Genomic DNA, 405,894 nt, shown 5'->3' on the forward strand with positions numbered 1-405,894 from the left:
CCAATATGAAGGAATTTGGGCCTTTGTTAAGACCAGTTCTTTTTTTTTTTTTTTTTTAAAAAAAGAAAAAAAAAAGGACTACTTCTTCCAGCCAGCTCTCCTCTCCCAAAACGAGTCCTGACACCACTTTGTGGGACAGAATGTAAAGCTCTTACAATCCACGCTCAGCCCCTGGCATCACAAGAATTCGCACAGAGCTGTGTAAAGGGCTTGGTGAGAAGGAGGCTATGGAACCAAGAGCCCCAACCCTCCTCCAAGGGAGAGTCGTGACCCTGAACTCACAGCCTGGTCTCAGCAGTGGTCCAATCAGCTCAGTCATCTAAGGTCATGTTTTAATGTCTATATTCTCACAAGCTTGGGTGTGATTCCTTGAATCGTCTTCCAGAGTCTCTCGACAAAGGCATCATAGGCATTTGGGTTGGCAAGACTTTCTCTAGGGGAGGAGGTGTTGCAAAGCACTCGGCCTGGCTCCTGGCTCCTGGCTCCAAATGTCAGTAGCTGTCTAGACATCGTGACAGGTCAGAATGCCCTCTAACTCGTCCAGAGATCCCAAATACTGGGCTGTGGTTCTCCCGGCTGAGAAACAGTGACTATGTGTCGCAGCTTTGGGAAAGCATTCAGATTTTATATTCAGCGGACAATTGTAACAAATCAAAATTTTCGTGGAGCTTACAAGCAGGCATAAGATAGGGATCCAAAGAGGAAAAAAAATTACTGGGTCGGAAAAAGCCACAATTGTGTCCCTCCCCCTTTCCCCACACACACTACGGATCTCTTTCCCTCCTTGCGTTACTGTGAGGACATCACCTTCCTTAGTGTTCTGGCATCAGGCTTAAATGAGAGCTTCCACACTATTGGAAAGAGGATTTCCTCTTTTTTCTTTAAAATACAAACTAACCTTAAGAGAACTTAAAATTCCAGAAATGTCATTACAATTGTCCCTTTTCCAAATTAAAAACGGCCTCAACTAAATTCATTGAGAAAAGTTCAGTAGTTCCAACTGATATTGGAGGATGATAAGTAAACATCCAAGCCTGTGTTTTCAACTAGAACTACTAACTCAAAAAATGTTGGTCTCTTAGCATTATGGCTGATGGGGTGGGCAAGACGTTAGCTTGCTTTTCTCCGTGGACAATTTCGTGCTGTAAGAGATTCATTTGCTCCCTTTGTCCTCATGTATAACATCCCAGATGGATGGAGAGAAGATGAAATCCATTTCCTCCCAAAACATTAAGTGGTGTTTTGACAAATAGAAGTAAAAACTTGGGACTTCTGTGGTCTTTCTCTCCAGCCTACCATTTTTCTTACCCATCTCATAATAACCATGGGAATGGGTGGGAGTGGGATGGGGAAACTTCAATCACTGGTCAGTTTGACATTCATCACAAAGTGAATGAATTTAAAGAGAGAGGTGGTGGTGGGGGGGTGTACATGCTTTTTTTTTTTTTAACTATTGTTTTGTTTTTTTTTTTTTTAACTATTGTTTTCTCTTTACAGGGAGATTTTCCCTAGGTTCTCATGGTCAATGAAGCATACTACAAACACTGTGGTGTGATGTGTTCGGGGATCACATCTTACCATCTGCAGGAGATGCCATCCCTCCAGGCTTCCCACCTCTGGTGCCTGGCATGCATAGTCACTGAAGGAATGAGGAGTTCTACATTTGTTTCCTCTTTCCAGCTAGGTAGATGCATCATCTTTGACTTCAAGGACTTGAAGGCCCAAGTAGAAAGCAAAATGGAACCAAAACAATTACATATACAGTTAAGTGCTAAACTATGTGCATTTGTAAAAATCCAAAGAAGAGTTAGGGTCAACAGTCAGAATTACACCCACTCACAAAAACCTACCTCTTCACATCATCACCGCCACCACCAAGAGCAGTAACCACCAGCTCTATCACCAAGGCAATGCTTTCTTTGCCAAATCATGCTGTTGGCACAGTCCAGTTGTATTTTTATGGTAAACAGTTCACTTGGACCAGTATAGACTAGGCAAAACCAGAAGTTGTTGAGGATGGGAATTTAGATTCATGACCAAGTAGAATGAACCAGGAATGATTAGGAATACCAGTGTTAGTCAATTTAAAAAGTATTATTGTAACAAAACTAATGAATGAAAAGAGATCTTGCTGTTCCTCTCACCGGAATAGGTATGCTACAGGGGAAGACAAAAGTCCATTTTGAAATCAAAACTTTTTTTTTTTTATCAATCTGAAGATGACAAGTAGAAAATTGTGATATATTTCTTAGTACAGACAGCCCAGGAGAGAGGGAGAGTCAATATGCAGTGACTTTTTATGACTGCCGATAGATTTATAGGGGTTGGTTCTAACTTCTGTAATATCGTGTTCTTGATGACAAAGTTTTTTAAACTTTTTTTTTTGAGATTTTATTTATTTATAAGAGATACACAGATGCAGAGACACAGGCAGAGGGAGAAGCGGGCTCCCTTACGGGAGCCCGATGTGGGACTCGATCCCTGGACCCCAGAATCACACCCTGAGCCTAAGGCAGACGCTCAACCACTGAGCCACCCAGGTGTCCCAACAAAGATTTTTTAAGCTTAGAGTTGCTGTTTGCTTCAATTCTGAATTTTGTGCATATTTGTAAAATACTGCAGAATTTCAACGTTGAGTCCTTTCCCACTAGAATGATGGCTGGGCTCTGAATTTTGTGAGCTAAGTTCTTTTTTAAATTTGACTTTGGATAAATCCTGTAACTCTCACTGAGTTTTTTCTTATCAGTGATGGGAGCAGATGAAATTAACTCTAAATCCCCTTCCTGCTCCAAAATACTAAGCTACTAGTATCTAGTTTGCTGTTTTTTCCAGATCAACTCAGTTGATTTAAGAGTGTACCTGGGTCCTCTTCTAATTGAGTTGAACAAAATTATATAACTATTTCCTATGTAATTGTAATTTGCCAGAAGAAAAGTGAAGGTCTATTTTGGAAATACTCTGACCTGCTTTTGGTCATATAACCAGGTATTATTATTATTTTTTAAATATTTTACTTATTTGTTCATGAGAGACACACACACACAGAGGCAGAGACACAGGCAGAGAGAGGAGCAGGCTCCATGTAGGGAGCCCGATGTGGGACTCGATTCCAGGATTCCAGGATCACACCCTGGGCCAAAGGCAGGTGCTCAACCACTGAGCCACCCAGGCGTCCCTGTACCAGGTATTAAAATGACTCAGGGAATAAATATTATTTTGATTCTGTGCCTTGGTCTTCTCCATCCATCCTTGGTATTTAGTACTAGTGGGTTTTCTGTTGGTTTGTTTAGTTACCATTAGTCCAGTTAGGGAGTGAGATGAGGACTGGGATGTTAATACTTATTGCCATTGGTGCAGATTCTTGGAGCTGGGAGGGTCACTGGAACAGCAAATCAACCTACTATTTAAAAAAAAAAAAGGAAAAAAAAAAAAAACAAAAAACAAAAAACAAAAAAAAATAAAAATAAAAAATAAAAAATAAAAAAATAAAAAATAAAAAAAAAAAGGATTGCGTTGATACACCTCATCCAAGATCACATACTTATGCCAGAAATAGAGTGAGACAATAGCCAAACTGGGAAGGAGCCTCGGTGTCCATTGAAAGATGAATGGATAAGGAAGATGTGGTTTATGTATACAATGGAATATTACTCAGCAATTAGAAATGACAAATACCCACCATTTGCTTCAACGTGGATGGAACTGGAGGGTATTATGCTGAGTGAAATAAGTCAATCGGAGAAGGACAAACAGTGTATGTTCTCATTCATTTGGGGAATATAAATAATAGTGAAAGGGAATATAAAGGAAGGGAGAAGAAATGTTGGGAAATATCAGGAAGGGAGACAGAACATAAAGACTCCTAACTCGGGGAAACGAACTAGGGGTGGTGGAAGGGGGGAGGAGGGCGGGTGTTGGAGGGGAATGGGTGACGGGCACAGAGGTGGACACTTGACGGGATGAGCACTGGGTGTTTTTCTGTATGTTGGTAAATTGAACACCAATAAAAATTAATTTAAAAAAAAAAGAAATAGAGTGAGATTTATCATCTACACAATAGATACTCCAGGTGTCCTTTCTCAACCCTTTTCATTCCCAGTTGAGGAGATTAGAACTCACAAAGATTGGGAGAAGGGAGACAAGTAAACCACTGGTGATTAAGAACCCCTGTCCCAAAGGAAGGGGTGCAAGGACTCTCCCAATGCCCAAAGGGACAGGATATAATGCAGAAATATCAAAGTAAGGTGTAGGCCTCCCAGTCGCTCCACCCAAGTTTTCTGGCTCCCATTCCTTGCCTGGCCATTCGGCACTAGTAAGAGCTTTCTGTGCACACTGAGTCTTGAGGACAAAGGCTGTGCAGAAAGTAAAGAGAGTTGCTGGCTTTTGGATTTCTAAAAAAGAGCATCTATCATGGGTAGCAGTCTTCTAATTGTAGCTTCTCATTACCACCTCTCACTCCTCAAACAAAACTAAACAAAACAAAAATAAAACACCAGGGTTTCTGGCAATGTGTGTGTATGCGTGTGTCCATGCTTACGTCTATTTTTTATTTTGTTGTGTTTTTTTTTTTTAACATCAAGAGCTTGGCTTTTGTATATTAGTGGCCCAAGCCTCAATGATTTAGAACAAACACTTTATATAAATATGTTTTTTTAAAATAAAGATTTTATTTATTTGAGAGAGAGAGCGAACATGCACACAAGCAGGGGGAGCTGTAGACACAGGCTCCCCACTGAACAGAGAGTCTGATGCAGGGCTGGATCCCAGGACTCTGGGATCAGGACCTGAGCCAAAGGCAGATGCTCAACCATTGAGCCACCCAAGTGCCTCTAAATATAAGTTCTTATATGTTCATAAGAACAGTTTTGCTGCCACAGCAAAAGGAAATAAAAACTTGACCAGCTGGCAAACTGGGGAGAAAGAGCAGGAAATGATGAGGATTAAATGCTGGTGGGTCTCCAAGAAGCCACCAGGACTCAGCCCAGACTAAGTCCCCATCAGTGGAGGTGATGATGGTCAGTTTTGCTGGATTTGGTAATAGGATCACCTTCCTCTAGGGCCTGGTTGTCAGCTTTCTATGGAAACCACAGCAAAGTCCTCTGTGTGTTTTGTTCACTTTGCCAGGACAAAGAAGCAATTTAATGAATTCAACTTAATTTGGTATCCCACTTGGTGGATGAGTTGCTTTCCTCGTTTATGCACAGCAATGATGGGATGAGTGGGATGGCTGCTGCAGAGGAGAGCTTTCGATTCCAGGTATCACACTCCTCGCCTTGAATACAGCTGCTTGTTCTGTAGACTGTAGACTACAGTTTGCAATAAAGCTTTCATTCTGTATTTTCCTACTCCTTCCTGCTCCATGAGCTTCCAATCAGCTTTCTCCCTATTTCTCAACAACAATAAAACAACCCCAGTTCCTTCTCTTCTCTCTCCTAAGTGGGGGTTGCTAACTAGAATGGTGAATCCTCACAACCATTCATTGCAAGGATGTATCAGTCAGATGTTGCTGTGTAACAAATTATCTCAGAATTTACCAACTTAAAACCGCAAGTATTTGTTACCTTACACATCCAATGGTCACAAATCTAGGAGTTTAACTGGGGGGTTGTGGATCCGAGTCTCTCATGAGTCTGTTGGGTCTGTAGTTGTTGCAATTATTCACTCGGCTCTTGCATTATTCACTTGATTATTGGCGGGAGGCCTCAGCTCCCCATTGATTGTTGGCTGAATACCTCAGTTCCTTGCTGTAGGTGTCTTTCACCCAGGACAGAAGCCACAGTCTTTTTTTATTTTTAAATTTAAATTCAGTTTGCCAACATATAACACCCAGTGCTCATCCTATCAAGTGCCTTTGTCAGTGCCCATCACCCAGTTACCCCATGCCCCCATCCACCTTTATAGCCAAATGTTATAACCCCAGAAATATGAGCAGGAGATGAAAGCATTTATTTTAGATTCCAGTATACCTCGAACCATACAGCAAGATATTAGAAAAGTGGTTGAGGGCCTACCCTGGTTTTTCTCCCAGTTGATCAAACTTGTTTGAGCCCTTCCTAGTGCTCCTTGAAAGGAAGGGGAATGATTTTAAATTTTGGGTGGGTTTTTTTTTTTTTTTTTTGCTTTGTCTTAATACAAACAGTGTTTGCTGTAGAAAATATTAAAAAAGCAAAAAGAAAAGCATTTACATTCCAAAAATGCAACGGCTAGAGATAGCCTTTTTGTAAAAACAGTAATTGAAATGAAGTGAAGAATATATTGCAGGTAGTATGGATAAGTATTGTTTTGTGAAACTTCTATTTCAGTTACAAATATATGTGTAATTTTTCAATTCTGTTTTCTTTTTTTAAAAAAAAGATTGATTGATTGATTGATTGTACGAGTAGGAGGGGCAGAGGGAGAGGGAGAGAGAGTCTCAAGCACACCCTGCACTGAGTGTAGAGCCCGATGCAGGGCTCGATCTCACAACTGTGAGATCATGACATGAGTTGAAATCAAGAGTCGGCCACTTAACTGCACTGCTCAGGTGCCCCCCAGTTCTATTTTCTATAGCTACTTTTTAAAAATAAAAATGTAGACATGTAGATGTACTGTTTTGAGGATTTCTAAAAAATATCAACTGTAGTAACGTGTAGGAGGGCAGGCAGGCAGTGGCACGTAGACACAGATGGACCAGAATCCAGATGCTACCCCTACTGGCCAAGCAGCTTACGTCTTGAAATTATGTTTCCCAATCACCCAGTGGCAAAATGAAGTGGAAAGATGGAGATTTGATGTCGATCTGAGGTCTAGGCTGGCACAATTTAATGCACAGTAGGGACTCCAGCCCATCCATGGGAGGCTGGTTGCTAGAAGTACCAGAAGTACCTCATTAATAATTTCCTCTTATGCAAATGGGCAAATTACTCACATCACAAGACTTTTTTTCTTGACAAACAAGATCCTGTCTATAATATATGGTACTTATGAGTTAACACCACCAATCCATGGCATTAAATAGGTCTCCAGTAAACTCTTTTAATGTTACATTTTAGTACTGTATCCTGATTTATTTAATACACTATTGTCGGCCATTTAGTTTATTCAATTTTTCAGTATCGTAATGTAAACCCACAGGCTTATTACTCTGTAATTACCGCTGCACATTTCCTTATTTCCTTTCAAAAGGAATTGGGTGAATGGATATAGTGGACCTTGGTTTTTCTCGCTTTTGGATTATTTTGTTTGTTTTTATGATTATTGTCTCAGTTTTCTTTCAAGAACAATCCGCCTTCCCTCTCAGTCCAAGTGGTTTTCCAGCCCAGCGCCAAGTGTGAGCATCTGATCCTAGCCAAGCGATTCGGAATATTGCCTTTCCTGGGTCACCAGGGTTAGCTCTGGAGAGTGCCTGAGGACAGAACAATCAGAGCCAAGGAACTCAATACCTTACTCAATACCCAGCTGCTAGGAAAGAGAAGTTCTCTTCCCTCTGGACCTGTGGCCAGTCAGATATGACACTTGAGATGCCAGGGCCATCCTGCCACCATGTGAGAAGTACTGGGAATCAAACCAGACACAAGAAAGCAGGACTGTGACTGGAGAGAGACCAGATCCTGGTGAAATTCTTTGCCTTGATCCTACTGTGCCCAAAGTCCGGAGGGTTTTCCATTCAGAAGACCTGTGATTTCTGTTTCTTGTTTTTACTGAGCTGTTTGGACTTGGATTTCTGTTACTTGCAGCCTGAAGAGTTCTGATTGAGAAGAGGGTATGACGTTGTCAGGTTATTGCTGAGGTTTGTCACATTTCCCTCCACATGAGATTGTGTGATGGGGGTGCCTGGGTGGCCCAGTCGGTTAAGTGTCTGCCTTTGGCTCAGGTTGTGATCCCAGGGTCCTAGGTTCGAGTCTTGTGTTAGGATCTGAGCTCAGCAGGGGGTCTACTTCTCCCTCCCCCTTTGCCCCTTCCCCTCTTCCTCACTCTTGCTCTTTGTCTCTCTCTCTCTCAGATAAATATACATAAACTCCCTAAAACACAAAAACCCCAGAAGATTGCATGATGGACAACCTAGCAGGCTGTGTGAGCGCCTTTCACAGGCACTTTCTCCAAGACTGGCTGACATCGACAACAACAAAACAAAAATGAAAACCAAAACTTTCTCATTTGGGTCTTTAGTTAGCATTGCAGAAGGCAGAGAATTGTTTTCGAATGTTTCTGGGCTGTTTATATTTTTATTTTGCTTTCTTTCACTTTTCTACTCAGCAGGAAAGTAAATTCTAACTGAAAATTTCTGTCTGTCTCTCTTGCAGAGGCTCCAAGACATCACTTGAAGTTCCCATTGTAATCTTTTTTTTTTTAAGATTTTTATTTATTCATGAGAGACACAGAAAGAGGCAGAGACACAGGCAGAGGGAGAAGCAGGCTCCCTGCAGGGAGCCCTATGCGGGACTCAATCCCAGGACCCAACGATCACGGTGGGAGCCAAAGGCAGACGCTCACCCCCTGAGCCCCCCCAGGTGCCCCCCATTGTAATCTTTAGATAAAATTCAAGGAGCCAAATTAAAAGGCCTAGATCCATTTAGTTTCATGACTGTCTCTTATTGGGAAAAGGGAGCAAAATGATTTCTATTTAAAAAAGGAATCAAGAGTCTCAAAAATGTATGAAATTTGCTATACATGAAATTGGCAGGAAAACAAGAGAGAGAAGTTATATAACTAGATGCAGCAAAGTATGGCCCTACCGATTACCTGGAAAAGGAAGATTCAAGTCTCCCCAGCTTACCAAGGCTTATAGTCTCTAACTGAAGAAGGGTGAGCGCTCGGCTTCGGACTTTCACAGCAGGGACTCGAGAACGGGGGACAGCAGACCTCAGGGCCAGAAGTGTTTGGGTGGAGAGTGGATCCCACTTCTTCCTGAATATGGGCTTATGGCACATTAATTAACCTCGCAGAGCCTCAGCTCCCTCCTCTGTAAGACGGGGCAGCAACAGTGGCGTGTCCCAAGGTGGCGAGGATTAAACGAGGGAACACCCGAAGCATGTGGCCTGTTGCAAGTACTCAGCAAATCCTGCTGTTCTTCTTTTCCAGTATTCTTTGCATAAATCGTCTCTGCACCCCGGGCTTTCATTTTAATATCTGCTTCCATCCAGAGTCATGGCTACCTAGTGATGTGTACGCCCACCTCCAGGAGCGTGAGGAATAATATGCCAAATATAATGACATCCTCTTGCATTTTAACCATGCGAGGCGATTCTGACTAAGCCCCTGGTTTCAATGCAGTTGACAGTATCTCTCAGTGAAGAGGGGGGTTCGCTGGTAAAGAGAGGATGCTATTCATTTACTGGGGTAACTTTTCCTTACAACTAAAAAGAGCTGATGTAGGTGGGCTGTCTGCCTACATCTCAATTCTCAATTTCCTTTTATTTTATAAGCATTAAATCACCTACAAAAAGGGATCGTGTCGCCGCACCTTGTAGTCGACAGGGATGTAGTTGGGGGGGATGGTTCCCCGGGGCGCCTTCCTCATACCTGGTTCTGTGCGACACTCAGTGGCCACCTGGGATTTAAACCCAGGCCTGACTCCAGGGAGGAGACCTGCTAAGCCATCGCTGGTGCCAGCCCGTGATGGGCCCGGGAGGCCGGATGGCCCCGAGTCACACTTTGCACAGCACTTAACTTGTCTGATGACATTTGGTTATATACACACCTGCCAGGTTGGCTTTTTTATTCCCATTTCATAAATAAGAAGACTGAGGTTTGAAGACTTAATTTGTCCGTGTCCCCAAGCCAGAAAGTGCCACTTGACAGCTTCAGGTGAAAAAAACAGCTCTACATCCTGCATGCTTTCCTCTTTTCTTTTCTTTTTGTCTTAAAGTCTATTTATCTGTTTGAGAGAGAGAGAGAGGGAGGGAGAGGGAGGAGAGAGGGAGAGAATCTCCAGCAGATGCCCTACTGAGCATATAGCTCGATGTGGGGCTCGATCTCAGGACTCTGGGATCACTACCTGAACCGAAACCCAGAGGCCAACGCTTGACTAACTGAGCCACCCAGGAGCCCCTGTGCTGCTGCTTTCTGTGTAAGAGAACGAGGAGGGAAAATAAATCAATTCGCAGCCCAGGAGACCGAGCAGCAGGCCCTACTCTAAGCCAAGTTCACCGTCAGACCCTTTGAGGCTCTTCTGTTATTTGACCTAAAAAATACAAAACTCAAATCACTTGGCGTCATCTGAGTTTGAAAATGAAACCTTTTTCCTACCAACCAGAAGTGGGCTGGGGGGATGGATGAATTAGGGATTTGTTGAAAATTGAGAAAAGGAGATGAATGCTTAGAGCTGCAGGAGAAATAGCAGAGGCCAGGGCCCCATGGGCGCGGAGGGGGACGCCGTGGGCCCCAGGCCCGGTCACCCCTGCGGCCCACCAGCCACTGGCCACTGCGGGCGGGGTCCAGGCAGCAGCCTGGGCAGGGGAGAGGAGCCTGTGGCCTGCAATCCCCCTTCTGTGGGAAGGACACTGAACCCGTGTTCTCGGGGGCTGAACTGATGCCAGTGGTGCCTGGAGGGAAAATGACACCGGATAAATAGAGACATCAATTCCACTGCCTGTGGGGGGTGCTTAATATTTTAGAAGCATACTTAAATATTCAGAGGCATTTCTTTTCTCCATGTGCAGGTGAAAAACTGTGCTGTGAATCACTCACAGCTTTGAAAAAAAAAATAAAGGTAGTCATCTGGTCCAAGGGTTTGGTGACCTTTCCAGGTCCCGGTTGGTGTTACTGGCTGGCTGACTGGGTCTCATTCCCTTTTTGGCTGATGTCAGTTTTCAATACATGCATAAGCATTTCCATGTAGACTTTCACATTATCCTGGTTTATCTGCTCTTTTGAAATATTTCTGTGACCGACAGGATGGCAAGTGTCTCAGCGTTGGCCCACTTGAATGGTTAAATGGAAGCAGATGCCTATGGATCTCTGATTCCTACCAGTTGGAGCGAGCGAAGTTCTGAGTAATCACCTGGTCCAGCTTTCCTGTGTTTCAGGTGAAGACAGAGGTCAAGAAGGTCCAGGGGTTTGCTCAAGTAGATGGTCAGTGGCGGCTGAAGACAAGCCAAGACTGAGTCGGGCTTTCCTACACCTGAGCACCTGGAAAGCTCAGGCTTGGGGGGCTGTAGAGCTATCCCCCACCTTCCCCACCCTGCTCTCTGCCCAGTGACCCCTCTTGCTCCTTAGTTCCATCTTTAAAAGCTCAAATATATTTTTTAAAGATTTTATTTATTTACTCATGAGAGACACAGAGAGAGAGGCAGACACACAGGCAGAGGGAAAAGCAGGCCCCATGCAGGGAGCTGGATGTGGGACTCGATCCCGGGACCCCAGGATCACGTCCTGGGCCGAAGGCAGAGGCTCAACTGCTGAGCCACCCAGGGGTCCCAAAAACTCAAAGTATTAAAAGATGTTTCCAATTCTCATCGTAATTCTTGCTGGAGACGCATTTGATGTATATTTTCTATAGCTGATGTTTGAACCCAGTGACAAAAACAGTTAATAGAAGTCTTTGCTCTTTTAGTGCTTTTTTTTTTTTTAATCATGGGGGGAAATGGATGGTTTATACAAAATCAGCCTTTCTGCTCTGCCTCTCATTTTTTCCCTGAGTTTATTATCGGTAATTTCACAGAAATCTCTTAACCCACAATCCAAGGGAATAGGAAGCACTGCTTTCTTATCTAAATGGCCTTTAATTAATGTTAAAACTAAATTCTAACAAGAGGGGGAGGGTGTTTTAGGTAGAAAAGCTCATCTTGATATGGAACTGAAATCTACCTTTTTTTCTTAGTGATTTTGATCCCAATGGAGTCTTTTGAGATCATTCTAGATAACATCTCATCCCCTTTGCATGAGATAGCCCTTAAAATATTTGGAGTATGCTCTCATTTCTTCTAACTTCCCCATCCTATCTTTCTTTCTTAAAGATTTATTTGAGAGAGAGAGAGAGAGAGAGAGAGAGAGAGAGAGAGAGGAGGGGCAGAGGGAAAGGAAGAGGGAGAGGGAGAGACAATCTCAAGCAGACTCTCCCTGCTGACTGCAGAGCCTGATATGGGGCCTGAGATCATGACCTGAGCTGAAACCAAGAGCCGGACGCTTTACCAACTGAGCCACTCAGGTACCCCCGATATTTTCTTTTTTTTTTTTTTAAAGATTTATTTATTTATTTATTTATTTATTTATTTATTTATTCATTCATGATAGAGAGAGAAAAAGGCAGAGACACAGGCAGAGGGAGAAGCAGGCTCCATGCCAGGAGCCCAATGCAGGACTCGATCCCAGGTCTCCAGGATTGTGCCCTGGGCCAAAGGCAGGCGCCAAACCACTGAGCCACCCAGGGATCCCTCAATATTTTCTTCTCAAAGATACACCTCACACATTTCCTTATATTCCCAGTGGCTTTCCACCCTGTCTCCGGAACACAATGCCAATGTCCCTCATTCTCTTCAAATACCTGACATCTTGTCATTTGTTCATGGAGACGCTCCAGATGGTAGCCCTTGCACTGAAAGAATAGTCCTCCGGGGCCTGGCTGACACGGCCCAGCGTGAGCAGCTCTCTCCTTGGGCACTTTACCTATATCCACAGAGCCTGAGCTTCCTTTCACTTTCTTGGCCACCGGGTCATATTACAAATTAATATTGAACGTGATATCAATGTTGACTCTTGGTGTATTTCTTTCCAGCTGGATGTGTCCGTCAGTCCATGTCCTTTTCTAGGCCCAGTCCCTGGACATATTCAGAGTTTATACGTATTTAAAATAATTTTACAGATAGAAGTTTATATTCTCTGTGGCAGGCGGTATATTGTCATGGAGTTCAAGAACTGGAGTACCAGAGGCAAATGTGTGGGCTCAGAACCTCGCTACACTGACTAGTAGCTGTGTAAACATGGGCTAGTTACTTGACCTCGTCTTTCCTCACCTCCACTAATAATGCACACTTCCCAATTAAAGGAGATCATTCAAATAAGGTAATTTAGGAAGGAGCTAACAGGAGACCAAAGATGCATTCTGTAAAACTTCTGATAAGGCTTCTCATGACATCTTTGTAGATAAAATGGAGAAATCTGGTTTCTAGCAACTCTATCTCTTGTGATTGGGATATTTTGCCAGTTACAAATCTATCTAAATATACCAAAAGGGACTTAGAACAGTGTCTGGCTTGTGATAAGTGTTCAGCAAATCTTAGCACTTATTATTTTTAGTTCACATTATATTATGGACTTCCCCAATTTGTTGCTGTATTTTCCCCTTTACATCCTCTTCCCTCCCCTTCCCTCTATGCCCTCTTCACCATAACCCCACCTTCCCCATAAATCCCTAGAATACAATTGTTAGAAGTCTGCTGTGTTTTTTTTTATGGTGTGTTTGTTATTTTATTTATTTGTTTGTTTGTTTGTTTTTATAAATTTATTTTTTATTGGTGTTCAATTTGCCAACATATAGAATAACACCCAGTGCTCATCCCGTCAAGTGCCCACCTCAGTGCCCGTCACCCAGTCACCCCCACCCCCAGCCCACCTCCCCTTCCACCACCTCTAGTTGGTTTCCCAGAGTTAGGGGGTCTCTCCTGTTCTGTCTCCCTCTCTGATATTTCCCACTCATTTTCTCTCCTTTCCCCTTTGTTCCCTTTCACTATTTTTTTTTATATTCCCCAAATGAATGACTTACTTCACTCAGCATAATACCCTCCAGTTCCATCCACGTCAAAGCAAATGGTGGGTATTTGTCGTTTCTAATGGCTGAGTAATACTCCATTGTATACATAAACCACACCTTCTTTATCTTTATCCATTCTGCTGTGTTTTCATCTATATCTATACTTTCTCCAAGTCTTTTCATGCAGGTATAGCCGAGTTTGGGTCCCAGCATTACTTACCATTTTATATATTGATATGAATTCATTTTATACAGATACGAATCCAATAATGCATAAAAAAATTACACACCACAAAGAAGTGGGAATTTTTCCAGATATGCAAGGTTGGTTCAACGTTCAAAAATCAATTAATTTTTGATTTTTGAGTATCACATTGTATTAATACTTAATATAACAATACTAATATATGATATATAGCATGATATATTATACATAATAAGAACCCATCACCTCAATAATCCAAAGAAGTACCATATAACACCAGTAAATGCAGAAAAATCCTACACCCTTTCATGGTACACACTTTCAACAAATTAGGGGGTGGAATTTCCACAACTTAATAAAGAACATCTATAAAAAAAATACAGCTAACATACTTAATGATGAGAGACTGGCTACTTTTTCCCCTAAGATCCTCTCTTAGTTGCTCCTATTCAACATAATACTGGAAGTTTGGGCCAGGGCAATAAGAACAAAAATCATACAAGGAAAAAATCATAAAAGGCACACAGATTAGAAGAGGAAGAAATAAAAGTACCCTTCATAGTTGTTTTTAAAGATTTTATTTATTCTAAAAAGAGAGAGAGGTGGGGTGGGGTGGGGTGGTGGTGAAGGAAGAGCAGAGGGAGATGGACAAGCAGACTCCACGATGGGTGCAGAGCCCAGTGTGGGACTCGATCCCACCATCCCCAGATCATGACTTGAGCTGAAATCAAGAGTCAGACATTAACTGACTGAGCCACCCAGATGCCCACTGGTCTACATTTTAATTCTTGTTTGATACCAATCTAATTGGAAGATTCTGGCCAACTTCCTTCTTCATTCTTGATTATGAGAGGTTTCTTTTTTTTTCCCTCGTTGGAGAATGTGCTCTTATAACTAAGGCTCTATGGACAAAGTTAAGTCTCAGACACTTAGGGGGCTGATGGGGTAAGAAAGTCACAGGTTTTGAGGTGAGTCGACCCTGTGTTTTCATCCCCACCTGCCTCTTCCTGTTAACTGTATTTTCTGAGCCTCAGCTTCCTCAGTCAGAAAATGAGAGTAAGGATATCCACCTCGTAGTTTTGTTGTGATGATCAAATGTGATAGAATAATATAAATCACATTTACTAAAAGCACTTTGAGGACATATGATTGCCATAGTGATGGGACCACAATGAACAAACCCGGATAAGAGACAGGATCTGGGGGACTACGAGGAAGGACAATGACATAAGTAATGTTAGTCTTGATGGGTGAATAACAGAGCTGGTCACTACTGCTGCAGAAAGAATGTTCTAGAGTGTGCTGAGGTGACCAGTGGGTGAGGTGGTCCTCAGCATTGCAGTGAGTCAGACAAGTATTTGCATGTCCTTGGTTTAGAGAGATATGGGGTCATGCTCCCAGAGGCGAAGTGTGGAGAATGGACTATTTGAGCCTGGATTTCCTCGGTGTGCAGAGTTAGAGACACTTCTAGCCACCTGCCTCTCCCTTCTTCTCATCCAGAGTCCTCCCTCTTATCCATGACATGTGCTCCTTGGGTTCCTTGCCAACTTTTACCGTTCCCCCTGCAGAGCCAGAGTTTTTTCCCTGTCATGGGTCCCCTGTCCCCTTGTCTCTGCTGACTCAGCCATTTGTTCCATGGTTTTGCAGAGGATGGGAAGCGTCTCTTACAATGGCCGGAGGGAAAGTGGCCGAGGATGGGAGTGGGGAAGAAGATGGGCAGGACAATCTGACCTGTGACCCTCTTAGGGATCAAAGCATGGGCTCTGGACCTTGCCTCTGGGAACACAGAATGAACAGTGTGGGTCTTTATCTCAGGTTACCTGTCCATCCCATCACTTGTCCAAGTGGCTTCACAACAATGATACTCCGTGGAAACTTAACACCCCACACTCTTGGCTCAGAAATAAGCTATCGATCCCCTGACACATTGCCTGTGATGATGGTTGTCTCCGCTCACGGGCTCACTTTCTCAGAGATAACACCCAGAGACTATTATTTCCATTCCAAGCTTTACTATTTCCTTCCTTCTGCTTGCTTTGCATTTAGTCTGCTCTTTTTTTTTTTCTAGGTTCCTAACATGGAAGGTTAGATTATTTATATGAGGTCTTTCTTCTTTATTTAAATTGGTGTTACAGCTACACGTTTTCCTCTAAGCACTGCTTTTTCTCTATCCATAGCTTTTCATCATGACGGGTAAGGTGCAAATAATGCGTGTTGATACGTTCTGTTGCTTGAGAACTGATCAGGAGTTCTGTTGAGACCAGGAGTTGAACTTTTAACCCTACAACCTATTTGCACCGATGATCTCAGGATCTCTTTCAGTTGCCTATAATTTCCAGGAGGATTAATTTATTTAAAATTTTAATATTAAAAAATATTTATTTATTTTGAGAGAGAAAGAGAGAGAGTGGGGGCAGTGGATGAGGGAGAGAGTCTTTAAGCAGGCTACCCGCTGAGCGCCAAGCCCAGCACGGGGCTTGATCCCATGGTCCTGAAGTCATGGACTGAACTGAAACCAAGAGTTGGACACTTAACCAACTGAGCCACCCAGGAGCCCCTATCAGGTCACCTTTTATCACCAAGGCTGGTTTTACTAGAGGCAAGACCGTGGTATAAGCAAGTTTCCTGCAGTGCCTTAATGGCTTTTCCTTAAAGCTCTAGACCTGCATTGATTGTGCACTTCCTGGTCTGTCCCTGCCTCCAAATTTACTCTTAAATTCTCATTCGCAGCCAGAGGCAAATGACTGGTCACAGCTTACAACTCTTTCCAAGGTTGTTTTCAAATGGGCAAAGGTTTCAAAAGGCAGCAGCTGTTTTTCAACAGGACCAGGGATATGGTACCCAGGGGTTGATCCTTATGGTTGATCCTAAATCCTTATCATGATTGTCAAAGGTTCTGTGAGGGGAGGACTGTAAGGCTGCATCAGAGTCAGGGAGAGAAGAGTTTTCTGATTGATTAGTGATGTCTGCTGTAGGTCAGCAGGTGTTACCATTGTAGACCCGACACATGGCCAAACCTGGTGTATGGGGAAGACATTGCTCTGAGTTCACCTAAACTGAGTTTAGTTATGAGCCCAGCCACTGACTCATGGACTGAGTTACTAGGAGAACTAAATGAGAATATGTGAACTAAATAAGATGTGTGTGGAGTGTTCAGTAGAGTGTGGGATTACAAAGCTGGTCTGCTTCCCTAGGCTGTGAATTCCCTGCAAATTCACTAACCTGTCTTATTCATCTTTCTGTTCTAGCACAATGCCTGGTATGGTTGGATATGAGGATTCAGTTCCACAAGGCACATTGGGTGGGGTGGGCTGGGGTTCACTGGGGCTTTCCTACAGGATCCTGAAATCACCTGTTAGGGATTTCCTCCTACTTTTTAAACTGAAAAGCTATTATTAAAGTAAAACAAATGGGGTTGCTGGGTGGCACAGCTGGTTGAGCGTCCAACTCTTGGTTTTGACCCCAGTAGTGTCCCACATTGGGCTCCATGCTCAGCAGAGAGTCTGCTTAAGACTCTCTCTCCCTCTGCCCCTCTTCCTTGTACTAGCTAGCTAGTTATTTATTTATTTATTTATTTATTTATTTATATATTTATGTATTTATATATTTATGTATTTATTTATTTTAGAGATAGTCTCTCTACATTAAATAAAAAACTTTTTTTTAAAAAAGTAAACACACAGAGAAGTGCACAAATCATAAGGAGATATAACCCCATGAATTCTTATACACCTGCATAACCAGGATCCACATGAGAGTTGGGACCACAGTAGCACGCTGCAGTGCTGATATTGGCTTGTCCTGTTGTCAGCTACTTCCTCCTCCCAGGGATACCCTTTGTCCTGACCTCTAACATTATACATTAATTTTTTTCTCAATATTTTGAGATATTTCTCAATTTTCTCAATATTTTGTGCGATTCCACAATTCCATGGAGTTGTATTTTGTTCATTTTTATTATGTATCATATACATATTACCATATGTATATATATGAATTCCAGTGTATGAATGGAGTGTATGAATACATCATAATTTGTTCATCTATTCTCTTGTTGATGGACATCACGTTCTTTTCAGTTTTTGACTATTACCAATAAAATTGTCATGAACATTTTAGTACGTGCCTTTTGGTGCTTTCGACTCACTTTTCTGTTGGATGTGAATAAAACCTTGGAGTGAAATTACCAAGTTATAGAGTACCTTTGTTTTTGACGTTAGTAGATACCACCAGAGAGTTGTCCAAAGTGGTGTGCCAACTAATATTCCCACCAACCTGTCTGCAAGTCCCTATTAGTCTGTATCCTTATCAACCCTTGTCATCATGAGTCTTTTTAACATTAATCATTCTAGCAGACGTATAATATTATTAATTTTTAAAAATTATTTATTTATTTATTCATGAGAGACACAGTGAGAGAGAGAGAGAGAGAGAGAGAGAGAGGGGGGAGCAGAAACACAGGCAGAGGGAGAAACCAGGCTCTATGCAGGGAGCCTTATGTGGGACTAGATCCCAGGACCCCAGGATCACACCCTGGGCCAAAGGCAGATGCTCAACCACTGAGCCACCCGGGCATCCCTATTTATTTTGGTTTTAATTTGCATTTCTCTGATGACTAATCAGGGAAAAGATGAGCATCTTTTCATATATTGAGACATATATTTGAATATTCTCTTTATTGAATCCTCCTCTTACTTTTCAAGACTTTGCCTTACTCTTGGGATTTTTATTTTTTAGCAAATACATGTTATTGATTGTACTTGCTAGAAATTATCAAATTCTTATTTCCATATATTCAGGATGCTTATGGAAACTTGTTGTTAACCTCTTTATTGAGAAAGATCAATCTTTAGAAGTGTATTGTTTATGCATTCTCTATTCTCAAGGAGGTCTTGTACTTTTGGAATGGCCATCAGATATGAAATATTATACACTTAAAAATATACTGAAAATAAAAAAAAAACATTTTACTGCCCAGCAAAGGCCCAAGTCTGGACCAGGGCTACCATTTGTCTTTTCTATGCATTACTCTGCTACACAGAATCAAAACGCTGTACAGATTTTTGAACATTCAGAGGTGCAATAAAACTGGGGGACAGTCTACTTAGAAGTGCTTTGTCTTGTCTCATCTGGCATCCCTGGTTCCCATCCATTCCCTGCACCCAGACTCTGCCTCCTGCCCATTCCCTTTGAGCTGACCCCTTGGTTGGACCATTTGTTCTTGGATGCCTCCTGTTGGTTCACCTTTAGCTTCTGGCTCTGTATCCCCTCCTCTACCTCTGAGTCCTGCTCAGACCCCAAAGTTCCAAAGCATTTGGTTCCATGTATGGTCCTTTGAGATTCCTTCCCAGAATGTAAGCATGAGTCAGCGTCCAAAAAAAATCTATTATTCTTTCTGGACTTAAAAAAAAAAAATATCCTAAGCTCGCTCCCTGGATTGTGTGGTGAACATTCCTAAATATTTTATTTCTAAAATGCATCACAGTTTATAGCCAGGACAATGATACAAAGCCCTGGTTGCTTTGTCATGCAGTGGGGTAAAAGGGGCAGCATCTGAGCATTCAGTTGAGCATTTTTCAGCAGAGGAGGGGCAGGCTCACCTTGGGCTAATTTGTACACTCGGAAGAGTGCCTGAGCACGTGCTGTGCTCCCCTGATGAGCTGTCATGTGTATATAAATGTTGTCTGGCTTGTGTCTATTCATTCTCATCTCAGCAGCAGATGCAGGATCTGCCACTGAGTAGTTTTTAATCAGCCTGTGACATCTGCATCTAAATAAATTGGCTTAATGTTGACATAAATGATTGCAGTCGGAATGGCTCACAGACACACGGATGCCCTTTCCCATTCACAGCCCATTGTGTGAGGGACGCCCAGACTACACATTTATCCCCTGACGCACAAAAGGTCACATGAGGCTGTGATGACATTTGATGGTGACGTGGACCTAATGCTTCAGCTGATCACGAGGCAGGGGGACATGGTAGGCCAGGGAAAACTCTTTCCTGTTACCCCCTCCTTAGCTTCCCCTCGCTTTAGTCATTTTCCATAAAATAAAGCTGCTGCTTTTGTGCGTTGTCAGCAAAAATAGAATGTGCACAGACTGGCTTCTGGTCGCTGATTTCATTCGGGGAGCAGTTCAGCCCAACATTGTCTAAATTTCTCTTTTGAATCAGCATCCTCTTATTTCATTAGTGTCTCTGGAAAGATTTATGACAGGTATGTGGAAGGACACACTGTCCTTTCGGCAGGAGCACAAGGCTGGCTGTGCAAGGACACAAGCCCAAACACTGACACTGTTTTTGGAAATGTTTCATAGGAATGTACTACGTGTACCAAATCAAATGCTTTTGTGGGTTTAAAATAACAATTTGGGAGTCAAACTTATCTTTACTGATAAAATCATTCAAAGTAGCTAGCAACCAACTTCGTGTCTAGAATTGGAAATATAAATTGGTCTTTAGCATCACTTCCGTCTCTCTCAAGTCACTCTCCCCCCGCTGTTTTGCTCACCCTTGTCACCTGTCACTCACCTTTGCCTGTGAAGATGGTCCCGCCATCCATCCGCCTACTGCCTACCAGGGCAACCCATCTACCTCCACCCCAAACACACCTTCCCCCCAGTCACTGCTCCCCCATTCCTCACCTTCTCAGGAAATTGCAATTCCATCTATGTGGTTGCTCAGGACCCAAATCTAGGGGTCAACTTGGACTCCACTCTCTCCCTCCACTAGCCTATGGCCAGTGCACCCATTGTGGCTTCTATCTCCCAATATACCCCAAGTGTGACTGCTTCTCTCCACCTCCAGCACAACCACCCTAGTTTTTTTTTTTTTTAGATTTTTAAATTTATTTATGAGAGAGAGAGAGAGAGAGCGAATGAGCAAGTGTAGGAACAGAGGGAGAGGGACAAACAGACTTCACGCTGAGTGCTGAGCTTGACTGGGGGGCTCAATCCCAGGCCCCTGAGATCATGACCTGAGCTGAAACCAAGAGTCAGTCACCTAACTGACTGAACTGTCCAGGTGCCCTAACACCACCCCCCCCCCCGCCCCGCTCCTGCTCCAGCTTAAGCTGCCCATCCTCAGTTCCCTCCCCTGCAACCCCTTAGCAGTCCATCCGTTCCAGTGACCCATAGTGATGTTATAATGTTCATTCAGTCCTATCATTCCCTAGCTTCCTCACTGGAGGAAAAAACCCTCAAGCTCCACATAGTGGCCCACAACCTTGCTCCTTTCTAGAAAGTTCCCTCTTGTGCATGTTCCTGCAGCTGGGTTAGTTTTAGTTCAGTTTTGTGAACCAGCTCCTACAAATCCATAAGAAACTAATAACACAATAGAAAAATAGCTATATTTTCTCAGCAATAGCTCCGAGGAGCCTGAGTTGATTGCTCCCCAGAGCACTGGCGATGTCTCAGAGGCGGAAAGGCAGAGCTGGATCCCCATGGGAATGCGAAGTTTGGTTTCAGGCGGGTCTTTCCACGCAGGAGCTTGATGAGGATTGAGCACAAGGATTAGAACCGGTGGAAACAGTCAGAGGAGTATTTTGAGGCAAAGGGGCTTAGGGCTTAAACTGTTGGTAGTTTGTATTACAGAGTTGATGGGTGTTTCAAAAAGTTTCTCTAACGAATAATCAAGTTATGTGCCTGAGCAAGAGTGTGCTTGAATAGTAAAGATGGTAGGGAAGACAATGGAATAGTGACGTCAAGCTAATGTAGGGTCTACATTGTAGACGGTAGGCCGGTGTGTGGGGGGATAGTTTCTGTCTCAGGTCCACGCTGTCCTATGAAGGTGGATGGTTTGGGTTCTCAGAACAATCAGTCCACAGAAAAGAAAAAGCAAACATCTCTGAAGTATTTGAAAACATGCTTCATTTGACTCGTGATGAGAAATACACTTGAAAACTATCCTGAGATAGATTTTTTCACCTAGTAGATTTTCAGAGATCAAAGAAGTTGAGGCTGTGACATCTACTACCCCATTGATCACCAGGGTAAGTAAGACTCGGGGTGGGGGGGGTGTGGCTGGCTAGCCGGGAATCTCATCCTCCCTCTCCACTCCATGGGCTTTTTCTGGAAGCTGCCCATGGATAGGAGAGGACAACCTTCCCCTACAGAGCCTGACCGTCCTGGGGTGCACGGTATCCGAGTAGCTGCGTACCCCTGCTGGAGCCTCCAAGCAAGCTCTCAAGGTCCCTTTGTAGGAGAAGGTAGGGTAGCCAAGCTTCCAAGACTCCAGACACTTCCAAATGAGGGGCGGCATGTGGCACTTTGCCTTTATTAAAAAACAAAACATTTGATAAAACTTTGTGATAAGGAGGAAATCGCGGGGGTGGGTGGGTAGGTGGCTCAGTAGGTTAGCCATCTGTCTGCATGCTGCTCAGGTCATGATCGTGGGGTCCTGGGATAGAGCCCCGCATGGGTCTCTGCTCAGCGAGGAGTCAGCTTCTCCCTCTGCCTCTGCCCCCTGCTCATGCTCTCTCTCTCATCAATAAACAAACAAATAATATATTTTTCTTAAAAAAAGAGGAAATCAGGGAATCTTACACATTCCTGGTGGAAATGTGAATTAGAATCTGTAAGGAGGGCAATCTGACAATATCTATTAAAATTATAAATGCACATACCTGCTGTGCAGAATTTAAAAAATGATCATTTGTAAGTGTTTATCCAACTTGTCTGCTAATATCTAAAGGAGTCAATATCCTTTTGTGTGTGTGTGTGTGTGTGTGTGTGTCCTAGGACACATTTTGGGAGGTGCTGCTTTAAGGGATAGAGATCAGCCCTTTGATTTTGGTAAAGTTGCAAATGTTTTCCTCAGCGTTTTTACTTTGCATATGGTGATTTTTGCCATGTGAAATTTTGTCATTTTATGTTGACAAATGTTTTGATCTTTTTTTTAATGGCGTCTGGATATGTGTCATACTCCAAGATTATAAAAATAGTCTGTCCTGGCTTCTTTTTTGTATTGTTTTGGCTTCATTTTGGGGGTTACATTTAAGTTTCTGGCCCAGTTTATTTAGGTGTAAGTTGTGAGTATGGATTCAACAATCCATATAATAGCTCAATCCTATTAATTTTTCCCTGTGGTGACTCAGTTGTTCCAGTACAATTTGTTGAGTCCAGATTTTATCTAGACTAAGTTCCCACAAATATTTAGTTCTGCACTCTCTAGCCTGTTCCATAAAGTTGCCTGCCCATCTAATATACCACATTCTTTTAATTATTGAAGTGTCATATTAGGTTTGAATACTAGTTAGTTCTTTTTTTTTTTAAGATTTTTAAACAATTTCTTTGAGACAGAGAGAGAGAGAGACAGCACAAATGGGGAGGAGGCTCAGCGGGAGAAGCAGGCTCCTCACTGAGCAGGGAGCTCAATATGGGGCTTGATCCCAGGACCCTGAGATCAGGACCTGAGCTGAAGGCAGATGGTTAACTGACTGAGCCACCCAGGTGCCTCTTGTAGAGTTAGTTCTAGCTCGTTACCTTCTTGTTCAGAAGTTTCCTGTCTCTCCTAGATTGTTTATTTTCCATGTGAACTTTATCTTATTTATTTAAAGATTTTATTTGTTCATGAGAGACACACGCACACAGAGGCAGAGACACATGCAGAGGGAGAAGCAAGCCCCATGCAGGGAGCCTGATGTGGGACTCAATCTCCGGACCCCATGATCATGCCCTGAGCCGAAGGTAGACGCTCAACCACTGAGCCACTCAGGCATCCCGTATTTTATCTTGTTTTAGAGAGAGAGAGTTCACATGTGCAAGGTGGCGGAAGGGCAGAAGGAGAGTGAGAGAGAGAGAGAGAGAGAGAAAGAATCTCAAGCAGACTCCCCACTGAGCATGGAGCCCAATGCAGGACTGGATCCCACGACCCTGACATCATGACCTGAGCTGAAGCCAAGAGACTAATGCCAACTGAGCCACCCAGGCACCCCAACCCATGTGAACTTTAGAACCAGCTTGCTTAATTTCATTATCTAAAATTGGTGAATTTATATTCACCATCTCACATTTATGGATGAGCTTAGGGGCATGCATATTTTATGGTGTTAAGTCTTCCTACCCAAGTTCATGGTGTGCCTTTATATTTGTTCAGTTGTGTCTCGTGTCCTTCAATAATATTTAAATGTTTTCTTTGATAGCTATTTCACATTCTTATTACATCTATCACTAGGTTTCTTCTTTTTTGTTTCTAATGTAAATGGGAATCCCTCCTGTCTGTATCTATTAACTGCTTGTTGTTTGTAGCTATGAAGCATTTTGAGTCTGTGTATTTATTTTGTACCAGACATCGTTTAGAATTCTCTTACTATTTGTAATATAATTTTAGTTGAGTTCTCTAGGTATGCAATCATATTGTCTGCATACAATGATAACTTCACCTCTTTTCCAATTTTATATATACATTTTCTTTTGAATACTTGCTTGGTTGGGCTAATACCTAAAGCACACTATTAAATGATAATGATGATGGGAGTATCATTGTCTCATTTTCAACTTTAACGAGATTGTTTCTAGAATTTCTTTATTAAGCATGATGCTAAATTTTCGGGTGAAATAGATATGGTGTATTGTGGTAAGAAAGTACCCACGTTTTCTCATTTTCTTAAGAGTTTTACCAAGAATGTATGCCAGATTTTATCAAATGTTTTTTCAGCATTTATGAGGAAGATCATAGGGACTTTCCTCCTTAAATTTGTTAATAGAGATGAATAGATTTTCTGAAACTTAAGCATGTTTTTATTCTGGGAATAAATCCTACGTATCATTACACATTAATTTTTAAATTATTTTCTGGATTATTTTGTTAATTTTTAAAGGATCTTTATATCAATTTTTTTGTATGTGTCTGTTAGCTTTGTTGAATTTTGGTGTCAGGGGTTTATACCTTTTATAAAAACAACAAGAATGTGATTAGGGTCATATGCCCACCTTTGAACTGATCACTGTCACCAGTGGAATGCTCAGGCTTAGGTCACACCTCTTGGATCTGAAAGTATTTACTTATTAAACCATATTATTGAGGTATGATTGACATCCCAAAAGTCATACATATTTAATGTATAGCATGTGATGAGTTTGGAGAGAAGTACACATCTCTGAAACCACCACCACAATCTATGCCATAAACATACCCATCACCTTCAAAAACTTTCTCCATTCTCTTTTTATTATTATTATTATGTGTGTATAATAAGGATGCTTCACATAAGATCTACGCTCTTAGCAAGCTTTAACTATAGGCCCTATGCTGTACAGTAGATCTCTAAGACTTATCCATCCTTTGTAATGGATACTTCACAGTCTTTGACTAATACTCCCTCCCCCAGCCTCTGGCAACCACCATTCCACTGTCTGCTTCTCTGAGTTTGACTATTTTAGATTCTTCATATAAATGGTATCATCTGGTATTTATCCTGCCATGTCTGGCTTATTTCACTAAGCGTAATGTCCTTCAGGTCCATCCACACTGTCTCAAATGGCAAAATTTCCTTCCATTTAAGGAACGAATAATGCTCCATTGTATGTATATACCAGTTTCTTTCTTTCTTTTCTTTCTTTTTCTTTCTTTCTTTCTTTTTTTCTTTCTTTCTTTCTTTCTTTCTTTCTTTCTTTCTTTCTTTCTTTCTTTCTTCTTTCTTTCTTTCTTCTTTCTTTCTTTCTTCTTTCTTTCTTTCTTTCTTTCTTTCTTTCTCTTTCTAAAGATTTTATTTATTTATTCATGAGCAACACAGAGAGAGGCAGAGACATAGACAGAGGGAGAAGCAGGCTCCTCGCAGGGAGCCCAATGTGGGTCTCCATCCACAGACTGGGATCATGCCCCGAAGGCAGACAGATGCTCAACCACTGAGTCACCCGGTGTCCCCCTATACCACAGTTTCTTTATCCATCTTTCACTGATGGACATTTAGGTTGTTTCCCCCATCTTGTCTATTTGAATGATGCTGTAATGAACAGTAGAGTACTAATACCTCTTCCATATTTTGATTTCAATTACTTTGCATATAAACCCAGAAAAGGGATTGCTGTGTCATGTGGTAATTCTACTTTAATTTTTTGAAAAACCTCCATACTGTTTTCCAAATTGCACCAGTTTGCATTCCCACCAATAGTATACAAGGATATCCTTTCCTCCACATCCTTGCTAACGTTTGTTATCTTTTGTTTGTTTTTTATTTGTTTTATGTCTTGGGTATTTTTAAATTATTTTTTAAAGATTTATTTATTTACTTATTCATGAGAGACACACAGAGAGAGAAGCAGAGACATAGGCAGAGGGAGAAGCAGGCTCCTTGTGGGGAGCCCGATGTGGGACTTGATCCCAGGACCCTGAGTTCATGACCTGAGCAGAAGGCAGCTGCTCAACCACTGAGCCACCCAGGTGCCTCTCTTGGGTGTTTCTTAAATTAGAAAACATCCTAATTGGTGTGGTATGGTATCTCTTTTTTTTTAGGTTCAAATTTTTATTTAAATTCCAGTTAATTAGCATACAGTGTAATATTAGTTTCAGGGGTAGAATTTAGCACTTCATCACTTACATACAACATGCTGTGCTCATCACAAGTGCCCTCCTTAATCCCCATCACCCATTAAACCCTCCTCCCTGCCCACCTCCCCTCCAGCAACCTTAAGTTTATTCTCTCTAGTTTGGAGTCTGTTTTATGGTTTGCCTTCCCTCCCTCCCCTACCTCATGTTCACTCTTTTTTTTTTTTTTCTTAATTTCATTGTAGTTGAATTCCATTTTATTGATGATTAGTGATGTTGATCACCATCATCTTTTTATATATATCAGTTGGCTATATGTATGTCTTCTTTGGAGAACTGTCCAGTTCCTTTGCCCATTTTTAAATTGAGTTATTTTATTTTTTGGTTATTGAGCTGTATTTTGGATAATAACCCTTTCTCAGATATAATAGGGCCTGCAGATATTTTCTCCCATTCCATAAGTTCCTCTTTCATTGTTGACTGTTTTCTTTGCTGGGCAGAAGCTCTTTAGTTTGATGTAATTCTACTTGTTTATTTATGTTTTTGTATCCTGTGCCTTTGGTGTCACATCAAGAAGTGACGGCTGAGGTCAATATCAAAAAGCTTTTTGCCTATGTTTTCTCAGGGTCAGTCTCCCTGGGAGTACATGAGCTAAGAGTTGGTTCCTCCAAAGCAAAAGTTGGTCTCAGTTGCCTGAAGAATGACAGATACTAGTGGAGAAAACAACAGATGTCCCATCATAGGCAGAATTGATGATAATTCAGCTTGGATATTCCAAACTGCAGACAGGAAGTTTTTCTGTTGGTAATTGTGTGAGTCATCAGGCAAACTTTTATCAGCTCTGGACCAAAAACTTCCAGATTTCTTTTATGTGAGAGACTAAAATCCTAATTTGTTTAAGCCATTAATGGAAGCATCTTCCATATGGAAATAAAAACTAGATATATTTTTCATGTTGGCAAAAACCAATGCAAGTATTTCCATTGCCACTGGAAAACCCAAGGACTAGAGTCTTTTCATAGTATGTTTCAAGGTCCCTGTGTCCCTGTGTGAATTCAAGAGCAAAAGAGAGGCATGGAATTGAACCTCCTTATTTTTAAGCTAGTTGATGTGGATTCCTTCTTGAAAACACTCCTATATTCCAGTATGATGTATTCTTCATAATACCCAAATGTTGGAAATAAAAAACAATTATTAAGTTTAACATAATTCTCCTGTTCTCAGGAGGCTATGTGAAAATATCTGATTTCCATTTGGTGGTAGTTTAAGTACTTTATGAAATATTTATGTAGGCAAGCTATCCTTCCTTTCTGTCTTTTTATTCAAGGCTTCTCATTTAAACTTGTCCTAGATAAAATCAATATTAAGTGATGATGTAAAAGAATTCAGAACTGTTTTAAACAGCTGCTAGAACAGTAGTTTAATTCAAATGAGAGCAAGTCTAGGGGGAGGAAAGTAAATGTGAATCTATCTTAAAGACAGCATTTAGGACCTGTTCAATGATAATCCAGATATCATAAATGTTAAAACCCTTAAGTAACTAATTTTAAAAGGATACTGCTAATTAAAGAAATAATAGTTCTGGTGCTTGTGGCAGGAATGTATGCAAATCATATTTATTCTTTGTGAAGACTCTTCAAAGACCAGTAAAACTCCCATGACTTAGAATTTGTATTTTTATGCTGCATTTTGATTTGATTGCCCTTTATGTGGGAGATATTGGGAGTAGAGAATAGGCAGTGTGGGGAGGTGGAAAGAGCATAAGCTGTGGAATTCAGAGGATGGAGGTCTCCTTCTGGTTCTACTGCTGCCCAGCGGAGAGTAGTGATTCACTTCCTCAGTGCCTCATCTTCCTCCTCAGAAAAGATGCTGAGTCCCATCCCAATTTTCACATCCTGTAATTCTGCAAGTCATAAGAGTGCACCTTACAAAGTAAGGAAGTGAGCAATCAATCAATCCTTCAAGTGCCTCCCCTGATAATAAGCCAAAATCCACTAGGCATTATGCATCGTACCGTATATTCATTCATGCATGTACACGATACATACATTATACACATACAGCAGACACAGGAGACATCACACATATGGGTGATACACATCACATATACAAAACAGACATCATCTATACATTAGATATGATAACTGAGGGGGGCACTTGGTGGGACGAGCACTGGGTGTTATTCTATATGTTGGCAAATTGAACACCAATAAAAAATAAATTTATAAAAAAATTAAAAAAGATAGGATGCATATATCGTGTATGTATTACATGTATATAATGTGTATTCTCTACTAAGCATGAGACTCTGCACCATTGGAGACTCATATGGCAGATGAAGAGAAGAGGTTCAAAGTACAGACTCTGCAGCCAGGCTCCTCTCTATGCTCAAGTCCTGGCCACTCTACTTGCATACCATTTAGTTAATCTCATTGCACCTCAATTTTGTCTTCTTTTAATTGGGTACCAGTTCAAAGTTTCTGCCTTATGGTCTGGGGTTAGGATTAAATGAGATAATATGTAAAAAATATACATATATTAGTGCCTGGGACTTTGCACATACTCCACATAGTACCACTATCATCCCATTTAATTTTCTCAGGATCTCTATCAAGTAGGATTTTGGTTTGCAACCTTGGGAGCTTCCCAGGTGAAATCTGAAACTGGATCCCATACACAGAAGACAAGGAGAAACTGAAGGAAGAGGCAGGCCACTCCAGATTGGTAGGAGGCAATTTTAAAAGCAAGAGAACTTAAATACAAAGTTGGTCTCGGGTGACCGCAAGATGAGTAGATCTCCACACCTGGCCACCAGAATCTTAAAGGTTTATATGGAGACCTCAGCTGGATTCAATCACATATGTAGTCCAGATGGTCTCAACAGCACCTTATTCTCTCAAGGCTATGTCCTTGAATAGCTCTGGCTATGGGAACAGTGGGTGAAATGTACATTCCCAAGACAGGCAACTCTAATTGTCCAGGTAACCGACTTGCAGGTCAACCAGCCATTAGATTCTTTGGATGACCTTCTCCAACTTAGAGATTTCTATCTCCATATTATGTGGCACCTGAAGGTGATAAAGATTGAGTCATCATGGCTCCTGATATAACTGTTCTGGTCATGGTAGGCTGTTTGTGCTGATCTCATGGCAGAAAATTGTCAGGTGATGTAGCAATGTTCCTTCTCTTTAGTTTGCGTGGCTGACTTTTTTTCCAAGCTGACTCTGGCTTCAATCTAGCATCCAGGCACACCTCCTGCAGAGGGGCAGGAATGTTCCTTTATATCTTTAAAGAGTAACTGAAAGTGAGAAGAGGCAGCAATAACAGCATTGCAGAGAGAGGTGTAGGGATCTGCCAATGACTGCAGAAAACTTAAATGCTTTAGGGGAGAAGGTGAGTGTGTGAAATCATTGATAGATGCATATGTTAGTACCTGTGGAACTCCAGGTAAGCCGAAGGTGATTTATCATACCATGTAAATGGTCCAGTTTGGGTCTTAGTTCTGATCCTGGGACATCATGCCAGGTAAACTCTGCAATTTGTTCTATCAGATTCTAAGTGTATGGATCATCACACTATGATGCATCCAGACCGGCATTCCCACAGGATACTCTGGAGGTCATAGGGTATGAGAACCTCATCATAAAGAGAAGTGTTGCTCTCACTGAGGCCAGCAGTTCCCAAAGGCCTATGAACCTGGGCTAGTGTGGGAGCATGTTTTCACCTGTGACAAAATGCAAAAAACCAAGACAATTATATTTGCATTGGTTTGTAACATTTTTTATAACGTCCTACAGTATAATGCAGTTGAGTTATGGCTCTGGAGTAGATCCATGAAAAAAATGGACCAAATTGTCTCTTGAAATTTGTCTGTTCCTTCACATCCAGAGACCTTGGAATCCCAGTTAGAGCCAGTCTTCTATCTCTCAGGAATAGCCTATTTGAGATAGCTGGTCCTTTTGCATGGCTCATTGGAGATAATTAGTCTTGCCTTGCCACTTACTAGCACGTGACCTGGAGTGGTCTAACGTCGCTGATTCTCAGTGGTTAAAAGCTACAATGATTTATGTCTTATACCATATGCCTATTGCAGGTTCCCATTCCTCAGGGACACAGGCTGGAGGAGCCTCCATCTCTTGATGGTCTTGATGGTCTTGCTGGTCACCAGTCTTGCTGGTCACCATGCTCACGAGTCATGCCCTGGATTTTAAAGGCTTCCACCTGTAAGTGGTACATGCTACTTCCCTTCATATTTCATTGATCAAGGCAAGTTGTATGATCACACCTAACTTCAAGAGGGCAGGAAAATACAGTCCTACAGAGAAGTTCTTAGAAGAAGGAGAGACAGAAATATTGGCAAATAGCAGTAAGGCTAAATGTACCATCATTTACCCAACACTCCATTTCACTTATTTTAGCTCAGCATTTTTACTGGTTGAGATAATTTGACATCCTGATTCTGGAATGAATTGTATTAACTACCAAATTTTGAGATTCTATGGCATTTCCCTAAAAACTTCCTCTAGCCTCGTAGAGAGCTACTGACTAGTATGTTCAGATTATACTTGTTTAACGGTTTCAAGTCTACTTTCTTCATAAGGTGGTCATGAGAAATTCTATCACATTTTTTAATGAAATCAAGACACATTGTCTTTATATTTTGCCCTCAATTTGTTAATGTCGGGTCTCTATCAAGAAAGGAAATGAGATGGATTAGGGTGAAGATTTGATGTCCTGTAAGTTTGGAATAATATGAACCCAATTATAATTGGTTTTTTAGCTTTTATTTAAATATAGGACCAACAGTATTTCAATAACTTCTTTTAATAAAGCAAGGTAACATATTAATGGGACTCTTTAGTTTGATATTTGGGGGTCTTGCAGATGGTTGGAAGCTATCAACCAAGTACAAAATCAGCGTGCAAAATCAAAGAAAAGAGCCACTTTTTCAAGAATGATTATAGCAATAATAATAGTAAATACTTGCATGACATTTAGTGTGTGGATGTTTTGGGGCCAGGGCCCAAAGCACTATGTTCTGTTGTCCAGAACTAATCACATGGCTCCACCTATCAGCAAGGGGGTTGGGAGATTTAGTCTTTCTTTTTAGATTGGAGAAAAGTGAAATGGTTTTGTATTGTTTCTGCCATAATGTGCTTTTAAAAAGATCTTTAAAAGGATTTATTTATTTATTTATGAGAGACATAGAGAGAGAAACGTAGAGACGTGGGCAGAGGGAGAGACAGGCTCCACACAGGGAGCCCAATGTGGGACTGGATCCCAGATCCTGGGATCATGCCCTAAGGCAAAGGCAGATGCTTAAGCACTGAGCCACCCAGGCGTCCCTAAAAATTAAAGCCAGAATATTTTTACAAAGGGTAAACATTATCTGGAAAATTCAGAAATTAGCATCTGGGGGGAAAAAAAGCAAGTATTAGTTCTTCCATATTTCAAAATGATTTCACACACAAAGAGGTTGATTAGGTAAAAATACAGGAAACCAAAGTGTGATTTTTAATGAGCTTACAAGCTTCCCTACACTTCATTTGAGTGTGTGTGTGTTGATGGAAGGGAGTGAGTAGCACCAGTGCATTTTTTCAGGATTTAAAGTAAAAGAAGTTAGTTTCAGGAATGAATACACATTCCAGGGGCACAGAAAAGTGGAAGAAACACCTGAACGGTGAGACTAGCTACCAGCAGAGGGTGCTGGAGTGGCATAAAATTAAGATTTTATTTTTATTTTTTTATTTTTTTTTCTCTAAAAACGAAGTCTCAGATAAAAGACTGCGGGTGTGAGGAAAAATGTAGTAACTGTTTGATCCACTTGGAGGTATGAATTCCCCCTGCTGCATGCAGCTCCATCTGGGTGTTAGCGATTTCCTGCAGTGACCACATGAATTGTAGGCACCTTTCTTTTCTTTTCTTTCTTTCTTTCTTTCTTTCTTTCTTTCTTTCTTTCTTTCTTTCTTTCTTTCTTTCTTTTTTTTTTTTTTTTTCACCTTTCTAAGCACAAACGCCCTGACATTTGCCCCCGTGTCTGTCTGTGCAGGACTGGGAGAGGTTCTGCAGTTTGCCTCCTGTGTTCACTGGATACTTTTGGCAGCTCCTGGCTGCTCATCCGTGGCACCTCTGAGCACGGGCTCATGTGGAGTCCCTACTTGATTCGCCCAGCTTTTATAAAACTATTTTTGTGTGCCCTAAAAAAAATTTAAAAAATCCCCCCCCTTTTTTTTTTCCAACTGCCAATGCACGATAGTAGCATTTTCTTTTCTCACGAGGCTGCCTTGAAAAAAACAAGGTAGCAAGTACCCGGGAGCCTATCTAGAGGTTGTGAAAGGTCAGGCCGGTTGCATTTACGCAGAGGACATTGACCTCGGTGGCTGTGCCCGCGTGAGCCCAGGCGTGTGCCCGGGCGGGACGCCGGGAAGAGCCCCCCCTTCTCCAAGGGGGGCTCGGCGGATGCTCCTGGTGGATCCTGGCAGGGCCTCGGTGAACCCGCGCGTCCGAGCTGCTCTTCCAGGAGGCTGACGGCGTTCTGGGCCGGGAGTCAAGTGGCCCACTGGGTTCCGGTCCAGCCCGTCCGGGCCTCAGTTTCCTCGTTGGACCCCGCTCCCGAGCTCTCTCCCAGCTGTCGCAGCCACACTCAGACGTTCCTGAGCGGCAGGCGGGCTCCGCCCTCGGGCCGGGAGGCTCCGCGGTCAGCACCAAGGACAGGGGCCGGGGCCGGCGGAGCCCCCGCCCCGGCATTTCCCGGCAGGCCCCGCGGAGCGGCTGGAGGGGCTGCGGGGCTCGGGGGCGCGGGGCGGGGGCGGGGGCGGGGGCGGGGGCGGGGGCGGGGCGGGGGCAGCGGGTGGGGCCGGGCCCCGCGGCGGGCCCACCGATTCTGCGCCAAGGGGCCGCCCCGCCCTCCGCTCGGCCGCTCGGCCCCGGGGGCCCCGCCAGGTCCTCCCCGCGCCGCCGCGGACCCCGCCACCCCCTCTCCTTCCCGAGCCCCGCCCCGCCCCGCCCCCGCCGCGCCCTCGGGGTCCGGCCGCACCCCCGGGCCCGCGCGCCCCAACTCCGGCGGGGGAGGGTCCGCACGCCCCCTCCTCCCCCGCCCGCGCCCGCGCCCGCGCCCGCCCGGAGCCCCGCCCCAGGCCCCGCCCCCGTGGGCCCCGCCCCCAGGCCCCGCCCCCAGGCCCCGCCCGCCGTTGCCCCGGGAACCGCGGAGCCCCGCAGCTGCAGGAGGCGCCCGGCCCCGCGGAGCAGCCCTCGCCGCCGCCGCCGCCGCCGCCGCTCGCGCCGCCGCCGCCCCGGCTCCGGCTCCGGCTCCCGCGCCCGCGCCCGCGCCCACTCGGTCGGCCATGCCGCCCCGCCAAGCCCCGGCGCCCGGCGCGCAGCTGCTGCCCGCGTCGGCCCTGCTGCTGCTGCTGCTCGGCGCGGCGCCCCGCGGCCGCTGCCTGGCCGGCCCGGTGCCCGCCGCGCCCCTGCCCGCGCCCGGGCCGTGCGCCGCGCAGCCCTGCCGGAACGGGGGCGTGTGCACCCCGCGCCCCGCGCCCGGCCCGCAGCCCCCCGCCGCTGCCGGCGAGCCCGGCTACCGCTGCACCTGCCCGGCCGGCGTCTCCGGCGCCAACTGCCAGGTGAGTGAGCGGACCCGGCGGGCGCGGGGCGGGGCGGGGCGGGGCGGGGACCCGCAGCTCCCGTCCGCCCGCCGCTGCGCGCTGCCCCCGGCCCGGCGCGGGGCTCCCGCGAGCTTGACGCCGGGGGCCGGGGGCGTCTGGCCGGGCCGACCTTGCAGGTGCGCCTGCCCCGCGCAGCGCGGGTCTCCGGCCGTGCCAGCCCGGGGCTCTCGGGCGCGCCGCTCCCGGGCCTGGCCGCCACCCACGGCCCCGGGCCACCAAGTGGCGCGCCGGGGGTCCCTGCTCCGAGCGTCCCCCGCGAGGCGCGCTGTCCCGGGGGGGGCACCTGCGCCCGGCCCCGCTGGACCGCGCGGGCGCGGAGGGTGATGGGCTCCGCGCGGGGCGGCCGGACGCTCTGGGGCCCTCCCCTCCAGCCCTGGAGGCCGAGGGGGCAGCTGCCCCTGCGCGGCCTGCGACCAGCCCTTTGCGGGCTCAGGACGCGGCGATGCCACAGTCGGGGGCGTTCGAGGGGACCCGGAGCGCCCCGGGCTGGACGCCCCTCGGCGCGCGCTCGGCCCCATCCCGGGCGGGAGCGGGCCCGGGAAGCTGCGCGGGGGCGGGGGGCGGGGGGCGGGCGCGAGGGGTGCGGGGGGCCCGCGGCCGTGCCCGTCCGGGGATTTGGGGTTTACAAGAGAATTTGGCAGAACGTACCGAGCGAGGCTGGACTACAAGCCTGCTGCCGCTCCGTGCAGCCTCCTAACCTACTAACACGAACATTTTCCAACAGGCGATTCAGTATTGTGTGTTCGGGGGCGAAAATCCCCAAGTCTGTATTCCAGGGCGGGCGGGGGGGGGGGCAAAGAAGGGATTTCTCTGGAATTATTAAATAAAACCGGGTGAGTGTGGAACATCACTGGGATCAAATGCTTTCTTTCCTACATTGGGAGTGGAGGAGTTTGTTTCATAAGAATTTTATAAAATGCCCCAAGAGTTACTTTGAGAATGCCCAAATGGACTCTTCTTTCTGCGGGAGAAGAAAGGCCACAGATGAGATGAGATGAGATAAGCTTTGATTTTTTTTTTTTTTTTAATGGAGCTAAATGGGTTTGAGAAGCTTGACCTTGACAGCCAGGATTTTTTGCTCTGTTTCCTATTTTTCTTTAGTAGCAAATTGCCCACCTGAATCTGCCTTTTCAGTGTTGTGCCCTTCTTTGTTAACTGGTTCCAATAAGCTTGAATTTCCTCAAAGGGGATGATGATGATGATGATGATGATGATGATGATGATGATGATGAGTGTGTGTGTGTGATACCAACATCCGGAGTGGATTTGGGGCATGATGACTGTTTGGGGAATTTGCTGTTGAAGCCTTTCTAACCATTAGGACAAAATCTGGCTTACTAATTTCCCCTGTTGATTGATGATTTATATGACTTTTCCTGAAGAGGTGAGTTGCAGGAATGCTTTTTATCAAACTGCTGTTATATTTGCATGCCTGGGTCCCAGCCTTGAAAGACATAGTCGATTAGACTCAGAGTATAGTAATGGGCAGAAAGAGGTAGGTTAGTGTGTTCTTCAGCTTAAATAAAGGGAAAGAAAGGCTGGGCATTGGGAATTTAACCCAACTCTGAGATATGTGTGTGTGTGTGTGTGTGTGTGTGTGTGTGTGAGACTCGAAAATTATAAGCAATCTTCAAGTAAGGGAAAAACCTCTGCACTTTTCCTAGATGACTAACAGAGGAACATAAATGTTTTTTTTTTGGTCCTAAGTAGTGGCTTGATATGGAATGTAATTCATCTAGAAAAGGCTCACAAACTAATTCCTAAATATTGCAGAACCAACTGGTTCAGAACAGATTCGGGTTCTAGTATAGCTCCCGTTCCAGGCAGTGTTAGCTGTGGAGTGCTGCCCACCTGAGGAGAAGCATATCGAGTGTTCTGAGTTCCTCCTTGGGGAGAGAGCTGAAGGAAGTAGAATTCTAACAGGAAAGCTTAGCGTATTGGAGCCCGATCTGGCTGGGTTACCCAGAAGAACTTAACTCAGATGATTCAGAGCTTTATAACCCCTGGAAAATCGAATCCCAGTAATTTCAATGAAATCTTTCATGATGTTGCAGGAGTACTTGACTCTCATTTTCTAGGGGTGGGGGGGGGTGAGAAAGAAGGCAGTCTCCCCACTCTCATTTTCCAGGGGTGGGAGGGGGGAGAGGCAATCTCCCCTCTCATTTTCCAGGGTTGAGGGGGGGAAGAAGGCAGTCTCCCCACTCTCATTTTCCAGGTGGGGGGGAAGAAGGCAATCTCCCCTCTCATTTTCCAGGGGTGGGGTGGGGGGGAATAAGGCAATCTCCCCTCTCATTTTCCAGGGGTGGGCGGGGAAGAAGGCAATCTCCCCACTCTTCATTTTCCAGGGGGCGGGGAGAATGAAGGCATCTCCCCACTCTCATTTTCCAGGGGTGGGGGGGGAAGAAGGCAATCTCCCCACTCTCATTTTCCAGGGGTGGGGGGGGGGAAGAAGGCAATCTCCCCTCTCATTTTCCAGGGGTGGGGGGGGAAGAAGGCAATCTCCCCACTCTTCATTTTCCAGGGGGCGGGGAGAATGAAGGCATCTCCCCACTCTCATTTTCCAGGGGTGGGGGGGGGGAAGAAGGCAATCTCCCCACTCTCATTTTCCAGGGGTGGGGGGGGGGAAAGAAGGCAATCTCCCCTCTCATTTTCCAGGGGTGGGGGGGGAAGAAGGCAATCTCCCCACTCTTCATTTTCCAGGGGGCGGGGAGAATGAAGGCATCTCCCCACTCTCATTTTCCAGGGGTGGGGGGGGGGAAGAAGGCAATCTCCCCACTCTCATTTTCCAGGGGTGTGGGGGGGGGAAGAAGGCAATCTCCCCTCTCATTTTCCAGGGGTGGGGGGGGAAGAAGGCAATCTCCCCACTCTTCATTTTCCAGGGGGCGGGGAGAATGAAGGCATCTCCCCACTCTCATTTTCCAGGGGTGGGGGAGAATGAAGGCATCTCCCCACTCTCATTTTCTAGGGGTGAGGGGGGGAAGAAGGCAACCTCAGGAGAGAAGATAAACAGAGGGGAGGGAAAAACCCGTTCCGCGTTCTCGATCACAGATCAGGGCAAGGGAGGTTAGTTACAGACGGGGGCTTACTGAGCTAGAACCGCACGCTCGCTGGATACACTGGGGATGGAATTTTGCCGGTTGGTGAAGAGAAGCCTTTAAACAGCGTCACCCCTCCCCCCATCGCAAAGACAGTAATGTGAGCAAGGAAACAATGGAACCAAACTTGGAAGTTTTTTCTTTCTTTTTTTCCTTTCCTTTCCTTTCCTTTCCTTTCCTTTCCTTTCCTTTCCTTTCCTTTCCTTTCCTTTCTTTTCTTTTCTTTAATTTCTTTTCTTTCTTTTTTCTTTTCTTTTTCTTTTCTTCTTTCTTTCTTTCTTTCTTTCTTTCTTTCTTTCTTTCTTTCTTTCTTTCTTTCTTTCTTTCTTTCTTTCCTTCCTTCCTTCCTTCCTTCCTTCCTTCCTTCCTTCTCTTTTCTTTCTTTCTTTCTTTTCTTTCTTTCTTTCTTTCGAAAATGCAGAAAGCCAGAAGCCCCTGGTTAGGATTAAAATGGATTCAGGCTGTGTTCAGCGTTTGGGCGGCCGGCAGACTGCCTCTGGCCCGCCGGGGGTGCAGGCGGTGGCGCTGGTGGCAGCTGGTGGCGGGCGCCGGCGGCCCTGGGGGCTGGGCGGTGGGAGGCGGGGTGTGCGGCCAGAAGTTGCGCTGCCGCCGCAGGAAACCTGCCTGCGGTGATCTAACCTGACCGCGCCTCGGTTTCCTCATCTCTGAGACCGAGGTCGACCTCCCGGGGTCTGTAATAAAGGGTCCGGTTTGGGTTTTGGCTGTGTGGCTGTTGACAGCTTTCCAGCCTCCGCTCATCCGGGCCAGCTGACCCGAAAGCCTGGGTGCTGGGGCGGGTTCCAGCCGCGGAAGCCCCGCCCAGGCGCCCCGGCCCCGCCCCCGAGCTCCCCGGCCACGCCCTCTGAGCTCCCCAGCCCCGCCCCCTGAGCTCCCCGGCCACGCCCTCTGAGCTCCCCGGCCACGCCCCCCACCCCAGGCCCATTCCTTTCTTCTCTCTTGAGCCACCCCCCACCCCGGATCCATTTGGGAGCTGATCTCTCCAGAAAGGCCCATTATGTGAGCAAGAAACCTGTTCATAGCCTGCTGGGGTGTGTGTGGCATTATCAGGCTTGACATTCAAACCAAATTTTGAGTGGGTGACCATCCTGTCTGTGGGATATCCACAACAGGGTTTTTGGGGAGGATTACATTAAGTGTCGTAAATCACTGAGCACCCGTGGTTCCTCCATAAATGCCACCTCTTTTCTTTCTTTTCTAACTTTTGTACACATGTCCTATGCTCATTACCTAACTGTGTGAGGTAGACGGAACGAGTGTTGTCATCTTTTGTCAAATGCAGAGATTAAAGCTCATTTTGACCGAATGACTAATCTAACATTTTGATTGCCATGAAAATCATACAACACTTAAAGTACATATTTTTCTAAGGCCTCTATCACACTTAGACATAGTAAATCATGAAGGTTCAGTGGATTCTAAAAATATATATGGAAACTACCCTGCAGAGACATGATGATGATGATAATGGTGGTGATGACAATGGTGATGATGGTGATGATGGTGGTGATGATGATGGTGATGGTGGTGATGGTGATGGTGATGATGGTGTTGGTAATGATGATGGTGGTGATGATGGTGATGGTAATGATGATGATGGTGGTGGTGGTGATGATGGTTGCTAAGTACTCGAGTACTTGTCATGCACCAGCACGGTTTTGAGGGCGTTATAGATAAAACTCCCCAGTCTTGATGAACTGGGTGCAGCAACCATCCTTGTAGTATAAAGTGCAGAAAAGTTGAATGACTGGCCCAAGGTCACACAGCTAGTGAGTGGTAGAGCTGGCGTTTGAACCAAGTAGCTGGTTTGATGCAGAGCTGTAGAAGTCCAGTCCTGACCCTGCTTTATTAGCTGTGTGACCTTATGCGAGGGCTGTAACCTCTTTGAGTGTTATCAGTATAAAGGAGATGAAATGACGTCTGAGTCTGGTTTTGCTCTAAAACAACGAGCTTGAACAGTTCTGCTCAGCTGAGGTAATGACAAAGACACAGCAAATTCTCCTTATGCCGCACACAGCAAGCAGGGCTTTCACCTCAGAGTTAGAATTCTGGGTCCTAGCTGAGGTTATTTTTCCCATGATGACAAGCAAATGGGCACTACATAAAAGAAATGCAAATATTTCTGGTGGGTTTGGAAAAAAACCCTCCAACTTCAAAAAGATCGAGACTGCTCCTCTTGCCTTTTGGGTTCATTGGGGAAAGCAGGCAGGTGTCAGGGGCGGCAGCTGCTCAGTCCTTTTTCTTTTGCTCCCTTCTAATTGGGCCAAAGTAGTGATGATTTAAATAATTTCAATCTGCATTATGTTATTTGTAAAACTTTTTTGTTGTAATGAAATAATCCTTTGCCAAATATTCAAGCCGTCAGGCACCTGTTTGTTTTTTCATCTCACGTTCCCTAGGAATCTTATCCTTTGGGATTAAAATGAAAATGTGTCAATTTCTGCACTTGGAGAAGAAAGGGGCTGCTTGCGGAGCTGTTTTTCATGCAAGTTAATTTTACTCACTAAGCTGATTCTATAATCCTCTCTTCTGATTAAACATGCTAACTTGAAACAATGGTTCTGCTTCTAATGAATCCATTTTAAAAAAGGATTTTATTTATGTAGTGAGAGTGTGCACAAGTGGGGGGAAAGGGGAAGAAGGAAAGAGAGAGAGTGAGAGCGAGAGAGAGCGAGAGAGAATTTCAAGCAGATTTTTGTACTGAGTATGGCTGTCAGACGTGGGGTTTGATTTCACGACCCTGAGACCACAACCTGGGCCAAAACCAAGGGTTGGATGCTTAATGGACTGAGCCACTCAGGTGCCCGGATCAATCCAAGTTTGATGGAAGGTAGCTAACAAGCAACAAAAAGAATTCTGGTTCTTTGCACAGCATTACTCTAGTGGACTTTTTGCACACGCACACACACAAGCTCACATGCACACACACAGAAACTCACATGCACATATACTGACTCACAGTCACATGGTGATGTGTGCAGAATGTCCAATATTAGCTGAAGTGTCAAGAGACATTGCTTCTTTTTTAAAAATTTATTTGGGAGAGAGAGAGAGAAAGTGAGCAAGAGAGCACAAGCAGGGGGAGCGGCAGAGGGAGAAGGAGAAGCAGACTCCGCTGAGCAGGGAGCCCAATGACGGGCTCGATCCCGGGGCTCTGGCATCATGACCTGAGCCCAAGGCAGACACTTAACCAGCTGAGCCACCCAGATGCCCCAAGAGACACTGCCTCTTTTTCTGGCTCCTCTGTCAACTTTTTGGGACCTTGGGTGAGTGATGGAACATCCCTGAACCTCCATGTTCATTTCTCTAAAATGGACTAATACAAAATAAATAAATAAATAAAGTGGACTAATACATTTGCCTTATTTTCTTTGTAGACAAGATGAAATTCGCAACTGGGAATACAGTAAAGTTTTATCAGTAAGTAGAAAGAAGTATGGAGTTTTAAAACATTTTTTTAAAGTAAAATGTCACACAAATACAAAGTATACCAAGAAAAAAGGATTATAAGATTTCCATATAGAATATGATTATGCCAGTTTATTCCCTGAGATTGTCTTTCTTCAACAAACAGGTTTTAGCTTTTTTCCCCCCTACCAGGAAGACTTACGCTACAACAAAAGCATCCAAAAGGAACAATTCCTTGTATTAAAATTTTGATAAACGTGTAGTTCTTTTGATTCTGAAATAAATGGATAATTTCTCAGAAAATTCCCAGTGATTTCATTTTCCTTTGAAATGAATGAGAAAAGCTTGTTAAAACCCTATAACAATTTTAGTAAAAGAAAGAAACAGTTGCTTTTCTTGGTGTTGTTAAATTGAAGTGCTTTTCCTATTTTGTTTATCTGGTGCATTCTTAGGAAACATCACTTTCTCAGCTTGGCCACCTGACAAAAACGCATTCTGTCTTTAGCTTCTTTGCTTAAGCTTCTCATGTGACAGGGTACCATCCAAAATGGTTTTGTTTATGCCCGCATTTCACAAGCATCAAACAGGAAAGAAAACCTATCTGCAGCTGAAGGGTATTTGAGTCAGAAAACAGAATGCCCGAGTTGTATTTTTAGGTCTCCCCAATTCAGTAGGCAGCTGTGGTCAGAGCTGCTTAACCCAGTGACAGGGACTATAGGATATTGGCCCCCAAATAGAAAATTCAATAACAGAAGTTTTGTGTACAGAATTTCTTTATATTTGCCCCTTCCTCCGTTCCTGACACTCCCCTCACCTGTGTGACCACTTGGGAGCTTTTACAGAGGTGAGTGCCTGTGTCCTACTGTCCCCTTGTCCCCCAGCTTGTGACTGAACTGGTCTGGGGCCTGGACACTGGTGACATTTAAATTTTGTCAAGGTATAATTCGACTGTATGACCAGGATTAAGAAGTTCCCCCTAGACCCTCGTCGTGTCCACGCAGACCCCACTGCCTGTCCAGCATGTCGCTAGCGCGTGGCGGAGAAAACGAATATAGTAACACCTGCTCTTGGTCATTCTCACCAGAAAAGCATCCAGTTTTGAAAGGCCTGGCATTCCTGGCCCACATCCTCCTCAAATGGCAGAGGTATGCATAGTGGACTTTGAAGTCTCCCTGAAGGAGCCTTGATGGGTGGTGTGTGCTGGAGCGGAAAGAGTCCGGCATATTTTGGAACCCGGCTCTGAGTGCGTTGGATAAGTAATTCATTGCCCTGTGGCTTGGTTTTCTCATCTGTGAAAATGGGATCCTGATGCCAACCTTGCAAGCTGTTTGTGGCTTGGAAATATATCGAGCTCAGTGACTAGCCCAGGAGACATTCAACGAAAAGGTAGCTGTTGTGCACACCTATAGTAAGAATCTTATTTATTTCATGCCTTTCTTTATAAAAGTGGAAGGCCTAGAAGGTCCTTTCCCTTGGACAAAAAGAAAAAAAGAAAAGAAAAAGAAATCCTTCTCTACTTAATTTCCAAAGAGACCAAAATTCCATGAGTAGAGATTCATTTCTTTGGCTGTGATAGATCAAATGCTAGAAGACTTGGATTCCGGTGCTGACTCCCCAGAGCATTCACTTCCATTGGTTCTTCCTCTGTACTCCACTTACCATGGAGGGGGTGGGGGGCAAGAACAAAGAACAATGTGAACTGAGCATGTGCTCCCGGCCCAGCCTTTTATGGAATCATTTATTGCTTTATTTGAACACTAACCTGTCTTCAGTCAACATTCGTGATGTGAGTCTTAGACAGTTGTCCTCAAGCGGAGGGGCTTCTCTGAATGGCTCCTCGCTGCTCTCCAGGGTGAGCAAGGGCAGAGCAGGACCCAGGACTGGGAAGGGCATCCAGACAGCAGCCGGGCACCCAGTGCGGGGGCTGCACATGGTAGGTGCCCCTCAAATATTGCTGAATACACAACTGGCTTCAGGGGGATGCAGCTGTGGGCACCATGAGGGCACTGGGCGCTATGGGGTGGATCTAGGCGCATGGGGAGGGACGCTGTTTAGGAGCAGGACAGACAGGAAGACAGATTTAGCCTGTCTAGTAACTCCCCTAGTGCCAGGTCTGTTCTGGGCGGCGCACGGAGGTTTTCAGTAGATCCCTTTGCAGCAGCCTTGGCTTTTAATCCTAATAAAGCTTTCTTTTCAAAACACTTTTCCGATGAACTAGATCAGGGGTGGGCAAAGGACAGCCCGCATCATGTCTCTCCCTCCCCTCCACGTCAAAAGCTAAGAATGGTTTTTAACATTTTAATTTTTATTATTTATTTAGAGAGAGTGGGTGGGAGGCAGAGGGAGGGAGAGAACTTCAAGCATGCTCCACAGCCAGCGTGGGCCCCTACGCAGCACGACCCTGAGATCATGACCTCAGAGGAAATCAAGGGTCAAGCTCAACCAACAGAGCCACCCAGGTGCCCGGTTTTAACATTTTTAAATGCTTGGGGGGAGGGGATCAAAATGAGAATGATATTTTGCAATGTGTGATGTTCTATGAAATGGAAATTTCAGTGTCCAGCATCAAGGTTTTATTGAACCCGGCCCCACCTGTGCATTTGTGCAAGAGTTGGCTGTGACTGCGTAGGTGCTCCAGGGACAAAGTTGGGTGGTGACGGACAGTGTGGCCCATGAGGCTGAAGATCTCTGTGTGGCCCTTGACAAAGGAAGCAGCTCGCCGAATGTTTCCATAAATGCTGGTGGAGCTTACTTTTCTGTTTTCAAGTGTTTGACTTGGCTGAGGGCTGGTCCCCCAGGCCCCGCTTTCTCCTGTCCTCCTGGTCCCTTCTCCTTGCGGGGTGTCCACCGCCGGCTCCAGGGCTGAGAGCTGTGGGGGATACACAGACAGATACACCAAGCCCTTGTCTCTGAATTGTCTGAACGTCAGGAGGCGTCCTAGCCACAATCTAACTTCTCATCGTCCATCGGGCCTTGGTGGAGTGCGTTTGGACCCCCGGAGTCACAGACTTTCCAAAGAGGCAGCTGGGAGAGGAAATGCCAGCTGTCAGGGCTTCGGATGTTAAATGTAGAGGTTTTGAATCCTTGCTCAGTGACAAGCTTATTAGGTTTCTTTTTTTTTTTTTTAATTTTAATTTAATTTAATTTAATTTTTTTAAAAGATTTTATTTATTTATTCATGAGAGACACAGATAAGAGAGAGATGCAGAGACATAGGCAGAGGGAGAAGCAGGCTCCATGCAAGGAGCCCCATGTAGGACTTGATCCTGGACCGCAGGATCATGCCCTGAGCCAAAGGCAGATGCTCAACCACTGAGCCACACAGGGGGGTCCCGGTTTCTTTCTTTTTTTTTTAAAGTTATTTATTTATTTATTTATTCATGAGAGGCACACAGAGGCAGAGACACAGGCCGAGGGAGAAGCAGGCTCCACGCAGGGAGCCCAGGATCACATCCTGGGCCGAAGGCAGGCACCAAACCTCTAAGCCACCCAGGGATCCCCCCTCTTATTAGGTTTCTTAACCCTGATTCCTCACTTGTAAATCGGATGGTTGGGAGGGTTAAGGGCAGTAGCTTGCACAGCCCCCTCCTGCGCAGAATAGGCCCTCTGACCACACAAACTCTTTCTACAAAAGTGGATGATTCTCCAGTCCATGGCTGAGCCAACTTACCTGGAGGAGGGGGTCCCTATGGCTCGGTGACAGTGGGGGATCTGAGCCCTGGCGTTGTGCTTGTCCCAGACTGCCCTGTGTTTAGGACTTGGACCGGGAGTGCCCAAGGGGACCGGGAGAGGAAGGAGGAGGGATAGTGCTTCCAGCTCTGGCAGTTTGGGTTTCTGTAAGGTTGCTTTGGGTTGGGACAATGTCAAGGTTCTTCTTTCTTAAAGAGAGAGAAAAGGCATGAGGCTTTTGAAAAAGAGCGAGGATTTGAGAAATGAAATAAGTGTGTTTGAAAGAAAAGGCTCTTGAAAAGAGCAACGTGTCTGCTATCTTTGCTAGCAGTTCCCGAAAGCCAGCGCATCCTTTAGGGTTTCAGTGCTGGCACTTACCTGCTGCTTGTAGTTAATTTAAGGAAACAGTTGTGATTGCTTTTGGGTTGCAGAGGCAAATTGAAACTCCTTTATGGAAGGCATTCAGTGGTGGTGGAAGTAATCACAGGAGATGAATAAAATCTAGTTCTCTGTTTTCACGGGAAATAAGAACCAGAGTCTGTAGTAAATGGGCTGATTTCTGGCCACTGGAAAGCCAACCCCATGAGGGGGATGGCCCGTCTCCCACGTCCAGGTCAGATTTCTGAAATCTGTTCTTTAAAGCAAAATCACATGCTTAATTTTCAAGCAACATGGAAAGTATCAGAACAGGCAAAGTGTTAAATACATCCTCAATATATTACCTTGGAAAGGGAAGATACTTATATAGGAACCATGAAGAAAAAACCAGAACCTCTTAACTGACCTCCCCTATTATTCCTTGTACAGAGGATTTCCAGACATTTTTTTTTTCGTTGAGTCATGACTTACATACAGTGAAATTCATACTTTAAAGTGTTCAGTTTGAGGACTTTTGATGTACAGTTGTGTAACTACCACCATAATCAGGATATGGAATTGCTCCTCGCACCCCATACACTTCCTCGGGCCACTTTGTAGTAGACTCTGTCCTGGGCTTATGCCCTTGGCCACCATGGGTCTGACTTCTGTCTTGATAGTTTGGTCTTTTCCATATTATCATATAAATAAAATCATGTAATGTGCGTGCACCTTCTACTTAACATAATGCTTTTGAGGTTGATCCGTGTGGCTGTGTGTGTCCAGAGTGTGTTTCCTTTTATTGCTGACTAGTATTCGATTGTACAGATACACTACGGTTTATTCTTTCACCAACTGATGACATTGGGATCATGTCCAGATTTTGGTGATTGTGCATAAAGCTGCCATAAATGTTCATGTGGAGGTTTTTAAGTGGATATAGGATTTTCATTTCCTTATGTAAATACCCAGGAGTGGGATTGCTGGGTCATGTGGCAAGTGCAAGTTCCACTTTATAAGAAGCTGCCGGACTGTTTCCCAGGATGGCTGTACCATGGTGCATTCCTGTGAGCAGCAAATGAGAGTTTCAGTTGCTTGCATCCTTAGCTGTTCTTGGTTTTGCAGGTGATTTAGATTTTAGCTGTTCTAATAGGTGTGCATGTTAATTTACATGTTGTCATCCTAACCTAAATCACAGTAAAACCAAATCCGTGCCCATGGTCTATTCCAAGACTCTAAGAGCACTGAAAGCAAAATCTTAGATTTTGTTTTTCTTTGATGGGAGGGGAGTCTAGAAATAAATGCAAACCCTTTTTCAAAAAAAAAAAAAAACCAAAAAAACTAAAAAAAAAAAAAAAAAACAAAACCCAAGACTTTCCCAACGACTAATGATATTGAACATTTAAAAAAATATACTAGTTGCCATCCATACATTGTCTTTGATGAAGTGTCTGTTCAAATGAGTTGTGAGAGTTCTTTCTGTACTTTGGGTACAAATCCTTGATTTGATATATGGCTGGTGGATGTTTTCTCCTAATCTGTGGCTTGTATTTTTGTTTTCTTTTTTTTTTTAAAGATTTATTTATTGATTAGACAGAGAGGGGGAGAGGGAAAGGGAGAAGTACAGAGGGAGAGTATCCCCAAGCTGACTTTCCATTAAGCATGGAGCCAGAGCCATCATTCAGTCTCACAACCCATGAGATCATGACCCATAAGATCATGACCTGAGCCGAAATTGAGAGCTGGATGCTTAACCGACTGAGCCACCCAGGCATCCACCCCTTCTTCTTTCATTTTCTCACAGTGTCTTTCAAAGGGCAGTTTTTAAATATTGATGAAGTCTTATTTATTAATATTTTTTTCTTTTGTGGCTTGTACTTTTTTTGGTGGCCTAAGAAATCTTTGCTTGACCTAAGGTCACAAAAATTTCCTCCTGTTTACCCCTAGAGTTGGATTGTTTGAAGTTTACATTTCAGTCTCTGACGCATTTTGAGGTAATACTTATATGTGGTGCAATATATAGGCAATTTTTATTCACTTTTGGCAAATGGATATCCAGTTGTTCCAGAAACATTTGTTGACAAGACTCTCTCCACTGCATTATCTTCGCAACTTTGTTGAAAATCATTTGACCATAAATGTGGGTCTCTTTCTAGCCTCTATTCTGTTGTATTCGGTTGACTTTATATATCTATCCTTTTGCCAATTCCACACTGTCTTGATTACTGTAGTTTTATAGTAAGTCTTGGAATCAGGTTGTGTGAGTCTTTTAAATTTGTTCTCTCTGCCCCATGGATATTACATATTGTTTTTCTGATATTCAAATTTAACTGGGAGTTTATATTTTTAATTTGCTAAATCTGGCAACCTTACCTCAAAGGCTTGACTAATCCCTACTCCAATTCCCCATTTTTTTCTGAAGAGTACATCCATAGCACTTTAAATTCTTGCAAAACAATTATATAAGGCAAATTGTGTTAACTTGCATTTAAAATATTAATTTAGCTCAAAGTTTTACATCTTCATGGATCCTTTTAAGAACAACTGTCAAAGTATGTTAGGGCATTACAAAATCTGTGAACCTATAGTGGAAAGAGCCCACTGGTAAACTTTTCTTACCCTCTTTCCACCCCTTCTACTGATCTCATGCTTCCATACTGATCATTATTTACCTTCTGCTGTAGAATTTTATATTTTCCTCTCTGTACCTACAAGCATATATGAAGCTAAATATTCATATATGCAGCTATTCTATATAAAAATAAAAGCATCCTATGCATACTGTTCTATAACTTTTTCTTCATCTATTTTGAACATCTTGCCATGTCTTAAAACAGAAACAAACCCATCCTTTTTGATGACGGAATAGTATTTCTTCCTGTGATTGTGTGACTATATTTTAGTCTTTACTGAAGTACATTGTTTACATTTTTTCAATTATAAATAATGTTGCAATGACTATACACACAATGATGTATATATATAAATGTGTGTGTGTGTGTGTGTATAGACGTTACAAGTTATGTAGATAAAATATTCTAATGTTGCTAAATTGCCATCCAAAAAAGTTGGACAGTTTTGCATATTTACTAGCAGCATATGAAAATGCCTATTTACCCACATTTTTGTCATTACTGGTTTTCCTGTTTTTCTTTGATTTTTGTGTGTTAACGATAAAACATGGTATCTCATTGGTTCCCTTTGCATCTTAAAAATTACAAATGAGGAGAACATTTCTCATGAATTGCCTGTTCTTATTTTTGCCTAATTTTCTTTTGGGTTGCCTTCCCCCACCACAACTGGTTTGTAATAGCTCTTTGTTATTGAAGGAAATTAACCTTTTGTTCTTTATGTTTAAATATTTTTTCCCTGTTTATCATTTTTCTCTTGGCTCTGCTGATGCTCACTCAGTGTTTTGATCTTTAGAAGCTTATGATTTTTGTTCCTATTTAGCCAAACTTATTAACGGGGTGGTTGATTAATTTTAATTAGAGCTCTAATGCTTGATACCAGTACTGTGCTATACAATATTTTGAGAGTTACCTGATTTGAACCAGGAGTTTGCTTTTGAAGAATTCCATTTTGGCCTAGATTTATATTGATAGGGCTGATCCAATTGTCTTTTTAGAATCTACAATTAAATATAGCCCCAGTTTATGCCTATTTTAAGAAGGGTTGGCATGGATTTTTCTAAATCATATTTAAATACTTGTAATTTACTTTTTTTTTGAGCCGGAAACACTGCAACCATTTTACTAAGATCTTTCTCCTCCTCCTCCTCCTCCGTCTCCTCCTCCTTCTTTTTAAAGAACTACTCAGCAGTTTTCCTTTAAAAATTGGCATGGGTTCCTTAGTATTTTGTTAAAATTGCCAAGTTAATTTTGATGATATTATTGGATAATAGAGTATTTTTTAAAAGTTCTTGATGGTGTAATGGTTTGATTTCAAAAAGTGTTGTTCATCCAGGCTTGGGCAGAAAAAGGCTAATCTTAATATTCAGCAAAATGCAAATTTCGCTTCTGCTTTAATCTCCATATCATGTTTTTCACATTTCCTCCCCCCTTAGAAAAACTTCATTTCTCCTGACCAGGGATTTTTGTGGTCCTTTACCCTCATTTTCACTCTTTGAAATTGGCCATTGGTGTTCTTGGTTGTGCAAAGGGAATTCTTTTATTTCTATAGAAGAGCCTCATAATGAGAAAATAATAAGAGAGACAGAGAAATGAGAACTAATATTAGCATTTCTATGAGGCCTAAAATAAACTCTCAGCTGGAGAGAAATATATTTAATGTGATTTTTTTTTGTCTTTTACAAAGGGAAGGCAGGCCAGGGGGGTGGGATGGGGATTTAGGGGCCTTAAGGACTGGGAAGCACTCTTTTTTTGCTGCTTCCTAAGGAAAACAATTGTTGTTATTATGTTTGACCTTGATAGTGTTAAAAATGGTGCCAAAAATGATGCTGACTCTTTTTAGACATCATGATTGGATTTTATGTGACATTTCCCTTGCTTCCCTCACCTGCAAAAGTCCTTAAAGATGTTTTTTATGCTTAGAAGCGGTGTTTTTTCAAGCAGAGCCTGTGGAAATTTGGGGGAAGTTGAGAGCCCACTTTCCTACTAGTGTATGTTTGTGATTCCCTTAAAAACAGCCTCCTCAGTAAAGAAGGAGGTGTTCTACCCAGAACAGAGAGTCTTTATTCTTGTCAGAGCTCACCGACAGACCTGCTTCCTTCATGGGTCCTCCAAATGAAGAGTGCTTGTCTCTTGACATAAACTCAAAACCAAAGACCTGGAAAGAAGCACATCTTACTGAAGGGTTCTAGCATTCTGTTCTTAGGGCTCTGACCACAGTGCATTGGGAAGAAACTTAATGCATAGACAGGAACACCAATGGGTATTGTGTGTATTGCAGTAAAGAAACAATAAAGTCTTGAGATATGCCATGGTTTCTCATAATCCCAGATGGCCTGAATTATATACCATCTCAGGTGTGTCCGTGGGATCAGTGTTACATTAAAAATTTTTTTTATTGAGATAAATTCACATAATATAAAAGTGATCATTTAAAGGTGAACAATTCAGTGGCATTTAAAAAAATTATTTATTTATTTATTTATTTATTCATTCATTCATTCATTCATTCATTCATTCATTCATGAGAGACACACAGAGAGAGGCAAAGACAGAAGCAGGCTCCATGCAGGAAGCTCGATGTGGGACTCGATCCCAGGACTCCAGGATCACGACCTGAGCCAAAGGTAGACGCCTAACCACTGAGCCATCCACGCATCTCCCTTCGAGGCATTTAGTACCTCCACAGCGTTGTGCAATCAACATCTCTGTCTAGTTGCAAAATATTTTTATCACCCCAAGAGGAAATGCTATACTTATTAAATGGTTGTTCCCCATTCTAACATCCCCCAGTTGCTGGCAACCACAAATCTACATTGTGTCTCTAGGAATTTACCTATTTTTTTCTTTTAAAAAAGATTTTATTCATTTATTAGCAAGTGTGCATGCAAGAAAGCACAAGGTGGGCAGGTGGTGGGGGGAGAGGCAGAGGGAGAAGCAGACTCTCTGATGAATGGGGAGCCAGACTCGACTGGATTCCATGACTCTGAGATGGTGACCTGAGCTGAAGGCAGACACTGAACCGACTGAGCCACCCAGGCCCCCCGCCCCGTTCTTGATATTTCATGTAAATGGAATAGTATAATTTTTGACCTTTTGTGTATGTCCCTTAACCCAATACTCTCGAGATTCATCCACATTGTAGCATGTATCAGTAGTTTATTCCTTTTTATGGTTGAATAATATTCCATTGTGTATACAAATGACATTTTATTTATCCTTTCATCAGTGGATAGACATCTGAGTTAGACTTCTGGCTGTTGTGACTAATGCTGCTATGAACATGCCTACGTGAGTACTTGTTTGAGTACCTCTTTTCAATCCTTCGGGGTATATAACTAGGGATAGAATTGCTGGGTCATGTGACAATTCTGTATTTAACTTTTTGAGGCACTTCCAAATGAATCTCCATCTGTGTTATCTTCTTATACAACCTGAGCCCTAGCATCCTCCTTGGGATGGTTGCTTGCAGCGTCTACTCACAGGCCAGACTCACGTCTTCTTGTTATTGTCCTTGCCTGGGCACACAGTAGTCCAGATGCTCATTCCTGGCCTGGTTTGTGGGCCAAATTTCCCGTGACACTCTGCTTGCCCAGCTCTGTAGTGATTCCATGGAAGAGCCCAGCCTCCTGTAGCTCCCTCCCAGGAGGACCTGTCAGTGGAGGGCTTTGTCCTCTGACTCAGCCTGAATGCTGCCACTCAGCCCAGTGATTCATACCTCATTCTGATTCCTGTTGTGTGCTGAGCTCCTCTGGGAGAAATAGAGAGCTTGCCAGGGCACTTAAGCCACCATGAATAATTGGCCCTAGAGGTTGTTGGTCCAATTGCCTTCTTTCACTAAAGAGGAAACAGCCCAGAAAGTTGGAAAATATTGTGCAAAGCCATCGGGTCATTAGTGGATGCACTGAGCTTGAGAAAGGGCTTTCACGTCTGGTTGCGTGATCTTCAGATACCCTGTGCAGTCCCTTCTCCTAGACCCTGGCACCCATTGGCACATTCAGTATGTCATAAGAAGAAGCAGAGCCTCTCCTGTAGTCATTGTGGATTATAATACCATCTGAGCTAACTTGCTTGTTAAGGAACTAGCTCATGGGGGTTTATATAGAGCACTTATACTGCTAGTTTAAATGAGTTCAGTGTAAATGAGTTCAAGTGGGCCATGGGGAGGGATCCCCTGCATTCAGCGATGAGCCAGAGCAGGGCAGCCGGCCTGGAGATCCCTTGTTACTTAGCAACCATCACCAGGCAACTTGATTTCTACCACCTGAACCTGGTTTATGTCCTCAGAGATTGGGATTTGGGTAGTGCAGTTGAGAATGGGATGTTCTGTAGGCTCACTAAGGCTCCTGAGGCACAGGACCCCCCACCCCCCGCCCCATGAAAAACAAATAAAACCAAGCCAGCTTTGGAGAGTTTGTGGCCCAGAGAAGCTCATAAAATAATTGAATCCTTAGATCTAGAGTTCAGTATGAACCTCTGCTTACCACTAGTCCCTCCATTCCCATGACCTGGGGTCTTCTAGGCCTGTCCAATTGAGTGCCTGACACCAAAGTGCTTCTTTGTAGAAAACTGGGAGTGGGGAGGTGGCCCTCTTTGCTTTTCAGTGCAAGGCTAACAATCGAGGGAGCTCACTATTCCACTGGCGATTTCTCAGTAATGATTAAAATGGTATTAGAGGAGGTAATCAAGATGATGTGACTACAAGTTGACTCCATGGGCCGACTGTGGGCTATCAGAGGCTCTTCATTCCCTCTCCATCCTTGGAATCTGCATCATCCCACTGATCCCACAGTGGGAGCCATTTCAAGGATGCAGCCTTGAGAGAGTAAGGTGCTGTTGGGACCATCTGGATAGTGACTGGACTCAGTTAAGGCCTCTGTATAAACTTGTAAGATTTAGTGGGTGGGTGCAGTGATCTGTTTGTCTGGTGGCCCCACCCAAGACAAACCTTGTGCATAAGTTCCCTTGCTTATTGCCCTTGCCACCCCTACATCTGGAGTGGCCTCTTTCTTTGGTCTTTCCTTGCCCTTTGTGTTTGGAGGTCAGTTTCAATTTTCTTCTGGGAAGCTTCCAAGTTTGTGAACCAACAAATGGCAACACATTTCATAGACTTTTAGAACTTAGAGGGATTCTAGAATTCATCATGGCCTGTTCTCTGATTTTCCAGAAGAAAGTGAAAGTCAGTGAGATAAATGTCAGTTAGGAGTGGAATGCTGCTAACTCCTTGTCCAGGGCTGTCTTCAAGGCATGATTTAAGCTCAGAATTCCAAAAACACCAAAGACATCTTGTAGGGTTGGGTGTGGCTGTGGGTTTACAATCTAAATGTTCTCATGGGCATTCAGATTCAAATGAAATATCCAGTTACTTACATGTCTATCCATGTGTGTGATTCCTTCCCACATATTATTATACTTTTTAATTCTCACATTGTTTTGGAGGAGGCAATTCCTCTATTTGATATATGAGAAAACTGAAGTGGACAGAGGTTCTTGAGGATGTGCCTAAAGTTCTATATGGCAGGTGGGTTGAGATTGGAGTCATCTGTCCTCAAATGCTGTGCTTTCTTCACATGATCACAGCTGTTTGCTCATCCCTTCTATGTCCCAGAATATATAAAAAAATTCTTAAAAATGATTTTATTTATTTATTTATTTGAGAGAGAGAGAGAGAGAGAGAGAGAAAGCACAAGGAGGGGTAGAGGGAGACAGGGGATCTTAAGCAGACTCCCCACCGAGCAGGGAGTGAGATGTGGGGCTCGATCCCAGGACCCTGAAATCATGACCTGGGTCAAAGGTAGTTGCTTAACTGACTGAGTCACCCAGGTACCCCTATAAAAGATTCTTTATACCAGATGCTAAACACAGTTGTCAAATACATACTACCCAGTTGAATACCACATGGAACGAATTGGAGTATAATATTAACTGTAATCATTGTATAATTTTATTTTGTGGCAATTAAGAGACATGGTAGATGGGCAGGCCATTGTTTTAAGATGGACTCATACTGTAAACCCATTTTCATCTGGATCAGAAACAATTTTTTTGCATGGCTTAATACTTTTGCCCAATACCTTCAGAAATAACTATCAAAAGTGTGATTTTATATTTTAACTTACAGAAAAACTCTAAAGATGAAATTAGTTTTATTAAAATAATAACTTACATAATCATTTATAATAGAAAGTTCAGTAATTTGGTTAGCCACAGCTAAAAGCCAATAGAAGTACTGGTTTTAAGATGATTGTGATTTCTGTGTTTGCATAAGTACAGACAGACCAGACATACAATAAAGTACTTGAGTTTTTAAGTAGATATGTAATTACTTAAATGTGAATACAGTAAGCACTCCTATAAGGACGTGAGTGATTGCTTAGGTGATTATGGATGGGAAAAGTGAATACCAGAGATGTGAAGACCAGGTCAGATCAAAGTTTTTCCATACTGTCTGTAAGAATTCTTTGGGTTACCAGCAACAGAAAACTCAATTCAAATAGTTTATGCAAGAAGGAAGTTTGTATATTCATATGACTGAAAAGTAGAGGCACTGCCATATCAGGGGACTCAACCAGTGTCACCTGGGCCATGAGTCCAGAATAAAGCCGTTGGCTTTATTATTTTTTTATTATTATTAAAGCCAATGGCTTTATTCTCAGGTTCCAGATAGTGATCTCTGGCAGCTTCAGGTGCACACCATCCTTACTATCAGCAATGTCTGGGGATCAGAAACTCTCTATTTTTTAGTTGCTCTAAAGAATCTTGAGATTAGCTCTAGCTGGACTGACTTGGGTCATATGTGCATCTCTAGACCAATGATTGTGGCTAGGGGCTTGGATTCTGCTGATAGGCTAAAGTCTGGGACATGTGCCCCAGTTAAGTCATGGGGACCAAGATTGGAAGGAGGTCTTTTCTTAAGGAAACTGGAATACTATTCTTAGAATGAGGGGAAATAGCTGTTGTGAATGAAGCTAACAGTTTCCCGATATATAAAGATGGTAAGCTATCTTTCTCTTTGTGGCTATTCATATTTGAATGGAATTTCACCAAAAATGAATTCCTTTGTCTGCTTCTTTGCAGCCATTGATCTGTCTCACTGGGACTTGTTGGTGGGGCACTTCTTATGGTGACTGCCTATAAGTTTCATCACCCATATTTATCTCTATTGTTCTCATTTTAAGTGATGGTATCTTTTATTGGAAAGCATATCGGGATAAGGTAGTTTCAGAATATTCCAGTATGTATTTTAGGAAGACTGTAAATAATCTGTTCTTTTTCTTTCTCTCCCTGCCTCTCTGTCTTACACACACATACATACATTGTCAGTTTTAGAAAATAAGTATGTGTTTTGATACCTGGCTTTCAGCTATTGTTCAGAATTGTTTATCTGCTATGCATTTCATCTTGATTTTACAGAAATATAAATTGATAAAAGGATCACAGGTGATAGTCAGCTAAAGTTCCATCATCAGTTAACATTTTCTAAAAGTGAAAGTGACTATCCAGGGATTGGAATCTGTTCAGTGGTTGATATAGTAGGAGACATGAGATTTGGAATCAGATGGCCCAGGTTCTGGCTCAACCACTTCCTAGAATGGAGAAAGAGTTTGTTTTGTCAAAGAGAAAGTCATGCAGCTTACTAGAAATGAGGACTTGAAATCAATCGATTAATTACAATGGAGGAGAATAGGCAATTCTCCTGTGTAGAAAAATCCCAAGTGATTTATGGATGTACTGTTCCTTCAGGAAGGGGAGCCTAACTCCCACTCCTTAACTGTGGAGCATACATGGTGATATCCTTTTAAAAAAATATGGTGTACAAAGGGGGTAATAAAAGGCAATCTTACAGTAGAGAAACCAGACAAATACTATCACAACAAGAGGATCAAGGTCAACATCAACAAGGATAAGTCATACTAATAATATGTACCCTTGATATGATCTAATGAAAATGACACTTTGCTCCTGTGGTTTTCCTTCCTTAAACTCATAACCCTTTAAATAAGAGAAAAACTGCAGACAAATTCTAACGGAGGGACATTCTACAATATACCTGACCAGTTGGACTCCTCAAAACTGTCAGTGTCATGGGAAACCCTGAGAAACAAACTATCATAGCCAAGAAGAACCTGAGAAGCTGCATATAATATGGGATCCTGTAACAGAAAAGGGACAGGGAAAAACTAAGAAAATTTGAATAAAGAATAGACTTTGGTCAGTAACAACATGTTAAATTGGTTCATTAGTTGTGACAAATATACCATACTAATATAAGATGTTAATAATAAGGGAAACAAGATACAGGGTATATGGGAACCCTCTGTACTATTTTTACAACTTTTCTGTAAATTTGAAACTATTTAAAATAAAAAAGTTCATTAAAAGAAAATGAGGAATTTGACCCATGCTTTGATTGTCTTGAGTTGCTATGGATGATCCAGAATTGACTTCTGAGGTGTGCCTGTGTGGCTCAGTAGTTGAGTATCAGCCTTTGGCTCAGGGCATGATCCCGGGGTCCTGGGATCAAGTTCTATATCAGGCTCCTTGCAGCAAGCCTGCTTCTCCCTCTGCCTATGTCTCTGCCTCTCTCTCTGTGTCTCTCATGAATAAATAAACAGAATTGACTTTTTAAAGAAAATCAATCTGCTAGATAAGCATAGTAATCATAAAATTATTATAGTAATAATAGCTAACATTTATTGTGTGTCAGGCACTCTTCTAAGCACTTTATGTATACTAATTTGCATTGTTTTTATAACCACACAAGAAAGTAAGTACTGTTATTATTGACATCATCTCTATATGTCCCTCCAGTTTTACAGAAGATGAAAATCAAGAACAGAAAGGTTAAGTAACTTGCCCAAAGTCACACAGTGAGTGGAGGAGCTGGGCTACAAACCCATCTCTGCTCTTCAGCAGTGTGCTATAGTTTTACTGTTTTGCTTTGGTGCTAGCCACAGTCTCTCTTAACCAGCTTAGATTTGTGACCTTTTGTGTTCAAATAATAATTTATTATTACCAGGATTACCACTACCCAGCTTTTAGTCATTTTGTGAGCTTTGGCATGGGGGGGTGGGTGGGGAAAGCCCTTCAGACTGACTAGGCATGCTTATCTTCTTTATAGATCTAGTTTATTGGAACTCCTACTATTGTATTAATCTTTAATATGTTTCATGTTTTGAGTCCAGAACAAATTGCACTAGGAATTAGTTCCAAAGTACACTGGCTTAATAAATGGTGTTGGAAAAACTGAACATCCATCCACATACCAAAAAAAAAAAAAAGTTGGACACTTACCTTGTGTCATGTAGAAAAATGAACTCAAACTGAATCAAAGACATAAATGTAAGAGCTAAAACTATAAAATTCTTAGAAGAAAACATAGAAGAAAAATTTCCTGACATTGGATTTGGCAGTGATTTCTTAAATGACACCAAAAGCATAGACAACAAAAGAAAAAATAGGTAAGTTGGACTTCATCAAAATCAAACACTTTTGTGCATCAAAGAATGCTGTTAACAAAGGGAAAAGACAAACTGTGGAATAAGAGAAATATTTGTAGATCATATATCTGATAAGAGACTGATATTCAGAATATATAAAGGACTCCTAAAACTCAGTGACAAAAAAGTGAACAACCAAATGAAAAAATGGGCAAAGGATTTGAATAGACATTTCTCCAAAGAAGATATCCAAATGGCTGATAAGCATGTGAAAAGATGCTCAACATCACTGATCATTAGGAAAATGCGTATCAAAACCACAGTGAGATACCACTTCACATTTCAGTTATACAAAATTCAAAATGATGGTGTTGGAGAAATTAGAGCTCTTGTGCATTGCTGGCAGGAATGTAAAATGGTATGTTTGCTGTGGAAAATGACATGACAATTCCTAAAAAAAATTACACATAAAATTACTATATAATCCAGCAGTTCTTCTTCTGAGTGTATACCCCAAAGAAGTGAAAGCAAGGAACTGGAATAGATGCACACCCATGTTCATGGCGGCATTATTCATAATAGCCAAAAGTTAGAAAAAACTGAAGTGCTTATTGATTCCTGGAGCCAATTAAGATAAAGCCACATAAATATCAAATTAATGGATTTTTCCGGTAATTTATCCAGTCATCTAAATTTTCAAACTTATTAACATAAGTTACTCATAATCTCCTCCTGTGATTTCTATTTATTTATTAAAAATATTTATTTGAGAGAGAGAGAATCCTGGAGTGGGGTGCGGTGGGTTGGGGCAGATGATGAGGGAGAGAGACAAGCAGACTCCCCACTGAACAGGGAGTCTGATGCAGGGCTTGATCCCCGGACTTCAGGATCATGACCTAAAGGGGACACCTAACTGACTGAACCACCCAGGTGCCCCTCTTGTGATTTTTAAAGGGTCTGTAGGACCTGTAGTGATGGCTCCATTTCTGTTGTTTATTCTTTCTCTCTCTTTTCTCAAAGCCTTGCCAAGAGTTTATTGATTAGTCAAAGTTTTTTAGTTTATTGATTAGTCAAAGTCTTGCCAAAGTTTTTTTTTTTTTTTTTACTAATTCTGTCTCTTTTTTGCCTATTTTATTAATTTGTTATCTTTATTTTTATTTTTTTCAGCTTTTCTTGAATTTAATTGGTGTACATTTTTTTAAATTTCTGGGAATGAATGCTTAGCTTCTTGATTTTTAAAGCCCTTCTTCTTTTATAATATATACAGCTAAGGTTATGCCTTTATGCCTAATCTTGACTATAGCTATATCACACAAGTTTTGGCATATATTATTTTTATTATCATTACTTGAAGTTTTTTCTAATTTAACTTGTAATTTTGTTATTCTTCTGCCATAGATTATTTAGATTTGATCATTTGGTTAATTTTAAAGAATGTTGATATTTTTCTCATAAAATTGATTTCTAATATAATGATTTGAGAACTTATTCTATTTGATTTTAATATTTTGATGATGCATTTGTTTAGTTATTTTATTCTATAAAATTTTGCTCTGTATTTGGTGTATACAAATTTATTGTTATATTTTTCTAGTGAATTAAATATTTCATTCAGTTTTATCATTTGATATGTTTCTTTTCTGCTCTGGTATTTTTTTTCTTAAAGTTTACCATATCTATGTTAACACACACATACAGCTTTCTTTTGGTTAGTGTTTGCATAATATATTAAATATATGTAATATATTATTAATATATTATTAATATGTATTAAATAATACATAATATATTAAAATACTTTCTGTCTTTCTGTATTCTTACATTTAATGTGGGTATCCTGTAAGTAACATGTAGTTGGGCTTTTTTAAAATGTAGTTTGATGATCTTTGTCTTTTTAAAAAAGATTTATTTATTTTAGAGACAGACAGAAAAAGAGAAGGAGAGAGTTGCACACACATATGCATGTATGAGCGAGGGAGGGGCAGAAGGAGAGGAAGAGAGAATCCCAAGCAGACTTCCTGCTGAGTGCCAAACCTGATGTGGGGCTTGATCTCACAACTCTTAGATCATGACCTCCGAGAGGTGCCCCTGAACTTTGTCTTTATGTGAGAAAATTTGGTTCCTCTATATTATTTAGTGATATAATTGAGTTTATTTCTACTGCATTATAGCTCTGGTTCATGTTTAATGGTAAGGTATTACCCTTTGAGGTCCTAATCCCAAATGAGAGGGATTTCTCAGGCTTACCATCTGTGGTAGGCCCTGAATTCCATTTTTTGTCCCCTTAATTCAATGAAGCTATCATCATTCTTCTCAATTTCTCAGTATTTTAACCATCTCTGGATGGTATCTGGAAGATTCAGATACTTCTGGAGGGAAAAGCCTTCCCAAGTGCTGAGTCCCTTTCTTCTTTTAGATCATTCCCTGTAAGGTTTCATAGCCTTGCTAGCAGTCCCTTACTCTCACCTCCCCAGTGTCTTCAGAGGGCTTGAAATGGTGCTTCTCCAGTGTTTTTCAGTTGTTCTCAGCAGATTGTTGGTCTGCATAACCAGATCTAGCTTTATAAGAAACAGATCTAAAACTGATTTTTAAAAAAAGTTTATGAAACTTTATTGACATAGAATCTAATGTAATCCCTTCATTCTTAATAAATGGGCATTAATAAGAGTAAACTTGACCTATTTAACATATAAGAGAAGCAGAACTGCAGTCAGAAATGAAACAGTCATTCCAAGATTTACAAACAGGTGCACGTGCAAACATGCATACGTGGGAAAAGTATAACTCCATTATTTTACTTATTCTTCCATGACAGTTGTCATCTCTTACTCACTTGATGATTTACTCTTTCGTTGGGCCCACTGTTTATAGTCTGGCTCCCTCTTGTTGGAGCTTAACCTCTGTGAGGGCAGGGGTTTTAATTTTCTCAAAGATATAATCCAGGCCCTTGGAACAGCACCTGCATAAGGGTAATAAATATCTTGCTATTAATGGTTGTTGAGTGAATGAATGAGTGGTCCTGGAATGACCTAGCTGGAAGGGAGATTGGATTTATGCAGTTCACTCATTTCAACAATAAATGTTTTAGGGCACCTGGGTGGTGCAGTCGGTTAAGCATCTGCCTTTAGCTCAGGTCATGATCCCAGGATCCTGGGACTGAGCCCCGCACTGGGCTTCCTGCTCAGCTGGGAGTCTGCTTCTCTCTCTCCCTCTGCACTGCCCCTCCGCCCTGTGTGCTCTCTCAGTCAGATAAATAAGTATTATCTTAAAAAAAAACCCTGATAAACATTTTATCAAATGCTGGTCTCATCTGAGCCCCAGCACTGGGGAAACAGGATGCATTAGGCGTGTTCTCTGTGCATTGTGGTTATTAGGTAGATGGAAAAACAGGCTCAAGGGAGATTAAATCACTTGTGTGGTGCTACTCAGATTGTAGAAGAGCAAAAGTCCTATCATCCTGTGAGACTCTGAAATAGAAATCTGCATGGCATACTTTGCTGTACAGGCAAAAGGGAAAAAATATCCTGCTTCCCTCCCTTGGTGATTCTCAACCCTGAGTACATATTAGGTAAGGACCATGTGAGCCGTGGCCTGGGCCCTACCCCCGACCACTTACATCTGAATCTCCAAGGGTGGCATTTGAGCAACATATTAACAAAGAACCCCTCCCCACCCAGGTGATTCTAATGGGCAGCTCTGGCCTAGGACCTCCGGCCCACTTTATTCATCTAGGTCACATGACACATTTTTATGTTATTTGGAATATTACCTCTTCTCTGTTTTCTTGGTTAAAAGTGTGGTTTGTTTTCTTTCACTAACATTGGTCAGCTCTAGGAAAAGGTAAGCCTAACCCCAAGAGTGTGGCATGGTTATGGTGGGCAAACTATCACATTGAAATTGGTGATTCTGTATTATTTTCCTACCCTCATACTCATCCAGCCTATGGGGTTCTATGTTACCCATCCAGTCCCCTTGGTTCTGTGGCCTTAAGCCAGTTCCTTAACATCTCTGGGCCTCATTACTCTCCTCTCTAATGTAGTTCATCTCTTCTGGTTGCCAAGACAGTGACGACAATGCAAGGGATACTCTGACAAGTCCTTTGCCTTCTCCTTTCTACCCATCGGGACTTTCCTGTCTCTGCAGAGAAGAATTTCCCAAAGCTTTTGTTGTTGTTTTTCTAATATAAATTTCCCTGTGCATTTTGTGCTAAAGCCCATGTGAAGTGGACTCAGATGTTTGCAGCATCAGCTGATACATCTTCTACAAGGCATCTAAGGATATCCTTTGCCTTGTTCTTTAGTCTGGGCCCCTTTTAAGAGCAACAACAACAAAGAAGAAGTCTATTTTTCCTCATTCTGCTTTGCAGGGGTCACTGGGACGGATTAGTGAAGATGGCTTTTGTTTGTGTCTGCCACCCTCGTGTTGACTTTAAATGAGAATCATTATAGTGGAAAGTCAGTCGTCCTCAGACTAAATCCTGAATGTGTGCTTTGTAGTTCACTATTCCCATTGATGAGAAGAGTTCTTGCGCCGACTTGGTGAATTAAGATATGTCATAAGGGCCGATAGTATGGTACACACGAAGTACTTTATGAGGACCGACATGACTTGTAATGATCTCCCTCATGTTCACCATTGGATCCATTGCTTTACTGAGTCCCAAATTTCAGGTTCTGTTGCTAGAAAGAAAGCAAGATATTTTTTTATGTTGTCTGAATCAGATCAGTTGGGTTTTGCCTGGTAATTCCCTCTTTGCATTATTTTCTATAGAATCTGACAAATGATTCATAAATATGACACATTCTTGTCTTACATATGTTTCTTTGGGGAAATTGCTGGAGTTGGTAGGCTGCATGGTTGACTACTTAGTTGATAATCTAGCGTGGAAGAGAAACTTTAACATGGGGTTGATCATTTGGAAGATTTACCCGTAAATATCCTGAGACCACAATGACCCACTGTAGCCTCAATAATTTCAGCCTTCAAATATAATTACTCAAATTATAGTTATTGCGTTTAGGAATCCTGCATCTGAATGGAAGAACAAAATTTTAAGTCTTGGATGGTATGCTAGAAAGAATTCTAGATGAAGAGTTTGGAGGCCAGATCCTGTCTTTGGCTTGTAGCAAAACCTTGGGCAAATCGCCTAACCTTTTTGGGGTTTAGTTACATCATCTCGATGATGGAAGATTGGCTTTCAGATCCTGCAAAGTCTCTTTGAAGGCTGTGATCATTTCCACGATAGGATCTCTTAAATTTGTTCTGTGGAGGGAGAGAAGGCTGTTGGTGATATCTTCCCCTCCTCACTCTCCCAGCACCCCCAGTTAGAGGGTGTATGCGTGTGTGTGCATATGCCTTTAGAATGAAGGAAGCACCAAGGAATTTTCACACTGGTAGGTGGTGGCATTTCCTCTTCATCCAATTTGAGTTCAGTGGGTCCATCGTATTTTCTCTTGGCTTGCTTTCCTGCCAGGTTACATCTCCAGGATTTTCTCGTATGCCAGTGTGAATGCTGTCATTTTGCTTCTTTTCCTTCAGTACACTTTAAGGCCAAGATAAATTGTGTGAAGAAACACATTTTTAAATGGTTTTAAACTTTGCATATGTTTAAATGGGTTTTCAAAGGAGAAATATGTCTAAACTTTTGCATCCTTCGGAGTCATGGCTCTGCCAAAGCTGCCTGCCCAGTGGCTTTGGTAGAAGCAAGGAAGGGATCAGCTAACTCTTTATGTGGTGGGAAAAGATACCTTTCACCAGGGCCAAGGAGGGGAAGGGTGCAGCGGGGAGGAAGGGCAGGACTACAGGTGACACAGGTTAAAAGTGTATATATGAAACTTTGATTCTAGAATCTATTTTAAACATGTGCTCAGGTGACACAAGCTTTCTGATATCTCCCAGGAACCCGTCTTGTAGATTAAATGCTCTCCTGTGCTTCAAAGGTCATGGTCTCAGAAATAGGATATTTCTCTAAGGATTCATCCTGCTGCCTAGAGGGTCCAGGTCCTAAAGAGAATCAAGTCTACCATCTAGTGGCATCTCTCACAAACTACAGACATAGAATCCCAGGAACCCAAAGATGGTTCTCGAGGAGATGTCTGGCTGATACACAACCCACGTTTTATTGCATCTCCGTCTTCGAGTCTGGGAAACTTCTCTTCCTCTTCATAAATTTCCATAACTAGGTGGGAGGAGGCAGCCTTGTTCAGTGTTGCCGAGGCTACAGAAATTCAAAGTTGAATGAATGCCATGAGCCCGTTTGATGATTGCTTCAGAGAAGACCAGGGTAAAGTGAGATTAAGTGCCAGTGTAGACATCAATAATTTTTTGAGAAGTTTGGGTTTCATGGTGACGTGACCATGCCTATGTGGACAGAATCAGACTTTTCCAGTAAGGTCCATTTGGCATATGGGCGGGGCTTGCAATCCTCAGATTGTACTATTCTGGTGAAATATGTTAAGGAAAACTTATATAAGAAAGTTTGATGAGAGAGGAAAGGCTTTCGGCCAACGTGTTTGCTGATGTGAGTTTACCGTGGCCAAAGATTGGCACAGATTCTACATCACGACTAAAACTTGCCAAGCTCTTGCTGGCCAATTTTCATTATCTGCCAGACTAAGAGGACAGAAAGAAAGGAAAGAAATGCTGACAATTGAGATAAAGTTGACCAAGAATCCATCTGGAGATTGTGGTGGCCCAAAGCAGGGCCAAATATACAAACATTATGTGCAATTATTCTATTAGCCTTATGACTAAACCTGGCAGCTGCTGATATTAAAATACTGTGACAGATTAAAATAATTTCACATTTCGTTAAAAATATACCCTCTTCACATGAAATGGGCACTTACATCAATGTTGGGATATGAAATGTTGGATGTTGGTTTTCTTTTTTGGAAAGCAATCAGACTATATGGATCAAGAACCTTAAAATTTTTTGGCTCTGTAATGCCCCCTTTAGGAGTTTGTCCTTAAAAAGTTGTTAAAATTGTGGAACACCTGGGTGGCTCAGCGGTTGAGAGCATCTGCCTTCAGCTCAGGGCATTATCCCGGGGTCCTGGGATCAAGTCCCACATCGGGACCCCTGCATGAAGCCTGCTTCTCCCTCTGTCTATGTCTCTGCCTCTCTCATGAATAAATAAATAAAATCTTAAAAAAAAAGTTGTTGAAATTTGGACAAAATTTTATCAACAGAGATAATCATCATAACATTATTTATGATAGTCCAAAATTGGAAAGCCCCTAAATATCAAGTATAGGAAAATGTTTAAATAATGATGGAGCTCTGTGACAGTATTTTATATGGCCACTCTAAAAGATATCTTTAAAGACAACTTTGTGCTTATGATGTTAAAGGAAAAGAAAAAGAAACAGGCCTATTGCACTCTCCAAAAAGACAAATTGAACCAGGGCTAGAGTCGCAATTAGCTTAAGGTGCTTAAAATAAGGTTGAGAGGAAATAGACTCTGTCTTTTGACAGAATAGTGTTAAAAACAACTGGACCCTGTGCCTTGAAATTATTTAAGATTTTTGGCTTTATTTGCAGTGTGTCTCTACACTTCATTGGGTTTCAAAGGGAGTTGGTGGTAAAATCCATGAAAGATGTTCCTCTCTAGCATGTTGGCATGATTGGGACTTCCATGATTAAAGTCACTTGTTTGGATTAGGGTAGTAAGGACGTCCAGAAGTCCATGTGTAGACTGTCGCGGTGAGGATATGGCCAGCAACAGTCATCGCTCCCTTACCAGGGATTTGTTATCTAGTGGAGTGGGTGCTGGGAAGCAAGCAGAGCGGGCACCTGCCACTTGTCGGGGAGGGTGGGGGTAGGGGCGCAGGCCAGAGCCAAGGTTTCTTGGTAGGTGGGTTCGAGGAGGGTCTGGTGACCCCTGAACAAACACTGAGGGTGGCCAGGCGACGTTGAGGATGAAGTGCTGGTGCAGAATGTCTCTGGGGTTTGCCTCTGTTGGTTTATTTGAATTTCTAGAATTTCTACTTGTTCCTGGCTTCCCAGGCCAGGTCAAGCTGGCCCAGACCTAAGCCTTCCATGGACCAACCATTCTAGAGGACACTGTGCTGCAGCATCCTGGGGCTGCACCTCTCTGTGCCCAGGTGGGGGTGTGGTAATAGTGGTAAAGGCAGGCTCAGAACCTGGTGGAGGGCCCTGGGTCGACTTGGTGACCATGAGGTGGGGTGGAAGACAGTAACTGTGCCAGATGAATAATCGGCCATGGCACCCCCATCCATAGGCCCTCCATTTTGTGGAGAAAGAAAAATGTGGGGGCATTTTTCTGATAAAATGAGACTTTTGGAGGTCCTAACACTTTTGGAATTGTTAGTTATTCCCTAAGGACATAGATCCATCACCCTCTCTCCCATGTCCCTCTTACCCCTGCCTACCATGTGTGTCCCACTCCAGGAGGGGCTCACAACACAAAAAGGAAGGCTCTTTCCTGCTTCAGCCCCTTTGTATGTGAAGTCCCCCCCCCCCCCGAAAGCTCCCCTTCCCTTGGCTCTGCCCATGGCTGGCTCCCTCTCATCCTTAGACACCCATTAATTATCACCTCCGGAAGAAGCCCTCCTCTGACCCCCTCACTGATCTTAGCCTCCTGCTTGCTTCCTTCCCAGTTCTTGTCATGATTTATAATTACATGGTTGTCTGCTTGTTTCCTGCCTCTCCACATGCTGGCGAGCCCACGAGGACGGTCACCATGTCTACTAGGTTCCCAGTTGTTCGCTCTGTCCCCGTGAGAGTGCATGGCATCTGGAGTTGCTCAATGAGCTTTTGGTCGAATAAATAAGTCACAAATGAATGAAAGGAGAACGTGCAACCTGACGTTTACATGCACGATCACTGAAATGCAGGGCAAAGTGTCCTAGGTTATTTGCTAAATTCTCTGCACAAGCCAGTTCACCCTTTCCTCGTTGGTGACGATGATGGTGACGGGGATGATGGCAGCCGAGGCTGGGCAAGCGTGACTCTGTAATTCATACACAGGGATTTCATTTCATCTTCTTAACAACATCAAGAGCTGTGACAGCGAAGGGACAACGATACTCTGCTTTTGAAATAGCCTGTTAAATACTGTCCTCATCAGGGTTGTTCAAGTTGGTAAATTGGTATCAATCCATTCAGCGATCGGCTCCAACTTCAAATTCAGGGTGTGATGGCAACAAAGATGGTGCTGACCCTGTGGATCTTTCATTGGCATGCTTGCATTTTCACAGGGAGAAGAAATGTTGGGAAATATCAGGAAGGGAGACAAAACATGAAGACTCCTCTAACTCTGGGAAACGAACTAGGGTGGTGGAAGGGGAGGAGGGCGGGGGGTGGGGATGAATGGGTGACGGGCACTGAGGGGGGCACTTGATGGGATGAGCACTGGGTGTTATGTTGGCAAATTGAACACCAATTAAAAATAAATTTATTATAAAAAAATAATTCTAAAACTTTTAAATAACTGTTGAATGGCAAACAGCATTATTTCACCAGTGGACCCTTTATCCTTCATTCTCTTCAAAGCCAGGTGTTGCTAAGCAACCGAAGACCACAGTCCTTTAAACTTGTTGTGTTATTATTATGCAATCACGGTCCCTGCGGATCGGAAAAAGTCAACAACGATAAAAACGTGCCCCAGAATGATTATAATAATTCAGTGATTATCCTGATTGCATCCTAGAGCATCACGTCTATGCCGAACCATATGCTCAGTCTCTTTATTTTTACTAGGTCACGAGAACAACTTTCATCTAAATTATCTTTAACTGTGGGTTCTCATTATAATTTTTTCAAAAACTAAATTATTTTAAATTAGTTTCAGTTGGAAAATAGCCCATGCTGCTTTGATTTGTGGCGAAGTAAGTAGGTCATAATCGTGAAGACCAGATTTGATAGGGCTTGCGTGTGGGTGTACGTGTGTGTTTTGAAACCACAGGTTGCGGCCCAGGAAAACTGGGTCGGGGGCAGCACGTCTGTGTCAGGCAGGTCCCAGTGTCGTTTTGTCACTATCCGGGCAACTTTGGGCAGGTTTCTTAGGCCTCTGAGCCTCTGTGCTCTCGTCCACAAAATAGAGCAACCATCGCATCTCCCGGGTAGGAGAAGTTTCTGCAACAGAGACTACGAGAGAGAGAAGGAGAGAGAGAGAGAGAGAGAGAGAGAGAGAGAGAGAGAGAGAGAGAGGGAGAGGGAGAGAGAGGATGTGGCCAGATGGCGTGCACTTTCTGTATTGTGATCAGTTCCTTTTGATTTCTTCCTAAAGGCCCCGGGGAGCTTTGGGAGCCTTTACAGAGACCCCCTTTCTTTGCCTACGCCCGTCCCCACCCCCACCAATGAATGGAGCCTCATGTGGGACCCGAGGCTCATTGACTGTGCTTGTGGTCATCCATTGGTGGGAAAACAAGTGACCCCACGATGTCGCTGAAGTCAACAATCACCTTATTTATTTGCTCAAGCATCTGTAATCCAGGCAGGGCTCAGGGAGGCGCCCCGGCGTCAGCTGGTGGGGGGGTGGCCGTGACCCAGCAGTGCGGCTGGCGGGGCAGGCGAGGGGGGCCTTCAGCTGGACGCTCAGCGGGGCTGCAGGCCGGCCCGTGTGCTCTCGGGCTTTTCCCACGGCAGCCGGCTTCCCCCAGGCCAAGAAGCAGAAGCCTCCAGAGCTTCTTCAAGGGTAAAACCCAGGGGATCCCTGGCTGGTCCAGCAGTTGAGCACCTGCCTTCAGCCCAGGGCGTGATCCTGGAGACCTGGGATCAAGTCCCACATCAGGCTCCCTGCATGGAGCCTGCTTCCCCCTCTGCTTCTCTCTCTCTCTCTGTCTCTAATAAATAAATAAATAAAATCTTAAAAAAAAAAAAAGAAAGGGGGTAAAACCCAGACCAGGTACAGTGTCACTTCCACCACTTGCTGGAGGTCAAGGCTGAAGGTCAGCCCTCCAGGGTGATTCAAGGGAGGGCTTGAACGTGGAGGTGGGACCAAAGTAAAGGTTCCCCCAAACCTCCCCATGCATTATGAGATTCAGCTTCCCAGTCTCTGGGCACTAAATACCCTCGTCCCCCTCCCAGCATGCACGCACTGTGACAGCTAGACATCAGGCTTACGCATCACAGAATGCCTCTGGTTGAGAAGCGCTGCTCGCACCTGCATGGAGAGGCCTGAGGATGGGCCGTGCGGCTGTGAAGGGGGCTTAGCAGAGTGCCCATCAGCCTGGGTCGTTGTCGTCATCCAGAAATTGGCTTCTCTGGACTGATCTGATGGCCTGATTATTATCCTGTCCTGTCTTTTTTTTTCTTTTAAAGATTTTATTTATTTACTCATGAGACACACACACACACACACACACACACACAGAAGCAGAGACACAGGCAGAGGGAGAAGCAGGCTCCACACAGGGAGCCCGACGTGGGACGCGATCCCAGGTCTCCAGGATCAGACCCTGGGCCGAAGGCGGCGCTAAACTGCTGAGCCACCCGGGCTGCCCTGTCCTGTCCTGTCCTGTCCTTTTTGCTTCAGGAAAATGCGCTTTGATTCCTGAACAACTAGAGTAACAAAATTTTAAACACAGCCCATTTGCAAATGGAGGAAAATGCAGACTTCTTGACCTCGCACCCTCTTGGACATTGACGATTTGTGGATTGTGTACTTGGTGAATGCTGGATACCTGTTAAGGCTGAGGTCCCGAGACGAGGGGGCCGCAAGGTGTCGAGGTGAAGAATACCCACTTCGGAATTCAGACTTCAGAATTCCTTGGAGGGGCACGGTCTTAGGTCTTAGGCAGATTGCTGCTGGGCCTCTGTTTCCTCAGACATAAACTGGTGGTAACTGTATATCTGGGGTGTGTGTGTGTCTGTGTGTGTGTGTGTGTGTGTGTGAGAGAGAGAGAGAGAGAGAAAGAGAGAGGATTGCATAAATTATGTATACAAGCTACCAGCTGGCCCCCTAGCACCTAGTAGGTATTCAGGTGATGGAGCTCTTGCCATTGGTCTGGATCTTTTGTTTTTGTTTTTGTTTTTTTTTTTTTTTGTATCTCTTGACCTATGGTAAGAATTAAACTTCTTGCTATTACCTCTTACACTTTAGATGTTAAATTTTAAGCCACCTCACAAAATAGACTTATTTCCCTAGTCTGCCTGGAAAGTGTTGCCCATCTTTTCCGTTTTGTGGTTTAATGTTATGGAAAGCAATAACATCTTTAGTCCCTGTCCCATCCTTGTTGACGATGACAGTCTTGACCTTGTTTGGTGGTTGACTTTTGTTATCCTCCACCCTCTCCTTCCTTCACGATCTTCTGTGTCCTGCTTCATGGCTTCGAGATGAACTGACAGGTGTAACTTTTTCTTTTCTTTCTTCTTCCTTCCTTCCTTTCTTTCTTTCTTTCTTTCTTTCTTTCTTTCTTTCTTTTCTTTCTTTCTTTCTTTCTTCTTTTTCTTTTCTGGTTTTATTTATTTATTCATGAGAGACAGAGAAGCAGAGACACACTCAGAGGGAGAAGCAGGCTCCATGCAGGGAGCCTGATGTGGGACTTGATCCTGGCACCCCAGGATCATGCCCTGGGCTGAAGGCAGAAGCTAAATCGCTGAGCCACCCAGGGAGCCTTTTCTTTTCTTTTCTTTTCTTTTCTTTTCTTTTCTTTTCTTTTCTTTTCTTTTCTTTTTTCTTTTCTTTTTTCTTTTTCTTTTTTTCTTTTCCTTCCTTCCTTCCTTCCTTCCTTCCTTCCTTCCTTCCTTCCTTCCTTCCTTCCTTCCTTCCAAGAACTTTATTAACCTTGTTTCAGACCTTATTCCTAGGCTTCTTCAGCTTAATTGGCTGCAAAGAAGGAATCGTATCTAAGCCAAAACCGGGGCTTAACAATGTGGGAGATCTGCATTTTATCAGCTCCATGAACAACCTTTTATTTATTTATTTTTTTAAAGATTTAAAAAATTTATTTATTCATGAGAGACACACAGGGAGAGGCAGAGACACAGGCAGGCTACTCACGGGGAGCCTGATGCAGGACTCGATCCCAGGACCCCGGGATCACACCCTGAGCCAAAGGCAGGTGCTCAAGTGCTGAGCTTCCCAGGTGCCCCATAAACAACCTTACAAAAAGTGGCCGTAATATAAAATAGCAGCTCCCAGGAACTTCTTCAAGTTCTGCCTTCTTCACAAGGTGATTTAATTCAGTTTGCCCTGTTCTTTGAAGCTTCAGCAAAATTCTCTAGACCTGGAACTTCATCATCCTCCTTCTTCCCTGGCAGCAAGTGGTGCTTTTCTCTTTTCTTTCTTTCTTTCTTTCTTTCTTTCTTTCTTTCTTTCTTTCTTTCTTTCTTTCTTTCTTTCTGTCTTCATTGCATTTATTTGTTTGTTTGTTTTTTATTGGAGTTGAATTTGCCAACATATAGCATAACACCCAGTGCGCATCCTGCCTAGTGCCCCCCTCAGTGCCTGTTACCCAGTCACCCCCACCTCCACCCACCTCCCTTTCCACGACCCCTCGTTCGTTTCCCAGAGTTAGGAGTCTCTCCTGTTCTGTAAGTGGTGCTTTTCCAGCCACAGGGTGTGTGGGCAGAGCTTCAGCCAGTCTCCTTCAGCGAGTCACACCTTCTGTCCCAAGCTGGTTCGAGTCACCGGGTAGCCTGGCTGGCAGCCGCCTTGGCTCAGCACGACCTGCAGTGGTGCAAGTGTTCGCATTACGGTTGTGAAAGTGGGTCCCTGTTCCTTGGTTTGTGAACATGATTCACTTCTTCGGTAGCAGAGACATTATTTACTCCTCGCTTCTTCAAGGAGAACTGAAGGGTTGTTTTTTTTTTTAATCATGTGCTGTAGCCCTGAACCACCTCCTTCTTTCCACGAGCAGCCTCTCCCACCAATGTGCACCTGTGCTTGCAGTTTGGCCAGTTTGTCCTGGTTCCTGACGGTTTCTTTTATCTCGTTGGAGTGGAAATGGGACCTTGTGGGGGACGAGGGTTGGCGCTCAGGGGGGTGTCTGGAAGACCAGCTGTGAGGTCAGATGCACACATGGGACACAAGATCAACAGGTGTCACTTTTCAGAATGCCACTTGCTCAGCTGATTGTATCAGTAAGAAGTGTAAAGAAATACGATTAGTGGCATCTTCATGAGCATATAAATCACCTCGGGGAATTATTTGACTAGAGAAGCCAACTTATCAGGCAGATGGAAGTTGCCCTTAGTTATAATAATGAGGAACTACTGAGTTTTATGCTGAAGTTCTTGAGAGTTGCATAAATACTAAGCACATTTTAATAAAAAAAAATCTACATATAAGGTTTCTTAGGAAATTTCACTCTAGTCTGCTGAGTTTTATACTGGGATTGGGGGAAAGAGTGTGGGATAAATTTATAAACTAGACTTGAAATATGTTCTCACCTGTTGAAATGTCATTTTGATTCTAAATGCAGCAGAGCCTTCAGCTGTGGCCTTTAGATTTGCAATTCTTGGAATGTTCTCCTGTCTTCTAGTGTGCCATCTCTCAACCCTCATCTTACTTACATTTTGAATGATTTCTGTTCCCCTTTAATATGGTTTTCTCTGGAATATGTGCATAGCATCTGGCAATCTGTCGTGCCCGCTTCTAATTTCTTGAGATGACATTTACTAAACTTAAAAAATACATAATTATGTTTTCATAATTATAAACGTATTACTTGATGCGTGATTTTGAGTGGAGGTGTAATATTCTGTAACCTGCTTAATGAACTCCACTGAATTTGAATGAGGATTTGGGGTAAGGATTCACAAATTTCGAGAGAAAAATCCTTCCTAGAGAAACTTAGTTAAATCTTTCTCATTCCCCTTGGTCGGTGTTGCCTGGCTTCTCTAGGACTTACAAACTGAGTTGGAAAACTATGGTAAAGGATGTAGGATTTACTTTAAAAATGGCCAAAAATGGGCAGCCCGGGTGGCACAGTGGTTTAGTGCTGCCTTCAGCCCAAGGCGTGATCCTGGAGACCCGGGATTGAGTCCCACGTCGGGCTCCCTGACATGGAACCTGCTTCTCCCTCTGCCTGTGTCTCTGCCCCCCCCTCTGTTTCTCATGAATAAATAAATAAAATCTTTTTAAAAAAATAAATAAAATCTTAAAAAAATGGCCGAAAATGTTGATGATGGTTTTTAGTGTTATAGATCACTGGGAAGGAATTTAATCTTTGAGGGAAACTATAAATCATGTGTTCTATAGAATACCTGATTTTGTGAGTGTGGATTCTTTCCTTTAGGATGGACCACAGTCTTTTTTCTAGAACCTGACTTAAGGGAATAATGCCATGGCTGATAAAAAGTGGCCTTGACCTATTATTTTATCCCTTAGAGTCACCACTAGCTGTGTACCTGGGAGTCAATAGTTCTCTGTTCATTACTAATTACCAGGTGCATCCAGTCTAGTGTTTTGCTGTTATGGTGTCAAGGTTGGGATGCTTGGGGTCCATGACTTTGTGTTAGAACCTGAGGGTGGTCTGTTGTTTCTCAAGCATTCTGTATCCTTGTCTGTGTCAGTTTCCTTTTATAGTATTATCAGTGGTTTTCTGGAGCTGAAAACCAGAAAACTCTCTCAGTCTGTGAGAGTTGCTTGTTAAATTTTCAGGAATTTTGCAAGCCACTTGTTGTTTTGTTGGCTCCTTGAAATGAGCTGATGTGGGAATGTTTACATCACAGAAATTAACAGAGGCTTCAAATCAGAGGTCCTTCCTCCCAGAGAGCTGGTTGTCAAACTTTTATCAGCACACCACTACATATACCTCCTCTTTGGGGACCCCATTAGATCGTGGCTTAATATTTTCTTTTTTTTTTTTTGAAGATTTTATTTATTTATTCATGAAAGACACACACACACACACACACACACACACACACACACACACACACACACAGAGGCAGAGACCCAGGCAGAGGGAGAAGCAGGCTCCATGCCGGGAGCATGATGCGGGACTCGATCAGGTCTCCAGGATCACACGAGGGGCTGAAGGCAGTGCTAAACCGCTGAGCCACCTGGGCTGCCCAATATTTTCTTTAATAACTTGGTAACTACCTGTCTTCTCCACTCCTGCCCGTGCCAAAGCCAGCCTCTTGGTGTAGGTGGTCTTTGTCACTTTACTCTTAGTTACTAACACATGCCCTAGCATATAGTAGGTGCTAAGTGGATATTCATCGGCTGAATATACACATGTCCTTTGGAACTGTTCTCTGTTCTCTACATGTTTTCCAAGCTGGACACTTGTTGGAAAGAGAATTTATGTGACCATTACTTTCAACAGAAATGCTGTTGCTGAAAGATAAGTTCTATGAAAAGTTAATTGTAAATTTTGTCAAACAGTTCAAAAAGCAAGTGGGTTTTCTGACTCTAATTTTGCAGCTACCAACACATGGTATTGCTTAAAAGGGCATGTGAGCCTGCTTGTTTGTTTTTGGTTGAGACGTTGTAGGTTCCAGCCTGACACTGGCATTCCACCGTTGGGACCAACTTGCCAGCTCATCAGATTCTGCACTTGTGTGATACTTGCACTTTTGAGGAAGGATGATATTGGCAACTCCATGAGCACTTGGGGGGGCATTGGTTTCTCTGGTTATTCCTGATTACCAGGTGCATCTAGTCTGCTCTGCAGGAACACAGCAATCACCAATAAATGAGATCCTTGGTCCATTCAACACAAGAATTGGCCAGTGATGGCCCCAAGGGATGCACCATGGAAGGGAAACTTTCTTCCCCAATCCACTTTTATGGGTTAGGTCTTTCTGAGAAGCTATCCATGACTCAGTGACATATTAAAGTGCCCAGACTCTTCTTGCACCTCTCTCTCTCTTTTTAAAAAGATTTATTTTTTTATTCATGAGAGACACACAGAGAGAGGCAGAGGCATAGGCAGAGGGAGAAGCAGGACCCCCATGGGGAGCCTGATGTGGCACTCGATCCCAGGACCCCAGGGTCATGACCTGAGCCAAAGGCGGACGCTCAACCACTGAGCCACCCAACTGCCCCTGCACCTCTTTGTCTCTTATACTTGGGACCATACCTTGAGATGAATGAGTTTTATACTGTTATCCTTTGTGAACATTGTGCTTCCTTTCATTTGTCTTACAGTTTGGGTTGTAGAGGGTGCTCCTTTCTTCTACTATTTTAGGGTTTGGTGAATGAATCAGAATCATTACTTCATGATTGTGTAGGTTTGAGTCACATGTCTCCTGATTCTTCGCAGTGGGGAGACACCTAACTTTTGCAGCCTTTTCTCAAATGAGTCAGAATTGCTTTCACTGCCTATAGTTACATACAACTGCATACCATGACTCTCTGGGATGGAAGTGAATCACCGCGCTTTTTATGGGAGAGGGCCAGCTGTGCTCTTGAAGAATGATCGAATGGGACTCAAGTGAAGATGTTGAGACAGGTGGGGGCAACATATTTATTTGGCATTTAAGGAAGCTCAGGTGAGACTGGGCAAGCTAATGCAGAAAGTCAAAAAGTACACATGGAGACCGAGTTGAAAACTGTTATCAAATACTAATGGGCCATTAGACACATGGAATAAAGAATTAGTGGTTTTTGGAGATCTTGACGTTTCTGCAGAGAGGAGCAACTGGACAATGAGGTACTGTTGATGAAGTGTCTATTACGTCTGCTAAGTTGCTGTTTTTACCTGTCAGACTATGCTGATAGCAAATGATTGTAATTTTGTTTTCAATCTGAACAAAAAAAAGGGTGGTAGAGGAGAGTGGAGAGAGATGTTGCAAAGATAGAGTTTTGTACACGTGAAGTTGGAAATCTATGGAGTTCTTTTGTAATAATATTTTCATATTAAATATGTGTTTCATTTAATTTTTAAAAAGATTTTTATTTACTTATTTGACAGAGAGCACAAGCAGGAGGAGCAGCAGGCAGAGGGAGAGGGAGAAGCAGGCTCCCCGCTGAGCAGGGAGCCAGACGTGGGCTCAATCCCAGGACCCTGAGATCATGACCTGAGCCAAAGGCAGATGCTTAAGTAACTGAGGCACCTGGGAGCCCCTAAATATGGTTTTAAAATGCCATTTGGTACATTTTACAACTACTCATCCCTCCCTCCCTTACATAAGTTACTGTTTAGGCAAAAGGTGAAAGTTGAGGGTTGGGTGGAGAAAAATGATTAAAAGTTATTTGGATCTTTAAATATTTTAGGAACTTTTTCCTCTCCTTTCTTCTCTGATGTTCCTGTTCAGGAATAAACTTGAGGCAGGGGGTCACCTGTGTGCAGACAGTGACATAAGCAGTGCTTGTGGGGCTGTGGTGGGGAGTGTGGACTTGCGAGTATAAACCAAGTGGGGGTTCTCACATATGGCATAATGTTGCTCATGTCATGTGTGTGGTGTCAGACTGAAATTCTGAGAAGCTCTGTAGGGAACCCTCTGGAGCCTGAAAAGCCCTCACCTCCACTTGGGAGTAAGCAGTGTGGTCTCCTGCTGTGTGGATCCATCTCAGAAGAGGCATAGATGCATTTTCATACATTCCCAATCAAGCACGTTCAGTGTTCTCCTGTGTCTGTTGGTATCTTTCTATCAATCATTTCACCCTTTTATTTTGTTATTTTTAAAGATTTCATTTTCATTTACTTATTCACGAGAGACACACAGAGAGGGGCAGAGACACAGACAGAGGGAGAGGCAAGCTCCACACAGGGAGCCCAATGCGGGACTCGATTCCAGGACCCCGGGATCATGACCTGAGCATGAAGGCAGACGCTCAACTGCTGAGCCACCCAGGTGTTCCCCATTTCCCCCTTTTATTATAACTTTCCCACCCAGTGTCAACCAGAGCACTTATAATATGATATACTATTTGCAGGTGCGCATGTATGTTGAAACACTTTTCTTAGGCTCAGAATTGGAGAGGAAAGGGGGGGTCTGGTTTAGTGGCTCAGAGGTGTCCGCTCTGCATGTGATTGTGTAAGGGCTGTTGAGAGAATCTGACATCTCATGGCTGAACAATGCTGGTCTAGTTTTTGCAACACACTCGTTGCTCGTTAGTGCTTCCTGGCTTCTTCAACCTCAGCTGCCGAATCTTTTTGATTGTATCTACCGGACTTCTCCAAATTTCCTTGCATTGGAGTCTGCTTCTCCCTTTGCCTGTGTCTCTGTCTCGGTGTCTCTCATGAATAAATAACTAAAATCTTAAAAAAAAAAAAACCTGCCAAATTTCCTTGCAGACACAGGACACTTTTTAAGTTCACACACTCTAAATGCAGTTAGTTTCTATATTAAACACTGTTTTTTATGAGGAAAGTTATAACCTACAGTGACTTGGGAGTGCCTAGGTTCAATGTTGCTTTCCCAAAGAATCATGATGTGTGAGTTTTCTGGCACGTTAGAATCATATCAAGATCCCATGGAGCCTCTCAAATCTCAGACAAGTTCGATCTGAATCTTTGGGGTAGGTCCTGGACATTCTAATATGCAGCCACCACTCTGCCCTGGCGCTGAAGGATGGATTGAGGCAAGGTTGTGCACGATATTTTGCTTCTTAAGTATTGGAACCAAATAAAAACCAAAATGAGAAACCTTCTGCATTGGTTTCCCCAGGGCTGCTGTAGCAAAATACCACAAATCATGTAGCTCAAAATAACAGAAATGATTGTCTCACAGTTCTGAAAGCCAGAAGTCAGAAATCAAGGTGTTGGCAGGATTGGTTCCTTTATGAGGGCAATCTGGGCGAATTCCAGGCCTTTCCTCTAGCTTCTGGTAGTTTGCAGGGCAACCTTTGGCATTGCTTGGCTTGTAGATACATGACTACAATCCTCTGCCTTCGTGTCGTGTTATCCCTGTGACTTTTCACCTTACCTTCCCTGTGCGCATATTTGTTTCTGTGTCCCATGTCTTTCCCTCTTCTATAAGGACACCGGTTGTATTTATTGCAGCCTACTCTGGTGACTTCATATTAACTCTCTTACCTCTGTCATGACTCTGTTTCCAAATAAGATCACATTCCTAAGTCCTGGGGGTGGGGAGAGGATAGCATTCGACATACTATTTTTGGGAGATAGGATTCAACCCCTAATATTTTCCCCAGTTATAGTGATGACACCAAGGCTCAAGGAACTGTTGGGGGGTATTTCCAATATGTGGTAGAAGGAACTCAGGAGTCACCGGGAAAGCTGTTGGGAAGAATGGAGGTGCCATTTAACAAGGGTGTTAAGGAAATAATTGGAGTGGAGTGAATGGCTGTCACTGCATTAGACGCATGCCTCCAACCTGGTCATTGTCATGAGTGGTTTTGGATGGGGACTCCCCGCATGCATGAGTTTTGACATATGCCATTTTGTGCATAAGACTCATTGTGAGGCCATTTGAAACTCAGTTCTCAAGCTGACCTGTGAGCAAGAATAAATGTAGGTGCAGTTGAGGCCTTGTCAGGATCCATGAGCTCCTTTCCTACGTACTACAAGCTGGAAGGGGGGAATGATGGCCATCATTAAAGTAGCCTTCAGACAGAAAATGTGGGTAAGTCTCCCCCAAGCCTGCATAATATGAAAGTCACAGTTACTAAAAGTTTTTTCACCTGTCAGGGGACAATCAGGATGAGATCATGGATGCCTAGTTATCACTTTAGTCCTGCCCCAAATTTTAGGATAATGATAGCATGAATGTGATGATAGTGTTGCTTCTAGAAGCAAAAGAGTGTATCTTTGTCTTTCCCCCGTGTAGTGAAGACAATAACACTTTGAAAGATCAGACTCCAGAGAACCTTTTGTTTGAATATTACAGCCAATGTAGACTTTAAAAAAATCATTGTAATCATGTATCTCCTGTATTTATGAAGAGGGTGGCTATGTTCTTCAACGTATCGCTTCCCCAAGCTGTGTGGTATGATACACGGCTTCTATTCCCTCAGCTGTTCAGTTCTGATCTTCCACGTTGTGCGTAAAATGAGAGTCAAGGGAGAGACGTGGAACCTTAAAAAAAAAAAAGCCCTTGAAATCTGTTATGATGGCAAAACTGGAGTGGACACCCACCACCACCAGCTCAGAATTTCTCATACCAGGAAGATTTGGTTCATATTGTTTCAGGAAGACAGGAGGGAAATGTGCTGTGTTGGGTGGAGGTGCAAGCTCCTGCTTGGGTGAGCCAGACCCACGTTCCTAGCCAGGTGAGCCAGGCCAAAATGCCTCGGATGTGAAGGAGACCTGGGAAGGGAAGTGGCGCCAATGAACAAGTCCTTCCAGAGGGCCGAAGACCAACCGGTAATGGAGCTTGACACTTCAAAGACTAGATGAGACAGATGAGCTGGTGAGCCTGGAGAGAAGGTGGTGACAGTGGCCTTCAAGAGGAAGATGAGAAAGAAGAAGCCCCAGTGCCCTGAGGCTCCCGGGAAGGGAGTAGGGAAGAACAAGGACTCTTGAGGTCGGGCACTGCGTGCTCAGTGGGCTGCATCGAGGTTTCAGTGGGAATCATGCTCAAGAAAAGGGGAAGTGAGATGCACACCTGTATACCCACCTAAATCGAAGAGCGAGTACACAGCAGGCTGTAAATTATTGTGACTGTGGCACCCGGAGGTACAATCTGGGGCGAAGGGAAAGCGAAATCTGCCTTTCCATTTTCTACAGCTCTACGACCATTCATGACATGGAGGGGGCAAAGCTTCCGCAGGAGAATTTCAAGTCCATCCTGGCAGTGACTTCTGGGGAAAAAAAAAAAAAGGGACTCCTGTCTGGCCTCCCGCCCCAGCCCCAGATGGCCTCACCCGCAGACTTCCTCTGGCTTCTCATTAATCACACACACAAATGACTCAGGAATCCTTTGGGGACCATCCAGAGGTTCTCCTTGGGAGATAAACGTCTGTAGGTCTGTGTAAAACCATCTCGCATCCAATTTTATTGTTTGGGGAGGAGGACTTAGTCGAAATGGCTGGAAATGGAGAAAGGATGGTGTCCTGTAAAAGAACAATCCTTTGTGGGAACAGCTGAGCCACGCGGATGTAGGATCAAAAGCATTAGCATCAAACCATTCTGCATGTCTAACTATGGGACTTTTTTCATGCTCATAAATCTGATTAAACTCTCATTTCCCCCATAAGTGGCAGGCATGTTTTCAGAAGCATTTCCTCCTCACGCCAGCTGTTGGAAGTGCGTAGGCTTATTACCTGCAGCTCAAAAGGGTGAGTGACTGGGCTGGGACTTCCTGGGGGGTGCATTTTCAGAGGGGGCTGAGGCCTAGGCCTTCGGAGTGCAGGTCCAGAGCTTGCCCTCCCTCAGAGCTTAGCCAGCTCTTCTAAGGGTCCAGGCCACTGGTTCTGAGGCCGTCTCTGTGAAGGTACCAGTGAGGGTGGGAAGTGGGAATTCACAGCAGCAGCAGCACTGCCAAGAGAACCTGTGGTGTCCTTCACTTTGTGACTCTCCTGAGATGTCCCCGAAGCCCCAGCGGGGCAGCCCTGGAGGTCCTGCTCCGTGGAGGCCTGCTGCACTGGCTCCCCTGGGAAGGTGGAGTTCTCAGCTCACCCACATCCTCCACCTCACCCACCCACTGGGTGCAGGCCCTGGGAACCACTGGGGCCTGGGGGAGTGGGGTGTGGTTCCTGTGTCCAGCCGAGCTACCCCTACCCCACCAGTGCCATAAGAGGATAGAGAGGAGAGGCAGATGGAATGGGGGCCGGGCTGGGGGCCTCCTGGTCACCTCCTCTTTGAAGTGGGGGCCGAGGTGGCCGAGGGAGGGCGCTAGTGCCAACCCTTTAGCAAGGTAACAAGATTGCTTGCCCTTGATTAGCCTCCAGGGACAGGCTGGGCAGTGAGAAATCAGGAGAGCGTGTGTCTGTGGGGATCCACCGTTGCCCGTCCTTTGTGCCTCGTGCCACCTGTAAGCCTGGCTCTCCTCCGGGCAGTATTGAGGTGAAAATATGACAGCTCAGATGGGCTTCCTGTCCACAGATTTTATTGAACGGAGCCAAAGTGAATGCAGGTCCAGGAACAGAGCTGGGAGTGCTGGTGGTTCATGGGTGTCGAGGGTGACAGAGTGGGTACCGATGACAAGGAGGCAAGAAACAGGTCTGCTTCTTTTTTTTTTTAAGTTTTTTTAAAGATTTTATTTATTCTTGAGAGATGGAGACAGACAGACAGAGAGAGAGAGAGAGAGAGAGAGAGAGGCAGAGACACAGGCAGAGGGAGAAGCAGGCTCCATGCAGGGAGCCCGACGTGGGACGCGATCCCGGGTCTCCAGGATCAGGCCCTGGGCTGGAGGCAGGCACTAAACTGCTGAGCCACCCCAGTTGCCCAACAGGTCTACTTCTGCTCATGCTGACCTCGACCTTGGTTACGGCAACCCAGAAGTCCCTCCTCGGATTGACCCTGTGAGACCAAATGGCTCCTTCCATAGGCTCTTTGACTTGTCCTCATGGAGGAAGGTGTCTTTGGGGGCTTATGTTGGATAGTGGAGCCTGCGCCTTACCCTACGGTGTGTTTTCAAAGTTAGGGTTATTAGCAGCTGTCCCTGGCTCCTCCTCCCCCAACACCACGAACAGGAACACACGTGCCAACCTCTGTGTCTGCAGTTCCCAGACGTGCTGCCGGTGTTTGAACAATGTAACAGGATCGACACCTTCTAGAACTATGTGATCTTTATATAAAAGATGATGTTTATGGGCAGATGACTAATGCTGTTGGCTTATGGATGTCCTTTGTTCCTCAGATAGCTTTCCTTCAGGGGCCCTGCTACCCTCAAGGTGGCGAGTGAAGACAGAAGCCACTATTTGCAATCTGCTTGACCTTTGGTCTCAGCGTTTTGGGAATAGACACTCCCTCTGGTTTCTTGACAAATATTGGCCAAGTAAAATCCAATTGAGCAGGTGGACAGTAAGCTCCGTGAAAGCGGGGACCCCTGGGGATTATTGTCACCGCTAGTTTAGTCAGTATTAGAGCTCCCGGTTATTTGTGGATAAATGAATGAATGGCATAGCCTTAGTGAACAGTCCTGAGGGAGAGCAAAGCATGGGGGTGGTAGATGGATTTGGGCCACTCATCAGTTCATAAGAGCAAGGCTCTGGGCCAGTCCAGGTTGCATCCAGAAACCGATGATATGGTTGAGTTTTTGTGATTTGAGAAGAGGTCAATAAAGGAACAACTTAAGTTGGTTCCCAGGGAAACTGATAGGCATAGGAAGGCCACCAAGGGAGGCCACTCTGCCCCTGAACAGCTCCTTTACTGCCCCAGCCTTGAAGGGTGTGGGCACAGAGGAGCTGGAGCTACTCTTGGAAGCCAGAGACCAAGCAAATTATATCAGGGGACAGGAGCAGAGAGACCTTCAGTGGAGGGAGGTGTCTAGCCTGAGGTGACCTGCAGTGGGGCACCAGGGTGACAGATGCCTTTCCTCACTCTGCTCCCCCCTGTGGTCTCTGACTGGTGCACCTGATTGGCCAAACCCACCTCATGACCAGAGGCCAGGGGGCCGGTGGATGAGCCTGCATGTGCCAGCCCCCAGCTTAGGGCAGGTGGGGGAGGATGGAGCTCGTGCCTGCAAAACTCTGTCAGTGTGTGCAGAACACTCTTCTGTTGATGACAGATTTGAGCAGCTGCCATTTGATGCCTCAGTCTCCTCTGGCATCGTGTGGCTAGGCATGGTCCCTGGCATTCTGAGCCAAGGAGTGGTCTGTGACAGGTGTCCCCAGAAGGCCCTTCTGCTCCTGAGGGCAGCATGGCACGGCTACCAAAGCATGTGGCCACTGGGTGAAGGAAGAATTAGCAAATTGGGGATAGTCCTGTGAAAGGTCTTTCTTCCCTTTCCCTTTCTTCAATTGGTCTTTTTTTTTTTTAAGTTTTTATCTAAATTCCAATGAGTTAACATACAGTGTAATATTAGTTTCAGGTGGACACTGGAGTGATTCAGCAAGTCCCTACAGCACCTGGTGCTCATCACGAGTGCCCTCCTTAATCCCTGCCTAGTTCGCCCATCTCCCCGCCAAAATATATAAGGAACTTGCAAAAACTCAACACCCTCAAGATGAATAATCCAATTAAAAAGTGGGCAGAAGACACGAGTAGATGTTTTTCCATGGAAGACATCCAGATGGCCAACAGACACATGAAAAGATGCTCAACATCACTCATCATCAGGGAAATGCAAACCAAACCACCATGAGAAAAGGTCTTTTCCAAAAGTGGCTGCCACAGTGTTTCCTGTCTCATAGACTCTTCTAGAAACTTGCCACTGGTTCAGTTTTGCCCCTTCCCCTTAAACTTGTGCAACCTTGTGACTGCTTCTGTGAAGAGCACACCGGGAGTGTCCTGGTGTGACTTCTGAGGTGAGGTTGGAAGAGGTGGTAGAGCTTTCCCCTATCAGTCTCACTCTGTCTCTGTCTCTTTCTTTCTCCATGTCCCTCCTTATGTCCCCTGGAGTCCTCAGCTGCCATCCTGACTCCTCCAAGGCTGCCATGCTAGGGAGCCCACATCCAGTTAGAGAGACATGCCTGAGGGCCAGCTGTTCTGGCCCCCAATACTGGAATGTTCCTGCCCCAGTAGCCCCAGATAGGAGACCCCAAAAGCCTGTGTATGATTCCACCCTAGCTAACCCCCCCACCCACCCGAGGCCGAGTGGAGCAGAGGCTGGCTCTTCCTGCTGAGCGCTACCCAAATGATACATCTGTGGCCAAACCAACCTTGTCATTGCTGTAAGTCTCCGAGTTTGGTGTGGTTTCTCTGCAGCAATGGACAACAGAAGGAGTAGCCTAAGAAGACATTAGCTTTTTTTGATTCCCTTTTCCCTCACCTCAATGAGACACTTCTGCAGGTTTGCTGTACTCTCTCCCACAAACCAGAGAACGTCAACGTCGGGTAACCACCAGTATTTCTGTAGCATTTCTGTGTGCCAGGCCCTGTACTCAGGGCTTTTCCTCGGGTCCTTCATGTGCATTCTCACAGCTCCATGAGGCCTCCCATTACTGCTCCCCCTCGAATAGCAAACAAGGGAGCTGATGTAGTGAAGAGCGTGGTTATCGTATCCATCCAGGGCGAACCTGTCAGCTTGACCCCAGAGCACATCCATTTCTTGCTTATGGAACTTTAAAAAGCAGATCTCTTTGGGGGTTCCTGGTGGCTCAGTTGGTTAAAGCACCCGACTTCAGCTCAGGTTGTGATCCTAGGTCCTGGGATCTACCCCCTATTCCCCACCCCCCACCCCCATTATGCTCCCTGCTCAGCAGGGAACCTGCTTCTCCCTCTGCCCTTCCTCCTGCTGATGTTTTCTCTCTCAAATAAGTGAATAAAAATCTTAAAATTTTCATTAAAAGAAAACCGAGTTCTCCATGAAGCCTGGAGACTGCTGTCATTCGTTCAGTGAGTCTTCATGGAGCATCAGAGAACTTCAGACGCTATGCTTGGTGGTGGGCATAGGGCAGTGAACAAACAGACAAGATTCCTGCTCTCTCAGAGCTTGTCTTCTAGTTCAGGGAAGACACGTGACGCATGAATAAACAAGACCATAGCAGACAGTGGCAAGTGTCATGCGGATCGCTAGCTACACGGAGTGATGGCATAGAAGGTGTCTGGTTGGCCACACTGGACAGAAATGAATTCTAAGGAGCCAGACAGAGGAGCTTCGGAGTGATCGCTCGCAGAGGGAGGGACTAGCTTGGCTGGCCTTACCTGAGAACACATGTGGCGTGTATTCAAGTACTCAAAGGAAAGCCAGGGTGGCCGGAGCAGCTTTGCACCTGCAGCCTCTCGATGAGTGATGGGCGTTTGGACAGCAGCAGAGGCCTCGTCGTGTCCTGGTTATTGGTCAGCCTGAGCAAGCCCCAACCTCACAAGGGCCCTCTCAGCTAGAATGGCAGTTGCTGGATACGGGAACAGCGGAAGTTGTGTGACTTGTCCTTCCGTTAACATTTTTTAGCAGACATCTATTATTTTTTCTTCTAATTATAAAAGTAATATATGTTTATTATTAAAAAATTTGGAAAGAGAGAAAGAGTATAAAACAGAAGAAAAAAGTCCCCTTACAGGCACCACACACCTTGCCAGTCTTTTTTATCACACCTTGTGCTCATAGTTGAGATCAGATACCTGCTGTCTTATATGGTAGCCAGCAGCCACGTATGGCTATTTAAATTAGTATGGAACTAATTGCAAAAAAAAAAAATTTCTGTCTCTCAGTCACAGTAGCCACCTATCAAGTGCTCAGTGGCCACATTGGCTGGTGGCCGGCACGTTGGCTGGTGGCCACCATATGGATAGCACAGAATAGAATATTGCTATCATTGCAACAAGTCCTCTTAGAGAGCGAGGTGCCAGGTGCAACCCCACTTCTGTATCTTTAAGTGTGTGTGTGTGTGTGTGTGTGTGTGTGTGTGCCTTAGTGCATTTGCATTCCTACCAAATCTTGATTTACCGCAGAATTGATGTTGCCTACTTGATGCCAAAATTGATGTTTGTTTGGATAGCAGCGGCTTGTATGATAACAGCAGCTTCTCTTTATAAGAGAAGCCCATGGAAGATCTGTTTTGCAGCTCCGGTCAGGTTCATCTGGTGTTTGGAATGCTCCAGACGTATTTCCCCAGGGGAGCAAACCAGCTCCTTCCCCGGCGTCATTGTCACTGGCTCCAAGTGATGATGGATGGGCTTGGCCAGGATTCCTCTCACTGCATTGCCACGAATCCCCAGCACGTGGGTGTTCTCCTGGAGGCAAGGAGGCCTCACTACCTTTGGGCCTAGAAGGGGACTTAGTGAGGGGCCCTCCCTGGTAGAACCAAGCTGGCGTCCGCTTGTGCTCCAAATGCATGGCCATTCACCGTGCCTGCTAAAACCTGCCTCATACCCATGCATCCAACCTGGATTCTTTGAGTGAGCTCGGTCTTTGCTGGCCATAAATAACCATGATTTCCTGATGCCTGGTGAGGATTGCTACAACACCAATTTTGGAGCTTTAATCATTTCTGAATGAGGTAGGGTCTCCAGGGGCTCTTCCTTCACCAGAACTTGGCTTAGAAGCTTTAACTTGAGGGGAAGATGTAGAGGCTTGTCCTCTGCAGCCCAAACAAAGGTTGGTGTGCCTGAGGTGATCATAACTGTTCCAGAATGGGCACAGCCTGTGTCTCAGACCCACTCAGTAAGAACTCTACACCTATGATTTATGGATAATTTATTTTAGCAAAGTTTAGGGATCCTTTCCCCTACTTCTTCCTTTCATGTCTTAGTTACTTTTCAAGTGTGTTTTGTTTTGTGTTGGGAATGTGCACCCTTTCCAGATGCGGATGTTAGGAGCTGCTCCTTGACTTTTGGAGACACGAAGTGACGTACACAGTCTCCCTGGCCACAGTCTTTCCTTGGGCAAGTATAAAGGCAGATGAGATGAGGGTCATATGAGAGGGTCATGAGCGTACATCACCCCACAGGGTAGCTCACAGCAAGGTCTCTGATTAGGAGGCCGGACCAGCAGCACCTCCGCTAGGTTGTATGGTGGTGGACATAGTCATGAGAGCGTGGCTTCACATTCTGCTCAATTCTGTAAAATGGGCCACGTATGGAGGAAGTGAGAGGCACTGTTTGGCATGCGTTTGGGCCTTAAAAACTCTCAGTGCAACAACACATGTCTTTTGTTAGCTGTCATGTGGCGTGACTTCCCTGAGTGCCTGAGTCCCAGGAAGCACGGCTGCTGACTTGTGATCTCCAGCGGGCTCCTTCGTGGCCAGATGAACGAGGGGGGCTGTTCGCCATCCCAGGTGGAGGCTGGGGCTTGTTGTTACCATGACTGTTGGAGAGAAAAGGATCCCTTTCTGCTGGTGTCCAGACCTACCTACTTCCCTCCTTCCTTCTCTTCTCCCCTCTTTCTCCCCCATCCTTCCTTATTACATTTTAATTTTACCTTTTATTACCATTTTACTTTTAAAAAGATTTTATTTATTCACTCATGAGAGACACACACACAGAGAGAGGCAGAGACATAGGCAGAGATGCGGAACTCGATCCCAGGACCCCAGGATCATGATCTGAGCCCAGTATCATGACTCAACCACTGAGCCACCCAGGTGCCCCTTATTTTCTCTTTTCATCATAAACTTACTATAGTCTTGTTGTTGAGTCACATGGAACTTTCTCAGCTTTCACTCTGACAGACAACTCCCTTGTCAGAAAATGTTTTGGGGGTAGTGACAAGCATAGGGGACACACAGCTCTTAAATGACTCTCAGTTACTGGGGCACATGCTGTGGTACGACTGTGCCTCCCATGCTGGGAACAGAAAACCAAAGAAACTTAAGGAATAAAAACACTCATAGTGAACATCAGCATGGCCAGTTACACGTGACCCTAGGCAATTTATACAATAGTCATTAAAGATGTCGGTTTGCTCCCAATGACTTTTTGATTAAAATCCTATGCTCAGGGGGCACCTGGGTGGTTCAGTTGGTTAAAAGTCTGCCTTCGGCTCAGGTCATGATCCCAGGGTCCTGGGATCGAGCTCTGCATCCAGCTCCCTGCACAGAGGGGAGTCTGCTTCTGCCTCTGTCTCTGCCATTCCCCCATTCTTGTACTCCCTCTCTCTGTCAAATAATAAATAAAATCTTAAAAAATAAAAAACTGTGCTCAGAATTCCCAAAGGCATTGGTTTGTCAGAAAAATCTCCACAACCTTGTACGTTGCTCATTGCCACCCCCACCCCCCAGCTTTCCTGTGGGTTCCTTTGCAGAGCGGTCAAACCAGAATGCTATTTTGGGCGTCCACTTTCCTGCGTCTGTGGGGACAGTGCTGTCCTTTCAACTCCTTAGTTAACCCCAAAAGATGTTGTGTGGCCAGTGGATGCTGGTGGACCCTCCAGATGCCACAGTCCTGCTGAAAAGAAACTGTGGACAGGAGCCACAATCTAGGCCATTTGTGACACGGTGGATGTTTGAATGGCCCTGCCTGCTGAAATTTTCCATGTCTTTGATGTAGAAGAGCAGTCACGGGCCACTGAGCACTTGTTTGAGCCTCCGACAGGACACAGAGCTATTTTAGAAACGGTCTTCACTTAACCTTCAGGGTCACCTTGAGGCACATCTCCCCGGAGGTATCAGGTGGGCCTCCGTCCGGATGACTCTGGTACTGTCCTGCCCAGACCAGACGTTTGTTGGCTTTGTCCTCAGAGGAGCAGCATTAGATTAATTCTTTCTAGGTGCCTGCTGGTGGCTTCCGTTTTGACTCATCGGACATATAGCTCCGGGCAGGACAGCTGATGTTAGAGGGAGCTATTCCTGTACGAAGTCCTAGAAGCATCCACACCTGGACTGTATTTTTCTAGTTCCCAACAGAACTGTATTAATAGAATGAGGCAAATATCATGTCCTTCCTTTTTTTTTTTTTTTTGAGGGTCATGGTAAAAAAAAGTGGCCACATGGGTTTGTACTTTGTGTAAAACATTTGTCGAGGATATTATCCATCATGTTAAATGTCTAATATAATGATATGCGTGGAAATTTCCTTTTTGTTCAGAGCTGGGGAAATTGTGTCTCTACTGATGAATTTGTAGGATTAAAGTCAGATAGAAACTACCTAATAGATCATGTTTCACCTTGTGCTTTGATTGCTATGAAGCTCAGAGATAATTTTTGTGCTCAATTGAAGAAACTTTAGGTTTAAAAATACGGCTCCCACCCTTCTTTAGCTTTTATTGTTCGTGTCTTGTTCTTTGAGTTGGTGACAAAGTATTTTGAGAGGCTTCCTCTACTGCAGTCATGCTTCTTACGATGAGCCCTATCAAATTGTTTTTGGAAATGGGAATGGGAGAGAGACCAATAATTTGTTCTAGAGTTTCTCCAGTTGCTCATGATTTGTGCCCACCACTAGTTATGGAGGAGGCTTGAGGGGGCAAGGGAAGAGGATACAAAATAATTAAAGGAAATTATGAACAACACAAGGAGGTGGTCCCACACAGGGAGGGACATTAGGTGGTCATGAGGTGAGCAGTTGGGCCACCATGGAGAGTAATGGGAAATGAGCTAGGAACCCCCTGCTAAGATGAGATAGGGTGGGGCCGGGGAGCCTGGTTTTGAAGACCAAGTCCATTTAGGACTAGGTTAGGTGATTTCTCAGAAATTTAGGTTTTTGAATAGAAGTCAGATAAGATGAAAGTGTGATGTAGAATCATGACATATGTGATGCCTGGGGTTGAGATGAGAATGGAAAGATCTGCTAATAGGAGGTTGTAGAAATTTAGGCACAGTTGATAAAGACCTAGATTTGCAGAGATTGAGAAGGAAAGAACTCTGAGCTATGATGTTAAAATAGACCCAGAGCATTTTGGACTCTCATTCAACCAAATGTCAAAGATGATCCCCCAGCTGACTGTCGGAAATTTGTATCAGGCCCTACTGTGGTCTGACTTTGAATCCATCTAGGCGTTGCTTTGGTGTAGAGTGTTTACATCTAACACTGAGTTACGGTGAAAATATGAAACACTGGCATTTTGGCATTCTTTGCTATTGCTCTGCTATTGCATTATAGCTTTTTGAGGTCAATGCATCATTACATATTTCAATATTAAAATAATCACACTGCTGATTATATATCCCCCCAATATTATATTTCATTTTCTAATAGAAGTTTTAGAGAATCACTAAATAAAATGTTAGCAGTTTTAAATCTCTATTTTTGGTTGTTTGGCCATTTCCTCAGTGACTGCGGAGCCCTGTGGTTGGCCAGCTTGGTCTGTTATCTGGCTCGTACATTAGTGGACTTGGTAACCAACCCTTGGAACATTGACTGGCTTTCTTGGAATCACCTGGCACAACCCTTTTTTGTTTTGTTTTGTTTTTGGGATCTTTCTTTAATTAGTGTTTTAAATCTGGCAAGATTTGCTGTCTGGAATTCATTTTCTTACCTTGATGACTTTTCTTAGGATCTCAGCTTGGGTCATCTGGTGATGGCTTCTTCCTTAGTTTTCATAGGCTTTCAGAATCAGATCCGGCTGGGCTTTAGCCTTAACCACTGTGTTTCATGCCAGAGAACTGCATGGCATTCATAGTGTTCACTAACATGTGACTCTGTAAACTGGCACTTAGGTTAAAAGGCCACACTTAAGTTAAAAGGCCTGACCCGAATCAGCATGAGGGATCTGAATAAAGGGAAGTTATTGAACTACCTCTCTTGGTAAAAAATTCTAAGGCGTGCTCAGTGGAATATATATTTGTATTTGTGTATACGTGTGTGTATTTTTTTTTTTTTTTTGCACAGGCTCCAGTTTTCTTTTTCATTTATCTAAAAATTTAGAGTTAGATATTGCTAGTGCATAAAGGGGAATTAAAGCCAAATAACTCAACACATTATTATGTTGAGAAAGAATTAATTAATGTCAAGAACCCAGTAAAGCAGAGTAAGAAACCAGGTCTTCTGCCCCAGGACCAGTGCGTCTTCGTTGCATTGTACTGTGGCCCCAGGCCATTAGGCTCTGAGAGTGCCTTCCTTCTACCCAGGTAAAGGAGTGCAATATTCTTCGCAGAACACCTTGCTTTCACTTTGCGTGCCAATTTGTTTTGAAGGAAGGCAGTGTGAAATAGATGTAACATGGACTTTGGGATTTATCAGCTTAAAGTTGATTATTTGACTTTGTGCCTGAGTTTGCTCATCGTGGCATTAGGGATGAGCATAGCTAACTGGTCTCTTTGGTCAGTTTTTTTTTCTGTTGCTTCTAGAATGGAGCCTTCCCCCAGAGGACTCATCTACTGGCTCCAGTTCTTGGCCTTAACCATTCTCGATGCCTTGGATCATGCTTGCATCCTATCAGTGTATGCAAAATGACCCTCAGTGAAAACTCTGCTTATTTTAGCAATTTGCCCTTGACTGCTGAAGTTGAGCAAGTTGCTTGCTCAAAGTATACTTCAGGGATAGGCTAGGAGGAAATGCCTGTTCTGTTTGGAGCAAATCAGTATTGAATAGAAATCTTTGCAGTTGAAAAAAGAGACAAATGCCCAAGATTTTACAAATCTTCTCAAAATCAAAGCAAGCCAAGAACAGAAATGGAAGCAAGGATAATGAAGCAGTTACTTGTACAATGCCAGTTAACTTCAAGGAGTTTTTTGAATGTCAGATTCATCTTGAGTATGGAAGGACAAAAATAGAAAGATCTCTTCATCTAGTCCCAGAACTCTTGTAGAATCTCTTGCAAATTTGTTCTTTGAGACTACCGTGTAGCTGAAGTTGTGTTTCAAATAGGCCCCAATTATCAACCCCCATTGCCACCTGTGCTACACATGGAATACAAGATGGATCCTCTGTGGAGTTCAGGGAGGAATAAATGGAATCTGGCTACCATGTATCACTAAAGAAATGCTGCACACTTACCTTTCTACTTCCTGTAACCCATAGGAGAAATAAAAAGTTCAACTATATCCCCTGTGCATAACACTGTCCTTAAATCTTTTTTTTTTTAAATTTTTTTAAATTTTTATTTATTTATGATAGTCACAGAGAGAGAGAGAGAGAGAGAGAGAGAGAGAGAGAGAGAGAGGCAGAGACACAGGCAGAGGGAGAAGCAGGCTCCATGCACCGGGAGCCCGACGTGGGATTCGATCCCGGGTCTCCAGGATCGCGCCCTGGGCCAAAGGCAGGCGCCAAACCGCTGCGCCACCCAGGGATCCCTTTTTTTTAAAGAAGATTTATTTATTAATTTTGAGAGAGAAAGAGAGAGAGAGAGAGAGAGAGAGAAAGAAAGAAAGTAGGGGGAGGAGCAGAGGGAGACAATCTTCAAGCAGACTCCCCAGAGCCTGGAGCCTGACATAGGACTTGAACTTACGACCCGTGAGATCATGACCCGAGCTGAAACTAAGACTTGGACACTTAAACACCTAAGCCACCCAGGCACCCTCCCACCTTAAATCTTAATTTTCTCTACAGTGAATGACTTATGACACTTTTCCACATAATCCCCTGGATGCATTAGTGAAGATGCTAGATGACAATGAAAGAGGTAAACAGATGGCATTTCTGCTTTGTATAATACAAACAAGGTTTCATCTTACAGGTATTATTTTTAAAATTTTATTTAACCATGAGACTGAACAGTTTGATACATTTGAGAAATGGATGCTTGACTTTGTACTCAGGTTGTCTGTACAAGGTCCAGGTGTGTCCAATTATAATTTTCCCCAAGAATGCCGCATGCAAACCATTTTGTTTAGATAAATGATGACTTTGGTTTGGTCATGTGCTTAGGAAGTGAATGCCAAGACAGGTCATGGGATCGAATGGGTAATGGGAAACAATTGGCTTTTGAATGATTTTTGCTTTTAGCATTATGTGAAAGCCCTTTTGATTGACTTGCAGCATAGAATGGTGCTTTAATTGGGAAGGAGCTCGCACTTATAAAATCCCAAATCTGTTACATTCTCCACTCCACTTTCTTTTTTAGTGGGTAAGATAAAGAGCTAAGAATTAAACTGTGGTGGGTTTTTCTTTTTGTGTTTCTCCTCGATGAAAGCTAAACATTCTGGTAGGAAAAAGAGCAGCTGAAGGTTGCTTTTAGTCCGATTCCATCGATCAAGCATCTACTTGGGGGCAAAGCACTGGGGAGGCTCAGAGTCCCCTTTCTCAGAAAGGTGTTAGGAGCACAGAGTTCTAGAATTGGAGGGGATCTTACCAGCTTTCCAGTCCCAACTCCCTCAAGCTACAAGCTAATAAACCAAGGTTGAGAATATGCAGATCTGATCTGTTCAAGGTCACAGGGCTCAGCCACAGAGAGCCTCGTTTTCTTATATTAGTTCCGTTTGATATCAGGACATTGTTTTTCTTTATTGTTCCCTCTCTCTGACGAGTCTACTTGATTTCACAGGCTTATTCATTTTGTATCCTCCTTAGCAGGTTTTAGAGCTTGACTACTTGAAGACGAGTTTGGTTTAACTCTGTGGACCTGACGAGGCTGGTGTGTCGATTCCAAGGTCAGAAATACGTTCTTATCTTTGGCTTTGCAGGAGGCTGGGCCGGTTCTAGATTATGGGTTTATCTTAGACTGGAGGCGTTCAGGTGGGAGAGGAGAGAACGTGGGTATTTGCTTTATTCTCCAGAGTCCCTGTACGTAGTGGACCCAGACTCCCTCCTTCCATGTTTGGCTCTACCACTTGCTAGCTGGGTGACCTTGATCAGGTTATTTTGGTTCAGTTTGGCCATCTGTAAAATGGGAGCAACACCATAATTTGTTATGTATAAAACCCTTGGAACAGTGTCTGAAAGATAATGAGTACCCCCTTAGGGTTACTTATTATTCTCTTTGGGTCTACCTCTGTCTGGCAAAAATGTCCCATCTTCGTAATGCTGCTCAGGATGGTAGTCAGTGAACTAAGCATAGCCTGCATCTCCGCTGGGTGAAGTGGCCTTGGATGTCTTTGCTGACTCTGGAAGTTCTGCCCCGGTTCCTCTGACTACAGCATGTCCTTCTCTAACCAGTGACATTATTGACCTTCTTTGTCAACTTAGCACTTTGGGGGATAGAATACTTCTGCAAAATTGACTCAAACAAATATGACTCAACTTAGTGCCATAGATGATCGCCAGTCTTTGGCTATAACCACACGATGCTAAACCAAACATTAACTGAATTAAAAGTTTTCATACTTCTAGCTCTTATATTGACATTTTGAGGATGTAGCCATGGAGTTCTGTTTCTGTCTTGATTGTGAATCATGAATCTTAACATCAATAAATCGTGCATTGGGTTGGCATTTTTTTCCATTTTCTCAAAGGGGTCATGCTGGCATGATAGCATTTGAATGTTCCATGTAAACATTTAATTAAAAAACAGGTTTGTAGAGCGCCTGGGTGGCTCAGTCAGTTAAGCGCCTGCCTTTGGCTCAGGTCATGATCTGGGGGTCCTGGATTGAGCCCCCATTGGGCTCCCTGCCCAGCAGACAGTCTGCTTCTCCCTCTGCCTCTGCCCCTCTGTCCTGCCTGTGCTCTTTCTCACTTTATCTCAAATTTTAAAAAATCTTAAAAAAGAAATCAGGTTTGTACTCCTGCTAACTTATGTTGCTCTGATTTTAAGGTTACTTTGGGTAGGTTTGACTTTCTGCTAAATTATAAATCAAATATTTATTTTCATAACATTTGCTTTCCTTTCATGATTATCTTTCTTAGGAAGTCTTTGCTTTAGTCTCTCTGATATTTTATGCTGGACTGAGGATCATGGTCCAGGTCATCTTTCTTGAGGAAGTCCTTAAAGAACTTATTTTTGCATAGCCAGTTAAAATCAGGTCTCATTTTTCTGCTTTTTTATTTTATGATCTTAGAACTTTAAGGTTCAATTTGTGATCACTCTTGGGCTCTACAGAAAGCCTCAGCACATAATGTCCTGTCACAATGACTTTGGTACAGAGTGATCAGTTTTTTTTCTAGGCCGATGTACAGGAGATTTGGGGAGGCAGTTTTCCATTTGTATCTGGTTGTAAAATCTAGGCAACTATCCATAGTATGGATATTTATGAGCTACCACTTGTAACTACCTTTATAGCCACAATGACATCTTTAGCATGAATAAAGGACTTTGTTTCATTCTTTCAAGAAATACTTATGATGCAAGGTCATATTCTGCATGCTTAGGATTCATCAACAAATGCAAGAGGTAAAAGGTCCTTCCTTGGTTAAATATCTATTTGAGCGTGGGGTGGGGGTTGAGGGTGGCGAAGGGCTTGTGGGTTGGAGAAAAGTAATAAACAAAATAACTAGAGTTGCCAGCAGTATCTCCAGGCTAGCATGTTATTCATTCTCTCTCTCTCTTTTTTTTTAAAAAATTTTTATTTATTTATGATAGTCACAGAGAGATAGAGAGAGAGGCAGAGACACAGGCAGGGAGAGAAGCAGGCTTCATCCGGCGGGAGCCCGACGTGGGATTCGATCCCGGGTCTCTAGGATCGCGCCCTGGGCCAAAGGCAGGCGCCAAACCGCTGCGCCACCCAGGGATCCCTCATTCTCTCTTAATTTAAATGATCTTTCCCTAATGAGTAATCTTTCTTCTGATGGGCTGCTATCTTCAACCAACTCTTCGAAGGTAGTTTTAACATACCTTCCTCTTTGGGATTGAGTTCTGGAAATTGCTGAATATAGGTATAGGGTTTTCCTAGGTCAAGGCTAATAAAATAATAAATTTATTAGATAATAACATAATAGATAAAAATCTATTAGATTTACAACCCTCAATCCCCATTCCCAATTGAATAGAGGATAGAACCAGTCATCACTCTAACTTTTTGCTAATCATCTTAGGGCATAGCTTCAGCTACATGTGTGAATTCCTTAGTGTGATAATCACATGCAACAGATGTACCACAGATTAGGGTGACTTGCTGGTGGTGTTTTCATTAACTTCCTTTTCTGCCCACTCATGTCTGTAAATGGGACCAGTTCTCCACCAGGCTAGGGGAATGGTAGTTTAGAAAAGCTCGGATAAATGAGAGAGATCAATTTCTTAGTCGCTTAAGAAGCACATTTATAGTCCATTAAAATAATCACTTAAAAATGTCAGTTGTACCAAAAGATGGGTCAGAGCATAGCCCTTTTTTTTTTTTTAAAGATTTTATTTATTTTTTCATGAGATACACACACACAGAGAGAGAGAGAGAGAGAGAGAGAGAGAGAGAGGCAGGCAGAGACACAGGCAGAGGGAGAAGCAGGCTCCACAGGGAGCCCCATATGGGTCTTGATCCCTGGACCCAGGATCACGACCTGAGCCAAGGCAGATGCTCAGCCACTGAGCCACCCAGGCGTCCCAAGAACAGAGCCCTTTATTTGAGTTCTATCTGTGTCTATTGCTAAGGCGCAAGCACAGTTATAATAAGTACAGAAAGATGCAAACATGTATAGCAATTATATTAAAATAATATAACTTGCTCTATACTGTTATTTTATATATAATATACAATATGTAATATATAGCAGAGACAGTAACATATAATTCAGGTTGCCCTACTGAATAACAACAAAATTCCAGCTCTGGAAGGATTATAGAGATTCTTTACATGAGTCTCTCTTTTCTTTCTTTTCTTTCTTTCTTTCTTTCTTTCATTTATTTGAGAGACAGTGTGCACGTGCCTGAATGGGGGGAGGAGTAGAGGGAGAAGCAGGCTCCCTGCTCAGCAGTAGCTCCATGCAGAGCTGGATCCCAGGACCCTGAGATCATGACCTGAACCAAAGTCAGACTCTTAACCAACTGAGTCATCCAGGGACCCCTCCATCAGTTGTTTTTAATCTAAGATCTGTGGCTGTTTTTGAACATCATCAAATTGATCACAAACAGTAGCATTTATGTGGAGACGATCTGTAACTTGCATCGGACTCAAAAAATGCTCACTGAGGCCAGATCTTGGTGGGAGAAAACTGGAGACTCTGAGAAGTGCTGAGTTGCTCGAGGTCACGTGGGTTTTGGCAGCCCAGGCCCAGTTCAGATCTTGTGACCAAACTACAAATGAGAAATATTTATATCACGGTGAGGTGAAATTAGGTCGGATGTTTCTGTCTTGTATAAATATCAAATACGTGTGAATGTGATTTGTGACTGAATGGGAAGCTCTCCTTTTTTTGCAAGTGTAAACTGTGGGCAGAGATTTTCAGAATCTTTTTGAAATTTTGAGTAATTTGTAGGTGTGACTGTAGTGAATGTCGAAAGGTAGAAACTTACTGTTTTTTAAAAAAAGTTAATGGCTTTAAAAATCTAGTTCTTCTGTGTAGTCCCCTGTTTCAGATGTTTACTAAAATCTGGTTTCAGAGACCTTGGAAGAATACCCCATCCTTGTCTTCGGACGAAGAAGCACACTCTTGTTTCGCTTTGAAACTGCAGGGCGCCTCTGCAGCTGGTGGCTTTTCTTCTCCATCAATGACTGCTAGTTCTGGGTGCTGCAGAATTCTGATAATGAGAGTGTCAGTTCTAGATAGGTCACCACATCCTTCAGGACAAAATTCCTGTAAAAGTGAGAAGTTTAAAAAAAAAAGTATCACATTCTTTTTTCAAAAGAAAGTCGGCTGATTTTGTAACCCCCCCCCCCTTTTAAGGTTGACTCTTTAAACCTTCCATTATAATTTTATTTTTAATGATGTGTTGTATAATTTGAACTACAAAAGTTATGTCCATTTTTTTTTCAACCTTAGAAATTGGCCATTAGAATGTTTCTAATGGTTCCTGACTCTAGAAAGATAGGGGATCAAGGCAAAATACTTTCTGATTGGGTTTTTGGTGACTGGGCACTGCTTCTTTGAATTGGTTGTGATTCAAATTAAGGAGTAAAATACATTTATCCAAGGTCTTTCTGATGGGAAGTTGGAAAATAGAATTGCCTCCCCATGCCCCCGGAGAACAGGTGCATTGTTAATACTTCATAATAAAGGCTTAATGAATGGATTCATGGTGAAAGAATGGGAAGTCCCCATTTTTAATTTGTACGGATCGCTGGAAGCACCATTGCAAGGTTCAGGTGGGATATTGTGGAGAGGTCCTGCTTGGGTCTTGCAGAGATAGAGATGCTGCCTTTGTCATGGTGTTTCTGAAGGAAAGCCACGTTCATTAACACCCAAATCCAAGGCACTTGGGCAACTCACATCCTCAAACCAGAGTAAATGGGACCAGTAGTGTCATTTGGATGTACTTTTGGCTTCAGGCAAAACAAAAACTTTATCAGAAGACACCTGGATGAAATGTTAAGGCCTCGTGGTCGTTAGGTGAGAGAATGAGAGTAGGGAAATCTTTTGAAGAAACTCAGATACCTTCATATCTCTAGCAGGTGTGCTTGTGAAGGCTCGGCATATCAGACAGTTAAGATCACCTGAACATGCCTCCCCCAACCTTAAGGATAGAGGTCTTTCTAGAACTTCAATTGATTAGCTGCTTGTGTTTGACTTCAGTGGTGTTCTGTTTCATTCCAACTTAATTCCCTGCTTCCCTTTTTCTATCTTTGTTTCTAGATCATTGGCTTAGGGAAATTTGAAATGTTTCTAGGGCCTATAAGGAAGAACCTGTATCAATGTCTGTAAAGTTCTCTTGAAATGCAGGTGTGGTGGTTAATTTTATGTGTCAACTTGACCCAGGTAAGGGATGCCCAGATGGCTGGTAAAACAGCATTTCTGGGGGGTGTCCTAGAAGGTCCTAATCTCCTTTTTTCAAGGAGATTAGCACTTGAATCAATAGACTGAGTCTAGAAGATGGCCTTCATCAGTGTGGGCATGCGTTATATAATCTGTTGAGGGCCTGAATAGAACAGAAAGACAGGAGGAGGGGGAATCCGCTCTCTTTGTTGAGTTGGGATATCCCACCTCTCCTGCCCTAGGACATCTGTGCTCTAGGTTCTTGGGCCTTTGGACTTGGACCAGAACTTATCCTACCGTACACACCCCCTTTCCTACTTCTGCCCCATTCTTGGGCCGTTGAACTCTGACTTACGCTATTGGGTCCCCTGGTTCTCTGGCCTTCAGATTCAGGTTGAATCACACCACTGGCTTTCCAGGTTCTCCAGCTTGCAAATGACAGATCATGGAACCTCTCAGCCTTCACAACTGCATAGGCCAATCCCTATCATGAGTCTCCTCTTACACATCTATCTATCCTGTTGGTTCTTTTTCTTTGGAGAACTCTCAAAAGTGGGCATGCTTCAGAATTAGCAAGCCTGAGCCCATCAGTGTACTCTTGAATTCGTCTCTTCCCTGTCCAAATTTAGGAGAGGGGCTAGGTGGCCTGTGTATGACTGCTTTTCTACGCCAGGCACGTATTTGATCTCTCAGGGATGAAGAAGCTGCTTTGAGGGTCTGGACAAAGAGCTAGATTGAAAGAGGTCATATTTCCAAAAATAGTGAGTTCTCTAGGTCTTTTTTGATTTTTAAAGATTTTATTTATTAATTTGACAGAGAGAGAGAAAGAGAGAGAGAGAGAGAGAGAGGGAGAGAGGGAGAGCAGACTCCCCATTGAGCAGAGAGCCTGATATGGGGCTCAATGCCAGGACCCTGGGATCATGACCTGAGCCCAAGGCAGATGCTTAACCGACTTAGACACCCTGGCACCCCCTTTCTAGGTCTTGAATACTGTTACTGTGTCACAGAGCAGGTACTAAGGCAACATTTGAATGAACAGTAACTATTATTTAGTGAAGCATGATAAAACATGATGGGGTAAATAGCCTTAGGATCCTAAGACTTTTATTTTTTTTTACTTACGTAATGTAAGGTTGAAATTGAAAAACTGTTGCCTTCATGTTTTCCAGAAAGCAAATGAATTGCCTTATAGTTTCAGAGCAGCAGGACATCAAAATATCTCCAACACATTTGCTGACATTATACTCCTCCTGTGAGAATTAATGAGTAAGTGCTTAGGTGTGATAGTGAGGATGAAGTCGATAATTTTAAGTGTTATAAATAGAAGTGTGGATATCAAGACACTGGAGTTATTTTAATTATTGACAAGAAGTTTACTGAGATGAACAGGATCAAAGATTTAGGTGTCAGCAGTGAGCTTTTCTCGTATTCATTCTTGAAACCCCAACACTCACACCGAGGCTGGCACTGAGTCGGGGCACAGGCCATGCTTGGTTGTAGGGGATGCATCTCACCATTTCCCCCCCCGCACCATGCCCTTTTACAGAGACGATCCCATTTATTCCCAGCGACAGTGTGAGGTAGGGACTGTTTTTACCACCCACCTTTCTAGAGATGACACGGAGGCACGGAAAGATTAAGAAACATGTCCAAGGTCAACAGAGAGTAACTGACAGACCCTGGAGTCAGCCTAGGTCTCTTTAATCCAAAAGCTTCTGCTTCTAGCCACTAAGCCTCCCACTAGACCACAGGCAATACACGGTAACTCAAACACGATGGCTTTGTACAATTACTTCGTTAAATGGCCAAGGAGCCTGTATTGGTTTTCTAGGGTGGCAGTAAAAAATCACTCCAAACCTGGTGCCTTGAAACAATAGAAATTTATTCTCTTATGGTTCCGAATGCCAGAAGTTGGAAATCAAAGCATAGATAGGGTCTCTCTTCCTCCAAATCCTCGAGGGGACAGTCCTTTGCCTTTTCCAGTTTCTGGTGGTTCTGTGTTCCTTGGTTTTGTGGCAGCATAACTTCATCCCTGCGTTCATCTCCACATGGGTCTTCATGTGGCCTGTCCCATGTCTCTGTGTCTCCCCTTTCCCTTCTCAGGACTTGTCATGTGATTTAGGAAGCACCTTAATCCAGATTATCTCCTCTCCAGATCCTTAATTTAATTACATTGAACCCCCCCCCCTTTTTTTTTCCAAATAAGGTCTCACTTTATATGTTCTGAGGGGTAGACATGGACATCATTTTGGGGGGGCATAATTCAATTCACTACAGCACACCTCTTAGTTCTTTCTTTGTACCCCAAATTAAATCAAGGTTGTGGTTTTGTTTTTTTGGGTTTTTTTTTGAAGGAACAAAAATGCTTACCAAGTGTGCTATTTGCTGTACACGGTATATTCTTTGTTTTATTCTATTCTATATTCATGGTATATTCTATGTTTTATTTAAAACTTCTGTCTCCTTCTTGCATCTGTACCTCTGGATTATAGGCATGTGAAGAGCTTGTGATATTTCTTTTCTTTCCCTGGATCTGATGGTGTTTAGATGGCTATGCCTGTCATCCCCCCATGAATTCTTTTAAGATTCTTTTCCTAGTTATGAACATTTTATTTCCAATTTCTACTAGTTCCTTCTTTGATTTCATTTCTTTTGCTTCCTTTTAATTTTTTTCCTTTTAATTTTTAAGTTAAAATTTTTGTTATTTCTTTGTGTATTTGATTCTATTCTTTTTGATTATTCTTAATTGAGCAGGGCCTTCGTATGTTAGAATGAAGATATTTTGCAACTTTCAGGGTTTTGGTGGTGATAATGGGTCCACCATACATTTTGTGAGTGCCATAGCAACTTTTCATAAAAAGTTCATAGGAACTTTTCTGGGATTTGGGTAATGTTTTATTTTATTTTATTTTATTTCCTTTTTTCTTTTTTAAGATTTTTAAAATTTACTCATGAGAGACACACAGAGGCAGAGACCTAGGCAGTGAGAGAAGCAGGCTCCTTGTGGGGAGATGCTCAAACTACTGAGCCACCCAGGTATCCCTATTTTATTTAATTTCATTTTTAATTAATTTGTGTGTGTGTATGTGTGTGTGTGTGTGTGTGTGTGAGAGAGAGAGAGAGAGAGAGAGAGAGAGAGAGAGAATATGCATGAGTGGGGGCGGGCAGAAGGAGAGGGAGAGAGACTCTTAAGCAGACTGCCCCCCTGAGTTTGGAGCCCAATGCAGGGTTGGATCCCATGACCCTGAGATCATGACCTGAGTTGGATGCTTAACTGTACCACCCGGATGCCCCGGGCAATGTTTTAAAAACTAGGTCAGTAAATTGTTCATTTTCCTAGATTTATTTCAGTACCAATATATGAAAGATGTTAATTGCCAGATGCTATTTTAATGATGCTTCTGCTATTTTTTTATGTAGATATTTTTTTCCCCTTGTACAGTTTAAGACCATAAAGTCAACGCTCCCTAGCTGGGTTAGAATTAAACTTTTCACTTGTGAATAGTGACATGTGGTATTTTGGTTAATGTGACCTCAGTAATGTGTTCAGGCTGTTTCAAGTGGCTTCTGAGGACACTCAGAGTTGACCTAAAAAATGTTAAATATATGAAGTTGATGGTAGTTTCTATGGCTAATAACTACTTGGTCTTGTTGTAGGGATTGGAACCTTCTACTCCAATCCCAAATCTGAGACTTTTCTGATGAGTAAGTTTAGGAGTATTTAAGGGCCAGATAGTTGTTGGGATTTAGGACTGTCTCAGGTAAGTGTTCGACTACCACAACCACTGGTACAAAATCAGATAGAATATGCCCTAGAGGGACACCTGGGTGGCTCAGTGGTTGAGCATCTGCCTTTGGCTCAGATTGTGATCCCAGGGTCCTGGGATCGAGTCCCACATCGGGCTCCCTGCATGGAGCCTGCTTCTCCCTCTGCCTATGTCTCTGCCTCTCTCTCTGTGTCTCTCATGAATACATAAATAACCACCCCCTCCCCCCAAAAATAAGCCCTAGGCTTGGGATTTCTAAAATTACTGCTTTCAGGCATTACTACTTTTGTAATAAATACATATTGAAATAAGACCCAACCTCTCCCATACTCTTTGCCTAAACCTCCTTCCATATATGGATTGAAGACACCCAAGCTGCTTCGTGACTTTTGTATTTTTCTTTGACATTTTGCAGGATGGCTAATTGTACGCTAAGAGTTTTGACTGTTAGCCTGTCCTAACCCTCTATACTTTTCCTGTGTTGTGTACTTCCTCTTAGGTTAACCAGATGGTTATGAAGCATATGGGTGACTATGAATGTTAAGACATGGCACAAAAAGGGAAAAAAAAATCACAGTCTTAGATGGATTTGTGGAAGCTTAACAGAAGTTGGTCTTATTCTCTTGTCTCCTGTTCAGCTTAGATTGGGGGTGGTGGGGGTGGTGGCTAATTTGATGTAAAATGAGCCTCAGTTAATATTTTTCTTGTCAGGACACCTGGGTGACTCAGTTGGTTAAGCATCTGCCTTTGGCTCAGGACATGATCCCAGGGTCCTGGGATCAAGGCCTGAGTCAAGCTCCCGGCTCAGTGGGGAGTCTGCTTCTCCCTCTCCCTCTGCCCCACCCCTCCCCACTTCTGCTCCTGCTCTCTCTCTCTCTCTCTCAAGTAAATACATAAATAAAATCTTTAAAAAAAGATTTAGGGAAAGTAGCAAAAATACAGGGATTGAGCAGGGATCTGTTGAAGGTGGGGCAATGATCACAATTGTCCAGATGCAGCTGGGGTTCGGATCATATATTTGCAAAAAGAACACACAGTGAGGAGGGTACTGGCCATCCACAGAGAAAAACGACCATCGAGTGGAGAACCTAGTCACTTTTTAAATTTTTGTGGCCGGTGGCTTAGGACAAGCAGTATGCTTTCAGCTGGCCTGGGGCCGGTGGTTCTCAACTCCCCCAAAACAGAAACCTGGATGGGCTTCCGGGGCTGAGCCTGGGAGGCCCCGAGAGCTAATGCCTTTCCCACTGCTCTTCTTAGAAGACGCTTCAGCAGGGGCTCTGCATCTCTGGCGCGATTGGGAGGGCCCAGCAGCAGGGTCAGCAGCAGGGCCCTGCCTCCCAAAGCCCAGAGGGCAGATGAGTTTCTCTGCAGACGTCTGACCCGGGATCTAAGTGCGCCTGGGGACTGTGTTACAGGTGAAAAGAAACCTAGCCTTTTCGGGGTGTAGTGGGAAAGACCAGGGAAGCTAATGGAAACTCGGCCTAATGGAAACGCTCACTGGACGGCCAGTGAACCCAAGTCCAAATTAGCATGCTGGCAGCGAGTGGATGGATCAGAGTGCTAGCAAATGCCAGGGAGAAGAAAGATCCTGTGTTACCAATGGAGCTAATGAGCCCCGACCCGGCTCATTAACATACTACCCTCCCCGCTGCCTCTTTGTCTCCCTTTGCACCATGTGACCGGCTTCGCGCAGCTTCTTTTCCATCTGCTGAAACAAACAATAGCCTTTGCAACCAATGGAAAAAAGCGGCAGCAGGTGAAGGCCTATTTTTAGACCCGCTGGAAGCTCAACATCGATTACTGTGTTTTCACACCTAAAACACACGAGAGGGGAGGCTGGAAGAGAATCGATTTTTCACTCTCCTCTGAGCTCCTGGTACCCGCTTTCGCTCGCTGCCTCCTGCCCGACGCTTCCTTCTGTCCCTGGAGATGCTGGAGGGACAGGGGGCCGGGCACCTACTCACATTTGGGAACAATCACTGCCCTCCGCCTCCCCCCACCTGTCTCTCTAACACCTTATCAAAGAGATTTGTTCGGGGAACATTGATATGCATCCGTTGCCACCCGTGATGTCCTAGTGTCTGGGTCGCGTGCACCGGCTGCTTCACACGGGGACTAATGTGGGAGTAGTTTTTACACGCGATCGCATTTATCCCGCAGGATAGATCTGCAGGGTGGTGGTCTCCTCCTTTCACAGGGGAGGCTGAGAGAAGGGGGTCCCCGAAGCCTGCCTTGCCGACCTCACTGCTCGTGCAGAATTTGAGTCCAAAACCCAGGTTTTTCTGCCTCCGGACCTCATGCCCCACTCACTTTCCCTGCTGCCTTTCTCACTGATTTAATTTCAAACTGGTCTTGACTGCAGGGGGCAGGAGCCCATTTTTCCTTTGATGTTTCTTCTAGCTTTTTGATTCTATCATTAAGTAAATCTCTTTTGAGTACGGTTTCCTTTCTTTCTTTCTTCCCTTTTTTTTAATGCTACAGTAATGATCAATAATAGCTGGGATGTCAAATGTCTGTCACTTTCCTTTTTGAATTGAGACAAACACTATGCACCCCACTGATTTTCTCTCTATCGTCAGGGCACCTGATTTAATTGCCCCCACCAGCTGCTTTATGGCTGTAAAGCTGAATCTGAAAAGCGTGGTGTCTCGCTGGCACTTGGATGCTCGGATTGTGCACCGACGGTTTGGTGCTAACCTGCATGCTCTTTGTCCAGCCTCCCTTTGATTGCACATGGCTTCCTTATGATCCCTTTTGAAACTCAGGAGCTTACTCTGAGATGTCACCTACAGGAAGGTCCTTGAGGTCCCCTTGACTAATATTGTGCTAATTCATTGTTTGGGAATAAAAGAATCCTCTGTATCCTGTTAAGACGTGCTGTCTTTTATCCTCATTTGCCTTCTGCTGAGTTACCTAAACTAGACCCCAGAGAGCAGCCAAGGGACAGACTCGCAGCCTAAGAGCAGAAGAAGACCTGGGCAGGTCCTTCTTCACCCCCAAAGTACTCAGAAGGTACCTTTCCTCTTGCAAGTGTGCATTCTCTGAAATCCAGATAATGTCCTGAGACCCTGGGGTGGGGGTGGTGGGGAGTGATTCCAGGGCTTGCTCTTGGGAGAAGATGGCCAGGTGTTCTTGGAGAACTCTAGGGAAATCACAAGATTAAGACTTGGTTCTGGTTTAACCCAACTGCTCGCGAGTCATCTGTAAATGTGTTTATGACAACAAGAGTCCTTCAGTTGCAAGCGACAACTTGCAATGGACTCTTGTTCAACTTCAGCCAAAAAGGAATTGATGGGAAGCTGCAGGTCAGCTCACAGAATTGAAGATGAAGCTGTGCAACCAACCTTGGAAAGAAGGGGGTCAGGGCGGGTCTGGGAGGCCCGGGAACCATCCTTTCCGGAGCCACCCATGGGACAGGTCAGCCTCAGACCTCCAGTCACTTGACTCATGACGTGAATTAGAGGGACGTTGGGGCCAGGTCGATGGTTCCCCCAAGCCTTCCCAAGGGAACTCTCTGTGCTCATTCCAGATGAAGGGCATATGGAAGAGAGGAAAGCAAAACCAGCTTGTGTCCCCTGCTCTAGATCCCAGGATCTGAAGTCTTTAGACTTTACAACTGTCTGTAGCCACAGGGCTAGAGTTCTTGAGGACCGTGGTACCAGGGCCCCTGCAGAGGGAGGCACCTGCAGGTGAGGCAAATACCAGCTTGGAAGTAAAGGTCATGGTCATTGGGTAACACTGGAGGGGAGGGGGAAGGCAGAGCACATTGGGGCAGGGGATGGGTACCAGGCAGTGCAAATAGCATGAGTGAAGAACAGGTGACATTTAGGGGCTGGTGGGGAGGTGACTGGTTCATGGCAGGTTGGCTGAGATTTCCCGTGGAGATGCCCCTCTTCAGGGAGGAGAATCCAGTATGGCAAGTCTAGTATTCTCCCCAAGATGTTTTGTCCTGACAGAGTCTGTGGGCTGAAGGCTGCCTTTCATGGCTAGCCCCAGGCAAGATCGCCAGACAGGGGAAATGCAATTTCATTTGAAAAACCCTTTCTTGGGGATCCCTGGGTGGTGCAGCGGTTTAGTGCCTGCCTTTGGCCCAGGGCGCGATCCTGGAGACCCGGGATCGAATCCCACGTCGGGCTCCCGGTGCATGGAGCCTGCTTCTCCCTCTGCCTGTGTCTCTGCCTCTCTCTCTCTCTCTCTCTGTGACTATCATGAATAAATTAAAAAAAAAAAACTAAAAAAAAAAAAAAAAAGAAAAACCCTTTCTTTTTCCTTGGTGGTGGTGGATCCCACTCAAGCACAGAGTGGTATGTATGGAGGATACTCCTTCGCTCCATCTTTTCTAAGCTGCCTTGGAAATCTGGGCCCAGATGCTTCATTCATACTATGGTGTGAGTAAATGAGAAGAGCTTAGTGTGTGTGGGGGGAGGAATATTTGCATTTTTCACGAGGAGTAGAAGAAGCCCAAGAAAAGAGTTGAGTCTCCAGCTGAAGGAATCTCCTCCGTCAGGATGTGTGGGAGAGCGGGACAACATCTGAATTTGTTCTGTGTGGAGCAGGGTTCACCTGGGAGTTAAGCTCATGGTTTTGAAGCTGTTCCTTAAGAGAAGAGGTGAGATGAGGGAGCAGAAGGGAAGGGTTAAGGATGATTTTCTGTCATTATATATGAGGTATAATGACCCCAGGCATTAGAAATGTCCTGTCATCATATTGCAGCTTATAAATATAACCCGCCTTGTGATGATCTCAGTTGCAGTAGTTCTGGTATAATTCCATGATGCCCTTAGCTGAAATCAATGGTGTTCTGGGGTGGCTCATACTGGCTCGCGGGAGTTGACCCTATGCGTCTCCCCCCAACTCGGCATTCAATGACATCACATTGGTGGCTGAAGGTTGGACGTGGTACGAATATTTACATCACAGACATTGGAAATACTGTGAAGCAGGGCTTTTTTTTTTTTTCAGAGAGTTAGTTGTTTAGCCTTTATCTGCTTATAACTGGATATAGTTCATTTTGAAGTAGTGCTTTTACATACCTAACGCTCTCTTTCCTACAGAGATAACCTACGCTAATAAGTAATACTGATAAGCGTATAAATATGTAGTTAAACTTCCCAAAACATCTGTGTAGTCAGCCTTGGATCTTAGCTTTTTTATCTTGAAAAAAAAGAAAGAAAATGCTGTTTTCTGATTGTAGTAGAAACACATCCTGAAATGACTGTGGATTAGAAGAATTGAGAATGTTAGCCAAGACCCTTTTAAGCTGCCATTACCTTCCAGCCTTTTCTCACCTCCTCCTCTCTCCTGGTCTCTGTTAGTGGAAAGAATTACAAGTGTCAGCGACCTGTTAAATCTAATGAGTTCAGGACAGCATATGCTCCGTTTGTGGATTTTGGCCTCCTGACACAGGTTAGCAGAAACACATTACCCTGGGTGGGAGGAAGCCTACTGTAATTGCAAGCACACTTTCAGCAGAGGCAGCTTTTGCAAATTAAAAAAAAAAAAAAAAAGGTGTTTGGAACAGTGGGTATATAGGAGATGAGTTATTCTGGGGCCAAGTGAACTATTCAAAGAAATGTCTGTTTGCTTTTGTATTCCAGGCCAAGACAAACAATATATCAGGTCGTAGATAATCAGAGCACATATGTAGAGATGTTTACCATTTAGTATCTGTGAAAACTTGCTTTTATTATCATAATGACTGTTATGCATATGCTTACAGTTTCCAGTGCAAGACCCAAGACTGTGAAAAAAAAAAAAAAGAAATTCTCTAGAAAACTAGATATTCTTTAAAAAAATTATTTGAAAGAGAGAGAGGGATAAAACACATGCAGGAAGGGCATAGGGAGAGTGAGAGAGTCTTAAGCAGACTCTGTGCTGAGCATGGAGCCCGATGCGGGGCTTGACCTCATGATCCCGAGATTATGACCTAAAATGACACTTAACCAACTGCACCACCCAGGCACCCCTAGAAAACTAGATAGTCTAAAACATTAAGCTTATTTAACATATTTTGAGCAGAGTAATGAAATAAAGGGGGACAAAATGAAACAACCGCAGCGACTTTGCACGGGTTCAACACAGCACTCCAGTTAGCCCAAGCAGAGCTTACAATTATTGCAAGCACTCAGAGATTTTGCAAAGAGAAAGCCCTAAATACCGAATCAGAATTCAGAACAACTTAAGTGTTACTTTAAGAATAGCGTATTTGGGATCCTAGCCAGATTCTAACCTTCAGGAAGGCCAGAAAAAGAAAGAAAGGCATAAAGATTGGAAAGAAGTAAAATTAGATGATGTGATCATGCGTGTAAAATGGTTAGAGTTTTAAAGCCTCACAGTATCAAATGTTGACAATTGTATAGAGCAACTAGTACTCTCATACACTGTTGTTGGGTGTGTAACATGGTACAACCACGGTGGAAAACAGTTTTTTATAGTTAAACCTACCCACAATCCATCAATTCTAGGCCTACATATGTACCCAAGGAAAAAGAAAACATGTATCTGCAGAAAAACTTGTACCTGAGTGCTCATAGCAGCTTATTTATAATAGACCAAAATTGGAAATAACCCAAATGTCCCTCAGTAGGTGAATAGGTAAACAAGTTGTGATATGTCCATGCAGTGGAGCATTATTCATCAAAAAAGAGGAACAAACAACTGATAACCAGCAAAGCATAGATAAATATCGAAACATCAGGCCATAAGCAAAAGAATCCTTACACAAGAGAGTTATGTATTGTATGATTCTATTTATATGAAATCTTAGAACAGGGAAAAAAATACTTTCTGGGGACAAAAAGCACATCAGTCCTTGCCTGAGACCAGGAGTGATATATTGATTTCAGAGGAGCGTAAGAGAACTTTTCTGGGATTTTAAAATATTCTGTAATTTGTCCTCGGTGGTAGTTACTAGAAGTTTTGCACTGTGAAAATGCATTGTGTCTTATTGAATGTTAATTATACTTCAATAAAGTTTTCTTTAAAGATTAAAAAAAAAAGAATAGCGTATGCTCTGCTTTAACTAAAAAGAAGTGTGAGTTGGCATTCATTGAGCACCAGCTGTGTACCATGTACCGCACTAGGCCCGCAGGAAGCACGCGTGATGTGATACAGACTCGTATCCAGGATGATGGGAAAGCAACCACGCTAATACATGGGAAGAGCAAAATACAGACGCAGGAACAAAGGTGAGGAACTCGGTGCCTCCCCGCTCTGCTAAAATTACAACCTCAATTTTCCCAAGGACCATACATTTCTGCTTCTGGGTACTTCCTTTTTATACAAGAAGGCCAAAGGGTATGAAGTTGTATACTTTTAATTCTTTAACTGTTAATTTTTCTTGTAAGTCTTGCTCTTTGTGGAACAAATGACAAGCTTTAGAAGAAGTAAGAGAGAATAAATCACTTGTAATCTCCCAACTCCAAGATAATCGCCTTTTTGCACATTTTCCCCAGAATATTACATGGATATGCAAACATATCATAGGCTTCAAGTTGGAATCATTTGTAAGATACAATTTTATACTCTGTCTTTCGCCTTAAAATTCTCATGAGCCTCTCTGCATGTCATTAAATATGGTACAGAGCTTGCTTCTTAATTGCAGGCTGATGTTCCATCACGCAGACATATTCTGTTCTGTTGTTAGGCTTTGAGGCTGTTTGCAATTTCTTGCTGTTGTAAGTTGTTGATGTCTCCGATGTAGAGATCCGTAGATGTCCCCATATAAAAAGCTTTGTGCACATTTATTTTTCTTTTCTTTTCTTTCTTTTTTTTTTTTGTGTGTGTGCATTTCTGAATACATCCTCACTGTACATTTTTAGGAATAGGATTACAGAGCCAAACAATTGTGATAATTGTGATAGCTTCTGATACATGTTTCCAGATTGCATTCGCCAAGTGCTTCCTCCTTTATAATCTCACGGCAGTGATATGAATACCCTCAAAATGTGCGTCGATATTCACCCAAGTGGATGCAAGTGGGGATATTGAGCTCTGAAAAATTAATTTGTAATGCTTGGTTTGCACAGAGCTGAAATAAAGTCCTTGCTGCCCGACTTACTCCCCAGATCACTACGAGACCTCCTCCCTCATCATCTTCAGCTCTCTCCACATACCACCTCCTTCCAGGGGTCGTTCTGGAACCCTCTGACCACATCTTACCCCGTTTCATTTTTCTCCTAATACCCAAAGTTACTCGATGTTACGTGTTTATGATGGACATTTCTGTTGTTTCTGGCCTGTTGCCCTAAGCACCCCGAGGGCAGGGAGCTTGTCTGGTTCATGGTGGACCATGCTCGGCCCAGGATGTGCGCTCAGCAAGCAGGTGTCAAATGGTTGTGCCAAAATACCTGCAGAGTTTGGTTGCTTTTATGCTGTACTGTTATTCCTCCAGAAAACCCGAGTGTAATGTTACATAACAAGCAACTGTCAGATGTTTAGTCCATCCTGTTAGTAACTCCAAGATGGTTGGCTCCAGCCTTTCCCCCCATAAATTATGTCATCTGCACAATTGCACAGATCAGCGTAACATACTTGGTCGGCATCAGCAAAATACGAATACAGATCTATGCTGATTTTACTTATCAGTTTTGGTATTTGGGATTCTGAGCTGAACGGGGATAGCACTATTTATTTCACATTGTAAGTCATCTGTGTTTACAGTGCTTTTCTAAATCGTTTTTTTTTTTTGGCTATTTTGTTATTTATAATAGTCTTTTCTTGGCAATTCAAGCAATACACTAGTCTGTACTTGTAGGGATCTGTTTAGTCATCCAACTTCTCGTACCAATGTCTTGAAATTAGCAGGTGAGAATAATCCTGACACAGGGTGAGATTATTGGGCACACAGCCCCCTGGTTGGTACTTACCCGCTGCAGCTCTCACGAATCCACCTTGCTCTGGGGATCCTCAAGGGCTTTGGTCACCCCTTGGCCTCCCTATAAAGTGGCTAAGGGACTGATTCTGGTTGATGGCCTTGGGGAGGACTAGCCCTCTCTCCCCAACCACTTCCGTCAGGACTGTGTCCTTATAGTCGTTTGTGCTGGCTCTGATTGCACTTGGCACCTTGTGCCATGGATGCTTCATGGTGGCTGTCTCTGCATGCTGATGGGAGCTCCGCTGAATGAGGAGTGACGGCTCATTCATCCCTGTTCTGTGCCTTGCCCAGGCCTGGCATAAGGTCAGCCCTTAAGGAAGTATTTGAATGAATGAGAGAGGCTCAAAATAAAAGTGTTCCAAGGGAGCAGAGTCAGGTTAACTCTCCACCAATGTTTACGCGGGGCGGCGGGGGGAGGGGGGGAACCATGCTTCCTCATTTGTCTCCTGGTGTGATTTATAGGACCCCTTTCACCCTAAAAGAATCCTGTTTTATGGTTTTTTTTTTAAAGTATCCTTTAGATGGTCAATGACATGGCTATCTACACTGCAGCTACATTTAAATAATGAGAGATGTGTTGAATATATTTGAAGTAGCTAAAAAAAAAGTGCAACTCAATTTATACAAGATGTATGGCCTCTTTCTAGCACTTCAGTGATCCGAGACGGACAGATTGGAAGAGACCTACAATGTCATTGGGCACAGCTTCTATCCTGTTCTTTAACTGTAGTTTACTATTTGAATTTTTTTTTTTTTAGTTTTTTAGAGGTTTATGTGAGAGAGAGAGATATTTAGAGACAAATGCAGGAAAATGGCAAAGTTTTTTTTTTAAGATTTTATTTATTTAGGAGAGAGAGAGAGAGAGAAAGTGCATGAGTAGTGGGGGAGGGGTAGAGGGAGATGGAGAAGCAGACTCCTGTCTGAGTGGGGAGCCTGATTCAGGCCTTGATCCCAGGACCTTGAGATCATGATCCGAGTTGAAGGCAAACATTTAACTGACTAAGCCATCCAGGCGCCCCCAAATGGCCAAGTATTAATGGCAAAGATGACACCACCCCTTCAATGATGATAGACAGCCAACACTCCAGACTCCTGTTTTCTGGGCTCATAGTCACTTTATGTGGATTTAACTTAATCCTACAAAGTGGGCATTGTTACCCTCACTATCATGATCCCCATTTTACCAGGGAGGAAACTGAGGCATGGGTCACTGCAGTAACCTCTACAAGGTTAGCCAGCTAGAAAGCTGCAGGACCGGTTCTGGCACTGGCCGACTAGCCAACGGGCCGTGGGACCTGTGCTGCTGATGGCTGTGCTGCCCCCACCCCTGGGGTTGTTCCCAAGTGCCAGTGGCTTTCCAGACCACAAAGACTGCTTCGCACCCACCCCTCTGATTGAGACAGCCAGCCTCAGGACAGGTATCATTACCTTCCTCACTGGGAAACAGGCCTAAGGAAGATATAACTTGCCCAAGACCACACAGCTCATAAGTCTGGAGGCCACTCTCTGATTTCCTTATTATTTTTTTAAAGCTTCTGTATTCTCTGGGCTTCCATGGCCCTCTCTGGCCTCAGGTAATACGTAAGTAATGCTCTCACTATACTTGATGCTACTCAGACTAGTATTGGAATATTCCATCCAGTTCATTTCTCTACATTGATGGGGTATGTTTATACCCTTTAGAGGGTTTGGTGTGATGTAGGGAGAGACTTTTGATTTTATTGCAAAAAAATCTACTGAGGAAAGACTACAGGTTCTGTCCCTGGAGGAGCCATATGACTTGGGCAGTTTTCATCCAGTCTGCTCACAGAAGGGGCGGTGGCTTGTGTGAGGGCCCACTGTTCCCGTGTCTCTACCCGCTGGAGGGCAGGGCTTCTCTGTTCTTCTCTGGCCAGGAGATAAGGCCAGCCACGTTGCCACGGTAGTGTTTCTCTGCCAGAGAGTCTGTCACGTGTTGTGTTTTCTGAAGTCCCTGACCTCACTGAATCTTGATGTGTACACCCAATGGACCAATCTAAACCTTTTTCCACTGCTTTTCACTCATGATATTTTCAACCGGAGTCTGTTACTGTGCAGAGGGATCGATGTGCTTTGTAAAAGTTTGTAATGACTCTGTAAAAGGGTTTTCCCTTTGTTAGAGGAGGATATATACCCTTCGGTGCATTGTTCCTGACATAAATGTGCAAATGATTTTGGGGATTGAAGAAAATAGAATTTAAGGACATGTTAGTGATTTCCATCAAAGCTGCAGCAAAACTTTTCAGGTACTTGTGGCCTTTGAATAAAAAATTATCCCTAGTAGTAGGAAAGTTCATTTAAGGATGAGTTCATAATTTAATAGTATTTTAATATAAGATAATAAACTATGTTTGGGGCACCTGGGTGGCTGAGTTGGTGAAGCGTCTGCCTTTGGCTCAGGTCATGAACTCAGGGGTCCTGGGATCAAGTTCCACGTTGGGCTCTCTGCTTAGCAGGGCGCCTGCTTCTCCCTCTCCCTCTGCCCCTCTCTCTGCTTGTGCTCTCTCACTCTCTCTGTCAAATAAATAACATCTTTTTTTTTTTTAAAGGGGGAATAAATTATGTTTAATACAATAGAAAAGTGATTTAAAGAACCTAAAAAAAGTGATAAAAAAATCCTAAGAAGTGATAAAAGTAAATTTTTGTGATCATATTTCTTCATGGTTTTTGCTGCTGCTTTTATTTTCTCAGCCGTGTTCTCTCCCCACCGCCCTCCCCTTACTTCTTTGATGACTTCCCTGTCCTGCTGCACCAACATCACATCTCTGTGTCAAAGGTTGACCAGGCCTCTGGAATCCATAGATTTTGTGGGACATGCCATAAGAATTGGTGTTCCACCAGAGGGTGCTGAGTAGCAAAGAGGAGACCAAACCTTTTTCTCCACAGAGATGCAGAATTTTATTATTTCTCAATTCCCATGTTTCAGGAGAACATCTTCATGTTTTCCCTTTTTGGTTTTGTTTCTTTTCTTGGAGGACCATTTATATAGCATTGGCTATCTGCTTTATTTTTCCCAGCATAAGGGGTGCGGGATTGCTAATGGACCAGGAGACCAGCAATGGAGCTCCCTGCTTCCCTGGATAGTGGAGTTGTTTGATCTAAAAACTCTGAAGTAGGGGTGCCTAGATGGCTCAGTGGTTGAGAGTCTGCCTTCGGCCCAGGTCATGATCCTGGGGTCCTGGGATCGAGTCCTGCATCACGCTCCCTGTGGGAAGCCTGATTCTCCCTCTGCCTATGTCTCTGCCTCTCTCTCTCTCTGTCTGTGTGTCTCTTGTGAATAAATAACATCTTAAAAAAACCCTCTGAGGTATATCTGAAGGAATTGAAATAAGTACCTCAAAGAGCTATCTGCACTTCCATGTTCACAGGAGCATGGAAACAACCTAAGTATCTGTAGATGGATGAACAGATAAGGAAGATGTGGTATATATAATGGAATACTATTTAACCACATAAAAGAAGGAAATTTTGTCATTTGTGACAACATGGGCAGGAGGGCATTATGCTAAGTGATTTAAGCCAGAGAGAGAAAGACAAATATTGTGTCATCTCTCGATGAGATGGACTCTAAAACAGGTGAATTCCTAGAAACAGAGTATAGTGGTGCTTGCCAGGGGCTGGGGAGTTAGAGACCTGGAGAGATGATAGTCAAAAAATACGGAGTTCTGGTTCTAAAATGAACAGATTCTGGAGATCTAATTTACAGCACGATGGCTGTGGTTAATAAAACTGCGTTGTATACTTGAAATTTGCTAAGAGAGATCTTCAGTGTTCTCACCAGAAAAAGTGGTAGCGATGTGGAGTGGTGAATATATCAGTGAACTTGATTATGGTGATCATTTCACAATGTGTACACCTATCAGATTTTCTCCTAACCCTAACCCGTTGTGTGCCTTAACTATATACGCTGTTATTTCACAGTGTGTATGTGTATCAGATCATCAGAGTTGACACCTTCAATATATACAATTTTATTTGTCAGTTATACTTCAGTAAAGCTGGGGGGAAAATGCCCTGAGGGTCCCAGGTCTGGGGCCTGATGTTAACTTGGTAAGTGAGTAAGAGCGTGTGTGTGTGTGTGTGTGTGTGTGTGTGTGAAGGAGACAGACGCCGAAGGAGGGAAAACATTCTCTTGCATTCCCAGCGTGACTTGAAGATATTGCTCTTTCACAAACAAAATTGCATTTCGTGGGGGCTTGTGCCATAACCCTGCTCTGTCACATATCCAGTCACATATCCATATTCCTCAAAATCGTTCATGTCTGTTCGGTTTTCGTCTCCACTGAAGTCACGGTATCATTGGATTTGATGTCGCGTCCTTGTGGAAAGCCCATAGAACCCTCCAGCCTCGACATGTCTCTGCCCTTCCAAGGCCTCTCCCTTCACACCTACCCTGTTGAAGCCATTCTCACCTGGGACAGTGGCCCGGACAGGGTCAGCCCCCAGCGCCACTGACTTCCAGAATCTGCACGTCTGACACTCCCCATTCCTGCCATTGCTATGCACCCTGGGCTCCTCACTGACTTGTTCCCACCACATCTGTCCTTCCACTTGTGCCAGGACCTCCAGTGTCCCACAGGCTTTATTTTTTTTCCCCACTCAGTCACTCTCAGACCCAAGACAACTCTTCTCTTTCTTTCCTGCTTGCTGATTCAATTCACATGATCCACCCCTTGACCCAATCTCTTGCCTATACACTCAGCTCCTTTTCCCCTTTGGATATTTTGCTGCCATCAGCTCAGCACAACCACAACCCAGATCTGTCCAGGTATTGACCTTCTTCGTCCACAAGAAGGCTGTCGAGCTGTGCCAAAGATAATCACTCACCCCAGAGATTCCAACTTGTGCTGGGTCCTCAGTACTGCCCAGCGCGAGTCTTTCAGGCTCCAGTGAACCATCTGTGTCAGCCAGTTCCTACTATTGCCTCAATTCCATTCTGTACACGGTGTTCTAAAAAAATTGCCACTTCAGACGCTTTGGGTATGTTTTAAGGTCTTTTCTCATTTTTTTTTTTCTGTGTTTGCCATGATTGAGAAGTCTAGTAAACATAAGCTGACTTAAAATCTTTCTTGATTCTAGAAATCATCACAGATACTGGAAATTGCCTCAAACATGCACACTGCTTGTCCAGCATTATGGACAATGGTGTTCATGTGATGGCTTTCATACAGGACGTGCTGAGTTAACTTCTCTTTGTGTATTGGCTGATGATAATGCCTTTCTCACTATTCGCGTATCTTTAAATAATTTGGCACAATTCTATATTAATTGTTTCTACAAAGCTATGATTTTTGTGAGTGGGAGGTCTAATGCTGTAGTGCAATCTCGAAACATGAAAATCAGAGCTTGAAGCCTTGGAGGCAAAGATCTGCCACAGTTGGATCAAAGTTGTATTGGCCTTACTTCGTAAAAGCACACCTGGACTGGTATTAGCCTTAAGAAAATTTATTTTTAAGTCTTGTAACCTTTTAAAAGAGCATCCACACAGTGCTATAATTTAAGAGGTACATTGGAGGAGTGCCCATGTAAGCTGGGAGAAGAAATTGGTAGCTGGGGCTGTGGGAAAAGGCTTTTGCTGAGGTTTCTTTTCATCTAATTTTTCTTCGAAGCCTCTTTTATAAATGTATGTTGGTAATTAAGATCCAATTTCAAATGGGGGCTGTCCCTTGGAAGAGGAAGCCAGAGCTTGCAATCTAGGTCACTTAGTGAACTTATGCAAGTTCTGTAAACTCTGAAGTCCAGGATGGGGCCATCATCAGAGGTCCTGCCCTGAGTCCTGGGAGGTGTGAGCACTCCTCTTGACTTGCTTGCTCCATCCTTTTGCAGCCAACTGCTTGCTCTTTGTGTGGATTGAGCTGAAGCCCCAGTCTTATTAGAGCTTTGCGTTTAGCCACTTTCTAGATGGAAATATAAACCCTCAAAACTTACTTTTAGTTTTATAATGTATGGCGGAATTACCTTCTGTGTTCTTATTTTTTTATTAAATGTCCTGAGCATTCAGACGGCTTAGTCAGTTGAGTGTCCGACTATTGATTTCTGCTCATTCATGATCTCAGGGTTGTGGGATCAAGCCTTACGTCAGGCTCTGTGCTCAGCTTGGAGTCTGCTTAGGATTTTCCCTTCCTCTCTCTCTGCCCCTCCCTCTGCTTGCATGTGTGCACGTACTCTCTCTCTCAAATAAATAAATCTTAAAAAAACCCAAACATACCCCATTTTGTCCTTTCCAAAGGCTGCTCCCATTGCCTTGTCTCATTTCTACATGCTTTCCTTGGAGCCTACAATGGTGTGGTCACAGAGGTTCCTAAACTCAGCATGCATTAATACTACTTGGAGAGCACGTTCAGTGTATAATATTAGGTCCACTCCCAGTGCTTAACATTCAGAAGACTGGGATTGGGCCCGGGTGTCCACAATTCACAGGGATTGCCCCGGTGGCTCTGTTGCAGGTAGATCAAGGTGATCACAGACCACGCTGAGAAACCCACTGCAATCTACCCTGGGAACAGAGGTCTAGAGACCCTGAAGCTTTAAGTTTTTTGAATTAGTGGCTTAATTGCTTTGGATTTTATTCTTTAAACCATGAAGTGGTGGGTTGAATTATTTTACAAACGCAATTTTCTAAATAGTTTCTGACAGTTTGTTCCAAAGAAATTCCTGTATGACTGAGTAGTGAAAGGATAGAATTTTATTACATAACCTTTAAAATTTTATTTTAGGCTTTTGGTCACAGGTTTAGCAGGTCTCAGTAGATAAATAAGTCCTGCATTTCATTTATTTAAATAATTAGAACAGAAAATATCTCTGTATACTTGGAAGATTTTTGAGCTTCTTTTTCTACCCTTCCACTCATGCGTGTGTCATAACACGATGTGCAGGTTGAAAAGGAGAGTAGAACACCCACCATGGAAATGTTTTCCATGTGGATATCCAGTTGTCCTGCACCATCTGTTGAAAAGAGAATTCTTTCTTATTAAATTATCTGACACCTTTGCCAAAAATCAGTTGACCATGTGTATGTATCTATTTCTGGACTCTATTCCATTGATCTACTTGTCTGTCTTTAGGCCAATACTATATTGCCTTGATTACTCTAGGTAATCCATAGTATCCTGTGGTTTTAAAGTCAGTTAGAAGTCCTCTTTGTTCTTTTGCAAAATCAAATGCTTCTTGTAGTCCTTTATATATTTCCATACTGATTTTAGAATCTGTTTTTTCCCCCCAATAGGTATAAAATAAGCCTGCTAGGACTGTAACTAGGATTTCTTGGAATCTATAGATCAATTGGGAAAGAGTTGACATATAAACCATAGCAATTCTTCCCCCATCATGTTAGCTTTTGGTTTTAAAGGATTGGTCTTAATTTAAGGAAGAGAAATCCTCCTTAGCAAATGTATATTCTGAATAGAAGATAGATAATGAGTGCAAATTTCCACTAATATGCTTTATGTGGCATCTATCCTAGTTATTTCCATGGTGATGAGAACATTAAATAATTTTTGTAGGGCATGTTAGTAATTTCTGAAAGAAATTAAATTAAGTAAAATGTACACATTAAAAATGATGGTATTTCTGGGATACCTGGGTGGCTCAGTGGTTGAATGTTGGCCTTTGGCTCAGGGCATGATCCCAGGGTTCTGGGATCCAGTCCTGCATCGGGTTCCTCTGCCTATGTCTCTGCCTCTCTCTTTGTGTCTCTCATGAATAAATAAATAAAATCTTAAAAAAAATATCATGGTATTTCCATCTTAACCAAAAGGCCGAATGCCTTCATGTCCCTTCAAGATAACTAAAAGGACCGTGTTCCTGCCTGATTTTCCTTGTAAGAGCCGTGGTAAATATTTTAACAACTCACTCTCCAGACAAAAAAAGAAAGAGGCCCAGATTTGTAGCATGTGCCAGTTTCTGTCATGTAAACACTCCCATTACAGCTATTTTGAAGCTCCTGAGGTGATGCAAAGTCAGGGAGAGATCACATTAGCACCCCCGTTCTTCAGATTTTCCATCAGACAGACACAACAGATGTGAATAGTTCCAAGAGCATAAATGATAATAAAATGTAGCAAAATAATTAGGAAGGGATGGGGTTCGAGCATTTGTTACCTTTACTTTTAATATAAATTATTTAATAGTAAGTCTGTTTAATTTTTAGTAATGGCCACATTTAACACATGGCTCACAAAATTCCTGAAAGTGTCGCAATGGGCAAGTTGGTACGAGCTGGCCCTCGTGCACCTCCGTGGGCCAAGAGTAAGGAGTAAAGCGTTTTGTTAAATTTATTGCTTTATTAAATTTTTTTTAAAAGAGTGATGCATTTGAAATATCAAACTGATCTAATAGTTACTGAGTCGATTGCCAAAACAAAATAAAAGTAATTGTAGTTTATAACTTTAAATCCTTGATTCAACAATTCTAAACTGGTGGGGTTGGCTAGACACTCTATTGCCATTTTATTTATTTATTTATTTATTTATTTATTTATTTATTTTTGTATTGCTATTTTATAAATTAAATGTTTGGTGCAACTCTGTATGTGTGTGTGTGTGTGTGTGTGTGTTTGTGTGTGTGTGTGTTAAAGAGATGGGCCAGGGAAGATCAACTGGAACTTTTCCTCAATTAGAGGAGGATGGGTGGTCACACCACACTGGCCCACACATGCAATGGCTCCTCACAGAAGTTTCTCAACGCACAGCAACCATCGTCGGGGCGGGTTCCAGGGGATGATGGTAGGCAGTGTTCTATTCTGGGGGAGGGCAGAAGTGCATCTTGACCCACTGGTCAAGACAGCTCTTGCAGGGTCACCCAGGAGGGCACAGAGCTGCACTCCAGTCGGCGGAGAGGAGCCGGGCACCGAGGAGCAGCAGCAGAGGTTAGCACCTCCTGGCCTGGAAGGGGCACCTCTGCCCCCCCCCCATCCCATTGGCTGCACCCGGTCACATGACCACAGCTGCAAGGGAGCCTGGAAAACTGTGCATGTGCACAGAGGAGTGAAACAGATTTGGGGGAACAGGAGTCCTTCCCCTCACTCTGCCCCTCCTTCTTCCTTAGCTGTCCTGATGCAGCACCACTTGGGGGCCTTTGGGCCTGGGGATCTGAGACTTGAATTTAGATGAGTTTTATCATTAATTAACTTTGCTCTTGGACATGTCCAGTCCCCTCTGGTCTCAGGCCCCTCTCCTGTAAAGATTCTGGGCTTGCACCAGGTCCTCCCCAGTTCAAGGCCTCTCTGCGTATTCACTCCATCTTCCCCACTCTGCAGTCCCTGCTCCTGTGTTTTCTTCCCTGCTCTCCTGGGGGGCTGTGTGTTGTGGGGGAGCTGGCTTTTGTTCATCGCGGGTCCAGATAGGAGCTCCAGTGGAAACTGGTCTTTTCGGTGATTTGGCAGGTCTGGCCTCCTGCCTGCGGGGCAGCAGGGCCGCAGAGCACAGGCCATTTCTCACTCGGGTTCCAAGGGACCCAGTGCCACCATTCTGTCTTGGGGGGGCTGTGCCTGGTGCAGTTCAGGGCTTTGTCAGGAAGCTCTTCTCGTTTTGCTTCATGCAGGGAAATGCCAAGTTCAATATGCAGCTGCCAACATTTTGCTCCAGCAAACTGTATTTCTGAAGAATTACAGTGTGCCTCTGCAGTCAGTCGGCCAGGGTTCAAACCCTGGCCCTGCCTGTCCGAGTTGTGTCACTGAGACCAAATGACAAACTCTCTGTGCCTCAGTTTCTTTCTTTTTAAAGTGTTGTTTAAAATAAATATGATTTAAAGATATTTCTTCAAAGATTTTATGTATTTATTCATGAGAGACACAGAGAGAGGCAGAGACACAGGCAGAGGGAGAAGCAGGCTCCCTGTGGGGACCCCAGGATCATGACCTGAGCCAAAGGTGGATGTTCAACCACAGAGCCACCCAGGTGCCCAATTTAGAAATATATATTATATTATATTATATTATTATATTATATTATATTATATTATATTATATTATATTATATTATATATATTATATATTTCTAAGTATACATATTATTATTAGAAATATATATTATTATATATTTATATAATTATATATAGTATATATAATTATAATTATATATAATAAATATTATATTATTTATATTATATATAAATATATAATTATATATTAAATAATTTATATATATAAAATATATATTATATTTAGAAATATATATGTGATATATATATATATTAAAGATTTTATTTATTTGTTCATGAGAGACACGAGAGAGAGAGAAAGAGAGAGAGAGAGAGAGAGAGAGAAGCAGGCTCCATGCAGGGAGCCTGACATGGGACTTGATCCTGGATCTCCAAGATCACACCCTGGGCCAAAGGCAGGGCTAAACCGCTGGGCCACCGGGGCTGCCCTAGAAATATTTTTATATAAAATAACCCTCATAGTGTTCTTTGGAGGATAAAGTAATCTAATACATGTAAAGTGCACAGAGTAGTGCTTTCAGGTCCGGTCATGATCTTGGGGTCATGCGGTAGAGCCCACACTGGGGGCTCCACACTGCACTCAGCACTGAGTGTGCTTGGGATCCTCTCTCCCTCTGACCCTCTGTCCCATGCTCACGCATGCACATGCTCTTTCCCTATCTCAAATAAATCTTGAAAAAAATAAAATAAAATTGGCAGTGGGTAAAATCGATTGTGCAGTGCAGTCTGTTCACCAGAACAAAGCTGTCCCACTGGGCAGGGGGCCACGTCCCTCTTATTTTCCCTACTGCCTTGTCTCTCTTCCTCCCTCCTTTTTCCAACCCCTTTTCCTGAAAGTCGATGGTGAGGCTTCCGGTGGTACTAACGTGCCAAGCTGCGAGCTGCAGAGGTCTTAATCAGAGGAGCATCTTTCAGCATGTCTGCCCCCTTCCAGACATTGGTAACCAGCATGGGAGTTTTTTCTTGTTGATCCTCAGTGCCCCCCAGAGAAAGGGATTATAGTCAAAAGACTTAACATCTGGTTTTGTTTGACCAATCGGAGCCAACCCTGGCCAGGGGGAGCTGGAGGTCTGCTGCTGCTCCCAGCGTTAACTCCATAGTTGCTGTGTTGGTGGAGAGATCCAGGGGCTCACAGGGGAAGAGCCAGGACTTGTAGGACGGTGGGGGGTAGGGAAGGGGGTGAGAGGTGGAGGGTTGGGGAGGTCGTTCAGGGCAGTATGGAAGAAAGGAAGTATTTTACTATGTTAATAATTGGTGTAGCTGACCTTGTATAAATGGAGTGTCAACCTTGCCAACCTCGCACAGAATTGTTTTCAGCATCACCACTGCGTGGGCCACATCGGAGCTTGAGATGCTCTAAGATGTGGCTTCCAGGGTCTCTGCTGTTCTCGAAAGTTATGGAGAAGACCTTGTGGAAGAAGGATTTGAGGTGGGCCCTGAGGGTTTTCATTGGCAGAAGGGAAAGGGCGTTTCAGGCGAGGAAACAGGGGGAACAGATGGGCCAGTGTGCGCCTGGCCGAGGAGACAGGCCCCTCCTCCCTGCCTCCCAAGGATGCGGTGCCAGGTTGCCATGGTGATGGCAGACTCCTTTGGGCAAGCAGAGGGATGTGAAGCCATCAGAGCAGACAAGTCGGGCAATTCCCCGGTTCCCATTCCTGCCCAGACTGTGAAATGGCAGTAAATGCCAATCTGTTTTCTTCTAGAAAACGTGGCTTCTCTTTGAGCTTTACACCCTAACTTCTAAAGAGAGAACAATTCACCGAAAACAAATGTAATGATGTCATCATAAAATGTATTGCTTTTCTTTCTCTTTTGTGGGTACGTGTTTCTGGTGTTGAACAGGAAAATCATACTAGTCCCCAAATTAGCCTGAACACGACCTGGCGGGCTTGGGAAAAAGAATTCCTCCAAATTTATTAAGGAGGTAACACTGCACGGTGTGGTGAGAGTTGCATGGGTGTGAGACTGGGAAGGAGCTGATTTCGGTTCCATTCTTGGTTCTACCTCTTTCTAGGGTGTAACTGGGGACACTTTACCTCCTCTCATTCTCTCTCTCTCTCTCTCTCTCTCCATTTCCTCCTCACAAAGTGAGGAGCACAGCATCATTTCTGTGGAAGTTTGGCACAATAAAAAAAAATAAATCTGTAACTCATATGCAGCTATTCTAATTTTTTGGCCTATTCTCTTTTCATATTTGCTTAATTCTTAAAAAACAAAGTGGTTATCTTGGTCTCCATTTGATTTGATGTCTTGCTTCCACGCTGGACCTGCCATCATTCACATTTTTCAGAGGCTGCATCTGTGCGGCAGTACCCCGTGTTAGCAGGCAAGGTCATTGCTTGCTGAGGGTTGGCATTTATTCTTTATTCCTTAAACTCAGTCTTCATGGTGGGTTTTTTTTTAAAGATTTATTTATTTATTTATTATAGACATATATAGAGAGAGAGAGAGGCAGAGACACAGGCAGAGGGAGAAGCAGGCTTCATGCCAGGAGCCCAACGTGGGAGTTGATCCCGGGACTCCAAGATCGCGCCTTGGGCCAAAGGCAGGCGCTAAACCGCTGAGCTACCGAGGGATCCCCTTAATGGTGGTTTTTATTTGTTTGAGAGAGAGAAAGAGAGAGATAGAGAGAGAGAGTAGGGAGTCTGTGCGAGACAGTATGGTGGGGGGATGCAGGGAGAGAGAGAGAACCCCAAGCAGGCTCCACATCCAGTGTAGAGCCTGACCCAGGGCTCCATCTCACAACCCTGAGTCCATGACCTGAGCCAAAACCAAGAATCAGACTGAGTACCCACCCATCTGACTGAGCCACCCAGGCGCCCTGTATTCATGGTGTTTTTACTTGGACAGATGTTTCTGGTGTCCCATTTTTAAAGGCAATTGCTAATGTGCTTGGTTGCAGGCTCTATTTGCTTGAGGCTCCCCTAGGTAGATGAGTGAGATATTGTCCTGGGCCTCCTGTGACCTGCATTAAGTTCCCTGAGAGTAGGAGTCTAGGGGGAGGACTGGTCTTGCCCAGAGAGGGCTAGGTCCCTTGGATGGAATGTAGGCCCTTGGATGGGAATGTTTTCACTCAGTAGGGCCAGAAACTAGGGTGGCTTGGGCACCTGCTGTCTGCTTTGCCCTTACCATGGGGGAAAAGCTTGGGGTGGCACGCTGTCGAACAGGCTGACCCAGGCTTGGAAGCACCCATGCTGAGTATGGCACCAGCCTACACCCCTTTGGGTTTGACGTTGTCTTTGTTTCAACTCTAATACTTGAGATTCATTTTTAATGTCCCCAAATCTTAAATCATTGCTTTTATCGCCTTAGCTTCATTTTAGCTTTTCCAAAGAAATTGTATTCTTTGAATTGTTTAGCCCTTAACAAGTCTTTTATTTACTTGTTTTTGCATTACAAAAGTGGGATAACACCATTACGCGGAAAAGAGAAAATTATACGTAACCCAAACACAACTCTTGGAGTTTTTGTTTATTCTTTGTTGATAGTCAGTGTATTTAACAAATTCATAAACATGGTCGATGGAGGATTTTGTGTCCTGCTTCTTCACTTAACCTGCCGTTATTCACACGTTTTTCCATATTTTAGAAAGTTTATGACTTAATGGCTGCAGTAGTCTGTGTGGTGATTGAACCATTCTTCTTTATCGCTCTCATTCTTTTCTCCAAATTTACTATGAAACATTTTGTTGTGTGTGTTCAATGTTGAACTTAGAGCTTTTCTTGTATTAAACTGCAGTTGTTTTATGTCACTTGTTTACTTCTTGCCTGATGGGTTTCCTGAAAGATTTTACCAATTCCCGACGGCATAGCTGGGCAGTATTGAGAACACCTATTTCATTGAACTCTTGCTGACTTCTGATATAATTAGAGTTACCAGTTTATTCACTTTTGCTAATTAAGTAGGAAACGAGGATATCTTGTTTCAATTTGCATTCTTAATTTTTGGACTGGACTTATATTTGGATTTATGTTCCAGTTTCAGTGATCTGGACTTCCTGCATTGATACCATAATGTAAATGGTGCAGCTTTGTAATTCTCCCAGAACTTTCTTTATGTTCTTGTCTTCCCTGCTTCTGACATGAAGACTATAATTGCTCCGTGAGTTGCTCCTACTCCCACACCCTGAAGAATCCTGCTTGAGTCTTGATTTGTACGTGAGTGAAATCTGCAGATTATTTTGGAACCACAGACATCAATCAGTCCTTTATGAAGGAGACGAGTGAATGTTTGTGGAAGTGAGTTCTTTAAATGCTTCACTCACTCAGTCTCAATTCCAGATTTGTTTTGTGAGCTGCTGGAGCTTTTAGTGTACAAGTGCTATATTATAGTCAGTGTTTATTTAGTCTTAGATCGCATGTGAGAATCTCCTATTCAATGTTTTGTAATATGTTAATAGCAAACAGGAGTAGCTTTGAATTGCACAGCCTCCTTTAGGAGCGCACTTTCTAGAACCCCTGGGATGTTGGAAAGCTTTCTTTAACGTTATATTGGTATTGGAATGATAATGTTTGACTTTTCATCCTTGTCAACTGAAAGTACTATCTTGTGTTCAATGACATGGCCTTTGGTGCTAACATTTTCATCCAAGAGATGGGCTTAATTATCATTATATATTGGACAGAACACTTTATAGTAGCTCAGTGACTCAGTTTCCTCATCTGCAAAATGGGAATACTAACAGCATCCACATCATAGAGCTGTCTTAAGAATTAGATTAGCCAAAAAATAAATTTATTTTAAAAAAAAGAATTAAATTAGCCGACCCAAATAACTGGCAACTGTAAGACACCAACTGTTACCTAGGCGAAGGGGAAGAAACAGAAGCGAACTGCCCTTTCACCAAGATGTGGAAATGGGAGTGCTGGTCAGTGGCTGTGCGGGAAGCGTTTCTGGTGTCACACAATTTAAAAGCTGGAAGTGATGTCTCCGTAGCATTTCGTGTATAGCCTGGTCTTGTCATTTTTGGGGTGAGGAAAATTAGAGCCCAGAAAGTTTCAGAAATGCTTTAAAATTTGTTTTAATTATCAAAACAATAAGGCTTACTATGCAGAAGTGCCTCAAGTAAGAATTCCCCCCAGTTTCCTCGCTTCCCATCTATTCTACTCCCCAGAAAAGACCCATTAGGGTTTGAGGCAGCTTCCTCCAGGCCTTCCCTTTCCATATTTAAATAGCGTTTCCAAATTTCAGAGGGAATTGGAGCACAACATTGAGAAGGCAAAGGCTATGACTTGAGGTAAGTATCCCTTCAGGTTCCCATGTTGGTTCCCAAGGATGCTCCTGGTTCCAGGGAAGCACTGGGGGTGGGGGGTGGGCAAGGAGGTGGTTGGGATGCTCCTGCAGCCACCAGCTACTGTCATTGGGGTAAGCCCTGGTCATAAATTACCTGGTCTTTTCCAGATAAGCCAATGGCTTTAGATGATTTATTCCTGCAGATATGATAATAAGATGCCATCAATAAAAAGTCTTTGTCCAATTATATATTACCTTTGTGCAACAAATAAATGAGACTACTCTAAACATCTGGCCAGAAGATTTTATTTTCTGCGAGTCTACAAGACTCCTAGGGTTCCCTGGGGTCATCTGTTAAGACAGGAGATGGACAAACCTTGCCAAAATAAACATGGAAAATGAATAAGGGTAATAGATTTTGCTCATAAGTAAGATTACAGCTATAATAGCCTGATGATGCCACGTTTTATACTTTTTGGTCATCCTTTCTAAAAATCCCCATCTACTACATGTGATCCCGAAGCAATAACAATAAGTGCTGCTTTACATAGATATCAGAGTTAGGGGCACCCATAGGTGTGGTCACGGAGAGGTAGGCATTCGAATGCCATCTTGCTGCATGGCTGGGTGCTGTCCTCCGGTGACCGACTCAGACTTTTCACGTATAAGCTGCTTTTTCTCAGCTTTGCTGTGATACAATGCAAATGAATCAACACTGTGTCATTCTGCACAGAGTTCTCTTTGTTTGCCATCTGCCAAGTGTTCATATCTAAGAAGAGTTTCAGTTTGGGAGGATGGGAAGCCCCATGGCTCTCTGCCTCTCTGACACACTAGACTCCATGTATTGCTTGAGGGCCCCGAACTTGGATGACCTCACTGGGGGCAGCAGTTCATAAAGCTCTCCTTAGCATTTCTGCCCAGTGAGGCTTCAGAATAGTGACCACAGTGTTATTGAACCAGTTTATTAAGTCCTCCTTAGTAAAATTGAAAACGAGCCTTTATAAGGCTAATAGTATATGTAAAAAGTATTGTACTTTAAATGAGCTTAAGCCTAATTATCTGTGGTTCATCGTAGGTATTGTGTCTAAGTTTCTTCTTTCCAGAATATTGGAAAGCTGTAAGCTTTATTTGGGGCGCCTGGGTGGCTCAGTCGGCTAAGTGTCCAACTTTCAACTTCAGTTTAGGTGATGATCTCAGGGTCGTGAGATTGAGCCCTGAGTTGGGCTCCACGCTGGGCAGGGAACCTGCTTAAGATTCTTTTGCTGCTCCTCCCCTCTACCTCTCTCTCTCTCTCTCAAAAAAAAAAAAAAAATGATGACCTGGTATTTTATTGAGCCTTGACTATCACCTATTAATCATTTAAGTATTACATCAACTGTATGGCCAGGTTTCTATTATTATTACAATCATTTCACAGCTTAGAAAATAGAGGCACAGTTGCCCAGCTAGTGATCGAGAAAATTAGGACAGAAATCTATAGAGAGTTTGGATTCAGAGTCTCATCACCCAACTGCTGTGCAAAACCATGCAAAAACAGTTTTCCATTTCTTCTCTTCCCTTCTTTCAGTCACAGCTAAAACAAAAACAAAAACAGAGGAGGAAGGGGAAGGAAAGGGAAGGGGGAAGGAGCAGGGGGAAGGATTGCTGGGATCTTTAAGGCAGAGGTTAGGATTATCTGAAAACATGTTGGGGGAGGAATGCAAAGCAGATGGAGGTGTCAGTGGTCAGACGCTGAGGCAGGGGAAGAAGCCAGTTTAGAGGTAATACCTTTATGTCCAGAGTTCCAATTTCTCCCTAATGCTAGAAGCAGGTTGCCTCTAGCTGTAGAGGCTAAGGTCAAGGCCTGCCCGCCCTTGTCGAGATGCTGCCTTTGCACATCAGGTCACACTCAGGACATCCGTGTGAGTGTTGCAGGCCCCGTCTGTGGAGTTAACATGTTCAGAACACCAGCATCCTGCTGCATTCCAGTGAGAACTCCGGGGTCTCCCTAAATCAGAGCAGTTCTGGTTTTTTCCACTTCTTAGTCCAGGGTTCTGAATAAGATCTCTTTTTGGGCACAAGATCCAGCAGTTCCAAATCCATTGAAAATCGCTTATGTGTGTGATTCAATTTGTGACTCTGCTGCTGTCTGTGTCTTGGGTATCAATGTCTGCATGGTGAATTACTCCAGAATTTAGTTGCTTAAAACTGCCATTTTCTTTTGCTCGGGATTTTGTGGGTTGGGAACTTGGGAAGGGCTCTACTGAGGAATTTGTCTCCAATCCCTGAGGTGTCCCCTGGAGCATCTGGGGCTGAGGATCTGCTGCTAAGACAGCTTTTGCCCCCAAAAGTCTGGTCTCCTCATGCTCCTCTTCCTATTTTCCTTCCTCTTCCCCATCTTTGATGTCTCATGCTCCAGGGCATCTCCATGTGGTTTAGTTCCTCCCAGTATGACAGTTCCTGGATAGTCTCCTTTCCAAGGCAGCAGTTGCCTTCCAAGATGCTAGAAGCTTCCGCCTGACTCTATTGGTCCAAGCAGCTGTGAGTCCACCCACATTCACAGGTGTGGAGAAAAGTCTCCACATCCTGGTGGGAGAGAGACAGGGTCACCAGAGGATGTGGAATGGGAGCTGTTGGAAAACCTTGGATCTTGGAAAATATAACCTGCTTCATTTCACCACTATTGAGGTGCAATTTCAGTATCAACCTCACTGGTCCCAGACACTGGTGTTGGCTCCACTGGCCTCTATTTCCTTGTCCCTCTCATGTCCCTGCGTGTGAGAGTCTCCTTCTCCTTCCCTGGTCATGCTGCTTACAACTTGTTGCTTGCTTGGGCACATTAATGACTTCTAGAATGGTCCTCCTTCTCATCACTTGTCTTCTGTCTGGTTGCGGCTTATTTTCACTTTTCAGTGAACAAGCACCATTTACAAAGCATCTCCAATTAATTAGACCTCTCTTTCTTCCATGTGATATTCTAATCAGTCATAGCTTTGTTCATGCAATCTTTGGTCTTTATTTCCTCCCTTGGTGTGGTTCATTGTTAATAGGTGGTAAATGCTGTTTTTTTTTTTTTTTTGCTTCAAATATTTAACAATTGATTTCCCCCAGAGCTGATGTTATAACAGTAAGTCTAAAAGTTTGGGTACCAAGTGGTCCAGCTTTCATTAAAATTTGGAAAGGCGGGCAGGCCCGATGGCTTAGCAGTTAGCGCTGCCCTTGGTCCAGGGCATGGTCTTGGAGGCCCAGGAATCGAGTCCCATGTCGGGCTCCCTGCATGGAGCCTGCTTCTCCTTCTGCCTGTGTCTCTGCCTCTCTCTCTCTCTCTGTTTCTAATAAATAAAATAAAATAAAATACAATAAAAATTTTTTAAAAATCAGGAAAGGCTTTATAACTAAGATCTGTTACGTATGGTGATAGATATTAACTAGAGCTACCACGATCATTTCACAGTATGTGCAAATAGCAAATAATGATGTCAAAACTGATATCTCAAAATATCAAAGCTAATATTATGTTAATTATGCCTCAATTTTAAAAAATAAAAAAAGTAAAAAAAAGGTATATTTAAGATTACTTCTAGCTTACAAATTAGCATTGCTAACAGTTTTTAAAAAGTGGGAAAACATTTTAAAAGATTAAATTTACTTCCACATAGGATTTTGACTTAAACTTGCAATCAAACTCCTATTTTCATCCAGGTTCTGACCTACTAAAATGATAAAAAGAATATGAAAACAGAGGGTGCCTGGGAGGCTCAGTCAGTTTAGCGTCCAACTCTTGGTTTTAGCTCAGGTCATGATCTCAGGGTTGTGGGATCAAGTCCCATGTCAGGCTCTGCACTGAGCATGGAGTCGGCTTGTCCCCCTTCCTCTGCCTCTCTCTCTCTCTGCTGAATAAATAACACTAAAAAAAAAAAAGAATATGAAAATAGCAAACCCTTCATAGTCTTAGGGAACCAGGGACAAACTCTGCTCACATCACACAAGATACAGTAGAAATGGGAACACATTGAAGACAGTCTGAGGCTTATTCAAACTCTCTTTCTAAGAAAAGCACATCAGTGACATGGTAAGGCAAGTGTACTGGCCACAGTGTTACATCTCTCAGTTTGAAAAGTTCTCATCAACCCTCACCAGTCTTCTTTCCTATTCGTATGATGACTACATTGAATGAATTTTTTCACTGAGTTGACAAACTGGTGATTTCTCTCATTCTATCATGGGTCCTGTTATTAAGAGCAGGCATTTTTCTGTGTAGACCTTTCCCTTGTCTACGAAGACTATTGTTAACCTGAGCTATTTTTCACACAGTAGACACAGGATGAGGGATCTCCCTCTGCTGGGGTTCAGGACACACCGCCCTTAAATATGGCACTTTGGCATATGGGATACTTCAGCTGAAGGAGTTTGAGAAAATGGTAGACACAGGCTATAAGACCCAGTGAGAGGTTTCCTCCCTGCACCCAGAGGAAGGGAGCATCCTTATCTCCAAAGGCAAAAGGAGGTCAAGAAGACTCCTGACAAACAGAGCTGGCTGTTTCCTCCACTTAACTATGCTTACCTCATCTCTTTAACCTATATTTCTCCAGGACTGTCCCCTCTTCATCCAACCGAGCATAAAAATCCTGAGGCAGAGAGCTGTTTCCTTATGAAGGCTGCCCTGATACATAAAACTTACACTAAGTAAATTTGTAGGCTGCTCTCCTTTGGGAAGAAAAAGCCCTATCACGTCTAAAAGTTGTGAAATAAATGGAAGCATTCGCTTTTAGGAGGCCTGTTGTGATATTTTGTTTTATTTTTAAATTTGGTAACTGGTCCATCAACGCTTATGAAGTGCAGGGTAAAGTGTGTTTATTAAATCATAGATATTTGCAATAAGTCATCTCTAGGTACTCGTTGTGCAGAAAAGAGTTGGAAGTGTGTAAGCATTCATGTGGGGACACTGGCGGCTCCCTGTCTGAGGCTGGGACCAGGCCTTTCTGAAGGTTACTCTGAAGGGGAAAACAAGTCCAGGCTGAGCAACCTAGAGGACTTACTCTACATTCAAAGAGACATTCCGATAAATCCAGTGGGACAGTGTGCTTTAGTGAAAAAAAATGCATCGCCTGCTCTGGGATGTTGGGCAAATTATTTACCCTCTTGTGACCTCAGTTTGCAGCCTGACTGGTCATGGGGTTCTTCCCAAAGATCTCTGTGGTTCCCATCAGCTCTAAGATGCTCTAAGATGCTCTCATGTTGTCAAAACACAACTTGAGCTGGGCAGGCTTTCTTATCCTCAAACAGACACTTCTATGCGGTGTCTTCTTTCCGAACGTGGAGAAAATATATGTACGTTTTCAAAGACAGTTTCAGTGCTTGGATTTCTCAGTATTTACCTAAAATGAAAAGACAACTTGGACCAAGTTCAGACATCGTTATGATTAATCAATTAAAATATCTAGTAACAACACATGCCTTTTTGTTGAATGTTTTTGCTGATTTCCCTTCTCTCATGGAAAGCTGGTATTGTTTCCCAAACAGGCTGCTTTTTTTTTTTGGTGGTTTCAACAGGATCCTTCCCTATCATTAGGCTTTTACAATAAAAGTAACATTGATTCTCTGTAATTGCTTGATTCTCTGTACCCGCTTCTGGTAATGTATTTGAATTTTTTAAAAGGTCTTTAAAAGAAAAGGCCTTAAATAATGGCCGTCCAAGCAAATAGGAAAAACTATGAAGTTTGTGCTTTGTCTCGCTCTCCTGCCCATGTGATTTTAAAAACCAGTCCATGCATATTTTGCTTAGTTCTCAAAATACACGTTCACTTCTCCTCAATTTTATGGAGTAATGGTTTGGGTAGCTGGATGAGTTCCTCTATGACTCAATATTCCCCTCTGCCCTTGGATTAAACAGAAACTTCTGGTCGGACCAATCTGTGTCATCAAAGTTACATAGATAGCACTTCCAGCCCTTTCATGCCCCAGAGCTTTTATCTCCAATAATCTTTCAGCTTTCTCTGTCCAGTGTAACCAAGCTGGAACTCTGGCTGTTTTTCAGTGCTACTTTATACGTTCTTGTTTCCAAACCTCATTTCACTTGTTTTACCTATTTGGGACAATTTCCTGCCATACCTCATAGGCTCTCCTCTTGATTCAAACTCAGATTCATTTCTTTAATAATTTGTTTTCCTACTAAGAACACCCTGGCTTACAACCTGGAGGCTTTTTGAGGCCCTATGTTGGTTCTAGAGTTTGAATCTTACATGGGCAGAAAATGGACATTTTCTCTTGTTCTTGAGCTCCTCTCTCTCCGTCACGTCTTTTGCTTTCTTTTCTTTCCTTTCCTTTCCTTTTCTTTTCTTTTCTTTCTTTTCTTTTCTTTTCTTTTCTTTTCTTTTCTTTTCTTTCTTTCTTTTCTTTTCTTTCTTTTCTCTTCTCTTCTCTTCTCTTCTCTTCTCTTCTCTTCTCTTCTCTTTTCTTTTGATTTTATTCATTTATTGATGAGACACACACACACACAGAGAGAGAGAGAGAGAGAGAGAGAGAGGCAGAGATATAGGTAGAGGGAGAAGCAGGCTCCCAGCAAGGAGCCTGATGTGGGGCTGGATCCCAGGACCCTGGGATCACAACCCAAACTAAAGGCAGATGCTCAACCACTGAGCCCCCCAGGTGCCCCATGTCCTTTGCTTTTGGTGCAACCCAGTGATTGTGGCCTTCCTACTTCATTCTGGCTGTGACTGGTCTGTTTTGTCTGTGCTGTGGAGGAGGCTGAGTTGATGAGGGGTGAAGCTAGTGAGGATGGAGGAAAGTGGCAGGAGGAAAAGAAGTGGGGTAGGGCAGCAGGGTGGCTAGAAGGGACAGTGCAGGTTTAAAAGGAGGACAGAGGGACCCTTGGGAGGAATAAGAGCTGATCTCAGCCTGTATTCAATTATTCATACTCACTATCCTGCCCCCTTCCGGGCTCTCATTGATTTTCCATGAAAATAAAATAAAACAGAACTACACTGGGGAAGCAGATTTTTCTGAATTTGCTTTATATGATTTTCTTCGGTTTGGTTGCAATTTCTTTTTTTTTTTTTTGGTTGCAATTTCTATTTAGCCTTGGGCTTAGGGGTCTGTTTTAAAGAAATGCCATCATCCTAGACAACTTCTTGTATAGTCTTGTTTATCCTCAATATAATAAAATAAAATAATAGTGGATTTCTCACCCTCATATAGAAGACTTTAAGAGATTTGCTTACATATTGGAAATATCAGGCAATCGACAAAAAAAGAAGTAATAGAAACTGGAGTCTCAGAGTACACTGAGCTAAACTCAGCAGGAATAAAATTAAGGAGCATGATTTGAAATGATAATTTTGTGCAGCCTCCAGAAATGTACACAAATACAAAGGTGTTATGTAGCTCAACTCTGGCTCTGGCAAGGCTGCCTGGAAGTGAGGTCTGAATGTCATGGCCTAAAAAATGCAGAGAGAAAAACTATTTTGGGTTATTTTAGTATGGATGGGAACTGCTGATTGCATGCAGGCAAACATACCTGATCTTGTTGAAATCAGGACACTCGACTATATTTAAGACAAGGACTGTCTTCTGCTCTGTTAATTTGCTAGAGGTATGGGAAGACATGTCGTATTTTTTTGTTATGAAGAAAAGTTTGGAGTTTCTTAAAGCGATTATTTAACTATTTTATTGTATTTTTTAAAGTTTATTGTATTGTTCCAGAGAGTCTTGTATTTTTATTTTATTTTGTTTATAGATTTTATTTATTATATATATATATATAGAGAGAGAGAGAGAGAGAGAAGAGAGAGATAGGGAGAGAGTGAGAAAGCAAGGAGAGGGCAGAGGGGGAGAGAGAGAAAGAAACTCAAGCAGACTCCCTGCTGAGTGTGGAGCCCCATGTGGGGCTCTATCCTAGGACCCTGAGATCATAACCTGAGCCAAAACCAAGAGTCAGACACTCAACCAACTGAGCCACCCAGGGGCTCCTGTCTTTTTATTTTTTAGTACAAAGAAGAAAAACTTGTTAAATGTTGTTGAATCAAGAAATGACTTAAATTGCTGTAATATTTTTCTAAGATGGGATGTCCTAGACAAATTTCCCTTGCTAAAAAATTTTTGGCTTTCATCAATGAAAGATTAAAGTCACTATCATATGATTTAGGAGCCTTTCAGGCCTCTCATGGTTTAGTCCATTTTTGTTCTGCTTTTTTCCTCTTTCTTAACTCCACTTCTAACTTATGCTTGGGTTTTTGTTTTCATTTTACTCTTCCTCCCTTCTCTGTTCTTCCTGTCTCCTGATTCAGCTCTTTACCTGGTGCTCAGAAAGAATGACTCTACCAGCCTTCTGCCACAAACTTTCAGCCCCTCAAAAGTTTCAAAACACTGTCTGAAGAACGTGTGTGAAGTAATGGGGATGTATGGGGGTTGGATTTTAAAGACTTCCAAAATCTGTTCCCTCCCAGAACCTCCGTGATTCCATGAAGCCCCACCGTAGCTGTTAGTTACATGGGCAAAGCCTGATCACCCAGGATGATGGATGGTAACACCCAGGATCAGACATCTGTGTGGGGTTTTCCTTTTAACACTGGAAGGTCTGGTTCCTGGAGCTGAATGCCTGCCTGAAGCAGATGGGGATTGCGGGTGGGAAGGAGGCCTGAAGATTTCCTTTCTTCCCTATGGATTGTCAAGTCCTGATCTTGTCTTACTTAATGGGTCATGATGGGATTGCTTGGGAAGAAAACAAATCTTTTTGACAGTAAATTAAAAAAATTCTACATTAAAAAAAAGAAATTGTAACTAGGCTAGAAAAGGTGAAGGTTAGGGCAAAACATGTCAATAGTGAATAGGAAGCTCTTTTTTAAAAAAACATTTATTTGAGAGAGAGAGAGAACCTTGAGCAGACTCCCTGCTGAGCTCGGAGCCTAACATGGGACTCGAACCCATGACCCTGAGATCACGACTTGAACTGAAATCAAGAGTTGAACACTTAATCCACTAAGCTCCCCAGGCACCCCAGGAAGCTCTTAATAACTGAGGGGCACACCTCAGTTTTGCTGTCCAGAACTGGGTCTCTCTTAGAGGACAACAGGCAACTCAGCAGCTCTGGTGTCAGCTTGGGGGGCATGGGGGAGCCGTGCAGACTTGTTAAATGTGGGTATTTGGGAACCACCCACCAAAATTCTGATTTAGTAGCTTCAGATGGGCCCCAGGATTTTTAATACACATTCCAGATGATTTTGATTCAGGAGAGTTTCCCTGCCTGGCTTGGACAAGCACAGAGTTAGCGTGTCTCTATGTCAGTGTTTGCACTCTGGGCCCAGCCATGGAGTCACTTGGGAAGCTCTGCAAATGCTGAGTCTGGGGTGTGGGTCAGTTCCCTGGAGATCTGACCTGCAGCAGAGGTGGAGGAGAACTAGAGGCTAACAGAACGCTGGCCCCATTTGGACTTCATTTCACGGATTCAAATACAGACCAAGCTAACGCTTATATTTGCACGATCTATGGGAAAATGGTTTGCTAAGATTAATAGCTGTCTCTGATATAATAAGGGGGTTATGTAGGCCATTTACAAAAATAGGTATGAGCATTTTTGAAGGGCTTCATCACTCACATGGAATTCATGTATATAAAGCTGATTTTTAGCATGGTACTTACGCCCAGTATTAATTTATTGAAGAATGTCAGCATTTCTTTGCAATCTCACATTGTTAGCTATGCATTCATGTTACTTTTATATAATTGAAAATTAAGAAAACTATATTCCAGGATGCCTGGGTGGCTCAGGGTTGAGCATCTGGCTTCAGCTCAAGGCGTGATCCTGGGGTCTGGGATCGAGTCCAGCATCGGGCTCCTTGCATGGAGCCTGCTTCTCCCTCTGCCCGTGTCTCTGCTTCTCTCTCTGTGTCTCTCATGAATAAATAAATAAAATCTTAAAAAAAAAAAGAAAACTATATTCCTTAAGTCCTCCAAAGTCAATTATTTTCTCTACAATTTAGGGAAATAGTTAATTTTTGCTATTCCTTCATGATATGCTTTCCACATTGTAGGATATTATGATATTGCAAGGAAGAATTTGAACTTGGGTTTGTTGTTAAACTACTAGAGAGAGGACGTCAGTTTCCTTTTATTAACTAGCTTTTTCTTAATGAATTTTAACTGTAAGGTATTTATAAATAACAAAAAGCTGAGCAACCAATATGTAATACACCTCTGTATCCTCAATTTTTCTATTTTTTCCTCAATAATTTTCTTTTATTGGTAGAATCAATTGGATAGTCAGATCCTTGTGTTAAAGTTATTATCCAGGGACACCTGGATGGCTCAGTTGGTTGAGTGTGAGACTCTTGATTTTGGCTCAGGTCATGATCTTAGGGTTGTGAGAGCCAGCCCCGAGTCAGGTTCCACATTCAGGGGGAGTCTGCTTCTCTCTCCCTCTCTCTCTCCCTCTGCCTCTCCCCCCTGCTTGCATACTCTCTCTCTAAAATAAATAAATCTTTTAAAATAAATAAAGTGATCATCCACACTGCCTGGCATCTATTCCTTTGGTGGACACAGAATTGCAGGTGTGCATTGAAGGATGGAGGGTTTGCAAGCACTGCCGTGGGTTGGACGTTTAGAAGCATTCCCCAGTTCTGGCAGTTTTAGCAACTAGGGCGTGAATGTCCTGGCTTCACTCAGAGACCTGGTTGGTGCAAGTAAGGGGGTGGACAGCAAGGTTTGATGTCATCTCCCTGATAATAAAATATTGTAGTCATCAAAATGAACCACAGTCCAGGTTAGGTTAAGATGAATTTCCATGAGGTAAATGTGCTAGAACCTGAGTCAGATGGAGAGAGAGTTTAGGAGTTCCAAGGTTGGTACGTGTGCGTGTGTTGCACACACACATTAGATTTTACGCTGGTTTTTCACCTGCCTTGCCCAGGCCTCCCCTCAATTTTCTTCCTCATGCCTCCACCCCCACCCTAGTATTGGAGGGGAGATGTTCCCCCTTTCATCTCTGGGATTGGGGGTGGGTGTTAGGAGGGGTCTGGGGCACTGAAAGTGGGAGGGTTGACTCCATGGGAAGAGCGAGATGGGGATCTTCATTTCCGCTGGACCATGGAGCTGGCTGCTGCCTGCTGCCTGCAGGAGGTCCCGGGCCCCATGCAGGTGAAGGAAGAACACACTATGGCTGCACTTGCTGCAATGGGGCTGGATGTGCCCACGTCCTGAGTGGACCTCTGACCCTGGGGACCGACAGTGCTCACTCAAGTGACAACAGCTCTGGCCCATGTCCTTGTCCGGCCCATGGCATCTTCTTGCAGCAGAGACAGTGATTAAGACTTACCCAGTGTTTCCTGCTTCTTCCTTGTCGGGCTTCATGATTCATCACCTCCCTTCTCTGGCTCCCAGGAGCTGGCCGCCCCAAAGGGCCATGGCTCAGGCCCAGCTGCCTGCTCTGGGGCAGGGGTCTTGGAAATCAGGGAGGTTTAGTGGTGGAGAACCCCCTGGTGAATGCTTTACCATTATTTCACTCAAAAGGTCAATTTGGAAGACTTGCCTTCCTGGAGTGGGGAGACGAGGCAGGCCAGGTTGGGTTTGTGCAGAATGACCTTCGGGATGGCTGGAGCTTAGGCAAGTTGCAGGGAGAAAGGAGAGATTAGTCTAGAAGGAACACTGGTTCTTTACTGTTTACGGCCTGTAGAGTTCCTCAAGTAAGAAGCAAACCCAGAGAGACTTGAGTGCCTTAGGGAAGGGAAGTTGCAGTCAGAGGAGGGGCTGCTGTGCTAGTGAGAAAGCTCGAGAAAGCTTGGCAAGCCTCTCAGAGGTCAGGCAGAGAGGGATTTTCTTTATGGGCAGAGTAAGTTAAGGCTAGGAAGGCCGAGTAAAGGGGTAGGATGTGCAGGTGGCATAATCTGGTGGTTGAACACAGTCCTCCTTGCTGCATTAGGCTGCTAGGGCTGCTGCAACAAAGTGCCACACCTCCAGTGTCTTAAAACAACAGAAGTGTATTTGTTCATGGTTCAGGAGGCCAGAAGTCCAAAATCAAGGTGTTGTCAGGGTTGGTTCCTTCTGGGGGCTTTTAGGGAGGATCTGTTCCAGGCTTTTCTCCTGGCTTTTGATGATGGCCAACAATCCTCGATGTTCCTTGGCATGTAAATGTATCCCCCTCCATCTCCGCCTCTGCCTTCCCAAGCTGTCCTCCCTGTGTGTCTGCTTCCTCTCTCCTCTTCTTACAAGGATACCAGTCATATTGGATCAGGGCCCACACTAATTAGCGTGACCTCGTTTTATCTAATTACATCCACAAAGACCCTGATTCCAATTAAGATCACATTCAAAGCTACTGGGGATTTGGAGGTCACCATATCTTTTTAAGAGAACATAGTTCAACCCATCACCCTGGCAGTCGGGGGCCCTTAAAGAGGCCATCCTGTATCCTGATGCTAGCCCAGCCTGGGGATGGATCAAGTTCAAAGGCCTGCAGGGGAGAAGAGCCTACCTAAAGTTTGGGCGAGCCAAGTTAGCACATTGGTCAGTGGAGACAGTTCAGTTCAGCTAATCATTTATGAGACAAAGAATTGGAATTTGGAGGGTCTTGTGGCTGGGCTGGCCAGAGGTAAATATAAGGGTGCCATTGACAAGGGTTAGCTTTAAGTTGCATTTGGAAGACGGTTCTTTGTGGGAAGCTATTTCCAGAACATGAAAGAGTTGGGTGTGTGTGTGGGGGTGTTTCTCAGTCATCACTGTTTTCCAAGACCACAGGGCTTGGGTAAGATTCAACATTGTCAAACCCTTTGAAAATCTGGTGAGAATTACAAGTACTCTTTCTGGAAAAAACTCATGCATAGAGAGACATAAATATTTACCTCCTATTTCAGTGGATTCTTAGACCCGTTGGAAAGCTTTTAAGCTCTAGAGGTCCATGGATTCCAGGTTAAGGATAAAAAACAAAAATAGAAAGGCAAGGAGTAAGGAAAAGTCTAGGAGCGTTTGAGTGGTGGCAGGCGGTCCTGGCAGAGTCTGTGGGAAGGGCAGGAGTGTGGCAGTAGGTGTGGCTGCAGAAATAGTGTTGGAGCTCAAATCTCCAGGGCCTGCCTAAGTATTTCAGTTGGTTGGCAAGGAGGAGCCTATGGAAATTTCTGAGCCGGTGAATACAACGTTCGAGATTTTATTTTGACAGTGGTATATGGGATTTATTGAAATGGGGGAAAGATCGACTCTGGGGAGACGTGTTAGAAGATTATTACAAGAAATTCTGATGTCACACATTCATGTAGTTATTATTTATCACTTCTGTCTTGATATCTGTAATATTAAATAAAGCACTTAGTAAAAAAAAAAAAAACCAACCAACACAACACTTAGTTCTGTGGTCATTGAAGGACTTTGTGTCCCCTTAGAAACTTTAGAACCTCTAGTATTAATTGCTAGGGCTGCCATGACAAAACACTACAGACTGGAGAGCTGACAAATCAGAAATTTGTTTCTTATCTCTGAAGGCCGGAAGTCTGAGATTAAGGTGTTGGCAGGTTTGTTTTCTGCTGAAACCTCTTTTTTTGCAGACAGCTACCTTCTGTGGCTTTTCTTCTGTGTGAACCACGTCCCTGGCGTCTCTTCCTCTTCTTATAAGGACACCAGGCCTATTGGATCAGGACCCACCTAACATTTTTAATTAAACTTCATCACCTCTTTAAAGACCTTATCTCTAAATATGGTTACATTCTGAGGGATTGGGGGTTGGGACTTCAACATATGAATTTTGGGGGACACAATTCATCCCATTGTGCTTCTCAAGGAACCAACACCCTGCTATAGCACGAGGCTGGTGTTTTCCCCACGATTAGTCAGGGATCTCTGCCAGGAGAACTGAAGAGAATGGTCTCTGTCTACAGAGGACACTAAGCATTTAGCTCCAAATAGTGATGCTTCTGCCTGGAATCCGTGCCACTTTCCTCACTCACAGCAAAGTGATTGACGTAAGGGATGCTCATGGTTCAAGCTCGACGGATGACAGTTAATTGATTGTGTAGGAGGAGTGTCAACCATGAGGCCAGTGTGTGGGTTGTAGTGATATCCATAAGTGTAATTCTGATATGGAAGTACTTTGAACCAAAAGATACATGAAAAAAAAATTAAATGATAATGGTAATATCTGCTTTTGTTCAACCTACCCTGTTGGTACTCCCTTAATTGCTTTCTGGATTTATCCTTCTTCCATTATATTTCTATTCATTATGTCTCTTGGAAGCAAAGCCCTTCTCACCCCCTATTCATGCCAAGGACATGTTGGTGATCCCGTTCTTCAAGCAACAACCACAGGCTGAGCGTGTGCCAGGCCTAGGCACCTCCGTTCAGAAAAAAAGTTCCGATGAATTCCATATTAGCTCCATCAGTCTGCTTTCTCAAGTGTGAAGAGACTTCACCCTGGTGATTTTTTCTCTGCCTCTCAGTTTCATAATAATAAAAGAACCCTTAATTACTTGATCTCACAAGGCTTTTCTTTATTCAAAAACAATGGTGAGGCCGGAATAGCAGTCCAGGCTGGGAATGACCTATGAGACGAGGGAATAGAAAAGAAAGCTAATTTACTTCTCCATAACCTCATTGCCATTGACTCAGGCTTTCTTACTATTCACAATACTGTTAGCGCTGGCTGGCATATTTAAGTGTTTGCTGTGTACTTGACACTCTGCTCAGTGTCTCGTGTGCATCCTCTTATGCAATCCAAGTGACTTTATGAGTTCACTTCTGGGGTTAGCTACATTTTAGGGCTTAGAGAGATGGGATCCTTGCCTTGCCTTCTGCAGCTAGAAAGGAACAGGGACAGGGCTTAAGACTTAAGACTGAACTTAAGACTGACAATTTTCAAAACCTGGGCTTGTTTTAAACTATTTTTGGTTTAAAATCTCATTCTGTGCCTTTGGAACACATCATCCCATCAAATACAGAACAAGCAAGCAAAGTAACATGCCCCCCCCCCCCTCCGCCCCTTATTGCTGTTGTTTCTAAGATGCCCATAAGAAGGGAATCTAGTGATTAGACTGCTGAGAAGTAACTTGGTTAATTGCTAATAATTAATATAAAATTATTATCAACAGTTCCATTTTGGAGGCCCCCTGTTTGGCTCAGGCAGTAAAGCATGCAACTCTTGATCTTGGGTTCCTGAGTAAGAGCCCCACATTGGACAGAGGGTACTTTAAAAAAAGAAAAAAAAGAATTCCAATTCTTTATCCTACTTTCCTTGAAGACACTGAAGGAGAGGGTAAGATTTCACAGCACATCACATTTGAAACCATGAACGGAGTTGAGTCTCTATTCACTCACCTTATTCATTCTATGGAATAAATGCAGATGTTTTGTAAACACAGTCATAGATAGCCCTTAGCGGCGAACACTGCCGCATCCCGCCAGGTGTGACCTTCATGCCTTCAAAGACCTGGGGTGGTTTTGCTCCCACCTGCCATCCCTGAGGCTGTTCCAATGGAGCTGCCCTTTGAGTGAGTACAAATTAAGCTTGTCCCTTGTGAGTGACTTCACACTGAAAGCCAGGTCATTAAAAGCCATAGGAATCTTGAAAGGCTGCATGGACAGATCCAGAAATGATCAAATTGCTCATTTCTGAGCAACATTATTACAAATCAAGGTATAGGAAGCTTATCTTTTTTTACCTAATTAAAATTTTAGCTAATCTCAGAGTCACTTTGATATTTATTTTGATTAAAACTTTTGGGGAAAGGATTTAAATGTATTTGGGTATTTATATGAAATACCAATTAAGTAGAAATCCTTTGAGTTTGATTCGATTTTAATATTAGAGAATCGTGACTATGGATTATGTCATTATCAGAAATGCCTTAATTGGGAAAGTCACAGTTGTGTGATATATTATGAAGCCAATTAAAGGTGCATTTCTTTCCCTTATTACAGTTAGAGACATCCTGTGTTATTATGTCTGTCATTTCAGGATGCAGAGACAGTTCCTTAAATTAAGGTTAAGGGATATTTAAAGGTCTTCCCCCCAACCCCAAGATATTTTTTAAAAGTTTTGAGTCTATTTACTTTTCTTAAAAAGTGTGGTTTGTATCTTCATAAAGATGAAAACATTTGGGATTTTCAGAACAATGGGAAAAAAGGAGTTTGGAGACTCAAATTATAAAAAAGGGACCTGACAGTGTTGACGAATAAGTATTTCTATAAAAGTGAAATTTCCAGATAAATGAAGCTTTACTCCTAACAGGCAAAACCCTGGGTGGCTCAACTGGTTGAGGATCCAACTCTTGGTTTTGGCCCAGGTCATGATCTCAGGGTTGTGAGATGGGAGCCCCGCTTTGGCCTCTGGGCTTGCTGGGGAGTCTGCTTGAGATTCTCTCTCTCCCTGTGCCCCTCCCCCACTCTCTCTCAAATAAATGGATGAATCTTTTTTTAAAAAAACATTCTTTGTTAGCATCTATTTCTAAATTGTGTTCCACACTTCCTCTCCATGGCATAGCTAGTAACGACTATGTCAGTGTTTGCACCGTTATAATCTCAGGCTCTGGAGCAAGACTTCTTGGGTTGAAATTTTGTTCAACACTTATAGCTGTGTTCCCTTGACAAGTTGTCATACCACTTGGCTTCAATTTCCCTATCTATAAAATGGGGACAATGATAGGATCTCTTTTGTAGTTTGGGAGCATAACATGAGTTAACATATGTCAGTACTGGTCACACTAAGTGACATTAACACAATAAATGTTAGTGTAAAGTTACCGTGTGTGTGTGTGTGTGTATATACACATATAATGTATATACAGATATATTTAATATTTCCAAGCTAAGGCAACCAGATGTTTTATTAACAGACAAATGGGCTGTTACCATCCACTCATACACTTTAGGTATTCCATAAGATAGTATAGTGAAATAATAGATGTAAAAATAATCAGACTAGAAGCAACTGAAGTAAAAATATTATTAATTAGTTAAGAATGACTCAGTTGGTTAAGTGTCTGCCTTTGGCTCAGGTCATGATCTCAGGGTCCAGGGATCAAGCCCTGTGTCCGGCTTCCCTGCTCAGCTGTGAGTCTGCTTTTCCTTCTGCCCCTTCCCCCTGCTCGTGCTCTCTCCCTCTCTCTCTCAAATAAATAAATAAATCCTTAAAAAAAGACGAGTTTCCAGATACTTGAGTTTTACTCTCTACATTCTGATATTTTTCTTTGCAGTCATTTTTAAGAAATGGTCGCCCAGGGCACTATTTATGTCAGTGGAGCATACAGACCTAATATAGCATTTTGTTGACTCAAGGGCATTATTCTGAGGATTAATTATGGATTGTCCAGTAACCACAATGATCCCCAAGTGATAGGAAGGCATAGGATGTTGCCCTTCCACCCAGTGACCTCGATGGTCAACTAGTGGATCCCATGTTTCTTCCTTTTATTTATTTTCCTGCTTCTCCCACACCATGTATCACTCCATGCTCATGTCATTGACCCAGCTTGTGGTGGTAACTTCTCTTTCCAATACGTTCCTCTAATTTATTTGGGCCTGTGTAACCTGACAACTAGTTTTGTTAGGTTTGTTTTCAAAATGACAGTAAAATAGTCTAATCAGAAGTTTTATTTGTGACTATAATGCATGGTTGTTCAGTGAGTGTTAAATTATATTAGGTTTGTCAGCTATGTTCATGGCATATGCTAGGTAGGTGAACTGTTATCTAAAATTTGTTTGGACCATGACACCATTAAATGATGTTACAACAAAAACACAAAAGAATCTAAAGAGGGGGATATTGTTGCATTTAGCTTATATGATGGCATTTATTGAATTGGCATACCTCCAAATTACTAAATTAAACAAATTTGCTAATTTTGTCAACCTTAGTCTGCTCATAGAGTATAAAATATGCAATATAAAATTTGAAAGGCACCTGGAGCATGATGCCAGGGTGCAAGAAACTAAATCTCGTTAAGTCAAAATTCAGTGAAGTGGGCTCCGTGTCCTGTTTGGGTCACTCAGCACCAGCTTTGTGATGCCGCATGTGGTGAGCCACAGTTTTGTACAACACAAGTGTCCTTGTAAATGGGTGTTCATGAAGACAAGAGGTTGCATTGAGAATTATAGAGCTGACATTCTGGGATTGCATATAAAACACATCTCAAAAACAATTTAGTGTGGTTCCATTTTTCTTTTTCTTTTTAAAAAAGATTTTATTTATTTATTCATGAGAAACACACAGAGAGAGGCAGAGACACAGCCAGAGGGAGAGGCAGGCTCCCTGCGGGGAGCCCGATGTGGGACTCGATCCCAGGCCCCCGGGATCACAACGTGAGCCAAAGGCAGACGCTCAACCACGGAGCCACCCAGGCGTCCCTCCATTTTTCATTACTGTATTTTTCTCAGGGAGGAATTGGTAAGAACTCTTGCCCAAGTTAACTGTTTTGGCCTCATGGTTTCTCCTTTCTAGACTGAAAATGTTTTTATTTTTTCCTTGGGGTCTTTCATACCATGAAACTTTTTATATAAAATCACTAAATATTTCCAACTACCTCAGGAAATTTTGGAGAATTTTGGCTCTACTCTGGTTTATAGATTGTATGATTTAAAAAAATGTTGTCAATAAATAAATAAATAAATAAATAAATAAACAGTTGTAATTACCTTTTTTGCCTATTAATGATACACAGGGCTGGTGGGCTGTCAGGTACAGCCCTGCCTCATGCAGGAAAAGTAGCATTGTCTGCATTTGACAGATGCAGAAACCAAGCCTAGGAGACAAGTGACTTATCTAAAGTTGGAGGACTGGGGACTGGGTTTGTGATCTGGGACCCTTTTTTGGCTTAAAACATACTCTTTTTCTCTGGTGTCTTTATGATGCATAGAAATTAGTTAAAATATTAGAGAAAATTCACATGATGTTTTTGGTAAAAAGATTGGAACATCAAGGGATCCAGCCAATATTTTTGGTGGGTTTGTCTTTAGTTGCCCTTTTTTTCGGGGCTGTAAGTTGTGGAGAACAGTTGTATCTAAGTAAAGTTAATTAGAAAAAATTATAGCTAATTTGTCATTGTCTAAATTATGAGAAACTTACTTGGAATAATAGTTATAAATGACAGGGGCACGTGGGTGGCTCATATCCTGACCTCAGAGTTGGATTGAGTCCTGTATCAGGTTCCACCCTCAGCAGAGAATCTGCTTGTCCCTCTCTGCTCCTCCCCGTCTCTCTTTCAAATAAATAAATAAATAAATAAATAAATAAATAAATAAATAAATAGTCACAAGTAACAATTTTAATTCAAATGGGAAACAAATCAGTATTTTACTAGTTCAATGTAATTAAGTTGCAGCATTTGAGTAAATTGGATCTAAATCCTAGAAACTATAGTTATATCATAATCTATATTCTAGAATGCAGATGTAATGTTACAGAATCAAGAAAGGGAGCTCTCTATTTCTTTTTTAATCGACTGTTCTATCATGATTTTTATTTGTCATAAGGCTAACGTTGAGCCTTGATAAATAAGATCAAGCCGGATAAAGGATTTCTTATTTATTGAATTTGATTTGCATATTTTGAAATTAGCGTGAGGTTACATGCCTGCTTTTCATGTTTGACATCTCTATGGTAGATATGCTCTGGTGTTGGCAAATGTCTGTTATATTTAGGACCTTCCCATGGCAGGTTGTCACACCATGACTACAGCAACCTGAACCAGATCTTTCCACCTACATAATAATACCAAAGTCCCCTGCCCAATGACCAGGATGAGCCATGTGTCCAGGTAAATACTGTGACTGAAGGAACATCAGGAATGTCCACTTTGTCCTGGGGTCACCCCAGGGTATTGGAGATCGAGAGCATTATAGATGGCAGACCTTCTATGGCCCTGGACATTGTCTAGATTCTAGACAACTTTCTTGTTTTATGCATGACCCCCAGAGAGGAGTATGACTCCCATAAGTGGATGGAGATCACCATTGTAATCTTGATTCCTAGGCCAGTGTTCTTTCTTTCACAGCAGTGTATCTGGGCACAAAGCAGGGAAAGAGGGACCCACACACACTATCTGTGAGTCTATTTTCAAGAAAGTCTATGAATTGACTGATCTGATGTGTAATGTTTATTAGGGTTAGGGTATCAGCAGTAAATAAATGGTGTATCTGCTTCAAGTAAGGGTCAAAAGTCACCATGGCACCATATGGCAAAGGTTTTAAGACAAGTTGAATGAGAAGATGTAGGAAGATTCAGCATCACATGTCCACAGTGGCCCAAATAGCTGTTGGTGGCCCATGGTTGTGGCATCAGTGAACAAGCTCAAGAGAGCCATCATTGAGCATGATCACCTCATGAAGAGCCAGCTGGTTACAGCAAAACAATGTTCTCTGCCACATTAATTTAAATTTGATTAGTTTTGCCATTTTTCATAATTTTTAAAATTTTGTATTTTTGGTATCAATTTGAAGGTCAAGGTTGAGTTTGCAACTTGTTTGCCAGTAACAGGGGTCACTTTATCTTTCTTTCTTTCTTTCTTTCTTTCTTTCTTTCTTTCTTTCTTTCTTCTTTCTTTCTTTCTTTTTTTTAAGATTTTATTTATTTACTCATGAGAGACATAGAGAGAGGCAGAGACACAGGTAGAGGGAGAAGCAGGTCAATGCAGGGAGCCCGATGTGGGACTCGATCCTGGGACCCCAGGATCACGACCTGAGTCTAAGGTAGATGCTCAACTGTTGAGCCACCCAGGCGTCCTGGTCACTTCATCTTTCAGCTCTGGTGAAGTACTCACTCCAGGCTGATTTTATCATGTAGACGCCTACACAGGCCCAGTTCACTTGCAGAATTCAGCCCTCTGGAATCCAGACTCTTCATTGAGTCCCCATCTACCTGCTTTTCTGTAGATGCTTGTATTGTAGTGACTTTAGAGAAAAATTTCTTTTTGGCCCAGTACAGTGAAGGAAAGACCAGTAAAGAATCCCTACATTTTGTCTTCCCGAGGATGAATCTAACTAAAGTCTTATGTTAGATCATTTGGAAAACACCGCAGCAGGGTGATGTGCCACTAACTGTCCTGCCTCACTGAAAATTAGAGCTGTCAGCCCTGTGCCCCTCCTTTCCTGCCTATTTGAAACCCTTTCCCTGATTCAGAACTGAGCGGTGGATGTGGTGACATTAGCGGCTGTGGAAGCAGAACCACTTCTGGGGAAAGGGGTGCAGAAGCCATCTGGGTTCTCAGCTGCACCTACTGTGACATCAGAAATCAGCCTCCAGGGGCCCTTTGGAAAAGTGTCCTCCTCAGAACAGGTTGGCACTTTCTTAGAAATGTTTTGAGCTATCTGTTCTGCTCCCAAAAAGCATCAGTTCTGCTGATGTTCATGGGGAATTAAAAATTAGGAAAGGTTGCAGAAAGGAGGACATAAAGTTTCGAGAAGGAAGGATTAGGAGACAGGGTCTGAAATCTAGTGCCTGTCGAGATGGCTGGGACAGGATTTTGGTGGTGTTTCTGTGTGATTCCTACATCTGTAGCTCCAAGAGGAGAGTTTGTGACCATTGTTACTGCTGGTCCTGAATGTTCGACTTCAACTGTATCTTGGGTATTGTACGTACAGCTTCCTAATAATCACTTACAATTACATTGCACTGGGCATCAGGTTTCCCCAACCAGCCATAAGGGAAGTGGGGAATGTTCTTTTAATTTTATGTAAGAGGAAACTGCAACTGGGAGACTGTCTAGGAAGCAGAGGAGGTGGGGCCGGAAGCCAGGCCCCTGAGACCAGGAACTTAGCTCTCTGATTTTTGTCTTATTCCCTAGCTTAAAGATAACCTTGGTCTGGCCCCAGAAAAATTGCAAGAAAGTCTTGCTACCTCCCTGGCCCAGGAAGCTGTGAGTCGGCCAATGAAATCTATTCATAGGAAGAGTCTAGAAGAGTTGGGAAGGAAAGATTGAGTTAAGGCTGGAAGTCAAGGTGTGGAGGTGCCATCATACGGGGGGGTGGGGGGTGCGGGTTGGGAAACCACTAACATGTTGTCTTTCAGGTTGTTTGCAGCTGTATCTTGAATTGCCAGATAGTTGTCTTCACAAACAAATTTCAAATTCCTTTTTGTGCCAAACAATGTTATTTTTGCTTTACTCCTCGCTTGCTTCCTCTGTGCCATCAAGTCCTTCAATTAGCATGAATAATTAGGAATTGGAGGCTCGTAGTTGGAAAGAGTGGCCCAATCCAAGACTCCTGATTTTTGGGCTTCGTAGTATGTAGAGTTATTCATTTCTGGCTGTGTGCTCAGATTCACCTCACCGAAACCATCCTTTCTCGAAGGTGAATGGTTAAAGGAACAAAACACCCAGAAAAATAAATGTAGTGTTTTTTTTTTTGAAGGCAAAATAGAGCATACACCACCTGGATTTGATCCATCACTGCACGTATATTATGTTTATGGTATGTGTTAACTTCTCTGAGACTCAGATTTCTCACCTATAAAATGGAATTGATAATACTTGCCTAACAGGATTATGTTTAGGTTTCGAAATAATGTTTTTAATGCTTATAGTACTGCTACAGAACACTCAGTAGACGAGAACTTAAATCATCGATTTCATTTTCTACCCAATACACTAAGGGTATCATGGCTCATAAATTAAATGTGATGTGACTATAATTCAGGTTATCTGCCTCTTTTGAAGTCAGATACTTGAATGTTTGATTTTGCTTTTTGCACTGGCATGCACGGATCACCCAACTACTAAAAATGCTACTGTAGTAATTGGTAGTGCTATTTGGATTTTATTTCTTCCCTCCACCAGCAGAACTTCTGTTTTTGGAGGCGATGTTTATGGAATAAGCTGGCTATTAATCTGTATTGTATTCAGCAAAATTAGATTTTCTGATGGCTTTGTCTGCCAAAAATCTTCCCTGCGGATTTGGATGCAATAGAGATACGGATAACTGGACCTCGCATGAGACATTTTGCAATGCAGATGTTGTAATGAGGACATAAATGTGATTGAATTTTAAACAGAGCTAAGGCATTGTTTTATTTTAGCAATTCATTTTGTGCTTCTGCCTTAAATATGCAAACTCATATTTTGGTATAAAATAATTTTATATGTTGGGCTAGATTCTTGCTTTATAACATATAATAATAGAGCTGGGGCCACGTTAAGCTTTCTTATTCATTCACCTAATTTTCCTTCCTTCTGTGATGATGGGGGTAAATTATCAGAGTCCTTCATAGAATTATTCACAGGATCTAGAGATTAGCAGAGAAGAGCAGAGGTAACTGGTTTGGAGCTCATTGTTCCTAATATTGGTCAAAACAGAACCTGGGCTGAGTGCTTAGATGCTGGCAACACACAATTCTAGGCCATTCTTGCAAAGTACAAAGGAGAGCTAGCAATCCCAGAATCTTCTAGTCAGCTCTGGGCTCCCAGGGAAGTTGCTGGAGCTGTGGTGATGCGACCCTCGGGGGCGGGGGGGCACAGCTCTCTCAGTGGATTCCTCTCGTAGACCCCTAGGTCATCCTAAATCCAGAATCTGCTGAAGTTTTGTGCCTAGAACCCTGCTGTCCTTGAACTGAGATGCGCTTGCTGGAGGTGGCCAGCCCTGCCACACACCTTTTCCCGTAGTGTAAATCTCTCTCTGGGACATTCTTTTACCTTTCAGCAGTCGGGCTTCCATCAAGGTCCCCTGGTGCATCTAAAAGGCCAGTAATGTCTGAACCTCAGCAGTGGACATGGCTTAAGTCTTCCTAACCTTCTTGTATCTGTACCTACATCTGTACCTGTATCCAAATCTGTATCTGTATTTACAGGCAACCAGGACTCCCAGCAGCTCGGAGTCTGGAGTTCTACATCTAAGATTAGATTCTCCCTGAGAATCCTTAGCAGCCAGTCCCTCAAAGAAATTTCTATCCCCATTTCAAATATGGGAAAAGTGGGGGACTTGGGTGGCTCACTGGTTGACTGTTTGCCTTTGGCTCAGGTCATGATCCCAGGGTCCTGGAATCGAGTCCTGCATCAGGCTTCCTGCAGGGAGCCGCTGCTTCTCCCTCTGCCTGTGTCTCTGCCTCTCTCTCTCTGTGTCTCTCCTGAATAAATAAATAAATACACCCCAAATATGGAAAAAGTGAGGATTTGCAAAGTTACTTTAACTCCCCAAAGACTATGATGTATAATGTGGCTGTGCTGGGACATATTTTTTAAAAAGATTTATTTATTTATGTGTTAGAGAGAAAGAGAGGGAGGGAGTGTATGAGCGGAAGGGGTAGAGGGAGAGGCAGAGAATCCCAAGCAGATTCCCCACAGAGCAGGGAGCCCAATGCAAGGACATGATCCTGGGCCCCCGAGATCATGACCTGAGCCAAAACCAAGAGTCTGATCATTAACCAACTGAGTCCTCCAGGGACCCCTGGGCTGGGATTTGAACCTAGTTGTGGGGACTTTGTAGTGCAATTGACTTCATTTTGCAACTGACGTGTGACTGATCTGCATTGTCATTGCTCAGCTGCTGAGGCGGGAGGATGATGGGATAACAGAAGATGACAGACTAATGATGTAGAGGTTTCCTACTCTTTCCCTGCATGTTGATGAAAAGAGCTTTGAAGGGACCTGCTGGGGTGTGGACAGTGGGACTTGCCACCATGTTATTTATGTTTCCTGCCAACACATCTTAGAGAAGGGTTGGTGGAGACAGGCTCAGGGGACTGGGTGTGAGTTGTGCTCTGTCACTTAGGGACCCTACACATCATGTAACCATGTGGGACCTTGGTTTCTTTTTCCTTAAAATGGGAGTGGAAATTTCTAGCCTGCCTGCCTCTTAGGTGCTTGTGGGATCTCTCTGAGCTGTGTCAGGTGCATATGTCATTAACCTCTTTGATTTCAATCCTTGGTCAATAAGCATGTTCTCTCTGTAGTCTGTATACTGTTCCCTTGAAGTTTTGGCTGTTTGGCTTTAGATGAAGACTGATGGACCGTTCAGCTTTCTAGAACTTTAAGTGGTAGCACTTTGGAAATTTACTTTTTAGGGAAGTCATATAAAGTGACACATGGGATGAAAAACTTTTTATTGCCCCACGACAACCCTTTTGATATAACCCAGAGGTTCCCAGGCTTTCTTGGTTCATCGTGGTCTTAGCATCACAGCAAAATTTTTTATAGCACCCTAGGCCAAAGGAAATAACTAATGGTTTCATTTATGAAGTACTGTTAAAGAAAAAGTAGAGGTGGGCGGTAAAGCAGTAAAAAGAGAATTTATTTAGGACGAGCTCTAAATGGGAGAGGAGATCTCAGGGTAGAGCTGGACCCAGTTATGACTACAGCAGGAACAAATGGGTTTTGCAGCCAAGGGGCAGGTGAGGATCGATGGAATGAAAGTTACCAAGAGGAAACATCGGTGGCCAGAGAGCTTCTGGCTAGATGGGCTCTGTGGGATTCCTGCTGAACGCAGGTCAGGGTGATTAGATATCAACTGTGGGTCAGTGGAAGCTGAGGAACCCAATCAGATACCAGGGTGATCAGATATGGAGGTTGGGGGTAGGTTCTGGCTAAACTGACTTAGGATTCTTGCTAACGTTGGACCGTGTGGAGATGAACACAGAAGTTCAGAGGTGGAGGCCCAGGTGAAAAAATCTAGGGGAGCTTGAGTAGAGTCTGATCGAGGAGAGAATCTTTGTCAGCAGCTAGATCCCACCAACATTCATGCCAATGATTTTGAAGCTGTTGGGGAAAAAATCATGCACATCAATTGAAAGAAAAAAAACCCCAATACTTTGGTTTCATTCTTAAATATCCATAGTGTATACTACGTGGGGGGGGGGGGGACACGTGCCTATTGAATATCGCACAGCTGCTTGAATGGATCACTGCCACCCTCCTCTCCTGTCCGTGTTGATTCCCGTGGAGTACTTGCTTTTTATCACAATAATTGCTGAAAACGCAGCTTTGGCGAGACGTACTATCATCAAAACGAATATAGTGAGATCTAATGTTGGAGCCATGAACTACCTCTAGCTAGTAGTTTGTGATGTTTGGCAGAGTGCATAGCCTGCGTTTCCCTTGAAAAATTAAAAAAATATATATCTATCCTCCTCAGTGGTCCCGGGCCTTCATTGTAGCACCCTTGACATTGTGGCACACAGTTTGGGGACTGTGGGTGTGGGCAGTGTATGCATTGCTAATGCCAGTTGACAGGCACAGAAACCGAGCACAGGGTTGCCCAAGGGGGGGCACTGGTATCATGAAGGGGCCCAAGCCTGGACCCCAGTCCTGGTGAGTGGTGGTCAAGGGCGTGATATTCTTTGTGCATGGCCAAGTGGAGCACATGGCAATCCAGTTATGGTGCTCTCCCGGAACCCGGGCCGTCTTGATGAGCTTTCTCTCTGGTTGGTGTGAAAGATAGCACTGTCCTGAGTGCAGGTCCCAGTCATGAACAGAGAATGAGCATCTTTCTGAATAATATTCTTCTAAGTGAACTTATTGCCTCCAGGAGCCCACCGTCTTCTTCAATGTTCACCGACTTTGAAGCTATTTTGAGTGTTTCCTAGGATTTCTACAGCATGACCCAGTGGAACACAGCTACTGCCTTTTCTGTATGATTCACACTCTTCGTTGATACAGGGCACCTATCCCTCGTGTATATTTTCAGAACTGCACTTGGGTGTATTGGGTGTGGTGCCTTCCAAAGTCTGAGGACTTTTCATCATCAAAGCAAATGATACTAGGTCACAGTTTTAGTATTTTTACTCTGAACGGAACTGGAGGTGTAAACAACACTCGAAGAACCATTTATACAATCACACAGTTATTTTAATTCCTACTATAGTTTTTGCGAGATGGATTGATTTTTTTTTCTCATGAAATTTCTTGTGTGATGAAATCATTTCATGTTCTGAATATTTCTACTTGATGAGTTGAATCTGATATAATTTTGCGGAAGGGGAAGATAGTAAAAATATTTCCAGAAATGACTCTTACCTCATCGTGGGGGCTTTATATAGCTTTCTTTAACGGAAGCTATAAAAGGTGGATTGTATAATACATGCAAGCAAATTGTCTTTGTCTTTTCCTGCTTTAGGTGATGCATATAAGCAATAATGGGTGACAGGTGCTGTGTAGGGTGTTTGTATCTGCGTTCCTTCATGAACACTGTGCAAACAGAGGCCCTGGGGAGTCCCAGAGCCCATTGCAGCAGGCAGCAACCTTTTTCTGCGAAGGGCAAGATAGCAAATACTTTTGGCTTTGTGGCACGTGCTCTCTGTTTTAGATGCCTCGGTGCTGCTGATGTAAGGTGAAAGCAGTCAAATAATAAGTAAATGAATAATTGTAGTTGTGTTCCAATAAAACTTTATTGATAGACACTGAAATGTGAATCTTAAACAATTTTCACATAATATGGAAGATTAATCTTCCTTGGAGTTTTTTTTAGCCTTTTAAAAGTCAAAAATCATTTCTTCCCTCAGGCTGTACAGACACAAGTGGCCATTTTGGCCAGTGGGCCATATTTTGCCAAGCTCTGTGCTAGAGCAATTTTGGGCATGCAGTGGGTGCTCAATAAATATTTGTTCAGTGATGAAGACCATATTTTTTTTTAAAAGGATTTTACTTACGTATTTGAAAGAGAGAGAGAGAGCGCACACATGAGCAGGGGTGAGAGGCAGAGGGAGAAGCTCCTGCTAAGCAGGGAGCCTGACGTGGGGCTCGATCCCAGGACCCTGAGATCATGATCTGAGCTGAAGGCAGATCCTTAACCGACTGAGCCACCCAGGCGCCCCAAGATCACATTTTAAATTAGATTTTTATTACAAAATATTTCAAACGTAGAAAAAGACAGAGATAATATAATTAGATTTCACCACTGAGACTCAGAAACATTGTTCTATCATATTTGCTTCAGTTTTTAAAAAAATAAAACAGGCAGATATATTAAAGCCTACTGCTCCCACCCCCCTTCTCCTATTCCTCCCCAAACACTTGCCTCCTCTCTATCCAGAAATAATTGTTACTGTGAGTTGGTATATAAACAGTCTCTGTGTGTGTTTATATTTTAAAAAGATTTTATTTATTTATTTGAGGGCAGTATGGGCAGAGAGAGGGAATCTCAAGCAGACTCCCCACTGAACACAGAGCCCAGCGTGGGGCTCGATCCCACAACCCTGACATCATGACCTGAGCCAAAACCAGGAGTCAGGTGCTCAACAGACTGAGCCACTCAGGTGCCCTTGCGCGTGTTTATATTTTTACAACATAGGTATAAAATGTACGTAGAATTGTCGTATTGAATCTATCCTGCAATTAATTTTCTTCTCCCTCCACTCACCACTGTGTTTTGTCTGTGGCTGTCAGATGTATCTCTAGTTCGTTCATTTAAATTTTCATGTAGTTTAATACATTCATCTTTTATGAGTCTTACTCGAGAGATTGTTTCCAACCTTGATGTCATAAGGATATTCTTCTATATTTCCATCTAGAGTAGCAAATCTGCAAACTTTTTCTGCAGGGGACCAGAGAATAAATGTTTTAGGCTTTACTGGCCACTGTTTGTTGCAACTGCTCAACTCTGTGAAAGCAGCTAGGGACAATACATATACTAATGGGTGTGACCGTGTTCCAATAAAACTTTATTTCTGAAATCAAGCAGTGGGGCCAGCTTTGGTTCATAAACATTAATTTCCAGACCGCTGATCTAAGTTTTAATAGTTATATTTTTGATATTTTGATAAAAAATTCATCTGAGATTCACTTTGCATGGGTATGGCATGAGTTACATATTTATTTTAGCCACAGGGATCAGTAATTATTCAGGTGCCACTTACTAAATAGTTGATCCTTTCTGCACTAATTTTTAATGCCTTCTTTGTTACATACTGTTTCTTTGGTTTCTAAGGTATATCTCTGTGTTCTCTTTTCTGATTCATTATTCTATTCCTCTCTCCTTGTGCCTGTACACCACTGTTACAATGATTATAGCCTCATAATACATTTTTATATCTGGGAGAGAAATTTTTCTGTCAAATTATCTTGCTCCTTTCCTCTTCCCTTTGAATTTTTGGATAAATTTGACAAATTAGGAGGGGAAAAGAAAGAATATGGGATTTTGGTTAGAGTTATATCTTTCTGCCTGGATTACTGTTCTCAGTATGGACTAGCCAATGTCTCTGGACAAGTTACCCTAAGTCTCTGAGCTTCAGAGGTGATATGCAGATAATAGTCCACACTGCATAGGGTTATAGCAAAGATGAAATGGGTTGATGCATGGAAAACACTGGGAATTGTGCCATGCATAGTGTAAATAATCAGAAATCGTAGCTTTTATCAGTTATTAGTGTTCTTTGGTAGAAGCCCTCTTGTCAAAAGTAATCACATCAGTTAAAGAAGTAGATTTAAGTGGGAAATCATAAAAAAGTTTCTAATATAGTTTAAGTATCCTGTTTCATCTTAAAATGTATAAATGTATGTTTATGTAGCAGGGGAAGAGTTTTGTTGACTTTTTACCCACAGTTCTACATGCTGATGATGGTTTTTCTGTGTGCCCTGTAATTTGTTATTGTGAGCTCATTTTTAAAAATATTTTTAGAATATTTTATTTATTCATGAGACACACAGAGAGAGGCATAGACACAGGCAGAGGGAGAAGCAGGCTCCATGCAGGGAGCCCAATGCAGGACTCGATCCTGGGACTCCAGGATCACACCCTGGGCCCAAGGCAGATGCCAAACCGCTGAGCCACCCAGAGATCCCCAGAGAGCTCATTTTGATTACGTGTCTGTGTGTGCACATGCACATGTATGAGCCTCGAGAGCTCTGCATTGTAAAAGAGGTGCCCCATCACTTTGGTGGTCTTGGGTTTAAGATTTCCATATCAAGGGGATGTTAATCACATGGGACATTCATATGGGAGGTGTTGATTACTCATGGGAAGTCTTTTTTAATCCAAAGGTCCTGAAGAGATGCCAGCTTTTCTGCTGTTTCTTTAAGCCTGTTGGTAGATTTATCTCCAGGACACTTACTCCCCTTTTCTTTTTTTTTTAATTTTTTTTCCATCTTCATAAATTTATTTTTTATTGGTGTTTATTGGTGTTTATGGGTGTTCAATTTGCCAACATATAGAATAACACCCAGTGCTCATCCCGTCAAGTGGCCACCTCAGTGCCCTTCACCCAGTCACCCCCACTCCCCGCCCACCTCTCCTTCCACCACCCCTAGTTCATTTCCTGGAGTTAAGAGTTTTTCCCCTTTTAAGATTTTATTTTATGGGCAGCCCCAGTGGCTCAGTGGTTTAGCGCTGCCTTCAGCTCAGGGTGTGATCCTGGAGACCTGGGATTGAGTCCCATGTTAGGCTCCCTGCATGGAGCCTGCTTCTCCCTCTGCCTGGGTCTCTGCCTCTCTCCCTCTCCCTCTCTCTCTCTCTGTCTCTCATGAATAAATAAATAAAATCTTTAAAAAAACAAAAAAAGATTTTATTTTTAAGTAATATCTACCCCCAAGGTGGGACTCAAATCCACAAACCTGAGATCAAGAGTTGCATGATTCACTGACTGAGCCAGCCAGGTGTCCTTGACAACCCTCCTCCCTTAAAAAACAAAACAAAACAGTGAGGGTGGTCCTCAGAGGCTTTATGTATGGACATAATTGTAGATTCCCCTCTTCTTAGGCTCAAGACCATACTTCCCTTCTCCCTAAAATATCTGTTACCCAAACCCCAATCCTTGGGTCTTATTTCCAGGTTTATAACCCCTGTGGTCAATGCACTATCCTCTGCTAATGGCTCTGGTTGTGAGTTCTCTTATCATTCCTGAAATGTAATGATGTGCCTTCTCTCCCACCTCCTTTTAAAGCTCGCCTTTGAATGAAAGCATTTTCTATTTTATCTAATATTGTTATATGATTTTAGCTGGAGAAAGACCTGCCCATCAGTTCAATCTTTATAATAAAAGCCCCGAATAATGACATTTTCCATCAATAAAGCCTTTTATTTCCTGGGTGCCTACAGCATTTACATATGTAAGAAAAGTCGTGGTGCCTGTAATCTTTAACACATGGATTTGATTCACATAGTCCATGTTGGCAAATATTATTAAATGAGGTTGGTTTCCTTAACATTCTAAAACAGTTCAGAGGAGGCTCTGTGCTCAAAAATCAGTTTGGTGAAAAACCCTTGATTCTACATGGTTATGCTTTACTCACAGTTTTCCACTGGGCTTTGCTGCCCTTCTAATTTCATGCCTTCATTGGAGGTGCTAAATATTTGTGTTTTTAAGTAGATAATTTGGGTGAGCGGTATGGTAGAGTACCTCTAGGCTTTTGTACCCCCTTGTATTGCTTCTGTACTTATAATTACATAGGCACCAGCTCTCTGTTCTTTTAAGATATAGCTTGTCATGGTGGAGGAAACCCCTCTGTGACTTAAAAGACAATGCACTGAAGTATAGCTAGAAGGTTCTCTTCTGCTTCCCTGTAGAGTTGTCCTGTATCCACAGGGCTGCAAAATTAATGTGAGCTGGTTTTCTGTTCCTCATCCCTCCTCCCCAGCCTGACTCCCTGATGGCAGAGACTCTGGTCTCTGCTGCTGACCATCCTTGTTTCTGTGCTTTACAACCCATGGCTGTTTCTAGTTGGTGGGGGCTTTTATAGAATGCCTCCTTCACTCTCAGTGCTGCTTTTCTTTTCCTTTATAATTTTGGCTTTTATTTCTTCTACCTTTCATGACTTCAAAATTCCTCTCAGCTTCCTCATGGAAAATACCCTGGCTTTTTAGTAGATGTTGCTGGCCATCCAGACAGCTTCTCTCCAACCATGCAATGAAATGACTAATCTGAGCACACATGCACTTTGGAGGTCTTTGGCTTTTGTGGATTTAAAAACAATTGCACCTGGATATCCAGGGCCAGCTAGCATTTTACTTTTTTCCTTCTTATCTTTTATCTTAGGGAAGCTGCTTATATGAAGCCTGCTGATTCTAGAAGGCTTATCCCCAGGTTAATGAGGTTGGACAACATGAAGACTTTAGATTTTTCTGCAGAGCCACTGATTCGTGTCCTCATCTCTGGGAGCAGATGGGTATTAAAATTAGAGCAGCTGTTTCCACTTGCGGTCAGAAAATCTGAAAAGGGAGCAAAGGAAATTTTTGTGCCTGCAGAGAGAAAGACACACATCAAAGTAGTTAAGAGGCCAGCAGGTACATGAGCATAGGAAGCACTTTACAGCTTCAAGCAAAAGCCTTTCCCAAATAAGGTGACCCTGGTTTGCACTCTTTCCCCTGGTATCATGGACAACCACAGGATTCTCTGCCCACTTTTCTTTAGGGCCATGGGCTACCAAGCCTAGCAGGTATGGAACACTGCACCTGGTGGGAAATGCTCTGAGTGCAGAACACTCTAAAAGAAAGCAATGCCCTTTCTTTGATTCAGACAATAAATATTTATTGAGGGCCTATGACATGGCTGGGTTAGCAGCTCCTTGCTACCCTGCCCCACCCAGGTGTCCTTTGTCATGTGTGCCTATTTTAGAAGATGGAGAAATGAGCACTTTTTAATATTTGGAGACTACCTTTGGGGTCCCTAACAAGAATGAAAGGCTCTTTTGAAAGTTAGAGATTGACTGGAGTCCCCACTCTGGCTTACCTCATCTCCCTGGCTTCCTAAATCTTCTAGGACAGAAGTCAAACCGGGGGGGGGGAAACAGAGAAGCCGCCATATTTTGATTCCTGTCGACTCCCCTGGCCCCTGTGGCCTCATGTGGCCACTGTGCTGGGGGAGAGTCTCCGTGGGGTCTGGGAGCCCCTCTGTGGTGTCCACCACCTGGGAGGAGAGTCAGGAAGGAGCCTTACGCTTACTTTCGGGCAAAGGCAAGTTAGTTACATCACCTCTGCCAGCAGTTCCAGGGCTCTTTCAGGAAGGGGAGCTCTCAAGGTAGGGGGTGCACTTGACACCACCCTCTATAAGATGGGGCCTCCTGCCAAGGATAGTTATTTGCCTCATTCACTCAGGTCATTGCACGGCCACAGAGTTGGCAGATGATGAAGACATGACCTGGGAGACTTGCTGGTGTGTGGCCTGTTCTCCAGTTGAGTAGAAGCACTTGGACAGGTCTCAGTATGCCACCTCTTTTGCCCCTCAGGGCTCTGCACTTACTGTTGTCTCTGGCAGAAGCCCACTTTCTTGCTCTTCTTTCCCTGATTAGCTCTTTCTTGACCCTTGAGACATACTTTATACCCAAAGATGTCCTCAATTGCCTTGGCGAGTCCACTGCCCCACGCACTGTGTTTCATAGCACCTGTATGTGCATCTCATGGCTCTGACTTCACTGTGATGAAGCCATGGTTTATTCATCTGTTAGACCCCGCTGATCACTGACCTTAAGGCCATTCATCTGTAGATTTCTAGATACGTGGCCAAAGCTTTTCCATAATGGCTCTCCTGAGCCAGTGAGATTGCTTCTTTCATCATATCATGACTAGATTTAGAAATTATCCCTAATTTAAAACATTCACCTTTATTTTGAGAAATAGAATTCTAAACTTTTTTTTTTTAAAGATTTTATTTACTTATTCATGAGAGATACACAGAGAGAGAGGCACAGACATAGGCAGAGGGGGAAGCAAGTGTCCCCGCAGGGAGCCCAGTGAAGGACTCAGTCCTAGGATCACGACCTGAGCCAAAGACAGACACTCAACCACTGAGCCACCTAGGCATCCCAAATTATAAACTTTTTAACAAAATTCCTAGCATTGGTATGCTAAAAAGTCAGAATCCTGACTGTGTTGGGCCCTTTTTTTAGGGAGTGTTGTATGACGGCACAATTGATTGAATGGGAAAAGCCATCATAAATTAAGTGACGGAGACCACTAAGGATGGGGCTTGCCTTTAACTGCCTCATGGGTCAAAATAAACCTGATATGCATATATGGTAGGTATTAATTTTTGTTTTAAACTGTGAAGCATTAGCACATACACAGAAGAGTGCACAAATCAAGTACGCACAGCTCAATGTATTATAAAATGATCACCTTTGTAACTACTGACCAAGTCAAGAGTGAGAATGGTGCCATCCAGCCTGTTTCTGAACCCCACCTCTTCCTTCTCCCCAAAGGTAACTACTACTGTCCCGACTTTCATCCTTTGGTTTTGCTGTTTGTCATCTTCACACAAATGGAAACAATGTTACATTGGGGATTTTTTTTTCGAAAGATTTAATTATTTATCCATGAGAGACACAGGGAGAGGCAGAGATATAGCAGAGGGAGAAGCAGGCTCCCTCGGGGAGCCCAATGCGGAACTTGATCCCAGGACCCTGGGATCATGACCTGAGCCAAAGGCAGAGGCTCAACCATTGAACCACTATGGTGCCCCACAGGGAATTTATTCATATTGTTCTGTAAGACTATAATTCTTTTTCATGGTTGGAGAGTACTCTTTGGTATGGGTATATTACAATTGGCTTATATATCTGACTCAATGGATATTTGAGTAGTTTCCACTTTTTGGCAGTTATGAATGGACATATGAGCATTTTGTGTATGTCTCTCAGTGCACATTTGCTTGTTTTTCTATTAGGCATGTATCTAGGTGTGGATTTCTAGATCAGATGAATGTTCATTTAACCTTAGGACACAATGTCCAGTGGTTTCCAAAGCAGTTGTACCAACATGCAGTCCACCACTAATTTATTCTTCCTGTTGTATCATGTCCTCATCAACACTTGACCGTGTCCATCTTTTGATACTTGTTATTCTTGTAAATGCGCAGCAATCTCTTATTGTGATTTTAATTTGCATTCCTCTGATTACTAATGATGTTGAGGAAGTTGTCTTATTTTTTTTTGCCATCTGGGTATCATTTTTTGTGATGAGCCTGTTCAGGTCTCTTTCCCATTTTTCTATGGCATTGTCTCCACAATGCCACCGTCATTAATGTAAACAATTCTTTATTCTGGAGATGAGCCCTTTGTGGGTTACATGGATTATAAATACCTTCATCCATTCTGGGGCTTGCATTTTTGCTCTTTTATTGGCATGTTTTTTGTGTGTGTTTTTAAAGATTTATTTATTTGAGAGAGAGAGAGAGAGAGAGAGCACACACAAGTAGGGGGAGGGGCAGAGGAAGAACAAGTCCCAAGCAGATTCTGCGCTGAGCATGGAGCCCAGTGCAGGGCTTGATCTCATGACCCTGAGATCATTATCTGAGCCGAAACTAAGAGTCAGACGTCCAACTGACTGCCACCCAGGTGCCCTTGTTGGTGTTTTGATAAAGAAAGTTTGTAATCCTGGTATCATCCAATTCACTAATAAGTTTTCCATCATACTTAGTGTTCTTTGTCCTGTTTATTAAATATTTATTTGTTCTAAAGTTATGAGGATATTCCCTTCTGTTAGCATTTTGAAGCTTATTTTTATTTTTATTTTTTTTGCTTTTCATCTCAGATCTATAATTCACTTGCAGTTTAATTTTATGGGTGATGTGAGGGAGGAGTCAAGCTTAATTATCTTACCCCTATGGATATCAATTTATTGAGAAGACTATTTATTGCACTACTATGTTCCATAAACAAAGTGTCCATATATGATCTTTCTAGTTCTTGACTCTTCTAGTGTTCCGATGGCCATAGCTTTAAAATTCCTGATCTCCTATAGAGCAATATTGTTCTTATTTAAGAGTGTTTGGACTATCTGGGGTCATTTTGCACAAAGAATAGAAGAAAAAAACTGTTGTGATTTTTGTTGCAATTCCAATGACTCTGTAGATCACTTTGGGGAAAATCCGAGTCTTTGTAATACTATTTTTAATCTATGACTAGAATACCCCTCCATTTACAAATGTCTTCTTTAATTTTCTCAATGCTATTTTGCTATATTATAGTTCTCTTTGCTGAGGCCATACACTATTTTTCATTTGGGCTATCCCTAGGTTTAGGGGGATTTTTTGGTGTACTTTAAACAACACCTTTAAAAATTAGTTTTTGTTTACTTCTGCTACATAGAGATGCAATTAAAAATTAAAAAATTTTTTTTGACCTTGTATCTAGCAAACTTGCTGAAGTTCCATATTCTGATCATTTATCTGCATGCACGAATCACAGCAAACTGCTGGTTCCAATTCAGTCCTTATGCTTTCTTTTTATTCTTGCTTCCCTGTACTAGTTAGGACCTTTCATGCAATATTCAATGGAAGTGGTGATAGCAAACATCCCTGCTTTGTTCTCAATTTCAATGAAAAACTTTTCAATACCGATAGGTATTACATTTGCTGAAGGTTTTTTTTTTTTTTTTTTTTGTAGATTAAAGATGTACTCTCTATTCCTAGTTTTCTAAAAAGTCCTCACTCTTGAGTGGATGTTGAATTTAATAAGATGCTTTCCCTGCATCAGTTGCAGTGATCATATGACCTCCACGGGAAGTTTAATTCCCAGTCCACCACAGGCTTCTTTTCCTGAGTAAGCAGGGAGATAAAGGCTGACATATTTCCCATATTAATGGCAATGTTGTTTTGAGAAAAGAGTGCCAGGGTATATGAGTGTCTCTGATGAGAGATGAAACAAGAAATGTATGTCCTGGAGTTGTGCCGTAAGTTTCTGATTCAAGAAAATGGTCTTTGAACGACTGCAAAGAAAAGCAAAGGAAAGGCAGGTGTGCCTGTGCCAGTAAATGCGGTTGAGTAGGATCCCTTAGGATTCAGTTGAATATGGAAACCAAGGCACAAGGGGTTTGCTAGGTTTTTGAAGGACAGTTATTTAAATCTTGCTGTGTCTGTGGCTGAGCATGGCTTCAGGATTCATTAGTATGACCGTGGACCAAGTGCGTTAGCCAGACTAAAGAGAAGGTAAGGCCATCTCAAGATCGTTTCCAAACAGAGTGTGCTTGCTGTACTTATTTACTTACTTACTAATTTATTTATTTAAATATTTTATTTATTTATTAATGAGAGACACACAGAGAGAAGCAGAGACATGGGCAGAGGGAGATGCATGCTCCCTGAGGGGAGCCCGGTGAGGGACTTAGTCCTAGGACCCCGGGATCATGACCTGAGCGAGCCAAAGACAGACCCTCAACCACTGGGCCACCCACGTGCCCCCAGAGTGTGCTTTAAAGAAATCCCATGAAAAAGTGTGAGAATACTTAGACATGTAGTACTTTATTTTTAATGGACGCATTTCACAGTCAGAAATATGGGTTCTGCTTGTGATTTCCTTTTAGCCTACTTACAAATGAAACTCCACGTACACGTGAAAATCAGGACAGGCTGATTTTAAGCAAATCAGCTCAGAATTGGTGGGGGGAAAGTGGACTGCCCATACTTATATTGGAATAAGTTTTCAAGTAGATCCAGAGTCTCTAACACAGAGGTGAAGAAATACCGAAATATGAGAATGTGTATTTGACTAAGACGTGTAGCTCTTGATTCAGTCAAGTGAATGAGCATTTTTATTATTTGGATTTGGAAAAAAGATATCATGGGATGCATTTCTTGGCAGAGTCTACTACTGGCACAAGCACCGTAGTGGATTTTTTTTCCACATCTTTACTCCTAGTGGGTAAGCAGTTGGTGTTGGACTATAATTGAGATCTTTATTGAACCAAGTGGGAAAAATTCCTTTTTAAGGCAAAAATACTGTGACAGTTGGATCGCAACAGTGTTCATTTGTCTTTCAGGATGGAGACGACATTTCTAACCAGTGTGATTGCTATTTTGGACAGAGTACACTCATATTAAGACTTGAGAGGACATCGGGGCTCTCTAGTCCCATCCCTTCCTCTTATGGTTGAGGAAACTGAGTCCCAGGAAACTTCCTTGCCTTGTCCACAATCACCCACATGAGAGTATAAAACCACAGGCCTTCTCTACTGTGTCACAGTGCAACTGCTCATCAGCATTTTGCCAGAAACCCTAAACTCCAAATTCTGGAATTGTCTTTCTTCTGGTTCCCATCTCCCAGTGGGCTGATGTAGACACTCTTCAATTTCAAGGGTCCTGTTTGGCTCTTCCCCACCCACCTTCCTCTGTTGCTCTGCTTGTTTCTATGTCTACCTTTTCCAGTGGGCTGCCCATCATTGATCTTCATGTAGTTCAATGAATGAATGGAAGGGAGGGTGAGAATTCCCACATTCCTTCCAGTGAAGGAGAGATGGGTCTGTGGCCCTGGACTGTGGTCTTGCTTGATGCTGGATTATCTAGATAAGGATTCCCTTCATAGTGCCAGGATTCATTCTTCCCAATTCTTGCATAGAGTTATGATTAAAAACAAGTGTTTGGTCCCTGCTCTGCCTTAAGCTGTATTGCAAGAGGTCCTTCTATAATTCAATCACTTGGGGCACGCCAACCCGGTAAGAGAGTTGGGTGGGGGAAAAATACATGTAATTGCTATTGGCTTTATAGCGCTCTGTTCAAGCTTTTCTCCTTCATAGTCTTTCTAGATGAGCCCATGTACCTGTTTTCCTTTTTGTGAACCCCAGAGGCAGTATCATCTAGATGAGGGATTGATTGGCAAGCTAAAGGGCCACATAATAAATATTGTATAGGTTTTATGGGCCAGATAGTCTCTTTGGCAATCACTCTGCTGCTGATGTAGCACAGAAGTGACCACACATAAATAGATGGCTGTGGTTGTGTTCCAACAAAACTTTATTTCCAAAAGCAGACTGGGTTTGGCCTGCAGTGGTAGCGTGGCAACCCCTGGTTTATACCGACAAATTGTACATATTGGGTTTTGGACCAGGTATGTCAGAATCGTCTAAGGAATGCTGAAAGATAAAGGTTTCTAGGCCTCATGCTTGGCGTGTTTGACTAGCAGCCTGGGGGGGGGGGATCTATGGTTTAAAGAGCTCTTTAACTGGGGCACCTGGGTGGCTTAGTGGTTGAGCATCAGCCTTTGGCTCAGGTCATGCTCCTGGAGTCTCAGGTCCGAGGATCGAGTCCCATATTGGGCTCCCTGCTGGGGGCCTCCTTCTCCCTCTGCCTATGTCTCTGCCTCTCTCTGTGTCTCTCATGAAAAAAAATAAAATCTTTTAAAAAAAAGAGCTTCTTAACGGATTCTGCTGCACAAATTACTAAGATGATGGTCCGTTCTGCTTTTAAAAATTTGTGTGTGTACTTTACACATACAAATAAGCACACAATATTGTGCTTTGTGTTTAAAAATATTATAAGGGGACACCTGGGTGGCTCAGCCGGTGAAGCATCTGCCTTCGGCTCAGGTCATGATCTCAAGGTCCTGGGATTGAGCCCTGCATTGGGCTCCCTGCTCCGTGGGGAGTCTGCTTCTCCTTCTCCCTCTTCTCCTCCCCCCTATTCATGCTCTCTTTCTGTCTCTGTCCCTCTCTCAAATAAATAAAATCTTATAAAACACAAAGATATTATAAAAAATGGCATGATTTCCTGCACATCTTTGTGTCACTTATTTCTTTGTCCTTTTTATTGAGGTGTCTTTTGTTGATATGTAGGAATTGATATAGTAAGGGATTTAGTCCTTTGTAATACGTTATACATATTTCCCTCCATCATGACTTGATTTACAGAGTCATATGGATTTTTAAAACATTTTGATGGAGTGAAGTACGCCCGTCTGTTCCTTGAGGGCCATGTTTCTGAACAGGGAGTGATTTTATTCCAGGAGATGTCGGCAATGTCTGGAGATACTTTTGGTTGTCATAACTGTCACTGTGGGCAGGAGGGGTTCTGGTGTCTGTTAAGTAGAGATGGGCTATGCTGCTAAGCATCCTACAATGATCAGGGCAGCCCACTCAACAAAGAGGGATCCAGCCTGAAGAGTCAATAGTGCTGAGGTCAAGACATACTGCTGTAAGGCTTCTGTTTTTGTTCCTTGCTTAATAAGGTACCCCTTCATCCTATGATACTAACATCTGCATCAGAATGTATATTAAAATGTCCCTTAATTGATTTTTTTTTCTGCTTAGAAAAATTACTAAAGCAATGGCCCTTCTACTTACTTCTAATTTTTTTTAAAAAAATTTAATTTTAGAGATTGAGAAAGCATGACCAGGGAATGGGACAGAGGCCAAGGGAGAGAGAGAATCTTGATTAGTTTCCACTTACAGCATGGAGCCCAATGTGGGGCTCGATCTCATGACCCTGGGATCATGACCTCAGCCAAAATCAAGAGTCAGATGCTTAATCGACTGAGCCACCCAGATTCCCCTATTCTACTTATTTCTTAATACCACATACAAATGCCCCTGAGCTATTTCTCTTCTGTGTCTATATCTTACTCCTCTCTTCCTCTATAAGTGCCATGAGTCCACCGTGTCCCCTCAGTGACCTGTGGGGCCTGGGTCATGTCACGTGCTCCATCAGTGCATGCAGATTCTCCTTCTGGGCTTTACTGGGTTTGAGTCCCTCAGACATTCTGCTCATTCTCTGGATGACTTTGCCCACTGAGTAGTGGGTATAAATGAGGGAGGGAGGTGGCATCAGGTTTGCTCTGTGCTTGCCTGATCCTCTGAAAACACGGTCAATGGAGTGGCCATCCATAGAATCTAAAATCCCAGAGCTGGGGAGGCCTTGAGATGTGCTACCCTAGGCCCTCACTTAACATGTGAGGAATGTGTGTCCAGAACAGGCGAGTGACTTGGCCAAAGCCTTTCAGCCACCTGTGTCATCTGATGTCAGGACTGGCTGCTCTAACTATGACAACTACCTGCCACTGTACGCTCTAACACTTCAGGCCAATCTCATTGAAAAAAAAAGAAAACCCCAATCAGTCCATGTTTCATCAGAAAACTCCTTGCTAGGACACCTGGGTGGCTCAGTGGCTGAGCATCTATATGCCTTTGGCTCAGGGTGTGATCCCGGGGTCCTGGGATCAAGTCCCATATCGGGCTCCCCTTGGGGAGCTGCTTCTCCCTCTGCCTGTGTCTCTGCCTCTGTGTGTGTCGTTCATGAATAAATAAATACAATCTTAAAAAAAAAAAAGACTCCTTGCTACCTCCTTCATTTTACTGAAAGCCACCACCGTCATCTCGATCTCCTTTTAGACCTGCAGTTATCAAACCCACGTTCTCTGTCAGCATCAGGGACTTCAACTCACCCAGCCCAGGATTGTAATAGTTGACGTGCATGCAAGCAGGGAATTGATTCCAAATGGATGGTTCAGGGGAGTCCTAGTGAATGTGTCTGAACCTTCTGCAGGACTGCAAGCTCTCTGAGGTCCAAGACTGGGCTTTATGTGTCTTCCTGACCCCATTTTCTGGTACCTTTTCTGGCCCATACATTCCAGTTATCCTACCTGGTGCTCCCTAAATGTCCCACAAATCAGTGATCAGCCTTATTAAGTAGGAATGGGGCTCATAGTCTCTAAACGAGTGTGAGAGGATCACTTGGGCAGGTGGATCTGCGGGCACCTCCTCGGGCCCGTCACCCAGGTGATGCAGATGCAGGTGTTCACATGCTCCACATTGAGCCAATCCTGCTAGCTCTGACTTACTTATCTAATGACCCTAAAAATGGGCCTTTTATTATTTTTTTAAATCCCTGTTTTAAATTTGACCTTCTATCCTTCTGTTTGTGTGCCTCAGGGGGCATCAGAATTGCCGAAAATGGGGTCAGGCGACAGCTTAAGGAAGGAAAACAGGTCACACTAATGTGTCACATGAGAGGGCCTTCCAGTCACGAGTCCTGGGGTTGACGCACACCTCCTCACCGGCCTGGCCTCCGGTCGCACCCTGCGCACCCCCCACGAACGCCCTGCCTGTAGTAGGAATTATTTGAAACAGGTGAAAAGCCTAAAAGCAATTATGAGAAGAATAGTTTCAGATTAGTTCAGCGATGTGAAAAAAATGTGGCTTAAATGGGTGATTAATGATGGAACAACAAGCAGCATTTGATCAGTGAGCTTGCTGGTAAGTTGTAAGCAGAACACCATTAATCCGCAGGCTTTCTCTTTATTCTTTCTTGTAGCCCGTATTACAAAGACTTGATCATTCCGCAGCCCCTGTCACTGGCAACTAGAAATTATTGCCAAGAAAACATCACCTGTGAAATTTTGAGAATCCCCAAAGTCGAGTCTATTCATTAGGATATTTTGCTTCATGATGCATTTTGGCAGTTTGGTTGTCTCCTGCTTGTGGTTCAGACTTAATGGGGTGACCTCCCCAACAGGTTGACGATTGCATTTTATCTTCTATTCGTTGTTACGCAGTTGAAACAGTTTGGGGTTTTCTTTTTCTTTCTTTCTTTTCTTCTTTCTTTCTTTCTTTCTTTCTTTCTTTCTTTCTTTCTTTCTTTTCTTCTTTCTTTCTATCTTTTCTTTTCTTTTCTTTCTTTTCTTTTCTTTTCTTTTCTTTTCTTTTCTTTTCTTTTCTTTTCTTTTCTTTTCTTTTCTTTTCTTTCTATGAAACTGGCCTGAAGTGTTAGAGCACACAGTGGCAGGTAGTTGTCATAGTGAAGCAGCTAATACAGGCCCCCGGAAAGTAGCATTCATATGGAGTGATTACCTTTTTATTTTTATTTTTTTTTGAAGGATTACTTTTTTAAAGGATTCACTTATTTGTTTGAGGGGGGCAGAGAGAGAGAGAGAGAGAGAGAGAGAGCACCAGAGAACAAGAGAGCACAAGCAGGAGAAAGGGAGAGGGAGAAGCAGACCCACTGCTGAGCAGGGAGCCCAACTCGGGGCTCGATCCCCGGACCCTGGGATCATGACCTGAGCCAAAGGCAGATGCTTAACTGACGGAGGCACCCGGGCGCCCCTGGAATGATAACTTTAAAGAAGGGATCGATGGATCGATGACCGGGTAGTGCATTCAGCTCCCCTGTGTTATGCCAGCGCGTGCTCCATCTCATCGTCATTATTTTGAATCCCTGCAGAAATCCGTGCGACTGACAGCTTCATTTTTAGCCTTTGTTGTCTTCACTAGGAGCATCCCTCCTGGCAGCCCGCGAATCAGGCGTCATTTCATCCCCGTGCTGCTCACGCATCCTGCTCTGGGGTGAAGCCCACGAACTCTTGCACAAGATCATTAATTCTGATCATACTTTCCTTCCAGCTCCTTATTCCCTACCTGGCAGAACCGACTCCTGAGCATGACGTTGGGCATGGCTGTGGGGACCTGCCCTTTGCACCCAGTTCTGTCTGCTAGCACCCGGGGTGATGGGCTTCAGCAGCGGCTCACCTGGTGGATGGTCTCTGGAGACCACTGCCGTGGTGTTGGGGCCCACCTGTGCCCCCCACTGAGCCCTTACTCTTTCTGCCCTCCTTCGTCAAGGAAAGGCGGGAGGATGTGCTGGCTCTCTCTGCCCTACCTCTTGGGAAGTAAGGAAAGGAGACTCTCCTTTCCCTTTCTAAAACCATTTTAAAGTTATTAAATTGCGGGGCACCTTGGTGGTTTAGCATCTGCCTTTGGTTCAGGTCATGATCCTGGGGTCCTGGGTTCGAGTCCTGCATCAGGCTTCCCTGCAGGGAGCCTGCTTCTCCCTCTGCCTGTGTCTCTGCCTCTCTCTGAGTGTCTCTATGAATAAATAAATACATATTTAAAGAATCTTAAAAAAATAAAGCTATTAAATTGCTCTAAAACCCTCTAGGACAGATATGTGGGGCATTCTTTGATTTTCTTTCTCAAGACCTGGGAGGGGACCCTGGAGAGTCCTAATTCTATTTCATGTAGCAGGATACCTCACAGGCTCTACAGCTACTTGCATAGGACATCGTTGATATTCATTCAGCAGCTCCCGTGTGCCATGTAGTGTTCTTAGGGTGAGGTGGGGGCACTCCAGTGAGGGAAACAGGGGAGAGAAATCAGACCTCACAGGGTTTGCAGTCTAGTGGGGAAAGATACAAAATCAGTATAATAAGTAGGTGACATTTTTCTCCCCACCACGTATTAGAACATAATAGATGTTTTGGAGAAAAATAAAGTAGGGAAGGAGGAATTAACAGTGCGAAGGGGTGCAGATGTGGCATGCTTAAATTGTGTGCCCAGGGAAGTCCTCATCAGATGAGATTTAGGGGCACCTGGGTGGCTCAGTCGGTTAAGCCATCTGCCTTCAGCTCAGGTCATGATCCTGGGGTCCTGGGATAGAGCCCCGCATTGGGCTCCCTGCTTGGTGGGGAGCCTCCTTCTCCCTCTCCCTCTGCCGTTCCTTCTTCGGCTTGTGCTTTCTCTCTCCCTCTGCCAAATAAATAAAAATCTTTTTTTTTTTTTTTTTTTTTAAAGAAAATGACATTTGAGCAAAGGCTCAAAGGAGGCTTGGGGGCAGCCATAAGAAATGAGAGTTCCAGGCAGAGGGAACAGCCAGTACAAAGGCCCTGAGGTAGAAGAGTGCCTGGAAATGTAAAATGCTGACTGTGGTGTCAGCACACAGGAAGTACCCAGTGAATGGCAGGTAGTACTAGTTTTGCAGTTGTTGTTCTTGGTGTTCATACTAGGTTACTAGGTATAAACTCTATAGGGACAGATACTGCATCTGTTTGTTTAGTTTTTTTGTTTGTTTGTTTGTTTTTTTAGCAATTTTATTCCCAGATCTGATATAGTTCGTATCAGATAATAAGACCTCAATCAATATTTGTTGAGTATCATCATTATACTTTTATTCCAAAGATGTGCCTTGGTTTGTCTACACTTAATCCTTACTTACAGAAATATTTTCTGTTGCTTAGAGAAATATAACCCTGACCATTGGCTTTCTTCACAGATAGTGGTTTTTTGTTTGTTTGTTTGTTTGTTTTTGGTGTGATGATAACTTATTATCAAAGTTGTAGTGCTGTGTTGTGGACAGAACTCTTGGCTGGAAGTCAGAAGATGGGACACAGCTCTGGCATAGTTCTTTGGTAGGGGCTGCGATAAGTCACTCCACACTGTCCTGTTTCTGAACAGTGATACGGTTCAGGAAAGTCCTTCTCTATTTCAAGGTTGCTGTGAGCACAAATGAGATACTATCTGGCAATGTCCCTTGAAAACTCTCTGTGGCCTCCTTAGACGGAGCAGTAGGTATCATGCCTGGTAGCCTTTTCTGTGCACATGGAGAGCTGTGCTTTGCATTCTTGGTGCCTCTCTGGGGCTGACTGTTGTCAGCAGTGGGCAGTGGCCATGGAGCAAAAGCCTCAGGACCTCTCTGGCCATCAGACAGGTGGTCCTGGCCTTAGGAATGTCTTCCTCCAAGCTTCACAATGGAGGTTTGGACTTCCAGAATTAATTTTTTTGTAACTATCTCTTCAATTTACTTAAATCACTTAAATGTCTTGCTCTGTGTTCAGGCCTGTGTTCAGTGTCTTAATTTGTGACATCTAGGTCAACCTCAGATGTTGTTTTAAAAGGTTGATTTCAGAAACATGGCTATCTGTCCCCTTTCTCCTGGCTAATGAAGTTCTCCTTCCTGTCAAATAATTCTTGAAGTGATACCCATTCCATGAAGACTTCCTAAAAATAAATCAGAAAAGAGAAAACAATATTGTGACTTAAAAAAAAAAAAAACCTTTCACATCTGTGTCTTGTCATGCATTGCCTTCCAAATATCAGTCAATCTCTTTATTTTGTCAACACTTAAAAAACAAAAAAAAAAAAGCCCTGCCATGTTTTCGTGTTCCTTGACATGCTGAGAGTAGTGCCATGAACATGGTAGATAAAGCCCCTGCACCCACAGAGCTCACAGGGTTGTGGGAGAAGAAAAGATTACTTTAGATTTTGTAGTGAGGGAAGGCTTCTCTGAGGAGGTGACATTTGAGTAGAGAACTTTGTGAAATGAAGTAGAGAGCCATGCAAAGCCCATTTGGGCAGAGGGCCCAGCAGATGCAAAGGCCCTGAGGTGGGAATGATCTCGGCGCATAGTCTAGGGACACAAAGAAGGTGAGGAGGGAAGCGTGTAAGGGATGAGGGGAGACAGGAAAGGGTCAGATCAGGGAGAGATTTGTCTGACTCTGGAAGGCGTCTGGGTTTTACTTTAAGTTGATAATGATCGTAAATATTTAAAATAACTTGCAGTTTAAATAAGTTTAAATTCTCCTGATACCAACCCATCCCCTTTTAACTGAGGTTCTGTAAAGGAATTGCCAAGGGAGGGCAGAGAATGTTGTGATATTTTTGGAGTTTCATTTTATTCGGTCCAGAATCCCTCAATATTCCTTAAGGAGTTTGTTGGAAATTGTCGGACAAGGATAATTAGCAGGACGGGAAGCTGTTTTACCGAGTGGATTCTCTCCATGTGTGTTTATGTGTGAATTCATTTCAACAGGAGAAATTGAGGGTCTCACTTCTCTGCAGTCTCTTCGTCACTGAATTTGATTTTTTTTTTTTTTGGATCAGCCCTGAGAAGCCAGGGACACATCAGATAGAGGTCTAATTTTCTGTTCACAGAAGCAAATGATAGTTGAATAAAGCATGGAGAACATGTGCGAACCCTCGAGCTGTCTCAGGAGGAGCGGGTGACCGGTCCCTTACGTTGTAGCACATCTCTGAGTCGTGACACATGGTGATTCACAGGTCAGCAAAGGCCTCAGAGATAAACACTTTACTCAGAAGCATCGTCACAGTTTAAAGACCTGCTGGTGAATTTTTATCCTCCGTACCCAGCCACGATCACATTTCTCTATGATCCCCCTCCACGATAACGAGGTAGAAACTCTCAAAAAATCCTGCCTCCCCTGAGTGTCCCCCAATGCTCTGCTCTGGCTGACAGCTGTCACGCAGGCCGATCATTTTTGGAAGCTTTTGATTCAATAACGTCACCTTAAAAAAGGGTTGTTCAGCAGGTAGAGATCGGGAGACGTAGGTAAGCATCCTCTTTAGGGGAGAGAAGTTAGTTTGGGCGGTCATGTCTCCTAAGGCAACCTTGCAAGGGTCCAGAAGGTGCAAAAGGAGGTTCCAGTTTAGATCCTTAGTGTCATTTGTCATGTGACTGGCCGGCCAGAGTCTCAACATTGGCATCTTCCTAATGAGCCTCGGTTTGAAATGTTCTTGCCCTAGAAAATTCCTCTCAGTAACATATTCCCAAAACCAGCGTTATTTAGAGACTTGGGTTTGGGGAAGCTCTTCCCCTAGGTACATGCTTGCTGGTCGCCTGTTCTGCGTGGAAGGGTTAATGTTGGGATGACCCTATGACAGCACCAGTAGTTAGAGACGCGTAAACCGCCGGTTCTGCAGGAACACTGTTTCCTAGAGCAGCAGCAGCGAGACACGGAGCTAATTGCCCAGCGAAGGCAGCGCTTTCCTTACGAAGGCATAATTGACCCATTTATTGGTCTCGTTTCAGCTCGTGGCGGATCCTTGTGCCAGCACCCCTTGTCACCATGGCAACTGCAGCAGCAGCGGCTCCCAGGGCTACCTCTGCGTTTGCAACGAAGGCTATGAAGGTCCCAACTGTGAACAGGCCCTGCCCAGCCTCCCCGCCAACGGCTGGACCGAGTCCATGGCCCCCAGGCAGCTGCAGCCTGTCCCCGCCACCCAGGAGCCCGACATCATCCTGCCCCGCTCTCAGGCCACCGTGACCCTGCCCACCTGGCAGCCCAAAACAGGGCAGAAAGTTGTAGAAATGAAATGGGATCAAGTGGAGGTGAGAACGTTTTGTTGCATATGTTGTTATGTAAGGAACCGGAGCGGTTTAAATGATTCCAGGGGTCCTGACGTGGGCATGGAGATGGAAGACCTTTGGGGCACCTGGGTGGCTCAGTGGTTGAGCATCCGCCTTCGGCTCAGGTTGTGATCCTGGGGTCCTGGGATCGAGTCCTGCATCTGCTTCTCCCTCTGCCTACATCTCTGCCTCTCTCTCTGTGTCTCTCATGAATAAATAAATAAAATCTTAAAAAAAAAAAGGAAGACCTTGAAGTTACCCCCTTGCCAAAGCACCGTGTCTAACTTTGCCAACTGCATCTATGTGTGTGAGCTCTCATTCGGTTACACGAAGGAGACTTTTCAATTATGACTGTTTGGGGGCCAAAGAGCCAGCAAGGAAAGAAAATGAATGAAATTATTTTCTAGAGCGATATCCACATACATTTCTGTGAGAGAATCTCGGATTGGGATTGGGGGCAGAGCCTCCACCCTTGACCTAATTCTCCTTAATGTTATGCTTAACTTCTTGTTTGTTTATTATTTGGTGTCTTGCAGCCCATATGATCTTAACCTGAGACACTGTTAGTGATTTTTAGAATATTTTGAGAATGCCTTTGGGAATGCAATTTCTGGATTTTATCTATTTTGGCAGGGACGGATTCTGTTTATTGATTCTTGTCCAGGCTGGGTTTGGCTTGTATTTTCAAGCTCATTGAAGGTCTCATTTTGAGGAATTTCCAGCAGACCCTTGACGATTAACATATAAGATAAGTTTGCTAGCTAGGAGAGTTGGGAAACAAATCCAGATCATGACTTTGAGGTGACATCGAAAGAGTGTAATTCCCTTCCGTATCTTGTATTTTATGTGACATCCGGTGATTGTATGTCATTACTGGTTTTGTAGCTTAAATGACAAAACACATAGATCTTGTGTAGCACTTTTAGAGTCAAGGGATATGTCTAGAAATTTCCTTTATTGTTACGAAAGAGACAAGGCTTCATTTCTTCTTTTATTTTCTTGGATTATTCTAACCCGTTGACCCATTTCTTTTTTCATTGCCACCCAATTTATGAAGGCCATATTCCGACTGCAGGGCAGTGTTTTCAGCCTGCCTGAAAAAACTGAACATGTTCTGATTTCAGACTTTTAACAAATGCTTTGAAGTTTTGATTTTAATTCCTCCTTGCGGAATGACTCACTTCTTGAATGTGAACTAGATTTGATTCTACATTTATCAAGGAAGTGTCCCTTAAAGAAAATTTCTCCCCAGCCTGCTGGCCATTGCAATCTATTGATTTAAAGACATGCTATCCTACAGTTGGTAAATGTAGAAAGATAGGCCTCATATTCCTGTCATGCTGTAACTTCTTAGGCTATTCAAGAAGCAGGTTAAAAGTTGCCAGAGGAAGATGGGGATACAGTTGGGTTTCCCCTTTTTACGAAGCTAATGATGCTTCAGCAACGTGAAGCTATTTGGAGCCTCTAAGGAACTCAAATGGAATGTCACAGTTGCCAATTAACACAAATCTAACAAGTCGGACTTGCATCTTTGAATATCCATGGTGGGCTTTCTCCCCGGCATTTGACTACCAGCCCTTCTGGATCATAAATTCTAAGTGTCGGGTGTCGGTGGAAGTGCCGAGAATTTCTGTATTGTTCTCAGTTAATTCACTGATGATGGATACATTTAATACCCCTTTGTTTTGACTCTCCTGGGTGAAGACAGTGCTCACAGCATGAGGAATAAATGAATAAACTGGTCCGAACCACCTCAGTGGACACGGCTCTGGTGTTCACAGTTGTGTTTTCTGAAGAACATGATTGTTCCCCTCATTGAGCACCCTTTTTTGTACACATTGGCATGTTGCTACCTAAAAAATGAAGGTGTAGTCCACGGGGGAAGAAATAGGGAGCTTCCCAGTTCGCTGGCCTTAGCAGGTGCTTCCTGAGACCCACCTCTGGACAGAGCAGGGTCACTCAGACCAGGTGCTTCTTGCCTGTTGCTCGTTCTGAGGCTTGTTCTCCTGGTTTATGCTGCTGCATGCAGGCCAGTCCTTAAGGGCTGCTTTCTTGTTCTGTAAGCATTTAGCCCCTCATTACCCCAGACTGAGCATAGAGCAGAGGCCAGTGACTGCTTAGGAACTGGAAGACAGTATCCTGTCTACCAGTTAGAGAACCCCAGGGATTGGTAGATGGCTCTCGGGAAAGCTTCTGCATTTCAGAAAATCAGATGGCAAAGCTTTCCTTTTGAGTTTGTAAGGTTTCACTTGTCCCCTGTCTGTCTCCACCTCCGTGTCATCTAAAGGCAGCTCATGGGATTTTTGCTTTGTAATATTATCTTGCATTACACCCCGATGACTTATTTATCCATTTTCTCCCCCTCCAGGTGGTCCCAGATATTGCCTGTGGGAATGCCAGTTCTAACAGCTCTGCCGGTGGCCGCCTGGTGTCCTTTGAAGTGCCACAGAACACCTCAGTCAAGTAAGAACACCCACAGTTGGAAACCGTGAAGCTCGGTACTGGGGACTGTAAGCTGGGTTGTGCCCATCTGTGTAACTGGTCAGTCCAGTGAGAATCATGGATGGGGTTCCATGTGGAGACGTGGCCTATATCACTCAAAACCCAGAAGGACCTATTTCAGGGGAAAATATTGCAGTGGGGATCCAGAATTGTGGAATTGGGTGGGATGAGTAAGGTGGGCGATCAGAAACCCTGAGGCCTTGCATAAGATCCAGAGCCAGAGCCTTCAGTTCCCAAATGACTTTTGCTTCGGGAATTCTTTGGCCCCTTATGATTTTAATGGACCATTGGTTGAATTCATGTGTATAATTTATTTATTTATTTTTAAAAAATATTTATTTATTTGACACAGAGAGAGAATAAGGAGGGGGAGTGGCAGGCAGAGGGGCAGGCTCCCCACGGTGCAGGGAGCACAGTGCAGGGATCTATCCCAGGACCCTGGGATCATGACCTAAACCGAAGGCAGATGCTTAACCGACTGAGCCACCCAAGTACCCCCTCCATGTCCATAATTTAAAATCCAAACATTACAATCTTATTTTTAAAAACATGCATCTGGAGAGAGAGAGAGGGTTTGGTTTGGTTTTGGTTTAGACTTGAGCTCTTTAGAATTACATACTGCCCACTGTCACCGGGAAGAGCCTGGGCTGAGCACCTGCTGCGTGGCAGGTGACCTACAGGTGGGGCTGGAGCCAGGATGGAGCTGTGACCCAGGGCTGCTGACACTCCCTCTGCTCATCCTTCTTTGTTGCAATTACCCTCCCTACCCCTACCCAACCACATGCAACCAAATGGGAATTTGCTGTCCAGTCTTCACAGATTTTAGAAGACCGAGGGACACCTGACCCTGGGCGAGCTAGTGCTCTGCATCACCTCCCTTTTAAGAGGGCAGTGGGCACTATAGACCTCTAATATTTATACAGAAGCATTTGTGCCCTCCTTGCCCCAAAATTTTTGGAAGGGGGGACTTTGTTACATTGCTCCTGCATCCCCTCCCCTGGAGCCTTGAACTCACTCTGCTGGGGGTTAGAGTCAGGATGGGCAGTGAACCCAGCCCAAGGAAGAAGTCCCCCTGGGGTTGGGGAGAAAGGTGTGGCCTCTGAGGCAGCTTCCAGTTCCACCAGCAGGGGGACCCCGGTCCTAGTGTTTCGCTGCTTGTCCAGAGCCAGCTTTAGGGAAATCAGGATCTGTAGTTTCCTTTAAGTTTATGAAACCATCTCCTAGCACTCTCCTGTCTGGTTCATATGATCTTACTTTCATAAGTCTTTCCAAATAGTTTTATTTTTTAATAGGATTTTATTTATTTGAGAGAGAGCACAAACAGGGCAGAGCGGCAGAGGGAGAGGAAGAAGAAGGTTCCCCGCTGAGCTGGGAGCCCCATGTGGGGCTCAATGCAGGGCTTGATCCCAGGACCCCAGGATCATGACCTGAGCCGAAGGCAGACGCATAACCGTCTGAACCACTCAGCGCCCCAGATAGTTCTTATCTTCTATCCCTTTAGATGCTTTTTGTTTTTTCTCCTCTCAACAAACTTAAAGTTCTTCAAGATCCTCCTAGGCTGCAGGCCTGGGCAAAAATAGCAGGCTGACCCAGGCTGAGTAAGATGGGAGTGCTGAATAACCTCTGGATGCCCTGAATTCACTTGTAAGGCTTGCTCGCCCCTGGGACTTTCATTTATTCATGAATTCAACCTTTGATCAAACCCTGATTGAACATCCTGCTGCAAGCCAGGAGCTCTGCCCTTGGAGTACACAGATCTTCTCGTAAGAGCTGGTTCTCCAGGAGCACAGAGGAGGGAAGAGGCAGCTGCTGGGTGGTGGGAAGACAGGGAGGGTCTCAGACAGAAGAGGTGACTCAGGCTGAGCCTTGCAGAAAGGCACGTTAGCCAGGCACACGGGGTGCAATGGCTGGGAGCTGGGACAGCACCTGCTTGGGAAGGGACAGTAGCAGCATGTTGGGGGAGCGCTGGCCTGTAAGGTGGGAGCTGTGGGGTTTTGGATTGAAAGGGGAACCAAGGCCAGGGCTGATTTACTTTCTAGCATCTCATTTTTGATTTTACGCTGGAAAACAAGCAAAAGGCAAGAGAAGCCTGAAGCATGGGAGGTGACACACTTTTGCTTATGTTGGCAGCACAGCTCAGGTGGCCGTTTGGGGACGCGCGGCACGTTTATAGTAAATTCAAGCAGGGCTCCAGATTGTGTGAATGTGGAAGGATTTGTCCCCAGAAGAACTCCATATGCCCTTTATTATTGGTCACAGTTGTTACTCAAAGGGGGATTTGTCTTGTGGTCTATTTTGTTTTTGTTCTAAAGATTTTATTTATTTTATTCATGAGAGACACAGAGAGAGAGGCAGAGACACAGGCAGAGGGAGAAGCAGGCTCCCCATGGGGAGCCCGATGTGGGACTCGATCCTGGGACTCAATAATCATGCCTGAGCTGGAGGCAGATGCTCAACCACTGAGCCACCCGGGTGTCCTTCTTGTGGTCTATTTTGAAGCCCATGGGGGCCTTTGTAATGATTTCCTGAGACCTTTGCGGGTGTACGTGTCATCTTATTTTTATTTGTCACTTTGTCAGACTGGTTCTAAGATGAATTTTTCTGAAAGGGGCTCCTGGTCTACCTCCTTCCTATTTTCAGAATTCGGCAAGATGCCACTGCGTCGCTGATCTTGCTCTGGAAGGTCACGGCCACGGGCTTCCAACAGTGCTCCCTCATCGATGGGCGGAGTGTGACTCTCCTGCAGGCCCCCGGGGGCCTGGTCCTCCTGGAGGAGATGCTCGCCTTAGGGCACAACCACTTCATCGGTGAGTTAATGGACGTCTACGTGACACACCTGCTTTGGCCCCACCTGGGTTCCGTGTTTCCGGATGGTGGGTGGGGCATTATGCTCACATAATCTGAGTCCTAGACATCAGCTCTATTTCTTCCATTTTAGGTGAGGTTTTGCTTATGATCAACACGGATTTCTAAGCTAGCATGTCCCCTGTGACTCAGCATGGAAAAAGCATGTGCTCTGAACCCCCGAGACTGTGTCCCAGCTCCGGACAGGGCAACATGTATGTGTGACCTTTGGCACTTTAGAGCTCAAACCTGCTTCCTTTTGGACTCTAGTCTGCTTCCTCTAGGACTAGTGGACAACCTGACACACTGAATGTTGGTCTCTTAGAAAAACCCTGTTCTCACCTGATTCAGGCCTGACCTAGGAGGCTGGGCACAGCCCTTCAGAAGCCATTTGCTACATTTGAACCTCTGACTCAGAAGCAGCATGGAGAACTCCCTTTGGGGTTCCTCTTTCCCACACTCACCTCCTGGGTCACTTTTGACTCTTCACTTTCCTGAATATACTTAAATCTGCAGTTTATCCTTCCCTAAACTACTATGTTCCCCTAGAGTAGAAATGGTCCTCATAAAGCGAGATGCATCCCCCTGCCCCACTGTCCTCTGCTCCTCCCAAAGGCTACACATGGGCAGTTTCCAGAAGACCCTTCGCCTGGTTGGCATTCTGACCATATCCCGCATTGTCTTCATCCCTCACCCAGCACTGAGCATCTTTGGGGTTGGAACGTGTAACTCCAGCCCCTTAGCAGACCCCGTATCATCAGCTGCTTTATTAGAGCTTGTTGCTCGTGCAGCCTCAACTTGACACAAGCTCAAGTTCAGATTCTAGCCATCCCAGTCCTGTGCACCCCAGCAGCCCCCTGCATCCTGCTGTTAATACCCCCTCCTGTCTGGTCATATATTCCAACAGCCCTCCCCTGGAGAGGGGCAGAGACAGTGTTTGCCTCTCAGGGACATTGTGAGGGTTCAGTGCGATAATGGATGTGAAGGTGCACATCACAAACGTTAGGGATGATTCTAGGTTACTTAGGGTACTTGCTCTATTTTTTTTTCCTGAGATATACTACATATTTTACTAAATTAAGTGGAAAGTATACAGCAGGACATACTTTCTAAGATATATGTTTAATGGAGATATAATGAAGATAAACTGGTAAAATGAAATGCTCGGCTCTTTGTAATTCGTATTGTATTTTTATTTGATGGACCTTCCTCTGATAAGAAGACCATTTCCCAGTCGTTGGAAATCCAACTGAGGTGTGGGTTGTGGGGAACGGGGATTTCACTGGGTGGAGAAATCAGGGTGGGGAAAAGAGGGTGGGGTCTTTAACTTCAGCCTCGTATTTGTCTGTTCAGATGGATATTGGGTTACCAGCACGATATAATATTGCCCAGGTCAAATCCAAATTTTACTCCCCCAAACATTGCGAGTAACTGTTATTTCCTTTCCCTGTCTGTTGCAATAATTTATCTACAAGGTTATAGTTTGTATATTTTGGTAAAGAGTTCCAGTTTTTCTTTTGTATTGATTTTTTAAGTTTTCCTTTTTTAGTGGATTAAGCTGTCTTAGGACATGGAGCTAACGTTTCACAAAAATGTATGTGCTACCACCACTCTTTATTTAAAATGTCATTAGTGTTACCAGAAGATATCCATTTGAAACGTTAGCTTACGCTTGGTATCACCTTTGGTTGTAACATAATTATAACTACAGACTGATGTTGGGGGTAAGGACGGAGATCCGGAGATCCGTAAGGAAGGGTTTTCTAGCACTGATATAATTTTATACTCTTGAGATTCAAGGAATTTTATGAACTCCAACAGAATTTGGGCTCATTTTGCTAATAAAAAAATTTCACGGAAAAATTAAAAAAAATTTTTTAAAATTTATTTATGATAGTCACACAGAGAGAAAGAGAGAGGCAGAGACACAGGCAGAGGGAGAAGCAGGCTCCACGCACCGGGAGCCCGACGTGGGATTCGATCCCGGGTCTCCAGGATCGCGCCCTGGGCCAAAGGCAGGCGCTAAACTGCTGCGCCACCCAGGGATCCCAGGAAAATTTTTTATCTTGGGTTGAAGTGTATTGCTCCTTAGAGGAATAATTTTTAAAAATTTCGTTGGGTATATTAATAACTAAATTAAGGATTTTTTTTCTCAAGACTTATGTGCAGGTTATGATACGGAGACAGGGATTTTGAGTGACAGCCTTTATTTCTCCAAACCGTTATTTTCCATGTGGAAAATTTGTGCTGTCTTTTTAAATTTCCCAAGTAGAACATTTTAAATGTTTCATGCATCTTTGTATTGGAGCTCACAGTCTTTCAGCGTTCTTCTTTTTTAAGGTAGGGGACAGTCTTGTCACCAGCTCCTTCTGAGGAAGAATGGCTGGCCTCCTCACAGTGCAAGGCTGCCTACACCTACACACTGCCAGCCACTTCCTTTACGAGATCTTTTTATCTTAAAGAAACAAGATTTACCTTTTGTAATCCTCTTGGAAGTCTTATGCTTTACTACAGTGACATGTGTTTGATGCTCTTTTTGTTTAATTCTTTTTAAAGGCGGCTTCTTAAAAATGATTCATTTTTACAACACTGGGCTCTCTAGACACGAATACATTTTAGCTAGGGACCGAGAGACTCTTCTGAAGAGCACAGCAGCATTCATTTGGGGACACGAGCCTTCATTTGACAGATGAACAAAGGGAGGCCAGCGCGGGTGAGAGAAAGCTTCTAACACGCCAAAGGGATGGTAAAGTTCTGGAGTCGTGGTGCTGTGTCCTAGTCACTGCTGCTCCTTTCTAGAAAGAAAGGTACTTTCAGGAATGGACTGTCTCCTCTCTGCCCCTCACTCTCAGTGCATTCCACATACAGAATCAATGACCAAAGGGATTTTAATATTTCTGTGCAACAGGGTGGAGGAGTCCCTTCTGTGGCTTTGGGAGAGAAACTTGGTCACTGTTGCCTGCTTTACCCAAATATTCTTTCTTTTTCTTTTTTGAAGATTTTATTTATCTATTTATGAGAGACAGAGAGAGGCTGAGACACAGGCAGAGGGAGAAGCAGGCTCCCCACAGGGAGCCCCATGCGGAACTTGATCCCAGAACCCCAGGGTCACGACCTGAGCCAAAGGCTCAACCGCTGAGCCACCCAGGTGCCCCTACCCAATAGTCTTTCTAAAAGTCTCTTGCAAAGAGCCTGTTAATATTCTGCATGTCTGAGAATGTACTTATATTTGACCAATTTCAGTAACACTCCATTGGATTTTTAAAAACAGTTCCCCTTTGTTACCATTGCATTATGAATATTTATACTCTTTCATGGAAAGAAACGATAGAAGATCTCACAAAGCTTGTGGCTCTCCCTTCTGTGCCTCAGTCCGTTAACCCCTTTTCCTCTGTGTTGTCATCCGGTATCAACACTGCTGCCTTCTCCTTAATCATTTCCTCTGCTTTCCCTAAATATGCTTCTCTCAACTGAGTTATTTGCTTTATGCAATGTTTTGAGGTCAGTAACTAAATTGACCTTTGAGTAGCCTTGGCTGCTCCGTGGCCAGCAGCCAAGGTGTGTGTGTGAGCTCACTGAGTGGTTTATCTATCTGATGGCTCGTGTCCCCAGATAGGAAGGATGCATGGTTCCAGTCGCATTTCTGTAACAAGCAGTTGTCTGTCTTATGTAAGGGTTTCTGTTTTTTTTTTTTTTTTTTTTCATTTTTCACTTGGAGTTGCTTGGACGCATTGCTGTGATAGACACTCTCAGGGGTGAGGGCCACAGCCTCTGTGTGAAAACATTTACGCAGGGTGGAAGCGCCGTTGTTGGACTCTTTTTCTAGGCTTTTCTTTCTCTGGTCACCTGCCCTTAGGCACATGTCCCCGTGCTTCTCCTTAGGAAACTCTATTCACCCCCCTGCCTGTCCTGTCCCCATCTGGACCTCCCCGCTCCCCTGACTCCTCCATACCTCACCCTCCTGTCCCCTGCATCTCTTTCTCTCCAAGGCTTCATTTAAACTCTCCTTATTTAGAGTGGTTTAGGAGAAAAATGGCCAGCCAAAAATTCTAGTCTACGTAGATTCTCCAATCCTCTTAAACTCTCATAAATTCTTAAAGACACATAGACAACCCTGGAATATTCTCATGGTTCTCCTTTTGATCAGAAAGCTCAGGCTGGGCATGTCTGCTTTACCTATACTTCGGTTTACCTGCTGGTTCAGAGAAACCCCGCTTTTCCCTTCACATCTTTCTCGTTTCTAATCCATATCTGTTGTCACCACCATCTGAAATTTTCTTTCTTTCCGCATCTTTGAAATTATTTTCATTTTGATCTAGTGCATTCTCTTACATGATCATTCTTTTTTGTACAATTTCTAGTACATTTTTAATGTCTAATTTATCTCGTAAAAATAAGTGCATTTTTAAAAAGATTTTATTTATTTATTCATGAGAGACACAGAGAGGGAGAGAGAGAGAGAGGCAGAGAATAAGTGCATTTTTATGTTTAATCCACACCAGTGGTATTTCATTTGCAACCTACTAAAAAGCTGCTCTTAGGGTTTGAGATCTGCTTTAAGCTCACAAAGAAATGAATGATGCAACCTGTAGCTCATAGCAATGCCCTTGTAGGAGCTGGGCTTGCTTCCTCAGGATTACAGCTACTAAATTAGCCACAGAACCCTAGAAATAATGACTTCTAGGTCTTTGTAACGGATGTCTTAACTAGATTAGAAGTTTTCCCATTCTGCCTATGACCCTTTTGTGCCTCCGGGAGCTGCAGAGCCCTTTGCATTTCCTTGATTCTATATTTTCAGCTTAAAAAGATTCTTGTCTTGCAAAATGATTTCTAAAGCAGCATGTTCTCTTTATTTTCTTCTCTTGACAAATAAGAAGGAATAATGCAGTACTTTAGCAGGTACAATGAAGGTTGAGATTTTTCCTTTGGTAAAACGGCACTGATGCAATGGCCCTTCATAGCCTCAGGCTTTAGATCTTCATGAATTTATCCTCACTGACATCATGATTGGAGATATAGTCTTTTGTAGTCTAACAGTTTATACGGACTTTTTTTTTTAATAGCAAACTTTTTTTAAAAAAGGTTTTATTTATTTGAAAAACAGAGAGCACAAGCAAGGGGAGTGGTAGAGGGAGAAGGAGAAAAAGCAGACTTCCTGCTGAGCAGGGAGCCCAATGGAGGCTTGATCCCAGGACTCCGGGATCAAGACCTAAGCCAAAGGCAGATGTTTAACTGACTGAGCCACCCAGGCATCCCAGAATTTTTAACAAAGGACCAACTGATGCTTTATTCTTAGGCAAAAATTTCTAATCTGAGCTCAGTTGGACCATGGTTTTATGGCAGCCCGGGGGTTCAAAGGTCAGTTTTTGAGAACCCCATGAATCTGCTGCACTAGAGATTTTTATGTATTATGCATCTTTCTTAGGACAGAGCCAAAAAGTTCATTAGATTGTCAAAGATAGGAGTCCAAAATATTGAGAACCACCACTTTAAGCACTGCGTGTGGTCAAGTGAGAGTACATAGGCTTTTTAAACATTTTCTGCTCATTTAGTGTTGTTTCTTTTGAAAAAAAATCTGTTTCCAATGTCCTCATACCAAGAAACGGAACCTACTTTTATTAAGTTTCACTTGCAGGCAGCAGGGCTGTGAGAAATACTCAGTTCTGCGTTAGTTTAGAAAATGTGCATTGCATGCCTCTCATTTCCCAAGCACTGTGCTAGCCTGGAAGTGCAAAGTGATTTAGGTGTGGTCTTCTGAGTGAATGGGGCAACACAGACAGAAACAAGTGCCATAGATAAGACACGTGCAAAAGGGGCACAGGACTCAGAGGAAGGAGCGGCTAGCTGCCAGAGGGAGGTAGGGCCGGCCAAGTGCTCTCCTTGGATATACAAAGTGCAGTGTATGGCATTTTGATGGCACAGGAGTCTGTGTTGTTAAGATAATTTAATAATAGTACTAGAAATTGATTAATGGCCATCACAATAGGATTTTTTTTAAATTTTTATTTATTTATGATAGTCACAGAGAGAGAGAGAGAGGCAGAGACATAGGCAGAGGGAGAAGCAGGCTCCATTCACCGGGAGCCCGATGTGGGATTCGATCCCGGGTCTCCAGGATCGCGCCCTGGGCCAAAGGCAGGCACCAAACCGCAGCGCCACCCAGGGATCCCCACAATAGGATTTAATTTCAGCTTGCCTGTGACAGAAAATCCTATCCATTCCTCCAACTGCCTCTCATCTTGGATATGAACAAAGTTATATAAAGTTAAGCGCTCCAGGTGTGAATCTTATTTCCTGGGTTCTCTTCATTGGGCAAAGGAGGACCACATCAATTAGGGTAAGGGTGGTGGGCAGTATTCAAACAGGAAAAGTTCCAGTGGAAAAATAGGGACAGGAGATTTCTTAACAACGCAGTTTGGCGGAAGAGCTTCCCAAAGTCATGCATAGTGGCCAATATTAATTTTTTTTGCACGTGCCTATTTTAGCAATTTAGACCTCAGAACTCTAGGCCATTTCTTGATGAATTCTTTTGTTTGTCAGGAGTGAAAAATAACCAGGGGATAAATTGGCCAGACACTGGCCCTCCCCATCTGCCATACTTCTCCATCTTGCTCGTGGCTAGCTTCAGCTGTGTGTGACCACCCTGTGGCAGTGAGGACCATGTGGCTCCAGCATCTGGCTCCGCGTGGGAGACACAGAGTGGCAGAGAAGGGCTGTGAGAAGGAAAGGGCTAGGTCTAGGCCAGGGCTTGTCAGAAGGAAGGGTTCCCATGCGGAGTAAAAGATGCTTCATATACGTTTTCCTCTTCCTTGTTGGAAAGGCCACAGGGGGATGCAGAACGAAATTGGTAATTCAGCTCTTGCAACTGCAAAGATTTTATGGCTTGCTTATCTCTCTCCCGCACACTCTTTAAGTTATATTTTTCCTGCCTCTGATATCCATTTTAATTTGTATTTCACTCTTTAATGGTATACATTTTCTGTGAGCTCCTCAGATCTTTTGGAATAAGTTAGGCTATAAAGAAAGACGATATTGGTTGGGGCACTTAAAATTTCAGTATATTCTTTTACTATACCTTGATAACACCTTCCTGATTATGATGTGTTTTAGGGCCCTTGGAGTAAGGATGGGTATTTGCATCTTAGCTCTGACCCAGTAAAGTAGGGTTGGTTCTCAGAAGTCCTATAACTCATCATTCCCATATGTAGGTTGCTATTGGACTTGTTCCTAAATTACCCCTGTAGAGACAGAACATGAGAGACTCCTAACTCTGGGAAACAAACTAGGGGGGGTGGAAGGGGAGGTGCGTGGGGGGTGGGGGTGATGGGCACTGAGGGGGGCACTTGATGGGATGAGCACTGGGTGTTATTCTATATGTTGGCAAATTGGACACCAATAAAAAATAAATTTATAAAAAAAAGATATACTGGCAACTACAAAAAATAAATTAATTAATTAATTAAAAAAAATAAATTACCCCTGTATTCTTGTGGTATCAGACCTTGCTTACTTGCATGAAGCCTTTAGGCTTCCTTTCTTTTGACCCTCTGCAAGTCATTCCCATACAAGCAGTATCTTTCTAGCTAGCTCCTATTTGTGAAGGAGGATCGAGTATACAACTTTGCCATCTCAATCTGGGTTTCTGAGGTCTCTGGCCTCCTGGCTGTATGGTGAGCTGGAACCTTCCTCTCTAAGCCCAAAGGCACTGAGCCTCCTCTGGCTCCCTGAGTGAAATCTGATTTCTTGCCAGCATGAGGCCCCACTGTCCCGGGGAACCCCTTCACTACTGTCACCTTGTCTGACTACTGTTCTATGGTAGGTCTCCTCTCTGTGATCTGGACCTTTGTGTCTTCTTGATACTCCTAGAAGTTTTTCTCAGCTCTTGTAAGCTGATGCCTGCCCATAGTGGGGCTGTTTAGTCCCTGCCTCTGAATCCTGTGGCTTGAATCACTGGTCACCTTTTTCAGATGTTCATCTGACCCGACCCTGCACATTCCTGTTTGATCATGTCTCTGGTATCATTTTCCCCTAGCCCTGTCTCCTGCTTATTATTATTATTTTTTTTAAGATTCCATTTATTTATTTGACAGAGAGAGAGATTGAGAGCACAAGCAAGGGGAGTGGCAGGCAGAGACAGAGAAGCAGGCTCCCCACTCACCAGGGAGACCTATGTGGGGCTCAATCTCAGGACCCTAAGATCATAACCTGAACCAAGAGCAGATGCCCAATTACCTGGGCCACCCAAGCGCCCCTCCTCCTGCTTCTTTTAACTCATGACATTTTTGCTTTACCAACTAAATCTCACTTTTCCTTCTGATAATCATTTTGTCAGCCAGCAGCACATAATGTAACATCTGAATGTTCTTTATCTTCTTTTTTGTATGTTGATTTTATATCTTTAATTAGACCATAAATTTCTAGAAGGAAGGGACCGTATCATAGCTTCTTGTACCATGATGGCCATATGGTGACCACCTGAGTGATTACATTTTGCTCATATGTAACAGTTATTCTCCTCGGTAAATGCCATGTGAAGAAATTTCTAGTTGTAAATGTCAGTCTTAAGAATTCTTTGTAGATTTTTGCAACCCACCTCTATGACATTTAAACTTTCCCCTCTTTATTACCTTAAATGTATTTGAGGATCAAACACACACACACACACAAAGAAAGAAAGAAAGGTAGAAACTTTCCATCATTCTTTTGGGAATGCTATATTTTATATTTTGTCCTTTAAGATGTCTTGCTCTGGCAGCCTGGGGTAAAACAGTCAAAGAAAATTTAGAAAGGACACCAGCTATAGAATCATTAACATCTTCTTTTGCTAAAACCTTAAGATTTAACAAAGGGAATGCAAATTGTCTCACCTTTTCACGGTCACCTTAAAACCACAGTTGACTATGGTCTTTTGAAATCCCTGCAATAGAGAGAAGAAACTTGGAAATGTTTAAGAAAAGAGCAATAGTTGGAACAAAAGTAGAGTTTAAGTACAAGGCTGTCCTGAACAGTATAATTCAGATAAAATTCTTATAGCTCCCATTTGCCTGGTTGGGAGATTTCTATTAAGTTAAACTTTACTTAAATTGAAACCACATTTCTATGTTATTAGCAATCAGTTATTCTTTTTGATCTTTTTATTACTGGTAATGAATATTAGCATTTTTTTATTAGTTGGCCTTGCGCTTCAGTGCCTTGCTGTTATTTTCCTAGACATTGTCATTATCAGCATCGTTTGTTTATTGATAGCTGTTGATTGTGGTGATAAATTAAACATTGTTAACAAAACCACATTCCATTTTGGGTGGTTGTGGTCCCTAGAGTTGACCATCTAAGGTTCCCCGGGCCAACACTGAGCATTGGTTGCCCTGGCTGGGTGGCCCTGGGGCAGGTGAGCAAAGGTGAAGGAGATGTTTCTCCTACCCTTCGGGACAGTCTGGGATCCTACCCTTCCACTTTGTGGAAGGCAGATTGCTGGTCTACCCGAAGAGCTGGCTGTTCCACATCATACAAGCTCCTCAAGTCTTCTTTCACATACCATAGTTCGTGCAAATTCTAGGATCCGTAAGTAAATGACAACCGTAGGATAGAGCAAAACCAGTCAGGGTCCATGCCTGGAGCATGACTCTAAGTTACAAAGCTGCTTCTGCAGATTTCGAGCCCCAGCTTCAGAAGTTAGGAGAACAAAGAGACCGAGGGATTCTATTATGTGGGCCTGATGCATCAGGTGGACAGGCTGGCTTGTTTCGAGAAGCAAACTCAAGATGTCTTCATCACCATAAATTCTCCCAGTCTCCCTCCCCATTCAGTCACATTGTCTCTTCTTGTCCCTCAGCCTTTTATTTAGAAAATAGAAGTCGCTCATGTTACTTATAGATTACTTTGGAAAAATGAAGCAATAAAGGAAACTGTTTTTATCTTTTAAAGAATTTCTTATTAACTCTGAAAAGAAAAGAAATGCCTTAACTGAGACTAGTTTTAATCCAAATCTAATCTGTAGAATTTGATGGAACCATTCTGTTTTCTTTTAACTTAGAGGTACACCTTCTCAGGGCTTTACCAGTTTCCTGTCAAAGCTTTTCTTGGCTTCTGTCAGTGCAAATTTCAATTAAGAAAGTAATTTCATGAATTGCTCTGTTTATAGCCATTTTCTGCCCCTCCATGGTGTACCTCCTTTACCTCTTTCTAACAGGGAGAGAAAGGGGAGGGGAGGGAGAGAGAAAGAAAGCGACTGAGTCTTAGGGCTCCACCCAAGATTACGGTTTTCTCTCACCAAAAGGTAATTTTCCAATTTACCCTTTTCTGAAAATTAAAAAGGCTCCATGACAATAGGTAATATAAATATAAATAATATTCACACATTTTTGGAAAGAGGGACACATTCCTGTGCTGTTTGGTTATTTGTCTTTTTTTTTAAGATTTTTAAAATTCATTCATTCATGAGAGACAGAGAGAGAGGGGGAGAGAGAGAGAGAAAGAGAGAGAGAGAGAGAGGCAGAGACACAGGCAGAGGGAGGAGCAGGCTCCATGCAGGGAGCCCGACGTGGGACTCGATCCTGGAGCCCCAGGATCATGCCCTGGGCCGAAGGCAGGCAGATGCTAAACTGCTGATCCGCTCAGGGATCCCCTGCCTTTTTCACTTAAGGCATCACTGACATTCTTTTGTGCTAATAGGTGTACATCTGTCATATTCTTCTTAATGGCTGTATAGTGTTCCACTGAATCGTTGTGCTATAATGTATTTAGTCAATATGCTATTGTTAAATAATTAGCTCCTTCATTTCTTTTGCCTTTGAAGACAGAATTTCAAATACAACTATAACCTCATCTTTGTATCCTTTCTAATGATTTATTTGGGTTTAGTTTCCAGATAGAGAATTTGCTGGATCAAAGGGTTTGTATATTTTAATAACAGCTTTGATACACCTTATCAAACTGTCTTTATCTTTCTTCTAGTTTTCGCTCAGGATAGTCCGTTTATGTTTGGAATAGTGTGCACTGTTGCCCTGGCATCAACTTGTGACTAGTTGTTGTTAACTCGATCCAACTTTGTGTTGACATAAACCTCTTAGCAACTTCCTTAGCAATCTGAGATGCTTAGGGATCTCTGCAGGGAGAAAAGTGGTCACTCATAGTTTCCAGAGAAAGGAGAGTACAGATCTCTTTAAGCAGAAGATACTTAAAGTGCTCACACATCAGAGTCGTAGTAAATGGAATGTTTCATTGGATTATTGCATTTGTACATCTGAGTCGATGTAAAATGGTGGATGGGGTGATGGAGAAAGAAGAGTGGTTGCTGCTGTCATCGTTCCTACCGCATGGTCAGGGTCTAGTGACATTTCTCTGTCTTAATGTCATGCAAACAACGTTCATATTCCAGAAGGCTGCAAGCCCTGATTCCAGTACCATCTCCTTCTCTTAGATTCTTTTGCTTTCCCATTTCCATATGCTGAAGGTAGATATTTAAGTTCCATCTATCATAGACTTTTTATGAGGTTAGAATTATTCTGTGAGAATGGAGCAAAGGATTTTCCAGAAAAGACAAATATTTTGAAAACGCATCAGAGATGCTTTAGAGATAATCATTTGACTTTGACACGAGATCGTGGTAGTTGTAATTGTTTCTCACAAAGCTCTTGAGTCGGAAACTGAGAGCAGCAAGTAAATGGACCAAACTGGGGCACGTCAGCAGGAGAAAATTGTCTAGTTTTTAGAGAGGAGTAGAAATAATTAGCATTGCATTTCAAAAAGATTCTCTTGCTTTCTTCTCTCTAATGCTCTGTCTGACATTTGGGTTTTGAATGCCATGATATTTTTGGTATCCACATACATCCCTAGCAAGCAATGCGCTCATGGTTGTCCTGTCTTAATGCCGTAATTGTGAGTTTGACCTACAAAAGTTATATTTGCTTGGTAGACAAATGGAAAATCTCTTTAAATAAATACACTGGCAAATACTGTTTGGCTACATCAGTAATAGCAGGTGCCAGCCTCTGGAACACGATCATGTTAAAAAACAGGCTCTGTATCCTCTGCTCATATCCCTATTTACCATCCGCAAACATTTATTGATTAATTACCACTTGTAGGACACCGTGCTCACTACGGGGCTACGCAGAAATTTGAGATCCCAGTTCCTGAACTGGAGAGATTTTAGCCTCCAGGGATGCAGGATATACTCATTATGTAACCCAGATAACTGTCACTGTCCCATGGCTCTGTCTTATTCATAAAGTCACATCAAAGAAACCCAGTCAAGTAGCCGGTAATGGATTAAAACACTTGGAATCTTCATCTTTTTGAGAGAACCCAAATGGCAGTGGGAAGAATGCATTCCTATCATGCAGCAAAAATCTCACTGATCTTCTCTCCTCCTCACTGCAATCTTCATAGTCTCCACGTGTCTGCCACTTGCTCTGTGAAATCCCCTCGGCCACTCTCAGTGTCTGCTCACCCAAATCTCAGCTCAACACTCAGCCTTTGAGACGTTTCCTATTTCTTTATTCTTGCTCCTCTAACTCTCCGACTACACTGTATCAGTGAAGTCTCTTGGGTTTGTTTGTTTGCTCTTTTTTTTTTGTTTTGTCCATTCCTGGGGTTCTCCTCTACAGAGAACTGGCCTGGGAACTGACCCAGCAAGTGAGAGTGCTTCCGCCCTCAGAAGCAGAAGTAAAAAGAAGAGTGTAAATATCCATATAATAACTAGTTGCTACTTTTGTTAGATATGAGTGATTTGAAGATGATAGAGAGGACATAAAGAGGTAAATGAGAAGATAAAAGAATGCTTATTAAATAGCAGATGAATTGTATAATTTAAGGGCTCCATGAACTCGGGAGAGAAGAATAAAGTTCAGGCTTTAGGCTTGTTTATTTTGAGTTTGGCCTTGAACTGAGGAATAGATATAAGGGGGAAAGACATTCAGGGTAAGAGGACTGGTGCGAACGATGATGTGGGAGGGAGGTCGGTTTGGCCAGAGCAGTGGATTTCAAGAAGGGAACCATGGAGGATTATGAAGAGGACAGGAGGTGGGAGCCAGGCTGTCAAGGAGAGGAACAACTGGTATGTAGGGACAGTGGTGCTGGTCTAGTGTGATGAACACTGTGGGGTTGATTTTGGTGATGAGTGGGAAGAGCCAAAGTCAGGTGGAGGAGGCAGCGGAAAGCAGGACACTGAGTACTAGGAACATTGTAAAAGTAGGTTCTCTAGATGTGATTCTTTTTTTTTTTTCCTTAGGATTTTATTTATTTATTCATTTATTCATGAGAGACACACACAGAGAGAGAGGCAGAGACACAGGCAGAGGGAGAAGCAGGCTCCATGCAGGGAGCCCAATGTGGGACTCGATCTCAGGACTCCGGGATCACGCCCTGAGTTGAAGGCAGACGCTCAACCGCTGAGCCACCCAGGTACCCCTCTAGATGCGATTCTATGTCAGGGAAGCAAGGAGACAAGAGAGGCAGAGTCAAAAGTGACAGGTAGCAGAGTTTCAAGCTGGGGCGTATTTCTGTTGGAAAGGAAGGCCTTTCTTTGAGAAGAGCAGTTGCAATCAGTTTTGACGTGTCTGTGGCATTGAGCAGGCCCGTGGAAGCGGAGACCCCCAGACCAGGAGGGAGGCTGTGGCTGCACATGGAGAGCTGGGGGCCCTCTGCTTGGAGCTTTGGAGGGGAGCTTCTGGGAAGGGAGGAATTTCCCGAGCGAGAAGGGTGGGCGGGGAGGGGGTTTGGGGGAATGCCACTGTTTAGGCTGGGTTAGCATGTGGGAGAGAAAGCGAGGGGGGCCAAAGGGCAGGGTGGGGAGACCAGGCCGTGGGAGGGAAGGTGAATCAGAGAGGGGAATTTCGAAGTTGGCGATCTTCGAGGCAGAGTTGTTCTCAGTGTGGCCTTCCCAGCTCTGGTGGACATTTCCTCCCGCCAGTCGGTCTCGCCCCAAACCTTGGTGTCACCCTTGAGCTTTTTCCTTTCCTGTCCCACAGCCATGTACCATGAAGTTCTTTGGCTCCAAGCTCAGCATGTCCGGGATCTGACCGCATCTTTCCGCTGCCCTGCTCTACTGCCCGGGCCCAGCCTCTCCTGGGTTTTTGCCAGATCCCCCTGACCTGCCTCTCTACTTCTACCCCTGCCCCCCAACTGGGCCAGAATAATGACATCCCGGGTCTGCTCATAGTCCTTGGCATCTCCTGTTTCACCCAGCCAACCCTTGGAAGCCAACCCTGGAAGTCCCACGAGGCCTCATGTGTCTGTCCCTTGATTCTCTGACTCCTTCGTCTCCTATGCTGCTCTCTCTCGCTCCCACCACTTCCACCATTTTCCGTCTCCCCAGGCATCCTCCTTGGGCTGGTCCTCTGTACCAGCTACCCACGCCTGCTGGCTCACTCCATTACCTGCTTCGTGACCTTGCTTACTTGTCACCTGCTCAGTCAGGCTTCTTCTGGCCCTGCTCTTGTACAGCTGCAGCCTCCTCTCCTATCTGGGCCCCAGCCCTCCATGCTCCCCACACCCTCCTGGCTCTGCTCTCCTCTTCCCCCATAAAACACATCCCCTTTCTAACCTGTCTATACCTGCTAGAGTAAACACGATGAGGGCAGGAGACTATGACCTATTTCCTACTGTATCGCAAGCCCCTGATGCAGTGTGTGGGGGAAGTAGGCCTTCAATAAACATCGATCGAATGAATAAATTAAATGAACTGTGAGTTCCTGGTAAGTAACCAGAGTGGGGGTTGTTTTCTGAGTGTGGGAACCCAAATCAAACTTGCTTATGCAGAACAACCAAGAAAGCAGCCAGCAACGGTGGTGAGAGTCTCCTGCAACTGGATGTCCAGATATGGATTTGGTTTGGTTCAGGTTTCCTGCATCTGATTCTATTTTATAGAATGTGTTGTGGAGACACGTAGATGCACATGCCTGCATGTGTGCATCCATCACATGTAGATACACAGGGGTACAGCTGTGTTTGTATGCATGGACACACAGTTGCATGTGCACACACATGGACGCCCATTCGTGTACATACACATACATAGACGCCTATCCCTATGTAGATTTGCACACACAAGACACACGGACATGGATATGCACGTATATGATTCAAAGGACTTGACAGGTGGGTGAGCATAAAGGGGTAGATAGCTTGGAGCAGAGGAGTGTGAGCATATAAAGAGGCATGAAACTGGACAATTATTTGGGAAAGAAATAGAATCTTTAGAGTTGGAAATAATGCTAGTATTTGTGTGGAGGATATAGTACACAGCTAATATTCATGAATAAAAACAATCAGCAAAATCATGAGTTGATTTTCTATTAGTGTGCTCATTGTATTTTTCTTAAAATTTTCTTTATTATTTTAGTCGACAGACAATGTGTTCTTCGTTTCAGGTGCACAGCCCGGTGATTCAACAATTCTATATTTTATGGAGTCCTCACCACGACGAGTGTAGTTATTACCTGTCACCATATAACGTTATTTCAATATTATCGATTCGACTCCCTATGCCGTACTTTTCATCTTTGTGACTTACTCATTTTACAACTGCGATGGTTGTATTTTAAGGAGCATTTCCTTTAGAATATTCAAGTGTGGTTGGCTTCTACTAAGAAGCCTGATCCCAAAGCTCATCTTTTACGCTAGGAAGCCAGGCCTCCTGTGGTGGCAGGCAGCCCTGTTACCAAGGCGGGGGGCCTACCATTAGCATTAGATATGGAAGCTAGACGGAATGAGCAAAAGAAGCAAAAGAGATGAAGAGGTACAGACTTCCAGTTATAAAAGAAACAAGTCACGGGGATGTAAAGTACAGAACAGGGAATATAGTCAATGATATTGTAATAACATTGCATGGTGACAGATGGTGACCACGCTTACTGGAAGCACTGAGTAACGTGTAAAACTGTTGAATCATTATGTTGCACACCTGAAGCTAACATATTGTATGTCAACGATACTTCAATTAAGAAAAATATATGATAGGGGCACCTGGGTGGCTCTGTCAGTTAAGCAACCGACTCTTGGTTTTGGCTCAGGTCGTGATCTCAGAGTCACGAGATTGAGCCCCGCATTGGCTCCTGGCTCAGTGGAGAGTCTGCTTGAAGAATCTCTTCTTCTGCCCTCCCCACACTCTCTTGCATGTTCTTTGTCTCTCTCTCTCAAATAAATAAAATCTTTATTAGAGAGAGCATAGGCAGGGGGGAGAGGCAGAAGGAGAGAGAATCTTGGGCTCCCCACACTGAGCAGAGAGCCCAACGTGTGGGGCTCGATCTCAGCACCCTGAGACCAAGACTTGAGCCCAAACCAGGAGTCAGATGTTTAACTGACGGAGCCCCCCAAGCGCCCCTAAATAAATAAATCTTAAAAAAATATTCTATATCTGGACCTTGGTGGTAGTTACTAGAGTTTTTACATTTGTGAAAACTCATTATATTTTATTGAATGTAAGTTATACCACAATAAAATTAATTAAAAAAAAATAAATGGAAGCTAGAAAAGGCTAAGACCCACTGGATGTGGGTCAGATCATTTTTTTTCTTTGTTTCTTTGGTTGGGAGCCTGCGCCTTACATATTGTGATTCCAGTTCGATTTTCCAGTGCTGCAGGCCATCTGTTCAAAGTCAGATTGGGATTTGGGGCAGCAAAGGTTGTAAGGAAGACGGAGAGGATTTTTAATTTGCTATGTTGAGTATCCCAGAGATCAGATAGCATTCCCAGGACTTTTGTAAAGACTGAAGCGTAAACACAGTCTGATCTGGACAGGTGAAGGAAACCCTTTGCAGCCCTCGGAGCTGCCAGTCACATAGAATTAAATAATTTAATTTCGAGAGAGAGCTGATTGGGAATAGGGACAGTCAGTAATTCCTTCTTTCTCGGTAAGCCCTGAAGTGGTATTGTTTGTGGTCTGGAGCAGGGCCTGGTTTATAATTAGGATTGCCACCTAAATTGGTCTGGGGCTCTGTGTTCAGGGCAGCTCCCGGCTGAGATTGAAACCACTTTGCTTCGCGGTCAGAGCTGTTGGTGATTATATTTTTTCCACCAAAGCTGTTAGCTAAACCAGGGGGTCAGAAGAATTTCTTCCTGTCACTACCAGCTTTCTTTTCTGGGTTCCTTGCTTCTCTTTGCTTCCTTGTCCCTCTTGTATCCTCATGTTTGCCCACTCAGGCCCCACACTCATCCTCCCTCCCCCTGCTCTTGCTGCCTTCCTCTCTTCTTCCCTTTTCAAGATATTTATTGAGCGACTACTGAGTTGGGCACATGCTTGGCCCTGGCAATAGAGCGATGAACAAAACACCTAAAAATTCTTGCCCTTGTGAATTGGATGTTTTAGCGAGACAATAGGTAATAAATGATTCCACAAATAAATAGCAAATTATAAGTGTGATAAGCACACTGTGCTGTGACTGTGGTTGATAATAAAAGTCTGACATAACCTCGGGCCAGCAGGGAGCACTACCTTAAAGAAAGATACTAGGCTAAAATACTAAGTAGGCAACAGGGGAACCTTTGCTGGCAAAAGGCTGGAACTGCATGTGCAAAGGCCCTGTGGCTGGAGATAGTGCATAATCTCCGAGTAACTGCAGCGTGGCCACCAGGCTGGAGCTCAGAGAACTCAGAGCGAAAGAGGTGCAGATGTGGTGGAGAGGCAGGCTAGAGGAGACACGCTGGGCTCATGGAGGACACGTTAAGATCCACTCAAGAACTAACTGCTGACGGAAAGGAACTGGTAAACACATTCATCCTGCATATGGTCCCCGCTGAAATATATGCACTGTCACTTTGCAGAAAAGAAGTCATCCTTAAGACAACATACCTGGTAGTTGGATCCATAGGTGCCTTTGGCCACATCCCCAGAGATTCTGATTTACTGGGTCAGGCTGCAGCAGCATAACCATTTGTTTAATAAACCCTGTAGGCGATTCTGATTGTAAGCCAGAGAGGAAAGGGGCTGAGTGATAGAGAACTTTCTGGAGCTCCAGAAAGTGGAGCAGGTAGGTAAGACTGCCTCTGAGCATCCTGAGGACTGAGGTCGAGGGTGTGACTGTTCTTGTGGTGACAATGCTAATAGGAGCCAGAAATAGCTCAACCAGACAGGCTGAATCTGAGTCAACCTCTCCATCCCTCCCAATTGTTTTTCTTTCAAATCATGGCATACCGTTGGGGCTTCACTGCAATACATTGGCTAGTTTTATTTTTAGTACAATAATACATGCACTGGAAGATAAAGTTGTTATGCATAATTCAAGAAGCAAGTGCATCTCAAATTGGAACTCGCACCAAACACTTGTAAATTCAGGTACCTGCTTTCATATGACCTTGATGTTACCAGACCGTCTTATTGGTGGCCACTTAAATGTGAGGTTTTGAATCAAAGCCGAGCAAAGGAAAGCGATAGAACAAAGGCAGTCGAAAGATCGCATGCACAATGCTTGCAACAGCTCAGAAGGTAAACATGTCAATCAAGAACTTTTTATGTTAGCTCATCTGAAGGCCCGGTTCTCCGACTCCCTAACGTTTATGAAGTCATCTGCAGCCCAATTAGCTGTGCATTTATAATCTCCCATTACCCTCACATCAACACAGAGAAGTGATTAATTATTTTGGCATTCATAGTAATGCCATTAATCAGAATGCATTCATTGGGTATTAATGACTGGATGTGGTGGGTAATTGTATATGAGTTCTACAGTAATTTAGCAATTGATTTACTAGTATTTGATGAGTTGAAACTGTACTAGTGGAAGATTAAGTGATACAATTCTAACTGATTATGAAAAGGCGATCAAATAGACATTGAAAATGATTAAATAAATGAAGAATTTCAATTGTATATTCTGTGTGAGCCAACAAAATTTCAAAGGAAAGTGCAAATTAATTCTCATGTTCTACCAATGGGTATTTGGGAACTGGCATTAAAAAATGTGTCCAATTAGGATGTGGTTTCCATATGCAATGAGTTTTTGTTTTCCTAAGTTTTTTTTTTTTTTCCTAAGTGGAGATTACTTAATGCCAGAAATAGGCACATGGAAAGGTTTGACAGACCTAGTTGTAAATTTTGCTTCAAAAAAAGATTTTATAATTTGAGTATTTTTTATACCATTTTATACCATTCAGTGTTTCTTGTATTAATTGCTGGTTATACTTTTTAAAAAAAATGTCTTTTAATCCTATGAAGTGTAGCCATACCTCATTTATTCACATATTTTGCTTTTACAACTTTAAATGTAGCCTAGAGCCTAGTTTTTAAAAGTAGAACCTAGGCATGAATTATTTAAAAGGGTAGATAATAAAAGTCACATTATTATGAATGTGTGCTGTGCTTTTGTTTGGAAACTATTTTTTAAATTCTAGCAATAATTTTTAAAAGTGGAAATAATTTTTAAAAATTCCATTTAAAAGGTTTGACATCACAGAGACTGAATTAGGGGACTCTCTAAATGATTTATGTGCTTATGTCCCAGCACTGCTGTTTTCTCAGGGGCATACCTTCCCAGAGCTATTTCCTCATACCCACACAAGTGTAGGTTCCATTGAGGATCCCACTTTAAGTAGATATTGGTTGTTGATGTTGCTGCGGATGATAGTGATGATGGTGGTGGTAATGGTAGTGGTGGTGTTGGGGGTGATGATGGTGATGATGGGGAGATGGTGGTAATGATGGGGTGATGGTGGTGTTGATGATTGGGGTGGTGCTGATGATGATGGGGTTGTGGTGGTGGTGATGATGGTAGTAATGATGGGGGTGATGATGATGGGATGGTTGCTATGGACTGAATGTTTATGTCCCCTTCAAATTCATATATTGAAATCCTATTCTCCAATTGTAATAGTTTTTGGAAATGGAGCCTTTGGCAGATATTTAGGGTTAGATTAGGTCATGAGGATGGAGACCCATAATGAAATTAGTGCCTTATAAGGAGATATAGGGACCAGAGTTTTCTCTTTGCCATGTGAGGGTACAGCGAAAAGGCAGCTGTCTCTAAACCAGAAAGAGAATCCTCACCAAGATCCTGACCATGCTAGTACCCTGATCTCAGACTTGTAGCTTCCAGGATTGTAAGAAATAAATATTTGCTGTTTAAGCTAGCCAATTTATGGTATTCTGTTACAGCTACCTGGACTGACCTGATTGTAACAGTGGTGGTGATGATGATGGTGATGGTAGTGATGGCAATGATGATGATAGTGGTGATGATGGTGATGGTGGTGATGGTGATGATGATGGTGATGGTGGTGATGATGATGGTATGATGGTGGTGATGATGATGATGTTGGTGATGATGATGGTGATGATGGTGGTGGTGATGGTGATGATGATGGTGGTGATGGTCAGGATGGTGATGGTCAGGATGTGATGATGATGTTGATGACAATGACTTACAGAGTCCTTCCACATGCTTGCACTGCACGAAGAGCTTTGCCCATAGTAAGGCCTTTGATCATAACCACCAACCTGGAAATAGGTAGTGTTATTATCTCTGTTTCAGAGAGAAAGAATCCAAGGCATAAGAGATGTAAATAACTCTCCCAAATTCAGAGCTGATAAGAACTTGAACAATCTGATGGTAGAGCCTTGCATAGCCTCCCGTTACTTCATGCAGTCACTTGGGCCTGGTTACTCATGGTAGTATAAATAGCAAAGCCACTAATTAGGAGGCAGTCATTTGCAATTAATAAATAGATATTGTGGGAAGTTGCTCACTTCTGTAATGTGAAACACTATCTACAGAATAAATAAAATATTACAATGAAACTATAGATTGGGATGCCTCAATGCCTCAGCAATTGAGCATCTGCCTTTGGCTCAGGGCATGATTCCAGAGTCCCGGGATCGAGTTCCACATTGGGCTTCCTGTGTGGAGCCTGCTTCTCCTCCGCCTGTGTTTCTGCTTCTCTCTCTGTGTGTCTCTCATGAATACATAAATAAAATCTTAAAAAAGAACATTTTACTATAGATTATAGTTACCTGTTACTGTGCACATTTAATACTCCTGTATAATAAAAGGACTGACATTAGGTGTTTTTCCTAACCTTGTTCTCAGTTCTCTCCCACTCCTCCCTTGTCTGAGAAGTGAGCCACTCTCATGGTCAACCCTGCTTTGTGAATACTAAGGAAGACGAAGGAGACGGGAATGTGATGGAATTAGTATTTTGTGAGATTGCGACACTAAGTAGTAGCTCAGTGGTGATTCCTTCCGAGTCAAGGGATAGAAGTGGCACAGCAGCAGGAGTTTGCATGATTCTTTTGTACACCTGTATTGGTTACAATGGTCTAATCTGTCATCATGGAGAGACCTCCAATACATTGACTTAAATTCTTTTTTTTTTTAAGGTTTATTTATTTATTTATGATAGAGAGAGAGGGAGAAGGGCAGAGACACAGGAGGAGGGAGAAGCAGGCTCCATGCCGGGAGCACGACGTGGGACTCGATCCTGGGACTCCAGGATCACGCCCTGGGCAAAGGCGCTAAACCGCTGAGCCACCCAGGGATCCCCCTTGACTTAAACTCTAAGTTCATCTCTCTCTCTCATATTACAGTGTAGACGTAGGTGGTCCAGGCCTGAGAAGACAATCCTACACCCTCACCACACAGATTCCATCTCTGGATTCAGAGCAGCTGCCCCCACTGTCATGGGGCAGAGGAAATGGGCCATGGGGGCAGTGTCATGGGGCAGTGGGAGGTGGAGGGGATGGGCAGGACAGCACTTGCTCAGTCTTCGTGGATGTACACAGAAGTGCCACACCTCCTGTCCCTGAGTCACTGAGGAGAGGCATATTCTTTAGCTGGCTGGCCGGGCTCCCAGCACAAGCCCCTAATGCTATTATTAAAAAGCATGTGGGGAGAATAGATACCACTGGGCAACTAGCAGTTACTCCCGTGGCTCAAATACTCAAGTCTTCACTTTGGACAAATAGTTTAGTCTAATATTGATAGAGAAAGGAGTGTGGTAGGGTGAACATCTTGAAAAAATAAAATTGAACAGAAATACGGCACTCTGGGCTAATAACTCTTTACTGTGGGAATAGATCTTCCTTTTGGGAAAGTGTAGAACGTCAACCTACAGAGTCTCAGTCTAAAATTTTTGTTCATTTTGTGAGCCTGTGTTTCCATATTGAGTTTTCTGAGCCTTGTCTGCAGGTAAATAAGCAGAAGGTGCTGTTGAGATGCTGATAAAGCTGGGGGGCCGCAGTGAAGGGCCACTCGGTCGGACAGTAAGATGTGCTGAGAACCAGTCATTCTGTCTTCAGGTGACAGCAAAGCCGATTGTTTTTTTTTTTGTTTTTTTTTTTTTTAACAACAGCGTCCCATTGTCTTTGCAGTTTCATTTTCTTTGGAGCCAATGATATTGCTTAGTGTATACTTTTCACAGTCATTCAGCCAGGTGTGATCTACCCAACGATTTAGATGAGTGGCAACAGCAGAAGTATTTGGTCTGTCGCTGTTACGTGCCATTGTGTCGCCTAATTCAGAAAGTGTTTTTGGCCCTACCTTATTCAGGAACCCGCGGAAAATAAGATGATCTGTCAGAACGAATTTTCCAAAAAAGCAATGTACTGTTTTAAGTATCAACTTCAAAGTAAGCAGGCGAGCAGACAGCAACAGAACCCAGGCTTTACGTGGAAATCTAAAGAAAGCTTTGTTTAGGAAAGACAAGACAGACCTTGAATGAGGTCCTGGGATGGTCAGTGTGGCCAGGCACTACATGGGTGTGGTGAGAGCTTTCTTAGTCTATATTATTCAAGTTTCCCTCCTTCACTCCTGGCGAAGGGGGGAAACACGCATTCTGCACACACACAAACAGAAGGATGGCTTTGCTCCTATAGCGAAGGGCGTTAGTAAGCCTTGCTTGAGTGTCATGCGGCCTGGACTTGGTCTAGGTTGGTATTTTCTCCCTGCATCAGGCTCTCTTTTTGTGTCTGGACAGACATTGTCTAAAGATGACTTGTTTCTCAGGTTTTGCTTCTTAGCTCACAAGTACTAAGTCACAAATCTATGGGGATTCCGACCAGCTTTGTGTTCACCTGCATCCTACGTTCTTAAAAAAGCTGGTGCACATACACCGTTTCACCCCCTGCTTTTGTGGAACGAGATGTGGGAATTGGGGGTGTTGGCCTTCCCACTGACTATGGGAATGCAGAAGCCCCGCTTCTCCAGCTGGAGCTGGAATCCGCAATCTTGCAAGCTTTTCATGCCTATCTGCTGCCAGCCCTGGGACCTCCTGGACTGTGAACAGTTTTTATAGGTTATAGGTATGTGCCAAATGACTCGCCAAGTCTTAATAGGAAAAGTCGGCAGTCTGTTTCCAACACCTACTGCTCAAGTATTTACGGCCCCGAGTTTTTATTTTGCATGTATGCTTTCCTTTCTCGGAAAAGAAAATGGTCTTTAGTCAAACCACCGAAGTGAGAAATGCAAATCTCATTTGCCATTAATCCCAATGAGGTATTAACCACGAAGTCCATTTAAGACTCTTTAGTGTTAATATTAAGAAGACAAGTGGTAAAATAAACAGTTAATGGCCTGGAGCCAGCCATCCCGCATGTTCCACCTGCCGCTTGACCACTCCATCCCAGAGATAATGACCGGACCCCCTTTTGGTTGCTCTCAACTTCTCATTGGCACCAGGGGAGGTGACTTTGGCAGAGTCCCTGTTTTAAAAGGACTGTAATGATGGCAGGACATTTTATGACTGTGTTAATGAGCACAGTGTGGGGTTGTGGGCAGGGCAGAGTGTTTGCATGTTTTTGTGCAGTGAGGGGAGGAGGGATGGAGAGAGGGGAAGGAAACCCAACTTTTTTTGTCACCGAAACTAGTTACTTGAGGATGTTAACAGATCTCTGGATAATCTCTGGAGTAAGTTTTGCTTCATTCTGGTTTTAACACTCATTAGGGAAATCACTCGGTTATGTAGCAAGTAGAGGGGGCTCTCCGAGTGTAGCAATTATCTTTGCCCTCCCTCCCTCTTCTCTTTCTTTCCCAGCATCTGGATATTGAGCTGAACTATGTAGCATCCTTGAAATTGTTTTTGTCAGAGACCTCAGTTCCCCCCACCCCCCTTTTAAAAAAATACTTTATTTATTCCTGAGAGACACAGAGAGAGGCAGAGACAGGCAGAGGGAGAAGCAGGCTCCCTGAAGGGAGCCTGATGCGGGACTCGATCCCAGAACCCTGGGATCATGACCTGAGCCAAAGGCAGATGCTCAACCACTGAGCCACCCAGGTGTCCCCAGGTGCCCCTTTCAATGCTGAAGTTGTCAAGGGTCTGCCATCATGGAGTTCTGGATGTCCTTCATGCTGCAGAAATCCTGTCATTTCTTATCAACCTCATGATGAAAAATCTTGTAGCTATTTGTTTTAGTTAATTATTTTAGTATGATTCTGTTGTGGTCTGATGTCAATACACAAGTAGGTTTCTATCATGAATATTGGCCTGTAATGCTTGGTTCTGGGCCCTGTTCTGTCTCTGATCATTAGGTGCCCTTCTCTGTCCCAATAGTGCAACACCATCCGTATTGAGATGAGGCCCACATTGAAATATTCAGCCTTAACTATGCATGTCCTATGTCCAACCACCAGCTTTTGACTGCTCTGTTTGGAAAGGGGGTCTCATCAGAATCTCAAACAGACTCGATTGACAACAGAAATCTTGATTCAATGGCCCAGCATCACCCCCACAAAGTTGCTTACACTATGTATGATTTTTTTTTTTACTTTCCTCCTGTCCCACATCCAATGTATATGAAGTCTTATTGGTTCTCCCTCCAAAATGTGATCTTTGAGAAGGCATAAGTCATGTTTTTCCCCCTGCTTAAAGCTCTTCAATGGATTCCCATTTTACTGAGGTTCATGAGATATCCTCTAATCTGGCCCTTTCTGCCTCTCTGTCTTCATCAAGGTCTTGGCCATTGACACATGGTGTCCTCATCTGTGTGACACATTGACCCTCTTATGTGATACATGACCTCCTCATCCGTGTGACTGATACATGACCTCCTCCTTCATGTGACATATGACCTCAGCTCTCTTTGCTGGCTCTTTCTTAGCCTTTGGAACTCACCCTAAAAGCAGCCTCCTACATAGAGCTGGATAAGCATCTGCTGAATATTGAACGAATGAGCTCGGCTTCCCTCCGTCGCTAGGCTGCCGTCCATCCCACCCACCCCTTCACACCAGTTTACTCACTGGAGTGCACAATTTGTCCACGTAAAGTGACTCAATATTTTTGAGTCAGAATTGTAGACTTGAACTATACACAATGATAATTTAAATATATGTTTATTCATGAACATTTTCAAAGAACTCCAGCCTTACATTTGTTGGGGTTGGAATGAAGAATATATTTTCTCATGAGAGTGAGAGGGTGAGAAAACGTGATCAGATGTGAGAGAGCCCCTGGAGAGCCTTTGTTTTTTTTTTCCCCGTTTTTTCTTTTTCTTTTTTTTTTTTTTTTGCGTTCCTGTGTTAGTATCTCCTTTCCTGGGATCTCATGCAATTTCTGCCTCATGCTTTGTTGTTACTCTTTGGTCTTCCTCCCTCCTTCCCTTCTTCCTACTTTCTTTCTAAATCTCCTCCCTCCTTCCCCTTCCTTTCTAAATCTCATCTTGCTCTTTCCCTTGCTTGTTGTTAATTTATTTTTTATTTTTTAAAGATTTTATTTATTTATTCATGAGGACACACAGAGGGAGGCAGAGACACAGGCAGAAGAAGAAGCAGGCTCCTTGTGGGGAGCCCAATGCGGGACTCGATCCCAGGAACCCGGGATCACAACCCAAGCCAAACGCAGACACTCAACCACTGAGCCACCCAGTTGCCTTGCTTGTTGTTAATTTAAACCAGGCATTAGCTGGAGCGGCACCATGGCCTGCTGTGTGGGTTCAGTTCTGTAGTGTTTGGAAGGACCCTAGGAGATGCAGGTGTTGACAAAACCCCCTCTTGAGGCAGCTCTAGAAACAGAACCAGAGTGTCCTTCTTATTCCTACTTTTTTGGTTTTTGTCTCCAGTTGATCACTTGACCCATGGATCTTAGAATCCTGAATATGAGGACAAGCTTTTCGATGTAGGTGTGTATCAAGAATTATGTTACGTATATTGGTTTCATGTTATTAAGGAAGCGAGAGAGTAGGGACCATTTGCTCCGTGTTTCTTATCAGTGTGTTAAAAGTGTCCATCAGTTTGATTGCTGTGTCAAAGAAACCACACTGGCTTTTCAACAACTTTGGAAATGATCACTTATAAAGCCCCAAAGAACTTTTTTTTTTTAAAGAGTTCTGTTTCATTTCCATTTCTTCCTGCTGCCCCTTTGTAAAGGGTGCAGTTCCTGCTCTTGGCATGTGGGATTTCCTGAGGGCTGCTTTGCTCTAACCCAGCTGCAGTTTGATGAAAGTTAAATTGGACAGTATTACTTTTCATTATGAGCAGCTCCAAGCATTTTCCCTGAGACATGATCAAAGGGAGGTGCCAACAACTTACTGAAATTACACTCTTACCTGGAAGGAGCCGCCAGGCACCGTTCTCATCGTGTGGGCAGTATATTGCTGAAAACAGCATGCACATCCTTTTGACTTACTTTGGGGGCTTAAGGGACATAATTAGGAATTACATAGTAATATGTGACACACTTTGCAAAGATTGATTTCTTTAATAGTTTACTAAAGCATTTTAGGGCCAAAATGCTCACGGTCTTATGGAGCGAATAAAGCTAATATAGAAACATTTATCAGAGTTGTCTCCAAAAACTGCTGAGACTTATGATAAGCTAGAGAGGATAAAGATTGTCTAAATAACACAGAGTCACCTAGACTTTCAAAAATAGGTGTGTAAAATGTGCTTTCGGTAGCTCAAATGCGTGCCTCTAATTCCAGATAATATAATACTCCTTGTGTTTCTTAGTTTTTCTTTTTCTACCAGACTAGTGGTTCTTTTTTTTTTTAAAGATTTTATTTATTCATTAGAGACACAGAGAGGGAGAGAGAGAGAGGCAGAGACATAGGCAGAGGGAGAAGCAGGCTCCGTGCAGGGAGCCCGACACGGGACTCGATCCCATGACTCTGGGGTCATGACCTGGGCGTGAAGGCAGGTGCTAAACTGCCGAGCCACCCAGGCTGCCCCAGACTAGTGTTTCTTAACTGGAAGCAATGTTCGAATTATTTGGGGAGTCTTTTTCAAAAATGTGCTTGCCAGAGACCCATCCCAGACTATTAATTTTGAAACACTTGTTTTGGAGCCTGACAGTATATACTTAGAAAAAGCTCCTGCAAAATTAGGAAGCTTCTGATTTCAAAGCCAGTTAAGGATCACTGCTCTTGATTGCAAGTTTGGTGTGGTGGAAACCAAGAGTGCGCCGTCCTTGTGACCTGGGAACCAGTGCCTGGTTTGTAGACTTGAGCTCGGTAAGTGTTCATTGAGGGAATGGAAGCCAATTATTTAGAAAACTATACCATGTATATTTTAAACTGCTCATTCATTTGAATTACTCCTAGCTAAGTTAATTTAATAGTTCAATACGATTTTTTAAAATAACCTTTGGAGGGAGGCTTCTTCTACATAATTACATAGCATTTTGTGATCTAAATGCTAAGTAGGCAGGTGATACAGTTTTTACAATAATTTAATATGAACCGGAGAACACAGCAAAGACACAGAAGACAACTTTATAACTTCTGATATCTGACTTTACCTCCATTATTTTAGATGTAAAAATGCCTTTAGCATAAGAACTCTGGTAGCATCCCACCATTGCACCAGGCTCCGTTTCTCTATCATGGCTAATTATAAGTTGACAAACAACTTTTTTTTTTGTAGTAAACTGAAATTTATGCATTTGAGTGATTGCTTTTTTAAATTTATTTTATTTTATTTTTTTTAGATTTTATTTATTTATTCATGAAAGACAGAGAGAGAGAGGCAGAGACACAGGCAGAGGGAGAAGCAGGCTCCATGCAGGGAGCCAGATGTGGGACTCGATCCCGGGTCTTCAGGATTACACCCTGGGCCAAAGGCAGGTGCCAAACCACAGAGCCACCGGGGTTGCCCCTGATTGCTTTTTTAAAAAGTGGACATGTTGGATGACAAGACATTTTGGAAAGTCCTCCTGGGGAATTATCTTTGCTTGCTCTGGCCGTATACGTACCCACCTCTTGACTTCCTCCCAACCACTTCTCTAAGGCTTGTCCCTTGCCATTAAGGAGGACTCAGTAAAGGTGAGAAGATGAGAAAGTACCTAGGATAGAGAATAACCTGGGACCTGTACGTGAGAGTATGTACTTGGGCACAAGTAGACACAACAGAGCTCGGATGGGGGTAGAATGTTGAGGAATAGGTGAGATCAGAGCTCCAGTGTTGGGAGAGGAGAGGTATTCCAGGCAACTGTTTACAGAGTTGGGGTGAGCCAGGCGTGAGTGAAGGCAGCTGGGAGATGGTGGGAGGCGTCTGCAGACTGCGGAGCCATAACAGAGGAAGTATGAACCATGCTTTCCTTCTGTCCCAAAGCCAATGAATATTGGTAAAGTTTTCAGCAGGAAATCTTAGGAGGAAAGCAACTCGGTCTCTGTGGGGATGAAATACCCTTGTTTTTTTTTTTTTTTGAAATACCCTTGTTTGTGAGAACTGCTGTACCCATCTTTTGTCTCCTGATTACCAACTGAAATTGAAGGGTGTCAACTTGAAGGGTTGCTTTAACTTCTATCATAACCTTAAAACTTGTGGATTGAATTAAATCTTACATTGCTGTTTTGGATCCATCATCTGCCTACTAAAAACATCCCTGGTATTCATGTAGTACTTGCCACTTTGCAGATTCCTGATCTCTGGGTGTTCCTCAGGCCACAAGGAGTAGGGTGAGCATTTTGGCCCATTATTTGAGGCAGTCTCACTTTATGCCTGTGTCCACTTGTAATCATAAAAGCACTCCCATTTTGATTCGAAAAGAGTCCTAGTTTTGAGGATAAATTCTTTGGTTACCCTATTTTATAGTTATAGTTATTTTACTTACCTTACATAAGAGACGGGGCTCAGAGAAGCATGACTTCTAGAATCACTTTCATCACCTTGTCTTAAGCATGAGTCTCTCTCCTGGATGATGGAAATGTCAATTATAGGTTGTTTATTTAGAAATGAGGAATTATACATAAATAAATGAATATTCTTTTTTGAAAAAAGAGATACTTTCTTAATGAAATAATTATGGATGCAAGATACGGTATTAATTTCTTCATTCCAGTTGGAGGTTGTATTTTTTTCTACATTTATTGTTACCTCCTATGAACAAGTAGTTGTACTAGTTACAAGATCATCTGGTGATAAATATGACACATTGGTGATAATTCAATCGATACTCAACTGTGATTGGCCCTGTTTTATTAGATGGTTAAATCACATAACTTGATACCATGCAGTCAGATTGGTGATGAAGTATGCTATTTATCAATAAGCTCATTATTGAATATGTTTCTTTCCTGTTTACCCACCAGTCAGGACACTGAGAGCCCCTGGGCAGGTTGATACAAGGGATGGCCTTGGGGGATATTTAGTGCTTGTCACTGTCCAAAGTAGCCTGGAGGAGGAAGAATCGGGAGGTGAGGGCAGATGGCCCCCCAGGAGAAGATGGGTTCAAAACCAGTAAATTCGAAGATGCAAAATGCGGAGTTGGAGTTGAGAGACCAAGTGGCCCACAGAGGACATGGCCAGGAACAGAACAACAGCCTCTAAAGCAATGACTGAGTGCCTGGTCTCCTCATCCTTGGGCCTTAGATATTTCTCATGATGCTTGGCCTTTCTTAAAAGGCCAGGGATCTGAATGACCACTAGTCACGTGCTTTATTTCTTTGCCTAACATTGCATTTTGTTTCGTTCATCAGACTTGAATGCTGCGTAAAATAAACTCACAGGTTTGTAGAAAGAATGTTGGTAAAGTTTGACTTTACATTTCCTGTTCTTCCCTCCCTTTTTTTAGGTTTTGTGAATGATTCTGTTACTAAATCTATTGTGGCTTTGCGCTTAACTCTGGTGGTGAAGGTGAGCACCTGTGTGTCGGGAGACAGCCATGCAAATGACTTGGAGTGTTCAGGAAAAGGAAAATGTACCACGAAGCCATCAGAGGTAAGGGGACACCTGGTAGCTCTTAAAAGCTATATTTACCTAAGTTGCATCTATATGTCTGTATCAGTACCTATCTACATCTATGTATGTCTGTCTGTCAAGAACAAAAAGAGAGAGCAAGTGTATTGGCTGAATGTACTTGTTCCCTTCAAATTGCTGGTTTCAATTATGCATTCATGTGCAACGTGTGGATAGCCAACCTCTGTATAATTTTTAAAGAAATGATATTAAATGTGTGCGGTGCTGGATTCTGCTTTGGTGGGAAGTAAGATTTCTTGAGAAGGAAGAGTCATCATATTTGGTAGCGGAATCGAGAACCATGTCAGCCAGAAAGGGTAAGCAGAGTCATTTATTTCCCAGTTGTTGGGTAATCCCATCCTTAGACTTTGCATTTCTCTAACATTGAGAACAGAGTTCCAGAATCAAGAGAAAAGTATGAGAAGGAGTAGAGCAGAGACAGGGTCGAGAAGGCCGACATTATTTTTGACCTCTGTGGGCCGGTGTCATCAGTGCTATAGCAGGTCCGACTTCCTTGTGCCCCTTCTTCTTTAGGGGCTCAGGTCACACGGGCCTGGGGCAGGGGCAGGGTAAGTTCCTCCTCCTGCTCTACTGGGTGAGTGGAGCCTGAGAGGCAGACCAGTACAGGACTATGACCACTGAGACCCACTCCCACCATCAAGGGCTCCATTAAAACAGCTTTTGCAGGTGGACTGTGGGCTCCACCCAGCGTCCCAGGAGAGGGAGACTCCACCCCTCATGGAGCCTGTTCCATGAGGGTACATCTGTTCCTCTTGCCGCTTGCCTCCATGTCCCTCTCTTCTGTTCTGCACATTTGTCCACTAGAGTTTGTCCAGAATGAAATGGGTCCCCAAAGTCCCAAAAGGGCATGGTTCGTTTTAGACCAGTTTTAAGGGTGGCACAGATGAACTCTCCTTGGTGATGCTTCCTTGCGGTAATGGCGGCACATTCGGTACCAGTGGTGTGAACTTGGTGAATGAGGGGAGTGGGGGTGACAGATGGAGATGTGTTGGAAGACACTTTCAAGTGTTGCTTGCATCATCTTGGAAAACCCAGTATTTTGATGTGTTAGGTGTACTGTTTGCGGTGGCCTAAGTATTCCATTTTCCTGTGAGATGTCCTCTGAAGAGGGAAGAATGCCCTAAGAAAGTCAGGAAACAATAATTTTGCTAAGTCTTTGAAAAGGAACACAAGTGTAAACCAAAGCCAAAATGAAATCCCTGGGGCAGGGGATGGTGCCTGGCCTGAAGTCAGGAGGCAAAGCCTGCCTGTGAATCCCATTTTCTTCCATCTTGGCCAACTTGGACCATTTTCTATCTTTCCTGAGGGGAAGCTTCATTTAGCAATTTATTTTATGAGAGAAAAAAGGAAAGGGTATTGAGTGTTCTTCTGTGACAGTCAAGGAGGAGGGGTAGAGAAGCTGAGAAAAGATGAGGAAGCAGTGGGGAGCTCATTTGATAAGGATGTTCCAGAAGAGATGAAGTGTGAGAGACTGAGGAAAGCCAGCTGTCCCCACTGGAAGAGCATCACACCTTCCAAGTGCAAAGAGGAGACACACTGGTGTTCCTCAAATTCATTCTTACTATTCCCTGTGAACAGATCTGGGGCCTGATTAGCCCTGAAAAAAGACAAGAGTGGTGGAAGAGAAGTGCCTTAAATAGGGAAGGGAGGGCTGTTCTTGGAATTTGGGACTGACACAGTGGTTAGGGTTCCTTGTGAGCTTTCTCTTACCACGGATGGCCCATCCGGGGAAACATTTTAACCATAAAGCAGTCACCATGGTTTGGTTTTTGGGGTTTTGTTTTTGTTTTTGTTTTAGGTTTGTTTGTTTTTTTGAGACAGAAAGAGGGAGAGAGAGAATGCATGCATGCATGGTGGTGAGGAGCAGAGGGAGAGGGAGGGAGGGAATCATAAGCAGGCTCCACGTTCAGCACAAAGCCCAACATGGGGCTCGATCCCACAGCCCTGAGATCATGACCCGAGCTGAAATCAGGAGTTAGATGCTTAACCTGTTGAGCCGCCCAGGCACCCTCCCATATTTTCTTAAAACATGCATGTTGCTGGCTTGCAACCCTCCTCTGCATGGGTGTCCTCTGCATGGCAACTCTTGCTAAGAGGCTGTGCCTGGTGGTGTAGAATTGACTCATTGGACACGCAGTTGAAGCATTTAGCACCTGGCAGGTAACTTGGCAAACCTTGCCAAAGTGCTTTGTTTTTCCTGCAAAAATGACCCAAAAGCCTTCTTGAAAATCCATGCTAATTTTAGCAGGTCATTTCAGCAGAGGTACAGCTTCATTATGGGTACGAGCTCTTTTGAAGAGCTCCAAGTGCCCCGCCTCCCCTCGCTGCAACCCCCCTCCGGTCCATACCAGGTGTGCAAAGCCTCTGGTGTTGCTTCTGTCAAAGCCTGCATTTACCTTCAGTGAATTGAAGGAAATTGTGGCCAGTCTTCTAACCTGAGCCTCTATAATTACCCCTGGTGATGCTAAGCTAATGACTAGTCTGGAATTACCGACATGTCCATTTGTAGACCTGACACATTGTTATCTTGGACACAACCATCTGGAAGCCAGTCCTCCCATTCACAAAAACATGGCAGGAGTTGCACTACCTGTGGCAGGAATAGGAATGGAAGGTTGGCTCATCTTTATTAAAGTCTGTTTGGCTTCCTGGGGCATTTTGTTATGGTTGTCATGGCTGTCATGGTGACTTGAATGTAGTTTACTGCCCTGAAAGACCGTTGCTTTCAGGTTTCCTTCTTTGTGCTGTTTCTTAAAATTAGAAGTTATAGGGACACCTGGGTGGCTTAGTGGTAGAGCATCTGCCTTTGGCTCAGGTCCTGATCCTGGCTTCCGGGATCGAGTCCCACATTGGGCTCCCCACTGGGAGCCTGCTTCTCCTTCTGCCTCTGTCTCTGCCTCTCTGTGTCTCTCATGAATAAATAAATAAAATCTTTTTTTAAAAATTAGAGATTATATAGTCCAGCCCTCCACCCAATGCAAGAATCCACTCCATAGTACAGAACAAAAAGAGCTCTACTTGGTGGTTTAATGTGATTGTTTCTAGTCACTTCTATATCTTTTTATTACATCATCCATCAAAATAAGAGCAATTCTTTTATTCCCATACTACCCCATTTGGTAATGGAGCTCTTCTATCAGATGTGCGTTGGCTAGAGGCTCTTTCACAATTCCAGGCTGATGGGTGGTCCACAATAAAGCTGCCACACCATCCTCAGAAAATCTCTTTTCTTTTTTTAAATGATTTCTTTATTTTAGAGAGAGAGTAAGAGAGAGCATGTGCAAGTGGAGGGAGGGGCAGAGGGAGAGGGTGAGAAGCAGACTCCCCACTGAGCATGGAGTCTGATGCTGGGCTTAATCCCACAACCCTGAGATCTTGACCTGAGCCAAAATCAAGAGTTGGACAGTTAACTGACTACACCGTCCAGGCACCCCCGGGGAAGTCTTTTTATATGTTTCCTATAACACGGTAAGGAACATTCTGTTTTTGAAAAGTGCTTTTGTGACAAGAGTTGATTCTGATTTTTTCTTCTCCTTACCAAAAACAATGACAAAAGATTGACTGTGGTTACTACTTCTCTCTGAACTTAGTCACCGAGTTTGGCTGCTGCCCATTTGATCAATCCCTAATTTTCTTAAAGGTAAGCCTCAGGGCTCTTTGCTGGTGTGGGCCTTAAGCCTTCTCAGATCCACTTAGGTTCTATGGACCCTGTCTGGCAAAAGCAAGAGTTGTGTGTTAGGATTCTCCAGAGAAACAGAACCAACAGAGGATAGATAGATAGATAGATAGATAGATAGATAGATAGATAGATAGAATATCCTTCCTATCCTATCCTGCATAAATGAATAAAGGAGATTTATTTTAAGGAATTGGCTCATTGTAGCTCCACTCATTATGGAGTCTTGGTGAATCCAAAATCTGACCAAGAGGCCAATGAGCTAGAGATTCAGGAAAGAGCTGCAGCTGTAGTGCAAAGGGGTCTGCTAGTGAACCAGGAAGAGCTGATGTCGGGGATGAAGTCTGCAGGCTGTCTGCTGCAGGGTTCTCTCTTGCTCAGGAGAGGTCAGCCTCTTGTCTATTCAGTCATTCAACTGATTGGACGAGGCCCACCCTCATTATGGGAGTAAACTGCTTTCCTCAAAGCCCACTGATTTAAGTAAAAAAATCTCACCCCAAAAACACCCTCACAGAAACATCCAGAATATTGTTTGACCAAATATCTAGGCACCATGGCTCAGCCAAGTTGACACATAAAATTAGTCATCACAAGATTCTCTTTTTTTTCTCAGATTCGCTGTTGTCCCCTTTCTGCCCAGTTGTGTTCCTTGCTCACGAAGCTAAAGGAACAGTTGTAAAATTTTAGTTTGGCTAAGATTTGCCTGAGGCCCTGACAAAAAGTCATATTCCAGGCCCCTCACTCAGATTACGGTGCCTTTTATTGGGCAGCCAGGTGATTCGGCAGGAGTAGATTGTGCAACATCATTCTGGAAAGTAGGGAGGGGGGGTCTCAGGAGCAGAGCTTACCATCTCCCTACTTTTGCTGATTCCCTAAAGCAAATGTACCGCATCTTCTTATTCAAGGATTTCATTGTCAAGAATTGTAAGGTCATGTGGAGTTCATAAAAAGGAGAAATGCTGATAGGTGATATAATGGTTCAGTGGTTAGCTCAGAGCTTTGCCACGTGTTGGCCTGGTCTGTATTGATAAGTAAGTGGGGGTAAGGCTGCCAGGCTTAGAAAGTTCCTTAGGATTCTCTAGCTCTTGCCCTGGGAATCTATCATCCTGTGTGGATTGGATCCTGGGAGCTAAATGCTCGGCTTTGTTTTGAAAGAGAAGTGAGCTGGCATTATGTCTGGGAGCGATTCCTAATCCCTCCTGAAGTCTGATCTTAATTCTCTCCAGATGTGGGCCTGCACATGAGAAAAACCCTAGCATGCTGGACTCCTGAAAGTTCCCGACTTTCTGTTAACTCTCTTTCTGTTAACTACTCTTGGAAGTCGAAGACTCAAGCTCCAGGAAGTTCTGGTCTTTTCACAGCCGAGTTCTTCCATTTAGGGTTAGTTTATTGGAAGTAAATTACTGACTTTAACTGGTTGCTTTGTCCCTGGGCTTGATAACACCTGCTGGCCTTGTTCTAGTGCCCTGGGTAGGAGACCCTGTGCTTCCAGGAGTCTTGCCTGCCTTATATCAACAGCCTCCTTATTTTTTTCCTGTTTCCAAGGACGTCCCTCTTTATTAGGGCACCCAGGAAGCTCCCATTATGAGGTTTGCTTGTTTCAGATCTCATTCCCAGGACAAAGTGATGAGCCTGCCCTGAGCTGGGTGCCTGAACATCCTTTCCAGCTTGAACCTTGGCTCCCCTCACCATCCATGCATCCCCCTGCTTCCTCCTTCAGATCCCTGTGGTTTTGTTCCTGCTGTTCCCTCCATCTGGAATGCTTTCCTGCTGCCCTACCCTACTCCAGCCTTCTGCCTTCCGACCGTCCTAACTATATTTCAGGCGCAGCCACAAACCTTCTTCCTTCTGGAAGCCATCTCTGCCCTGTCCCCCCATGCTCCCATGCTCCCGCTCTCAAGCCCAGTAATATTTTATTTTTCTTTTCTTTTTTTTTTTAAATATTTATCAATGGGAGACATGGAGAGAGAGGCACAGACACAGGCAGAGGGAGAAGCAGCCTCCCCATAGGGAGCCCAATGAGGGACTCGATCCCAGGACCCCAGGATCACACCCTGAACCTAAGGCAGATGCTCAACTACTGAGCCACCCAGCTGTCCCTATTTTCTTTTTCTTTTTTTTTTTTAAAGATTTATTTATTTATTTATTCATGATAGACATAGAGAGAGAGAGAGAGAGAGAGAGAGAGAGGCAAGAGACACAGGAGGAGGGAGAAGCAGGCTCCATGCAAGGAGCCCGACATGGGACTCGATCCTGGTACTCCAGGATGGTGCCCTGGGCCAAAGGCAGGTGCTAAACTACTGAGCCACCCAGGGATCCCCCCTATTTTCTTTTCTAATGAGACACTTCGCTTTGGGTTTTTGGTTATATTTCATCATCATATTATTATTATTTGCATGCACTTCATTGCGTAGTTATTATGTGTCATGTGCCTGGTCCCTCGCTAGGTGCTGGGGAGTACACATTCAGTCAGTTAAGATGTGGCCTCTGAGGAGGAGTTGAAATGTTTCTGGGTGGGGTGCTGGATGAATCGTGGATTAGAGCACAGGGCGATGTGTGCATGGGAGGGACCTGCAGGTGCCGTTTGGAGGCTCTGAGAAACACCCAACTCACAGGTGGGATCACAGGGAGCTTCTCAGTAGAGTCTCAGATGGTGAGTTCCTTGACGTTAGAACCTGTTTGGTTCTTTCTGTGTCTATTTTAACAACCTAGCGGGGTGCTTTCTGCATGGGAAGTGCTCAAAAACTGCTGACGAACCAAAAGAACAAATTAAATAAAAGAACAAAAATATCATGGAAAATCAAATTGAGTTTTGAGTTAGATATTGTCATTTGAATTGTAGGTTTGGTATACGGGAGCATGGGAAGGACATGGTGAATTTGGTTTTATAAACTAATGAGTCAGAAAATATTCTCTGATCTAAAGCCATCTCACCCACGGCGTGACCCAGAATGTTGTAGTAACCCCTTAAGAACAATTTTAAGCAATGTTGCTTTTTTTTTTCCACCTCTCATTTCAAAAAAGAAATAGGTCAGAATAACTTGAACCAATGGAAGCTTTGATCCCATCCTGTTGGTTGGAAAGTGTCAGTGCATTCCTCTTTAGGTTAGGAAGTAGCACCATGCCAGAGGGCAGGAGTAGATGTCATAGTCTTTTATTAATCACTTCTCCCACAGCTAATTTTTCCACCGTCATTAGTGTAAGCATAAAGGCCCTAATGAGGCTTTGCAAAAGGGCTGTGACCTGGGAGGATTTTGAGAAAGTCATGGGAAGGGGGGGAGGGTACGTAAGGAGGCCCATCCAAGAATCAGAGGAAGGGCATTCGCTGTATCCGTCTCAGTATCAAAATAGCAGCTGGCAAGCAAGATGTGGAGCTGCTTTCGACTAGTTCTGTTCAGTGTGCAGCAGGGTTAGGTCCCCGTAGTCAGCCAGAGCTGTGAGGGGGTTTCTTCTATATGTAGGGAACAAAACACAAAGAGAGGGTCAGAGTGGAACAGGGCTTGGGAAACTACTTAATGAAGCAGTGGCATTACAGAGAAAAGAAAAAATTGATCTTAAGAAATTGTCCTCCGAAGGAGGGGGTGCTTTTTCTTGACTGGATAAATAGCTTATTGACAGAGCTCATTAATAATTTCTGAGCCAGAGAATAGATGCTTTGGGCTTAATGCCAAAATGAAGGTGCCTGAGATGTGTTTTTTTGCTAATAAGGGAGGGGTGATCTCTCTTGCAGACTTTCCTTGCAGAAACTGCTTTGTGGACCTCTGAGAGAGAAAGAACTTTTATGGATAATAAAAAATAGAATAATAATTATTAGAAACATATTAAGCACAGAGATCATAAATGTGAGTGCATCCCAGTTGGCAAGTTTTCAGTAGTAAAGGATAAGCCTGTCTAGAATTTCATTGACTTGGGTCTGAATTATAATTCTTGGTACTAATGTAATTAAAAAGCCAGTGCTGCCTTTCATGTTACAAAACAGAGGATGAAAAAAAAATAAAAATAAAAAATAAAACAGAGGATGATCCTGTCATTGCCTACGTGAAAAACAGGACAATGTATTTGAGTTCCATTTTAAATTATTTAAAGAAAAAATTGTAAATTTACATCCTAAAGGATAGATGTTTCATCATGTTTCTGTTTGGCATCAGAATTTTCCAGAAGGTTGAAATGTATCTCCTCCTGCTGGCAGATACTTGTAGATGCCTTGTTGTTGGCATCCCAAATATATCAGGGCGAGGATTATATCACTGGTGACATTTCCAGGGTCAAAGGATAGAGGGTGGAAGGTGATTTTTAAAAATATTATAAAAAATAAAAAATTATATTTATTTATTTGAGAGAGGGAGAGAGAGGAAGGAGGGAGAGAGTGCACATGCACACACACACACACACACACACATACACACACACACACAGGAGTGGCAGAGAGAGAAGCAGACTCCCCGCTGAGCAGGGAGCCTGACATAGGGCTCCATCCCAGGACCTTGGGATCATGACCTGAGCTGAAGGCAGACACTCAACCACTGAGCCACCCAGGTGGCCCTAATATCTACTTTCTTAGCAACTTTTAAATATTCGATACTGTATTAACTATAGTCATCATGCTATACATTAGATCCACAAGCATCATAAATTTCCGATTGTATGATAAATATGTTCCAGGAACAGGCTTTTTTTTTTTTTTTCAGGCCCCAAGTTGTGCACTCCATTGGCTCTAACTCTTGGTCTTTACCAAGAGGAGAGATACTCATTTCATAACTCTATATCGGAGACAGATAACTAGTATTCTTAGATTTTTAATTGACCACTTTTAAAACACAAAAATAAGCCTGACTCGGTTTTTATGCCCGAGAGAAAAAAATCATCACTCTGGAGCTTGATGTGCGTGTGTTTCTCTCCCTAAGATACTTATCTTCTTGTCCTACTTTACAGACCATAAGTCAGCGAGTTGAGCCTGAACCTCCAGGAATGAGGCTGCTCCCTGGCTGTGCCCGCTTAGGGCATCCTCTGGGGTGGCACATTGCCACCCCTCTTCAGCGATCTGAAACCGTCCACTGTGCTTGCTCTCAGCAAAAGGAATGTATCCCAATATTATCTTGGATATTCATTTATTTGTTCACATTCTTTGTTTCCTCCCTCGTCACGAGCACCTCTATATGTCAGGCACAGGGCTTGACTCTAACAAAACAAGGATGAAGGGCAGTGCGAGGGTCTCTGCTTTTCTTGGTGTCGAAAGTCAGAAAATTGTCTTTGGAAATCACTGACCTGACCCTTCCATGATGCTCAAATCTTCCCTGAAACACCAACCACCTCAACCTCCTGGGCCTCTAGTTAAATATCTAGCCAGTGCCCATTTGAGGCAGGTTGCTACTCCTTTTAGATTTGGGGGGTGGGTGGGAGGAAGCCACCCTCTTTGTTTCCTCTCCATGATTTTCTGTTCTGGGCACCTGCTCCAAGTAGAGCTTTAGTATAATTGGACTCATCCTCTCCTGAAGTCTGAGATTAGAGGGTTAGTTTGATTATGAAATTTGCCCCATTCCTCTGTGACATCTTCTGAAGGTTTTCAGAATCAGTTCTGGCTTTGCAGCTAATCCTTCTGAGTTGTGGAGTATTAGGTGGATTCAGAAGGAAAGTCCTGTGTTAGGGGATAGTAGGGTACAACTTCCCCAGACTGAAAGGACATGCCAGCAGGCTCTGGGCCTGGGACTAATGTCTTCATGGCAGACAGAGTTTGGGGGGGGGTGTTCTTCATGGTGTTAGTGGAGATTTCCTGGTCCTTTGGTCCAAAAAATAGCTCCTTGCTGGCCTTCTTCAGAGCTTGGCTCCATTTTCTGCCAGCTGAGTTGCAGACTCGTTGGTGGATTTGTCCACCAGATGCAGTTTGTGGTTTTATTTACAAAATAGTGCGGCTTCACCTAACCCAGTGGTTTTTGACTTTTCAGTCTTAAGATTCCTTTAGAGTCTTCGAAAATACCGAGGACCCCAGAGAGCTTTTGTTTATTGGGTTATACCTATTGGTATTTATCACATTAAGTCAAAACTGAGGAATTTAAAAATATTATTTCATTTAATTAACGAACCCATCATTGCATGGTAACATAAATGAACACCTTTTAAATAAAAAGTAACTATATTTTTCTTTTTCATAAAGAAATTATTTATTTATTTGTGAGAGTGAGACAGAGTATGAGGGGAGGGAGGGGCCAAGGGAGAAAAGCAGGCTCCTTGTTAAGCAGGGAACCCAACGGAGGGGGGGCTCGATCCCAGATCCAGGACCCTGGGATCATGGCCTGAGCCAAAGGCAGACTCTTAACCAACTGAGCCATCCAGGTGCCCCCAAAAATGTCTATATTTTTCTTTTTTTTCCTTTTGACTATATTTTTCAAAGCAAAAAGAATTTAGTGGTGACAAGGAGAAGCACTGTTTTCATTTTAACAAAGCTCTTTAGTATCTAGCTTAAAAGAGGATGGCTGGAGTTTTACATTTGCTTTCCCACGCGATCTATTGCAGTGCGTTGTTTTGATTGAAGCGTATGAAGTAAATTTAGCCTCAACAGAGACTTAGTTGGAAAAAAGAGAGAAGTTTTTTAATAGCCACTTCAGATAATTTTGGATATTTTTTCTTGTAAATACTTCAAAATTTGACAAGTGGCAAATTCTTAAAGGTTAATTGAATGCGGGAATCTGAAACCACATCAATGAACTCTTGTACTGTTAGTCATTCATTGATGTGTCTTACATTTTGGGTCTTCTACCCGGGAATGGTTTTTATAACTTCACATATTGGTCATTTGGAAAATCCTGGAGTTATACAGAGCTCCCAAATGTTGACACGTTTCATTATATAATAACAACAACAACAACAAAAAAAAACTGCCTTCGTGGTTAATTTTACCACCAATCTCATCAGGAAAGTCTTGAAGTATTGGGAATCGGTCAAGTTCATAATGGAAGATAAAAGTTTTCCAAAATTCTGATTTTTCCCTGAAAAGTTCAAATTTATCCGGGATAACAAAAACTATTGCTTGTTTTCCTTGACATGACAGGGTCACTTCATTCATTTTAAGAGAGAATATCTGCTGAAGAGCCAAGTCTGAATAACTCTAGTTTGTCATTCATTGTTTCGAGGAAGAAAAGATGTTCTGTGAAAAGTGGGCTAGTTCACGACTCACACAAGGTGGTGGTGTGTTTCCTTGAAGCCAGCCCCTGACCTTGGGTGTCCAGCGGGAGCGCTTTATGTGTACCTCCTGTTTTGTTACAGAGAACGTCAAAAAGATGTGCACTCGAGGGTTGAGATTTCATAAAATTTTAATTTTTTTACATCTTCATCAAGGACATCCTAAGTGAAATTGGCATTTTTTCCCCCCTGCAAATGCTTGATGACAGCGAAGAGGCCTTGATTGCTACCACAAAGTCTGCTTTGATTTGTGTGAAGGCACGAACAGTTTTTCTCACCATTGTTGTGCATCTTTAGCACCATTTTTAGCAGAGTGAAAAAGACCCATCACATTTTAATATTATTATAAGATAGCTTTGGCCTTGAAGATCCCCTGAAAGGGTCTCAGGCTCTTCCCCTCAGAGGTCCGGGAAGCCCTGCCCTGGTCCAGGCCTGGCCTTGAACCTTTTTCTCTGGACTCTCTTTACTTTCTGCCCCTTTAACCTATTTTTCTGACCACATTCAGGTTAGCTGTGAAAGGTCAAGTTTTTCTGTCTGGGACCTTGAAAACCACTTTGCGACTTTTCTCTTTCCCCTGGGGTGATTCTCTGAATGGCTTCTTTATAACAGCTCTAGGTCACTTTGCTGAAGGCCAGTTTGACCAACCCTCATTTTTATCTGTCCCTTGACCCTCACCCCCAGGGTCTCAGACCCTTTCCACCCACGCCCACGCCCACCCTGAGATCAGTAGCCCACTGCCCGCTGGGGTCCCCAAGCAGAGGCCCTTCCCTTGCCTCTTTGTCCAGTTCCCCTTCCCTACCAGCCTCCACAAAAGAGCCAAATCAAAAACCGAGCATTTCCTAAAATCCTGCTGAAAAGGTAAAATGAAAGCAGGCCAGTTATAATCACAGAAATCCAAAGTGGTTCAAATCAGCCTTGCTGTTCACCATTGTTGCAAGCTCCTTGGGTAGTAAACAATAATAAGAAAATAGAGCAGATTGCTTTTCAGGAAATCAGCCTGCTTTCCTGGGAGAATGGCAAAAATTCACTCTAGGATCTTGCTGGACGGGGACAGCACTGGTGTGGGGAGGCAGCCGATTATGGGAAGCAGGGAAGAGCGTGGCTAGGCCACGTGCCTTGCCTTTTTGGTAAACTTGGCACAGAAGGGAGGGACAGAGCAGGACTGCGCTCCAAGTGGGACATTGAATCAAAGGAAGAGGTTTTGCATCTAGAACTAAGGATGGATTGCATGGAGGCAGAACAAGGAGGCTGGCAGATGAGGCAGGGGGTAGGTGGGGGAGCTAATTAACGGATGAAGATCCTAGGGGGGTTAGAATCAGGGCAGGTGCAAGAGGGCTTCAGAAAAAGGGCGGAAAGCTTCCTTCTCTGATGTCAGGCACAGGGGGTGATAGCATTTGTCAAACGATTCTTTCTTTTTTTTTATTGAGATGAAATTCATATGATACAGAATTAACCATTGTCAGGTGAATGACTCGGGCATTTAGTTCACTCACAATGAGGTACAGCAGCACCTGTGAAAGGTGGACTGAAATGGGGGCAACGAATATCCCGGGGTTTTGAAATGGAACTGGGAGACCATTAAGGAGGTGGGTCTGCTGCACGTCCTCACCGGTGGAAACAGGAACTTTTGAACTGGTCTACACCGCACATATTCCCGGGACTCAGCCTTAGCACCTGCACCCTGCTACAGTAAGAGATTTTGCTTAGCGATCACTTTAGAGGCCACTTATACTCCGTTTAGATGAGTTTTCGGGCACCTCCAATCGAAATTCTTTGTAAACAACATATGGACATTCCCTTTTGTCTTTAAAAACCCTTGACTTTTATTGCCTCTGTGTGTGTGTGCATGTGTGTGTGCACGCACACACAATTTGGATTGTGACCAGGATCTGCGCTCCCCAAATTGCAATTCCGAGAACCCAATTACATGCTTGTTTGAGTGTGGCTCTGACTCTTTCTCAGCTGATAGACCTTTATCTAGTTTCAGGATAGTTTGTCTCTCCAAAAGGGAATGTGTGCCCATGCAGCCATCACTTCCCGTCCCTGCCTCCAGCCCCTGGTGACAACAGGCCTGCATTCTACCTGTAGGGATTTACCTTCTCTTGATATTTCATATAAACACAATCATACAACCTGTGACCTTTGAGGACGGGCTTCTTTCACTCAGCGATGAGTCCAGTTCATCCGTGTCATTCTTGGTGCCAATACTTCCTTTCCTGGTTGACTAATATTCCATTGGATGGCCATGCCACCATTTGTTTACCTGTTGGCTCTTGATAGATGTTGGGTTTGTTTTCAGATTTCGGCTATTGTGAGAGTGTGGCTAAGAACATGTGTGCACAAGTATTTGTTTGAGTCCCTGTTTTCGGTTCTTTGGAGTGAATACCTCAGGAACGGAGTCCCTGGGTCATATGGTAACTGTGGTCAAGGCAGAAGCAGGCCTGGGCTTCCTGCTCAATCCCAGGTCATCCTTTGTCAGCCTGGTTTATTTCTAGGGAACCTAAGGTGAAGCGGTTTAGAGGCGATGGTCCCCTGACACTGCCTTGATTGACAACTGGCCAGGAAGCTACCTCCTGCATGATGAAGGAGCAGGATGGGCATCACCCCAGCACCTGTCATGGGCCATCATGTGGGCTTCTTCCTGCAGACGGCCTTTTCTTTGTCCTCCAAGAATGACTCCGAGAACACTGGCCCAGACCTGCAGGTCTGTTACTCATCAGCAACAGTAAACTCACTCGGTACTCACCTTCCTTTCATGTCATGGGCATTGGAGGCTAAGACCACCATTTAATTGAGCCACAAGCATTAGTCTTTCCCACGTTCACCCTGGAGGAGAATTTCTGGTTTACTAATTCTGGTCAAACAGGATATTTCCAAGTCAATAAAGGGCAAAGGAGCTGGCTTCAGAAGGGATGGAGAAAGCTCTCCCTAGAATCCAGCTGCTGCTCAATAATGGACACATGGAGGGGAGTTACCACAGGCCCCCAGGGGCATCGCCATGAAGGCAAGAACCCTCCTCTAGATGACTGTGCTTAGCTTACGCATGATTCTGGGCAGAAAATTCAAGCCATGTCTTAACCCTAAATAGGGGTGACTATATGATATATGCAGGGGAATCTCATGTAGGGCTTGGGTGTGGAGGGAAGGGCGCAGAGGACGCTGGGGTGACAGACTTCTAGGAGTGCATGGAGGCCCTGAAGAACGTGGAATGTTAGTTTTCCAGAATATAAAGGTCATTTGTTATGTAGGACACCATAACTGTCATTTATACATCTTGTTTTTGTACTCACAACATTTTGGCAGGAAATGGTGGGAAAATGAAGCAGGTGAACACAGGAAATGCTGGTAGCAGCTTACATGGTACCATGTATACATTCCATAAATAGTTATACATGTGTGTTTAGCTCTACATCTATAGAAAAACTTTATTATTATTTTTTATTTATACTTCTATTTATAATTATTATTTTTTCATTGTAGTTCCATAACTGCTTTCCTAACTTCACTATAGTGATTCTGGCTTTTCTTTCCTACTGGCTTTTCTTTTCATTTCTTTACATGCTTTCTTCACCACATTTTATCTGTGTCCTTTTTTTTTAAGATTTTATTTATATTTATTCATGTGTGTGAGAGAGAGAGAGAGAGAGAGGCAGAGACACAGGCAGAGGGAGAAGCAGCTCCATGCAGGGAGCCTGATGCGGGACTAGATCTTGGGTCTCCAGGATCAGGCCCTGGGCTGAAGGTGGTGCTAAACTACTGAGCCACCCGGGCTGCCCTATCTGTGTCCTTTTTCCTTGTCATTATCTAGTCTCAGTTTAAATTTGTACCTATTTAAGAGCTGGCGAGCAAAGAACCACAGGTGATCACTATCAAATGGTGTTAGGGACAGAGAATCGAACAAAGTCATATAAATCAAGCAAATTAACACCAGGGACATTAAAGTTCAGTAGAAACTGAAATATGGAAAGAATGAGTTATGTGTCATGAAAATACCATGTGAAGTGATGATGCAGCCACCTGCTGAAGGGTCTGGAATGGAAAGAGCCTTTGCAAATGAGCAGCAAAGGTCATGGTTGGTTTGAACTTGGATGAGGTGAAGGGTGAGGCTACCCCATTGGCCAAGGTCACAGACAGTGGGCACTCCTACTGGAATCAGACCACTTCTCCCCAAGCTTGAATTATTTTCGTTGATTTTTTTCAACCAAAGCTTGCTGCTCTATTTTGGGGGTTTCTTTACACATGGAAGATTTGGGGGATTAAAAAAAGGTACTATGTTGTGATATGTAAAATCAGAAGCAGCTGCCAGATTTGACTTTTGCCTGCAGGGCTTTCTCAGATTGCTAAAATAAATACAAATGTAAGAAGTATGGGCTTCCATATTTAGATTAGTATAATATGTATTTTTAAAGATTTTATTTATCTATTTGACAGAGAGAGAGAGAGAGAGAGAGAGAGAGAGAGAGAGAGTGCACCAGCAGGGGGGACAGCAGAGGGAGAGGGAGAAGCAGACTCCCCACTGAGCAGGGAGCCCAAAGCAGGGCTCCATCCCAGGACCCTGGGATCATGACCTGAGCTAAAGGCAGAACGGTTAACTGAGCCACCCAGATGCCCCTAGATTAGAACAATATCATACTTCCATTTTCTACTGAAAGAACAATTCATTTTACAATTTAATTAAATATACTCCATTAAATTCAGCTTGGTGGAAATTCACAGGATGGAGACATCAGTTGCATTGCCATATCCTGGGAGAAAGGATCTTGCAACTCACCACGGCCCTGTAACACGGGCATTTTCTTCATCCAAATTATTGGATGAGGGTATAGAGACTCTCAGGAATTAACTTACAGGATTTCAGTAAGGGCTGCAATTTCAAAATTTTAGAGTACTTGCAAAGGCACTAACTAAAATTTAGCTTCATGTAGATCAGTGGAGAGCACAAGAAGCCATCATTTTTGTCATCCAGCTGGAGAGCACAAGAAGCCATCATTTTTGTCATCCAGCTGGAGAGAGCAAATACCCATGTGTTTAAAGAGAGAGGTTTTCTGTCCTTGGTCCAATGTCAGTGTGGACTTCCATGTTTGTATAGACCATTCTGATAAAGTATGAGGTTTCATGGCTCTGTGGCAGCCAGTGGACATGGAGGCAGATTGAGGATCAAGGTCTGACTCTGGTATTTACTAATTCTGAGTTGCTTAATTCCCTGGAGCCTTAAAATCACAAAGATGTGCAACTAGCACCTGTGAAAGCCAGGGGTGTTTCAATGGAGCCGGGAGGCCATTCAGGAGATGGGCCTTATCCTGATGATGGGAATGATGACAATGTCCATGTCACAGGACTGAGGCACGTGCAAGATCTGGGATTAGCACAGATTCCATACAGATGCTGGAAAACATCTTACTGGAATTTGACATGAGATCATTTATGCGGAAGTATTTTGTAAAGTCCTTTACAAATAAAAGGTGGCACATATGATACCTAAACCAATAAAAATGGCATTTGTTGCCTCCATCAACAGTCACCTTCCTGTGGCCCTTGTAGCACTTGGCACTCCAACTCTGTTGTCCTTGGAAATTTCTGCTTCCACTCATCCTCCTTTGAACTACCCAGGAATGCTTCTGGCCTGCACAAGTGATTTTAATTGACTATAGTGGAAATCATTTGGGGCTAGACTCATGTATAATTTCCTTCTCAGAATTCCAATTTTAAAGGGTAATTGTTGGGAGAAAGTTGTCGCTAGAATTTCTGGATCCAAGTGACTAGCATGTACCCTATGCACTAACATTGTTTTGTTTCGTGTTATTTTTAAGACCTATGCTATGACAGGAGTTGGCACCTTTGGCCACAGATAAAGGGGCGGTTGGCTGTTTGCCTTACTTCTTACCCATCCTTTTGAAGTATGGCTTAGCTACATGTATTTTTAATTCACAGTTAAAATAATAAAAATTGTTGACAAATATCGCTTTTAGCCAGAAATATTCATGAATATGCAATTGTTCCCCAAAGAGGACCTTGTTAAAAGGGTCTTCTAAAAAATAAGAAAACCGTAGTTATCAGCCAGCAGTAGTGAGAAGAGATAAATGTATTTTAAAATTTTTTATTATGAAGATATTTACTTCTGAACTGAGAAATCTTGATTTTTTAAGAATGCTTTTGAAAGATAAAAGTCACTTGACCTTATTTTAGTCTAGTTGCCCGTGCTGTTGGATGGAAGGCAGTGGGCTGGGCAGGGGGTGGGGTGGGCGCTGCGCTGGTGTAAGATTCAAGGATGTCTAGGGAGGTCCTTTCATCCCCGATTTTCTTGACACATCAACCTGGAGGGATGCCTGGAAATCTGTTATTTGAGCTTAATTCCTGTGTAATAAAGACCTGATTTCCTATTTAAATGCAAATGTCCCTAACATGGAATCACACTAAGGTTTTATCTATCATTAAAACTGGAGCAACTTAGTTTAGTTTAGTTGGTTTTAGCAGGAGAGAGAATAGTAGATAATTCTAGGTGTTGAATATGAGAACAAGGAGCTGGGTTTGAGGAGGTGAGATTTGTTAGCAAATCTGAGCCCCGTGTTTGGTTTTTGTTTCTCCCCAGTTTAGAAACAGGGGAGGCTGGTGTCATTTGTGTCATTTGAGCCAATTGTCTGAGACAGATGTTATGCTAAATACACAACTACCTTTATTTTGGAGAGGCCTGAGAAGCTCTAGAAGCACTCATCTGATGACATAAATGACTTGGAACCCTGTTCCACAGCAAAAGATCGTTTATGCATCTCTCAGAGAAGATAGGAATTTGGTCCTTTTTTTTTCTTTTCTTTTTCTTTTCATGAGCATCTAAAAATTATAATTAGGTAACATTATTTGAGACTTGTTCCTACACTGAGAAGAGTCTTGTAGGGCAGCCACATGATAAAGGGTATTGACCGGTATCAGAGCCTGTACCCATGAGAGAGGGAGAGAAATTGATGGTTTTTTCCCCAGCACTTACATGGATCTATGCTTAGCCCAAGGACTTGCATTCCCCCAACCCTGTGACATGGACCTTTCATCATCCCCATCTGATGATGGAGATACTGAGACTCTGGGGAATTAGGTATGAATTTTCTTTTGTTCTGCAAAAAGAAGCTAAATCCAACATTCTACTCTAAGACTCATACATGCGTTAGAAAAAGAAACTACCAGCCTCAGAATGGTCAAAATATGATACATTAACCAAGAAACTTTGAAAGGAAGATATGAGCAGTGTTCATATTCCCATATTTGAAATCTGTATGCAGATTTTTCTTTCTTACTCAGCTTTGGAGGATTCAACTATTACATGGAAGAGATCATTCCATGTGAATATTATAGATTAACGAAAATTGTTTGAAAGCAATCAAGATTCATCTTGCCTGTGAACTTAAGTAATTCTTTTGCCACCGTGAGTTAGATATTTTGATGAGCTTCTTCTGGAAATTATTAGAATGATTCTTTTCTAATTATCTTGGAGAAACACATTTATTAGATATAACCTGCCTTTGGTTCAGTATTAAAATGATGAAAGCAGCAAATGTTTGATGAGATAAGATTTAATTAAAATGAAGGATAGGACCTCCCCACCTTTGCTGGTTTTTACTTCAGTCTGTGTGTATGTAAATTCAATAAAGTAAGAAATGCAGTCGTTAGATCAGGGACTCTGCATAAAATCTTTGACAATAAAATGAAAAGATAGTGTTTTGTTTTTTTTTTCCCCCCTCTCTGGATGCTGAGGAAATGTTTTTAGTCAAGTTCTATGGTTTCAGGGATTATATAATCAAGATAAAACTTTTGGAATTTGGACAATGATACCTATATTCCAGATTTACGCATACATTCTTATTTCAATAGGAGAGCTAAGGGCTGAAAAATTGCTTTCAACTTCCATAAGGAAGGCTGAACTGATTTCCTTGTATCAACTCTGCTGTGTTTTGCTTATTTCTTCACCATATCCGTCTTGGATTGGATTTGAGCCTATCCACAAAAGTACATAAACTACAAAACAGCCTATTGAGGAGGAACCCAGGTGTGAAGACAGAGGCAAAGAAGAACAATAAGTCCAGGGGGAGAATAATGCTAGGTTAGTTGTAAATGTACAGAGGAAGACCCTCATCCTGCTAAAGATTGGAATTGGGGCACACACACACTGGTTAGCCATGGCCCATGAATGAAACTGACCCATAATATGTGAGAAGACCAGTGGGGATGAGGAGAAACAGGGAACCAGGGAAGGGGAAGGAGAGAAGAAAGAAGAGCCACACACCAGAGTGTGTCTGTTAAGGTGGACATCACACAGGTGGACTGTCTCCCCATGTCTAGATTTTGAGTGTCAGATGGTGACAAGGGTCTTGAGTGTTCCATGGCTCATCCCTAAAAGGACAAAAGCTGCCACTCAGGACTGACCTCAGCATAGACTGGGAGCAATCAGAGTGTTTGAAACAGTCAAGGTAGGGAACCGAGTTTCTCTATAAGGGATCAGGTATAGTACCTTTTACATGGGCCAGGTATAGACAGCTCCTGTGTGGTTTCCACATCCGTTTGAGCACTTGACCTTCCCAAAACTGGTGAAGGGTCAGTGTGATCCTAATGGGAAAAGGCAGACTGGGCCTTTTGATGGTCTTACCGAAGTCTGATTTCTAATCTCTGCCCATATCCTGATTGATAAATCTAGTGATTTGATTTGTTGATTTTCATTGTCTGACTCAGACAAGAACTGGGAAGAGGAAGAAGCTACTTCTTCTTCCTGTGTCACTGGTGTTTTATTTGTAAGTGGCTGTGCCAAACCCCTTTGCTCTTGGGTTGGTGTTCTTGTTTGTTGTATCATTTCTACAGTGAAAATGTAAAGATCTTTCAACAGTTAAATTTTAAAATCATAATGTAAATAGTAGCATCTTTGGATTATAGCTTATCTCCTTTTGTTTTCTCCTATATTGAAGTAAAGCCTAACAGGGGAAAAATAATGAAAATAAGTAAATTAATTAATTAACTTACTTGCCCAGGGTTAAAGAGGTAGAAGAACCAGGAGTAGGATCTCAGCAAGCAATGTAGTGTTTTCTCTTTCCATACTACCTGGTTGTCTGTGGTTTCCTTTTTTTTTTTTTTTTTTTAAGATTTTATGTATGTACATATGTATGTAGGTATGTATTTAATAGTGTGAGCAGTGAGAGGGGCAGAGGGAGAGAGAGAGAATCTCAAACAGTCTCTTCGCTGAGTGTGGATCCTGATTCAAGGCTCAATCTCAGGACCCTGAGATCACGACCTGAGCCAAAACCAGGACTCCCATGATTAACCCACTGAGCCACCCAGGTACCTCATCTAAGCTTTACTTTTTTCTTTCTTTTTTTTTTTTTTCTAACCTTTACTTTTAATGTAGTTTCTTTTAATAGAGGGCAGATCCTAGAATCAGATGACCTGGGCTCAAATTTCAACTCTTCAATTTATTAGCCAGAAGACTTTGGTCAATTTACTCAGCCTCTCTGTGCCTCAGTTTCCTCAAATGTAACAGGGGATAACAGTAACAATGAGGATAACTGCATTTTGGAAAGCCCTCATAATAGTGCCTGGTGTGTATCAAGTGCTCAGTACATGTGCACGATGGAGGTGGTAATGATGATGACAGGGACACAGATTTATTTCTCTAGCTTGTCAATTCCTGGAGCACATGAATTATGTCTTAAGTGTCTCTGTATGTGCATTACCAACCTCTCCAGACAGCGATTGTTTGATGAATACTGTGTGTCCTGTAGGATAATGACTTCAATACAGTCAGCAGCAAATATTTGTGAAAAACTGAAAGCAGCCTTTGACAAAGATTGCTCTGAAAACAGTTGGAGGAATAAGCCAGAGAGGAGATGTGTTCTATTCTGGGCTGACCTGGATCCCTGGAAAACTCACATGTTGATGTCCTTACCCCTCATACCTATGAATATGACGGTATTGGGAGATTGGGCCTTTAGAGACAATCAGGGGCACCTGATTGGCTTAGCTGGTTGAGCATCTGACTCTTGCTTTGGGTCCAGGTCATGATCTCAGGGTCATGAAATTGAGCCCCACATTGGGCTCTGCTCAGTGCAGAGTCTGCTTGAGATTCTCTCCCTCTCCTTCTGCCCCTCCCCTGCTCATGCTCACTCTCTAAATAAGTAAATAAGTAAGTAAATAAGTAAGTAAGTAAATAAATAAATAAATAAATAAATAAATAAATAAATAAAATCTTTAAAGAAAAGAGACAATCAAGGTGAGACAAGGTCATATGGGTCGTATGGGTGGGGCTCTCATCCAATGCTATTGGCGTCCTTACAAGAAGAAGAGTTTAGGACACAGACGTTCCCAAAGGAAAAGGTTTGTGGAGACACAGGGAGAAGGTAGCCATCTATGCGCCAGGGATAGAGGCCTCCAAAGAAACCAAACCTGAGTCTTGATTTTCCCTGTCTTTAGAAGTGAGAGATCGTAGATTTCTGTTGTTTGAGCCACCCAGTCTGTGGTCCTGTGTTATGCAGCCCTCGGACATGAACAGGGTAGGAAAGGAGCCCATGAGGTGGTTAGGGAGGTGTGCCATCACTTGCAGGAGTAGAGTGATAGTGGGGATTTGTGGCCTCCCTGGGACTGAAACTGAGGCATGTCAGATCTGAGATAGAGATCCTTTGGAGGCCACCTCCTCCAAATTCCCTGAATGGTATTTGAGCCCCACCCCTCATACTTTGTAACTCAATTCCTTGCATTTCCGATTATCTTAAATTGTAAGAAATGTCTTTGCAAGGAGACTAAATCCGCCTCCCACTGCTTCTGATATGTGACCTTGGGCAAGCTACTTAAAATCTGAACTGTTTCTTCATTAGTAAGATAGAAAAATCATTCTGATCTTGCATAACTGTTGAGGGGATTAAGTAGATCTTCAGCATGCCAGTTGGCTATGGTGTTGTCTTTCTTCAATAAATAGTGGTTGGGTACCCTGACCTGACCTGACCTGTTCCCCACTGGCTTCTAATCTTTAGAAGAAGTTACCACTGGTTCATCATCTTTGCTTTACACTTAAAAATGTAACCCAAAGTGGGTTTTCCATCTGAGGTGGCTTGAGCAAACTGGTAGGAAAGATCTTTATTCTTCAATGAGTCCTTCTCATCAATAATTTATACATCAAAGTGTTCATTTTATTAAAGCTTTTTCTTTACCATTTTCTTTTCATGTAGCAAAGGAAATAACTAGAAGACTAAATGGAATTTTAAAATAAGAAATTAGAATGGAATGTCATTTACTTGTGGGATCAGGCTGTTTTTTTTTTTTTAATAGGGAAATTCAATAAAAGATGAATTTTCAGTGACTTTTTTTTTTGAGTCAAACTTTACTTTTGCTAATGGATTTGCACTTTTCATCAAATAAATACATAGATACTGGTGAACTGAAGATCCAGCTGATTGCATGGAAATCTTATGCCTAATTATGGCCATGCTCAGAGTGCTGAGAACAGAGAAGTTGTCAGGATATGGTGAGAAACTGCTTTTGACCATCTACATTCTGCCAAACCATATATGCACTTTTAGAGAGAAAGCAGTTTACAAAATTTCCTGAAAGACATTTACTTTCTTCTCCTTTGAGTAATAAGGTAAACTTCAGTGTCCTTTGGAAGGAAAGAGCAGGGCTCTCATTTATTATTGTTCCTATTTTTCAAAATTTAACATTGAAGCCAAAGAAATGAATTCTAGGAATTCATGAATGTCAAATTTTGAATTTCATGTTTAGACGATCTGCGTGTTTTCTAAGCTTACTTTTTTTAAAAAATAAGCTGCTATGTTTGCAATTAATGAATTTAAACAGAAGAGTGATAGTGTGTTTAAGGTTAATGGGAAATAAGAGTAGGAGCCATAAGCAATGCAGGCATGTTGTTTAAATTACACCGTAGCGAATGAACAGTAAGACCCAGCCAAAAGACCATAATTTTAAAAAATGCAATTCATGGAGTTTCCTTTGAGGTAGTTTACTGTGTTCCCAGCAGGGGGCAAAACTTTGTCTCTGTGATTGGGCTCTGGGGGTTGTCCCCGTTGTGGCCTGGGCTCGGGAAGAGGCATGTATAAGGATTTTTACATCATAATAAGAACTCTCAGATAGTCTCTTAAATTTTATGCCCAAATGATCATTTCTGTCTCTTGGAATGCCAAATCTGGGTTTTTAGTAAAAGGCTAAATTCCACCTGTCTACAGGCCATGCTAGGTTGGTGTTCGGACCCCTTAGTTATAGCTCACCTCTGCTGAATCAGATAAAAATGTGTGCTAGGATTACTGCTTTTGATCTAGGTTTTAGTGTCTGTCAGTGTTACAGGATTTGTGTTCCCTGTTGCCTGTGGCTCTTGGTCACACTGCTTCAAAGAATGAAGAGGTAGACCAGATGAAGAGTGGTGGGCAGCAAGGCAAAGGCTATTGAGCAAGAGTAGAAACCTCCCGGAGAGGGGAAGGGGGCCCAAGTGGGTTGCCCCCAGAGTGTCTAAGTTTAGAAGGTTTTATGAGCTCTTTTACAGAACTCTCGTAAGCAATCAGGGTGTGCTGAGTCACGCCAGTCAGGGCTTTGATCACGTATCTGTCTGCCTATTAGGTTAATGCCTCTGTGCTGATGGGTTTTTTTGGGCTGACATCCGGGGGCTTATGTCTTCACTGCCCCTTGCCCGTGATGGTGACAGATGCTTTGTGGTTAATTATCTTATTTTAGGATGTTTTGCAGAAGTCATTTCTACGAGGGCTGCGAAACAGAATGCAAGCGTGGTCCTGTCTAAGCTGCCGAACAGGATGTCAGGGCTCTTTTATCTTAGCGGTCTTGACTCCCTGTTTTCTTGCTGGGAACCCTGGCCCTGACTACCACCTACATGTCCAACTAACTCCTAGCATCAGCTATGTGATTCCAGACCCAAACAACCAGCCAGGACAAGGCCTCTGGGGCCTTCATCTCCAGAGAGTCAGGGTCAGTGTGTTTTGGGGTGATGTGACAGTTCAGGCTGGAATCTGAGTGATCCTGCATTGTTACATGTGACAGTGGGGACTCACTGCCTTCTTTTCCTAAAATCCACTTAAGACAATGTAAGCTCTCGGCAAAAGGACATGCAGAAAGCCCCTACGTGGGGAATCATCTTCCTGAACAATTGTACTTGGAGCCCATTAACTAAGGGCAGGAAGGTTACAGCGCTCTATTGCTAGGAAACAGTCTACTTCTGGCCCCTGCTGGTGTCTAGAGACCTAGGTTAGAGAGGTCTTCTGAATTCTTACCCACAGGCTCTGTAAGCAGGAATTGCCTTCCTCACAGAGGCCAGGGGCCGAGTGTGCCCTGCTTGTGACCCTAGCCTGCTGGGGAAGTTGAGAGGCAGCCAGGCCTACCTTCCCTGGGCACAGAAATGACGGAGCTTCAAGAAGTCTCTGCTTTTGAGAGGGAACTATGCTCATTTACATGGTTCATGTCCACCAGAGGGAAGGCAAGCAGTTGGCCCTCTAGGGCAAGCAGAGCTTTTCCTGGCATTTGGATATGAAATATGTTTCTGGAATGGGACTTCACATAATGGGGAGACTCCGCGATGTGCACACGACGTTCTCAATGACATCCCTACTGTAAAGGTGATGGCAGGTTCCACGGGGAGGAGCTGGACACAGGATACTGAGTGTGGTTCTAATTTTTCAAAGTGTTATCTTTTCCTTTCTTGGGACTTTGCCCGATGCTTACAACAAAAACAACACAATTTCTTATTGGGGGAATTTTCAAATGTATATAAAAGTGAGGGTAATTTGGCAAACCACCATGGCTTTGTCACCATCTCCAACAATGATCAGTTCATTAGCTCAGGTTTTGACCTTGCAGATGTTCATATATTTAACTATGAAGAGCCCAGATGTAGTTTGGAACCAGGCTGGCCCCTGGTGGAAGTGGGAATCGGTCCAGAGAGTCCTTTAGCCAGAAGTGGCTCAAATAATCTCCTTTCCGTTTTCAGAGGTTTAGGGGCCCCTTACTCACCTTTTGGCTTGAGAATTGCTTTCCAAATTCTGTCCCAGTATCCCCTGTAGTAAGGATGTGTGGATGAAGACTGTGTCAGTAGCTATGGTGCTGTCTTAGCAAAACACAAGATCCTCAGAGATAGACAAGTAGGGGAAGAGGACCCCTTACCTGCATAGGACTCTCCTTCAAAGCTACCTTCCAGCAGCCTGTTATGAAGTCAGCTTAATTCAAGGAACACTTGAGCATCTGTTATGTATGAGTAACTAAAGTCCCACAAGACAAGTATCTCCAGTTCTGGCAAAAAATCGTCCAAAGTTTTCAAGTCTGTTCATGAGTGATTAGGTACTTTATGTGCAAGAGATACTTTCAACCCTCAGGAAGGATATTTTTACTCTATTTTGAGACTTATTTGAATACATTTGGTATTATTCTTTAGAGTAAAAGAAATTAGAATCAGTCAACCAAAAGGATAGTCAATGACGCCAATAAGGAAGGCAGCCAGACAGCAAGAGAGGAAGTAGACCAACTACACAGTCTGGAGCAAGAACCAAAATTCCACAGTTGTTGGGATTATTTTAGAGTCAGGGTGAAGGGTGTCAGTGGTATAGAGACCATCAGGGTGTTGGTAGGCCAATATTCAGCTATGCGTGGGAGAGGTTTGCAACCCATGATATAGGCTTAAGCCCTGACCCTGCACGTGCTAGCTGGGACACCTGCCAAAATTCATCTGACCTCCCTGGTGGGTCTGTTCTTACTTCCTAAAATGGATCTAATAGCCACCTGACAGATGTGGTGAAGATTAATGAGATAATTCAACGTAAGTAAGCTCTATAAACAACGAGATTTAGTGTCTATTCAGCTGGCACTTTTGTGTTCATGCTGGAGTCACAGGGACACCAACAAGAATAAATGTATTTTCTGTGTACTTTGTTTGAGGAAGGGAGTTAGATAGAATGGATGAATTCTGACCCTGAAAGAGAGAAAGAAAGCTCCTCAGAAGATGTGTCTCTGTGGGATGATTTGTTTGTGTCGATCAGGCTTGATTGAGAAGTGACAGGTGTAGAGGATGAAACAGAAAAGGTGGAGTGGGCCAGATTGTCAAGGGCTTTGTGTGCCATGCTGCGGAATTTGGACTTCCTTATCACACATTTGACTCTACATCTCATAAAGTATTGAGATATTAAGAAATACAAAAACAGAAGTCAGAGTCAGAGAAGATATGAATTGGAATGCCAACATCCAAATTAGGAAGAAGATGCAGCCATTGAGGTCACAGAGCCCGAGGTAGCTCTTAAAGTTGAACTTCCAGTAGACTCTGAACATACTGCAGCCAAATCAAAAAGAAGAAAAAAAATGGGGGGGTCACATGATCTGCACTGTTCATGAGGACAAAACATCAGCTCTCATGACTAGCATACTTTTACTGGCACTTAAATGAGTGAATTTTCTTGGGCAGGACTTTATAAAGGATGCACATAATGATTTATGGCCTAGGATATACTCACCAGCATCCTTACGGGAAACGCAATAGGAGGTCTAATGGGGTTGTTTCTTATAGGGCTCCTGTCTTCCCCTTCCTGACTTTATTTTTCCCCATGGCATTTATCACCTCATTTACTACATTATTTACCTATTCATTTTATTTATCGCCAGCCACCGACGCTAGATGATAATTTCTAAGAGACAGTCTTGTTCGTTTTTATGTGTTTCCAGGTCCTAGGACAGTGCCTGGCACATAGGAGGTGCTCCATCAATATTTGTCGTATGCGTGAACAAAAGAATGCAGGTGTGACTGCAACTTTTTAAACCTGCAGCTTTCAAAGTGAGCTTCCCGCCACTGAGAAAGTTTCATTAATGTACAAATGGAATATGCGACGTCAAGCTGTTGGGGAAAATTGAGATTCTGCATTGGGTTTTAAGATAAAATCTCTTGAGGGTTACTTTTTCGTTTTACTTGAAAAATACTTTTACATGTAAATATGCAATAATTTTACAAGGAAACATCTTTCTGTAACTTAGCCGAACTACTAATTTTATTTTTCAGATTTAATTATTTATTTTAGAGAGGGAGTGAAAAAGAGGGAGAGAGCATGGGGGGAGAGGATTGAACCAGAGGAAATCTTAAGCCAACTATGCCCTGAGCCCGGAGCCTGATGGGGGGGCTTGATCTCTAGACCCTGAGGTCCAGCAAGACACTTAATCAGCTAAGCCACCCAGGCACCCCACCTCACTAAGCTACTAATTTTAAGTAATTCCTTTTTGTCTTTTATGCTGGTTAAGTCAATTGGGCCCAAGATAGCGCTATCATAGTAGGTTAAACTTCTTAACAGTTTACAGCTTTCAGTGATCATAGTTTTCCACAACAAATATACTAACAACATAGCTTCCTAGTAAATTTTCATGGCTTCTTACAAATCAAGTCTCGAAACTATTGAAACAAACCTCTTGATATCATAGGAAAGCTTGTTGTTCTTAGAAAATAGACTTAGGAAGACATCCAACTTTATGGACCATATGATACAGAATACATAAAAACTAGAATTTTATGATCATGGGTATGTAAACATTGTTAATCTTCTTTTTCCATCAATTAAAGTTTAAGAATCAATTCCAGTGTTTTGCTTGGTCAAAAACAATTGTTTCAACAGTTTCTTAAAGTTTCTTTTCAACCTTCTGGCTTAAAACATAGCAGAACGAAATGTGTGGCTTCTGTTTTAGCTTTCGATTCCATCAAAGCTAACTTGAAGATGCTTGATTTGGGGTTTTTAATAATTTATTTCCACAAGCAACATATTTTCCAGGGGACAAAACAGATGAATTCTATGCAAAATGTAGCCCCCAAATAGCCAAAGAAATTGATCTGCAATATGGAACTGCTGGATACAAACCAAGTAAATCCGGCGGGGGGGGGACCGCTGCCAAAAATAATGACACGTAGTAATTTATTATGATGCTGAGGCTCATTTTGAAATTCTATGTGCCAGGCCCTCACAGTGTTTACATTTCAAAGGCAGCCACAAATCTGCAGATGCACAAAGGGCTCCAGACACATCCCTGCAAATATCAAAGGTGTACTCTGTTGCACATTTGGGCAAGGATGAGATTTTCCTTAAAAGATAGTTCTAGAGAAAGAGCTTCCTATTGAAAAAGCTGCCTTTCTAACAGTCCTTGATGCAGCTTCTCCCAACTTTGAACTACAAAGTCAGTGCAAACACACACAGAGGGGGGAAAAACCCTCACAGTATCATGAAAAAGCAGATAAGGAGTCAACCATTGCTAGCAGGTGGAGGGAATTTCTGTTTGCCAAAAAGAGGTGCTGAGAGAGGATGATGGAAATAGAAGGCAGAAAATTTAACCCTCAAGAGGAAAGCCATTGCTTTTATTCCCCTTGTTCTGGTTTTCTAAGATACAATTGAAGAATGTGTTCTTACACTTAAGAATTGATTGTGCAGATTACAAGGATTTCTCCTGTTCCCGTAACAAAAACAAATTCAATTAACAAAAGAAACACCTACACAAAATCTGGCAGTTTGCTAAGAGCTAAATGGGTCATTGGACTGGTCTCTTGCTTGGTTGCTGAGGTCAAGAGTCCATCTCCTCCTGGCTTAGTCACTTTTGGCAGGGGCATCCTGTTAAGAGTATGAATTATGATCCCACTGTGCAAGGGAGAGTTTTTCTTAGGAAAGGTGTCCATCGGGGATGGCGCAATTTAGATGGAAAGCACTAGACTATAGCTACAAGCAGAATGTCTCTGTGGGGGGTTCCTTCCAGGAATGCAAGGTGGAGTGAGGACTACGACATTTAAACGTTCAACATATTGCTAGGTCGAAGACAAAAAGGAAATAGATTGTTTTTCAAGAAGCTAAGATGGCATTTGTTAAAATTCAGTCATTTCAGTTTTCTGCTTATTGATAAATTCTGCAGATCTCTCTTTGAAACCAAGGTTACTCTAGAAGAGCCAGCAATGCAACCATGAGGGCTGGAGCAGGGAGGGGAATGTTATCATTATTTGCAATTGACATGCAATTTGCAGGGGTGGGGGGTAAGGTGGGGGGGAGCTTGTTTTATCTAGAAAACCCAAGGAAATCAAGGAAAAACGCTGACCTGTAGTGAGAGCTCAGTGCGATGACCAGTAGTAGAACTCTAGCATTTTCTATGTCAGTCATAATTGCTAGCAAGTATGATGGGTATTACAAGAAAAGGATGAAGAAAATCTTTTGTAGCTCATTAACAATAGCTATGAAGAAATCTAAATATGCAGTAGTAAATTTATCAAGAAATGGACAAGAACTATTAAATTTGATTGTGATAAAAAAATGTTAAAGAGAATGGAGGACACTTTTCCTCTCCCGGGGGGAAGGCACCATGTATGCTTGAAGGCCAGGGTGCTGGGTGGGGATTTTGAGTTAATACCACCCAGAGAAGAGGGGAGGGTGTCTGAGAATAGAGGCAGGGGGCTGGGGCTAGAGAGAGGGAGGTGGGAAGAAGGGTGGGTTGGGGAGAGGTTGTGTGTGGGGCTTTGGACCAGTAGGGATTTGAACACCTGCCTGATGTGGGGCCTCGGGGAGTGCTGGGAGGTGCATTTTTCTATTTTGATTTTTTTTAAGTGTTAACTCTTGTCAATGCCATTCTCCTTTGCTTCCTCCAAGCCCCTCTTCCTGAAGATCCGCAGTAACAACCCACATTGCTCCACACAGGATTTGGGATCAGATTAGTGTTGTTACTGTTTAGATGGTCACCATCCCTAGGCACAAAAGAGAACAGGAAGGCTCCATTTTATTTGGATTTTACAACTATCTCAGGGATGAAGCTTCCAAGCAAATGCAGTGCCCTGGGTCTGAGTTATGGTCTTTTACTAAGATAACAGTAATACCATGAACCAAACGAGTTCACTTGAATTATACTCTTTTTATTTCCCTTTGCACTCAGTTTGTCTGCAGAGCTGTACGTTGACGTTGAGGCTAATTTACAGGGTGATTCAGTAAATTCTCTCGATGCTCTGGAAGGTGATCAGAGCAGGACATTTGACGATGTTTTTGTGACAAGTGCTATCTATGCTGCAGGATTTTAGCTCGTTGGCATGACATCTCATTTAATGGCTGTAGCACAGTATATCAGCTCTAGCCAAACTGTCATTTCCGTGTCGGGTCAGCAAAACTTCATTTTTGCTTACAACACAGTTGTCTTTTTTTGCTTTCTATTTGCCTTAACACTGAAAATGGTTAGGGTAAATATCAATAAAGAAAGAATGAGAAAAATAAATGTTTGAAATTAAAGTGTAAGGACATACATACGATTTGTCTCAAAGCTCTGATTCTAATCGGATCAAAATATAAGTGATGTGATTAAAACATGCAGTATTGGTATAATTACAAAAAGAAGCGGTGCTCTTGAACTTTGAGATCGACAGCCAACGCATGCATTTTTCGAGGACTCGTTTAACACCTATGGTATGTTTGTGTTTTAGGCAACTTTTTCCTGTAGCTGTGACCATCAGTACGTGGGTACTTTCTGTGAAGAATTTGATGCCTGCCAGAGGAATCCCTGCCAGAACAATGCCAGCTGTGTGGATGCAAATGAAAAGCAGGATGGGACCAATTTCACCTGCGTCTGCCTTGCTGGTATGAGCTCCATAGATGATAGTTATTATATGTTTTTTTGTAGAATATTCACTTATTAACTAAGGGTGACTCCGGGATATATTGTCCAGCTGCTACGCAAGACGACTTTAAGATATCATTTGATTCCCCCAGTCGGTGCTTCATATGGGAATGGAAGAGGGAAATTCAGATGAGGATAGACATCATGTTCCTTGGCCGGCTTTCAGACGTTAGGATGCTCTGTCTTAGCGGTCCTTTTCTGTTCTGGGATAATGATGTGTTGGGTCAAATAGAGGTCTGGGCATGTCAGAAACAGTTCTGCGAATATGTACCGAGTGTAGAATGGGACTGTGCTGGGTGATAATGCTCAGCAACAAGAGAAATCCAGGATAGTCTATGCAGGTTGCGACGTCAAGCCACATCATCTTTCCTGTTTTTGCTGATTTCCTTTCGTTCCTGTATGTTCATTAGGCCAAGTTCTTGGTACACCATTCTCCACAACGGGGAAGATCATCCACGTTCCTTGATCACTATGGGGGATGGGTGGGTATTGCGTGAGACTTTTGACTCCTCAGAGCCCAATGGATGACTGGCGGTAGGCAGTACTCTCAGACTTCTGCGGCTCTGCAGTCATTTTAATTGACTTGCTGCTCAGCCAACTCGATTGTTAATCCTCAAGGCGCACGAATGGATGGTATTTACCAGTGAACATTCTGATGCAGCTGTTTCCATGCAGCTTAAAAGCAAACACTAAATTCCTCCTTTTTTTTTTTTTTTTTTTTTTTTTACTATTGAATAGCACGCAGAACTGTCATCGCTTTTCACTTTCTGTCTCTTCCTGTTGCCAACATCTGCCTCTGGGTGGGAATTCAGGATGAGGTAGGAGTTGGGGAAGGCCAGAGAGATGGAGGGAAGGGGCAGCTGGAGTGATGAAGAAACAGGGCCCAGGGGTGTGAAAGATGATAGACTAGGGATCCCTGGGTGGCGCAGCGGTTTGGCGTCTGCCTTTGGCCCAGGGCGCGATCCTGGAGACCCAGGATCGAATCCCACATCGGGCTCCCGGTGCATGGAGCCTGCTTCTCCCTCTGCCTATGTCTCTGCCTCTCTCTCTTTCTCTCTCTGTGACTATCATAAATAAATAAAAATTTAAAAAAAGAAAGATGATAGACTAAAAAGTGAGAGTTCTTCACTCATCTCTTCCAACCCAAAGCATCAGTCACAGGGGTGGGTTAATAATCTGTTATATTCTTTCTAGACCTGTATGTGTGTGTGTGTGTGTGTGTGTGTGTGTAAGTGTGTGTATTTCTCTAGCGCATCACATGAATAAGTATTTTTCTGTATGCTTTTTATATTTATTTATTTATTTATTTTTAAAGATTTTATTTATTTATTCATGAGACACACAGAGAAAGGCAGAGAGATAGGCAGAGGGAGAAGCAGGCTCCATGCAGGGAGCCCGATGTGGGGCTCGATCCCCGGACTCCAGGATCACGAGCCAAAGGCAGATGCTCAACCACGGAGCCACTCAGGGATCCCTACGACCAGTAGATCGTAGACCACTTTTCAGGTCAAAATGTATGGATTTGCCTCAATCATTGAACAATTTCACAGTGTGTCTCCTAAACCTGTATCTCCCGGTCAGACTTCCTCCAAACTCACTTATCTGCTGCTTACCTGGCATCGGCATTTGGATGTCCCAGGCCACCTTAAGCTCAGCCGTTGCAAAGCCGAGCTCATCATGCTCCCATCCCACTCTGCTCAGCTTCCAGCGTTCCATCTCTTTCTATAAGACAGACATCTGCAAGTCATGCTAGGTTCCTCCCTCTTCCTCTCTGCTGGCGCCCCTTCTTCCAAGTGGTCTCCATTTTACCACCTAGTGGCTTCTCAAATGCACCACCCTTTCTGCAGCCCCACTGCCACCACCCCTAGGCTAGCTGCCTCTGCCCCCCCACCCCGTGATGCTAAAGTAACCTCCTACTGCTTGTCCGTATTCTCCTGACTGTGCTGCATGCTGAACCAGAGTGACTGCACCAAAGGGAGCCTCAGCATTTGTCCCTACACCTTCCATTCTCCACCTGGTGGCAGGTGATCATTTTCCTATGCCCATCTGATGTAGTTGCCTTCCTACCTAAATCCCTTCTTCCCCTTGCTCTTTGGTTCATGATCTGTCGCTCACCCACCTTTCCAGCCCCATCTCACCTCACTGCTCACCTTGCTCTGGGTCTAGCCACCTTGGCCCTTTCATGACTTTGTGCTCCTTTCTTGGACAGCCTTCATCTGTGGTCAATGTGCGTTTACATGTGTGATCTTTTGATTACTGCCTGTCTTCCCCACAGCGTTGACCTCATGAGAGCAGGGCCTGAATCGGTCATTGCATCCCACAGTGTCTGACAGATCAGGGACGCTCACTCAAGGTGCTGATAAGATGAATTAATGAAAGCGTATGAACATGGCTTCATGTTTTAAACCATTCCTCTGGTGATGGATCTTTAAGATGTTTTCTATTTATCTTTTATAAGTAATGTTAGAACGAATAAAGAACCTTCTATAAACAGTCTCAGTCAGGGTCAGTGGGTGGAGCTTGTCTCAGGACCCTGGGATTATGACCTGAGGACTGAGCCAAAGGGAGATGCTTAACCGACTGAGCCACCCAGGCACCCCTGTTCTTGATCATCTTGCTGAGTACATCTTGCTGAGTACTTCATGTGTGACCCATGACCATGGCATTCTTGTTTACTCATATTAGTCTCTTCTTAAGAGAAGAAATATTACACAATTTTGTCCAAAAAAAAGAAAAGGGCTTGTTTCTTGAAATGAGTCTTCTTTAATTTGGCTCTGAACACCCTCAAAAACATTTTTTTCCATTGGAAAACTACATTTCCCTTGTGGAAGAACTGTTTACAGGTTAATTCACATCAATTAATTGACCTCTGAAGCTCCAGATAACATGCGTAAGAACTCTCAAAGTGTATGAAGTGTGCTGGCCTTTAAAAAATGTATCCCGCTGTGCTCTGATTGTTCCAAGTCTGATCATAAGAAATTACCTTGTTTGATGAATGCGTGAATTCAAACCAACTTCTTGTCCCCAGAGAACAAAATCTCCCAACAAAGTCTCTTCTTGGAGACATTGTTGTCTTGATGCGATGCTCATTTCTCTTGAGAGGATAACATTTCTTGGTAAGTGAAGTATTATCAGCAAAGAAGCATCAGCCCCAGATTTGCTAGTATTTCAATATTTTGCTTTCCGTTCTATGTCAAATGTCCATATAAATACAATATTTTAGGCCGTGCGTAATCTAGAGATGTATGAATATGGCATGCTGGGTGTTGAGTTGATTAATAAACTCTCTTCCTTAGCTTTCACTTTAATTTTTTATTACAATTTATTGGAAGCAGGAGATGGTTTTTTTATGTAGTGAAACATCAATAAATGTCATATACATGTGCGTACAACATAAGAGGAGTTATAAGTTATGGCCAATAACATTTCTATTTTTGGAAGGGGATTTTTGTCAAATGTGATTGATATTTTTCCTCAAACTTTTTGGGAATACGTTCAAAAAGAAGAGGATTGTCAACAGCATCGAATACCACAGGAGAATCGAAGAGGAGGTTATTGACTTTGGCTAGAGGGTTTGTCCAAGCCGTTGTTGGTGGCCTCCTGTTTATGTTGATGTGATACGGATTCCAGTGGAAGCTCTGAGACTTCTCTAAGAGACCACATACAGGGACAGAAGCAAGGAAGGTGTTAGAAGTTGCCAGACACTCTGAAGGATAGCTCTGGATTTGGAAATAGTTGTAGCCACTTGGTTTTCAGGTGACAAGGAAGCTGTGAACTCCCCCAGTGACACTGGTTGGCCATTGATGAGATGAACAGGGCTTGGGCCAGATGTGAGAATTCATAAAGACCAGCTTAGTGGCAGATGAATGTGAGGGACAGAACCCCAAAGGGTTTCTTATTTTTAAAATTATAGCATACTATTTAAGGGCATGGGCCCTGGAGGCAGAATGCCCCGATTGCAATCATAAATCCCAACCAGTTAGACCTCAGATGTGGGCCATTTTCCCAGTTTGTTTCCCATCTCCCTCCAATGTCACACAGTCTGGAGACCCTGCTCGTTGCTTGAGGTCACATGAGCCACAGGGGCTGGAGTTAGCCCTGTGGTCTAGACCCCCACCCATCAGCCCTGTGGTGTAGACACTACCCATCCCCCTTGACCACAGCCTCCAAGGCCAGCAGTCTACACCCTGCTCTGTCCTTACTGTTTTCTAGTAGGGCGCCTTGGGCATGGTGCACAGCCTCTCTCGACCTGCTTCTTTGACTCTGCATATTATAGTGACCTTCATCATGACTTAGGAATATCACATGAGAACCAAGCTCCTGGTCTGTTCTGTGGACACATATCTGCAATATCTAGCTCAGTGCCTGGCACATAGTAGGTGCTCAATAAAGAGCACCTACATTCATACAGCATTCATACATTCATGCTGAATGAATGAATGAATGAATGAAGCGAGATGAGATTTTATACAAGGCCCACAGATGTGTAGTAGGGCCTCTGTTCCCTTGTCTCTCCTCCCTGGGCTTCTCCCTGTAGCACACGTCGTGTATTTACCTCCCACATCAGACTGTGGCTGGCCCGAGGGCCGCGACTCTTCCATTCCGTTACTCTTCATTTCTCCGTCCCCTGTCGGTGCCAAACCCCACGCCTCACACATTCATAGACACGGAATACGTGGTCTAATTGAAAGGTAGCTTCTTTAATCATGATTTATTTTATAAGAGCCTTCTAATTTTGAGAATATAATTTTTCCTCAGAGGAGCTATTACTTTTTCTGAAAAGAATAGCTGTGATAGATCTTCAACACTGTCACTGCCAAAATATTATTAGCATCGCACAAAGCATTTTTCAACTTCACGGTGCTTCATTGTGCCAGCTGATGGGTGATTTTCATCCTCTTAAAAAAAAAAAAAACAACAACTGTCATTTCTGAGGCAGGGAACGTGGCATGTGTTCTGTCCCAGATCCGCCCTTAAACACTGAGTGTTGGGCATCCCTGGGTGGTCAGTGGTTTAGCGCCTGCCTTTGGCCCAGGGTGCGATCCTGGAGTCCCGGGATTGAGTCCCATGTCAGGCTCCCGGCATGGAGCCTGCTTCTCCCTCTGCTGTCTCTCTCTCTCTCTCTCTCTCTCTCTCTCTCTCTCATAAATAAATAAATAAATCTTTAAAAATAAAAAACCACTGAGTGTTGCTCGAGTAGGTGTCCAGATGCCTTTGAGCGGTGAGTTAGAGGCAGGTCACCTCCTCCTCCTGGAGTCATCTCCTCCTGGGGACAAGTCCTGAATGGGATTGGCTATAGGTGCTCATACCCAGCCCCACTCACCTCAGGAAGTCAATGGGTGAGCAGGTGAAGGCAATATTTTTTTTGCAAGTGGCTTAGTTCAGGGGTTCAGAGCAGAAGGCACCTCAAGGCTCATCTCTGGACATGGGGCATGGGAAGCAGGGGTGACCCTGGGGAGCTAAAGGACTTGACCACTGTCTACAAGCTCATGGCGGACGCAGGATTTCAGGCCTCATCACTCCGTGTCCAGAGTCCACATCTTTGGGCCAGAGTACATATTCACTGCAACGCATTCATGGTTTGTGAATCTTACATGAGTTATGAACAGAGAATATGTGGCCCAGGTTGCTGTTCACTCACACGTGGGACCAGAGATGGTGCCAGCTGGGACCAGGGGACACGCCAAACTGTAACCTGCTACTTAGGGTTTCAATCCAGCCCCTTCTGCTTACCAGTCAGGGGGCCAACCTTTCAGCTCTCCGGTGTCCTCATTTTTAAAATAAAGGGTTGTAGTGAGGATCACACATTCATCCAATAATTGCTTATTGAGTATCTACTATGTGCCAGGCATTTTCCAGGTACCAGGATGCATCTGTGAAACAGCTAAGTCTCTGTGCTCACAGAGGTCACATGTTAGTGAATGAGATGAGTCAACAATGTGTGTTCCTCAAGGTGTATGTTGTGTGTGTGTGTGTGTGTGTGTGTGTGTGTGTAAACGGAAAAGGTCAGGCAGTGATAGTGCAATGAAGAAAAGTAAAACAGATGAAGAGATCAAGAGAAATGGGACCATGATTACAGGTAGAATGATCAGATGGAGCTTCTCTGAAGGGAAAATACTCGTGTAGAGACCTGAATAAAATGAGCTTGTGAACAATGTGACTGTGGGGGGGAGAATAGCATCCAGGCAGCGGGAAGAGCACATGCAAAGGTCCTGAGGCAGGAGTCTCATCAGTGATGAGACTTGGCTCTGGGAAGAAAGCTGGAGCGGGCCATGAAGGAAGAACAGGGATTTTATCCTGAAGGTGACAGGAAGCTTTTCGAGGGTGTGAACTGGCACAGGCCATCTGACTTCTCTCTTGAAAGGATCACTCTGGACCCTGGTGAAGAAGAAACAGAGGGAGGGAAAATGGGGAAACTAGTCTCCAGGCAAGAGAGAACCACAGCTTGAGCCCTGTGGGGCTGGTAGTGATTGAAGTTTGGATCCGGGACGTACTGAAGCTGTGGCTGGTAACCCTGGCTGGTGGGAGGAGTGCAGGGTGTGAGTGGAGATGTGGGTGACTCCAGAGATTTTAATTTTTTTTAATTAATAAGAGCTTCATTGAGATACCACTGAAATGTACAATTCAGTGATTTTCAGAATATTTACAGAGTTGTGCAACCATCACCATGGTCCATTTTAGAACATTGTCATCTCCCCAGAAGTGGCCCTCTCCCTGTCGCCCCTGACCCTGCCACCTCCTCCCCCCAGCCCACAGCAACCACTGATCTACTTCCGGTCTCTATAGATTTGCCTCTTCTGGACTTTTCATGTAAGTTGAGTTATTTGATATTGGCTTTTTGTGTCTGGCTTTGCTCACTTAGCGTCACATTTTCGAGGTTCATCCCTGTTGTGGCGCGTACTGGGGCTTTGTGCCTTTATATCCAAATAATACCCCAGTGTATGGAGCCACCCACCTTGTTCATCTGTTCATCCACCGAGGCACACTTGGGTTGTTTCCCCTCTTGGCTGTTGTGAACACTGCTGCCATGAACCCCACTCCACTTACGCCCTCTCCCTTCTCTCCTCCTCCAGGGTCTTCTGCTTCCAGACTTTTCTGTCTTCCTCTTTTTCTACCATCCTCCATCCTCCACCTTCATCCTTGGCTTCTCATCAGCTGGGATTCCAAGGTCTCATCTTAAATCCAGTCCTTAATAATCAAAAATTAATAAGTCCTTGCTGCTGCTTCCTTATGCTTGTCTCCCCCTCCCTCCCTCCTTCCTCCTCCTCCTTTTCCCATGCTTCATCTTCTTCATCCCTGCCACACATCGGTCTATGTCCATATTGTGATTTCTCACCCATTTTCTTCCTTTCTCTTTATACCATGAAACTTCTTCTCTGAGGTCATTGGTGGTATCCTTCCCACTAACTTCCAGGGCTCTTTCTTTGTCCTTGTCTCTTTAGGGCATTTCTCACCTGGCTTACAGAGCCCGGCATGATGTCTGCTCTCCTGAGACCAGGCCAGCCCTCCTCCCTCCTTCCCTGCCCTGCTCCCAGGAGCTCCTCTCTCTCCCCTCTCCTGCTGCCTCCCTCTGCCTTTGACAGCAGTCACTCATGCTGAGCTGTCACCTCCGAGTGTTTGGGTTTCCCATCCTTCCTTCCCACCTGTCACCTCAGCTCCAGCACTTCCTCTGGACTTGGCCCTTATGCACAGCTAATGGCTCAGCCCTTCCTCAGACTCTACCCCAGAGCCCCGGGGGTGGGGGGGGTCCTCCTCCCTCCACCTCCCCACACACATACTTTCAAGCCTGACTATTTTCGAAGGCTCTGGTTTCTATCAGTGGTGCCATCACCACGCTTGTCACCCAGGTCAGAAGCTCAGGCCTCGCGACTGGCTCCTTTGTCTTCCATATCTCTGGACTGGCACCAGGTTCGCTCTAGTGACAAGGATTTGGCATCTGCTCCAGCTCCACATCCTCCCCCCGCACCATGCCCTGATTCAGGCTGTTGTCACCTGCTGCCTGAACAATTGTGATAAGGCTGTGCACCCTCCGCACGGGCCACCTGGCTTCCAGCCTCAGCGCCACCCTCCAGGAGCCCAGGGCTGGTGACACCGAGCCGGCTGGAGATGTCACACTGCCCAAGGCCCGGCCTGCTCCGACTCCTCCTTCTCCCTGGGGTTTCGGGGAAAGGACTTAATCTCACCGGGTCTCATGCTCCTGCCTGTGACCTGGGATGGCAGATGGAACCCACAGCGCCACGCTCCAGTGATGCTAAGAGGTGGGGCAAATGAAACGTGTGCTGTGTTTGGAAAGGTGCCTGGTGAGATGCCTGGGTGGCTCAGTGGTTGAGCATCTGCCATTGGCTCAGATCGTGACCCCGGCATCCTGGGATCAAGTCCTGTGTTGGGCTCCCCGCAGGGAGCCTGCTTCTCCCTCTGCCTGTGTCTCTGCCTCTCTCTGTGTCTCTCATGAATTTACAAAAAGATTTTTTTTTTTTTAGAAAGGTGCCAGCACAGGAGTAAGCACACAACAAACGTCAGCTGCTGTTACTGCTGGCGTTCCTGTCGAGCCAGTAGTTTGAGGCCCTCCAGGGTGCCCAACCACTGCTTCCCCTTGGCAAGTGATTTGGACTTGGCGCCTCTGGTTCTCCCTGTCCGGTGAGCCAGGGTGGCCCAAGTGGGCCCCTCAGAGCATCCTTTTCTCTTCTGCTGAGACCTACTCCCTGCCCACTCTTCCTGCCTCAGGGCTGGCCTTGCTTGGCTCTCCCAGCCTTCTCAGCCAAGCCTCATGACGAGGAAATAAAATGCACACGAGGAGTAAAGAAATGTGGGGTTTGGAGTCTGTGGGCCTGGGTTTGATTCCAGGCTGAGCTTCTCACCGACTCTGCTTTGCTCCCCCGAGCCCCAATTTTTTCACCAGTGAAATGAATAACGAGTCTCAACCTTGTAGGAGTAAGGAGAGCACACCCACATGCACACACGCACATACGCACACACAGGCGTGCACACACATGGGCACAGAATGGGAAATCCACAGAGTGCATATATTGTAGCCTCTAAATTCTAAAGGTGAGAGGGATTGGCGCTACCATTCTCAGTCTGTCCCCAGGGGCTGTGCTCATGCCCCCCATGGCCCTCTGGGGTCCCCCTTTATGCTGAGGAAGAAGGGAGGGGAGTTAAGCTCTCCTCCCCCAAAACTGAAGCAAATGAGAACAGGAAGTGACCAGTCTACACACACCTTCCCCATGTCTGCACTCCGTTCCCAAACCTTCAAAGATGCTGCATTGGTAACCCCCACTCCTGGGCAGGTGGATTTGAGGCCTTGGCCCTATCCTCTTCCCCTACAGCTCGGTCAGTGCATCCGAACACGCCTGACTTGGTGCTACATCCCTGCTGTGGCCCCACACTACGTGTTCGATTGTTCCATGGAAACAGGTCTTTGCTCCTCCTCTGGAGTGGAAGCTGCCTGCAGGCAGGAGCTGCTTCTAAGTGCCTTTTCGACTCACCAACTGTGAGTTTTCACTCACAAAAACATTCCTCCTCGAAGAAGGAATACCGTCTCTACAGTTTGGTCTGTTATACAAGCCTAGAATTCAACTGATACATATCTTTAAGTCAATCCCTTGTGTGTCTCATGGCATCAGTTCTTAATTAATTTAATGCTTTCTCCCTTTTGGTTTCAGTTTCTCTTGGGGAGCCATCAGGACATAATGAAAGAAACCTTTTTTGAACTGTCTCCCACTTTGTAATCACCAGATTAGGAGCTACAGGTGTCATACAGAGTTTGGCCACGGTTTCTGACTTGGGTTCTAGGAAAATGGAATGAAAGAGATTATTTTAAAAATAGCAACACATGGTGCTTACGTAGTCATTAATTACTTTATAACTAGTGCCTGCAGGGTCCCTGGCTCTGTGCTAGGTGCGGAGGACAAAAATCACCAACACTGCTCTTAAATAATAGGAAAACAGATCTGGAAACAAAGCAGTGACAGGCACAGCCATTGAGCCTGGGGGCTCCCAATCACAAAAAAGAAAAAAAAAAATCATGTGCCAACAGTGCAGTCAGCAAAGACTCTTTAATGTCATTTTTGACTTTCTTCCTTTTCTGATCTGTTTCTTTTGTAATCTGTGTCATTTGTGTGCAACTCTTAAATGAATAATATTAACATCTGAGACTGAGAAAAACTGCTGTTCGTTTCCTAGATAGTGGTTCTCAGACTTTAGCAAGTACCTTGTATCAGAATCACCTGGAAGGCTTCTGGAAACTCTGATTGCAGCCTGTACCCACCCCCACCCTCCCCATCTCCTCCTGAGAATCTCTGATTCTGTAGGTCTGGGATGATGCTGGTATATTTGTATTTGTAGCAAGTTCCCAGGTGATCCTGCTGCTGCCGGAGGGGGTGGGGGGCACACCTGGAGCCTGCTGGTCTAAACTGCCTGTTAAAAACTGAGAAATCAAATAATATTGGGATTTTGTTGGGCGATGTTAAAATCTGTCAATTATCCATCCGTTCATTCAAAAATATTGAGCTGTCTGCAATGTACCGGGTGTGGTGCAAGCTCTGCAATTGATAGAAATTGTTCCTGCTGCTTGGAGGAGTCTCATTCGATCCCGACGACCAGCCTGGAAAGCCGGGTATTGTCATTCTCCATGATTCACCCAGGGGGCACATGAAGAGCCAAGTCAGTCCTTTGATGGGCTACCCAGCTGATCCTTGAGTGGCCACCCCAAACCTTTGACTCTGCAAGCCACTGTCCTGTCCCCTGTGTCTCTTGCTTACATACTATATTAGATGTGGTTACTTTCTTTCTCACCTTGAGATTGATTTTCCTAATTTTGCTGGATGTCAGCTTTTTCCGTGCTTTTCTATCGCATATTCCGATTTTAATTATATTTTATTGATTGCCTTTCACAGATGGGCCTCCTATGTCTTCCTTTCTTTGCCTTTGGTTTTTAAATCATGTTTGCATTTGTTCTGAGGTGTTTGTTTTTCCCATGCCAGCAGATCTTACTACTTTTTTTTTTTCTGTTAAATAACTCTTGCCTTCTGACTTTGAAATTGGATGCCTCTGAGATTGAATATCTAGATGGCCCACAGATTCCTGCTATTTATTTCTTGCTTCAGTGTGCTAATATTAGACACTCCATCTCTGCAGCAGGGGCTTAGGCCCCAGCCCAGCTGCTCTGATCCCCAGAGGGCAGGAGCTGAGGCTGGTGGGTTCTCTCCTGGCATCAGGCTTTCAGTACAAATCCAGCAGTTTCGCCTCACTGCACAGCTGGGCTATTAAAAGACCAGGAATGTTAAAAATAGCTCCTATCCCCGCTCCCACCTTGGAAGCTTTCAGGACAGCTCTCCAAAGAAACAATTAGATTCTATCTCACCGAGTCAGAGCAACACAGGAATATTTTTATTTCGGTGAACATCATGCACAAAAACAGTTGTGCAGGGAAGGAGGATGTTTAGAAAAACAACTGATCCATTGCCTTATTTTTTAATAGCCTGATTCATTTAGCCAACTTTGCTTCCTTGTGATTTATCACTGAATTCTAGAAGGCTTTCCTTCATTTCAGGAGTACGGTCAGCATAGATTGTGATTTGGGGGTGCCGAGGGGTGCAGATTTTTGGTTATGTTGCTGGCAATCAAAAGACACTACCAAAAAAAAAAAAAACCATTTGGATATTCACAGGGATACTTAGCCATTTCCCCCTCTATAACTGATAAATTTTAAATTATATTTTCTACTTGAATACAAAATAGTATAAAATTAAACCCTCCAAGTCTACATTAGACCAAATGTAATCTGGGAATGCATCCACTGAATGGATTATTCGGTTCAGTGCGTTTCCCTAAAGGTGCCTGGTTGCCTTTACCATCTGCCAGCCTTCACTTAGGACATGCGTTTTATTTCATCCAACATCATTTCTCACGGTCAGGTGCTTTAAAAGCACTGAGCCTCCATTTAGAGTTTAGAGCTTTGCCAATTGTCCCATATGTCCTTGAGAGGCATCCTTATTATATATCCCAAGGCATAACTTTCTTATATCTTCTTTGTTGACATAGAATGTTCTCCAAAGAAGCAGTAAAACCTTTGTGATTCTCTAAGAGGAGAGATCAGTATTTTCCATAGTGGTCTGTTTATGGACCAATTATTATTTTTGTTTATTCATTGACTGTCAATTATTAATTCCTCAGTAACTTAAAGTTTTTAGACTCAAGTCATTTATTTCAAAATGGTCTTTAACTTGTTAGAGGCTATAAATATTCCTATAGATTCCGAGTTTTAAAAATATCCTGAAGGATCTGTTTGCCTGCTTTGAAAGGATTGATTTCTGTTTAAGGGAAGATAAGAGGTGTTGGGATGTCAGTCTGAAAGACCAAAGTCTCATTGACTTATGCCAGGGTTTCTCAACTCTGGCATGAGGGGCACTTAGGGCTGGGTCGTTCCTTGTTGTAGGCGACTGTCCTGTGCATTGTAGGATGTTCAGCAGCATCCCTGACTCCTACACACTAGATGCCAGTAGCTCCACCAGGGGAGTGACAATAGACAACATCTCTAGACATCACCAAGTGTTCCCCCGGGGAAAGAATTCCCCTACTGGAGAACCACCGAGGTAGGGAATTAAACCCGGGGGTGGGGAGCTGTTACAGGAGGAAATCCTGCTTTAGGTCTATTGATTTGCCACATCACAGGCACCTGTTAAAGATGCTAACACTTTCTGGAGAAGCAAGACTGAAGTTCGAAGAGGATCACCATAACTTTCCATTCATCCAGTCTGGCTGGGGGTGGGGAGACCCTTTAGCAGGGCAATTGCCCCATTGTGGTGTCCCCCATATTGGAAGTACAGATCATTGCAGAACACAAGGTGATTTTTATTATTTTATTTTATTATTTTATTTAAGATTTTATTTACTTATTTATGAGAGAGATTGGGGAAAAACATGAGTGGAGGGGGAGGGGCAGAGAGAGAAGGAGACATCCGACTGAGTAGGGAGCCCAATGTGGGGCTCGATTCCAGGACCCCGGGATCATGACCCGAGCTGAAGGCAGATGCCCAACAGACTAAACCACCAGGTTCCCCACACGGTGATGTTAGATAGCATGTTTTTGTGAGAATACATGCTTATTTATTTATTTATTTATTTCCCGATTGATGTTTTACTATGCAGGAAAATAAAACAAAAACCAAACAAGGAATGTATTCCATTTCAGTCTTCATGATTCAAGTAAAAAAAGTTCTCATAATTCAGATACACACTTTGGCCAACCCAGTTTAGCTTTATCATATTTTAAAAATTCATGTATAAAAAATAAGTATCAGCTCAAAATATAGATTATTTTAAGAGCCTGCAGGAAATATAAAAATAATTAAATTAAATTTGGTGGAAATGTTAAAACTGCCTGAAATTCAGAAGATGTATTGTATGAAACATTATTGTTAGGTACAACTGCACTCAGGGCTATCTTGTTTTACTATTTATGTTTAGATCAGAAGTACTCAACATGGATCTCTTAATTTACATTATTACGAGGGGCCCTTAAAGTGCTCCATTTCCTCTGCGTGGCACTCCCCAAAACTCTCCTGGTCCCAGTGCCCCCATCCTTCAAAGCAGCATAATGGGCAACCATTCTAGAATTTTAGAGCTTTTTTTGGGAAATTATTCCTTTAAGGGATTAAAAATCTTTAAGAATTACTGGTTCAGACATACATGCCTCATAACAGTCTAGATTGCTTCAAAATATGAAATCAAGCTGTATTTCAACTTTTATATTTAATTTTAGACCTTAAATTTATGATTAAAATCCAATATTTTGATAAAAGTAGAAAAATAGAATAATTCAGTATCACCTGTTTGTCTCAAATACAAGTACAATGAGTAATAATGGGAATGGCAACATAACAGAAATAGCACTTGTATATATTTGCCCAAATTGAATTAACTCTCTAAATTCAAAGTGTATGGCAGGTTGACTATTTGATCTTAGTGACTTATGGTACTAGTTCAATGCTTAAACACTGAAGGAGGCATTTTTCTCTATTCACACAGTCTTTTTATGTATGTATATGCTCATCTATAAATAGTTTTCCCTTCACGTTTAGTATCTAATCAGTAAATATGTATATTTAAAATTAATCTATGTGACCCATGTTCTTCTCTTCAGAAGCATCAGTAATACATTTGGCCAATAGTTTGAAACATGAACTGTAAATTAACATAGCATATAATCTTGACAATCTGAAAAGAGTGGCAGATACTTTTTTGAAATGTTAACATTAGAAAAAAAAAACAAAACTACAATTGTCAGCTCTATTTCCTGAATATTCAGTTGAGGTAACCTCTGCAAGTCACAGCTCCACACTTGCACAAACTTCTGACCAACAGAATCTGAAGATATATCTCCAGAACCTTTCATTTGATAATCAAAAATGAGCTCTTCTCCAGCATTTATAGTTCTTGTGGAAAATAATGCTATTTGGGGAAGATGGGTATCAAGATTGTCAATGAAAACAATGAACACCTGAAGATTTGGGTCACAACTGTGATTAACAAAATGAGAGACATTTCCATATCGGCTGCATCCCCTGTGAATTCATCAGATTCATAACCCAGATCAAAGAGATATGTGATTCCCTTGTTGTCATATAACTGCTCCCGTCTTTCAGCTTCTTTGCTTCTGATTACCTCTCCAACATATTCCATGGCAAAACTCATTCTTTTAATCTTCACAAGGGTTTAGGGTTTTTACAGCCCAGCCATAGCCATTGCTAGTTCAAAAGATGCAAAGTGAATACTGGGTGCCTTTTTGTACAATCCTATTGGGACAATCGGGTCCACATTGACACCTCGAGTTGCATTCATAAATGGGGGTACCAGGTGGGATTTTAATTTGCTGGTTTTCATTATAAGCCAAAAGAACTCCAGCTTCAGCAGGACAGCATTTCTCAAAGAAGCAATCTGTACGTTAACTACCAAAGGTAGCTTCATTGAGTAAGCTGATTCCAGGAGCTGGTTTGTATTCATTAATATAGTAAAAGTCTGAAGGTGGGCCCTGTAAGTCAACAGTATTTTCAACAAAAATCATTCCTTTATGATTCTTTCTTCTGTTGAGTTCATCTTGCCATCTCTGCAGAGCTGTCCTCTGTTTAGCCTTCTTTACAATGTATTCAGCAATGACAGGTTTCAGAGCTTTGTTATTGTCTTTGAGAGATATTGCTTTGCCTTTCTTTACCTGAGATAAATAATTATGCTTGTCATTAGAGAACTGCTGAAGTAATAATGGGCACTTGAGATTTTGCAAAGGTTCCCAGGTATTTGTGGAATCTGGCCATCCTTTCCATTTTACAAGATAATATTCCATATCCTCGTTGCTCTTCGGCCCCGGCCACTGCCATCTTAAGGAGCTTGTATTCAAACTCACTATGTATTTATTTTGATGTGCATTAGGGAAAAAAGTAACTAGTACATTTTGCCCATGCTGTTCTGGTACTACTGCATGAGGAGAGGCTAAAACTCACCTGAAAGGTATAGTTGATTTTAGGACAAAAGCTTTAAGCAAGTTGATTCATTTGTGCTAGGAAATATTTACGTGTTAGGGATTCAGAGATTAACAAGACAGGCCAAGTCCTGATTTGTAGGGAATTTGATCTCAAAAGGAAATCAACAAAGGAAAGCATTTCAGGTAATAAATACAATGCAATGGAACTTGAGAGAACCCTGTAGGGAAAACAGGAATCTCCAGGACAAAGTCCTGCTCCCATGGCTCACCTTCTAGGTGGGGAGGTAATAAGTCTATGTGTGTACTCTTGAGGAGAGGTAAGCGCTAGGTGAAGAATAAAGAAAGGCTTGAGGCCTGAGTTCTGAGCAGGTGGTTTCTGGGCAGGGACTTGACTAATGGGGGGGGGGGGCATGGAAGGATGTAGCATCAGAGGGAACACTTTGTGCAAGGTGGTGGTGGGACTCCAGGGCTGAAGTTTTTGATGGCCCAGAGTGACTTTCATGCATGGGAAGATTATCTGAAATTATCTTTTGTGTTTTTTTCCCTTGCAAGAATTAAATAAACATAAATCATAGTGATTCTCAAGCTCCATTAAACATCTCCATGTATATTGGCTCCTTGAGTTAAGAATACATATTGGAGTCTTGACCGGTGAGATGAAATTTGCTTTAAGATGCTCCAACGGGGAAAATATAAAAATATGAGGGTGTTAGACGAAGTTAAGTGGACAGAATGTTAATAATTTTTGAAGTTAGGTGGTCGATATGTGAGGGTTATATACTAGTCTCTCTATGTTTAAAATTGCCAAGTAAAAAATTCAAAGAAAGTGATTGTTAACATTTTCTCTAAAGAACCTTGAAGCTCACGGAATCTTGAATTCTGCTCATGTTCTTCCTGTCTGGTAGAGACCTATCCACCCCTTATAGATGATACCTAATTGGCCTCTGGTGATTTTTCATGCTTTTGTGTGATTCTGTGGTCCCAGTTTTTGGGAGGGCAGGATTCATGACTGTATCCTGTGAGCACACCTGCCTCTAGGAAGCCACCATTTGTAATTGGTCATCTTTTTCATGAAGGTACTTTTGTAGCCTATTGTAGAAACTTTGAAAGCAGAGATTAAAAAACACACATACACACACACACACACACAATGCTTGGTAAGCCCAAGAATAACTATGGTGTTTACTTTATATTCGTCTCTGTGTCTGTCTATATTTTCTCTTATTTTTCTTTCATGTTAAATGCATACTTGTTGAGGATGTGATACGGGTTGCCTTAAGAATGATGATATGTTGAAGGGTTTGGTCTCAGGAGTTTGACTCCCTGTGTGGCTTTGTGCAAATTACATACACTTCCTAGTCCTCAGTTTCCTCATTTGTAAAATGGACACGATCGTGATACTGACCTCAGGGTTTGCAGTGAGGGTGAATTAATGTATAAAAGAAAAACAGAGTGTTCTATTATAAATATTAGCTATTATTTTTAGCCAAAAGTTATTTGTAGCCCTCTTCTTAGAAACAGTTCGCTCTCCCTCGTTCTGAATTTAGAGCTGTCGTTTAAAGGTACATTAACATAATATTATCATATTAAGATATTCTGTTCTGCAGTTTTGAAATAGCTTTTTATTCTGGTGTTTGGATTTTTACTTTATGCAATTATTTTACTAATCTTACCATACTCACTAATAAGCTAGAATCTCCTGGACTGTTTTAAAGCATGGGGGAGAAGAGCAGAGTTGCAAATAAATGCTTCCACATTCACAATCTGTAATTTATACTAGTTTGGCAGGTAGTTGAAGCTCAGGCAAATCATCTCTCGTCTAATATCATTGATATATTTTTGCAAGTCTCAGACTCAAATGCTAATGACAATCTTTCAAAACTAATAATTCAGAAAGACAAGGTTTTGGATACTTAATGTACATCCTAGGGAAGGTATAAAATGTTATAGCATGATTATAATTGTATAGAATAGATCTGTGTGCATAAAAATTTCTGATGAGAATTATCTCCAAATTATTAAAAGTTGTCACACAAGTAGCAGAATGAAGGGCAACGCCTCTTTCTTTTGGACGTCTTGTATTTTCCAGATTTTCCTTCATAACCATTTCCCACTTTAAAATGAACATATTGGCGTGTTCCTCTTTCAAACTTGCCTTTCTGGAAAGGCTTTGTTTTCAAAGTTAATAAAGGATTTGGAATTTATTTAAAGCTTTTTGGTTGCATTCCGATAGATGGAAGTCCTTATTACCCCACCGCACTTGTGTGGTTATGTTACTGTCCAGTGAAATCCCCACTGGAGTCTTGCTTCACAGAGAATTTACTGAGTTGAATGTGATTCAAATAAAATTAAAAATAATGTATTAAGATGCTTAACATTACGTGTGTCTCAATCTCTTTATCTTTAAAATGAGGGGACAGGGCATGGCATTAACACAGAAGGGGTCTTCCAACTGTAAAAGATAAATTAACAAGATTTAATACCTAGAATTTTTCCTAATACTTTCTTTTTATAGGTATTGGGATGACCTGGGGGAAATGGCCATCTTGGTTAGGTCAAATAGAACGTTGTAGATTGTGTTTTGCCATATGTCAGAAGGAAGCTGGGATCCCTCAGTTTCAAGGGTCCTGACGAGTATTTTGAAATAAAACACAGGGATCCCTGGGTGGCGCAGCGGTTTGGCGCCTGCCTTTGGCCCGGGGCGTGATCCTGGAGACCCGAGATCGAATCCCACGTCGGGCTCCCGGTGCATGGAGCCTGCTTCTCCCTCTGCCTATGTCTCTGCTTCTCTCTCTCACTGTGTGCCTATCATAAATAAATAAAATTAAAAAAAAAAGATTTGAAATAAAACACAGAGCTAATGGTGGAGAAAAGTCTCTCCTTGCAATAACGATGTTTGCAAAGGAGATGATTTTTGAACTGCGATTCTAAACTGGGATGATTATTTCTCATTGCAAAACCCAAGAAGATCAAGGAGTGGCTGTGGGGCTCTTCAGGTCAAAGCTGCTGCTTTTGGTGGGTGGATACCAGTTTTGACTCCATCAATTCCTGGGGCAATTCATTGTGGTTTTGAAGTAACACATTTTATAAAATCCCTATCTTGTTTTACTCAGGTTATACTGGAGAGCTTTGCCAATCCAAGATTGATTATTGTATCCTGGAGCCATGCAGAAATGGAGCAACATGCGTGTCTAATCTCAGTGGATTCACCTGCCAGTGTCCAGAAGGTAAATTATTGTGTAGGAATGCCTTTTGTTTTCCATTTTAAATCGTAAACTACTTTGATCAGCTTTACATTTCTGAAAAAATCCATACAAGAGAACTTGTTCCATTTATTAAACAAAATACAAGATGATCTTTTCTTAAATTCTATGCTACAATAGCTTGGAAATTATGTGTGAATATTAGACATAACCTAGGAATTGCTGTGGTTTTTATTTATACATTGAAAATGAATAAATATAATGCAATGGATGATAGTAAATTTTTCCCTAAATTTCATGTTAAAATTTCAAAATTTTGTTTCTGATACCAGTTCACATAAAAAAGAAATTTCAGCATGAAGTTCACCTGCTTTTATTTTTAAATCAACTTTATAACATCTTAGAAACTTCAGGTTATCTGGAGAGCCATGTCTTTGGAGCCGCTTTTATTTTAAACAAGTTTTACTGTTAGAGTAGTTTGCTCTGATGCAGCAGGCGGGTAATCATAGCCTTCAAGCTGGTGTTCAAGGAATGATTTTGGACTCAGAGGAAGTTCTCATTTCTGCATGGAGGGATGTAATTGAAGTGATTACTTTAAACTTTAATGTTGTAAGAATAACCTGATATTAGAGGCATTTTTTTTTGCCTTAAAATCAGCATGCAAGCTCCTGATCCACAGAAGTGACACTGACAACTACATGAAGTACAGTGACATCCTCTGCAGAGATTAAATGTAGAGTCTGAGTGTGTAAGAAAACATCCCTGCACTCCACATTACTCTGAGCTGCCATTGGCGTAGAGCCTGCAGGGGGCCAGTTGGACAGCTTGGCGTTGCAAAAAGGCCACTGACCCCCTAGGTGACCTGAGGGCTCCGGGGTTGCCAGGAGCAGCATCTGAGGTCTGCAGCACCTCCTACTCTTTAATGTTTCAAGGACCTGAACTAAAGAAGTGAATCCTGTCACCCAGCTTCTGCTCACCTGCGCTGGGTTAGGAGCTGGGGGCTGTGGCCAGGCTACTTGTCCCTGCGTCCCCTTCCCCAAGTTGGCGTGTGATCCATTCATGATGTGTGTGGTTACCACTACAATGGAGTTCCATGAGCTTGATGAGCCCTGCCTTTGACCCTCCCCTTGTGTCTCTGAAGCAAATGAGAAAATTTGGAAACAGTGGAAGGTCTAGGGCTAAGCAAGCAACAGGCACTGCACTTGCAGATGGAGCACTTCGCAGGTTTTCACAGCGTCGCTGCGCCTGGGGTTAATCGGTTGCTACCTAAGTGCCTGTAGGCTGCGTGTATGGTCACAGGTGGGCTTCAGGGTCACCCACTGATTGACCACAGCAAATCACTAATCAGCACCCCCTCCATCCCCTGATCCTCCTAAATGTGGGCTACGATAATACTACAGACTTCACAGGGTCATGCCAGGTACAAATGGGATTTTTGTGAAAGAGCTTTGCAAACTCCAAATTGCTTATTTTTACAGCTTTGACTGCTACCAGGAAGTTAAAATGAGGCCCCAAAGGCTCGTAGTGTTAGTGACATACAAAAATCACAAACCAGAGGGGCGCCTGGGTGGCTCAGTCAGCTAAGCATCCAATTCTTGATTCCGGCTTAGGTCATGGTCTCAGGATCCTGGGATCAAGACCTGTGTTGGGCTCCATGCTCAGCATGGAGCCTACTGGAGATTCTCTCCTCCCTCTGCCTCTCTAAATAAATAAATAAATAAATAAATAAATAAATAAATAAATAAATAAATAAAATAAATTTAAAAAGCTGAGTATTTAAAAAAAACAATCACACCAGTAATAAAGGATGGCCCTTGAAGTAGAACCCAAGAGTTTTACTTTTGCTCCGTGTTTCCAGCGGATAAAGGTGGCTGAGCACTTCCTGTATGCCAGGCACTGTGCTGGGTGCTGGGGCCGAAGGGTCAGCAGAGCTGGGTTGACCCTCCCATGCTGCACACACAGATGAGTATGTAATTACAGCAGGAAGGGTCTTGAGGCTGTACAGTGGGGAGCTGGTAGGTCTGGGGGAGCTGGGACTACTGCCCAGACGTGGAGACCCTAAATGAGGACAGGGAGGAGGATAGTGGAGTTGATGGGATCACTGAGGAGGAAAGACAGAGAGGAGGAAAGTGGGTGATGGGAGGCTGAAGTGCACGGGGCTGCATGGGGCTTTGTGGGCCAGGATAGGGCATTTGATTTTCATCCTGAGGGGAAGCCAGGGCCTTAGGTCTGGAGCCTGGCTCCACTGCTTACTCACCAGCCCTGTCTCATGGGGGAGCGAGCTCAGGCTTCCATCTCTCACAGTTTCCTGGTCTGTAAAATGGGAAAATGATACTGCCCACTTAGTAGGGACGATGAGGATTACATGAGATGATGCAGGTGGGGTCCTTCACACGGCGCCAGGCTAAGTCCTTATTCCATATTAGCTGCTTCATCATGAGTGTTTTCCAATCAGCGATTACTGTTAAATCATTGATGGATGTAGATTGGAGAGAGACAAGAGTGGGAATAAGGAAAAATGTTTGGGGTTTGTTGCAGAAGTCCAGAGAATGCACGTGGACTGGTCAGAGGGAAGTGTGGATTTTAGAAAGGGGTGAACTTGAGACGTCAGATGAGGAGGCCTGGGATGGGTGGGTTCTGGAGTTGGGGGGGGACAGGAGGGCATGTTTGTGCCCTCTGTCACTGTACGGTTGGTTGTGCTATTCATGGAGAAAAAGAAGTGCAGAGGAAAGGTGTTTTTTTAAAAAATATTTTTATTTATTTATGATAGTCACACACAGAGAGAGAGAGAGAGAGGGGCAGAGACATAGGCAGAGGGAGAAGCAGGCTCCATGCACCAGGAACCCGACATGGGATTCGATCCCAGGTCTCCAGGATCGCGCCCTGGGGCAAAGGCAGGCACCAAACCACTGCGCCACCCAGGGATCCCCTTGGAAAGGTGTTTTATTTTGGACATGTTGAGTTTGAGGGGCCTTGGTGGCCTCCAGGTGGAGATGTCAGCTGGGTAGTTGCTCTGTGAGTCCGGCGGTTGGGGGAGAAGTCTGGGCCAAGTCCATGCACAGACACATTAGCCCATAGGTGGCAGTTTAAATGTGGGTTTGTCTGGGGGATTGTCTAGGGAACCTTCTTTTTTATCCGGTGGCCTGTCAGTTCCTCCATGGTCTCTAGATAAAGCCTAGAGGAGAAGTGATGGTCCGGAATTAAAAGGATAAAGACCAATTTCCCAGCAGTCTTTGCAAGAAGACTTTTGTCCTGAGGTTTACCTTCACTGAAGACAGACCAGGAAAAAGGGGCTTTAATTATAGTTCTGAAGGATTCGTTGCCATGTGTTGGAGCCTCTTAGCGGGAGCATATAACCGGGGAGCGGCGCCCGGGCTGGCATTTTTAAAGCAGCCCCTCCCACTGGCTTGCTCTTTGGGTGCTGGTTGTAGAAAATAATGTTTATAGAGCACTTTACTTTAAAAAGCCTGTGTCTCCAGGATCCTTCGCATTTCAGCCACACTGTGAAGACAAGTTTGGAAAGTGTCTCAAGTGCACAGAATGTTCTGGATTCTGAGCCAGCACTGGACCCTTGCTGCCTTCTTTTCTTCCTTCCTTCCTTCCTTCCCTCCTTCCTTCCCTCCTTTCTTTCTTTCTTTTCTTTTCTTTCTTTTCTTTCTTTCTTTCTTTCTTTCTTTCTTTCTTTCTTTCTTTCTTTCTTTCTTTCTTCTTTCTTTCTCTCCTTTTTTTTTCTACATATAGGGTTGGTTTCTTTGCAAAGTAATTTGAAAGCAAATGACGGTCAATCTGCCCCCTCATCCCCAGATAAATCAGTTTGTGTTTTCTGAGAATCAAGACATTCTCCTTTGTATCTTAGAGTGAATCTAGAAAATGATCACACCTAACAAAGTTAGTAATGATTTCCTAATATTGCTTGCTATGTGCCCCTTTTTTCATTTACTCCTTTCTATGTATTAATTCTATCTGCCCTGCTTCCCTGTGTTATCTTGTAAGGGTGGGGAATACGCTACCTGTGGAGCATTTAGCTCCGTATTTTATGTTAGTAAGAGGTTCATAAAAATGTGTCAAATAAACTATGTAAGCCCACACTTAGGTACCACTCTCTATGTCTCCCAGCTCATCTGACCCTGACAGCAATCCTATGAAGCAGACGCTCTTCCAATCTTAAAAGATTGGAAAACTGAGGCATAAGAGATTAAATACCCCACCTACAGATCATATAGCAAGAAATTTAAACCCGGGCAACTTGGCACTGGTCTTTTTAACCATCATCCTATATTGTCTCTAAATACATCGTTTAAAATAACTTCCATTCTGTTTATTTATTTTTAAAGATTTTATTTATTTAAGAGAGAGAGTATGTGAGAGCATGAGCAGGAGGGGCAGAGGGTGAGGGTCAAGCAGACTCCCCACTGAGCAGGAGCCCGACTCGAGGCTTGATCCCAGGACCCCAAGCTCATGACCTGAGTTGAAGGCAGATGCTTAACCAACGGAGCCACCTAGGTGCCCCCCGCCAACATCCTGCCTGATTTTAAAGATGATCTTTGTAACCATAGTCATGAGTAAAATAAACGCAAAGTTTGTTGGGTTCTGAAACTTGTAAATGTCCCTGCTAAAAATTCTTGAGTCTGGAAAAAGCTAGAAAAAATTTTTTTTCACATATATATTTAAATAAATTTATATTTATAAATTTCTTTTTTATAAGTAGAGTAACATTTTTTTTTTTTTACAGCAATTCTTTCCTGGTCCAGAAAGCTGATAAAACTAGGTTTTTCCCTCTGGATAGTACTTTCAACCCTGCACAGTCACATCCTGGCTCGTTTCCATCCTTTTCATCTTCATTCCTTTCCCTTTAAGGATCCTTCTCCACCCAATCTGGACCATGTCCTGCGAGCTTGGAGTCCTTCCTGGGTATCTGTCTCTTTGACTCTTGCCTTCTTTTTAACCTCTTTCCAAAAGTTCAAAGGCAGTCAGTCCTGCGGCACAGCTTTTGCAGTGATTATCCTTTAAGTGTCTGCTTTCCTCCTACACTTAGATTTTTATCCTTCATCAACAGATTGTGTCTTCTCTCAGAATTTCTCCTCGACTTTCACTGAGTCCACATCTGTAAAAGTGCTGTTTCAGATCACGGTTACCATGGAGGTGATAAGAAACAAAAGTCAAAATGTCACACGAGTGTTTTCTTGTCTGTACCTTGTGGAATGACGGCAGCACAGAGAAGTAATTAGAAGCTGATTTTATTGTCTGTGTTATTCACTCTGTCTGCTGATACTGTCTTTGTTGGGTTTAGAATTTTGAGATCTTTAAATTTTAGACTAAATGCATTATAATTCTGAAGACGTCTAATTATATATACTTACCATCATTGCCTATTGGTATTTAAATATGTAGATTTAAGTATATGAGTATATTTAAATACATATATAAATAAAATCTGAATATGCCTGTATGGCCATCGTCTTTGCTTCAGCATCTCAATTTTTGTTTTTCTGCTTCCGAATTTGACACAGAATACCACACAGACTAATAGGGAATAAAAAAAAGAACTTAATAGAGATGAAAACATTCAGAGATGAGGCACATTTGTTGGTTCCATAGGTGTGACGATGTGCGTGGTGCTGGGCTTAGAGTCGTGTTGTGGAGAATCTAACCACTTTTCTGGCATCTACCTAGGTGTTGTGCAACCAGAGGCTGAAATGAGAATATGGGTCTTCAGGCACCATTTTTTTTTCAGTCACTATTTTGAAAAGATATGGTCTTATCCGGTATATTTTAAAGACCATAGTCTATAGATACTTTCTGGTGTTACGCCTTCTGATGGGATTACAGATACACAGAATTTGTATTAACCGCTCTTTGCACTAGGATTCTGAGGGCAAGCATTGCATCCAGGGAGGGGACCTAGTTCCTTCAGTCCTGTAACTATGAGACCACCACCCTGGAGCCCACTGTCAGACATGCAGATCTCATAACCTCCACGGGTGGATGGAGTCCTCCTCTGGTGGGAGGTCTGGAGACCTGAGTCTGGGGCTGATGAGGAGGCGGAGGAGTGGGTTGGTTATAGATGTGGATTTTTAGGGTCACATTGCTTGTGTTTGAATTCTGGACCTACTCCCTTTATAGCTCTTTGTTTCTCAGAGGCCCATTTTCCTCATTTAGAAAATGGGGATGATGTTAGGACATCCTATATGAGTTGATGTGAAGAACAAAGAAAGCCCTCAGCTCTGATCATGCCAAATAGTAAATACTGCATAATATTAGCAATGATGATAATGATGACACTGTTCAGGAAGTTAGTCATATCACCTTGGGTGAGTCATATAATTTTTTATCTGTTCCATCCATTGTTTTCCTGTTGTAAAAGGATGAAGATCGACTATTACCTTTAAGGGATCTTGTTCCTAAAAGTCTTTGATTCAAATCTGTTGGTTCAAGAGCCCTTTGCTGAGTCAATAAATCCAGCTCATTGTTTCAAGTAATGTTTACAGAGAAACGTTTCATAACCTCTAAATGACTCTCTAAAACTTAGTGTGGGCCCCCAGGCCCCGTAGGTTAAATCTCACTGCAACAAGCTCCAAGGATTTATCCAAACTATTTTTGTTTTTCTACATTTTATAGCCTTGAGTAATCAAGCCGTATAAATCCTTTTGTCCAACTCAAATGTCAATGGTAATGCTTTTCATCTTAAAGGGATTTACAGGCAATAGCCACATATGTCATAAAAATCATCTCCGAGATAATGTGTATTGTTCAGAAACTGGGCGTGTTACCCAGTAAGGATTTGGGAGCTACACAGTCCTGGGATTTGGTTGTTTTTTTACCAGTATCCTCGTATGCAGGGTTTTGGTAAAAGCACCCTCTTAGGACCTTATTAAACTTCATGTATTTACATAATAAATGTGCAACATGTCCTCATAAAATTGCCAGGCCTGAGTAAAATACTGTTCTTATTCTTTTAAAAATTGGCATTATCCCTAAATCACCACTTCATTTAGGAATTGTAGCAGCTGAGACCCTTGGAGTTCCAACAATCCAATGGTTTCACCTTTTCAAACAAAGCAGGCTTTCAGATTTGTCAAGTATGAGTCAAACTTAATTTCTATGTTTGGTGCATACTGATTAATTTGATTTACAGCTAAGTTCATATTTCTTATCTTTTCTCTTTCTGTCTCCCCCTGCCTCCCCCCATAGCACAGTTTCTCTGAGATTGTTTAAATGAAAGTACTGCAAGGGGTTTTGTTGGCCTGCTTCTCTCATTGACAATGGGACGATGCATTCACTTTAGTGCGTGACCAGGGTCCTATCATTTTTAGTGCTACTTCCCCCTTTGAGAACCATTCTGATGTCCAGGTCAGTGGTGACAGGTGACAGTTAGAAGTTACAGTGTGACAAATGCAGAAATAAATAATGGTATCTTAGTGCTTCTGTTTTTGAGAAGAGGCAGGGGATACCTTATACATAAATACAAATTAAAGTTTCTTAAAGCATGTGTCCAGCACATGAAAATTATTTCGTGTTCCTAAAACATTTTGGCTTTAAAAATTCAGGTAAATGCCCTGCATTTCAACTATTATTTTCTCTTGTGGCTTCAGGAATCACAACCCCTTTAGCAGTAACCATAACAATGAGGATATCTGCCATTCGCGGAGTGCTGGCTCTGTGTTTGGTGCTTGAAGTTATTATTTGGGATAAGTTAGCAGTTAACAGCTGAGGGGAGGGTAGACCTTGCGGGTTGCGTTGGAATCTGTGTTTGATCACGTATTACTTTGGTGACCTTGGGCAAATAAACCTAAATTTTCTATGCCTCATTTTCTGCATCTGTAGAGTGAAGTAATATTAGTGCAAACCTAATGAGATTGTTATAAGGATTAAAGGGGTATACTGTGCTCAGAACAGTGGGGTGAGTGATTAATGTAAGTGTTGTTGCTTGATGCTCATAATAGCTGAACACAGAGGATCCTGGTGGACCTGAGATATAAGCCAGGTGTGTCTGATTCTGGAGTCCATGTTCTCTCCGCTGCACTGAGCTCCTTCTCTGGTCAAGGTCAACCTTGCATGACCTCTAGCTAGTTGGGTGCAGGTCTGCTCTCCCTCATGGGGCTCAAGGCTCGTTGAGGACAGTGAGGCTAAACTTTCTTTCTTATTCCTTAGTACACCCGGCACTTAAGTACCTGTGGGTCTTTGTTGCATGTCTGAGTGGGGAAATATCTCAAAACTGTTGCAACAAGGTCGCTTCATATGGCAGGAAACTGGAGCCAAGATGAATTAACAACCAGTGTTCACTCGTGTAACTGGGTGACTCTCATTGGTTAGACTCCAGCAGTGAGGGGGGGGGTCAGATCTCATCCAGTTTCCCATTCAGCATGAATTCGGGGTCAAAGGAGACTTGGCACTTGATGGGATGAGCACTGGGTGTTATTCTGTATGTTGGTAAATTGAACACCAATAAAAAATAAATTTATTATTAGAAAAAAAAGGAGGAGACTTGGGCAGATTTCATATACAGAATTTGGGGATCCCTTCTGTGGCTCTGTTCTTTCCTAGGACCCTTTCTGACTCCTTGGAGTATGCCTGTGTCAAGCTCCTTCCTGGGGTCCCTTTGGGCAGAGAGAGCAGGTTTAACACTAGCATCTTTGTGTCCCTGGGCCGTAGTCACAGCTGAGGCTGCCTGCTGGGTGGCCCTCCCCAGATGTGAAACTCACCCCTTGTTGACTGCTGCCTCTACATTCTGATTTTCCTCCAAAACCTGTCTGCTTTTGTTCATGTTCATGTTCTAGAGCCACGTAGTCCTGGGGTTATTTGGTCTGGAGTTTACGATTGCTCTTTGTGGACAATCTGCTAAAAAAAAAAAAAAAAAAAAAAAAAAAAAAGCTTACGTCTCTGTATCAGAAGCAGAATGTTCATGTAATTCCTTTTTTTTTTTTTTTTTAAAGATTTTACTTATTTATTCATGAGAGACACACAGAGAGGCAGAGACACAGGCAGAGGGAGAAGCAGGCTCCATGCGGGAGCCTGATGTGGGACTCGATCCTGGGACCCCAGGATCACACCCTGGGCCAAAGGCAGGCACAAACTGCTGAGCCACCCAGGCATCCCCAACGATCCTTTACAATAGAAATACAAATATCCTAAAAGTAAGTGTAATTTTTTATTTCTCCATGAAGCAGAATTTATCTCCGTATGTATATATATATATATATATTCCCTATTTTAGAGAGTCGGAGGAGGCTAGAGTGAAATTTTTGTCTGACTTGGACCAAAGTACCATGTGATGTGGTCCTGGGTCTTATTATGAACAGTTTAGATCTGGGCTCCGAGTCCTGTGAGCCTGTTAAGGTGGGAATGACAGAGAGACCCGGCCTCAGAGGGCTGAACATGCACACAGCTATGAAAGTAGAAGAATGTTGATTAATTACTTTATCATAATTTTGATTAACTATTTTTGATTAGCTAAGCTCTTCTCTGACTTGTTTTTTTCCAACCTGATTTCTTATCTCCTGTGACCTGATGTCATACTGATAAAAGGCCACCAGAGGTAGAGGCTCAGGCTTCCCCTCCCTGCACATAGCCCCTTCTCGAAGCATTTCCCACTGCTCTTCTTTCTAATTGCCCCAGTCATAGTTAATTATAATTTATATGAAGAGCTTGTCCCTTCCTCACTTTCAGCTCGCAAATAGTAGACACTTAGTAATGCATCTGGTCACTGCACAGCAGGGCAGGCACATGGGCTAGTCTCACCACTGTCCCCTCTCAATGCATTTGACCATCACCGCCTGCTCTGTGACAGTCTGGGACTTTATATAGCATTTTAAATCATTTTATCATTTTTGTCTTCACTCTCAGAGAAACTTATGCTCTCAAATGAGCTCAAAGGAAAAAAAAAAAAGAAAGAAACACACCTATAATTCCATCCCCCAAGAGAGATCACTTTGAATTTTAGGCAAATATCTTTGAAGTCTCTTTTTTTAATGTGCATTTTAGAAAGCTAAAGTTGGATCTTACTGTGCATTCTCTTTTGTAATGAGCTGCTTCAACTGAACAATGTGTTCCAAATGTTCCCTTGTATCATTCGTTATTTTCCTAAAGAATTGTTATTAATGGCTGCATTTTATTCCATCATATGAATGTGGCATAATGTATTTAATGAAAGACTTAATCATCCACACACTATTTATCGATTACCTACTTTGTGGCAGTTACTGTGCTAATGACGAGGGATCTAGGCGTGAACAAGACAGATGAGGCTCTGGCTCATGGATCTTGTGGGATAGTGGGTGTGAGAGACAGTGCAGACGCTATGACCAGAGATATGACTGGGCTCTACTGGTCCAGTGGTTGAAGAGGGACCCCTCCCCCACAAACCCAGACTGGGGGCTGGAAGGAAGTCAGGGAATGTTCTAAGGGAAGTGATGTTTCAGCAGACACCCAAGGTATCGCCAAGATGAGGAAGTTAGGGGTGTGGGCAAAGGACCAAGTCTCCCAGGAAGAGAACATTGACACCATGTGTGAAGGTAGGGGAGAGAGAAGGTGCCATTTTGAGGAGCAAAATGTTGCTCAGCAGAGAGAGCTGTAATGCAGAATGTGATGGAGAGATGGCATGGACTAGTGGCTGAAGTAGAAGCCAGCTTGGCAGGCCTTCCCACCCATGACAAGGGGATTGGACTCCACCCCAGATAGCAGGGGAGGACACCATGATTAGTTTTAGCAGAGGAGGAGCAGAACTTTGGAATTTGGGAAAAACTACCATGGCTCAAGGAGGAGTAATGGATTGGAGGAGGACAAGTGTCAGAGAACCCTGGTTGGAACCTGTTACAGTAATTTAGGTGAGCAATAGTGGTGGATTGAATTAGGGATGATGGAGATAGAAAGGGACAGACTGGCTGTAAGAGGAGGAGGAGGAGGAGGAGAGGGACCATGGACAACCCAGCTTTCAGAAAGTGTTAGGCAACTGCATGTATGGGGGTGCTGTGTGGGGTGGTGAGCAGCTTTGAGAGGAGAGGAGAGGAGTTCCATTTGGGACATGAATTTAATGAACCCAAGGAACATCCAGAAGAAACATTGAGCAGTCAGCTGAATGCATGAACCTGAAGTGTGGGAGAGAGCGGTGGGCAGGAGAGGTCAGTGGAGAAATTTCTACATCCAGGGCCAAATCTCAGCTGTGGGCTTGTGGGAGGCCACCCAGAGCAAGCACACAGTAGGGAAGGGGAGAGAGTCCAGGACAAAATGAGGAATGCCACCCTTTGGCATCGCTGAGGAAATGGAGTCTGCAAAAGGTATATTTAGGTTCTTTTTTTGCTGTTGTTTTTTTTTTATCACGTTGCAGAGAACATTTTGTACATATATTTTTTTTATGCATTAGGTCATCTGCTTCCTTAAGACAAACAAAGGCTCACAAAGTTGTATATAACTTTTGTGAACCTGGAGATCTTGTGGTCCAGTTGCAGAGGTGAGACCCAGTTGAAGAAATCCCAAGCAATTAGAAAAAAAAAAAAAACCCAGCATCCCTCATCTTCTAATTGAAGTCTTTGAGAGTTCCGAGAGGGTTTATATTACATCTAGCTCAGAGACACACTTGTGAAAATCTCTTTGTCTTTCCTCATCTCCTCAGACCACAGCTGCTCTTGAGTATCTGTCTTTCCCCTTACTCTTTATCATCCATTCATTATTTCTAATCAGTTATGTTTTATCAGAGGATGGACTAGGCTAATGCAGTAGCTTTTTGTTTTTCCTACAAAGTAACTTTTACAGCATCTCTGTATCCATTAAAAATCTCAATTTAAAAATAATAGATAACTCAAACAGATCAGAAAATGAAAAAAAAAAAAAAAGAGGAGTGTACTGGCTCTGTAGTAAATATGCAGGATGAATTCAAGCATGGCTTGATCCAGAAGCTCACATAATGTCATCAAGCCTGAGTTTTTAATCTCTCCAGCAGTCTTCCCTCTGCTTTCCGCTGTTGGCTTCATTCTCAAGATTGAGTAGAGAAGAGTTTGTCTTCTCCTAGAAGAATCCATGGGGCTGACTTAGATCGTTCTGAATCGAGACATTGCCCACCACTGAACCACTCATTGTGGCCATGGTATATACTGCTTTGGGAGGATCAAGTCTCAGACACAAAGCCACTCTTGGAGCTGACATTTGGAGTCAATTCCCAGCAAACTCTAAGGGCTGAGAAAAGGGCCAGCTTCTTAGAGGAAATTTAGTGTATAGTTGTCACAATCAAGGAAAATGGAAGTAAATCTGTGTTGGTTGGGAGAAAAAAGACAATTACGAAACGTAACAGTAGTTTATACATTTTATTCTTCGGAACTAAATAGAAAGTCTGTGGCCACCAAGCAGAGAAAAAAAAAAACTGTGTAAAGGAAAGGTGCATTCTCCTTAAAAACAATCTTGATGGCAGCAGGCCCCCACCCCGGGCCAATTAAGTTAGTATTCCAGGGGGTGGGAAACCAAGCATCGAATTTTTCAAAGCTCTCTAGGGGTTCCAGTGTGCAGCCAGGGCTGAGGACCTCTGTGACTGAAGATCACAGAGTGAGTTCTTTCAGGGATTAACCCCGGTGGTGTTCTTTGTATGCAGGGGGACCCTGCATGGTGCCAGGTGTCGCCACACGTCAGCATATATAAAATTCATGAAAATAAGGGTCATTTCTGTTGAAGCAGATGGAGAAATGAAGGCTCAAAATTCATGTCATTTAGAGGACAGATCTGCATTGAATTTCACTTCTTTAGATTAGCAGATGGTTTTGGTCACATTACTTAACCCTCTGGACTTCAGCTTCAAAATATGTAAAAGGTAACGCACATCTCATGGAGCTGTGGGGTTGTACAGGATAGGTGGGTACTCAGTACCTCTGTCTCCCTTCCATGTTCCATTGCTTACTTCTTACCTTTCTTTTTCTTTTGTTTTTTTTCTCCAGACTCAGAATTTCTACAGAGAATTTTTTAAAAATTTATTTATTTATTCATGAGAGACAGAGAGAGAGAGAGGCAGAGACACAGGCAGAGGGAGAAGCAGGCTCCATGCAGGGAGCCCAATGTGGGACTCAATCCTGGGTCTCCAGGATCATGCCCTGATCCTGGGTCTCCAGGCACCAAACCACTGAGCCACCCAGGTGTCCCCTCTACAGAGAACTGAAATGTTATTTTTCTCATGTGCATAAGGCGATCCTCTGTCTATCTCACAGGGCAAATTTCTTGTTGTTGTTCATGTCAGAGAGAACGGTTATGTGGCTTGCCCAGGACTCCCAGCCTCCTGCAGACTTCCAGATTCCTCTCTGGACTCTGGCAATAGCTTCGGGACTTCTCTTTCTGATCCGCTCTTGTCCTCTGCAGTCTGTACTCCACACAATAGGCAAAGAGGCCTGTCTAAAAATGTGGATCCCATGTTTTCACTCCTGCCTCTTCTTCTTTTTTTTTTTTTTTAATATTTTATTTATTTATGAGAGACAGAGAGAGAGAGAGAGAGAGAGGCAGAGGGAGAAGAGACATAGGCAGAGGGAGAAGCAGGCTCTGTGCAGGGAGCCTGATGTGGGACTCCATCCGGGGTCTCCAGGATCACGCCCTGGGCTGAAGGTGGCACTAAACAGCTGAGCCACCCGGGCCACCCTCACTCCTGCCTCTTAAACCTCAGGTGATTTCCCACCCAAAGTGTGATATAGGGCCAACATGTACCTGGCTAACTCTTGGACCTCATTTCTTTTACTTTTTTTTTTTAAGATTTTATTTATTTGTTTGTTTGTTTGTTTATTTATTTATTTATTTATTTATTTATTTATTTATTTATGAGAGACAGAGACGTAGGCAGAGGGAGAAGCAGGCTCCCTGCGGGGAGCCTGGTACGGGACTTGATCCTAGGACCCCCAGGATCACACCCTGAGCCAAGGGCAGATGCTCAACTGCTCAGCCACCCAGGTGCTCCTCTTGGACCTCATTTCTTATTACTTTCTGCTTTTCTCTTTCTAGCCATTGGCCTCCTGAGGTACTTCAAACACAGCAGGGGCTTGGAATTGGTCTCCAGGGGGCGCCATTCACCTCAGAGCACAATGCTCCCTGGGGCATTTGCAGCATCCTCTTACCTGTCTCCATCCCATGGAGCACTAGTTAATGATATCGATTTACTTATCTTTCTATTGTCTGTTTTCCTCCTACAATCTAAGGTCCGAAGCAGTGCCTGGTACCTGGTTGGTCTCCATCTGTCTAGGTAAAGTGAGTGCCCAAAGGACAAAACGGAACTCTTTGACTAAACCCTGGAATTTCCATTGTTAAGAGCCAATTATTTTTGCTCTCGTAACCCATCTACCTGTGAGTGTTGTCTCTTCTGTCTTTTTTTTTTTTCTCTTCTGTCTTTTATCTATTGAGTCGAAACTAAGGAAAAGTTGACTGAGCATTCCTCGGACTATTTCCTAGTTTTCATTTTCCTCTCTGAGATCTAAATGTGTCTTCTTGTTCTGCTAAAGAAAAAATCCTTACGGAGATTTTTATTCTCTCGAATGGATTTTCTTTCTTTTTTTTTAATTTATGATAGTCACACACACACACACACACAGAGAGAGAGAGAGAGAGAGAGAGAGGCAGAGACATAGGCAGAGGGAGAAGCAGGCTCCATGCACCGGGAGCCCGACGTGGGATTCGATCCCGGGTCTCCAGGATCGCGCCCTGGGCCAAAGGCAGGAGCCAAACCGCTGCGCCACCCAGGGATCCCTCAAATGGATTTTCTTACAGATTAAAAGTCACATTGTAAAAATGCAATCATCTTGGGTCTGTTACATTTTAGGGTTTCATAATTGCTTTTCCTTCTTCCTTTTCCTTTGTATCTTGCATAACTGTCTCCTTTCTTAGAACCAGAACAAATGTGGTCCCAGTTATATTTTCCATAAAGGGCGGCCGGTACCTCCTCTCTGATTCTAATAGCACTCCTCCTCCTCCTTCCAGCCAAATCTTGGGATTTCTTTGAGACCCCAGGCAAAACCCGGCTCTGCCGTGAGGTGTTGCTGGCCTGCCCAGCCCTGTGACCATCCCTCCTTTTTTTGAACCACCGCAGCTCCTAGAGCCCATTGCCGCACACTCCTCCTGTGGAGACAGCCTGGGCCGGTCCCTCCAAACTCACACCAGGCTGGAACCATTCTATCAGTGCTTGTGCAAAGAAATAACTCCCTCTGGTCATTTTATCATCATTCTAGACATGTCCTTCTGGTCTCTTCTGGAAGAATAAGCTCTTTGAGAGATAAGATGCTTCCTTCTCCTTACTTCCCTTTGCTGCTCATGAAGACACTTAGATGAACCAAATTTCATGTCCTCATCTTTTCTTTTCTTTATTTTATTTTATTTTATTTATTTATTTTGAGAAGAGAGAGAGAGAGAGAGAGAAAGCACCTGCACACGTGGGGTGGGGGAGGTGGGGTAGAGGGAGTTGGAGAAGCAGACTCTACGCTGGGCGTGGAGCCCAACCTTGGGCTCCATCCCACGCCCCTGAGATCATGACCTGAGCAGAAACCAAGAGTCAGATGCTTAACTGACTGAGCCACCCAGGCGCCCCTCATGCCTTCATCTTGATTTAGTGATTACTCATTTAGATATCTGTAATCAAAACAGCTAATGACTAACATTTATCCTTTTCATAGTGCCGTGTAACAAATCTGTTAGAATATGTCCTCTGTCACTCATCTCTTCATTTGTCTGTTCATTTATTCCATAAATATTTGCTGAGTGGTCTCTGTGCTGGGTACCGAGGCTCAAGGCTGAGCAACTAACGTGGCTCCTCCCCCAGGAAGCATATAGTCTTGCTGGGAGTGAGAGACAGATGACAGACAAGTAGACCAACACAACCGTGTCGTTACGAATTCGGGAGCGTGCCATGAAGAGAGTAAACAGGGTACTACGATACAGAATAAGGGATATGTACCCAGAATGGGGTGATCAGGGAAGTCCTGCCTGTCAAACATTAAACCCGGAACTGGGCCCCTGGGTGGCTCAGTCAGTTAAGCGTTTGACTTAGGCTCAGGTCATGATCTCAGGGTCCTGGGATTGAGCCCAGTGTTGGGCTCCACACTCAGCATGGTGTCTGCTTGAGATTTTCTCTCTGTCCCTCTGCTCCTACCCCTGCTTGTGCTTGCTTTTTCTCTCTCTCAAATAAATAAATAAAATCTTAAAAAAAAAAAAAAAAGCCAAGAACTAAAACATCATGTATAAGCAGATAGGACCAGCAACTTCATGCAGTGCAAATGGTACGCAGCGAGGGTCTAGGTGGGGAATGGCTTGTCATTTCTGGGAATTGAATGGAGGCCCATGGGGCCAGCTCCTAGAAAAAGAGGGGTCATCCTGTCAGTGTCGTGGTGTCACAGCCATCAGGGTGTGTCGCCCACAGATGATAAGCACATATTTGATTATAAGAGCAATTAGAAACGATGCTAATGTTGGCATTTGAAGAAAATATTCTTATTACTGTTCGGAAAATTGGTTGTGGGGTAAAATAGAATTGGGAAGCTCATCAGAGGAAACTGTTAGTAAGTCAGGGAGAGACATCATTGTGGCTTTGACTGGAGTGGTGGCGGCAGAGATCAAACAGTGTTTGGGGTCAGGATGTGTTTCGAAGATAGAATCTATTAATATCCACTGATTTGTCAGACCCGGGGTTGGGGGAGAGGAAGCAATCTGGTACGTGAACTGTTGGCCAAGCCAGCGAAATCACGAGTTAAGATTTCAGTATCGCTGTATTCCGTACTTCCCCTTGCCAGTGCTGCAGAGGCTTCTGATATCTCCAGAGCTTTCTACATAGAGTGACTTCATGGTCTTGCAACTTAAAATTATCCAGGAATGTTTTCTTTGGTTCCAAATGTCTGACTTCCACCACGTGTATATCTCAAGGGTGCTGATTTCTTTATTTACGTAACATGCTCCAGAGGCATATTCATATAAATATTGGTTCAAATACAGAATTCGGGGCAGCAGTCAACTATCTAAATTATAGTTTTGCATTAACCCCTATTTCCTTAGATTTCTTGCATGGTTCTGTCTTGTTTATTTTCCATTTTAATCCTTTAATCTTTCATCCTTCTCTAAACTTTCCCATTGTTGCAGTGAGTTGTTTTAAGTGTCTTGACTGCTGGCATCGTGTCCATGTGTTTTGAGTTTTTCTCTGGGGCTGTTGTGTTTTCCTTCCAACATTTTCTAATATCTATCATATGATGTTTGTATGACTTGGAAGAAACCATTGCAAACAAGAAACATCACTATCTGCATCATTTTCTCTGCACCTTTTTGATTAACATTATTAAATAATTTTTTTTAAATTTTCTATCCTTCGAGTAGGATCATAAATCCCAATACATTTGCTCATGAGGTTCCAGTTGGGACCACATGTTATTTCTCCAGTGTAGTTAATCTATTAATCTCTTGGTCAGTCTGGAAACACTACTATTATTATTTTTATTACTCACAGTACGATATTCCTCAAAGCAATATTCTGTTTGTTCTCCATGTTTTGGCGTCTGATTGTGTCCATGAATTGTGTCCATGAATCCAAGAACGTTAAATTTTATTCTCCAGTCCTCTTGCCTTTGCCACCATAACTAATTTGGTTTGCATCTTCTGCAAGAAGAATTTTCCAAAACATTTACTTTAAGAGATCATTATTGATAGATTGACTTGTCAAAGCTCTGAAAGAGTTATGTTAATAGGAAGCGAAACTTTACCGAAGGCTATCTAAAATAATTGCTTTTAGAGTTCTAACATGATGCAGGAACAGGCAAACGCCTGGAAGTTCCTAAGATTGAATGTGGAGTTTGAAATTCTTTATATGCAATGTGGGTCTGTGTTGAGAGAAAGAGGAGGAGGGACGGAGGGAGGGAGGGGCAGGCAGAGGAGAAAACAGGACAGTGAAAATCGTGGTTCATTTTTAGAACGTTTCTTGGAAAGATGAAATCTGTGCTGGCTGGATCTCAGCTACGGATGACCCCAAGGCCTTCTCTACCTTGTGGTGGGAGGTACCTTTCTCCCAGCACTCACAGAACCGCACTGAGCTCTGTAAATTGACACAGAAGTGCACTTTATAGTAATCTGGGCCTTAGCTCTGAGTCACAGACTTCTGTATTTTTCCACAGGGAAACCAGATCCTATAACTCGACATCTGTTTGGGGATCACTTATGTAGGTACTCATTTATAGATCTAGAACTTGAATGTACATTGTTTTTGTTTTTACCTGGGCTACAGCTTAGATTTTGATACTACATTCAGGTAACATTCAAGCTTTCTGTGATCAGTAATCATGTTAGAAGCCAGCTTTGATTTAAATTATACGTTAACACCCGTGTAACATGTTATTATGGCAAGAACCTTAAACTAGCCAACATCTGGCCTCGATCAGCAGATGGGGAGGCCATGCCTGCATTGGTTGGCATCTTGGTTCCAAATCTGACGTTTGGCTCATTTTAATGATGACTTCTGGTTTTATAAGGATTTGGAAGCACATGTGATATGTTTATTCCGTAGAACTCAAGTTTCATAATCATCTTTTTAAAATATCCTCCATGTGATATTGGAAATACTGAGAACTCGTGAGGCCCAGGGCATTTCAAATGCACAGAGTTCAAAGTTCATAATTGACAAGGGGTTTCCACGTTCTAAAGTTCTTAAATTAAGGAAGTTAGGATAGTGATGGGTTTAATCAGCCCGTACTTTCTTTTGCTAGCATGGCACCTTCAGGTCTGCAAGTGCTTTGAGACAGACTTTTTTTGCAGGAGGCAGCCTAGCATGGGGCTTAAGAGCGGAGATGTGGAGTCACATAGACCTCAGTTTGACTCTTGCTTTTCTCACTTACCAATTGATATCCCTGGCCTAGTTCTCTGATATCTAGTCTCTAAGCCTTCTTCTGTAAAAGTGGATAATAGTAGACTCTGATTGAGCCAATGGTTGTGATAAATCAAAGCAATAGATGCCAATTGCTTAGAATAGTGACTGATAGGCAATGAGAACTCAGCATTTGCTATTACCGTTAACACTGATTCCTCTTCTTTTCCCTCTCAGTATAATTATTTGATTTATACAGCTGTCTTATTGTCTCTATTTTTAACAAATGAGGAAGCTAAGATATCAAAGAAGAGCTGGTTATTTGATTGCACTGGTATTGGTTTAGAATTTGGTTTATTTGCAAACAGTAGGCACCCCGAATAACTGTAGCTTTATACCAAGTTTAGAAGTCAGCTAAGGTAGGGGTGCCTGGCTAGCTCGGTGGGTTAAGTGTCTGCCTTTGGCTCAGGTCATGATCCCAGGACCCTGGGATGAGGCCTGTGTCAGGTTCCCCACATCTCCTTCTGTCCCCGCCTTTCCCCCCTGCCCCACCCTCCCCCACTCATGCACTCTCTCTCTCTCTCTCAAATAAATAAAATAAAATTAAAAAGTCAGCTAGGGTAAGTCCTCCAAGTTTGTCTTTTTTTCCCTTTTTCAATATTGTTTTGGGTTTTCTGGGTTCCTGGCATGTTGATACGAATTAGAGTCACTTTGTCAATTTGTACAAAGAAAATGGTTTCCTTTGGTTTATTCTCTATCTTAGAGGAAACTACCTGTTATTTCACCATTAAATGTGAAGTTCCCTGCAAGTTTTTTGTTTATGCCCTGTCTGATGGAGGGCATAATGGCCTCTGTTTTAGTAATTAATGGACATTGATTTTTGTCAAATGATTTTCTCACCTGTATCGAAATGGCTGACTTGTTTCATGTGCATGTTGTAAGGAATTTGTGTTATGAGTCTTTGGGTATAGTTTTGTAGTAATATTAATTAGGTCAAGATGGTTCAATAGTGTTTGGAAATATTGCGGACATGAGCTCATTCTGTCACTTGAGTCTATCAGGTAATAAGAAAGAGGTCCTTCTCTGATGGGGTTGGTTTTCCCTCTGGCAGTTTGTGTGTGTGTGTGTGTGTGTGTATTTCGAAGTTCTTTTATTAAGTGTCTGTACATTTAGGGTTGTTATATCTTCCTGATGGATTGCCCACATTTTCATGTTAAATGATCCTCCTTACCTCTGATAATGCTCCTGGTCTTAAAGTCTACCTTTTCTGATATAGTATCATCATGCTAGCTTGCTTGCTTGCTTTTTAAAAGATTTTATTTATTCATTTGACAGAGAAAGAGAGCACAAGCAAGGGGGCAGCAGGCAGAGGCAGAAGGAGAGGGAGAAGCAGGCTCCCTATGGGGCAGGGAGCCCAATATGGGACTTGATCCCAGAACCTTGAGATCATGACCTGAGCTGGAGGTAGACACTTAACCAACTGAGCTACCCAGGCGCCCTACACTAGCTTTCTTAACACTATTTTTTCCATATCTTCTCTCATCTTTTCACATCAATCTTTCTTTCTTTATTTATTTAATTTTATTTTTAAATTTTTATTTAAAATGTGTTTCACTTAGAGCACATGTAATTCGATCCTGCTTTTTTGTTCAGTCTGACAATCTCTGCGTTGTTAGTTATTTATATTCAATGCAGTTATTGAGAGCACTGGATGCTGTTTGTTTTCTGTTCATCCTCTATGTTCTTTGTTTTATTCTTCCTTTCCTTCCTTCTTTTGGGAAAATCAAAAATTCAGAAAAATTTTTTTCTCTTCAGTTGGCTTTTTAGCGATATCTTTGTTTTCTCTCATTGTTTTGGTTCTTAATTTTTTTGTTTTTATTTAATGGTTGCTCTGAGTACTATAGTACCTAATGATAGTATAATTCTATCAACCCCCCCCCCATTATTTATTCTATTGTTGTCACGTATTTTCATTCTAAGTGTGTTATAACATCATCATTCAATGTTATTAATTTTTCTTTAAGTAGCGAGTTGTTTAAGGGGTGTCTGGTTAGCTCAGTTGGTTGGGCATCTGAATCTTGATATTTGGCTCAGGTCATGAGCCTGGGATCCTGAGATCAAGCCCTGCTTTGAGTTCTGAGCTCAGTGGGGAGTCTCTTTGGGTTTCTCTCTCTGCTCCTTCTCCCTCTCCCGCTTGTATGTATGCATGCACCTGCACACTCTATCTCTAAATAAATAAATAAATAAATAAATAAATAAATAAATAAATAAATAAAATCTTTAAATAGATCATTGTTTTTAAATAAAGAAAAGGAAAAAACAACTTATCCCCAAATGTATCATTTTCAGTGCTCTTCATTTCTTCCTATAAACTTGAGTTTTCATGTATATCCTCATTTCCATTCTCTCTAATAACATTCCTTAATGTTTTTGTAGTAAGGTGGATATGTTGGCAACAAATTCTCTGAGCTGTTCTCCATTAGAAAATGTCTTAATTTACCTTCATTATTTAAAGTTATTTCCCCTGGAAATAGAGTTCTTGGAGATAGGTTTATTCTTTCAGTGCCTTAAGGAGGTAATTTTGTCTTTTGCCTTCATAGATCCTAATGAAAAGTTGCCTGTAATTCTTTTCATTGTTCAATGTATGTATTTTGACTTTTTTCTTCTGGATACTTCTAATATTTTTTTCTAATTTTTGGTATTCAGAATTTTGACTATGATGTACTTGTTCATTTTCTTTGAATTTATCCTTCCTGGATTACATTGAGCATTATTGTGTTTGGGTTATTTTCTGCCAAATTGGGGAAAAAAAACAGCCCTCATCACTATGGTTCAGACAGTAGAATGAATGAAGTGATAAAATAAAACAGGGCAAAGGGTGCATGCCAACTCTTTTTTAAGGAAGCTTCTCAGAAGCAACCTCAAGAGATTTCCATTTATATCCCATTATCCAGAATGTAGTTGTAGGTTTACATCTAGCTATAAAGGAGACTTGCACATGTAGCCATTATTCGGTGTAGCTAAGTGACCAGATGTCCTACTGCAGTGAAAACAGAGGAGAGAGAGATCAGAGATGACAAACCCTTTCTGCTACACATGGCCAGCAAGGGACAGAACTCTGACAGATCCTGGATTACCTGTTTTCACATTCTTGGCGCTTTTACTATGCCCCAAACGTCAAGTGTTGTGGCAAAAAGTACTGGTTAGAAGCCTGAAATTGGGAGTCAGACTGCCTGTGTTCAAACTCCACTCCTGCCATGTACTAGCTGTGTAATCTTGGGCGAGTGACTTGATCTTTCTGAGCCTCTGTTTACCGATCTGAAAAGGAAATAATAGTACTTAGCTCATAGAACTGACACTAGGGTTAAATGAGTTAATATAACCAGAACACTTGGAACAATGCTTGGTATGGCAAGTGTTTGCCATTAAGAGACACTGGTGTTTTTTTCAGCTGTGTGGAAATGCTGCCAGAGATGCCTGCCTATCACCTCTTCCCATCACTGTTTGCCCTAGGACCCCAACTCCGTTTGTCAGCCTCACTGGATGGCCCAATAACTGGGCGTGGGTTTGGAGAGGAGTGTGTGGGCACCACTTGATTCTGAAACACTCGCTCTTAGATATATCCAGGGATTCCGCCATGAAGGATTCATGCACACGTAAACTTTGATTATGTTCCAGAGATTGGCTGATAAGCCAACCTTTCTCCCGTTGCCATAATCACTAACTCTGGGTGTACAGGAAACCTGGAATTTCCCCAGAACCACTGCTTAAAGGAAGGAGAATCCAACATTTATTGAGCACCAGCTGCCTTCTTGTTTGATCCTACATGGCAGACATTGTCCTCATTTTGCATGCAAGAAAATTAAAGCACAAAAGGATTAAGTACTTTGCCGAAGGTCACACAGCTAGTAAGAAGATCCAAACTTTGGTTTTTCTGGCTCTGCCTTCTTTGTGTTATAAAACTTTGTCCCTTTCCCTCTTTGGAAGGTCATTTAAAAGGTGGCTACAGGTGGTGTGAGTCCTTTAGAAAGGATGTCACATTAATAAGATAACAATTGCTTGGGTAATGGAAATAGAATTTGCTGGTCAAAACAAGTCTTAGCTCGGACTTCTAGGACAGAATGCCATAGATGGTTGGCTTCATTTATTTCCCACAGGAATGGAGGCTGAGAAATCTGAGATCAGGGTGCCTTCGCCATCGGGTACTTGCCTCAAGGGTTAGCATCCACACCTATGAATTTGATTCCCATCCATATGTGTTTGACCCCCAGTCTATGTCCTCTACTTCATACCTCTTTCCTGAGCACTAGATCTGCAGAGTTAACTGACTCCTAAACAACCACAAAAACACCTCAACTCAGGGCACCTGGGTGGCTTAGTCAGCTAAGCATATGCCTTTGGCTCTAGTCATGATCTCAGGGTCGTGGGATCGAGCCCCATGTCGGGCTCCCTGCTCAGTGAGGAGTTGTCTTCTCCCTCTTCTGCTCTTCCCCACTGCCTGTGCTCTCTCTCCTTCTCTCTCTCAAACAAATAAAATCTTTATAAAAAAAAGTACCTCAAGTCAACATGCACAAAGCCGAGCTCATCATTCTTCGCTGGGAATCTCCTTCTCTGTTTACCATTGCAGTTGGTAACAAAACCATCCACACTGTACCCCAGTCTGGAAAACCACAATAATAGCTGCTTCTTACCGAACACTTGTTATTTGCCAGTCACTGTGCCAAATAGTTTGCAGAGGTTTTCATTTAAGCTTCGTAAAAACCATATGTTGTCAGCATCATCATGCCCATTCTATGAATGCAGAGACGTAAGGTCAAGATGATTAAGGACTTGCCCAAGGACTCACAGTTACTCATGGGCAGACATGGTGTTCAAGCCCAGTTCCCTTTGGCTCCCAAGCCTGTGCCTCACACTAAGTCACACAGAGAAGGTATGTCCAGGGCCCACAGACATGTTTTATTTCCCAGAGAAATGACTCATCAACATTTTAAAAGAGGAGGGGTTCAAACAAGAATCTGGGTTTCAGATATTTCTTAAAAACTCAGAAGAGCTGGCAACAGGATCTGCCTTCTAGGTGGCAGCAGTTGGCTGCAGGTGAGTAGCAGCACCCCCTTTGGAAGGCACTCCGAGGGCATGCAACTGTGCCAGTTGGCACAGTCCCCGCCACACCCTGCTGTCTTACCACCGTCCCACTTCTGTCGTCAACACTGTCTGCCTGACTCCTGCTGGCATTTGAGTTTAAGGCTTCTGTTACCTTGTGTCCCTAGGCTCTCCCCTCCCTTTCATTCTTCCTCCGTCTCATTGGTCCCTGAACGGATAGTGTCATTTGTGAAATCATTTACCGTCCGTCTCACATTCTTCATCCCGAGTGCCACAAATTGTTCCTCATCACCTCTCACCCCAATTATGCTAGTCAACACCTGGTTTCCAGCTTCTGGTCTTGATTGCCACTAATTCACTCTCCACACTGCTTGCAATTAGGAATATCAAAAACACATGAATAGATGATGTCCCGTGGCTTCAGAATGAGATGCAGACTCGTTACTGAGGCGGACAAGACTGTTCTCCATCTGGCCTCTGACCAGGGCCCTCACTTATGTTCACTTTTCACCCTACCCTTGACCTTCTTGAAATAGCGGCTCTCCCCAGGCATGACCCTTCACATCTCCTTGCCTATTTACTCATCTTTCTCTCCACTTGGAATATTCTATGTGTTTTATGTGAATATTTGTCATGGAGTCTATCAACATGGATCTAGAGTGATTGCCTTTCTAAAATTTGTATTTGTTTACAAATTTGACTTGATTGATGAATCTCCTCTTTCTTTTTCTACCCAGATACAAACCAGATAGAAACACGAGTTCTGGTTGTGTTTATACATCTTAACACCTCTAGTGGCCCAACACTGACTTCTCTTCTGTGCAGCATTGTAGAGTATTAAGAGCTTGGGCTTTGCATTGAGCTCTGCCGTCTACTAGCTACGAACACCTCAACAGGCTACTTGATGTTTCTGTGTTACCACTGTCTCCTCTGTTAAGTAGAACTACTAAGTATTCTTTCACCATACAATTACAGGGAAATAATGCAAATTACAGGGAAATAATAAGGCTTAGAATCACCTGGTGCACATCAGCCCCCTGGAGATGTCCACTATTGTTTTTCTTACCATTTTTATTTAATTCATTTATTCAGCATTGGAACAGGAGCTCTTTCAGGCATTTTGCTACATTACCTTTTTAGAACCCACAATGACTTTCTGAAGAAAATAATTTCAGCTCTTTTCTGGATGAGGCAGCAGATTAGAGAGGTGGGGGCTTGCTCTGGTCGGTGTTTGTCCTATGGTGATAAGTATTGAAGTATCTCCTTTTCAGTTGAAGTAAAATGGGACACATCTCGTGAAAGATGGAATTATATTTCACTCTAGGCTGTGAAGGGACTCTTTGGAGAATTCAAGTGTTATTAAAACTGATGTGAGACATTTTTAGTACGATTTCTAAAATTTAAACACTACCAGGAACTTTATAAAATGTTGAATAGGATTGGATTTTGAAAAAGTTTTCTATTTCTGTATGGAAAAATACCAAGTTGATTATGCCAATTTATGAGGGATGCTTCAGATAATGAAGTCTGGGAGCTATTTTTGTTTGTTTTATATATTCACTGTGTCCTTAACAGTAACAACAGAGATTGCCAATATTGCCAGGAGTTCTATGTGAAGATGGGTAAATACAAACTTAAATGTAGACAAAAAGGGGCGCCTGAGTGGCTCAGTCACTTAATCATCTACCTTCAGCTCAGGTCATGATCCCAGGGTCCTGGAATCGAATCCCCCATCAGGCTCCCTGCTCAGCAGGGAGTCTGCTTCTCTCTATGCTTATGCTCCCCTCACCCTACCCAGTTCGAGTTGTTATGCTCTCTCTCTGTCTCTCTCTCAAATAAATAAATAGAATCTTTAAAAAAAATGTAGACAAGAAAAGTGGAAGAGAATATTGGAATAAAAACTGTCTATTAGTAAAATCATTTAACTTTGTTTCTAACCATCTTCAATTAATTTTCAAGCTGCTCTTACACTGTGAAAAGAATAGGTTTTTCTAAAGCATTTGAAGTCCCTACATGGATACACAAACCTATAGGCCGTTCAAGGTCAGTCCCTCTTCCTACTCAGCCTCAGGCAAGCACCAATCTATTTTCTATATCTATAGATTTGCTTTTTCTGGACATTTCTTTCCTTTCTTTTCCTTTCCTTTTTCTTTCTTTCTTTCTTTCTTTCTTTCTTTCTTTCTTTCTTTCTTTTTTATTTATTTATTTGACAGAGAGAGAGATAGTGTGTGCACGCATGCACAGACAGAGAGAGAGGAAGAAGCAGGCTCCCCACTGAGCAGGGAGCCTGATGCGGGGCTTGACCCCAGGACTGGGATCATGACCTGAGCCGAACACAGACACTTAACTGACTGAGCCACCCAGGTGCCCCTGGACATTTCTTATAAGTGGACTCATGTAATATGTGTTGGTTTTCAACTGCTTTCTTTCAGCTAACATTATTTTTCAAGATGCATCCACATTGTAGCATGAGTCAGAACTTAGCTTCCCTTTTATTGCTGGATAGTATTCCATTATATGGACACACCATAGTTCATTCATTATAGCAACCACCTTAAAAATATATATATTCAAGCAACTGCTAAGAGTGGCTGCTTCTAGAGAGAAGAATGGGGTGTAAGGGATACGGGTGGGAGATTTTTTCATTATTTCCTATTTATATGGGATTTATTCTTTAAATTCAGGATTATATATTTTTTGAAGCAAAGGTAAGGAATACCTTTCCCCCCAGCAATGTGTATAAAATAAGAGGACAGAGCCCTCCACTGACCCCAATCCCACCTTCCTGGTAATCACCATTTTTTTTGGCATCTTTCTAGACTACATAGACAATATGCACATGCACCTGTATACCTATAAATATATTCTGGTCCTTGGATGTCTGTCCATCTAAGTAGGTCTATATCTTACATTGCAGCAGATTGGAAGCACAGAGCTTCGTATTTTAACCCCTGGGTCCCAAAGCTAAGAAGACCTGCCTTACCCATATCGTTGGGTTGTCACTACCTGGAAACTGCTCGGTGAATTGATCGCTTCACCATGGGGAACATTTAAGAACTATGGACCCGGTTTATTAGCAAGACATGTGAACACGGTTTAATTGCTTTTTCACCCATCCCCCTGTCTGTGTTTTTGGGCAGGATACTTCGGCTCGGCCTGCGAAGAAAAGGTGGACCCGTGCGCCTCATCCCCGTGCCAGAACAACGGCACCTGCCACGCGGACGGTGTGCACTTCAGCTGCCGCTGCAGCGCGGGTTTCACGGGGCCGGCATGTGCCCAGCTGGTGGACTTCTGCGCGCTCAGCCCCTGCGCCCATGGCACCTGCCGCAGCGTGGGCACCAGCTACAAATGCCTCTGTGACCCAGGTTGGTACCATCGTGGAATGCAAATCCTTGCCCCCCCCCCCCGACTTATAACTTCTCTTTTGCATCTGAGCAGATGTTTGCTCCTGGAATGCGTTCACTTGTTCATGTAAGTGCACGCCTCTCATGCACGACCCACTTTGTCTTTAGACTGACTCTTGGCTGGGGTTTGAAAACACCCTTATGCCCCCCTTCATGAGCAGTTGACCATAATTATGAAAAAATAAGAAAAATGCAAGTAAGCAGAATAAGAAAATGAAAAACAGGCTTCATCTCCTAACAGCTTAATTGTTTTTTAACGATTTACTGGAGGTCATTTCAGAGCTCTTACTGGATTGCGTATCTTTTAATACCGTGTTGGTAGGTTAATGGAGTATGTTTTTCCATTTATTGGGCATAAAAAGCAAGATGCAATCCATTTCGAATTTTCTCATCTATTGGAATTCTTGCTCTGTGCACAGTGTGTTATAGGACCTGTGACTCTCTCCGCAAATGTTCAGAAGTTCTGGCATTCACTTTCCAAAGATCATCTGCATTTTACTGATTTCTTTTTTAATCGTGTAAATTGTGGGACTCAGAAATAAGAGGGATTCCTAGTCAAAATCTGTGTCTGCACAACCTACCTCTGTGGTCCTAAAAAAGAAGCACACAGGTGGCTCTTTCTGGTGTCTTCTGTTCTGCCGGTGTCTCCATACTCAGGCAAGCTAGGTCTTCAGAATACTCTGAAATGCAAATCCTCCTCCACATGTGCCTGACCCATCAGTGTGGAGGCCTGTTCCCTGGTTTTGCTTGAATCCCAATTCTGCTCGCTCAGTGCCTTCCCCTGTCACCCAGTGTCACCTGCAAACTTCTCCTTCTGGGCCAAATATGATTTCCTCTCTCTGAATTCCAACAGTCACTGTTGAGATCACTTGCCTGGGCTTTAAAACATTATATTAATTGTCTTTCTCCTCATTGGGGGGTAGGGGGAAGTATATTTTATCAGTGACCTTTGTGTAACCATGATGGCCCAAAACCACCATTCAGTGAGCATGGATCTTTCTAGATTCTGAGCTTCACATCTCTGGTTCTTTCAGTGCCCCCTCGTGCAAGGTAGATAGTGCTGAGCCGCACTTATGAATTACATCATACTTGCTTCAGTCATGTCCCTGTGGCCACATGCCCAGCAGGGGACTGAATGCAGATGCCAGCCTGGGTGCTGTGGTTCCACTGCCCAGAACTTTCAAGGGACATGTCTCATACTCATGAATCAATGAAGGAGTTAGTAGGAAATGCAACTAAACATTGAGGGGTATTGAAGAATCTTTTCATGTAGACTCTTAATTCTCTGGTTTTCTAAGCAATCATGGAATTGACATTTATATGATGACATTATGTATATGTATAATATATATAATGATGACATATATATAATGGAAAAAGAAATATATATATGGAGGGGCGCTGGGTGGCTCAGTTAGTTTAGCTTCTGACTCTTGATTTCAGCTCAGGTCATGATCTCAGGGTCATGAGATTGGGCCCCATGTGAGGCCCTGAGCTCAGCACAGAGTCTGCTTGTCTCTCTCCCTTTGCCCCTCCCCCTGCTCATGTTCTCACTTGCTCTCTTTCTGAATTAAATAAATAAAGTGCAAAAAATAAAAGAAATATATATGAAGGGAGAAAGAGAGAAATTTCGGAAGAGATTGATTTTAAGGAATTGGCTCATGTAATTGTGAGAACTGGCCAGTTCTCAATCTATGGTGCAAGATGGCAGCCTGGAAACTCAGGGAGGGTTTCTGAGTTACAGTTTTGAGCCTGAATTCTTTCTTAAGAAATCTCAACATTTGCTTAGAGGCCTTTGATTGGATGAGGCCCACCCACATTTTGGAGGCTAACTGATGAGATGCCTGGGTGGCTCAGCAGTTGAGCCTCTGCCTTCAGCTCAGGGCATGATCCTGGGGTCCTGGGATCCAGTCCCCCATTAGGCTCTCTGCAGGGAGCCTGCAGTGTGGCCCAACCCACATCACTTTACTCAAAGTCTACTGCTTTAACAATTAATTTCATCTAAAAAGTACCTTCACAGCAACATGTAGACTAGAATTTGACAAAATATTTGGGTGCCATGGCTTAGCCAAGTTGACACATGAAATTAACTATCACAGTAACATTTTTGGGTTTCCCATCAAACCTTGAGGTGAAGAAGTTTTTCCACCTCTCTATGCCACGAGATACTTTCCTGTGCTTACATCCATACTCCCCTGTCAGAGCCGTGGTGGAAATGGGAATGGCTTCCCCACTGGAGGGCCAGTTTTCTTTCATGCACACGGCAGGGTGTGTGTCATGGAGCTGGGTGTGCTGAGGACATGGTACCCTTGCCTGTTGGGAATGCAGAGCACTGAGACCACTGTGTTTGCAAACTGCAACAAGCTGCAGTTGTGCTGGGGAGAACGCAGTCTCACTCATATCATGACTCACAAGTACACTGCTCCCCACGCTCTGCACATCATAGTAATGCATGGCATGATTCCCCTCGGCAGCCATTGGAAGCAAAATCATGCTGTCAGGAACTTCCTCCATACTCTGTTACTAGACTCCTGAGAGTTGTGCTTCCTCCAGTGAGCCCCACTGAAAGAAAAATCCAATATCACAAAGACCAGAAGGGAGCTTTGTTTTCTCTTCCTCTTCTCAGATTTCCTTTCTTAATCATATTAACTTTTTCTTTCTATTTAGTTGGCTTATTTTATCTTTATTTATTTTTGAAAGATTTTATTTATTTATTCATGAGAGAGAGAGAGAGAGAGAGAGAGAGGCAGAGACAGAGGGAAAGGGAGAGGGAGAAGCAGGCTCCCTGCAGAAAGCCTAATGGGGGACTGGATCCCAGGACCCCCGGATCATGCCCTGAGCTGACGGCAGACGCTCAACTGCTGAGCCACCCAGGCATCCCATTAGTTAGCTTATTTTTAAAACTTTAAATGGAACGTAGTTATTGAAGGTAAACGTTACTTTGTGTGCTTACTGTTATTAAAATGTTTAATACTATGAAGTAGAGTTTATCAATATGTTAGAGCAGGCTTATATGAGTCCTAAATAGAAAATATATTTCCTGCTCTTTCTCTTTCCACACTGGGAGGTGAGATCCTATCTGTGAGATCCCCTCCCATTGACTGTCTCCATACGAAAGTTACAGGAGGACTTCTCTGGACCTCAGTTTTTATTTTTATGAATAACATCTTAGGTGTTCATCAGTTCAACAGCAGTTGATGTCACGGCCTAGACTGGGACAAGTTGCTGACCATGGTCTTCTGTGTGTGACAAGCACGTGGCACGTTCCCTGGCACGGAGTAATAAGAGCTATTCCCCTTTCTTTCCATCCGTGGACATTCCAGCATTTCTTCTTAAGCTGCAGAAGGGTTGACTATCTCCTGTCTAAATATTATTCTCTCCTCCTGCTGGTCTCTACTCCACCTTCATTCTTGGCCAGTTGGAGCATTTAGCTTGGTAATAGCCAATGTCCAGTCACTACGTGGCCTTGAAAAACCTGAAGAAACATGTTCTCCCTTCCATGATTCCTTCATTTATTAGGTGGCCTCCCCAGGGTAGAGCCTTGGAGCATTGTCAGAGTTCTGTCCTCGAACTTGGGAGATAAAATTGCTTGCAGAGGGGTTCAACCTTCCCCAGATCATTAGGTGACATTGTGTGAAGTAAAAAAGGCATCTTAACATCTGGCAAGAATTTACATTTTAAGAGGTGAAAATGACAATTCTCTGAATGTGAAATTTTTGGTCTTAATCTTTTGGAGCATGTAATTGCTTTACCAGTAGTTTGCATAATAGAAGAATCTCATGAGAATAGGTGAAATTGGGTGTCTTGCTGAAAAGCGGCAAGCCTGATCATCTTTATAGAGAGCAAACTGATCCCGTTTTGTAAAATGACAGCAGATTGAAATCATGTCAGGTTGATAATTAGTTCCCATCTGACAAAATGCCATTTGGATGACTGCAAATCAGATTTGCCAGGTGCTTTATTTTCAAACCTCATTTTTAGCTTATCAGGCTAGGGATTTCTGATGGGATTTTAATATTAAATAATAAAATGTCAGCACTGAGTAATCACTGAAATATTATCTTTCGGTGACAGTGTTAAGTGATAGGCCACAAATACTCCAAAAAAAAATTGCAAATTGAAATCTCCCCAAGACTCAAGAAAGGGAAAACTTGGAGCCCTGCGAGCCTTGGAGGAAGGAAGTGCCACAGTGCGGGGAGCTGGCCGGGAGCGTGCCATTGTCCTCGCAGGTGGGAGCCATGGTGTTTCAGGGACTCTCAGTACAATGGTGGCATCTGTAGATGCCATTTGGACGATAACCAATACTGGAAGGAATCCCTGATTGGAGACAGTTTGCCTGAGTTCACCGGTCTTGGCCCCTGCCTAATGCAATTGAGTCATTACTCTGACTTTGCTTGTTGAATTGAATTAGCCATGCCATTGTAGAATGTGTCTTAAGTTCCTTTTTAAAGAATTTAAATCTTAAAAAGAAAAAGAAAAACGGGCAGCCCGGGTGGCTCAGCGGTTTAGTGGTGCCTTCAGCCCAGGGCCTGATCCTGGAGACCTGGGATCGAGTCCTGTGTCAGGCTCCCTGAGTAGAGCCTGCTTCTCCCTCTGCCTGTGTCTCTGCCTCTCTCTCTCTCTGTCTCTCATGAATAAATAAATAAAATATTAAAAAAAAGAATTTAAAATATAAGGCATTAGAGGATTTTTACATGGATATGCACAGATCAGTTTTTTTTTTTTTTTGTCTTTGGGAGTCACCTTAGATGCTCATTGATTGTCACTGACTAGATAGACATGGGGCAAGTTGTCAGTCATACACCTCTGCTGATTCTTCTCCACGCTGGATCGGTAACTCATTTAGATCATCCAGACTATGAAAGAGAGAAAGTTTAGACTTTCTCCAAATATTTTTTTATTTTTTTATTTTAAGGAAACTATGGGAGGGGATCCCTGGGTGGCTCAGTGGTTTGGCGCCTGCCTTTGGCCCAGGGCGCAGTCCTGGAGTCCCGGGATCAAGTCCCACGTTGGGCTCCTGGCATGGAGCCTGCTTCTCCCTCTGCCTGTGTCTCTGCCTCTCTCTCTATGTCTATCATGAATAAATAAATAAAATATTAAAAAAAGGAAACTATAGGAACTTCAGATATCGCTTTTTCTGCTTTTTACATATAAGGCCTTATGTATGGGCTGCATCTCTGGTCTCTGTGGCCTGAAAGGCCACTGGCATTGCTTCCTTCAGACTCAGACTTGGCAATGCCAACACTCTGATAGTGTCTTCTGGAAACATAATCTACGATAAGACTTACTGCTTAGGATTTTAGTAGCAATTCAACAGCCATAAAGAAAAAAAGCACACCTACAAGGTATGAAGACCTTTTGGCTTGCTAATAAATGCTTAATTGCATTTAGATTCTTAGATAAGTGCAGTGGACAACTTTCATCATTCATGAACCAGAAAACTTTATTAGGTTCACTAAGATGGAGATAATTCTTGTGTTTGACAAGCTCTAAGGGGTTCCAGGTCTACATATCACAGTATTCCTAAGAATTATAGATTGTATACAATATATTATATCTCCTTTCCCCACATTCAAACCTGTTAACCATGCCCAACTTTTGTTCTATTTCAAATCCTAATATCTGCCCTCACCATTGGGATCCCAAGTAACATCCTGCCTACCTAGCTAACAGCTGTAGTAACTCTTCATAATCTGTGCTGTACCTAAGGAAAAAATTTCGATCTCTACATTGACATCATGATGGCAGTAAGAGCTGAGAAAGACGAGAGCAAACACTGACATGTGGGAGCTCGTTGGAGGCGTTAGGAACTGGTCTGGTTCTCACAGCTGGGCCACTGTGTCTCTTGTTGGACACGGGGATACGAACAATCCCACAAGAAGTGATATCAGACATAGTCACTCATAGGCCATAATAAAGCGAGACAGACAAGACCATTTAAGAATTCTAAGAACAGACAAAAACAAGGTCACCCTGCAACCCACAAAATACCACCCTGCAACCCACAAAATTCCCGTTCTCTCACAAATAAATTGAGGGCAGCTGCTTCTTTACCAGTTACAGCCTTGTAGCTAGCTTGTCCTTGGTGTAGACACGATTTATTGAGATACTCATGTATAGAATGGCTCCTGCTTCCTGACACCCACTCTACAGTGGACCCTCCCCAGATAATCCAGCTGGAGTTCATATCCTGTAAGTAGTACCAAACCCCCTTTTACTGAGACACTCATGGTTCCCATGACATGTGTTCTCCTTGCTGCAATGAGGGATGAACCTGACCTCTTCAGCTACAGGTGGATCCCCGGTAGCCCCCAGTTGGAGAGCATTGCCTGGACTTAACTGAAATGCTCAAAATATGGAAAGCTCAGTCGGTTGAAATTTTTAATTAACAAGAGCTCAGAATTTCCAGCTCATTGGACAGGGAAGTATTGCGGATTTATATGTGGGGGAAGGACACTTTGGAACAAAAGGTGAAGGTGGGAGGAGGAGAAGGTGGGACGTGTGAAGAACAGTAGGTGTAGTTGGCTGCAGGACGAGATGCACGGGGCCCAGTAATGAGCAGTAAAACTTTAGTGCTCACTGGGGCACGCTGGAGAGAATCTAGATGCTGAATTTACAAAATGAAGGCTTGAGGGACATTTTGCATCGTATGGGAACTGATCTGTGTTTTAGGCAGATTATCCCAATAGAACTGGGGAATTTCTAGGGAGAATGAGTGATTCTAGGAAGAAGGGGGGAAGAAAGATGATTCTGGTAGGATGACAGATTATCGCATATTACAGATAGCTAGAATTACAGTCAAGAAGAGATGATAAGAGCAGATGAGTCAGGAAGCTCAGGCGAGTGGAAGTGAGGGTTTGAAACTGTGGCAGTGGGAATGAAAGGTTGGACCCTTAAGATCTGTTCAACAGGGGGAATCATCAAAGTTTGGTTGTCAGCCGAATGCAGTGGAGAAAGCTCAGAATGCAGACAGTGGTACACCCCACCAGCTTCAACCTGGGGCACTCAGAGAAACAGGAAAATGTGCAGAAGGAGCCTTTAGCCTCCCACACCTCAGGACGCTGAGGAGTCTGCCCCAGTGGGGTCTACAGCTCCTAACATGGCCATACTTCATCTCCATTTTGTTTTGATTCTCATTTTGGGGGCATTCAGGGAGAATTAGTGATATTTGCCTTCTCTAGGCTAGTGACCTGAGGGAGTACTAGAAGTGGGAAAGGACACCAGTAATGAGTGAAGGGCACTTGCTGGTGCAGCATACGGAATTTTTATGAGATTCTTGATGTTAAAAATCTATCCACAAGGCTGCTTTTTTAACCTCACTTTAAATAGCTAATCCGTATGTATGAAAGTGTTGATGAACCGGCCTTTAATTATAGAGGCTTTCTCTTCCTTCAGCTCCCACCGCTCCGCTTAAAATTCAGGTAGTAGAGAGCTCATTTGTGGCTGAACCATTGTTGAAAAGGAAGAGAGTTACGTGCTGGCTGTAGATTTTAGAACAAATGTGTGAGGACAGCAGAAAACATTTAACATCATCCTACCTGGAATGCAGGCTGGGAATGGCAACTGATGATAACTTGCGTCACTAAGCAGGGCATTCTGAGGTTGGCTCTACATGAAGCCCTGCCAGCACAGAATTGCAGGAGCTCCTCGTGAAGTTCATGGCCATGGGGGTCAGGTGGGGATGTATTTGAAACTCTTTTGTAACGAAGCCATTGACTCTTGTTTTGTGGTTGGGAGTTAATGATGATCCCATCGCTGATGTTTTCCGGTTTGCCGAGAGTCTAGACTCAGCTTTGTCACTGAACAGCTGTGCTGTTGGCCTCTGGCAGCCTTAGTTTCCTTTTCTACAAAATGGGGATAAAACCATAAAGCTCAAATGAGAAGATGCAGATAGTCTTACACTTTGGAATCTATAAAACGAGGGCACCTGGGTGGCTCAGTGGTTGAGTGCCTTTGACTCAGGGTGTGATCCCGGGGTCTTGGTATTGATTCCCGCATCGGGCTCCCCACTAGGATCCTGCTTCTTCTTCTGCCTATGTCTCTGCCTCTCTCTCTGTCTCTCATGAATAAATAAAATCTTAAAAAAAAAACCTATAAAACAATGAAGAAGTCGTGCAAATGTCAGCTCTGCCTTTCCCTGGGGAAGATAGGCGAGGAATTAGTAAATCTGTGCCCAGATTCTTTTCATATGAGGTTCAAGGCTAGAGTGGGAGTAGAGGTGGGCTCCGTCTCCAGGGCCATAGTGGGTACAGGTCCACCTTCTTACAGGATTAAATGGTTGCTTGCAGCCTGAGCTCTCGGTGGCTTCAGTGATGACTATTTAAGTGCCCGGTGCTGGGCAGAGCTCTGTAAGTGGGATGGCTGCTTGGATCCCACACAGGTCTTAAGTAGTAGGGGTAGGACCATTTTTGGGTCCAAGACCATGAGGTATATCTCATGTTATCTCTGTTATCTCAGAGTAAACCAGGACATGGGATCAAACTATGGTTTTGACTCACTAGTGATAAGTAAAGGACTGAAAAATGAAATATTTTAAGCAGATTTTCTAAGCAGTAGTCTCTAATAGCTACGCCAAATGAACACAGTAAATTGGGATTCATCAGGACATTGATTCAGCTGTATTGATCCAGGTAAGGCACTCCATCCAGGCAGCTTTGCCTAAGTAGATCGCATCTGTGAGAAGAGAACTGCCGGCATCAGGGACTCTATGCCGGTCAGTCACCTGACAGATATTCTCTCTTACTTAACCCCAGGTTATAAAATTCCCATTTTAATTTTATTAAAAAAATATTTTATTTATTTATTTGACAGGGAGAGAGAGAGAGAGAGAGAGAGAGAGAGAGAGAGAGAGAGAGAGAGAGAGAACAAGCAGGGGGAGCAGCAGCCAGAGGAAGAGGGAGAAGCACCTCCCTGCTGAGCAGGGAGCCAGATGTGGGGCTCAATCCCAGGACCCTGAGATCATGACCTAAGGTGAAAGCATATGCTTCACCGACTGAGCCACCCAGGTCCCCTAGAATTCCTATTTGTAAATTCAAGGATGGAGAAGTTTAACTGGGTTTGTCTAGCACTGAAGCTCTTGACCGATAGGTAGACTCTCAGCAGAAGCCTACCTGTGAACCTCCGTGTGAGCCCGGGCACTCACTTGTGTCTGAGCCAATCAGAGGAAGCAGCTTCCAGACTCCTCTTGTCTCTGCACAGCTGCTGACATGAGGCTTGGTTGTGGTCTAACGAGTGGCTCCTGACCAATGGTTCCATGCTTCCCAGCACAGAGAAGCACAGTTCTGACTTGCAGAGAGATTGAGTTGCTCGTGGGTAGGTGGGCCCCCTCCCCTTTGGTGGCACTGGAGATTCAGCTCCATCGAAATTGCTGCCGAGGGCTTCCTGGGACTGAGACTCAGGACTGAATCTCCCCCCATGTCTGTGGCTTGTGCCTCTTTACAGAAACTGCTCTCCCGGGGCTCAAATGAGAAATACAGACATGGCCACATGACAGATGTGTCACTCTTCCGCTTAGGTAGTCTCTCTTGATTGGTGCTTCTCACTCCATGGGGCCCTGATGCCTAGAAGCAATTTGACCTTTCTTCTTACCACCAGAACCTGAAAGTCTCCTGCATTGATTGTTATATGCCATAAAGGGTATGTCATATACTGTTTCTTTCCACCTGGCTCTGGCAATGTCCCTGAAATATTCTTTCCTCTTCACAGTTGGCTTTTTTTTTTTTTTTCTTCTTCTTTGGCTGTTGACAGCTCAGATGTCCTGGCTTCTGGTGTCACTCCTCCCCACAGCAGTGGTTCAGTGGCAGTGCTCTGTTGTCGGCTGGGCTTCAGAACCCCAGCGGGGGGAGCCCCTGTGACAAATGCTGTTGTAGGTCATGTCTGAGGTATATGGTGACCCATGGCAGCCTGCATGCCCAGTCCCAAATAGGCAACCCAGAAGGAGACTTGTCTGCATGTTCTACTTTTTTCTCCTGGCCTTTTAGTCTTCACTGTGCTTTTACATTCTTTATTGATTTGGATTTGTCTGAAAAAAAAAAAAAAAAACCTGTGGACAATGCCCTGCATTTGTTGTGTTGGTTTTCTGTCACAGTCATTAATTTTCAATTTAAGGGCACATGGTGAAAGTTGCTGCATATGCTGAGTGCTTTTTATAAAATTGCTTCAGTTTTAATGAAGATTCAGAACTCATAGGTTTGCCCGCAGCAGAGCGATACATGACCTCTTTTTTCATCCCAGCACATTGTCAACGCAAAGCACTTGCTGATTTTGTGGAGCAGCTTGTCCTCTCCCGTGTCATCAGGTGCTTCCTTATGCAATGCCACAAGGGCTCCATTTAAAACCCCATTTGGCTTTATAGGAGTTGCCTAGAGAGATCGTTAGCTGTTTGGACTGAAGTCTTGATTTGTTGATGATGATCAGAATCGTGTTTCATTTTTTTTCCAATATCAGATGGTTTCTGATGATACGTATCAGAGTGAATGTCTGAGGTTTAATTCAAAAGTATGTCTTTTAGATGGGATAACCCCAACTAAAAGTGTGGGCTAAGGGTATATGTGTATGGTGGCCTGATTTTGGGACAACTCCCCTTCATCGATTATCCCCTAAACATAGCTTTCCTAATAGCTTGTTGATGCCTAAAAGTTGTCTGTGGTTTTATCCCTTTCAGTTAGGCACTGTCTCTGGTAATTAAACCTCTGTACTCATTAGTTACTGCTGTATAACAAACCATTCCAAAATTCGGTAGCTTAATACAATCTTTTATTGCTTATGATTCTGTGGTTGATGATTTGGGCAGGGCTTAGTTGGAGTGTCTCTTCTCTGTTTCATATGGTGTTAGGTGTGCTCACTTGTGCTTTTGTGGTCATCTAGCAAGTCATCTGGGGATTGGCCAGTCTTGGATGACAGTCTTGGATGACATCATCCAGCAGACCAGTCCGGGCTTCTTCGCATGGCAGCTGGGTTCCAAAGGGAGCAAGGGAGGACAAGCCCAATGCACAAACATTCTTTAAAGTCTCTTCCTCTGTTATGTTTGCTAATGTCTCATTGGCACGGGCATGTCATAGGGCTATAGATTCCTTTTCTCAATGGGAGGAACTACAGAGAATTTATGGCTATTTTTTTTATAATCACCTTAATCATATGTGAGAAATGTGAATGAGTTTAATAAATATTTATTAAACTCATTCCTTAAATGGGTTTAAGGAGGATAGTTGAAAAATAAAAATGGTGTGCAGTTCCGATGGCTTGAGTGAAACATGAGGTCCCACTGAACTTGCTTACTCGAGGGTTAAGGAATGTCTAGGAGACAATTCTTTCCTTACTTCACAGTTTCTTCACAAGTCTGTATAGATTGAGCCTTTCTCTGCTTTATTTCAAGGATGTTTTATTTTCTGCTTTCGATTATTTATATTCATATTCTACTAGGATCTACACTTTTGATTTTTCACTGCTTTTATAACGTCTTAAATGAATAAGTGCCCTATTTTTAGGCATCCTTAATGATCACTCAGTAGAAGCAATAGGAACACAACTCATGATTTACTCAAATTAATTGAGTTCTGATTCCAGTTCAATTGCATTTAGAAATTTCCTTTGTAATCCAATTGCCTCAAGGTACAGTTCTGGTGGTTACTTTTCTCAATAGATTTCTTTTTTTCCTCTCTTAATTAATAATTATTTTATGTGTGTCTACTTCATATTTTGAATTTCTGTGATAAAGTGTAAGGGCTAACATACAAAATGTGTAGCCATTACATATTTTTCAAAAGTTTTTATTTAAATTCCAGTTAGCCAACATATAGTGTAATACTAGTTTCAGGTATACAATATAGTGATTCAACACTTCCATACGACACCTGGTGCTCATCACAAGTGCATTCCTTAATTCACATCACCTATTCAACCCATCCCTCTGCCCACCTCCCCATTGGTAACCATCAATTTGTTCTCTATAGTTAAGAATCTGTTTCTTGGTTTGCCTCTCTCTCTTTTTCCTTTACTCCTTTGTTTCTTAAATTCCACATTCTGATTAGACATATATGACTCCCAGTCCTATAAGGAGAAGTAAATTTTTGCCACTTTTTTTTTAAAGATTTATTTATTCATGAGACAGAAAGAGAGAGAGAGAGAGAGAGAGAGAGAGAGGCAGAGACACAGGCAGAGGGGGAAGCAGGCTCCATGCAGGAAGCCTGATGTGGGACTCGATCCCAGGACTCCAGGATCAGGCCCTGGGCTGAAGGCAGACGCTTAACTGCTGAGCCACCCAGGGATCCCCAATTTTTGCCACTTCTGTACCCTAATTACTTTGGGATTCCTTTGCATTGCTTTCTTCCCTTAAGCAAATTGGAGAGGAGTATAGTTTCATTTAGTCTATGCATCTCTGGTTAGTAGGTCATCTGACCGATTTTAATGTTGGTTTATTTATATGCCTGTGACTGGTACATGTTCTGACTGCGTGTTTTGTGGTTGTTTTCTTGATATGCTGAAGGGAAGCCAGAGATATTGAAAAATATTACCGTGCCACATCTGGCACCTGCTATAGATAACTCCTACACTTCCTGCCCTTTTGAGAATCAGGGGTTGTGGGAGATGTTGTATGCTTTGTATAAGCTCAATGGCTCTCCGGCTTCACTGTGCCTTAGAATCACATTGAGGGCTTATTAAACCAGGGTTCTGGTCTCCACTCACAGTTTCTGAGTCAATAGGTCTTGGTTGGAACCCGAGAACTTGCATCTCCAGGCAAGTTTCCAGGTGATACTGATACTACCGGTCTTGGGATCACACGACAAGAACCACTGGTATAGCGTGATGAGCAGACACAAGCCCTTTCAAGGGCAAACACCTCCAAAGAATAGTTGGTGATAATTGAGTAAGTGAATTAAAATCAAATTTAAGCGACAGCTTGTGAAAGAAGTTAAAAGGAATGAAACATTAAAAAAACTTTCCTGTACTTTTACCTTTAGAAATTCTTTTTTGTTCATATACATACTTGCAAGAAAATAATCATCTAAGATTTATTTTCTCTCCAAAGTAAAGTCATAGAAATGTAATCTGTGATTTCTTCCCGATGCTTCCCTGTTGGCCTGAGCGGTGCCCTTTGGGTCTGGGAGCATTCCATACTGAGCAACTTCTAGAAAATGAGGGCTTTGAGCCTACTTTTTCCCCCCCAAATCTCTTCATCATTCTCTTTATCACAAGCATCTACCACACCATTTTTATGGGTATTTGTAAACATGCTAGTCAGATGAGGTCATAGGATTATTTCATTAAAACATTTTGTTTATGAGGAGACACACACCATGATGATTTTTAAAATGAAAGTTGAAAATATGAGCTTGTCATTATACTCAATCTTGGATCTTAGTGCTTTAATCATAGTGTTATAGGAATAATTTTAACGGTAGCTACATTTAGAAGATATCCTGGTGAGTTTTTGTAAGCTGTAAGGAAATACATGAATGTTAAGCTTTATTAGTAAAGGAAATATCTTTTCTTTACATATGTGCATCCCCTTGTGCCCACATTTCCCTTTTGTAAAACATCGCTTCATTTTGCCTCTCCTTTGTTAAACTCCTGAGTAACATTTTTTTCCCTCTTAGTTCATCTGGCTTAGATCGTAGGTAAAATCCACCCTCTAGTGGCCAAAAGCATCATGAAAAAAGAATTTATAAAGACAAAGCTAAAAAAATGACAGAGGTGGAATTTTTTTTTTCACGTGACTGGTTTGTGACCTAGTTCAGAAGGTAAATCCGAGGGAAGACTTCTAGAAACACTTAGACAACAGAGAAAAATCCCCAAGATGATGGACAGGTTCAAGCCTTGGTTTGCAAGTGCTTCTGTCTAGGTAGGCTCACTGTTGAGTTCTTGAGCATTGTCACAATCCAGCTACAATAAATTCTGTCATTTGTTCCTAAATGTTTTTGGAGGAAATGCTAACTATTTGTAAGGCTGGAGCTCAGAATACTGGTGGTTTGCTTTTTTACTGTATATTTAAGACTTTTTTTTCCCTTCACAAATGGATTAATGATGATTTACACTCTATTAATAAACCCAGAGATGTTATAAAATTTTTACCATCTCAAAAGGTTTTCTTTTTTTTTTTTGTATGTCAAAAGATGCAATTATCCTTTTAAAAAGTTTTATTAGCAGTGCACCTTCTTATGATGGTTATTTCTTGTGTCTTAAAAGTCTTCTCTTCCAGGGACCTGGTGGCTCAGTGGTTGAGCGTCTGCCTTTAGCTCAGGTCACAATCCTGGGATCCTGGGATCAAATCCCACATCAGGCTCCCTGCAGAGAGCCTGCTTCTCCCTCTGTCTGTGTCTCTGGGTCTCTCTTAAATAAACTTTTAAAAAAAGTCTTCGAATAAGACCGGATCTTTTCCCTCCATATGCTCCTTCACTTAAAAATTACCCTTAATAAAGTCAGCCTTTTCTTAATGTTACCAGTTACCTTCTGCCCCAACAGCTGTAGACACACAGCATGGGTATTGTTTCCCTCGGTAATCAGCAACATGATTGGAATTGTGATGATACAAGTAAAATACCTGTAAAAGCATCTGTGATATTTTCTCCTCGTGTTACATAGGTAATGTATTTTCAGTGTGGAAAATTAGAAAATTAGAACATGCACACTTAAAATATAAAAAAATCATCCTTTAATTTCACTGCCTGACAAACACTGTCGATTTCTGGATACCTATTCCCAGGCATTTTTATTATTTGCAAAGAAAAGAACAACTGCTGTAGTTATTTAAGCACAGGTCATTTTACACTACGATTCCACCTTCCTAGCAAATTCAGTTCACTCCCTGGGATTGAGCATCTTCTACGTTCCCCAACCTGTGTGCTCAGAAAGGGAGAGAACGGACACTTGCTAAAGAGAAAATATGGAATTTGGGATCAAAGTTTGAGCTGTGAGTCAAGGTTTTACTGCCCAGGCAGGAAACCAGATCCAGCAGAGGGGAGCCTCAGGGGATGAGGCTGGGGGAAGGCTAAGAGATAGGTTTTTAAAAAGCCAGATGTAAACAGACTCTGTTTCATATTAGAAAACCCTAGGTATTTGAGCATCTGAGCATGAAATCTGGGCTCATGAGTTGTGGGAGTGCAGAGCCATTTGTGCTTTTCCGGGAGGTGGCCTTCGCTGCCCACGGGAAGCAGAGGCTCAGGATGATGCTGCCATAGGGCCTTTGTGGCACATTCGAGGTGGGCACCTATTTCAGATTTCTAGTACCTTTGCTGTCTTTTAAAATCAGGTTTGCTCTGCAGTCAGCAGGCCAGGGGGACGCGTGCCACATTCGTTATGTATTAGGTATGTGTTACATGCCAGGCATTGTGCTGGATGCTTTCCGGGTATTGCCACTTCAGGTGAAATGTCAAGTGCGCGTCCTCCTGGGGGTGGGGCGGGGGCCCTCCTTTTATGATGATGCCACAAACGCCCATGAATTTCCTTGATGGAAGATGTCACATGCTGGCATCGAGCCAGTGGTAACTGGATGGCTCAGGGCTCACCAACTGGGTCACAAAAAGAGGTTAGTGAAGGAAAGTGGTGTCAAATCCATTTCATTTGAATAAAAGGTACCTTGAAAGGTGAGACTCCTACAGTGGCTCTTCACACAAATGTTCAAGTCACTGCCCCCTCCAATGCTGCACTGTCTTGGTGGCTCTTGAAGACACTGTGGTCTAGTGCCTGGGGTCCTGTAGGTCAGTTGGTCATTTGGTCACTACACCAGGTGGCGATGTGGCTCCACAGGGGACCCACAACTTCCTTAGTAATTCCATCACATCTGCGCCAGTTTCTCTTCCTCTCCATCTTCTTAGGTGTTCTATCTCTGTGCACCTTCTCCCTCCCCTTGATACTCTGGGTCCCCATCTTCCCCTTCCCCTCTCCCTCTGTGCCCCACTCCTCCTCCTCTTTCTGCTCTGCTCCTCTCTGCTTCCTCCCTCTCCGGACTTCTGGGGTCTTTTAACCCCAAACCTTTCTTTTTTTAGCTACCGTGCAGTAGATCCCCTTAGTACCTAGCTCAGTCCTGGTCAGTCTGGTACCAGGGCAGATTATCATTAAAATCAGGTGATGTTCTTTCTTCATATTGCTTCCGTTTCTCTGGGAGAAACTGTTCATGCCTGTTGTTTGATGAAGATCTACTTCTAGAAGGTGGTTTTGCTGGCTTTCCATCCCGATCCCTTCCCTACCCCAGCCCCACTGTGTGAATGAGATTCACTCGTATCGGAAGGTGCCTAAGACAGAAACTGGCCCCTGGCAGGGGGCCCGAAAAATATCAGTTCCTTCATTCCTTCTGAAAGGCGTCACAGCATCTCGGCATAGGACAAGCCAGGCAGCTGGGACCCACCTTCGTCCTTGCCCTTTCTCACCTTCCACATCCTATGTCTTATGAGTGTTGCTGTTTTACTTTTTATGTGGCTCTTGACAGTGACCCTCTAGCTGGTCCTGCCACCACCCTCATCCCGACCCTCTTTGCCCTGGGGTGATCGCCATACCTCAGAACTGATTCTTATTCTCCCCATGGTCTTTCCCCCATTCACTGAAAGAGTGATTTTTCTAAAAGGCTCACCTGATTTTTCACCCCCTGTCCTCCCTCCATTGAAGGTATCACCTGGTCCGACAGCCGCCTACCTCTTGTTTGTTCTCTGCCCTCTGCTCCCAGGTACACCACAGCCCATTTCTAGAACAAGCCGCAGGATGCTGGCTCCCCCTGACCGTGGGACTCCTGCACCCACTGCCTCTCCGGCCTTGAATTTCCCGGGGTGCCTCCCACCTTGTTGGCACCTACCCACAACCCACCTGTCAGCTTCTTGTCCCTTCCTCAGGGCAGCCTTCCTGGAGCTCGGCCAAGGCCAGCCCCCCCACTTCTCCTTCCTCCTGGCACCCCAGACCCCCACATTGCTCATGCTCACCCAGTTATGGTTGCACATTTATTTGGATGATTGCTTGGTGTCTGTCTCCTTTAAATGCGCCTACCAGAGGTATTACATCTATTTTCACACCGTGCCTGGCACATAGGAGGCGCTTAATAACCATATGTTGCATTAAAGAATGAATCAATCGAAGAGGCAAACAGGAGACCCGGAGCACGGCCAGCCTTCACCAAATTACTGTGCAGACAGCGGCAGCCTGCGGGGATGGGGAGACAAACTCCTTGTGTGAACTGTTAGGATCTGACTTACAGCCCGACTCTCCATTATCCATCTTTTTCAGAAGCCCAGGGAGGGACGTGCAGATGCATAGATGGCTCAGCAGCATATAAATAATAGGGAGGCTTGAGAGTCTAAAACTTTAATTCAGCCTCTATGTATGGCCATTCCGATGGAATGTTTATAAGAACCACAGCCATGGAAACATTGATTGATTTGGGTCTTCTGACATCTATTTTCTCTCTGGCTCAGGTGCCTCCAGCAATGAAAGGATGAGAAATTAGGGAATAAAGAAAGAAGCAGCGTCAGCAGCCGGTTATGCTCTGCTCCTTATACAACTTCCTCCTGTTTGCAGACATTTTCCTTTTTCTTGTGTGTGTGTGTGTGTGTGTGTGTGTGTGTGTGTGTGAGTGTGTGCATGTATGTGCGTGTGACAGGAATATAATTGCTCCATGGGAGTCTGTACAGATACTAACATTGGCAGGTCTGCTTAGAACAGACCATTGGAACCCTCGGTAGGATTAATGTGAGCAGGGATTCATACCTACATTGTTTCCCCCTGTTCTTAGAAAGATTCCTATCATGATTGTATCAGCAGAGAGAGTGATAGAGTGCACACTAGTGTGTGTGCGCACAAGCACGCACGCACACACTTTTCCAGAAACCAAGCTCTCTGCACAATAAAATGATTGCATTGCCCATCGCTCCATGGTGCCGAAGGGTCTCTGTGACGATCAGTGAGTTTAGCCGGAATTTGAGAGTTCACAATCACATTATTAATGTAATAGGATTGTTTCCTTTCTTGCCCACATTTTTAACTACTGTGAGAGAATGTTTGGAAGATTGGATCTCTCAGGAAGTGGTCTAGACTTGAATCAGGGAGTTGGGGCTTCCACATTTTATCATGCAATGTGGAATGAGGGGAAGCATCCTTTGAGTTGCAACATGCCCTTAAAGGAACCACCCCCCCTTCTCCCCCAGTCACTTCAGTCTGACCTTAAAATAAAACAAAAAACCAACAAAACCCCAAGCACTTCAGATTCACTCTCCCCTTGGGTTTGGCCTGCGCTGGGGGAGTGAGCCATGAGGCCTCCCTGTTGTTCTGAACACATCACTGTGGTCTTTTGAAGGGGCCCTTTGCTTTTTCTGAGGCAGCTGTGAGCACAGGGAGCCCTGCAGAGGGGGCTACCTAGGGACAAATTGCCACACTTAGTTGCACAAAGTGTGAGAGCCATCTGGTTGCAACCGGAGGCCCCCAGTTGGGGAATTTTCAGAGTGAGCTGTGATGGGCAAGGGGAGAAAAGAGCTGTCGGATAGACACAGTGGGGGGCCAGAGCCTCTCTAATGTTAAGATTAATATTTAAGTGGTGCTGTCTTGGGGCGGCATTGAGAGAGCGGCAGAAGAAAAGGCAGCAGAAAGCCCTGCCTTTCAGTGGACAGAGTCAGACCTGGAGGTGGCATTTGTGTTCTAGAACAGCTCAGACCCTGGGGAGTAGGATCCTGGCTCACTGTGCCTTTGATGTCAGTCAACAGTGTAGGACCTTGGTCTTCATGGGAGGAAACACATGGGGGTTCTCAGTAGCTTGGAAATCACCAGGTGGGGTTTCTGACCTCTCTTCCCTTTCTATGTTTGTAGGTCTCTATCTAACTATCTGATTACTTATTTATTTTTATTGAGACGTAGTTGACATATGTGTTACATTAATTTCAGGTGCACAACATAGTGATTTGCTAAGTCTCTGTGCTGTGCTGTGCTCGCTGCAGGTGTAGCTGCCGTCCGTCACCACACAACACTATTACCGTATCATTGACTCTATTCCCTCTGCTGTGCCTCTCATCCCTGTGATTTCTTTAGTTCATAACTGGAAGCCTACACGTCTCACTCTTCTCTCCTCTCTTTATTCCATCTGTTTGGTACTCAGATCTGGGTAGCCCCAGATGACTCGAGTATCCATATTCTTTCACTGCTGGAGGAAGTCACCCAGAGGCTGGTATTGTATTAAACCCGTAGTCACAGATGAGCCCCTCAGTTCTGCTCCCAGAATCCTTTTTTCTCAATGAATTTACTCTCTTCACGATGAAAATTTCAAACCTACACATTCTGCAATCTCCTCAAATTGTTCTTATGTTATAAAAAGGGTCTAGGACATTTGTTCTCCATGGGGGTTTATGTTCTCCAAGGGACATATGGCAATGCCTGGAGACCTTTCTAGTTGTCGCAACTGGGGAGAGGTGGGGGCTTCTGGAATCTAGTGGGGAGAGGCCAGGGATCAACATCCTACAATGCACCGGATAGCTCCCAACCACCAGGAATGATCTGATCCAAAATGTCAATATCGTTGTGGTTGACAAACCCTGATTTTGGGGTGTTAGAGACTGAATTTTGTCTCTCCCAAATTCATATGTTGAAGTCCTAACCTCTGGCCAGGGTGCCTGTATTTAGAGACAGTGCCATCAAAGAGGTTAAGAGGTTAATTAAGGTTCAGTGAGGTCTTAAGGATGGGGTAGGAACCAATATGGCTATTTTCTCATAACTGTCCGAGACACCGGGGAGGTGTGCCTACAGAGACAGGGCCACATGGAGACAAGACACAGGGGGAAGGGTGGCCATCTGCAAGCCGAGGAGAGAGGCCTCGGGAGAAACCAAGCCCGCTGGCCTCTTGACCTAGAATGCCAGCTCCCAGAACTGTGAGAAAATAAATTTGTTTAATTCCCTCAGGCTGTGGTGTTTGTTATGGCAGCCCTTGCAGGCTGATATACTAGGTAATGCACTCTGGGGACGTTCTTGGCAAAAGTAGGAAGAACACAGGGTTGACTGTGTGTCCTTGGGCAAGTTTCTTTATCTCTTTGACTCTTAAGTCCTCATCTACACATTGGGACTAGTCCTACCCATCATTCTGGGTGGTCACGAGGATCAAACAAGTTAGCACATGTAAAGGAGCTGATACAAAGCGGACAGCACTAACATGCTATTAGATTATAAGCTTCTAGCAAGTAGAGCCCTGCCACTTATCTTTGTATCCACAGTACCTGGGAGCTCCTGACACATTGTAGGCACATCTTAAATGTGTGTTGGTTTAACCAGTGGCACTTTGGGTGCTGATTCAACAACTATTTTGAGCATGTTTTCTATACCAGACACCGTGGGTACAGCTGTGAACACAGCAATCATAGCCTCTGCCTTCGAGCTTATATTCTAGTGGAGGAAGAGAAATAATAATCAAGAATAGAAGTTGAAATATGATTTCAGACAGTTATAAGGGCTGTGGTGAAATCAGTGAAGTGTTGTGATAAGTAACTGGTGAGAGAAGCTTTTGACAGTGTTGTCAGAAAATTATCTGAAGAAGGGATTTTTGTCTTGTTTTGTTTACTGATGCGCGTGTGCTTTGTTGGTGATTTGTTCCTCAAGAGCTGTTGCTCTTGTAAAGTGATTTTCCAAAGTGGTGAACCACTCTTGGTACAATCTTCTCTTGATTTACCCAGTAGTTACATTCCAGGAAAACTCAGCGAATCATAAAAACTGTAAATGTAAATGTACATGTAAAGCTATTAAGTTCTAGGCCTGGAAGGTTACAAAACAGGGTTTTCACCTCCGTGAATTTCTGATGGGACTGTCCAAAGTGGTGAGGGATGCCAGGGCATCGTTTGTTGTGCAGGGGTATCCTGGACGTTACAAAACGGTTAATCTCTCTGGCCTCCACCCACTGAATTCCAGTCGAACCCCCCAATCAGTGTGACAAGCAATCCCTCCTCTCCCCCAACTTTCAAAACAACCTCTCCAGGGCAGTCTAGCTCCCATGGAGAGATATGACTTTGAAGTGACTTTCCAGGGACTTTCTTTTTAAAGATTTTATTTATTTGTTAGAGAGAGAGAGAGCATGAGTAGGAGGAGGAGCAAAGGGACAGGGGGACTCTTCACTGAGTGTGGAGCCCAGTGCAGGTTGATCCCAAGACCTTGAGATCATGACCTGAGCCAAAGTCAGGTGCCTAATTGACTGAACCACCCAGGCACCCTTCTGATGACTTTCTCATCTTCTAATCTGGCTGTTATTTTTCACTCCTGAGAGCCTTTGAATAACCCTCCTTGATCTTCCCTCTCCTGGCTCCCATGACATTGCTGCCCTTGGGCTTTCCCCCTCTGCTTTGCCTTATCCTTGCCGAGTGTCCTGATCTGGTCTCTCTTTCTCCACCTGCCCATCCATGTAGATCTGACCTTGGTCCTTTCTTGTTTCTTCTCCAAAGTTTTTCTTTGATGAAACTTCAACACCACTTCAAGGCCGCTAATTCCCAAGGTGCTGTTTCAACGCACTTAAAGCCTATTTTTCCAGCTGCCACCTGGACCTCCCCAAGTGAACCCTAAGTTAAAACATGTCCAAAATCCAACTGGTCAACTTTCTCAAAAACCTGTTGTTCCTTTGGTCGTGTTAATGGCAACATCCTGCACTTACTCAGCCTAAACGTGGCAGCCGTCTTGACCACTCTCGCTCCTCACCTCCAGTTGATCACTGTGTTCTGTCAATGTAAGGAATATTGGAGTCGAATATTCAGGAGCAAGTAGGGGAGCGGTGATGGTGAAGATCAGTGCCCTAATCGGTACTCTGATCTCACCCTTCTGATCTTTTGTTTTATTTTAAAAAGTTCTTTGGACTAGCCTAATTTTCCTAGACCCTGGGCATACTGCCCTGAGCTAATTTGTTTGCCCGAATTAATTACTAGCAGGGGGTAGCAGCCTCATTTTCACAGAAGCCCTCTATTTTGCAAGGAATGCCTTTTTATCCAAACAGTCCAATTTAGGTTCTCTGGCACCCAGTGTAAGGGGTACCTTGACATTTCCACGAAGATGTCGAAATGTTACCATCTCTGAAAAAACAGTTTCAGAAAGTGAAACCTTTATCTTTTTCTTTTTCCCCAAGGAAGAAAAACATCAGCAGCTTAATTATCTCTGTAAAATGATGTCCTCATTTCCTTGTCATGTTACTAGTGAAAGAAGAGAATGATACAGTTTGCAAAGAATGAAAACAATGATGGATGATTTCATGAAATTTGCTTTTGATTTTTGTCTGTGTAAACACCACCTCACTTGCGAGGTCAACGATGCTTGTAGGGTTATCTGTTGTTCCTCCAAGTGATTTTTAAAGGATCTGCTAGGAGAGCAAATACAATTGAAAAGATGCTCCTTGCAACTGTTGCTCCACACTGAGAAGCCAAAAGACAATGAACTCACTATGTAAGTTATATATTATACATCTAGTTTAATTGTGAGAAAAATCACATAACCTGAAATCTGCCCTATTAACAAAATTTTAAGGGCATAATACACATGCACATTGTCATACAGCAGATATCTAGAACATTTTCAGTTTGCAGAACTGAAACTCTGCATACGTTGGCCAGAAACTCCTCATTTCCCCTCCTCCCAGCCCCTGGCAACCATCATTCTACTCTGCTTCTATGGGTTTCACTACTTGGGATACCTCATATAAGTGGGATCATGAAATATTTGTCTTTCTGTGACTGGCTTATTTCACTAAGCTTACAGTCTCAAGGTTCATCCATGTTATAGCATACGACAAGATTTCTTCCCTTTATTAAGGCCTGAACAATAATTCCATTGTATGTATAAACTGCATTTTCTTTATCCATTCATCTTCATCTGTAGATTGGCATTTTGGTTGATTCTTCCTCTTGGCTATTGTGAATAATGCTGCAATGGATATAGGACTGCAAATTTCTCTTCCAAGATCCTGTTTTCCATTACTTTGGATAAATCCAGGAATGGGATTATTATTCATATGATGGTTCTATTTTCAAGTTTTTAACACAATTTTTTTCCAAAGATTTTATTTGTTTATTTGATACAGAGAGAGAGAGAGAGAGAGCACGAGCAGGGGGTAGGAGCAGAGGGCAGAGGGAGAAGCAGGCTCCCCCACTGAGCAAGGAGCCCAAATGGGGCTCTATCCTAGGACCCTGGGATCATGACCTGAGCCGAAGGCAGACACTTAACCGACTCAGCCACACAGGCGGGCCTATTTTTAATTTTGGGGAGATTCTCTATATTGATTTCCATCGTGGCTGCACCATTTCACATTTCCACCAGCAGTTTATGTGGGTTCCAATTTCTCTATATCCTTGCCAGCACTTTCTATTTTCTCTGTGTGTGTGTGTTGGGAGGGGTGGTTATAATGGGCGTTATAACAAGTGTCATGTGATATCTCATTGTGGTTTTGATTTACATTTCCTGGCTGATTAGTGATGTTGAGCATCTTTTTGTGTACCTGTTGGCTATACAAATATTCTTTTACACCTTACACACACACACACACACACACACACACACACCCAAATCAAAACGGATTAAAGACTTAAATGTAAGACCTGAAACTATAACACTCCTAGAAGAACACATAGAGGAAAACCTTCATAATATTGGTCTTGGCAATGATTTCTTGGATATGACCCCAAAAGCACAGGCAACAAAAGCAAAAATAGACAAGTGAGGCTCTATCTAAAAAACAACACAGCAAAGGAAGCAATCAACTGAATAAAAGCCAAGTACAGAATGGGAGAAAATGTTTGCAAACTATTTAATAAGGAGTTAATATCCAAAACTCTTATAAAAAAGGAAGATTTTCTGTTGAGGTGCGATCAGGAGTCAGCAAACTTGTTCTCTTGGAGGCCAGCTTGTAAGGATTTTGGGCTTTGCAAGCCATATGGTCCCTGTTGCAACTACTCAGGCTGCCATTGCAGTGGGAACGTGGCCACACACAATACATAGATGGATGACTGTGGCTCTGTCTCAATAAAACTTTAATTACAAAACCAGACTGGGGTGTATTTGGCCTGTGAGCTAGTTTGCTGATCCTTAATCGAGAGTAGAATTCTCCATATCTGGCTCTGTTAGCCTGTTAGCACTTTAGCCGAATGTTTTTTTCTTTTCTTTTCTTTTTTTGGTCATGGAGGGCTGTCCTACGCCTCCTAGGATGTTTAGTAGCATCCTTACACTAGATACCAGTGGCAGTCCCCTTCCCCTCCACCCTCACTGTGACAACCAAAGGTATCTCCAAGCATTGCCAAATTCTAGGGGCAAAATTGCTTGTCAGTTGAGAAACTCTGATCTAGATGATCAAATTACCAATGAAGAGTAATAGGAAATATTTCTCTAAAATTACAAAAAGTAGGGGAAGAGGGAAGAATTGAAAACCGTGGCCTGTTTGTCTCAGGTAGGTCAAGGTCTCCTCAAAGGGGCTTTTATCACTGCCCAATTTTGGAAAGCAGTTCCAAAACAACTGAAATGGCAACAAACTTGAAAAGTGCTCTGTTAATACTGCAGATAGGAGCTTAACCTACTTTTGCGATAGGCACAAGAAACAAAACAGTTCAACACATTAGCATGTCCTAATGGAACTTTCTGAGTCTGAGGGTGGGCTATGAGTCGGAAAGCTGGGGTGGGGGGAACCACTACTAGTTCTAGTTCACATTCGAGAAAGGGTTTATTTTTTTTTGCTTATCTGAATTCAGAACCAACACAGGCAGGGTGATTTTTGAAAGCACTCACGTGTTTCTCATTGTTTGGACAGGGCCAGAAAAAAAATGGCTCGGTTTCACTGCAAATTGGCACTGACACATGGTTTTGAAAGTTAAAAACAGTATAACATTCATGAGTGCATCTCAAAGAATGTTGTCTTCTTGTCCTTTAGAATAAACACCTGTGTTGCAAATGCAGCAAAAGCCATCTTTCTTGAGAAACCGTTGGTTTCTTTTTCTTCACTGCTCTTACTCTATTTTTAATAACTAGAATTTTAAAGTGCAACTTAAAATATTGTAATTGAGATAATTATTTTTTAAAAGATTTTATTTATTTGAGAGAGAGAGAGCATGAGCAGGGAGCAGAGGAGGAGCAGAGGGAGAAGGACAAGCAGACTCCCCACTGAACAGGGAGCCTGACACGGGGCTCGATCCCAGGACCCTGAGATCATGACCTGAGCAGAAGTCAGATGCTTAACCAACTGAGCCACCCAGGTGCCCCGAGATAATCATAATTTTAACTAAAAAAAAAAAAAAAAAAACTACCCCACATTTTATCAGTGATTTTAGTGTAGCCTTTTTAGCTGACTTTCTTCTTGAAGAGCAAAGGAAAATCATGGATCCCTTTTAAGAAAATTCTCTGTGGTTGCTAGATAGGGCTCTCTGACTGGAGGAGGAGTGGTCCACATCCTCGAAAGGAGTTGTCACTCCTGTGCTGCAGGCCTTGCTGCACTTGCCCCCATCTCCTGTGGCCACAGCAGATGCACTCAATGCCCCTGGTCTCCGGGTCACTGGTGCCATTGGACACTATGAGGTGATGAGACCATCTGGTGGATAAGTGGGATCACTTCTTTGATACTTGGGATCATGAGAAAGGGTGATGAGAACAGACTCTTCATAGGCTTCCCAGAAACCCACATTTCAGTTGTACCCCAGGGGACTCAACTCCTTGAAATCCCCGTCTGTCTCTGCCATGTTTCCAATGATTAGCCTGCCACCTTTCATGTGGGCCCATCCAGAGTGAGTTTTGATGGAACCCAAGTGACTGCAGGTCTTTTTCTTTGCCCTTCAGGTTACCACGGCCTCTACTGTGAGGAGGAATACAACGAGTGCCTGTCGGCTCCTTGCCTGAACGCTGCCACCTGCAGGGACCTCGTTAATGGCTATGAGTGCGTGTGCCTTGCAGAATACAAAGGTGAGCGCCCTTTGGCCTTCTTGTGCCAGGGCGGCCCAAATGACATCATGGATGTTTCAACCTAAATGCATGAACCTCTAATTGGAACATTAAATTTTTCAGAAAAACAACAACAACAACAAAAAATGCTGGACGGGGTAGATGTATGGGGCCAAAGAGACCAATTTGCAAGGGTGGGGTTTCCTCCTGATAAACTGAAAAATCTCTCTCCTCTCCTTCATCCTGTGCCCTCACTCTGCTCTCTGTTGAGTGTGTAAAAAGTTGATGGTAAAAAGTGAGATTTAAGTGCCCATCCGACAGAGATGGGAGGACAGGGCTGTGGACACCCTGGGGGAAGGAAGCGGGCTGCCAGGCGGTGCTCGCTGGGCAGAGACAGGATGCTGGACTTTTCGGCCGAGGACCCAGGTGGAATCTCACATGTTGGCAAAAGAGCTAATTCTCATTCAGTGAGTCAGTTGCAAGGGAAACGTTAGCTCATTTGAGTGGACGCGTGTCAAAATCACTCTGGAAAAACAGCCGACGTCGACAGTGTGTTTATAATGTACAGACCTCGTTCTGAGCCCTTATGTGCATGAACTCACACAGCCCTGTGAGAGGTGGCCGTGGTGTCCCTCAGAAGCCCAGCCAGCGTGTCCCCAAAGCCATTTCTTCGGCCTCCCCAGTGGGCTCAGTGGTGCGGCATCATTCAAGCCCAGACGCCCTTGGTCGGCACCGTGCCAGGAAATTGTGTTTATCAGCTGCTGCACACATTCCTCTAAGCCACAACTTCAGGGCTGGGCTTAGATTTTTGTAATGCCTTTGTGGGCACTATTTATAGCCATGACATCTAACCTCTTGCTCCCAGCACTGCTTACTCAATCCCATCCACCTGCCTGGTGACCTTGCCTTGCAACTGCTGTTCCTTCTCGTTGGATGGACCCACCTTTATCTGGGGATCTTTTTGGTGGGCCTCCAGGGTTTGTAGGCCCCATGGATGAGCTCGATCTCGTCTCTGGCTGGAAGGGGTGAGGCTGGGCCAAGGCTTTGCTTTCTGTTCAGCAGATCTGACGTTCCTCTCTGAGGGCGATGCCCATTTAGAACCAAACCCCACCACTTCCACAATGTGCTGCCTTCATTCACATGGATTTCAGTTCCAGGTTTTTCAGAGTGTTGAGAAATAAGGACGTCTGCCTGATTCTGGAAAGAAGAATAAAGGAGCAATGAGTCAGGAGACCTAAGTAGCTCATCCTCCTCGTGCCAACGGCTTCCTGCTGAGCCAGGAAGAGTCTGTTCAACTGACTGGCCTTTATTTGCTCCGTATAAAGTAAGGACGGTGATGCTCCCTCACGTTTTGAAATTCTTCAGTGACAGAATGACTAGTGGATGTACTTCGAAAATTAAAAATTCTACATTGTTCGGTTTATGATCTGGTTTTTCGTATCTTTGAGGCATTGCTTGTGCTGTTGTGACTAAGCAGTAAAAAATACAATTACACTTGATGAGCCACGCACACACACCTATGTTAATCCTTCCATATATACTCTCAATTCCACTATACTTCTGTCCTTCTGGGACTTGCCTCCAGCAATTACTGGCCCTCTGTGAAGGATGTCCTGGAGGACAGCATAACATATCAGAGGATTTGGCTTCTCGAGGAACGATGCAGGTGTTGGGAGCCTATGCACACAACAGGGTTAGGGGAGAACTGAATCAGTGGCTAGCAGAGCTCCAGGGACCATGAGTTTACGAAGAGGAAGTACGTGCTGGGAACATGCTCTATGCGACATCGTGAGCCAGAGGGCTCTCCGGATCTCATGGGGACTGGCTGCCCTCTCAGACAACTGCACAGTGGGGCTGACCTGGTCCTTTATTTTCTCTATAGCTGAGAGAAAACAGTCTCTGTTCATCGCCAGAGAGCCCTGAGAACCCCAAACGGAGAGCCCTCCACCCTGCACCTTAGTAGACAGGGCCTGGCTGCCAGGCCTGTCCAGCACTGGAGGGGAGTCTTCAGTGGCATCTATCTTTGCCTGACGTTGCCAACCTTCATCCTGGCCAGGACAGGGCAGCCTGTCCCAGCAACTCAAAAAGCAAAAATAATCCGGGAAATAAAAATGAAATGGCAACAACAACCAGCAGCTCTATGCACTCAAGAGAGGAAGTGAAAACAAGTAATTTTTACTATTCAAGCTCAAATCTGGATCTGGAAAAGCCAAAGGAGGAACTATTTCATAGTAGAAGTGAAAATATGAGAAAAGGGAAATCCTGACTGACAAGATAGGAAGCGTGGAGAGAGGATCCAGGAGATCTGTTTCCGTCCGGATGGTGGATGCTCCAGAAGAAGAAGGAGCACATGGAAATAAAACCAGAATCAACTAATTAGTAGAAGGAGAAATCCGTGAGCTGGAGAAGACTGAAGTTTTCAAGCAGAACGAATGGGCTTGCAGAGTGCCAGCGGGGTTGATGAAGGAGATGATACACAATTTGAGATTTCCTGGTAAAGTTCCCAAATCTAAGGATGAAGAGAAATCTTTTTTATGAGTCTTCACAGGGAGTACAGGTCACAAACGAAAGAGAATCAGATCCGCGCTGGCCTGCTCCTCTCTGTAATGAAACTAAGTAATAGTGGAGCAGTGTTTCAGGCTGCTCAGGACAAAGGACGGGTAGTTCCGGGATTCTTTACACTTGAGGACAAAAGAAAGACATTTTGCACATTTAAGAAAACATAACACCATGTGTCCTAAGAAAATTATTTTTAAAAATTTCCTCGCTGAGCTGGAACTAAATCAGAGTATAACCAGTTAGGGGGAAGATAGAGAACGGGAAGAAGAAGGTTGAACAGACTCCTTAAAATGCAGGAATAAACCTAAATAAATGACATTAAAGTGACTGTGGATGGTAACCTAATGGTGAAGAAAAGTCTTTTGGAAAAAAATAGGGATACCCGCTTTACCAATTAGTTCTGCTATATAATAAATCACTCCAAAGTAGTGGCTCGAAACAACACCCTTTTAGTCGCCAATGGTTCTGTTGGTCTAGGCATGTCTTTGTGGACTCCCTGCTTGGGGTCCCACAAGGCTGGAATCTAGATGTTGGCTGGGCTGAGTTCTCATCTGAAGCGTGAATAGGAAAAGGGTCACTCAACCTCTGCGTTCCCTTGGGCTGTCTGGCAGATTTCATAACCTCGTGGCTGTATCCTCATGGTAGCTTGCTCCTTGAAAGCTAGCAATGAAAGGGAGACGAGAAAGAGTTTATGCTGTTCCATGCCTCTCACTTCAGGAGAGGGGCCTGCACCCTTTTAAAAAAATCTCACCTGATTAGGTCAGGCCCACCTAAGATCAACACAAAGTTAACTGATTAGGGACCTTAACTGTATCTTCAAAATTGCTTAACTTTTGCCAGATGCTCTTGGTTCAAAGCTTGCACACAAGGGAAGAGTGTGACTCCCTGGGTGTCCATTATACCCGTTCTTAAGGAAAAATGCAAATGATCGCATTCATGTTTCATATCATTTTAACTAAATCCAAGAGTTGAAGGGGATGGGAACGGGAAGGGTTGGAAGACATACACGTGTGTTAAAAATCTCATCCCACTGAGCACGCAAAGTGATCCTTTAATTTGTGTAGAGACCTTCAGGTCTAGATTTAAAATAAGACTCCCGAAGGCAAAGCCTAGTGGCATAAACAGTAGAGCTTCTAAAGTAAGAGTGGTGAGGAGGGGTGGTGGGTGCTAGAAGGAACTAAGAGAGTGGTGGAAGGGGCTACGTCATGCCCCCCAACCCAGGCAAAAGGTGAGTCACAAGATCCTTTCTTTCTCTCCTGGGGGGGGGGGGAGTGAACTTTTGTCCCCCTTCGGAAGCATTTCTCCAAACATATATTTACCTATAGTATGTGTGTGTAAACCCAGGAACCTACCAGATGGGTGGGCAGCAAGTCCTAATCGGTACTTACCCCTGGAGTTAGAACTTAGGTGGGTAGTGTGCTGGAGGGGGAGTTTGGGACTTCAGCCTCTTACTTTACATATATATTTTTTAAGTGGTGGCCTTTACTGTTTCATGTTAAAATAGAGTTTAAATAAATGAGCGTCACTTCCTAAAAGCAATGAGTTCATAGGAGCTCAGGCAAGTGTGGCTAAGAACACTTTTAAAGAGGAGAGGCAGTGACAGGGAACGTCTGCCAGGTGTTTTATTATTATTTGTTCATTATTACCACATTCCCATGTTACGGGTACAAGAATGGACAGCTAGTCAAAACTGAGTAATGGCCCAGAAACCATTGTCTATAATAAGGTATGACTCTTAAAGAGGAATTGCTGTCAATGGGAAGGAATTGTTTTTGTGCTGTTTTGCTTTGTTTCATAAACAGTGCTGGAGAATCTGGGCTGCTATGCAGAAAAAAAGAAAGGTTTTTAAACTTCTAAATAAGTTCCATGTGAATCGGAAAAAAAAAAAAAACAATTTTCATTGACTTTGTGTCCTCCTCTACTTACTCTCCCCTTTCTTCCTCTTTATTTTCCAATCACGTTTCTCTAGATTTGCTATAGAGAAACCCTCCACTTGTAAGATTTTTATTCTTTTCTTAATCCTCTTCTTTTTGGATCTCGTCCACACTGTTCTGCTAAAATAGATCTCATGGTGACCTAACTGAGGATTTAAAAAAAAAAAAAGATTATTTTTATTTATTTATTTATTTATTTATTTATTTATTTATTCATTCATTCATTCATAAGAGACACACAGAGAGGCAGAGACACAGGCAGAGGGAGAAGCAGGCTCTCCGCGGAGACCCCGATAGGGGACTCGATCCCAGGACCACAGGATCACACCCTGAGCCAGAGGCATATGCTCAATCACTGAGCCACTCAGATGCCCCATAACCGAGGACTTTTCGGTGAGATCCCGAAGCCGGCCCCTCTAGCTTCCTTCTGTAGCTCCATTCTTGTCTCCTGACTCTTGTCTTCCTGCCGTCACTGAAGCCTTGTCCTCTGGACTCCATGATGTCCCTGGTCCCCAGGGTTTCCTTCTTGTCCCCTTTCTCTCTCTGCCCTCCTGTAGCCCTGCATCCATGAACATGTGATACCTCCTTCTTTGACCGCTCCCAACCTTGTCTCTTTATTTGCTGTGGCAACTGTGGTCAACCTTGTAGAAATTCCCTCTTTCCTATGCTAAATCATCATCTCCTGAGAGTCAGTGACTACATAGGTTCTTTTTTCCCCCTATCAGTTCTCAACAGCTGCTGAGGCAGTGGCTTGCACACAGGCAAGTGCTCAAAGACCATCTTGAGTTGAATTGAAATTGCCGCTTAACATGTGAATTAAATAAAGGAAACCGATGTGAACATTCTCCCAGAAAGTTTCTGCTGTGGATCTTGAAATCGTTAAAAGCAAAACGCATGGAGGGGCTAAGAGTAACTTCCCTTCAGAAACCCCAAAATGCTCATCCCTCCTCCAGAATTAACCCCGAGTTACTTTATGACAAGACTTTTAAAACTTTGGTTAGTTGATGACTTCATGTTGTCAGAAAGTCAAGTTGCCCCGTATGCTGTTGACTTTTATTTTAGTAGAACAAGCTAAATGATCAACAATATACGCATTTGGAATTTTTTGGTGACGAAAGTTAGAAAGAACATATTTTGACTTTTAATTATGAGAATGACACAACAATAATAAAACTTTGAAAAAAAGAAAATTTGAAATAGCTCATAGCTTTACAACAGAATACAAGAGCAGTGGGGCACCTCCGTGGCTCAGGAGTTGAGCATCTGCCTTGGGCTCAGGTCTGATCTCAGGGTCCTGGGTTCAAGTCCCTCATCAGGTTCCCCGCAGGGAGCCTGCTTCTCCCTCTACCTGTGTCTCTACCTCTCTCTGTGTATCTTTTATAAATAAATAAAGAAAATCTTTTAAAAAAAGAATACAAGAGCAGTAAGCATCTCTATTGTTTCTATCCTTTTTAAATATCCATGTTTTCACAGTTACAATGGAGTATACCTACAATTTTTATATTATTCTGCCCATACCTTACTTTTATAGTATGTTTGATTTAGTTATTGATAGAAAGTCTTACTAGTTCAATATTAAATGCTTATGTAATTTTTCCGTGGGGGAATATTTATCCATTCCCTTGTTGCATCTGATGTAAGACTGTTACAAATAATTCTAAAATGAACATTTTTATTCATAGAATTTCTATACTTTCTGAATTTGAGAGGGTGGGATTGGGTTTCCGAAATGAGATCACTGGGTTATGGGTTTGCTCACATTGTACCTAATTGTTTATTTTAAAGTCTACAGAAATTTGTAATTGAAAAGATGAGAATTCTTTGTTTGCCTGAATTACTTTTTTCTGTGTAACCAATGAGCAAGGATTTCTGGGTGTTTTGTGTATGCAGCCCTTTTCAGATGGTGGAATAGATATAAAAATGTGTAAGTCAGGGTTTCTTCCTTTTTTAGGCTACTGTTTAGCTACAAGAGCAGACTGAGACTGGCGCACACAAGAGGAATAATGAGGCCAAGGTCAAGATGTCAATTGTAATTTCTGAAATAGTCTAGAAGAGGTCGGCCTCTGTGATAGTTGAAATACTGGGACATTTTTTGTAGAGGAAATAAGTTTGAATAAAATAAGATGACGTCTTAAAAGGAATATTAAGTTCAAAGAACACTTAGAGTTAATTTTCTTTACCTGGCTTAATTTTTTCTGGAGCTAAATTAGTGACTTTTCAGTTTTCAAAATATTAATCACGACTAAATTGTGATGGCAACAAAGATTTATAATTAGCGCACTCGTCTTTGAATTTTTTGCTCGTTTTAATTCTAAAATTAACTTCTATACAGAACCCTGTTGGAATAGAGATCTTTTCAGAAACGTTGCCTCTCTGTCCCTTAATATGAAAGGTATGAATTTTTATTAGTTTTGACTGAATTACAGTTTATTTTTGCTTGAGACTAAACATAAGTTTCGTAATAGTGCGTGCTACGTCCTTTGCCAATGGGTGATGCATGTGTCATTCCACAGACTTAATTTGAAGTGTGGACCTGGTTTTCCCTGACAAAATAGGGTGTTTTTGAGGCAGATTTGGAATGGCTTCTCACTCCTCTGGCAATCCTACCTGTGTGTCAGCCAAAGTACACTGACCGTCGCCCCTCCTGGAAGGACAGGATTCTGGTGATATGTCCAGACTTTCTTCCACGCGTTAAATTATGGCCTCTGCTCTAAAGGACCTCAGAGATTTGTTGTGTGTGTGTGTGTTGGGGGGGTAAGAATCAGACAGGAGAACGGATAAGTCATGCTTTAACACAGGAAACTCTGTAACACTCTGAATCTCAGCATGCTCTCTCTCAATGCACAACGGTGGAGAAGTGGAGCTCTGTCTCGGGAGAGTCAGGTTCAACTTTCCAGAGAAAGAGCATTTGAGGTGGGCTTTGACAGATGGAATGTGCCAGGTGAAGACCAGACTGAGCAGAGGTAAAGGAAGGCATTCTTGTCAGAGGATACAGATGGCCAACACTCTGAGGAGGGGGGTTGGAGTAATGGCACCTTGGCCCATCAGTGGGGTCCATGGCTGTCTATTCTCTACATTCAAGGTTTCCTACATTCGAGGTTGTTCAGCTCTTAAGAGAAGCTAAGCAACATGACAAATATTTTTATATAGGGATTATTAGCAGGGCTTAGAGTATAGAAACCAAGGGCTTACTGGGGACTTTTTAAGACCATCTTGCTTCGTAGCCATCGTGTTTCTGTGAAGATGAGCTTTTGTCCGATCTTGCTGCCAGAAAAATTCTCAGTGGATCTCAAGTGACCCAATATCTTTTGAAAAAGAAATAACAAGAGATAAAATTATTGCCCAAAACAAACAAAAAATACCCAAAAGTTTGAAATTGCTATCATCTTGGTTTTTTTTTTTAAATCAAATCTATCCTATTAAAGTCTTTTAAGGTTAAGGTGTTTAAATATTTAGCCTCAAGTTTGCTTTTCAGCCTCATTTGAAAAATGTGGTACTTTGTGTGTTAATGTATTCATCGTATTAGTATCACACAGGCTTGATGAGCTAACGTATTTCTAGAAACCCAGTAAAAATCATTCTTGGTCACTCTTTCTTTAGATCTAACGGACATCTTTTTAGATTCCAGGCATCTCTGAACCTTGGTTATAACTGTATTTTCCATTACATTTGAAAGCCTTTTTTGTCACCTGGTTTTCATTGGTGAGCCCCATGGGAACTTGAGGGCAAAAAACAAATCTTTGTTTTTTGATAAACACTTTGAAGCCAAAAAGACTGTTTTGCATTTTATTCTTTTGGTTGAGCCTGTGCTACTTAGAAATAAGTGGGGAAGTAGAAACTTCTGGGTGAAAAGGCATATATATATATATATATATATATATATATATATATATCTATCCATGTTTTTAAATATCCATGTTTTCACAGTTGCAATGGAGTATACCTACAATTTTTATATTATTCTGCCCATATGTTCCTTTTATAGTATGTTTGATTTAGATATTGCTAGAAAGTCTTACTAGTTCAATATTAAATGCTTATGTAATATTTCCATTTCCACCCAAGTGAGAAAGAATTAGCAGTTTTATGCACATCTTTACAGTAGTGTGATCTCGTGCTTCACTTGGGTTGCCCTGGTTGGTTAGGGACAGTGAAAGTCAGGGAGGGTCATTCCAGTCACTGGAGACAGGGAGGAGGCTAAGATGGGGGTGTGGGGGGCCACGTCCCACCAGGCCCGAGGCGGTGGGATCTGGATGGTGGTTGTGAGGAGAAAAGCCAGGCAAAGATCTGAAAGGCACTTAGGAGACTCTCTGGCAGTTTATTTTTCATGGGTTGGATATGAGGGGCAAAGGATAAAATGAAATGAAAAACCATCCATTCTAAATGCTTTGCCAGGCTCAGAGAAGTTAATATGAATATGGACAGGCAGTCCTGTTTCTGTTTTATCTTACACTTTTTTCCTCCTTCTTGAACCTGACTTAAGACATTGAAAAAGAAATGATAGACAAAAATCCCAACGAGAATAATTTCAGTGACTAAATGATGAGTCACTGGGTGTGGTGGTCCTTTGCACAATATGAGCTCAGTCATGAAGCGGAGAGTAAATTGAGTAAATACCATTCTGTTACTATTTGCTTTATGCTTATTTTTCATTAGACTGTCAGGAAGGATGAACAAAATTTCTGTATATTCTTATACAGAATATAATGTAATCTATCTTCCCTTTCAAAGGGCCAGGGATGAGAGAGAGAGAAATTAATAATCCTTTCATCTATCTTGCCATTCCAGTCAAACAACAGCAGAAATCTTACCTTTCAGATAGCATTAGATTTTTTAAGTATTTTATAAAATTATAAAGCAATAAATATTCATTGGGAAAAAAAAATCCACCAATATAGAAATCTCTGTTGTGAAAGCCACAATAATTCAGGCCCCCAGGCCTACTTTTTGCATCTACACATGCTCAGAGAAAAGACTTTTTTCTCTTTTACACCTATGGGAAACTGCTTTCACTGTAAAGATTTTTAAAGTGCCTACTTTTTGTGAAATGGGTGCTGAGCTCTGTGGAATTCCGTGCATTTCCAAGGCCAGTGTGAGCTCACCCTCAGCAAACTACTTAGCAAGCACAGGCTTCGATTCAGATCGCTGGACATTTCAAATCCCAGCTGCCTCCCCCAACAGCCTCATGACCTTGGATGATTTCCTCGGTCTCCTCATCTGCAGTGTGTGTGTGTGTGTGTGTGTGTGTATGGCTATTTGTCTCCTAGTGTTGTTGCCAGGATCAAATTAGACACAAAGCCCGGTGCGAGGGTCTGGGACACAGCTTGGGCACAACACTTTAACTTTGGTACACGATGATCGGATTTGGTCTTTAGAACAAAGTCTAAGTACCACGTGACTCCCTTTCTGCCCTGCAGCCCCCCGAAGTGGACCCAGAACTCATTTCAATATTTGACTCCACATCTTTCCCTTCGGGATGCTGCTTATGAATTCTATCGATATAAAGGAATGTCTGGCTATTTTCTGTTTCTTTGGGAGGCTTTTAAAACATTTGTCACCGATAAATGTTTTATTTTAGAGTTTTAGCTTCCTGTTCCTCAGACTTTGGGACATGGAGGCAGAGAAAGTATAGATACATGGCTATGGTAGGACCTAAAAGCAGAGAATGAATTTGTCATGTTCTCATAAGGCACGTCCTCATGACCATCTAGTCCAGAGTGGCACACGCACGCATGCACACACGTGTGCCTCTGGGAAGCCGCTTTCACAAAGTTCAGACACTTTGCTTTACAGGCCTGGAGATCCCTTAATGAGTTACCCCTTTTGTGTTTGTTTCTCCGCAGGAATACACTGTGAGTCATACAAGGACCCCTGCGCTAACGTCAGCTGTCTGAACGGAGGCACCTGTGACAGTGAGGGCCTAAATGGCACATGTGTCTGCGCACCAGGGTTTACAGGCAAGTGATCCAGGAGCTGAGTTTTCAAATTTATATCCCCAAATCCCAAAGATTGCAGCTGTTAAAAAAAAACAAAACCTCCAAAATCTCTATGCATACATTATTGCAAAATATGAATACTATTGCAAAATGCAACGAGGCATTGCTTGGACGAAAATCCATTTTAAAACAATTGGCTGTGTTGTCATTAAATGAGGTTCTTCCGAATTCAGCATTTGATGCAGAGACTCGCTAAGATTGCCATTGCTATAGATTTTCAGAGCTGTAGCTTTGAAACATGAAAAATGAGCCATTACACCAATACCTGAGAAAGTTTAAGCATTTATGGAAGGAGAGGAAAGGAAGGATCAAATGTGTCTTTTCTAGAAATTGCATCCAGCTACCACATTTATTTCTACTGAAAGATACAACAGTGATGGGATATTGCCAAATGAAAGGAGGTGGTGGTGGGAAGTGAGGGTAAATATTCCAGCTTTGGGGTTGTTAGTGAAGGTACAGTTGCTCTAGGTGTGGGGAATTTAAGAGAAAACAGGTAAGAGCAGAGTAGATTGGGAGGGCAGGGGGCAGGGCTGGGTGCAAGGGAAGCCTTGGTGGCCACTGAGCTCTGAGTAGGAGGAGTCATTCCTTCATTAGGGATCCTTCTAAATAAACCCCTACCCCATGGGCTTCAGGGAGGTTTTGAATTCCTGGAGTTGGATGTGAAACATTGTATGTATGAGTATATGTTGAGAGGAGGCTCAAATTTTCATCATATTCTCAGAAGGAACAATGAACCCCTGGGCCAGAACCCAAGAGTCCTGAAGTGTAGAGTAGAGTGTAGGACAAGTCTAGGTTTTCAGAGCTTGCTCAACCAACAGAAACATCTGGGTCACTCTGGTCTTCAGGTTGGGCAAGTTGACACGTAAAATGCCCATAGAAGAAGGTGGGTGGTTAAGCAGCAGGAAAGCATGTGTTGTCACTGGCTGGAGAGCACCTGGCCGGGCACCCTGCTACCCCACCGAGCTGCTGTGGCCACCTCCCCAACCCTGGAGAATTTCCCAGAGCGCGGGCTCCCAGTCCATCCCTGCGGAGCCTCCTTTGTGCTTCTGGGGAAGATGCCAACAGTCAAGATGTGGGAGAAGCAACTTCTGATCTTCCTTCTATTTATCTGTGTCACATCCTGTGTTTTCCTTTTGGGTTTTCCTGGGACTGAGAAGTGGGCTCATTCCAGAAAATGATTCGCAGATGGTTTTGTTTTGCTGACTGGTTTATAAACACACAGAGACATTTATACTCATCAATGGATGCAAAAATAATATTGGGGAAGCATTCTAGGGTTTTTTTTCCCCAGACATTTATATCTCGCAAATCATAAAAAGCATGGAGGAAAAAAATCAGAAGATATGGGACTATAGGGGAAAAAAACCCTACCGCTTCGCATTGCACTACTTGGAGGCAACTGTTGTTAATGTCTTGATACGTATATTCAGAGGTTTTCCCAAAGGTTTGTGTGTATAACATATAGTGTATAGAATATACGTGTATATATTTGAGTACAAAAAGGAATCCTATTGCCCCTATTGTATCGTAACCTACTTGTCACTTAAAAATACGCGTGTATCATAAATGTGTTTCTACCTGAAGAGATATCCTTCTGTTTTATCATTTTTACTGGCTTCCCTATAGCCCCTTATATAAAATATTGTTTTTTTTCTAACACATTGCCAATTCAACTTTTGGGGAGTTGAGAACTTTCCCCTATTTTTAAAAAGATTTTATTTATTTATTCATGAGAGACACAGAGAGGCAGAGACAGAGGGAGTGGGACTCGATCCCAAGACCCCGGGATCATGACCTGAGCCAAAGGCAGACACTGCACCACTGAAGAATACATGAGTAGTCTTCTATGGACATCTTTGTGTTCTTGTCTGATTGAGCTAATTTCCCAGAATCCCAGGGTCCAGGAAAATGTGTATCTAATTCCATATTGCTCTTGAGAAAAAAACTACCAAATTCACTTCTACCAAGTGTGTACAAGGACAGCTTTTCTTGACTTTACACAGATACTGAGAATTGTCATTCTGGTGGCCAAAAATGCCCTTTAAGTGTTGTCTTATTTGTAGGTCCTTGATTCGGAGTGAGATTAAATACTTTCAAAATGTATGCATGGTCATTGTGTCTCTTCTTATGTAAATTCCTGATCCATATCCTTTCTTTGCTTTTCCACCATTTATGTTAACTGAACTTCCTTCCTTCCTTTCACTTTTAATTTTTATTTCAGGGCCCTCTGGGTGGCTCAGTGGTTGAGCATCTGCCTTTGGTTCAGTTGCTCTGGTTGTGATCCTGGGATCTGGGATCAAGTCACGTCAGAGGGCCTGCTTGCCCCTCTGCCTATGTCTCTGCCTCTCTCTCTCTGTGTGTGTGTGTGTCTCTCATGAGTAAATAAATAAATCTTTAAAAAAATAAATTTTTATTTTAATTCCAGTTAGTTGACATTTATGTTAATCTTTATTTTTGATTTGAAATAGCCCTATATAAGAAGTATATGACATTTTATATTCCAGAGGTTGCAAGTATTTTTTCTACTGTCACTTAAATATATAAAAAGTGTTTTGTTTTCCTTTATCACATTTTATTTTTGTATAAGGAAATATTGATATTTTCTTTTGCTTTCTTTTCTTGTAGTTTCATGCTAGAAAGACCCTACACATCAAGATTTTAGAAATGTTATCCTAATGACATAGGAGTTAATTTTGTGCATGCACCTCTTTAACCCATTTGAAATTTATCTTAGGATCTTATGGGAGATAAAATGCAATCTTTTCTCCAGAATATTTACCAAATTTCCATCTGCCTACTCAGCATTTGCTCTTGGGTATCTCTCAAAGATACCCTGAGCTTACAGATTTTCTTCTCCTTTCCCTTATTAAAAAAAATATTTATTTACTTTAGAGAGAGAGAAAGAGAGAGAGTGAGTGAGTGGAGGGGGAGAAAGAGAGAGAATCTCAAGCAGACTCCTCACTGAGTGCAGAGCCCACTCAGGGCTCTATCCCAGGACCCTGAGATCAGGACCTCAGCTGAAACCAAAAGTCTGATGCTCAACCAACTGAGCCACCCAGGTACCCCCTCTCTTCCTTCTTGAAATGTTTGCTAGTTCAATAAATGGTATTACCAGCACCTCAAGTTGTTCTGACCAGAAATCGGGGTCCTCTCATCCTTGTCTCCCTTCACTGCATCCAACCTCCAAAGAATCTTAGAATCTGTTAGATCCTCTCACTTCCTGGAGTCAAAACTGAGCTGCCTTCACCTCCTGCCAGCACTAGAGCAGCCCCTCTGACTGGTCTCCCAAGTCACCTTCACCTTCACCCCTGACATATTCTCCACACTCTGGAGGCCTTATGAAATGAATCTCTAATCCCATTGCTTCCTACTTAAACGTTGCTTATTGGAATTTCGTTGTTTTTAAGAAAAAGATTAAAGCCTTTAGTGTCATGTCAAGACCCCAGTGGTCTGGCCCCACCCAGCATTTCTAGCCTTGCCCTGGCTGGTTCCTGAACACCCCGAGTCAGGATCTTCTCGGTAATGTTCCTCTTCCCATCTCCTGCCTCCTGATCCCCTCTGCCCCCCCCCCACCCCACCCCTGGCATCTCCTTATGGTACTCACCCTATTACAGGGAGCAATAGGACTCCTCCATGAAGCAGGTTCCAACATCACTCTGATTGGTCTTTGAAAACAACAAACGTCTACTTCGGTTCAGCCCTGGTAGCTGTTGTGGCTGCACAGGACCACAGAACAGTTCTCAAAGTTGTTTGGAGAGCTGTGCTGTTAATATGTTTTACAGAACACTGGTCCCATGAGATGCTTCTTGGAAAAACCATCTGTGGCCAAATAAATTTGGGACATGGTACATGCTATGTGGAGATTCATAAACGTTGTCTGGGAACTACAGGCTCTGAGAGGTCTTACAGGAAAAACTTTTATTCGCCTGTGTTTACTTTCCAAATATTTTTGATCATAGAGCCTTTCTTCCCCCTTAAAAAGAACCTATAGTATTCTGAGAATGAGCATGCCATGAGAGTCTGATAAAATATTAACTTCCACCACGTAAGGAATGATGCTGCCTGTACTCTTTTTAATTGCTACCTTGGCACCAAGTACTCTTTTATTTTACCTGAGATTTCACAAAACCTACTCTTGGCCAACTATTAAGTACTCAAAAGCTCCCTAATTGACTAAGTGGAGTGAATTAGTCCAATCATTGTTATATAATTAGACACTCAATCCAATGGCACATTTACCTTATGAGATCGGCTTTTTCAGTTCAGGTTCATTTTGCTCTTCTCTTGCTAGGTTATTTAGGTGAGACTTTCAATTATTGATTTGAGGCTCTTCTTTACTTCTCGTGTATATAATTTGGTGCCATAGATTCACCCTTCAACAATTCTCTGGCTGTGGGGGGGTGCCTGGGTGGCTCTTGATTTCAAATTAGGTCATGATCGCAGTGTCCTGGGATTGAGCACCACGTTGGGCTCTGCACTCAGCGTGGAGCCTGCTTGAGATTCTCTTTATATATATAAATGTATAAAATCCTCAAAAAACAATTCTTCAGCTGTGTCTCACAGATTTTATGTCATATTTTCATTTTCATTCCATTTTGTTTGGGTTCCTATAGATTTTTTCTTTGACCCATGGAGACTTTGGAAGTGTGTTATATAGTGGGGGCTTCCCCCCACCCCATGAATTTTGGGCACTTTTGGGCACTTTTGGATACTTCGAGGTTTCTGGTTTCCCCAGCATCTGGTCTGGAACATAAGCCAGGAGAAAACTCAAGATCTCACTACCACGTTTTTCCATAGGTCCTGAGTTTCCCTGCCATTCTGTTTCCTCCATGAAAAGACCTCCTGTCTTTTCATGCTTGCTTTCTGTTTAATGTCGAGAGTTTTTGCTTGTACTTTAGTTGGAGGAGTAGGAAAAATATTTTTGTTTCACCGTTTTGGAAGCAAAAATCTCATTCTGGCTGCTTTTAGGATTTTTCCTTGATTACTGGCTTTGAACAAATTGATCATGATGTTCCTTAGTGTGAGTTTTGTTGGTGTTTATCCTGCTTGGGATTTGTTGTAATTCTTGGATCTGTGGTTTTATAGTTTCATCAGATTTGGAAAATTTTTAGCCATTATTCCACCAAATATTATTTTATGTCTCCCTCCCCTTTCCGGGGACTCTAATTACATCTGTTAGACTACTTAAAATTGCACAACAGGTCACCGAGTCTCTATTCACGTTAAACTAAATTATTTTTTCCCTGAGCCTCAGTGTGTTTAGCTTCTATTGCTCTTGTCAAGTTTACTGATTCATTCTGCAGAATCTAGCATGCTGTGAAAATCCCACAGGATGGTTTTTAATTTCAGATATTGTATTTTTCATATCTAGAAGTTCCATTTGGTTCTCTTTTATATCTTTCATTTCTATCCTCATTTTGTTCATGTTTTCCTTCACATTTTGAGCAAATTCCTTGTTTACTCACCATCATCCATAATTTCTGCAGTTATGTCTTTGGACTGATATTTTTTCTGGTTGTGGGTCACATATTCCTATTTCTGTGCACAGCTAATGGTCCTTGTGCGGATGGGTGGTCATTGGGAGTTATTGAGTGATTGGGTTTTTTGTGTTTCTTTTTTAAGTGCTGGCTTTTTAATTTTTTTTTTCCTGGTAGGTAGATAAGTTGCTTGCTGGCCTGACTGATCCTTCCCAGGTTTGTTTTCTATTTTGAGGAGTAGGTCTGTGGTCACCTTTTCTGTAGGGATAGATATGCCCAAGTACTGAGATGCAACCTTTTCTTCACTGAAGCACTGGGTGACCCATGGAATATCTGCATTCTGACTTCTGAGACTTTGAACACAGTCCTCTAGGAGCTCTGGGAACTGCTCATCATTCATCGTGTTTGCCAGGCTGGTAGAGTTCCACTTATCGTGTGGATACTCACATGCAGCATTCAGCCACAAACTCGAAGGGATACAGTGCATTTCTGATGCTCATTTTCTGACTGGCTGTCTCTTCTTTGTGAGCCTGTCCCACATGGTATGGCTGCCTTGTCCCCCACAGATTCTGGTTGTCCTTGGTTCAGGGAAACACGATGTTCTCAGTTGGCTGCAGGCGGGCAGCCAGGACGATCGTGGCACTCAGCTCTTCTGTTTCCCTTCTCTTGAATGATCTGCTATTGTCTCATGTCTTCAAAGTGTTTTCCCTTAAATATGTATTTCATCTGTTTTACAATGGGAGGCTGAGAAAGTGTTCAGTTACTCCATCACAGTGGAAGAAGTTCTAGATAATTTTTTTAAAGATTTTTATTTATTTATTCATGAGAGACACAGAGAGAGAGGTAGATACACAGGCAGAGGGAGAAGCAGGCTCCATGCAGGGAGTCTGATGTGGGACTTGATCCCAGGACCCCGGGATTATGCCCTGAGCCAAAGGCAGAAGCTCAACCACTGAGCCACCCAGGTGCCCCAGATAATTTTTAACATTTATTTCATCTGGAATAAAATGCTTGGCAAGCATGAAGGAGTTCAGTTAAGGTACCTAGTCCACTGCCTGGCACACAGTAGCTCTATATTTAATACTAGGTATTCTGATTAGAATGATTTCCATTGATATCATTCTGTGTGGGCTGTATTAATCGAAGGGTTTACTCACGGCAGTGACTTTTAATCTTTTTAGTTTTAAAATTTGTTTTCATTTTAATGTATTTGAGTAAAGCATACAGAATTAAGCAGCACACTTGTAAATTTGCATAAATACTATCAAATTTGATGCCTACTATACACACTGTCTCTTAGAAAGTAGTAGGTTGAAAAGCAATTGTAAAAGATTTAAAGTTCAGGCTCTGGTTTCCAGCCTTAGTCCATTTCATTATGTATTCTCTTTACAAATGTTATTAAAGCACAACAGTGATTTAAAAGTAATTGATTTTTCCCCAACTCAAATAAAAAAAAAAGTAGACGAGTCAACACAAAAGTCATATGGCTCAAGCCAGCAAAAGCATAAAGATTTATTAAGTCAACTCTGAGTAAGGAAAGGTGATATAATATAGTAAGAACTCTTCTAAAATAAGCCAGGATGCAGATTACTTGAATGGAATGGTGGGGTGCTGATGCGCATACAAACACATAATCTTACTGTGGGGGACTAAGAATGAATTTACATATAAATGAATATACATACAACAAAGTCACTCTCCATAATTCATAATAAATTTTCAAATACTTTGCGTAAGACTGATGTCAGAAAGCATGATACCGTAAGGCAGAGAAAAGTGGCCATGTTTGGGAATCTTCTGGTTGAAAATTTTCCTCGAGGGGCTCCATCATCAGTATCACCTCCTATCCATATTCCTACCTCCAGTTTATAGTGTGGTGAAGGCATCAGATGGAGAACCAGGTGGGGGTAACTGGTAAAACTAGAGGTGCAGGAAACTTAGTCTGTAAGATAGGTCACTAAAGTAATCCAAATGTCCCTGCTCACCGGAAATCACTCCAGGGGTTGGCCAGAGACACGTGCTGTGGAAGAGGCTGTTGGCTGGCATGGTTTATATCACTAGCTAGTGTCATTTAATTCATCCCCAGTATGGCTCCAAGAACACAGTGGTAAAGCAATCCAGAGGAGGACGGGCTTGGGACCCTCTCTGGTCTCCAGTCCTTTGGATCCTGGGTCTTAGATATTTCATCCATACCTACTAGTTCATTCTATTCCCCACAATTCTCTATTCCTATCAAATCCTTCCAATCTAGGGGGGGGGGCCAGGAGGAGACAAGCCTAGGGAACTCAGATTTCCAGCTACATTAGCGCCCCTCGAAGATCCAAGATCCAATACATGCTTTAGGGCTAGACTGGACCCTAGATTTGGCATTTACCTCACTGGTCCCAAAAGCCCTGGACCATAACAGGAATGGATGGACTGGACTAGCTCTAGGACTGCCCAGAATTTAGGGAACTAGAAGGGTTTGATGCTGCTGTTGAACTTGCGGAGCAGAGTGGAGCTTTTGAGTTTTGCCAGGCGATGGAAGCAGGGAGAAGTCAGGCTGTTTCTGCAGCTATGGCTGCAAAGGTAGCAGAGCATCTGCTTGCAGAATTTGCAGTTTTCAGATTGCCAGCTAAAGACAGCCATTGTCCAATAAATACCTCAATTAAGCTTGTCTTCCTAAACGGTTGTAAGTAGTGCTGATGTATATATATTTGTCAAGGCCTTTGATTTAATCCTTTTAACGTTTCCCAGCACGCTCTTGTTTATATGTGTCCTCAACTAGTCCCTTATGTGATGCCGGTGGTCATAGTTCAGTCTGTGCCTTTCTACACTCAGAGCGATTGCCCCATTAATAGCAGGACAACCTTTGAAATAGGTTCGTGAGAGCCCATCAATTTCATGTCTGTCCCATTGATGCAAATGACTATATTTATGGTGGGAAACATATTCACTTCAACGCTACTGAATTAAAATCAACCTAGTAGGGCCTCAAAGTAGTAAATGTTTTATTTGACAGACTTTACTTAGTTAAAAATAAAATAGACCGATGCCAGGTAAGAAACAAGTGTGAAGTGCAACAGGCACGAAATATTTCAGTGTGAGATTTCTGCTCTAAAATGGACCAGGAGTGACATATGGTGGTTTTATAAATGCGAGGTAAACCAGTAGCCGATAGGAAAGTACTTCAATACTAATTAGGTAAAGCCTGGAAGTAATTACCCGAGTGTACACTGAAATATTGCCTTTGAAAATGGACAAAATATTTGATTTTGCTCCTTTGCTTCAGTCGACACTGTAGCAGTGCTAGGGTGTTTTGGGTTCTGGTTTTTTTTTTTTTGAGTATCACTTTTTATATGTATTTAAGCAAATAGTGATATACTTTAACATTTTCCTTTTCTCATTTTCTAACTTCTAAGAGAGATTGCCTCAAGTTGAAATATCTCATTCCATTCATTTGATGAGATGCCTTTCAGTTTGTGATGCGCACTCATCTTGTATTGACTTGCAATATTGCTTAAAATTGGTGAAGGTGGCTTTGTTTGTGTAACAAGCTGTTTTCTGTAAGTTGGTGTTTGGACCACAGTGACATCAGCCCATGTTTGTTAGTTTAATCCTGGCTCTCTGCATGGGGACAGGAATGCCCCAAAATGTTGGGTCTAGGCAAGGTCAAGAGCTCCAGGTTACGTTTTTCATCATGGGGGGGAAGGACAGGCTGGAGTGAATGTGAACTCCCCTGGGGCCACCATTTTCCAGGGGAGACTGGGTCAGAGCTAGGCTAGCCCTACTCTTCAAAACCAACTTTTCTTAAGGCTGGGGGGTCACTGATGCTCTTCTTGTGCATTTCCATCTTTCCCAAAAACATATCTAGGGATTTGGAAAATGAAGTACATTTTCATAATCGACTCTGGCTAGGCAACAGCTGTGCCCTAGAACTATCCAGAAAATAGTCGAACATCCAGACTCACACACTCAAACACTTGGCCACAAAAAATAAAATAAAATAAAATAAAAATAAACTGTGGGGTTTTGGCTTTCTGGAGTTTCAGAAAAACAAATAAGAAGATTCAGCTGATGCAATTCAAAATAAAATAGACTTTTTAAATAAAATCAGGAACCCCGGTTCGCTTTTTTAATAAACTTCAAAAGGTTTATTCAGACATGAGAATCAGCTTTAGTTAACTATTTGACTAGACTAAAGGAGATTCTTTTTACCATTGCCATTTTTTTTTCTTTTTTTCATTTTACTTAAGCAAAAGATCCCTTGTCTGGAATTTTGGGAGAGTTCCTCACTTTATGTGCACAAGCCAATTGGCCTTTATTGCTGGAGACCGTGACCCCAGCCTCAGATCATCACTTGGCCAGAGAAGTGATGGGTGACTGAGCCACTGGTACAAAGAGCTGTGTCATCACTGCTTTTCTTTGTCTCCATAGGCGAAGAGTGTGACATCGACATAAATGAATGTGACAGTAACCCCTGCCATCACGCGGGCACCTGCTTGGACCAGCCCAACGGTTATACCTGCCACTGCCCACATGGCTGGGTGGGTGCAAACTGTGAGATCCGTAAGTATTTTGGCTGTTAAGTAACATCACATTTTCATTCAACAAAGAGAGGATAGCTGCCCAGGTGGCCCCTGTCACGACAGATGGGCAGTGAGGCCAGAGGGCTAACCTGAGTCACCCGAGTCCCAGAGGACTACCTTGCTTTGGGCAGCCCCCCCTCCTTCCTGAGTCTGAATCCAGCCTTTCTCCTGGGATGAGAATGTGCAGATGTCATCCAGAGTTCACTGCTCCCAAAGACAGCCAAAAATGTGCCTAACAGAGAAGCATTAGAATCCTATCAAAAAATAGAGTCTTTGTGTTAAAAACATGAAAAAGCACACAGAATATAAATTCACTTTGCATTTATGTCTTCAAGTGTCTTCAAACGTATTAGGTTCCCTCGGTTGCCTGGAGAACAGTCCAGAGAGGATGAGGGTAAGAGAAAATCTGAAAAACATTTCGAGCTGCCGAGAGTGAAGTGTTCTCTAAAAATGAGCCCACAGAAGTTTGAAAATGTCATAATCAAGATTTCATGTATTAAAAGAATGGATCTGCTAAGCTGGAGGTGAAATGAGAACCGACATGGAATTAGGTTTTCCGTTGTTTTGGAAACTGCTAAAAATTCAACCGTGAGAGGTGTTTTCCTCTCACTGACACTTATCAGGGCTGTGGATCTTCCATAAGGGCTCCCTCCCGGGCTCTCGCAGCCCTCTCCTACTTTTCTTCAGGTAGAGACTGCTCATCTGCTCTGAGTGTGGAAGGAGGCAAATGCATACACATAGTCCTGTCTGTCTGTCTGACTGTCTGTCTCCTTCTGGAGCTGGCTTGCTGCTGTCTCTACTCCTCTGTTCTCCAAGCGTTTCCAGAATGACCTCCTATGAGGTGGCCCAGCAGTGTCTGTGGCAGTTTGGGCCTGTCTCATTCTTGGTGCAGGCCGGAGGTAGGGGGCTACATTCTCCAACATCGATTTGACCAGTAATGCTCATTGGGCTCCTCCTTGCTTACTCTTTGTCTTTGTTCTTGGCTTGGTGCTTGAGAGGGGAAGAAGGAAGATATTTTCAGGTCTCCCCATCATCAACTTTCCTAAACACTCCTAGACGGAGTGGTCGTAGGACCAACTGGCCTTGTGAAGATGGGCAAGAAGTACTCTTCTGTTGAAGAAAGTTACAAAAAGGATTCCATGGTAAAAACGCTAAAATGCTGATGGCTAAAGCTAGTGTAGGATGTGAAGACTAGAGTATGTTTAGGATGTTAAGTCCAGTCTGGTGGGGTCTATTGGTGGAAAGCAACTGAGCCTTGGGTCAGCAGGACCTTGGCTCTTCCCCTGGCAAGATGCTCATTGTGTGGCTGCACTGAATTGTGCCAAGGCTTAGTTTACTTACCCATAAAATGGGACCAGGTTTCATTCTAAAATTTGGCAGTTCTGTTGGAAATGACAAATTTTGTGCCTCGGGGTAGAGTAGTATCTATTTACAACTTTTAAACCTTAATTATGAAGATAAATGTATAGGAGAGTATGGATAAGAAGTCAGGAACACAGACGAGGCCTTCTTTTTTTTTTAATAATAAACTTATTTTTTATTGGTGTTCAATTTGCCAACATACAGAATAACACCCAGTGCTCATCCCGTCAAGTGCCCCCCTCAGTGCCCGTCACCCAGTCACCCCCACCCCCAGCCCTCCTCCCCTTCCGCCACCCCTAGTTCATTTCCCAGAGTTAGGAGTCTTCATGTTCTGTCTCCCTTTCTGATATTTCCCACACATTTCTTCTCCCTTCCCTTCTATTCCCTTTCACTATTATTTATATTCCCCAAATGAATGAGACCATATAATGTTTGTCCTTCTCCGATTGACTTACTTCACTCAGCATAATACCCTCCAGTTCCATCCACGTTGAAGCAAATGGTGGGTATTTGTCGTTTCTAATGGCTGAGGAATATTCCATTGTATACATAACATAAACATCTTCTTTATCGATCATCTTTCGATGGACACCGAAGCTCCTTCCACAGTTTGGCTATTGTGGACATTGCTGCTAGAAACATCGGGGTGCAGGTGTCCGGGCATTTCATTGCATCTGTATCTTTGCGGTAAATCCCCAACAGTGCAATTGCTGGGTCGTAGGGCAGGTCTATTTTTAACTCTTTGAGGAACCTCCACACAGTTTTCCAGAGTGGCTGCACCAGTTCACATTCCCACCAACAGTGTAAGAGGGTTCCCCTTTCCTCCGCATCCTCTCCAACATTTGTGGTTTCCTGCCTTGTTAATTTTCCCCATTCTCACTGGTGTGAGGTGGTATCTCATTGTGGTTTTGATTTGTATTTCCCTGATGGCAAGTGATGCAGAGCATTTTCTCATGTGCGTGTTGGCCATGTCTATGTCTTAGACGAGGCCTTCTAAGAAGCTTTTAGGTAAAGCACCATAATTATAAAAAATGGAAATTTTACTTCCTTCCAATGATGATGATATAGGCAAAAGATGTACAAGGATGGAATAATAGGGTGAAAGTTGACTTTGAATTCCAGCTCCATCATATTCTAGCTCTGTGACCCGGACAAACAAAGGTACCTCCTGGGGCCTTGTCATTCTCACTTATAAGATGGTGATGGGAACATACTGTGAGGATTAAAGGAGGCAAATATGTGCAGACTTCTACTATGCAGTAGGCACTAAATAAATGCTAATTTACTGTGGCTCATATACCATGAGATACTCCTTGGGGGGCCCAGCCTTTGGCAGCTGTCTTTTTAGATGATGCATACCCAGGGCACGGGCCGCACAGTGTCCGGGTGCGAGAGGGCCTATCTTGGTCCACACTCATGTTCTCTGTTTGCCCAAAATAGCACTTTGCCTCTGATTATCTCATTTGTCCTTCTCTGTTGGGCCAAAGGCACTAAAATCAATGTCATCACAGGTCAGGCTCTGCGAGGTTCCAGTGTTAGATGCTCCCACCCTTGATCTGAGTGTAAGAGTGGAGAATGTGCATTTGAGGTTTGCTATGACTCGTAGCTGGAACTGGTGGCCAGCGTTCTCTAGATGCTGAATCAAATGGGATGGATCTAAGGACCAGGAGAAGAGAGTGCCTGGGTGATACAAGGTCGGGTGGGTAGATCCCAACAGAAGGCTCAGATGTACACAGAGAAGAGGGAGGGAGAACTGTAGCCCACATAGCTACATAGCACAGAGGACCCTGAGTTGTCAAAAGTGGTAAAGGAGCCTCCCATCAGCCCGACCTCTGCCTCCAGAGGCCACATTGCCTGCCTCCCTCTCTCGATTACTCTGCTTCAGCCCAAACATTGTCCTGTTTTCTCTTCCTTGGACAGGTCAAGTTGATTCCTGATTCCTTCAGGGCCTTTGCCCGTACCCTGCCCTACATCTGGAGCGCTCACTAGTACAGCGGTCTCTTTTTCTGAGCATTGATTAACCCAGGAGTGAATGTTTTTTGTCCCTTTAGAGTTATTATCTGTCCCCCAATCAGTAATAAGGAGCAAACATTTAGCAGACCATAAAGATTTACCAAAGCCACCAAGAAAATGGATCTGGAACTATCTAAAAGGATCATTTCAATAGCCAAAGTGTTTTACAATTACTCTGAAACAAATGCAAACCCTATGTCTTGGAAATTAACAAAACAACCTGGTGAAATTTTAATTATCTGCCATCTATTCTTACCAACTCAGGACTGATAACAGGTGTTTTTGGGGGGGGGGTTGGGGTTTTTTTTGTATCTTAATAAAAATTTTGCCTTCCTAGAGTCAAGGTCTAATGACTGTAAATTTACAATTCCTATAAATGTTTATGTAGTGTTGTTTTGTATCATCTGCATGGGAGTTGTGAGGTTTCTACAGTTAGAGTTATAGTCAATCTTGCTGACCAAGAACAGTTGGACAGTTAAGGACATTTGAACAGTTGGATCTATGGTTAAACTATGAAATTAATGATATTTTGCAGTTGACAAATAGGTGAAGAGGCCATCCTGGATTTATAATTCAACCAATAATCAAGGGCCTCTTACTATCAGACAATGAACACTATGCTCAGGATATAAAGTTTAATGAAGCAGCCCCTGCCTTTAAGAGCTCATAATCCAAGGGTGGGTCATGATATACGGTGGGGCTGCTGTAGGTTTTGTGCAAGCTGCTCTAGGAACCCAGGGAAGGGGCCCCGAGGGAGTTTTCACATGGACATCTCAGGATTCCTCTCCCCAAAATGCATGGAATTTCGTAATGGTTGAAGAAACCCATCAAATGCTTATGTTATATGGACAATCCTTATCATACAGATTGGTTGGGTTCTTTGGTTCTCATTTTTATATAAACTAGGATACTTTAAAAATAAATTTAATTGGGATCCCTGGGTGGCGCAGCGGTTTGGCGCCTGCCTTTGGCCCAGGGCGCGATCCTGGAGACCCGGGATCGAATCCCACGTCGGGCTCCCGGTGCATGGAGCCTGCTTCTCCCTCTGCCTGTGTCTCTGCCTCTCTCTCTCTCTCTCTGTATGACTATCAAAAATAAATAATTAAAAAAAAATAAAAATAAAAAAAAAATAAATTTAATTAATCTTCCTCCTTCTGCTTCATTCCCCAAAGGTAAATAGATTATTAGCATTTATTGTATATATTTCCAGACCTATTCAGTCAATACCATAAGTCCTCATTTTCTCTCATACAAATGAGACTCTTCCAAACCGTGAGAGACTCCTAGCTCTGGGAACAAACAAAAGGTTGCAGAAGGGGAGGTGGGTGAGGGGATAGGGTAACTGGGTGACAGGCACTAAGGAGGGCACTTGATGAGATAGATGAGCACTGGGTGTTATACCATATGTTGGCAAATTGAATTTAAATTAAAGAATAAAAAATAAAAATATTTACAAGAACAACAAAACAAAACAAAAAAACCAAATGGGACTATTCTATACATACTGTTGAGCATTTTGCTTTTCTGCTTAATAATATATGGAATGTTTATCCATGTTGGCTTATGCAGCTCGCCCTCACTGTTGTGACACCACATGGCTTCCAGTCTAGCCCCTCAAACCCTTTCTTTATATGCAGCCAGAACATCTTTCCTTTTCTTTTAGCTTTCTAAAAGTCCTTTTAAGAATTTTTTTCTAGGGGATCCCTGGGTGGTGCAGCGGTTTGGCGCCTGCCTTTGGCCCAGGGCGCGATCCTGGAGACCCGGGATCGAATCCCACATCAGGCTCCCGGTGCATGGAGCCTGCTTCTCCCTCCGCCTGTGTCTCTGCCTCTCTCTCTCTCTCTGTGACTATCATAAAAAAAAAAAAAAAGAATTTTTTTCTAATTCTTTCTATTGTGGCAAATACACATAACATGAAATTAACTATCTTAATCATTTTAAGTGCACAGTTCAGTGGTACTAAGTGCGTTCATATTGTGGGCAACCCTCACCACATCCATCTCCGTAACTCTTTTCATCTTGAAAAACCGGAGCTCTGGCCCCATTAAATGATAACTCCCCGTGACCCCTTCCCTCAGCTGCTGGCAAACACCATTCTGCTTTCTTTGTTTCTTTCTTTCTGTTTTTTAAATCTCCCCTTGTGCCTCATGCCCCAGCCTGTGGCAACCACCGTTCTACTCGTTGTTACTCTGAGTGCGGCTTTCTTTTTTTTCTTTAGATTCCACACACAAGTGAGCTCGGGCAATATTTGTCCTTCCCTATCAGACCTGTTTCACTTAGCATAACATCCTCAGGTCCCTCTCCCAGGGGTTGCAACTGGCAGAGGCGTCTTTTCAAAGTGCAAATCCGAATGCTCAGACTCCTCCTCCTTCCCACCACCGTGTCCATCCGTATCGGTGCCAAGCATGTATTAAAGACCAAAGACTGAAGGGTACACTTGGCCCTGTGGGGCCTGCGAGATACTGCCCCTCCTCACCCAGCCAGCCTCTGGTTTGCTCCACCAGCAGCCCCTCTGATCCCCCTCCAGCATCTTGTCCTGTTCCCCACCTCCTCCCAGGTCATTGCCATGGTCTGGGGTTGTGTTCCCTCTGTTCCGCCCTGTCCCTGGTTCATACCCACTTACCTGTAGAGCCCGGCTTTCTGCAGACCCTCACCACCGGAGCTCTCCTGATTCCCCATTATATGGAGCTTCCCCAGTCCCTTCCTGTAGCACCGCAAAGATGGTCCCTCGTTGGTTTGGCGCACTGTCTGCAGCTACTTTGTGACCATTTTTGGGGTCCTTCTATCTCTTGGAAGACAGAGGGCTCCAGGAGCCAACTGTCTCCTTTCCCTCGCGCTTTATCCCAGCACCCAGTACCATGCCTGGTACACAGTGGTGCCAAATTAATGGCTGCTCAGTGAATGGATCCTACAAAGGAGGTAAGCCCTTCTTTCCATTCCTTTCCTATGCCTTTCTCTTCTGAAGGTTGATGAGAGTTGTTAGTATTTTCCAATCTCATTGTCTGCCTCACTTGTCCAGATAACTTTTAGCTCTAGAAAACATAAGGTAATCTGAAACCCCTCCTCTCAATTCGTCTAGCAACAGATGGGCTAAAAAATTATCTGGCTGTCTGATGTCTACACCGCACACTCTCTTTTTAAATAGCGTAGGTGAACACATTTAAGTAGTCTGGCGACATTCATGCGGGTGAATTAAAAACCAGATGTGGGCAGTGTGCTTTAGAATGAAATTCGTACATCTAGTGACATCTCTTTTCGGTGGGGTGGAGGTTGTTGGCGGGTCTGGTTTTATTCTCAGCCTGGCCACGGATGGCCTCTATCACCCTGCTTTGTTTAGGACCATTTGGAATGTAAATGCGAAAGCAATTTGGAAAATACAAAACCCGAAACAAATTTCATGAGACCTAAATACAACTCGTCTGGCAGACCCATAAGCGAGACATTTTCCCCAGAACAGCTTGTGTGCATGCATTCCCGGTCACGCACCTGCTGGAGCCAATGGGATCATTCCATCCAGCACATTCCGGTGCACAGTTGCACAGTTCCTCCCTGAGCTGTGCTGGAGCTGGCATAGTAAATGATTCATGCAGTGGAACTCCTGGGGTGCAGCAAAGCGCTATAGCTCACGAGGGGTCTTAGGACTTACGTACAGTGGAGGTGGCGGCGGCAGCCACCTGGTGCAGATAGCTGCACTTGCCGCTTCCAGGCCATGGCTTGGATCTATTCAGATCCAGCTCGTTTCCCACCTGATGAGTGTGTCAAGCAGCCACACTCACTTCTATCAGAAAAATGTTGGCTGACAGTGAGGTCGAAAAAAAAAAAAATGAAAGAGCCAGGAGTAGGGGAGGAGGGAAGCAGAGCTGTTGGGAGGAATTTCGAGAAAGTTTTCCCCAAAGTTCCAGCAGCCTGGAATGCATTTTGGGGAAGTAGAACAGATGGTCAGAAATGTAAGCAGTGTGGGCAGCTCAGGTCTGGGACACCATGCTCAGCGTGGAGCCCAGTGCCCTTATCTTTCCACGGCAGTGGCCGTGGGGTTGTGCACCTGCTGCAGACACACAATTGATATGGTGTGTAAAGCTATTTATACGAGGTTTACGCATCCACTACGAGGGCTCATCAGGAACTCGTGTGGCCCTGCCATTGCGATCGGAGCCCTCTAGCAGCTGGCTTAGAAGCAGCGCTGGCTTTCCTTGTGTTGACGCTAGATGGGTGTTAGAGCATACTCTGAGCATTGGACTCCAGCCCACAACTGAATTTTTCAGAGAATGTTGAAATACTTGGAAATCAAGTGAGTCATGCTCCTCTTTCAGCCAGAAAAATGAGCGTCTCTCTCAGTGTGCACCAGGTATTGCCAAATGAAGTGGCTGTGATCTGTGATCGAGGCTTGGTTCTAGCTTCACAAAAACACCTTCTCCCGTGCGTGGCGACCGTTCACTTGCAGGGATTTATGTCGGCCCGTCTGCCTGTACGTGAGCTGGTTCGGATGGGGCCGGGAGTGCACTCGTCGTCAGCCCCACCGCTGCGTGGGCTTCGTGAGCTCAGGCAGGCGGCCTCAGATGGCCAAGCCAGACTTCAGGGGTCTTGATAAAAAAAAAACAAACCAAAAAACAAAAACAGAGTCAGGAGATCTGGATGCAAAGACCATGCTTCATTCGTCTCATTCTTCTCAAACTCTCAGGAGCCACCAGGCTCGGGGCATGGGTTCTTTTTCCATTAGGCCTCTAGGAAAGGGATCTGCACACTTGGCCCCATTTGAGGATTTACCTGTGCTCTTCTTCAGATTGTGACTTTTCAAGGTAAAGCATAGCTGGTTCTCGGATTCTGTGGTCACTCACGGAAGATGTAGCTAAGAGGAGGGTATGCGTACCTGGAGATCGCAAACACTCTCCAGCGTATGGCGCAGTGGGAAGGGGCTGAGCATTTCCTGGGAAGACAGGCCCTTCCGCACCCACCCCTGAGTCCCATTTATAGGCCCCCTCTGGAGTCCTCATCTGCAAATGATGGTCTGGAGATGGTGGTGCTGTGAGTCAAGTAGAGAAGTCATCCTCTTTCCACAGGAATTTCACTTCTCTTTGGTCTTATCTAGCCCTTTTGATTTTCAAAACTTCCTTTCAATTCCTGTTCACATTATCCAGAACATTCTGCTTGGTGCAGGTCTACAAATAGGACATAATTCGGCACTCTTGACCTGTTCCATGCAGGAGTTTATGTCCCCTTCTTCCATTTATTTTCCTGCTCATACCGGGCAAAGCTCAGTAATCCTGAGCTCACAGCATGTGCTACCGAGGACAGTGTCTTTATCCTTTATCCCTCTTCTACCACCACACCTGCTCCTTTTTAGGACCATCCACTGTGTGCCCGGCAGCAGACTTTCTTCCTATTCTTTACATGTTTTCTAACTTATGCTCCCAGCAAGCCATGGGGTACCTGTTGCTATTTTCACCTTGTAAAGGAAGAAACCAAGTCTCAGGAAGGTTGAGTAAATGGGGGATTGAAAGCAAGATTGGTGTGATCCTAAGGCCCACACTTCTTCCATTGTTGTGTTGGAAGATACTTCCATGGCTATTTTTTTTTTTTCAAATAACTTATTGCTCGTTTTAAAATATTTTTATAAAAGCAATACATTATTCTTTTGAAAAAAGCTGGAGAAGACTGAGAAGTGTAATGAAGGAAAGAAAAATCACTCCTAATCTTGCCTTCCAGTGATCTCGGTTGTTAGTGTGTTGCTGTGTGAGACAGACGCTAAGGACTTGGATCTAGACTTGAACTCACCCAGCTAGTGATACCAATTTTCCACAAAGTAGACAGAGAAAATACCTCATTTTTGATCATGTAATGATTACATGAGATGTTTTCAAAGAGTTTACCATAGTAGGAAGTCAACAAATGTTCATCATTATCATCGCTCCATCCTGAGCTTTTCAGAGTGTAGACAGACACTTGTGACTCTCCTATACAGCTAGCTCCTGTATAGCTTTTGTTCTTTTGTTAGAATGAAACATGTCTCCATCTCACTGAGAGCTGAATATTTAGGTTGTTTCCCATTTTTTGCTTTTATGAATTGTCATTCTATTTGTGGGATGAAGAGAGGGTATGGGGGGGGTGGGGCCTCTAGCTATTAGCTGTAACATTTTCTTTCTTTAAAAAAAAATACCTGAAAAAACATAAAGCAAAAACTGGTCTAATGTGAACTTTATTAACTTTGAACAGTATTAACTTTGAGTGGTGAGTACCTGGGGGTCATGTTTCTTTAATGAGCCTTTTCCTAAATGTATAATAACTGATCATTTAACATTCAAAAATTGTGATGCTGAGATGAACATCCTTGTATATGGGGCTTTGTGCATTTATAGAAATCATTTCCCAGCATACATTCTAAAAATTGGAATTTCTGGGCCAAACGATACTCCACTAAGTTTACACAAGGGTTGAATATCAATTCACATGTCCTCATGTCTGCACCCATGTCAGCTGTGGTTATGAAACATTTTAAATATTTGGGAACTGCTAGAGGAATTCCATTCTTAAAGAATTATGAAACTAAGCACTCTTCTACTTATATTTCTTTGGTGGATTCCTTTTCATATCCTTTGCCCATTTTTCTATGGTGTGTTCTTGGCTTTTCTTAATGATTTGTAAGAGGCTCTTATATATTACGAATTAGCCCTTGATCTGGGTTATCCATAGAAAATAATTCCTTTCAGTTTGGACAGCCCTTATATTTTAGGTTGCTGAAGCAAGGACCTATTTTTTTTTTTTTGCAAGGACCTATTCTAAAGGTCATAGCTCACATCCAGTTGTTTGCTAACTTTCGCCCCAGATCTCCAGTGGAAGTCGGGCCACATGGCAGAGAGTCTCACCAACATGCCCCGGCACTCCCTGTACATCATCATCGGAGCCCTCTGCGTTGCCTTCATCCTGATGCTGATCATCCTCATTGTGGGCATTTGCCGCATCAGCCGCATCGAGTACCAGGGCTCTTCCAGGCCGGCCTACGAGGAGTTCTATAACTGTCGCAGCATCGACAGCGAGTTCAGCAATGCCATCGCCTCCATCCGGCATGCCAGGTGGGCTGCGGGGGGAGGGCGGGGAGGGCAGACCTCGCTTCCACCTGTGCATTCCTGGGACCTGGGTGATGTTGTGAGCGGGACTTCACACCTGCAAAGAGGATTTCGTAGACGAAAGCATCGGTTGAAGGAGTACTGGGGCCAGACGGTTAGGCTGCTTTATAAGCAACCCCTTTTAATTTGCTGCAAGCCTTCTGTTTTCATTGAATACACTCATTCATTTAATTTCTGTTTATCTATGCTATAAATAGCCGAATCTTAATTATGGTGTAGGAAACATTTTTTGATGATTGCTTTTTGGAATGTCTTAAGCTATGTTCTTCAAATAGCATGAATAGAAATAGCATTTGATTTAGGGGCTTACTTAAGGAGGGATAAACAGCTGTCATTCTGCTGTTAGTGTTCATATGATATAAAACGGGGTCCTTCTCTGGAGGAAAAACTCCAGGAGAGACAAGGAGTTAATGTGGTACCGCAGAGAGAGCCTGAGTCCCAACTACCCCATTACCTGACTCTATTTTACACAGACCATTCAAGCCTCCACAAATACTGTTCCCTCCACTGAAGTGTCCCCGCTTAGAGAATTAAGGCAATCAAATTAAATCACAAATATTATAGGATTGTATAAACAGATAACACCACTATTTCTACAAATCTTTTATAACAATAAAAGAATCAGCTAATCTAACATTTTGTTGACTTCTACGAAGGACATTTGCTACAAGAACAATAATGACAGTGTTTGTTAAAAGAAAGCTACCTTTCCTTTTAATTGCTTGAGCAATCTAAACCATACGATTCAGAAAGTCTGTGCTGTAGTGAAGGGTGGACCGAGCTTGGTGTCTTAAGACGGGTTCACGAGAACTAGTAGCTGCATAACCTCTGCTGAGACGTGGCTACTGGTCTTGATCAAAACACACACGGATCCAAATTCTGTCTTTATGGCAAAGAAGCTAAGAGGTTCAGGATGTTTGCTTTCTCCACAAGGAAGTCCCCAAACCCAAGACCCTGATCTCACCATGATCTTGCCACTCTAAGGGAAGCAACAGCCTGACCCTGGGTTCCAGGGATAGGAACCAGTGGAAGGAGAGCAGGTGCAGGGCACAGAGCAGGTGCCCTGATGCCCCGATGTGACAAGCGTGTCTTCTTTCTGAGAGCTGCACCCACCTTACTTCTAGAACTATGAAGGAGAGGGGAAGGTAGATCCCCTTTAAAGTCAGGCCCTACACAGCTGCACATCAGTGACTCTCCTTCCTTTAAGGGCAAGCTTGACATCACAGTCTCCAGGAAGCCCTGAGACCAGTCCCTGCACATCTTGTTTATTTGACTCCTCCACCAGCCAGTACATGTAGGGCTGTTTTATTTCTGTCTTCAGTAGGTCCTGGCACATAGCAGACCTTACTTAGTAAAATTTGAAGCCTTAATGAAAGGACAATCTCTATTAAGGGTTGTTGTAGGATGTCTTGACCTGCCTGAGAGGTGGCTTCATTCCAGGGCACCAGCCTAATAAGTGGCCCTCATGAGTGTTTGCAGTACCCAGAAGTCACGGGATGAGAGATGGAAGGTGTAAAAAGAAAGGGAAACAAGCTTCTGTGTTGCTCAAGAGTCTTCTCCCTCCATTCCCAGGAGTGCTAAGTTCACCAGGAAGGAGCAGAATCGGTGGCATGATACTGGGATGTACTGGGAGACCTGAGGAGTCAGGTTCCCTTCATACCCACAGGGACCTCTGGCTCAGATCCTTTTGTGTTCAAGAGGAGTATCTTATTTCAGCCCCAGAATAGTTTAAGATAGATTCTTCTGAGCTTCCTGCTTATATAGCCCACTCGGAAGATATTTAACTGGATAGTCTTGGAAGGAAAGAATAAACTTGAAAGCATTTACAAACCTGGTTCTTATTTGGTGCTGATTTTTATCAAAAATATTTACTGCAGAATTCCCAACCAATAAGCTCCTCCATGCACCAGTGACTGCAGATAAAACCATTGAAGTTAATACAATACCTTCCCAGATATCTGGAACATTCCCTTATAAACGTTTATTCAGCCGCGACCTGTGGTTTCTACAGCATGGCTCTCTAGAGGTCCTGGCTGGGTCTCTGGCTGGTTGGCCCCTTTTCACTCCCCTTTCCTGGAAACCCTAGAAAGGCACTGAAAAAAAATTAACCCTTCTGCTATTACCTCCTCCCTAGTTTCCAGCAGTGACCTGTAGCTAACGCCCATTTCACAGCCTGTCTCCCTGCTGTCGGCCTGGAGGTGACATTGCATCAGAATGACTGCAGCTCAGCAGCCACACAGGACAAATACTGAATGGGTCACCTGTGACATTCACGAGTGACCGAGGAAGTGTCTGGTGATTCTGACGTCAGCACGCAGTTAGTTGAGGCTAGTGCCAGGGTGTGAGGGAGCCTCCCCCTTCTCTCTCTTGTTAAGGGTCCTGTGTTCTGTGGCTGCTTTGCTGATGCTCAGGCTGGAGAGAGTTTGTGACTCGCCAGCGGGAGCAAATGAGCATCCCAGGCTCTGGAGTGAGGTCACATCTCGGCTGTGGATTGCTCTGGAGTGAGGTCACATCTCGGCTGTGGATTGCTCACTGCCCCACGAGCTCTAAGCGCCTGATCACAGAAAACAGAAACAGAACAGCCGTGGAAGGATCCAGTCATGTTTTCCTAAATAGTATCTCAGGACTTTGGCTGTTTTCAAGGTCAGATCCACCTACATTTCCTGAGGTGGTGTTTTAGGTTTTGACTTTCAGCGGAATATGAACTAGAAGAATGCACTCTCCGTTCCCTGAGGTGGTGTTTTAGGTTTTGACTTTCAGTGGAATATGAACTAGAAGAACGCACTCTCTTAGATCTGCCTTACAATTGGTTGCAGTATCTTATAGTGAGATAAGGTGTATGAGGCTGGTCACCAGATATGTTTGCGATGTCAGTGACCTTAACGCTGCTGTTGCTACAGCTTCCCATGATTGCTTCTGGGTTTTGTTGACATGACCAGACACTATGCTAAATCCTTTGGAGAGAGGGACTCGTGGGTGATTTTTACAGTCTTCATCAAAGGCCTGCAAAATACTTTAGACTTTATGGAGCATACCTTCCCCAGGTCTTTGTATTAGCTCTGCCTTTGTAGCATGAAAGTCACAGACACTCATTATGAATGGATGTAACTGTGTTCCAATAAAACTTTATTTAAAACAGGCAACAGTGGGGTGCCTGGGTGGCTCAGTCAGCGAAGCATCTGCCTTTGACTCAGGTCATGATCCTAGGTCCTGGGATTGAGCCCCCACATTGTTGCAATTGTTGCATCATTGGGGTGGCTGCTCTGTGGGGAGTCTGCTTCCTCTCCCTCTGTCCCTCTCCCTGCTCATATTCTCTCTCACTCTGCTCTCTCTCAAATAGATAAATAAAATCTAAAAAAAAAAAAAAAGCGGCAACAGGCCGTAATTGGCTTTCATGCTATACATTGTGAACCCCTGGTCTACGTTATAATTTTTCTGTATTTTCCAATTTCTTTTTTTTTTACATTTAAAATGTGTCTTTGTGATAAGGAGAAAAAAAACCCCAGTGTGTTATTTAAAGGAACAGTCACATAAATATTCCTGCCATAGCACAGGCAAGCTCTTACCATTGGCCTAGTGCCTGAGAGTTTAAATGGAATTCTATGGCTGTTAGCTTATTTCTTAACATCCACCCAATTCTGAGAAACAAAGGAAATATAAAAAAGCTGTGGGGATTATAAATTTAAGTAGGAATGCACAACCATTTTTTTTTACTAGATGGGAGCTTGCCACTGTGATAGGTGTAGGAGATTCAAGGAAAGTCTTGTTTCATTCTAGTGTGTTTTAAAGATTTTATTCATGAGAGAGAGAGAAAGAGAGAAAGAGAGCATGCAGGGGAGAGGCAGAGGGAGAGGGACATGCAGACTCCACGCTGAGTGTGGAGCCCGACATGGGGCTCAATCTCAAGACCCTGAGATCATGACTTGAGCCAAAACCAAGAGTCGGATGCTTAACCAACGGAACCATCCAGGTGCCCCTCATTTTATTGTTTTTTAAAAGCCATTTTAGCTTCTATGTGGTGGATGCTTTAGGCTGGAGACCTCTGTATTTCACCTAAGGAATGTGGAGCTAATTAAGTCATAGCACAGGGATTCCAACTCACGATAGCACTGGGGGTATTACCCCTCTTTAAACCAGGTTACCTTTGTAACCAGCCTTATACTTTATGACCCATACTGGTTGGGAGTTGATCTCATTAGCACCGTGCACACAGCCAGTTACTTGTCTAGATAGGAACCAGGGTTCCTTGTTCTTCAGCTGTGGCTGATCCTGACTGGTTTCAGCCCTTGCCTTGTTACGCTCCGTGGATCTGAAACACCCATCCTCAAACCTGCCTTGTCAATATTCAGCCCCATGATCGCAATTTAAGATTACAGCCCTTTGCTTTAGCTTGTTGGTGGATTGCATAATGTGGAGGCATTTAACTTTCTAGATGTTGAAGAAACAGATTCTCCTTCAAACTATGAAATCATATAAAAAAATAAAACGATACTTTAAACACATATTCTAACTATTAAGTTGCTTGGATTTTTTTTCCCCCTTGGCGAACCAATTGATTGATCAGCTATCTGGGCTTCGCTGACCTTCCCATCAAAGTTCCCCCAGGAAAGGGTCCCACTGGCTTACTATGTTAGGATACAAAGGGCTTTGCCCTGGGATTGCCCGACTTTTAACATGAATCAATATTATTAGTGGTATATTGTTACCAAGGTGGCTAGCTGTTTTATGAGAAATAGATTGTCAAAATATTTGCGCCTTAAAGCGGCTTCCAGAAGTTTCAGCCTTGGGAGAAAGTGTTCAGATCCAGTTGGCTTTTACAATGTTACCCCTTTCCCTAGCGTCAGATTATGCAGGCCTCACTCAATCTAGATAAACAGACCACAGGCTGGAATCCAACCCGCATTTATGCACAGACCAGTGAGGCTTCACATTTTAGACATGATTTTATTGAAAGCTTTTTAATCTTATGGTAATATCCTTGGATTTCTTGGTGGCGGGATGTGTTAACTCTTTGCGTGTTGCCCATCTGGCGTGGTTCCTGACTGTGCCCCTGAAAACCAATAGAACTTGAGTCAACCAGAACAAATGATCAAAAACTGTTTAAAAACAAAAGATCATATGAAGAATGGACATTTTCTCCTTTCCCATTCCTTTCAACTTCTCACTTTATGTGAGAAGATTGGCTTTCCAAGATAGCAAAGGGAAAAGTAGTAACAGGGGCAACAGAGGTAGGATGAAAACCGTGATAAGTGAGCCCCTTAAAGTCTTAGGGGCTCATCCCACCAACCTTTTTTAAAATTTAAGGTTCTTTACATGTTTCTTTTAAAAACCCTATTGGACTTGAAACAGTTAAAAAAAATATTGTCTGTATGAGGGAGGAGGCACGGTGGGTGAATGTGGAAGATTACTTAAATCGTATTATACTCCAGGGACTTTAGGGAAGGTGAGGCTTTCAATGGGAAGAGACCACCCAGAAGTTGAATTGGCTTTATTTTAATAATCTCCATTTTAAGACTGGTTTGGCAGGAAGTCCTGAAATTGGATTTTGACACCCTTGGCTTCTGGGCGTCAGTCCTGCTGTTGAAGGGATTTTGATATACACAGATCTTTTGGGACAATGGCTTGTGCTCAGAGGAAAAAACAATGGCCTGTGTGTGTGGGGTGTGGGGAGGAACAGGTGGGTGGGGTTGGATGGTGGGCACCCGGTGTTGTGGGCAGATATCTCCTTATCTGCTCTTCTCCTCATGTTGGGACCTCAGATGACCTCTGAGCCTTCATAGCCCTCCAGTAAGTCCCCAGGAAGACTTGCCCTGCCATTCTGTGTTCCCGGAATGGAGGTAAAATAAGCTTGCCTCTGCAGATAGTTAAGAGTCTCAGAAGAAAAAGACAAATAAATACATTTTCTTAAGACCTATTGTAGGGCTGAAACGCCTGTTGCTTTGCCAGGATTTAACCTAGAAGCGTCAACATTCATTTGGGCCCCGTGTTTCATGAAATCCTTTTTTTTACCTCCCGCACTGAATGAGTAATGTGCATACTCATTCAGCATTGGTATCCGGATCTCTTCAATTTCTGTGCTGCAAGAGAATATATTTCTTAGGGTATTTTTATTGTTCCATCTGATTCCTGAATCTGTTATTCTCACTACTTGCCTTTCATAGAATTTGAGACCCACTGTTCATCTAACCAGGGTCCTCTCTCCCTGCGGTTTCAGGTTTGGCAAGAAATCCCGGCCTGCGATGTACGACGTGACCCCCATCGCCTATGAGGACTACAGCCCCGATGACAAACCCCTGGTCACACTGATTAAAACAAAAGATTTGTAATCTTTTTGGGGGGGATTATTTTTCAAAAAGATGGGATACTACCCTCATTTAAATATTTTTAAGAAAATAAAAAGCTTAAGAAATTTGAAATGGTAGCTGCTCAAGAGTTTTCGGTAGAATATCGAAGAACTAATTTTCTGCAGCTTTTAGTTTGGAAAAAATATTTTAAAAAACAAAATTTGTGAAATCCATAGACTACGTTTTAATGTACCTTCAGCTCTTTAAACTGTATGCTTCGACTAGTGTGTGCTCTCCCCATGGTAGATGCCGTCATGACACGCGGCTGGCTTTCTGTGGCTGTTACAGAGACTAAGTCTAATCGACGAGAAGTTTCCATGTGACGTGTGAGTGCCGGCTTTCTGAGTAGTTAGGAAACACATGTAGAGTATGACCCATATAACAGTATCCCCGTTAACCTAAAACGAAGTCTGAAATGTTTGTTTCGTGAACAAAGAAACTAGTTGCATTTATTATTCCTAACCCGAATGAAATTAGCCTTTGCCTTCTTCTGTGCATGGGTAAGTAACTTATTTCCGCGCTGTTCCGTCGAACCTTGCGGAAATGTTCTTTTGAGTTCGTTTTTGTCATTTTCGCAACAGTCGTCAAGCCAGGCCTGGATGTCACGCAGCAAACGGGCCTCGTGAGGCAAATTACGACCGCAGCAAATCTATATTTCCTTTTAGAAGTCAAGGTTTTTCTATTGTGAGTAAATTGAATTTGCGTTGGAGTTGTTTGTTGCTAAGAGGTAGTCAATATAAGAGAGTACTAGTTCCTTCTGTAGTGAGCGCTTCTCATAGGGCATCTTTATTTATATCCAGGACATGTTTGTGGCCGTATTGCATTGATATGTGCTTCTTCTGATTCTTGCTAATTTCACAGACTATTGAATAAATGTTACCAAGTCCAAGATGCACTTGTCTCTCATTCTTTTAAAAGAAGAGAAAACGTTTTGGGTTTGATATTGCTTGTCGATCTCGCTGTTTTTCACATCTTGACTGTTCCGAGGAAGACCATTCTGCAGCGGTCAGGTCCATTCCTGTACCTTCTGGGAACCGTCCTGATCTAATTGCCAGCGAAGCCTCCCCCACTTCCTTTAAACATAAAGGATGGGGGGAGAAACAACAAGAATTCTCCTTTTAGCATTTACATCAGAACCTGCCCGCAAAGTACAGCACAGAGGACTGTTGGGAACACTGAAATGCGGGAAGGCTCCTAGGCACGACATGCAGGGGCACCTGCAGCCTCAGGAGATGTCCTCTGTGTGCTGCTGTCCGGTGGAGGTCAAGTGAAATTGCCTCAGCAAACAGCACTGGGGTCCTTAGGAACGTGAAAGCAGCTCACAGTCACCCTACGTTCAATTCTATTTTGCAACCAAATGCTGTGCCAAAGTCCCAGTCTTTTTTATTTTTAATTCACTTTATCTATACATGGGCATGTTTGGTCAGGCCAAGAAAATGGCCCTGGAACCAGGCACGGGGGAGGCAAAAAGAGGTATTTAAGATGAGTTCCTTTCCCTCTCTTCCCTCAAACATCTGTCCCTGGGCCTCCAGATGACATAGCAACCCTCCCACGCTCTTGATTATTAAATGATGGCGTGCAATATATTAATAGGTTTAGTGTGTATCAGTGCTTAGAAACGAACTTAGCACAAAACATGAACATGATCAGTTGAGCATCCGTGGAAACATCACAGGCCTTGCTTATTTCCATCTCCTGGTGGGAGACTGTTGGTGGCTTGGCCCTCGGACCCCCAGCCACAGGATGGGGCCTAGGGACATAGGTGGGAGTCCAGGTTCAATTTCCCCTTGACTCCCCTGCATGCCCTAGAGCAATGTCTGTGCTGTCTTCCTCTGGAAGCTGCTCCATCCCAATCTCTCAACCCTCCAAATTCTTAAATTCTCTATCATGCCCCTTAAAGGACTTGGTTGGAAATCTTTTGTCAATCGTAATTTCCTTTTATAGCAACTTGAGGGAGTTTATGAACTCAGATTGTGCTGGTTCATCTGCCTTCCCAGGGTCTGGGGCCGACACTACACGCGTTCAGTAATAAGACGTCCCGCTGAACATTTGTTCCATGTCAGGCAGATGGTGCCCAAAAGACCCTGGCATGCAAATCACAGCTTCTTTGGCACCTGCACTTCATCGAATAACCAAACAGATAAATGTAGACCCACACCTCTGAGAGCCCGGGGAGGGAAAGGTAAACTGCTCTTTGGCAGCTGATTTGAGTAGAGTGGATTGGACTCTTGCTTCAATTGTTTCCCTACTAACAGCTCAGGCAAAAGCTCTGGGCTTTATAAATCTAGGAAATGTGAACAGTGATGGTGCCCCTTCCTGGATCATCATGAGGATCAAGTGCCAGGATGTGTGTAAATCACTCATCTCACCTCCAGCTCACATTCAACATTCAGCACATTAGCTATTTGCTGTTGCTGCTGTGCTTATTTTAGGTACAGGCCGTATGGACCCAATGTAGTCAGTCTTCTGGCTTTGATGGCTCTGCCTGCGATCTGTAGTCAGTGCGTTGTGGACGGCGGGTGAGTTAGCAGCCCCCCTAAAGCAGGCCGCCCTTTCTCGGAGTGTGTGCCACGCTCTCCTGTCTTGTGAAGTTGCTACTTCGCACAATTAGTGAAAAAAAGCATTTGGTAAGCAAGAGTAAATACCACCCAGGTATTTGATTTGTTGAACTGGGATAGACTCATGATGCAGTGGAGTTGGAATTTCACAAGACGGGGGTTTTCACAAGACGGGACAACCATATGTCACAACAAGGAGCCCCGCCATCAGAAGTGGTCCAGCTCGTTTTTATAGTTTTTGCACAGCCCTTAATTCTTGCAAGGAAATGGCACCTGCAGATAAATTGTTTCCAAGTGATTTTAACAGTTGAGGGTCGTTTTCGTGGCCATATGGACCAAACGGTACATCTCTGCTTGACACAGGCTGGCACCTGCTGACCCTGGATCGCCAATTCTGACCCAACTCATTAGAATAGGGACCTTGTGATTTCTTGAGGAAATGCCATACTGTTTCCCACAGTGGCACCAGTGGAAATGTGCTAAGGTGATCTGATTCAACCGGGCTCCAGCCCATGTTGCCCCACCCGCCTCGCTCCAGTGGTCCCTGAGTGGGTAGAGGAATGGTAAGAGTTCTACAGAGGGCAGTTTGAAAACCACCAGCTAATCTATCCCTCGGTATCTTCATCCTCAATCAGTCCATTCACCCATCTGTCCAACAGGTGTTAATGGAGCACTCAGCATGTATGAGGCCTTTGCTGGGAAGGCTCTTTGACATGTAACATCTAAGCTAGGACCTGAAGGCTGGGTAGGAATTACCCAGGTGGCAGGAGGGGAAGATAGGGTGGAGCCTTAGAGAGAGTGGGCACTTCTGAGGAACCCAAAAAACAGAGTCACGTTGGAGCATCATGCATGCAAGGTCAAGATGAGCATGCCCCGCTCTATGACCCAGCAAGTTCACTCCTAGGTAAATGTCCAAGGGCAACAAAAATATGTGTTAAAAAAAGTCTTCTACAAGAATGCTAATAGCAACTTTTCCAAAGAAGTCCCCAATATACTAGAAAACCATTAAAAAAAAAAAAACAAAACAAAACGGAAAGAAGTACTGAATTATGCAACAACACGTCTGAATCTTGCAGGTGTAGGTGTTGAGCCCAAACAGTCAGACACAGCAGGGAACATCATGCATGATTTATGTTTCTGTGAGATTCCAGACTCGGCACAACCGATTTATGGTGCTAGCAATCCAGACATTGGTTGCCTCCGGGTGCAGAGGGCAAGAGAATGGCTAGAAAGGGCCCAGAAGGACTTTTCAGGAATATGGAAATAGTCTGTATCTTGATTTGCGTGATGGTAACAAGAGAGTCTACATTTGTCAAAAGTCCTCAGACTGTACTCTGAAGATCTGTGTGTTTTAGTGTATGTAAGTTTTAAAAGTCAATAAAGTTTTAAAAACAATAAGATCATTTAAAAAACGTGCAAGAGGCAGAGTGGGTAGATTGAAGATGGAGAGGTGGGTAGGAACCAGAAGACTTCTGGGGTGGGGGACAGACTTCCGGTGTGCTAGGACAGGGAGAAAGTGGAAGTCAGGTGTCGGTGGCAGAGGATGGCCATGCTGTAGGGGTGCAAGAAAAAATGAAATTCAATTAGTGCATTATAAACCTCAGCTTCTGGATTCAATCAGCAGCTCCGTGATTTTGTTAATGTAGGTTTTGCTTGGATGGATTTTTATGCTAGTTATTAAAATTTTATAATCCTGATCCCAGGGTCATGGGATTGAGCCCTGCAACAGGCTCCCTACTCTGCAGGAAGTCTGCTTCTCCCTCTGCCTGTCCCCAACCTCTTAAATAAATAAATAAATAAATAAATAAATAAATAAATAAATAAAATCTTTAAAATAAGATAAAAAGTACTTTTTAAAAAATCTAAATTAAAAAAATAAAATTTAAATTCAATTAACCAACAGATAGTACATCATTAGTTTCAGATGTAGTTTTTAATAATTATTGGCTGCATGTAGCACCCAGCGCTCATCACATCACCTGCCCTCCTTAATACCCATCACCCGGTTACCCCATTCATAGATTAAAATCTAACCCATCTGCACATTCCCAGACTGCTGTGTGGCAGTAGAAAATGATAGACGACCAATTGTCATATTTCTGTTGGGCTAATAGAAAACTTCCAAATTGTCCAAGAGGATGTTCACGAAATTGAAATCTTATTATTATTAGACTAGTCCATGTGGGAAATATTCCATGGATAAATTATTTTTTAATAAGGCAATTTCCTATTTTCCTGAGCAGAACACCCCTTCACAATTTGAAATTCTTATGTTGTGGTTTCCTTATACTGGAGTCAAGCAACTCTTGCAGTCTTTCAGAAATATGACTTCCACAGGGACTTTCATGGAGACGCATGCAAATTGCAGCAAGATGCACGTAACTCCCTTAGGGACATACGGGGGTAATAAACATACAAAGTGGTCCTTAGATCAAGCTGAGTTTTAGGCAGACCTACTCCAACAGACACGCGTGCAAACACACATGTACACACACAGACATTCTACAAAGGAAATTACTCTGTTCAACCCTCACTCTACAGAGGAGCTGATGGAGACCCAGGAAGACCAGAAGATGACTTTCCCAAGGTCAGTGGGACACCGGTGCTATTAAGAAACAGAAGATGGATTCGTGGAGCTGAAAGGACGAGCAGCACAGTTCCTGGCACATTGCACACGATAAATCATAACTCAACACTATTCCGAATGGGCTCTTGTCTGCATTGGCCATCACGGGGCCTGCCGGGGGCCCAGAAGACCGGGATTGGTGGGGGGGAGGGGGGATGTAGAGAAATCAAGAATTGATTTCAGGAGAAATTACTTCACATAGCTTTGCTCATTTATCATATGAACACTTTAGTACAACTCAATTTCCAGAAAACTCACCAGTGCCTCAGCTGTGAACTCAGGGGACGAAGCATAGAAAGCTTTCAGTACAGATAATATTCATGTGCAAGGCTTCCTTCCCTCAAATCAGGCAGCTAGGGATGGGACTCATGTGCTTTGTTCTTCGTAAGAATTCTAAGGTGTGTTACAAGTGGATTATTACCCTTAATTCCCAAATCTTCCCAGACACTCGTAGACCTACTTATGAAACAGAATAAGAACTACAGTTTAACCAGTTTTAATTGTGGAACCATCCAGTTTGGAGGCGGTGGGTAAACCTGAGGCATATGGTTAAGCTGATGGTTTCTTTTGGGCCGGTTGCTTTTCAAGTTCTTATTTTCAGGGTTCAGCAGGCTCGACCTTTCTCGAAAGGCTACTACCACTAGATTCTCTCCAGAAGGGGTGGGTGATCTCCATGTGCTCCTCAAGGTACTTCTGAAGGCTAACCACCCCCTCACATGGACAGGGTCGATTTCCAGCTACCTTCTTCCAAGGGAGACTCATTCCCAGATTCATTGCTTCCAAGGCACCAAGCAACTTTTCCTTTAGCCCCCCTCTGTTGGTTTAGGCATTTACTCCACTAGATTCTATGGTCCCTCTGGGTGCAACTCCAACTTTTCTCCTTATCCCGCTCATCAAAGGTAAACCTCATTTGTGGAGTGGATATCTTTGCACATTCCCTCCTATGCCTCTCCCATCCCATCTCATCTGGGGTGGTTGAAGAACACCAGTGAACCTTCCCAGACCCTAATGCTCTCTTCCCTGATTCCTTTATTTCCATCATTCCAAATGAATCAAATCAGAGCTTCACAAACTTGCCCAATGGTGGGAATCAGCTTGTGAGAAGAGTGGACTCCATGAACTTCTTCAGTAGAGTGATTCAACAAACATCTGGTCTGGGCCTCTTTGGGGCCATGTTCTCATAACTTAGGGTGAATGACATGGACCCAGGTGGATTGTCTTCAAGGAATGGCAGTTGGGGAGGAGGGTGTATTGAAAGCTTTGGGCAGGAGGTGAGCAGAAGGTGTGGAATGTGGAAGAGCCAGAGCCGGAGAGGCTCTGGGTGTGCTCAAGGGGGGGCTGCATGGGCAGTGCCTGTGGGTCAGCTCAGGGTAGAGGGGCTTCTGTCTTGTGCGTGAGAGTGCTAAGTGATTGCTGGTTATTTCTGCTCCAGCCCCGACTGTCCTCTTTAAATCCTCTGCATTAATTTGGCTACTTCCAAATGACTGGCACAAAAATTCGGGCAGAGCAATTTACCCTCAGGGGCTGGGGCCCTTGGGGTGTTTTTAGAGGCCCTTTCTCCCTTGCAGGGAACTTGCAGATGCCAAGGACCAAGCTCAACCAAATGGAGAATTGTTTCAGCAGAGCTGAACGTTTGACTCTTGTGACAAAAAATAGCCCTGATCGCTCAATTTCCAAGGACCTCAGAATCTTAATCCAAAAGTTTTCCATTTAATTTACTTGTATTAAAAATAGATCTTTCTGCTCAGTACACTCTCAGACTGAACTCACTAATTTCAGATCCCTGTGTGGCAAAGGAAAGGGACCCGGGGAAGTTGGCAGACGAGAGGCTGCTTGGCTAGGTCTGCTTCTGCCAGGTTTTGGGGGTACCTCTCAGGTGACTGCAACTGGCTGCTCTATCCAGGGACCTCGGGTTAGAGGGGGGACAGGTCCTGGCAATCAGGTGTGCTTTGAACTCTGCTCCACTCAGTTTCTCTCAGTCTTGCACCCACAGCGGGTTAGTTCTTTTTGTTTTTGTTGTTGTTGTTGTCCTTGTTGTTTTTCAAACGGGTCAGTTTTAACCTACTCATTAAGTAAGAAGCACTAGAGGCCACTGCTCTCCCTTCTTGCCTTTGTTTTTTTGCTCTTAACGTTCAAGAGAAAGTCTCCTCGTTCCCGAACAGTGATGAGAAATGGACATGCTGGTTGCATTCAGATGGATTCCCCCAGCGTTCAGCGGTGTCCCCAGAGAACACCTCCAAGCAGGGGTGACTTCCAAAGGGCCATTTCCCTCTTGTTTAGCCAGCAAGCTCTAATTTGTCCAAATAACCATATTCTTTAGAGAACTGACCTTATGTCTCGTGTTATTCAGCTGTTAGTGTATTTACAAGAGGCCTCCTCCTCCAAAGTCAGGACGTACAGACCCTTCACCATGTGCAGAGCTTGAAATTTGTCGGAGGGGCCTTGATGAGGGCTTCTGTTCCACACTTAATCCTCCACCCAACACCCTTCAGCTGGACAGTCCCTCTGTTTCCAAGAGTGGTCAATGATGGCTATTGATCTGGAAAGATCCACTCTGCTGGCTTATCTGAGGCTGCACGGCTTTCCCCTCTTTTGGATTTCCACTCTGGCAACAATACAGGAATTTTAAGCCACTGAGGACAGTTACGTGTTTCGGTGAGCATCCTGTTCTGAGGTTTTATAGACCATGTCGAATGCAGAAGCCATTATTGGGACACTTCCCATTTTATTTATTTATTTATTTATTTATTTATTTATGTATTTATATTTTTTATTTTATATTTTTTTATTTATTCATAACAGACACACAGAGAGGCAGAGACAGGTGGAGGGAGAAGCAGGCTCCCTGTGGGGAGCTCAGTGCAGGACTTGATCCCAGGACCCCAGGAACATGACCTGAGCCAAAGGCAGATGCTCAGCCACTAAGCCACCCAGGCGCCCTGACTTCCTCTTTGTAATAAGTCATTTTGTTCATCAAGGAGAGGTCACGGTTGATTGTACCAACACTGTCACTCCTTGGCAGGTGGTGGAGCACAGGGCACACCATCTCTCTGATTCTTAGATTCCTCCTCTGGGGAAAGAGGTGGCTCTTAGAGCCCTCCTAGACCTTGAGTTCTGGAATTTACTTACTTTTCTGAACAATAAACAATTGTCCAGAATGTCCACAAATTTCCTGCCATTGCCCGTTGATGCACAAGTACTTTGCAAGTATTGCTCACAACAAATGTATTTTCCAAATGTTTTTGCATTTTAACTGTTAGGTGATTTTTCTGTCAGGTGCAGAAGACTTTATGCTTTACATGAATACTTCATCTCTCCCTTGGTGGCTTCTTCTGTTGCCCTTCCTCTCAGAATGTTCTTGGAGCACTGATAATATTCTTATTATATATGGAGCTTACACAAGTCAGTATGTAAAGCCCTAAAATTCAGTAGAGAAAGAAAGAGCACAGATGATTTACAGAAGTACGTATGCTACAAAAAAAAAAAAAAATGAAAGAAAAGAAAAAAAATTTGAATTCACCAGTAATGAAATACTAAGTAAAATAACGAGATGCCAGTTTTCTCTTATAAAAATAGCAAAGCACAAGATGTTAGAGTGACATCTCAGGAGCTGTAAAGTCCATCCTCTCCCAGGCACGGGGGCAGCAGCTGCCTCCAAATCTCTAGGTAGAAAGGACCAAGGTTGATGGAGGAGGAGGGTGGGGAGGATGGGTCTTTGGGAAACTACCTGTGAAGTTAGATGACTTGGTATATGTCCAAAGACTGAGCAGAAGCCTTTGGTCAGCCGAATTAAAGAACAATGGTGAGAGGAGGCCCAGGTTACCCCTCACCCCCCAGAGGAAGAAAGCCATCCTATGGCACACTTTGTGAGGAGGCATTGGTTTGTACCTTGTGGTGTCTGTACCCAGAGAGTAAGGTGGGGTCTCTGCCTGGCTGAGGGGGTAAGTGACAACCTTAGAGCCAGATGTAGGGGTAGGGAAGGGCTCCTGGAGGGTGTTATTTCTGTGGGGGAACCAAGGGATGGCTTTGGCGACTGGGGAGCCAGATGGATGGGTGTGCGGAAGGTAATCCATCACTCACCCAGGCTTTGGTTCGGTGGATGCTGCGTGTGTACCTGTGTACATCTGCGTATGTGTGTGTAGGGCGTATGTACTTCATTATTATCCTTTATTTAAATTCAATTAACCAACATATAGTACGTCATTAGTTTCAGATGTGGTTTCTAATCACCGGTTGCATGTAACAGCCGGTGCTCATCACACCCCATGCCCTCCTTAATGCTCCTCACCCAGTTACCCCATTCCACCCCCCCACCTCCCCTTCAGGGACCCTCAGTAGGCATACGTACTTTAAAAACAAAACCATAATTGTACTGATTACTGTTTTCTAATTTTTTTTTTCAATTTAACATTCTTTCAGGAGCCTTTTCCCTTCCTTAGGCATAGTTTTTTTTTTTTTTAATAAGTTTTTATTTAAATTCCAGTGAGTTGACATACAGTGTAATATTAGCGTCAAGTGTACCACATAGTGATTCGGCACTTCCGTACACTACCCGGTGCTCATCACAAAGGGTAGTTTTTGGTTTTTTTTTCAAGATTTTATTTATTTATTCATGAGAGACACACAGAGAGAGGCAGAGACACAGGCAGAGGGAGAGGCAGGCTCCATGCAGGAGCCTGATGTGGGACTCGATCCTGGGACCCCAGGATCATGCCCTGGGCTGAAGGCAGGTGCTAAACCACTGAGCCACTCAGGGATCCCCCCAAAGGGTAGTTTTTAATGTCTCTGTTGAAATACTTCTTTCTCAGGGAAACCTTGGAAGCCCTACCATTCCCTAGACGCCCTTTCCACTTAATTTTCTCCTAGTCCTAATCGCTCCCAAATAGATAAACACACATGAACCTCCCGCTACACTATAAATTGTGGGAAGGTAAGACCCTCCTCTCTTTTGCTCACACCTGTCTCCTCAGAGCCAAGACTTGAGACCCACATAGAGTGAATACTCCATGAATCTTTGTGGAGTAAATACATGAACAAATGCATGCCATGTAAGGCCTACCAAATGGTTACACTCTAAACTACGAATTGCATGTTTGTTATAGGCCATTTAAGAGATTTCCAACTCTTCACTTTTGTTGGTGACACTCCAATGACTGTCTCTGTACATGGGTTTTCATCAGTTTTACTGAGCTTTTCCTTCACTGGAGGTGACCTGTGGTAAGAGTTTGAAGGCTCTTGCAAGGGCCTTATCTCTGAAGGCAGAGACTCCGTCTTAGGCAGTTGGTGCTCCCTCTGTGTAGAATCGGGTCCAGAATATATCAGGAGCTCAAGAAATGTTTGGTGAGTGAACCAACTAAGTAGCCAGCAGAGCCAGAGGAGCTTCTGTGCCCCTTGGGATTTGGTGCCTGTCTCATAAGCCCTCCAGAGACCAGGGCCAGGGTGGCCTGGTGCTGTGTCCGCTGTGCCTGGTGGCCAGGTGGTCTCGCCCACGGAGGCCTGTGGGTGGACGGCTGCCACATGAGTCATTGTGGCTACGGAGAACGACCAGGGAGCTCAGGCAGCCTGATGAAATGGGCTCTTTGCCCCAGGAAGCAGCTTGTGGATTCCAAGGATCAGAGGGGACCTTAGTGAAGAAATGGGAATTTCATAGTCTCAACCTCAGAGGCGACAAATGTCTTCAAGAGTCTTCTGGGCTGTAATTGATCATGTTTGGAGCAAGACCACAGTAGCGTCCTGGCGGAGGCCATCTGGAGCACCGGGAAGCGGGGAGACAGGGCCTAATTGGTAATGTGTGTATCTGGTGGGAGGCTGAAATCCCTGAACACTGGCTGGAAACCCGGGCTGGCAAAGCAGCCGCTCCATCCCAGCCTGGGAGCCTGGGACACCGAGCAGGAGAAAGCCAGCCTTCCTTCCCACTTCCTTCGCATGTGCTCTGCCGAGAGTCCCAGTCATTGCTTTTTTCCCCCATCGCCCACACATTGCTTGTCTTGGATTTGGGGTCTGTTTGAATGGGAGTTGGTCTTGGTTTGAACGCCCAGAGTAGAGTCCCCTATTTTCCATGGGAACCGTTTACCATCACCATGAGTAGCAAAATAGGAAAATGTGCGCTGGGAAGGCCCCGTCTGTTTGTGGAACTGTGAGGTTGGGTTACAGGACATTAGCACTTTTTACAAAGAGGGCGGCTTACAGGAATCATTCCATGTAAAAAATTCATGCAAATCACAAGTGAGTCTAGAAGTTCTTGGGCTCTGGGAGGTGAAGCTTCTCAGATACCTTCCTTAGACGCTGCCTGCATGGCCACGGCTCAAATTAAGCCACCAGCTGGTAGCTACTGGTTTCCCATGGCCACTTGGTAGCATTTTACTTGACATACAGGTCTCCCTTCCTGTTCCAGGAAGAAAGCTCCTGGACCTCAAGACTGGCCTTTCTCTTCTCATCATTTTGCTGTTTGCTGCTCTGACTAGGATATAGGTTATCTTGATTCTTGCCAGCTTGGGTGCATTTTAAATCCCGAGGGGCTTTGCGGAGGTAGACAGGGTTTCTCAGCTCCCTGTTCACCAGGTGTGGGAGACCAGAAGCCAGTGGGAAGAAGCAGGGTTACAGCAAGAACCTACATGTCACTTTCAGAAGATGCTCAGCTAACTGCTCCTGGCCCCAAGTGAAGGAAATCCAGGATTATGGGAAGGAATTTACTCCTGCTGGGAGCATTTAAACCTTTGTCAGGGTCTGGTCCAAGGCCTATTTTACTCTGTGTATGTTGTGGGTCCCAATGAAAGGCTACTCCATAAGCCACGCACAGCAGAGCATCACAAACCACTAATATCTACCACCTACTTCACTTGCCTTTCAATAAAATCTTATTTCTCTCTTCAAAGGGACATCAAAAGTCATAATTGTCAGGCACAGGGACTTGAGGATTCAAAAGATGTCACCTACGTGGCTCCTGAATCCTGAGACCAGGCATATCTGGGATTGAAGGTTTCCAATCCGTGCACAGATCTGGTTTGACACCTTGACCTTGAGTGGAATCCTTACAGAGATTTTGTCCTAAACTTGGCTGCACTGCGGGGTGGGGGGTGGGGTGGGAGGAATGGATGAAATTAAGGATGCCCAGTTAAATTTGAATTCAAATAAACAACAAATAACTTTCTAGAGAAAGTATGTCTTAAGCCGTATTTGGGACATACTTATACTAAAGTATGATATTCTCTGGTCTCTGATATTCAAATTTCACTGGGATGCCTGTACTTTATTTGCTAGACTCAGAAATTGTAAGCCTAACTCTGGAATCATCTGGAAGTTTTGGAAAATACTGATGTCTGAGTCTCACCCCCCCACACACAATCCTAATTTAGTTGGTTTTTGATTGGGCCTGAACATAGGAGATTTTAACAGCTTCTCTACCGATTCTATTTAATTCTATTTATTTTTTTTTAAGATTTTATTTATTTATTCATAAGAGACACACAGAGAGAGGCAGGGGGAGAAGCAGACTCCCTGTGGGGAGCCTGATATGGGCCTCGATCCCAGGACCTGGGATTACACCCTGAGCCTTAGGCTCAACCACTGAGCCACCCAGGTGCCCCCCCCCCCCCCCCAATTTTGATAACGCAGAAAGGGTTGACCATCACTGTGCTAAGACGGTGACTTCTAGAGTGTTCTCAGCTTTGCAGGGGCACCTGGGTGGCTCATTTGATTAAGTGCCTGACTCTTAATTTCGGCTCAGACTCTGATATCAGGGTTCTGGGAGAGCATCCCATGTTGGGCTCTGCATTCAGCAAGGAGTCTGCTTAAGGATTTCTCTCCCTGTGCGCCTTCCCCTCACTCATGCTTTCCCTCTGGCATGCTCTCCCTCTTTCTCTCAAATAAATAAATAAATCTTTAAAAAATTAAACTGCTCTCAGCTTTGCAAAGCTTTACATATTTTTTCATCTTAATCCTCTAGATTCCCTTAATAGTCTGCTTTTAATCTAATATTGTAGGCTAGTCAACCACCCTGAACCTCAGTGTTCTCAGCTGTGAATGGGAGCACGGAAGTGGGTTAATGCCTGATCCTCAGCATTAGCCATCAAATTGCCCCTATGTGCAGAGAAGCAGACCTACATGTGTCCCGAAGGGCCTAAAGCCACTGGCCACAAGCAAGAAAACATTTTTGAGCTCTCATGACTTAATCTTAAAAATTCCTGTGAATTTTGCTTTCCTCTTTGTTATACATTTGTGTGTCTAAATATAGAAATGAGGAGTTGTTTTTCCTCTACAATGTTCACATAAGATTGACAACAAAGGAAGGTGAACTCTGTTTATCCTGCAAGGTCGCAGGCCTCCTGGTTGACCAGCGAGATCTCTTACATTAAGCACCACCACCACCACCCCACCCCAAAATTATGCTCCTCTGTGCTGTGGAGTTGGTTCACTGATTTCACTGAGATACAGTTACTACCTCTCTTCACTTGGAGAAATACAGAACTCAGTGTGAGGCACAGCTGAACTTGCTACTGACTCAGGTCTCCTTCTGGCTCCGTAACAGAGAAGAGGAACAGAAACAGGCTTAAAAATGGCCCCAAACTTAGAAACATCCTGCAACACCATCTGTGCGAGGCAAGGTGAGTAAATCCCGACATTTCACACATGGAATTCTGTGTAAGTAGTAAAAAGCACAAGTTACCTTTTTTTTTTTTTTTTTGGTGTTGACCCGAAAGGTTGTTCATTCTTTATAGTCAGTGAGGAAAGCAGATACTAGAACAATCTAGCTTGGACAATAATCAGAGAGACAGGTTGGGTGGGTTGGGGCCAAGGGGAGATTATTCCATTTGCTAGACTCTTTGCAGAGCATCACCTGGGAGTTGGTTGAAATGCAGAAGCTCAGGCCTTACCCCAGACCTCCCAGCTGAGATCTGTTGTTTAACAAGACTCTTAGGTCGTCCTTAGAACACACGTGCAGTTTTGCGAAGCACTGCTTTGGACAGCTCTGCGTTGATAAAAGTGTCATAACCACTGTGTATCATCCTCACAGCACATGAACGAAATTAATTTTTTTTGAGAATGTGTTTGTAGGGTTCAGTATATATATAATGTGTGTCGTAACTGTTATTTTCATCCAAGCAAGTTCCTACCACCTGTGCTGTTTCTCTGTAAAGGACAGAAGGCAGGATGGGCCTGAGCCTGCTGTACACATTCTGTGTCTGGTGATTTCTCTGACTTACATTGGTTCAAGTTCTCACAACACCCCATGTCTGCAACGTCCCCACAGGACCAGGGCTGAGCGTGACTGCATTTGTCTGCACGACCCTCGGGGCTGCGGTGGCTGTGTTCTAGGGCGCAGATGCTGGCACGGAGAACAGTCAGCTCTTCCGTGAACTGACCGTATTTGCTGAGTGGTAGAGAAGCTTTGCAGAGTTTGGTCTGGTCAGTGAGGAAACTGGCTAGACCAGGGAAATGCTATGGTTTATTGAATTGTAAATAATGTTGAACAGATCCCTTCTTCTAGCAGTTTCCAAAGCAGTCTGTCATAGCCTGCTCAGTGCCTGGAGGGGAATTTTCAGTGGAGAACGAAGCAAGGCTCTGTTGGTTTTGTTAATAGGATAAACAGTTCTCCTCAGAGTTGCAGACTGGCAGCAGCCCCACTGGACTCTCTCCCTCCACATTTCAATATCCTCTAAACCATCCTATGGGAAAGCTGAGCATGTCAGAGATAGGGCCACAGCGTGGGATCAGAAAATCTGTGAGCCTGAATCTCCTTTTAAAGGAGAAGAGGGGTATCTAAGCAGAATAATGAACTATTACGAAAGGACCCCCAGGCTGGATCTTTTGAACCCCCTGAAAGCCAACTCTAGACTTACCCCAATGGTCCATATGATTCCTTGAGCCCAGAGAGAGACTATCCAAAGGGGTCATTGCAGATTAATGGAGTGTTACAGCTCACAGAGTTTAAGTGTGCCTGGGTCTAATTAGCAGCATGAAGGATGAAAGCTTTGTCTCCATTGGGAGAAAAATGGTGGCCCTGGATGACCTAGCCTGGCTGCTCCTGCCGGTCTGACAAAGATGAATGGGAGGACAAGTTCTGCTTTTGATGAGGCCCCATGAAGTGATGTCTGCATTTTACTAAAGGTCATATGCAAACACTTCACCCTTGCCAGAAACCAATGTGTAAACACAACCGCAGAAGAAACACACATCCTAGGAATGACCAGGCTGTTGACACTTAGAAAACCACACACGGACCCCCACATTGAGGGCCACTGTTCTCTCTGATTCTGCAGCATTTATTTTTACCCCACGGTTTATGATCTGAATGCTCTTCATTTAAATCCAAAGGCTCCTTAAGTATCAAAAAGTTGTATTTCCTCTTCCTCCCCACTCCCCCAACAAAGTAAATGTCTGTTGTCTTCTGGTTAATTGCCTGGGAATGAGCCATACTTTCTTTCTAAAGCATGAAAACCAATGGGCATAAACTTGCTGTTGTGTAACTCAAGTGTTTGTGCAGAGAAAAGAGGCACCAAATGGAGAAAGTGTCACTGGGGACATCTACTAGCTCTTGGCCCATGAGAGTAGGTTTTCCTTGGGACATAGAGTTGCTGACCTAGATCTAGGAGGGACTGAAATGAAATCAATTCAGTCCTCATCTCTTCCAGATGAGTTCCCCAGACACCAGGCTGTTCCCATATCCCCCCGTGCCTGGAACACCCTGCTCCTTTCTCTTTCTTGTTTTCCCCCCAGTTTGGCCACCTCGGTCTGAAAGGTTTCTGTTCTCCTCGTAATACTTGGACCCCCCAGCAAGTAATGTCATGTTTAAAGAGAAAGTAGCCTAGCAGAAAACAAAATCACAACAGGCCACTTTTCATCTTCGTATTTAAGAAAAAACCCACAGCTGAGTATGATGGGGGAGTGGGAGTGGGGACAAAGAAATAGCCATATTTCTTTAAAATCCCATTTTGGTACTCTTGTGGCTCTTAGTATCTTTCACTTGGATTCATCTCTATCTTTTCAATCTCAGCTCCCAGTGAAAACATTCCTGAAACTCAGCCTAATAATCCCTGGACTTTGTGGTTTTACGGTTTGCGGCCTGGGGAGCCAGCCCATCTGTGTTCTGACCTCCGCCTTCCCATTCATAGCTGTGTGTTCCTGCTAAGTAAGTTACTTAGTCTTTTCCCACAGCTGTAAAACAGGGACAAACTTTATATCACTTCATACAGGTAAAGTACTCAGAATGATGCCCAGCACATACTGAGTGGTAGGTATGTGTTCACTGTTCTTATTATTCATTTCACCTCCTTCCAGTCTATTCTTTCCAACAGCTAGTAGGACCCTCTCTTTCTGAAGCACAGTCTGTCAGCCACTCTATCTTGCTATTTTCTATTTTTTAATTTTTAAAAAAATTTTTTTATTTATTTATTTATGAGAGACACAGAGAGAGAGAGAGAGAGACAGGGACAGAGGCAGAGGGAGAAGCAGGCTCCCTGCGGGGAGCCTGATGCAGGACTCGACCCCGGGACCCCGGGATCACTCTCTGAGCTGAAGGCAGACGCTCAACTGCTGAGCCACCCAGGCATCCCCATCTTGCTATTTTCCATCTGCCTGATACCCTAAGGTCTTCCTACCAAAGAAGGGACAGGTATGAGGAGGAAGAGACGCAATGGATTATGTTGTAGCAATGCTTTTTCTCCAATACATCAGCGTGCTAAACTTCTATTTATCCTTCCAGACCCAGGCATTGCTGTCTCTGTAACCTCTTTTAATCCTCCAGAGAGAGCTCCTCCTTCCCTTTCCTGAACCACATCTGGACATCTTTCTACCATTGTGCACACCACCCAAGTCAACATTATCTGCTTGTCTTTCTAACTGCACCATTAACAGTGAACTCCTTTGAGGAGGGGGAAGGAACATGTATGTCTTCTCTGTCTTTCTATCACAACCACAGCATTTGGGACACAGAAGGAGCTCTGTCAAGTTGGTTAAACACAATTGAACGAGACCTTGTGTTGCTTATGGGGAAAGCAGTGCTGTTATGAACTTGGGGTGGGAGGGGCTACAGAGGATGGTGCCCAAGAAGGATACAGGGTTGTCTTGCCCCCGCTCCAGAGGGGCAGAGTACAGAAAACTGCTTCACACTGGGGAAGAGACGCTCCAGCTTGCAGCAATTATGCTCAGAAGGACTCCTCTTCCTGCACATGAGATTAATGAGTGCTATTGACAGTAAATACGATAATTATCTAATGACATTCATAAGTGTCTGAAATACTTGGCACAGTGCCTATGACAACATGGGAGCCATTTTCCATTTATTTCTTGAAATGAATCTGACTCACTTAAAAATAACAACAAACCAGTCAGCACCAACAAAACCATAAGTTGGATAAGCATTTGGTTTCCTCTGCTGCCCCTCTTGGATTCTGGGTACAGAGCTTTCTCATCCTGTACAGAGACAAATACTTTTCCTCTCTGATGGAATTTACCTTTTAAGAAGATGAGAGTTTGGGGCACCTGGGTGGCTCAGTGGTTGAGCATCTGCCTTCGGCTCGGGTCATGATCCAGAGGCCTGGGATCAGGTCCCACATCGGGCTCCCTGCAGGGAGCCTGCTTCTCCCTCTGTCTGTGTCTCTGCTTCTCTCTCTCTGTATCTCATGAATAGATAAAATCTTAAAAAAAAAAAAAAGAAGAAGAAGAGTGGAGCTTGAGAGGGAGTGAAAAAGAGGGCTCTTTGGAGGCTCAGGTGTTAAGAGAACAAAGCTTCTAATTACAACACAGCTGGGACAACCGAGCACAGAGCCACAGTGGGGGAGATTTGAGGCCTGCCACCCTACCCTACCCACATTGGGGGGCAGGCACACTGGTGGTGCCGAAAAGAGGGTGGTGATGACTGGTAAGCACTGTCTGGTCTTTCTGTGTCAAGGTCCAGGACGACAGAGTGCTTCAGGTGCTGGGACTCTCAATAAGGTAGACCGTGATCAGGCCCACAGAGAAGGGAGGAGGCGGTCCTCACTTGCAGATGGACCATGTGGTTGTGAAATTTTGTGGAGAGAGAGAAAAACAAGCTCTCTAGAGGAGAGGGAGGCCACAGTCCTCATGGACTTCCATGTGAAAAGTATGACTTTCTCCTCTACTCAGATATAAAAACACCATATTTGATTTTCTGAATCATATTTAGTGCGGCTTATATTTCAGTCATCTCCTGCAGTAATGTGCAAAAAGCTGAGGCTTACACAATCCTGAAAGCCTGAGGAAGATCCCAGGGTCACTGGTGGCCTCTGAACTACTGAAGAGACAGAGCAAGAGTCCGTCAGAATATGCAGGATGGGGCACCGTGGTCAGTTAAGCCTTGACTCTTGATTTTGACTCAGGTCATGGTCTCAGGGTCATGGGATTGAGCCCTGCGTTGGGCTCCGTGCTGGGCATGGAGCCTACTGGAGATTCTCTCCCTCCCTCTGCCACTCCCCCACCTCTGCTCACACATATACATTCTTTTTGTTTTTTTTTTTTTTTGAAGAAGATGCAGGATGGGGGAAGAGAGGTGAAGCGAGTTGATTCGCCTAAGTTCTCACAACGGCTAAGAGACAGGGTCTTGGTTTGCACGTGGCACTTCCAACCCAGGTCATTTGTCCTGTCTCCTCCCTCACTGGCCAGAACATTCCACAGGATAGCAGCTCTCAGCCAGGTTGCAGTGGAGGAGCCGCATGTGCACACACAACAATTCTGCAGTGCCAGCGTTGTTCTCATCAGCCTGAGGAAAGGTTACGAAAGCTGAGTGAGAGAGCTCCCTACGTCCAAGTCTCGTGCCCAGAGTTCAGAAACCAAATAGGAAGTGAAACCACAGAACCATCTGTAAGTGAAGAATTAAGAAAAGAAATGAGGAAGCCAGGAGGAGGAAGCATTGAAATGAACCCTCATCTGGTACCGGTGATAGTTAAATAGGGGCCATGACATGATCAATGATGGGAGTCCTCATTTTACTAAGAACCAAAAGATGATTCCAGGTCTTGCAACTTTTATGGTAACTGGAGAAGAGCAAGGTGTACCTAAAGAGAAACTTACTGGTACAATCCAAAAGGATATACTAAAGGAATGTATGGTCAGAGATACTTATATTTTTCCTCCAGAACCATCCATGAAAATTAGAGCGGATATCTTCCAATACACAGCAAAGCACATGCCAAAATTTGATTCCATTTCAATTAGTGGGTACCATACGCAGGAAGCAGGGGCTGATGCCATTCTGGAACTGGCCAATATTATAGCAGGTGGGTTGGATTGCTGCAGAACTGGACTCCAAGCTGGCCTGACATTTGTTCAAATTGCACCAAAGTTATCTTGTTTCTGGGCAATTGGGATGAACTTCTACATGGAAATAGCAAAAATGAGAGCTGGGAGATGACTCCAGGCTCACTTAATAGAGAAAAGGTTTCAGCCTAAAAACTGTCTTCTTCTTAGAGCACATTGTCAGACATCAGGATGGTCACTTACTGAGCAGGATCCTTACAGTGATGTTATTTGACTTTTTTTTAAATTTTTATTTATTTATTATAGTCACACAGAGAGAGAGAGAGAGAGAGACAGAGACACAGGCAGAGGGAGAAGCAGGCTCCATGCACCGGGAGCCCGACGTGGGATTCGATCCCGGGTCTCCAGGATCGCGCCCTGGGCCAAAGGCAGGCGCTAAACCGCTGCGCCACCCAGGGATCCCTTATTTGACTTTTCTATGCCAAGTCCTCTCCAAGGCACTGGGGATAAAAAGATTAATTAGACCTTAAGGCCATTGCCTAGTCTAGGGACTGTCTCTGACATGCCCGGTTCATTCAGTGCAATAGGTTTAACCCAAGGTGTCTGTACCAGAGATGGAAGCTCTAGAAACAAAGTGTGACCTCACAGCCTGTGGGATCAGTGAGGATGTTGCTCACATATCAATGGTCCTTGGAATTTAAATACAATTGATGCCAGTCCCTAAGTTCAGGAACAAGGGACAGCCAGGGCCTTCTCTAAGTTTTTTGTCAATTTTCAGGGTCTCATGGATTCACAGTTCTTTGGGACTCCCAGAGTCTGACAGATGTCAAACTTACAAGATAACAAAAGTCTCACTTTCTGCAGCTTTGCCTTCCTCTGCTCCAGATGTAGAACTCATTCTTTTCCTAGAAAAGTATTTCACATCAGTTGGGGTCATATTAAAGAACAATGGTATGTAGGTGGACACCAAAGAACAGGAGTGTATTACCGCCAGTCAGGATAGACACTGGCTGTAAAAAAACCTCACATGGCCCCTGGAACTTACAAGCTGATGATCAGCTCTCCACATTTAGCTAATGTAGGGACAACTGATTTTAGTGAGAGTATGTGGACCTGAATTTTCCACTTAAAGGATGCATAATATAATATTATGGGGTCTTCTCTTTAAAGGGCTTTCTGTCATTTCATGGGAATTGACTGATTGACTTTCTCAGAAGTTCCTGACCCTCCTCCATATTACTTGATCACCTTTCCTTAAGACCTTCTTTGCCAATTTATGCCCATCTTTTTTGTCAATTTTTATGAGGTACAATGTACATACAGTACATACAATAAGATGGATTCGTCTTAAAAAATTAGTGAGTTTTCATAAAAGTATGAACCCCGTTTACCAACCAGTCAAGATATAGAATCACTCAAAGAGTTCCCTCCTGCTGTTCTGCAACAGATATGACCCCACCTCTGTCTCCAGGCCATTATTGACCTGCTTTAGGTCATTCTGGTTTGGATTTAGCTTTTCTATACTGTATAAGTGGGATCATTTGGGTGTATTCTTGTGTGTCGATATATCTATTTGTGAGATTTAATTTCACTGAAAAGATGTATTTCAGTTTATGTACAACATTTGCCTGCAAATGGACATTTGAGTTTTTCTCTTTTTTGACTATTACAAAAGATGCTATGAATATATGTGTACAAGATTTTGTGTAGAAATACATTTTTATTTCTCTTGAGGAAATATCTGGAAGTAGAATTGCTGAATTGTATGGTAAGTGTATATGTATTTTCACGAGAAACTGCCAAACTGTTTTCCGAAGAGGTTGTACAATTTTACATTCCCACAAAAGATACACAGGAATTTGAGTTGCTCAACAACCTCATCAGAATTTGATATTGCTAGTCCTTTTAATTGTAGTCATTCTATTGGGTATGCAACTGTGGTAGCTCATTATTATTTTAATTTGGCAAATGGTATTAAACATCTTTTCCTGTTACTTGGTCATTTGTATTTATTGTTTTGTGAAATATCTGATCGAATCCTTTGCCCATTTAAAAAATTGGGTTGCTTATCTTTTTATTATTATGTGTAGAATTTTAAAAAATATTTTATTTATTCATGAGAGACACAGGTAGAGGGAGAGGCAGGCTCCCTACGGGGAGCCTGATGCAGGACTGGATCCCAGGACCCCAGGATCATGACCTGAGCCGAAGGCAGATGCTCAATCACTGAGCCACCCAGATGCCCCAATTATGTGTAGAATTTGTTTATATATTCTGGGCACAAGTCCTTTGCCATTGACCTGTTTTGCAGAGTTTTCTTTTCTAGTCTGTGGCCCACCTTTCCACTTTCTTTATGCTATCTTGTGAAGAGAATAGATTTTTATTTTTGATGTAGCTCAATTATAAATTTTTTCTTTTATGATTTTTATGTTCTGTGTAAGGAATCACTGACTACCTCCAAATCATGAAGATTTTCTCCTGTGTTTCTTTCTAGATGTGTTTATAGATTAGTCTTTACATTTTCATGATTGATTTAACTTTTGCAAACAGTGTGGAGTAAGAGCCAAGCATTATTATTATTTTTTTAAATGGATATTCAGTACCAGTTTTTGGAAAGAAAATGCTTTTGAATAGCCTTGATCTCTTTGCCAAAAAATAAGTTGACCATCAATGTCTTATACTTTTTGGTAGGTCTTTCAACTCCTTGGTTATTTATTTTTAGATATCTTATTCTTTTTGATGCATTTATAAATGCTGTTGTTTTCCTAATTTATATATTTCGGTAAAAAAAATCAGTTAACTATATATGAGTGAGTTTCTTTCTGGACTGTATTCTGTTCCATTGATCCTACATGTCCATCCTTATCCCAATACCACATTGTCTATATCACTGTAGTTTAATGTTGTTTTGAAAGCACATAGTATAGGCTATAACTCTATCCCTTTCAATTTTGTTATGAATATTATGTTATGAACACGATTCTAGGCCCTTGGGTCACTCTGTTTTTGTATACATTTTAGAGTCAGCTTAGAAATTTCTAAAAACAAAACTTGGGATTTGATTGGGATTGCATTAAATATATAGATCAATTTGAGGAGAAATGGAATCTTAACAACAGTGAATCTTCAAATCCACGAACATGGTATATATCTCTCTCCATTTTTTAAAGGTCTTTAACTCCTCTCAACAAATGTAGTTTTCAGAGTACAGAACTTTAATATGTTTAAATATGTGTATAATTGTTTCACGTTTTGATGCTTTCTGTATGTTTTGAGTTTTATTTTCCTACTATTTGTTGTACTCATACAGAAAGACGATTGATTTCTTTTCTTTTTTTTTTTTTAAATTTATGATAGTCACAGAGAGAGAGAGAGAGAGGCAGAGACACAGGCAGAGGGAGAAGCAGGCTCCATGCACCGGGAGCCCGATGTGGGATTCGATCCCGGGTCTCCAGGATCACGCCCTGGGCCAAAGGCAGGCGCCGAACCGCTGCGCCACCCAGGGATCCCCAGACGATTGATTTCTATATAAACTTTCATGCTCCATTTTTGCTAAACTTACTAATTGGTTCTAGGAGCTTTCTCAAAGATTTGTTCAAACTTTCTATGCATATAATCATGTCACAATACCATCTAAATTGTCAAATTTCTGATATAGATTTGTTCATAATATTATTTTTATTATCAGCCCTAATTATCCTTTTAATATTTATAGAATTCATAGTAATGTTCCTTTTTTTATTACTGATATTAGCATCCTGTATTTTCTCTTTCTTTTTTTCCCTGACCTGTCTAGTTTTCTGCTTCCTAAGTGTAATCCCCAGAAACATTAGAATCACTTGGAAACTTATTAGAAATGAACATTCTTGGGCCCTACTCCAGAATTCTTGAATTAGAAACTCTGGAGCCAAAGTCCAGCAATCCATTTTAATAAGAATTCCTGGTGATTCTAATGCACATTAGCTTTAGAAGCAGCTGCTTTAGAAAGAAGCTTATTAATTTCATTGATTTAAAAAATATTTTTGGCTTAATTGAATTTCCCTGTCACGTATCCACTTTCTATTTCACTGATTTCTGCTCTAATCTTTTCTTTCTTTCCTTCTACTTGTGTTTAGTTTGTTCTTCTTTTTCTATCTTCTTAAGGTGTAAGCTACTTTAATTGATTTTGGACCTCTGTTTCTTTCCAGTGTAAGCACTTAAGACCATAAATTTCTTTCTAAGCATCACTTAACTGTATTCCATAATATTTGATATGATTTATTTGCATTTTTATTTAATCCAAAATATATTCTAAGCTTATATGTTATTTCTTCCTCGGCCCTGGTAGGTTTAATTTTCATATATTTTGAAATTAGTTTTCCAGAAATCTTTCTGTTATTGGTTTCTAATTTAAGTCCTTTGTGGTCATATAACATAATCTTTGTGATTTCATTTCTTTTAAATTTATTCAGAATTTTCTAATGGTTCAGCATATGGCCTATATTGATTAATTTTCCTCAGGCAGTTGGAAAGAATGTGCATTCTCTTATTGTTGGATAGGGTGTTCTATAAGTGTCAGTTAGGTCAAGTTGCTTGATAAGATTGTACTTACTGATTTTCTTTCAATTACTGAGAGAGCTGTACTGTAATCTCCAACTCTAATTGTGAATTTGTTTCTCCTTTTATGTTAGTCTTTGCTTCATTTATATTAGGTGTAGACACTTTAGGATTATATGTCTGTTTGACAAATTAGTTTTGTTTGTCATTATGAGAATGTTCTTACTCCTGTTTTTTTTCATTCTATTGCCTACCTTGTTCCTATTGGTATCATCACCCTAGCTTTCTTTTTATTAGTGTTTTCATTATACATATTTTTCACCATTTTATTTTCACTTATCTGTGTAATTATGGTTTTTTTTTGTAATTATGGTTTAAGCAAATTTCTAGACAGCATATATTTGGGTCTTGCTATTTAGACCTTGCTTTTTTATCTATTATGACAATTTTAATTGGAGTGTTCCAATCATTAATATTCAATGTAATCAATAAGTTTGTGTTAATATTTATCATCTTGCTATTTGTTTTATACTTAATCTAATTTATCTTTTTTTTTCTTTTTCCTGACTTCTTTTTTAAAAAATTCCATTTAGTGTTCTCTATTGGCTTGTACATTTTTGTTTTATTTAAAAGTTCACTGTATATCTTTTTAAAAATCATAGTCTACCTTCCAAGATGTTCTATCTCTTCACTTCATGAAGGGGATTTGCTGCAGTGTATTTCTGGTTTAATCTCCCATGCTTTGTGCTGCTGTTGTCATAAATTTTCCTTCTACATATGTTTAAACTTATAATTTTTTGTTTAAACAGTGAATTATTTTTTAAAGAGCTTAAAAATGAGAAAAATGTATTTATATTTATTCATATATTTCCTTTTTCTGGCACTCTTCATTCCTTACTCTAGTTCCAAATTTCTTTTTGGCTTCAAAGGCGATGGTTTTCAATATGTGGTTGGAGCTAGAGTGTATTAAGTTAAGTGAAATAAGTCAGTCAGAGAAAGACAAATACCATATGATCTCGCTGATATGTGGAATTTAAGAAAGAAAACAAATGAACATATGAGAAGGGGAAAAAGAAAAAAAAGGACAAAGCGAAAGAAACCATAAGAGACTCTTAACAATAGAGAACAAACTGAGTATTGATGGAAGGAGATGGGTAGGGGATGGGCTAGATCGGTGATAGGTATAAAGGAGGGCACTGGGTCTTTTGTGTAAGTGATGAATCACTGAATTCTACTCCAGAAACCAATATTTCACTATATGTTAACTACGTTAAAATTTAAATTAAAATGACCCAAGAAACAAAAGAACAAAAAACACACAAAAAAGCCAACGGCAATGGTTTTAACAGAGTCTTTGGCAAGAATTGGTGGGAAATTAAGTGAAGGAGGTTTGAAGTAACCAGCTCCTAGAAGAACTTTAGTGCCATCTTACAGATTTTAAACTACTTGAAAGGAATGCAGGTTATATGATCAAATTTGGATTATACGAAGATCACTTTGACATCAGTGGAAAAATTTATTTGATTAACTTGAGAGCACTCAGCTGTCTATTGCAATAAATCAGAAAGAATGATTCAGACCTGGAGTGATATACAACCTCCACAGAGATGCAGAAGAGAGGACTGATTCAAGAGAATTTCAGGAGCTAAAATTCATAGCACTAGGTGGTTGACTTGGTGTTTGGGGGAGAGGGACTTGGAGAAGTACAAATGACTTCTGAATTTTTACCAGGTGACCAAACATGGTCATGGCACCAGCTAAGATAGCACAGAAAAGCTAGTTGGAGAGAGAGGTGGTGAGTTCAGCAGTGAATGCACTGTGTTTGTGCTATTGTGAGTACTCTAACTGGAGAGGGATGTTGTGTAGCTCTGAGGAAAGGTCAGAGTTGGGCCTTTAAAATACAAAATAATATCCAAAAGTATTTGTCAAATCACACTATTTACCTAAGACAGAATTTGTCAAAGTGTGTGGTAATGAATCACCTGTTTCAGATTCATCTGCTGTGTGAAATAAAGTTGGCAGATTCCTGGGCTGCCAGTAGGATCAAGAACCTACATGAACAACACCCACAGTTGATTCTTAAGATAAAAAAATGATTGAAAAGGTAAGAAGAAATTGTATATGTAAGTCTTCTCTCTTCTGTGTTTCCTCTCACATTCAAAAGGTGTGTGAACTCTTGAGAACCGAAGCTAAAGATACCTGGTATTGGATGTCAAGTGGAGGGTACAGCATATGAAGTTAGTAAACAGATCTCCAAATGAAATGAGAAAGGGCTTGTAGTGGAAGTGGGTTTAGATCTTCAAGTTCAAGAAAAAGGCACTTTGAAGGCAGTGGGTAATTATATATGATATGATAGGAGGAGGTTACAAAACTGATGATGATTTTAAATATTAAGATGATTTATGAAAGAAAGCAGAAATGAAACCATCTTTCCTAACAAGATATAATCATATGGCATAAGAATACAAGGACCACCTACCTAGATTAAGCCCACTGTCATGTCAGCATCCTGTCTCTCACAGTGGGACAGAGGATATATTCTTGGACTCCATGAGGTTCTTCTTGAGGTCAATCCACAAGGTTAGAGTTTCACCTTCTTAAATTATGGTTGTCTCCAATATTTATTGTAACTCTATTTATTTATATAAAGATTTATGTAAGTGCTTGCATAACTACTTATGTAAAGAATGGCAGAGAAAGATGCTACACTGAATGGTAGCATATTATTGCATAGATGTGTTGACCTTATTTACGAAATGTAAAGAAAGAAGCTGTAGTTTCCACATTGTTTAATATCAATTATTAATTTCTCCTTGGAGTATTTTTGGGTGTTTCATAAAAATGGAAACCGTGTTTAGCACATAAAATAATAATTCAAAGACAGTTAAATAAGAATATGGGGATGGTTAGTTTTCAGTGCATAAAGAAGTTGTAAGAGATATTGAAAAGATTACAATTATTAGCATTATTGAACATAGTCAATGCCCCATTTTAAGCATTTTATGCATACAATTCCTTTCATGTCCTTAAAGGCTCTACTTGAGGCAGGTATGTATTATCATGATCCCATTTGATCGATGAAAAAGCCAAGGCCAGAAGTCACCACAGGCCACAAGCTGGTAAGAAAGGATCAGAATTAAGATTCAAGTCCAGGAATGTGGCTGTAAAAACTTGCACATCATAATGATGAAGAAGATAATAAAAAATAGAAACAAGGTAGGGGTGCTTGGGTAGCTCAGTCAGTTAAGCAACTGACTCTTAATCTTAGCTCAGTTCTTGATCTCAGAGTTGTGAGTTCAAGCCCTGAACTGGGCTACATGCTGGGGGTGAAACCTACTTAAAAAAAAAAAAAAAAGAATAGAAACAAGGTAGGATCACTGAGAAAAGAATGAAGCTGAAGGACTGAAAAGATGCTTTAAATAAAAATATTTTTGGCCTACAGGAATTTGCATAAGTAGCCGAGCTTAAAAAATACACAGAACAACACATATCTTATATTAAAGATGAAAAGGCTTCCATGTAACACGTCTTTATGACTCCTTCCTAGAATTCCACCATCTGATGATACCAATAACCAAATTGTGAGCCCAACTATATTCTTCTGAAGGCCCTCTGGCATCCATGATCCTCTGTAATCATTCACTGAAGTCCTACCTGTAGAAATGCAAGAACATGTCAAGAAATAGAGCATAAAATATGGTTAAAGCAATTGAGAATTAAAAATGGACATCAAGATCATCTCAAAATAAAAATGAGAAATAAGGCCTGCCAAGTTTCTCAGAAAAGGGACCCAGAAAGGCATGGGGAAGTCTCTGGGGTCTCTTTAACTGTTTCTGACATCAGAAGAAATGAAGGGTTTACCAGGAATCAGCACCTAGCTGGTGGAGAGCTACCGAAGACACCTTGATTCTGGGCCAGATGGGCTTACTGCCGGGTGTGATGAAGGCTCCTAGGAGGGCTAAACCGGCCTTGTTAATGGATTTTAATGAAATTTGGGAAGAGAGAACAATGACAGAATTTGTAGTAAAATAAGCATTGCCTATTTTATTTTGGAAAAAAAGTATAGGCTCTTTAAAACAGCGGATTTTGACTATAAAAATATTTGCAAGTATTTATTACCCTCAAGCCAGGAAAGCCAGCTGGCAGAATGAAGCACAAGGCCCACTAAGGCAATGAATGAATGGGGAGAGGCAGGCTGTTGGAGACCTTTAGAGGGCTAGGGGAGGTGCCACAGAGTTTTGGGGTTGTCCCCAGGTCTTATCAGCTGGACAAAGAGAAAGTTCTTACCAGGAGCAGGCAACTTGGCAGTCACAGTGAAGGTGGGTGAGACATCTACATTTGTGAGTCTGGCTTTAGACTTGGAGGGTTGAGAAAGGAAATTGGGATCCCATTGGTGAAAAGCCAGATTTCCAGTACAGTCTAGTATAATCACCCAGCAGGAGGCAATAGGTATATTAAACAGCAATGCGGGTGGTCACGCACAATGCTAACAAAAGTGAAATACAGCTTTGCATTCATGAGTGATGGGGAGGCGCATTTAATACAATTCAACATAGAGTAATCTGGAGGAGGAAAGTGGTAAAGACTGTTAAAGACATCAGGGTGTAAGAAGGACCCTTAAATACTAATACAAAATTCAAATGATAAAAGAGATGGAAGCATGATGAAGAGAATGGAGAGTTTCTGAAAATTTGCCAAGAGTAACTCTAGAATAGAGGGTATGTAGTCAAAGTGGTTTTAATAGAGCTGTACGCACAGGATGCCAACTGGTTTACGTGCATCTTTGCTGGAGATTTTAAAAATTTGTTTTTATGACTGTACGGATAATCTGTTTGAAAGGCAGCTGACATCCACATGTCCAAGGATTAAAGAATAATGCCTTTAAAAATACATTTAATAAGGGGATTGGGGAATGATATGTAGGGGACATTTAATCTGTTATGGAGGGGCAATGTTTGCAATTTTGTGTAAGTCACTTTTAGCACCTGATGCCGTGTCACCATCGTGTAGGTAGTTCACAAATGTCCTGCAAATAAATAAATGTCTGAATGAGAAACATCTCAGCTGTTAATGCAGGAAGACCCAAGAAAATTGGAATGTGTGTCAACTTTGTTTTAAATATCTGCAGGAGAAACTAGGGTGGAAGATTTTGAGTATCTTTGTATAGTTTGTCCAATGAAAATGGGAAAGCTTGAGCAAACAGAATTAAAAACACAATAATTCAATAAAGTCTAGTCAGGGCCAAAAAGCCAATTTTCTATTAATTTAATTTTATTGTAATTTTAATTTTGAAGCTATTTCTAAAAACATGCTCCCTCAAATAATTCTGTCCCTGTGCAAATTGGAAATTTGGACTAAAGGTGCAGTATCTGAAGCATCCCTCCAACTTCTTTGACTCTTGCCCCAGCTCTACCCAGCTCCAGCTATAAAAACCTGCTAACAGCTGGCTTGGTTTTGCCCAATCTGATCCACTGAGAATCTGCTTTGTATGGTGTTAGCGTCTCCTTGAGGCGGTAGGGTAGGGGTTAGGGACAGTGTCTGTAAATTCAAAAGTAGTCTCGTCTCCTGTGTTTTGATGCCTACACTAGTTCTAGATTTCCAGTTCCCTACCTGTTCCCTACTATGGAAGACAGTCTGTCCTGAGGTCATGTCATGCCTCTGCAGTTTTAATTCTATCCTATTTCAACCCTGATTACCCTCCTCAAATCATCCCTATGAGTCATTTCTCATGGGCCGACTTAGCTTCCAACACTCTTAACCTGCCTTGTGTGGATCTCCCAATCTTTACTAGGATGCATTTTACTTTACTAGGGTACATTTTACTTTACTAGGGTGAAGCCTACTTTCCTAAGGTGAATCCTACCACTTCCATTCTTAACACGCCAGATGGATACCACCCCTCCTCAAAGTGGGTTCTTCACAGACTGCTGGCTTTTCTCTCCTGGTGGCCACTCTTGCTTCCCTCATTCAGTCTCTGGAGTTCCCAGCAAGTCTAACATCAGTGCTTGTGTGTAGCGTTGGGCCATCTTCTAATAGAAAATAAGTTTTATTCTTCAGGAATCTATCATTTTCATTGACAGAGAAAAATCTTTCCACCAAGGATCTAGAGCTATGGCTATGTAAAAATCTGTATTAGCCAGTGTTCTCCAGAGAAACAGAACCAACAGGGGATTGTGTCTGCATGTGTGTCTGTGTGTGTTTATAAATATATAGTGGGCGCTGGCAAGTCCAAAATCCATAGGGCAGTCCAGGGGAGCTATGCCTGAAACTCAGCTAATAAGCCTTCATTTTCCCGCATTCAATACAGTGGCTTATAGGAAATAAGTACAAAGGCAAATATTTACAATCAAATTATCAAAATAATTTTCAGGAAAAAATGGTTCTTCATTTAAAAAGAACAGTCTAGAAAATATATTGTCTCAGACCTTTCAATCTGGCTCAAACTTGATATGAAGGATTGTTTTGACAGAAGAAAAATCTACTAAACAGAATGAGGGAAATGTATGAAAATACTTATATAAAATTTGGTTGGAGGGAGGGAATTTTAAAGCTAAAATGATAGCTCTATGTAAAACTTGGGAATATTCTGTAGATTGAGTCAGAAGAAACAGAATGTACTGATTATACAGATTTAGAAGAACCTGTGTGGTTCAGTGAGATATGTGGAGACTCAGGCAAGATAAAGAGAGAGATTGTCAAGATTCTATGTTCTTGAGATCACAGCATACAAGTGAACCAGGAACTTAGTCTGAGTAAGAACAAGTGGTCAGAGATCTCCATGAAGAAACGGACAATGTCAGAATCATTCATCCTTGCTGGGCATTGTAGTCTCTCCTCAGGCTAATGGTTAATAATGAGTAGAGCCACCTGAAAATGAATTACAAAGTAGTTAGGAACAAAGTAGCCATTTTTCAAGTTTCCACTTTGAAGACAGGATTTGGGGTGAATTTGGAAGGGGCTTGAGAAAAAAAGAAACCAATACGGCGAACGGTTTGGGCTGGGAATAAAAGACTCCTTTCTACTCTAGAGAATCTTGGGCATGGTACGTGACTGCTATTTATCTTGCTACTCATCAGTGCAAATAAGCCCAGTGGGTTCCTGGCTTGTCTGGTATTCTCTTTGGATGGAAGAGGACCCAAGAGGATTAAAGAAGATCATGGGTATTAGATCAGGGATGTCATGTTATTTTAGGGACAAAGAGATCTCTAAAGAGGGATTTGTGGCATTGAGAATAGTTGAGGAGCATAGATTGGTGTGACTACACAGGAAATCCTGGAATTAAATCATACTTAAAAGAACTTGTCTGAGAAGTAGATGGAGCAATCAGGACATGGTAAAGAGATTGAAACTCAGAATCAGTTGAGGGCTGAGTAAAGGAATAAGGATAGAGGGTATATATGTTATGTTTAGAACCCAGTTACTTGGGACAGGTGATGAAATTCCAACTGATAACAAAGGGAGAGAAACTTTTGTTTTTATCTTCTCCAACAAGAATTGTAATAGAACTGCTTTTTTTGTACTCTCACCATAATATGGGAAGAAAAGGGGAAGGTACGTAGGGAAGTATTAAGAACTTTTAGCAATTTCAGATGACTTCATTTTATAAGGACCAAAGTGAACAAACCTGTGTGTGAGCTGAGTCACTGTCAGGAATCTGGGAACCATCTGACCCTGGAGAATGGAAAGGGGGCCAGGGGATTAGTGATGAACAAATGCTCTTCCAGTTTTGAAAAAAGGAATTCTGCAAACTACACACTGGCAAATCTGATTTTATTCCAGGGAAGGCTTCTAAAATAGAATATTAAACAGATGGCATGTGAACACAGAGAAGAGGAAGCAGTGACTCACTAGGGAAAGTCATGCCAAACTCATAATCATGCTCTTTTTCATCACACTCCCAGGTTGGTGGAACAGGAAAAATTGGGGGACACCTTTAGAAGAGTCTTCCTTGATTTCAAAAGAGCATTTGCCAAAGAATCTCATTATAGTTTGGTAAATACGATAACAAGCTATTAGCTGAATGTCAGGATCATCAGGTGAAATTGTGGCTGTTTAAACAATAACCTCCAAAAAAGTGTTGATTAATAGATTGATGTCAACTGGATGAAACGTTGAAGAGAAGGGTCACATGGCTCAGCTCTTGGCTGACTTCAACATTTCATCAATTGCTTGGCTCAGGACATAGAAGGCCACATAAAATTTGCAGATGATACAAAGCTGAGTGACAGAAAGAGCTAATATGACAGATGCATGAATTGAGATTCTAAACTATTTTGACATCTAGAACTCTAGGAGGAAACCAATGAGATAAAATTTAACAAGGACAAATGTAAAAATTCCATACTTAGAGCTTCATGGATATGGAATGTTAATGACCTGCCCAAATTTCTGACCCCCCACCCAGGCTTTAACACTGACTACAGAATCCATGTCTCTCTGCCATTTTGCCCATTGGCATGCCCCTTAATTTCCCTGGCCTGAGGTGGGACTATAAGAATTTTTTCATTAGTATTTCCAGCCATGCTGTTGAACTAGCTCTGAGGGTATTGTTGCAATCTTTACTTATACACAATGTTCACAGTAATTGAATCCCAGATTCCATGGCCCTGATCGCCAATCTCTCTTTGGCTATGCCCGTGAATCAGCTGCTCAACACCTGCCCATTTGGATCTTCATGATAATTGACACTATGGAACTCAGCAAACGTCCCTGCATTGGCCCTGCTTTAATAATTGTCTTTTATCCTGGGCTTTTGTTTGTAGTTCATAACTTCTAAGTTTGATACATGATTTGAATGCACTTCAAGCTCTTGCCTCCTGTAGACTGGCTGGATATAGAGTTAGATCCAAAGCATGAAAGCAATCAGCTAGGTTGAAGTTGAAGCCAAAGATGTGACTATGACCTCCAAAGAAGCAGATGCAGAGTAAATGAAGAGATCCAGAAACTGAAGCTGGAGGGAAACCAGAGTTGTGGTTACAGTAAGGAAGACTGCAGAAGAAATGGAGGCCAGCACAGCTAGAATGGTGGGAGGCAAACCAAGAGAGAGCGTCACAGAAGGCAAAGACGTGGACAATTTTCAGATGAAGCGATTGATCAATAGTGCTAAATACTGCCAAGATGTTCAAAGGGATAATAGACCTAAAATATTTCTATTGGATTTAGCAAAGCCTTGATCACCAATGGCACCGGCAGAAGAAGCTTCTAGGGGGGAGATATGGAGGGAACTGCCAAAAGTTGAAAGGGAAGTGGTTTGGAGAAATGGAGATGGGGAGAATCACCTGCACTCTTGAATAAGGGAAAGAGAATAATAGATCAATGTTCAGGGCAGATAAGATGTCATTAGAGGGATAAATGGAAAATTCATGAAGAAAATGTGTTTTTGATGGGGGAAAATGCCTACAGATCCAGCTATAGATCTTCCCATTCCTCCTCCCACCTTCCTTTCCTTCTCTCATCCCAACATGAGGATGTGCCCCTTCCTGTCTCAATCCTTCTGTGCCCCTCTCTATCCTTTTTCCTTTGGAGGTCAAAGACCAAGTTTTGTGTTTTTCTGAATCCACATCACTGTCTTCACAGCCCTGTTTGACTGGGCTCAGTGACATCATGCCTGAACAGAGGCATGAACTACCATGAACAGGGACCGCTCAAAACGCATGCTAATAATGGAATTATAGCACCCTAGCCACTGTACTCTATCAGTATCAGACACCAACAAAAATATTTTGAGGGGTACGCATATTAACAAGGGTGTACCTTGAATCAAAGATAATGTCCAGATGGATGAGGGTTCTGGAAATCATGTCATATGTGGAAACTTTGGGGGATCTGGGGATAGTTAGCTCAGAGAGTACTAGCCTGTGGGAGGAAGGTAGAACAGACTTGTTCCATGTTTCTCTGGGGGAAAACTTTAGGACAGAGGCAAATAAATTACATGAAATTGAAGTGACACCAGTCCGCCTTTATCTGTGAGGAAAACTTTCAAGACCCTCAGTGGATGTCTGATACCAAGAATAGTACAGAGTCCTGCATATATTATGCTTTTTCCTCAACAGACTTACTTATGATAAAATTTTATCCATGAATGAGGCACAACAATAAGTAGTAAATTAAACAGAACAATTGCAACAATATCCTCTAACAGAAGTTATGTGAACGTGGTCTCTCAAAATGCTTGATTGTACTGTATTCGCCCTTCTTCTTGTGATGATGCAAGTTGATAAAAATCTCTATGTCATGAGATGAGGTGAGGTGAATGATGAATGATGTGAGGCATTGCAAGGTACTATGACTATTGATCAGATGAGAATATGTCATGAGGAGGATCATTCTGCCTCTAGACTGTTGTTGGCCACTGGTAAATGAAACTGCAAAAAGTGAAGCTGGATAAGGGATATAGCTTGGGGCGGGGAGGCTACTATAGTTTGATGTTTGGAAGAATGAGCCATGCGAGTCCCTTGAATTGTTCTCTTCCTTATTTCTAAACACTTGAGTCAAGTGACATGACCTCAAGGAGGAGATAGCACCTTGTAGTTCCAACGTAGCTTTTAAGTTCTTTCCTAAAAATTCCCAGCAAAAGCCTTGATAATATTCTTGCTGGATAACCTAGGTCACTTGTCCATCCTCAAAGTGGCCAAGGAAAGAGAACAAATTATCTAGATCTTGGTTCACCTGTCCCATCCCTTGCTTTGTCTTTGTCTAAACCATGTGGAGCCTTAAGTCAGGCAGCTCTGGGAAAGTAGGAAGGGAGAAATCAAGATTGGAAAGCCAATGGAAAATATGCACATTGGAACAGTATTCTCTGGGACATTGTCCTAATTAAGGAGTATTCACGCTGAAGGCTCGGAAGGAGAAAATATCAAGCAGTCATTTACATTTGTCTCACCTCAACATTGGCTGGTAAAATTGCCCTTCCACATTCCTTTCTACCCCTCTCCCCCTTTTTTTTCATCTTATGCTTCTCTTTGGAGTTCCTCTCTTATTTTCTCTCTTCTGTCTCTCAGTACCCAAAATCATGTTTAGGATATGGGGAGAGGACAGAACAAGCATAGCCAAGGGGTAGAGAGAAGGTGTCCTAGTTTTACCCATTCCCCCACTTTTCCCCTCTACGCCCCTCCATCCTTGGGCCCAAAAGATCTGATTATAAAGAAATAATATATTTTTAGTATGACTTTATGAAAATTATGCCATTTTTAACAGTCAATGTGTATTAAAAGACTCTTTTGCTTTTTTATTAAGATTATTCCTGTCTTTGAGGTCTCATTCTCCTCTATCCCAATGCCCAATATTCAATTGCATTTCTGCTCTATACATTCCGTGCATAGTCATTGAGTTTTAGCTGTATAAATCTGTTGTTGTCAATGACCACCATGGGGAGTGGAGAGCAGGCTACACCATCAATGCATGCTTCAGACCCAAGAAGCTCTATGGTCATTACCTTCTGAATTTTTGCCGATTTTCCGCTGTTAATCTAAAAGTGCAGTTGGCCAAGACATTGTGAATTGATAGCTATGGGTCTATAGGCTTGGTCTCTAGAAGCACTTGGCCTTGCTTATTTCCATTCCCGCTTTTCGTTTAGAATCCTAATGCCAAATTTACCCAGTACTCTTCTGACCGTATGCAGTGAACCCCAGGAACTGCCAAAACATTCGGAGGTAAACCAGGGAATCTGGCTGCACACATGAGTAATCTGGTCATTTCTCTTTTTGGTGGGGGAAGAAAGCCAGTTCTCCAGTCCACTTCCACATTGACATTTACAACTCTGCTGCCGTCATGATCCCTGGGGGTAAAGGTTGCAAAAAAATATTTTCAAGTTCTGCAAATTTTTGTGCTTAAAGAAGTTGCTTTCTATTTTTTGTCCCCCAGCAACAAAAACTCTGGCAAAACCCATCTCTGCTGGGCTGGATGCCACAAACAAGAATCTATGGGAGAAAAAGCATTGGAATTAGGTGTAATTACTACGGATATAGATGACTCGCCTAGTGTCTTTTCCAGGCACATACTGGTTTGCTGATTTGCTACGCTTCCCCTTCCCCTCACCAAAATGACAAGGATCATCTTGTTTAATTTTCTGATTTCACTGTTATATACCGCAATAGTCAATAATCAGTCAGAAGTCCTCAAAGTATCAATTTATTGCAATTTGTTTTCCTAAAAGCACATTTAGAAGAATCCAGGAAAGGCTCCGGTACTGTAATGAAGATGAGGAAACTGCACCAATAGCAGTAACTCTGACTTTGCTCTTTCAAAAGTTTATGATGATATGAAAAAAAGAAATGATACTCCTCTTACTTCACCAGCATTCTTCAAAACTTCAGGTGGATTTGTTAGGGCAACAGCAATTTCAGCATTAAAACACGATGCAAAAAACTTTATGGGAAAAGACACTTGTACGTCTCACAGCAGCCAAATCAAATAAAAAATGTATAAAGAAAATTATTGCATATATGATCCTTCCAGCTAAGGAGTTAAAAACTAACCAAGGATGTCTTGGGCACGTTTGATCTAGTCCTTTGAACCACTGCAGTTATGGACCATGTGGGTCATGGACATAGCACACAGAGGCAAACAGTAGAGAGAATTAGCTGCATTTGGTTTAAGCTGATGGATATCGAAGGTCCTTATTAATACCACCCACCTCTGCTCATGGTCCACTTTCTAGAAGGCTGTTTCTGATTTCTTACCAGAAGAAGTAACAAAGCCTAAATGATGCATATGCCACCACGATTATTCTTATTTGTCAATCTGTAATTCTTTTGGGGTTTTCCTTGTAGAAATTTGGAGGTTTGTTACAAAACTCTCCCGCATGCATCATTTGACTTCAGTGATTTCTCTATCACTGTAATTTGAGGCACTGTTCAAGGTGTAAACCTCCATCAGAATTCCAGTTTCCCTGTTTTGGGGTATTTACTAATATAATGAATATACACATTTATCTTTGTTAACCATTAAAAGTTAAATATATAGAATGGAACTTCCAAAGTATTATATCCCTTAAAAAATGTAATAAAGTAAATAGATAACTTGGGGTTTGCTTTTTTTCCTCCCCCCTGATGATCAATATTGCCTTCTATGCCACCATGACCTTTAGGAGGATTGGATAAATTACCGGACCAGATGAGCTTGAAAATTTCCTTCTCCATATCCGTTTTTGTCCACATTTCTGGCTTCCATCTTCTGGAAGCAGGATCTCTGATTGTCCAGTTCATTTTGCTCAATCAGAGAACATATATTTTCTACTTCTTCATCCTTTCATTAGGAAAGTTAATCTTTTTATTTATCTGTTTTGTTTTGTTTTTTTTAGTTCAGATCTTTCTCCAGGCACTGAATTAGGCATGATTCTGGAAGGCAAAATTGGGCTGGGGGTCTGGGGAGGTTGGTCAGTAACTGAAAATAATTACAAAGTCATGTTACATAAATTCTTCAATGAAGAACCATGAATGGTGGTGGAAAATCACAGGGTTATTTACTTAAGCTAAACAGAGGAAAATCCATCCAAATGGGAGATAATTGAAAATGCCTGTTCAAAACTTTTTTCAGACTCTTCAAAATGAAGATTGCAAGGCTTAAACAGCTTATCAATGTCTATAAAGGACATAGTTTAATGTTCGGTCCCAGGCAAAGAGGAGTTTATATATGCAGAATTCTAGGCTCACTTAAAAAAGGGACTCTTATTGCATTTGATTTTCATAATGATCTCAAGATCCTTTGGACACTGCCAGAACCCAACAAGTGAGTCAATCATAAATGCCAAGATCCACACAATTTCTCATGTGGCCCACTTGATTATTTATTACAACCAAACAATATGTTAATGTGGTTGATCCATGAATGATTAATCAAACTTTTTTTTTTTGGCACAAAAATCTGTTTGAATTTCAGCATCCTAGATTTTAGTTCACAATACTGAGTTCTTTGAACATCTTATAATGTTTTAAGTTTAATTGTGTGATCCTCTCAAACACACATGTTTGAAGTAACCTCCAGTACTGTATTTGGAGAGTGGGCCTTGAAAGCGGTAATGAAGTTAAAACGAGTTAGGGTGGCCCTAGTCCAATCTCACTGGTGTCCTTATAAGCAGAGGTGATTAGGACACAGAGAGACACCCAGGGATGTGTGAGTACAGAGGAAAGACCATGGGAGGACACAGTGAGAAATGTTTTTGCAAAGCTGAGGAAACAGGTCTCAGAAGGACTCAGACCTGCCAATACTTTGATCTTGGATTTCTAAATGTGAGAAGATAAATTCCTATTGTTCAAGCCACCTAGTTTGTGGTAGTTTGTTCTGGCTGTCCTAGCAAACTAGCACACCATGCGTATCAGCAAACTAATACACTACACATATCAGCTGTTGATGGATCTTATCTACAAATTAGGATATGTTGGGTTATGATTAGTATGCAACAAATTAACCAAGCTAGATTTCCATACCCAGGATGGACTAAGATTTTATTTCCTCTGAGGAATTCATATGAAAGATTATGTAGTCATATGGCAGTGATTAAGATGCTTATTTTTCAATGAAATAAATGTCCAAATCGACCTCTACACTTACCCTTTCATAAAGAATCAAAATTGTTGGAGCAGTGAAAGTTTGCTGTTAGTAACATTAGAAGTTTGTAGCAACAGCTTTCCTTGTTTTACAGAGTTTGCTGTCTGCACGCCTGAAACCAGTCAGCCTTCTACTTAGCACTTTCATTACTCAGAGGACCCACTGTGTGAAATGTCCTGGTGCAGAATGGCTGAGAAGTTCCATCGCAAGCCATCAGTGTGGCCTGTGGGCATGAATAGGACAGTGGGAGCATCCAGCATCCAGATATCAGTGTATCAAATTGCGGCTTTAGTCCTCTTTTTTTTTTTTTAAGGGATTTTATTTATTTTATTTTTGAGAGAGAAAGATAGGGCATGAGCCTGGGAGGGGAGTTGGACAGAGGGAGAGGGAGAAGCAGACTGCCCGCTGAGCAGGGAGCCTGATGTGAGGCTCCATCCCAGGACCCTGAGATCATGACCTCAGCTGAAGGCAGATGCTGAACCAAATGAGCCACCCAGGTGCCCCTGCTTCAGTCCTTTTGTCTCCATGGCCTTAACCCATGGTGGTTCAAGTGCTAGGTTGGAGTTCACTTATACTCCAAAGAAACTGAAGATTTTTTTTTAATATCTAATTTTTATCTCAATTTAGCATGTGTCTAAAGGAGAATGAAGCCCAAGGAGGTTTCTCTGCAGCTGTCAACATTTGTGGGTTTGGTGAAACCAGGCACTATCTCCAGCATGTAGTCATCTAATGCAAGGGACCTATGCTTCTCAAACTGCTCACTCTACTCACCCCACACTCATCTTAAATTTTAACTGCCCATTGTGTCATATCAATACAGCCCAGAATATGTAAGATTAGGATGTCTCCCATGTCTCCCCTGTGTTTCTAAAAGCACGTAACTCCCCTTTATCAGAGCTTTTTGATGTAAGCAACAAAAACATTTTCAGGCTAAACTCAGCAAAAAAAAGATCTCTAATGTGGTTTATGTATACAATGGAATATTACTCAGCCATTAGAAATGACAAATACCCACCATTTGCTTCGATGTGGATGGAACTGGAGGGTATTATGCTGAGTGAAATAAGTCAATCGGAGAAGGACAAACATTATATGGTCTCATTCATTTGGGGAATATAAAAATATAGTGAAAGGGAATAAAGGGGAAAGGAGAAAAAATGAGTGGAAAATATCAGAGAGGGAGACAGAACATGAGAGACTCCTAACTCTGGGAAACGAACTAGGGGTGGTGGAAGGGGAGGTGGGCGGGGGGTGAGAGTGACTGGGTGACAGGCACTGAGGAGGGCACTTGATGGGATGAGCACTGGGTGTTATTCTATATGTTGGCAAATTGAACACCAATAAAAAATAAATTTATTATTAAAAAATTATCTCTAGATCTATATCTAGGGCAGGTTACAATATTAAACAAATAGACAAAACACCAAAACCAAAAACAATGCAACACTGACAACTTAAGATTAAAGATACAGACAAAAAAATAAAGAGAATACAGGCAACTCTGAAAAGCTTTGGTAGCAAGAGGGGCTGGAGTTTTGTCAGGCATTGCCACTGGAATGAATTAGCTTCAGCTGGCCGCAGCATCTCCATGACTCTCATATGGTTCTAGTCTAGGAAGGGACTGGGCCTCTGACCTGTGCAGGCCACCTCCCCCCTCTTTGGCTGGAGAGGGCAAAGTACTTTGAGTAACACTTCCATCCCATTTGTGCAATGAGGCAGAGACCAGTCCCCTCACTCCCCTCACTCCCCTCCCCAAATCATTGTAATGTCAAAGGAAGGGGAGAGGAAGAGTGGCAGCCAAGTGGCAACAGGAGCTTCTTTACCAGAGTGAGTTGCATTTGAGTATCACTTTTGTGGCTAGGGCATACTTTAGTGCACATCCGGCAGTGTTCTTAGATGCTGCTTTCCAGCTGGCAGCTGGTCCCCTCATCCTGTCTTAATGGACAGAAAGTGTCCCTTCAGATGTATTCTCCTTATGGGGGATCCATTGGCTGCTCTCAGGGACCACTCTGGATGCTCCATCTCAGTACATCTGGCCCTGAATTTGTGGCATATTTGTTCTAAGGCACTTTGAGATCTTTTGGCCCAATGAAAAGCTTGTTCGTGTAAATATTATTATTAATAGTCATTATCAGAAACAAGGAACATCTTGATGGCATGAGAAAAAGAGGAACCAGTGCTGGTTGGGTGCCAAGTGAAGCAGCTGTGTGGAGCAGACATGGAGCTCTGAGCTGCCAGACACGTTGGAGAACTGCTCCTCACTTTCACATTTTGGTAGAATTTCCCGGAAGGTGGCAGAGGCCTGGGAGGTTCTAGGTGTTAGAATGTGAATCTATGTGCTTTAGGGCAAAGGTAAGCTTTTTCCTTAGGCTGACTGTTCATAAAAACTCCCAAGGGCTACATTCTGTCCTTCTGAGGTTTCCAAGTGGGTATGTGTGTTCACGAGGCAAAATATTTCAGAGCTCCTTGGGTCGAGGGACAGGAGCCCATTTGTGTCTCTTCCTTCTGGTATCCCCAAAGTTCAGAGAGTTAGAGTACAAATGGAGGGAGGTCCACCTAGGAATGAGAATCATAAGTCACAAAAAGTGACCTTTTTTTAAATCACAAATAAATCGATCACAAAATCTAGTCAAACATTGCAAAATGACATCTCATTAGTTATTGTACCGTTGCATAATGTTTAAAGCATCCAACACTCAAGAAGAAATGCAATTATATGGGGTACAATAGCACGAAGCAAAGCCATGATACTCATTGTGGTATTCATGGTGGTTTAGCCTCCTGTCTACAGAGGAAGTTGGGAATGGAACCGAGAGTTTCATGGCTGGGACTCAAGATGATGAATGTACGTGACAGAGGGAGATGTTGCTGGGAATTTCTTGTAGCGCCCGTGTAACTTCCTGCTTCCGTGGGATAGAAGAGGAGAGAATATAGAGCAGCTAGAAACAGGAGAAAATCACAGGATGCCTGTAAGGACACCATGAGCTTTCCCGCTGTAAGCAACATGGCTCTGCTTGGCTATGCCAGCAAACCATGGGAATGGAATGAAGTCCATGGATGGGAGGAGTGTATTCAGGGAGGATCTGGATGGTTAGGACAGGTCAGAGAGCAAGCTCTGGGCAAGCTGGAAAGACTAGGTCCTGCTCCTAGAAGCTTTATCCAAAGCAGAATTCAAGGATAGAAGTCCACGAAAGGAAAGTCCCTGTTGCCCAGCACTTTCTCTGCCCCCAGAGCTTCGTTGACATTTAATGACAAAGATTGTTTGGTGAGATTTTTCAGTTCCAAGCAAATTTGGTGCTTATTAGTTTTGAGTCTGAAATTGTGGAGGAAATCTTATTTTCTTAGAAGGAAGATATCAGATCTCCTTGCTTACAACTGATTTGCTTTTTGTTGGGTGAAAAATTCAGTAAGGGAAAGAGGCCCTTCCACAACCACTCCCCACAAAAACAATAGCAAAGGGGCATGCTTCTGTAATAAAAAGGGATCTGAGGGATCTCTAAAGGGTTCAGCCTTCCTTATAGTTTTTCATCCTTGAGTGAGAAGGGCTGGAGCCCAGAGCAACACTTCTTTGTAAGAAGTGACGGTGAAGGGGGTGGGTAAAGAAATCAAGTGGGGTTACTCAGAGAGGAAATGTTCAGAGGTAGCATGAGGTGTCTCATGGAGATTTTATTACATTTTATTTCTAATGCTCTTTCCCAACTCTCTGTGAAATTTTCAGGAGAATCTAAATGACTTTGTCAAAGCAAAAACAAAAACAAAACCCATGTGGCTGGATGTGTTTGGAAGATGGGACGGTGGGGTGTTGATCTCATGGTGCTGTGGTGATGTATATGTGTGGGGGTGGGGGTTGGGAGTTGGGTGGAAAAGCCAAGATCACCCATGAGAGACCTGCCACATCTGATTACACCATTTAAGCCAGCTGTCGCTGTGCCTGGCTCCACGCTAAGCCTTTTTTATACGTTATCTCATTTAATTTTCACAACAATCCAGCAAGACAGCACTAGTGTGTTTCCTGTTAAATCTGTGTCAACAGCCTCCCTCCTCAGATAAGAGGCCGTGAGCCTCTCACTGGCAGGACTGCGTTTTATTGATCTTTGTACCCCTATTGTCCATCACGGGGTATGAAGGTACTCATGAATATTTGCTCATTTGAACTGAACAGCAAAGGAGATAGGATCGAAGATGTCGATTGAAGCTAGATTATAGAGCCTTGACTGACCTATCAGGTTTGGATTTCGTCTTAATTGTTGAGGTAGTTGGGGATGTGACAGTGTGAGCCAACAGGACAGAAGTTGTTTTTTTGTTTGTTTGTTTTTGTTTTTGTTTTTTTTAGATTTTATTTATTTATTCATGAGAAACACAGAGAGAGGCAGAGACATAAGCAGAGGGAGAAGCAGGCTCCCTGCCAGAGGCCTGATGATGCAGGACTCAATCCCAGGACCCTGGGATCATGACCTGAGCCAAAGGCAGATGCTCAATCACTAAGCCACCCAGGTACCCCAGCATGGAAGTTTGTTGGTTTCTTTTTGTTTTGTTTTGTTTTTTGTTTTTTTGAAAAAGTTCATTCCAGGGGCATCTGGCTGGTCCAGTTTCTTAAGTTTTTGACTCTTGATTTCAGTTCAGGTCATGATCTCAGGGTTCTGAGATCGAGCTCCCAGTCAGGCTCTGCCTTGGGCTTTAAGATATAATTCTAAAAGCTTTAGTTGATGCAGCACTCTATCTTGCATCAACACACTATTTTGACATATTATTTTTGGTGATTGGCTATAATGTCAAGCATGAGCCCAAATGGTATCCAGAAGATAAAATTTCCCTCTGATTTGTCCTTTGGTTTATAAAAGAAAATAGGTACAACAAAGCCTATTAGAACAAAGCTTCTTTTTAATGATGATCTTTCTACAAAAAAATAAATGCTTGGTTGGCAATAGATAATAAAGATTTTTATTCTGGCCATTAGAAGAAGGGAATGGTTTAACATAGTTCTTTACATCTTTTCGCACTGTGGTGTCTTCCTCAAGTCTCCATTTGTTTATCTTGCTTAACTTGGCATGAGTAGAAGAATCATAGAACTACAGAAATCACTGCTGGAGCAGAAACATGATAATTGGCTGTCCCCATGTCTCCTAACTTTAGAGTCTGCCTAGACAGTAATAAGCTTATTTTGGTTTTTCTAAGAACTTAATAGAAACCATATATTTTCCTATGATAAGATCATGCAGGTTCACTCAAATTTGCTTATTTACTTTTAGCAAGTATTTTATCCGCCTGATGTGCTCACCTTGTTCTTCTCTTACTGGTTGGAAGCTCTGATTAACAGTTGTATACATCTTAGAGTGAAGAAATGAGAAGAAAACAGTTATTTTATAAGCAGTTCTTTGTTGGTAAAAATATTTTCATACAAATATTCCTTGAAGAGCTTGCAAATAAAAATGGCCTGTGGAAAGGATTGTTGAAAAGCAACTTTGTCCACTCCCCTCACTTTTATTGATGGTGGTATTGAGATCTGAGAGTGAAGCTGGCCCCAAAGTCAGGAGGCCAGCATCTTTCTCGCCCCAACACATGTTTGATCCTCCACGGTGCCTCAGGTCCTTTGTTGAGCTAGTGGAAAGTGCATCTCCCCAAATAGGTTTGTTCAATGTGAGGAATATATATTCTCCAAATTCTATCCCTGGCCCTTGCCACTTCCAGTTTTCCAGTGAATCTAAGGCAATTCCAGCTCTCATTTCGGGTAGTATAGGACAGGTGATTAGAGGCTACCTGATGGCGTGGACCATGATGATATAGTTGAGGTGAGAACAGAAGGAAACCCACAAGCATTTGCCAGACACCAGGCAAGACATCCTTTAAAGAATCATCATCCTCGAGACTTTGTTTGAACACCTCTTGCACTTGTTCCCATCTCATTTTCCTACGTGTCTATCATCTCCTTGCTGCTGTGGCTCTCTGTGAGTCCCGCTGCTTTCTACTGAGTACTGGGGACCTGAAACACAGAGGAGCCCTCAGCAGAGAAAGCAGAGTCTCTTTGTCAGTACATTAGCCTGGACAGAGTGACCTCAAACCACTTTCAAACATTCTTTTAACCAGTATTTTCTCCAGTGTAATGAAAGAAAATATTGGAAAAGAAAAATATGCTTCTTAAGGGAAACAAATTGCTGTTATTTGAATCAAAGGAAAGGACACAGCCAGCCTGTGTTTCAGCAAGGAGGATCACATGTAAATTGCAGCTAATTCTAGAAAATGGAATAGAGTAGACACATGACTGGTGTCTGAAGCAGAAGAAGGACACGTGTAAAATACTGACCTTTTGGATGATGAAACAGAAGATGTGAAAAATATTGAGGGTTTGTTCTTCAAGTTATTTGCCTCTAGTTTGATTGAAATAAACTCAAGGGCTGCAGGGTGAAACAGAGATTTAGGAAAAGCTACAGGAAGTGAAATATGAGGGAAATGTGACAGGTAAATGTAAGATCCTTTTTCAAAAGAGAGAACAGGCATAACAATGTCACCTTCCCAACCCAGTGTTTGAAGTACAGAGAGTCCTCCTCCCCAGGTAGTTCATCATTCATATTCACGGTCACGTAGCCGCCCAAGTCTATGACATCCATGGAGGATTTGGTCAAGGAAGGGACTTACGTCTTCTTTCCTTACTTGTTTTTTTTTTCACTTGGGATGGGAAGTTCACTTCTATTTATTTTATTTTTTTTTACATATTTTTTTTTAGTTGGAGTTCAATTTGCCAACATATAGCATAACACCCAGTGCTTATCCCATCAAGTGCCCCCCTCAGTGCTCGTTACCCAGTCACCCCCACCCCCCGCCCACCTCCCTTTCGGAAGTTCACTTTTAGAAATAATTGTTAGGTGCAATTTAGGAAAATTGAGTTCAGCCAGATTCATCTGCTCGTTGGAAAATAAATGGGGGCGGGGGAGAGGTCTCTCCAGAGGCACTGCAAAGCTACCTCAGTCGACGGGAAGGTACACGCCATCTGGAAGGTAGAAGGCAAGAATAAAAGCAGAGTACTGGTCTGCTCTCATCCTGTCTTGTAGTGCCCCAGATCATCTTTGGCATCTACCAAATCAAAGCTTGCTGCTTTTTCCTTTATGCACAAATGCTTTATGCTTTTTCCATACCATTTATGTGCGAATTTGAAAGCTGTGGATAGACTCAATTTTTTTTTTCATGCAATGCAACCTGGAGGACTATTCAAAGGAACTCTTTCCTAATGTGATTACCAGCTCTCTAATTTGACTGTTTGAGAATTATTTTAAATTGATAGAATAAACAGTAAAGAACTGTGCCACCAAAATTCTATGCTCCAAATAATATAGCAAAAACTTAATGACTTGTAAGTCATTTATAATATAAGCATGGCTGAAATGAGATATTTTAATTATAAAAGTTATTCTGGAAGATACCATAAGGACACACAGAAGTTGAATAATGGCAATGCAAGATTAAACGTACCCCCAAAAGCAAGGATAGATTTCTTTTGGAATATATATAGAACATTTTCAAAATAGGCCAAATATTCACACATAAATAGAATAATAAATAATACACAGCATGATAATATTGTCTGATTGTAATAAAATAAAAAAGAAACATATAAAGTAAACTTTACATTTCTTGACGACTTGGAAACCAAAAAAACCAAATTTACATTTTTGTAGAATCATGAAGACCATTCCTAATAAGAATGTATGGAATGCATAAAAGAATTTGGAAAGGGAACAGCACATAAAGGTTAAAGATTTAATATATATGCATTCACTGAAATACTTCAAAATGTATATGAAACAGATGATTACATGAAAAAGGATATGAACAGATAACTTACAAATGCAGAAATACAACCGCTTTAAAAACAGAAGAATGATCAACTTTACTTATAACTAAAGAAGAAATGCAAACTAAAATGATAAAACTTTTTTTTCAAGTTGTTAAGAAAAAGAGTCTATGAAAATACCCAATGCTAATGATGGGATATTCTCATACTTTGCTGCTGAGTATACTTTCACAATCCTTTTTGGAGACAATTTGGCAACATGCACTAAGACTCATAAAAGCACTCCTATCTTCTGAATCCTTCTCAATCAGACTATTTTCTAAGGTTAAAACATGTTGGGAAACTAGGGGATGATTATTCTTACACTCTTTGCTGCATTTACGTCAAGGTTGTTTGGGGGAATTTCTTAAGTGGAAAAGGATTCTGGACAGCCACTCAGGAACTGGCTCAGAGGATAGTCTGTGGTCAGTGCCAAACCACAGAAAGAGGGTGAGATCAGGCAATGATGAAAGGAGGGTAGTGCCAAGATCCAGCCCCGGGACACGGTATGCAGGGTCCCAGGAGTAGAGGAGCCTTTGGAACCACCACAATAGACCCATTTCCTTCCTAGGGACTTTCTAGGTGGTAGTCATGAGTATGGACTTTGGAGACAGATTAGAAAAGTTTGAATCCTGGACAATTAGCTGTGTACTCTGTGTAATCTTATTGTGCTCAATTTCCTCTTTTATAAAGTAGAGATAAAAAATAGTGTCTGAAGTAGTTGATAGCACTTAGAAGCTAACGCACATCAGGCGTGCCCAGTGCCTGACATGTTCTGATCATGAACTAAATCTTGGCTTTTACTTGGTGTGATATATCTGCTGGAGACTCTGAAGACTTGGTCCCAGTATATCACTAGCTGGCTGGATGAATTTGGAAACATTAATTAATCTCTCAGAGAGTTTTGCTAGAACTCTCAGGTCCCCCCAGCCTTAGCGATCCCTTTAAGAGACAGTCCTGTGCAGCCTCGTGTCAAAGGGCTTAAACAATTAGAGCTAGATACAATGAGGTATAAATCCCAGCTGTGTCTATTTTTAGCCGTGTGATTTGGGGCATAATATTTAACCCAGTGACTCAGTTTCACCATTTGTAAAATGGAGCTAGCAAGCGTTCCTACCTTGTAAGATTGTTGTAAGGAGTCCAAGAGTTGATACACAGCAGAGTGGCTGGCAAAGGTAAGTGTTCAATAGAGAATAGCTATTATCATGACCCCGGCCTTCTAGGATGTTTTGGTTGTCACAGTTTTGATTTTTGGCATTGGCAGAGACGTTAGAGATACACTAAGCATTCTGATTTCAAATATTCTACCCATTGCCCACATTAAACTATAATTTCTGGAGAGAATTAAAATATTCTACAGTTAAATATCTAGCTGCCAGGTAGGTTCAGAATTCTGAATAATGCCGGTACAGTTTGATTTTTGGCTCAGAAAATGAAGTCAGTGTTCTCAGAGATCATTCACTCTACTGGGAGAGGGGTTAAGGATGTTGGGTATCAGCGAAGTTCAAGCATAATAATAGCCTTTGGGAACTACTAGAGAATAAATGGAAATGGGATCACTAATTAAAATTATCGGGTGGAACCCATTACAGTAGGATCACATGCTTGGAATTAGCCAGCTCTGTGGAGCGAGTTGGAACTGATACCACCACCGCTAGTGGGGCAGCACCATGTTCCAGCAACCGAAGAATCATCATTCTATGGGACATTTCCTATTTCAAGACCTCATCAAGACCTACACTGACATTAGACTATAGAATAGCTTCTAACCCCATTCCCCCAATCCTCCTCACCCTGTCCCACCCTTACCCACCATTTGGTGTTACGGATCCCCAAATGGCAACTCACCCAGCTATTCCTGCACTAAAAATAGATTTGAATGACGGTGAAAAACTTTGGAACGGGCATAGGGATTAAAGGATTCCATTAGTGTTATTGATGTGCCACATTATATACTTTTAATGGGATCATTAGCCGAAGAAGAGAATAATAAAATTTTAAAGCTGGAACAAAGCTTCGAGGTAAACTAATCCAAATAATTTATTTTACAGATGAGAGAAATGAGAAGGAGTGAAGTGACTTTCTCAAAGTCACCTAGTGGCAGCACTGGGGTTAGTCCCCAGTCCTGGACTCAGCACACATGGGAGTCCTGTGGGATTTCAGAAAACTGTAAGCATTCCTACATTTCATGATGACATTCCAGTGTCTGGGCTATTGAAGGAGTAAGAGATGCTTAAAAAACTTATGAGCTCATGTAAAATATATCATAGGAAAAAAGCCGGGGCTCTATTGTTATTCTTTCTTACCATTATTAATGAGTCTTTTGGGAGAAAAATATCTCAAAATTGCTGAATGATGGATATCAGCACTGAAGCTTGACAGTGACAAGCTCAGTAACTCACCAGACATGCCGTGTAGACATTGCCCCCACAATGTTCTCACATCCGATTTGTAGCTGCATGGGAAAAGTAGATACCAGGGAAGGAAAGATGAAAAAGTTGACTCACAGCAGGTAGCCCGCGGCAAGCGAGTGACCATCAGCTGACTGTGACAATCTCCGTGGGAGCATGGAGCGCTCAAAGCTTATGTATGGTCAATTGGAGATGTGTGACCTTTAATAAACATATTCAAAATTATCAAAGGTATGGACTGTTTGTGTTTATTCACATTGACTTGTGTTTATGTACAGGGGTAGTGGGAGTGTTTTTATGATTTTAGTGGCTGATGAGTTTCTAGAATCGCGATTGGGCCAAGGACTGTATGGCTCTGGTGTCTGAGTTCTCACCTGCTAGCGAAGGTTGAGAACATTGCAGCACAAGTGAAAGACAAAATTAAAAATCAGTTTCTAGAACCACCATCTAGAAAGAGCCGTTACCAGTAATGGGGTAGCTTTGCTCCTTTGGTTATTTTCCCTTTGCCTTATTATTTTTTTTCTTTTTGAGCATCTAAATCTATCCCCATCCTTATCCTCATTCCTGTCTAATTTTTTCAGGCCCAAGATAGGATAAAGCTAGGGGAGAGAGATAGGTGGACTCTGTGTATGTGTGTGTGTGTGCGTGTGTGGTTTGTGGGGTGGGGGTGTAGGAAGCCCAAGACCTGGGAAGGATGAGAATCTTTGACCGCCTGAACACTTTTTTAGAAGTGATGCTTTTCCTTTTCCCCCCCAAGATTGTATTTATTTATTTGAGAGAATGAGAGAGCATGAACATGAGTGGGGAGAGTGGCAGAGGGAGAAGGAGAAGCAGACTCCCTGCTGAGTAAGGAGCACAATGTGGGGCTCCATCCCAGGACCCTGAGATCATGACCTGAGTCAAAGGCAGATGCTTAACCTACTTGAGTTACCCAGGAGCCCCTGGAAGTGATGTTTTCCACAGTTGTGCAGACTATGGGGCGAGGATGTTAGGGAATTCTTGGTGACACATTGTAGGAATATATTTTGCATCGTGATGTTATGTGTGCACACATGGGCATGAGTGCGCACATGCACGCACACACACAGGGCCGAGACAGACATTTCAGGAAGCAGCACTTGCCTTTGTTATGTGTGGTGCACTCTCATATTTTTTGTTCTTCTCTTTCTTATTTTGTTTGTTTATCTTTTTATGATGTTGATCATGACTCACTAAGTTGATTTCGCAACCTATGAAAGATGGGTTGGAAGCCCTGAGTTAGGAGTAGGGGAACCTGAGTGGTCAGATGGAAAAGGGGTGGTTGAGGTCCACTCCTTCATTTCATGAGTGTCTTTTCTGAAATGCAGGAGCAGAGGCAAAATGATCCCCCCAGCAACCAGAACCGGGCTGCATTTCTGACCTTAGTGAAGCTCCAGTGCTCGATTCTGGTTTTGACTTTTTTTTTCATGTTGAGTGTGAATTCAGTTTCAGGAGAAATAAACACAGAAATATTTTAGAAAAGACAGGAGAAATAATAATATTAAGAAAATATTATTATGGGGGCAGCCCAGGTGGCTCAGCAGTTTAGCACCACCTTAGGCTCAGGGTGTGATCCTGGAGACCCAGGATCAAGTCCCACATTGGGCTCCCCACAGGGACCCTGCTTCTCCCTCTGCCTGTGTCTCTGCCTCTCTCTCTCTCAATCTGTGTCTCTCATGAATAAATAAATAAAATCTTTTAAAAAATAGAAAAGAAAATATTATTATAAGTTAAAATTCTGGCGCTGTGTGTGTCCATGGTCAACATGGCCAGAAGTAACCTGTAGGGGCCTGGGATAGGATTGTAATTCACGCCACCAGGATGGGTTCTGTAAGCAAAGAGTGGCTGTTCAATTTACCTGTGCACACTCACCCTCTGTGGCACTTCACTGAAGAGTACACCTGCATCCGTGCGGCAGTAAGGGGAAAAGAGCAGGGTTCAAGGTTACATATGTACTAGAATCTAAGATATAAATATTTATATGAATCATTTTTCTGTTTGTACTTCCCAACTTTTAAAAATTCCAAAGGAATTACTTTGTATGATCAAAAGCAAAAAGTGAGGGTTTGGTTTTGTTTTCTAATGACTTTTTAGATGTTCATGCTTCAGTGCCCTTGTGGTTTTTACAAAGAGGATATTCTCAGTTTTTTTTTTTTTTTTGATATTCTCAGTTAATCTTTAAATTGTCCCTTAGTTTTTCTGAAAGCATACTCTATTGGTGACAGGTTGAGGGATGGCAGCTACAGCCCAGCCCTCTGCATTCACAAAAGGGTCTCATGCCCTGAGGACATTCCTGCCATGGGGCATCCACAAGGGCCAATGAGTTAGCTCGAGAAACAGTTGGGTTTTGGTAATTTCTCAGTGTGATTGGACACAATTCTCACTATTTCTCCACTTATCTTGGAAGCAAGCACTTATCTTGGAAGCAAGCACCAAGCAAGAGAAAAGATTCTCTTTTATACCTCAGAACTACACAATTGCATGCACATGCAGGCACATCTCCATGACATAGGACTGTCCCCGGGAAGCACCAAGTAGCCATCCGAACCCCTTGCTGTCCGTTCCTTTCATTGCTTCCTTTAAAGACAGTGGCCGTCAATGCATTTTGCTGTGATTAAAAAAATCCATGTTTCCTGTTGTGGGGGGAAAAAAACGGTTGAAGTGTTTCTGAAAACAAAAAGCACAATGTCAGGAGCACATCATTTTAATGTGTAAATTTCTGAAAACTTCTAGAAATATCTTCTGTGAAATGAGGGCTCTGGGTGCTGTTTGGCATGTGGAGAAGGGGATGGAGGCAGAAATCATTGTTCTGTCCAGGAAAGGACTTGGTGGTTGTACCCCAGCAGGAAGGGCTAATCCAGGCGTGCACTGAGTTGGAGGCTCATTGGGGGAGTTCTGTAGGGAACCAGACCCGGAAAGCGCAGAAGCAGGATGGGGCAAAGGAAGAAGCCAAACCATTTGATGGGTTTCAACTCATCAACCACCATAAGAAGAAATAAAATATTTCCATCAGGCTGGAAGGTTCTCTCATCCATTTGGTTCTAACTACTGATGCCCAAGCGCTAAGAAACCACTGGTGTTCTTCCTGTCGCTATATGTCTACAGATAAGCTCCACCTTTTATAGAATTGGATACAAATGGAATTATATAATATATGTCCTTGGTGCCTGGCTTCTGGATGTCATTAAGATCCATCCACGCAGTTGCTTGTTCTAGTAGTTTGCTCCCTGTGGCTTCTGAGAAGTTTTCTGCTGAAAGGTTAGATCAGTATGTTTAGCTAATTACCTGTTGGTTGATATTTGGATTGTTTTCAGTTTGGCAGATGATCAAGAAACCTGCTATAAACCCTTATGTGCAAAACTTTGTGTGCACATATGCCCTCAGTTTTCCTCAGTATATATCGACAAGTGCAATTGCTGGGTTGTCTGATGAGTATGTGTTTGACTTTATAAGAAACTGCCAAACTTTTCTGTCGTGGTTGTGCCCTTTTATATAACAAGCAGCAATGCTAACGAGTCCTGGTTGCCCCAGTATTTTTCCCTAGATTCTAGCGGTAGAAATTTAGATGATTTTCTGAATATAGGCATTTGTTTTTATTTTTTTAAAGAGTTATTTATTTATTCTAGACAGACAGAGAGAGAGAGAGAGCATGAGCCCCAGTTGAGCACAGAGTCCAATTCGAGGCTCGATCCCAAAACCCATGAGATCATGACCTGAGCCAAAACCAAGAGTCAGACGCCTAACCAGCTGAGCCACCCAGGCGCCGCTAAATGGAAGCATTTAAAACTATAAATTCCTCCCTAAGGACTGCTTTAGTGGCATGTAACAATTTCTACAGACGGATGTTTACTATTATTTAATCAAAATACTTTAAAATTTCCTTTGTGATTTCTTCTTTGATTCACGGGTTATTTGAACGGTGTGTTGTTGTTGACTTTCCAAATATTTGTGCATTTTTCCAAGCTTTTCTCTGTTATTTTTTTCTGATTTATTTCTCGTGAGGTCAGAGAACACACTGTCTATGATTTTGATTCCTTTAAAGTTACCGAGGCTTGGGTTACGCAGCCGTATATATAGTCTATACGGGTTAATACTCTTGTGCACTTAAAAAGGATGTGTATTGTGCTTTTCTTGCATGCAGCGTTCTATAAAAATCAACTGCATTAAAACAGTTACTTTGCGAAGCAGAGCTCAATACATCTTGAGCAAGGAGAGCGGCACTTTCCTTGGTTCAGAGGGGTCACGGAACCTGGGAATTCAAGATTTCCAAGGGCATCGATCTGTGTCTCCAGCCCAAGCCTCAGGGTCTTGCTCCTTCCCAAACAGGCTGCTGACCTTGGCATGGAGCTTTCTGGAGTGGAGAATTCAATCTTCTCTGGAGCTCCCCTTTCCGCATAACTGATTCCTGGCCAGATACTCAGCTTTCTCCTCCATGTCGACGCAGGAGACGTGGGTCTTTACACGCTGGGAAGGAGGCACCCTGGCTTTCACACCTTGCTGTAATCAGGTGTGATTATGTGATTGCTGCATATCTTTGTCTTGCTTTAATGGATCTGCAGCTCTCAGCACCAACCATCTGATTCCATAATCCTTATAATTACTGTTTCCCCTACACCTCTCTAATGCCCGAGACACTGCACCCATCAGCACATTCCTTTCCGTTTGTTTCCCATATCGGTTCACCACCAGTGAAAGTTTCAGCAATCGCCCTGCCACAGTGCTCTAGTGGTGATCAGTGCCCTACCATTGCCATCCGGTGGGTGGTCCGTCTCCCATACCCGCATTTAGAGTCTGTAAGCAAGTGAAGGAAGCAGGTTTGGACAAGAAGGGAGGGTGAACTAGGAGGCAGCTGCCACCAAGGCTTTGGTTGATCCTGGAGGAGACTCTAGAGCTGGAATGGCCCTCTACAATCATACTATCATCCCTATACAGTCATCCCTGTTTGCACCCCCATATGGATCAGTCATTGGAAGTGGGCTGCCCCCAGGTAGGAAGCATCACTGTGGGCAAGGTAAGTCAGTTTCCTTTGGCTGAAGGCAAGGCCCAGGGAGGGACTTGCCTGTGGGCCAATGGCCATACTCCTAACACTGGCTGACACTCCTGGCAGCTGAGGCAGTGAGCGCAGTGATCCTGATGGGGCATATCTAGACAGCACATTACAACATCCATTATGTTGTTACTAATCAGTAATTCCTGAATGCTGTCTGCACTTCAGAGAGGTCATTCATGATTTCCTGCTCCTTTTCTCCATCACTGCAATATAAATAATAAAAATAGAGCATGGGGGATCCCTGGGTGGCGCAGCGGTTTGGCGCCTGCCTTTGGCCCAGGGCGCGATCCTGGAGACCCGGGATCGAATCCCACGTCGGGCTCCCGGTGCATGGAGCCTGCTTCTCCCTCTGCCTGTGTCTCTGCGCCTCTCTCTCTCTCTCTCTCTGTGACTATCATAAAAAAAAAAAAAAAGACTCAAAGAATTGCCTAATATAGTGCCAAATAATTTCAACATAATTGGAAAACTTTGCTTTCATGAATTTATATATAACCAGTTTAGAGTAACACAAATAAACAAAATAAAAGTGTCAAATGCGAACAACTATTCCAGTCCAAGATGTTTCTTTAAAAAAAAAAAAAAATGGAGCATGGTGTACCAAGGCACAGTGTCTGCACTAATCCACTTACAACTCTAGGTAGTTTGTCAAAGACAAAGATTCAGTTTTCTCCTCCTCTCTCCAATTCTCTATCCAAAAGGCTTCTTCCTCATGGTTTTATTGGAATAGTCCCAGAGATCAATGAAGGAAGGGCTTGACCTGTCCAACAGAGCGGGTCTTGCATCATAGATTGTACCTGGAGGCTTTGAGTCAAGCAGGGCTGGTGGAGATCGAGATGCTTTCTTACCATGGATGCTCTTTCCAGGACTACCCAATTTCTACAAGTTATGTCCAACACATTTTTCCATAGGTTTTAGGATAAGTAATTCTTGGCTTTGATGATGGAAGTGGGAAGAAATAGCGAAAAAAATAGAAATCAAGAAAAAAAACAAGAGCCCGGTTTTGTGTGAAATCAGCTCAGATGGAGAAGTGGTGAGGTGGGAAGAGAGCAGAAGGTGTGGCTTCACACAAGCCCCACTGGGAATGCGTGTAGGATCACGTGCCTCATCAGTGAGTCAGGACGATGGTAGAGGGCTAAGAGGACCCTGAGAAACCAGTCTGCAAAAAACATGGTAGCACACACAGGCCCTGTCTGCGCTCAATGTGGGAAAAGTGCACCTGAGCCCACGCCCTCCATTCCCTGAAACCCCCCAGGTTTCAGCTGGAACAGGAGCTGTATTGACCTGTCCCAAAGGACAGACAGCATATTGTTGACATGGACGCTCTCTTGGAGAGGATGACAAGGTCTGCAGAAAAGCAGATACGCTCATGTTTATGGCAAATGGCACTAGAAGAAGCCTACCTGGATCACCATATGCCTGGAGCAGAGCCCACGTCCCATCTTCCTGTCAGAAGAACCTACTAGAAAAGTGTGCAGGCATGACTCAGGAGCATGGCTCCTGCAACCCAAGGCTGGACAGGGGTGTGCATGAGGGAATAGGGGGAGCAAGAGTAGTACACACACAAAAAGGAAATAAGGCTTCATGTTGGACAATGGGGTTCCATGTGAGCACCAACTCTGATACATCTGTTAGTAAATATTAAGAAGGGTTTAAGGTTTAGTGGGAAAGTTTAAAACATGCTCATTTTCTGTATTAGTTATCTACCGATACCTAACAAGTCACCCCAAAACACAGGTATTAAAAAAACACCCCACGTTGCTTATGATTCTGTGAGTCAGCAATCTGGGCTGGTCTCTGCTGGGCTCACCTGGGCCACCCATGTGGCTGCTGTCCACGAGTGCTGTGACTGAGCTGGGTGTTTGTTCTAAGCTGAGCTCACTCATGATGTCCGCTTGGCTCCCCTTGACATGGTGTCCATGTGAAGGGCGCTAGGTTAGGCTTCTCCCTGCCATGATCTCAGGTTCCAAGAAGGTGGCAGTTGAAGCTGCAAGGTGTTTGGGGGCTCAGGCTTGGAAAGTCCAAAGTGTCACATCTGCAATTATACTGATCAAAGCAAGTCACACGTCTGCTGGGGGACGTCTCTGTGAGACACACGAGAACAGGCTGACCCTTGAGCTAGACGCTCCCTCGCCTGTCCTATGAATGTACTCTGCTCACCGTCCCCCCACTTTGGGAGCTGTTTTCAAGGATGCAGCCTTGAGAGAGTAAGGTGTTGTTGAGACCATCTGGATGGTATATGTGACTGAGCCCCATTATTCTGGCCAGCTGGTGCGGAGCTCTGTTTGTCTTGTGGCCACCCGAGACAAGCCTCATAAATTGCCTTGCTAATGAAAACTGCCACCTCCCAGTCTGGAGTGGCCTGAATCTTCAGTCCCTCTTTGTCCTCCGAGAATGGGACCCAGTTCCTGAACCAACGACATCCAGCACAGATGCAAGGGTGCAGATAAATTCCATCTCATAATGAGACAAACAGGCAGGCCACAGCGCAAAGGGCTTTTGCAAGGAGGGTGCAGGGGGAGGGATGATTGTGACCATTTTTGAAAATAATCTGCCACTTTTCTAAGGCGGGGGGTGATGGTATGAGGAAGTGAAGAATGACAACACACAGCCCGGGTATCAACTGTCCCTGAGCCATTTGCCTTTTAACCGTGTTTGCAAAGATAAGCTACGAAGATTTCCTTTTAAGGGAGGAAAAGGGGTATCTTAACACCCCAATAAATGGCTGTCACTATAGAGGGAGAAGAGCCAGAGGCTCCATCACAGTAGGGAGGTTCAAAGGTTTAATGAATTTTCAGACTTTTCTGTTGTTGCTCTTCTACAGCTGTTTTGGTGATTTTGAAATAAAGTTAATGATAGCCTAAGAAGGACTTTCCAGCGCTTGCTCTGTTAAACGTACAGCCGTAATGAATTTTGCTGGCCATCTGATTGAATTAGGAATGTAAATGACCTTCACTACGGTTTATTATCTTTGAGAAATGAAATCAGATAAGCAAAAAAATCTATGGATATTCCCAATGAAAATGACTTAACCACAGGCAACATGCACCCCTTTGTTTGATCATTTCTGTAATGAAAAGGGGTAGAAAAGTAACGAGATGAAAAACGACTGTTGTCTGTACACCAGTTGTGTGCCAAGCATGGTGCACACATTTCACTTATTCATGGCTCCTAATAACCCTGAATAATATTATCACTCTTTTTGCAGATGAAAAACCTGAGGTTCAGCAAGGCAAACGACCTTCCGAAAGCCATCAGCTAGTTTGAAGGCTGGGATCCACTCTGAGTCTCCTCATTGTTCTAGCTTCTTTCCGGTATTTATTGAGATTGACACATTTTTTTTACACGTGTATTCAAATCATGCACATTTTAGGCTACTTCAAAAAATCTATAATTTTACCATAAGCATTTTTTTCAATTATAACCAAGCTTCATGATTATCTTAATAGCAGCGTAATGTTTTAATATGTATTTTTAAAAAATATTCTGGCCCATATTTTAATTCACTATTCTCTCCTGATGTGGATATTTAGGCGGCTTACCTTAGGCCTCAGGATCATGAACCAGATTAAACATGGCTTGCAAAAACTTCTAGGGGTGGTTGTAATTGTTTCTCTGGACAAAAAGGTATGTTTATAACTCATTGGGGCCTCGTCCACCTTTTGCAATTCCCCCCGCCCCGGTCATTTTTCTTGAAAATGGTATTTATTAAGATCGTTATAGACAATTATGCATGAAGTAAGGCACCTATTTGTGCACCTAGTGTTTGCACTCATTGCACCCCAACACGTCTCGCTTATTTGAAGAAATGATTCCTTGCTCAGAACAGATCTGTTTACTTTGTAAAGCAGTTCCTTTAGGTCACCACGTCCCAGAACAGAACCGGAGAGATCAGGGTGCAGCCCCGGATCCAGCCAGTAGATGTCTCTATTTCATTCACCCGCTGTCGCTGGTTCCTCCTGAATGGGAAGGCTTGGGAGCAAAGCTGATGGCTGGGAGCCTGTCCCATCCCTGGTGCCACCTTCCACCAGCCTCCACCCTACACAGCACCCCCCACCCCCGCCCCCTTCGTCTCATGGTGAGTGGCATAAAGGTAACTGAGACAGGAGTGTCGGTTAAACACATTCTTTACCAGATCTGTTTGCAGAGTGAACTGGTAACTGAAAACAATCTCTACAGAACCGAAGCCTTTTCTCTTTAAATAGCACCATCCGCCGAACTAAAAAGCTGTATTACTGAGTCATAACAATTAATTACACTCGGAGGTGAGAAGACAGGATTTAACGCTCTAATGCGATTCGAATTTAGGCCGGTATCTCATCCCGCTGCTATTTAAAACAAAATCACTTTTCCACGGAAGCATCTGCAACTGAGAATGGTTTCGAAGCTTGAGTCTGAAGACATCTCTGGCAACTGAATATTCCCATTTTTAGCTTCCTGAGAGGTTTAATATGCACATTTGGATTTTCTAGATTTTCGCAACGAAGTGCATCTCTTTCTGCGTTGGGATTTGACAAAAGGGAGCTGGGAGGCTGGGAAGGTCTATTATTCTCATCAGGAGTTTTCTAGGTGTGGGAGGTGTGCAGGATGTCGTTATGGGAAAACTAAAAATAACATCTCAAAACAGACCACATGAGCAAGCATCAGAGATGTATATCCACGGAGGGCCGATCTCCAGGGCCTCAGCACGGGGGGTTTATCGATGGGTCCAGAGCAAGTGGCAGGGCCTCGGGAAGCGGCTGAGAAAGGTCTTCAAGCAGAAGCTGGGGGAGAGGGGTGTCCTGTGTTCATCTGGGGAGACCGAGACCGGCCCCGAGAAGCAGCTCTGTGGCTCTGCCAGAGGCTCCTAGGGCGCCAAGGGTGTTGGACCTGCCAGGGCAGGGCTGCTGACCCACAACTTTGTGGTCTGGAAGGTGATGCGTGGAGCCCTGGTAAAGGACATCGTGGGGGGCCAGAGCCCTGGATCTGAGATCATCAGGGTGCGGCTCTGCTCTGGGCGACTCTGTGAATCTTGCGTTCCCCAGGCCTTGGGAGATGGGCTAGGGGGATCCCATAAGCCGAGGGCTGGATTCCAGAGCACTCTGAAATCTGGAAATCATGCTACCTATGCATGAGATAAGCACAGATCCTTCTGG

At 43.1% G+C, this 405,894-nt stretch overlaps 1 protein-coding gene and 1 pseudogene across 1 annotated transcript; one reads left to right on the plus strand and one right to left on the minus strand.

Moving 5' to 3' along the window:
• The first annotated feature begins 33,704 nt into the window (after positions 1 to 33,704).
• DNER (delta/notch like EGF repeat containing) lies at positions 33,705 to 347,866 on the plus strand. Its single transcript, XM_041768293.1, has 13 exons — positions 33,705 to 33,980; positions 171,526 to 171,825; positions 174,212 to 174,306; positions 176,986 to 177,152; positions 207,121 to 207,266; positions 237,599 to 237,752; positions 256,384 to 256,497; positions 283,498 to 283,722; positions 309,502 to 309,624; positions 319,940 to 320,053; positions 329,986 to 330,117; positions 340,333 to 340,579; positions 346,848 to 347,866. Exons 1-13 carry the CDS (start codon positions 33,705 to 33,707, stop codon positions 346,957 to 346,959), a joined length of 2,205 nt encoding a protein of 734 aa, XP_041624227.1. The 3' UTR covers positions 346,960 to 347,866.
• LOC121498200 lies at positions 252,097 to 253,132 on the minus strand (annotated as a pseudogene).
• Positions 347,867 to 405,894: the final 58,028 nt, after the last annotated feature.

The sequence above is a fragment of the Vulpes lagopus genome, chromosome 8 (genome assembly GCF_018345385.1).
Source record: "Vulpes lagopus strain Blue_001 chromosome 8, ASM1834538v1, whole genome shotgun sequence".
NCBI classification, from domain to species: Eukaryota; Metazoa; Chordata; class Mammalia; order Carnivora; family Canidae; genus Vulpes; species Vulpes lagopus.

Bases quoted from the DNA above. Each gene is read 5' to 3' on its own strand.
- DNER (XM_041768293.1), top strand. From the start codon at position 33,705: ATGCCGCCCCGCCAAGCCCCGGCGCCCGGCGCGCAGCTGCTGCCCGCG. The intron at 283,723-309,501 runs GTTGGTACCATC...TTTGCCCTTCAG, and splicing joins CAAATGCCTCTGTGACCCAG to GTTACCACGGCCTCTACTGT. The intron at 330,118-340,332 runs GTAAGTATTTTG...CTTTCGCCCCAG, and splicing joins GGGTGCAAACTGTGAGATCC to ATCTCCAGTGGAAGTCGGGC.